Source organism: Schistocerca americana, chromosome 4 (genome assembly GCF_021461395.2).
Source record: "Schistocerca americana isolate TAMUIC-IGC-003095 chromosome 4, iqSchAmer2.1, whole genome shotgun sequence".
NCBI lineage: Eukaryota > Metazoa > Arthropoda > Insecta > Orthoptera > Acrididae > Schistocerca > Schistocerca americana.
The window spans coordinates 134,532,444-135,092,370 of NC_060122.1; the positions used below are offsets into that span (position 1 = coordinate 134,532,444).

General features: G+C 41.0%; 2 protein-coding genes and 1 long non-coding RNA gene across 10 annotated transcripts in view; 1 reads left to right on the forward strand and 2 right to left on the reverse strand.

Moving 5' to 3' along the window:
• Nucleotides 1-123,234: 123,234 nt before the first annotated feature.
• LOC124612591 lies at nucleotides 123,235-125,232 on the reverse strand. Its single transcript, XR_006979549.1, has 2 exons — nucleotides 124,507-125,232; nucleotides 123,235-124,199 (listed from the first exon to the last, which is right to left on the reverse strand). It is a non-coding gene; the product is annotated as an uncharacterized LOC124612591 (long non-coding RNA).
• A 438-nt stretch (nucleotides 125,233-125,670) lies between these two features.
• On the forward strand, nucleotides 125,671-476,505 carry LOC124612387 (serine/arginine repetitive matrix protein 2-like). 5 transcript variants are annotated; one of them, XR_006979537.1, is made up of 12 exons: nucleotides 125,674-125,968; nucleotides 146,642-153,900; nucleotides 196,402-196,562; nucleotides 211,910-212,067; nucleotides 244,602-244,686; nucleotides 263,979-264,106; nucleotides 312,500-312,637; nucleotides 315,090-315,173; nucleotides 369,993-370,146; nucleotides 406,276-406,385; nucleotides 432,886-433,018; nucleotides 476,142-476,271. XR_006979537.1 is itself a non-coding variant. In XM_047140563.1 (11 exons), exons 2-11 carry the CDS (start codon nucleotides 146,747-146,749, stop codon nucleotides 476,271-476,273), a joined length of 8,304 nt encoding a protein of 2,767 aa, XP_046996519.1. In that variant the 5' UTR covers nucleotides 125,677-125,968; nucleotides 146,642-146,746; the 3' UTR covers nucleotides 476,274-476,505. The 5 variants fall into 5 exon arrangements, 2 of the variants coding, with proteins under 2 accessions (XP_046996519.1, XP_046996520.1); XM_047140563.1 differs by lacking the exon at nucleotides 432,886-433,018 and having other exon boundaries at nucleotides 125,677-125,968; nucleotides 476,142-476,505; XR_006979538.1 differs by lacking the exons at nucleotides 406,276-406,385; nucleotides 432,886-433,018; nucleotides 476,142-476,271 and adding an exon at nucleotides 316,370-316,515 and having other exon boundaries at nucleotides 125,671-125,968; nucleotides 369,993-370,123.
• Nucleotides 476,506-554,962: 78,457 nt separating this feature from the next.
• LOC124612308 (mesoderm induction early response protein 1) overlaps nucleotides 554,963-559,927 on the reverse strand; it is a 204,232-nt gene continuing 199,267 nt past the window's right edge. For all 4 annotated transcript variants that reach the window (XM_047140430.1, XM_047140428.1, XM_047140431.1 and 1 more), the window contains one exon: nucleotides 554,963-559,927. This exon is cut by the window's right edge and continues 1,172 nt beyond it. The gene's annotated coding sequence lies outside the window, so the exon portion shown is untranslated.

Consider the following 559,927-nt stretch of genomic DNA (forward strand, 5'->3'; position numbering starts at 1 on the left):
CGTAAGTTCACTGAGTCTCAGCCACAGACGGTTCTTCCATCGTTGCCACAGTTCCTTGTTGTTTCTCGGTCTGACGAAGGTCACGACTTTTCCACGGTCAACCCTTTCATTATTCAGAAAGGTGTCGACGCAATTGCGGGTCCTGTAAAGTCTTGTTCCAGATTACGGAATGGTACCCTGTTGTTGGAAACACACAGTGCCCTCCAGGCTCAAAAATTGCTGCGTACTTCTCTGCTCCACACCTTCCCTGTCCGGGTGGAACCGCACCGTACCTTAAATTCCTCGCGTGGAGTCGTTTATACACGCTCCCTCGATGGATTGTCTGACGAAGAAATTCAGCACTACCTGTCTGACCAGGGCGTCACAGCTGTTCATCGGGTTATGAAAAGGGTTGACTCGAACATCATTCCAACCCGCACTGTCTTCTTGACATTTGACAAAGTTCAACTCCCATCAAAAATCAAAGCAGGCTATGAGATAATTTCCGTTCGCCCTTATGTCCCAAACCCTACGCGTTGCTATCGATGTCAGCGGTTCAATCACACCAGCCAGTCCTGTTCCAATCCGGCCAAATGTGTTACGTGTGGCAAGGATGCCCAATAGGGTGCTTATCCACCTCCATCCCCTCGCTGCATCAACTGTATGGGTGACCACGCTGCTTCCTCTCGAGATTGCCCCGTTTTTAAGGACGAAAAACTCATCCAGGAAATAAAAGTGAAGGAAAAGGTGTCGACCTTTGCTGCTCGAAAGTTACTCGCCAGTCGACAGCCCACTGTGCCTCAGAAAGGAAAATACAGCACTGTCCTTGCTTCTCCTCGGCCAACAAAGGAGGCGGCCACGCAGACTTGCGACCTCACCTTTAGTACCACGGTCGTCAGATCGGCCAGCGCAAAGATCGCCCGTTCAACCTCACCACTTTCGCCTGCCCACTCTATGGCTCACCCTTTGTCGGGTTCTGCTAAATCTCGAGCCCCAAAGTCAGACGCCAAGTCTTCGAAAAAAGAGCATTCTCGTGAAGAGTTTTTACGTACCGCAACTTCACAACCATCGGTTCCTCCTTCATCTAAACATCATACATCCAAGAAGGCTACGAAGAAACACAGTTCCTCTCCTTCTCCGCCAAGGCGTGTCCCATCTACAGCACCACCTGGCGGAAATCGCCCTCGGCCGTCTTCTGTGTCGCCGAGGCGCACTGCTGGTGGCCGGTCAACTGGCCGATCGTTGGTGGCTGGAGCTGCTCCTGACCAACCTATGGATCAGGATCTTCTGCCTTCGACTGAATGCCATTCCATGCTGTCGGTCGCAAGCTCTGAGCAGTCGTTGAGTTGACTGCACCCTTGGTCACGTTCCTCCATTTTCTGTTCACCCTATGTCCATTATCCACTGGAATATCCGCGGCATTCGAGCCAATCGGGATGAATTGTCGATCCTCTTACGATCCTACTCGCCGGTCATCTTCTGTCTTCAGGAAACAAAGCTGCGTCCCCATGACCACTTTGTTCTCCCTCATTTTCAGTCCGTCCGATATGACCTCCCCTCTGTTGAAGGCACTCCAGCCCATGGAGGACTCATGATTCTGCTCCACGATACTCTCCATTATCACCAAATCCCCTTAAACAGTTCCTTCCAAGCTGTCGCCGTCCGTCTTTCCCTTTCTGGATACACGTTCTCTCTTTGTACGGTGTACATTCCATCGTCCACACCAATGGCACGAGCTGATCTCCTTCATCTTCTTGGTCAGCTTCCACCCCCCTACTTGCTGGTTGGGGACTTCAATGCCCACCACCCGCTTTGGGGATCTCCACATCCTTGTCCACGTGGCTCACTATTGCTAGACGTCTTCCACCAAGCGGATCTAGTCTGCCTCAACACTGGGGTCCCCACATTTTTGTCTGCCTCCACGACAAATTTATCTCATTTGGACCTTGCGGTCGGTACTGTTCCGCTAGCTCGGCGCTTCGAATGGTTCGCCCTTGATGATACACACTCGAGTGACCACTTTCCATGTGTTCTTAGACTGCAGCCTCAACTGCCATATATGCGCTCGCGACGCTGGAAGTTTGCCCAAGCCGATTGGACACTTTTTTCGTCTCTAGCGACATTCGATGATCGTCGCTTTCCCAGCGTCGACGATGAGGTCACGCATATTACCGACGTTATTCTCATAGCTGCGGAACGTTCAATACCACGCACCTCCGAATTGCCCCGGCGCCCCCCAGTTCCTTGGTGGAACGAGGCATGCCGTGACGCAATACGTGAGCGGCGACGTGCTCTTCGCATTTTCCGTCACCATCCAACTTTGGCAAACTGTATCCGATATAAGCAGCTCCGTGCGCGATGCCGTCGCGTCATCCGCGATAGCAAGAAGGCAAGCTGGAAATTCTTTATTAGCTCATTTAACACCTTCACTCCCTCCTCGGAAGTTTGGAGTCGGCTTCGACGGTTCTCAGGCGCGCCTAGTTTCTCCCCGGTCTCTGGGCTCCCTGTCGCGCATGATACCTTAGTGGACCCCGTCGCAATTTCTAACTCATTGGGTCAGCACTTTGCTGAGATTTCGAGCTCTTCAAATTACCCGCCAGTGTTTCTCCCGAAGAAACGTGCAGCGGAAGTGCGACATCTTGCTTTCTCCTCTCAAAATCGCGAAAGCTACAATACTGTTTTCTCCATGCGGGAACTCCAACATGCCCTCTCTTCTTCTCGCTCCTCCGCCCCAAGACCGGATGGTATCCATGTCCAAATGTTGCTGCATTTATCAACCCATATCCTGCGTTACCTCCTTCGCCTTTACAATCGAATTTGGACCGACAGTACCTTTCCCAGGCGATGGCGGGAAGCTATTGTCGTTCCCGTTCCGAAACCTGGAAAGGACAAACATCTCCCCTCTAGCTATCCCCCATTTCTCTCACGAGTAGTGTCTGTAAGGTTTTGGAGCGTATGGTGAATTACCGTTTAGCTTGGTGGCTGGAATCCCGCAGTCTTTTAACACCAGCCCAATGCGGATTCCGAAAGCATCGTTCTGCCGTTGACCATCTTGTTGCTCTCTCCACTTATATCATGAACAATTTTCTCCGGAAACGCCAAACGGTAGCAATATTTTTTGATCTGGAGAGAGCATACGATACCTGTTGGAGGACAGGCATCCTCCGCACACTGTTCTCTTGGGCCTTTCGAGGCCGGCTGCCCCTTTTTCTTCGCGAATTTATGGCAGAGCGCACATTTAGGGTGCGGGTGAACACTACTCTCTCCCGTACTTTCTCCCAAGAAAACGGGGTACCCCAGGGCTCCGTGCTGAGTGTTGTACTGTTTGCCATCGCCATTAATCCAATTATGGATTGTCTCCTTCCTGATGTCTCGGGCTCCCTCTTTGTGGACGATTTTGCGATCTACTACAGCTCTCAACGGACCAGCCTGCTTGAAAGACGTCTTCAAGGATGTCTCGATCGCCTCCACTCGTGGAGCATCAAAACCGGCTTCCGTTTCTCACCCAGTAAGACCGTTTGTGTTAATTTTTGGCGACGTAAGGAGTTTCTTCCGCCCTCCTTACATCTAGGTCCTGTCAACCTTCCGTTTTCCGACGTCGCTAAATTCTTGGGTCTTATGTTTGACAGAAAACTGTGCTGGTCCTCCCACGTTTCCTATCTTTCGGCTCGCTGTCTGCGTTCCCTTAACACCCTCCGTGTCCTGAATGGTACCTCCTGGGGAGCGGACCGAGTGGTCCTTCTCCACCTCTATCGCGCCTTAGTGCGCTCGAAATTGGATTATGGAAGCATAGTCTACTCCTCTGCTCGGCCGTCTATTCTTCGGCGTCTCGACTCTATCCACCACCGTGGATTACGTTTAGTGTCTGGAGCTTTTTACACCAGCCCTGTGGAAAGCCTTTATGCTGAGACTGCTGAACCTCCGCTGTCCAATCGGCGGGCAGTCCTTCTGAGTCGTTATGCTAGCCATCTGTCTTCCATGCCTGCTAATCCAGCCCATGACCTTTTTTTCGACACCTCCTTTGATTTCGGGTATGCAGGCCGCTCCTCCTCCCTACTACCCCCGGGAGTCCGCTTCCGTCAACTGCTCCATTCTCTCTCCTTCCGCTTTCCTAAAACCTTCTTGACAACTTGGGGTACAGCACCGCCATGGCTCCGTCCCCGGATCGACTTGCTCAGAGACCTATGTCAATTTCCCAAGGATGGTACCCCTACACTTGTCTACCGTCGGGCATTTGCTGCTCTATGTGCACAAATGACGGAAGCCACATTTATTTACACCGACGGCTCGAAAACATCGTTAGGTGTAGGGAGTGCCTATATTGTTGGCGACACCCCAAATCACTTTCGGCTTCCCGACCAGTGTTCGGTTTATACTGCGGAGCTTTACGCTGTTCTCCAGGCTGTCCACTACATCCGCCGCCATCAGCGGATACAGTACGTAATCCGCTCAGATTCTCTCAGCTCTCTCCTAAGTCTCCAAGCTCTTTACCCTGTGCACCCTCTGGTCCACCGGATTCAGGACTGTCTGCGCTTGCTCCACCTGGGGGGCGTCTCAGTGGCGTTCCTCTGGCTCCCGGGACACGCTGGTATCTGTGGGAATGAGGCGGCCGATATAGCGGCCAAGGCTGCAGTCTCTCTTCCTCGGCCAGCTATTCAGTCTCTTCCGTTTACCGATCTACGGAGCAGTTTATGTCGCCAAGTTGCTCATTTATGGCATGCGCATTGGTGAACAGTTCCCCATAATAAATTGCGGGAAGTGAAAGCCCTTCCTTGCGCTTGGACCTCTTCCTCCCGAACGCGTCGTCGGGAGGAGGTAATTTTAGCTAGACTCCGGATAGGGCACTGTCTTTTTAGCCATCGACATCTTTTAAGCGGTGATCCTCCCCCACTCTGTCCCCACTGCTCTCAGCTGTGGACGGTCAGACACTTTTTAATTGAATGCCCCTATTTTAATCCGTTACGCTCCCGTCTACAGCTATCGCCTGATCTATCGTTGATTTTAGCAGATGACACGCGCTCAGCTGACCGCGTTCTACAGTTTATTAGTGACAGTGAAATGACGTCAGTCATTTGATTTTTTTGGGGGGGGGACAACCAACCCCTTTCTATAGTGGATTTTTAAGCATTCCTTCTGCCTTTAGTTTCTCAAATTTTATGACTTTGTTCCCCTTGCTGCTGATTTTAAATTTCGTTTTTTTCCTGTTTCCTACGTCACGGGCTGGGCGCTAATGACCATAGAAGTTTTGCGCCCTAAAACCACAAAAAAAAAAAAACAAGAGCAACAACAATGTCAATGACGTCATAGCTAACTCACAGGTCATACAGAGAGGCAGTAGCTGAAAAACGACAATGCTTATTCGTTAACAAACGAATGTATTCTGCGGGTATCACATCGTGGCAGTCGGCCACGACCGTAAACAAACGAGAAATTCGACTACCCGAGAGGAATAAGCCCAGCCTCTCGCTCCAAGGGCTGCCATCGTACGTCCGAGTTCTGTGCTTCCACGAAAGTTCTAGTTATCGATTTCATGGTTTGTCATTTTTCGCGCTTTTGCAGTAGGTATGTGTAGTGCTCTTTTAGAATTGTCATTCTTGTTATCGCTCTGTGTCCTCTTAGATTCTTGCCTAACCCCACTCTCGGAAATCGTACCACAATTAGAAGAAAGTGGACTAGCAGGTTAGGTTAGAGGGTCTCGGGAAACTACAGAAACTGTTGTTCTTCGGCACGCCTGTGTAGAAGTGCGCACAGAATCAGCTAAGTGAAAAATGCGTGCAATACACACGTTTATGTACACATAAAAACCGACTTAAGCATTTTTCCTTGTGCGATACCTCTTGTACAAGATCATGTGTCTATTTAAAGTTCTAGATTGGCATATTTTAATGTTTGCGTCGGTGCTTCTGCATAATCAATCATTGATTGTATTAATGCCCGTAAGTATTGTGATATGTTGTTAATTTCGAAGCTCCGGTCGCAGGTTCGAATCCTGCCTCGGGCATGGATGTGTGTGATGTTCTTAGGTTGTTAGGTTCAGTTAGTTCTAAGTTCTAGGCGACTGATGACCTCAGAAGTTAAGTCGCGTAGTGCTCAGAGCCAGCCACCAAATTTCGAACATTTGCGAGTGCCGCGATAAACTAATACTGTTACCGTTAACTGTAGGCTTAAACTAAACTGTGTACTTTTAAAATTTTTGAGAGTAGTAGGCCTATCCTCGTTCTAAACAATCTCTCTCTAATCTCGTTGTACAATACGTGAGAAATAGATTAGTTTCAGATTTTTGGACGCTTACAAAACTATGTATTTGGAAGAATTTGTGGTTCACAGTTCAGATAAAGTATACACCATCCCTGAATTTCATTGTACACCAACGCAAATAAACGTGCGTTTTTGAGAATTTTTGGAAGCTACCGTTGTCCTTTGCATAACCTACGAGCAAACTGGCATTTGTGATTTAGTTACCGTAGCAGATTTTCTGACTGACATTGTGTTTAATATAGTTTTCCCTTAAAGGTGAGTAGCCCTATATATTATCTGCATTTATATTAAACTAAGTCCGTTTTTGAGTTTGCTAACAACTATTGTCAACTAAAAATGTTATAGGAAACTAGTAGTTTTTACAAAGGGTTCTGTGTTGCATTAATAGAAATCTCGTTCTGTGTGTTTGCTTCAATTCTTGTAGAATATTAGCAACTTTTAAGCTCAACAGATTAAAAGTTAAACAACTGGTTTAATTTAAAGTTATTCATTAACTGCCTTGTAGTACATTGCATGACCCAAAATGCAGCCACACTATGAACCCTGTTCACAAACATGGAATCTGTTGGTTGACATTCATAAGCAGCTGGAAATCGTCCTAACCACTGTCAAGCGATTGGCAGGTGCTGCGAATCGGTATATTGGAAGAGCTCCCAATAGTCAGTACCAGAAGTACCCCAAGTACTATCTCCTCCTGCGGATTCTGTTTGTTCTGCAGAAAGTACAGGATCTCTCATTACTCGTCCACTTATGACTACGAAGGCTTTCCCGGCGTAATAATTGATAATATTCTTCTTAGGTGTGCAGCCGGATCATAACGTCATCTTGACAAAATATTTCAGCGTTCCATCCGGCTGCCATCTTCAGGTGAGAGTGCTCGTACACGATCTCACCAAAACTGACTTCTCAGCTGACGCTGACGCTTGAAAGACGAGCCTATCCTTGGCTCGAGGTGGTGCAGTTTAGACAAAATTTGTCATTCCTGCGGTTCCTGTAAAAGAGAGAAAGATATATTACCACTCTTGTTGATTGGTCCTAGCTGGTGTAACCTGAAAAAGAGAAAGACACACACTGGTGAGGGATTAGTAAAACTTAATCCCTCAGCAGGTCAGGCCAACGTGTGGTTGGCCTGTAATGAGGTTGTTGGCTCAGTCCGCAGATGAGCTGGTTGTGGGAGCGTCCCGTCTTCTCGTAGAACTTCCTGGTGATGGCGCGAAACCTGTCTCGGAGAGGCAGGATCCTGGTGTCCTCGTGGAGTTGGCGCGTTGAGAAGCGCCTCGAAAGATACATAGCAGTCATCAGGGCGCGGTTCTGTATCTGCTGCAGAGTCACAATGTGAGCATCTGCGGCTTTCCCCCAGACCACGGTTGCATACTCTTTAACAGTGGGCGAACCAATGTTAGGTAAAGCGTGATACAGTGTTGCGGTGGCAATGGCGACTGCGGGTTTAGCAGTGGATACAGGGCAAGCGGCGGCCACTATATAGGCCGCAGAAGGCCCAAAACTAGTGCGCGAGAAGTGTTGTTACTGCCCTCTAGCGCAAGAAAACATACAGCGCCCAAGTGGTGGAAAAAGGCGAAATCGAGATATCGCTATCAAAACTTAAAAATTATTCCGACGATCGAAACACATACCGTTGTTTTTTCATCGGGTTTTTAACATCGGGTTCCAATTCTTACTTAAAAGGTAACCCTTGTCTCTATTAATAAGATTATCAGATAATCGAATCTCTATGGATTCTTTTAAAACACAGTACCAATAGTGTGATGCAGGGGCAACCATTTGTGTCTTGTCATACAGCATTCTTTGTCCTTTGGTGAGACAGTGCTTCACCACTGCAGATTTCTCAGGCTGAAGCAACTGTGTATGCCGCTGGTGCTCAACAACACATCGGTCCTGAATGCTCCAGATTGTCTCACCAATATAAGCCTTCCCACAGTGGCAAGGGACTTGTACATACTGGGCTTCCTCAAACCCAAGTCATCCTTAACTGGGCCAAGAAGCGCTCTAATCTTGGCTGGATGACGAAAAATACTTTTGATATGGTATCTTTTTAGAATTCCTCCTGTTTTCGAGGAAATGCTCCCAGCAAAAAAAGGTAGAGAAGACACCGATTTGCAGATATCTTCTGGTGCGTCAGGTGGTTGGTTTTAAAGACGCCATCTTCAGCGCTATATCCTCAAAATCCTCCATAAGAAGATTGGCGACTATTAGGAACAATGGGCTCCCCATAACCATTCCGTCAGTCTGTTCAAAATATTTGTCATTGAATAAAAAGTACGTCGACGTCAGCACATGGCGACAAAGCTTTGGTTTTTTCCTCATCCAGTTTCTCACCAATTAATTTCAAGGATTCTTCCAGAGGAACCCGGGTAAAAAGCGACATGTCATCAAAACTCACAAGTAAATCCCAGGGACTAAGAGACAAGGACTTAAGTCTTTGAATAAATTCTGTAGAATTGGGAATATGATGTTCACATTTACGGACGTGAGGGCCAAGAACAGATGTTAAATACTTGGCTAGATTGTATGTAGGAGCACCCAAATTACTCACGATCGGACGAAGCAAGACCCCTTGCTTATGAATCCTGGGTAGACCGTATAATCTCGGCGGAACGGCAGCACCAGGACGAAGTTTTTTGAGAACATCGACAGGTAAAGAACTCTTCTTCAAAGTGACAGCGTCTACCGTTTTATCCGTTCGGTTGGGTCGTCCTGCAATCTTCGGTATGCTGATTCCTACAGTAAGTCATCCATCTTCCCCAGTTCCGGTGAGATTGTGTATCAACACTCTCACGCGAGGATGGCGGCCAGGTGGACCGCTGAAATATTGTGTCAAGATGACGTTATGATCCAGCTGCACACCCAAGAAGAATATTATCAATTATTACGCTGGGAAAGCCGTCGTAGTCACATCAGAAGCCTCTACAGGGAGAAGATGGTGGAACTTGTGAAGAAGTTTGATAAACTTCGTAAGAAGAAAGAGAAGTTGCTGAGTGCCCTCGGTTTTTTGCTGAGATGTCACGATGGAAGAGTAATACCTAAGTTTGCTAGATTTGTGCATTTTATTGATAAGAAAACCGCCAACAATATCAAGAAGCGTCCCATTTCGCCTTAGTAAAGGAGAGCATTCGCTTCACTCGAAGACAAATAGATCTCATATCCAAGGATTTACTTTTCTTACACTTGGAGGTATCTTCGTTGCTGTCGGCAACATCCTGGGAATGGGCGGATAGTTCTTCTTGGACACTATCAAATTGGATGCATAGGAGAGCCGTCATGAAACAGTCATCGAAGTTTCAACGACTTTGTTCTCAACCCATGATATCTTATGACGACACCGGTCGACGGACAGCGATTAACCTTACGAGTAGAGAAATGGACGTCGCCATACTGTCAGTGTTAGAGAAAGGCCTGAATTTTGCCCCTACACCGAGGAATGTGCCTATCACCGAATTCATTTGCGCAGTCGAACAAGCAGTGTCCAGCTTTTCTGAGGACCAAGCTGATGAGATTAGGCAAGAGGTCTCACATAGATTGCATAGGGCGCCGCTCCATGGAGTAACGTGCTCTCTCGAAAGGAGGAGCAGTCTGGTCCAGACAAAGATCCGATAATTCTACCAGTGGACAAAGGCAACACAACGGTTCTTCTGTCACGGGATGACTATCTGGGAAAGATGGATGACTTGCTTGAGGACTCAGCATACCGAAGATTGCAGGACGACCCAACTGAACGGATAAAACGGAAGACGCTTTCACGTCTGAAGAAGAGTTCTTTACCTGACGATGTTCACAAAAAACTTCGTCCTGATGCTGCCGTTCCGCCGAGATTATGCAGTCTACCAAAGATTCATAAGCAAGGGATCCCGCTTCGTCCGATCGTGAGTAATTTGGGTGCTCCTACCTACAATCTACCCAAGTATTTAGCAACTGTTCTTGGCACTCACGTCCGTAAATGTGAACATCATATTCCCAATTCTATGGTGTTTATTCAAAGACTGAAGTCCTTGTTTCTTAATCCCTGGGATTTACTTGTGAGTTTTGATGTCGTGCCGCTTTTTACCCGGGCTCCTCTGGAAGAATCCTTGATATTAATTGGTGAGAAACTGGATGAGGAAACAACCAAGCTTTGTCGCCATGTGCTGACGTCGACGTACTTTTTATTCAATGACGAATATTTTGAACAGACTGACGGAGTGGATATGGCGAGCCCATTGTCCTCAATAGTAGCCAATCTTTTTGTGGAGGATTTTGAGGACATGGCGCTGAAGATGGCGTCTTCAAAACCAACCAGTTTCTGGAGGTACATCGACGATACGTTTATGGTGTGGCCTCATGGGAGAGAAGCTCTTGACCGACTCCTAGATCATTTTAATTCCCTGCATCCTAGCATCAAGTTTACCATGGAGGTGGAAAGTGATGGAAACCTTCCGTTTCTGGATGTCCTGGTGTACAGAAAGGATGATGGGACACTGGGACACACACAGTGTTTATCGAAAGTCTACCTGCATGGAGCGTTACCTGCATGCTTCTAGCTGTCATCCATCGTTCCAAACATTCCAGGGGGTCCTGCAGACGTTGGCGAGAAGAGCTTATGCCATTTCAGGTGGTGAAAGCTTGACACAAGAAGTGGACCATCATAAGGTTGTGTTCAAGCAGAACGGCTATACAGCTAAATAGATTCATCGTACTTTCCATTTCGACCTTCGCCTGAACCACCAGAAGATATCTGCAAATCGGTGGATTTTCTACCTTTTGCTAGGAGCATTTCCTCGAAAATAGGAAGAATTCTAAAAAGATATCATATCAAAAGTATTTTTCGTCTGCCAGCCAAGATTAAAGCGCTTCTTGGCTCAGTTAAGGATGACTTGGGTTTGAGGAAGCCAGGTGTGTACAAGATCCCTTGCCACTGTGGAAAGGCTTATGTTGGTCACACAATCCAGACCATTCAGGGCCGATGTGTTGTTGAGCACCAGTGGCACACACGGTTGCTTCAGCCTGAGAAATCTGCAGTGGCGGAGCTCTGTCTCACCAAAGGACATAGAATGCTGTATGACAAGATACAAATGGTTGCCCCTGCATCACACTTTCGGCGCTCTGTGTTAAAAGAATCCATAGAGATTCGATTATCTGATAATCTTATTAATATAGGCAAGGGTTACCTTTTAAGTAAGACTTGGAACCCGATGTTTTCAGAGATTAAAAAATAACGGTATGTTTTTCGATCGTCAGAATAATTTTTAATTTTTGATAGTGATATCTCGATTTCTCCTGTTACCACCACTGGAGCGCTGTAGATTTACTTGCACTAGCGAGCAGTTACGGCATCTTCTCGCGCATGCATTGTGGGCCTTCCGCAGCCTATATAGGGGCTGCCGCTTGCGCTGAGAAGTCAGATCGTGCACCAGCACTCTCACCTGAAGATGGTGGCCAAATGGACCGCTGAAATATTGTGTCAAGATTACGTTATGACCCGCCTGCACACCCGAGAAGAATATTACTCGTCCACTTGACTGTGAGTGGTGTATATGTGGTAGGTCTAGGCGTCCTGTAATCAGTGGATGGAGACTAAGAAGACTCAGGGAGTTGCACCGATCTCCCTAACCAATAAGTTTGAGGTGCTGTCTTTGACTGAAACTGAAACTGATCCAGTGGGACTAAACTCACCTGTTTTGGGGAATCCTGTTTTGTCCAGTGTCAGGAGGAGGGAAACGAAAAAGGGTAGAGATCTATTAATCGTCGGCATATTTTAGGGAACTGGTTTAAAAAATTCATTTCAAAGGCCCAGTGAAATCTTTACAAGTTGTTCCCTAGAGTAACTCACACTGTACCTACGTGACACAAGTTGCCTGCGTTTCAGAACCGAGGCAGTTCTGCCCAGTTAAAGCTGCTGACAAGAGACGCTTTGAGCCCTCTGCTGAAACTGCTAGCGAATTCATGCCATTGGTTTTAGCCAATAGTGTGCGTGGGATACAGGTCACGTGTGTGGATGCTGGATTGTTCTGCGGTGTGGAACACAGTTACCTCTCTCTCTCTCTCTCTCTCTCTCTCTCTCTCTCTCTCTCTCTCTATCTCTTGTAATCCAGACCTCGAGCAGAACAGACGTCTTTTCGGAAGGCAGAGCCACTGGCTCTGCTCTTCACGACCGGCCACCAGCGTAAGTTAACATGAACCACTTCCCCTTTTGTTGCCCATTTCAGTTAATTTTTCGACCTCCTAGACTGGCCTAAATCTGGTGACTTCCGACCCTATGCGCACCCCTTCTATGTCGTACATTGAAATATATCCTCTTTATTGTACCTAATTTCTTGTTCTGTCATTTAATGGCAGCCCTGGATGCCCACTCCTGACTTCCTGCACACTGTCATCAAGAGGCATATGTAACAACCTTCTACCCCCTTCCCTGCCCATATACATTAACATTGGTATGAGAAGTGGGATCATATACATTAACATTGGTGTCAGAATCGCGATTCGTTCCCACAGTTTGGTCCATAGGGTGGCATTTACTTTTGGTTCATTTTTGATGTTGTGTGGTCGGTCAATATTCGCCGCTATTATTGCACTATGAGCTGAGACTGGGTGCTGCAGCGTGCCGGCTGTGAAGCCGCATCAGATGCTGCGTCTGCATATACCAGCGCCTGGGGGAAAGTCTACTGCCTGTCTCTTGCAGCACGCCGCTCCTACACGTGTCTGCTGAGTCCACCGAGATGCGCTCCACAGGGTACGTGTGCACAGCATACGCTCCAGCCCCATTTGACGGTCGCAGTTGGCCCAGCTTCTCAGTAGCCGCCCGCCAACTCTGAGCCGGGCACCGTGACATGAAGAAAACGCGCAAGGCGTCCATGAACTTTAAATTTTTGGGGGTCTAATTACCATGAGGTATACTGAATTCCTAGATAAGACCCTCAGATGTATGTTAGGTGGATGTTAGTTTAAAAATACACTTCCATTGAACATGTGTACTGCCATAAATTTCTTATCCTTGTGTTAAACTCTGTTGTCGTCGAGATATGTCGTGCTTAGTTGTTGTGATGAGAAGTTTTTTAAGGTACATTTTTGAGAGCTTTCAACACGACCATCCCCAGGGATGTGCAGCTTGCACAATGTGTTTGGCAACCACAGAGTCTCCCAGCTGTCCATGGTATTTTCTTCCGTCTCGTTTTCGTGTCATGATCAACTCTTTTTTCTTTCATCTTTCCTATAAGCATCATTTCTCCACCCTATGATGAAAGTATGTTCCTTCTCCTTGCTCCACAGACGTGAGTGTTTTAAGGGCTCTGTAACGCCCTGTGCCATCATATCACATCTGCAAGGTTTCCAAAATCGTTGGTGCACTAAGGAATGAACTTTTTCCACCTTCTCTTACTTTTCTTTCTCGTCTCTTTCCTGACCATTTATTCTTTTTCTGTCCATGCCGTCTAGTTTTCGTAAGTGGTAGTTCCTTGATTGGTTAACTCAATGCATGAAGCTAGAATTCATTACGTGATGTACCGTAATAAGAGTTATAATGATGAAAGAGAACTGATGTGTTCTACCCCTGTAAGTTAATAACAGAGGATAGATGACTTTCGGCTGTTATCCCCCAGAGGGCAGCGAAGTTTTGTTGATATGAAGATATGTACTACATTGTTTTATTGAGGTTATTTGTGAGCAGGCACAAGGTCATGTGGTCATGTGGCTGAAGATAATTACTTACAGGCACGAGGTCCTGTGTGTGTTGTTGTAAGTGATGTTAAATAATCTGTTTTATGCTGCCACCCCAGAGGTCAGAGCAGAACCGTTAACCACGATTCACTTTACCATGTAGCGAGTTTCCAGTTGAGACAATGTTTTTTCAGTCGTCTAAACTGTGGCCTATGTTCCCAATGAATGCTTACTATAAGCAGACACCGCATGGCGCAAACGCGTGGACTGGCACAGCTGTCGCCTTGCGATAAGCTAGTCACGCCCCCAAACTCTACCACTTCTCTCCCTATTCTTCATCTGGTCTGTCATAAATTAAGTCTAACTTTCATTTGATTTATAAGTTGTTTATTGCATATTTTTTTGAGTGACAGTATACTGAGAGTATAAATATTAAATGGTTGAAAGTAACCATTCACAGTTTTAGGAGAAAGATAGACCAAGTCCATACCTCTTTGTATTATATGAAAAGTTTAGATATTTCTGAAGATTTTGTGGTGTTTAAAGCTACCCTCTTCCGACTGTGATATTAAGCTATTTGCATTATTCAGCTTCGTTGTAGAATTTTTGTATTGTACTATATTGCCCTTTAAGATCTCCTTTATTGACAAAGGTTTTGTTTTGCCTTTCGAAAGACTGCATCAAGTTTACCCTACTAAAGTTTTTCTACAATGCTACTTTTTAAAAGCGTACGTCATTGAACGTTTCGTTTTGTAGTGAAACCTAGAATGTGGATCCCCTCCTTGCAGTGTCTATTCTATTTGTCTTTTATTGTTTAATAGATTGTGATACTTCAGATCTTCATCTAACTTATGGAACTAATTCTCCACCGCTTTGCAGATGAGCTAAGTCTATTGTCGTTTAAGAAGCATTTATTTCCCTGTTTTCTTTCAAGCTGCCTCAGATTAAAAAATGACTGCAAGTTTTTCATCCTCATGCCACTGACCAGGCTATAACTCCGAGGGGAGTTTGGAAGCAAGCGACCTCCAGCTGATGGAATGCGAAGCCATTTAGTTTGGTGGCGCTTCGCATTTCCGAGCCTCCTCCAAAGTATAGTACCACCTTCTGTATAGTCTGATGCATCTTAAGAACCAGCTACCTGCTCCTTTTCCAAATTCTTATATGGTTTCACCATTACGTACCCACCACACCCCTGGATTCTAGGTATGTTGCACTACAGCAACACTCCCATTACATAAGATTCTCCTTCAGCCATGTTACATGATTTTGTGAGTTAGCGATACCAGAATCCTATTATGCGCCATGTTCGTGCCCAGAGCCTGACTGGTATGTTTAGAAGAAAGTGAAGCACCTGAGTTATCTAGGATACTTAATAGAGAAGAGTCGAATACGCCCCTGAAGTTGAGGAGAAGTGCGCTACCCTCTCGCTGTAGAGCGGTAAGCGAAATAGATTTTGTGATAGGATAAAACCAAAAGAAGTTTCACCCAAGTTGAAGAATTGTAGTTCGCACTCCATGTGCGTTTTGCAGATTTAAGAATTCATCCAGACGAACACAAGTTTCGTTATTGTTCACCCTACTTCTTACGAAGTAATTTAATGATGATGTGAAGATGTTACGAGCGAGCACGGACATCGGCACTGTTACCATTTGTATACAGTGCTCCGACTTGTGTTTAGGAATTGAGACATACCCATTTGTTTATTCAAACAAATACACTCATGACGTCATAATATTGAAGCACCCGCTGAAATAAGCACTAGATTGTTGATGATTAGCACCCATGACGTGACGTCATCACCCAAGCGCAGTAATGCGTTATCCTGTTGGAAATATAGTTAGCAAGAGACTTCCACCCAATTGAATAAAAGTTTTATTGTGCATTGTCGCAGTAGTTAGCGGCCCCCTTTTTTGTCGTAGCTCACCCTATTACTTCAGGGATTTTGGGAATTTTGTAGTGGGTAGCTCCCACGAGACTTAATCGCCCCTATGGAGACAGCACAGTACCTCCCTGGCCCATGCATGGCACTAGGTTACTACCATTGCTCTGAGTTGCTCGTTTTTCGTTCCAACCTCAACCATTACTTTGTACCTCCCTCCTCTAGGACTGTGTACCTTACACAGTGCGGTTAGCACCTGCTGAGTGCCCAGCCGATTGGTTTATTCTTTCAGTTTTCGCTTTCATAAATTGATCAGCTACCTATCTCTTATCTATGCATCATTGACACATCACGACGAGACTCGCCTACGTTTGCACCCTGGTCAGTAGCCAATACTACTCAGACATATTGCCCCCCCCCCCCCCCAGAGGGAGGGGGAAGAGAAAACCCTGCAACTAGTGGATATATCACAGCTGAATCAATCTTATTCTGAAACCCATTACCTGAACTTGTCTGCGATTATACCCAATTCCTTATTTTTTATCGTGAGCACCCTTCCGATTTGCCACGGGTGGGTCACTCGGCATAAATTGCCAATATGTCGAGCTACCCTGGCGTTGCCATCGTGGACGGCTGTCCATGAATATACCCAGAAAGAACCCCGGGTTAACCACAACATAATTTTCTCATTGGTCATATCCCTTTTCCTCCTAAGCCACAACATCCTTTACTAAAGCTTCCGAGTCAGCCAATTACCTACAGAACAACTAAACGCTGCAAATTCCACCTATGCATTGATTGCAGGTATTGATTAATGCTACCCTACATTTTTGCACTCCTGCTGATCCGGATGAAGAGTAAGCATCTTTTCAGCATGACCATATCCCCCCCCTCTTTCCCTTATTACCTCACTGCCACTAACTTATACCCCTGCTGCTCTTTGGAATCGCCCGTTTCAATTGCCCAGTGTCCGCCCCTGGTTGCTGAGTAGTCAGCGCAACGGAATGTCGTACCAAATGGCCCAGGTAAGATTCCCAGATGGGTCGGAGATTTTCTCCACTCAGGGACAGGGCATTGTGTTGTCCTTATCATCATCATTTCATCCCCATCGACACGAAAGTTGACGAAGTGGCGTCAACTCGAAAGACTTCCACCAGGTGAACGGTCTACCCTACAGGAGGCCCTCGCCACACGGCATTTCCATTTCCATTGTCCAGTGACATACGGCACACGAGTCTGTTAATCATCGACTTTTCACCTGCCACTACAACCTCAGGCAATTTCTTACTACTTTTTCATCCGCTGTAATACTTCCCTTTCGTAACATAACTACCAGCTGGAGCTAACAAGACTAATACGTGCTTATAGGTACTCAAGCCTAACCACCTGCACTCTACTACCGCCTGTCGCCACGACGCCCACTATTAGTGTTTTAATGCCTTCTTCTGTGTGTTCACACAATGACATTATTTGGTGTTCGCCCTTGTTGCTATTGTTGTCGGCCTTCCACCATTTCGGAATTACCCGTCCAATTCAGGAGTTATGTTCGAACTGTTGAATAACCTGTTGTACACCCCACACCTAGTAGTAATTTCTATCAACTTGGATTCAGCTGTGCTTCAAAAAACGTTTGCTTCATGATCGCCTTAGCAAGCACACGTGTGCTGTGCCGAGTGCTGAATGTGCCACCCCCACCTCCCCCCCCCTCTCGCCATTCCTCATCCCTTGCGCATACCTCCCCTCTCTTTCCCCTCCTGAAAGACGTGTGTTACGCCGCAGATAATACCCCCTCCATCACCCAACTAGAGAGAAGCGCCATTTAAGTTTGTCAACGTCGCACGCATATCTCTCCTTCCCCGCCAGACAAGCCATGTGCTCTTCTCCTGTCAGTCAGAAGTCTGTTTACAACCAGTGTGTGTGCTTCTGTCGCACAGAACCGCATTATAGCTGTGAATCGTATCGTATTGTATGATCTGATTACAAACTCGGTGCATTCTTTCCGTTCTTCATGTGAAATTTTATGAATAGGATGAGGATAATGTTAAATGATGTATCCAAGTTAAGGTAGTAACAGCACATCAGGTGCTCTGGCTACTTTATGCTACAATTTTTTCAATTGAATCTACTGAGTAATTTTGACCTAGGTGTAATAATTCACAGTCTTCTTACCTTACTGTGTGTTCGTATGTATTCCAGTATGTCATGTTTTGAAGGTCGATTGCTCTATCAAGTGATTCAAGGTACTTTAAAGTGAGAAAGTAGCACTTTGGTATTAGATATTCATGGGTTTTGATGTGTAGCCTTTGTTATCCTCTGAATTCATCCATAATTCTAGTATTTTACAAGAAAACTTTTATACCTTGTATTTTAACATGAGTTAATGTGGTTAAAGATTTTCATGTGATTTATGGAACATCATCTCTTCAGTTTGCTAACTGCATCCTCCTTTCTACTGAAATATGTCATTAGTTAGTAGCCTGTGTAACTTTGTGCAACTATTACCCATGGCTAATATGTGGAGGATATAGCAGAATTTTACATTTTTTATCACTCTTTTTAAATATACTTCCCCCAGTTCTTACCTAAGTCAGATGTTAACGATTGCATTGAGCTGATTAATTACGTTTTTTTTGCCCAAATACTTTGATGTATTAGAACTGAGTATTCTGTCATGTTTTTGACGCATTTTATTTTTGGTATTAGTTCCACTATCTAGCAATGAGATTAATATTTGCTAAATAATACAAACAACGCCTGTAAATCATTAAAAGATCAGTGCTGATTCAGTTTGGCCACCATCTACTCGCTATGACAACGAGTTTGTACTGCAACAGCAGATTAATAACATACTTTTCTTTCCTGAACCTAACGGAAACCAAAATAGTTTCCTATTTTGTGAAGCTTTCTGGTATGATTTTAACTTCGTATGTTTTAAGATCTGGTTGTATGGACAGTGATGATTTCAACCACTACGGGAGATATTGTATTGTAATTTGAATAGTTAATATTTTACTATTTTCTTAACTCATGAAATTTTATAAACTTGACTATATGTTAGTCCCCTCCTGCTTACACTAAATGTAATATTGTAACAGATCCCTCCCATAGTATTAAGGTCCCTACTAGGGCAAACCATCTTCCCGGGGAGTGACTGACGCTGTTTTGTAAACAATGTTTGTCACCACTTCTCTGGAAGGGGGAAGGAATGTACAGGGTGGCAGCCAGTCAAGAAATATTTCAGGGAACTGGTTTAAAAAATTCATTTCAAAGGCCCAGTGAAATCTTTACAAGTTTTCCCGCAGAGTAACTTACACTGTACCTATGTGACAAAAGTTGCTAGCCTTTCAGAACTGAGGCAGTTCTTCACAGTTAAAGCTGCTGACAAGAGACGCCTTGAGCCCTCAGCTGCAACAGCTAGCGAATTCACGCCATTGGTTTTAGCCAATAGCGTGCGTGGTTTCTCACCTTTTTGGCATTTCTTAGTGGCCGACGTGAGTGGCCCCATAATGAGTGCCAATTTTCTTAAAATTTTTAAATTGTCTATGGACCTCTGTAATCATATTCTTGTGCAGTCTCTGGCTGTATCCATGCTCCCTTCCATGTTGGACACCAGATGCCATTCCACTGGATCAGAAGGCATGAAGATTTCTGCATCTCCCGTGTCGCAACAACTTTTGCTCATTCTGTGCCTGCCTTGCTACAAAGCGCACATGCATATATCCTGAAAGAAGACTGTGTTATGTCGTCCACATGACTATATGGATCAGCCTCCACTTCAACAGCAATGCGCTTCACTACAGCAGAAGCTCACTCATCTCAATGAACTTTTCATCAAACAAGAATAATATGTAAGAGGCCTAACTGCCAGCAATGACATACTCAAGCAGTGGATCGCTGACATGGAGAACCTCAGCCAGAGTTACGATGTTAACTGACAGCGCCAATTGAAGATGCCCAACTGGCCAACGACATTGCTCAGAAGTTGCTTCAAAAATTAACCCTGATTACAGACCTGGTTTCGCCACTGAGTCAGCAGGAACAATCCACCATCCATTACATTCACACAATGGCGGGACAGCCTGTCACTTTCTGCCCACGCCAAATACCTCTGGAGACGCTAAGGGTGGCTAAAGCCGCTTTTGAAGCAACGCTAACAGACAGAATAATAGTGCGTAGGTTGCTCCCTTACAAATGGTTGTCAAAAAGATTGTCTTGTCGTTTGTGCAGTGACTATAGGGGACTGAACTTCTGCCCTAGCTAGACTGGTACCAATACCAAATGTGTTGGATTTCACAAGCAGTTTAAAGGGTGCCTCTGCGTTCAGTTTCATAAACTGAGCTAAGGTTTTTGTACAAATTCGAATGGCAGAGACAGATAAGCATGTAACGCCATCATGGCGCCTTTCGGGATATTTCAATACAACGTCATGCCTTTTGGTCTTCGTAACGCCGCTCAGATGTTGCAACATTTCATGGACGAGATTCTGCATGGTTTAAGGCACGTTTTTTGCTATGTTGACGATGTGTTGGTTTTTTGTAATAACATTTGTGACCATAGTTTCAATTTTAACGCTGTTTTCTCTTGTCTTGACGCATACAGCTCAAAATTAACAAGGCAAAGTGTGTAATTCTAGGATTACCATGCATTAAGAGACAATGTTTCTACTACTCCTCAGAGAGTCTCAGATATTTTCAGATGCCCCTTCCCATCACATATAAAGAGTTACACAGGTTTTTAGGTATTGTCAATTATTACCGGCGCCACCTGCCGAAGTTTTCAGAAATCATAGAAACTATCAATGGCCTGCTAAACGGCAAACAGAATTCCGGTGTCAGTAAAGCCCTTGGATGGGTCTGGCTGAGAGGCTTTAGCAAAGACTGTTTTATTGGTCTACCCTGTTTCCAGTGCACAGACGGCTCGTTTTGTTCATGCCAGACAGTGGGCTGTGGGGGCAGTACTCTAGCAATTAATATCAGGAGTGTGGAGCCTCTGGCTGTCTTTCCAAAAGGTCCATCTACACAGAAACAAAACTGGAGTGCATTTGGCAGAGAGCTCCTTGCTATATATCTCCCTATCAAACATTTTCTACAGTACCTGTAAGGTGTAAAAACAGTGGGAGTTTGAACTGAACTCCTGACATCAAATCCGTTACGCAGAATTTATTGCCCATTACTCTACTGATGTCAACCACATCTCCAAGTCCAACAACATTGTCACAGATTGCTTATATCTGAATTGTGCATCTTTGATGTGTATCGATTGGACAGCTATCGCAAAAGACCAAGATTCTGATGCATTTTTACAACAGTGTCAGCCCCATGTGGCATTCACTAGTCTGAAACTTGAACATTTGCCAGTACAAATTTACCAATCCCGCCAGTGGTGTGACACTTTTCAGAATGTTTTGTGCCCGTTAATTCCATTACACTGGCTGTACACCATCGTTGATATTTTGCACATCTTGACACTGCCTGGTGTCAGTGCTTCTGCTGAGTTGGTGGCCTCCAAAATGATGTGGTCAGGAATGAGGAAAGATTGCTGGGGCTGGGCACATAACTGCATATCGTATCATAACAAAATTAGTCGTCAGACGACCTCTCCCATTGATGCATTCCCCGCGCCTACCAGTCATTTCACCGACATTCATGTTGACATTTTAGGACCGCTTCCTTGCTCAGAGAGGTTTCGTTACGTTGTCACCTTAATTGGCAGGTTTAGAAGGTGGCCAGAAACGTGTCCATTGTCGAAATTTTGCTTGCACCATTGCCCAAGCTATAATATCCACATGGTTTGCTCAGGCCAGTATTCCTACAGCAATTACGTCTGACAGAGGTCATCTATTTGATTCCCAATTATTTAATAAATTGCTACATATGACAGATTGTAAACACCTGCAAACTACAAGCTACCATCTTTGTAGCAGTGAGATGCCACCTTGGGGTGTGGACAGTTGCCTTGCCTGTGGTTTTGTTGGGAATCTGTAGCATGCTAAAGGCTGATAGGAGGTGTTCTTCAGCACAATTAGTCTACGGCAAAGCATTGAAGGTGCCCGGTGATTTTTTGCTTCATCTCCTTTGAGTGATTGGGAAATGGGCGAGTGTGGCCAACAGTTCCATCAGATATGTGAGGTATGGGGCACTACAGGTTCCCAAAGTGACACTGTCTCATTTGTTCGAGCATAGCTCTCCAAAATTGGAGGGGGGCGGGAGGGGGGAGGAGGGCTAATGTGGCGAGTGCAGTAGTCAATTACCAAGAAGTCGAACATTATATTCTGTGTTGTATCTTTTGTTTGATTATGCTTTGTATCTTCTCTTGCTGTGAAAATGTGCCTGTGTTGTGCTCTTTTGTTGGGAAGTAAATTGTGGTAAGTAAAAAAATGGTTCAAATGGCTCTGAGCACTATGGGACTTAACTTCTGAGGACATCAGCCCCTAGAACGTAGAACCACTTAGACCTAACTAACCCAAAGACATCATACACATCCATGCCCGAGGCAGGATTCGAACCTGCGACCGTAGCTGTCGCGTGGTTCCAGACTGTAGCGCCTAGAACCGCTCGGCCACTCCGACCGGCTGTGGTAAGTAAACAAGGATTCATTAAAGTGCATACTGTGAACACCTGTCACTTCCAACAGCAATTGGGGTATACATACCAAATAAGTTAATAAGAGATGGTAACGAAATGGATCAGAACACTGTTGCAGAAGCAACGAAAAAAGCATGCCAAATTTAAAAGAATACAGAATCCCCAAGATTGGTGAAGAAGCTCGAAATTTAGCGCAAACTTCAACTTAAGATGATTTTAATAGTTTCCACAACGAAACTCAGTTTCGAAACTGGCAGAAAACCCAAAGAGATGCTGGTCATATGTAAATTACACCAGCAGAAAAACGCAATCCATACCTTCACTGGGCAATAGCATTGGTGGTGTCACTGATGACAGTGCCACTAAATCAAAGCTAAAAGGGCTATAACATATTAATAGGCAGCCAGGCTGCAGCAGGGCACAGGCAGTCGAAATGTTGAGCAGCCAATTAGTGGCAGCCTGCTGAGGGTTCAAATGGTTCAAATGGCTCTGAGCACTATGGGACTCAACTGCTGAGGTCAGTAGTCCCCTAGAACTCAGAACTAGTTAAACCTAACTAACCTAAGGACATCACAAACATCCATGCCCAAGGCAGGATTCGAACCTGCGACTGTAGCGGCCTTGTGGTTCCAGACTGCAGCGCCTTTAACCGCACGGCCACTTCAGCCGGCCTGCTGAGGGTCAGCTGTGACTGATTGGCCAAGTGAGTAAATATGGAAGATGTTGTAATTGTCTGCCTTTTGTCTCAAAATAAACGCAAAGTGAAAAAAGGGTATTGGATTCATCCTCTACCTCTGGAGTAGCACACAAAGGGTTTATTTAAAAATTACTTCAAGGGCCTTCGAAACTACTCACACTGATTTTTTTTTACTATACAAGACCCTCAGTGGAATCATTTGATTGGAAAATTTTATGAACTTCTATTATTTATACTGATACTTGTATGTGAGCTTGTGAACTCTAAAAGAAAAATTGTTGATTACGTTAAAGGGCATTAAATGCTAAATTTTAAAAACATTTGAAAATAACTTTAATATTAAAGTTTTTGTAAGACTAAAACAGATCAAGTACTTTAAAATTCCGAGTTGATCTGGTTGAGTCAGTAGATGACAACAGCTCATTATATTCCGTGGCAGTGTTTTGCCTGTCTGCAACAGGCATTGAATAACCATTGATACTTTCCTTTTCCCCTCTGCTAATGTCTCATCATTATTTTGCTGTATTAGATGTCAATGCTGAAACTGCTGTCTAGTCGAGGCTTCTGGTTCATATGGTATGGTCCAGCAACAGGTGTTACTGGCACAGAATCGGAATAGCCTTGATGATGAGTTTACGGTGAAAGCATCTGTGCTCTTTTTATGACGTCAATTATCTCCATTTTTGTAGTAAGCTTGCGATGTTTGTGGATCTTCTTGATATCTTCTAGTAAAGAAAGCAGAAATATTCCATCTGAATCAGAGTCTTGGTTCCTTTCATAGTTCCTTTCATGCTCCACCCTCATTGCCATACTATGTTGTAGCACATCAAACAGTCTGTCTTCGTTAGTTTTCTGCTTCTTTTTGGTAACAGTTGAACGATTATTTATGCTACAGCACCCATCGTTACTTCTGTTGCATTGAGTTTTATTGTTTATTACAACTTCCTTAAAAAAACTGTAATGTGTGACACATACGTAAGGGCGTTAAGCAAAGTTGCTGATCCACTTTTAACAACTACTCTGCGTATTATTTTCCTGCTGAAACTTGTCCTAACGTTCTTCCACTTTTGCTGTAGAAATCTTCCTGCAAAAAAAAAAAAAAAAAAAACCCTCAATTAGCGCCGCTGGGATGGATTTCGGAATGTTCATATGAAAAATGAATTAAAATAATTACTAAAATTCCTGATTCAAATTCGTGGATTTTCATTTTCTCATATGAACATACAATTTGTTTCAGCTATCTGGCTATATGATGAACAATAGCAATACTGAATCCCAACTTTCAGAGCGGATATACCACTATCAGAGAAGCCATATACAGAAGTTGCTTGGAGATTTGTGAGAATATGAGTCAAACAGCATTTCCAGAATAAGTGAGGAAAGAAGGATTGATGAGATAGCAAATGGTTTCAATGGAAGTGCAAACTTTCCCAGATGTACTGGTGCCATTGATGGGAGCATATCAGAGTAAAAAAGCCCCTCATACAAGCTCACTTTAATTACTAGCACTATTTTTCCATCCATGGAGAAGAAATAAAAACTTTAAGGGTCGCCGATGACACTGTAATTCTGTCAGAGACAGCAAAGGACTTGGAAGAGCAGTTGAACGGAATGGACAGTGTCTTGAAAGGAGGATATAAGATGAACATCAAAAAAAGCAAAACGAGGATAATGGAATGTAGTCGAATTAAGTCGGGTGATGCTGAGGGAATTAGATTAGGAAATAAGACACTTAAAGTAGTAAAGGAGTTTTGCTATTTGGGGAGCAAAATAACTGATGATGGTCGAAGTAGAGAGGATATAAAGTGTAGACTGGCAATGACAAGGAAAACGTTTCTGAAGAAGAGAAATTTGTTAACATCGAGTATAGATTTAAGTGTCAGGAAGTCGTTTCTGAAAGTATTTGTATGAGGTGTAGCCATGTATGGAAGTGAAACATGGACGATAAATAGTTTGGACAAGAAGAGAATAGAAGCTTTCGAAATGTGATGCTACAGAAGTATGCTGAAGATTAGATGGGCAGATCAAATGACTAACGAGGAGGTATTGAATAGAATTGGGGAGAAGATGAGTTTGTGGCACAACTTGACAAGAAGAAGCGACCGGTTGGTAGGACATGTTCTGAGGCATCAAGGGATCACAAATTTAGCATTGGTGGCCAGTGTGGAGGGTAAAAATCATAGAGGGAGACCAAGAGATGAATACACTAAGCAGATTCAGAAGGATGTAGGTTGCTGTAAGTACTGGGAAATGTAGAAGCTTGCACAGGATACAGTAGCATGGAGAGCTGCATCAGACCAGTCTCAGGACTGAGGACCACAACAACAACAACAACAACAACATTTTTCCATCGTTTTACTTGCATTATGTGATGAGAGTTATAAATTCACTTACATAGATACTGGAGCATTCAGAAAATGTGGTGACTCGTCTGTTTTTAAGCAATTAATTTTGTTTGAAAAACACATGAATAAAAATTTATGAATACCAAAGAAAAGAATGATATCAAGCAATGGATTACCGATGGCGTACATCATTGTCTTGAAATGAGGTGTCTGATATATCTGAAAATTTAGTGCATCATTCTGAAGGACGGAGTTCAATATGCTAGGGAAAAATCTTTAAGTGTCCACTGTCACGGATTATGCAGTTTATACAAGATATATCACGATATTTGCCCGGGATGAGTCCGCGAATGGCGTGGCACGACCACCGGCCGCTGCCACCACATCCACAGGCCGCCCCCCCCCCCCCCCCCCCCCCCCCCCCCCACCGACGCTCAGACACTACACCGGCACTAGGGCGTGGTTGCTATGAAAACGCCGTCAGTGGCGCGGCGCAGCGGGCTCTGCGTCGCGGTTTGAACATGTCGAACCACTTCCGCCACCGTGTGCCGCACTCCAGGTCCGCGCCGCCAATCACAGAACGCGCTGAGTGTGACGTCAGGTACGGAACCCCGGGCCACACGAACTTTCGCCGAACCACTGGCGCGGACGCGGCGGCAGCTATGAAATACTTATCATCCGATTCCAAGGGAACTATTCGGTAGAAAAATTTGATTCTTGGGCATGTTACAGCCAGATATCATTGCTCGATAAAGGACCGAATTTCTTTTCGTTATTCGTCGTGGTTACTTGCTGTATCGCATTTACATAAACCTTTACACGAAATTTTAATGAGCGTGTAGAGGTAAAAACGCATTGCGTGGACTTTGTGTACAGTTCATTTTAGGTAACCCCTTATTGCGTATGAAATTTAGTCAACATCTCGAAATTGTTTTTAAAGCTGAGAGCAGAACGATAGCTATCACCTTTCTCGAGATATTGTCTGATATGTCGGTGGACGAGCTGTGCGGTGACCGCGAGCGGGTCGCTCGCGACGCGACCGAGACTTCGTCCTGCTCGTCGTAAACCATGTAAATTTCGTAAAAGGTTCAAGAAATCGAAACGTGTTTTTTTGCAAACCATAACTTGTAAAAAGTCATTTATTTCGTCGCATGATAAATTTCCAAAATCTGTTTATCTACAGAGATATGAAAGTAACTACAGTTTTTCAGAAGGGATAGATGAATTTTTTTAAACGGCATTTAATAGCATGTGGAATGAGAAGTTAAACCGAAACTAATTTGCTGGTATGTCATAAGATGTAATTTACTAAATATCTACAGCTATTGATTATTTCCTTTGGTAAATAACAAACTTTTTTTTCTTTATCCAGTGTACTTTAGTGATTCAAGACGCATTTCGCCTTTTACTTTAAGGCATCTTCGGTGGAATCTAGAATGATTCAGTTTTGTTGTGATATGTGATACTTGCAGATTATAAAACAGTTCACATCTTTTTTTACGTGAATGACTGATTACTTACAGCGAATCGAGTTTTTGGCGGATATACACGTTTCCCCTCACCTGGTCACATGCTGGAGGTTGAACTAAAACTTAGATTATGGAACATAAGCACATTTTCATGTTCGCTCTTTTTTCTTCTGTCACTAGCAGCAGACGTTTTACAAAAAACTCTGATTTGAAGTCGTAACTACAGTGTGTTCACCTCATGTCCCTTCCTGTCAGGTTTGTTTATGTACATGTTGCCAACCTGCAGAATTATATGCTGAAAACAAATGTTTGTTTATTTTTGTTCTCCTTATATCTGTATGTGTGTGTGGCTAGCCAGTGGTAGTTATAGAAAGTTGAAAGTGAATGCAGTAGTTGTCAGACAGTGGTTGAAAGATTTGGTGTTCAGCTGATCACAGTTTTGGTTTAAATGTTTTGTGGAGGAGTGCATGGAAGAGTAAATTTACTGCTGACACGAATAGATAAAATAGTAGAATAGTATTTCAACAGATGATTATTATCAGAATACTATCACCCAACGCCTTTGTGCTCACTCTTTGATGCCCCATAATACGTCCTGTCAACTAACCCCTATTGTTGTCAAAGTTGTGCCGTAATTTCCTCTTCCTCCTCTATTTAATTCCGTACCTCTTCTTTAGTCACACGATCCTCGTATCTAATCCTCAGCATTCTTATTGATCACCACGTTTGGAAAGCGTCCATTGTCTTCTTGAGAGAACTGTTCATCGTCCACATTTCACTTACATACAAGGCTGCACTTCACACAAATACCTTTGTAAAATAGTATCCAACCATTACAATTTATATTCGATGTGAACAAATTTTTTTTTTCAGAACGCTTTTCTTGCTATTGACAGTCTTCAGTCAGGTCTGCGCCTGCACCAGGAAATGCCTTACAATTTAAAATCTGGTTTCGCAAACTCTGTTCCAAATACAGGGTTATTACAAATGACTGAAGCGATTTCACAGCTCTACAATAACTTTATTATTTGAGATATTTTCACAATGCTTTGCACACACACACAAAAACTCAGAGTTTTTTTAGGCATTCAGAAATGTTCGATATGTGCCCCTTTAGTGATTCGGCAGACATCAAGCCGATAATCAAGTTCCTCCCACACTCGGCACAGCATGTCCCCATCAATGGGTTCGAAAGCATCGTTGATGCGAGCTCGCAGTTCTGGCACGTTTCTTGGTAGAGAAGGTTTAAACACTGAATCTTTCACATAACCCCACAGAAAGAAATCGCATGGGGTTAAGTCGGGAGAGCGTGGAGGCCATGACATGAATTGCTGATCATGATCTCCAGCACGACCGATTCATCGGTTTTCCAATCTCCTGTTTAAGAAATGCCGAAGATCATGATGGATGTGCGGTGGAGCACCATCCTGTTGAAAGATGAAGTCAGCGCTGTCGGTCTCCAGTTGTGGCATGAGCCAATTTTCCAGCATGTCCAGATACACGTGTCCTGTAACGTTTTTTCGCAGAAGAAAAAGGGCCCGTAAACTTTAAACCGTGAGATTGTACAAAACACGTTAACTTTTGTTGAATTGCGAATTTGCCGCACGATCCGTGAGGATTCTCTACCGCACAGATTCGCACATTGTGTCTATTCACTTCACCATTAAGAAAAAATGTTGCTTCATCACTGAAAACAAGTTTAGCACTGAACGCATCCTCTTCCATGAGCTGTTGCAAACGCGCCGAAAATTCAAAGCATTTGACTTTGTCATTGGATGTCAGGGCTTGTAGCAATTGTATACAGTAAGGCTTCTGCTTTAGCCTTTTCCGTAAGATTTTCCAAACCGTCGGCTGTGGTACGTTTAGGTCCCTGCTTACTTTATTCATCGACTTCCGCGGGCTACCCGTGAAACTTGCCCGCACGCGTTCAACTGTTTCTTCGCTCACTGCAGGGCGACCCGTTGATTTCCCCTTACAGAGGCATCCAGAAGCTTTAAACTGCGCATACCATCGCCGAATGGAGTTAGCAGTTGGTGGATCTTTGTTGAACTTCGTCCTGAAGTGTCGTTGCACTGTTATGACTGACTGATGTGAGAGCATTTCAAGCACGACGTACGCTTTCTCGGCTCCTGTCGCCATTTTGTCTCACTGCACTCTCGAGCGCTCCGGCGGCAGAAACCTGACGTGCGGCTTCAGCCGAACAAAACTTTATAAGTTTTTCTACGTATCTGTAGTGTGTCGTGACCATATGTCAATGAATGGAACTACAGTGAATTTATGAAATCGCTGCAATCATTTGTAATAGCCCTGTATATATTATTCTTTTGTGATTCTTAAGCAAGGTGCTGGCAATTATTACATTATGCTCTGTAGGAAATTCTATCAGGTGGCTTCCACTTTCATCCCTTCCACCTAGCCTTTGTGTTCTTACTGTTTTCGTGTACCTGCTACCGTATCACATTTTAAATTTTTGTCTCACTTAACTATCTGAATAATCTCTTTTATCGTACATTGTTTCAATGTGTTAGGAGATAGTGAACAATCATGAATGGTAGTCATGAAATCTGTTTATGTTGAAATGATAAAACATGAATAAAGAAATATGTGAAAGAGTACATTGTACAGAAAATGAAAAATTGGTATGTCTTCACCCAACTTCGTCTTTCCTTCATGTAGGTGTAAGATATAGTTGTTCAAACACACCGGTCGTTTCAGTGGGTCCCACCTCGTACCTCATTTCAGTGGGTCCCGCCCCGTACCTCAGTGGCTGTCCCGTCATTGGCTGCTGCTAGCGTCTGCCGCTTCCAGATGGGAATGCCAATTCCGCGAGCCGCTGCATCAAAGCGGAAAACGCTTGCCGCTGCCGTTGCCGCAAGACGCGCTGCCGTGCTCTAGTGGGAACCGGCCTTAAGGCCGGCTCCCACTAGAGCGCAGCGTGCGGCAACGGCAGCGACAAGCGTTTTCCGCTTTGATGCGGCGGCTCGTGGAATTCGTGTTCCCATCTGGAAGTGGCAGTCACAAGCAGTAGCCAATGACAGACAGTTAGTGAGGTACGGGTGGGGGCCTACTGAAAGGCGCTTCAATGTTCACCTTGGAGACAGGTTCATTTGCTAACATGGCTCGTAACGGTGACTTGGAATGTGCAGTTGCAGTGCTTTTTTGTGTGTCCATGCAGTCTGGAAATGAGATGAAATCTGCTGCAAATACGGCAGTGCAAATGATTAACGAAACTCTAAAATTATTCGAAAGAGGAACAAAAAGGAAACATGAGGAATGGTTTGATGTGACAGAGTACCATACTATGCGGTATGGTGTACACAACAAAACTGTGGCCCGTGCTTCGCGTGTGTCATTTACAGCAGCAGTGACTGAACTTGCGTCTGCTGTTGCCACGCACAATACAAGAAGAATGAAACACGTAGTGTGGTGCATCTACATTCTGTGCAAGGCTCTGGAAACATACCACAGTGACAAGTCCCAGCGCAGATACTGGATATGCCCACTCCTTCGTAGTAGAGGTAAAGAAGGAGAGTTTCACACCCTCGTACGGGACATGAGGGGAAAAGGACATACAGAAGTTCTGTATATATTTTCGAATGACACCGCAGAGGTAAATATATATCACATTTGATATTCATAATTGAACTGTTAAGCTGTAGTATGCCATGATAGAGATGCAAGAGACAACAATATTTTTAAAAATTAAAGGATAAGTCTGTAGAACGGCTAAACAGGCATGCTACCTATTTCTAAAACACATGAATTATATTGTATTATGTGAAAGATAAGGCTAGGTGAAGACGTACCAAATTTTAAAGCTCTTTAGTTATTTTCTTATTTACATAATATTCTTTCATGTACTTCATAAAAATTTTTGTCTTGTATTAATAGATACGATGAATTACTGTCAATGATTGCTCCGCACATCACGAAACAGACGACAAAATTTAGAAAACCAGTCACTCCAGAGGAACAACTTGCCATGACACTCAGATACAGGAAATTTCAATATTTGAAGCTGTTTTAAATAGAGTTAGCTGAAATTGCTGTTCGTTATTTTTGTATGCAGTTGCGTAAGTGTGAGAGCACAGTTAAGTAAGGTAGTGTACTACTCTACTGCATTTTTAAAATGTGTTTGTGAGACGAATTTTCTTTCATGTTACTACGATCTAGCTGAAACTAGTAATAAGTCTGATCAGTTATGCGAAATGTACACCATTTTTACTCGCTGCATTCATCCAGCAATGAATTTTGCAAATCAAAAGATACACGCTGAGTTAATTGCAGAAGCATATAAGTTACTACTGTCTCAAGCAGTGTTGAGTACATGTCAGCAGCTTAAATTAATGTTGCTTTTAACGATCATGGAACGCCGTGTAGTTACTAGCTGGTGCTGATAACATATTGTACAAATAAGTTCTGCATTTCATCTAAATCGCAGTTAGGTTACCATTACTTTTCCGTGCACTCGTATGATATAATAATCTGGAACAGTCTTGTTCGTGTCAACTGAAGATGTATTTTATTTACTTACAGATATCTCGCCCATGGAGACACACAGCAAATGATTGTATTGAGTTACCGTGTTAGACGATCAACTGCATGCAGGATTATTCGTAAGACCTGCCAAACACTATGGAATGTCCTCCAGCCGAAGTTTCTTAAAAAACCAGCAACGGACGATTGGTTAAGCATTGCTTACGATTTTCATACAAAGTGGCAGTTCCCAAACTGTGTAGGGGCTATCGACGGCAAACATGTCGTAATGCAGAGCCCCGCAAATTCTGGATCAGAATACTTCAATTATAAAGGGACCCACAGTGTGGTGTTAATGGCGGCATGTGATGCCAATTACAAGTTTACGTGGGTGGACATTGGATCTGCAGGAAGAGACAGTGATGGGGGCATTTTTGGTTACACAGAATGTGGAAATCGTCTCATGAAGCAAACATTAAACTTGCCTCCGCCATCTGTGCTGCCTGGTACTGATGTCGTCCTGCCATATGATTTGTTGCAGACGAAGCTTTCCCTCTGACACCAAACATCATGCGACCATATGCAGGCCGATCGAAGGACGCCCTATCACCTTGTGAGGCAATTTTTAACTACCGTCTGTGCCGGGCACGCAGGTTAATTGAAAATACGTTCGGCATTTTGACAACGAAATGGCGAATATTCCGCCGTGCTATAACGGCTGACGTAGAAACAGTGAAACTAATTATTATGACAACCGTGGCCCTTCACAATTACTTGAAAGACTGCGACCAATTGGAACGTTCATCCAGCGGATTGTACTGTTCACCTGGACTTGTAGATAGTGAAAATGGCGTTGAAGAAATTATACATGGCACCTGGCGTCAAGGTGTATCGCAAGAGGATGCAATTAGAGATGTTCGATCTTTTGGGAAAAGAAATTACACCAGAGTATCAGTAGCTGTACGCACTGCCTACAGAGACTACTTTAATAGCGATGCTGGGAAGACCAGCTGGCAAGCAGGTGTTGTTACTCGTGGCTGTAAAGGAGTGTAACATTTAAAAATAAACAAAATGAAATAAGTAAAACTAGTAATTATTTAGCATCCATATCCTGTGACATAGTAGTAAACTTCTTTTCGGTTAAAGCTCAGTAGGCCTCCATAGAATATCGTTGTAATTATGAAGAATAATTGTGACTCTATAGTAAGATTTCTGCTGCCTACAGTAATTTGTAATTTCATGGCATATTTACGCAACTGCACTGTTCTGGTTCCTTTTTGAAAACTGAATTATTGCTATTTCTGCGTATATCTACATTTTGTCCCAGAAACCAACTTGATGGTTCCGAGATTACAGTCTGGGGTGCAATCTTGGGTAAGAAAAGAAAATATATTACTGCACTTTAGCAACGAGAAGGAACACATTATTGTGCAGACTGTAGTATTGGTGACTTAAAAACATTGTTACAAGGATAAACATTGTTGCAAGGCAAGGCTTGTACTTATTGTTAACATTGCCTATGACACTTAATGGAAAAGAAACAACATATTATAGGCCTTCCACTAGTTTTAAGTTGTCTCATTAGTTTCACTAGGGAATTCTAAATCATATAGCAGCTTGTCAATTTCAATTTTTGCCTTTGCGCAGGACCGTGGGTCTAGCCGGCGTAAGGCAGCAACAATATTCATGCAGTAATAGTATTCTGCGTCTTCTGTGTTGGACGTTTTAGACAAGCTCTCATTGAATACTTGCAGCATGCTGTCGAGATTACTACCAGTTTTGATGTTCGTTTTACTCTTGGGGGTTTTCACTGCATCTAGAAATTAGAAAGAAATGTACACAGCTATTAAATTAACGTTCAATGTCGATCATTCTAAAGTAACATTTAGGAAGGCCATGTACCACTATTTTTTCGAGATGACGTTCTGTGATCGGTACCTGGAGTTCGAAGTGTTTCGCTGCCTACTGCTGCAGGTGTTGGATTTTCTAAATCTGATATTTTAGAGAAAGCTAGGGCCATCTCCTTTGATTCTTCGCACATCGGGAAAAGTAATGCCTGGTCTTCAGAAGCACTACTATTTAGAACTCCTGATTCCTGATCTGTTTCACCAAGACTGGAAGCTTCGCTGTCCACGGTATCTTTAATTTAACAAGAAAACATATAAGTTATAAAGCACCAGTTCAATAACGGCAATTTACTGAAACGCTAGTATTAACCTGATACTGTCAATCCAGAATTGTTGGCTTCTGATTCGCATGCAGTGGGCGTGGAGGCCCAGCAGTTGCCAATGGTTCTGAAAATAAAAATCGTTTACTTGGTATCTCAGGTGTAGAAGTATTGACCTTGTAGTTAAATGCTAAATAACACGCTATTTTCATCTTCCGGTTTATGGCGTATCACTCCTCTCATAAACACCATTTGCTTCATCCGGGGCCATGTGCTTGTGATCTCTGCACCAGATCCACTGGGATGCTGCTGCTTACGCACTTCTTTGCAACACCGATCGCGTAAACACTTCCATTTAGTTTTTGCATCTGCAACTATAGTTCACAACTATTCAGAAAAGAGCCGGAAAGCTGGCAAGAAACTGCCGCACATCTTTCACATGACATTGTCTACATAAAAACACTTATGTCGAAGGAGTTTGGAAAGGAAGGAAAAATGTCAGTGAAAAGTTTCGCGGAAATTTTGTTCGTTGAAATTATTTTTCTTGGACGTATCCTCTCTGGTATATATGGACGTTGTCTCTCTGGTACATACACAACTTTTTTCTACTTTACTCTGCCAATTACTTCTAATTTTCTAAATTAAAACTAATCATAATGTTCCTCAGAAACTCAATGCCCGGCTCCAGAGTATATGCTTCGACAGTTCTATGTAATACACATACAACATGTTATTAGATTAACTTCGATGACGTTGCATGTAAAATTTGTTTTTAAAAGTCTAATGATTCGTATCCGTTCTTAGAAAGTTTATTAGTAAACAAGGCCCCCGATATTCATTTGTAGAGGACCCCCTCAACCTTAGTTATGCCACTTATTTGTCGTTAATTTATTGGTATATGCTATAACTCTGTTCCTACAAGATACGGTATACGCACTATTTCTTAACTTTAATTTCGACCTGAGTGCTCCTGAACAGGCAGACGTCCTTTGAGTCCTGACACGGAACAATCTCCATTATCGCCATCTCTGACATGAATATGTCTATTAGGTACATTTTATTTGCGTGCATAATCATGTACGTAGATGCTCGATACGTAGCACACATTTAGTGCGAGGGAGGTAGCTACTGTTTCCCCAACTCTACACTGCCGCTCTTCATGTGTGAATCAAGATGTGGGCAGAACTTTCTTCTTTCGTGTTCTAACCCTGGTGCCAAACTGAAGTTCACACATTGTATAATTTCAGCGATCTAGCGAGTAATACACTTCTGGAAATTGAAATAAGAACACCGTGAATTCATTGTCCCAGGAAGGGGAAACTTTATTGACACATTCCTGGGGTCAGATACATCACATGATCACACTGACAGAACCACAGGCACATAGACACAGGCGACAGAGCATGCACAATGTCGGCACTAGTACAGTGTATATCCACCTTTCGCAGCAATGCAGGCTGCTATTCTCCCATGGAGACGATCGTAGAGATGCTGGATGTAGTCCTGTGGAACGGCTTGCCATGCCATTTCCACCTGGCGCCTCAGTTGGACCAGCGTTCGTGCTGGACGTGCAGACCGCGTGAGACGACGCTTCATCCAGTCCCAAACATGCTCAATGGGGGACAGATCCGGAGATCTTGCTGGCCAGGGTAGTTGACTTACACCTTCTAGAGCACGTTGGGTGGCACGGGATACATGCGGACGTGCATTGTCCTGTTGGAACAGCAAGTTCCCTTGCCGGTCTAGGAATGGTAGAACGATGGGTTCGATGGCGGTTTGGATGTACCGTGCACTATTCAGTGTCCCCTCGACGATCACCAGTGGTGTACGGCCAGTGTAGGAGATCGCTCCCCACACCATGATGCCGGGTGTTGGCCCTGTGTGCCTCGGTCGTATGCAGTCCTGATTGTGGCGCTCACCTGCACGGCGCCAAACACGCATACGACCATCATTGGCACCAAGGCAGAAGCGACTCTCATCGCTGAAGACGACACGTCTCCATTCGTCCCTCCATTCACGCCTGTCGCGACACCACTGGAGGCGGGCTGCACGATGTTGGGGCGTGAGCGGAAGACGGCCTAACGGTGTGCGGGACCGTAGCCCAGCTTCATGGAGACGGTTGCGAATGGTCCTCGCCGATACCCCAGGAGCAACAGTCTCCCTAATTTGCTGGAAAGTGGCGGTGCGGTCCCCTACAGTACTGCGTAGGATCCTACGGTCTTGGCGTGCATCCGTGCGTCGCTGCGGTCCGGTCCCAGGTCGACGGGCACGTGCACCTTCCGCCGACCACTGGCGACAACATCGATGTACTGTGGAGACCTCACGCCCCACGTGTTGAGCAATTCGGCGGTACGTCCACCCGGCCTCCCGCATGCCCACTATACGCCCTCGCTCAAAGTCCGTCAACTGCACATACGGTTCACGTCCACGCTGTCGCGGCATGCTACCAGTGTTAAAGACTGCGATGGAGCTCCGTATGCCAAGGCAAACTGGCTGACACTGACGGCGGCGGTGCACAAATGCTGCGCAGCTAGCGCCATTCGACGGCCAACACCGCGGTTCCTGGTGTGTCCGCTGTGCCGTGCGTGTGATCATTGCTTGTACAGCCCTCTCGCAGTGTCCGGAGCAAGTATGGTGGGTCTGACACACCGGTGTCAATGTGTTCTTTTTTCCATTTCCAGGAGTGTACTAACCTCTCTGCAGGGATATTTGAAATACTGAATGTTGCGAACAGCATAAGTTATGTGATCAAACAGTGACAAGCTTTTGATGAAGTAAGTTGCCCCGCGTACGTAACTAGGCTGGTACAAAATGAGGTAATATATAAAATGACAGTTGTGTTGAATGACATACAGGAAAGTTTCACAACTGTACAGGTTGCAATTTAACAAATATACTTAACACTATTTTCGAAACGATTTATTTACAGAGCTCGTGTCCATACGATGTACAGGATGTCTCAGGAGGAATTGTCCATATTCAGGCATGTCACGAACGATCGTTCGAAAGAAAACCGTCTGGTAAACATGGGCTCCAAAGTGCGTACCTCCATAGATATGAACACTTCATCTTCATTAATGTGAGAAACTCGTCTTCTGCTGAACAAGTCATAACTTTTAGGGCAAGCATTTTAGATCCCATATTTACTAGACGTTTTGCATCGAAAATCGTTAGAGTCATATCCTTGAATACTGACAGTTCCTCCTTGGACATACTGTATAGTAGATTTTCGCAGCTTTCGTTGAAAGAAGGCAGTTCCAAAATGTATTGCAGTAACGTATATCTTACTACGCAGTCCTTAACTGCATAAATTACGAAGACATTTTTGCTATCGAGGTACCAAAACATTTTTCGTTTTCACTTTTTGCGGCAGCAAAAATAATATCGTTCAAGACAAATGTTTTTGGCAGATAATAATTTGAATATTATTGCTTCCTAAGTCGTACCTTAATATCAGTGACTAGTAACAATTAACTTTAACAACTGTTTTTTCTGTGTATTTGTGCGTAAGTACGAATTTTTAAGCTCATACTACACTGAACTAATTTGGAGGCCAGAAATATTTTCGATTTTATTAGCCCCGAATAAAATTAAGCATCTACGGTGACGGGATTTTATATTAATGGATAGCATTCTATCAGCTTATTAACTACAGACCTGTCATCCCAACAGTATTGGAGAATGTCCTCCATCCATTATTTTTCCGCTGCAGATCCTTATATTCTGGGCGGCGATGGTCGTAGAGCCACGGATAACGGCGGAGTTCATTAATAAAGACTTCTGTGTTGTCCGACATCTTGCTTTGAAGGGTATTTATCGGCGACAGATCTGCCACACTCCTGATAGTTCAATAAATATTAAATAAATAACTTGGCCATACATATCCGTAACACAACGGGTAGCAGTAGGACGTAAACTGGACCTCTGCGTGGGAATACGTAATCATGCACTCTGGTAAAAATATCACGTTTATTCTAGGATAGCTGAACAAAATAAGCTAAACAGCTAATAAATGAGTGATGGTTGCTGTTCTTCTTAGCACTCTCGGCTGAATTACAAATTCACATCTACAACTGCGTCTTGGAGACCCCAGCACGATTTATCATCAGTTATTAATTATGGAAACGTCAGGGGAATCTTAAAATCGCGACATTCTCGCACATACGCACATAAAATAGAAATTCAGGACAAATATGAGAACGAAGAAAAACTTTATCAGTGTGCACGTGGTTGGCAGACGGTCGTTCCCTTGTCTTGAGTGCACGAAGCAATTGGTGATGTTATGTTCCTATGGGACCAAATTGCTGAGGTCTCGAAGCAAGTGATCAAGAATTCACCGATAAGAATAGACTGTTAATAGTTGCACCGTTCTAAAACTAATTTGGAAGTTTTACCCCGAGAATCAGTAACTGTGACATTTAACGACTCTCACAATCCGCAAATACGTGGTCGTCACATACAGAAATTCTGGATAAAATGTGTGCTAAAATTCAGAATAGCTAATCAAATTGCACAGGATATATTACTGTGAGATACGATCTGCGAACTTAAGGCTCTCAGATCCGTACTTAAAACGTGCTGAGACGACAGAGACACGTGGAAACTAGATTACGAACTGAAGTCTAAATTAGCGAAGTTTCAGAAATCTGTTTAGTTATACTACACTCGTGAGATCAACAACGAACTAAATCGGAGTGAACTGAGAAGATACATCACGAGTCCACATGTTTGAATAGAGGTAGAGCAGAACAATGGCTTGTATGTGCGGCTAAATCCAACTGCTCAAAATGTTCCGCAATTAGCAAGAAAAATTCCGTACCCCGCTGAACAAGCGATGAGCAAAGAGAGCAATACGTTTATTTTGACTTGAGCTGAAACCTACAAAAATAATATAATGGGTCAACTATGAATAGGCACACTTACACTTGGTGTCGCCCGTCTCGCGTCTACCGGAACACTGCCGGGCGAATCCTTTGGGACCCACGGTTTCCGCTCTTCCGGAAATGCCTAGAGAGCTCGCTATTGTGTGGTGCCACCCTGTACAAGAGCTTCGTCCGAGGCGAACAAAAACCTGTTTCCTACCTGGTACGTGGTTTATAGGGTTGACTATTCTGCCACAGTAACGGACTACTTTTACTCCAACAGATCTAGAAAGTAAAATTTACCATGTACTCTCTTATTCATGATTTTCATTCATCAGAAGAGAAGAGGAAAAAAATGGTTCAAATGGCTCTGAGCACTATGGGACTTGACTGCTGTGGTCATCAGTCCCCTAGAACTTAGAACCAGTTAAACCTAACTAACCTACGGACATCACACACATCCATGCCCGAGGCAGGATTCGAACCTGCGACCGTAGCGTTCACGCTGTAGAGAGGAGGAAACCATGTATATACTGACGTACTGCATAGAGATGGACTGAATTGGTGTGCGGGACGCCGATAATTACCAAAATCTTAGGAAAATGTCAGATGAGGGTTTTTTTTTTACTTTACAGTTTGCGCCCAGAATTGACGTGGCAGAGGTGGGTACAATAGGTTAGAAAACAGAATGATGAAGAGGCTCACGTAGAGACCCTTCAGCTTCTAATTGACAACCTCGCCTACTTCCGTTGTAACATACGAAAGTGGGCGCCCCACATGCGACCCATCCATTGAACAACCAGTATCTCAAGAACGAAAAGATGTATTGCTCTTCTCTCAGCTTTAATATAATTTCGATACGTTGCCTAAATATAATTTCGACACGTTGCCTAAAACGAACCAAATTGCAATGTGTTCCCAATGCGCTTTTATCTCTGGAATTTATTTAAAATTTCGCTCAGTCTCCTACTTGATTTCGTGCAGCACAGTAAAATGACGAATAGCGAAAAGAAATGCAGCCCTTTATCGAGCGAGAATATCAGGCTCTAAGATGGAAAACAGTATTTTTTTCACGGGATACTTTGTTACAATCGGATGATAAGTATTTCCTAACAGCGGGCGTGTCCGCTAGACCACTTCGTCGAAAATTCTCATAGCTCCGAGGGTCACACCTCACGTCAAACTCAGACACATTCAATGATTGTTCCCTAATGTAGTCGACAACATTTAGGAAAGTGACCAGTCCAAAATAACAACTTCTCATGACTCTTGTAACAATTTTTTAACATTGCAGTTTCCAGCACTTATATTAGGTTTACAATGATAGTAAATTACATTTAATATGGTAGGCAGTTATTTGTAACTGAATATGTCTGTAAGTTGATTCTCAGTATTTTCTCCATTAAGATCACGTATTTCATCCACTCTGCAAGTATTTGTTAGTGAAACGATAAATGAAATAGTTTCACAATAGTCACCTCCATCCTAAACTGCCTTTAACATTACCATATCAAATGTAGACATAAAACGGACACCCACCCACCATAGACAAGTTTTCATGTCTACCAACACTATGGACGGCGAACAGTTTTGAAAGATGTACGATAAAATAAAGAAAATTATTCAGATTGTTAACGAAGACAAAAATTTGAAATACAATGAAAGACTGGATTTCGATAACAGAGACAGGAAGATGAAATAGTAGGAGAAGATGGGCTAGAGGGAATAAATGAAACGGTGAGCTGCCTGATAAAATTTCTCGCAGAGCGTAAGTTAATCATCGCTACATCTTTGTTCAAGAATCATGAAAGAAGTACATGAAGACAGTAGACTTTTCGAAACAAGATTTTAAATTCTAACACATTTCCATGTGGAGATGCAGACTGAAGATAATTTATTGCAGATGGCAACGAAAGAGACAGCTAAATGTAGCGAATTAAGAGATGAAATCTGAATAAGTTAAGACCATAGCTTGTCGATATTCTTAAAGGGAACATTAGCCAACGAATGATTGAAAGAGAGGAAGGAAAACACTACAAGACGAATCGGTACCTTTGATAGAACAGGTATTGACAGCAGCAGAAGATAAAAACAGGAAAAAGGTGCAGTAGAAAGCCTTGCATAACACACGATGTATTGACTTGAATTGACAACAGAAGCAAATATAAAAAAGGAGTAAATTAAATAGGCAATAGGAAAATAGACAGTAGAAAAATGAAATAATAGCACAACTTGTCTAAAATGCGGCTGGTTGACAGGAAATATTCTGAGCCATCGAGGAATCATCAGTTTGGTAATGGAACCAATATTGCAGAGACAACGGTAAGCACACTGGAATGGATGTAGGATGCAGTAGTTAGGCAAAGATGAAGAGTCTTATGTAGAACAGACTACAGTGCAACGCTGTATCAACACAGTCTTCGAGCTGAAGACCAGAGCGAACAAATAAAGGAACTGTATTATTGTTAACGCAAACCAGCTGCAGCTAGTAACACTTTTGATTAACTAGCTCAGTTGTGCATTTATTTCCAGAGAATGTTTTGTAATATAGCAACTAGTACGTATCACTTGTCCACTTGTGAAGCATTTGTGTATATTGTCCTATTACTGTAAACAGTCTTATACTAGGAAATAAGTTCTAGAGTCTGTAGATACTAAGGACAGTGCACACAATATTGTATTTGGTACTTTATGCCAAGATGTTTCGCCAGGAGGCGATCAGTGATGTACAGTCTTTTGGTAAAAGAACTGACTTATCAGAGGATATACATCCGCATGTGAAGACTGTTTTAGCATTGCTTTAAAGAATATTTGGCCAGCTGGTGTTATTACATGTATTGCTAAATTATTCTAAATGTTATAGACAATGAAAGTTTCTTGACGGAAAATGAAATAATTAATACATGTTGATATGTAGCAATTATATCTTATGACATACCAGCAAAATGGTTTCTGTTTGAGCTGAGTAGGTCTATATACATCATTGTAAATATTAACGCGCTCTGTGCTTCTCACTTCACATGCTGTTGAATAGCGTTTAAAAAGTACATCGATCAATTGTAAGAACCTATAGTTAGTTCCATACCTCAACAGATAAGAGTTTCGCGTATTTACCGTACGACAAATTACGTGACTCTTCGCGAGTTATCATTTGCAAAAAACCACGTTTCGATATCTCGAACCGTTTGCGAAATTTGATGATGCTACAACGACATGATTACGACGAGCAGGGCGATCCGCGCTTGGTCACCGCGCGGCCCGTCCGCCGATATGTTATTCAATATCTCAAGAACGGTGACAGCTATCGGTCTGCTCTCAACTTTAAAAACAATTTCAATATGTTGGCTAAATTTCATACGCAATAATGTATTACCTAAAATGAACTATACGCAAAGTCTACGCAAAGCGTTTTTACCTCTGCACACTGAACAAAATTCCGTGTAGTGGTTTACTTGGAAGCAATACAGCAAGTAACCATAACGAGAAACAAAACGAAATTCAGTCCTTTACCGGTCGAAATAAAAAAATTATTCAGACAGTGAAAGGTGACGAAAATTTAATAGTCATGGATGACTGGAATTCGGTAGAAGGAAAAGGGAGAGAAGGAAATGTAGTAGGTGAATATGGATTGGGGCTAAGAAATGAAAGAGGAAGCCGCTTGGTAGAATTTTGCACAGAGCACAACTTAATCATAGCTAACACTCGGTTCAAGCATCATAAAAGAAGGCTGTATACATAGAAGAAGCCTGGAGATACTGACAGGTTTCAGATAGATTATATAATGGTAAGACAGAGATTTAGGAACCAGGTTTTTAAATTGTAAGACATTTCCAGGGGCAGATGTGGAATCTGACCACAATCTATTGGTTATGACCTGTAGATTAAAACTGAAGAAACTGCAAAAAGGTGGGAATTTAAGGAGATGGGACCTGGATAAACTGACTAAACCAGATGTTGTACAGAGTTTCAGGGAGAGCATAAGGGAACAATTGACAGGAATAGGGGAAAGGAATACAGAAGAAGAAGAATGGGTAGCTTTGAGGGATAAAATAGTGAAGGCAGCAGATGATCAAATAGGTAAAAAGACGAGGGCTAGTAGAAACCCTTGGGTAACAGAAGAAATATTGAATTTAATTGATGAAAGGAGAAAATATAAAAATGCAGTAAATGAAGCAGACAAAACGGAATACAAACGTCTCAAAAATAAGATCAACAGGAAGTGCAAAATGGCTAAGCAGGGATGGCTAGAGGACAAATGTAAGGATGTAGAGGCTTATCTCACCAGGGGTAAGATAGATACTGCCTACAGGAAAATTAAAGAGACCTTTGGAGATAAGAGAACCACTTGCATGAACATCAAGAGCTCAGATGGAAACCCAGTTCTAAGCAAAGAAGGGAAAGCAAAAAGGTGGAATGAGTATATAGAGGGTCTATACAAGGGCGATGTAGTTGAGGACAATATTATGGAAATGGAAGAGGATGTAGATGAAGATGAAATGGGAGATATGATACTGCGTGAAGAGTTTGACAGAGCACTGAAAGACCTGAGTCAAAACAAGGCCCCCGGAGTAGACAACATTCCATTGGAACTACTGATGGCCTTTGGAGAGCCAGTCCTGTCAAAACTCTACCATCTGGTGAGCAAGATGTATGAAACAGGCGAAATGCCCTCAGACTTCAAGAAGAATATAATAATTACAATCCCAAAGAAAGCAGGTGTTGACAGATGTGAAAATTACCGAACTATCAGTTTAATAAGTCACAGCTGCAAAATACTAACGCTAATTCTTTACAGGCGAATGGAAAAACTAGTAGAAGCCGACCTCGGGGAAGATCAGTTTGGATTCCGTAGAAATGTTGGAACACGCGAGACAATACTGACCCTACAACTTATCTTAGAAGCTAGATTAAGGAAGGGCAAACCTACTTTTCTAGCATTTGTAGACTTAGAGAAAGCTTTTGACAATATTGACTGGAATACTCTCCTTCAAATTATGAAGGTGGCAGGGGTAAAATACAGGGAGCGAAAGGCTGTTTACAATTTGTACAGAAACCAGATGACAGTTATACGAGTCGAGGGGCATGAAAGGGAGGCAGTGTTTGGGAAGGGAGTGCGACAGGGTTGTAGTCTCTCCACGATGTTATTCAATCTGTATATTGAGCAAGCGGTGAAGGAAACAAAAGAAAAATTCGGAGTAGGTATTAAAATCCATGGAAAAGAAATAAAAACTTTGAGGTTCGCCGATGACATTGTAATTCTGTCAGAGACAGCAAAGGACTTGGAAGGGCAGCTGAACAGAATAGATAGTGTCTTGAAAGAAGGATATAAGATGAACATCAACAAAAGCAAAACGAGAATAATGGAATGTAGTCGAATTAAGTCGGGTGATGCTGAGGGAATTATATTAGGAAATGAGAAACTTAAAGTAGTAAAGGAGTTTTGCTATTTGGGGAGCAAAATAACTGATGATGGTCGAAGTAGAGAGGATATCAAATGTACACTGGCAATGGCAAGGAAAGCGTTTCTGAAGAAGAGAAATTTATTAACATCGAGTATAGATTGAAGTGTCAGGAAGTCATTTCTGAAAGTATTTGTATGGAGTGTAGCCACGTATGGAAGTGAAACATGGACTATAAATAGTTTGGACAAGAAGAGAATAGAAGCTTTCGAAATGTGGTGCTACAGAAGAATGCTCAAGATTAGATGGGTAGATCACATAACTAATGAGGAAGTATTGAATAGGATTGGGGAGAAGAGAAGTCTGGGGCACAACTTGACTAAAAGAAGGGATCGGTTGGTAGGACATGTTCTGAGGCATCAAGGGATCACCAATTTAGTATTGGAGGGCAGCGTGGAGGGTAAAAATCGTAGAGGGAGACCAAGAGATGAATACACTAAGCAGATTCAGAAGGATGTAGGTTGCAGTAGGTACTGGGAGATGAAGAAGCTTGCACAGGATAGAGTAGCACGGAGAGCTGCATCATACCTGTCTCAGGACTGAAGACCACAACAACAACACTGGGCGAAGATATCAGACTGTAAGATGCGAAAGAATCAAATTTTTTCACCGAATATTTTTCTTGAGATAGGATGATAAGTATTTCACAGCTGCCGCCGCGACCGCGCCATCGGTTCGGCGAAAGTTCGTGTGGCCCGGGGTTCCGTACCTGACGCCACGCTCAGCGCGTTCTGTGATTGGCGGCACGCGACAGTGGAAGTGGTTCGACATGGGCAAACCACGACGCAGAGCCCGCCACACTGTGCCGCTAACGCTGTTTCCAAGGCAACCACGTCGCTGACGCGCGGTTTTGACGCGTGTCAGCCCTAGTGGGAACCGGCCTTTAATCTGCCGGTGGTTGGCTGCACGCGCGCTCCCCCGAGTTAAGGGTAAACAATATTCTCACCTGATAATCTAAAGCTTACCTTTATTTGCAGTTGTTGTTGTTGTTGTGGGCTGCAGTCCTGAGACAGCTCTCCATGCTACTCTATCCTGGCAAGTTTCTTCATCTCCCAGTACTTACTGCAACCTACATCCTTCTGAATATGCTTAGTGTATTCATCTCTTGGTTTCCCTCTACGATCCAATCTTCAGCATTCTTCTGTAGTACCACATTTCGAAAGCTTCTATTCTCTTATTGTCCAAACTATTTATCGTCCATTATTCACTTCCATACATGGCTACACTCCATACAAATAAACTGCCTATTGGCTTCTGTCTCGGGTTCTTCAGCCAACGTTCATCTAATGATTTTTCTGACGTTTCGCCAGCACGAGTGGCTGGCATTGTCAAAGCTTCACCCTCCATTGCCGGTGGTGAACTGGAGCCGAGCTCGCGGGCGCAGATTATATGTACCTGGCGCGCCAACGTCCGAGGGCTTCTCCGCGGTCATTTCCGGTGCGGTTCTCCTCTTGCTACCTGCGACGGTCGTTCGCTGCAGTACGGGAAGCCAGGATCCGTTGACCTTAAGGCTTTCCTCTTTCTTGTTCAAACTGTTCGCGTGTTTTTGTATTTCTACAGCTTCTCTGAAAAAGCGCGTGTGCTAATGCTTCTCTACAGCCAGAACTTCCGTGTCGGCGAATTTTATTACGTGGTCGGTCTCATTCAGTGCGTGCTCTGCCACGGCCGATTTCTCCACCTGCCCCAACCTGCAATGTCGCTTATGCTCTTTGATCCTGGTGCTGATGAATCGTCCAGTCATTCCGACATAAACTTTTCCGCATGTGCATGGTATACGGTATATTCCCGACATTGCAAGTGGGTCTCTTTTCTCCTTCGCCGATCTAAGACACTCTTTGATCTTCCTTGTCGGTTTGACAATCGTCTTTACGCCATGTTTGCGCAATATACGGCCGATTCTGTCCGTCACTCTGGCAATGTATGGCAGAAAGGCCGTACCCGACATTTCTTTTTCTGGTTCCTTACTTCGCTGAGTGTTTGGCTCTGTTACACTTCTAATATAATTTGTGGAGTACCCATTGCTCCTCAGGACAGTTTCCAGGTGTTGCATTTCTCGTGTAAGGTGTTGCGGCTCACATATTCGTTCTGCTCTCGTTACTAGCGTACTAATCATGCCTCTTTTCTGGCTCGGGTGGTGGTTTGACAGTTTGTGCAGGTATCGGTCCGTGTGTGTCGGTTTTCGATACACGCTGTGTCCCAGGATTTCGCCGTCCCCTGTGACCAGCACATCTAGAAATGGCAGTTTCTTGTCCTTTTCTACTTCCATGGTAAATGTTATGTTGGCATGGAGGCTGTTCAAGTGTCTTAGGAAGTCACCGAGCTGTTCTTCACCATGGCTCCACACCACGAAAGTATCATCGACGTACCTGTACCACACCTTAGGTTTGCAAGTCGCCGAGTCCAGTGCGTGTGCTTCGAATTGTTCCATGAAGAAGTTGGCCACCACTGGATTGAGAGGACTACCCATGGCGACGCCTTCCAGCTGTTCGTAGAAATCGCCATTCCACGTGAAATAGCTCGTGGTGAGACATGCATGGAAGAGCTTTCTGATGTCCTGCGGGACATAACATCAGCTATTTTGCTCCCCAAATAGCAAAACGCCTTTACTACTTTAAGTGTTTCATTTCCTAATCTAATTCCCTCAGCATCGCCCGACTTAATTCGACTACATTCCAGTATCCTCGTTTTGCTTTTGTTGATGTTCGTCTTATATCCTCCTTTCAAGACACTGTCCATTGCGTTCAACTGCTGTTCCTAGTCCTTTGCTGTCTGTGACAGAATAACAATGCCATCGGCGAACCTCGAAGTTTTTATTTGTTGTCCATTGATTTTAATACCTACTCCGAATTTTTCTTTTGTTTCCTTTACTGCTTCTTAATATACTGATTGAATAACATTGGGGAGAGGCTACAACCCTGTCTCACTCCCTTCCCAACCACTGCCTCCCTTTCATGCCCCTCTATTCTTATAACTGTCATCTGGTTTCTGTACAAACTGGAAATAGCCTTTCGCTCCCTGTATTTTACCCCTGCCACCTTTAGAATTTGAAAGAGAATATTCCCGTCAACATTGTCAAAAGCTTTCTCTAAGTCTACAAATGCTAGAAACGTAGGCTCGACTTTAAATCTTTTTTCTAAGATAAGTCGAAAGGCCAGTATTGGCAGTATTATTTACAGTAGGTGCTCAAAATGATGTTCCTCTGTGGTAAGAGCAGCCTGACTTCTGCTGAACACATTAGCAAACACTCGACGAATTTTCTGCTGCCGAAATAATGGAAATGACTAGTCGAACTCTGTCTTCCAACTTTTCGAGCATGTGGAGATTGGTTGCATACATCTTGTCTGTTAACATTCTCTAAAGATAAAAATCACAAAGGTTTACATCTGGAGAACGAAGAGGTCAGTCAACTTCCCTATCATCAAAAACACTTCGTGTTGCATTGTCCTGCATGAAATAACCGTACATCTTTTCGTTAAGTGTTACTTCTCGAAAACAAGGATGTAGTATGTTGTTCATATACCTGTCAACACAAATTGTTCCGTGGAAAAAGATTGGTCCAATAATTCGTCTTGCGCTAACTGCACACCACATTCCTGTTTTCAGAGCTCCAATGTCGATTCTTATGAGAATGCAGCCATGCTTCATTAGAAAAAAAGCATCTCAGGATCAATTTCCCCATTGTGCACAGACTGTAACAGCCAGTTGTAATAGCGACGTCGAGCAGCAGTATCTGCACTACTATTATTTTGTATGGTTTCAATTTCAGTTTGTGCAGAGCTCTGTGAGCAGATGCTCTTGACACACCAGTCTGAAGTGCCAAACAGCCAGAGATTTCCTTGGACTTCTTTCCAAGACCTCCTCTATCTCGACTAATTTATCTTTGGTTAAAACAACAGGTTCTTGTGGCCTTCATTTGTATAACACAGACCCAGTCTCTTGACTTTTCTTCACTGATATGCATCTCGTCGAATCATTGGGAACATGCACACTGGGAAATTTTCATATGAATTCAAGCCAACGTTCCACATGCGATTCTGTTTTTACATAGTTCAGCACAAGGATCACTTGTTGATCCTTTGTGTATACCATTCCGAATGGAAACTCGACACGAAACTCAAAACAAAACATCCGAACACTCAGCCACAGAGTATAGAAGACACGCGCACAGTGTTCTCTGTCTGGGGACGGTGCCCAGGACCCAGATCCCAGGACTCGGCGCAGTTGCAATAATGATGCCTGGCAACAATATTTAAAGTGATTGAACTTGACAAAAAGTCTATTAAGGAAACACCAGTAGACTCAGTCGGACAGAGTAGGGGGAACGTGCAAAGTATTGGTGTCCAAGAACCATGCAACTAGCGACAACCGGCACACACAGCAGCAACAGACGGCAAATGCACCACGCGACCCGTGGACCTTCACCAGGCGTCTTTCGTGAGACATCCGTTAGAAGGCACGTTTGGCATTCTGGCAGATAAATGGAGAATTTTTCTTCGCCCAATGGATGTTCGAGAAGTATTTGCAATAACCATAACAAAAGCGAGCTGTGTTTTACATAATTAACTGCCAAAAAGAGATCGCTATAAATCTGAAGACACACTGTACAGCTCTCCAGAACTGGAAATTCCCCCAGGCCCTGCAAGGAGAGGGTGCCAATCATAAGCATGTAGTAATTTATATGCGGATTATTTTATGACTGAAAATCAGCTGGAATGCGAAACAGAATGTCATTAGGGTGGTAATTATATGTGTCAATTAGATTATGTATGTAACTGTTACTGCTTCCATGTGAATTAAAGCCTATTATTGTTAAGTGTAGAATGATACCCTCTTCTCTATTATTGTACTCATCACAAATTTTTGTAACATAATAAAAAATGACTTACCAAATTCATTCTTTTCATTTTAGTCATATTTTACTCACACACTATATTTGTGATTTCCTCCCATCTCCTTTTCTTCATGTCATGATCATTGTATTTTTCCTAAGACAATGAATGGACATACTCCACAGTTATCTATATACAGTTGCAATCAAATACAGGGTGTTTATAAGTTAATATTCGGGTTTTAACGCTTTATAATATTTATTACAGTAAATTTACAGTTGTAAATGATATGTCAAATGAAAGAGCAGCTCAAACAGTTGTGTTTGGCACCAGTGGACATGCGCAGCACGCAATGTTTCCGCTGCAATCCGCTAGACAGCGGTTCAAATGGCTCTGAGCACTATGGGACTTAACATCGGAGGTCATCAGTCCCCTAGAACTTAGAACTACTTAAACTTAACTAACCTATGGATATCACACACATCCATGCCCGAGGCAGGATTCGAACCTGTGGCCGTAGCAGTCGCGTGGTTCCGGACTGAAGCGCCTAGAAGCGCTCGGCCACCGCGGCCGGCGCTAGACAGCGGTAGTAGCGAAGATGATGAGTAGTGAACAGAAAGAGTTTTGTGTTTTGCAGTTTGCAAAGACCGAATCTGTAGTTACTGTGCCAAGCGCGTTCCGACTGAAGTTCGGTTGTGATCCTGCAGCTGATAATAACATTCATAGATGGTATCATCAATTTGAAGAAACCAGCTGCCTTTGTAAAGAGCACAGGACGACCAAGAATTAGTGAAGTGAACTCGGCTATAGACTTGATGTGCGCTGTGTGACAAATAGTGCTCACATTGAACATTTATAAGGTTCTTGGTAAAACTGTTTGAGTTGCTCTTTCACTCGACATATCATCTATAACTGTAAGTTTCATCATCATCATCATCATCATCATCATCATTTAAGACTGATTATGCCTTTCAGCGTTCAGTCCCGTTTATAAAATTCCTCCATGATACCCTATTCCGTGCTAACATTGGTGCCTCTTCTAATGTTAAGCCTATTACTTCAAAATCATTCTTAACGGAATCCAGGTACCTTCTCCTTGGTCTGCCCCGACTCCTCCTACCCTCTACTGCTGAACCCATGAGTCTCTTGGGTAACCTTGCTTCTCCCATGCGTGTAACATGACCCCACCATCTAAGCCTGTTCGCCCTGACTGCTACATCTATAGAGTTCACTCCCAGTTGTTCTTTGATTTCCTCACTGTGGACACCCTCCTGCCATTGTTCCCATCTACTAGTACCTACAATCATCCCAGCTACTTTCACATCCGTAACCTCAACCTTATTGATAAGGTAACCTGAATCCACCCAGCTTTCGCTCCCATATAACAAAGTTGGTCGAAAGATTGAACGGCGCACAGATAACTTAGTCTTGGTACTGACTTCCTTCTTGCAGAAGAGAGTAGATCGTAGCTGAGCACTCACTGCATTAGCTTTGCTACACCTCGCTTCCAGTTCTTTCACTATGTTGCCATCCTGTGAGAATATGCGTACTAAGTACTTGAAACTGTCCACCTGTTCTAACTTTGTTCCTCCTATTTGGCACTCAATCCGTTTATATCTCTTTCCCACTGACATTACTTTCGTTTTGGAGATGCTAATCTTCATACCATAGTCCTTACATTTCTGATCTAGCTCTGAAATATTACTTTGCAAACTTTCAATCGAACCTGCCATCACAACTAAGTCATCCGCATATGCAAGACTGCTTATTTTGTGTTCACACATCTTAATCTTACCCAGCCAGTCTATTGTTTTCAACATATGATCCATATATAATATGAACAACAGTGGAGACAGGTTGCAGCCTTGTCTTACCCCTGAAACTACTCTGAACCAATAACTCAATTTACCGTCAACTCTAACTGCTGCCTGACTATCCATGTAAAGACCTGTAATTGCTTGCAAAAGTTTGCCTCCTATTTCATAATCTCATAGAACAGACAATAACTTCCTCCTAGGAAGATGTAGATCTATAAAGCATAGATACAATTCCCTGTTCCATTCATAACACTTCTCCAATATTTGCCGTAAGCTAAAGATCTGGTCCTGACAACCTCTAAGAGGCCTAAACCCACACTGATTTTCATCCAATTGGTCCTCAACTAATACTCGCACTTTCCTTTCAACAATACCTGAGAAGATTTTACCTACAACGCTGATTAAAAGGATACCTCTGTAGTTGTTACAATCTTTTCTGTTTCCATGTTTAAAGATTGGTGTGATTACTGCTTTTGTCCAGTCTGATGGAACCTGTCCCGACTCCCAGACCTTTTCAATTATCCTGTGTAGCCATTTAAGACCTGACATTCCACTGTATTTGATGAGTTCCGACTTAATTTCATCCACCCCAGCTGCTTTATTGCACTGCAATCTATTGACCATTTTCACCACTTCCTCAAATGTGATCCTATTTCCAGCCTCATTCCTATCCCATTGTACATCGAAATCTGAAACATTACTGTTCGTATTTTCACCTACATTGAGCAACTCTTCAAAATATTCCCTCCATCTGCCCAAGGAATCCACAGGATTCACAAGCAGTTTTCCTGACCTGTCCAAAATACTTGTCATTTCCTTCTTACTTCCCTTTCGAAGACTGCTAATTACACTCCAGAATTATTTTCCAGCAGCTTGACCCAAAGTCTCCAACCTGTTTCCAAAGTCTTCCCAAGATTTCTTCTTGGATGCTGCAATTATCTGTTTGGCTTTGTTTCTTTCTTCAACATAACTTTCTCTGTCTACCTGAGTTCTAGTATGTAGCCATTTTTGATACGCCTTCTTTTTCCTTTTACAGGCTGCCTTGACTGTGTCATTCCACCAAGCTGTTTGCTTCATCCTACCTTTACACACTACTGTTCCAAGACATTCTTTAGCCACTTCTAGTACTGTGTCCCTGTACCTTGTCCATTCCTTTTCCAATGACTGTAATTGACTACATTCAACTAACTGGTACCTTTCTGAGATCATTGTTATGTACTTGTGCCTGATTTCCTTATCCTGAAGTTTCTCCATTCTTATCCTCCTACATATGGACCTGACCTCCTGCACTTTCGGCCTCACAATACCAATTTCACTGCAGATTAAATAATGATCAGTGTCATCAAAGAATCCCCTGAATACACGTGTGTCCCTCACAGCCTTCCTGAATTCCTGATCTGTTATTATATAGTCAATGACAGATCTGGTTCCCCTGCCTTCCCAAGTATACCTATGAATGTTCTTATGTTTAAAAAAGGAGTTTGTGGTTACTAAGCCCATACTGGCACAGAAATCCAAGAGTTGTTTCCCGTTCCTGTTGGCCTCCATATTCTCTCCAAATGTACCCATAACCTTTTCATATCCTTCTGTTCTATTTCCAATCCTGGCATTATAATCACCCATGAGCAGAACACTGTCCTTGTCCTTTACTCTAACAACTACATCACTGAGTGCATCATAAAAACTATCCATCTTTTCTTGATCTGTCCCTTCACAATGCGAATATGCTGATACAATCCTAATTTTCTTGCTAGACACTGTCAAATCTATCCACATCAGTCGTTCGTTTACATACCTTATTGCAACTACGCTGGGTTCCATTTCTTTCCTGATGTAAAGCCCTACACCCTATTGTGCTATTCTTGCTTTGACTCCTGACAGGTAGACCTTGTATTCTCCCACTTCCTCTTCTTTCTCACCCGTTACTCGAATGTCACTAACAGCTAAAACATCCAGCCCCATCTTACTTGCAGCCTCTGCCAGCTCTACCTTCTTCCCAGAGTAGCCCACATTGATATTAATAGCTCCCCATCTCATTATCATTTGTTTGCCGAGTCGTATCTTAGGAGTCCCTGGTTTGTCAGTTAGAGGTGGGACTCCGTCACCTCCAAAGGTCCGAGGCATTTGGCTCTGATTGTTGCCAGCATCATATTTAAAGTACCAGGGAAGCAGGTTGCTAGCCTTACTTGCCCCGAGTCCCATTGAGTTTTACCCCTAACGGTTCAGGGACTAACTGGTGCATTTGGTAGTCTTCGCCGTGTGAGCACAAAGGTGACCACAACTCAGAATATGTCCGCGATGCCCAGCCTTATTCCAAAGTAACTGGTATCCCGACTGTCGGGACCACTTACTTATTCGGGAGGACGACGGTTCAATCCCGCATCCGGCCATCCTGATTTAGGTTTTCCGTGATTTCCCTAAATCACTCCAGGCAAATGCTGGGATGGTTCCTCTGAAAGGGCATGGCCGACTTCCTTCCCCATCCTTCCCTAATCCGATGAGACCGATGAGATCGCTGTCTGGTCTCCTTCCCCAAAACCAACCAACCACTTACTTGGCCACTCATATGTTGCCCATGGTTCGTGAACTAGGACATGACTACAGGAACCTACACCATGTACCATGAACTGTAAGTTTAATATAATAAATATTATAAATCATCAAAACCCCAATATTCATTTATAAACACCTTGTATATGGACCTCACAAAGTAGTGGAGTGGCGGTTTAATGATGATACAGAAATTGGTAAGCATGCTGGCGCGTCTTTGGTCGGTGTTGAAATTACGCTAAAAGTGCTAAAATTGATCACACTGTCAACTGTGATGCTTATTATTACAGTACGTCAATGGTGTCTTTTCCATCCTATCCATCTACTAGTACACTGTAGATTACAATAAAATGATTGATGGGCATCACTTGTTTGAGATAGAGTCCTGGTGGAATGGCAACACCTTCCTGGGATGGCTAATACTGAAACAGTGATCATGTACATGACTGCAGTATGAGGAATAAATCGAAATGGATCACCAAGCCATCAGCTATCCCATTACTGTGAAAGATGAGTTTAAATGTAGAGGCCGTCAGTCACTTTCAGACAGGTGTTGTTGGAGCAGCAGCAACAACATTATTTACACCGTGCAATGTCTAGTTTTCTGTGAGAGCCAATGACTTAAAACGTGTTAATGTCGGTTTAGAACCTGACACAGACCTCGAAATTGTGGTGAGAAAAACAAAATGTATGGCAATGTACAAAGCTGAATCATACGCTGCTTGGCCGTGTTACAGCAGAAAACAAAACTTTTCGAACAATAACGCAGAGACTTTCTCTTGTGACTGATAGTATTGTCTGTGGGATATGGTCCTCCTCCTACAGTACAGGCGATGACACATATGGCCGATTTCAGCACATTGATGGTATTTATTTTTCGATATATCTGAAGAGAAAAACGGTAAAATGTAATAGGATGACGTTAGGAGATTCTGTTACAAGGAGTGGTATGCCAGCTTAAAGTTTGCATCAGATAGTTTGTAGTATTTTTTACTTACTCTGGATCTTATAAAATAACGGAGACGGATGCTATAGAATCTGATAAATGACTGTATAGATGAGGATCTGTATCGATATAACATATATCTGAACTGAATGTTATGCTTCAATGCATGGCAATTTATAATATGAACACGAGGAATGCTCTCAAACCATACCGGTTTTGCTAACAAAACTAACAGAAAATGGACTGCTCTTATTCCCATGAAAATAACTATTTATTATCTACGCAGTTGCGCTTTTTAAAGATACAGGGTACTTTTCCGGCTCAATATTATGTAAAAATCAACACCTATTTCTTTCAGTACTTTTTCTAATGTATAAGTTTTACAGATTTTTTTATTGATATCAGGTAATGCAGGACACTTTATAAACAAATTAGAAGTATTTTGAATATTTTTGAACCTGCTTCAGGTTATTAAAAAATTTCAAACAAGTTGATGCATTTTTTCCTAAAATGCTTCCTCAAATTGAGATACCATTTAATCCAATGTTACACATTTCAAGGAGACCAAATTTTGTACCAGATATGTATGACATGATGGCTGAGGTACTAGACCTTATTTAATTCCACCTATTGCGTATATAACAAGGATAAAAAATATCTTACATTTTAATTTTTATAATCTTTTCTTAATAAAAATGTTATTTTTTCTATAATTTAGTTGCTTCTGCAATAAAGCTTAGGGCTACTACATAAGTATGTACTAATGGAAGTTACAGAAAAAAAATTCGAGGGATGCTTTATAAACTTTAAGAAATGAAGAAATACTGGACCGTAAGAAAAGAACAACGCACAATGAAATGATTGATTCAGCATACGCCAAAGAGGGTGAAACGAAAGAAGAAGAAACTGCAGGAAATATTTGTACCTGAATTCTGAAAAATACAACTTGTGGGGAAATTGCGAATGAAACCGTACCTCAGAATATTCCTGAAGCATAGTTTTCGTCGTCTTCGAGCTTCCTCTTGGCATTCCTTTTAGCACTTCTTGGTTGTTTGGTAACTTGAATAGCAAATCTTTCAGCTGCATGCATCCGTTGTCTGTCACAAGTAAGCAATTGATCTTCCATATTAGAGCCACATTTTATGCCTAAATTTCTCAGGACTTCCAACCTTCCTATCACTCCATCATTGAAACATATCACTGCATCTAGTACACTAACTTTTAATGTATTTAGTCCTACAAAAACATTCTTGGGTAATCTCTCCCATATGCAATGGTTGAATTGTATTCTGAGTGCCCCTATGAAGACATTTACTAAAACAACAGGGTCACTCAGGTCTCTAAAAACTGGTTTTATTTCATTCATAACAGAATCAGGAAGAGAATGCTTAGGATGGTATATTTGACCACTTTCTTTTGCTTTTTGATAACCACACCAAGAATCTGCTCCTTTAGGGCAAAGTCTGTGAACAGGGCGGTCATCTGTGGACAACTTACGAAAGTAGGTGGCCCATACAGCTTTTATCATTGCTGTAACATCATTCAGAGGTGCAGTTCGTCAAATGGACAGTCCAAAATAACTCTGAAGGAGTTCTCTTTCAGTTTCTATCAATTTCCCTCGGCCACACAGAGATTTTCCTTGATTTCTCTTAGTAGCTTCCTCAATCTAGCACCTATCCTCTTTTGTACATGCCCACAACACTCCAGTTTTGCTACCAAGGTATCACCATAAACATTGAACTCATTAATTTTATTGAAAGCTTTAGAGTCTGCATCGCCTAGGTACTTCGTATATCTAACGTTATAAGCGGGCACCGACCTCTGAAATCTTTTTAGAGCTCCATCACACGCCATACCTCCACTGTAACCACCATAATTCTTAGAACACTGATGTTCAATATGTCCTTCAGTGTTACCATGGTAAGTGTGGCAGCACTTAGATAAGCACTCAACATCAACAGCTTTTCCATTCTCCAGAGAAGTAGCACTTAATAACACAATTCAGGAATGATGTCCCCGACATTGCCGTGTCCCATCATGTGCAACAGCAATGTCCCTGGTTCCAATAATATTTACACTTTCTTCTACTGCACGTTTCATAGATGCTTTAGACACAACTGTCACGGCACCTAAAAATACTTTCATGTACTTGCTGAAACTACTGTGAGGAGGAGGAAGGTCCATTAAACCACAAAACCTTCGAGCTGCCTTTTTTCCTTTTCCTATTGCATGCATTGCATACACTAACTTAAAATTTACACCATATGAATTACGCACAATATTCTAAGTCATTTTTGAGGTAGATTTATTGCAGGATCTGCACAGAACAACTAATTTTGGCGCAAAACTGTTCTTGCTACTTTGTTGTTCAGTTATTTCCAGACAAACCACACCATCACATTGTTTACATTTCGCCACTTCCATTATCAAAGAAAATAAGATGCCCACGTCAACAACAACAAATCCACTACAAACAGCGTCATTGTTAACACAAACATTTGAATCACTAGGAGGTGTGCCATGTGTGAGTTTCTACCCTGAAGAACTGATACATAGGTTACTTTCAACAGAGTAGCTTGCTTTGTATGTGAACTGGTTACTACGGAATTTCCTTTATTGAATTTCTTGCTGCATGGCATAGTTCGTATTTATTGCACACTAAAGAATATGCACTCCCACAAATATATCTAGGACTTAGGCAACAAACATTCAGTAACACGCAAACAAAATGTTTCAGCGAAACAAAAGTAAATATTAGGAAAGATAATCATTTACAGACACTAGAAACCTGCACTATTACCAACATATACAATGTATCATACGTATAATCGCTGGAAACAGAAACTTCACAGTTTTTTTTGAAATAATACTGGTTTCTGTTACAGAAATAAAGGGGACATGGCGGCATACATGACCATAACTATAAAATTTTATATATATAAGTCATTTTTCATTTGAAACCCTATAATGTATATATTAATGTAACCAGGAAAGACTACATAATTTAATAAAACCATAAAAAATTCGATTTTTTCGCCATTTATATGTAACCTGTATCCTTAATAGATACTAGCTTTTAAGAGGTACATTGATGTTAAACGCAACTGTTATGCTGAAATGTTTCTCTCAGAAAGGCGAGTGCCTGACTTTCACACAAATAACACATGATTCTCTTTCTTTGGGGCAGCCATCATTTATTTTGCTTTGTTCTGCAGCCCCATCGAGCAACGGTCTATTGTGTGTGTGTGTGTGTGTGTGTGTGTGTGTGTGTAGCTTTTGCCTTCATTGATAGCACCTGCTGCCCAATCCACATGTTTCGCTGGGGACGCAGAGTCTCCAGCTAAGGCTGCAGGTGGCTGCTTGTGGCAGTGGTTCAAAAATGGTTCTGAGCACTATGGGACTTAACATCTGTGGTCATCAGTCTCCTAGAACTTAGAACTACTTAAACCTAACTAACCTAAGGACATCACACACATCCATGCCCGAGGCAGGATTCGAACCTACGACCGTAGCATTTGCGCGTTCCGGACTGCGCGCCTAGAACCGCTAGACCACCGCGGCCGGCTGCGGCAGTGAAACAAAGCCTCTGTTTGCAGCTACAGCAGTTGGCGGTAGTGGCTGGTGGTGGCACTGACTCATTCTCCCAACCAGTGAACATTAGAAAAAAACGTTCTGGAGAGTTCTCCGGAATTTCTTTTTTGGTTGGGGGTCTAAAAATACACTCCTGGAAATTGAAATAAGAACACCGTGAATTCATTGTCCCAGGAAGGGGAAACTTTATTGACACATTCCTGGGGTCAGATACATCACATGATCACACTGACAGAACCACAGGCACATAGACACAGGCAACAGAGCATGCACAATGTCGGCACTAGTACAGTGTATATCCACCTTTCGCAGCAATGCAGGCTGCTATTCTCCCATGGAGACGATCGTAGAGATGCTGGATGTAGTCCTGTGGAACGGCTTGCCATGCCATTTCCACCTGGCGCCTCAGTTGGACCAGCGTTCGTGCTGGACGTGCAGACCGCGTGAGACGACGCTTCATCCAGTCCCAAACATGCTCAATGGGGGACAGATCTGGAGATCTTGCTGGCCAGGGTAGTTGACTTACACCTTCTAGAGCACGTTGGGTGGCACGGGATACATGCGGACGTGCATTGTCCTGTTGGAACAGCAAGTTCCCTTGCCGGTCTAGGAATGGTAGAACGATGGGTTCGATGACGGTTTGGATGTACCGTGCACTATTCAGTGTCCCCTCGACGATCACCAGTGGTGTACGGCCAGTGTAGGAGATCGCTCCCCACACCATGATGCTGGGTGTTGGCCCTGTGTGCCTCGGTCGTATGCAGTCCTGATTGTGGTGCTCACCTGCACGGCGCCAAACACGCATACGACTATCATTGGCACCAAGGCAGAAGCGACTCTCATCGCTGAAGACGACACGTCTCCATTCGTCCCTCCATTCACGCCTGTCGCGACACCACTGGAGGCGGGCTGCACGATATTGGGGCGTGAGCGGAAGACGGCCTAACGGTGTGCGGGACCGTAGCCCAGCTTCATGGAGACGGTTGCGAATGGTCCTCGCCGATACCCCAGGAGCAACAGTGTCCCTAATTTGCTGGGAAGTGGCGGTGCGGTCCCCTACGGCACTGCGTAGGATCCTACGGTCTTGGCGTGCATCCGTGCGTCGCTGCGGTCCGGTCCCAGGTCGACGGGCACGTGCACCTTCCGCCGACCACTGGCGACAACATCGATGTACTGTGGAGACCTCACGCCCCACCTGTTGAGCAATTCGGCGGTACGTCCACCCAGACTCCCGCATGCCCACTATACGCCCTCGCTCAAAGTCCGTCAACTGCACATACGGTTCACGTCCACGCTGTCGCGGCATGCTACCAGTGTTAAAGACTGCGATGGAGCTCCGTATGCCACGGCAAACTGGCTGACGCTGACGGCGGCGGTGCACAAATGCTGCGCATCTAGCGCCATTCGACGGCCAACACCGCGGTTCCTGGTGTGTCCGCTGTGCCGTGCGTGTGATCATTGCTTGTACAGCCCTCTCGCAGTGTCCGGAGCAAGTATGGTGGGTCTGACACACCGGTGTCAATGTGTTCTTTTTTCCATTTCCAGGAGTGTACATTCACTGGACAAAGCATTCCAACTGTCTGGGATGGAAATCTTTCTAACATCAGTGACAGATTCTAAGAACTAGGTTATAAAACCGTTTCTACTTCTGCAAGGATTAGGGGATGGGAGGGATGGTGGAGAGGGGGTAGGAGGAGGGAGGTAGGGGTGGTTCTGGCGTTCTTAGTCTCCAAGCACAGTCCAGGGAGAACACAAAGTTATGGTGGCGAGGGATTTTTTTTTTCAGTAGCTGTGTGACGTTACTACAACGCTTTTTCGTTAATCTCTGATGTATGCTGCATTATGGTTTCTTATTTACATGTTGAGGATGGCAAGTGGTTGTTTTTTGCTTTAATTTCAGTAAGTCTGTTTGGGATTCTTTTCTCAGTGACAGGTAGACAAACCAGGGCAAATCTATAGCGCTTCTGCTGCTGAAACTATGACTCTTATTTGTTATGTGAGTTATTCTAGTAGATCTGTTAGGATTCCTTTCTCGGAGGCATGTCTGCCTACAAGCCAGAGCAATCTCTGCTGCCTCTGCTGCTGAAACTATGACTGCTAACTTTTATGTGTGTTAATCCAGTAGATCCATTAGGTTTCTTTTCTCAATGGCATGTAGACAGGCCAGAGCAAATTTCTGGTGCTTCTGGTGCTGAAACTATGACTGATAACTTTTATCTGGCTGAGTTCTCTTCAAAGTGAAGGTGGCATTAGGCGGTTTCCACAATTGCTATCCCTTTCTTCCATGCCAAGTGTCCTGAACGATGTATGAGTGTGTTGGTAGGTGTGAAATTATTTATATGCCCCATCCTCAGCAGATGTTCATATGTAGATTGGCAGGAGGCAACTCTTCCTGGACTTCTGTCATAGTTTGCTGTCCCATTCTTTGATACTAAGTGCCCTGAACGACATTTAAGTGCCGGTAGTGTAATACAGTACTGCAAATGAATGAATTGAGAGAGAAAATTTTAGGGGCTGAATCTCAGGCGGACAAACACAGAGCATTTCCCTCCAATCTATAGCACTGTAACTTTGTAATTACGACGTGTAGTACCAAGGGCTGAGCTTTTTTCCTCAGTGGGGTGACTGTAGAACAGTTTCGACTAGTTTTGCTGCCTATGTCACACTCGCGATCAGCAAAAAGTGAGAACAAGGGCCTCAGAAAGTGTAAGAAGGAGATGATGAAGTGAGGGGGGGGGGGGGGGGGGCTGCAGAATGGTTTGAACTCTCTCTGCTGGCTGTATTGTGAACTAGGGCAGTCTGCCTTCAAACTTCAAGGTGAAAATACACACACCTGATCCTCAAAAGAGGGCAAGGGTGGCAGAACATAGGGGCAGGGGTGATCGAGTTTCGGGGGAGGGGTCATTGTGGTACAGTTTAGAGCACCCTTTGGTGTCCATGGGTTGGAACAGAGAAGTCAGTCTTCAAACATCAAGGTGAATATTACACACGTGATCTGAAAAAGTAGGTGCAGGGTGGCAGAAAGTGCGGGATGGGGACTGGTGGAAAGTTGAGGTTGCAGGAGGTAGAGTGTGGAGTACTGTCCAGCAATCAGTTTCCCACCAAAAATAATGATAAATAAAGTATGCTAACTTCAACTTCCTCTCAGGCACGTGAACAGACATTGACCATTTCCTACTATTTCCAGGGGTGGGCTGGTCGTGGGGAGGGTGAAACCATAGATGTGGGATGAGGGACGAAGAAAGTGAGGTTAGTAGAGGTAGCACAGTTGACCTATTTTCCCGCCAAAATTCGAATGCCCCACCATAGCACCAGTGCGACATTGCTGCATGTTGGATCCGCCATATTGAATATATTTTGCAACAGTGTAAGCTGTTCCAGATACTGTCTTGCCCACTACTTGTATAAAATGGTGGGAATTCAAATTTTGGCCAGAAGTTCAAAATATTACAGGAAATTTAAAACATGGCCAAATGCACTATTGTGCTACAGATGTAGGGCTGTTATTCTAAATATAAATTGAAGGGAAACTTAAAAATGGTGCATTATCATGCTAACTGACTTGGAATCCTGGCCCTCTCTTAATGACATCAAATCCGGGACTCGGGTAACAAGCCTAAGTATGACATCAGAATCTTAGATGGCTGATCTGAAATTCAAGATGGCGATAGAACATGGTGGACTGAGGTATACTGGTGCAGCTCTATGATGTCACAATCCACCTCGGTCCTGTTGAGCTATTTATAACAGTGAATTTTGGCTTACTGGTGCAGACTTGAGACACTGAAGCATACTGGCCCAAAGCTGGAATACTGGCCCTGGCTCTGTGATGTCAGCTCGATGTTGTCAGAAACAAATTCAGATCCATTGGGCTATTTTTATAATGGTGTACAATTACAGCATCCTGGTGCTGACTTGAGATACTGTCTCTACTATAGGCTGCTATTCACTGAGAGGTGTATGGTCACTGCATACTCTAAGTTTGGATGCATCTTCATTTAAACAAACACTGGTGAGGGAAGGGAAGTTCTCTCTACCCTCACAGTCCCTGCACCCACTGCCTCATACTGTTCCCACCAACATTACCACCAGTGCCGCCCTGCCTATGTCTGCATCCATCGCACTGTCTGCAGGAGCACAGCCAGTCCAGGCCATTCCAGCATGTAGCTCATAGCTGAATATGTGATTTGCGCCATCACCGCTGGGCATGCCAGAGCGCACATTCAGTCCCACCCCCCGCAACTTGCACTCACAGTAAGCTGGTTGCCCAACCACGGACATGCAGGGAAGTCTGCTACTGGCCTATCTCATGATGTTACACTAATATTCTCCTCCCCAACTCTCCACTGCTGACTGCATGTGGTGGTCACCTGCAGCTGCCATGTGAAACCACCCTGCGTGCTAGCTGTCATGTGACGTCACTCCACTCAAACCAATGGCTAGCCATTGCTGTTACTAACTGTTCCCTTAAATACCATTTAGCGGATATCAGAGCATGTGAGTAACATGATCAGTATTTGCGTGACTGGGAAATGCTGATATGCTGTAACCTGTCTCTTGGCTTTCACCCTGTTCATACTTAGCTGTAAAGACAGGGGATGTTCACATCCATAAGCCTGCTGGCCATTGCCACATGTTTTCACCCTACAGTGCGCAATACACTTGGATTCACTATTTAGGCAGTAACCAGCTTGTTATATATGTGCAGAACGGCTATCCTTTTCCCTTCCACATTATTCACTCAACAGGAATTCCAGCGCTATTTGTAGCAGACCTACATGAAAATTTCACTTCTCAGGGATCCGAGAAAATATTCCACATGACCAGACAAGTTCTGGCGACATCAAAGCAAACAGTTCGTTCTGAATATTCCCATGTGTTGATCAAAAAATACATTGATTCAAAGCTGGTAGAACTTGACTGGCGAAAAAAGAAGCTTGAAAATGACAATCACACATTAATAGTGTTTCTCTTAGACCATAATCCTAAAAAGTGATACCCGTTTGTATTGTGATATACCGTGAAATTTCGAACATTTGTGAGTGCCTCGATAAACTAATACTGTTATCGTCAATTGTAGGCTCAAACATAATTGTGCTCTTTTAAAATTTTTGAGTTCAGTAGGCCTACCGTGGTTCAAAACAATGGTTCTCTAATTTCATTGTACTATCACCTGAGAAACAGGTTATTTTTGAGAATTTTCGGACGCTTACAGAGCTATATTTTCGTAAGTTACTGGTACGAGTGTTGTAGATATGCAATTATTTCATAGTAAATGAGTACTTGTGGTTTACAGCTCTGCCTAGGAATATATCACCCGTGAACTTCATCGTATATCGACGTAAATAAACGTGCCTTATTGAGAACTTTCGGAAGCTACCGTTGTCCTTTGCATAATATATGAGCAATTTGTAATAAATCGGCGTTTGTGATTTACTTACTATAGCAGATTTTCTAATATATTCTGTTACATCTAGTTTTCCCTTAAAGAGGAGTAGCGTAAATATTATCTACATATATCGTAAATTAACTTCGCCAAGATTGCTAACAACTATAATTAACCTAAAAACGTTGTAGGAAACTAATAGTTTTTGCCAAAGGTTATTGTTGTTGTGGTCTTCAGTCCCGAGACTGGTTTGATGCAGCTCTCCATGCTAATCTATCCTGTGCAAGCTCCTTCATCTCCCAGTATCTACTGCAACCTACATCCTTCTGAATCTGCTTAGTGTATTCATCTCTTGGTCTCCCTCTACGATTTTTACCCTCCACGTTGCCCTCCAATGCTAAATTTGTGATCCCTTGATGCCTCAGGTCATGACGTACCAACCGATCCCTTCTTCTAGTCAAGTTGTGCCACAAACTTCTCTTCCCCCAATCCTATTCAATACCTCCTCATTAGTTACGTGATCTACCCACCTAATCTTCAGCATTCTTCTGTAGCACCTCTCTACTTCGACCATCATCAGTTATTTTGCTCCCCAAATAGCAAAACTCCTTTACTACTTTAAGTGTCTCATTTCCTAATCTACTTCCCTCAAGATCAACGACTTAATTCGATTACATTCCATTATTCTCGTTTTGCTTTTGTTGATGTTCATCTTATATCCTCCTTTCAAAACACTGTCCATTCCGTTCAACTGCTCTTCCAAATCCTTTGCTGTCTCTGCCAGAATTACAATGTCATCGGCGAACCTCAAAGTTTTTATTTCTTCTCCATGGATTTTAATACCTACTCCAAATTTTTCTTTTGTTTCCTTTACTGCTTGCTCAATATACAGATTGAATAACATCGGGGAGAGGCTACAACCCTGTCTCACTCCCTTCCCAACCACTGCTTCCCTTTCATACCCCTCAACTCTTATAACTGCCGTCTGGTCTCTGAACAAATTGTAAATAGCCTTTCGCTCCCTGTATTTTTCCCCTGCCACCTTTAGAATTTGAAAGAGAGTATTCCAGTCAACATTGTAAAAAGCTTTCTCTAAGTCTACAAATGCTAGAAACGTAGTTTTGCCTTTCCTTAATCTTCCTTCTAAGATAAGTCGTAAGGTCAGTATTGCCTCACGTGTTCCTGCATTTCTACGGAATCCAAACTGACCTTCCCCGAGGTCGGCTTCTACTAGTTTTTCCATTCGTCTGTAAAGAATTAGCATTAGTATTTTGCAGCTGTGACTTATTAAACTGATAGTTCGGTAATTTTCACATCTGTCAACACCTGCTTTCTTTGGGATTGGAATTATTATATTCTTCTTGAAGTCTGAGGGTATTTCGCCTGTCTCGTACGTCTTGCTCACCAGATGGTAGAGTTTTGTCAGGACTGGCTCTCCCAAGGCCGTCAGTAGTTCTAATGGAGTTTTGTCTACTCCCGGGGCCTTGTTTCGACTCAGGTCTTCCAGTGCTCTGTCAAACTCTTCACACAATATCGTATCTCCCATTTCATCTTCATCTACATCCTCTTCCATTTCCATAATATTGTCCTCAAGTACATCGCCCTTGTATAGACCCTCTATATACTCATTCCACCTTTCTGCTTTCCCCTCTTTGCTTAGAACTGGGTTTCCATCTGAGCTCTTGATATTCATACAAGTGGCTCTCTTTTCTCCAAAGGTCTCTTTAATTTTCCTGTAGGCAGTATCTATCTTACCCCTAGTGAGATAAGCCTCTACATCCTTACATTTGTCCTCTAGCCATCCCTGCTTAGCCATTTTGCACTTCCTGTCGATCTCATTTTTGAGACGTTTGTATTCCTTTTTGCCTGCTTCATTTATTGCATTTTTATATTTTCCCCTCTCATCAATTAAATTCAATATTTCTTCTGTTGCCCAAGGATTTCTACCAGCCGCTCGTCTTTTTACCTACTTGATCCTCTGCTGCCTTCACTACTTCATCCCTCAGAGCTACCCATTCGTCTTCTACTGTATTTTTCCCCCATTCCTGTCAATTGTTCCCTTATGCTGTCCCTGAAACTCTGTACAACCTCTGGCTTAGTCAGTTTATCCAGGTCCCATCTCCTTAAATTCCCACCTTTCTGAGATTTCTTCAGTTTTAACCTACAGTTCATAACCAATACATTGTGGTCAGAGTCCACATCTGCCCCTGGAAATGTCCTACAATTTAAAACATGGTTCCTAAATCTCTGTCTTACCATTATATAATCTATCTGATACCTTTTAGTATCTCCAGTATTCTTCCATGTATACAACCTTCTTTTATGATTCTTGAACCAAGTGTTAGCTATGATTAAGTTATGCTCTGTGCAAAATTCTAACAGACGGCTTCCTCTTTCATTTCTTAGCCCCAATCCATATTCACCTACTATGTTTCCTTCTCTCCCTTTTCCTACTGTCGAATTCCAGTCACCCATGAGTATTAAATTTTCGTTTCCCTTCACTACCTGACAAAGGTTATTGTGTTGCATTAATAGAAAGCTTGTTTTGTGTATTTGCTTCTATGCTTAAAGGGAGCTAGCAACTTTTTAGTTCAACAAATTGAAAGATAATCAGTGAGCGTAATTTGAATTTATCTGTTCATTGCCTTATGCAGCCCCACTGTGAACGCTCTTCTCGAACACAGGATGAATTGGTTGACATTCATATACAGCTGTATATCTCCCTGACTACCGTCAAACGATTGGCAGCTACTGCGAGATAGTTTGTAGGAAGAGCTCCAGAGAGTCGTGTACCTGCACCAGAGGTACCTCAACTGCTAGGGTAAGTCAATTATTATCCGCAAAGTAGTTATAAAATTTTATTGTGATCAAATAGGAAACTTACAAGAAAATCATTTTTCGACATAGTCTCCTTGCGTTACAACGCACTTGGTCCATCGTTGTACAAGCTTCCTGATGCCCTCATAAAAGAAGGTTCTCGGTTGAGCTGTGAGCCAGGAATGCACCGCTTCTTTCACTGCTTCGTCTGAGGCAAATCGCCGGCCCCTTAAATGCATGTTTGAGTGGACCAAACAAGTGATAGTCAGAAGGGACAAGATCGGTACTATATGGAGGAAAATCCAGTACTTCAAATTTGAGTTTCCGTAGCGTTGCAGCAGTGTGGGCAACAGTATGCGGACGGGCATTGTCGTGTAACAACACAACACAGTTTGACAGCAATCCTCGGTTTTGTTTCGAATTGCAGGTTTTGGCCTGGCAATAAGCATCTCACGGTAACGCACACTGTTTATTGTTGTGCCCTTTTCCGCATAATGTTCCAGTACTAGATCTTTTACGTCCCAAAAATCCGTAACATCAGTTTTCCTTCGGACGGTTGGGTCTTGAACTTTTTCTTGCACGGCGGATTTGGGTGTTCTATTCCATACTCTGCCGTTTACTCTCCGACTCGTAATGATGGGTACATGTTTCGTCACCAGTAATGATCCTGTCTAAGAAGTTGTTCCGTTCGTTACCGTAGCGATTCAAATGTTTTTTGCAGATGTCCAAGCGCGTTTGTTTATGCAACTGTGAGAGTTGTGTTGGGACCCACCTTGCACAAGCTTTATGAAACACAAGTCTGTTGTGAATGATTTCGTTGCAGAACCGTGACTAATTTGCAGACGATGTGCCACTTTGTCAATAGTTAATCGTCTGTCTAAGAGAATCATTTCACGCGAATGGTTCAAATGGCTCTGAGCACTATGGGACTTAACTTCTGAGGTCATCAGTCCCCTATCACTTAGAACTACTTAAACCTAAAACCTGAGGACATCACACACATCCATGCCCGAGGCAGGATTCGAACCTGCGACCATAGCGGTCGCACGGTTCCAGACTGTAGTGCCTAGAACCGCTCGGCCACCCTGGCCGGCTTCACGAGAATGCTCAACTGTTTCTTCATTTGTGGCGGTAAACGGTCGTCCGGCTCCTTCATCGTGCGTAACACTCGTGCGGCCATTTCGGAATTTTTTAATACATTCATAGACACTCCGTTGTGGTAAAATACTGTTCCCGTTCTGTACCGAAAGCTTTCGATGAATTTCGGCCCCTGATACGCCTTCCGACCACAGAGAACGGATCACTGAACGTTGCTCTTCTTTGGTGCAAACAGACAGCGAAGCAGCCATGATTTCCAGCACGGCAGCGATAACGAAACTAACCTAGCAGGTTGAAAACTGCAAAGATATAATAACAAATAAACAAAGCATGCGTCATCAATGTAAAACGACAATACTACCAAAATAAACAAAAATATAACTAAATAAGCGGATAATAATTCACTTACCCTCGTACCTCCACCCAGGATATTGCAGAAATTACAGGATCTGTCATTACTTGTCCACTTGACTGTGAGTGGTGTGTCGGTGGTAGATATAGGCGTCATATACAGGGTGGATGGAGACCAGGGAGACTCAGGATTTTGTACCGATCTCCCTAACCAGTAAGTTTGAGGTGCTGTCTTTCACTGAAACTGAAATTGGTCCAGTGGGACTAACTTCACCCGTTTTGGGGAAACCTGTTTTATCCAGTGTCAGGAGGAGGCAAACACAAAAGGGTAGAGGTCTACTAATCATCGGCACTTCAAACGGATGGCAAATGATGGCACCCTTAGGCAAGTAGCAGCAAGGAATAGGAAAGGAAACTAGGTGCACTGGGGGCCTCATTCAACATGTTGAAGAGGCTATTGAGGGAACAGCGTGCAACCAACTGCGGATTGCGGCGCACGTTGGAACAAATGATGCATGTCGTTTGGGTTCCAATGTCATTCTTGAGCGACTGGCAGAGAAGGCCTAGAAGATGAGCCTTGTGCATGGAGTTTCAACGAAATACAGTAGTTTGCAGCAATTTCCCCGAAACTGATCGTGGCCCTTTGGTTCTGAGTTGAGTAGAAGGACTGAACCAGTAACTTCAAAAGTTCTGTGACAAGCTAGGCTGCGATTTCCTGGACTTGCGCCCGCATCTCGTGGTCGTGCGATAGCGTTCTCGCTTCCCACGCCCGGGTTCCCGGGTTCGATTCCCGGCGGGGTCAGGGATTTTCTCTGCCTCGTGATGGCTGTGTGTTGTGTGATGTCCTTAGGTTAGTTAGGTTTAAGTAGTTCTAAGTTCTAGGGGACTGATGACCATAGATGTTAAGTCCCATAGTGCTCAGAGCCATTTGAACCTGGACTTGCGCCATAGCTTTCAGAACTGTAGGGCACCCCCTTAAATAGGTCAGATGTGTACTACATATCAGAGGCTGCTACTCATGTAGCTGACTGTGTGTGGGGTGCACACAAGGATTTTTTAGTTTAGGCGATTCTCCACCCAATCCAGATAACGATAGCTGAGGGAAACTCAGAAGTATCAGCATAGGATCAAAAGCAATGCCTCCCACAGCTGACAGTATTAAAATCCTTATGGTTAACTGCCAAAGCATTCGCAACAAAGTGCTAGAGTTTGAAGCACTCATGAAAATCAGTGAAACTCACATAATACTAGGTATTGGAAACCTGAAGTTGATAGCATTAAGATTTCCGGGGAAAATTTAAGGCTATATCGAATGGATAGGCAAACGAGAAATGGAGGTCGTGTGTGTCACACAGTAGACAAGAAACTCAGATCCACCGAATTAGAAGTTGAAGCTGCATGTGAAATTGTCTGGGTAAGACTCAGTATCAGTACCAGACTCATCACCTGTTGTAACTGGAAACTTAAGAGAAAACTTCAGTTCACTTGTAAGTTCCCCAATCATGCTGTAATCTTCAGTGAAATTAACTGAGAAAATTACAGTTTTGTTAGTGGTGGTCGTGATAAGACATCCTGTGAAACGTTACTAAATGCCTTCTTTGAAAACTGCGTAGAACAGATACTCAGGAACCCCACTCATGATGGAAATATATTGGATACAATGGCAATGAACAAATCTGATGTCTTTGAGGGTATCCACATCGAAACTGTAATCAGTGACCAAGGCACAGTTGTGGCAACAATGATTACAAAAGTACAAAGAACAACTAAACCAAGCAGAAAGATGTATATGTTCAGTAAACTAGATAAAAAATCAGTAGTGTCATTATCTCAGTGAGAAACTTGAAACTTTCAGCACAGTGCAGGAGTATGTAGAGGATACCTAGCTCTAGTTTAAAAGAATAATTGACCATGCACTAGGTAGATATTTACCCAATAGGGCAATTCATAATGGGAGGGAGCCTCCATGGTATATAGTCACCGCAAAGAAACTTCTAAAGAAACAGAGATTACTGCATAACAGGTGTAAAACAAAGCAAAGTGCTATAGATAGAGAGATGCTGAATGAAATGCATTTGGCTGTCAAGAGAGTAATGCGTCATGCCTTCAATGACTACCTTAGCACAATATGGTCAAGTGATCTTTCACAGAACCCAAAGAAATACTGGTCGTGTGTAAATGCTGACAGTGGCACCAGAGTTAGTATCCAGACCCTAGTGAATGAGACAGGAACTGAAATTGGAGGTAACAAAGCAAAATCTAACATGCTTAATTCCATTTTCAAATGATCCTTTAGAAAATAAAACCCAGGAGAATTACCCCAATTTACTCCTCGTACAACTGAAAAGATGAATGAAATAAGTATTAGTGTCACTGGTGTTGAGAAGCAGCTGAAATCGTTAAAACTGAACTGAGCTCCAGGCCCCAATAGAATCCCTGTCAGATTCTATTCTGAATATGCAGCTGAGCTAGCCCCTCCCCTAACTATAATCTATCGTAGATCCTTCAAACAAAGAACCACGCCCAGTTCTTGGAAAAAGGAACAGGTCACACCTGTCTACAAGAAGGGTAGTAGAAGTGATCCACAAAACTACCATCCAATATCCTTGACATCGGTTTGTTGTAGAATCTTAGAACATATACTGAGCTCAAACATAATGAGTTATCTTGAGCAGAATGATCTCCTCAACGTCAGCCAGCATGGATTTCGAAGACATCGGTCATGTGAAACCCAACTCGCACTTTTCTCACATGACATACTGAAAAATTTGGATTGAGCCAACCAGATAGGTGCTGTATTCCTTGATTTCCGAAAAGCATTAACTGCCTCCTGTAACTACGCTTATTGTCAGAAGTACGATCATATGGGGTATCAAGTGAAATTTGTGACTGGATTGTGCACTTTTTGGTAGGAAGGATGCAACATATTATCTCGGATGAAGAGTCAGCGTCAGATGTAGAAGTAATTTCGGGTGTGTTTCAGGGACGTGTGTTGGAACCCTTGCTCTTCACATTGTATATTAATGATCCAGCAGACAATAATAATAGTATAATCAGGGTTTTTACAGATGATGCAGTTATCTATAATGAAGTACTATCTGAAAGAAGATGCATAAATATTTAGTCAGATCTTGATAAGATTTCAAAGTGGTACAGAGACTGGCAACTTAATTTAAATGTCTAGAAATGTAATATTTTCCACTTCACAAAACGAAAACCCATAGTTTCCTATGACTACAATATCAGTTAGGCACTGTTAGAATCGGCCAAATCAAACAAATACCTGAGTGTAACAGTTTGTAGGGATATGAAATGGAATGATCACATAGCTTCAGTCGTAGTTAAAGCATGTGGTAGACTTCGGCTTATTGGTAGAACACTGGGGAAGTGCAGTCAATCTACAAAAGAGAATGCTTACAATTCTCTCGTGCGACCAGCTCTTGAATACTGATGAAGCGTGTGGGACCCGTGCCAGATAGGACTAGCAAATGATATTGAACGTGTACAGAGAAGGGCAGCACGAATGGTACTAGGTTTGTTTAATCCATGGGAGAGTGTCACAGATATACTGAAGGAATTAAACTGGAAAGCTCTTGAAGATAGAAGTAAACTGTTCCAAGGAAGTCTGTTAAGAAACTTTCAAGAACCGACTGAAATGATTACTCTAGGAATATACTATAACCCCGACGCATCGCTCACACAAGGATCGTGAAAATAAGATTAGAATAATTTCTACACGCTGGATAGGTCAGTCCACTACACGCAACAAGCGGCTACACGGGTAGCAGGGGTTGTGTGGCGTGGGCTGGGCGGTTTTTTAGGTTAGATGGCCTTGGGCAAGTACAGAAAGGGCAACAGCTTCAACGGGTGCGGGGCAAAGTCAGGACATGCGGGGACCAAGCAGCAATCGGTATTGTAATTGTCAACTGTCGAAGCTGCGTTGGTAAAGTTCCGGAACTTCAAGCGCTGATAGAAAGCACCGAAGCTGAAATCGTTATAGGTACAGAAAGCTGGCTTAAGCCAGAGATAAATTCTGCCGAAATTTTTACAAAGGTACAGACGGTGTTTAGAAAGGATAGATTGCATGCAACCGGTGGTGGAGTGTTCGTCGCTGTTAGTAGTAGTTTATTCTGTAGTGAAGTAGAAGTGGATAGTTCCTGTGAATTATTATGGGTGGAGGTTACACTCAACAACCGAGCTAGGCTAATAATTGGCTCCTTTTACCGACCTCCCGACTCAGCAGCATTAGTGGCAGAACAACTGAGAGAAAATTTGGAATACATTTCACATAAATTTTCTCAGCATGTTATAGTCTTAGGTGGAGATTTCAATTTACCAGATATAGACTGGGACACTCAGATGTTTAGGACGGGTGGTAGGGACAGAGCATCGAGTGACATTATACTGAGTGCACTATCCGAAAATTACCTCGAGCAATTAAACAGAGAACCGACTCGTGGAGATAACATCTTGGACCTACTGATAACAAACAGACCAGAACTTTTCGACTCTTTAAGTGCAGAACAGGGAATCAGTGATCATAAGGCCGTTGCAGCATCCCTGAATATGGAAGTTAATAGGAATATAAAAAAAGGGAGGAAGGTTTATCTGTTCAGCAAGAGTAATAGAAGGCAGATTTCAGACTACCTAACAGATCAAAACGAAAATTTCTGTTCCGACACTGACAATGTTGAGTGTTTATGGAAAAAGTTCAAGGCAATCGTAAAATGCGTTTTAGACAGGTACGTGCCGAGTAAAACTGTGAGGGACGGGAAAAACCCACCGTGGTACAACAACAAAGTTAGGAAACTACTGCGAAAGCAAAGAGAGCTTCACTCCAAGTTTAAACGCAGCCAAAACCTCTCAGACAAACAGAAGCCAAACGATGTCAAAGTTAGCGTAAGGAGGGCTATGCGTGAAGCGTTCAGTGAATTCGAAAGTAAAATTCTATGTACCGACTTGACAGAAAATCCTAGGAAGTTCTAGTCTTACGTTAAATCAGTAAGTGGCTCGAAACAGCATATCCAGACACTCCGGGATGATGATGGCATTGAAACAGAGGATGACACGCGTAAAGCTGAAATACTAAACACCTTTTTCCAAAGCTGTTTCACAGAGGAAGACTGCACTGCAGTTCCTTCTCTAAATCCTCGCACAAACGAAAAAATGGCTGACATCGAAATAAGTGTCCAAGGAATAGAAAAGCAACTGGAATCACTCAATAGAGGAAAGTCCACTGGACCTGACGGGATACCAATTCGATTCTACACAGAGTACGCGAAAGAACTTGCCCCCCTTCTAACAGCCGTGTACCGCAAGTCTCTAGAGGAACGGAGGGTTCCAAATGATTGGAAAAGAGCACAGGTAGTCCCAGTCTTCAAGAAGGGTCGTCGAGCAGATGCGCGAAACTATAGACCTATATCTCTGACGTCGATCTGTTGTAGAATTTTACAACATGTTTTTTGCTCGAGTATCATGTCGTTTTTGGAAACCCAGAATCTACTATGTAGGAATCAACATGGATTCCGGAAACAGCGATCGTGTGAGACCCAACTCGCTTTATTTGTTCACGAGACCCAGAAAATATTAGATACAGGCTCCCAGGTAGATGCTATTTTTCTTGACGTCCGAAAGGCGTTCGATACAGTTCCGCACTGTCGCCTGATAAACAAAGTAATAGCCTACGGAATATCAGACCAGCTGTGTGGCTGGATTGAAGAGTTTTTAGCAAACAGAACACAGCATGTTGTTATCAATGGAGAGACGTCTACAGACGTTAAAGTAACCTCTGGCGTGCCACAGGGGAGTGTTATGGGACCATTGCTTTTCACAATATACACTCCTGGAAATTGAAATAAGAACACCGTGAATTCATTGTCCCAGGAAGGGGAAACTTTATTGACACATTCTTGGGGTCAGATACATCACATGATCACACTGACAGAACCACAGGCACATAGACACAGGCAACAGAGCATGCACAATGTCGGCACTAGTACAGTGTATATCCACCTTTCGCAGCAATGCAGGCTGCTATTCTCCCATGGAGACGATCGTAGAGATGCTGGATGTAGTCCTGTGGAACGGCTTGCCATGCCATTTCCACCTGGCGCCTCAGTTGGACCAGCGTTCGTGCTGGACGTGCAGACCGCGTGAGACGACGCTTCATCCAGTCCCAAACATGCTCAATGGGGGACAGATCCGGAGATCTTGCTGGCCAGGGTAGTTGACTTACACCTTCTAGAGCACGTTGGGTGGCACGGGATACATGCGGAGTGCATTGTCCTGTTGGAACAGCAAGTTCCCTTGCCGGTCTAGGAATGGTAGAACGATGGGTTCGATGACGGTTTGGATGTACCGTGCACTATTCAGTGTCCCCTCGACGATCACCAGTGGTGTACAGCCAGTGTAGGAGATCGCTCCCCACACCATGATGCTGGGTGTTGGCCCTGTGTGCCTCGGTCGTATGCAGTCCTGATTGTGGCGCTCACCTGCACGGCGCCAAACACGCATACGACCATCATTGGCACCAAGGCAGAAGCGACTCTCACCGCTGAAGACGACACGTCTCCATTCGTCCCTCCATTCACGCCTGTCGCGACACCACTGGAGGCGGGCTGCACGATATTGGGGCGCGAGCGGAAGACGGCCTAACGGTGTGCGGGACCGTAGCCCAGCTTCATGGAGACGGTTGCGAATGGTCCTCGCCGATACCCCAGGAACAACAGTGTCCCTAATTTGCTGGGAAGTGGCGGTGCGGTCCCCTACGGCACTGCGTAGGATCCTACGGTCTTGGCGTGCATCCGTGCGTCGCTGCGGTCCGGTCCCAGGTCGACGGGCACGTGCACCTTCCGCCGACCACTGGCGACAACATCGATGTACTGTGGAGACCTCACGCCCCACGTGTTGAGCAATTCGGCGGTACGTCCACCCGGCCTCCCGCATGCCCACTATACGCCCTCGCTCAAAGTCCGTCAACTGCACATACGGTTCACGTCCACGCTGTCGCGGCATGCTACCAGTGTTAAAGACTGCGGTGGAGCTCCGTATGCCACGGCAAACTGGCTGACACTGACGGCGGCGGTGCACAAATGCTGCGCAGATAGCGCCATTCGACGGCCAACACCGCGGTTCCTGGTGTGTCCGCTGTGCCGTGCGTGTGATCATTGCTTGTACAGCCCTCTCGCAGTGTCCGGAGCAAGTATGGTGGGTCTGACACACCGGTGTCAATGTGTTCTTTTTTCCATTTCCAGGAGTGTATATAAATGACCTAGTAGATAGTGTCGGAAGTTCCATGCGGCTTTTCGCGGATGATGCTGTAGTATACAGAGAAGTTGCAGCATTAGAGAATTGTAGCGAAATGCAGGAAGATCTGCAGCGGATAGGCACTTGGTGCAGGGAGTGGCAACTGTCCCTTAACATAGACAAATGTAATGTATTGCGAATACATAGAAAGAAGGATCCTTTATTGTATGATTATATGATAGCGGAACAAACACTGGTAGCAGTTACTTCTGTAAAATATCTGGGAGGATGCGTGCGGAACGATTTGAAGTGGAATGATCATATAAAATTAATTGTTGGTAAGGCGGGTACCAGGTTGAGATTCATTGGGAGAGTGCTTAGAAAATGTAGTCCATCAACAAAGGAGGTGGCTTACAAAACACTCGTTCGACCCATACTTGAGCATTGCTCATCAGTGTGGGATCCGTACCAGATCGGTTTGACGGAGGAGATAGAGAAGAGCCAAAGAAGAGCGGCGCGTTTCGTCACAGGGGTATTTGGTAACCGTGATAGCGTTACGGAGAAGTTTAATAAACTCAAGTGGCAGACTCTGCAAGAGAGGCGTTCTGCATCGCGGTGTAGCTTGCTGTCCAGGTTTCGAGAGGGTGCGTTTCTGGATGAGGTATCGAATATATTGCTTCCCCCTACTTATACCTCCCGAGGAGATCACGAATGTAAAATTAGAGAGATTAGAGCGCGCATGGAGGCTTTCAGACAGTCGTTCTTCCCGCGAACCATACGCGACTGGAACAGGAAAGGGAGGTAATGACAGTGGCACGTAAAGTGCCCTCCGCCACACACCGTTGGGTGGCTTGCGGAGTATAAATGTAGATGTAGATGTAGATGTAGATGTAGAGGCATTCAAACAATCAGTCTTCCCGCGCTCCATACGCGAATGTAACAGGAAGAAATCCTAATAATAGTGTATTGGGACATACCCTCTGTCTTGTATCTCACAGTGGTTTGTAGAGTATTGATGTAGATGTAGAAATGTGGTAATAAGTCCATTCAACATAAATAATTTTCTATCCTAGCAAATATTCTGGTATTAGGTTCCTGCCGTTCACATACAGCTGCAATACATCCATCGCTCAATTTTTTTCCTGAATTTACCAAAACTGCATTGGGAAATAAAAAGGGGCGTTCAATAAGTAATGCAACAGATTTGTTCCCTCGGCCGATTTCGGTTGAAAAAATACGTAATTTGCTGTGAGACACAGTGGTATTTCGTGCTTCAGCCCTATAGTTTAACGAAGTTCCGATAAGTAGCGGCACTGTATGTTGCCTTCAAAGGCACTATATGTTGCCTTCAAAATTGTGTCTGTAACAAAAGTGCGTTCCAAGCAAAGAGGTTTCATTCAGTTTCTTTTGACGGAAAACAAGACTATCGCAAATATTCCGAGGTACTTGCAGGATGTCTGTGGACACTTGGCAATGAACAAAAGTATGGTGAGTCATTGGGCGAGGCGCCTGTCGTCATTGGAACAAGGTCACAAAAACCTACCTGATCTCCGGCTTGTTGGCCAGTCGTACGCAGCTGTGACTCCTGCAATGTTTGAACGTGCAGACGCTCTCATCTGAGGTGATCGACGGATCGCAATTAAATACCTCGCTGCTCAAATGGACGTCTCTGATGGTAGTCGTGGCACAGTCCTCTACCAGTTGGCATACTCAAAGGTGTGGGTCCCTGGGTTCCTCGCCGCCCAACAGAAGCCGATGAAGAGCAAAGAAGAGCCATCTTCTTGGTCCAATGGAGCATGCACTCTGCAGAGAGTAGTACGTGGACGATGAGGACGTTATTGATGCACCAAGACGTTGACCCTAACGTCCGTGTGGTACCATGTGGCCATACAGGCCTTCTCAGTAAGAAGGAGTAAGGCCGTAGCACTGACGGAAATTATGTTGAAAAATATAGTTTTGTAGCCAAAAGAGTGGGGAGTAATATACTGTAATGGAATCCTGAATAAAGCCAACCTACTTTTAGAAAAAAAAAGTGTTGGTATACTTACTGAATGAACATCGTATGTACACTCGATAAGTAATGTACATTACTGGCCATTGAAATTGCTACACCACGAAGATGACGTGCTACAGACGCGAAATTTAACCAACAGGAAGAAGATGCTGTGATATGCAAATGATTAGCTTTTCAGAGCATTCACACAAGTTTGGTGCCGGTGGCGACACCTACAACGTGCTGACATGAGGAAAGTTTCCAACCGATTTCTCATACACAAACAGCACTTGACCGGCGTTGCTTGGTGAAAAGATGTTGTGATGCCTCGTGTAAGGAGGAGAAATGCATACCATCACGTTTCCGACTTTGATAAAGGTCGGATTGTAGCCTATCGCGATTGCGGTTTATCGTATCGCGACATTGCTGCTCACGTTGGTCGAGATCCAATGACTGTTAGCAGAATATGGAATCGGTTGGTTCAGGATGGTAATACGGAACGCCGTGCTGGATCCCAACGGCCTCGTATCATTAGCAGTCGAGATGACAGGCATCTTATCCACATGGCTGTACCGCATCGTGCAGCCACGTCTCGATCCCTGAGTCAACAGATGAGGACGTTTGCGAGACAACAACCATCTTTACGAACAGTTCGATGACGTTTGCACCAGCATAGACTATCAGCTCGGAGACCATGGCTGTGGTTACCCCTGACGCTGCATCACAGACAGGAGCGCCTGCGATGGTGTACTCAACGACGAACCTGGGTCCACGAATGGCAAAACGTCGTTTTTTGGATGAATCCAGGTTCTGTATACAGCATCATGATGGTCGCATCCGTGTTTGGCGACATCGCGGTGAACCCACATTGGAAGCATGTATTCGTCATCGCCATACTGCTGGCGTATCACCCGGCGTGATGGTATGGGGTGCCATTGGTTACACGTCTCGGTCACCTCTTGTTCGCACTGACGGCACTTGAACAGTGGACGTTACATTTCAGATGTGTTACGACCCGTAGCTCTACCCTTCATTCGATCCCTGCGAAACCCTACATTTCAGCAGGATAATGCACGACCGCATGTTGCAGGTCCTGTACGGGCCTTTCTGAATACAGAAAATGTTCGACTGCTGCCCTGGTCAGCACATTCTCCAGATCTCTCACCAGCTGGGCAATGATGGTCGAGCAACTGGCTCATCACAATACGCCAGTCACTACTCTTGATGAACTGTGATATTGTGTTGAAGCTGCATTGGCAGCTGCACCTGTACACGCCACCCAAGTTCTTTTTGACTCAGTGCCCAGGCGTATCAAGGCCGTTATCACGGCCTGTGGTGGTTGTTCTGGGTACTGATTTCTCAGGATCTATGCACCCAAATTTCGTGAAAATGTAATCCCATGTCAGTTCTAGTGTAATATATTTCTCGAATGAATACCCGTTTATCATCTGCATTTCTTCTTGGTATAGCAATTTTAATGGCCAGTAGTGTATCATCACCATCATGAAACATCAGGCTCACCCTTAACAGTCAACATCGTGTGAGCATCATTATTGTTCTTGAGTATGTGTATAGGTAGAGGTAACTGGTTTTATTTCCTCATTTCCAGATGATGTTGTGGAGTACACTCTAAAGAAAACGCCTCAGCAGGAATATATACTCATTTCAGTACGTCTTTCAGCCTACATTCAAGCGAAAGTAAACGCGTTAGCGTTGCAGTGTTCGCTGATCGTGAATTTAGCCTAGCAGTAATTTTTGAAAATCCATGGTATTGTGGTACAAAAGTAATAATAAACAGTACAGAGTAGTGCACGCTGTGTGACGACTCGACAGCCACTGCTTGCATGTTTACTCGAAATACTGTGTGTGTGAAATCTTATGGGACATAACTGCTAAGGTCATCAGTCCCTAAGCTTACACACTACTTAACCGAAATTATCCTAAGGACAAACACACACACACCCATGCCCGAGGGAGGACTCGAACCTCCGCCGGGACTAGCCGCACAGTCCATGAGTGCAGCGCCCTAGACCGCTCGGTTAATCCCGCGCGCCTATTCGAAATGCTCAAACAACACCTACTGTGATACTAGGTGATCACAAGATCAGTGCTGGTGACTTCTCACGAACGATAAAAATTTTTAGTGGAACGGAATCGACTCACATACCGGAAGAGACCTACAAGAATTTAATGTACAACAGTTTTGCCATAAAGCATTACGTTTACAGATTCTACAAGTCATTATGGACCAGTTTGCCGGCCGGTGTGGCCGAGTGGTTCTAGGCGCTTCAGTCTGGAACCGCGAGACTGCTACGGTGGCAGGTTCGAATCCTGCCTCGGGCATGGATGTGTGTGATGTCCTTAGGTTGGTCAGGTTTAAGTAGTTCTAAGTTCTAGGGGACTGATGACCTCAGATGTTAAGTCCCATAGTGCTCAGAGCCATTTGAACCATTTTTTTGAACCAGTTTACAGGAGCTTCTGCGGCAAACTCTGAATCCCACGGAAGGCGACGTAGCTCAATATTTCCATGCATGTTGCACGTCAATAAGCGGAGATATGTAACATTCGATGTAGGTACAGAATTGCGATCTTAAGTGAGTATGTATATATATCCAGCTACAGTATGTGATCAAAAGTATCCGGATACCTGACTGAAAATGAATTACAAGTTCGTGGCGCCCTCCATCGGTAATGCTGGAATTCAATGTGGTGCTGGCCCACCCTTAGTCTTGATGACAGCTTCCACTCTCGCAGGCATACGTTCAATCAGGTGCTGGAAGGCTTCTTTGGGAATGGCAGCCCGTTCTTCACGGAATGCTGCATTGAGGAGAGGTATCGATGTCGGTCGGTGAGGTCTGGCACCAAGTCGGCGGTCCAAAACATTCCAAAGGTGTTCTGTAGGATTCAGGTCAGGAATGTGTACAGGCCAGTCTATTACAGGGACGTTATTGTCATGTAACCACTCCGCCGCAGGCCATGCATTATGAACAGGTGCTCGATCATGTTGAAAGATGCAATCGCCATTCCCTAATTGCTCTTCAACAGTGGGAAACGAGAAGGCGCTTAAAACATCAATGTAGGCCTGTGGTGTGATAGTGCTACGCAAGACAACAAGGGGTGCAAGCCCCCTCCACGGATAACACGACCACACCATAACATAACCGCTACCGAATTTTACTGTTGTCACTACACACGCTAGCAGATGACGTTTAGCGGGCATTCGACATACCCACACCCTGCCATCGGATCGCCACATTGTGTACCGTGATTCGTCACTCCACACAACGTTTTTCCACTGTTCAGTCGTCCAATGTTTACGCTCCTCACGCCAAGCAAGGCGTGTCGTGTGGCTTATGAGCAGCCGCTCGACCATGAAATCCAAGTTTTCTCACCTCCTACCTAACTGTCACAGTACTTGCAGTGGATTCTGACGCAGTTTGGAATTCCTGTGTGGTGGTCTGCATAGTTGTCTGCCTATTTGTATAATAGTCTGTCAGTCAACAGACGAGGTCAGCCAGAACGCTTTTGTGCTGTACATGCCCCTTCATGTTTCCACTTCACTTTCACACCAGAAACAATAGACCTAGGGATATTTAGGATTGTGGAAATCTCACTTGACCACGTTCGAAGTCCGTGAGTTCCGCGAAGTGCCCCACACTGCTCTCTCACGATGTCTAATGACTACTGAGGTCGCTGATATGGAGTACCTGGCAGTAAGTGGCAGCACAATGCACCTAATATGAAAACATATGTTTTTCGGGTGTCCGGTTACTTTTGAGCACATAGTGTATCTGTAGAAATAAATGAAGCTTGTGCATGACATCCATATTCCTGTTTCCCCTATTAAACCCGTTGTATGGTAGTGTAGTCACATAGTATTTGTGGTGAATGGCTGGACGAAGCATCCTCTTCACAAGGACTTTAGCTAATTGATCTTTGAATACTCCAGAAAAACAGAAGAACTAGAATGGGACACTACTGCGTAGCAGTGATGGATCTGTTATTGCTGGCCCATCGTCCTGTGGGGGAAAAAACGTCTTAATGTCCCTGCTAATGCGTACAGATGATGTTCACTTCGATAACGTATATATAATTTCAAACACACTGTTTTAGTCCAAGTACCAACATGTTGAGGAAGTACTTTCAGCTGTTGATGATCTTACATATAAGACTTTCACCAAAATTGATGAGGTTCCACAACCTGAATGGGTAAAACCAAATACATGTCATAGTGGGAAATAAGGATGAAATACGCAAATACTTCTGTTTTTACCGCCGTAGAGTTCTTTATATCTCTTACCTAAGCCACACATATCCCAAAAGCAATTAATAAGGGATAACAGAAACCTTATGTTTGCCTTCAAACAGGATAACACGGATTTAAAACACATTTACCAGGCAGATTTAGGTTCAAATGGTTCAAATGGCTCTGAGCACTATGGGACTCAACTGCTGAGGTCATTAGTCCCCTAGAACTTAGAACTAGTTAAACCTAACTAACCTAAGGACATCACAAACATCCATGCCCGAGGCAGGATTCGAACCTGCGACCGTAGCGGTCTTGCGGTTCCAGACTGCAGCGCCTTTAACCGCACATTTAGGAACTGACGTGACATTTGATGAATTTAAAAATACATGAAGAGATAGCTGGGATCATTCACAGCATAGCTTTGTAGTAATGGATAAAATGAAACAGTTGAACGAAGGCCGATACTGTCAGAACTTTCAAGGTGTTTCTAAAATGTGTGTGTTTGTGTGTGTGTGTGTGTGTGTGTGTGTGTGTGTGGTGTGGTTAGGGGAGGGGGGTTGTGAAACAACAGAGTAATTATGTCATTATACTTTACAGCATGGATAAGTTCGTGAGATCATCCACCCATAATCAATCTGAGAGGGGTAAACAGAACATTCGCCTGCATGTTCACGTGAAAATTCAGACACTCAACAACAGTATTAAACAGCATGCTACTAGACCTGAAGTACTCAACAAAAGTATCAAGGAGTGAAATACTTATTCTCAAATCATTCTGTGGTTAATCAACCAATTAACTGCAAGGGTTGAGACAACTGAAAATAAAAGACAAACGAGTTGGCAGCACAGTTTGATGCAATTGAAAAGGAGGCAAACGGGAATGTATATAAGTTGTATACCGTACCAGACTCTCCTTAGTATATAGCAACATGTAGACACAACACGTCAAAACATAAAGTCATTGAAGCACGGAAAGGTATTAGAAAGAAACTTCAATTGCTGAAGTAAGTGCATCTGGAAAAGGAGCAGTCACTCAGAGAACCGTTTAGACCTGTCACAGGATCTCTCGAACGGCTCTCGAAGGTTAAAGGAAAGGGAGGAAAAAAAATGCTGTTGATGACGTCATTAAACATTACAGCGATAGTCGTATAGATAGGAAGTACCGCGTAAGCAAGGGAAAACGATATGTGCAGGGTACACAATCTATAAGTTGGGAGGGGGGGGGGGGTTGGGGTTGATTTGGGGGAGGAGACGAAACTGCGAGGTCATCGGTCACATCAGATTAGGGAAGGATGGGGAAGGAAGTCAAAGAAACCATTCCGGCATTTGCCTGAAGAAATTTAGGGAAATCATGGAAAACCTAAATCAGGATTGAACCTCCGTCCTCTCGAATGCGAGTCCAGTGTGCTAACCACTGCGCCACCTCGCTCGGTGCACAATCTGTAAGTTAACCAAGACTGCACTACAGATCAGAAACAGAAAATTCGAAAGAACGCCAGGTTTACTTGAATCTAATATAACTACAAAACCAGACAGCTTTTCAACGAAAGGTATTTCAAATTATGATCAGGTATTACGTATAACAGAGATATATGAGAAAGCCAACGGAGTAGGGGCGAAATGTACCAACAGCTCGAAATACAAATGCATTATTACATATGCGTTAGCAGACGTCATGGTAGTGCCGTTATCGACATTCAGAATAACAAAATTAACATCAGGTCGCAGCAATACATCTATTGCTACGACCACAACTAAATAGTTGAACGATTATGCTTGCTCACAGCATCGTTTGCAACTGGGAATACAGCACATTTCGAATGGAACTTTTTCTGTAATGTCCGATCTTAAAGAAAGACGATCATTAACTAATAATCAATGAGACAGTTGTTCAAGATCTCCATAAAGCAGGACGCAGGACTTTTCTGTGAAGACAGAAGTTTGGATGACTTGTGGTAGGCAGATTTCGTAGAAATGAGACAATTTTTGCGAGAGAATGACGGCTTGAAATACATTTTAATGGTCATTGATACATACTCAAAATTTGCTTCGGCTCTGCTTGTGAAAACAAGGATGGGGAAACCCGCTGAACTTTGAATAACTACACTGAAGCGCTAAAGAAACTGGTATAGGCATGCGTATTCAAATACAGAGATATGCAAAGAGATGGAATACAACGCTGCGGTCGACAACGCCTATGTAAGACTAAAAGTGTCCGTTGCAGTTGATAGATCTGTTACTGCTGTTATAATGGCAGATTATCAAGATGTAAGTGAGCCTGAACGTGGTGTTATAGTCGGAGACCGAGCGATGGGACACAGCACCTCAGTCTATAAATGCTACAAACGTATGTTTGTCCTTTCTTAACCAAACTTCTAAGAGAAGATGTAGGGTCAGCAATGGCTCGTGTGGTTCTACGCTTCTCTGGGATCAAAATTGATCGTTCCTGAGGTCGGCTTCCACTAGTTTTTCCAGTCTTCTGAACAGAATTTATGTTATTATTTTGCAACCATAACTTGTTAAACTGATAGTTCAATAATATTCACATCTCTCAACATCTGCTTTCTTTAGAATTGAAATTATTATATTCTTCTTGAAGTGTGAGGGTATGTCGCCTGCCTCATAAATCCTGCACATCATTTTCATAAAAGTCATGAAAAGGAAATGCAAAGGAAAATTTGCAATTGCAAATGAATTTCTAACAAAGGATTGTACCTACAACAATTAGGAGTAGTCTGTAAATAACTTTCCAAGAAGTGTTTTAATAAAAGTAGTGAGAATGTCGAATCCATTAGCTTCATTTTGACATTCAAGCAGCCCTCAGCTGCTAATGCAAACCTGTGATGTCTATTTTTATCGCCAGATAAAGAATTTGATCAAAGAACTTCAAAACTGTTCTTATGTCACTGAGAGAGAAAATGAAATTACACCCCATGACGATTGCATCATGATACATTCCACTGTACATCACCAGCTATCTTCAACAATATTTGGCAAATGATGCATTATGAATGACTTGCAGTCAAACTGTGTGATGACAGAATGTTTCGTGAATGTAAACCAAGTTTGTCTTCCTTTAAAAAATGCAAAACTATCATGTAATTGTAAAAGCGTGGCATTTATAACATGTGCAACTTGCTGAGAAAATTACTGCTTCCCTAGGTTTTACAATTACTATCATCTCAGCACAAGTAAATTATCAGTTCTAAAACAATAAAACTATCTAATTTCACATACAGATTTCACATGCAGGTCTTCCAGGAAATTTATTTGCATTCAAAATTTTCAGTTGCCTTTCATTGTAATGCATTTTACGAAAATTTTAATAAATATAACATATATTTTGATTTATACACAGTGTAAGTAAGGTAAATTGAAAATCAAAGCTACAATTCATTCATGAAGAAATACTATCTAATATGTCTATATTTTGAGATTATTCCACTGAAAGCAAAAGGATATAGACACATTGCCTGTCTGAGAAGCATATATATTTCTATTGTTTTGTGTTGCCATTATAATAGGCACTTTCCTTGACACTTAAAAACTTTTTGTGGAGTCCAATGATTCGTCCTTTCTTACACTTCACTCGACTTTCTAACACACAAGCATTTTTGCAAATGTAATAATTTTTGCTTCAAAAGCGAATGTGTTGAAGATTTATGCTGTTAGTGCCTCAGATTTAGTAACAATTGTGGAGCTGGTTTCTCATGCATTGGGAAGCAGTTTTATTGTTTTTGACGATTAATTATCTCGTGTGTGTGATCCTCCCTTAACCTACAGTTGTGGTGTCTTATTTTATACGTTAAACGTTGTAGGAATTACATACCATATGGGTTTCCTATGTTGCACATTCACTTATTTGGCTGAAAGTGTAGCGAACAAAAATCTGCTTTGTTGGATAGATGTATGACGTCTTTCTGTAAAAGGTCAGGTCTTCTGGTGTTTACTAGCAATTTTTTGATATTATAGGAAAACGACATTATTCAGCAAATGCGTTTGTGTTACAAGAGAATCGTAAATAAACTGTCCTGCAACATAACATTTCGTTTCTACCAGAGACCTTACGAAACTAAATAATCACAAATGTAGTGCAATTTTTTAGTTATTGTTGATTTTCATGGCACTCCACACACTTTCTTCTGCAAAAAGTGTGTTACAAATCAGTATATACGCTATTACTCGCAGTCATCCGGTATCGTATTCAGAAGTGTCGCTTGCTGACCGCTTGGGGCGCTGCTATCACTGGGGGTAAGAAAAACGAGACGGAGTATCGCAAGTGTTATGTTAGGCTGTGTCTATACTTCATTAAATATCGAACGAGGTTGACAGTACTTCTGCTGTACAGTCTTTGAAGAGACAAGGAATAGAACTGTGATGTTTATAGAAATGTCTTTGTGCAGTGTGAAATAAACGAAATGTCCAGTGCAGCAGTTAAATCTTTCAACCTAAAACAAGTAAATGTAATAGCTTATAGGCCCAGTTTCATTTAAGAGTCTTAAGTAAATTAACGGCTCGAAACACTGACGAAAAGTTAGTAAAAATATGGCAAACTGTGCTTAGAGTGGAAACGTGTTTTGTAAAACGTTCCTTTCTTTTGTTTTAGTGCATATAAGCGATAAAACGAAAGATTTTACGCCCACCAGCGAATACAGTAGTCAGAATTTGAGGTCAAAGTGTCGTCAACTGCGTGCTTAGTAGAATACAGCCAGCTGAGTTTTGAGGTTAGAAACATTGACAGCTGAGTTTTAGGTTAAAATCTTTGTCTGCAGTAAGAAACTTTAGGCTACATACTATGTTCCACAGTCTACCATAACAGTCGCAACACTTCGCTTCAATTTTGTTGCCTACTGCGCCAGCAGTGTGCCAAGTGGCCAGTATGTTAAACTTTGGGATCGACGCGATCATGAAAGCGAATAGTAGTTGTTTATTTTGTTTGTACAATGGCTTTTACAAATGGGAGCGTAGCATAACGCAATAGATTGCAGCAACAACAATGAGATACCTTGTCTGTCTTTTTTTAGGTTTCCTAAGGACCCTGTGAGGTATGTGCCATTCTGTTACTAAACTGTATCTTCAGGGTTCGCTTGCGAACTACATATATATTGATGATTAATGTATCGTTTTAGGAGCAGAAAATGGCTAGTGAATAGCAGACAAGAAGATCTTACGAAAAAAGACCTTTTTTACTTTTATAATAATGTTAAGTTTTGTCCGCTACAAGTTGAACAAAGCCAGTTCATGAACGCAGACGATAATAAACTCGTGTGGAATGCAGTTAACCACATTGTTTGACATTCCAAATAAGCCAACTCAACTGACAATGAAGGGGAAACTGCCACAAAGTTTCGACAATCCGTCTAAAGCTGTAAAACACGCCTATGGCACAGAAGCAGCCAGTTTAAATCTCCATACATCAGTGCCAAATTCATCTGAATCGTCAACATCGATCTGCTTTGACAATGAAGTGGCAAAATTATTTGTGTCTAGAAAAAGCGTGTGGAGTATCAGAATGTGCAGATCGCTAGCCTTCGTGCAACATTGTTACGGGACAAGGAAAGTGCCTATCATTTTAAGTACAGACAGCAACAGAAGCTGTATCAGAAGGATCAAGTGAAGAAGGACAAACAAATTTTGAAGGCTATAGGATCTCGAAAGTTAAATAAAGATGCCCTTGACTTGTTGTTAAGCCAGATTAGCATGCCGTCTGCAAGATGGAAAGACGAAAATAAGCTTCTTCTTCTAAATTTATTGTATTACAGCACTCAGGCATACAGGTTTTGCCAGAAAGTTTTATGTTTCCATCAGTGCGTACATTAGAGGTATGTGGAGGGCATACAAATAAAATGTGGGATGAGTGATAATATGTTCCACCTTTTAAAGCAGAAGGTTCAGCATTTCTTCGATACTGATAAACTAGTGCTTATATCATTGGATGAAAGGTCTCTAATTGCAAATTTAACATACGACAGCATTTCTGACAGTATTATTGGCTTTGAGGACTTGGGGTTTACAGTCACAGTATATTTCTCCCACTATTTGTCAGTTGCTTGTCTCACTTGGAATAATATAAAGATGAAGGCCACACTTGTGGCAACAGGCGAAAATGACTAAAACACAGTGGGCCTACGGAACGACAAATGGGGCGTTGATCCCTTCTACATGTGGAGGTAGATGTCTGTGCTTCTTATGTGTGAATCTATGTGTTTCTATTCCATTGATATCAACGTGGTAAGCTGCAGTTCTATCCAACATCACAAGTGTTTCTTCACGAATGTGTCTTAACATGCCGCTGAAGAATATATTGGGGCATCAAGGATTGCCCAGTCTGAAAATAGAACTTCAAGCCTTGCGGCTATGCCTTCAATAATAAAAATTGACATTAAAACAATAGCTTTTTGGTTGTCTTGTTTTTTCTGCTTTTAAATGATTTAAAAAGACTTTGACTAGATGATAATTTTTTCTTCATTCTTTATTTTGTTTTTTAAAAATTTTTTCTTTTTTTCTTTTTCTTTTTTAAATTTTTTTAACCTATTCGCTCACACATTCACACGATATATACATGCCACTGGGTTCATGATTTTTGTCCCTACTTAGCGTATTTTAGAATCATTTTTAGAAACATCTATGTCTTCTGATATCACACAAACTCTTGGAGGCAAAACAATACTTTAAATATTTCGTAAATCAAGTAGGAAAAGGATGCAAAACAAACATCATGCTTACAGCGCATCTGAAGTTCTCCTACCTCGATGCTTGGACCACTAGTGTCGCTCCAGCCGTCAAATGGTAACAACTTTTGCATCACTGAGTGTCGCGACTGTTCTGTTACTGTGCTATATTCTGAGATAAGATTAGATCAGATTAGATTAATTATTCATTCCATAGAACCATAAAAGAGTGAATCCTCCTGGGTGTGGAACATGTCAGATAAACACATTACAAAAATGTAATTAGAACAACTTGAGTTTCATTAAATTTAATGATCATTAGTCAATAAACAGTAAAATAATGTACATGAATTAAATTTAAACTTCTAATATTTACAGGTTTATTTCTGCTGAAATGGATATGTCAGAGAAAAGTCAATCATTGACTGCAGAAATGGATTGACCAATGTGGGAAACGAAAATAAGAAATTTGCTGTATTAACTTGGATGTGCAAAAAAAAAAAAAATGTTGAAATGTGTGTGAAATCTTATGGGACTTCACTGCTAAGGTCATCAGTCCCTTAGCTTACACACTATTTAACCTCAATTATCCTAAGGACAAACACACACACCCATGCATGAGGGAGGACTTGAACCTCCATGGAGGTGCATCAGATGTCATGATATGGGATAAGCCCAAACAAGTGGAAGACAGTGCACCAGATATAGATGCCAAGAAGCACAAAGAACCGTTTGACTTGTAGTGAAAGGATAACAGTTATGCTAAATGTATAATAAATAGAGCAATTAGTGATGAAGTGTATCAAAAGATAATGGACAAGGAAACACCCAGTGATACATGGGATGCCTTAAAGCAGCAGTTTGAAGCATCATCGAAGCATCAGTTGTTCAATATCTGCACGCACTGTATCTGCTTTAGCTGGAGACAAGGCAAAGATGCTTCTAACCACATAGCAAAACTTGAAAGTTTGTGGTATGAGTTAAACATTGTGCTGAAAGCTAAAAACGAAAATGTTTTACCAGATCATATACTAATTTGCAAAGCCTTGCACATTTTACCAAGTGAATTAGAAACATTTCAATCAAGTTGTATGTTGTTGACAGTGCATGAAAAAAAGAACGGTTGATGAACTGACAGTGCAGTCATGTATGTTTGAAAGGAATTTCGTGAATAATCCGAACAGTGACGAAACGCCAAAGAAATCATTGATGGTAAATGTAAGTAAACAGAAACCAGATGGCAAAGGCAAGTTAGTTAAGAATGGTTCAAGAAAAAAGTGACATTTTCAGTTATTCTAAACGAAAGAGCCACTGGGTTAAGGACTGTATAAAGTGGGTTTTCGATTGGAAATCAAATAAAAATCGCAACAGAAGACAAAAATGTCGTGCAGCTGCTAGTGCTGTGTTGATTCTGTCTGTGAGGAGGACTATTCAGTGGAAGCAGGTTTAGCTTTCTGGCAGATGGACAATGGAGCTACAGGGCATGTAACTAATTGTTGAGAGTATTTCACCGGCTCTCAAATTTGACACTCCATGTGATGCAAAGGCAGCAGGAAAAGAGACTCTAATGGCAGTGTGAAAAGGCAATATTCAGTTGTCATCGCTGACTGATGGGCAGAATAGGATACTGCTGAAGGCATAGTATGTTTCACAGCTATCTAGAAACTTGTTTTCAGTGTTAACTGCTCAAGACTGGAATTTGAATAGTGAATTCAAGCCACAAAGTAGCGCTGCCTGGAACCCATGAGCTCTCTGGAGCCTTGTACAAGACAGATATTCATCAAACTTTGCCCAAACAAATTGCTGTAGTAAATGCCACTGAAGAGACTTCATTATTGCAGCTGTACCATGGGAGATGGGGACATCAGAATAAACACCATGCAAAGGAATATTAGAAAGGGAATTAAGCATAAGTGTTCCCTTGGCAAAGGGACTTTGTGAGCCACACATTTATGGCAAAGCACATTGCTTACCATCTGCTCAGAGAGAAATGGCAACCAAGCCAGGTGAACTGATGTCTGTGGACTTGTTAATGACTCTTTCCAGAAGGTTGTTTTCACAGAGAGCTACACAAAATTTCGTTATTGCTGTATCACAAGAAAAGAATCTGAAGATAAGGCTGGTTTGAAATACGTTCTTCAACATTCAAAGATATCGAATCATAGATTCAAAGAGTTGATAGTGGCAATGCTATAGAATTCTACAGTAAGGAAGTTCAGGACATACTGCATGTAGAAGGTGTTACAAAGATGGGCTGACAGTATCCTACACACCACAGCAAAATGGTGGAAGTGAGCATGAGACGTGAATTATAGTTGGACTGGCAAGAGCCTTCAAGTACTCAAATAAGGAAGCTAATTTGCCAGCAGTCATGTGGGCAGAATTGGTTGGAGCATCAATGTAAATTCTATATTGAACTGCAAATTCATCTGTGGAAGGAAGCAGTCCTTTTGAGCTGTGGTTAGGTAAGAAGACGACAATAAAACATTTACATATAATTGATTCTATATACTATGCTCAAACCCCAGTTCAAAGATAGAAAATGGATAAAAAGGTGTCAAGGGGTATCTCATAGGCTATGCTGGGATGAGTGTTACAGAATTTGGGTGATAGAAGAAAATAATGTCATTCTTAGCAGGGATGTAATCTTCTGTGAAAAACCTGCATGTTGTGAAGAACAAGTCAAATTACTGCTGAAGGATATTGAGCAAAATAATTAGGGAAACTATGCAGCTCAAGAAGAAGGTGAGGCAAGCTCCAACAAAGAATAGTCTGAAGAATCAGAGGTTGAAGCGGACAGTCTTGATACCGGAGAAGAGGAACACTCTATCCAGTCTCATCAACAACTGCAAAATTTCTCAAAATTAATGGAACATACATGGTAAATGCTAACTGAAGGGATGATTAATGAAACAAACGAAGAACCAAAATCATATGGAGAACCTGTAAGTAGTTCACAAAGTGTTCACTGGAAGCAAGCTGTGAAAAATGAAATGAAGTCATTACAAGATAATCGGACATGGGAACTGACTACTCTATCAAAAGGAGCCAGAACAATATCATTTAAGTGGGTTTATCGTTTAAAGATTTATGCATATGGTAGTACTGAGAACTACATAAAGCAAGGCTTGGCATCAAGGGGTTTATTCAAAGCTACAGCATGGACTACAGTGAAACCTGCAGTCTAGTACTAAACTGAGCACAACTCATTCAATGTTAAGTTTTGCTCCAGCTGAGAATATGCATATCATACAGTGTGATGTGTCTACAACATTCTTGTATGATGAATTAGAGGAAGTGACATATCTGCAGCAACACTTGCAGCGTGAAGTTTGTATGGGCTTAAGCAAGCCCTAATATGTTTGAGTAGCCGGACAGAGTGGCCGAGCGGTTCTAGGCGCTACAGTCTGAAACCGCGCGACCGCTACGGTCGCAGGTTCGAATCCTGCCTCGGGCATGGATGTGTGTGATGTCCTAGGGTTAGTTAGGTTCAAGTAGTTCTAAGTTGTAGGGGACTGATGACCTCAGAAGTTAAGTCCCATAGTGCTCAGAGCCATTTGAACCATTTTATGTTTGAGTAAATGTTTAGGAGCATTTCTTTTCTCAGTAGGTTTCAAGGCAAGTGATGCAGATCCTTGCTTACATATTAGCAAAGAAGGTGATTAGAAACTCTTGGTTGCTCTTTGTGTAGACCATAAGTGGGCAGTGAGAGAGCTGCACTCCCGGATCCACCCGCATGAGTGCGGGCAGAGCCAGGAGCCAAGAGCAGCTGACATCTATCTCATGCTTTGTGATGTAAAGACTAGATTACGATGTGCACAATCAAGGTGCATGCATAGCCACAGCAATGTACGTGGCTAAGTATCGTATGTTATGGTACAGTGCGTTGTGTAGCTGAAATGGCTAGTCGAAGCAAGACACTGAACTGGCGTTCTATTTTACAGTTCAGCTCTAGTTGGGAGTGTGATTATTTGTTCACCAAAAGCGGAGGAGGAGCACAATATTTGGTACATGCTAAAATATTAGGTAAAAACAGTACAATTTAGAACGTCACTAAAGAATGCATCACTTCAAGTATTGAAGTGTAGAGGGTGAAATACGACTTAATCTTCTTAATAACCCGTACGAGGAAGGAACTTAAGTAGTTGTATATATTATAATGTTGTACCTACATATGATATAACTTAAATAGAGTGCCTAATAAACCAAATTTTCCTTTGAAATGACAAATCCATCAATTTATTATTCAGGAATGTGATGCCTCCTTTTCTGATGCAGCTGTCCATGCTAGTTACAGAATAGCTTTGCTGATCGCCCATTCTTCCCGCCCATTTAGTGACAGCGAATGTATGAAGCAGAGTTTGGAAATCATGTTGTTGTTGTTGTGGTCTTCAGTCCTGAGACTGGTTTGATGCAGCTCTCCATGCTACTCTATCCTGTGCAAGCTTTTTCATCTCCCAGTACCTACTGCAACCTACATCCTTCTGAATCTGCTTAGTGTATTCATCTCTTGGTCTCCCTCTACGATTTTTACCCTCCACGCTGCCCTCCAATACTAAATTGGTGATCCCTTGATGCCTCAGAACATGTCCTACCAACCGATCCCTTCTTCTGGTCAAGTTGTGCCACAAACTTCTCTTCTCCCCAATCCTATTCAATACTTCCCCATTAGTTATGTGATCTACCCATCTAATCTTCAGCATTCTTCTGTAGCACCACATTTCGAAAGCTTCTATTCTCTTCTTGTCCAAACTATTTATCGTCCATGTTTCACTTCCATACATGGCTACACTCCATACGAATACTTTCAGAAATGACTTCCTGACACTTAAATCTATACTGGATGTTAACAAATTTCTCTTCTTCAGAAACGCTTTCCTTGCCATTGCCAGCCTACATTTTATATCCTCTCTACTTCTACCATCATCAGTTATTTTGCTCCCCAAATAGCAAAACTCCTTTACTACTTTAAGTGTCTCATTTCCTAATCTAATACCCTCAACATCACCCGACTTAATTCGACTACATTCCATTATCTTCGTTTTGCTTTTGTTGATGTTCGTCTTATATCCTCCCTTCAAGACACCATCCATTCCGTTCAACTGCTCTTCCAAGTCCTTTGCTGTCTCTGACAGAATTACAATGTCATCGGCGAACCTCAAAGTTTTTATTTCTTCTCCATGGACTTTAATACCTACTCCGAATTTTTCTTTTGTTTCCTTTACTGCTTGCTCAATATACAGATTGAACAACATCGGGGAGAGGCTACAACCCTGTCTTACTCCCTTCCCAACCACTGCTTCCCTTTCATGTCCCTCGACTCTTATAACTGCCATCTGGTTTCTGTACAAATTGTAAATAGTCTTTCGCTCCCTGTGTTTTACCCCTGCCACCTTTAGAATTTGAAAGAGAGTATTCCAGTCAACATTGTCAAAAGCTTTCTCTAAGTCTACAAATGCTAGAAACGTAGGTTTGCCTTTCCTTAATCTTTCTTCTAAGATAAGTCTTAGGGTCAGTATTGCCTCACGTGTTCCAGTGTTTCTACAGAATCCAAACTGATCTTCCCCGAGGTTGGCTTCTACTAGTTTTTCCATTCGTCTGTAAAGAATTCGTGTTAGTATTTTGCAGCTGTGACTTATTAAGCTGATAGTTCGGTAATTTTCACATCTGTCAACACCTGCTTTCTTTGGGATTGGAATTATTATATTCTTCTTGAAGTCTGAGGGTATTTCGCCTGTTTCATACATCTTGCTCACCAGATGGTAGAGTTTTGTCAGGACTGGCTCTCCCACGGCCGTCAGTAGTTCCAATGGAATATTGTCTACTCCGGGGGCCTTGTTTCGACTCAGGTCTTTCAGTGCTCTGTCAAACTCTTCACGCAGTATCATATCTCCCATTTCATCTTCATCTACATCCTCTTCCATTTCCATAATATTGTCCTCAAGTACATCGCCCTTGTATAGACCCTCTATATACTCCTTCCACCTTTCTGCTTTCCCTTCTTTGCTTAGAACTGGGTTTCCATCTGAGCTCTTGATATTCATACAAGTCGTTCTCTTATCTCCAAAGGACTCTTTAATTTTCCTGTAGGCGGTATCTATCTTACCCCTAGTGAGACAGGCCTCTACATCCTTACATTTGTCCTCTAGCCATCCCTGCTTAGCCATTTTGCACTTCCTGTCGATCTCATTTTTGAGACGTTTGTATTCCTTTTTGCCTGTTTCACTTACTGCATTTTTATATTTTCTCCTTTCATCAATTAAATTCAATATTTCTTCTGTTACCCAAGGATTTCTACTAGCCCTCGTCTTTTTACCTACTTGATCCTCTGCTGCCTTCACTACTTCGTCCCTCAAAGCTACCCATTCTTCTTCTACTGTATTTATTTCCCCCATTCCTGTCAATTGCTCCCTTATGCTCTCCCTGAATCTCTGTACAACCTCTGGTTCTTTTAGTTTATCCAGGTCCCATCTCCTTAAATTCCCACCTTTTTGCAGTTTCTTCAGTTTTAATCTACAGGTCATAACCAATAGATTGTGGTCAGAGTCCACATCTGCCCCTGGAAATGTCTTACAATTTAAAACCTGGTTCCTAAATCTCTGTCTTACCATTATATAATCTATCTGATACCTTTTAGTATCTCCAGGGTTCTTCCATGTATACAACCTTCTTTCATGATTCTTAAACCAAGTGTTAGTTATGATTATGTTGTGCTCTGTGCAAAATTCGACCAGGCGGCTTCCTCTTTCATTTCTGTCCCCCAGTCCATATTCACCTACTATGTTTCCTTCTCTCCCTTTTCCTACACTCGAATTCCAGTCACCCATGACTATTAAATTTTCGTCTCCCTTCACAATCTGAATAATTTCTTTTATTTCATCATACATTTCTTCAATTTCTTCGTCATCTGCAGAGCTAGTTGGCATATAAACTTGTACTACTGTAGTAGGCGTGGGCTTCGTATCTATCTTGGCCACAATAATGCGTTCACTATGCTGTTTGTAGTAGCTTACCCGCATTCCTATTTTCCTATTCATTATTAAACCTACTCCTGCATTACCCCTATTTGATTTTGTGTTTATAACCCTGTAGTCACCTGACCAGAAGTCTTGTTCCTCCTGCCACCGAACTTCACTAATTCCCACTATATCTAACTTCAACCTATCCATTTCCCTTTTTAAATTTTCTAACCTACCTGCCCGATTAAGGGATCTGACATTCCACGCTCCGATCCGTAGAACGCCAGTTTTCTTTCTCCTGATAACGACATCCTCTTGAGTAGTCCCCGCCCGGAGATCCGAATGGGGGACTATTTTACCTCCGGAATATTTTACCCAAGAGGACGCCATCATCATGTAATCATACAGTAAAGCTGCATGCCCTCGGGAAAAATTACGGCTGTAGTTTCCCCTTGCTTTCAGCCGTTCGCAGTACCAGCACAGCAAGGCCGTTTTGGTTATTGTTACAAGGCCAGATCAGTCAATCATCCAGACTGTTGCCCTTGCAACTACTGAAAAGGCTGCTGCCCCTCTTCAGGAACCACACGTTTGTCTGGCCTCTCAACAGATACCCCTCCGTTGTGGTTGCACCTACGGTACGGCTATCTGTATCGCTGAGGCACGCAAGCCTCCCCACCAACGGCAAGGTCCATGGTTCATGGGGGGGGGTTGGAAATCATAGCGGACGAATTGTGTCCACAATTCTCAGGTTCTTTCGAAAGTTTTAGTCCATTGTGGCGCATTATAACTCGTATCGAACGTTTGTCATCTGATATTGCGGAACAGTTAATGGATGTCATTTCGAATGTCTTTGTGTTTTCTATTGCATTAAATGAGAGTACTGACTTATCGGATAGAGCCCAGCTGGCAATATTTATTACAGCTGTTGACACAAACTTGGGAAGTAGCCTGGATGGTCAGATGTAGAGCAGGGCTTATAGGTCGTCTGAGAAGCAAACTACTACAACACGAAGTGAGGTTCATACCTGTGCAATGTTTTAGTCATCAATAAAACCTGCGCGCAAAGAACTATCACAAAGGCAAATGTAATGCCATAGTAATGAGAGCAGTTACTTTTATTAAAAGTCATGGACTGAACCATAAATAATTTAAAGCTCTATTGAAGGATATTGAGTGCGAATTTGATGATGTTGCATACGTTTGTGAAGTTCGTTGGCTCATTAGAGGTAATATGTTGAATCGCCTTTTGATTTGTTGGATGAAACAGTTTTATTGATGGAAATGAAGGGGCATCCCGTCCATGAATTCACTGATCCCAAATGGATTAATGAGTTAGCGTTTCTCGCCGACATCACATGCAACATGAATAAACTTACACTTAAGTTGCAGGGAAGCAACATATTTCTTATACATTTTGTAGACAGTGCTACTGCTGTCAAGCAAATGTTGGAGCTTTGGCAGTGTCAGATGTTGAAAGGTGAGTTAACCCATTTTTACAAATTGTCAATGTGGAAATCTAGTTTAACTCAAGATCACTTGCAGACATTTTCAGGTACTCTTGCAAGTCTTGTGAAGGAATTTTCCGTCGGATTTACAAATCTGAACGATTTATTGATGGATCTGGAAGTGTTTGCTGTGCCCTTTTCAAGTACTTTGGTAACTAATGACGTTCCAATTCCTCTAAAGTGCGAGACGCTCGCAATTCGATGTCATAGTGAGCTGAAGGCTAAATATGAATCACATTTTTATAAACATTTTTTCCAAAAAAATTCGCAAATATGCACAAAATGACTGCCAAACTGCAATCGATATTCAGCGCAACATATCTGTTTGAAAAATTGTTATTTCTAATAAGATAAATAATTCTCCACGAAGAGCCGCTCTAACTGATGCACATCTCACTACAGTTCTGTGAATTGCAAGTGCGAGATCGATTGCATCAAATATAACTCGTCTTTTTCAGCGAAAAGGGACTCAGACCTCCACAACATCTGCTGAATGATGTTTCCGATATATAAGAACACATAAGCCTATGTTTTGACAGTGAATTATATTTATTCATTTATTTATTTCTGTTGTTCATTGGTTACACTGTATTGTCAATTAGCTTTTATGTTGGCCTGCTGTGTTTTCATGGCCACAGGTAGTAGTCAAAGGACTATTTAGTAATCACATGCTAAAGCAATTACTTTTGTTTCCTATGCATAATCTAATGAAAGGAATATAATTAAACATATTTATTTAGCAGCATAATCTAATGCACTGAATAGTATGAGACATTAGACAACACAACAATGTCACCAGTTTGGTTTGACACACATCCCTATACCAGTTGTTATGACAAGCTGTGCAAGCAGCTACAAGATTAACTTCCGCCAGAACGCAAACTCTGCCCTTTTTCCTGCCTGAGATGGCAGGGTCCGCCTCTAGTGCAGACGATGGGTTAGTTATGCTGAGTGATCACCAGGACACCAGCAAGTTTGTTGATGAACTGATGGCTGAATTCAAGAGTACTGTGAAACCAGCATCATATTTCCTCAGACTTGAGATAAGATACTCTGATGATGGTGCAGTCGAGATAAATGAGCAAGCCTATGCAAATATGATTCTGGAGCATTTCAATTTTCAAGAGTGCAAACCTGTCACAACACCAGCTGTAAAGGAATCATATACATTACAAACAGAAAGTAAGATTACAAAGACATGCAACTTTCACTATCAACATGCAGTTTGATCACTGATGCACCTGATGCCTGGAATGAGACCTGACCTCACTTACAAAGTGAGCTTATGCTGTGTCATATTAGACAATTATAGTAATGTGGACCTTGGAGGATGCAACAAAACTGGGTGGTCTATATCTGGTGTAGTTATCGCACATGTAGGTGGAGCTATCTCTTGACTCATCCAAAGAAAGGCAATGATTACCACATTCAGAACAGAACCAGAGCCTGTAGCGGCAGCAGATGATATTAAGGACATAATTTGACTGTGTAGACCTTTTAGAGAAATGAGAAAGCAGACAGAAGTTCCAGTTCTTCATGCTGACAATCAGACAAACTTGCACAATATCCTAAGCTCTATCACCGTACCAGTGAATGTGTGTTCAGAATTATATGATCGTCCTGCTTACGGACCACAAGATATGACGTCATAGACATTTAGATACGTGGAAAACGTTCTTCTGCTTAAAATGGGGCTCAATTACCCAGACTACATTCACCCACTGTTGCATATGAGAGAACTTAACGGCGTCCAACAAACTTTAAGCATAGTTTCAAATATTTTCTAAACTTTTCTTGCTTACATGCTTAACTTCAAATATTTAATGTATTAACTCGTTTGTAATGTAATGAGACATTTAAACTGCTCATACATAGAATTTATATTCTATAAAGAGTCAAGGGTTTACTGATGCAATACTAATGTCAATGTAGGAGGCTACTTGCTGTGTTGTACAGTGACATGGACATAATATTCTCATATGTCACATGTAAATATGAGTAACTGGATATGGGTGGACCTCAAAATTTCCACACTGATGCGAAAAAAATAGAAATTATGTACATCTACATCTGTAGTCTGCAAACCACCATGAGGTGCATGGCAGAATAGAAACATTCAAGAAAGATACCTCTGTTTTAGGTATGTGCAGTTTTTATGACTGACTGTTATGTAAAACACACGCGCGCGTTTGCGCACTAAACAATGCACAGTCATACAGACATTCAGAAAAATTCAAGAACAACTATGCTGTCATTGGCTCCACAGGACTCATTACATCAGTAAGCGCTTCCACCTATGGTAGTTCACTTTTCATTGCCTACACAAATACAACTAAATTAGTTTGGTTAATTAGTTTGATTCATTTACCACCTGAAGGTGATGGAGGATCATGGAGCTACTCCTATTCTTACTATGTATGGCGACTGACATAGAAATACTCTCAACTTTCTAATTTAACTTTACGGATACAGTGTCAAAAACAGACCACTATGGACAACACCAGTGGTCAGTAAACTCAAAGAATGTTACTTTATTAGCCTAAATTCCGAAATTAAATAATATAGGGGAAAAAATGGGGCATGTGATACGTAAAGAACCACTTACATGTTGTTGCCTGCTTTTTAGAAAAGAAAGGTGTTATTTTTGAAACTCGCTTCATTTTGCACAAAAATGAAAAAGTCAAGACGATCTTTTTGGATATTCTGCTGAATTCTGGGCTAGCAGTCTAACAATAGACGCAACGACAACAATGGGGGAAAGCAGATAGTGCCATATGGGCGACATGAAGCGCGCACTGCTCTCATAGATCAGGAAACCCTGCTGATATCTGACACGCAGGAGTGGGAGCGCAAGACATTGGTACAGGCTGTTCATTCTTCCAGGCACGCAAAGTAAGGTGGCTTGGGGAATACGGATGTAAATAACTAAATCTACTGAGTGGGGTTCTAAATTTGCTTGCAGATTACAGAAAACATTACCATTTTATTTTCAATTAGTTTCATCCTTGGGGGAGGCGGGGCGGGGGGGGGGGGGGACATCAACCCTCTGTCCCTGCCCCAACTCCTTTCATCTGCCCTTGTCTGCAGTTATCTTTCAGTATGTAGAACATGGCTTTCAAGGCACTATGGGGCAGTAGTTACACTTACTGGAGTGCTCTGCCACCTTCTAGGCTACTCTCTGAAGGACAAATGTTCTTCACTTGCTTATACTTATTTTGACCTGTAGTGGACTTGCTGCATTTGTTGCGAGTGTTGGTCATGTCTTACTGATTTGCTGTGGTTGTAAGAGAGAATCTATAAGACAGTAAAATTCTGAGGATTTCAAACAAACTGTTTGATGACTTTAGTACAGGAGACAATTGGAATGAAAATGATTTTGATTCAGATTTAGAAAATTCTGAAAGGTGCAGTTTATTGTAAGTCTGCTATTTTTGTGGTCAATATAATTTTCAAACCTTATTGGTTTATCATTTCCAAAAGCTGAATAAAGACGAGGAAGATGAACTGCCACAGTCTTCTGCTTTAACCTCTGCATCTCAGAAAATACGTAAAATGTAGCACAAGATACAATCTGACACTGAACTTGGATGGAGTACTGCGGATACACTCCCCACACTTCCCGTTTTCCAAGAAGCAAGTAGTGTGCGTGCAGTTCTTGGCATCAGATCAATCTTAAATTGTTCAAGCTGCCAGAAATGATTAGATATACAAAAACTGATATGAATCAATATGGAGCTAGCATTATTGTTGAAAGACGAAGACAAAATACATTGAACCCTAATAGTATCAGGGGCAAGTGGGAAATGACGAAGATAAGCTAAATTTACTTGTTTTGTGCTATTATTTTTGACATGTGTATCCTGCAAAACAGCCTGAACTCAGTAACTACTGGTGGAAGAATTCATTTCTCCACACTACTTATTCTGCTGATGTTATGAGCCATAAACATTTCAAGGCGATGTTGTCGAATTGGCATCTGTGCAACAATTTTCAGTCCATATACAGCAACCACCCAAACTGTGATCAATGGTTCCAAATCTGGACATACTTAGACCATATGAACTCTGTCTTCTTGTCTTCATTTTCACTGTATAGTAACCTCACACCTGACTTAAGGGGCCATGTAAAATTCCATGTGAACATGAAAAGCAAACACAGAAGTATAGAATGGATGTATTTCAAGTGTGTGATGCATCTAAGGCTATGTTGTGGGAATAGAAGTGAATGTTGGGAAGGGAGCACAGGCATCAGAAACTATCGTTCTCCTAAAGAAGCTGCCCAAGAACTACTTGGAGAAGGGCTTTACTGTCTACATTAACTGACTTTACAACTCACCTGCTGAGTTTGTTTGCTTGTGGGATCGAAATATAGCCGTTGGTGGTTCCTGTATGGGAACAGGAAGGAGCTTCCCCAAAGCACTGTTCTCAAACAGAAACTGACAAGAAACGAAATAATTCCAAGCGGAAGAAAACACCTGTTTTGCATAAAATGGAGGGATTCAAGAGATGTATAGATGGTGTCAACATGTCACACAACGTATGCAATGATTGTAGTTGTGCGGTGGCCAGCAAAACCTATTACAAAAACCAGACAGGTGTTGACAGACCTGACCAGATAACAGCATACTATCATTCGAACTAAAACAGATAAAGTCATGGAATAAGTTATTTTTCACCTATTTATTTCTAGTGCTGCCATTACTTTTATTCGCTATTGAGAAACCAGAAATCAAAATGAAAGGAGAAAAATGGAAATTGACTGATTTTTTAAGTAGCACTAATGAACAGTTTTATTTTGCAATCTAACAGAAAGGTGCAGAATGCCAGTTCTTTTGGAACCAGAACAAGCAGATTACAAGGTAAACATTTCCTTGACAAAATATCACCGCTGGAAAAGAAGACAAATCCAGCACATCTTTGTAAAGTGTGTGCTGAAGTCAGCACAAAACAGAGGGGAAAATCAACTAGGAGATAAACTCTCTGGTACGGTGCTGGCTTAGATGCTGAATGCCAAACTCCTTCAAAATGCATCATATAAAGGCAAAATACGCTTAAAAATTGTACATGTGAGTTGTTTCATACGACCTAAACATAGTTCTGCAGATGGACTTTAGCTAGTAATAGTAAAATGTAATATAATTTATATAGCCATGACGCTCTCTCCTGCTAAAGTTGTTACCGTTTGGCAACTGGAGCGTGTCCTGTGCTCCAAGCAGTGAGAAAGCACAGTCGATAATTGCTACACGGGTAATGTTTGTTTTTCATCCCTTTCTTCGTGATTTAAAAAATATGTATTTTATTTCTTGCTACCAAGAGTTCATGTAATACCAGAAGACATGGATGATTGCGAAATATAAACGTAAAAACAGCCAAATCTCACGTATTCAGAGACACAAGACATTTCACGAAGAAATATTTAGAATATATGCGTAGCTGCAGCTTATTCTGTCTAAAGCAAGAGAATATAAACACATATTTCATGCATGACAAGCATATACAGTATTTCAGTTGTTGATTGTTCTTATTATGGTAGGCACTTTCCTTACCATGTAATTTTTTTTTATTGAGTCTAATGATTCGCCCCACTCTTACACTTAACGCGATTTTCTAATACACAAATATATTTGGAAATGTAATTGCTTTTGCTTCAAAAGTGAATGTCTTAGACATTCCTGCCATCTGTGACTCAGATGTAGCAAGAGTTGTGGAACTGGTTTCTTCTGTGTTGGGAAACATTTTATTGCTTTTAACGATTTGTCGTCACGTCTGTGTGATTTGCCCTTGAGCTATAGGTGTGGTGGCTTATTTGGTAAGCTAAATAATGTAGGTATTATATTACATACATGTTTCAACGTTCCACATTCATTGATTTGGCAGAAAGTATGGCGAAAAAACTTCGCTTTGTTGGGTAGATATACGTCTTTCTGCAAAAGGTCAGGTCTTTTGGTGTTTACTATAGTCCGATTTACGAATGATGGCGGTTCTCGCAGGTCGAGGCAAAGACGGGGATTGCACTGCTGCCTATTCCAAGCGACAGTTCCAGTACGTGCGTATACGTGCTTTGCGCCTTAAGAAAGGGTGTAGCCTGCAAATTTTATTTCTCGGTTGCTTATGTAGAATTTGTCGTTTGCCACCATCGTCAGATTGACAACTCGCAACAAAAGGAATAAAAATACACCAAATAAGACGCTTTAAAGCTCGCATTGGCTACGACAATCATAACAGAGCGCTCGGAACACTACTTAACGCTTATTGGCTGGTCGAGAATGCATGATGCAGATGCGCTGTGAAAGCTTAAAATCGACCGCCATCGTTTGTGGCTTCAGCTGTAGCAAGTTTTTGTTGTTAAAGAAAAACGACATTCTTCAATAAATATCTATAACTTTACAAGAGAATCGTAAATAAACTGTCAATAAACTGTCCCATAATGTACCGTTTCGTACCTATCAAGGTAATTAGGATTCTAAAGAATGACAAATGTGTATTCATTTTTTAATTATTGGCAACGTTACCTGTTGTAAAAACTACGTTACAACTCAGTATAAACGATAGTTTTCGCTCTCATCTGATATATTCTGAGGTGTTACTTGCCGGCTACTTGGTGCGCTTCTATCACAAATGGTAACAAAAAAAAGAGACAGAGTGTCGTGGCTGTTATGTTACACTGTGGTGATAGTGAATACACTGTGGTGGACACATTGAGAATCTATAAAGTCGATGAAAGTTATTAAGGTGCTTACAGTGTTTGATCTAAGAGTCTGCAAGTGATTTTGTCTTTTATGTATTTTGATTATGATGTTCTTCACTATCTCTTGTTCTTCTAATGTGTTCTGGATTTAATGTTGCTGTGTTGTGTGGAAAGATACAAGAAAGTATTTGTATTAACAAGCTTGTACATAGAAGAGTATGATTTCAGCATCCCGTAAAGTGTTGACCCCAAACTGAATAGTGATTACTTTTCTTTGTCATCGTGCTGTGCACGCTACACAATGGATCCTCACACTAATACTGTGAAGATAGACTGTTAAGGTTTCCAGCCATCTAGAAATGCTGTACTGCCCCAAACTGCTATAGTTCCCAGCACCAGATGAAACAATAATGGAAATAGAGTCTGCAAAATAAAAATTCTGCCCTTCTGGCTTACAAGAGCACAATTTTGATTTATGCATGTGGAAGCCATTTTCTGATTGGCTGGCACTATATCAGATGCTGATCAGACACCGCAGTATCTTATTTATCCACTGATACCATTAAAATGCTTTCAATTAAAATGCCTTCCCCACTATGGAAATTATGTAATGTGTGTATGAATACAGGTTGTGATGCAGGAAAGATGATATATGGAAGTTTGGGTATGGCTGTGAGTTGTGTATGGATTGCTAAAGCAGTTAAGGTGAGTGTTCACATAAAGGGGGAAATATAGGTTGGAGTCTTGGTCTGGAACAAATTTTCATTGTTGTTATTCCCTTATACAGCTGATAGTCGTTTGTATTTGCAACTGTGAATACATTTCATGTAATAAGGATTTCTTATCTGAAATCCCATGTCCATAGTAAGGGTGATTATCTGGTAGAAATATTAAAGAACTTGGCACAATGAATCATGTACCTATGATTAATGATTTCCACTCTATTGTGGAGCACTGTACAGTTAATAAACACGAATTAACATATTAACTGAATATGGGATATAATTACAACTGTAATGGTACATTAAAGAGAACCTCGCAGAACTTCTGTAAAGTTTGGAAGGTAGGAGACGAGGTACTGGCAGAAGATAAGCTGTGAGGATGGGGCATGAGTCGTGCTTGGTAGAGCACTTGCCTGCGAAAGGAAAAGGTCCCGAGTTCGAGTCTCGGCCTGGCACACAGTTTTAATTTGCCAGGAAGTTTCATACCAGCGCTCACTCCGCTGCAGAGTGAAAATCTCATTGCATTGGTCAGTACTGAACTATCGTTGGTTACATGTACCGTATATTAAACACACTAGGTTCCAAATTCTCACATTCTTCGTAATTGTAAGTCTAACATGAAAGCTCCTGATGTCTGTTTCCTATCTACTCTGCAAAATTTCCATTTACAAGATAAACTTACAGTTGTTTTGGCTTGTTCCTAATTCCTCTCGACACTCATGGTTTTCATGTCTAAACCAGGTACACTCCCAGCTCTGGCTTGTGTAATGACCTTTTTGATGGCAAATCTAACAAATCACTTTGTATAACTTGAAACACAGGGCAGAATGCCATTGTGAATTACATTGTATACATGTTACCAGTGTTACAGATTCAGCCCTCTGCACTTTGTCAATATTACAACTGAGTCTACACCTGATGTACAGAACAACAAGGATACAAGGCTTCAAGGACACAAAGATACAGAATTTTTGGATCCATTGGGTTAAAATAAAAACTATTTGCTGCTGCTCACATATATTGTTGACCCAGTAGAATCACCATTTGCAGTCTTCTGCCATCAGTATTATGAGTACCTTCTTCATCATCTCCAAACCAACCTGCTTCTGTCATCAAAATGTGACAATGCAGTAGTAAGATGCCCCACGTTGGGTGCCAAAATGTAATGCATCGAAAGTAGTTGTGGAGAAACAAGAGTGGAACTATTCTCACCTGTAAGGCTTTGGGCCAAGTAGGCCTTTATCAGAACAGACAACATACACACACACTCACATGAACACAACCCATACACACATGAGACAGTCTCTGGCTGCCAAGGCCAGACTGTGAGCAGCAGTGCATGATAGGAAGAGTAAACTGAGTGGTGGAGGTAAGGAGGAGGCTGGGACGGGGGATGGGAGGGATAGCAGGCTAGGGGTGGGGGACAGTGCTGCTTGTGGGAGTACACAGGGACGAGGTGAGGAGAGGTACAGTCAGGAGGTTAGATGGAGGGAAGGGGGGAGGAGGGCAACCAAAAAGGAGAGAAGTAAAAAGAATGTGGGTGCGATGATGGAATAGAGGGCTATGTAGTGTTGGAATGGGAACAGGGAAGGAGATAGGTGGGTAAAGGACAATGACTTACGAAGGTTGAGGCCAGGAGGGTTACAGGAAAGTAGGATATATTGTAGGGAGAGTTTCTGCCTGTTCAATACAGAAATATTATTGTTGGTGGGAAAGATAAATATGGAACAGGCTCATTCATGCAGATAAGCAGCTTGTTGGTTGTCATGCCTACATAGAATGCAACCCAGTGGTTGCAGATTAGCTTATAGATCACATGACTGGTTTCACCCATAGCCCTACCTTTGATGGGATAGGTGATGCTGGAGTTGGTGGTGGAATACCACAGAGGTATCCCATCAAAGGCAGAGCTACCTGTCCAACCAGTCACATGATCTGCAAGCTAAGCTGCAACCACTGTGCTGCATTCCTTGTGGGCATGACAACCAACAAGTTCTGCTCTCATGAATAGCCACAGACAAACTGTGGCTAAGAAGCACTTGGACCACCCCATTGCTGAGGATGCCGCCCAACACGATCTTCTTCATTTCAATGACTGCTTCAGATCCTGTGCCATCTAGATCCTTCCCACTAACACCAGCGTTTCCGAATTACATAGGTGGGAACTCTCCCTACAATACATCCTACATTCCTGTAACCTGGCCTCAACCTTCGTTGGCCACTGTCCTTTACCCACCTACCTCTTTCCCTGTTCCCATTCCAGAACTACACAGCCATCTATTCCACCAACACAACCACAGTCGTTTTACTTCTCTCCTTTTCCACTGCTCGCCTCCCCCCTTCTCTCTGTGCAACCTCCCGACTGCATCTAGCTGTCCTACCTTCTCCTCACTTCTTCTGTGTATGCTCTCACAAGCAGCACTTTAATGTCCCCCACCCTTACCCTGCTATCCCTCCCACTCCCCATCCCAGCCTCCTCCATATTCCCACCACCCAGTTTGCTTCTCCCATGATGTGCTGCTGCTCAGTCGGGCCTTGGCAGCCAGAGACTGTCATGTGTGTGGGAGCTGTGTTTGCATGTGTGTTTGTGTGTTTTGTCTTTCTGATGGCCTGTATCATCAAAAGTTTTGTTTGAGAGTCTTTTTTGTGCCTATCTGCGACTCAGGATCTCTGCTATATGGTGAGCAGCAACTACCCTTTTCATAATATTGTCATTAGTCGACATTTTCCGTGTTTTAGTGTATTGTTATTGTTGTTGTTGTTGTGGTCTTCAGTCCTGAGTCTGGTTTGATGCAGCTCTCCATGCTACTCTATCCTGTGCAAGCTTCTTCATCTCCCAGTACCTACCACAACCTACATCCTTCTGAATCTGCTTGGTGTATTCATCTCTTGGTCTCCCTCTACGATTTTTACCCTCTGCGCTGCCCTCCAATACTAAATTGGTGATCCCCTGATGCCTCATAACATGTCCTACTAACCGATCCCTTCTTCTAGTCAAGTTGTGCCACAAACTTCTGTTCTCTCCAATCCCATTCAATACTTCCTCATTAGTTATGTGATCTACCCATCTAATCTTCAGCATTCTTCTGTAGCTCCACATTTTGAAAGCTTCTATTCTCTTCTTGTCCAAACTATTTATCGTCCATGTTTCACTTCCATACATGGCTACACTCCATACAAATACTTTCACAAACGACTTCCTGGCACTTAAATCTATACTCGATGTTAACAAATTTCTCTTCTTCAGAAACGCTTTCCTTGCCATTGCCAGTCTACATTTTATATCCTCTCTACTTCGACCATCATCAGTTATTTTACTCCCTAAATAGCAAAACTCCTTTACTACTTTAAGTGTCTCATTTCCTAATCTAATTCTCTCAGAATCACCCGACTTCATTCGATTACATTCCATTATCCTCGTTTTGCTTTTGTTGATGTTCCCCCTCTAATACCTTTTAAGTTATTCCTTGATGTCGTAATATGTGTCCTATCATCCAGTCCCTTCTTCTTTTCGGTGTTTTCCATGTGTTCCTTTCCCTCCCGATTCTATAAAGAACTTCCTAATCCATCATTTTATCAGTCCAGTTAACTTTAAAGTTTCTTCTATAGCACCATATCAGGAACACATAGATTCGTTTGTGTTCTAGTTTTCTCACTGTTCATGGTTCACTACCATACAATGCTGTGTTTCATATGTACATTCTCAGAAATTTCTTCCTCAGATTATGGCCTACATTTGATATAAGTAAATCTCTCTTAGCAAGGAATGTTCTCTTCGCTGCATTAGTCTGCTTTTTATGTCCTCCTTGCTTGGTCTGTTGTGACAATTTTGCTTCCAAGGTAGCATAATTCCTGAATTTCATCTACTTTGTGATCACTAATTTTGGTTTTACATCTCTTGCCATTCTCATTTCTGCTACATCTCATTACTTTTTTCCTTTTCTGGTTTACGCTCAGTCCATTTGCTGTACTCACTAAATTGTTCTTTCCATTCAATGGGTCCTGTAACTCTTCTTTTCTTTCACTGAGGATGGCAATGTCATCTGTAAATATTATCATTGATACCCTTTCGTCCTGTATTTTAATACCACTTTTGAACCTTTCTTTGATTTATTTATCTCTTGTTCCGGTGATCCATGTTGTGACACTATCACAGGATATGGAACATGTCAATTTTAAAAGCTATTGGCCAGAACTTATGGTAATACATAAAACAAAACAAAAACAGTAAACAGTAACTTGGGTCCCACTACAAAAAAATATGTTTTAGATATAGATAGAGATTACAAAACAAAAAACAGTAAACGGTAACTTAGGTCCCACTCCAAAAACACATTTTAGAGAGAGATAAAGATTACAAAATAATAAGCGTTACAGAGAAATAAATATTGCAAAATATATGTTCACAATAAAAATATTCGGTATTACAAATACAAATTTGGGCATACATTTGCAATTTAGAATACAAGAGATGTTAAGCTCTGTAGTTCAGGAACTCTTCTAATGTATAAAATGATCCTTGCAATAGGAACTGTCTTAAGATTTTTTAAACAAGAGATCATAATCTACCAAACACTTAATTCTTGAAGGGAGGGCATTAAAAATCTTACAGCCACTGAAATGGACTTCTTTCTGCACCATACTTGGATTTGGCTGTTCATAGTGGATATAATGTTTCCTTCTAGTATTGTGACTGTGATATGCACTATTCAGCTTAAAGAGGGATTTTTCTTTCCTTATGAAGCACATCAATGAGAATATATATCGTGCAGTGGATGTAAGTGTTTCAAGCTTCTTAAAAAGATTCCTACATGTGGCTCTAGGATGGACTCCACACATGAACCTTATGGCTCTTTTTTGTACACACAGTACTTTTTTAGCCAGTGGCTGATTTCCCCAAAATATAATTCCAAATGCCATAATTGCATGAAAGGAACCATAATGCGCTGACTTCATGGTTTCCATATTTCTATAAGAAGAAACAATGTGCAATGCGTATGTTGCTGAACTTAGTCTTTTGCACAGATCCACAATGTGGTTTGACCAGTTCAGTTTGCTATCAATATGCAAGCCTAGGTATTTTGAGGAATCTACCCTGGTTATTGTCTGCTCACCTACCTTTACAAATATTTCCTCATCTTTGCATGTTTTGTGGAACTGAATGTAGTTTGTTTTACAGTAATTTAAAATAAGACCATTAATGTTGAACCAGTTCACCATTTCATTTAAAACCTTATTTGCCGTTACCTCAAGCTTATGTACTGAATTATCAATAAGTAGTGTTGTGTCATCCACGAAAATGATGAATCTACAATATTCCGTAGAGAGAGGAAGATCATTTATAAATATAATAAAAAGTAGGGGGCCCAGAACTGAGCCCTGCGGCGCTTCACATGTGATGGTACCCCATTCTGAAGATACTGGGACACCATTTCACTATCTACTACAACTTTTTGTTTCCTGTTTGACAGATATGAGTCGAGCCATTTCCCTGCTGCACCACTTATACCGAGATGTGCAGCTTTTTGTAAAAGAATTTGGTGATTTACACAGTCAAATGCTTTTGTTAGGTCACAAAATATGCCAATCACTTTCAGTTTTTTGTTGATGCAAATATTGCATCTTCTGTTGACAAACCTTTCTAAAATCCAAACTGACTTTTGCTGAAGCTATTGTGTTCACTGAGATGCTTAACTATCCTGGCATCCATTAGTTTCGCTAAAAAGTTTGAAAAGCTTGTCAGTAGTGATATTGGCCAATAGTTAGCAGTATCTGTCTTATCCCCCTTCTTATACAGCGGTTTTACAACTGCGTACTTAAGCGTCTCAGGAACTATTCCTTGCATAAGTGACACATCAAAAATGTGGCAAAGGACTTTACTTACATGGCTGCAGCAGTATTTTAATAATTTGTTAGAAATGTTGTCAATTCCAGCAGAGTTTTTACATTTCAGGGATTTAATAACTCTTTCAATTTCTTGAACAGTGACTGTTTTTACCTTCATGTGTTGTACTGAACCAGGTACTCTAGCTTTCAAAAGATTGATGGCTTGCTTCATGGACCCTTGTAAACCTATTTTTTCTGTTACTGTTAAAAAATTGTTGTTGCATGTGTCTGCAACTGTTTTTGGATCGCTATCAAGATAACCCTCACTTTTGATTTGGATATTTTCACTACAAACTGCATTTTTCCCCATTTCCTTCTTTACAAATTTCCAGATAGTTTTTACTTTATTGCTGGAGTTGTCAATTTCTGCCTTCAAGCACATGTTCTTTGCTGCCTGAATTATCTTATTCAGAACTTTATTGTAGGTTTTATAGAGTGTAATCCTACTGTTATCATTTGAACTCCTGGCTGCAGCATATAGTTATCTTCTTGTTTTACAAGAGATTTTGATGCCTTTAGTAATCCAGTCTTGTTTCCAGATTTGAAAAGGTTTTCTCTCGCTGATTTTTTAGGAAATGCTTCTTCAAAAAGGGTTGTAACTTCATTGATAAATATATTAAATTTTGAATTAACATCAACTGTAGCATATACAGGAGACCAGTCCACAAGCCGTAATTGCTGATTAAGGGTTTCAGTGGTGTGTCTGTTTATAATCCTAAATGTTTTCCAAATGAAATTTTCTTTTCTTTGCACATTCATTTGGTTTAGAGTGAGGAATTGCGCTTCATGATCAGAGAGACCATTTATAATATTTTTCATGGTTAAATTATTGCAAATATCCTTATCTACAAATAAATTATCTATTAAAGTGCCAGAGCTGGCAGTTACTCTAGTTGGAGTGTCCACTACTGGTACTAAATTGTAACAGTACATTAAATGTTCAAAATCTGTCTTGTTTCTATTTTCTGTTAAAAGGTCCACATTGAAGTCACCCATAACAATGACAGATTTAGTTTTCCTACATAGGTGGGCCAGAAGTGATTCAGTTTGTCTTATAAATACATTTAGATTTCCAGCAGGTGCCCTGTAAACAGCCAGAACAATAACAGTTGCACTGTCTGCTGTTAACTCAATGCCACACACCTCAAAATGTTGTTCATCACATTATTTGCTTAAATCTAGGGATTTATACACTATATTATTTTTTATAAATATTGCAACACCACCTTTTTCCATAACAGATCTACAGTAATGAGTAGCTAAACTAAATTTCTCAATCTGTATCATGTGGATCCCACTCATAACGTGATGTTCTGAGAAACACAGTATATCAGGCTCACTTTCACACCAGTCTTTTAAATTTATTAGCAACTGGTCTATTTTATTCTTGAGGCTACATATATTTTGGTGGAATAAAGACAAAGTTTGATTTTTCTCACCTCTGCATTTGCGTGATGTTTCCTAGGAGTGACTTTTTTCAGTACATTAGTTGATAGTATTGCTTGGGGTGTGGAAAACTCGTATTGAACACACAAAAGAGATGCTTCATCCAACTTTGAATCCTCATCTCTGATGTTACTCACCATAAAAAACGCAGAATTTGTTTTCTGTTGCGTGTAGGACGGGCAATAGTTACCGCTGAATATGTTGTTTTAGCTGTTGGTTCCGCCACTGACGATTCTGCTGCTTTTGAGGATGCTTCTTTTCTTTTGCTGACATTGGTCCCATCCCAGCTAGCACTCAAGCTTATTTCAAGGTGGATATTGAGTTTAGGTTCAGTTGAAAATTCAAGATCGAAAAATCAACCATTTAAACAGTTTACATCAAGCTGTAAAAATTCAGCTTGAATTAAAATAATTTTCCCAAGCTTGAAATAAACTGTAATTTCCCTGGAAGGCTGTACAGCAGATGCGCGCGCAGCATAGCTTCCATAGATGTCCACGGGAAGCGCCACAAGCGTTTATAAGCCTTGCTCTGACTCTGCTAGGTTTACAGCCATTTTACCTTTCTGACGCACATTAATGATTGTTGACTGTTGTGAAGTTTGTTTTATCCTGGAAAATAGTTCGGTAAGTGTGTGGCGTCTCCTGCCTTACTGCTACACCGGGTCTGAAGAGGATATATAGTGTATTACAGGTACGTTGGTGCATTTTTCTCTAGTGGTACGTTAATATTACAAATGTTAAATATTATTATGTAATGTAAACAAATATATTCTTTTACATAGAAAAATTGAGCCTGGATGAAAGTGAAATGGATTACCAGCTAAGAATACATATTACAAGTTGTTCAGCAAATAGAGGTCATTTTAAACGAGCTCTCTAGTATGTAGCACCAATAAATTAAAACTTAATGTTATTTTACCTTTTTAAAATCTCGCCTTTTTTTGTTCTTTTACATTTCAGTTCCACTGAACTGCTAATTTCTTAAATTCATTTCGATTTCATCTTTTATTTCATTTTGATTCAGTTTTACTCACCAAAAAATAATTGTGGATAGAATAAAACATCTACATTTTTCTAAACAGTAGTTTCTTTATAAGCTTACAGTATGAGGTGTATATGATTTCAAGTAATTGTTTCTTTATAATTCAGATTAAATGGCCCTGAAACTGTCAGAAATAGTGATGTGTGGCTTCTTCATGAAGTCATCGCAAAATTACCCAAATGTCATCTTTACTTTAAAAATTTCAAACAAAAAGTTATTTCAAATTACTTTAAAACTCTTTGGAATGAAGTCACCAGAAGCAGCTGCTTACTCAGTGACGTTTATACTAGTTAATTATTCTTACTACATCAGCGAGTTTGAAGTTATTTTGCTAATCTGTAGCATAAATTATATTTAGGTTGATCAGTTTCAACTTTTTACATTTTTTATATTTAGGTATGGCTAACATTTTCTTTTACCTGTTACAGGATCATTATACCGGCTCTGGTCTGTGTGCTGGGGCCAGAGGGGCTTCAGATTAATTAAATTCTAAAATAAAACAATTTTAAACACTTTGAAAATAAAAAATTTTAAACATAAATGTCCTAATAATTTTTTTCACATCATTTCCATTCTGATATTTATTCAATTAATTAGGTTCAATAAATTCGGATTAATAATTATATAGCTTAAAACAAGCTGTAAATACCAGGCTGTATTCCACATGTGTAGATATAGTTGGAGCCAAACTTGATAAGTCAAGCTTGAAATATAGCTTGAACTCTGCCAACTTTGATGTTTGTTTCAAGCTTGAATCCAACTAACAGGCCTGAATATTCCAGCTTTGATCAAGCTTATATACTTGAACTTTACATCTGGAAACAAGTTTGAAACCGGCTTACTGTGCTATCTGGGATACTGGTACATGGAATTTTTCTGTTCGCTCTCTCTCTGTTTGCAATGATTTAATTTATCATTTTACATACAAAGTTTTTTCCTTCATAATTTAGATGCATTCCGTGTTTGGTATGCTGGCATCTGTCCAATTTGCCTATATCAAGGACGCTACATTTTCCAAACAAAGAACACATCTGGTTTATTTTAATGTTAGTTTTACGAATTTCTTTATTTACACACGAGTGATACATTAGATCATATCTGTCTGGTAATGTTGCAGCTATCGTATTTTTTGTTTACTGCGTTGCAGGAATTTCTTTAGTTCAGTGAGACAGTTATTTGCCACGTTTTTCACAACATCATTTGCACCTGCTATACACACGGCGTAGTTATTTTTTCCTGACATTTTGTCTTGTAAATCAACACCAATAATGTTTTTTGCTGTTGCTCCTGGCTTCACAAAACCTGTTGCGTCGTATTTCGTGTTTTCTTTTAATAGTCTCGTCATTTTTCCGCAGTGACTGACCGTTAAAAATAATACATTACTCTCGTCTTTGCACTGTTGTACGTTTTGATTGATAGTGTCTTTCTCATTACTACGTGCAGTATATGTCCCATTATTATGTACAATAGATGGCATGCTCAATTTCGCACCTTCATTGTTTGCGTTAATGCTGAATTCAGAGCCTGTATCACCATTCTGATTACAAAGTTTGTTCAAAAGTTCATGTTCCCTTACCGATGTTAGGCCTAAATCCGCCTCTTCACTCACGGAAAGAACTTGAAATTTGTTTTTAACCGCCAACTTTTGGTGTTTTTACTCCCTGGTGATGCTTCGTATTCACACCTCTGTTTTTATATGGTATATTTGTCCACTCGTTAGAGGTTTTTTTGCGGAAGAGAACTGGCCTTTTGTTTGACTAATGACTCACTTATTTCTTTTCGAAGTTCTGACATCTCACTACTCAATACACTGACGATTTGCTGAAGGCTAGAAATACTCTTATTTAACTTAATAATTTCGTCCTTATAATTCACACACATTGTACTTTTACCGATATTATTTTCGTTTTTCGCAGGAACACTACTCGCTTGTACACACAACATCTCCGCCATTTTTACGTCAGGTATTGACTAAAAATCCCTCACACACTACTCAGAATTCTTTAGAGACCATTTTACCTTTTTCTACAACACAGTGAGGTGATATATTCTTGGAACTTTGCAGAGATTCATCCCATTCCTTCAGTGAGAGAAATCACATCATTAAATACATCAATATCCACTTCAAATTACATAGTTAGTGGACTCAGCAAGCTGCATGATGACTGACTTTGATTTTCGCTATCGCTTTTTCAAGGTATATATTGAACAGTAGGGGCAAAAGACTGCATCCCTGTCTCATAACCTTTTTAATCTGTGCTTTGCTGTTCGACGCAATTCCGTCATGAATTCCCTAGGTGCACCCAACACTGGACTCGGTTACCCATTTATTGCATGAAACATCACTTCCTGTAATATCGCCACTTCACTTCTACCATACCCTAGTTGATCTGCTAGCACATATACCAACATTTCTCTAGGATTAGATGTGAAAATCGAATGTTTTGCTATTGTGTTGGATATATTTAAAGGTTTTACCATCAGACAGATCAAATATGTACATAATAACTAACATACACGCCGATGTAGGTTCTGTAGACAACAGTGCAAAGCTATTTTTCTCTTGCACACATTGACTCCAAAATGCTCCCATGTCAAATGTGTTTGGTATATAAGATGGTGTTGGTAAAGAGATGGAATACACATACACCATACATTAGAATCAGGAGTATGCCAGTGGAATAGGACATTGCTGTGCACCCTGTAGTACTACAATATCTTAAGATGGGGATGTTGTGACAAAAGTTGTCTCATTTTTCTCCATCTCATGTAAACATCCTGTAAAGCCTTCATGTCCCTACACATTTCGAAATAACAGTGCCTATGAATCAGATTCTTCATCAACAACACCTTAAAGTCTGACACCTGCTCTGTCAGATCTGAAAATTTGGGAACCCCTAGCGACAATCTTGAAAGAGCTTCTGCAACCACATTATCCTTGCCTTTTAAATGTGTGATTTGTAGTTATATTCTTGCAAGAAAAGTGATTTGCAAGTTAACATAAAACTTAAAACTTGATGATCCGTTTCCCATATATGTAATAATTAAACTTTTTGACAGACCATACAATGGCTAGAACTTCTATCTGCATTTCTGAATAGTGCCTTCCACATTCGATTAGTACACTACTAGCAAAATGATAATGTATACAATGGTCTTGCCATCCTTTTCTATGACTAGATGTAAACATGCACCTAATCCAGAAAATGATGCATCTGGTGCAAAAGAGAAATCCTTTTCTGTATCTATATGATGCAGAATTTCTGAGGAAACCAAAACATGTTTGATCATGTAAAAGATTCCTACATTATGTTATACAAAGCAAGGTGACATTTTCATGTGACAATTTTAGAAGTTCATAAATAATCAGGGAGTTATTGAGGACGAATCACCTAAAGAAAGAAGGGAGCCTTAAAAATGATTTTAATTGCTTTTTCCTAGTGGGAGGAAGGGAAGTCCTATTGTTTTTATTTTCTCAGGATCAGGTTCAATTCCTGTTGGTGACATAAAATGTCCAAGAAACTTAATTGTATCTTTGGTGAATCTTGAATTAATAGTAATCCTACTAGTCGACATTCCCTTTAATACCTTCTTCAACAATTGAACTTGCTATTCCCCAACTAAAGGGACTATTAGAAAACTATCTTCATATAATGTAACTTTATCTGACAGCTCCAGGCCAAGTACTGTATCCAGAGCCATTATAAAAACTCCTGGACTAACATTCAGTCCAAATGGTAATACTTTAAACTGATATGACCTTCCTGCAAAAATAAAGGTTATATGTTTACGTGAATACTTGCTAGGGCTATTCCCCAATATGGTGTCAAAGCTCAACTGTGGTTAGGAATTGCACCTCATGAAACTTTTGTAACAGTTCTTCCAACACATCTGGCCTAGCTCTGACTTGAACTATAATTTTATTAATGGCCCTAGATGTACTCCTCCAGGCTCTGTCACTGCCAGTAATGGGCTGCTATGTAGCACTTTTTCGGTACGTCTCATATCACTACCTCTCTTCTAATCCACAGGATGGAATATGTTGTTTTGCAGTATATGTCGTTTTGAAGTATATTTCATGTGGAATAACTTTCATATGATATTGGTGTCCTTTTAAGATTCCGCTTTTACTGGAATTTTAAGATTCCAGTTTGCAATATAATAATAGTAAATTCGCTAGTTCATCTCTTTGTTGGAGGCATCACCTATGTTGTGGTCAAAAGCTCGATGCCAGGTTTTCTTATGTGAACCGAGTTACCTTGAACATCATTGCAATCTTGTGACACTGGTGCACTACAAAAGCAGGGTTGGTGATTCTGAGCACACTGAACCTTAGCTTTCTCCACCTTAACTTCTATCCTTTGGCAGAATCTGCCAAGTCATGCCTTGGTTCACAATGAATATAAAACAATTCCCTTTCCATCTATCATTAGACCGTATTTTCCGCTTGGGAGGTTAATTTTAGTGCTCCCCATTGCAGAAAATCCATTCCTAATAGCTCACAGATAATCCTTTTGACAGGAATATTAGATCGTGCAGTGCCACCCGTACTTATGAAGTGCTCAGACACACACTGAGATTAGGCTTAAACAGTTTTATTAACACGAAATTACACAAGGGAATGAATCATTTGCTGTAGGCAACATGTGAATATACAGCAAGCACAAGACAGAATAAACATAAAGCAAATGAGTTACAACTCCTAGGAGTAAGTAATAAACATTAACACAGCACTCCAAGCAGTGGGCACAAACTTGGCAGTTGACATCACTCATTTTTCTCCGCACACTCACTCAACTCACACTACAACTGCATCTCTGGATGGCGTGAATAGAGCTAACCCATGTGACCACAGCAGTCAACGTGTGGTGGTCACTACAGGAGCCCCCATTGTGAAAGTGGAGAATAGTCTAAAGTGGGTGGCACACATAGATTTTGCGTCAACTTGTGGCAGTGAGTTTGGAAGTTCGGGTGTCACATCTGTCTGGTGTGGAGCTCTTGACCACAAGATGGGTGATGACTCGTCGAAAATATAAACAGGCTTCAATCTGCTGAGAGACATGGTGGCCTGTTTTCCATTCACTATGATGATCATTGTGTGTGTGTTGCTGCACAGTGTAGGGTGGTTGTAGTGGTGGCATGTTGCAGTCTGCGTGTAACAGGATGTGCGAACATCTGTCAAACTTCCGTGCACAAAACTTGTTGGACAGCCATGCCTGGAGGTCTAGGTTTTATGTGGTTTACATGTTCCTGTAACCTGCGAAGGAACTCTGGTTGGTCATCCATTTCTGACAGTAGGCTGAGGAGGAGGAGATCCGTGTTAAATGGCCCATTCACACTGTGTATATCTGTCAATCATTGTGAATATATATCGTTGTCCATCTGATGGAGGAAATGGTCCTACCATGTTAAGACGAGCTTCAGCGAAGCACGAAGAAGCGTCTGGGAAATCTACGGCCCCATCCTCAACTTCTACTTTACTGTGTGTATACATTTTGACCTCAGGCACCAGACACTACACAATCTTTATTGTGAATCGTGATTTATTAGTCTCATTAAATATGTAATCTAAATCATTTGATTGAGGTACAGGAGGCACATGAAAATTGCGATAAAATTTCATCATAAACACAGATCAGCTGATGTTTACAAACAATTTTATCATTTTATCCTCTATAAATTCTTCTACTGAATAGTAGCATTTCTCCCACAGACTCTTTTTTTGTCATCCCCTATACTGTGGAGTCCATCCATATAATTTCAACTGGTGTGTGGGTAGCACATTTCTTTTTTATTTCTAGTGTTGTATTTATGGTTAAGATGATCCCCCTCAAATAATTTTTGTCTGCAGTGTAGGAAGATCATAGTTTCATGCATGTATATGGAGGGAACAGTTAGAATTTATAGTTTCTTAAATAATGGGTGACAAGATTCTGCTTGCTGTGCAGTACACATGTATCTGACAATTTTGTTTTGCAATTTCAGTATTCGAGATACACTGAACATCCCCAGAAAATTATACCATATCTAATGACAGATTCAAAATAATTATGATTTATAATTTCTCATGTACTGATCAGTAGAATATGCTAATACTTGCACTGTAAACCTGCTTAGATTATTTGATAGGAAGTCAATATGTGTATTCCAGCTTAAGTTCTTGTCCATGTTTAGTCCTAGGAATTTGATCAAGTCATCCTCGTATGAAAGTTGATTGTTATGTTGTATTTTATGTTCCAAACATTTCGAATGTTTGGTTTTGAAATGTGCCATATGTGTTTTTGCAATGCTTAGTTTCGATACATTTCACTGGAACCAGTTTTCTATGATATCCACTGTGCTTATGATGGAGCTTGGAATTCTTTCTGCATCATCATCTTCAGCTAAAACAGAAGTATTATCTGCAAACAGAACTGATAGGGAATTTATACACTGAAGAGCCAAAGAAACCTGCACACCTGCCTAATATCAATATTGCACGAGAGCTATGGAATCAGGGACTAACAAGAAGTATTCCAGATTGTTATCTGACATAGAGATCAATTTATCGTGTATACTGACAGGCTGTTTGGCTTTCAATATTCGCAGTATATCCTTACACGCCAAAGGATCAACCTAGTAGCATCCTTTGCCAATATACCGCTCAAAATATTTCCTGGGTCTGCCTTGTTTGGCATTGTACACTTCAGAGTTGAAGACTTCTTTTTAGAGTTGCGCTTGTATGCATCCTGATCAGTATTTAGCCAGGAATGCCTTTTTGAACTGATCATATGTAGTGCAGTTTTCTGCTATTTCAGTTGCAATCTTTTGTCTCTCATCCCAAGTCTTGGGCAGTACGTGTAATAAATTCTTTATAAAAACTATGTGTTGGGGTGACCTTTTCTCTGCAAACAATATTTGAAATTGCCAAAGCTTTAGAAGACTTTCTTCTAAAAGTATCTGGATTAAAGTAGGTGCTGCCCCATTGATTCAGATGAATATTCGGTGTACAGGCTAACCTGCCCTGCTTCTTCATGACAGAATCTATTAGATAGACTTCTTGCCTAACACATTTCACTAGTATGAGCAGGTAAAGGTGGTGTATCATGCACAGTGCCTTTCATTTCTGCAATTTCGTGATGTAGGTCAGTCATGGTTAGTCACACACGCAATTACATCACTTGGGTGTGACCGGCGTTAATACACCCTTTATGTGCCCTAATTCATATTGGATAGCTTCACCTGAAGTACCTAGTTATAATGAGACCTCAGTGCTAACAGATTGTACAGCTGCACATAGCTCTCTCAAGCTTTACAGTGATCAGAGAATTTTTCTTGTTTATCCATTGGTTAAAGTCTTCCAAAAATTCCTTTCCTTGCGCAGCAAGCTTTTCATTTGTTTTGGTCTCCTATTTGGTGGTCAGATCATTAAGTTGCTTAGTCAACTGTTTGACATTATCTTCCAGCATGATCTTTACTGTATCTGATAAACTGTTAGCTGTTTAACCAATTCCACCATTTCTTTATGTGCTTACCTTAGTTTGGATTGTTCTAATGCTTTTGAAACTGATCACATGCATTTAGCATGGCTGCAATTTTCCAGTGCAGTTCCATAAACTGATCTGTAGTTTCACTAGTTTCAGAACTTCCTCACAATATTGAGACTGCATACCTGAATTGTGTTCAGAAGTGGTGGGATTCAAATCCTGCAATATTGGATCGACAACACAGCTGCCATCGACAGTAGATTCAGTGTCTCCACTGTTTATGCTGTGTTAGCAGAAGAGCCAACACCGTGTTGCTAGAGGAGGCCGAAATGCACTCGTTTAATTACACGCAAACTGGCGTGAGGTCTGGAACAGGACAATGTAACTAATATAGCAAATAAAGTACGTAGTTGATGTAATACTTAACTTTAATCCATAATTGGTGTACATCGCTCTTGACAGTACATTAATATGCTCAATATAAACTGGTAACGGCGCCTTGCTAGGTCGTAGCAAATGACGTAGCTGAAGGCTATGTTAACTATCGTCTCGGCAAATGAGAGCGTAATTGTTAGTGTAGCATCGCAACTGGGGCGAGTGCTAGGAAGTCTCTCTAGACCTGCCGTGTGGCGGCGCTCGGTCTGCAATCACTGACAGTGGCGACACGCGTGTCCGACGTATACTAACGGACCGCGGCTGATTTAAAGCTACCACCTAGCAAGTGTGGTGTCTGGCGGTGACACCACAGTTTATCATATACATTTTTACTATTTTTCCAAATTTAGTCTTACCATACTACAACAAAGTTATCAAAATCAGCTATTTTGTCACATAGAGAAAAATAATTTAATAAGATTAACTGCAACAGAATTAATTTAATACGCAAATTTACATGATGGATGCCACTAAATGAAACAACAGAAAAGCATTTTCAATTCATCACCCAATGCAAAAATTGTAATGTTGCACATGACCTCACAATAGTGTATTCCATCAATTAAAAACTTTTTTGCAAATTGAGACTTATAATTACTTGATATGGGTAATGAATCACTCAATACAATGTTTGAAAAATCATGCCCTGCATTGCAAATGATAGAATGACAGTGCCCTTACATTTATTACTGATATATTTCAGTTTCACTCAAATTCAGAAATCTTTATAACAGCTCAGATGCAAAAATCCTCTCTTTCACAATTATCCATACAATATATTATCACCGTATTATTTTGTAATTTCCATGCAGTATTGGTCACTGAACATGCAACAGAAAAACAATATGGTTGTAATTGCGAATAAATATTTTATCTTGAGCTCTATGCTGGGTGCCAGTTGAGATGTTCCACTTCTCATGTACTGAGATAATTCAATGAAAATTTCTCAATAAGTGACCTTACACAGAATTGGAAAGAATAAGAATTATGAGAAAGAGCATTCCGATGACAGATGCTCAAGATTTCCTTTAAAGACATGAATAAAGTTTGGTCATTTCATCATTAAACAATCTGCTTTCAACTGCTCCCAATCAGCTCCTGAAAAATTCTCAAAACATAAATTAACTTACTTCCATAACATAGAGATAAGGAATGTAGCAAAATAAAAAATGATTAACATGACTATGTGCAATTAATCACATTATTAGTTTCCAGTGCAACAAGAGGTTAAAAACTTGCATCCTGTCTCAAAGAGATCACATCAATAAAATATACACATGTAGACACACGAAAAACGAACATCAATCTTTTCATTTGTTAGCTGAGTTGTAACATAAGCATTTAACAAGAGTTCAAGAAGCTTTGTTCTGAAAAATGGTTTCTGCTACTACAAGAAAAAGCATTTGCTGATTTCCTAGTAAAACAGAAATATTTTACAACACACACTCAACACCATTCATTTATTGATCAGCAAATTACAACAGTAGTTATGATGCTTTAAGGGACTAGCAGCCCCTGAGGCGTAAGCTGTTCATAGCCAGCAAAATATGCTGTTGTTAGCAAGAAGACTGTTGTCATTGGCAGCAAGTAGAATGATGATGCCAGTGACTCAGCAGGGGTGATGATGTAGGGCACATGTGACAGCCTGGGCTGTTGGCCATGAAGACTAGGCATGCCCTCATGGGTTGGGGGATGCACCGGAGTGGACACAATCAAGCCATGGATACAGCATGGATGAATCAGCTCACAATAGCAATGCCTACCCACACTAGCAGAGGCAGACAGCAAGAAGTTTCCCCACTTGGGTAATGGCAACTAAGTGGCCATATGGTCGCAGGTTCAAACTGGAGACCACCAGGGTGGGTGGGTCCACATGTTGCCAAAGGTTTTTCGAGTATGCTGCTAAATTTTCACTGGGAGGTCATTACGCATCCTCCATACAGTCCCAATCTCTCCTCATGCAACTTCCATATTTTTGTAGCCCTGAAGAAAGACATTTGTGGGTATTGATTTGCTTTGGACAAAGAGGTACATGCCTGGTCAAGTCATGATTCCATAGACACTGAAAACATTTTTCCATGAAGGCATTGACTATCTTGCCTCACAGTGTGATGTATTAACTGTTATGGGAATTATCTTTGAAATAATAATCAGTTTACTTAATTTTTTCCATTTGCTTCATTTTCATTTGACTGCCTCTTATATTTTAGCGCAACCTGCCATACATGAGTGACTCTTTGCCAGATCCATGTCTTCTTTAGATGTAGAACAGTAGGTATGACTATATATATAGACCAACTCTCAGTATTTCAATACATCAAAAGAGCAATGCTTTGGCCCTCGTAAGATAATGTACTTCATTGTACCACAGCTTATCTTAATTAATTGCAATTTATGGCTAGATATCTGGTATTTATGTCTTGGATCAAGCGTGTTTCTCGTAGGTGTGATGAAGCCTGATTCCACAGTGTCTGTCAGTCACCATCACCTCTGCCACTAACCAGATCATGAATCTCATAATGGCCACATGTCATCTCTCCAAATAACCATGAAATATTTCAATTACAAATGCATCTCAATAACAATATTCACTCTTCTTGTGCACTTTCCTCAGTGTCTATGACACTGGTGTGAACAACATAAAATTTGAGATTTCCACCCAATATGACTGCTCTGTTCATAAACAGAGCATTACATAACCTCCTCCTTTGTGTCAGAGTGGTATACATTGAAAATTTCTCTCATTGCTAAAGTATTGTCAAAATAAATATTCACTCTACTACCTTTAAAAAAGTAACATTTGCCTCTAATTTTGTCATTTTAACTTAAGTAATCCATTTGAAAGTTATATTATCTTTCTATTACATATATAGGTACAGCTTGGATGAGACAGCTCACAATAGCAATGCCTGCCCACACTAGCAGAGGCAGACAGCAAGTAGTTTCCTCACTTGAGCAATGGCAACTAAGTGGCCATATGGTCCCAGGTTCAAACTGTAGACCACCGCGGTGGGGGGGGGGGGGGGGGGGGCACAGTTAATTTTCTTCATGGTTCCAATTTTTCTAGGTAATGTAACATATAAGTAATTATCTTACTTTGCAAACAGTTACACACAGCAATACTTAACTTACACTACTTATTTTCAAATGCTTGGGAGATTCCATGGAGACTCGTGTTACATTTTGAAATCAGTGTTTTATTAGATTGATTTTTTTAACAATCTATAAAACCATTTTTTCTTTTGTAAATCATCATCATAAATTGTGTTATTTAGGCAAAGATCTCGAATTGTTATTTAAGTAGGGAAGAGCATTAAAATTAAAGAACAAGAACGTAATTTATGTTGTGACTCATGTTACAAAATTTGCAACATCCTACTCCTAATGTACATATTAGAGCAAAAGTGTCCTCAAACTATTAGGAGTAGGTATCTCGTTTTTATCACAGAAAATGCATATTACGTTTGCATTCAAATGGCAAAGTTACGGATTTCTAAAAATATTTATACCATGTGAAATACTGTAGTATATTGAAAAAGGCGTGTGACTCAATGTTACGTGACTCATGTTATGCTACTTATTGTTGGAAAAACTTTTTGCATGCAAGCAGGGAAATGAAAATATGACATAATGTGCCAAATAAGATAAACTTAACATTAACATTTCACTATGAAAAATTATAAGAGTCAGAGAACTGGAAATATTATCTTGCATTGGCAACATCAAGCAGATTACTTTTCTTTATAATTTCAATACATTTTACAGGCCATTTCCAATGTTACCAGCACACTCCATTGTACAGATTAGGTAAGAATTTCCAAAAATTGCACGTACTTTTGCAGCATTGAATTTACTGTCATATTCTACTTTGTACCAGTCTTAAATTTTCACACTTCCTATAGTTTCTTCAGTATCTGCAGCAGCGAAATTCTTTGGTGACAGCAGATATTTTTTGTGTTCCTTTCTTGAAGTGAAAGCAGTGAATGATTTTTATGTTTGATACTGATGGTGCTGAAGAAAATATTTGTGCCAGATTAAGTTACACATTGATTCCTTGAATTTCATGAAGAGATATAGGAAAAACCTGCATAGTTGTGGTACTTGCAGCTGCGTGAGTAGATGATGCATCAACTATGAATTTTCGCTTTTTTTACTGCATTCCACACTTGCTATTCTGCAACTGCACCAATTCCATCTACATACAGCTCCTTTAGCATGGTATGTGGTGAATACGGTCCAATCGATTTCCACCATCATGTAATGATTGAAACTGAGGTACAGCAGTGTTAATATATTTGTTTTTAAATTGTGAGACAAGTCCATCTGACCATATTGAAACTACCTTCACATTTTCAGGTATAGTAGACAGTGCCTTGTTAATGTACACAACTGCAACACACGAGCCATGGCTTTAACCAGAGCAATATGTGACTTATACAGTGACAAACCTGATTTACTAGGCTGTTGATCTTGCATCTTATGTTTTCTAACTCTGTCCCTAGCTTTAGCTCTTCTTTCTTCTAATAACAGTCGTTGATCATGTTGACCCAATTGTAAAAACTTTTGTTTTTGCTTCTGCTGACTTTTTCAAGCTTCTTCTTAAATTCTTCATATTTTCGTTCACTTTTTAACTTTTCCCTCCTGCTCTGTCTCTCTGCTGTTGCTGAGGACGTCATCTTCTTCTAACCTTAAAATAATACACATTTAATTTTTTGTTTTTACAATATTGGTTGAAACTGGGAAATTTCTAGTAGTGGTATTAGTTACACATTCATACAAAGAAATAAATTACTGAACAATATAAAGTTATCTCTAACATGCCTCATGGTATAAAAACTTAATTACATGAAAGTGACTCATGTTGCATGAAAGTTCATGCTGTTGTATTATATTATTTATCCTAACCTATAATTTACTTACTTCAGTTTTATACTCTTTTTGAAATACATTAGAGTATGTAACAGTAATATAAATAATGATATGCTAATTCTTACCTGCCAATTAGTTCAAATGAAGGTCCAAAATCTCCAATAATTCACACTCTCATCGTATTCAAAACATATGGAATAATAAACATGGCTACAAATTATGGAGGGAAAGCAATAATGGACCAAAAACTATTGTTACCATACATTAAAAAGTCCAATCTTAAAAAAAAATAAATAAAAAGTACCGAATTTTAAACTTTTAAATATCGGGTGCCCTACCATACACGGAATATCCCATACAATTAATGTGCTTTAAGCGCTTCTTCAAGTCATGGGGTCTTTAGTAAAACAACTACGTACACATCCGTATGATAACGAAAGTTGTGGTAGAACGTAAATATTTACACGTACAAGAGACTGCTCACCGAACAGAAGAAGCGCCTAGTCGTCGACCGGCACACACAGTAGGGGAAGAAAACTTGCTGGCTTTCCAAATAAATATGTGTTTCAGTGTGTGTTTATTTGTATTACCAGCAACTTTTCTTTCGAGTGTCTGTCGACGACACAAGGCCGTTTGCACTCGGTGAGGTGTCTCCCTACACTGACTTTACTCCTAAATAGTTACAACCTACGTCTACATCCCCCTTCTTAAACCAATGTAGATAGCATGGGAGGATACTTCCCATTGTACCACTAGCCTCATGTAGGGTTTTTAGTGAAGCAGAATATAATAAATTATAAACCTTTACACACGTTTAATTTGAAAACGTCACGTCATACGTCAGTCATATCTCGGCGGCAAAGTACTTAAAGAAGATGCAATAACAAACAATGTACTTCACCCAAAGATGCATACCTTACAAGCAAATTACAAGTGAAAGACAAACACAATAGCTGAAGAGTGAAAGAAAGAGAAGAAATAAAATTATCTCAGCGAAGTATTAGAAGTATGAGCGGGAATTGTAGATACATTTTCTCTTTCACGTTAAACTCAAGTGACATGCATACAACGATTACTTCATTCATCAACAATATCTGTTATACTCTTAATCAATTTAATTGTGATCGAAAGGAGATGTTATTATATAGATAATTTGTAATGGTTCTTGTCGTGAACTGCTGCAAACGCAATTTAACTTCGTTCTGACAATTTTTGTATGTACTCTGTGGCGAAAATATGTTCAACGTGTAATGTCTTTGAAGTTCATGGAACGCAAACATCGGAAAATGGAAGAAATATTGTACCTAACTAAATATTTAGGCTTTTGTTAGCCTGATAACGTTATGTGATTATCTGGAGCATATTTTATGTGTACAGTTCCGTAGCATTGGTGAATGCAAGCATTTTGTGGCTTTAGTTAGAAGTTTATGGACGAACAAGTGTTAAACAAGGTTATTTTATGTGGTCGACAAACCAAACTCCGTTTTTATGTAAGACTTGTTTTGGATGTATCTCGGAAACGTCGAGCAGTACTCGATGATGATACTACTAGAGATGTTCTCTAATGGCAATCTTCTGGCTTTAAAGGTACCTAGGTTACGTTAATGGTGTAATGTTTAAGAGAAATAGTAGTGTAGGTCATTACAGCACCACATTTTTTATGTCTAAATGTATTTTTTAGTTTGCCTAATATCCAATTACCGTTATTAAATTTAAAAAAAAACTAACATTTCTTCTTTCGTCTATTAACATTGTATCTAGGAATAATATCCAGTGAAGGTAAAGGTGCATCATTGCGTGATAGAAGCGTTTACTCCCTCATTGGTACTATATTTTTTAAGAAATTACCGTTGTTGCACTGTCAGCTTGGTAGAGTACGAAATTACTGTTAATTGAATTACACTTGGTTTTAAATCAATGTTAAGAAACCTGGAGTTCATCATTTTCAGTTTTCATGGTTGTTCTTGATTTGGAACACACTGACTGAATTAAAGAAATATTACATTTCCACACTTCAGATTTAGCAGTAGCTGTCCATTTACACTAGTAGTTTGTGTTTGGAATTATCTTGAACTTAAAATAAACTTTGTCAGAATTAAATGATGTGAACACAGGCAACCATATATTATTTATTCTGTGATTGTGTTTGTAAAAGGAATGGTTGGGGAATGCTGTTTACTTCAGTTTTACTAAAGCTGAAGCAGACTGCCACCTGCAGCTGGGAATGAAACCCCAGTTCCCTATATGGCAGGCACATATCAAATGCAAGCTGTTTGCTTTGGGTATACCTTTTGCATCCATTGTGAAACACAGTGTCTTAACCCGTGAAAATGGAACATAAGCCAGTAGTAAACAATCAAGTTTATTCCACGATCAACTGTACACTGTCCTTAAAAAACAAAGATAAGCAATTAGAAAGTTTTGTTGTAGTCTTTACATTATTTTTGTTTCCTCGTATCCACAGATCTCTGATTACATGAAAGGCTATGACTCTTTAATGAAAGATTTAATGTGTACGGTAATCAGAGAAGTATATTTTGGAAGTAAAGTATTGCTGTGTGGCAGTCTGTACTCTGCAATGAACATTTGTGGCATGTGATGTACCGCTCAGCATAGTAAGTGGATCATAGCTTCTCAGGAACATTTGGCCCTACTCTTTCAATTAAGTTACCTTTGAGCTTATTTCACCAACTACATCAATGATTCTGTAGCATCAAGCAGCTAAGAAAAGCACCTAAACCATATCCTAAAAGAGTGAGTGTATCAATACGTAGTTTTTGTTGAGTTGTAGTGAATGATAGACTTACTTGTGTAGACCTATGAACGTGATTTTTAATGTTTAGAGCTGCCAATTAGTGATACCAATGTTTCTTTTTGTTTATGTAACTGAATCTAGCCTATATCTGTGGCCTTCCGAAGAGCATTCAAAGATGACTTTTGACATAATGTATGCACTTAAGTCCATTTCATGTGTTTATTGTGACAGTCATATCAGATGCTCAAAATGTCCACATTGAGCACTGAAACGTGTTAACAAGCAAATCTGGACAGGCAGTAGGCCTTTGAATTTTTATCACAGAGCATGCCCATGTCATATGGCATTCAGTGTCTTCAAGAGTTGTTGGTGTTTCCTTGGTCTCTATGGAAGTAACAGATTCCACCCGACTGCTTTGACTCATGAAGTCATCAAAATGGTGGACACATCTACTTTCATAAAAAAAACAACTTCTGTGTTCACAAGCCACATCATTTCAAATAAAGCACTTAAGCTTTTGACAGCAGTCTCCGCCATCATCATCAGAAGTCGAAATCGCTGACTAAGTTGGCACAGTGTTCAACTTATATAGGTGTAATGAGAGCATCTGGAACTTTCCAGAGAGGGCCAGTGTGGTGCACACGCTAAAAGCAAGTTGATCAGATCCTAGCAGCTCCATCATGCCGTTGGACCATGTGACGTCACATGGAGTGAGCAGCCAGTGTCACATTTGAAACTTCTGCTCCCACGTCCCCACAAGCACCAAGCCCATGTCTTCGCTTTCACTCAGTGTCCAGATTCCACTCCCTGTGCCCCCAGTCTCTGTTAAAAATTTTGCTGTTTGTTGTAATTTCAGCACTTCTTTGATAACAGAATCCCAGTATAATGTTGGCCGAGGCAAAACTCTCGCTTTTTCAAACTGTATTTTATGCCCATATTGTAGGCAATTTTCAACTATGGCTGACCCTTTGTTTGACTCGTCGTGAATGCTTTGCATGATGCTTGGCAACAGTGCGAATGATTTGACCTGTGTAAATACTACCACATTCACAGGGGTCACCATACATGCCAGGAACTCAGAGATCTAGGTTGTCTTTAATGGGGCATAACATATCTCTTATCTAGGAGGCAGGCTGGAACACTGGTCTCAGTCCATATGTCATCATCACGCACCCTGTCTTGCTAGTAGTTGCTCCACAGCATGGAAGGAATGAAGCCAGTGTGGCCTCTTCCACTGATTTATGAGGCATCTTCCACTGATGGCGCTTGCATGTTTTAGCAAATTTCCCCCTTGCTGTAACCGTTTTCTCTAAACACTTGCTTCAAATGCTGAAATTGAGACTTTAGATGGTAGTCACCAGAAATAATTTTTGCCCTTATGCTAACACGTCGAGGACTGCTTTCTTGTCTGCAGGGTGGTGAAAACTGTTGGTGTTTAACTACCAGTTAGTGTGCATTGTTCAGTGTACAGGGAATATACGCACACTGACCATTGCTTGAACACAAACAGTTTACATAACCCTGTACACAAGACAACAGTCCTCAACTTATTAGTACAAAGGGCAAAAGTTATTTCTGATCATGACCATCTAGAGTCTGAATTTCAGCGTTTGAAGCATATGTTCAGAGAAAATGATTACAGTAAGGGGAAAAATTGCTAAAGTGTTAAAGAGCCACCGTCAGAAGACACCTCGTAAATCAGCAGAAGAGGCCAACATGGCGGCATTCCTTCCACGTCATGGAGGAAATATGATCAAGATAGGGCACATAGTGCAGAGACATGGACTGAAATCAGTGTATCAGCCTGCCTCCAAGATAAGAGATTTGTTATGCTCTCATTAAAGACAACATAGGTCTTAGGGTTCTTGATGTGCATAGTGTTCCCTGTGAATGTTGTGTTTACATAGGTGAAACAATTCATACTGGTGCCTAGCATTGTGTAGAAGTCGGTTGTGGTTGGACATTGCCTAGAAAATGAGCACAAAATACAATTTGGGAAAAACAAAAGAAAAAAAAATGGTTGTTTTGGCTCAGATAACATCATACTGGGATCCTGTTATCAAATAAGAATATGAAATCAGAATAAATAGCAACAGTTCTAACACAGGCCAGGGGTACACACTTAATAAGGCATGGGGAGGGGTGGTCTTCAACATTGAGCGAAAGCAAAGGTGTAGGCTTGACTCTTGGCATCACTTGGTCCTTTAGTGGGACAGAGCTGCCCAACTTGCCTTCCACACATGCATCAATCTGGCTGGCCCTCTGAACACCATGCCAGGGTCAACAGTCTGTGATTTAAAATTTTGTTCACGGCTGTCAATCAGCATCTGTGAAGCACATTTTAAGAATAGAGATAATCTATCGTCAGCTATACAATTTTTTAATTAAATTAACTTCTTGACTGTCAGTGATTTCAACTCCTGATAATGATAGCACAGAGAGCTGTCAAAAGCTCGAGTGTTTTATTCAAAATGACGTGGCTTGGAGACGGAATAGATTTTGTTGAGGGGATGCCATCATGAAAGACTCAGAGGACACCTCTACTTCCAGCCCACACAATACACTGTTTGCCCTGTTTCCTTCAGAAATTTCTACAAGACCAAGGTTTCAAGATACGTGTTTGTTCTGGCTTACACCTTTATCCAGGAAAATGATGTGCCTCAGAGTTCTGTCCTGAGCATCTTTGCTATTGCCATTAACCCTATAATGGCTTGTCTCCCACCGGGCATCTCCGGCTTCCTTTTCGTAGATGATTTTGCCATCCATTGCATTCTCCAGGGACTTGTCTCATTGTGCTGCTTGTTCAGCGATGTCTCGATTGTCTTTACTCATGAATGTGGAGAGCACCACAGTGGCTTTCGTTTTTCCACTGACAAAACTGTTTGTATGAATTGCTGGTGGTGCAGTTGGTTTCTTCAACTGTCTTTGCATCTTGGGCCTGTTGCTCTTCTGTTTGTTAAAACTACAAAATTCCTGGGGCTCATGCTCGATAGGAAACACTCTTGGTCCTCCTATGTGTCTTACATGGCAGCACGCTGTATGCAGTCCCTCACTGCCCTACGTGCCCTCAGTGATACTTCCTAGGGTGCAGATCGAATCAGCCTCCTCCATTTCTGCCAGTCTCATGTCCGTTCGAAACTAGACTATGGGTGTTTCGTTTATACATCTGCACATCCGTCCTCCTTACGCTATCCCAATACTATCCACCATCAAGGTATCCATTTGGCCTCTGATGCCATTTAGCCTGGTTGAGAGTCTGTACGCAGAAGCTGCTGAACTACCACTGTCACCCTCTGCGGGTCCAGGGGTTAGAATAGGCCCTAGGTATTCCTGCCTGTCATAAGAGGCGACTAAAAGAAGTCTCACATTTCAGCTGTGTGAGTTCAGGTCCAATTCTATGGTTTGGCCTGCCACTTTTCCAAATTCTACAGAAGTGCGGGCCATATGGGGAAGGATGCCGTACGTGGTGCACAAATTATCCATAGTGCCCTTAGATTCGATCTCTTGAATCCCTTGTCATGGCTTTGCATCTCCACCTGCGATTAAACTATTTGGGCAGGGACATTTTCTGGGGTATGTCATCTTCTTCCATTGTCTCCTGTCCTCTTGCGGCCCCATGACGTTATTGGATTTCTCTGCACCCAATATCCAGCACAGGGGCCAGTCCGTTGTGGTGGGGCCCTCATGTACCCATTTGGTGGTAGCCCCCTGACAACACAGGGATCACACTGCTGATGCCTGAGCTGTAAACTCCCCACGTATGCCAAGGAGTAGATGCCTGTCTTCCTGGACCATCAGGACTCCTGGCAACAGCCGTCATGCCAGGTGGCCTTTGCTGTGGCTGGGTGGTGCCCATGGGAAGAGCCCCTAATTGGTGGAATCAGGGCGGATGACCCGCAATGAAGCAGACTAAGTCATCTCTTGCTGGTGACCGTACAGCGCCAGCAGTCACTAAGAAGGGTAAGATCGAATACAATGCTGACAGGTATCGTTTCCCTCCCTCGCTACACCATGGGAAGAACATAGGGGTACAGAACGGAGAGAGCCATATTCGCCTATGTTTTTAGTCTGTAGGCGAGCCGACAGGGACTCCTTTCTACCTACGAAGTCTCAGTTTTTCATTTAACACCTTGAGAGGATAAGTTTGGAGAAGTGACAGCGCTGTCAAAGATGCGGAATGGTGCAGTCTTGATTGACAGCATCCCCAGCCCAGTCCCGAGTGTTACTCGCCTGTGACAAGCTGGGTGATATTCCTGTTTCCATCACTTCCTATAAAAGCCTCAACATGGTCTAGGGGATCATTTTCCATCATAATCTCTTCTTGGAGTCTGACGACGAGCTCTACTCCAATTTAGAGCAGTTGGGTGTTCATTTCATCCGGCGCGTCTACAGGGGACCCAAAGGCAACAGGGTTGCTACTGGTGCCTTCATATTGGCCTTTGAGGTTGATTAATTGCTTGAAAAGGTCAAGGTGATGGTTTACTGCTGTGACATTAAATCATACGTCCCTCCCCCTATGTGGTGCTTTAAGTGCTGGACATTCGGGCACATCTTCCCACTGCACTTCCAACACCACATGTTGAGACTGCGGATGTCCACTGCACTCAGATACTCCATGTGCACCTCCTTCCACTTGCATCAGATGTGGAGAGCACCACTCCCCCTGCTCGCCAGACTGCTCAGTACACCAAAAGGAGTGGAGAATAATGGAGTACAGGACCTTGGACTGCTTGACTTACACAGAGGCTAAATGTTAATTTGAAAGATTACACCCCATTCGGTTGATGTTGACATGTGCTGCAGCTACGTCGTCATCACCATCCCAAGTGCCAGTGGTTCCTCTGTGCCACAAATAGGGGGCCGTCCGGGCCACCAGAATACATCTGTCCCCTTGATGGTAGGGGGCAAATCTTCCTCCGTTGTTCCCAAAGCACCTACTTTGGGAGTAAGGCTACCCCCAAATGCAGGGGACATCGGCTCCTCTCGTGTGGAAGGGGTCCCTTGGGACCTTCTCTCCCTAGGTCTCCACTAATGCCACGGCGGACACTTGCCAGTGGCTCCAGGAGCCAAAAGCAGCTGGACAAAGAACTTCACAGTCTTCCTCTGTGCCTGAAGCTACTTCAGAGAAGCCCTCCCAGCAAGCCCCTAAAGAGAGGAGAGAGGGCAAGCAAACAAAGAAGTCTGCTAAGAAAAATGACCCTCTGGTGGCCCCAACACCACCAGTCCCTACCAATTCTGCATCGGAGGATGCGGTGGAGATCGTAGTGTCCCCAGTGGACCTGGATCTCACTGATGCCTCATCCACCATAGAAATGGCTACAAATACTCAATTGGTGGCAGCAGGTGACCCTGAGGCATAACCTGCCTCCTTGCGCTCTTCATGCCTTCCCAGCCTCACGATAACATCATCCTCCAGTGGAATTGCAGCGGTTTTTTCCACCACCTGGCTGAGATATGGCAACTCTTAAGCTTTACACCTGCTTACTGCATTGCCCTCCACGAAAACTGGTTCCTGGCAATGGGGACCGAGCCCTCCATGGCTATAGCGGATATTACAAGAACCATAGTGACTATAATAGTGTGTCAGATGGAATTTGTGTCTATATCCTGAATTCAGCATGCAGTGAACCTATGCCTCGTTGAACCCCTCTTGTGGCTGTGGCTGTCAGGACAAGGACGACACAGGAAGTAACAGTCTGCAACATATATCTTCCTCCACATGGTGCAGTACTCCTGAACGCGTTGGCTGCCCTAATTGATCAACTTTCTAAACCTTTCCAACTTTTGGGAGATTTTAACACTCATAACCCCTTGTGGGGTGGCATTGTGATTACTGACCGAGGCAGAGGTGTCGAAAATTTACTGCCACAACTCGAGCTCTGCCTCTTAAATACATGTGTCCCTACACATTTCAGTGTGGCACATGGCACATATTCTGCCATTGAACCCTCGGTTTGCAGTCCTGGACTTCTCCCCTCTATCCACTGGAGAGCACTTGACGACTTGTGTGGTAGTGACCACTTCCCCATCTTCCTGTCACTGCCCCGGCGTCAGGCCCACAGATGCCTGCCCAGATGGGCTTTAAACAAGGCACACTGGGATGCTTCACCTCTGCTGTCACCATTAAATCTCCCCCACATGGTAACATCTATGAGTTGGTTGAGCAGGTAACTACAGCGATCGTTTCTGCAACGGAAAACGCGATCCCTCGTTCTTTAGGGTGCCCCCGGCGAAAGACAGTTCCTTGGTGGTCACCAGAAGTCGCCGAGGCAATTAAGGAGTGTCGGCAAGCTGTACAGCGGCACAAGCAGCATCCTTCCCCAGAGCACCTCATAGTCTTTAAACACCTCCGTGCTATCATTCGCCAGCTGATCAGAAGATAGAAACAAGAGTGTTTGGAGAGATACTTCTCGACCGTTGGGTGCCATATGTCACCTTCCCAAGTCTGGGCAAAGATCAAACGAGTTTTTGGGCGCCAGACTCCAACAGGTGTTTCTGGTGTTAACATAAATGGCGTATTATCTACTGACGCAAACGCGATTGCCAAGCACTTTGCTGAGCACTATGCCCGTGTCTCTGTGTCGGAGAATTACCCCCCCGAGCCTTTCGCACTCTCAAACGGTGGATGGAAGGGAAAGTCCTCTTGTTCACTGCACACCACAGTGAATCCTATAATGCCCCATTTACAGAGTGGGAGCTCCTCAGTGCCCTTGCACATTGCCCTGCCACAGCTCCTGGGCCAGATCGGATCCACAGTCAGATGATTAAACATCTCTCGTCAGACTATAAGCAACATCCCCTTGTGTTCTTCAACCAGATCTGGCGTGATGGCGTCTTTCCATTGCACTGGTGGGAGAGCACCATCATACCAATGCTCAAACCTGGGAAGATCCCGCTTGATCTGGATAGCTATTGGCCCTTCAGCCTCACCAACGTTCCTTGTAAGCTACTGGAACGTGTGGTGTGTCAGCGGTTGGGTTGGGTCCTGGAGTCACATAGCCTACTGGCTCTGTGCCGGTCGCTCTACCACTGATAATCTTGTGTCCCTCGAGTCTGCCATCCGAACAGCCTTTCCCAGACACCAGCACCTTGTGCCGTCTTTTTTTATTTATGAAAAGGGTATGACACCAATTGGCAACATCATATCCTTGCCACATTGTACGAGTGAGGTCTCCGAGGCCCGCTCCCGATTTTTGTCTAGAATTTCCTGTTACTTCGTACTTTCCCATTTCCAAGTTGGTGCCTCCCATAGTACCCCCATATCCAGGAGAATGGGCCCGCACGGTTCTGTATTGAGTGTATCTCTATTTTTAGTGGCCATTAATGATATAGCAGCAGCTGTAGGGTCGTCCGTCTCACCCTCTTTGTAAGTAGGTGACTTCTGCATTTCATTCTGCTCCACCAGTAGTGGTGTTGCTGAGCACCACCTACAGGGAGCCATCTACAGGGGGCAGTCATGTGCTCTTGCCCACGGCTTCCAGTTTTCAGCCACAAGGTTGTGTCGGCATTGTACTGTTCATCTGGAATCAGAACTTTACCTTACTGCCGATCCCCTCTCTGTAGTGGATACAAATCGATTCTTTTCGACGTCTGATTGACTTGGCTTCCTCACCTTCTTCAGCTTAAGCGGAAGTGCTGGCAGCACCTCTATGCCCTCCGCTGCCTGAGCAGCACCAACTGGGGTGTAGATCGCTCTATGCTGCTGCAGCTCTACAGAGCCCTTGTTCTATCGTGCCTTGACTATGGGAGGCTGGTTTATGGTTCGGCGGCACCCTCAGCATTGCGTTTTACTCGACCCAGTGCACCACTGTGGTGTTCAAATAGCAGCAGGAGCTTTTAGGACGAGTCCGGTCACCAGCATCCTGGCGGAGGCTGGAGTCCCTCCATTGCAGGTCAGGTATGCGCAACTGCTTGCCAATTACGTTGCACATGTTTGTAGTTCTCCTACGCATCCGAATTACCGTCTCCTTTTCCACCCATGGCGGTTCATCTCCTGGATTAGCAGCCTAGGTCAGGACTCACAATTGCAGTTCGCGTTCGATCCCTTCTATCTGAACTGGACCTTCCACATGGCCCAAATGACTCAATTCACCCAATGGCTCTTCGCTGTCACTTCCTCTTGATTCTTGACTTGTACCAAGGCCATGAAGTGGTTTACACCGACAGCTCGATGGCTGATGGTCACGTCGGCTTCGCATATGTCCGTGGAGGGCATATTGAACAGCATTCCTTGCTCGATGACTGCTGTGTTTTCACTGCAGAGCTAGTGTCTATATCTCGTGCTCTTGAGCACATCTGTTCATGCCCTGGGAAGTCGTTTCTTCTGTGTACTGACTCCATGAACAGCCTACAAGCTATTGACCAGTGCTACCCTCGTCATCCTTTGGTAGCGACCATCCAGGAGTCCATCTATGCCCTGGAACAGTCCAGTCATTCAGTGGTGTTTGTGCGAACCCCAGGACATGTCGGAATCCCAGTCAGCGAACTTGCTGACAGACAGGCCAAACAGGCTACACGGAAACCGCTTATGGAGATCGGCATTCCCACAACTGACCTGCCTTGGTTTTTATGCCGCCAGGTTTTTCTCTTTTGGGAGACGGAATGGCATAGTCTCAGTACACACACCAAACTGCATGCCATTAAGGAGACTAGGAATGTGTGGCAGTCCTCCATGCGGGCCTCTCACAGGGACTCTGTGGTTCTCCGCCATCTCTGCATTGGCCACCCTTGGGTGACACACTGGTGACCCCTGCACCGTGAAGAGCCGCCTCGGTGTCGGTGCAGCGCCCGGTTCACAATGGCCCATATTCTGGTGCACTGTCCCACTTTGATCGCCCTGCGACAAAATCTTCGGTTACCGGACTTGTTGCCACTAATTTTATCTGACAATGCCTTATCGGTTGATTTAGTTTTACATTTTATTCGTGAGAGTGGGGTTTATCACTTGATCTAAGTGTTAGCGCATGGCCTTTGACCCTCCGTGTCCTCCACCCCAGTGCTCTTAGGGTGGAGGTTTTTATGTGTTGCAGAGCGGCTAGCTCTCCTTTTTATTCTCATTTTCAGCCAGGTGTGGTAATCTGTTTTGTCGTTTTAACCCCTTCTACCTGTTTCGTGCATTTCTGTGGTTTTCTTGTCCCCTTTTGTCCATTTAAGTGTTCATTGCCCTTCTGTCATTTTTGTCGTTTTTCCTTTTTCTCCATTTTGTGTTGTCAGTCACTCTTGTTTTATTCTCACCCTTGTGACATTGTTTTATTTGGAACAAGGGACTGATGACCCAGCAGTTTAGTTCCCCCCCGCCCCCCCTCTTTTAAACCAAACCAAACCAAACCAACCAGCTACCACTGTCCTACCGTCATGCCTTCTCCTCATCAGATATGCATGCTGTTTGTGTGCCAAGCGTGGCCACCCATCCTATACCTCCTTCAATGACTCCTTTGATTGCCAGTATGGGGCGCGTCCCTCTTCTCTGTTATCTCCTGGAGTTCGCTTTTGGCTCTTGCTGTGGCAACTTAACTTCATGCTCCCTGCATATTTCTCGGTGGGTGTGTAGTCTCGTATGACGGCCTGTGTTCATTGTGGCCATCATTCGCATCCTACGGACACTACTCCAGCCTCGCTCTATCACCTTCAGTTTCACGACCTTTCCGTGGAATTTCACGGTAGTATCTTTGTGTACACTGATGGCTCTCGGACTGACCATGGTTTCGGGTGTGCCTTCCTCATTGGGGCTGTTTTTTGGTATTGGCTTCCGGAATACTGCTCAGTATTTACAGCAGAGCTCTTCGCCCTGTATCAGGCCACACAGTACTCCGGTGACACAGGCTTTTCAATTGTGTCATCTGCTCAGATTCTCCCTGTGTCCTTCAAAGTGTCTGTGCGCTGCATACCATCCATCCCTTAGTGCAACACGTCCAGGAAAGCTGTCACTTGCTCACTCTTGATGGAGCTGCTGTGACATTTCTGTGGGTTCCTGGTCACATCGGTCTGACAGGAAACGAGGCTGTTGATGCTGCTGTTAAGGCTGCAGTCCTCGTACATCAGACCACTAGTTCTTGTATTCCCTCTGACCATCTCTGTGTTGCTGTCTGTCAGTAAGCGGTTTCACTTTGGCATCACTATTGGTCCTCCCTTCTTCATGGGAACAAGCCTTGGGCTATTAAGCCTTTTCCAGCGGCTTGGACGACCTCCTTTCGGCCCTCTCTCCGCAAGGAGCTCATTTTAACTAGGTTGCATATTGTGCACTCTCTCTTTAACCGTCACCATTTGTAAAATGTTGCTCCCTGTTCCTCTTTTCTGTTAAAATTGTTGTGGTATTTCTGAATCTCTGTAGCTTCCCTATACATACGTGCATAATAATGCAATGCCATGGCTATCATGCTTGTCTCACTAAATTTGATTCCATGATCACCGTCTTTAAAAACCTGTTCCGCTACGGCTGATTTGTCGGTATGTCCTAGTCAACAGTTCCTTTTGTGTTCAGTTAAGCGGGTATCGACACTTCTTTTCATTGTTATTTCACAATGGACAATGAAAAGAAGTGTTAATACCCACTTAATCAAACACAAAAGGAAGTGTCCACTAGGACATACCGACAAATCAGCTGTAGCGGAACACTTTTTAAAGATGGTGATCATGAAATAAAATTTAGTGAGACAAGTGTGCTAATCAGGACATCGCAATTGTTATGCCCATATGTATAGGGAAGCTATAGATATTCAGAAACACCACAACAATTTTAATAGAAAAGAGGAAGGCTTTAAGTTAGACAAGATATGGTGCTTGACTTTGCACCAACGGTTTGACAAGCGATTACCTTCAATCGAGAATAATGACGTTAGTCAGAGATAGACTTACAGTCTGCCCCACGTGACTTATGGTGGTGCCCTCTATACGCTCTATGTAAACGGGACCTCCATGGCCTGGCAGCCAGTCATTGACTCACCTCAGAAGATGTTGCCCACAGTTTGCAATGAAATGTCAGGAAGTAGTAGTTTTACAAATCGACCACAGCCTCTCAGTCCGAAAGTTTTACATCTTGTTGCACGACACCTCATGCAGCTGACAATCAAGATTAACCGTTGCAAAAACCTTAAGGTCATTGTCGTATCTTCGCCTGCTGCAACACGGAGTGAATAACCATCCCCAGGGTCTCGCCACTCTTCGGCGGGTTCGTGCTTGGCTGCCATGGGGCCCTAGCCTTTGCAGCATCTTTTCCCTTCTGTGCTGCATGTCTATCCTCTTGCTATTCTTTTTGCCCCTTCCTTGGAGAACATGTCTGGGGTGTTATTGGGAATGTTCTGCATTGTCTGTTGCTGACACAACAGTCTCACCACTGTTTTTCATTCCCTTTTACTTTCTTTGTTTCCCTTCTCCTCTTGTTCCTCCACTTTGGCATTTGAGGTTCCCCTTTTTCTTCTTCCTCCCTGTGCGCTCCTGAAGGCTGGCCCACGTGTCTGATGTGTAACAGGTGAATGGGTCGACAGGTAGGTTTCACACGTACCCCCTGGTACAGGCCAGGCCCGGGGACAGGTGATTGCCTGAGCTGCAACCTTCCCAAATTGCCGATTGGTCCCTCTGTCAGATGATTGGGAGGTGTGAACAATAACCTAAGGCGGGTGTGCCCCCTTGTGAAGGGGCCCCCAGTTGGAAGGAGCACGCCATTGGAGATGCTGGCAATCATGGGTGATTTTCTCGTGATGAGCCAGTCATCTTTCCAATCAACATCTACGAAACGTAAACATAATGAGGCTAACAATTCAAAGACCCTGCCAGCTGCACCATGTTTACTTGTGGTCTCGTGTACTTACGACAATCAGTCCTTTGCCATGGTAAATCCGTTTATTGTTATTCAGAAAGGTGTTGATGCAATTGCTGGCCCTGTGAAATCCTGCTCTCGTTTACGGAATGGCACTTTGTTTTTTAGACTACTTCTGGTTTTCAAGCACAACAACTGCTTGCCGCCTTGCTTCTCCACGCCTACCCTGTTCATGTCGAGGCCCATAGAACACTGAATTCTTCCCCTGGTGTTATCTACACTGGGCTGCTTGATGGTGTAATGGAGGCCGAAATCCAGTCTTACCCCTCTGATCAGGGTGTCATTGCCATCCATCGTGTGATGAAAAAGGTAGATTCCTCCGTAGTGCCCACCCACACTCTTTTTCTCACCTTTGATAGAGTGGTGCTTCCGTCCAAGATCAAAGCAGGCTATGAAATTATCACAGTTTGACCGTACATTGTGAACCTGATGTGCTGCTACCAGTGTCATCGTTTCAACCACCCTAGAATGTCTTGTCGACACCCAGGCAAATTTGTAACCTGTGGTAGGGTTGCGCACAAGGATGATTGTTTGCCTCCTCCTCCCTGCTGTATCAACTGCAATGGCAGCCATGCTGCCTCCTCTCTGGATTGTCCTGTGTATCTTGATGAGTGGGCTGTCCAAGAGATCCGGGTAAAGGAAAAAGTGCCTTGCCCATCACTCGCAAGTTATTGGCGAGTTGCAAACCCTGCGTTCTCCTGTCTGGCACCTATAGTTTTGTTCTTGTTATCCCTCACTCCATGAAGGACATGGCCACGTAGACATACAACCTCAAATTCAGCTCTGAGGTTGTAAAATTGCCCAGCGTCAAGGTAGCATCAGCGTCCCCCCATTCAGCTGTGCAACAAGCCATCAAACTCTTGCCTCAAGGGGCAAAACCACCAGTTACACAACTGGTAGGCTGGAAGGGACAGAAGGAGTACTCCTGTGAAGACTTCCTATGTCTCTCCAGCTAAACAACACCGAGTCTTCCTCTGCTAACTGGAAAGGCTCGAAGAAGTCCACTAAAGGCAAACGGTCTTCTCCTTTGCTGACTCGAAGATCCTTTTTGACGGTGTTGCCACGAGATACCTTAGCCCGGCCGGTCTCCGTGTCACTGTTGCGCACCACCAACTGTTTTTCAGTATTGGACTCCACAGACCGACAGCACATGCAAGCCAAAGCAGCCAAGGTGACACTCCCTACATCTCTTCCTCATCATAACTCATCCAGTGGAACATTCACAACCTTCGGTCCCACAAAGAGGGTTTACGGCTACTTTTAGCATTGCAGTGTCCCCTTGTACTCTGCCTTCAGGAAACGAATTGCATCCTCACGACTGCTTTGAGCTTTCACATTTCTTCCTGGTTTGTTTTGCCCTTCCCCCTGAGGTCGGCGTTCCATCTCATGCGGATGTCATGCTATTCTTATGGCATGATGCTGATAGTCAACCCATCTCCCTGGCTACCCATCTTCAGGCTGTTGCAGTTCGCCTTTTCCTTCCCCACCTGACTTTTTCCCTCCGTACCATTTATGTCCCTCCGTCATTAGCTGTCACCAGGGCAGACTTCCTTCAGCTTATTGGGCAGCTACCTCCTCCATTTTTGCTACTCGGTGACTTTAATGCGCATCATTCCCTTTGGGGGTTTCCCAGGACCTGTCAGAGAGGTGCCCTCTTGGCTGATCTACTTAACCAACTCAACCTCTTCTGCCTTAACACTGGAGGACCCACTTTCCTTTCTGACTCCTCGCACACCTATTCCCATTTGGAACTATCGTTCTGCACTACCCAGCTTGCCCTACATCTCTAGTGGTCTGTTGTTTCTGACACCTACTCAAGCAACCATTTCCCATGTGCTATCCGTTTGCTGATTCCTACCCCAACTATGCGCACACCCAAATGGCAGCTTACTAAGGCTGACTGGCAGCCTTACTCATCCCTGGCGCCCTTTGAAGAGCAAGATTTCCCCAGTTGCGATGACCAGGTGGAATACCTCACAAACATTATCCTTACAACTGCAGAACATTCCATTCCACCCACTTCCTCTTTACCACACCGTGTCGCAGTCCTTTGGTGGACTGAGGCATGCCGCAACACAATTCGTGCATGGAGACATGCTCTCCACGTTTTTAACCATCATCCTATGATGGCAAACTGCATTCATTACAAACAGATGCATGCAAAATGTTGTCGTGTTTCTTCGGGATAGCAGAAAAGTTAGCTGGATTTCATTCACTAGCTCTTTTAACAGGTCTACCACGTCCTCTGTCATGTGGGCCATCCTCCGATGGCTCTCTGGGACCAAGATCCATTCCCCAATTTCTGGCCTGACAGTAGCAGATGATTGCATTGGGGACCATATTGTGATCTCCAACACCTTGGGCTCCCGTTTTCCAGAAATTTCGAGCTCTTGCCACTATCATCCTGCCTTCCTCCATCGGAAACGAATGGAGGAGGCTCGGGCGATACCCTTCTCTTCTCAGAATCGTGATTGCTACAATGCTGCCTTTACTAGGAGGGAGCTAGATCATGCTCTCAGCTCATCCCAATCCTCCATCCTAGGGCCAGATGCTGTCCACATTCAGACGTTGCAGCACCTTTCTCTTGTGGGCAAGCACTTTCTACTTAACACATACAACCGCATCTGGGCAGAAGGCACATTACCCGGAAGTTGGCATGAAGCCACAGTCATTCCCATACCTAAGGCCGGTAAGGACAAGAACCTTCCTTCTAGCTAGTGCCCCATATCTCCACCAGCTGCATTTCCCAAGGTGATGGAACATATGAATCACACCCAGCTGGTATGGTGGCTCGGGTGTTGCAATTTACTAACTGCACAGTGTGAATTTAGAGTGTGGGGTTCTGCATGTCATGAATGGGTTTCTGCGGAAAACCCAGATTGTGGCTGTGTTTTTCAATTTGGAGAAGGCCTACGGCACTTGCTGGAGAACTGGTATCCTCTGTACTCTTTACACGTGGGGCTTTCGTGGCCGTCTGCCCTGTTTGCTTCAGGAATTTTCAAAAGATCAAGTTTTCAAAGTGCATGTGAGTTCTTGCTTGTCGGACACCTTTATCTATGAAAATGATGTGCCTCAGGGTTCCATCTTGAGTGTCGTCCTCTTTGCTATCACCGTTAACCCTCTAATGGTCTGGTTCCCGCCGGGCATCTCTGGTTCCCTTTTTGTTGACGATTTTGCCATCTATTGCAGTTTTCCGTGGACCTGTCTCACTGAGTGGCAGCTTCAGTGATGTCTTGATTGTCTTTACTCCTGGAGCATCGACAGTGGCTTTTGTTTTTCACTGACAAAACCGTATGTATGAATTTCTGCCGGTGCAAATGGCTTCTCCCACCATCTTTACATCTTTGGCCTGTTGCCCTTCTGTTCGTTGAAACTACGAAATTCCTGGGGCTCATGCTCGATAGGAAACACTCTTGGTCCTCCCATATGTGTTAAGTGGCAGCCTACTGTACGCGGTCTCTCACTGTCCTCCATGTCGTCAATGGTACTTCGTGGGGTCAGATCGAACCACCCTCCTTTGTTTGTACCGGTCCCTCATCTGTTTGAAACTAGACTATGGGTGCTTTGTTTGTGCGTCTGCACGTCCATCCCTTTTACAATGTCTCAACACCACCCACCATTGTGGCATCCATTTGGCCTTTGGTGCCTTTTACACTGGCCCGGTTGAGAGTGTGTATGCTGAAGCTGCTGAACTACCACTGTCCTACTGCCATGACTTTCTCCTCAGCAGGTATGTGTGCTATTTGTCTGCAATACATGGTCACCCATCCTATGTCTCCTTCTTCGATGATTCCTTTGATCACCGGTATGGGGCACATCCCTCTTCTGTGTTACCTTCTGGAGACCGCTTTCAACACTTGCTAAGGCAGCTTAACTTCATACTACCTGCCACTTTACCACTGGGTGTGAACCCTTCACCACCTTGGCTTTGTGAAGAGGCCCATGTTAAGCTTGGCCTTCATTCGCTACCTAAGGACACTACTCCAGTCTCACTCTATCATTTCAGTTTCGTAACCTTCGCATGTAACTTCATGATAGTACCTTTGTGTACACTGTTGGTCCTCGGACTGACCTTCGTCATTCCAGCCCATTGTCTTTCGATATCGGCTTCTAACACACTGCTCAGTATTTACAGCCGAGCTCTTCACCCTATATTGGCCCACAGAGTACATCTGACAATACAGACTTTTCAATTGTGTCCTCTGCTCAGATTCTCTCAGCATCCTTCAAAGTTTCTGTGCGCTGTACACTGCCCATCTCACAGTGCTACAGATCCACTAAAACTGTCACTTGCTTACTCTTTGTGGAGCCACTGTGATGTTTATGTTGGTTCCTAGTCATGTCGGTCTACCAGCAAATGAGTCTACTGATGCTGGTGCCAAGGCTGCAGTCCTTGTACCTCAGCCCACTCATTCCTATATTCCCTCCGATGATCTCTGTGTTGCTGTCTGTCAGGAGGTGGTGCCCCTTTGGCATCGCCATTTGTCCTCTCTTCATGGGAATAAGTTCCAGCTTACCTCTCCCAGCAGTTTGAACGACCTCCTCTCGGCCCTCCCACCAGGAGGTGGTCATTTTAACTAGGTTGCGTATTGGGCACTGCCAGTTTGGCCATTGTCTTTTGTTAAGTGGCGCTACCCCACCACTTTGTACACATTGCGCTTAAGTTGTAACTATTTACCGTCTGATTTATCATCCATTTTAGCTAATGACACGTGGGCTGTAGACCACTTTTTACTTTTTACCCGCCAAAGCAATATGGCGAAGGCCATTTAATTTTTATCATGGACCTCCGTTTCTGTTTGGTGTCATTTCTTTTTAGCCCTTTCTCCATGTCCCTGTTTTCGATGTTTTCACTTCTGTCAAGTGGGACTGATGTATAGTTGTTTTTTGACTCCTCTCTGTCTTTGTGTTCTATAGTTTTGACTTGGGCACGTATGACCCCAGTTGTTTTTTGCACCCTAAAGCAAAACAAACAAAGTACAAACTGCTGTAACTATAAATCAAAGTAACTTACTGGGAACACAGCACGCTCTTCCAACAATTACTTCACAGAATGGTTACACACAGTTAATGACCAAATACCACACACAGTATGAAACAACGTCAAACATGAACATGCAGCACAAGAATGTGGCACTAAATTACAACATACTATTTACAAACATGACCTGACTCAAGAACACCCCATCACAATGATGTCACACAACACACATCACGGGTCAAAGCAGATGGGTGGAATCGGATGCTTCCCTTGGCCCTTTACTGTAGTCTTCTTCTTCTTCTTCTTCTTCTTCTTCTTCTGCTTCTAATGTTCCCCACAGATAAACATCTGGCAAACTTGCAGGCTGTTTTGTGCTTCTTGAACTACTATTCCAATGGTCTCCAGACATTCTGTTACAGAGGACTATAATTACCTCTGTGGGATGCATTGAACATCCGTTATGTTGCTGTCGTGTCTTAGTCCAGTGGGATGTCATTGAATAACTGTAGAAACCTATCTGGTGGGAACTGTAAATGCTTGTCACAGTTTTGTATTTCGTGAATAATATAGAGACAAGCGATGCAATTCCTCGAAAGCTTGCACCACATGTAGATAGACCAAGGTCATTGTTTTTCCAGTTCTTCTCAACCACTGTGTAGTCTCAGCTGACAAGTAGTCCATATTATGCTGATTGATACGCCCTATGTTTGTAATGAATTTTAATGTGTACACAAAATCTTCCAGAGAATCTTTAAATCACCTTGCATGTTCCATAGCTGCATTGTTCAAAGGACTGTTACTGATTTTGAAAGTCATTGTTGCTGTAGCAAAATATGAAAAGTATGAACTATGTTGAAATGTAGTATTTGCAGAACACTCTTTGGTTGAACTAGTACATTAAAGCATCATTGTAGTGACATGCTGATTGAGTGTTGCTGTTGCTGAATTGTTGGTTGAAGTTCTATCGTTAGTGGCTGCTCTCTTTCATTGGTGTATTTATTTCTCACACTTCCAGTTTCTTGAAATTTTTTTGATGGTTGCGAATACAGATTGTGAGTTTTGGCATTATTAGATGTCATAATTTGGCAGCTAATGTAAAAAAAAAAAAAAAAAAATATTACTTGCTACTTTTCTGCTATAACTTTTTGAAAAGTGAAAACTGCACTATAATATGTCCATTTATTCTGAATATATTTGGACTGGCCTTTCTTAGCTGCCACAGCTTGTATACCTATATCGTTTCAGACAAATTATGTCCAAATTGTGGCATATGAGGAAATTTTGTTGATGAGTCAAGCGCCCTAGTTCGGGTTGTTAGACATGGTAGAAGTCAGTTTACTTCGTGCCTTATCGCAATGCTGCCATTCCAACATATCCATGGAGAATGGTTTGAATTATTGTGTATGAGCTATGAAATTATTGTATGTGAGATATGCAGAATGTAAAGGATGTTGGCACCACTGGAGGAGTTACTTCCCCTTGCAGGGCTACTCCCTGCGTGCCTTACCCAATCAGTTCTGAAGCAAGCTCGATATGAAATTTACAGCCTGTGAACCAATTATTATTTTGGAAGTAAATTTAAGCAATAACTTCACAAAGCTGTGTGTGAAATACGGCAACAACATTTCACTAAACCATTTCCTTTCCATATTTCGATGACTAAGTTGGTTGACAATGCAGCACTTTTCATTTTCAGTAACAAAGGAAACCAGTTAAATTCTGTACCACCCAATGTCTGATGGACACCAGTACTTCATACATTTCTGTTGAATTATAAAGTGACACACTCTGAAATTTTTTCACTTAAATATGCACTTGTAACTAGTTCTAAAGTTGGAAGGTCATTTTGTTTGTACAAAACATATATGTGAAAAAAGTTTGGAGGAATGATGGTTGTTTACTGTCTTAGGAGAAAGTAGAACTGTAGAACTGAATTTTGATACTGCATTTTTATATTGTTTTGTTGCCTTATTGTGCATATTTAGTTATACCACATGAATGCCTGCATGTTTTACAGTTCAGTCTGCCTTTGCTTCTGTCTAGCTAGATAATCATCTGAAATAGAGAAGGATCTAGTTTTGAGTCCTGTTGTGACACACAGATTGAAGTATAGAGGTAGTATTGGACCCTCTCAAAAGACTGATAGTAGTGTAGCCTATGGTCTAGGTTAGCTTGGACAAGGGTAATTTGGTTGCGAGTTGGTGAAGCCAATGAATGTGAATTCCAAATAAAGGTTTTGTAACAGAATCATCTGTAGCATAGCTGAATGTTCATGTTCACACCATATTTAATGCACCTTTCACCATAAAAAAATAAAACTGCAATGTTAATTCGGGAAACCTGTATTAGCTACTGGACAAGTCCCTGCCGAGAATTTTTATGCATATTATGTACACCTTTCATGCACAAATTATGAAATATGCAAGGGGGTTGGGGGCTCCCACCGTGTAACTGTCACTAGATTCAATCTGAAAGTGAAGTACTAATCACTATGTTGATTTCTTATTGGAGCAGCAAAGTTGTTGCCTTTGGAGACAGCACTCTTTGAGAGTGTTAGATTTTACAGCTTTGGCCATACACTTATAGGCTACTTGTAGAAAACATAATATTTAATGTCTTATATTGGCAACTGTTAATCTTATTGCTGTAATGTTTATGTAAAAAAATATTTTTATACTAAATACATCTGTGTGAAATTGTTTTTCACAGGAGTTGAACGAGTTCAGTTGTGTAGCACAGCTAAAGTATTAAGTGCGACAGCAAATACCTGAACAAGAAAGGTATATTCAGCAAAGTGATTAGAAGTCTAAAAGTATGAGCCACAGTAAAAAAAAGAAGCGAAGCCAAAGCAAGAAAAAGAGGAGCAGGAGGAGAGATAGGAGTGCAAGCAGGAGCAGCAGTGGCAGTGGTACCTCGTCAAGTGGACAAAGTTCAGCTGCTAGTAGCCGCAGCCCGAGCAGGACATGGCGGCACAGTAGTCGCAGTGTAACTCGATCACACCGGAGAGGCAGTCGCAGTAGAAGTCGTGTTGGTCGACGAAGTAGTAGGAGCTTGAGTCGCATTCGGCGTCAAATTAGTCGCAGTTTGAGTCGAATACGTAGAAGAGTAAGCAGGACACGCAGCCGTAGTCGGCCAAAACTTCGTGGACGGCGCAGTAGTAGAAGTCTGAGTCGTATTCGCAGGGAAGTTAGTCGGAGTTTGAGTAGAATACGGAGGCAGAGACGCAGTCCCAGTCGTAGCCTCCGCCGCTGGAGAACTCCGACCCGCAGCCTAAGTCGCCTCAGGTGGTTGCGCAGGGCACGGACTCCAAGCCGTAGTCGCAGCCGTCGGCGTCGTAGGAGGAGCAGTGTGAGTCGTAGCCCAAGCAGGCTACGGAGGCGCCGAAGCCCAAGCATTCGGAGGCGAAGACGAACTGTAAGTCGTAGTGTAAGTAGGCTAAGGAAGAGTATCAGCCGAAGTCTAAGTCGCATCCGCAGAAGACGACGTAGCCTGAGCCATAAACGTAGTATAAGTGGCAAACGGAGCCGGAGTCACAAACGTAGTCCGAGCCAGAAACGAAGTTTAAGCCTTAAGCGTAGCCCGAGCTGCAAACGAAGCCTTAGCCGCAAAAGAAGTTTGAGCCGCAACCGCAGTGTTAGCAATAGGCATAGTCCTTCTCCGACACCACTCGGTAAATCACGTAGGGGTAGGAGTCAGTCACCTTCTTCGAGAAGAAGCTCAAGTCACAACAGGAGTGTATCTCCTACCCCAAGAAGGAGTGAGAGCAGAAAAAGAAGCGATTCTCAAGTTCAGCAGAATACTTCAAGTAAAAGACGCAGTTGTAGTGTGAGGAAATCCAGCCTGACAGGTAGTGTTAGTCGGAAACTAAGTGAAAGCCCTGTACGTAGCTTCAGTGGAAAGCGAAGTTTGAGTCCAGAGCACAGTCCAAGTTGCAGCAGAAGCTCTGCTCGTCAAAAGACGGCAGAACAGAAAAGTTCCAGGTCTCAGAAGCATCAAAGTGCACACAGTGAAAAGAACAACTCTCATAATACAAAAAGCCTTACACCATGTAAGAATTCTGTTGCTAGTGAAGAGCAAAGTAAGGAAACCAACGGTGGGGAAAACGAGAAAATTACTGAGATCTTCATCAAACAGGAAGTGCTAAGTGAGGATGAATCTGCTGAACCTACAGTCCAGGCTCTTGCGTCACCAAACTCTTCATGTTTTGGCGACACTATTGGGGCAGTACCTAGTACTGCTATTAAAGTAGAAAGTGCAGTGGAAGATATGAAGAATGGTGAAAAGGTGGAAGTTAATGGCACTTGCAATACAGATAATCAGAACAGTGGTGGTGATGCTGTTAATGCAAATACGTGCGAAAACCACAATGCAGAAAGTTTACCTATTATGAGAAGAAATAATAAATTGTTAGATGATACTGAATGTGTTAGTCAAACTAAAAAGGTAGAACATGAACCAGAAAATGCTAGTAAGGGAGAGCAACAGTGTGTACAAGATGCTGCTGGAAATGAGAACCATGATTCTAATAAAGGGCTATCTGCATCAGTTGAAACTCCATTGGCTGCAGTCATAGCAACTAATGATACGAAACAAAGAGAGAAGGATATAAAAAAGGCAAAACGTAAGAAGAATAAAACACAGTCCGTTGAAAATCAGGAAAGTGGAGAACACAACAGGAAGCGAAATAAAAGGAAGGAAGCAAAAATACAGGGAATAGTTGATGCAGTTCAAGAAAATGAAGCTGCATTAGTGGTGTGTAGAACTGAAACTGGCCAGGTTGTTGGGGACGTATCTACAGTTGAAGCAGATGAAAAGTGTAGTATCAGTGTTGAAAATCAGGGGTTAGTGACTGAAGAACATCACATCACAAATGACCAGAGCAGTGAAATAATAAGTGGTACAAAGGAAGAAGGAAAACCAATTCAAGAATGTGGGAAGAGCACAGTGGAAGAAAAGAAACACAAAAGAAATAAAAAAAATAAGCGACATAAGTGTGAGGAAGATCGGAAATGTGCTAGCGGAATTAAAGAAGAGAAATCTGATGGACAGCTTGTAGGAGAAGCAGCAGAACATATGAGAACCAACAACTGTAGTGCAGTAGCCAATGCAGAGGGAGACATACTGAAAGATGGGCACAAGGAAAAGAAAAAATCTGGAAAGCGCAAGAAATCTAAGAAGGAAAAGAAGTCTAAGAAAGACAAAAAAAGATCTACAAGCGAAGAGAAAAAACCAAAAATTATTTTGGAGCACATCTTAAATGATGAAAAAGCTGTGGAAGATGAAGATAAAATTCAGATTGATGAAGAACATGAGGAGAAACAACATGAAAATATTGAGGCTATTGAAAATAATGTTAATGTAGAACCAAAAACAGTAGATGAACAGACACAACAAAATAACGAACAAACAGAGGCTAACATAACCATTCCACATGCATCAGAGGAAACTTCTGAAGCAATTACAGAAAGCAAAACTGTAGAGCTTGACAGTGTACCATTAGAATCTCAGATGAAGGCAAATGAAGAAATAAATATGACAGAGCATTCATCTGATACTACAACAAACACATTTACAGAAGGTGTTCCAACTCAGGAAAATGTCAAGTTGCCAGAGGAAGTTAAAAAAAGTGATGATGCTGTAACCATTCATGTGGATGTAATGTTAGACAGTCAAGATGAAAAGAATGGGGATAATGACCTTCCTGCTAAAGATGCAGAGCATCAAAAGACTGAAGATTCTTGCATTGATGGGGAAGTTCTTGTTTGTGAAGACAGTTATTTAGATAGTTCTGGAACGAATAAGGATGATAGCGATATATTGAAGGTTGATAGTAGTCCTGTGGAGCAGGAGGCTGAGAGAAGTGATGAACAAAAAGATGAGACTGTTGATGGTAAAGAGGTTTCTGAGGACAGTAAAATTAATGAGGAGAAAGAAGAAGATAAAGTGTGCAGTACAGAAAGGAAGCGCAGTAGAAGCAGAAGCAGCAAGCATAGGAAAGAGAGTCGTAAACGCAGTGTCAGCAAAAAGAGAAGCCACAGTAGAAAGAGGAGTCGTAGTAGAAAGAGGAGCCGCAGCAGGAAGAGAAGTCGCAGCAGAAAACGGAGTCACAGCAGAAAAAGAAGCCGCAGCCGTGGAAAAAGTGGGAAAAGTCGTAGGAAGTCACGTAGTCGCAGCCGGAAAAGGTCCTCTAGCAGAAGCAAGAAGAGATCACGCAGCAAAAAGAGATCAAGAAGCCGTAAGAGATCGAGGAGTAGGAAGAGATCGAGAAGCAGAAAGAGGTCACGTAGTAGAAAGAGGTCTCGTAGTAGAAGGAGATCTCGTAGTAGGAAAAGATCCCGCAGTAGAAGACGGTCCCGCAGTAGAAGACGATCACGAAGTCGCAGAAGGTCTCCAAGTAGAAGCAGAAGCCGAAGGCGTAGCCAGTCGCACAGTAGACGTGGATCACGCGGTCGTAGACACAGGACACGCAGTAGAAGCCGAAGTCACAGGAGAAGATCACGCAGTCGGAGGCGAACTGTCAGCCGTAGTCGCAGCAGGCGACGATCTCGCACACGGAGTAGGCGAAGATCACGGAGTCGAAAGCGACGCTCTAGGTCTCGAAGAAAATCACGTTCTCATAGCAAAGGTCGTAAGTCCAAACATAGCCGAACTCGCAGCCGAAGCCATAGTTGTAGCCGTAGTCGAAGCCAAAGTGGCACTGGAAGTGGAGACCGTAAGAAGAAACGTGAAGCTGAATCAGAATCTTCTAATGAAGGTAAAAATGTTGGCAATGAAGACAGAGACAGCAAAGGTGGAAGTCCAGGTGGAGGAGGTGCTAGTGGTAGTGGCAGTGGCAGTGGGGCTGGCGGTGGGGGCTCTGAACCTGGGTCAGCTGGTGGTGGTATATCAGGTAATGCAGATACAAATGATAGTCACTCATCTCCACCTCAAAGGGATTCACAGGCTCCAGCAGATGATCAAGATGGGCAAGATTCAAAATGTATTGATGATAATGTGCAAACGGTTACTCCTCAAGAACCTGTTAATGATGCTCATACAATTGTTCCTCAAGAATCTTTTAACACTGAACATGGGAAAGAAATGCCTTCCAATGTACATAGCCAAGAAAGACCTGATCCCAACAGTAGGGATGAAGATGATAGTAGTGAACACTGTATAAGTGCTACAGGTAGCCAGTTTGTTACCGATGACTGTAGTACAAATATGTTGATCCACAGTAAATGCTTACCAGGTAGGACTCAGTTGGAAATAAATGAACCCCAGCACTTTGACGCCCAAGAAACTCTGAACTCTGATGGAGAAGCACATGCTAAGGATGAAAATGGTTCATATATGGGGTATCGTGAGGGAGCCATAATTGCTAAATTTGAAAGCTCTTCTGATGGGTCTAAGTGCAATGCAAACTGCACTCGTGATGCAAAGAAAAATGAAGCAAGTGATTGTTATATACCAAAACTGTCTAGTTCTGCACTGGAAAATACCATTTTGAGCATTGAACATACTGGTAGTGAAAGCAGCAACCTTTTAGACCCTAAGGCCAACTGTAATGCTCACATTAGTTCGAATAATGCTATACCTGTAACCGAAAGCAATGGGAATAAATTTAATTCAGAAAATCAGTGTCAGGAAGATTTAGGGGTCGTAAGATGTGATGGTGGAGAAAATTATGAACAGAATAATCTTGCAGCTGAAGTTGTTGGTAATGATCAGAGAAGTTGTAGTGTTAATACATTATTGTCAATTTCACATACTTTGACAGGACAGTTAGACAATAATTTGAACGGAATGGAATGTTCTAATGATTGTATTAGGGAAGTAGTTGATGATGAAGAAGAGTGTATTAGTATTGCAGCCAGCTATGAAGGAATATTAGAAAACACAGATGAGATGGAATCTATTGCTTGTGATGACCAGCCTGAAATGGGAGAAAGAAATTTTGAAGGTGAACAGAAAAAGACCGAAAATTGCCAGTCTAATCGAAAAAATTCAGAACTTTTGGAGTGCATTAAATCTGATCAAAATTCTCCACCATCAGCAGGTCAGAGTGAAGTTAAAAAGAGTCATAGTGCTGAGAATGAAAAATCTGCAGGTAGCAGCGAAAAAAGAAATACTGCCCACATAGATGATAAGACTTGCAGCAAAGACAAGAAAGAGAAGAGCAAAGAAAGCAAATGTCATGCAAAGTCAGCAAAAAGAAGTAGGAGTGAAAGAAGTCATAGTAGTAGCAGAAAGAAATCAAATAGGAGAAGTAAAAGCCACAGTAAGGACAGAAAAAGTAGTAAAGACAGAAAGAGAAGTGAAAGCAAAAATTGTAAAAGAAGCAAGCACAGTAGCAAAAGCAGGAGCCACAGTAGGGATCACAGAAGGCGCAGAAGCAGGAGTAACAGCAAAGATCGAAAAGGCAGTGGAAGCCGAAGTATAAGTAGAAGTGAAAGCAAAAAAAGCAGTAATGAGAGCAAAAGCAAAGAAAGGAAAGATGCAAAGACCAAAACAAAAAAAATAGAAGCAGACTCTAAGGATGAAGATTCTTGTAAAGTAGAAAGTACTAATAAAGAAAGTGAGGCAAGTGATAATTTATTAACAACTAAAACACAGGGCACTAAGGTTCTGCAAGAACAAAATAATACCTCAGGACAGGGCACTGCTGCAGCTACAGGAGTCATTGGCTCAGTTGACAGTATTATAGAGAAAACTAGCAGCGAGGAAAACAGTGAAACTCCTCACGATCAACTCGTAAGTGATACGAATGAGAAGTCTAATGCCATTACTGCAAGTGTAGAAAACTGCATTCAAGATGAGAAGAACTTTTGTGAGGAAATAGACTGTGTTACTGAAATTGAAGAAAAAGAATGTGAGGCCAAAGAGAAGAAGAATAACGAAGAAAAACAAGACAATGAGAATGAAGATGTAAGCAAGAGTTGTAGTAAGAACAGAAGTCATAGCAAGGATAAAACTACTGACAAAGAGAACAAAGAGAGCAAGACAGAGGAAAATAACAACAGTCACAATGAGGTAGAGAGGAAGGTAGTGAATGCCAATAAAGAAAGGAAGAAGGGTGAGAGTCACAGCAAAGAAAGAAAGAGAAGTAAGAGTTGCAGTAAAGAAAGAGAATCCAACAAAAATAATGACAAGGGAAGGAAAAAAAGCAGGAGCCACAGCAAAGAGAAGAGGAAGAGAAAGAGTAAGAGTCAAAGCAAGGAGAGGGGGAGGAGCAAAAGTCGAAGCAGGGAGAGAAGGAAGAGGAGCAACAGCCACAGCAAAGAGAGGAGGAAGAGCGAAAGCCAAAGCAAAGAAAGGAAGAAGAGCAAGAGCCGTAGCAAAGAAAGAAAGAGAAGCCGTAGCCGCAGCAAAGAGAGGAGGAAGAGAAAAAGTAAAAGCCACAGCAAGGAGAGGAAAAGGAAGAGCAGAAGCCGAAGTAAAGATAGAAGGAAGAGAAGCAAGAGCCGCAGCAGGGAGAGGAAGAGAAGCAAGAGCCGCAGCAGGGAAAGGAAGAGAAGCAAGAGCCGCAGCAAGGAGAGGAAGAGAAGCAAGAGCCGCAGCAAGGAGAGGAAGAGAAGCAAGAGCCGCAGCAAGGAGAGGAAGAGAAGCAAGAGCCGCAGCAAGGAGAGGAAGAGAAGCAAGAGCCGCAGCAAGGAGAGGAAGAGAAGCAAGAGCCGCAGCAAGGAGAGGAAGAGAAGCAAGAGCCGCAGCAAGGAGAGGAAGAGGAGCAAGAGCCGCAGCAAGGAGAGGAAGAAGAGGAGCAAGAGCCGTAGCAAGGAAAGGAAGAAGAGTAAAAGCAGCAGCAAGGAGAGGAAAAGGAGCAAGAGCTGTAACAAGGATGTGAAAAGTAGGAGTCTTAGCAAGGAGAAAAGTAGCAAAAACGATAGTAAAGAGAAGAAGAGAAGCAGTAGTTGCAGCAAGGAAAGCAAGAAAAGAAAGCGCAGAAGTAGAAGTAATGAAGAGAAAAAGCGCAGGAGGAGGAGGTCAAGGTATGTTACATACTTAGAGTGAAAGAGAGAGAGAGAGAGCAATAACATGTTCTTCACAATCATAAGAAACTGGGAAATGTCAGCAGTCACAGTATTTATTGGGGTTTGGGTCTACTTTTTGGTGCACAAGAAACTCATTTTCATTTATCGTGTTGCTCCTTTATCACATGCTCTCTCTCCTCCTCCCTCCCTCCTCTTTTTTCAGTTTTCTTAGCTTAACACTTACTTTGTTACCATTTGTTGTTGTTTTATCTCCAGTCTGAAGACTCGTTTGATGCAGCCCTCCATGTTAATGCTGTGCAAGCCTCTCAGTTGCTGAATAACTACTGAACCATTCCGTTCCAAGTGGTCAATTTTGGAAAAAAATATCCAGATTTTGCTGAAATTTTGTGTACCCTTTTGCGCATGTTCCCAGTGAACATCAGCAAAGTTTTGCTTTTGACATTATACTACTCATTCATTTGACCCCATAGCGCAGCTATCAATAATGCACCCTTGAGTTTTCAGCAACTATCTCTGGAAATATATTGTAGAAAGAAACAAAACTAGGCTGTTTTTTGCAACTTTTTGCACTCTCTTGAATGAAATAACAAAAGATGATTTCTTGAACAATTTTTATACGGATGATTTGAAGCATAGTCAACGTAAAAAATATATGATTGAAAAATGTAAAGTTTACCTTTTTATACCTTCTGAAGTAATTGCCAGATAAACATGAAACTTGCACATAATAACGTGCCAATATAAAGTCTTAGGATTTAAAATTTAATTCTCCTACTGCTTTCCAATAGTTTACAAATTGAAGACAAAATTGACAGTTTTTGTAAAAATGCCAAAAATGAGTTTTTACAAAAAATTTTGTTGCAAACTCTTTTAAACCATTTTCAAAGAAAGACCATGTTCTAAACCACCTATAAAATTAGATTTAGTTTTCAGTGTGAGTCTATAAGGCCTTAAAAATGTCAGGGTGGAGTTGCGTGGAAAACATGCCGATAGTCTGACATTTTCTTACTATGTTCTGTAATTGTTTAGTACTCTATGGGGAAGGTAATATCAAATGTCCTGTTGACTAGGAAGTGAGATAGTCAGAACGACTCGAAAAAGGGGTTTCTTTTGTCATGGCTCATCATGACATATTTCAGCCTGTTTTTCTGCTATGATAACTATAGAATCAAACTGCTTATAAAATTCAAAATTTAACTTCGTGTTACCAAGGCACTGGACATCATGGTAGAAAAACTGTTGTGCAACAGCTACTACACACATTGTATAAACTGTCTTCACATTTTACACTATTGTCACATTGTGTAAATTTTTGGTGGAGTTCATAGCAGCCTGCCTGACCTTTCTTTCTTTCTTTTTTCTTTCTTTCTTTCTTTCTTTTTTTCTTTCTTTCTTTTTTTTTAGGATTCATGTTATAGAGAATTTTGAGTATTTTATAAAATGCTTTTTAACCATCAACTGTTTATTTGTCCCATTAATCATCTGCCGGTTTCGGTTATTAACTATCATTCAGGATGTTGGGTGCAACGGATTAGTTAAAAACACCCCATACCCCTTTGTAGCTGAACAAGGCATATGTTTAGCTTCAAAGGGATATGGGATGCATTTAACTAATCTGTTGTACTCTGCATCCTGGATGATCATTAATAAGCGAAACTGGTAGATGACAAATGGGACAAATAAACAGCTCATGGTTAATATGCATTTTGTGGGTGTTGAACCTTACCTTATGGAAACATAACAAATTTTGAGTGTGTTTTTTTTTATCATGCAATGCTATTGATGTGCTAGTTTAATTCTGGTTTAAAGTATACATATTTTGTGTTTGCATAGTCTGCAGTTTATGTGAAACAATAGTGTATGGATGAAAAATTATATAATTGTGTTGCCATGCTTCACAGGGGCTTAACCACTGCTGGTTTCTTGCAAAATGAAACCAACATCTCCATTTCCATAGGGCTCACATGTGGGTTTCTATACACAGGTTCTCAAGCCTGATGAGTGTTTCCTTACACAGGATTCCAAACCTGATGATAAATTTCTTTAAATGTCAGATCAAAGCTAGAAGTGATCTCTTTTTATGATCCTGAGCTGATGTTTACTCAGATTACGTGAATATTATATTTCATTAATTTGCTGTAGAATGTCATGATGAAAACTATACTGCCAGCCAGAGGAGTTCACTGATAGTGCTGCAATAATTGCAATAATGTGCTGTATCAGAGCACAGCATTTGCCACTCTTTGATGGGTAATGAAATAAATTTGCTGAGCCATGAGGGTACATAAACTTATTAAAGCATCCTTCTGGTCAGCAGGAGTCTGAAGGCATAGTGTGGTTTGAAAAGTTTATGGAGTGGAACGGAAAAAAGTACTTACCTCACTGAAACTTCTTTTTATTTTTCATTGTAGTCTTCTTGTCAATTAATGCACTTGGTTCAATGATGTTCCAGTGCCTAGATCCCATCTCGAAAATGAGTTTCCTCCAGGCCTGCTAAATAGTTGTCAACTCTGGCTATCAATTCTTTATTGGAAGTGAATCTTCATCCACTGAGAAAAATTTTCAGTTTTGGAAAGAGATGGAAGAGTGCTGGAGCCATATCAGGTAAATAAGGCGGGTGTGGTGACAATTCATACCTTAGTTTGTCTAATTTTTCCATGGTGATGGTACATGTGTGCGGGCGCGCATTGTCTTGATGGAAGATGACTTTCTTCCTTGCTGTACCTGCCCTCTTTTTGCGTATCTTTCATTGCAATTTGTCCAGGAGGTTAGGGTAGTATTCTCCAGTAATTATTTGCCCAGTGGGGAGAGAATGTACAAACAGAATCCCCTTTGCATGCCAGAACGCTGATGCCTTGATCTTTCCCACCAAAGGAATTGTCTTTGCTTTTTTGATGGTGGAGAATCAGCATGTTTACACTGCTTTGACTGTTGTTTTGTCTCTGGGGTATAGTAGTGCATACATGTTTCATCTATGGTCACAAACTGGCACAAAAAATCTTGTTCGTTTCTCCTAAAACAGGCCAAACATTGTTCCGATATGTCCATTCTCATGCCTTTTTGATCCATCGTCAAGCGTCACGGCACCCATCTTGCAGATAATTTTTTTTCATTTCTAATTCTTCGGTTGAAATGTAATATACCCTTTCAGATGACATCTGGCAGGCATAAGCAATTTCACGCACTTTCTATCAGTGATCCTCCAAGGCCATTTTGTGCACTTTTGCAATGATTTCTGGAGTAGTGACACATCTTGGCTGACCACCGCACAGATCATCATCTAAGCTCTCCCGACCAAATTAAATTCATTTGTCCGCTTGGACAGTTGAATATGAAGGAGCAGAGTCCAGCAGAAATCAGCATGAATGTCCTTTGCTTTCATACCTTTCTTTATGAAGTACTTAATCACTGCTCGAATCTTGATTTTTTTCCATCTTCACAACTCACTATGTGGGAACAACAACAGAGCCATGTCATCGCCACAGTGCTCTTCCAAGAGCACTGACATGGCCGGTGTTTTTTTACAGGCAACAATCCAGTGAATATCGTTTCGCTAGCGCTGACCACTTGTGGTGATTCCGAGAACTTTCAAACTACCGTCGTATTTCCAATCTAACATACCTTCCATAAATGCATGCAGCATATTGTCCTGGCTGGAGATCCGATGTTAATGTATCCTCCTTCATTTACTGTCTCTAAGTTTGCTCAGAAAAGGCGAAGCATCATTTGAAATTCTGCTGGCTTGAATTATTGATTCATCAATTGGCAAAAATGATGAATTTCTCTAGTTTCTGCTAGAGGGTGCCCATGTTTAAACCTCTCTTCTTGTAAAACTTTATTTTGTTCATTTTCTTCCTTGCTGATGACAGCAAATCAATAACCATTTGCTGTTAGTGCACAAGCAAAACAGAGATCAGACCTCCAGCCAGGGTAGTATGCTGCATGCATTTATGAGTATTGGATGGGAAACATCTGTGAAACTTCCACTGAACAGAAGTATGCTTTAGTAATCTTTACATACCCATACTGGGAAAAAAAGCTGTACTTTAAACTGGAAATAAACTAGCACATTAGCACATCAGTAACATTGCAGACATACTCAAAATTCTCTTTAACATGAATCCTCTCAAAAGGTCAAGCAGACTGTTATGCACTCCACCAAATTTTAAACATTGTGACAATGGTATAAAACATGAAGCCAGCTTATACAGTTATGTAAACATCATGGGAGAAAAACAGACTGAAATATGTCAAGGTGAACCATGACAAGACACCCCTTTTTCGAGTTGTTCTGACTCTATCTCACTTCCTAGCCATCAGGACGTTTGATAATACCTTCCCCAGAGAGCATTAAACAATTGACGAACACAATAAGACGTCAGATTTTCTGAGGACCAGTGGATATGGAGGTATTTTAAATGGCCTCCATCTTGTCATTGTTTTTTAGGGCCTTATATGTTTGCATTGCAAAACCAAGTATATGAGAGGTGTTCAATAAGTAATGTAATACAACTTTTTTCTCGGCCAGTTTTGGTTGAAAAAAAATTCAGAATGTGTTATGGATATCATTGAATATTCCCGCTTCAGTCCCAATAGTTTCACGAAGTTCCGATAGGTGGTGACGCTATATGTAGCCGTCAAAATAGCAACTGTGGAGGAGGTGTTTTCCAAGCAGAGAGCTGTCATTGAGTTTCTTTTGACAGAAAACCAGAGCATCACAGATATTCGTAGGTGCTTGCAGAATGTCTATGGAGACCTGGCAGTGAACAAACTCAAGATGAGTTGTTGGGTGAGGATCTTGCGAACCTGTCCAATCTCCTATGTGCCACCCAGCTGCACACAGCTGTGACTCCTGCAGTGTTAGAACCTGTGGATGCTCTTAACCACAATTTAAAAGAACACCTCGCTGCTCAATTGGATGTGTCTGTTGGCAATGCTAACACAATCATCCGCCAGTTGTATGCTGCTGGGTTCCTCGCTACCTAACAGAAGGCCATAATGAGCAACAAAGGCCATCTGTCCGGAATTGTAGTAAGTGGATGATTGGGAGTCTTATCGATGCAGCAAGACATTGGCTCTGTCTTAGACCAGTAGAATGATACCATGCAGCATACAGGCCCTCCCAGTAAGGTAGTCACATTGAACGAAGAGTACGTTGAAAAATAAGCTTTTGTAGCCAAAGGAGTGGGGACTAACATGGTGTATTGGAATCCTGAATACAACGAACCTCTTTCAGAAAAAATGTATTACATTACTTATTGAATGCCCCTTGTAGTTTTTCTGGTGGTTTAGATGGTTTAGAACGGATTCTTTCTAATGAAAGTGGCATAAAAGAGTTTGCAGGAAGTTTTTTGTAAAAATCTATTTTTCTCATTTTTACAAAAATTGTCAATTTTGTCCTCAATTTGTAAACTATTGGTAAGTAGTAGGGGAATGAAATTTTGTATTCTAAGACCCTGCGTTGGTAAGTTATCAAATGCAAAGTTTTAGGTTTATCTGGCAATCACGTTGGAAGGTATAAAAAGCTAACCCTTACGTGTTTTTCAAGTGTCTATTTTTGCAACCGACTGTGCTTTAAATTGTCCATACAGAAATTGTTCAAGATGTCTTCTTTTATTATTTTGCTCAAGAGTGCACAAAAAGTTGCACAATATGGCCTAGTTTTGTTTCTTTCAAGATAATATTTCTGGAGGTATTATATCACAAAAGTTGCCGAAAACTCGGGTGCAATGTTGATAGCTGAGGTATGGGGTCAAACAAATAATTATATCTCTGCAAGTATTATATCGGCAAAGATAAAACTTTACCAGTGTTTGTTGGGAACATGCGAAAGTTCACACAAAATTTCAGCAAAATCCCTCTGCAAATTATTTGATAGTATGGTGCGGCGTATTGGATCCTTGAATCGTGAGACCTTTTGGCTTCAATCCAAGATAGTTCTCGCCGATGGTGCTCTGCTGCAGAGAATTTAGTCCACTTCGAGTCTGCTATTTGAATAGCTTGTGCCTGGCATCAACACCGTATTGTAGTCTTTTTTGATTCGCATAAAGCTTATGATACCATAAGCTGCCCCCACACCCATGCCACCTTAAATGAGTGGGACCTCAGTGGCCAACTCTCAATTTTTATCTAGAACTCTTTCATGTCACACTTTACAGGTGCTGGTTGGCACGTTCCGTAGCACCTCCTATCTGCAGGAAAATGGAGTTCCAGATGGTTCTGTTTTGAATATCCCTCTCTTTTTAGTGGCTGTCCGCAATGGGTGTTCCAGAATGCAGACTGCATTAAACAATACACCAAATGCATATTGGGTTCTCACTCACAGCTTGTATTTTTCAGCTGCCAAATCCTGCATTATGCATTTCTGCTATTGCTGTACAGTCCATCCCCTCTAGACCTGTATCTTGATGGCTAGTCCCTCAAAGTGGTGGACTCTAAATGTTTTTAGGGACTGGTCTTGGCTGCCCAGTTGACATGGCTTCCTCATAATCATCAATTAAAGCGTACATGTTGGTCACACATCAATGATCTTTGATGCCTCGGCAATACCAACTGGGGTGTGGACTGCTCTTCTCTGATGTGGCTCTACACGGCATTGGTGCAGTTCCATCTGGATTACGGTAGTCTCACATGTGGCTCAACATCACCTTCAATGTTACAGATGCTGGACTCAATACACCATTATGGGGTACGACTGGCAGCTAGTGTCATTCGGACTAGCCCTGCTATCAGCCTCCTAGCAGAGGTAGGGGTTCTACCATTGCAGGTTCGGTCCCGAGAACAGTTGATTGCTTATGCGTTACACATCTGCTGCTCTACGCCCACATCTACATCTACACCGATACTCTGCAAGCCACCCTAAGGTGCCTACACTGTATCAGTACTTGTCATTTCCCCTCCTGTTCCACTCGCAAATAGACTGCAAAAACGACTATCTGTACATCTCTGTATGAGCCCTAATTTCTCATTATCTTATTTTCGTGGTCCTTACACACAGTGTATGTTGGTGGGAGCAGAATCGTTCTACAATCAGCTTCAAATGCCAATTCTCTATATTTTGTCAATAGTGTTTCCTGAAAATAACGTTGCCTTCCCTCCAGGGATTCCCATTTGAGTTCCCGAAGCATCTCTGTAACACTTGTGTGTTGTTCGAACTTACTGGTAACAAATCTAACAGCCCTCCTCTGAATTGCTTCAATGTCTTCCTTCAGTCCGACCTGGTACGGATCGCAAACATTCAAGCAGTACTCAAGAATAGGTTGCACCAGCATCCTATATGCCATCTCCTTTACAGGTGAACTACTCTTTTCTAAAATTGTCCCAATAAACAAAGTCGACCACTTGCCTTCCCTAGCACAGTTCTCACATGCTCGTTACACCTCATATCGCTTTGCAATGTTACGCCCAGATATTTAAATGACTTCACTGTGTCAAGCTGGACACTAGTAGTACTGTATCTGAACACTAAAAGTTCAACCCTGTTAACTTACATTTTCCCACATTTAGGGCTAGCTGCCATTCATCACACCAACTGGAAATTTTGTCTATGTCGTCTTGTATGTAGCTACAGTCACTGAACTTCGACACATTACTGTGTTCCGAGCATCATCAGCAAACAACCGCAGACTGCTGCCCACACTGTCTGCCAAATCATTTACGTATATAGAGAACAAGAGCAGTCCTATCACACTTCCCTGGGGCACTCCTGACTATATCATTGTCTCTGATGAACACTCGTCCTCAAGGACAACGTACTGGGCTCTATTATTTAAGAAGTCTTTGAGGCACTCACATATCTGTGAACTTGTTCCATATGCTCATACCTTCGTTAACAAACTGCAATGGGGCACCATGTCAGATGCTTTCCGGAAATCTAGAAATATGGCTGCCTGTTGCCCTTCATCTCTAGTTCTCAATGTATCACATGAGGAAAGGGCAAGCTGAGTTTTGCACAAGCAATGCTCTCTAATACCATGCTGATTCATGGAAATAAGCTGCTTAGCATCAAGAAAGTTTATTAATTTGAACTGAGAATGTGTTCAACGATCTGCAGCAAACAGAAGTTAGGGATATTGGTGTGTAAATTTGCAGGTAAGTTTTTTTTTACCTTTCCTATATACTGGAGTCTCCTGTGATTTTTCCAGTTGCTTGAGACTTTGTGCTGGGCAAGAGGTTCATAATAAGTGCAAGCTAGGGAAGAGGCCAATGCCATAGAGTACTCTTTGTGAAATCAAACTGGGAGTCCACCCAGGCCTGTTAATTATTTTTTGGCATGTCTCAAGTTGCTTCTCTATGCCAGGTATGCTTATTTCAAACAGTGGAAAATCCAGAATGGAATGTAGCAATAATGTGAAAAGGAAAGTTAATACTCACCATATAGCAGAAATGCTGAGCCACAGATAGGCACAACAAAAAGACTGTCACAAACAATAGCTTTTGGCCAGTAAGGCCTTCGTCAGAATTAGACAGCAAACATACACATCTACACACTCACCAAACGCAACCCACACACATGACTGCAGTCTCAGCCAAATGAGGCTACAGGAGTGGGCATCACAGGGTGTGATGGAATTAGAGCAAATTGAGAATACCGCCACCTTCATTGTGACTTTCAGTTCTACAATGCTGCCTGGACACATCATGGCAAGTTTTTTCTGACTTAGGGTGTGTTGCAACAAGTGCCAGTGTTCTGGTTACACCATGCTGAGTTGGGGATTGAGACGACCTGTGGGAAATGTGGAAAGGCAGTCCATGAAGCTGGGACTGACTGTGTGTCTCCAGCAGTCTGTTTAACTGCTCTGGGAGCCACCCAGTCTGGAGCTGAGAATGCCCTATTTTTGGAGAGTAACAAAAAAAATCAGGAACTGAAAGTGACCAAGCAGATCCCCAAGTCAGAAGCCAAAAAGGAATATAGGGCAATGAAATCCTGTCTTTACCACCACTTATGCCTCTGTGGCGCAGAAACATGTCATTGACACTTCGATGCAGATGACATCCAGCATGCAACTACCACCACTAGCACCTGTACAAGCCAAAGCATAGTTAGTAAAGACAAAGCGATTGAGGCATCTATGACGGAAGAGACTGGTGATGTTTTTGCGGTGAGAATCATAAAAGGCAACCCAGCAGCAGAGTGCCTCTCAGTGCCCACTTAAATGAAAGAAAAGGGTCCATCACCACCCCCTTCCCCCTGTCATCTTTGCTGGGAAAGGGTCTCAGCATTCAATTCAATAGCTGTTCCAGGTGCCATCAAATGTCATTCTGGCATGTCTGACTGATGATGATGATGACATCATGGATTTTGATGCCTCATCACTGGACCTGGGCAGCCCCTCCACAAGCACCTCACCATGCTGCCACAAGGACAAGGGTAAATCAGGACCATGCTGATGAACTGACTCCCATACTCCAGTGGAATATGGAGGGATACATGACTTCTCAGGAGGAATTGAGACTCCTTTTACAGAACAGACCCTTTTGCCACTGTCTTCAAGAGACACATTTTAAACAGCACCTATACAGGAAAGATGACCTTAGGTGGTAACAGGGTGAAAGGTGGGGTAGCAGTGTTCATCAGGAACACTTTTCACTTGTGCCTTCACTGTGCCTTTAACCACAATGCTACAAGAGGTTGCTGTTTGGATAGTGGCCCATGTTGCTGTCACAGTGTGCTCTTTGTACCTTCTGCCCCATAGCCTCTTGACAGTGGGGCCTTCATTCATTTTCTTGATGAACTACCCCATTCCTTTCTCCTTTTAGGGGACTTTAGTGCACACAGTGCGCTGTGGGGTTCTCACACCACATGCCCCACGGATCAGATACTTGAGAATCTGATATGCACAACAGATGTCATACAGATGAACATGGGTCAAGCTACACATTTTAGCAGTGCTGCAGGTTTGTCTATAGCCTTAGACCTATCCTTCTGCTCACTTGCCATTGCACACACTGCTCTGTGGGGAGTGGACGATGACATTCATGGTAGCGACCACTTTCCTATCTGGATCCACCTGTCCAATGGAGCAGATCTGAAAGGAAGTTGCCGAGATGGTTGTTCAGAAAGGCTAACTGGATGCTTTACGGGCAGTTAGCTGTCTTCAAGCAACGTGCTGGTGTCCAAGACTGGGTGGATCACATTACAGCCATGGTTACCATGCCATTGATGTATCCATCTCGAAATCAACGGGAACACCTGTCCCGTAGTGGAAAGATGAGTGTCATTATGTAGTCAGGGACAGGAGGGTGCCTATGTGCAGATTCAGTCGATGTTCTACCGATGAGAATCTTATAACCTTTCAAATGCCGCATGTGCAAGTGAGGTGAATAATTCAGGACAGTAAGCAGAGGTCTTGGCAACAGTCCCTAAACTCCATCAGTAGGTCCACATCTGCAAATAAAGTATGGGAAGCCATCAGAAGCATCTCAAGGTGCAACTTACAATCACCAGTAACAGCTGTATAAATTCAGGGGTTTCTCCTAACATCACTGAGAGACAGCTCAGACAATGGCTGAATTATATAAGTCCCTTACGGCCAATTCTGGCCAGGATCCTTCTTTCTTTCGACGTCAGGAGACATAGGAGAAGGCTGATTAAGATTTCTGTTCCACCAACATAGGTGAATACAACCAGCCATTCCCTCTGTGGGTGTTGGATTCTGCATTGTCAGTAGCTTGTGATACGCTGCCTGGAAACAACCTGAGAATGGACAGCTTGTTGAAACAGTTGACCCACAGTTGAGGGAGGTCCTCCTCCAGCTCTTCAATGAAATTTGGATGACTGGAGACTTTCCCAACTTACAGGCCTCAGTAGTTATCATAGTATTAGCCTGACAAGCTATGTAGGAAAGACAATGGAGTGTATGGTCAACCGGTGCCTAGTGTGGGTTCTCGAAACCAGGTCCCAACTCAGTTGCTCCCAGTGTGGGTTCGGGCCTGCTTTCCATTTGGAAAAGCCCTGTGATACTTCCTGGAGGCATAATATTTTGTTTGCATCTCTATCAGTGGGGATCCTGTGGACATCAACCCATCTTCATACAGTCCTTTCTCTTGGACAGATATTTTTGATACAAGGTTGGAAATGTCCTGTCTGACCATTTTAAGCAGGAGAATGGTGTCCCTAAAGGGAGTGTCATGGCATTTGCCACTGCAATAAACAGTATTACGTTGACAGTCCAACATCCTGTACTGTGTTCCTTGTTTATGGACGACTTCTCCATCTTCTGGTCTTCCTACAGCATCGCAATGGCTACTTGGAAAATGCAACTGATGATCAGGTGGTTGGAGGAAGTCATACACCACAGGTTTTAAACTCTCTTTGAAGGAAACTATTTGTGCTGATTTTAATTATTCCTGCTCTCCTTATAATTGTCCAGTTTTAAAACTGGGGGGCACTTTTCTCACTTTTGATGAGAAGGTGAAGTACCTGGGTCTTATTGGTAGTGAGAAGTTAACATGGCTGCCACACCTTAAAGAACTGAGACTGAGATGTCTCAAGGCCTTAAACATCCTTAAATGTGTCAGTCATAACTCTTGGGGGGCCGACAGGGCACATCTGCTCCAATTTTCGTAAGACTTATGTGCGACCCCCACATCTGCACCGATGCCAGGTTTATGGATCATATCTCAAAATACTGGATGCACCTCCTGGGGAGCAGACCGAGTGGTCCTTCTCCGCCTCTATCGCGCCTTAGTACGCTCGAAATTGGACTATGGAAACATAGTCTACTCCTCTGCTCGGCCGTCTATTCTTCGGCGTCTCGACTCTATCCACCACCGTGGATTATGTTTAGTGTCTGGAGCTTTTTACACCAGCCCTGTGGAAAGCCTTTATGCTGAGACTGCTGAACCTCCGCTGTCCAATCGGCGAGCAGTCCTTCTGAGTCGTTATGCTAGCCATCTGTCTTCCATGCCTGCTAATCCAGCCCATGACATTTTTTTCGACGCCTCCTTTGATGTAGGGTATGCAGGCCGCCCCTCCTCCCTACTACTACCAGGAGTCCGCTTCCGTCAACTGCTCCATTCTCTTTCCTTCCGCTTTCCTAAAACCTTCTTGACAACTTGGGGTACAGCACCGCCTTGGCTCCGTCCTCGGATCTGCCTGCTCCGTGACCTTTGTCAGTTTCCCAAGGATGGTACCCCTTCACTTGTTTATCATCGGGCATTTTCTGCTCTATGTGCACAAATGAAGGAAGCCACATTTATTTACACTGATGGCTCAAAAACATCGTTTGGTGTAGGGAGTGCCTATATTGTTGGCGACACCCCAAATCAATTTCGGCTTCCCGACCAGTGTTCGGTTTATATTGCGGAGCTTTACGCTGTTCTCAAGGCTGTCCACTACATCCGCCGCCATCAGCGGATACAGTATGTTATCTGTTCAGATTCTCTCAGCTCTCTCCTTAGTCTCCAAGCTCTTTACCCTGCCCACCCTCTGGTCCACTAGATTCAGGACTGTCTGCGCTTGCTCCACCTGGGGGGCGTCTCGGTGGCGTTCCTCTGGCTCCCGGGACACGTTGGTATCTGTGGAAATGAGGCGGCCGATATAGCGGCCAAGGCTGCAGTCTCTCTTCTTCGGCCAGCTATTCAATCGATTCCCTTCGCTGATCTACGGAGCGTTTTATGTCGTCTTGTTGTTCTTTTATGGCACGCACATTGGTCGACACTTCCCCATAATAAATTGCGGGACGTGAAAGCTCTTCCTTGTGCTTGGACCTCTTCCTCCCGAACGCGTCGTCGGGAGGAGGTAATTTTAACTAAAGTGCACGTCATTTATGTTGGCGGCCGAGTTTAGGTTGGTTCTGCGCATCTGACGCCACAAAACACAGTCAGCCAATGAACAGAGAACGACGTTGCCAGATCTCGACTGCAGTGCATAGCATGGACGAGTGTCTTCAGTTTTAGAAACGTTCAGTCATAAATAAAGTAATAGAACAAAAGCAATGTCTTGATAGCAGACTTTCTTTTATAGAAAGTTTGGAAAAAGCATTCTTTATACCAATTGCTTCATATTCTATTAATTAATTAAACCAAACAAGCAATAAGACTCCTAATTCAGGCGATAGCAAGGAAAGGTGCTGGTATCAATTTCACGAACCGCTTTTTCGCGATAAAGAACAGCGGTAATTGTTTATTTCCTATTGTACTTCGCCGAAGCGTGAGTAATTCATAGTCATACCAACAGTGTTTGTCAGTATTTTGCGTGACGTGTTACAGTCCTCATGGCGTTCTGCCATCAGACGAGCTGTGTTAGCGTAACGGTTAAGGTGTTGGGCTTCATAAGCGAAAGGTTATGAGTTCAAACCTTGTGCACTGCTTAATATTTTCATAATTTAAAAACAATATCGAAGTGCCTTACTTCACGAATTATGTTCGTTTGAATGCAATTTTTTTGAAATTTCTAGTGCTTTGTCTCTTCATTAACCTTTTCGCTGCTGCAGGCACGTGCTCCCCGCATTCCGCGCTGTGCGCGATTTTGTCATCACTGCACTGCTCGCCTGTGCAGACACATGGTATTCCCATTGCTTTGACACACTTATCATTGGATTTCACAAAAACTATTTGGCCCAAAAATTTGATTTTTACACGTCTTCTTGACTGATACCTTCCCCTCATAAATGACTTAATTTTGTTTTGATGTTCAACGCAGTTATTATGCAGCATTACGTGTAGTAATTTTGTATGAAATTTAGGTATCTTGTCCACATTTTATTCTCAGCATTGTGGAAACTAAAATCGACCATACGGAAAGTATACTCTATGGACTTTACCTCTGCAAACTCTTCAAAATTTCGTGCAATGGTTTACTATATTTAATGCTGCATAATAACTGGATTGAACATCGAAACAAAATTAAGTCATTTATGGGGGGAAGGTATCAGTCAAGAAGACATGTAAAAATCTAATTTTTGGGCCAAATAGTTTTTGTGGAATCGAATGATAAGAGTGTCAAAGCAGTCGGAACACAATGTGTCTGCACAGGTGAGCAGTGCAGTGACAAAATCGCGCACAGCGCGGAATGCAGGGAGCACGTCTTTATAGCAGCGAAAGGGTTAATGCGGCCGTGGTGGCTTTACTTCATGAACTGCGCGCTCCCCCCTAAACGTAAGCTTGCGAGCTATGCTATACTATGGCGCTGCTTCTATTGGCGCGTGCGTCGTGTGCAACTGGCAACGCAGCAATCTCCCGCGTCTGGGCGGGCATGCGCGAGCCGCCAAGATAAAAGAATTGAACTATAGACTCCGGATAGGGCACTGTCATTTTAGCCATCGACATCTTTTAAGCGGTGATCCTCCCCCACTCTGTCCCCACTGCTCTCAGCTTTGGACGGTAAGACACCTTTTAATTGAGTGCCCCTATTTTACTCCGTTACGCGCCCATCTACAGCTGTCGCCTGATATATTGTCAATTTTAGCTGATGACACGTGCTCGGCCGATCGCGTTCTCGAGTTTATTAGTGCCAGTGAAATGACGTCAGTCATTTGAAGCTTTTTTTGGGGACAACCAACCCCCTTTCTGTAGTGGATTTTTAAGCCTTCCTTCTGCTTTTAGTTTCTCCAATTTTTTGAGTTTCGTTCCCATTGCTGCTGGTTTCCATTTTCGGTTTTTTACTGTTTCCTAAGTCACAGACCGGGCACTAATGACCATAGCAGTTTTGCGCCCCCCCCCCCCCCCCCCCAAAAAAAAAAAAAGAAAAAGGAGAAAAAAAAAAAAAAAAGTTGGTTGGCTACTGCAAAGTTGGACATAGAGGCATAGGAGTGGAAGCAGTATGTCGAAATCTTCCATTTTGTAGACATACTGTTTCTTGACTCAACATGTTAACAGTTATTTCAGCACATAAATATTTGTTATTGTTTACCTGTTTGCCGTGGTCAGTTAAACTCATTTATGCCATCTGTTGTGCTACATCACACTTGATTGATTTTTATCAAGTCATAAAATAACTACTCCATAAATATAATAATTATATGGGGTGAAACTACAGCATGTGTTTGCCTATATATTGTTCATTGTTTCCTTCAGTTGCTCTAGGCAGCATCACTTATTTCTCCATTATTTCTTGAAAATTTGTTTTTGTATCTCAAAAGCTCTCTTATTTCAGTACCTCTTATCTGCATCAATCACCTTGGCCACCAAATGAAGTGAAGGAAAAGAGTCTCTGATTATGGGCTGTAATTGAATCTTGACTTCTCGATCAGTCTATTGTCCTGAGGGCGATCAGTCTGTCATCCTGATGCTTTGCATGTGATCAGCTTTACCTTACTTGAACCTGATGATCTCCTGCTCGTAACATTCTTGATGCTGTGGATCTGCTATGCAATGCCACTATCTGTGGTCATGTGCCATCATCTCCATCTGCAGACGGTCAAGGGCTGCAAGAGAGCTCAGGTCTACACCAACTGTTTATGAAATGACATAAACAGCTCAACATTGACTCTTCTGTATTATATGTTCACTTTGTCTCTGTATACAACTTCAGTGACAATCCTGGGTGAACAGATCTCATATTGTTTCGGTGTACATGCCTTTCTTCCCATTAGCTAACAATTTCTGAGTAGATGACAGATCTTAAAATGATTTTCATGCGTTCTTCTGCTAGTTTACTTTCTTGGACTCATCTCTCTGTTCCTTGAACTCTAAGTCACTGCCAAGCCACAATGTCCAAGGGAAAAGCACTCTGCCACAGCAGGTGGAGAAGTCTATTCACTGTCATGCCTTGGCGATGTCTGGAGATGATGTGACTTATATTTTATCTGCCCAAACATAAAAATAAGAGCACACACAGTGGAACATTTACCCTTATCAGCTACCTAAACTACATTTTCAACTTTCATGAACATCTTTTGTCGGCCTAAGATGATAAGAATGGAACATGTTATTCTGCAGAAACCCCTGTTACACTACAATACTTAGACTATAACAGATTGGTGGCTGGATGGCTGTAGGAGTTATAGTCACCATCACATATAGAGACCTGGGGGACACTCATCCGGACCCACCGATGTACTGACCCGATTATTTCTTTCAACTTATTTTATTACTTTCAGTTCAACTTATAAACATATTGCTTTCAGCCTTCTCACCTTTACTAATATGAATCTCTCTACGCAAAGGCATTCTTTAATCTGTAACAGTCTTTACTCTTAATTGGATTGGTGGGAAATAAGAAGCGGGTGGGATTTCCCTCATCACAGAGGAGTCCCCTTGTCTGCTCTGACCTACACACTACCCTGACACATGTATTTTTACTTCACTTTACTTCTCAGCTTTGGCATCACTATTGTTTGATTTTACCACTCCTACATACCTTCATAATTTGATCAGGTTTCTCGCTGTCATTGCTAACTATAGATGGTCTCTCTCTTTACCAAGGGCCTGATTACCTTACTATTAAGTGCCAACCAATCAACTTCAGCGGAACTTCCAGGAAAGCTTTTTTATAAAACCAGTAGTTGAAATTTTGGCTTCATGAGAGAGAGGATTGGTTGGTTGATTTGGGGGGAGGGGATCAAACAGTGAGGTGATTGGTCCCACTGGGGATCAAACAGTGAGGTCATCGGTCCCACTGGACTAAGGAAGGATGGGGAAGGAAATCGGCAGTACCCTTTCAGAGAAACCATCCTGGCATTTGCCTGAAGCAATTGAGGGAAATCATGGGAAACCTAAATCAGGATGGTTGCCGTGGGCTTGAAACGTTGTCCTCCCGAGTACGGGAAGAGAGAAAAAGCATCTGCTGGAGTAATGCTACTGATTCACGTTGTATCATATATTTCTGAGTACATTCTCCTATGTTAACAGATACTGCTCAGTGGTAAGTGGTACATGATTTGCACCACACCCTGATTTGGATACTCAGTTGGTGCTGAAAAGGAAGCTACTGAAATGGAGTTTCAGGGATACTAACTGGGTACTGTATAGCTAACTGATTGTCAATTGACATCCACACAGCATTCAGGAATGAGTGGATCTTAAGACAGTTATTATCCTCCAGGCTACTAAGTCTTCCATTCCAAAGAATTTAAGCCAGCAACAAAGATGGAACTGATTAGAGACAAATTTCTGAGTGCTATTATTTGTTTCATGAAGTTCTTATTGTTGTGAGGTTCATGAGAAGGGATATCAGGGAGAGGTGGTAGGTGACCAGTTACAGGCAGAAGTGCAGCTGAAGCTCTTACACTAGCCCAGGAGAGACAGCCAGACAGTGGTGGAACATGTCTCAGAAGTCACGTCTGCACCACCTGGGATGCAATTCAGAGCAGTCACTGAGAGGGCCACTTGAAGCAGTACTTCCATCAATGCAGAAGTGCCCCTTGCATTGGCTTTTGACACACCACCTGGCCATGAGAAAGTATGTAACACTATGTTGTAGTACCTCACAAAATTCAAAATAAATTCATTTTGTTTCTGTTCATCTAAATCTGGAAGAAAAAATATTTCTTTGTTTTTTGGATGGAATTGATTTAAATACCTTATTTGAAGTCTTGGAAAGACTATTTTCTCCATTTGTTATCAAAGTTTTTCCTTCAAGAGCACACTGGAAAGGTATCAAGCATGTAGTGGGCTTTAACTTCAAAATCACTTCCAGAATAGTTAGAGATACCCAGCATTGACAACCAGATGCTCCTAGAGATAAACAGTTGTGCAACTTGCTATCCAACACAAGCAAATCTTAATTGGTATCTTTTTTTAGCTTTAATTATACATGGAGAAACAATGTTCTTAGATAGCTCTACCAGTGGGACTTTGGAGTTATCTCCCTATCTTAAAACAGCCCCCTCTCTGTATTATTTCAAATTTAGTGTTGGGGAAGATGTGATTGGACTAGTTTGAACAGGAGGACTGATACCACAATGAAGAATCATGTTTTGCTGTCATTGTCATTGCCTTAAATAGTACAAAGCCTATGGCAGGAAAGCCAGTACAGTGCTCCTTACGTGGATGGTTTTACTGTATTGTGCAAGAGCCACAAGAAAGTTGCAGCTGATATGAAAGAGGTTAGAAGTATGCTTCACTTATGCAGTATGCCAAATTATATGAACTTCCATGGTCATGATTGATACTTAATCAACATATACTTATAACGAGGAATATTGTTCTGAGTGTGAAAGAGTTGATGAGGTTGTTGGGCTTCATATTTGATTTAAAATTGTACCTAAGGGTTTTGGAAATGAGATCCCAAACACCTGCAGAGACAAGCACATCTGGATATCATCATCACTGTTCACCCTTAGGAGATTCGACTGGTCACAGGTGCCTGTAATAGTCACAAATTTTTACAAAGTGCTGGGAGGGAGTGTCCTGAACAATATACTAAAAATTCTGACTAATGGGGCGTGAGCATTGTGGTGGGAGTGAATTTGAAAGTCAAACTTTTAGGTTTTTCTGAAAATACCCCAAAACCACTCCTTCAAGTGAAAATTCTTCTTAGTACAAAATTAAAGTACATTAAATTTCCTACAAAAAATGTCCAATTCATTTTTTTGTGTAGTGCTAAAAGTTGTCGCATGCAGGGGATGGAAAAATCACAGATTATTAAAAATATTGTTCTAATTGTATAAAATTAAATGTTTATCTTTAAATTAAGTGGGTTAAAAATAAATTTTAATTGTGTGTACGGTATCCAAGTTCAGTAGAGTTGTAGTAAGGAATAAATTTTGTTCTGGGGATGTAACAGGGTGGAGGGGGAGATGTGTGGGGCTGAAGTGTGAGTGAAAGTAGGTCGCTGGATTGTGTTCATGCACTTCTCTCCTCCATAGGTCTGCAAACTGAAGGTTGTGCAGGTGATCCCCACTCTATCTACCTTACTATGTCATAAGAAGCGATTACAGGGAGTTTCACAAAGATAAGTGATCTGTTCAGAAAATTCCAGAACTTTGTCCACAATTTTTTTCTACACTTACCCTATATTTATTGTGCATGGTCTCCTTCTAAATACTTGAATACAGAATTGACATTCTGCTTCTAGTGCCAGTTCCACTTCCAGAAGCTTTCTTGGTATGCCTCTTGCTGGATCGCATGAAGCGCCATCTGCGAATTTTCTTTTGTCTCATCTATCGTCCCAAATCTTCATCCTTTCAACAAGGTTTTCAGCTTTGAAAATAAAAAAAAGTGTCCTCAGTGGCCAGGTCTGGAAAAGTACAGAGGATGAGGCCGCACAACAATTTCCTTTCTTGTACGATAGTCACGCACCAGCTCTGAGCTGTGGGACAAACTTGGTGGCAGCACAATGCGTTCTTAGATGTATTTCATGAAATGATCCAACTGAAATGTTACCTTCTTCTGCAATCTCTCGGACAGCCAGTCTTCGATTGGCATGCACAATTTTGCTGAAATTCCTGATACAACCATCGTTGGTAGATATTGAAGGGCGTCCTGAACAAGGGTCATCTTCAACTTCCGTCTGGCCATTTTTAAACAGTATGAATGATTCATAACACCAAGTATGGTTTAAGCACTCATCACCATAGGCTTCCTGAATCATTTGGTGTGTCTCTGTAAAGGTTTTCCTGAGTTTCACACAAAATTTAATGCTGATGCGTTGCTCCCTTAACTCTTCCATCTCGAAATTCACAAACTGTGTGACAACAATTTACTCAATACAGCACTGAACAATAACTAACAGACATAGAACAACAAAACATCCAGCAGTTACATATTAAACACAGAAGTGTGCTGGGCAATTACACCATTGATGCAAAATTATGAATGTTCTGCAATTTTTTGAACAGACCTCATATATGGCCCTTGCACAGCTCACCTTATGAATCAGTGGCATCACAGTGCACAGACATGCGCGGGGACTGTTTACTTTGCACAAAATGTGTTAACGCTATATGGAATGAAGATATGAGTTACTAATAACACTAATGCAGGTAATGAATATGGACATAATTTATGTAAGTTTTTGTACATTGTCCTACACTGCCAGAGGGGAATTTGATTCTTAGTCTTCCTGTGTGGTAACTGTAGTGTTCTTCTGCGAGAGGCAACACACCCTACCATGGGTGCTGATCTCTTTCCAGTTTGGAGAGAACCTCTCTAGTACTTCCTGTCCAGTTCTTGTATGTGTGCAGACAAAATAACTTCACCGAGCTTGTTTTTGTACAGTGGAGTTATTTTCAGTTCATTAAGTATATATCAAAGTGCAGTTGTTAAGTGAGATGTTATGCAAAAAAAAAAAAAAAAAAAAAAAAAAAAAAAGCTAGGACTGTCAGCTGTCTACCACACTGTTGATTTCATTATCTCCACTGTCAGTGGAATAGAAAAAAAGTACTTAACAGCAGTGAAACTTTTTTATTTTTAAATGTAGTCTCCTTGTGGATTAATGCAGTTGGTCCAATGATATTCCAGTGCCTTGATTCCATCTTGAAAATGAGTTTCCTCCAGGCCTGCAAAATAATTGTCAACTCCAGCTATCAAGTCTTTGTTTGGAGTGAATCTTCATCCACCAAGAAAAATTTTCAGTTTTGGGAAGAGGTGGGAGTCTGATGGAGCCATATTAGGTGAAAAACGGGGGTGTGGCAACAGTTCATACCTTAGTTCATGTAATTTTGCCATGGTGATGGCACATGTGTGTGGGCACGCATTGTGTTGATGGAAGATGACTTTCTTCCTTGCTAAACCTGGCCTTTTTTTCACTTATCTTTCATTGCAATTTGTCCAGGAGGTTAGGGTAGTATTCTCCAGTAATTATTTGCCCCATGGGGAGATAATCTACAAGCAGCATCCCCTTCGCATGCCAGAACACTGATGTCATGACCTTTCCTCCCAAAGGAATTGTCTTTGCTTTCTTTGATGGCAGAGAATCAGCATGTTTACACTGCTTTGACTGTTGATTTGTGTGTGGGGTATAATAATGCACTCAAGTTTCATCCGTGATCACAAACCGGCACAAAAAATCTTGTTCGTTTCTCCTAAAATGGGCCAAACATTGTTCCGATATGTCCATTCTTGTGCATTTTTGATCCAGCATCAAGAGTCAAGACACCCATCTTGCAGATAATTTTTTTTTCATTTCTAGTTCTTCAGTTGAAATGTAATATACCCTTTCAGATGACATTTGGCAGGCGTAAACAATTTCACGCACTTTCAGTTGGTGATATTCCAAGACATTTTGTGCTTTTTTGCAATGATTTCTGGAGTAGTGACACATCTTGTCCGACCACTGCACAAATCATCACCTAAGCTCTCCTGACCAAATTTAAATTCATTTGTCCACTTGGCAACAGTTGAATATGAAGGAGCAGAGTCCACCAGAAATCAGCGTGAATGTCCTTTGGTTTCATACCTTTCTTTATGAAGCACTTAATCACTGCTTGAATCTCGACTTTTTTTTCCCCTCCATCTTCACAAATTGCTACGCGGGAATGACAGAGCCACGTCACAGCCATAGCTCTCTTCTGAGAGTACTGACGTGGCACATGTTTGCAGGCAACAGTCCTATGAATAACACTCGAACAATTCATTTCGGTCGCGCTGACCTCTTGTGGTGATTCCAAGAACTTTTCAAACCACCCTCGTACTTTTCACAGTAGGATTGGTATCAGGTGCTTCAGCTCGGCCTCAGCTCTTCCAAAATCTGAAGAGGACCAGAGGCTCTCTCTGCAACAGAAGTAGGTCACCTAGGTGTTACAGAACTACAGGTAGTTCAGTGTAAGTCAAGCAAAGCGTTACAGTAGGTTACTTTTCTAGGCTTGAACATGATCAGTCCCATTCCATCAGACATATTCACAATCTTGGAAGATATACTGTAGATGTGTGGGTGGTAAGTGGCTGTACTCAGTGCAGCTGATTCTACAAGTGTCAGAAATTCCTGAATGTAAAAGGCCTGTGCAGTCTACCAGCAACATAATTAATGGTGAGACAAGTGCAATAGTTATTTGGCCATTCATTAATTCACCACCATTTGACTAAAACATTATTACTCAGCTTTACAATATGCTGTTAACAATAGAAAGCAGCAAGGTGCCACTTTTACCAATCGAGTCCTTTTCTTATCAGTACTGCATAGGTTACGGAGAACATGACACATATGAAACACATAAGAATGTATTTTATGTAATAGCTCACTTGACTTCAAATAATCACTTCGTAAGAAACAGGAAATAACTCCACTGCATAAACATGAATGAGCTTGTCTGTAAACTGAAAAGTGAGCAGCGCTCATGGTGGGGGAAGTTGCCTTTCCCAGAAGAACACTAAAGCTGCCGTATAGGATGTGTAAGAATAAATTTCTGCTCTAGCAGTGTAGAACTGTGTGAATAGATTTCCCTAGATTCTGTCCATATGCATCACCTGTATTAGTGCTATTAGTAATTCATATCTGAATTCCATGTAGTGTTAATGCATTTTGCATGAAACAAACATTCCCTGGGCATCCCTACACACTGTGTCACCAGTGATTCATAAGGTATGCTGTGGAGGACGTGTATAACTTCTTGAAACACCCTATTGTTGCTTCTTGAATAACTTTGTAATGTAACACACTTTATACTCTGTGTCAAATCTCTGAGTATAAGAATGATTATTGATAGCAAAATTATTACTGAGTATATTAAACAGCTGGCATGTGTTCCTAGATGGTAAATGTATCCTTAAATGTTAAACTGTTTTCAGTGGGGCGTGGGGGCAAGGTTTATTGTCAGATATAACAACATTAGAGACAGACAATAGTTTGGTATTGTGCTCCTTTCTTTATCTACTTTTGTAAGAGTGCACTGCTGTGAGGATAGAATGAGAACACTAACATAAAAAATATTTGATAACAAAGAATCGATGCCTAATATGCTCGAATCATTTGATTCTGATATTAGTAAATTTCTAGAGAATCCAAGATTCTTGGAAATGTGGAATCTGAATCGGTACATGCCACATCCCTAGCTAAAATCATTATGGATAAAGTTTTTTTCCTCCAATTCCATTTATCCTAGGTAATTATTAGTGCTACTGCTTTTATTGCTGTTAGGTAGTAGATAAAATTTTGAGTGAGTGGCTAGTAGTTTCAGGTAATTCGTGCAATTCTGTGGGTATTTAGTTAATTGGAATTGACAACACAGATCTGATCATCTGACAGTTATTCAAACCTATGTGGTTTAGTGAGAAGCAGCATAATCTCGTCTTTGTGTTATTTAATGTGTTAGAGACAATAGTTTATTGAACAATTGCAAGATGGTTAAGAAAAAAGGACCTATTTAAAGTGCTTGAGTATGGTATAGTGATTGAGAACAACTTCCTAAATTTTTTACAAACGTATAAATGCCTGGGCATTTATGTATTTTGGGCATTTGTCCAGGCATTTCTCGTAGGCACTCACTGCAACTTATAAATACCCAGGAATTTTACACCACGATCCCCACTTCATTTTAAAGATAAACATTAATTTTATATTTTAGAACCATATTTTTAATAATCTGTGATTTTCCCATTCCTTGAATGTGAGAACTAATAGTCCTACAGGAAAGATGAATAGGACTTTTTTTTTGAGACTTAATGTAATTTAATTTTGTACTGAGAAACATTATTGATATAGGGCATTGATTTTGAGTTATTTGAGAAGAATCTAAAAAATTGGCCTTTAAACCCACCCTCACCCCATTGCTCACAACCCACCGATCAGGATTTTTAGTATTTTGTTCAGGATGCACCCTCCTAGCATTGTGGAAAAGTTTACAACTACAAAATTTTTTTTTCTTTAATCGATGTTCTTTGGTCTTCATGGACTGAGCTATAGGACCAGCTCCTTTCAAGTCTGTATGTTGCGCTGTCACTGTCCATCCTGTGGTAATTCTTCATTTGTTGTAATTCTTCATTGTATATCATTTATATAGATTATCTGATCCATAATGACCTATATTCTACCTGGTTAAGCACTCACACATATAAATGACATCCACAAATACACACAGAATAACAAAGAAAATTATGATTTACTCAAAAGCAAACTTGTGACACTTCGGGCAAAAAATCTGTCCTTACTAGGGCTGGAGAGATTTGATTACTGGATGAATTTACTGTCTGTGATGTTGATGTTGAGGTATATGTGATTATGGGGACACTGGAGCAGATGTTATGATTCAGAATAATGAAATCGTCTATCTGTTTTAAATAAAGCTGTTCAGTGCAGGTATCAACAATGAAAGCAGTACAGTCAGTCCAAAAATGCCCTTCGTCAGCATCATCATCTTAGGGATGTTGGTGATACTATGCTTGGTACCAGGGTAATGTTCCCTTGCTTGAAGTGACTTTACTATTGAGGCACAGCATTATGTATCCCAGAGAAGAGTGGTTAGAAGTGACGGACATCAAATACTTGTAGCTGAAATTCTCTACTGTCTTTATAACTTTCTTCCAAATCGAGCACTACCATCGGATGAGTGGCTTCTTTCTTTAGTGAAGGGATCCATCAGAGTGAAATATTGGAAGGAACAAAGGAACACTTACCTTAACCAGTATTCAACCAGCCATCACTACCTAATTTTAAGATATTTACAGTTTATTAAAACTTTATACAATCTACTAATTTGCTTATTATTTTGTGTTTCTTTTTTAATGGTTTTTCATTTAGAATGGCATTATATTAATTGAATTCAGGTGTTGACAGTAATTGTGTTATGCAGCTTTAACCCTTATTACAGCATCAGCAATTTGTTTGATGGCTCTTCAGTGGTTGATTTTGATACTTGTATTTCAGTTATCTCGTATCATATTGGTACTCTGTCCTATGCAACATATGAGATTGGATTCATTTGGGACAGACTTGGTTGCTTTTTCACATCAGTTGGATATTTGAATGTCATTAGTTTTGCTCATTGCTAACATACAATAGATGGTAGTTGCTATCATGACAGTAATATTTTTTATGGTATTGAGATTTCATTGATTACCACTGCTTGAAACCTGAGATCTCAATAGAGAACGTTGCCTTTCGTGGGCAAGTGCTCTACCATCTGAGCTACCCAAGCACAACTCACAACTTGTCCTCGCAGCTTCAATTCTGCCAGTACCTCGTCTCCTACCTTCCAGACTTCACAGAAACTCTCCTGCAAACCTTTTAGAATTAGCACTCCTGGAAGAAAGGATAATGCGGAGACATGGCTTAGCCACGGTCTGGGGGAAGTTTCCAGAACGAGATTTTGTCTCCGCAATATCCTTTCTTCCAGGAGTGCTAGTTATGCAAGGTTCGTAGGAGAGCTTCTGTGAAGTTTGGAAGGTAGGAGATGAGGTACTGGCAGAACTGAAGCTGTGAGGACGGGTCGTGAGTTGTGCTTGGGTGGCTCTGGTGGTAGAGCACTTGCTCGCGAAAGGCAAAGGTCCCGAGTTCGAGTCTCGGTCCGGCACACAGTTTTAATCTGCCAGGAAGTTTCAAAATGACAATTTCTTTGAAAGTGAAACAATTTTGAATCTGTGTGGTATTGCTTAATGTGTTGTCCATTGTGTTATATTTGTGCATTCATTTTCAACCATTTATATATAAAAAAATATTCTACCAAAATGAAGTGAGATGAAAACAGTGAAAAGAACACCTGCCACGAAATAACTGATCAGAATGTTGATTGATTAACAAAACCTCTTTCATGTACAGCAACTTACATATGCTGTGTGGCAAAGGGTTACCTTGTATCACTACTAGTTTTTCTGTCTCCTACTCCACTACTGGTGACAAATCTGGCAGCACACCTCTGAATTAGGTCAGTGTCTTTAATCCAACATGGAGCAGATCCCAAGTGTTTAAGCAGTACTCAAGAATGGGTTGTACGTGCACTATTGTCCTATATGTGATCGACTTTATAAACGAGCTACACATTCCTAGAATTCCCCCAATAAACCGAAGTTGACCATCTGCAGTCCCTACTGCTGATCTTACAATCGCATAACATTTCATAGCGCTTCACAGTTTATGCCTAGATATTTAATCAGCATGACTGTGTGTCAATCAACGCATGACAAATACCATATTCAAACATTAAGGAATTGTTTCTCCTACTTATCTGCTTTTACTTAATATTTCTACTTTGAAAACAAGCTGCCATACATCACACCATACTGAAATTCTAAGTCAACCTGTATCCTCATACAGTCACTCAACAGTGTCACTCTCCCATACATTACAGCATCATCAGCGAACAGTTGCAGATTGCTGCTCACCCAGTCTGTCAGATCATATAGTGGGCAAGAGTGGTTCTATAACACTTCCCTAGGACACTCTTGATGATAGCCTTGACTCTGATGAGCACTAGCCATCCAGAACAATGTACTGGGTTCTATTACGTAAGAGGTCTTAGAGCCAGAGTCACTCAAATATCTGGGAACCTATTCCGTGCAGGAGGACCTTTGTTAACAGTCTGCAGTGGGGCACTGTATCGATTCTAAACCCATGCTGATTTGTGGACAGAAGCTTTTTTATCTCGAGGACATTTGTTATATTCAAACTTAGAGTATGCTGAAGAGTTCTGCAGGAATCTGATGTGAAGGAGATTGTTCTGTAATGTTCTTATGTATAGGGGTCACCTGTGCTTTTCTCCAGACGTTTGGGACTTTGCACTGGATGAGAACTTCATGATAAATGCAAGCTAAATAGGCAGCCAATACCAATGGGTACACTTAGTAAAACCAAATTGGGATTCCATTCAACATGGCAACTTATTTGTTTCAAGCTCTGTCATTTGCTTCTCCATGCCAGGCAAACATCTTTCTACGTCCTCCATAGGGGAATCTGTGAGACAATCAAATAATGGTATGTCTGTAGGATCCTCCTGCATTGATGATTTTTTGAACTTGAGCTTTCCTTTTGATGTCTTGTATTTCCATACTGGACTGGTCAGTGAGTGACTTGGTAAAAGCCATTGATTTCTGTAGTGATTTTACATAGGACCAGAATTTTCTTGAGTACTTGGCAGTCCCTTTGAATGTTCAGAGATGTCACTAAACCTGCCCAAAGATGTAAACAACATGCATGAGCAGCGTCTATTAGACGGAGGGTGTCCAACAGTCGATCAGTTCCAGTCATTACACCAGAAATGAGGTACACGGCTCGTGTTGTCTGTAGTTTAACCATGCCTAGATGGTCAATACCATGGTTCGATTGTGTCCACATTGTTACTTTGTGCAAGGAAGGGCTCTCAAAAAGGGAAGTGTCCAGGCGTCTCGGAGTGAACCGAAGTGATGTTGTTCGGACGTGGAGGAGGTACAAAGAGGCAGGAACAGTCGATGACATGCCTGCCTCAGGCCGCCCAAGGGCTACTACTGCAGTGGATGAGCACTACTTATGGATTATGGCTCGGAGAAACTCCAACAGCAACACCACCATGTTGAATAATGCTTTTTGTGCAGCCACAGGACATCGTGTTACAACTCAAACTGTGCGCAATAGTCTGCATGATGTGCAACTTCACTCGCAAGTCCATGGCGAGGTCCATCTTTGCAACAATGACACAATGCAGTGCAGTATAGATGGTCCAAACAACATGCCAAATGGACCGCTGAGGATTGGCATCACGTGCTCTTCACTGGTGTATGTTGCTTATGCCTTCAACCAGACAACTGTCGGAGACGTGTTTGGAGGCAACCCTGTTAGGCTGAATGCCTTAGATACACTGTCCAACAAGTGCAGCAAGGTGGAGGTTGCCTGCTGTTTTTGGGGTGGCATTATGTGGGACCAATGTGCTCCACTGGTGATCGTGGAAGGTGCCATAACGGCTGCATGAAACGTGAATGCCATCCTCTGACTGATAGTGCAACCATATTGGCAGCATATTGGTGAGGCACTCGGTTCCATGGGCAATAATTTGCGCTCCCATTGAGCATGTCTTGTGAATGACTTCTTTCAGGATAGTGACATTGCATGACTAGAGTGGCCAGCATGTTCTCCAGATATAAACCCTATCGAACATGCCTGGGATAGATTGAAAAGGACTGTTTATGGACGGCATGACCCACCAACCACTCCGAGGGATCCACGCCAAATTGCTGTTGCGGAGTGGGACAATATGGACCATCAGTGCCTAGATGAACTTGTGGATAGTATACCACGACGAATACAGGCATGCATCAATGAAAGAGGATGTGCTACTGGGTATTAGAGGTACCGGTGTGTACAGCAGTCTGGACCCCCACCTCTGAAGGTCTCACTATATGATGGTACAACATGCAATGTGTGGTTTCCATGAGCAATAAAAAGGGCGGAAATGATGTTTATGTTGATCTCTCTTCCAATTTTCTGTACAGGTTCCAGAACTTTCAGAACTGATGTGATGTAAAACTTTTTTTGATGTGTTTGTATCACAAGACTGTCCATCCAAACCAATTGCTGTGAATTCAAAGATGTCCCATTCTATACTTGCTAGGTTAAACTTGTTTCCGACTAATATTGTAGGATTGATGGGGTACTTCTGTGGCACTTTCATTGAATGATTCTACAGCTGTTAAAACTGAATCAGGTGGATAGTAAAACATCTGATTGCTAACATTAGTTTATCTAAGCCTTTGTGAGATCTACTGACTAAATTTACGACAATGCTGTCAGACCAGACACTTACGTAGATACACTCACAATAGCTCTGCATTGGGCAATAAATAGAAGGGAAGCACCGTCTACTATGCTGCCCAGCATGCTTTGTCAAAAGAATAACCTTATTGTTCACAGCATGTTCCATGCAGCATAAGATGGCCTATATGAATACACAGTATTAATGTTGCACAGTAATATTTATTTAATAATTCATTATGAACTGGCTCTTGGCTTCGTAAGCCATTGTCAGATAACTTAATACTAAACAGGTAGTCCACACATCATCACAGTTCACAGTTGTCCAAAGATTGTTTCTCAATGATACGTGACATCTTACAATTGTATGAATTCAAAAACACGAGCATAATGCAATATTGAAAAAGGCCCTGAACAAATAAATCTTACATTACAGTATACTCAAAGATTAAAAATATATGAATGTGTAAGTTATATATGTTGTGGAAATGAGTTATGGCACAAACGACTACTATGTTATAGCTACAAATTGGTGAATTTGATGAACAGTCCATAAAAGGGGGGGGGGGGGGGGGGGAGAGGGCAGTGGGGAGAAAGTAGTCTGTGGAATGTAGGTGTGGAACAGTTACAACAAGCGTATTATCTAATGGTGAAAGAAATATTAACTGACTACCACTAGTTTCGTGAAGATGAGTGGTGTTACTGGTTTTGGTCATTAGGACCTCATCCAGATTCTTTGATTGATGTTTATTAATGACGAGAATTTTTAGTAATGTTTGTTTTCTGCCTTTGGTTCCTCTATCGAGGAAAGAAACTTTTACAACTGCCCGTTATGTACCCACATGGTAAATGCTTTTCACCGAGAGTGCAATGACCCGAGTAACTGGCTGGGAAGCGGAGAACCTGGGTTCGAATCTCGAGGAAACCTAGCGGATGTTATTCTTCTTGTTTGTATTTTTCCATATGTCAATTGACAGCGACAGGAGGGTTAAGAAGGTAAGTAAATCAATAAGGAATGATAAAAAGGTAGGAAAATTAATTTCTCAAAGCTCTTGGGATAGTAAACTATTGAAATATTACTCCTGATCGCTTTACAATGGCTTTTCCAGTCACAGTTACATGTCCTCACCTTTCTTCAAACAACTAGATGGATAGTAATTGTCATAGAAACATTTGAAACAAATATACTCGCAGCATCAAGAACATCTAATGAATGTAATCTTTTGACAGCTGCACTGTTCCTTCCGAAGAATCGATGGAAAACAAACTTGGTTCATGTTTAAAAATATGTCTTTTTCGGGAATTAATTTTGATGGGTACCACGCATACAATATCATTGCCTGAAAAATCGGTGCTGAAAATTGGTTATGAATTATGCTGTGAATAGTTATTCCATCCGTGCAGTTGTGCAATTCTCGCTGGGTTTCCAAAAGCACACTGCAATTCAGAAGTCTCAAAATAATGTTTTTAACCTGGCGATAGAAATAAACATCACACGGCTGCACGTAGGTATGCAGTTTGGCATTTTTACTTTTACCGTGCATGTCATCTATAAACATGGCGTCGTACATTAGAATATTAGTTTGTCCACCCTAGGAATCCAATATTAGGCAAGACTTCTTATCAGCAATGTGAGGTTTTAAAACATCCTCAAGAAATGTTCTGTAAATAGCATTTGTCAATTTCCCGGATTTGGAGCAAGTAATGTACTCATTTTTCATAGTCGGTTAAGTGACTGACCTCTTCTGTAACCCAAGAACCAAATGTAACATTTGTTTCTTGTAAGCACAGGGAAACCTTAGGCAACGCTTTTCCAGAGGCTGTGATGGCTTAATGCACCGTGTACGAATGTGTTAGTTTTTTTTTTTTTACTACGAACTGCGACAAAGGTTTGTTTTTCTCCTTTATGCAATAACGTGTGTTGAATGTTCACCTGATAGTTGAATCCTGTTTGATCGGTGTTGATCATGTAATGATGATTAAAACCAGTCATAAGTGATGCCATTTGCATGCTGAAAAGAGCCGCCACTTTCTATATATCTTCTATATTTTCTACCTCCTTGTGGGAGACGTATTTAGTGACGGGCCATTGACGAATTTTATATTCCAATTTGAAATTCCATGCCCAAGATAATGATGCAGTGAACATAATATCCTTGTTGGTCATATATAGAAGCGATGCACTTGCAGTCCACTCCTGGAGTGTTCTCATTGTTAACGTTCTCGTTACGACGACGATATTTGACAAATTGGTCATATGTCCACTTATTTACCCCCTGGTATTTGTGACATCTTGTCCCTCCTTTAACGACATCATTTTCCCACAATTTTAGATCTTCCTTCCTTTTCTGGGCTGTTGCTACATTCTTTTGCTGTGTTTCTAGGTTCCAATTTGGATGATTCCTGGCTAGCACTACTGCCTTTACTTTTACTTCCAGGGGTATAGTGCCCAAGTTCAGTCGTTTAGTAACCAGTTTGTAATACTCATTGGGAACAGATGAAGCATAGATTGCCTATGATGTGGACATTTCCGAAGTGTTATGACCATTTTGCAATTCACTAGCCGTGATGTCTTCCACTATATCACATTCAGCTTTGCCTTCATGGTATAGTTCTTCAGTATCAAAAAAAGTAATTTTGTTGGTGAGCTCCAAAAATTGCTCAATGATAGCCACCCCCATCAGTCTGGAATGCTGAGAAACAGAACTACCTGAATCCGGTAGTGCATTGAAAATACATCTGTCGTGCAACGCTTTTACAAATCAAAACACAGTGTCGGTAACTTCCCGCTTGCCATCGTCTGCGACAGGCTCCCAACTATGGATATCAGTGCTGGTCGAAGAGTGTACATTCTCCATTATTTAGATTATGCAACTGAAAGATATGACGCAGCAAACAATAACTGCTTACTACGGCATAAACAGAAAAGCTAATTACTACAAACTATATACAGTACAAGTCATATGTTACTTACGGAAGATTGTTTTATTCTTTCACAAAACATATTTTATTTGGTGGATTAACGATGGAAAATGATTATATGTATTTTCGACGTTCGCGGCAGCCTAATGATGGAAAACAACTCTTCCCAATTGTCTTCTAGAAGGTTCGTGCTGGACACCCTCACTCTTACAGATTCACAACTATGATATGATGAACAGGCAACCGGGACAACATAACTCTCACCACGTGCATTCTGTCCTGTGCCTTTCTGATTGGCTATCTGTGATCCCTCGTGAGGAATTCACAGCACTCATACTCCGAGTTGTTTTCATGTGACGAGACTTAAACTTTTAAGTCTGTACTAATTCATGTCATCTAGGAAATAAGTTTGCCTACCTTATTACTATTATTATCTCCAAGAATTCTGATATGAAGAACTACAATTTTAAAAAATGGAAACTGTACGGTTTCCTGGAGATTTGAACTTGGGTTCGCTGCTTCCCAGCCAGTTAGCTTGACCGTTTCACTATTTTTTTTAAATCTCATTTTATTCATTATTGATTGCTGTATTTGTTTGGGGCAGACATCCTATGACAGTTGTTAAAGTTCATTGTTGATTCATTAACTCATGCTGATCTACCATACTGGCATGCTATTGGCACTCTCGGCGAAAAGTGTTTGGATACATATGCGGCAGTTGTAAAAGTTTCTTTCCTCAATTTCTGGAAAAGTATGCGTTTGCAAATCCTATAACTGATGATGAAAAATGCCTAATTTACAATTGTCTATCGATCCCGCCAATTTTGAGTCAGTTGCTCATCATAACTTTTAGGGCTGATTTTCATAAAAACAGGGGGGTATTGAGCGAAAATATCGTAAGAGTTCTTCGTTTTAGGTTGTACACAAGCGACCTGCCAAATCTGAGCCGAATTGGTTGTTCTTGTCTTCCCCTAGTTCTGCTGTTGAGGACGATAAAGAAGTGCTGTTCCCTCCGTCTGTTGTCAGTTAGGGTAGGACTATAACCATTTCTGTATGCTATTTCTTTAATTATTTTCAGTTCGTTATCAAGATCTGATTTGGTTTGTGCTATAGATAGTAGGTGGTGCACTATGGAGTGGAGGGTTGCATGTTTGTGTGTTATGGGATGCTGGGAACTGACAAGTGTTATTGTGTCTGTAGAAGTTACTATCCTGTGCATCTAAAATAAATGCTGTCACTAACATTAGTGCTTGTTACAGCTGTTCCAAATTCCGTAAGACTCCTTTGTGCCCTCTGCCGCCCCCCCCCCCCTTTTTCCCAGCCTATTAATCGGATTTGCCAGTTTAATATTCCATAGTAGTATGTGCCATTACTCACTTGTACAACAAATTTGGCTGGTATGTTCATATACTCTTAATCTTCGAATATTCTGTAATATAATATTTATTTGTTCAGACTCTCTTTAGGTATTATCTTATGCTTGTGGTTTTGTATCGATATAGTCTGTATCTTTGATTAACAATCTTTGTACAACTTTGCACTCTCACCAAAGTTGGTGGACTATCTGTTTATCTTCAAGTTACGTGATGATGGCCTAGGAAGTCCAATGCTGTTTCATAACGAAGTATTAAATAAATATTATTGTGGCACATTAATACTGTGTATTCAGGTTTTTAATAAGACCATGTTCCTCCAAGAAAGGATGAAATATTCCATAAGTATTGTTATTACTGTTTCTGTTCTCCGAAGCATGGTGTCATAGTCTCCAAGCACAATAGACGGAGCGAGATATATGTGTGATTGTATTTAACATTATTAAGAGGCAAATGAGGGAGTTCTACATCTGCATCAACACTCATACTCTGCAAGCCATTGTGTGGTGATGGCAGAGGGTACTCTGTATCACTACTAGTTATTTCCTTTTTTGTTACACTTGCAGATAGAGCGAGGAAAAAATGACTTTCTATATGTCTCTGTATGAGCCCTAATTTCTTGTATCTTATCTTAATGGCCTGTACATGAAATTTATGTTGGCGGCAGTAGAATCATTCCACAGTAAGCTTCAAATGCTGGTCCTCCAAATTTTCTCAGTAATGTTCCTCGAAAAGACCATCACCTTCCCTCCAGTGATTCCCATTTGAATTCCTGAAGCATCTCCATAACACTTTCATGTTGTTTGAACCTACCAGTAACAAATCTAGCAGCCCACCTTTGAATTACTTCGATGTCTTTCTTTAAGCCGAACTGCTGTGCAACCCAAACACTCAAGCAACACTGCAGAATAGGTCACAATAGCATCCTGTATGCGGTATCCTTTACGGATGAACCACACTTTTCCAAAATTCTTCTAATACACCAAAGTTCACCATTCACCTTACCTATCGCAATCCTCACATGCTCATTCCATTTCATATCGGTTGAAACATTACACCCAGATATTTAAATGAAATGACTGTGTTGAACGGGTACTATTAAATGGTTTACACACAATTTCTCTTATTTGTATTCCTTTGTCACAGCATTTTAATTAACGTTTTAACTTCTGTCTCAGTTGCTCTTATTTTTTCTTCCTATCATTATTCTTCTACTTGGAATATTTGTGCATGTGAATCTGATTATTTTTATTTATGTATAATATAGTTTAAACATTTTAAAATGCTGATCTACCAGTTAAGAAAACAAAAGATGAAATAATCTGTTCATATTGTCTGCGCAGTGGTGTCAAGAATGTATTGTTCGTTTAGAGATGTACATCTTTTTGGATGGAAATCATCATACAAACATTTAAAACAATATTCACCATATAGTGGAGTGCTGAATTGCAGATAGGCACAACAAAAAGACATTCACAATTACAGCTTTCGGCCATTAAGGCCTTCGTCAACACACACACACACACACACACACACACACACACACACACACACACACACACACACACGAATGCAGTCTCAAGCAACTGAAACCACACTGCAAGCAGCAGCACCAGTGCTTGTTGGGAGTGGTGACTGGGTGTGGGTAAGTAGAAGGCTGGGGCAGGGAAGGGGAGGGATAGTGTGGTGGGGGTGACGGACAGTGAAGTGCTGCATGTTAGACGGAGGGAAGGCGTGAGGCGGGTAGGGGGAGGGGGGGGTGGCAGAAAAGGAGAGGAATAAAAAGACTGGGTGTGGTGGTGGAATGACGGCTGTGTATTGCTGGAATATTGTTGCATTCCGTCCTGGATTTTCCATTGTTTAAACATTTAAAACATAAATTGCGCTACAGAGAAAATAACATGGATTATGATTTAAATGAAAGCAGGGATTGTAAGTAAAATGAAATTCAAGCAACATGAGAAATAGAAGTAATGATTGCAATAACATGGATGAAAAAGTTTTGATTATATAACAATAATGAAAATCACATGAACAAGGATTCCAAGTGGAAAAAGATTGATAAGGAAGAAAAATAGGAGCAAATGATGTATTTCATATGAAGACAAACATGATGTGACAAATTAATAAAAAAAAATTTACATTTAAACCAGATAATTGAATAAAAATAATGATCAAAGTCATTTTGATAAAGATTTAAAAATAAAAAATTCAATTTATATGATGAGATTAGAACTGATAACCCTTTTCATGTGAGCTCAATACCTTAACCATTACACTTTGCAACCAGTCTGCAGATTGTTACCATTTTTAAAGTTATACAGCATCATGCGAAATTCCGAAATATTTTTTCATCGATTACTCGCAAAAGAGGGCACATTGGGGTGACGGGCTGCAGGATGTGATTCCTTGGACCTTAACCAACATCACTGTACAGATTGTTTCGAAAAGTTGATCCCTCCTCTGAGGACCTTTCCTTACAAGTTCAACACATTGACTATGCAACATATGCTTGCACTGGAAAGCTCACCACTATCACTTTCCTATTCAGTTGTACAGCTGTGGGGATGTTAAAGTTATTGTTCACATGCTGATAGCACATGCCTCTTTCAAAGGTGCAATATGCTCTGTTTACTCAGAAGTGCATGAAACAGTTAACCTAGGTACACTTATAGACTTAATGAGGCTCTTATTGCACCAGCTCCAAGGTAAAGAAAAGACTGACTCACACCGGATATCAACAGAGTGTCACATCATGGCATGGCATTGTTCTGTCAGACAGTAGTGAGTTCTTGCTAGATGGAACATTGTTATCATCACTTATCACCGGTAGTCAGTTTTTGCTAGATGGAACATTGTTATCATCACACATCACACTGTTAACTGTGAAACTTAGGTTTAAGGTTCCATCTGTTTCATTAAAAGTGGGTACATAACTTCAGCATTAAGGAACTACTAATGATGGTAGGATTTCTTAAGAACCAGAGCAAAGTTCATGATAGATCTTCTTGATAAAGGCCATCAGGTAAATTCTACACCATTCTGGGAACTGAATGAATAGGAAAGTGGGTAGATCAGCATTTATTTTCTTTGGAAAATAGTTACGTACAGAGCAACATTACTGAGAAGGTGTGTGTTACTTTTTTTAAAATCTTTTGCATCTAAATATCGTTGTAACCCCCCCCCCCCCCCCTCCCCACAAAAAAGAAAAAAAACCTATTTCCCCCCCTCCCCTCTCAGTGGAGTAGATATTCTGAGTATCCATTCTGCAGAGTTTCTGTCCGCAGCTATCATAGTGATGTGAGCCACCGTACACCTTGCAATGTATTCACTGAGACTAAAATGTGACCCAACAGTCAAGATATGAAATAGCTTGTAACTTTATTTCTTATGGTCAAGATTGAAAAGGGCAGTTGCTACTCACCATGTAGCAGAGATGCTGAGTCATAAGTAGGCTCAACAAAAAGACTGTCAAACAAATAAGCTTTCGGCCAAAAAGGCCACACACACACACACACACACACACACACACACACACATAATTCCATCCTGGATTTTCCATTGTTTTATTTCTTAAGTTCAACGTTTTTTGAACCATTTTCTTATAAATAACATGAAAATGTAATTTATGTGAACATGCATAACATACCTGATACATATGTGCGTGTTATGCAGTTGAAATAGTAGAATGGTACTGACATAGTGTAAACACAGTGATACGGCATCAATCAAACCAATCTGTGTGACTGGGATTAGAAAGTAACTGGACAGATGTCACATAGGAAAGTACTTTCAGCTTCACAAATAAAATTGAGGCTGTGTGTTATAAAACAGTGCTTAGTTACAACTAACAAGTAAGAACAGAAAGTATTGTTGCTCAGTGCTTAGTACTTTGTGCTCCACTTTCATGTTACTTGTACATTTTCTACTTCATTCCATGAGTGAACTTAGTCCGTTCATGCATCTCCCCCCCCCCCCCCCCCCCCCCTCTCTCTCTCTCTCTCTCTCTCTCTCTCTTTTTAACGGTAAACATGCTGGTCTGCACGCCGACACAACTCACACTTTCTTGTAGTGCTTGTTTTCTTTTGTTTGTGAATAGGCAAATAATTGGTTCATAGATACTAAATATATATCAGTTAAATTAATTTTGCAAATACTTGAATCCTGGAACAATGAAGTCATGAATACTGAGAGATGGGTGTAGTTCTTAATGAGCAAAATTCAATGAGGTAACAATTCTATAGATCTAATGCAAATCACAGAGTAAAAAATGTTTCTGCTTGATATGGAGATGGTGCCAGTATTAGAAAAATTTTGTTTCTGTTTGTTGGTAAAAGTTGTGCATCTGTGGAGTAGTTTTTTGTGGTTTTTTAAAGAATTATTTCATGCATATTTCATTCAAATGGATGAACTGGAATCCAATACAGTCAAAAAATTTATTGCGGAAAGAATCCCAACTGATTTTATGCATTGGTTTTGTGACTGTGGATCAAGTATGGGTGGACCGCTACACACATTAAACAAAACGGCAGTTTAAGAAGAATGTGGAAGATGTTGTTGTTGTTGTTGTTGTTGTTGTTGTGGTCTTCAGTCCTGAGACTACCATTTGATGCAGCTCTCCATGCTGCTCTATCCTGTGCAAGCTGCTTCATCTCCCAGTACGTACTGCAGCCTACATCCTTCTGAATCTGCTTAGTGTATTCATCTCTTGGTCTCCCTCTACGATTTTCACCCTCCACGCTGCCCTCGAATACTAAATTGGTGATCCCTTGATGCCTCAGAACATGCGCTACCAACCAATCCCTTCTTCTAGTCAAGTTGTGCCACAAACTCCTCCCCAATTCTATTCAATACCTCCTCATTACTTATGTGATCCACCCATCTAATCTTCAGCATTCTTCTGTAGCACCACATATCGAAAGCTTCTATTCTCTTCTTGTCCAAACTATTTATCGTCCATGATTCACTTCCATACATGGCTACACTCCATACACATACTTTCAGAAACAACTTCCTGACACTTAAATCTATACTCAATGTTAACAAATTTCTCTTCTTCAGAAACGCTTTCCTTGCCATTGCCAGTCTACATTTTATATCCTCTATACTTCAACCATCATCAGTTATTTTGCTCCCCAAATAGCAAAACTCCTTTACTACTAGAAGTGTTTCATTTCCTAATCTAATTCCCTCAGCATCACCCGACTTAATTCGACTACATTCCATTATCATCATTTTGCTTTTGTTGATGTTCATTTTGCTTTTGTTGATTTTCATCTTATATCCTCCTTTCAAGACACTGTCCATTCCATTCAACTGCTCTTCCAAGGCCTTTGCTATCTCTGACAGAATTATAATGTCATCGGTCAACCTCAAAGTTTTTATTTCTTCTCCATGGATTTTAATACCTACTCCGAATTTTTCTTTTGCTTCCTTTACTGCTTGCTCAGTATACAGATTGAATAACATCAGGGAGAGTCTACAAACCTGTCTCACTCCCATCCCAACCACTGCTTCCCTTTCATGGCCCTCAATTCTTATAGCTGCCATCTGGTTTCTTTACAAATTGTAAATAGCCTTTCGCTCCCTGTATTTTACCCCTGCTACCTTCAGAATTTGAAAGAGAGTATTGCAGTCAACATTGTCAAAAGCTTTCTCTAAGTCTACAAATGCTAGAAACGTAGGTTTGCCTTTTCTTAATCTAGCTTCTAAGGTAAGTTGTAGGGTCAGTATTGCCTCACGTGTTCCAATATTTCTACGGAATCCAAACTGATCTTCCCCGAGATCGGCTTATACCAGTTTTTCCATTCGTCTGTAAAGAATTCACGTTAGTATTTTGCGGCCGTGACTTATTAAACTGGTAGTTCGGTAATTTTCACATCTGTCAGCACCAGCTTTCTTTGGGATTGGAGTAATTATATTCTTCTTGAAGTCTGAGGGTATTTCACCTGTCTCATACATCTTCCTTACGAGATGGTAGAGTTTTGTCAGGACTGGCTCTCCCAAGACTATCAGTGGTTCTAATGGAATGTTGTCTACTCCCGGGGCCTTGTTTCGACTTAGGTCTTTCAGTGCTCTGTCAAACTCTTCACGCAGTATCATATCTCGCGTTTCATCTTCATCTACATCCTCTTCCATTTCCATAATATTGTTCTGAAGTTCATTGCCCTTGTATAGACCCTCTATATACTCCTTCCACCTTTCTGCTTTCCCTTCTTTGCTTAGAACTGTGTTTCCATCTGAGCTCTTGATATTCATGCAAGTGGTTCTCTTTTCTCCAAAGGTCTCTTTAATTTTCCTGTAAGCAGTATCTATTATACCCCTAGTGAGATAAGCCTCTACATCCTTACATTTGTCCTCTAGCCATCCCTGCTTAGCCATTTTGCACTTCCTGTCGATCTCATTTTTGAGATGTTTGTATTCCTTTTTGCCTGCTTCATTTACTGCATTTTTATGTTTTCTCCTTTCATCAATTAAATTCAATATTTCTTCTGTTACCCAAGGGTTTCTACTAGCCCTCATCTTTTTACCTATTTGATCCTCTGCTGCCTTCACTATTTCATCCCTCAAAGCTAACCATTCCTCTTCTACTGTATTTCTTTCCCCCATTCTTGTCAATTGTTCCCTTATGCTCTCCCTGAAACTCTGTACAGCCTCTGGTTCTTTCAGTTTACCCAGGTCCCATCTCCTTAAATTCCCACCTTTTTGCAGTTTCTTCAATTTTAATCTACAGTTCATAACCAATAGATTGTGGTCAGAGTCCACATCTGCCCCTGGAAATGTCTTACAATTTAAAACCTGGTTCCTAAATCTCTGTCTTACCACTATATAATCTATCTGATACCTTCTAGTATCTCGAGGCTTCTTACATGCATACAACCTTCTTTCATGATTAGCTATGATTAAGTTACGTTCTGTGCAAAATTCTGCCAGGTGGCTTCCTGTGTCATTTCTTACCCCACAATCCATATTCACCTACTATGTTTCCTTCTCTTCCTTTATCTACTATCGAATTCCAGTCACCCATGACTATTAAATTTTTGTCTCCCTTCACTATCTGAATAATTTCTTTTATGTCATCATATATTTCTTCAATTTCTTCGTCATCTGCAAAGCTAGTTGACATATAAACTTGTACTACTGTAGTAGGCGTGGGCTTCGTGTCTATCTTGGCCACAATAAGGCGTTCACTACGCTGTTTGTAGTAGCTTACCTGCACTCCTATTTTTTTATTCATTATTAAACCTACTCCTGCATTATCCCTATTTGATTTTGTATTTATAGCCCTGTATTCACCTGACCAAAAGTCTTGTTCCTGCTGCCACCGAACTTCACTAATTCCTACTATATCTAACTTTAACTTATCCATTTCCCTTTTTAAATGTTCTAACCTACCTGCTCGATTAAGGGATCTGACATTCCACGCTCTGATCCATAGAACGCCAGTTTTCCTTCTCCTGGTAACGACGTCCTCTTTAGTAGTCTCCGCCCAGAGATCCGAATGGGGGACTATTTTACCTCCGGAATATTTTACCCAAGAGGACGCCATCATCATTTAACCATACAGTAAAGCTGCAAGACCTCGGGAAAAATTACGGCTGTAGTTTCCCTTTTTTCTCATCCATTCGCAGTAGCAGCACAGCAATGCCATTTTGGTTAGTGTTACAAGGCCAGATCAGTCAATCATCCATCATGTGGAAGATAGTGGCCAATAATCAAGAAAAGTGAGGTTAGATCCATGAGTCTTAAAGATTATGGCCAGTATTTTCTGGAATGCAAATCTGATTCTTCTTACTTTATTTCCTTACAGAGGGCAAAACAAAAACTGGTGAATACTGCCAAGTCTCAAAGACCAGTTGGATGAATGATTATGTAGATAGAAGCTTTGATTATAAAGAAAAAAAATTGTTTACCAGTATGGTGTCCACAATTTTGAGCGAAAAAAAAAATGTTGTAACAGCCTTAAGTGAGTGTTCTTAATATCTTCCAGAATTATAATCCGTTGATGGAAGCTACTATGGGAAAAATTTGGAACATACTCTGTTGACACGAAAGGGTATTGCATTTATTTTTATTTTAAAAAGCTACAGCTTTCACTAGGACATGATAAAGCTTCTCTTAGTTGGCATACACCACTATAATACCGTGCCCCTGTTGTCTTATTGCTTATTTATGCCTTTCATTCTAAAATTGTTTTGTGGATGTCATCCAGCATATTGAATGTGGATACATTGCCATACTGACTGATCTGCTAGCTGTGGTAGAAACGTCCTGCACAAACAAGTGCGAGGCACTCCTCTATGTTATAAAGCAGTTATTGTGGGTCAGGGAAGCTATACTGGAGGCTTGAGAAAAGTCCAAGTAATTCCTTTCTAGATTTGCACTTGGAACTGCACCTCTAGCATAACTGATAGTGCCAGCGACCAGTTTTGTTTTGCTATTGTCATTGTACAGTGCCAGGTTTGTGGAGGATCTAGATACTTGAACCTTATGTACGTAGAAAGGTCTTTCTTGTTATTCCATCCAAAATAATTTGCTTTCTGCTGCAGTCCTAGTAATGAGTCTGTCTTGGTATTGAAATCCTTAACAAACACTTGTAGTAGGTGCATAGCCTGAGAAAGCTTATCATGTACTGAATAGTAGCAAAATGTGTTACATCTGCTAGTTTTTCTATTATGGGCTGGATTCATGTTCCCTTAACAAGATAACTAAAGAGTTGTCTTTTGTGGACAACAAATAAGCTTCCCCCCCCCCCCCCCCCCTGCCCCCCCCCCCTCTCTCTCTCTCTCTCTCTCTCTCTCTCTCTCTCTCTCTCTCTCTCTCTGTCCACAGACCAGTGTTTTGATCCTGTTCAGACTTTTTTAAAAAGTGATGTCATCCTTGTATTGAAAGATATGTCTTTCATTTGAGGCGTCAAAGCAGAGTGTTCATCATGCATTTAAAGGTACATGGGATGTTACATAGACCAAGAGAATTTTTAATTTGTAAAGGACGACAGATGTTAATGATGTAGTTTTTTCCCAGTCAATTAGGTCCTCTGCAAGTAAGTAGTCTACATAGCTATATGGCAGAAATACTGTGCTCTTTTCAAATGATCTACAGTGTCATTATTTGTGGCAATGGGTAGAATCTTGTTTGATAATTTTGCTCCATGGCAAAAATCGTCATAGAATCAATGTACCATTTTCTTCTTTATGAGAACTGCTTGAAGGGATGTCGGTCTTCTGTTGGTTGAATGATTTCATTTTGTTTCCTTCAAAGTAACTTTAAATTCATCCTGTGTGAGTGAATCAAATGTTGGTGCAAATGTTCTCCTCTTACTATTTCTATTCAGTTGTGTTTATAGTTTTAATTTATTTGCAATTGATTTTGAAGTAACTAAGACCTTATCGTCAGGCAATTGAGCTCTTTTTCCAGTGTGATATACTTGCATTGGTGTACCCCTCCCTCCCCTTCCCGAGCCCTTCCATTGCGTTATTGTTGAAATAGAAAGCTTGCATTCTCTAACATTGCAACATTTTCTGACAGAGGGCTATGACGGCTCTTGTTAAATTATTTCTTCACTAAATTTTGCATAATAGTCCTAAATTTTTGTTGTACTTAAATTACATGCTTTGTGCATCTCTTGCAATAAAAAGTAATGTGAGAGGATAGTATTATTTCATATTTTTGTGAATGTCATTTTCTGTTTGTTGGTTACATTAAATTGTTGTATTTTTCTTGCAGGTCTCGTTCAGGGCTACATATAGATAAGAAAAAACTGCTTGAAATTGCAAAGCAGAATGCTATGGCCATGTTACAGAAGGAGGTGATGTTAAGTTCTGTCATAAACCATGGGAAAATAGTGGCAATGCAAGCTGGTGGCAAGAGTGTAGCTGAATTGACAGGTAATATAACTCATCATTTTGTTACTTACTGCTGAGTTTCTTCTTACACAGCCAATTACTGACTTTACATGATTATATATGTATTTTTTGCATGAAATTAGTAATGTGGATGGACCTTAGAAATAGACTAATATGTATGCCTTGTTTGTACGAAACCAATCTGTTTGCTGCTATGTAAGACAAACCTTATACTTTTCATGCATAAAGTTCAGAAAGTATTTGAAAATATGGCTTTTGGTTTAACATTCCCATTGTGTTAATTGATCATTGTTCGTTTTGTACAGTGATCACATTTTAAAAATATCCGTTGGTATTGTCAGTTGGCTGTGTGTCCACACAATCGAAGTGTGCTCGGTGGTGACGACCTCTCGGACGCATTCTGAAGAGTGCAGTCGCACTCGCACTCAGGGAGATAAGTGGATGTGGTGACAGGTCAGTAGGCCCAGCGGAAAAACGGGTGATAGTAAAGAATTCCCTTATGTAATTACAGGACATGACATGTCGTGGCTCAGTGAGGCAGACATGTCCTCTCTCTGTTTTACCTGCCCAGCTCTGATGTACGGGTGGCGGCTGCCACCCTGGATGCTGAGTAGGCACTCTGTGGCACTGTTGACAGGACCGTGGTAGGATGGCGGCCTTGGGGCCAGGGCCATTGATGTCAGTGGCATCCTAGTGCCTTGGCAGCATGGACCCCTGGTGGCCCCTCAGCTCTGTATACATCACTGTGGTGGTGCATGGAGATGGCTGCACATGGGGTTCAACTCACTGTCCTCTGGCAGCAGTCGGATGGCACTGAGGCACTGACTCCCCCTAGGAACTCAACAGCAGGCACGGATGGCAGGTTGATGGTGCTGTGGCACCAAGTCCCTTGAGAAAGCTAGTGTCGATTGCAGCTGGCACAGTCCAGTCTTGAACCCATGGCTACTGCTGGCAATGCCCCGACATTCCACTGCCCAACGGGGCCCTGGAGTCATGGTGGTGCTGCTTGACTCTAGAGATAAGAATGACTCTGCCTCTAAACTCGGACATTTCTATCCTCCCAAGGTGCACTTGTTTCACTAAAACTTGACACCTAATCACATTGCCCATAACAAGAGACTTGCCCTGGTGTGGTGACATCACCTAGCCTGCTGCAGTCATTACTGCTTTGTGGTGCAACTTTGCTCTGAGAATAGCTAGCCCCATCTGGCAGTCTCCTTATGTGTGTGTTGTTCTGAGCCACAAGTTGCCACAGTTATGGCTACCAGCTTGTGGCTGCTAATGCAGTAATGCAATACTTCACACACTGTCTCTTAGTACTTGTGTGGAAAGACTTATTACTTTTGCTAAAAGTCTGGGTAGTGACTCTACACAATAAAAGTGCTGTACATTACACAGTGATAGTATTGCATACTCAGTCATGTAGTGTGGAAAAAATTTAAGCTAATAATTAGCAAATTTAAAATATTTTGCTGTTGAAAATGTATTTTCCCTTTTGCAGTAAAAAACAGTTCTTCATTTGTTCCTGCTTTTGACAAGTTTTTTGAGCTAAATTCTTGATACAGTAAAAATATTTTTTTATCTTGTTCTAGCCTTTTTTCATCTGCTTCCCAGAATGCTTTACAGTAACTTCCACCACTTACTCTCCTGTCCTAGAATTTCCTAGAGACTTGCCAACCAGCCTCCCCAGCCAGATAATTGCATCATCAGTTTTCATGCAATTTGTCGATATGTGTTCTTTTATGAGATCTGTACATAAATGCTTCATCTTGTGCCTCAATCATCTGCTCAGTTTCAAATGCTTTAGGTTTCCAAATTTATGAATTCGTCATTAGGGTATATTGCTTAAAATTTATTTTATGATTATTTTTGTGTCCTTGCTTGGTGGCATGGACGCAGGAGTTAAACCATGATTACCATTGACATGTGCAGTGGTTTATTGCACAATGTTCCAATCCAGCTGAGCCAGTTGGTGCCATTGCTGTTGTCCCTGTGGCCTCTCAAAGTCTGGCTGAGCCCACTGGTGTTGTTGGGTCTCTGGTGGTCACTGTCATCCAGGCTTGCCTCCCATCAACCGTCAGAGATGCAATGATGCCAATGAGCTTGAAGTTGGTTGGATGGTTGGAACTTGGGCAGGTGAGCAAATGTGCTCGACTGAAGGGGAAGGGCAACGGCTGGTAGGACACAGTAGCAGCCATGTCCAAGTGTGATACCGCTTGATGAAGCAGCTGGGGAAATGGGGAATTGCCGCATCACCAGCTTTTATGTCATTGAAAGGTGGAAAGAGCACAGGAATTAAAAACATGGCTTTCAGGGACATACAATATTACTATATGGAAGGCTTTTCAGATATTGGTCTGGGCCATTGGCATAGTGCTACAACTGGGGCACATTTGGCACCCATTGATGCCAGGCAGGACATTGCTGATTAATACTGTGGCAAGGGGCATGGCTGGCTCCCAGTGCAACTGACAGCATCATATAGCCTGATGAGCTGGCGGTGGCAGGTGGAGCCCACTGCTGGGAGGGTGTGCTCCACCAGCAGTAGCTATCCAAGATATCATGATGACTGGCGATGATGTTGTTGCTCAGGGCCGATGGCAGAATATGCTTGCGTTGGCGGCAGCATGGAGGTGGTACTCAACCAGTAACGGTTGCAACAATGCTCACAGGCCAGCGAGATTGATGGTGCTCAAACAAGAGGACTAAAAGTAGCAGCTGGCATAATTGCCCAGAGTGTAGGAGTATTGCTTGTTTCAATTCAGAACAATAAAAATCAAAAGGGTGACTTATGAATTACTACATTATTGGTTGAATGACATCAGTTCGCTCTTTGAGCATTCCTAATCAGTATTGTTACAGGTGATGAGTTGTGATGATGTCTTTATATTAACTTCTTAAGATCAACTTAATGAATGAGACCTAACAAAAGACATATAATCGAACAAGGGGCAGTATGAACATAATATTTTGTGTTTGGTAGCTTAAAAAGTGTATTTTGCATTATGATCTTGTTCCCATGAGCGCCTCAGTCATAACTGCTATTTGTTGCCAATAACTTACTCTTTTCGGTCATAGTGTAAGGAAAAAACTGCATCGGCTTTTGCTATTACATGATAATGCGCTGTTGGTTTCACAAACAAAACCATCCAGGAGTTTGCAATACAACAGCAGACATTCACTGCCTTCGTTAATGATTTCTCATCTATCACCATTTAACGATAATTTTGATATTGTTAATGCAATGTGTGTAATGTAGTGAATAATTAAATATAACATTGTGTCTGCAAGAAAAGAGTTTGGCTGTAGCCGTGAACTATATATCACCTCTGGAAAATCGACTTAACCTATTATCGGTATTGTCTGCTTTTTCTGGGAAATATGCAGTTGACAGTAACAAGGTGTTTTATCTGTAGTGACATTAACTGTTGTTTGTTAATTCCTGAGAAACTGCATGCGTTTTTCCATTAAAAGAGACATTATTTACAATGATACTACTCAGCCCAACTTGCTTCATGCTTTCTCTCTCCTGTTTCAGTGCCGATTTTGCATGTGTAATGATTCATTATGCACCTTGTTTCATAAGCAATATTACATATTATATGACCTCAATGGCGGCAGCAGCAGAAACAGAACAAGAGCCCTTTTAGAATGGTGAAGCTAATAGAAGAGGCACCTTTTCTCTTTGGTGAATATATAGTACAGGTAGTGACTGTACCCCAACAAGGACAGCTACAAGCAATGTCTGACTCATAGGGAGTGGCTGATGTAGGCTGGACAACCTATAGCCTGTGTGGACTATAATGGGATTTTACCAGTTTAATATCCCAAGCAGTATGTGGTATGTCTCTAAACATGAAAGAATCCAAAGTTTAAGCTCCCCTCACTTGGAACTCCAGGAGGTGAACATATTGTGAGGAAGCACATTTGAAAGGAAGATTGGGAGCATGAAGGAAGGGTAGGTAAGGATTGGAACATGGAATGTCTTCACACTGCTACAAGCAGAAAGGCTAGAAAATGCAAAACAGGAGATGAAAAGAGACAGATTAGATTCATTTGGCTTGTGTGAAGTGAGATGGGGAGAGACTGAGGAGGTAGAAAGTGTAGATTATAAGCTTTTCTATTCAGAGGAAATCACAAATTGTGAAAATGGAGTAGGAATACTGATAGGAAAGAAATTGAAAAATAAGGTAATAAGGGGCAATATATTGACGGAGGATTGGTGATGATACAACTCTAGGGTACTTTACTTTCTCCCAGTGCAAACAATACTCAAATAACATAGGAATGCAGCCAAATGACGTCATCGACAAATGGTGATATTTTGACAGGAGCATACCATGCCATTTTAGAGGCAAAACTGCAGCAAGTAAGTGCTGTGCAAGTGCATTAAGAACCTCAGTTTTCAGAGAAACTTCGTAAAGATAAAACACACACACACACACACACACACACACACACACACACACACACACACACAGTAAACATGAGTACCATCGCAAAAAATTATGACTGGCATTAGAAGTAATTGATAGTGAAATTAATAATCAATGGTGAGGTTATATAAACTCTGTCCCTCTGTTTTTTGACAAATGAGAAAGCAAGATTACTGCTTTGCTCTCTTTCATGTCATCCAGTTGTTGAATTATTATTCTTACTCATTCTGTAGTTCCTTAGATCTTCCCTTCAATGATGTTGTGTATGAACCCCTCGTGTCCAAGTGTTTGTCTGATCCAATTAGCTTTCCTCTGAAGAGTAGTATTCAGAATAGTTTTCTTCTCTTCTTCTCTTTTCATACACCATCGTTCATCACCTGATCTGTCCACTTGATCTGCTCTGTTCTTCTCCACCACCATATTTCAAAACTTTCTAGGTATTTTTTCGTCATATTGCTCATGGTCCTTGTTCTTTTCCACACAGTGCAACGCTTCAGATGTATTAAACCTATTTACAAATGGCAGAGTCCTCTTGCCTTTGCACTAGAAAAGTTCCCACTGTGTTTCTGTATGGTGGATAGTCATACCCTTGTATGTTAATTGCCTGATTTGCCATCACTGTGCTCCTAGGCAAACGGTAAGCATTTTGCTATGATCTTAGCATGTCATAACGAATTTTTGGGGAATGGGTCCAATTCCCTTTCTTTCCTCAGGTGAGTGTGATGTTGCTAATATACAGCAAAGTGCATTGATATGATTTTCTACAATATTCATGCCTTTGATGCAAAAAAATCCCAAAATGGTAACTAAAGATGTGAAAGTGTGTAATTTGGGCTACAGTGATTTTTGTGTGTGTGTGTGTGTGTGTGTGTGTGTGTGTGTGTGTGTGTGTGTTTTAGTAATAGGATATAGCTAGTGTAGTTGTATGCTTACCAGCATAAATTTTTTCAACATTTAAGATAAACTAGGGTCTTGAAATTACCCAATCACTTACCATATTTAATCACGCCTACAAAAATTATCACCGATCCAACCACAATATTCATAACAGGAAAGAAAAAGTATCAAATCCTCCAGCAGAAAATATTCATGCTCCAGTTACTGTGTTTCCTTGTATTTACGCATGGTGAGGCACTCATACAAGTTCATTCAAAGACAATTAAGTTCCAGTTTAATAACCTAGTCAAGATTGATTGTATTTCTCAAAAAATTCAGGATTCTATACTTGTTAGTTAGTTAGTTGCATGCTCCATAGATCATTTGAATGATTTTTTTATCCAAATGATGTAGAATGAGTCGCTTTATGGGATATGTATACTTAATTACTGTTAACATTAATGAGCAGATTATCATCTTATTGCTACCCCTACCCATGCAGCTGCATTTGAAAACGAGTTCCCTTTTTTTCCTGACTGCCAGTTTTTAAGTAGAAATGTGTCAATGGAATAAAAGGAGTTATTCAGGAGAAATGATTTTAAATTATATTTAAAACTTCTTCTCTACCTGAGACATTTTATGTTATTGTGCAAATGATCAAAAATTTTCGTTGCTGCATATTGAACTCCTTTAACAGTGGGTAATAAAGGTCATGCTTCCCTCTAGTGTTGTAGGTATGTACAACACTGTTCTTGTCAAATTGTGAAAGATTATTTATGAAGAATTTCATTAGAGAAAATATATTGTGGCGGCACAGTTAAAGTGCGTAACTCCTGGAAGAGCTACTTACGTGGTTTCTGTGGATGAACACTACATGTTACTCTTACTGCTTGCATTTGTGAAATCAATAATTCCTTTCTAAATGATGAATTACCCCAGAAAATTATTCTGTACAACGTTATTGAGTGGAAATATGCAAAATATGTAAAAAGGTTGATATGTTTGTTTCCAGATTAGCAGTTATGTAAGTAGCAAAATAACTTAAATTAACTGTTTGACCTACCGTGTGCCATTTAACTTTGTGAAAATAATTTAATGGCTTGTTATCATCTTGAACTTATCAACTTCAGTGTATATTTACTTATTACATCATAAACATGAATAAATAACTGTAGCTACTTAGAATTAAATATAGTAAACATATATAATAGTTATTAGTTAATGTGATTTTAATTTTGTGATTGTTCATATCGATCGTTGACAGGATAATTACTTTTGTGATTCTAAGTCTCTGTGTCTTATGTATGGTCTTTCTGCCAAACTATAAGCTTTACATTTGAATCCCTAGTCTGCTCTAATACATTCAACTGTACCTGAGTGTCTAAGATTTGCTCATTAATATTGTAAAATTCCTTCTCAGTTGATTATTTTGATTGTTTCAAGTCCTTGTTCATATCTCTAAGTTGCTCATTCACTTCATTTCATACTATATCACATTGATTGTTCACCTCTGTATGTAACTACTTTTTTGAAGTAGTTACAGCTGTCTGTAATTCTGAAACCTTAATTTTTGCCACTGGAAGTTTTAAAGTCATTTCTTAATTAATTTGCAACTCTGTAGTAGACTAGCCAATTAATTCTTCAAATTATTAAATGTTTCCTGTAAATTGCCCTCCTGGTACAGATGATGACAGACATACAGTAAATAAATAAATAAATAAATAAAAAATGCTAGCCATTACATTGCTCAGGGTTTAGTTGCTATTACACAACCACATTCAAAATAATAGAAAAATAAATTGTTTCTCATAGATACAGCATGCCTGAGTTGTGTAGGAGCATGTCTAGTGATGATGAACTGCTGATGTGAAGTAACCCTTTGTTGTTTACACCTTGCTGGCTGACTCGAATGTGTCTCCAAAGCTGGAACAGCTGTGGGTTGTGGCAAGGCACTACAGTAGACCACTACAGATTCTTCATAGCAAAGCTGTCCCGGCAGTTGGAAATCGCACAAACTGCTGTTGGTGTTCTTCTGACTTGAGGACTGATCAAACTCCTTCAGAGTTGAAACTTGTTGTAGCAGTAAAAAATAATTGTTAATTGATTAGCTACATATAATTTTATATCTCTATTTATGAGCAGTGGGTGGTTTTTTTTTTTTTTTTTTAAACAGTGCTTACGCTGTGAATTATTGTGTGCTTCTGCTTGCAGAATTCTTCTCTTTTGCAATATCTTTATTGTTAGAGGCTGAAAGGAAGCTGGAATACTGTTCAATTTTACATGTTGACCAACAGTATTTCTTCTTTCAACACCAGTGTGTTTGAACTTCTTTATATATTGAGCTAACTGTCTTCAGATATCTATATTACAGCTGTATCACAAGTGTTTGGATGCAAATATCTTGTACAGCGAGTATAAAATTTGATAACCAAAACAACCAAGAACATAAGGCAGAATTACAGTTTTGAAAATTTCTTTTCGTGCTTCTATGATGTCATTTTTAGTGCCATTCTTCCATGACCACGACACACCTCCCAGGTGCAATGTCTGAGACCAAGTGGCCCACAGCAGATGAACACGCAAAACTCATAGTGCCATCTTACAAATGCGCTGCACCCATGCACCTTCCGTTACCTGCACATAATAATAAACCATTTCTCCAACAATATTCTGTCTGTAACCACTAATAAAAAAGTTAATTAAACATCATAATCATATTTTATTGTTTAAAAGGACCGAGACTGTAACCCATCATTTTCCCCAAAAATGACGTGTTATGCCTCACTGCTTAGTAGAGAAAGTCAGGAGGAAAAACTTGAAGGAAATTGAGAAAGTATCTTTACATTGGCTACATATTTATTTTGCAATGTAAGGGATTGAACTGGTCAGCACAATAGAGATGGAGACGTAGTGGGTTCACTTTTTCGCACATTGTGTCATATTTCTGTTACTTTTACAACAGAATGTCTTGCCAATAAAGAATATGTAAGACATTTATGTGTAAGTGAGAAAAGAAGTGACTGCATGGCGGAAATTTGTGACTCAGTAGTTTCTCTCAAATTTTTCAACTGATTTCCGTACATACTATCTTCTGATGTATAGCTTGATGATCTAGTAAAAGAATGTTTAGTGAATTGTGCTTTAAGTCTATCAGTTCCCACTGCAACAACATATTGATGGAATACATTTTGAATAAATGGACCCTTAATTGTCATTCTTTCACAGTCAACTATAGTAACAATGGAATTAAGTGATAGAAAGCAGTGAAAAATCTGAGATGGAATTACAGTGATATGAATTATTATGTCAATTTTAGAATCCTACCTGCCGACAAAACCTGCACCACTGTGGTTATGAACTGCAAGGATTACCCCGTTTGAGGAGCTCTGCCAGCTGTCAGCCTTGTCCATTTTTAAGCCCTCCCATAGTGACCCCATTCCAGAAATGCAGCATGATCTCCAGTCCCTTTGCAAATCCGTAGGTCCACCCTAGTACCTCTACCCTCAGTCTATTTCCCTCCTCAACCCACCCACTCCCTGCATTCCTACCTTCCACATGCTTACTAAAATACATAAACCCCACCACTCAGGATGCCCTATTGTGGCTATATATTGCCCCCTACAAAAGAGGACCTCTGTCATTTTGGACCAGCACCTTCAGCCTATTACATGTAATGTGCCCTTCTATATAAAAGATGCTAATTATTTCCTCCAATGACTTTCCACAGTTTCTGTCTCTTTACCACATAGTGTCCTGCTTGTCAAGGCCACATAACTTTACACTTACATACCCAGTGCTCTTGTTCTTGCCAGTATTGAATACTACCTTCACCAATGCCAACTAACTCCAAACCTATAACCTTCCTGGTCACAATGACCAAATATATCCTCACTCAAAGTTATTTTTGCTTTCAAGTCATAACCTACAAACAAATCTTTGGTACAGCAGTAGACACTAACGTGGCATTATTGTTTGCCAATGTAACCATAGGACATCTGTGGAATCATTCCCAGCCACCCAGAATCCCAAACCCCTCAGCTGGTTCATATTCATTGATGACATCTTTCTGGTGTGGACTGAGAGCGAGGACATCTTATCTACATTCCTCCGTAACTTCAACACCTTCTCCCTCATTTGCTATGCCTAGTCCTCCTCTGCCCATCCAGCCACCAATGACCTCTATCAGTCAGATGGCTCCATGAATACCTTCATCCACATGATCTCAGTCATCTGTCAACCCTCACCTACCCACTGATGGCCCTGCAATGACTCAGTACCACCCAGGACTGGAGCAAGGTATTCTGCTGCCCACCCAACTTAGCAGTGTTCTTGTCCGCCCCCTTTGAACCTTGTTGCCAATCACTTACCCCATGCCTCATATTCCCGTAAAAATCATAGATGCAAGCCTGTGCCATACATCCTACCTTCTATCACCCACTTCACTCTGTCACAGACAGTTCCTGCTCAATTAAAGGCAGGGCCACCTGTGAGAGCAGTTATGTGAGCTACCAACTTAGCTGCAACCACTGTGTGGCATTCTGTTTGAGTCTGGCTACTAAGAAGCTGTCTATCTACATGAATTGTCACTACAAAACTGTGGCCAAGGAATGGTGGAACCACCCAGTTGCCAAGCATACCATGCAGCAAGGTGTCCTTGACCTCAGTGATTGCTGCATGGCCTGTGCCATCCATAGAACCTCCCACCAACATCAGATTTTGTAAACTGCAGAAGTAGGAACTCTCCCTGCAACATATTTTTCAGTCCCATAATCGCCTGGCCTCAGTCCTCACTAATCCCTGTGCTTCACTTGCCACTATGCCCTTCCCTGCCCCCATCCCAATCTCGTCCATATATTCTATCCCCCCAACACACTGTGTTTGTCCTTTTCCTTTTTTTCTCCATTATTTCTCTCATCACTGTACCTAGGAGCCCACCATCTTGTCTCTGCTACATCCTTGCACAATCCTACAGGCAGCACTAAATCATCTTCTCCCATCCCTACCGTGCTATCCCGTCTTCTCTTGTTATGCACAGCTCTCCTTTACCCCCACTACCTACCCTGAATGAGATCACTATTCACTACAGTTGGACCTCAATGCCCAGAGACAACAGTGACAATGTGTCAGTGTATTTTGTGTATGTGAATGTGTGTGGGTTTTTCTGAATGTGATGGTGAACTTCGTTACTTTTAAATGTCCCTGTCTGCCACTCAATGCCTCGTGATAGAAACTGTATCGTTTTGCTGAATATCTTGAACATTGTGTATATTTATGTGCTGATCCATTACTTTTGCTAAGGTAGGTAATCATATGACAGAAGAACCTCACTTTTGATAAATGATCTTCACTACATGATCTTGGGGCTCATCAGACTTAAATTTTTCATCAGATCAGTCACTTTCACCATAAACAAATGTAAACCCTCTCTTCTATGATGTCTTCTATATAACAGCTTAAATTCATGTACTTAATGCACCAATAATCTTCAGTAGATGATGTTCTAAGTATGTTGTTGGATGAAGTAGGGAGAAAATATCTGTACTAGCTTTAAACAAAGAAAACATTATTGCGGACAGGGAGAGACTTTCGAAGAAAGAAAGAAAATTGCCAAACAGCAATTGTAGATTGCTTAGCAATGAATTTTGGTAGAATGCCAACCAATGAATGTAGATTGTCAAATGATGAGTGTATTTCATCAGAACTTGAAAATAAGTCTCAGAATACTAAAATAATTCAGAGAGCAAAGAGAAGAGGCGGCCAAGAAAGAAAAGTTGTCATGGGAACTATGTGGCAGAGTCGCTGTGCCATCTGTTGAAGTACTGCAACATAGAAAACTGTTAGTAATGATTCCATTAACTCCATTCACACTGAGCTGCAGAAAATCTTAAAAAACCAATAGGCCCTTCACAGTGACTCACAACTGCCACTGCGGCTTGAGGGGCGAGAATAGATTGGTGGTGATTCCATGGCTGTTTTAAGATGTGCGATGTCTTACACTTAGGGAAGCTATTACATTGACAACTCAGCCGTTATTAGGATACTCATCTGTTTTAGCCAATTTCACAATATTTAGCTCAACCTTTTTGGCTTAATTACTTTACATACCCTTTTAGGGTTTGACCTCCACTTTCCCCGTTATCACAGAAATGTGTGTGCCATCTGGGGCAAGGCACCTTAGGTGGTGCATAATCTACCCAGCATGCGCTGTGAACTTCTGCGCCTGCTGTTAGAAGGATTTATGTTTGCACCCAAAATCCAGCACAGTAGCCCATCTTTCCTGGGAGGGTTGTAATTCTGTCACAGTTGTAGCCCCCTGGTAATGCAAGGATCACATGGCTAATGCCTGAGCTGTAACCTCTCCATGCATGCCTGGGTATAGGTACCTGCCCAACCTGGAACACTGGGAATCATGGGAGTGGCTACTCTGCAATGTAGCCTTTGCCGTGGCAGATAGGTGCGCATGAGGAGAGCCTCCAATCAGAGAGAGTGGCATCAGGGTGGAAAATCCACAGTGGAACAAGTCAAACTCAGCCACACCGGTGGCCATGCCAACACAGCTGTCTGAGTGGATAGAAAGCCAGATTTTTGTGCCAAGGCTTAAAAACCCTCTCGTATTTGGTCATCTTGTGGTATGAAAGTCGGGCAAGGAGAAATGGAGGGTCACTCAGTTTTTTGTATGCTCCAGAAACAGTGGAGAATCTTTTGCAACAATTAAGCCACAGTTTTTCATTGAAAATATTGAGGATCTGTTCGGAGAAGTTGCTGCAATAGAGAAGATGAGAAACGGATCTTTGTTGATCAAAACATTGAAGGTTAACCAATCACAGGCACAATAAGACTGAGACAAGCTCGGGGATATACCACTTACTGTCTCTTGTCATAACAAGCTCAACAGAATTCCAGGTGTCATCTTCCTTTGTGACCTAATACTACAAACGGATGAAGAACTGCGTACTTATTTAGATAGGTGTGGAGTCAATTTTGTTCGCTGCGTGTGGAGAGGATCTAAGAATAATAGGGTGGATATTGGAGCTTTTATCCTTGCCTACAGTGCAAATGGTTTGCCTGATAAAGGTGTAAAGCCAAGCCATATTTTCATTTTCCTATGAGATGATTTTGTTGCTAGAAGTTTGAACACACATACTCCTGCTGTAATAATGAGGCTGCTTGTGGTGTGTGTCAGGACAACTTGCGAATAACTCCCGACACGTGTAAACTGTCTAGAACCCCATTTCCCCCTTATTCGCCAACATGTCCAGTTTTCAAGAGGGAAGAGAAAATCCAGGAATATAAAACACTAAACTGCCTGTGTTATCAGGATGCGAAGAAAAAGTTTGAATTTCCAAAATTCTCTCCATAAACCAATGTCGACCATTCGATTTTCCTGTAACAATCCTCACACGCTCATTGCATTTCATATCTCTTTTACTAATCCTGTACCCTAACTTTATATGGTTTGGTTTTTCCCACTCATCCACATTAACTTATACTTCCCTACATTTAGAGCTAGCTGCCATTCATCACACCATCTAAAAATTTTACCAGAGTTGTCAAGTCATCGAGTATCCTCCTGCAGTCACTCAACTTTGACGCCTTCCCATACACCACAGCATCATCAACATCAAAAAATTCTCATTTTGAACCATCTGATTGCAGCAAGTGTCACATACATTTTCAGCCATAATGCCATGATCACACACCCAGAAGCTGGTAACTCTCCTTTTCTCATTTCATATCTTTTTATGCCATTTTCCTTTGAATTGAAGGACTGATAACAAAGTAATATAGTCTTATTAAACCCATAATAATCATCACAGCTGCCTCTATAGAACTTTTTATCCCTCCAGACCCACACATTACTACCTTTGATCTACTGCTCAAAATATACAAAAATAACCTTGCCTTCTCATTGTTTGTGGCTTTCACTCATGGAATACATCTCAGTGCTGATAGACAGCACTCCAACCCATTGCACAAAACCTTTCATCTTATATAAAAGACCTCCCCTACTTCCTAGATCGTCTTACCTGTAAATCAGTTGTCACCCAATTCTCACCAATAACCGTCCTTGTCACTTCAATGAAACCTAAATCAATATTCCACATGCTCATAGCATCCTAACCCTAGCAAACTACCTTTTCCAGTGCCCAACAGAAAGTCCCCTAAAAGTGTCTTTATTGCTGTCCTAGCCAACCACCTTGGTGACACACAGTACCCAATAGCTGAGAATACTTTGCACACCAAAGGACCAACGTACCTGCAACACCACGCAATCCATCTTGATTCTCCCATCTGGTACTAGTTTCTGCGGACCCTGGAGATGGAAACTTGGTCTGCCACATATGTTTGCATGCTGCCCCCCTCCTATGTTTGCATGCTGCCCCCCTCCTATATTTGCATGCCGGCCCCCCTCCTATGTTTGCATGCCGCCCCCCTCCTTGACTTTACCTCCATTTACAATACCCTTCTCTTTCTTGTTTTGATGGTTTTGTCTATTACCTGTTATATGCATTCCCACTCTCACACTTTTATTTTTCCCCACCCCCCTTTTTGCTTTCTACTGTTAATTCACTTCATTCCTCTTCTGGTTAATCCATCTTTACTTTCCAATATACACTTCTATCATTGGCTCAGTGTTTATCAATGTACTATCTTTGATCTGCTTCTCTCTCCCTCTCCCTCTCCCTCTCCCTCTCCCTCTCCCTCTCCCTCTCCCTCTCCCTCTCCCTCTCCCTCTCCCTCTCCCTCTCCCTCTCCCTCTCCCTCGCCCTCGCCCTCTCCCTCTCCCTCTCCCTCTCCCTCGCCCTCTCCCTCTCCCTCTCCCTCTCCCTCTCCCTCTCCCTCTCCCTCTCCCTCTCCCTCTCCCTCTCCCCCTCCCCCTCCCCACTCATATTATCTTTATCTCCACTGCTCCTCAGAGCAGGTAGATCCCTTTTATCCTGGAGCTGGGGAAGGAACTAACAATTCTGGAAGCTTAGGATAGTTCTTCCTACTTTTACGTGGATCTTTAATTTAAAATTTAATTTATTATTTGGCTCAGTTAGCTTGTGAAAAACTAATGGTTATTTCAAGATGTAGGACAAACAACAGTCAAAACTGTGTCAAGTTATCCCATTTCTTATTTCTATAGATCTAGCTTATCTGTGGCCCCATATATGTACATGGTAATAGTCACTACTATAATGTTATCATAAATTTATTTTCTTTGTGGGTTTTAAGTTTTGTGGTCTTGATTATAGAAATTGAGGAGCAGTTATTGGTTTCAGTGGTGGAGTACTACACCTATTTTGCTTCCATGCAGCAGTTTGTTTGGAAATTATTAAAATATTGTAATTTCTCTTCTATTTTTGTTGCTTCTTTGTCGTCATATCTGAGAAACAGGACACACACTGTGTTTCTTTGCTAGACATCAGATTGTTTAGGATACCAGTTAATATGAAAAACTGTGACCCATAAAGTGATAAAGAAACTTCTTGTTCGGGTGAAATTTGCGGAACAGTTGGTCTTTTGATGTGCAGGTACTGTGACGTGTGAATTTTTAAGTATGACTTATGATCGTGGTATCATCTATTTTGTGGACTCTTCTACCTGCACAGGCTTTTGCAGTTCTTCTGTATTACTTACGCTCCTGTCATTCTAGACAACTAATTACATTTCTAACAATTAGACATTTTCCTTTCATACCCTTGTGAGGCCTACCTCAGTATCTGGGAAGAAATTGCATTTGATCTAATACTACACAGTAGTTTGCTGACAATTCACACATTTGCATTGCCTGTTGTTTGCCTGCCGTTTGAAATAAACACATTGTAAACATGAAAGCAGATACTTTAAACTTTTATTTTTTGTCCGTACTGATCACTTTGACAATTAGGATGTTTAAGAGATTAATGATCACAAGATAAAGACTAGATAAAAATTATTATCTGCAGATGCTGAGAAGTACCATAAAGTGTCACATTTTGTCATTTTACAGAACTCTCAGTTATCTTCCAGTTCATATGTATGCACCAAATAAAACATTTTTTTACTAAAATGGTTAATGTTTTTCAACAGATTTTTGTAAGAAATTATCAGAAAAAGAGGCTCGACAGAACCTGCATTCGAGTAATACGGACACGGACTCGGAGAATGACACTGACTTGGAACGTCCATATCATCATCCATTCGAACTTAAGCAACAGCCCTTACCTTCCTACTACAACTCATCCAAGGTAAGGGCATTGTTTATGGTGGTGGGCATTGGGTGAGGTGGTGGCTGGGATGGTCAGTGTGTGTGTGTGTGGGGGGGGGGGGGGGGGGGTCAGTGAGAGAAAACTGAATGAAATGTGAATATGTATGATATGTAACAGAATGAGTTGCTTCAGCAGTAAAGTGTAACAGGTGTCATACTTTGGGTGACCTACATGCAATTCCAATTGTGGTACAGTGTTTCAGAATTCTTGTGATATCCTTGGCTTACTTCATGCAAGTAGTAGAATGGTTTATTCATCAGAGTTGTGACTCATTCCTTTCTCAAGTATTGTCAGTTGTAATACTGCTGTTACTGAAATGAAATAGTAGTTGGGAAATAAGAACAAGTAATATTGCCATTTGCTATGCTTCATCTGCTACAGTGTAGTGGTTCTAATCTCTGGCTGTCAGTTCAGTTCCAACCTCTCGCAGTTATTTATTGTTTAACATTTGTGTGGTTTAATGATACGTAGAACATTGTACTATGCCAGAAAGTTCTTTGTGGGTATTAATAGGAGCATAATCAAGCAATTCAGTTCAGTCTGTAGTTTTGTATGTGTGCAGAAAACATGCTTTCAGTGTGAAGTTTTAGTTCTTGTTGATGACTAAGCAGTTGAAACTTAGTACTTGATTGCAGATCATACATGACAGTATATCACATGATTGATTCTGAGGATGAATCCTGCATGTTATAGCTCACTTTCCAACACAAATCATTTTAAGTAATAAAGAGCATGTTCTGTGGAATAAAACCACCACCACCACCACCACCACCACCACCACCACATATAAATCTGAAAAAAGGCCTTGAATTTTATTCTTTGCAATTTTTTATTCTTTTTGCTTTGTTAAGATTTAAGCAATATATTCATTCAGATCTGTCACAATTTCATATAATTTTCTACCTCTCCTTTCTCCGTCTGCAGGTACATATACATTTAAAAAAGATGTATGTTTTTAAAGCATTTGTTGAAACGTATTCACAATGATTCCTTTTAAAGTCTTCTCTATAAAGCACATGATTCACAACAGAGTGATAATAACTGGCAACTAATGCCAATAGTATAAGATCCTATTAGTCGTAAGAGAACCAATACTCATTGCTCAAAATTTGTATTTACTACCCAAAAACAGCACTTAATTGAATAATCTTACACTATTAGTAATATACTGCATATTGATTAATAATTTAGATCCTGTACATTACCATTTATAATGATAATTTATATGGTAATGCAAACCAGAATGACATTTAGACTGACAAGCACTTATTCCGGCCTCACTGTAACCATTACTTTTCGTAAAAATAGCCATGCAAACAGTCACAAGTTAGTCAGTCATTAGCACACTGAATATAAAAGAGAGATTCTGAATTTAGTTGTACTTATATAAAACAGTGGTTTATGCTTATAGTAATGAGAAGGCTCAAAAGGTCCCTTATACCTTTTGTGTCAAGTCAACATTACCTATCAAAGTAGAAGGATATTAAAATTACCTGTAATACTTACTGAGATACAATTCATTTGATTACATTGGTGATATTTTACCAAAAGTAAATCAACATTCAAAGTGTGTAATCTGAGTGACAAAGTAGTGTACTGAAACAAGACTCAGCACCTCTTCAGGAAAACAACAGATTTTCTCTTTAGAAAACTTATCAAATGTTGTAACATTTTATAATTCTGTACTTGTTACTATAAGTTTTTACTGTTTTTACTATAACAGTTAAAAGTATTTTAACTGAAAGTGGCCTCTATTAGCAGCCATGTACACAGGCAGTGTGTAGTTGCGAAAGAAGATCAAGTAATATTGCCATTTGTTGTGCTTCATCTGCTACGTTGTAGCAGTTCTAATCTCTGACTGTCAGTTCAATTCCAACATCTCGCAGTTATTTATTGTTTAACATGTGTGTGGTTTAATGATGTGTAGAACATTGTACTATGCCAGAAAATTCTTTTTGGGTATTAATAGGAGCATAGGCAAGCAATTCAGTTTAGTCTGTAGTTTTGTGTGTGTACAGAAAACATGCTTTCAGTGTGAAGTTTTAGTTCTTGTTGATGACTAAACAGTTGAAACTTAGTACTTGATTCCAGATCTTACATGACAGTATATCACATGATTGATTCTGAGGATGAATTCTGCATGTTATAGCTCACTTTCCAACACAAATCATTTTAATTAATAAAGTAACAATGTCAGGTCAAATTAAGCACGATGCCTCAGTATAAACAATTACAAGAAATATGAGAGTAACCTGAGATCACAAATGAACAGGGTGTTTAATAGAAAGATCACTGTGCAATGATTCTAATCATAACTAAAGAGCTAAATGTGAGTATTGCATGCCTTATACCATTGTTACAGAGATGGTGAGCAAACTGATAGTGCACATTTCAGTTCACCCTTTATTAGCCCATAGCAAAAGGTGACAGCATTGACCAAACAAAGTGAAGGTAGTATCAAAATCATAGCCCAAGAGTATGAATTCAGTTGACTTCTTTTTACAGAGGTTATTGGTTGGTAGCTGAAGTAATTCAGTTCCACAGCACTCAGCACTTGTCTTCGGTTGCATGTAACAATGTCAGGTGCATTGTGATAAAGAAAAACCTCAACTCGTATTTGGGAGGACAGAGATTCAAATCCCATTCGATCTGTCCAGATTAATTTTGCTGTGATTTCCTCAAGTTATGTTAAGGTTAAAGGTGATATGGTTTCTTTGAAAGAGCACAGCTAATTTCCTTCCTCAGTTTGAGCTTGTGCTTAGTCTCCAATAAGCTTGTTACTTATGAGGCATTAATTAATTTCATTTATTCATTCATCTAGGGATCATTTCACAATAATGTAGGATTTGTCATCATAATGCAGTGAAAATAAATTTACACACTCATAAAATACATGAAGAGCCAATGGGAAAAATGGGGAAGTCACATTTTGTACATTTCTCAGGAGATGAGATTTAAACTTTCAAGATTAGAAAAAGGTACACAAAACCCTCCAATCGAGTATAACCAATATAATTATGATGTCAGATTTAATGGTTGTAGAGGATGTACATTAGAAAACAATGACAGTTGAAATTATATGATTAAAATGAACATACAGGCAAAAGACATACATCTTACCACAAAAAGAATGTTGGAAGTCCATCATGTTTGGTAAACTTTTGTCCCTTCTTTGCGGTGTTTAGCATTGGAAGTTTCTATTTGTGGGTCTTGGATTTTGGTTCATCGTATGGTAGACCGCAATAGAAATTTCTTGCCCCTTAAACACAAAACTGCTTAAGTTCTTGAAAGTCTGCATATTTTTCGTAAGGTATTAGCAGGAACTCTGAAAATATATCGCCAGAATTAGTAATTTGAAGGGGGGGGGGGGGGGGGGGGGGGGGGGGAAATCAATCAAGGTACACCTTTGAAAAAGTTTCGTATTACAGAATACCATTATTTGCTCGATGGTGCCATAAGAAATCGTCAAGTCCTTGCAGTTGACATTCAGGCTTGACGTCTACTTGTAGACCACCAGAATGCTACAAATGTACTGGTGTTCAGGTTTCGTTGTAAATAAACCTGTATTTGAGCAGCTTATCCTGCTCCACATTCAGAGCTTCTCTCAGCAGAGAACACTTAGGTTTCTAACATGGTTTTAAGAAGGTTGTTCAATCTTGCCTAATTTCTCATTGAACAGGAGTGACTTTGTAAAGCCATGGATTCCCGCTTGCTATTTAGAAAGGATTTTGTTGAACTCTGCAATAACTCTCTTTTTTATGAAACCAAAGTTTTTATCACATTCCATGTTAGAGTGCCCTCCTATTGGAAATACTATTTTGACACTATCTAATCTCTTAATTGTATGGGTGAGATATTGACAGTGTATGAACACTGCATTTCTTTTGGATCAAGGTTTTCACTGACATAACAGTGCAGAAAATTATAATTTCATTCGCTTCTTTATCTCCTCACTCTTCCATGTAAGTATAAAATATTGCATCACTTTTGGACATTTGATGAATGTTGAAACAGCAAAGCGATAATTCCATGCAAAGTGAAGGAGACCTTTTGGCAAACAGGATTTTCATTCATGGTATCATTTCATTAGATTCTTGCAGCATATCATGAAGAGCAATCTCTAGCACTGGAATTGTCATGCCTGGGCCTTTCTGTGAGTAATTAATATCACCAAAAGTAAGCTGATTAAGTAGGAAGATTTGCCATTCCAGTCACCTAACAAATTGATAAGCTGTCCTCTTTCATGAGGTTGATTTGTTTGAAATACGCAGACAATGGACATTTGCAGTCACTGCCTAAATCATGCGAAATTGCCCTAAGGTCCCTACAAACATTAATCATTCTGTCATTTTTTTTCTTTTTAGCTGACTGATTAAAACATGAAATCTCACCTGCATCTTGTGATGATTCTTACATTTTGATGATCATACGAGGACCACACTACTACCACGCTTCAAACTAGACACTGTAACTGTAAGGAAGCAACACAAAACTTATTACAGTAAAATGTTTGCATTTATGTCTGCATACATACTCCACAAGCCATCGTATTGCATATGGCGGAGAGTGCCGTGTACCACCACTAGTCATCTACTTTCTTATTCCACTCACAGATGTAGTGAAGGAAAAGCAATTGTCTGCATGCTTCTGTAAGAGCTCAAATTTCTCTTATCTTCACAGTCCTTACATACATTGGCGGCAGTAGACTTTTTCTGCAGTCAGCTGCAAATTCCTGTTCTCTAAATTTGCTCAATAGTTTTTGGTGAAAAGAGTGTTGTCTTCCCTTCAGGGATTCCATTTGAGTTCATGAATTCTCTCTGTAAAGCTTGCATGTTGATCAAACCTACCATCAACTAATCTAGCAGCACACCTATGAATTGCTTTGATTTCTTCCTTTAATCTGACCTGGTGGAGATCTCAAGCACTTGAGCAGTACTCAAGGATGAATCGTGCAAGTATTCTGTATGCTTCTGGGTAGATGTTGTACACTTTCCTAAAACTCTCCCAATAAATCGGAGTTGACCATTCACATTCCCTACTGCTCCCCTGCTCATTCCACTTCATACCACTCTGCCATGTTACACTTAGGTATGTAATCGTCACAGCTGTTTCAAGCAGCGCACCATGCATACTGTATTTTAGCATAACAGAAATGTTTCCCGTACTTGTCTGCATTAATTTACATTTCTTTTTTACATTTAGAGCAAGCTGTGATTCATCACCCCAGACAGAAATTCTTTCTAAGTCATCCTGTAATCTTTCTACAGTTACTCAGTGACAGTACTTACCCATATACTACAGCATCATCAGCAAACAGTCGTGTATTGCTTCTCACCATTTACGCATATAGAGAACAAGAGTGGTGCTATCACACTATCCTGGGGCACTCTTGACGGTACCCTTGTCTCTGATGATCACTTGCTGTCATGGACAGTGTACTTTGTTCTATTACTTAAGAGGTCTTTAAGCCAATCACATATCTTGGAACCTAGTCTGTATGCTTGGACCTTCGTTAACAGTCTGCTTTGGGACACTGTATCAATTTTTTCCAGAAATGTAGGAATGTGGAATGTGCCTGTTACCATTCATCCATGGTTCGCAGAATATCGTGCGAGAAAAGGCCAAACTGAGTTATGCTTTCTATATCCATACTGAATTATGGACAGCAGCTGTTGTGTCTCAAGGAAATTTATGATATTTGAATTTAGAGTATACTCAAGAACTCAAGAATTATGCAGCATACCAACATTAAGGAAATGGATCTGTGATTTTGCAGGTCCGTCCATTTCCCTTTCTTATATACACGAATCACCTAAGCTTTATTCCAGTTGCTTAGGATTTTGTGTTGGATGAGAGATTTGTGATAAATGCAACCTGAGTAAAGGGCCGGTGCCATAGGGTATTCTCTGTAAAACCAAATTGAGATTCTGTCCAGACTTGGTGACTTATGTTTTCAACTCTTTCAGTTGCTTCTTAGTGCCAAGGATGCCTCTTTCTATTGTACAGGAGTCTGCATGTGGTAAATCTGTAAGATCCTCGTGTATGAATGATTTTTCTAAATGTGAAATTTAACTTCAGCTTTTGTTTTGCTGCCTCTATTGCCACACCAGCCTGGGCAATGAGAGGCTGACTAGAAGCCTTCGACCCACTTAGTGATTTTATGTAGGACCAGAAGTTTCTTGGATTTTCAGCAAGGTCCTTCACTAAGGTATGATGTAAATTTTTGTATGATTCCGGCTTTGATCTTTTTCTAGATGCACAAATTTTGACTAATTTTTGCCTGTCGACATCTCCACATTCTTTTTTGGCCAGAGTGTGCAAAAACACTGTTACGTCAGTGTTTTTTTTTCCGAATTTTGTAGTTAAACCTTGGTGCGTCTTCTGTCCTTCACCCACTTGCTTGGCAGGCACTTCTTCAGAGTGCAATTTACAGTCAGTTTAAATAGTTCCTCTACATCCATTATATTGGAACTAAATGATGTCCGTTCATTGTCAAAACAGGATATTAGCAACTACTCATTGGCTCTTCTCTGCATAAAAACACTCCTTGCCTTATTTGTGGATTTATTAATTCTAGTAAATGTCCTCACTGAGGCAATATCATGATCAGTAATCTTTCTCTTGGTACTGACTCTGTTGATAAGACCATGTCTGCTTATAGCCACAAGGTCTAAAATATTTCAATTGCCTGTGGGTTGTCAAATTAATTGCTGAAGACAGTTTTCAGAAAACACATTGAGAACTCCTTTACAAGATTTTCTGTCTATATGACCTACAGTGAATCCACGGACATCCCAGTCTATACTCAGTATGTTCAAGTCGTCTCCAACTAATAGGGGTATTTCTGCACTACTTATATTCTTTAAGGAGTAAACCAGTTTTACCTAATAAGACAATTTTAATAGCCCTTAGATACTTCTTGGCCAAAGATTGCCTCATAAGAAGCAGGGAATAAAGGCTGTGACGAGATGTAAGTGCCTCAGAAGTCCTCTGGTAGGAGTTTGTTGTAAATTTTGACCCCAAATGTGTTCTGACAGTTCTGACATAGCCTTTGGCCAAGATGTGTCTACGCACTGTTGAAAATGACATATCAGCTGAAGCCACTGACATGGGATTAGGCATTATAGAATTTACTAGAGCATTTGTTGCAATAAACTTTATTATTAAGCTTAAGTGCTGGCTCTGAAACAAGCTGTCTTCCAGTCATTATTTGTCTCCAGTTGTATTCGCTTTCTGGATTGTTGCATATATAAATACATATGTGACTGGAGAATGTAATTAGTGACATATTGCAACATCCCACACAGTAAGCACAGTTTGTCCATGAAGTTTCTCATGTACTAATGTTCATTACACCACCAAATTTTTTTCTTTGATTTTTGCATTATCTTTTTAGTTAATAATAGGTATCAATCAGAAATGTCCCAGGGAAGTGTGATAGGACTTCCAGTGTTCTCTATAAAAGTGAATGATCTGGTGATAGACTGAGCAGCAGTCTGTGGCTCTTAACAGTGATGCTGTTGTATGTGGAAAGTGTCATCATTGAGAGACTGTAGAATACAGGATGACTTGGACAGATTTTCTGTTTGGTGTGTTGAATGGCATCTTGCCCTAAATATGGAAAAATATAATTTAATACAGGTGAGTGGGAAATACAATCATTTAATGTTGAAATACTGCATTAGTAGTGTGTTGCTTGACACAGTTACATCAGTTAAATATTTAGGCATAAAGTTGCAAAGTGACATGAAATGTAGTGAGCACTTACAGGTTTCCTATTGATGGCTTGCTGTAGGTGAAGCCTACTGATGCGCCTCGCCAGTAGTCGCCAACTGTGTCAACTATGCTTCGGCTAGCAACATAGGCCATTTCCAGAGTGTGAGTTGAGGAACAGGCCCGTGAACGGACAATAGCCTCTAGAATGCAAGAAAGAAAAATTTTCCAGTTCACAATTACCAATAAAATTTTCCCTAACCCCTTCAGACAGGTGGCAATCTTCACAACCCTTCCATCTTTTGCAGCTGTGGTGACATTGAGTTCACGGATGTTATCAGATGCTCCCTTGGAAATGTGGGTTGCCATGAAAGGGGGCTTACCAAGGTATGGGAGGGTGAATTATACTATAAAAGAATGTACTTTATATGGGCTTGATGCCATAAACAATTATTAAATCAGTTTTAAATTTGTTTTACTTTTAATTTACAGCTATTTTGGAATTCACATCCTTAAGTAAGGGAGCCAGAGTTTTATCAGAAAGTATTACAAACATAGAAAGGAAGAAACTGTGATAGATTGTATATTTGTACAGTTGGATTACCTAATTGTTAGGAGCACATCAAACCAGAGTATTGAATTTACTACAGGAATCATTGTAATATTACAATATTGCAGTGTCTGTATTATTCTGAATAATGATGCATTGTGCCTTCGGACAAGCCTGCATGGCCAGAGGAACAGGCCTGCGGCGCCTACAGCCATTATGAAATAAATTAAATAATCTGCAGTTATGAATATGGATAACAGTCAGCTGTATAATGGAATGATGTCAATGAAAATTAGTGACAGATTTGGACTCGAACCCAGATTTCCTGCTTATCGCAAGTGGTCACCTTACCATTTGGCTATCCGAGCACGACTATGGTCAGACCCAAACTTCCATATGTCATTAACCATGTGTCTACAACTGTTCTTGTGCATCCATTATGTATATTCCCGTATGGGGAGACATTGTACTTGAAAGTCACTTTATTAGTTTTGCTCTCTAGCATGGAGTGTGAGTAGTGATATGTATGTGGGGAGATGGAAATTGATTAATAATAATTGATTGAATAATTGGAAAAATTGATTGGAAAGAATAGTTTAAAGAAATTGGTTGGTAGTTTATGAATCTCTACTCAATCGTGGGTGACTTTAACTGATACCAGTATCAACAGACCTTCATTATCAATACATTCATGGTCAATAATAATAATAATAATAATAATAATTTGCATTGCGTACTGCTTCACATCAATTCCATTCTGTGTAGTCTTGATTATGACAATGCTGATGCGGGATTGCTCCTCCACTGCTCGCACAAGTTCCTTGTCTGCTTCGAACCTCCTGATGCAGGATCTTGGCGGTGGGCGAAATGATGAACAGACAAAGATGGATGTCCCAGATGTGCGAATAACTTTTGCCTTTCTAATAACTTTTTATAACACTTTTAATGTACGGTTGGGATACACATTTTTTTTAACAATGCTGGTATGACAGATCCAACCATAGTCTGCACACTACCACTAATAGAAGCAAAATGGGGAAGATGCAGGAATTAATAAATTGAAGAGTGTATTTCTTATTTTGTTTCATACAGATGTATTAAAACATTATCGTTGCCACAAAACAACTCATTAATTTATCTTTATCGGTGTTTGTAACCAATTCAGTTTACATAAAGCTTACATATAAGAAAAGAAAATGATGAAAAAATAATTTGATTCAATGTAAGTATAAATTATATCTAAAAACAAAGATGATGTGACTTATCAAACGAAAGCGCTGGCAGGTCGATAGACACACAAACAAACACAGACATACACACAAAATTCAAGCTTTCGCAGCCCACGGTTGCTTTGTCAGGAAAGAGGGAAAGATGAAAGGATGTGGGTTTTAAGGGAGAGGGTAAGGAGTCATTCCAATCCCGGGAGCGGAAAGACTTACCTTAGGGGGAGAAAAGGACAGGTATACACTCGCACACACACCCATATCCAACCGCACATACACAGACACAAGCAGACATTAAAAAATGTTTTTTCTGATGTCTGCTTGTGTCTGTGTATGTGCGGTTGGATATGGGTGTGTGCGCGAGTGTATACCTGTCCTTTTTAATGTCTGCTTGTGTCTGTGTATGTGCGCTTGTATATGGGTGTGTGTGCGAGTGTATACCTGTTCTTTTTTCCCCCCTAAGGTAAGTCTTTCCGCTCCCGGGATTGGAATGACTCCTTACCCTCTCCCTTAAAACCCACATCCTTTCATCTTTCCCTCTCCTTCCCTCTTTCCTGACGAAGCAACCGTGTGTTGTGAAAGCTTGAATTTTGTGTGTATGTCTGTGTTTGTGCGTCTATCGACTTGCCAGCACTTTTGTTTGGTAAGTCACATCATCTTTGTTTTTAGGTATATTTTTCCCACGTGGAATGTTTCCCTGTATTATAAGTATAAATTATATATGACATTAAACCACTTCTGCTCCTACTGTCACACCAAATGTTCCAATTGTTACATACAAAAGACACCTTCATAGTGCTTGAAATATGTAGTTAAGTGAGGTGATACAAAACTTCGAACCAAATGACACACATGGAATAAATGGTGACTTCAGTTCACTCCCAACACTCCTCCTAAAAACATACAGTATCAAAAGCTCACACAGTAAATGTTAGGATAGTGTCCTAGGTTATCTGGCAACCACAACATTCAATGCTGTACACATTAGTGAGCATAGGTAGAATATTGACATTGTAATTGGCTCTTGGTGAAAGAGAGAAGATGAGAAATCACCGGAAATTCCCATAAATATTTACCAAAAAACCCTACTCATTCACTCTGTATAGGAAAGGAGCACTCTGTGCTATGAACAGTGGCATAACCAAAACATAAACACAAACAGTGCGTAAGAACCACTCATGTTTGTTCATATTGAGCAGAGTGTAGTCTCCTGGTGAAATTGACAACATAATGCAACAAAGATGTCATTTGGACCCTGTTTTGCAGGATAGAATACTCCGCTGCCTGGAAGCAGGCCAGACGCAGACTGAAGTCTCAGTATCCTTGGATGTGCCACTAAGTGTTGTTTTGAGGCTTTGGCGATGGTTTCAAGACACAGATGTTTGTCGTAGACCAGATTAAGTTTGAACGATAATAACCACCCCCTAGTAGGACTGATGGTAACTGCCCGATGAAATTGGAGTGCACCTGCAAGGCAATTGGCTGCAGAGGTTGCAGTTAGCTGGCTCAGGAGTTGCTGTTTCCCAACAAACTGTGTATTGGAGGCTGAGAATAAGCTCACAAAAGGCTCTGTTTGCCATACACCTTGCATTTCACATCCCACTCACTCTGCCACAGAGACAGGTCCATGTATTTTGCAATTGGCAACATCAAAATCGGTTCATATGTGACAGCATGCACTGCCTAGTATGTTCCACAATGCTACGTGCAAACACTGGCTTTTGCGGAGCTCACTTTTCACCTCGGTTTCTAATGGTGAGAGAAAGGTAGGGTTATGTGCTTTGGATAGCCCTTGGGCTAGCAATCATTTGTGTACCTAACAGAAGGGCCGTTTTACTACAGCTATCCTACAGTACAAGGTCAATGTTCGAATATTACACACTTTTTCCAACTTAGGCAAGTGGAGCAAATTGGTTGACTTTAGGGGGGTAGCAAGGAAAACTTGGTATACAATGTCAGAGTGCTGTGGTGCCCCTGTGTATACCCTCTGTAGGCACGTGGTCCTAGGACGATGTCGATGACACTGGAAAGCCGCAACGGTGTGATGGCCAATTAAGGAAGGCATCCCATGTTGCTGACCCTTTACCTCACTCAGCAGTGCATGCTTGAGTTAACACTTTGCGGCCCCAAGTAAGATGTGCCAGCGACACATATGTCTGCTGAATTCCCATAGGTGGTAACAGTTCATGGATTAGGAACTTGCCCTGGTATGTACGGTGGGTGACAGTACCATTCTGGCTGTGAACTGCTATCGTTCAAGACAGAAGTTTGATGCTGCTGTGGCCTCTGAGGGCTGACTCCCCATTGTCACGTCAGTCACTGTGGTGGACTTAGAATCATGAGCTGGTCTGTTGAAGCACGCTGCCCAGACTGGTGTAAGGTATGGGCTGGCACATAGCTTGCTGGAAACTGACATGTGAGCTGGTATGGTGAAACAGGGTGCCCAGACTGGCATCAGGTTCTGGGTGGCCAACGGACACGGACCCAGTGTCACGGTGGATGCTGCCAGACTGCACCTAACTGTGTTACAATCAGAGTGTTTTTATAATGATTAGTAGCACACTTGTGCCATTACACTGCTTCCAGGCACATACAGGTCAACACCTCAGTGTCCTAATTGTGTGGTTATTGACCTTTTTTGTGATGTCACCATGATTGCATGACTTAACCTGGCCACCGTGCTGTGTTCAAACAAGCTCACTTACGAAATTACATATCCAACATCTCTGTGCCAGCCTGCTTGTGTCGCACTCATCTGCCTTGGTGCTGCTTCAGTTGAGTAACGTCCAAAAATTTAGCGATGGTGTTACATACCACCCCTTTTTAGGAGGACCTGGAACCCAAGGCTATACCTGTTACCAGTCTGCAACAGAAAACTTCACCACAGAATTATAACATACCGTATTTACTCGAATCTAAGCCGCACTTTTTTTCCGGTTTTTGTAATCCAAAAAACCGCCTGCGGCTTAGAATCAAGTGCAAAGCAAGCGGAAGTTCTGAAAAAAGTTGGTAGGTGCCGCCACAACTAACTTCTGCTGTCGAATATATGTAGCGCTACACAGGCATGCTTTGCAGGCACAAAGATAAATACAGGCGCCAAAACCTCTGCTTCAGTAAATAAATTTAAAAAAAAAAAAGGCGGAAGATGAGCTTTTTTTTCTCTGCCCCAAGTTTTGACCACTGCATTTTCATACATTATCCAACGAAGTAAATACAAATTCCGTATTGTTCATCTTCGAATGTAGCAGCATTTCAATGTACTACGAAAATCCGACTGGCAAGACTGTTTGGGATGTTTGTCAATACAGCCTACTCTACGTTCTGAATTTTTTCCTACCTGTGAGAAGAGATGGTTGCTAATAGGAACTTTTATGAATTGTGAATCACATGCAGTATTTTCTTCACCATAAGAATAATACGAATATAAACATTTTGCCATGTATTCTTTCGTGTTTGCTGGTATCTCATTTAAATCCAGTCTGCATAATAAACTACGAAACTAGAGTGAGACAACAGCAAATGCGGAAGAATACACATGTCGTGTCATGTTTATATTCATATTATTCTTATGCCTAATAGTGATACAGACAGAAATCAAGCACGGCAATTGACTAGATTTTTAAATCTAAGATGACTCTAATTTCTGTGCAGAGTGTAATGTACTAAAGAGGCATCTGCAAAGATATTCAAACGAAGAAAAATTTTCGCTAAACTCTCGTTCAGAACATCTTCTCATACGCAGTCTATTATTTGGTTCTTGTTGATCATTATCAAAGAAAGCAGCAGTGTAAGTAACAACAAATACCAGTCTCTTGCCATTCTTTTGCTAATGAGACAATTCCTCTCTTTTTTAAATTGTAAGCGGCGGTACTGCTCACAAAAGCAAGCCATGCCGCGAGCGGCGACAGGCCGTAAACACGCTATATCAGAATGCGACAAACAATGCATGACACAGTACGGTAATGCATTTTCAGCTTAGAGTGACGTAAACACCTATAGCAAAGAGAACGGCACTTTCCAGATCAAAGCAAAATATAGCAATCAATTCAAACCAGACAAAGCACGTGAAAGAGGAAGGGGACCCTTATAAATATGGACGGAGCACCTGACATATAGCAATGACTACCTGGTAAAGCTTAAGTGCTAAGCTTAAGACTCGAACCAAACTACTGTAGCTGTATTGTCATTCATTCGACCTAAATTGAGTCTCATATTAAAAAAGGACCAACTTTGTTTCGATTTGGAGGTGCTACCTAAAACTTTTCTCTCCCCTTGAATTTAGAGTCTCAAATTTCACATGCGGCTTAGATTCGGGAAATTTTTTTTTCCTTGACTTCGAGTCACATTTTTCAGGTGCGGCTTAGATTCGAGTAAATACAGTAGGTTATTTATACTTTCTCCTCTTACATCAGAAACAAGTCTCCGTATGTGGGGCACCTCAGCCCATGGCTCCATCGGTCCATATGCTACTACATAAAATCACCATTCTCACCTGAGTTACCCCTTAAACATTAAGCAACTATTTATATGAATATTCCCATTTTGTCGCCCTGTGGCGTCCCGTACTGCTATCAAGAATGCTAATTTCATCACTGCCAATGGCATCAATAGTTAATTACATCTTACAATTCTCTGTTATCACTATATGCAGTTTCCATATTCACCGTACATTCTTGTGTATTAGTGGTTAACCAGTCCAACAGTATCTGATGTACTGGAGGAGTGCATTGTTGAGTGGCCCTCCACCTAAGGTAGACAAAGGCTGCGCAAAAGAGAGTCAACATTAACATGTTGCCTGTATTTGTGACACTTAGGCAGGGTGTATATACTCCAGGAAATCCAGGAAAAACCTGAAAATTTTTTCATCCGAGAGAAAACTGGGAAAAATGCAGGAATTTTATTAGAATTATGGGAGTTTTTCATTGTTTTAGTCTTCAGTTAAATTTTTGTAATTTTAACTGGTAAGAACTGATAAACAGAAAAATGTGTCAAAGGCTTTTTGACAAAGACTATGGAATACTTTGTAACAATAAACTGCTGCCGATGGGAGTGACATCACGACTGTTAACATTAAGTTCATTTGAGCAGTTGCCGGCGGGCTCATGTGCATGCACAGTTGAGTTGTGTATGGGCTACTTGAAGTGTGGCTGTTAGGTGTATCAACAGTTGTAACAGGCAGGCAGATGCTACCCAGAAAAATGTTTGTCGTGTGGCCGAGCTAACAGATTCGCGCATGCACAGAGCAGTCTGGGTGGTAGTAGGGAGGGAGTTAGTCTTCACATGAGCCGTGTTTATGTTAGTGATTTTGCTGCTTCCTTCTCATTTACACTTCTCAAGTCAAATGGAAGCCTAGTGGATTTCTGTGGGTGGGAGCTGTCAAGTGAATTAAAATACATTCATATAGTTACAGAAGGCTAAGATATGTCATTAGTTTCAGTTTTCTGATTTTGTATTATTCCCACATTTTTGGCAGTTAAGCCTTGCAGAACAATGAAGTAATTTTTGTCGGTTTGCTAAATAAATGTGGCTTTTATTAAGGCAGTCCCACGATCTCAATGCTTCGGAAGCTAATGTGCTGTGTTTGGTGGTATTTGAATCTATACTTTCATAATATGAATACAAAAATATGCAGCATAAATGTTGCTGCACATCAAAGATCTTTCCAAAAGCTTTTTTTTCCCCAAATTTCTTCATTCTTTGAGTGCCAGGAAGTTCTACACTGGTGTGTAAACCTTTACCATTCAAAGGATTGATATTTTTACAGCTCCCAGGGAAAGTGAGAGAAACTGATTTTTTAACCAGGAAAAATTTGGAAATTTTTTTCTCTTGTCCACATATACACCCTGATAGGGGTCTTGATCATGTACTGCTGCTCCTCCTGATACTGCTGAACATGTAAAAGTATTTCTTCCACTGAAATACGCCCCTCTTGCATGTCTGTGAACCTGTTTAGGGACAGGATTAGGTTAGGATGCAACATTTCAGACAGGTAGGTCAGGGTTTTCACTGGATGGTTCACTAGTGACTTCTCAGGCCAGTACAAATGTGGCTGTGTAATGTTCAACTTGGTTTCCCTCAAGCTGACGGGTGAGATATTTGCCTGCTTATGTCACTCCCGTGCAAATCCACATGTTGAGCTCTCCCAGACTTCAACATTGTTCAGAGCAGTTGCTACAACTACTTCAGTACAGTTTACAAGTAACACCCAGTTTGAACGTGCTTGCTGAAAATAGGTTCATGGCTCCAGTATGTTACGTGGACAATCCTGACCTCCTGCTTTACCTAAGTACAACTCTCTCTCTCATGTCCTGGTGCCCATATGTACCCCCTGGGTCAGGCAGATAGTAATACTCTCCCTTTGACAATGTTACGAGTTCAGTTAGTGACATCACCGTGTGCCTAAGACCATCTTCTGCGGTCGCAGAGGGTGGGCTTACTGGTAGTTGGGAGCTCCAACATCAGGCGCGTAATGGAGCCCTTTAGGGATATGGCTGCAAGGGAGGGGAAGAAAACCAATGTGCACTCCGTGTGCACACCAGGGGGAGTCATTCCAGATGTGGAAAGGGTCCTTCCGGATGCCATGAAGGGTACAAGTTGCACCCATCTGCAGGTGGTCGCTCATGTTGGCACCAATGATGTGTGTCGCTATGGATCAAAGGAAATCCTCTCTGGCTTCTGGCGGCTATCTGATTTGGTGAACACTGCCAGTCTCGCTAGCGGGGTGAAAGTAGAGCTCACCATCTGCAGCATCGTCGACAGGACTGACTGTGGACATTTGGTACAGAGCCGATTGGAGGGTCTGAATCAAAGGCTGAGACGGTTCTGCGACCGTGTGGGCTACAGATTCCTCGAGTTGCGCCATAGGGTGGTGGGGTTCCGGGTTCCGCTGGATAGGTCAGGAGTCCACTACATACAGCAGGCGGCTACACGGGTAGCAGGGGTTGTGTGGCATGGACTGGGCGGTTTCTTAGGTTAGATGGCCTCGGGCAAGTACAGAAAAGGCAACAGCCTCAAAGGGTGTGGGGCAAAGTCAGGACATGCGGGGACCAAGCAGCAATCGGTGTTGTAATTGTAAACTGTCGAAGCTGCGTTGGTGAAGTACCGGAACTTCACGCGCTGATAGAAAGCAGAAGCTGAAATCATTATAGGTATGGAAAGCTGGCTGAAGCCAGAGATAAATTCTGCTGAAATTTTTACAAAGGCAGAGGTGGTGTTAAGAAAGGATAGATTGCATGCAACTGGTTGTGGCGTGTTTGTCGCTGTTAGTAGTAGTTTATCCTGTAGTGAAATAGAAGTGGATAGTTCCTGTGAATTATTATGGTTGGAGGTTATACTCAACAACCGAGCTAGGTTAATAATTGTCTCCTTTTACTGACCTCCCGACTCAGCAGCATTAGTGGCAGAACAACTGATAGAAAATCTGGAATAGATTTCACATAAATTTCCTCAGCATGTCATAATCATTCAATTTACCAGATATAGACTGGGACACTCAGATGTTTAGGATGGGTGTTAGGGACAGAGCATCGAGTGACATTATACTGAGGGCACTATCCGAAAATTACCTTGAGCAATTAAACAGAGGCCGGCTGAGGTGGCCAAGCGGTTCTAGGCGTTACAGTCTGGAACCGCGCGACCGCTATGGTCGCAGGTTTTAATCCTGCCTCGGGCATGGATGTGTGTGATGTCCTTAGGTTAGTTAGGTTTAAGTAGTTCTAAGTTCTAGGGGACTGATGACCTCAGAAGTTAAGTCCCATAGTGCTCAGAGCCATTTGAACCATTTGAATTAAACAGAGAACCGACTCGTGTAGATAACATCTTGGACCTACTGATAACAAACAGTTCCGAACTCTTTGACTCTGTAAGCGCCGAACAGGGAATCAGTGATCATGAGGCTGTTGCAACATCCCTGAATATGGAAGTAAATAGCAATATAAAAAAAAAGTGAGGAAGGTTTATCTGTTTAGCAAGAGTAACAGGAGGCAGATTTCAGACTACCTAACAGATCAAAACGAAAATTTCTGTTCCAACACTGACAATGTTGAGTGTTTATGGAAAAAGTTCAAGGCAATCATTTAGACCGGTACGCGCTGAGTAAAACTGTGAGGGATGGGAAAAACCCACTGTGGTTCAACAAGAAAGTTAAGAAACTACTGCGAAAGCAAAGAGAGCTTCACTGCAAATTTAAACGCAGCCAAAACCTCTCAGACAAACAGAAACTAAACGATGTCAAAGTTAGCGTAAGGAGGGCTATGCGTGAAGAGTTCAGTGAATTCGAAAGTAAAATTCTATGTACTGACTTGACAGAAAATCCTAGGGAGTTGTGGTCTTACGTTAAATCAGTAAGTGGATTGAAACAGCATATCCAGACACTCTGAGATGAAAATGGCTTTGAAACAGAGGATGAAATACTAAACACCTTTTTCCAAAGCTGTTTCACAGCGGAAGACTGCACTGCAGTTCCCTCTCTAAATCCTCGCACGAACGAAAAAATGGCTGACATCAAAATAAGTGTTCAAGGAATAGAAAAGTAACTGAAATCACTCAACAGAGGAAAGTCCACTGGACCTGATGGGATACCAGTTCGATTCTACACAGAGTACGCGAAAGAACTTGCCCCTCTTGTAACAGCCGTGTACCGCAAGTCTCTAGAGGAACGGAAGGTCCCAAATTATTGGAAAAGAGCACAGGTAGTTCCAGGTTTCAAGAAGGGTCGTCGAGCAGATGCGCAAAACTATATGCCTATATCTCTGACATCGATCTGTTGTAGAATTTCAGAACATGTTTTTTGCTCGCGTATCATGTCATTTCTGGAAACCCAGAATCTACTTTGTAGGAATCAACATGGATTCTAGAAACAGCGATCATGTGAGACCCAACTCGCTTTATTTGTTCATGTGACCCCGAAAATATTAGATACAGGCTCCCAGGTAGATGCCATTTTCCTTGACTTCCGGAATGCGTTCGATACAGTTCTGCACTGTCGCCTGATAAACAAAGTAAGAGCCTACGGAATATCAGACCAGCTGTGTGGCTGGATTGAAGAGTTTTTAGCAAACAGAACACAGCATGTTGTTCTCAATGGAGAGACATCTACAGACATGCCACAGGGGAGTGTTATGGGGCCATTGCTTTTCACAATATATATAAATGACCTAGTAGACAGTGTCGGAAGTTACATGCGGCTTTTCGCGGATGATGCTGTAGATGATGCTGCAACTTCTCTGTATACGTTGCAGCATTAGAAAATTGCAGCGAAATGCAGGAAGATCTGCAGCGGATAGGCACTTGGTGCAGGGAGTGGCAACTGACCCTTAACATAGACGAATGTAATGTATTGCGAATACATAGAAAGAAGGATCCTTTATTGTATGATTATATGATAGCGGAACAAACACTGGTAGCAGTTACTTCTGTAAAATATCTGGGAGTATGCGTGCGGAACGATTTGAAGTGGAATGATCATATAAAAGTAATTGTTGGTAAGGCGGGTGCCAGGTTGGGATTCATTGGGAGAGTCCTTAGAAAATGTAGTCCATCAACAAAGGAGGTGGCTTACAAAACACTTGTTCGACCTATACTTAAGTATTGCTCATCAGTGTGGGATCCGTACCAGGTCGGGTTGACAGAGGAGATAGAGAAGATCCAAAGCAGAGCGGCGCGTTTCATCACAGGGTTATTTGGTAAGCTTGATAGCGTTACGGAGATGTTTAGTAAACTCCAGTGGCAGAGTTCCCCAACTTAATCAGGCGCGTTAACTGTGTCACTAGCCTTCTCAATGCCCTTGTGTTGGTCAATACCCCTTGTTTCAAACTTGTTAACTGTGTAGTGTGCCATTCCATGGTGACCTTATTCTTGTTTGCTCTGTCACTCACTCTCCTAATTGTATCATTCAGCTTACAGATGGCCCCAACATCTAAGGTTCCAAAAACTGTTTTTAATTACCTTCCGCATGTGTTTAACCAACCCCGCTTACAATGTAATACACAGTCTGGCACTAATATCACAATCTGCTGCATTTGCCCTTGCAGTCACTCATATGACAGGTGCAACTTACCATACACATTTCTCATTTTTTGTATTATGTCTTTGACACCTTTGTCAACTCATCTGGAGATCCTCGAAACAGCTTCAGGTGCCTCATGTGAACAATAGTTGTACGAGTCGATAATTGAAGCTTAAGATTTACTGGCAATATTGTTTCAACTGCCTGCTATGGCTCTTGGTAACGAGTTACAAATTTCTCCTTGAAATAGCTTCAGACACCCCACATGAACAACAGTTGTATGAGTTGATAATTGAAGCTAGATGTTTACTGGAAATGTTGTTTCAACAACCTGGTAGGGCTCTTGGTAGAGAGTTAAAAATTAATTGGTCTTACCCATTGGAACGGACAGGTTCGATAATGTTACCTGCTGACCGATTTTATACAGCGGCAACCTGCCCTCACGATTCCACAACCCCTCTTGGCATTACAGGGCTCTGGTGTACGCTTGCTGCACATGTTTACAAATTTACCTTATCTTTTTACCAAACAAAAACTACTTTGTATGGTAATAACCCTGTTGCAGGCTGGGCTTTTGAATTATATGCACTCAAAATGAAGGACAAAAATGTGTCTCATAATCGTGTACACCTACATAGTGATTCAGCATCTTCCCCACCGTGTGATGTACCCCCTCTGCCCTACTATTAGCCAGAGGTTGCAATGGACTTACCCTTAACTTCTTAACCTTTAGCAAATTACACAGCTGCTTTAACAAATCAACATAAAGTTTCTCTCTTGGTCATTGGTTATAGTTTCTGGCACCGCAGATTTGAGCACCCAGCTGTTGGCCAATGCTTGTGCCACTGTGTCTGGCTGTTGGTTAGAGATTACAATCATTTCCGCTTATCTAGAAAAATGATTAATAATGTGTAATACAAATTTATTCCTAACTGAAGTTTTGTTGGATGACCCGAGGAAGTCTAACTCAATCATTCTGAAAGCCTCTGTTGCTTCTAGTAACCTCTTCAGTGGTAATAACTTGCTGCTTCCATTTGCCCACTGTGCACATTGTAATGAACCACTTACATACCAATCCAAGTACTTTTCCCTACATTTCCACCAGTAGCACCCTGCTATTTGACTATTCACTGTTCTATAACGACAACGTCCTGACATTACGTGGTCATACGCTTCTTTTAGTACATCCTCTTTTAGCTTTGCAATACTCATAGCCCCAGCCCTGTACTCTTACAGAGTAACCCAAACCACACAGTGAATTGTGTTATGATGCAGTTATGAAGCAGTTGATGATTCTTCTGTTTTCCCTGTAAGCCGTATAAATCTTCGATTCGGTTGTGCCTCTTGAAACACCAAACATTACAGCTACCATGGTTACAGAAACACCCACCACACAAGCATGAACAATTCGCCCACGGAAGTCACTTAGCTCTGACTTAATGAACTCTCAACTACACAGAACTCTGTGACCACAACTGAAGGTTGCAACATATTGAGGGCATTGCACAAAGTGCCATTCATTATCAAATACAACAGCGTCACCCACAGACTTGGCTAGCATCTGCATTTATGTTCAGGAATTCATTTTTCCCAGTGTTTCCATATTTTTGTCCAGCCCATGAACAGGATAACAGATTTTTACTTAATAAATAGCTCTTCATCAGCTAAAATGTAACACATACTAAATCTCAAGTCCCCTTACAACTGGATTTTACCTGACTTGCTATGGTACCTAATAATTGCTTTTGTGTGTGTGTGTGTGTGTGTGTGTGTGTGTGTGTGTGTGTGTGTGTATTTGCCTGTCCTACACAACATAGTTGACTTATCCTGCCAAATTTTATCACTTACTTGAGATTGTTGTTGTTGTTGTTGTTGTTGTTGTTGTTGTCTTCAGTCCTGAGACTGGTTTGATGCAGCTCTCCATGCTACTCTATCCTGTGCAAGCTTCACTTGAAATACCTAATCACAACCTGTTCAATTTTTGTTCCACATGCACATATACAAATTTCACTGCTTTTCTTACAGTTCAAGGTAATGACCCCTCTGCAATTAACAAATAGACTGAAAATAAAATAACAAATTGCTTTTAAATAAAATAAAAATCTTCCCAGATACATTACTGTTTATTGTGAGAACACCCCTTACGTAATGCTTCATGGCACTTTCTGCATGAATAATTACTACCTCCTCTGAGGTCCAGGCAAATACACATTAATCTTTTCCCTTTATCAGTGTTTATAGGTCAATCTTCTTCACTTTCCGTAAACTAGTTAACTGTTATTGTGTCAAACACAAAGCAGACCACTTCATTAGCCTTTTCTACTGGTATGGTTGGGTTGTTAAAAGGGCTAGTAGAAAGTTCAGTTAGGTTTCACTTAAATATTCTCTTGATCTCTTTCCTTACTTTATGTTGCATTCTTATTGATATTGGGTAAGATGGACAGTGTGGTGTTACATTTCGTCTTCAACTTGCACAGACAACCTTTTATGGTGGCTGGTTTGTGTGAAAAAACTTCCAAATAATTGTCTGATACATTGCCTAATTGTTCTGTCTGTGGTGTTGTCAATGTTGATGATTGCAAATAGATCAACTCGGCCATTGGCTTTCCCTCACATTGGCTGTGTTTATTCCCACAGCTACTTGTGTTAACATTTCCTACTGCTTCATTATCATATACAGGTTCTTTCCATATGCTCTTGGTATTGGGAGTTAAGCGGTGGTCTAGCGGTTCAGGCGCTCAGTCCGGAACCGCGCGACTGCTACGGTCGCAGGTTCGAATCCTGCCTCTGGCATGGATGTGTGTGATGTCCTTAGGTTAGTTAGGTTTAAGTAGTTCTAAGTTCTAGAGGACTGATGACCACAGATGTTAAGTCCCATAGTGCTCAGAGCCATTTTTTTTATTGGGAGTTAAGTCTGGTACACAGGTTGTTCCTAGCTGTATGTCTGCATGATCTGATGAACATTCTTTGTTTGAAATTCAAACCTTGCAAATTAAAATTTATTTGTCTATCCCTTTATATTTATTACTGACCACTCCTTACAAAATAACATCCTTGATTTCAAGCACTTACAAATCCGTGTTTGTAGAAACTGTTTATCAACTAAGATAATCTGACTACCATTGTTGACCTGAATGATCAATTCTTTCCCTTCTATGTTCATTGTATAACTAATTTTCTCTTCTTTTCCTCTTCCCTTAATTCCTGAATCATTGCCTATTCATGTATCCACTGTTCTAGTGTCTAAAATCTTTCTAATCACTACAGCAGATTGTTGCTGTTTGGATTGGTGATATCTGTTAGTTTCACCACTAGGTACAAATTCAGGAATATTTATATTTACCTGTCTGAAATTAGAATGATAGTTATTGTATGATTGATATCTGTACTTGTTTCTGTTGAAAACTTCTTTTTGGTATGAAACTGACCTTATGACCTAAACAAGTGCATTTACATTGCCATTCATCGTGATTACCAGACTGGTTGCATTGATTTTCTCATGATACAACCAGTCTGTAATTAATGTTATATTTATGTTTCTGTTGTCTGCCCTCCCTGTAACTAATGCCGGGTGGCCCAGAAGCTTGCTCCTGTTTACTGTTCGGTCCATAATGTTGAACATTCAAGTAAATCTTAAAAGCCCAAGTAAGGTTTAAGTATTCTTCCAGGAGTGTAAAACTAAGATCTGCCACACTGCAACAGGCAAACGGTGTTTTAGAACTTGTACCACATGTTCCTCTGGTGTAGAATCATTCACAAATGTGGACTGATTAATGTGGCGTTCAGTAAACTCTCTAAGACTCTAGCAACTTTTAGAATATGGTTCTGGTCCTAGTAACTGTAGTCTCATAACCTTCTCAGCTCATTGAGACAATAACTTAGATTTGAAACATTCGAAATGTACAAGGGACTGGAAACTGTTTAAGTTCAGTAGCCTCCTCTGAACTGCAGAATTTTCTAAATTGTTTATTGTAAAGTAGAATTTTCTGTCGTCATCTCATGACTTGGTAGAGCATTTTCAAAAGCTTTCTAAAATATTATTAGGTGAGTCTTGCCTCTAGATTGAAACATGGGAAATTTCTGTGGCCTCATTTATTTATTTCAAAGTGGAAACCATCCCAGAATTGTGTACCTCCTCTGTCATCCATGGTATTGTTCAATGGTGGGTTAATAAAATCATTGTTCTTATACCCTTATACATGGCTGTTGCAAGTATAAACACATCTCTCCTCTTCAATTCTTGGTATGCTGTTGATTTGTTATCCTCTGTAGGACTAAATGATGTGTGTTTATCATGACAGCATGGGTAATGCTTTTCTAAACTTGTTACATTCACGTTGTTGGCACTTAAATGACAGTTGCACAACTTGTGTGATACACATCCCCGAGCATTTGCAATAGCTTGTATGTACTTTGTATCAGTGTCTGTTAATATGTCAGTCATTTGTTCATTCTCTTGTTTAGTTTCAACACTACTCTGAAGTTTGTTTATTTCCAACATTTGTTCACTGATACTTGTGTTAATACTGTATTTCATAAACCAATTTGGACAACTTGAACCTGATCTCTCATTTGTTCTCCCAACTTGCTAAGTATCGCATTAAAAGCCTTTTTATCTTCTGTCTTTCCTTTGCTTTTTCCTGCCTTTTTTAAATTTTTGTTCTAAATGTTCCTGTCTTTTTATATTCCCTTTTAGCTAAGTGTTCCTTTTCTCTACATCACTGTTCAGCTAAATAATGCCATTCTTTATGTTCTTGCTATCCATGTTCCTGTTCTTCACGTTCTTGTCGCAGCATATACTTCAAAAAATTCTCAGTCTCCTCCAAAGTAGCCATTTGTATGTTTGTAAATATCAGTGAAATATTTTACAAATTAAAATTTATCCCTTATACAGTGATGTCTGTAGTTATAGACCCTCTCACTTAATTTCATTCAAAATAAAAGAAAAACTTTAATGTTACTCTGAAGCAGCACAGGCTACACGCAACTGTCTTACAGTTCTAATGCTGGTTGTTGTGAAGCTTTTTTTAGTTTTTGCCAGTTCTCTTTACTGACACACTACTGAACTCTGTCATAGCAAATATCACATGCACAGTACAAGTTACCATCATTAAGTAACAATTCTTACTAACAAAATGCAGTCCTCCAGTTAACTCACTGTACTGAAGTTGTGGACTCTGTCATCTGAAATGTCACTGATTGCTTATCTTGCTGTACTTGTTACTCACAGCAGTCTGAATCTGGTGGTGTTCATTATAACAGTGATTGTTGCTGCCCAGTTGGTTTTCTAACTGTAAGACTAAGATGGAAGTTCCTACTTTATTTCAAATAGTGTTCCAAAATTACAGGTATTTGTTGCTAGTTCCGTGAACGGAAACTATGTTAAATTGTCTTCGTCAGCAATTGCCAATATTTGTCACTGCCCATGTACCCAAGCTTGCTACCTTCAAACAGTAGTTGTAAACTTCACAGAACGAGCCTGACGAAATATATATCACAGTGTTGAATTATACCTGCCTTGTTGTGAGTGCTATTTAAAGCAAAGTTAGTTGCTCTGTAAATGAAAACTGCCTCAAGTTGTCTTTTAGCCGTAGCAATGAAACTGCATAAAACCAGAAGTATATTTTCTAATCTTGTACAACTTACAGGTGCTGCTGAAAATATAAAAATGCCAAGACATAAAATCCCACACTATTATTTTACTTGGAACTATAGCTTCAGCTCAGTACTTCACTTTATCTTTTCCCTCAACAAGAAACTGTACAAATTGGTTGTTCAGCGAGACTGTCCACTACGTATACGCACCATCAGGTGCTGTGCTAGCGGCCATATGAAAGTACTGCATCTAGGTTTAGAAGAATTTAAAAAAAGGATGTTTCTGGTATAAATAATTCTTGAAGAAGTTTGATAAAGTGTTCAACAGGCTGTACATAACCTCAAAGAAATAATCAAATAGGTACAGTCATGGAAAAACCTTACTTTATAAAAAGTGGTACTTGTAAAACAATTTTTTCTCTCATTGATACATAAAGACACTTAACATTGGAACACTGTGTATGTGGTCTTGATTCTATATTATAAATTGTACATCTTTGACATCTTCCACAACTAGCAATAAAACCTAGTTATGAGCTCCAAGATTTTGGGTTTGAATTTCATTTGAAAGTGAAAATTCCTTTTTTTTCTGAAAAGAGTTGGGAGATGTGTCTTGTTATTAGTCTTATCTTCAAATTGAATTTCTAAGCTTCTGGAGAATATAAAAGTATCTTATTGGCCATTTATATACATGGTGTGGTGTGATTTTTCATTTGTTTGGCCTGTGAATTGTAGAGTCTGAATTCAATAAATTTATTTGTTTCAGATCCACTACTTTCCCCATTTGGTGTATCGGTATTAGGTGGGAAATCCTCCTGGAACAACTCCAATCTCTCCTTGTCTTTTAACATTCTTGCCATTGCCCATCATGGAAAAACCTGAAGCTATATGCCAGAAGGAACTTGTTGTTGTTGTTGTTGTTGTGGTCTTCAGTCCTGAGACTGGTTTGATGCAACTCTCCATGCTACTCTATCCTGTGCAAGCTTCTTCATCTCCCAGTACCTACTGCAACCTACATCCTTCTGAATCTGCTTAGTGTATTCATCTCTTGGTCTCCCTCTACGATTTTTACCCTCCACGCTGCCCTCCAATACTAAATTGGTGATCCCTTGATGCCTCAGAACATGTCCTACCAACCGATCCCTTCTTCTAGTCACGTTGTGCCACAGACTTCTCTTATCCCCAATCCTATTCAATACTTCCTCATTAGTTATGTGATCTACCCATCTAATCTTCAGCATTCTTCTGTAGCACCACATTCCGAAAGCTTCTATTCTCTTCTTGTCTAAACTATTTATCGTCCATGTTTCACTTCCACACATGGCTACACTCCATACAAATACTTTCAGAAATGACTTCCTGACACTTAAATCTATACTCGATGTTAACAAATTTCTCTTCTTCAGAAACGCTTTCCTTGCCATTGCGAGTCTACATTTTATATCCTCTCTACTTCGAACATCATCAGTTATTTTGCTCCCCAAATAGCAAAACTCCTTTACTACTTTAAGTGTCTCATTTCCTAATATAATTCCCTCAGCATCACCCGACTTAATTCGACTACATTCCATTATTCTCGTTTTGCTTTTGTTGATGTTCATCTTATATCCTTCTTTCAAGACACTATCCATTCCGTTCAGATGCTCTTCCAAGTCCTTTGCTGTCTCTGACAGAATTACAATGTCATCGGCGAACCTCAAAGTTTTTATTTCTTCTCCACGGATTTTAATACCTACTCCGAATTTTTCTTTTGTTTCCTTCACTGCTTGCTCAATATACAGATTGAATAACATCGAGGAGAGGCTACAACCCTGTCTCACTCCCTTCCCAACCACTGCCTCCCTTTCGTGCCCCTCGACTCGTATAACTGCCATCTGGTTTCTGTACAAATTGTAAATAGCCTTTCGCTCCCTGTATTTTACCCCTGCCACCTTCATAATTTGAAAGAGAGTATTCCAGTCAACATTGTCAAAAGCTTTCTCTAAGTCTACAAATGCTAGAAAAGTAGGTTTGCCCTTCCTTAATCTAGCTTCTAAGATAGTCATAGGGTCAGTATTGCCTCACGTGTTCCAACATTTCTACGGAATCCAAACTGATCTTCCCCGAGGTTGGCTTCTACCAGTTTTTCTATTCGCCTGTAAAGAATTCGCGTTAGCATTTTGCAGCTGTGAGTTATTAAACTGATAGTTCGGTAATTTTCACATCTGTCAACACCTGCTTTCTTTGGGATTGGAATTATTATATTCTTCTTGAAGTCTGAGGGAATTTCGCCTGTCTCATACATCTTGCTCACCAGATGGTAGAGTTTTGTCAGGACTGGCTCTCCCAAGGCCGTCAGTAGTTCCAATGGAATGTTGTCTACTTCGGGGGCCTTGTTTCGACTCAGGTCTTTCAGTGCTCTGTCAAACTCTTCACGCAGTATCATATCTCCCATTTCATCTTCATCTACATCCTCTTCCATTTCCATAATATTGTCCTCAAGTACATCGCCCTTGTATAGACCCTCTATATACTCCTTCCACCTTTCTGCTTTCCCTTCTTTGCTTAGAACTGGGTTTCCATCTGAGCTCTTGATGTTCATGCAAGTGGTTCTCTTATCTCCAAAGGTCTCTTTAATTTTCCTGTAGGCTATCTATCTTACCCCCTAGTGACATAAGCCTCTACATCGTTACATTTGTCCTCTAGCCATCCCTGCTTAGCCATTTTGCACTTCCTGTCGATTTCATTTTTGAGACGTTTGTATTCCTTTTTGCCTGCTTCATTTACTGCATTTTTATATTTTCTCCTATCATCAATTAAATTCAATATTTCTTCTGTTACCCAAGGATTTCTACTACCCCTCGTCTTTTTACCTATTTGATCCTCTGCTGCCTTCACTATTTCATCCCTCAAAGCTACCCATTCTTCTTCTACTTTTATTTCTTTCCCCCATTCTTGTCAATTGTTCACTTACGCCCTCCCTGAAACTCTGTACAACCTCTGGTTTAGTCAGTTTATCCAGGTCCCATCTCCTTAAATTCCCACCTTTTTGCAGTTTCTTCAGTTTTAATCTACAGGTCATAACGAATAGATTGTGGTCAGAATCCACATCTGCCCCTGGAAATGTCTTACAATTTAAAACCTGGTTCCTAAATCTCTGTCTTACAATTTTATAATCTGTCTGAAACCTGTCAGTATCTCCAGGCTTCTTCCATGTATACAGCCTTCTTTTATGATGCTTTAACCGAGTGTTAGCTATGATTAAGTTGTGCTCTGTAGAAAATTCTACCAGGCGGCTTCCTCTTTCATTTCTTAGCCCCAATCCGTATTCACCTACTACGTTTCCTTCTCACCCTTTTCCTACTACCGAATTCCAGTCACCCATGACTATTAAATTTTCGTCACCCTCCACTATCTGAATAATTTCTTTTATTTCATCATACATCGCTTCAATTTCTTCGTCATCTGCAGAGCTAGTTGGCATATAAACTTGTACTACTGTAGTAGGCATGGGCTATCTTGGCCACAATAATGCGTTCACTGTGCTGTTTGCAGTAGCTTACCCGCATTCCTATTTTCCTATTTATTATTAAACCTACTCCTGCATTACCCCTATTTGATTTTGTATTTATAACCCTGTAGTCACCTGACCAGAAGTCTTGTTCCTCCTGCCACCGAACTTCACTAATTCCCACTATATCTAACTTTAACCTATCCATTTCCCTTTTTAAATTTTCTAACCTACCTGCCCGATTAAGGGATCTGACATTCCACCCTCCGATCCGTAGAACGCCAGTTTTCTTTCTCCTGATAACGACGATCTCCTGAGTAGTCCCCGCCCGGAGATCCGAATGGGGGACTATTTTACCTCCGGAATATTTTACCCAAGAGGACGCCTTCATCATTTTACCATACAGTAAAGCTGCATGCCCTCGGTAAAAATTACGGCCGTAGTTTCCCCTTACAAATGCATAATTTTCGTGCAAGAAAATTTTCAAAAAAATCCTTAATATTTTCTGCTTGTAAACAATTACTACTTAACCACAAAATGGGGCATAAATATGAAGACTGGTTTATCACAGAAAACACTCAGAATCAAGCACAGAATGACCATCTTCCAACTGCGTGCAACCAAATAGTGCAAGCACTGTGCATGCTGAAATTGAAACTCCTCTCGTATTGGAGACACAGATAAACCATCCATGAAAGTTCTGTGGTATGTTTTTATTGGCTGTATTGCCTTCGGACACATGAAAATATTGTATTTTAACTTTTTATGCAAGTTTTTGGCCTCTTGCCACTTCTTTGACTCACTCATCAATCTAGCAGTTGATTAGCATGAGGTTTTCACTGTTCAACACTGTTGTTATGGGCCAAGTACAAGAGAGATTTTGAAGCTTTAATGTTGAGTGACCGATGGGCACTGAACAGAGTGGTTAAGTATTGAACTGGAATAATTTTTGTCATCAGAAATTTAGTTCGTCTAAGGGGAATATGTTGTTAGCATTTATAAAGTGCTCCATACCTGAGATTTTAACAGCTCATGACAGCTTTTGACTAAAAAAAATTTTGAGAAACTCAACAAATTTTTCACTGAATATTGTTTTAATTTTGTCCTCATTTCGTATGGGAACCTGCTGCGCTTTTCCAGTCAGTCTCTCTTTTGGAAATAGGCTAAAATCTATATCTACTAAGTCAACTGAATGCATTTTTTACAGATGCCTTCTTAACAAATGAATAAGTAATGTGTTTATCTTTTATAATTTATCTAGTATTTCGTCTTTTATAATTTATCTAGTATCACAAAAGCAAACTGAATTTCATTCATAAAATCATGTAATAATAGTAGTAATGCTTATGGTCAAGCTGGCCGGAGTGGCCGAGCGGTTAAAGGCGCTACAGTCTGGCACCGCACGACCGCTACGGTCGCAGGTTCGAATCCTGCCTCGGGCATGGATGTGTGTGATGTCCTTAGGTTAGTTAGGTTTAAGTAGTTCTAAGTTCTAGGGGACTTATGACCACAGCAGTTGAGTCCCATAGTGCTCAGAGCCATTTGAACCAATGCTTATGGTCAAACATAACATTGAATAATGCAAAACAGTTAAAATTTTTAAAGCTAACATAATTTTATCTGAAAAAAAACCATAAATAATATTTGTTAATGGAAAACACTTGCCTTTTTCGCAGCAGTTAAATATGTAAATAGGGATATCGCAAAATTTCAGTAGTATAACAATAAACCTCCACAAATACTGATACTACTGGCAGCATAACAGTGAATACGTACTTCAATGCTACCTTGTAGAACACCATTACTACATTTATGATCTAATGCTATAAGACGCTTACATCACAAAGTAGTATAAAATCTGTATATGCAGACATGTGTAAAGCAGTGTGTGTGTGTGTGTGTGTGTGTGTGTGTGTGGGTGTGTGGCCCGCATCTCGTGGTCGTGCGGTAGCGTTCTCGCTTCCCACGCCCGGGTTCCCGGGTTCGATTCCCAGCGGGGTCAGGGATTTTCTCTGCCTCGTGATGGCTGGGTGTTGTGTGCTGTCCTTAGGTTAGTTAGGTTTAAGTAGTTCTAAGTTCTAGGGGACTTATGACCACAGCAGTTGAGTCCCATAGTGCTCAGAGCCATTTTGTGTGTGTGTGTGTGTGTGTGTGTGTGTGTGTGTGTGTGTGTGGGTCCACCACCACCACCTCCTCCCAAACCCAAACCCCTGGATCGATTTCAAACAAATTTGGCACGGAAACACTACACTTAATGGATTGTCAAAACTCCCAGCTTCCATGGGAGCAGACATATGGGAAAAAAACAAGGGTTCAGTCTCTGATGTGTATGCTGCCCTGTGTGACAGGCATGTAGTGTGGGAGTAGTAGAAGTCTGCCTTATCGACGTGCTTTGTAGGGCACCCTATTTGTCAGGGCCAAGGAACAGTTCTCAGGGGGCCCCACTCCTTCATGACAAAGGCTTCCATGCACGACGTGTGGGTAGTAGTAGTAGTAGTAGCAACTTGCTCTATCAGTCTGTTTTGCAGGGGCTACGTGTGTGGATGGGCATAGTTGAGAGGGATAGGGGAGGACACACACACACACACACACACACACACACACACACACACACACACACACACAGAGAGAGAGAGAGAGAGAGAGAGAGAGAGAGAGAGAGAGAGAGAGAGAGGAGAGGGTGGGGGTGGGGAGGAAGAGATGGACAAGTGCGGGAGGATAAAGTGCTCAGAGAGAAATGCGGAGGAAGAAGTGGCACAGAGAGGGGGGGGGGGGGTGAGGGTGGGTGGGGAGGAGACGTGTGCAATATATGTGTAGAATATTTATGCAGGCAAAGCCATGGGGAAAAAGGCTAGTGTGTATAAAATATAGCATATTTTTGTATATGTCTGCATCTCCTACCAAACCACTGGAATGGCTTTAACCAAATTTGGTTCACAAACAGCAAACTTCACAGGTGTCAGCATTGTGAGGGTTTGAACCTCTTAGCTCCCATAGGAGCAGAGGTACAATAAGAAAGTGGTTTTTCAGTCCTTGACAGGTAGGCTGCCCTTCACAACAGTTTATTGTGTGGGGAAAGTATTAGTCTGCCTTATCAACTTGCTTTGCATGGCAGCCTCCACATCATGGGGAAGAAAACGAAGTGACGATCAGGGGGGGGGGGTGAGGGGGGAGCAGAAGAAAATGGGGAGGGAGGGCGGGGGGGAGAGAGGGGGGGATGGGTTGAAGTGGGGGAGGGGGAAGAGGGATAGTCAGAAGGGGGGAGTTGGGGATGGTGACAGCAAGGGGGAGTAGGGGATGGACAGGGAGAGGACAGAGTAGATGTGTGCTATATACATACGGAACACTTCCACAGGGAAAAGGCTAGTGTGTGTGTGTGTGTGTGTGTGTGTGTGTGTGTGTGTGTGTGCAGGTATAGAGTATAATCATTTGATATTGGGACTTTCTGTACACTTTGCAAGAGTTTTATTTGAAATATGGTTACAGCTTTCAGATTCAGTTTTTCCCTCTGTCAGATGTAACAGATTATAAATCTTGACTTTCATAGCATTTTTTGTGTGTTTGAGACATTGATTGTTTTAAGATGAGGTTCTGTTACTCTTTTTACTCTTCATTTTAAAATTTCTTTTATCACTGCGGTCGTGTATTTGGACCATTTAACAATCTCATGTGGAAATTTATGCTTGCAGTTAATGTATTTGCATGTTATGTTTCTTGTAATATTGCCTGTTTGTTTCATTATTTGCTGCTGTGCTCTTCCCTTTTCATGGTAATTCTGCACCAGTAACTAAATGTTTGTTGTACAGTTTTGTACCATGTTTACATTTACCTTTAGGAAGTACCGTGTTTACATTTACCTTTAAGAAGATGAACTGTGCGACCTAGAACCTATTAGTTTTTCTGGTGTTTACTAACTTATTTCTTGTCTTATTACAGGGTTTGATGTCTTTGAAGCAGAAGCAGTTGCCTGAGCCACCCAAGTTATTAAGTATAGAATTTCCTAGTATTCCACGTAATGCAGGTAAGTCGACGCACAATTTGATTTGGAAATTTTTTTGCTTTGTTATATTCTTGATTCTATCAGCTTAACATTGAAATATCAAACAGTGGAAAATCCAGGATGGATTAATGACAGTATCATTGAAATATGAAACAGTGGAAAATCCAGGATGAAATAATGAAGTGTCATAACAAGGATAGATTACTACTCACCATATTGTGAAGATGTTGAATCGCAGACAGGCACAACAAAAAGTCTGCTAAACAAGTAAGCTTTCAGCCAAAAGGTCATCTTCTGTGTGTGTGTTTTCTACTTCAGAAGGAAGCCCTTTGGCTGAAAGCTTACTTGTTTAGCATTCCTTTTGTTGTACCTGTCTGTGACTGAACATCTCCACTACATGGTGAGAAGCAGTCAGTCCTTTTTATAATATTGTCATTAACAGTGAAATATAGCGTATCATATATTGAACGTATATTTGTACATAGTTTTTTTGCTTTAACTTAAACATTTATTTCAAGAATCTGTATAATCTAACAGTTGAAATTAATGTGAAACTAGGGTATGGGTATGAAATGATGTGTGTGACGTATTTTAAATCAGTATAGCAATTTGGAAGAGATGTGAGATCATTTTGCTATTCATAAAGCAAAACCAACTGAAGTGATTGAGAGTAAAAGTTAGATGAGAAGCCTATCGGAGCTGAATATGGGTTTTGCCTGCAAAGGTATGCAACCAGTCTGAAATACTGATAAACCATTTGGAATAGCTCATTAAATTTATAAACTTTAGACATAATGAAATACATGTGAAATGTATTAAAAAAGCAGAGAAGGTCCAAAATGAAACTTCAGAAAAAGATAAAGATCTCACACTTTCAAGGCATATCATTATTGAGTTCCCTTTCACCAAGTCTTACTGTGTTGTCCTACATCCACATCTTGCTAAATTGTCAAACACTCACTAGAGTTCAATTGTTTCCAACCCATTCATCTCTTTTGCTTGATGAAAAATTTTGTAGCCCCAAAACTACCATATTTCTCAAGACTGATCGGTCTATTCATCTTCAGCTTCCTGGTAAGTAGAAATAAGACTTTTTGTACAAGAAAAGAAATATTAAGGAGTTCAGAAAAATAAACATAGTTAATAATAGTGCTTCAGTATTTTGCAGCATAGCATTTCCCTAAACTCTTATCTTACGAGGAATTAAATTTGTGGCTAATTACAGGGGAAGAAAGGACGGAAAGAAGCTGGTCACACATGTTTGAAACATAAAGCACTCAGCAGAAATAAAAATGATAGAAATAGTTTTTGCAGTATCCAACACTGGTTATTGACAGTGTTTGTGTTCTAAGAGAAGATAAAATTGAACAAAGTTGCCTGTCCAAGGTTAACCTTTTGACTGCCATGGGCACGTATACATGTCGTCCTACGCTGTTCCCCGGGGAGTTGTGGACGTATATACATGTGCCACTTGGATTTTCCTACAATGCTATGGTCATGTAAAGGCATCCTGAGCTGCCAACCTCTCACTGCTGTGAACGAACTACTTCCATATCCCGGTGAATAAAAAAGTTTTGAGCATTTATCTTACAACACATATGCCTCATTGTGTGCTATCATTTACAGAAAACCTCGTTTTGATATCTTGAAATGTTTATGAGATATAATGATTGTTTTGACCCATGGTTCGCGATTTGCAAGGACGTATGAATGGGCACGTCACATGCAACCATTCTTTGGATATAAAACCCAATAACTTGAGAAAGAAATGAGATATCCTTCTGCTCACAATTTTAAGTAAAATTTCAATATCTTATCTACATTCATCCATTGCAATGTATGAGCTAAAATCAGCCATATGCCACACATTTTTACCTCTGCAAACTCTTTAAAATTTCATGCAATGTTTGACTTAATTCAATGCAGTGCACTTAGTATGATGGATAACGAAAAGAAATTCAGTTATTCATTGAGTGAATGTACCAGACTGTAGATGTGCAAAAATAAATTTTTTTTCACGTAATAGTTTTCAAAACATCAGATGAAAAGTATTTCATATCAGCCAAAACGCCATTTCCCAGCACAGGCACCAGCATGTGGCGAGCAGTACAGCCTCAGCGTGGAATGTAAAGAGCTTATCTCTAGCAGCAAAAGGGTTAAATGGATTTTCAAAGCATCAAATACACTGGAATATTACAGAATGTAGTTGGGCATCAAGTCCAAGTATTAAATAAAACTGTAAGTTGTATAATGATTCAACAGCCGCATACTTGCATAATTACATATCACCAGTCAGTGGTTACAGGTTGCTTTTTAAAATTTTGTACACATTGCACACTCCACTTTTCATAAAGTGATATTGCAGAGATAATAACCTGAAAAATCACCTGTTCCAATGTCCAATATCACAAAGATACACCTAAAGGTGAGAGTATTAAAATCCTAATGGTATACTGCCGAAGCATTCGCACCAGAGTTTGAAGCACTCATGAAAGGCAGTGAAGTGGACTTAATGCTAGGTACAGAAAGCTGGTTGAAATCTGCAATTTACAGCAGTGAGATTTTTTTTTTTTTGGGGGGGGGGGGGGGGGGAGATTTAAGTGTGTATTGAAAGGATAGGCAAATGGGGAAATGGAGGTGGTGTAGTTGCCACAGTAGACAATAAACTCAAATCCACTAAGATAGAAATTGAAGCTACATGTGAGACTGTTTAGGCAAGACTCGGTATCAGAGGTGGGCATAAAATTATAGTTGGATACTTACATTGCCCACCAGACCCATCTCCTGATGTAACCGAAAACTTGAGAGAAAACCTCAGTTCGCTTGTATGTATGTTGCCCTACACTACTGTAATCATAGGTTGACTTTAATCACCCAACAATTAATTGGTAAAATTAAGTTTTGTTAGTGGGGGGGGGGGGGGGTGAGGGGGGGTGGGTGGGTGGGTGGGAGGGTGGTATGATAAGACAACCTGTGAAACTTCACTAAATGCCTTCTCTGAAAATTATCTAGAACATACATTAGGAACCCCACTCATGATGAAAATATATTGGATCTAATGGCAGCAAAGAAACCTGATCTATGTGAGGATGAGGATGTCCACATCGAAGCTGGTACCGATGACCATGATGCAGTTAGAGCAGCAATGATTACCAAAGAGTAAAGGACAATTAAAACAAGCATATAGGGAAACATTCCACGTGGGAAAAATATATTTAAAAACAAAGATGGTGTGACTTACCATACGAAAGCGCTGGCAGGTCGATAGAAACACAAACAGACACATACATACACACAAAATTGTAGCTTCGCAACCAATGGTTGCTTTGTCACGAAAGAGGGAAGGAGAGGGAAAGACGAAAGGATGTGGGTTTTAATGGGAGAGGGTAAGGAGTCATTCCAATCCCGGGAGCGGAAAGACTTACCTTAGGGGGAAAAAAGGACAGCTATATACTCGCACACACACACATATCCATCCGCACATACACAGACACAAGCAGACATTTGTAAAGGCAAAGAGTTTGGGCAGAGATGTCAGACGAGGCGGAAGTAAAGAGGCAAAGATGTTGTTGAAAGACAGGTGAGGTATGAGTGGCGGCAACTTGAAATTAGCGGAGGTTGAGGCCTGGCGGATAACGAGAAGAGAGGATATACTGAAGGGCAAGTTCCCATCTCCGGAGTTCTGACAGGTTGGTGTTAGTGGGAAGTATCCAGATAACCCGGACGGTGTAACACTGTGCCAAGATGTGCTGGCCGTGCACCAAGGCATGTTTAGCCACAGGGTGATCCTCATTACCAACAAACACTGTCTGCCTGTGTCCATTCATGCGAATGGACAGTTTGTTGCTGGTCATTCCCACATAGAAAGCTTCACAGTGTAGGCAGGTCAGCTGGTAAATCACGTGGGTGCTTTCATACGTGGCTCTGCCTTTGATCGTGTACACCTTCCCGGTTACAGGACTGGAGTAGGTGGTGGTGGGAGGGTGCATTGGACAGGTTTCACACCGGGGGCGGTTACAAGGGCACGAGCCAGAGGGTAAGGAAGGTGGTTTGGGGATTTCATAGGGATGAACTAAGAGGTTACGAAGGTTAGGTGGACGGCGGAAAGACACTCTTGGTGGAGTGGCGAGGGTTTCATGAAGGATGGATCTCATTTCAGGGCAGGATTTGAGGAAGTCGTATCCCTGCTGGAAAGCCACATTCAGAGTCTGATCCAGACCCGGAAAGTATCCTGTCACAAGTGGGGCACTTTTGTGGTTCTTCTGTGGGAGGTTCTGGGTTTGAGGGGATGAGGAAGTGGCTCTGGTTATTCGCTTCTGTACCAGGTCGGGAGGGTAGTTGCGGGATGTGAAAGCTGTTTTCAGGTTGTTGGTGTAATGGTTCAGGGATTCCGGATTGGAGCAGATTCGTTTGCCACGAAGACCTAGGCTGTAGGGAAGGGACCGTTTGATGTGGAATGGGTGGCAGCTGTCATAATGCAGGTACTGTTGCTTGTTGGTGGGTTTGATGTGGACGGACGTGTGAAGCTGGCCACTGGACAGATGGAGGTCAACGTCAAGGAAAGTGGCATGGGATTTGGAGTAGGACCAGGTGAATCTGATGAAACCAAAGGAGTTGAGGTTGGAGAGGAAATTCTGGAGTTCTTCTTCACTGTGAGTCCAGATCATGAAGATGTCATCAATAAATCTGTACCAAACTTCGGGTTGGCAGGCCTGGGTAACCAAGAAGAGTTCCTCTAAGCGACCCATGAATAGGTTGGCGTACGAGGGGGCCATCCTGGTACCCATGGCTGTTCCCTTTAATTGCTGGTATGTCTGGCCTTCAAAAGTGAGAAGTTGTGGGTCAGGATGAAACTGGCTAAGGTAATGAGGAAAGAGGTTTTAGGTAGGGTGGCAGGTGATCGGTGTGAAAGGAAGTGCTCCATCACAGCGAGGCCCTGGACGTGCGGAATATTTGTGTATAAGGAAGTGGCATCAATGGCTACAAGGATGGTTTCCGGGGGTAATAGATAGGGTAAGGATTCCAGGCGTTCGAGAAAGTGGTTGGTGTCTTTGATGAAGGATGGGAGACTGTATGTAATGGGTTGAAGGTGTTGATCTACGTAGGCAGAGATACGTTCTGTGGGGGCTTGGTAACCAGCTACAAAGGGGCGGCCGGGATGATTGGGTTTGTGAACTTTAGGAAGAAGGTAGAAGGTAGGGGTGCGGGGTGTCGGTGGGCTGCAACCCTTCTTTCCATCAGTCCCTATACCAGTTCCAAACTGAACAATCCATTGCCCTCACCCACCTAATCCTTCACCTACACATCAACTCAGCCAATGAACACACCCGTCAACTCCTATCCTTAATAAAAGTCCTCAATCTTTCCTCTCCTGCATCCACGCCGGCTGTTCAAAGCATCCTCCTACAGGCCAACCGCAAATTAGAACAGCATGCCACCCTCCACCTCAAAAAATTATCCAATCTCCTGGTTTCCCACCTCCGGAAAGGCAACTCACTCACCCTTAACAAGCTTTCCAGCAAACCTCATACTCCTCTCATTGCACACAAACCCAGTCTCTCCCATCTACTCAATCTCCCACTTCCAGCTCCACTCCCTCCAAAACCTCAAAATTCCAATCAACGCAATCTGGAACCACAACACCCCAATTCAGTAGTTAACCTTTCCTCCAAACCTCTCTCCCAATCCAAAACCTCTGTCCTATCCAAAGACCTCACCTTCAGCCCCACTCCCAGATTCAACCAAACAGCCCTCGTCAAAGATTTACTGTCCTACACTCGTACTCTCTGCTGGAAATATCACTTTGCCACGAAGAAAAATGATCCTAATCCTACTCCTAATGATCCAACTCCCCAAGACACTATCCAAATTGAACCCTGCCTGGAACAGTTCCGTCCTCCGTCACAGCAGGACCCACCTCCTCTTCCTCAAAATCACCCTCTCCAAACCTTCCAGGAATTTCTGACTTCCAGCCTTGCTTCTCAATCCTTCTTAAAAAACCTTAATACTACTTCCAACATCACCACTGCTGAAGCCCAAGCTATCCGTGATCTGAATGCTGACCGATCCATCGTCATTCTTCCGGCGGTCAAGGGTTCCACGACCGTGGTACTTGATCGTCGGGAGTATGTGGCTGAGGGACTGCGTCAGCTTTCAGACAACAACACATACAAAGTTTGCCAAGGTAATCCCATTCCTGATGTCCAGGCGGAGCTTCAAGGAATCCTCAGAACCTTAGGCCCCCTACAAAACCTTTCCCCTGACTCCATCAACCTCCTGACCCCACCGACACCCCGCACCCCTACCTTCTACCTTCTTCCTAAAGTTCACAAACCCAATCATCCCGGCCGCCCCATTGTAGCTGATTACCAAGCCCCCACAGAACGTATCTCTGCCTACGTAGATCAACACCTTCAACCCATTACATGCAGTCTCCCATCCTTCATCAAAGACACCAACCACTTTCTCGAACGCCTGGAATCCTTACCCTATCTATTACTCCCGGAAACCATCCTTGTAACCATTGATGCCACTTCCTTATACACAAATATTCCGTGCGTCCAGGGCCTCGCTGCGATGGAGCACTTCCTTTCACGCCGATCACCTGCCACCCTACCTAAAACCTCTTTCCTCATTACCTTAGCCAGTTTCATCCTGACCCACAACTTCTTCACTTTTAAAGGCCAGACATACCAACAATTAAAGGGAACAGCCATGGGTACCAAGATGGCCCCCTCGTACGCCAACCTATTCATGGGTCGCTTAGAGGAAGCCTTCTTGGTTACCCAGGCCTGCCAACCCAAAGTTTGGTACAGATTTATTGATGACATCTTCATGATCTGGACTCACAGTGAAGAAGAACTCCAGAATTTCCTCTCCAACCTCAACTCCTTTGGTTTCATCAGATTCACCTGGTCCTACTCCAAATCCCATGCCACTTTCCTTGACGTTGACCTCCATCTGTCCAGTGGCCAGCTTCACACGTCCGTCCACATCAAACCCACCAACAAGCAACAGTACCTGCATTATGACAGCTGCCACCCATTCCACATCAAACGGTCCCTTCCCTACAGCCTAGGTCTTCGTGGCAAACGAATCTGCTCCAATCCGGAATCCCTGAACCATTACACCAACAACCTGAAAACAGCTTTCACATCCCGCAACTACCCTCCCGACCTGGTACAGAAGCGAATAACCAGAGCCACTTCCTCATCCCCTCAAACCCAGAACCTCCCACAGAAGAACCACAAAAGTGCCCCACTTGTGACAGGATACTTTCCGGGACTGGATCAGACTCTGAATGTGGCTTTCCAGCAGGGATACGACTTCCTCAAATCCTGCCCTGAAATGAGATCCATCCTTCATGAAATCCTCCCCACTCCACCAAGAGTGTCTTTCCGCCATCCACCTAACCTTCGTAACCTCTTAGTTCATCCCTATGAAATCCCCAAACCACCTTCCTTACCCTCTGGCTCGTACCCTTGTAACCGCCCCCGGTGTGAAACCTGTCCAATGCACCCTCCCACCACCACCTACTCCAGTCCTGTAACCGGGAAGGTGTACACGATCAAAGGCAGAGCCACGTGTGAAAGCACCCACGTGATTTACCAGCTGACCTGCCTACACTGTGAAGCTTTCTATGTGGGAATGACCAGCAACAAACTGTCCATTCGCATGAATGGACACAGGTAGACAGTGTTTGTTGGTAATGAGGATCACCCTGTGGCTAAACATGCCTTGGTGCACGGCCAGCACATCTTGGCACAGTGTTACACCGTCCGGGTTATCTGGATACTTCCCACTAACACCAACCTGTCAGAACTCCGGAGATGGGAACTTGCCCTTCAGTATATCCTCTCTTCTCGTTATCCGCCAGGCCTCAACCTCCGCTAATTTCAAGTTGCCGCCACTCATACCTCACCTGTCTTTCAACAACATCTTTGTCTCTTTACTTCCGCCTCGACTGACATCTCTGCCCAAACTCTTTGCCTTTACAAATGTCTGCTTGTGTCTGTGTATGTGCGGATGGATATGTGTGTGTGTGCGCGAGTATATACCTCTCCTTTTTTCCCCCTAAGGTAAGTCTTTCCGCTCCCGGTATTGGAATGACTCCTTACCCTCTCCCTTAAAACCCACATCCTTTCGTCTTTCCCTCTCCTTCCCTCTTTCCTGATGAGGCAACAGTTTGTTGCGAAAGCTTGAATTTTATATGTATGTATGTGTCTGTTTGTGTTTCTATTGACCTGCCAGCGCTTTCGTACGGTAAGTCACATCATCTTTGTATATATATATATATATATATATAATAGAGGGAAACATTCCACGTAGGAAATATATATCTAAAAACAAAGATGATGTGACTTACCAAATGAAAGTGCTGGCAGGTCGACAGACACACAAACAAACACAAACATACACACAAAATTCAAGCTTTCGCAACAAACTGTTGCCTCATCAGGAAAGAGGGAAGGAGAGGGGAAGACGAAAGGAAGTGGTTTTAAAGGAGAGGGTAAGGAGTCATTCCAATCCCGGGAGCGGAAAGACTTACCTTAGGGGGAAAAAAGGACAGGTATACACTCGCACACACGCACATATCCATCCACACATACAGACACAAGCAGACATCAAACCATCATGTGTCTGTATGTGTGGATGGATATGTGCGTGTGTGCGAGTGTATACCTGTCCTTTTTTCCCCCTAAGGTAAGTCTTTCCGCTCCCGGGATTGGAATGATTCCTTACCCTCTCCTTTAAAACCACTTCCTTTCGTCTTCCCCTCTCCTTCCCTCTTTCCTGATGAGGCAACAGTTTGTTGCGAAAGCTTGAATTTTGTGTGTATGTTTGTGTTTGTTTGTGTGTCTGTCGACCTGCCAGCACTTTCATTTGGTAAGTCACATCATCTTTGTTTTTTATATATATATATATATATATATATATATATATATATATAATAGAGGGAAACATTCCACACAAGAAAAATGTATTTAAAAACAAAGATGATGTGACTCACCATACAAAAGTGCTGGCAGGTCGATAGAAACACAAACATACACACAAAATTCTAGCTTTCGCAACCAATGGTTGCTTCGTCAGGAAAGAGGGAAGGAGAGAGAAAGACGAAAGGACGTGGGTTTTAAGGGAGAGGGTAAGGAGTCATTCCAATCCCGGGAGCGGAAAGACTTACCTTAGGGGGAAAAAAGGACAGGTATACACCCGCGCACACACACACATATCCTCTCCTGGTGCTTTGGGATACTCTAATTCCTAGTACTTCTTTGGCAGAGTCCATGAGTCCTTCCCTCATTGTTATCCATTTGTCATTAACACTACCTCTTTGCCATTTTTCCATAAATCTGTTCTCCAAATCTGACGCCTTTCCTACCTCTTTGAGTCTTTCTATGTTTAGTCTTTCCTTTGCTTTACCTCTCCAGACTTTTTTCAACTTCACTTGTATTTCTCCCATTACTTAGGTTGTGGTCTCAATTTATATCCGCTCCTGAATGAGCTTTAGCATTCTTCAAACAGTTCCTAAATCTTTTTTGTTTCAGGATGTAGTCCAACTGATATCTTTCCCTATTCAAATATGATATCCATGTGTAACGTCTCCTTTTGTGGTGTTCAAATAATGTGTTACCTACTACTAATGAATTTTCTTTACAGAAACTAATTAGTTGTTCACCTCTCTCATTTTTTTTCCTAATCCAAATTTTCCTACTACATCTTCATCTCTTCCTTCACCCACCACTGCATTCCAGTCCCCCATGATATCGCTGGCATTTCTATTTTCTTTCTTGATGAGTTCTTGTATTTTCTCATAATATTCTTCCACTTCCTCATCTCTGTATTAATGCCAAATCTTTTGAACTACCCTTCAGTCGTATCATCGTCAGTCTTCCGTCAATATATCGTACCTTCGTTACCTTATTTTTCAACTTTTGCACTATCATATTCCTACTTTGTTTTCACCACTTTGGATTTCCCCTGAGTAAAAGAGCTTGTAATCTCCACTTTCTGTCTCCCCATTCTCTCCCCATCTTATTTCACAGAAACCGAGTGCATCTAATCTGTTCCTCTTCATCTCCTGTTTTTAATTCTATAGCTTTCCTGCTTACAGTAGTGGCCTCACATTCCATGTTCCAATCCTTATCTTTGCTCCTTTCACTGTCCCTTTCTTCCTTTCAAATACGTCTACTCTCAGTGTGTTCCCCTCCCAGAGTTCCGAATGAGGGGAAGTTTTAACTCTCGAATCTTTCACATGGAGAGACATACCATGTACTGCTTGGGAATGTAATGTGGTAGTTTCCCGTTACTTTCCACATAGGCAGTAGGATGCCTAGCCTAAAGTTAGCAGCTCATCGTGAGTCAGACGCAGTCTGTAGCCGCCCCTCTGGTGTTCAGCCACTACTTGTACTCTTTTTGTACCCAAAAAGAAAAGGTGCCTCTTCTGCCAGCTCCGCCGTGCAAAAGTCCATCTTCTCCGCCTTCGCTGCCATTGAGGTCTTTACCGTATACCTGGCAAGGGGCCCTCACGAGGTTCTATCACCTGGGCCAGGTGAACCAAGGTTTTTTAACGAGGTGTTACTCCTCCCCCTCCTCCTTTCTCAACCAGGCTTGGGACCAGCTATGGCGGAGTTCAGGACTAACAGAGGATATTGCATGTATACAGAGAAGGGCAGCACATATGGTCACAGGTTTGTTTAATCTGTGGGAGAAGGCCGCAGAGATACTAAAGGAATTGAACTGGAAGACTCTTGAAGAGAGATGTGAACTATCCTGAGAAAGTCTGTTGGCAAAGTTTCAAGAACCGGTTTTCAATAGTGACTCTAGGAATATACTACAGGCCCCTGTGTATCACTCCTTTGAGGATTGTGAGAATAAGATTAGAATAATTATTCACACACACGAATAATTATTCACACACACACACACACACACACACACACACACACACAAAGATGACTGATTTTAGAAGTTATTGACAGTGAAAATTAATAACCACTAGGTGCAGTACTACTAACTCTTTCCCTCTATTTTTCGAGAGGGGAAAGGGCAGGATTCCACATAGAATTTAAATTAAAAGATAAACTTCCATACCTGTTTACAAGGTCATTTGCTAATTTAATTTCAACTGCTTCCTTAATAACACTACCCCAACAGCTGGAGGAATATGCCAGAATCTCCATGTTGTTAAACTCCAAAGGATGATTAGTGCCAAGTATGTTCTTCTATTGGAGATTTTCTCGGCTGACAGAAGGTTTTAAATTCCCTTGCGCAACACTTTCTTGCTGTATTTTTACCTTGAAAATGAAAGGGTGTACTCTTCTCAAAATATTGATTGTTGTCAACGATGCCACCTGGCTACATTCCTGTAAGTTACTCGAAGATTGTATTTCATCTTAACATTTTCAGTAAACATAATGAAGAGTTCCGGGCCTATGAGATATAACTTTCTTAGCCATCAGTAGGAAACAACACTTTATTCATAATAATTTATCAGAGAAACTGAAATACTTCATTCTTAGATGTTTCTGTACAAAGAATGATGCTACATGGATATAAACGAAATGATGCCTGTTTCTATACATACAATATTTACTAAAGATTATGGAGAGGTCACAAAGAAATATCTCAGTTCCATCACTGATGAATTTCATGCAGATCTGAGCAGAATTCGTTGTTAGTTAAAAAAAAAAAAAAAAAAAAAAAAAAATGCTATGGACCAATGTGATTCAAGACGATGGGCATAGGACTTCTTGTCAGATAGATGCAGCCTTCAGCCCCCTGTACACCAAAGCAAACACGTGGGAATGCGCATTTGCAAGCAGTGCGGCAGTTGTTAGCAGTATGCAGGTGGTTCCATTGTCATGGTTAAGTTGATTAATTTGTATTCTGTGCAGCATTATAGAGAACAGAAACGTGCAACTTGGTTTATTTTGTATGGCGAGCACACTGTCGTCAGCGAAATTGTGAAGACACAGAAAAATGTGTTAAAGGATGAAGTGGTTTGGCTGTGACTAGTGATCTGCAGCTGGAACCATTGCTTGCTTTATTCCAAAACTTCACCTACATGTCTATAAATGATTTTTGCATGCTTCTAGCTGCAATTGAACAGAAGATTTCAAGGCAAGGTGCAAGTAATCAATAAACCTTAGCAACTGAAGAGAAGCTAGCTCTAATGCTGCGATTCTTAGCAACAGGCGGCAGTCTAGCCTCAAATATCTATTTTGAATATCAACCCCATCTCTTTCCAAACTTCCTGAAGTATGTAGCAGTATATGTAAAACACCTGTGGATTTTATTAACGTATACGTGAAGGACATACTATCAGTAAAACTACGTAATGTAATGTAAAAATAAAAGAAAGACCAGCATAATAGGCTATTTTATAACATGTATTTTACAGTTGTTGGATAAGAGATGCCATTGTTGGAGGAAAAGCAATTTTCATACTCTGTTTCTTCTGTATTTAAATTTTGAAAAGTAGTGGCCAAACCATGAAATTAACACAGATAACTTGAATTTAAGCCATGAGAATGATCAGGTCTTTCGCATATTTTTATTTTACATTAAACTACAGTGCCTGTTTGTATTTTTCTGTTAGGAAATACTGCAACAAATCAAAAGTAAACAAAAAAGAACAAAAATGAAACCAAGAAGACTGTGCACCACATTATCTATCAGTTATGCAGTATCTGTAGATGTGGTGGGGAAGAGGGATGTATTATGTCTCTAGAAAGGTCTTCTTAAGAAGAGCAGTTGAAATTGTCCATATCTGCCTGGAACAAGATTTCCTGCACTTAATGTTGTAGTATATCCTGGGTGTGGTAGCTGCAGTTTTTAATTTTTGATCAAACATACTCACCAAAGCTGTCACATGCTGATTTTGTTTCCTGTTTCCTGCTCTCTGTGGTGTTGTCACTTATACCTTTGATTATCTTTGGAGCAACAGACAATTCACTGTCTGGTTTATTATACCTTTTTTATCTCGTGTGGTGGCTCACTTACTTCCACTATCTCTTCCCCGTGTATCTCTTTTGATGCAGTTTGAGGCACAAATATGACACTACTTCATACTTCATCTTCCACCACTTCTGGAACTGATGCATCTTCCTTCACTTCCTCACCTGCTTGAATGGGTTCCTTAAAGAAAATATTTTCTTAACTTAACACGCCTCCAGTGACAGTTGACAAAGAAGAAAGAAATCTGATTTCAGGTACCTGGTGTCAAGGAACATCTGCAGATCTTTCTTGCCTCTGAGATCTGTGCCACATTGATAAAAAACCAAAGAAGTAAGAAATGATTTAGCACAATATTTTAAATCAGATAATGGAAGGCTTGAGTGGCGGGATAAATATTGTTAAGCTCAGTAAATACTCTGTTTGTACAGCTGTCATTAAACTAAATAAATGCAAAATACTGTCACTACATGTTTATGACTTGACTAATCTCAAAACATCTACTTTTCCTCACTTTGTATGTATCAAGGAGAAATGACAGTGATAGGAAAACAAACCACTTGGAATTACACTTTTCTGCTGCACCCATTCCCAATGTTGTATGCCCTTTTCGCCTAAAAGAAGATAGTAGGGAGTCCATTTTCTTCTTCACTTCCTCTGTTGGAATTGTTAGCGCTCTGGCAATTTCTTGTCAAGCATAATTTTTTTGGTAGATATTTTATGTTGTCCATCTCTAGGTTCCCACAGGCACCGTTGGGATCTGTGCTCTTGCAACAACTGAAGTATGTTGTCATCGAGCCACTGCCACTCCCATCACCAAAAAAATCACTTTCAGTACACAAAGTAATCAGTTTTTGAAAATGTAATATAATTGGATAGATATAAAATGTATTCACCAAGTGGCAGCAGTAGAAAACACACATAAAAGTTAAGGAAATGTGCAAGTTTTCAGAGCCATTGACTGCTATTGGCAGAAGGGTTTAAGGGGAAGGAAGAAGGGTGAAGAAAAAGGACTGGTGACTTTTAGGAAATGGGGAGAGCTCTGGAAAAGTCACCTAGAACCCTGGGTCAAACGAAGCTTATTGGCTAGGTTGAGAAAGAAAGAAAGATCGTTGGGAATTATATCAGTATTTTCTCCTGCTGCCACTTATGGAGTAGAGTTTTTTATCCATCCAATTATATTATACTTTTAGTGAACAACAACATATAGTGTGTGTTTGAAAAATACCATATTGCGGCAAACCGAATGCACTGTGTTTATCATACTGAAACTAGTGCTGAAACGGAGAGGTCACAAACTTCCTTTCATGCTTCGCTCCAAAACTGACTACCAGTAGATCACAAGTGAACACCTGTGAATGCGACCTGCGCACGTTCGAACACCATGCACGTTCTGTTTACACCAGAAAGAATTATCATTCACTGTTCTGCCTTCTCTGGTAAAGGATATCAGAATATACAGTACAGTGCAGTCAGTTTTACATGTATATTTAGATAAGAAAAGCTTCTGTTCCCAACAGATTTCATGCAATTTGACCAAAGCTCAAAATTCGGCTTGCTGAAAATATTCAACTAAAAAAATGTGAAAGCAGAATATGACATCACAGTAGTAGATGAAACTTCCTATATATTCCTATGAGTTGCAATCGGTTGTTTGGGTGTCCCACTGTGAACCAAAATGATAAAAGTGGTTCTAGGTGAAATATTTCTAAGAAAATGATTACTTGTTCCTTTGGTTATACTAGACATGTCACAACCATTGCTTAAGAGGATCAAAGAACCATTAATGCTCAATGGTATGCAGTAACATGTGTGCCACATATCAGGAGGCAAAACAGTTGAAAAGTCATGTCATTCTTGGTTGTGACTCTGCCGGCATTCATACAAAACATGAAACAGTTGATTATTCGATGCTGAAAAACATTGAACTCATAATGACATTGTAAGATTCACCTAGTTTATCTTCTAATGACCTCTGTTATGTCAAAGAAAACATGTATAGACAATGATTTTCATCCCTTCAAGAAGCTGTTGAATCCTACCAAAAGTATGCTTTTTAGGTATCCCCATCAGTGTGGAAAAATAATTCCAGGATTTTTTCAGACACATGCAAAAATGCACAAGTTTAAAAGTCATGTATTTTAAGAAAAAATAAAATGATTTCTACCAAAAACATTTCTTCCGTTGTTTTTGGAACAACTTACGGTCCCTTTATGCTCCCCATCTACAATTCAGCTCTCCCACTACGTGCTGAATGGTGATCTTTCCTTATTTACATAGTTTTTATTCCACCGAGATGCTCCAGTGTCACATTATGTACTGGTTTTGTGTGAGAGGATTTGCTTTGCACTTAGGTAAGGCACATATGATTTTGTCTTATAATGTGTTGTCAATAAATATAGTACACCAGCAGGAAACAGAACCCTGCATATGAAGTAGTATGTTACAAGAAACAGTAAATAACTTCCTGATATTGTAACATTTAACTCACTTGGAATCTGGTAAAAGTATCCCCCTCTACCTTCTTACATTTTTCATATTTTATGTTCGATACATGTACATAAGTATGCATCAAAATACTAATCAGAGGTTTATCTGTTATGCAATCCAGCTTTTTGGAATGTAGCTTGTAGTTTTCAACAAAAAAATGTGATAAATAGTGAGTGAACTTAGACTTCAATCTAGGCTGCAGACCAGTGTCTGTCAACAACATTTTTTTTGTATTTACTTTTGTTGGCTTCACCAACTCACAACAAATTATTGCTTCCCAGTGTAACGTAGAACTCGAGCTGATTTACAGATCAAACTCATCAGAATCAAAATTTTGAGCTGTGGGTATGTTTTGTGCAGGCAGTATGAATGTAAATCCTTTATTTACATTATGGGAGAGCCGGAACAATGATAAAGGGATCTGGTTATGATATCTAACTAAATGTAAAACCAATAACTACACATGTTTCAGTGTCAGTGTAACACATACTAATCAGTGTATGTATAATTAGAACATTATATTACTCTGTGAACAAGATCATTATTTATTCATTGTTCAGACAAATAATCAAAACCACACAGCATAAATCTTTCAACTAGCCAAGAACTGATTGTAATCCTCTTTGATACCATATAACCATTGGAAAATACTTATAGAGGAAAACTAACCTATGAAATACATCTTCTGAGTAGAACTATATACCAAAAAATCGTAAAATTGTGTACATGAAACTGTAATGAAGTAATATTTTCTATATTTTGAAGTAGCTGTGAGAGCAAGTGACTGTTTAATGATTACTGGCACATGCAATCCAAAAACATTATTTAACTGGATAGATAAAAAATCTACTCACCAAGTGGCAAGAGAACACACACATAAAAGACTGTTGTGATTGGCATGCTTTCAGAGCCAGTGGCTCCTTCTTCAGGCAGAAGGGTTGAAGGGGAAGGAAGAAGGGTGAAGAAAAAGGACTGGAGACATCTAGGAAAAGGGATAGATTTTGGGAATGTCACCCAGACTGCATCGGATGAGATTTGAAAACTGGAGTGCTTAAAGGTGGAAGACAAGGTAATATGCAGGACAGATATTACTACTAAAATACCGTGCACGAGTTAATAAGAGTGAGAAGCTAAGTGCATTGTACATAACAGAGGTGGGAGGGATGGTGAAAGGGATGGTGAAAAATAGACGGAAAAGATAATGAAAGATGTAGGAAATTAAAACGGAGTGAAGCAAAGAGTAGTTGCAGTGAAGCAAAGAGTAGTTGCAGTGAAGCAAAGAGTAGTTGCAGTGAAGCAAAGAGTAGTTGCAGTGAAGCAAAGAGTAGTTGCAGTGAAGCAAAGAGTAGTTGCAGTGAAGCAAAGAGTAGTTGCAGTGAAGCAAAGAGTAGTTGCAGTGAAGCAAAGAGTAGTTGCAGTGAAGCAAAGAGTAGTTGCAGTGAAGAAAATCTGAGACGGAAGAAATTAACATAAATTAAGGCCAGTTGGGTGGTGAGAACCAAGGACATGTTGTAGTGCTAATTCCCACCTGCTGAGTTCTGAGAAACAGTCATCTCGGGGAAGAATCCAGATGGCGCGTCTGGTGAAACAGGTGCCGAGGTCAGAAATGTCATGTTGTAGAGCATGCTCTGCAACAGGATATTGTGAGTTGCCTATACCCATTCCTCCTAATTGATAATTTGCTGGTAATCATGCTGATGTAGGAGGCTGAACAGTGTTAATAACTGGTATATTACGTGTCGTTTCGCAGGTGGCTCTCCATTTCAAAGTGTATGTTCTGCCAGTTACAGTGTTATCACAGGTGGTGGTTGGAGGGCACATAGGGCAAGTCTTGCAGCGGTGTCGGTCACAGGGGGTAGGAGCCATATAGAGTAGGGAGATAGGTGCAGAGGGAGCATAGGGTCTGAGATTGAGAGGGTGATGGAAAGCTGTTCTAACTAACTCTCAGACAGACTGGATCTCATTTTATATTCAGCATCCAAACAAATATGTTTGTTTCAGATGCCAAGGCTGCATGGAAGGGAACATTAGACATGGAAGGGATGGCAGCTGTCAAAATTGTTTGTTGGTAGGTTTAATGTGGATAGAAGTGTGCAGCTGGCCTTTGGTAAGGACAAGATCAATGTCAAGGAAGGTGGCATTGGATTCAGAGTAGGACCATGTGAAACTTAATTGGGAGAAGGTATTCAGAGATTCCAGGAATTGTAGCAGGTCAGCCTCACCATGAGTCAATATGGCAAAGATGTCATCAATGTATCCAAACCAAACCAGGGCCTGAAGACTTATGGATCCCAGGAAAACCCCTTCCAAGCAACCCATGAAAAGGTTGGCATAGGAAGGAGCCATCCTGGTTCTCATGGCCATGCCCATGATTTGTTTGTATGTCTGCCCCCTCAAAACTGAAGCAGTTGTTAGTAAGTATAAAGCTGCTTAAGGTGAGTAGGAAGGATGTCATAGGTTTGGAATCAGATGATTGCTGACTGAGGAAATGTCCAGCAGCAGACAGACCATTTACAGGGGGGGGATGTTGGTATAGAGGGAGGTGGCATCAATGGTGACAAGCAAGTTGTGTGTTGGGAGTTGGACAGGCATGGATTTAAGACACTCTAGGAAATGGTTGGTGTCTTTGATGTAGGAGGGGAGTTTTTGTATTATGGGTTTCAGGTTTTGATCAACTAAGGCAGATATACGTTCAGTGGGTGCTTTGAAGGCAGCAACTATAGGAAGGTGGTGGTGTGTGGTTTGGGTGGGGTAAGAAGTTCTATGGATTGAGGTGTTAGTCATTGTGAGGGGTCTGATGTTTTGAGGAGGGATGGCAGGTCAGTTTGAATCACAGGGATGGGATCTTGATGGTAGATGCTGTATGTAGAGGTGTCAGACAGCTGGTGTAGACCTTCAGTAACGTACTCCTTTCGGTCAAGTACTACAGTGCTAGATCCTTTGTCTGCTGGGAGGATAATGATGGAGTCATCAGCTTTTAGGGAACGTAGGGCCTGGAGTTCTGCAGAGGACAGGTTAGGTCATGTTATAGGGACCTGAGGAAGGGTTGTGAGACAATGCTGGATGTGAGGAATTCTTGGAAGGCTTGTAAGGGATGATGTTGAGGTAATGGTGGTGGGTCAAGTTGGGCTCATGGTCTGAGCTGTTAAAGATGGGTCAATGCCAGGTTTGCTGCTGGAAAGGTTTTAGGGTTGGGTTGCGAAGTGAAATTTCTGATGGATATTACATGTGAAGGAAAGGAGGCCCTTCACCAAAGTAGCATGATCAAAAGCAGGTTTAGGGTTGAAAGTGTGGCCCTTAGGTAATACAGATAATTCAGGCGGGAGGAGTGCTTTAGATGAGGGGTTTTCCGTCTGTTTTTCACTGCCCCCTACCACCTGTACTACATACAATGCACTTAGCTTCTCACTCTTATTAACTCGTGTACAATGTTTTAGTAGTAATCTTTGTCTTTCATATTACCATGTCTTCCACCTTTAAGTTCTCAGGTTTTCAAATCTCGTCTGATGCAGTCCCCAACAATCAGTCTTTCCTTCTCATCCTGTATGGTAAGTCTCCCTGACCCGCAGTTCTGGGTGACTTTCCCAAAATCTACCCCTCTTCCTAGACGTCTCCAGTCCTTTTCCTTCTCCCTTCCCTTTCAACCCTTCTGTCTGAAGAAGGAGCCACCCAATCACAACAGTCTTTTATGTTTATGTTCTGCCGCTTCTTGGTGAGTAGATTTTTTATGTATCCAGTTAAATAATTTTATCAATAATTGATTGCAATCCAAAAACAGCACAATAAATTTATTCACATTCTCTTCCATTTTCTAATTCTGCTTATTAGTATGTAAAATGTTTGCTGAGGAACTTGTTTGTGTGTAGAGAATGAATGGGTCCCTGTGTCACCGAAGGCTGCAGATGTTGCTGGTCCCAACATCCCCGACGAGAAGTCGCACAGTGGTCAGACAGCTAAGGGTGAAGTGTCTCCCAGCCAGAACTGTCCATCTGAGGTACACATTCTGATGCTATATTTCACTTGTTTCTTACTATAATAATTTTGATGAGTATTAGTATTTCTGCACCCGGGACATTTTTAGTTGTAATGTTTTTGTATATTGGCCTAATCCTGCTGTTCTGTTCACTATTACTCTACAACTACCGTATTTACTTGAATCTAAGCCGCACTCGAATCTAAGCCGCACCTGAAAAACGAGACTCGAAATCAAGGAAAAAAATTTTTCCCGAATCTAAGCCGCATCTCAAATTTGAGACTCGAAATTCAAGGGGGGAGAAAAGTTTTAGGCCGCACCACCAAATCGAAACAAAGTTGGTCCATTGTAATATGAGACACAATTTAGGTCGAATGAATGATGACACAGCTACAGTAGTTTGGTTCGAGTCGTAAGCTTAGCAGTGAAGCTTCACCAGGTAGCCATTGCTATGCGTCAGTCGCTCCGTCCGTATTTATACGGGTACCCTTCCTTTTTCACGTGCTTCGTCTGGTTTGAATTGATTGCTTATTTTTCGTTGATCTGATAAGTGTCGTTCTCTTTGTTATAGGTGTTTACGTCACTCTAAGCTGAAAATGCATTACTGTACTGTGTCCTGCATTGTTTGTCGCATTCTAATAATGTGTGTTTACGACTTGGCGCCGCTTGCGGCATGGCTTGCTTTTGTACACGCTACTGCCGCTTACAATTAAAAAACAAGAGAGAAGAATCGTCTCATTAGCGAAACAATGGCAAGAGGCTGCTATTTGTTGTTACATACACTGCTGCTTTCTTCGAAAATCATCAACAAGAACCAAATAATAGACTGCGTATGATAGAAGATGTTCTGAACGAGAGTTTAGCGAAAATTTTTCTCCGTTTGAAAATCTTTGCAGATGCCTCTTTAGTACATTACATTCTGCACAGAAATTAGAGTCATCTTAGATTTAAAAATCTAGTCAATTGCCTTGCTTCATTTCTGATTGTACTACTATTAGGCATAAGAATAGTATGAATATAAACATGACATGATATGATATGATATGTATATTCTTCCGCGTTTGCTGTTGTCTCACTCTAGTTTCGTAGTTTATTAGGCAGACAGGATTTAGATGAGATAGCAGCAAACACGAAACAATACATGGCAAAATGTTTATATTCGTATTATTCTTATGGTGAAAAGAATACTGCATGTGATTCACAATACATAAAAGTTCCTATTAGCAACCATCTCTTCTCACAGGTAGGAAAAAATTCAGAACGTAGAGTTGACCATATTGACAAACATCCCAAACAGTCTTGCCAGTCGGATTTTCGTAGTACATTGAAATGCTGCTACATTCGAAATGAACAATACGGAATTTGTATTTACTTCGTTGGATAATGTATGAAAATGTAGTGATCGAAACTCAGGGCGGAGAAAAAAGCTCATCTTCCACATTTTTTTTTTTTTTTTAATTTATTTACTGACACAGAGGTTTTGGCGCCAGTATTTATCTTTGTGCCTGCAAAGCATGCCTGTGTAGCGCTACATATATTCGACGGCAGAACTTTGTTTTGGCGGCACCTACCAACATTTTTCAGAACTTCCGCCTACTTTGCACTCGATTCTAAGCCGCAGGCGGTTTTTTGGATTACAAAATCAGGAAAAAAAAGTGCGGCTTAGATTCGAGTAAATACGGTATACTGTTCAGGTCAGTATGACCCAACTTTAAAATACTTGAAAAAACTTCTATGAACACTCATTTTTGTACACTTGTTGACATTGTTATGTAGCAGTATGTTGTTGAAAATAATAATGATAATAATAATAATAATAGATAGAACAATATTCAAGAAATTTCTTTTTTTAATGTTCACGTAGGGTAAATTCGAAACAGTGTACAGTTTTGAATAAGGTGTCCTTCTTTTGATACTTCTTATCACTTTATTGACTGTGATGTGTACAAAGTCATAAGTATGGAACAACAGTTCTCAAAACAGGTAATTATTTTTGAACATATTAACATTTGTTTTTTAACTTTTATTCTTACCCATTGCTATTTGGACAGAAATAGGTGACTTGCGTTTTGCAAGCATGTAAAATGTTTATTACATTTTCTGCAGAATATGTTTGTTTAATCGTCACTACTGTCTGGACATAACTTAGTGTCTGCTTGATGAGTAAGTTTTCTTATTATTACTGATTATGGCATGCCTGCCACACATTCTGGATTTTAGAAGCTTGCCTTGCTATTCTCAGAGAATCTTCTGTTTTTGGGAAATGGTTAATGCAACCTGTTCTGCTACCAGTGACTTTGCAAGTTCATCCAAGAGTATACTGCCCCTCAATATTTTTCATCCTATTATTTCATTTTGAAGCACTGTACAAAGTATTACTTCAAATGAACTTTTTATGTCACACATTCTGCTGGTTGCATACCTGGTAACTTCTGGGGCACTCTTGGCAGTCAAAGTCGATAAGGAGCCATGTTGTGCTGGTGGGTGTAACTGCTGTTCTATAATTTTTTTTAAAAAAAAGGTTTTTATCAGAACACTTTCTTTCATGTACGTTACTGACATGATCTTCAAACTTGGAAAAGTGTTCCTTCATCTATTTAGGAATTTACTAATTATTCCAGCGCAACATCAGTCAGTGATCTAATTGTCGCGATGTCCCCTTAAAGATTGAAATAATCGAGAAGTTCCAAGTGATTCTTGGAAAAAGCAAGAAAGCGAGAAACAAACTCATTGTTGTAAATGCAGAGGCTTTGTTTCTTGTTCACAGTACGTTTAAACAACAAAAATCATTATTACTGTAAAATATAACAGAAAACTAAAAAAAATTGACATTAGAGTAATAATATTTGTGTCAGGTCCTTATGACCTGAACTTTACATATGTCCATATTAATGTACACTTAAAATATTTTAAGTATTTTTGTACACACATTGCTTATGCATTTTCAGACAAATTCACAAAATTTTGTAAAATTGTCTTAGTATTTAAATAATCAGAAACAAAATTTGTAATAATCTTGGTTCATATAAATCCAAACAGATCAGCAGGATTAAATTTAGAAAGTAGACCAACATGCATAAAATAACATTCAAATGCTTTCTGTTTTCCGGCTTAGAAATTTGTTGCAGACAGTGTTTAAAGTTATTGTATCGAGTGTAATAACTGCAAGTAATAGTAATAAGTTTGTACACTGAGCAAGCTAAAAGAGAGAGAGAGAGAGAGAGAGAGAGAGAGAGAGAGAGAGAGAGAGAGGGAGAGGGAGATTGATTTTGAAAAGGAATTAAATTTGAGGGAATAGAAATAAAAAGATGACATTTGCTGTTGTAGATGACAAAGGACTTGAAAGAGCAATTGAACGGAACAGATAGTGTCTTCAAAAGATGTTATAAGACTAACATCAGTACAATTAAAAGGAGATTAGTGGAATATAATCGTATCAAATCAGATGATGCTGAGGAAATTAGATTAGAAAATGACACACTCAAAAGGAGCAGATGATTTTTGCTATTTGCGCAGCAAAATAACTAATGGTGGCAGAAGTAGAGCAGAGACTAAAGGCAGAATGACAATAGCAAGAAGAGTGTTTCTGAAAAACTAGAAATTTGTTTATGTCAAATATAAGTCTTTTCTGAAGGTATTTTCCTAGAGTGTAGCCTTGAACAGAGATGACACAACAGTCCTGTCAAGAAGGAAACAAGATTTTCAAATGTGGTGCTACAGAAGAGTCATGAAGATTAGGTAGGTAGATTGAATAACTGATGTGAAAGTACTGAACTGAATTGGGCTGTAAAGGAATTTATGGCCCAATCTGATTAAAAGACTAAATGAAGGAATTGGTTGATAGGACACATCCTGAGAGGCATGAAGAAGTCATTAATTTGGTGATGGGGTAGAGAGAGAGAGAGAGAGGGAGGGTTGGGGTGGGGGAGGGAGGGAGAGAGAGAGAGAGAGAGAGAGAGAGAGAGAGAGAGAAAGAAAGGGGGGGGGTCAGAAACTGTAGAGGGAAAGCAGGTTCAAATGTGTCTAGGTTGCAATAATTATGCAGAGATGAATAGGCTGACACAAGGCAATCTAGCATGGAGAGTTGCATCTAGCCACTCTACAAACTGAAGACCACCATGATACATCATATTTGAAGCATACATCACAAAATACAAATACACTGATAGGAAAAAAAATATCCCAACATCAAAAAATAATAAATGTAGAGTAATGAAACCTCAGGAATACATTTGTCTAGGAAACATATTTAAGTGATTAACACTGCAAGATAAGCCATTGTAAATTTGAAATGCTGGTACATTAATAAGTGGTGTAACCACCAGAATGTTGAATATAAGCATGCAGATGTTCATGCATTGTTTGCACAGGTGCCAGATGTCAGTTTGTGGAGTGGAGTTCCATGCCTATTGCACTTGTTCAGACAGTACAGGGATGGTTAATGCTGCTGTGGATGACGCTAGAGTTGTCATCCAATGATGTCCCCCGTGTGCTCAACTAAGAGAGAGTCCTGGTGATCGAGCAGGCCAAGGCAAGACATCAACACTGTTGGCAGCACAACAGGTCGAACCACTATATTGATGTACAAACATGCAGTCAGGGTACATGGGACAACCATAAGAGTGCTCCTGCAGTCATATGAAATCACATCTCGGACCATGACTCCAGTTGTAGGTCCAGTGTGTCAACCACAGAGACAGGTTGGTTGCAGCCCTTAAGCTGGTCTCCTCCTGACCATCACATGGCCATCACTGGCATCGAGGCAGGACCAGCTTTCATCACAAAACACAACAGACCTCCACCTTGCCCTTCAATGATCTCTCGCTTGACACCAGTGAAGTTGTAAATGGCGGTGGTTTGGGTTCAGTGGAATGCATGCTACAGGGTATCTGGCTTGGAGCTTTCCTTGAAGTAACTGATTTGGAACAGTTTGTTGTGTTACTGTCATGCCAATTGCTGCTCAGATTACTGCCGCAAATGCGGTATGATGCACCAGAGGCATCTGTCCATAGCCCAGTTTTCTTGTGACCATACATTCTCGTGACCACTGCAACCAGCAGTCATGTACAGTGACTACGTTTCTGCCAAGTCTTTCTGCAGTATTGCAGAATAAACATCCAACTTATTGTAGCCCTATTACATGACCTCGTTCAAACTCAGTGAGCTGCTGATAATGCCATCTTTGTTATGGTTTTATGTTGACTAACTCCAATTCACCACAATGAATCTCAAAAGTAAATAATGCTCATGACCGTTACAGTGTCTATTTAAAGTAAACGTGATTTGCATCCTCATAGTTGTGTTACTATCACCACTCTTAAGCGACTGGTGCGAAATTTGAAGAAATATCGTCTTCCAGATGTAGAAACACTCCTGCCAACTTTCGTTTATGTCACACAACTCCTCCTAGGTGTTGCGATTTTATTTTTGTCCGTAAGTGTATATGGACAAGAGTGCTGCTTGTCACATGTAGGTGACTCGTGTACGTATGTATTACAAGTATGTGGTAGTTGCAGGTATTAATAATAATTTCAAAGAACATGTAAGACATTAGTATTTTTTTCCAGAATTTCACAAAGACTTTACGAAAGGAAATTTTCAATGACTCATTATTGAAGTAATAAAAGCTAATGTTACAAGACCAAGTGAGATGGCACTAATATATAAGACACTAGACTTGTTTTTAGGTGGATGGTGGCTCAGATCCCTGTCTGGCAGTGCAGATTTAGGTTTTCTACGATTTCCTAAAATTGCTTAAGGCAAATGATAGCTTGTTTCCTTCGATAAAAATATTCCTTATCCTTCCTCAATCAGACCTTGTACTCCGTATCTATTGACCTTATCAACAATTGGTTCTTAAATGCTAACCTGCCTTCCCTGATATTGTAAGTAACTTAAGAAAAAGTCTTTGTTTCTTCAGCCTGTGAGAAAAAATTTGGAATTAACTAATGTGAAATGAAGAAATACTTGGAACTTCTCATGATTAAGAGACGCATACAATTTGTATTTTGTCATGAAAACTTAACTATCTTTCAAAATAAAATACTTTAAGAATAGTGTAATATTATTTTTTAAACATAACAAAAAATGTTCTCACCTATGAATTTGTGTTCATCGGGGCCTCATAGAAACTTGCAGTGAGAATATTGTTAAGAAAATCATAAATTAATTTTGATAACATGTGACACCTAGGAATGTGATTATTTGTGAGAGATTGTGTCGGACAGGCTGCATGGACTCACAGAACACAGTGATCAAAAATATTGTGTATGCATCTCTTACAAACTTTTCATCATTGTTCCCATCACTCTGCATAATGGAATGTGTGTGATAGGACAACTGCAGTATTTCAGAACTACAGAATAACAAAATATATTTGTGAAGAATGAGCTTAGCCACTAGGGTATGACATATGGAATGCATTTATTTATATGTATATGTCACCAGAGCAGTAATTTTTATATGATACCTGTATAAAATCAATCCTCCTTGTTGGTTGCATGGACATTATTTACTTATATTTACTGGGGTTTTAAAGGTGTTTATGAATTATGACATTATTTTACTTTCTCATATTAATGGTTTAACTTTGCAACTGTTACATTATCAATCTATTTTTGTACCTGAGGTATAGTCTGTGACTACATTCTATTACACGATTTTTCGCAGGCTTTTTTCCACAGCATCTGTTGTAATCAGTTATTATTGGATTTTCCATTTTAAGCTGACATCTACATAAATACTGTGTAAGCCATTTCATAGTGTTCAACGTAGGGTACAGTTTTCCACTACTAGTCATTTCCTTTCCTATTCCACTTGCAAGTGGAGCGAGGGAACATTGACTGTCTATATGCCTCCATACTAGCCCTAATCTCTCTTATCTTGTCATCGTGGTCCTTATGTAAAATCTGCATTGGCAGCAGTAGAATCATTCTGCAGTCAGCTGCAAATGCATGTTGCCTAATCTTTCTCAACAGCATTTTGTGAAAAGAAAGTTGTCTTCCCTCCATGGATTCCCATTTGAGGTCACAAAGCGCCTTCGTAACTATCACATGTTGATCGAATCCACCACTAACAAATCTAGCAGCATGCTTCTGAGTTGCTTCAATGCCTTCCTTTAATCAGACCTGGTAGAGATCCCACAAACTTGAGCAGTACTGAAGAATGGGTTGCCAAAGATTTCCATGCGTGGTCTCCTTTATAAAGGTACACTTTCCTAGAACTATCTTAATTGAACCAAAATTTGACCATCCACCTTCCCTACAACCATTCTTACATGCCCATTCCATTTTGTACTGTTTTGTAACATTATGCCTAGATATTTAGTTGATGTGACCGCACTAATACTGTATTCTAACATTACAGGATTGGTTTTTCTTTCTCATCTGCATCAACTTCAATTTTTTTTACATTTAGAGCAAGCTGCCACTAATTACACCTAATAATCTGTCTGTCATTCTCTCTCAGGTTCTTGCAATTAATATCACTTTTATTTATAAAGCAAATTCTGTGGTCATTCTGTAAACATGGATACATAATAACCTCTTCATTTTCATATTTTTAGATTAAAAAACAATATTTCCTTATAAAAGTTGCATACATTCTATGTACATATGGTGATGCCCACTGCTTTTTGTGTGATTATTAACGGAGGTTGAGGTCAAAACAAACATGGTTGCAGCATTAACTTTTTCAGTTTCTGAATACACAACAAACACCTAAAATGCCACAAATTACATACAGTCCAATGATACTTATCGCTTCTGTGTGTTAGACTATCAATCCTAACTGACAGTGTGTCATATACAGAAGAAATAAAACTGCTCGTAAAAAGCCTGAAGCACAAGAGAAGAGGTAAGTTAATAATGAGTTTCGGCTTGTCATTATTCAGTCATCATCCATCACCTACAGTGAAACCTTGTGGGACCAGAAATAATTTAGAGGGATGTTCAGCAAACTGACAGATGGGGTAGATTGCCATCTGGCAGACCCTGCTGTGCCGGCAACTTAGTGCCCACCCCCCACAACTACGACAGAGATGTCAGTGGACGAGCCTGAAGATATGGAAATGTGTGGCACTACGCCACACCTCTGGCTGCACCCAGCACCAATGCGCCAGAGGTCACACCGAAACTTCATCTGGCAAAGGAGTCAACTGCCATTATCATGAAGGAGTTAGAAGACACTCAGCAACAAGATCAACATGAACAGCTGACCTCTCCGGCATACACTGAAAACACAACACAATTTATTCTCTACGTGGAAGACGTAAGTCAGAACATGTAGTCTTATACATCAATAACAAAAACAGTAAATAGCATAGAAGAAAAACAATAAACAGCACGAATACGTCGGTCAAGCTGCTTGAAATTATTTCCAGCTCAATAATGAATTCTATGTACAAAGTGAACAATCATCAGTGGAATTCCAAGTGTTCAAAACCATAGCAAACATTTGTAAAAACCATATAGAACAGCTTATATTTAATAAAATTGTACCAGATAGGAATGACTCCCTGTATTGGATTAAATGTATGGAAGATATCTTGTGCCTGATAAATCAATTTCAAAATACCCAATCTTGCACAAAGTACTTAGATGAATGCCCCAGAGCCCAAGCATGGTCTCATTACACATAGACAATTACCAAAAAGAAATGAATACCATGGTACAAATATCCACAAACAATGGATACAAAGAAAACTTAGTGACAAACCTGGACAATAAAACTAAGAAACAGAAAGAGCAAATTTCCTGCTATAAGAACAGATTCCAGCACAAACAAACCTATGAGAGACAAGAACGAGAACAACACAGAGTTAGAAAGAAAAAGATAGCAAAAGACAGTATACAACGACACACAACCATACACTGAGGTGACAAAAGTCATGGGATACCTCCTAATATTGTCTCTTACCTACTTTTCCATGCCATAAGAAGCTCAATGTGGCATGGATTCAACAAGTCTTGGAAATCCCCAACAGAAATATTGAGCCATGCTGCCTCTATAGCTGTCCATAATTGTAAAAGTGTTGCTGGTGCAGGAGTTTGTCCATGAGCTGACCTCTTGATTATGTCCCATATGTATTTGATGGGATTCAGGTTAGCCGATCTGGGTGGGCAAATCATTTACTCAAATTGTCCACAATCACAATCAAAACCAATCGTGAATGCACACTGGACTCGCAGTTGGGAGGACGACGGTTCAAACCCACGTCCGGCCATCCAAATTTAGATTTTCCATGATTGCCCTAAATCGCTTAAGGCAAATGCTGGGATGGTTCCTTTGAAAGGGCATGGGTGATTTCCTTCCTCATCCTTCCCTAATCCGAGCTGGTGTTCCATCTCTAATGATCTCGTTGTCAATGGGACGTTAAACGCTAATCTCCTCCTCCAATCGTGAATGTTTGTGGTTCTGTACATGGCAGTTTCTCATCCATAAAAATTCCATTATATTTTGGGAACATGAAGTCCATGAATGGCTGCAGATGGTCTCCAAGTAGCCAAGCATATCCATTTCCAGTCACTTATCGGTTCAGTTGGACCGGATGACACAGCCTACACCATTATTGAGCCACCACCAGCTCGCACAGTGCCTTGTTGACAACTTGGGTCGATTGCTTTGTGGGGTTTGTGCCACACTCAAAAGTTGCCATCAGCTCATACCACATGAAATCGGGAATCATCCTACCAAGTCATGGTTTTGTAGTCATCCAGGGTCCAATTGATATGGTCATGAGCCCAGGAGATGTGCTGCAGTCGATGTCGTGCTATCAGCAAAGGCACGCATATTGCTCATCTTTTCCAAGCCCATTAATACCAGATTTTGCCATTCTGTTTTAACGAATATGTTCTTCGTATGTACCACATTGATTTTGATTTCTGTAGTTATTTCACTCAGCGTTGCTTGTCTGTTAGCACTGACAACTCTGCACAAACACCACTGATCTTAGTCATTGAGTGAAGGCTGTCGGCCACTGCATTGTCTGTAGTCACAATCATGTTGGGAAACTATTCACATGAGTCACCTGGGGACAAATGACAGCCCCGCCAATGCACTGCCCTTTTATACCTTGTGTGCGTGATTCTGTCGCCATGAGTATAATTGTATGTTGGTATCCCAACGCTTTCGTCACCTCAGTGTAAGTACACACATAGAGTATCTAATATTTTCAGTAAACGAAACACAAAAAATAGCTCACCAGTTCAACAATTCAGTTCAAAAACGCTATTCAAAAGGAATAGGAAGTAACAGTTCTATATCAGAAATCAGGAATTTACTGACTAAAAATGTAATACATGTGATGGAAGATACATACTAGGGTGAATCAAACAGTAAGTTACACTAGCTTGTCGCAAGAGCGTGCTTTGTGTCGTGATCATGACCAGTGTGTAACACGTGACAGTAACTGCTGACACGTCCAATAGCATGGATGGTGTGGTATCCATAGTGCTGTGTGTGCAGAGTGGGCGAGGCTCAGTGGCATGTCAACTGGATGTTCACTCCAAACTGGGGATGTGTGCAATGATCAGATTTCTGTGGGCTAAACAGCTCAATAGCACAGACATTCATAGTGAAATCACAGCAGTATATGGTGAGTATGCAATCTCTCACCCAGGTAAAACGGTGTAACAATTTGATGCCAGACACACAGATTTCACTACAAGTATCGCAAAGGCAGATTCACAATGTCCAATACCATTGCAAAAGTTGACCAGATGGATGTGATCATTAGAGAAGATCAGTGCATAACTCTACTGGAAATTGGCGACATGCGGAACATTTCATATGGCAGTGAGTTGACCATCGTTCAGCAGCACCTTGGATATCGTAAACTGTGTGCCAGCTGGGTCCCACTGCTGCTCACCGTTGTTCACATGGGACAATGTTTCCAGTCATCTCTGGCATTTTGGGAACAGTATTCTGTGGAGGGCAACAAGTTTCTGCAGCAAATCATCATAAGGGAGGAGATGTGGTCCACCACTTCATCCCCAAAACAGAGAGAACGTCGATGGAGTGGGTGCTCACCACATCACCAAAATGAAAGATGGCCAAGGTGAAGCATTCAGCAGGAAAGATGATGGCGACAGTGTTCTTTGACATGGAGGGTGTGGTGCACATGGAATTTATGCCGAAAGGCCCAACAATCAACTCTATTTTGTATTGCCAAACATTGAACCAATTGTGTAAGGCAATTAAAGAAAAGCAGTGAGGAAAATTGAACGCTGGTGTGATTTTGTTGCATGATAATGTAACAACGCACTCAGCCCATCAAATGACAGAACTGCTGCAGCAATTCAAGTGGGAGGTATGGCAACTTCCTCCATACACTCTTAGATCTAGCACCATGCAATTATGTGTGTTCGGCAAGATGAAACAGGTTACTGAGTAAATGGTCATAACTTGGAAATGTAACTTATATTTTGATTCGCCTTTGTTGGTGAAAACAGGAGAAAATAAAACACCAGATAGAAAGAGTGTGGAAGTAGGGGACAAATCGTTCAACACTTTTCGAAACACTGACCAACACATCAATATAAACAACAGAAAAAACCTCCTATCACCTTCCAAAAAAACTACCACATTCATAAAACCATAACATAAATGAAATAACCAAAAAATGACCAGACCAACAAGACAGACCACACAGTTTTTAAATTAATAATGCACTTCAATAGTAACATAGCCACATGACACACCCCTCTGCATGTGTCATCCACTCAGTCTGCCCCCCCCCCCCCCCCCCCACCACCCACTCTTTCCTGTATCCGCCCCCCCTTCCCTCAGTCTAATATCGATCTCTCTCTCTCTCTCTCTCTCTCTCTCTCTCTCTCTCTCTCTCTCTCTCTAAAGGAAATGTATTCACAGGTTGGTGACACATACAACCTACACAGAAAACAGATGAATAAACATAAACACTGTTCTGAGTATGGAGCATGTGAAAGTCCAGTGTTGTTATTCTTGTGAAGTTTTACAGAAATGAGGTGAAAGGGGTGGGGGAAGGGGCCATTTATAAGGAAGTTTTGGTTTTAATTCTGCAAATACTAAAATGTCGTGATGTATTATGCGTAGTGATGTACACTCCTGGAAATGGAAAAAAGAACACATTGACACCGGTGTGTCAGACCCACCATACTTGCTCCGGACACTGCGAGAGGGCTGTACAAGCAATGATCACACGCACGGCACAGCGGACACACCAGGAACCGCGGTGTTGGCCGTCGAATGGCGCTAGCTGCGCAGCATTTGTGCACCGTCGCCGTCAGTGTCAGCCAGTTTGCCGTGGCATACGGAGCTCCATCGCAGTCTTTAACACTGGTAGCATGCCGCGACAGCGTGGACGTGAACCGTATGTGCAGTTGACGGACTTTGAGCGAGGGCGTATAGTGGGCATGCGGGAGGCCGGGTGGACGTACCGCCGAATTGCTCAACACGTGGGGCGTGAGGTCTCCACAGTACATCAATGTTGTCGCCAGTGGTCGGCGGAAGGTGCACGTGCCCGTCGACCTGGGACTGGACCGCAGCGACTCACGGATGCACGCCAAGACCGTAGGATCCTACGCAGTGCCGTAGGGGACCGCACCGCCACTTCCCAGCAAATTAGGGACACTGTTGCTCCTGGGGTATCGGCGAGGACCATTCGCAACCGTCTCCATGAAGCTGGGCTACGGTCCCGCACACCGTTAGGCCGTCTTCCGCTCACGCCCCAACATCGTGCAGCCCGCCTCCAGTGGTGTCGCGACAGGCGTGAATGGAGGGACGAATGGAGACGTGTCGTCTTCAGCGATGAGAGTTGCTTCTGCCTTGGTGCCAATGATGGTCGTATGCGTGTTTGGCGCCGTGCAGGTGAGCGCCACAATCAGGACTGCATACGACCGAGGCACACAGGGCCAACACCCGGCCTCATGGTGTGGGGAGCGATCTCCTACACTGGCCATACACCACTGGTGATCGTCGAGGGGACACTGAATAGTGCACGGTACATCCAAACCGTCATCGAACCCATCGTTCTACCATTCCTAGACTGGCAAGGGAACTTGCTGTTCCAACAGGACAATGGACGTACGCATGTATCCCGTGCCACCCAACGTGCTCTAGAAGGTGTAAGTCAACTACCCTGGCCAGCAAGATCTCCGGATCTGTCCCCCATTGAGCATGTTTGGGACTGGATGAAGCGTCGTCTCACGCGGTCTGCACGTCCAGCACGAACACTGGTCCAACTGAGGCGCCAGGTGGAAATGGCATGACAAGCCGTTCCTCAGGACTACATCCAGCATCTCTACGATCGTCTCCATGGGAGAATAGCAGCCTGCATTGCTGCGAAAGGTGGATATACACTGTACTAGTGCCGACATTGTGCATGCTCTGTTGCCTGTGTCTATGTGCCTGTGGTTCTGTCAGTGTGATCATGTGATGTATCTGACCCCAGGAATGTGTCAATAAAGTTTCCCCTTCCTGGGACAATGAATTCACGGTGTTCTTATTTCAATTTCCAGGAGTGTATTATGCATCCATGTTTCCAGAATGACGAGAGAAGATGCTTTATAAATAAAAATGAAATGCATGTGGTGAAAAATAGCCTTTAGTTGCAGTAAACTTCAGATGAACAAACCAATCATAATTAGCATTTTATTATGTTTGGTGAAACTCAAAATTATTGGATGTAAAATTCAGTGTGACTTATCTATGGTACTGAGAAGAATTTTATATGTTCTCATTTTTCCCCTCTTCAAATGTGTGCAGATCTCTCGTCTCCTCTAGAATATTTGTATAGCTTCCTTTCTTTGCTGCTCCATTGTACAGCATCATTTTTTTCTAAGACACGTACTAAATGTGGTGACAATATTATGCAAAGCATAATTGCTGCTCATCATATAGTGGAGATGCTGAATCTAAATGTGCTGAAGTGGTTTTTGCTGTTCTTTGTGTGTTCATTGCATCTTGTAGTAAATTTTCATCCTCTTTGTTTCATCACAGTTGCTGCATTAAATTTTATATATTCCTGACTGCTTGTGTTGTTGAATTTTTGCTATTCTGTATGTTACGCCTGTTCATAGTTTGCTTTCTGTTTGAAGCAGCAAAGTTCGTGTTGCCGACCTTTGTGTGAATCCATTTGTAGTTGAAATTGAACTTACTTTAAAATTAGACAAGTACTCAACAACAGTATTAATTTCTGCAGGAGACAGTAAAAGTCCAGATAGGGGGCAGTCAAGTAATTGTGTACTTCTTGCTGCAATTCTGCAACACTGACTGCGATATATGACGGAAATGAAAGGGTGGGGGGGGGGGGGGGGGGGTGACCTGGTTCTACAGAGCTAGTGAGAGAGCAAGGACAGACAATATGTTTGGGAGAAAGAGACGTAACATTCTCATGTCAGTATAGAAGTGAAATCCAATAAGTATTTGGAAAAAAACCTGGTGTGTTGTCAGGATCCACCATAACAACCACCCCAGAAATAGCAACATAGCCCGAAGAAACAGCCAAATATTTGTGACAGTGAAGATACAGATTTCACAACTGTACTATTAAGAAGAAATGGCGACAATGATTAAAAATAGTGAGACCACAGTAAGCAAAAAAGGTAGAAAAGAAGATGTTCCAAAAATTACTGTAAATCATTTCTTATAGTTTATTTTCTTTCTCCAAGTATTGTCAAAATGTAGACAATCAGTAAATGGTGTAAGTTTGGGATAGATGTTCTGGGACTATTGCCTTATATAACTTGATTAGTTGGTTTATTACCCTGTGGTAGATCAAAGCATGGTAAGTGCCACACAAAGAACAATGTTCGCATTTGGTCAAGTAACACCACTAATCACCAATCACACAACTACAAACAAACACACGAAATAGTCTCGAAGTTCATAAGTTCTGAGAAAAGTTTTTCACTGGTGGCAATCAGGAAATGAGCGGCATAGCAGTGAGGGAGACGGTGGTGTGCAATGTCACAGCTGTTGGTATTGGGCCAGGAGCTGTTTGGTAATGAAACCAGAAGTTTAATTGCGAATTCTATCATATCTAATGCTACCCAAGTATGAACCATTACAGATTTAATATTTGTATAATTGAGATTTATAGTTGTAGTCATTTATGCAATCATTCTACTTCCATAACATCAAAATTTTTGTCTGAAATCAAACACTGGAAAATCCAGGATGGAATATAACAATATTGTGAAAAGGAAAGTTGCTACTCACCATATATCGGAGATGCTGAGTTGCAGATAGGCACAACAAATAGACTGTCACAGATATAGCTTTCGGCCAGTAAGACCTTCATCAGAATTAGACAGCAAATGCACACATATACACACTCACCAAACACAACCCACACACGTGACTGCAGTCTCAGGCAAGTGAGGCCTTGTGACAGGCTTTTTGTTGTGCCTATCTGCACCTTCTCATCTCCAATGTACGGTGTGTAGCAACTTTCCTTTTCATGATATTATTACAAAATTTTTGTCTGTTAGATTGACGAGTCTTTTGTGAAATTTGAATTCGTTCTTAGGTGCATCTTTCTCTTGTTCCTTAATTGTGTACAGTGAGAGCAGTAAGCTTCTTTTATACATAAAGCTCTCCACTATTCTCATTATGAAAACAAAATGGAGGTGAGTTAAAACTTTTCCTAATTTTTTATGGGCTGCGTAAAGCTGTTGTTCAAGAAAGCTCAAAGTTTGTATCTCTGACGAATTTATTCTCTAATCCTCCTGCATTCAATTTTTGTTTAATGCATGTTGTAACCTTTACTTTGAGTTCAACATTTAAAAGCACATATTTAGGTGTCACACTCTTTGTTATACACTGTTAATTGAATTTAATATTTCCGTTAGTTTTCAAAAATGCATAGATACTTCAGGACAAAAGATAACCTTTAGTTTTATATTCAACAAAAATTGAATTTTATCTCGTGCGTCTGTGGCATAAAAGTACATCAGTAATATGGTAGTTTTGCAACTACATTTAAATATGACAAAGCAAAATAATGTCATAGTTCATAAATAATGTTTAATATGTCCCTACAAATGTAAGTGAATAGTGTCCAATAAATAACAAGTGTGTGTGTTAACTGTTGATCTGAATGACTGATATATACTCTGTATAAAAAAAGAAAAAAAAGAGAGAGAGAGAGATGGCTTGGTTTTATGCAGTTACTGCTTGGAAATGAGCCGTACTAAAGATAGTAATAGAAAAATAGCATAAAAAATAATAAATTGCAGCTCTGGTGAATATACACAAAAATAGTATTTTGTCCAGTCTATTGAATATGCAGAACAGCATATGCGAAACATATTTACTGTATGAAATATTATTTTACAAACAGTTCAGGGTGTTTTAAAAAATGTTTCCTGCATGCCTAGATCTGTTAGTCATCTGATTCAAATTCACTGTCAAGTACTTTCCACTTCAGCATACTAAAATTGTTTACACTGCTGCATCTCCTGTGCATGTATGTGTGTTTTTCTTTTCATAATAAACAACCCAAAGCTTTGTGTGTCAGCTGTTCCCATTGGAAATCTTGAAGGTTGTGCTTATCTTTGTTATATACTGTTTTATATAGATCCATATTGGCTCAGTTGAATTACATTGTCGTTAACACATTGGAAGGCACACTTCTTCAAGCTCCCTTTCTGTTCCAAGTTGGGCCAGTTTACATATAGGCTCGAATGTTATATGGTTGACTTTTCAGTTGCGCTCCATGTATCATCTGTCATCATAGTGTGTGTATGTCAACTTTACCTCGTAAATAATTTCCAGCTGTCATTCATAAAGTTAATTATTTTCATGGTCCTGCTATGCATTGCCATGGAGCCGTCCCATTAGACTTTCTCACCTTGTTACATTGTGCAAGAGTTAGAGGAGAGCTTCAGTCTGTCCATGTTATTAAATGATGTAAACAATTTTGCACCAACTATTCTGTATTTTATGCACATGTTTTTCTTGTACAGCTTCTGTTATTTTATTCCTAAGAATCCCATGTTACACCACAAGCCTTAGGCCTAAAACCTGGCCTCCAGGCATACACTGCAGAGACTAAGTCTGAATTGTTCACTTAAGACGTGAATAAAACCAGTCACCTCTCAGAATTCTAAGTCCAGCCATGCATGAACTGGCAGCACCATAAGAGCAGTGAAAGTATCTCTACGAAGTTCTGTCTTCTGCTCGAGCCTTCACAGTGCTGTATCTACTCATGGTGTAGTGGTAAATGTTGCACATTGTAGTGTGTTAGGTGCTGGGAGGTGTGTGTGTGTGTGTGTGTGTGTGTGTGTGTGTGTGTGTGTGTGTGTGTGTGTCAGAAGGGAAGGGATGCTGATTTGAAATAAAGAGAGAATTAAAATGAACTTTTGACTATATTCTAACAGTATGGTGTACATGAGGACTCACCTTGGGACAGAGGTGCCGGCTGACTGCCAGTCTGAGTTAAAGAGGGTACAGGTGAGATGGCAGTTCACGTCTGCATGGCTGGTGGCTGGTCCTGGTGAACAGAGTCAGTCAGGTGACACTATATCATCCACTCATTGTGGATCTGGAGCACAAGAAAGCATGTCTGGACTACAAGAGACGGAAGCAACTGCCCTCTGTGCCTCAGGATCTTCCAGCTACCACAAATGTGATTGACCTCCCATGATCTAATGGCAAATGGTGGCGTGGAATCACTAGTTCAGTCAGCAGAGGCATGATGTTGGATTCAGCAGCTTGTACTGAATTCAACCAGCTGTGTCCTGAAAGGCAGGCAGGCAGGCAGGCTTGCACATAGGCATTGGTTGGGAGAGCACTTGTAAAGACTTGGTCAGGCATTTTAAAATAAAAGCTTTTTAAACTAAATCCATGAATATTACCTGACTGGTGATTGCACCTTGCACAGTAGATTAAGTTATGAATTCAAGTCCACTCCTTTTATTTTTTAAAACTGCATCTCAACTGTGCTCAGAGTATCAATCTGATGGAACCTCGTAGATAATTTGCTTCACTTTCTAACCAACCAGTAATAGAAAAAACTACCAGACATATTTTTGCAAAAGGTCTCATGGCTGTGTAAAGATCAGATCAGTTTTGCTCGAAGTTTCTTCACCTTGCAGTAGCCACTGGCTGTCCACCACCGACGCCTGACATCCGGCACTTTCAGAAAAGGCGAATGCGTTGCTGTGCACCTTAGACTTGCAGTTACATATTGGATTTTGTGTACCTGAGACTTATGTTCAACACTTAAGCATTATCAAATATAGTTGCAAGTGGAGAAAGGTTTAACATTTCTGCACATTGTTTGCTTTGAGTTTCCTAGAGGGTTGAAAGCAGCAGAGGCAGGTCAAACAAATGTATAGAGTATGGGCAAAGAGCTATTAGGCAAATCACATCAGAATGGAATTTCTTGTTTCAAGGAAGATCTTTGTAGCACGATCAATTTCCCTCAATCAGAAAGCCTCAGTAATTGGCATATGTGATGAAATGTGACCATTTAACTTTTGTGGGACATTTGAATTCAACTGTCAAGGTTCAGAATTCGGGTATAGGAGTACTGTATTGTATTCTGTAATTCAAAGCGACGAAAATCAGAGGGGCGGCTGTTACTGCACCAGGACAAAAATGCTCGTATTGGAGCACATAAAAGGCAAATATGCTCCTTTTTAAAACACACTGACTGAAAGAGGGGTACTAGGTGTCTCAATGTACCTGCCTCAGCACCTTTAAAAATTTTCCAAAAAATTTTGGCATGCTATCATATTTGCGCTCTTTCCAACGTGCGACTCACCTCTCACATGCACAAGCAACCCCAGGTGTAACTCACACCTTCTAGTCCATCACTATAAGTTGCTCATATCCGTCGACCCCCACTTGCCCATTCTCATTCACTCATTCAGCCCAGCTCATTGTCATTTTCTCTTTGCCTGTCTGTAACTCTCACTATCCCCTGTCTCTCGGCTACAGTCTCCTTCGTTCTGTCATACTATCACAGTCCCCTGTCCCTGTCACTGTCACTGTCACTCTCTTGGTCTCTCTTATTGCTGCTGTCTCATTTATTCCTCTCCAATGCTGTTGTCTCTTCTGTCACTACACTTCTCTCTTCCTTGTTGTCATTGTCATAGTCGCTCTCTCTCTCTCTCTCTCTCTCTCTCTCTCTCTCTCTCTATCTCTCTCTCTCTCTCTCACACACACACACACACACACACACACACACACACATTGTCACTGGCTGTCACCTACTTCCTCTTTCTCCATCTCTTTATTTCCGTCCCACTGGCACCGTCTCCTTCACTCTTTTCCTAGCACTGTTCTGTCACTGTTAACTGTGTTCGTCTGCTACTATGTCTCTCTCTTTCTGTCACACTGCAAGTGCCTTCTTCACTCTTTGTATGCCACAACTACTTATTTTTCTGTCACTTTCTCAGTGCCACTGTCTCCTCCCTTAGCATAAGAAAGTGTGAATATGTTTGCAAGCCAAAATGTTTAGGGAATGTTTTAAAAATGCTGAGAAACATAAAATGAGGCAGCTGGTACCCTACTTTGTCAGGGTCTTTTAAACAGGAGACTATACACCTATTTTGTGCTCCAATAGATGCATTTTTCTGCCAGTTCCATTCTTTTCCCTGCTACAGCAGGGCATGTCACTCATGTGAAAAGAAATTTATGGGTCACTGAAATTTTGATGATTTACTCATGTTAAACTGAAATAATGCATTACTAATTTTACGCTGATGACCAGATTTTACATTCACATACAATTTGCATGCACTTAAGTACTACAAAATGGGGTTCTCAGAACCTTTCTGATGATAACGGAGACACTTTACTGCATATTTCTCCATGCTCTGTCACTTTATAAAATACATGTTCACCTTGCACCGTATTTTATATGCATATTTTATTTGTACAAGTAAGGTAACTTTGAACCTCTTGTACCTCAGAAACAAAGATATCCATAAAATTTTCAAAATTGTTAGAGACTGGGATTTTAGGAATATATTGTAAAAATTTCAGTGGTTTGTTGTGGATAGCCGTCTTGGAGTCCACAGCTTGGTTTGGGTACAAAAAAAAGTTAAAAAGAGACATTTTTGGCATTTTCTAAGAACCGCCAGTGAACTAATGGTGCCTCAATAAACCCCTTAAGGCCCACCAAGGACCACATAAAATGCAAAAAGAATCAACCGAATCGCTCCATTTGCCTATGCAGGAGGAGATGTGTAATATTCATATTTTGACCGTGTACTGTAGGATAGCGACACTAAGACGACCCTTCTGTTAGGTATACAAATGGATGCTAGACCAAGTGCTATCCAAAACCCTTGGTCTTATCTTTCTATCACCAGTAGACCGATTTTTGCTTGATCATCATTGGTTTGCTAATTGAGCATTCATATGCATTATTGCTACTGCTGACAAGTTATGATGGTTTTAGGTTAACTTCTTAAGAAGAAATTACTTTATGATCCCTGACAACAGACGCATACGGAAGCAAAGGGAATTGTGGAAATAACATGTTGCATCTGGTGGCACAAAAAGGGCACTACAAACTCCTCCCCTGGCGTGTGTCTGTCACAGCTGGCATTTGTTGTCAGCAGCTGAGAAGTCTTTCAGTTGCAACATAAGAAAAATGACCAACAACACTGCATTAGTGTTACTACTACATGATAATGCAAATTTCTGACAAACACAACTATCCCTAGAAAACTGTTAGGATTTTCATCCCTCATCCACTGATTCTCCTAACTTTGCACCTTCACATATTTACCTTTCCAGCTTCTTATGGAACAACTGTCAAGAATATTCTTTTCACATGAAAATGCACTTCATGTGTGGCTTGATGACATCTATCACTTGGAAATAGTAGGTTATGAATGAATCTGCAAAGTGCCTGAGCATTGTCTTAAGTGCTTTAGGTGATGTGATAGAATATATTGTTAATGAATAATTTATCTCTTATGTTTACTGTGACATTCAGTAAACTAATGGAAAAGTGGTATTGATATGTGCACTGCACAAGTATGAGTGAATTACAATTTCCCATGATAAAATTACTGGGAAAGTGTATTTTAATAAAATGTTAAGCATCTGTAACATGAATGTGCCTAAATCAGTACATATTAATAAAATATTGCTCACTTTGGATGTTGAAATGCTCTATGTTTATGTGCTGCTTCAAATAATGTTGAAATGTAGTAATTCATAAATAAAATTGAAAAACTAAAGATTATGTCAGCAAAAAAAGAAAAGAAAGAAAAAAGAATTATCTTGTGTTTAGTTCCATATGTTTTATGCCTGCACAGTGTGGAGTGCTGGAAGTAGCGAGAGGACTTACGATAGATAAGTTTTCTTAAAAAGTCCGTACTGATTTTTGATCTGTCTGTTTGTAGCGCTGTCACAGAACTGCTACAAATATTGCCTCCAATGGGGCTGGAACTAAGAGCCAACTCAGCCTTCACTGCACTGCTCAGTCCCATTATATTAGAGCTAGCGAAGACCTTTGGCGTATGTCTCATCTGTATTGCCTCAGGGGTGATTGGAACAGACAAATTGCAGTATAAGAGACAAGACTAGTTGCAGTGTCCATGTTTAAAGACCTTCCTGGAATTAAAACCATAAATTGATAACCTGGTGTTACATTGTAACTGAAAGTCACTCAGATTGTTCAATGGAAATCACAAGAAAATATCAGGTGAATATAGCAAGATAATTCTCTGCCATCTGGAAAGTGACTCTGAGAAAACAGAGATGCCAAAAATATTCTTTGTTGTTGCCAAATTTTAGTCACAGTACCAGCAGGAAGAATGTTTCTACAGCCAATGTGTTCACTGAGCATGTGAGCTCGGTTCTCATCTCAAAGATGCAGCCATCTCTGGTCAGATTACCAAAAGTATGTGTCCTAAAGGTTTATTTCCATTTCTGTAACTAGGTTTAGGGACTAGAACACAGTTTATAATGATACTCAGGTGCTTGAACTGCAGACTGAACACCATAAATTGATGACTGTCACAATTACTTTCATTTTTCTGTCTTAAACGTACTGAAAACTGAAAAGTTCATTCACTAGATGCATTTCACATTTTTGGTGCATATCCAGTGATTATACTGCAGAATTTGAGTTGGGGAACACATCTTTTGATAATTATAATGTTTATCTTAAGATCACTGTCATTACCACTGTCTTAAAAACAGAGGAACACAAATGAATAGAAACCATAGCAATGATTGCAAAAGATCGTCACCAACAAAATACTTTGTAAGGTACAAGTAATAAAGTTCCAAATCAAGATAGTCTCCTGTGCAAGAAAGCCATATACAGTGATTGGAAAAATGCGCTTAAGAAGCTGTGAAGAAAATGATACCAGCAGAGGTGCATATGAAAGCAGAGGCAGTTGTTAAAGAACATGGAACAAGGAACACAAAATGCTGACAGTAATATAATGTCTGGAATAAGTCAGCCTTAAGCAAAAGTGTCATTCAGTCTATAAATACCGAAAGCCCAACATGTATCATCTACCCATAGTGATTACATCATGACCATTGCTGATGCCTTGCCAATAAAAGCAAAAGAGGCCTTTGTTGACGAGCTCATCTTGCAGTATGCTTAAAACAGACTGAATCTGAAATAACTACAGGTTCACCAATCTGATCCTGGTGCTGGTTCCCTACACAGCACCTCAGTCAGTGCAGCATGTCATTCATGTAGCCCCAGATAGTTTCATAAGCTAACGCAATATTTGTATGACAACTATCAAGATGTAATGAGATGCCACAAATTGGTAGGCTATTCTAGAATTTATAGGGACTATCCATAATCCCTGATTTGTGATGCCAAATTGCTGCTAGCTTATACATACATGTGAATTGGAGTGTAGCACCCATTTATTCAAATAACAAATGGTCAGTGTATTTCAGAACAGTGGAAATGGCATGCAGCGAGCCCAATCCATAACAAACTGTGACTTATAGAACCTGTGTAATGACTGTCATTTCAGTTGCATAGTAGTCGGTAACATTTGTTATGCAATTATTTGCAGAATTAAGGCAATTTGGCTAACTGAGTCAGTGGACCAGATTTGTGATAAAAATGTCTTGTATGTTAAAGTTACGCACTCCAAGCATCAGAAGTGACCCATAGTGAATACTGCATTGTAGCGATGAGTATTCTTAAAGTGAATGACACCAATAACAGCATTTGTTGCCCATGATGACTTCATTACTAAATTTCGTTTATCTTTTCTCATGTGTGTATGTCTTACTTCCTTTTACCTCTCTTAATGGCAGTGTACAAATACCACAGCATTTTGTACATATCTGTGGTACAGTACCTTTTGAATTATGTAAGTTTTATTGGCCTCTTTGTATAATTAATTTTAAATATCAGTACTTCAATTTGTTATGTTCATGTATTAATATTATGATACTTTAATAACCCAGGTACATTACCATTAAAATTTCGACATTACTCTTTCTTTCTCTACACAAAAATTGTCTGTCTTGCTCTGCATGTTTCTTAGTGTTCTCCTTCTGGTCATAGCCTAAAACAAACATAGTTTCCGTACAATAAGGAAAGTTGGAAATCGTGTAGTTATTCAGTATAAAGAAATTTAAAATTACAAACTTAATTCATATTTGCTGGTAACGGCGGCAAGTGATTACAAAGTTACTCTTACAGAAAAGTAAGCAAAATAACGATGCTGATATACAACACCATTTACAGAAGTCGTTAGTACAATACCTTGATTTTCACTGCTGACAGTATAATCGACCTAGCAGTTGTCACATTGTAGCTGCCTGGAATGATGGTGTTACGCAAATGAACCAAATAAACATGAACATCTCTAAAATATATGATTTCACAAAATGTCGTTACTTTCATCCATCATTTCTAGCATATAACCTAATTGTTGGGCAACGCAGAAGTAGACAGCAGTTCAATTGTCAATGTTCACTCATTGGAGATTTTAATGCATGATGTGGAAGGTATCATCAGAGTTACAAATAAAGAAACATCTACTTCTTTTACTAATCTTAAGACTATGTACAAATGTACAAATGATTTTATCTTTGTGCATGTCTGTGGCAAAGTACCTTTTGAATCGTATAACTTTTATTGCCATCCTTGATAATTGATATTAAAAATTGGTACTTCAGTTTTCATGTTCATTATGTTTACAATTACAATGAACCCTGTTGTAATTTTTGTGTCATTACCAGCACTTGAATTGTGAGCTACATTCGTTAAGTAAGATTATTCAGAGTGATTGCAAATACAAGAAACACTGTTATTAAATAGAGGTACATTTCGCAAGCAGCAGTAGTTCAAGATTTAACTGCAGCATAAGCAGTGTTTAACCTGTAGTAAAATATTTTTAAAATGTTATTTACAATATGAGGCGCATAATGAATCAAACAGTGGAAAATCCAGGATGGAATGTAACAATATTGTGAAAAGGAGAGTTGCTACTCACCATATAGCGGAGATGCTGAGTCACTGATAGGCTCAACAAAAAGACTGTCACAAATAATAGCTATTGGCCAGCAAGACAAACACACACCTACACAATCGTGCAAATGCAACGCACACACACACACACAGTCTCAGGTAACTGAGGCCACACTGCGAGCAGCAGCACCAGTGCATGATGAGAGTGGCGACTGAGTGGGGGTAGGAGTAGTCTGGGGCGGGGAGGGGGAGGGATAGTAGGGTAGGTGTGGCAGACAGTGACATGCTGGTGGGGAGTGTTAGGGATGAGGTGGAAAGAGGGTAGGGCAGCTATGTGCAGTCAGGAGGTTAGATAGAGGAAGTGGAGAGGTGGGTAGTGATAGCGGAAAATGGGAGAAGTAAAAAGACTGGGTGCTGTGGAGGAATGAAGGCTGTGTAGTGCTGGAATAGGAACGAAGAAGGGGCTGTAGGTAACCTCAGTCTACTGTTCAATTGGAGGTGTGACACACATTTTTATTTGTATGATTTTACAAAACATTGTTTTTGTGTAGAAAAAACACATAAGTGCTTACTCAGCTAAAAATTTAGTAGCTTTTTAGGAGGCTATGTCCTCTTATTACTTCAGAAATTTTGGCCTTCAGTTCCTTTCCTGAACTTAAAACTGATATCTTTTAGTGTGTGAAGAACAGATATATCTGAGTCCTGATACTAAATTTTATGATGTGGACATGCTTATATTTTATTGACTGCAGGAACTCTCTTTTGTCTTAGTTTTCAAATATAGTCCTGTGGGACACTTTCTTGTTAACAACTGTCCATATCAAAACATCTGCTGATATGCCCTGGTGCATGGCCAGCACATCTTGGCACAGTATTACACCGTCCGGGTTATCTGGATACTTCCCACCAACACCAACCTATCCGAACTCTGGAGATGGGAACGTGCTCTTCAATATATCCTTTCTTCCCCTTACCCACCAGGCCTCAATCTCCACTAATTTCAAGTTGCCGCCACTCATACCTCACCTGTCATTCAACAACATCTTTGCCTCTGCACTTCCGCTTCGACTGACATCTCTGCCCAAACTCTTTGTCTTTAAATATGTCTGCTTGTGTCTGTATATGTGTGGATGGATATATGTGTGTGTGCGCGCGAGTGTATACCCGTCCTTTTTTCCCCCTAAGGTAAGTCTTTCCACTCCCGGGATTGGAATGACTCCTTACCCTCTCCCTTAGAACCCACGTCCTTTCGTCTTTCCCTCTCCTTCCCTCTTTCCTGATGAGGCAACAGTTTGTTGCGAAAGCTTGAATTTCGTGTGTATGTTTGTGTTTGTTTGTGTGTCTGTCGACCTGTCAGCACTTTCATTTGGTAAGTCACATCATCTTTGTTTTTAGATATATATTTCCTACGTGGAATGTTTAAATGTCTGCTTGTGTCAGTGTATGTATGTATGTGTGTGTGTGTGTGTGTGTGTGTGTGTGTGTGTGTGTGTGTGCGCGCGCGCGCCAGTGTATACCTGTCCTTTTTTTTCCCCCTAAGGTAAGTCTTCCGCTCCCGGGATTGGAATGACTCCTTACCCTCTCCCTTAAAACCCACATCCTTTCGTCTTTCCCTCTCCTTTCCTCTTTCCTGACGAAGCAACCATTGGTTGCGAAAGCTTGAATTTTGTGTTTGTGTTTGTTTGTGTGTCTATCAACATGCCAACGCTTCCGTTTGGTAAGTTACACCATCTTTTTTTTTAGATATATTTTTCCCGCGTGGAATGTTTCCCTCTATTTTATATATATCACGACTCTGCCCTGCTCCTACATGATGCCAGCTGGACTGCTAGTGCCAATGCTTTGTTTCTCAGTGGGTGGACTCACTGTGGTGGGGGTGATATCAGATGAGGTAGGGAGAGGGAGGCAGGAAACAGGGAGAGTGACTGGGGATGGTCGTCTAATGGCTCAGATGGCGGTGGTTGGTTTGCCAGCTAGGAAAGTGGGAGAGAATGGCGGTGGTTATGTGGGCTAGGCATGTTATGCACAACTGTAGAGGCCAGTGGGAGGCAGTGCACACAGAAGGCAATGTGGGGACATAAATTGGGAGGGGGGTGACAGGACAGTAAGGGCAAACTTGGATGGTGGGTGTGGGCCTCAAACTAAGGTAACCCACTGCCCCTGCACCCTCCATACAATAGTCCTTTGTGATGGAACACACATGTGAACAATTTGTGGTAACGTGGATGGACTTTCTCAACTCCAGGTTGAAGTAACATTTGTTTTAACATGTGAGTATTTAAAACTATGTTCATATTTCAGAAGAGGAAGACATAGTTGGGGACAGGGGGACTGTATAAATTAGAGATAATGTTGTACAAGGAACTACTATAAAAAGGGGGGGAAGGTAAAGAGATACCAGTTGCATCACACATATTTGTGATATTTTCCTGTTTTCTGTAATTTGACACTGCTGTAAATCTCTCAGTATTTTACTCCAGCCACAGCAGTTAGAACTGAAAAATGTGTTTGATCTTATTTGTGACATTTAATAAAAACCTGTACTTATCACGAAATTACGCACTGTAGCTTTCACACAAATTTGTCTTCTTCATTTAAGATTGACCAAGCAACACTATGTGTACCAAGTTGCAACTTATTTAATTGTGAACCATTATCAGTTTATAAAACACTCTTGGGCATAATTAACATGGAACTATTTTACTGTCTGAAAAATAATTTACACTAATCAGTACTGTGCAAGATTAGTATTATAAATGTGAATTTGCCAAGTGAAGGTGAGTGATTTTTTTAAAAGTTGTGCTGCTGCTGCTGCTGCTCTCTCTTTTTCTTCAGTGTTGTCCATCATGGTGATGTCTGCCTATGATAGGCAGTCATCAGTTACTAAGTATCTGTTTCTGTGTTTTGTTTCTGAGGTGAAGGATCGGTCTAGCACTACCTAAGGAATGTGTGAAAAATTGTCTAAGAAATACCCTTAAGGTAGCCAGTGTAAAAGATTGTTAGTTGTTGATTAGGTGCTCTTCTGATTCGCCTTCCTGCTCCACAAACTGGTGTCCTGCACTTTAAGGAGAATGAGCAGTTCAAAAGCTGTTCTCCCCAGTTATAAAACAGAAATGATAAAAGAATAGGAGCCTGTCAATTTGTGTTTCTATTTAGTGATATATTTATTCAGCTTAGGCTGCTTGAACAAACTGTTACATAGTTACTGAATAACAGATAGTCCTACGTAGTAAAAACAAAGATTAACTCTTTTTGTTTGCACATATTATAAATACTGCTTATGGACACATTTGGTTACGTGAAAAAATGTCAAATTCGTAGTCTATATCTACCCAAACTCTTCCATGTCATTATGGCAAAGATATGTGTTGTCGAGTGACTTTCTGTGAACGGTCTTACTCTCAGTTTCAAAAAGACACAACTAATTCAGCACTGCATATTTAGAGGTACTATGCCAATGATAAGTATATCACATGGTGCAGAAATAAGTAGAGTGAAAACTTCAAAAATTTTGTGTGTCCATACTGATGAAAATTTAACTGGAGAAAAACACATTTTTGAACTCGTAAAGTAACTTAGTTCAGCCACATTTGCACTTCAGATCTTTGTGAATCTTAGGGAGGGACATATCAGTAATGTTATACGGAATAATATTCTGTGGTAACGCATCTTTAAGAAAGGAAATCTTCATTGTTCAAAATATGGTTAAGAATAATATGTGGTGCTCACCATCGATCATCTTGCAGATTGTATTTTATTGGTCTTGTTGTCTGCAAATCGGTGTATGCATACTTGTAGACATCTGTTTAAGAAATTAGCCATTTGGATGACTGCTTCATAGAATATATTTTCCCTCATGAAGTTTTTTGTAATAATCCACTGCAGTTGAAAAGGTACAATGGTGTACATAATTACAATACCAGAAGAAAAAATGACATTCATTACTCCACATTTAGTTCGTCATTAGCATGAAAAGGGGTGCACAAAGCTGCAACCAAAATTTTTAATCACATACCTGTGATATCAATAAAATGTCTGACAGACAGCAAAGCTAAATTTGGAAAAAAAAAAAAAAAAAAAAAAAAAAAACTGAAAACGTTTTTTCTTGACAACACCCCAATTCTGTCTATTTCTATCTTAGTAATCTGTAAAAGGTGGTGGTTTGGAATTACTAACACCTGTAAATGGGCAGCATATTTACATTTACTGATGAATGTGCAATGTGACTGCAAAATAACACATTCCACATCAGTTTGATTAATCAGAAAATAATCTGTGAAACATGAAACTAACTAAGGGCATTTAAGTTCCTAAAAACTGCTCTGTGGTTGCGGAACTCAGTTGTTCGATTAAACACCTTTCAGCCATCTACTTTTCAACCTTACTGTATTTAGCAACCAGTTTCAGTGATTTACTACACCATCTTCAGGCTCCTGACCGATGTGTAGGAAGATTGTACGCCGGTTATGATCAAAACAGGGCCGAGGTAGAATCTTCCTACACGTTTGTCTGGGGCCTGAAGATAGCGTACTTAAATGCTGAAACTGGTTGCCAAGTAAAATAAGGTTGGAAAGTAGACTGATGAAAGGTGTTTAATTTGACATCCTCATTGACAAAAATCCACAGAGAAGAGTTGCTCAGTATTAAGTCCAGTGAACGTAGACACCATGGCAGCATTATTATGTTATCACCACAGATCCAATTATTTACTGAGGTACTGTCAGTGTCAATGTGGAATTGTGACATATGGCATTCTGTTGGAACAAAGTTTGTAAGATCATCCGGTAACTGAACGATCATGCCCTCTGTTAACATTGCCAGGTAGATGGCACCACTTTGCTGCACATGTGGAAAAAATAAGAGTCCACAGACACTGCATTTTCCAGTTCTACAAAATATTTTCATTTTTGTTGCATCTCACATTTCCAAACAAACACAAGAATCTCTGAGTTCAGAATGTCATGTTATGGCAATTAACTCTGCCAGTAAGTTCAAGTGTCTTAACAGTATCATATCAATGAAGATAGTGTCCATTGTGTCCCAACATCTGCCCCATTTCAATTTAGAAGTCAAGGTATTTCAAGTGGTCATGTGATTGCAATGCATGTAATAGGCACATTTTGCATCCTTTACAGTGCAGACTGTTTAGTAAAATATCTAGTAAAAGATATTTCTTACTGTGGGCTGTGCCACCTACAGCTCCCTACTAGTGCATACCATTGAATTCCATGGGCTTATTTCAAAAACAGTGCAGATTGTGTCACCAGCCTTCTTTTCCACAATTTATTGTTGACCTATTCTTTGTCTTGCTGTAACAATTAAAGGGTCTTGAACTGGGTTACCCAATATCTAATGCAATTCCTGTGTAGTGCGTACTTACCATGTTTCATCATAAAGTGACAATGCAGTGGAACAATAGCTCGTAGTGGGGGCAAGTCCTCATATCTACCTGGTTTCTTTCCTTCTTATTTGCATACAAGTATCATAATAATGTCCCACAATTCTGTCCCATTACACCATGATCCAGCTGTTATTATTCCCTCCCCCCATGAGTTAAGATGCATTGTGGTTGCTGGTGATATTATGGTCTTCAGTGTGAGGACTAGTTTGATGCAGCTATGTATGCTAATCTATCCTGTGCAAGATTTTTCATCTATGCATAACTACTGCAACTTGCATCTACTTGAACCTGCTTACTTTATTCGAGCTTTGATTTCACTCTACAGTTTTTACTCACCAAATTTTTTTCTATTACCAAATTAAGTATTCCTTGGAGCTTCAGGATATGTTCTATCAACTGATTCTTTCTTTTAGTCAAATTATGACATACATTTCCTCTCTCTCTAATTTGATTCATTACCTCTTCATTAATGACTCTAGTATCCATCTATACTGTTTTATTGTCCATGTTTCAATTCTCTACAAGTGTAAACCTCAGACAAATACCTTCAGACAAAAATTTATATTCAGTGTAAAAAATTTCTCTTTTTCATAGATGCTTTTCGTGCTATCACCATTCTGCATTTGACATCCTCGTTACTTCTGACTTCGACAGTTGTTTTGTGACCTAAATAGTAAAACTTGTATGCTACTTGTAATGTCTAATTTCCAAATCTAATTCCTCCCTCTGCATTGCTTTATTTAATTTGACTGCATTGCATTATCTTTGTTGATATTTATCTTGTAATCTCTTTTCAGGACTGTAAATTCTGTTCAACTGATGTTTGAAGTCCTTTGCCATCTCTTATTGAATTAAACTTCAAAGCTTTTATTTCCTCTCTGTGAATTTTAATGCCTTTTCCGTTTTTGTCCTTGTGTTCCTCTACAGCTTCCTTAAGATACAGATTGAATAACATTTGGTATAGGCTACAGGCTTGTCTCATTCCCTTCTCTGGTACTGCGTCACTTCCATGTCCTTTGACTCTTATGTCTGCTGCTTGCATCCATTACATATTAAACATTATCAACGCTTTAGCTTATATCGTGACAGGTATATCTGTTCAGGTGCAGTATGCTACCAATATCATTTGCGCATCAACTTCCTGCAGTTAAGAATTGATTATAAATGGGTCCTTGGACATCTTAGGGTTACAACATTCTTTCTTTCCTGAAATGTTTATTTTTCACTGTGGCCACATGCTGGAAAAAAATATAAAAAAATGAAACTGTGGTCTGTTTTTTTCCCCCTCTGCGCTTCCATTATGTGTCGTTGGTGAAGATCCACAGGGAATTTTGAAGCTTTGTCTCTGGGTTAGATATGCAGAACTATGTTGTCACTAGTTAGTGTGTTGATTATTGATCATTATCATTCAGAATTGAGAAATGTTGGAATTTTAGTGGTAGTACTTGAAATAATAAATAAAAAGTAACAGACCAAGTTGCAATTTATTTTCATCGTACTGAAAGTAATCAATTTTGGCTACAATAATCAATGCAATAATACAAAAATGAGTCATAGCAGTAGATGGCATAGCAAATGCAACATGGAATCTTGAACATGAAACAATCATAGTAAAAAATGCAAAATAAAACTTTATGCAGACCACACGAGGAGTTGGTGCTTGGAGCTGCTGTGTAACACCTTCAGACTATTAATTAAGCAACTGTTTACAAAAGTTCAGATACCAAACCTTCTGTGCATTGATTATACTGTGTGTGTGTGTGTGTGTGTGTGTGTGTGTGTGTGTGTGTGTGTGTGAGAGAGAGAGAGAGAGAGAGAGAGAGAGAGAGAGAGAGAGAGATTCATTCATTCCTCAAGCACAGTGAAAATATTTGTACTGATAGTGTAGTTTGCTTTATGGTTGGACACAACTTCAGGAAAGGAGGAGGGGGGTTGGTTGGCTTGTACTCAAGGTGATGTCATAAAGACCGTAGTGCACAGTTCAAATTAATATAAATCTTACCTGGCTCAGTGAGTGCCATACCACAAATCTAAACATCTGGTGTCTGACACCCAGTTGGTCTTAAAACTTTTTCTGTCACATAATATGTACTTTACCTTTATCAAGATTTGTTGATGTGTAACACCCCAAGCTGCAACATGGTTGAAAGTCTGCTTTAAACTATAGTCTCCTCTGTAGCTCGTTGGAGAAGTCAGTTCAGTCGTCAGAGGAAGACTAAGGCACACAACCTTAAATAGAACTGTACCTCATAAAACACTATGGCGCTAAAACAAACCTGCAATTTAAGGACAGATTTTGTTTTAAAATAAGTCTACTGGTTAATGAGTATGACTTGGGTTTCACAGACATCTAACTAGTGACTTGTGTTACGAATGACATATGTAATTAATCCCCCCATGAACCATGGACCTTGCCGTTGGTGGAAAGGCTTGCGTGCCTCAGCGATACAGATGGCCGTACCGTAGGTGCAACCACAACGGAGGGGTATCTGTTGAGAGGCCATACAAACATGTGGTTCCTGAAGAGGGGCAGCAGCCTTTTCAGTAGTTGCAGGGGCAACAGTCTGGATGATTGACTGATCTGGCTTTGTAACATTAACCAAAACGGCCTTGCTGTGCTGGTACTGCGAACGGCTGAAAGCAAGGGGAAACTACAGCCGTAATTTCTCCAGAGGACATGCAGCTTTACTGTATGATTAAATGATGATGGTGTCCTCTTGGGTAAAATATTCCGGAGGTAAAATAGTCCCCCATTCGGATCTCCGGGCGGGGACTACTCAAGAGGACGTCGTTATCAGGAGAAAGAAAACTGGCATTCTACGGATCGAAGCGTGGAATGTCAGATCCCTTAAGCGGGCAAGTAGGTTAGAAAATTTAAAAAGGGAAATGGATAGGTTAAAGTTAGATATAGTGGGAATTAGTGAAGTTCGGTGGCAGGAGGAACAAGACTTTTGGTCAGGTGATTACAGGGTTATAAATACAAAATCAAATAGGGGTAATGCAGGAGTAGGTTTAATAATGAATAAAAAAATAGGAGTGCGGGTTAGCTACTACAAACAGCATAGTGAACGCATTATTGTGGCCAAGATAGACACGAAGCCCATGCCTACTACAGTAGTACAAGTTTATATGCCAACTAGCTCTGCAGATGATGAAGAAATTGATGAAATGTATGACAAGATAAAAGAAATTATTCAGGTAGTGAAGGGAGACGAAAATTTAATAGTCATGGGTGACTGGAATTCGTCAGTAGGAAAAGGGAGAGAAGGAAACATAGTAGGTGAATATGGATTGGGGGGAAGAAATGAAAGAGGAAGCCGTCTTGTAGAATTTTGCACAGAGCATAGCTTAATCATAGCTAACACTTGGTTCAAGCATCATGAAAGAAGGTTGTATACCTGGAAGAATCCTGGAGATACTAAAAGGTATCAGATAGATTACATAATGGTAAGACAGAGATTTAGGAATCAGGTTTTAAATTGTAAGACATTTCCAGGGGCAGATGTGGATTCTGACCACAATCTATTCGTTATGAACTGCAGATTGAAACTGAAGAAACTGCAAAAAGGCGGGAATTTAAGGAGATGGGACCTGGATAAACTGAAAGAACCAGAGGTTGTACAGAGTTTCAGGGAGAGCATAAGGGAACAATTGGGGGAAAGAAATACAGTAGAAGAAGAATGGGTAGCTTTGAGGGATGAAATAGTGAAGGCAGCAGAGGATCAAGTAGGTAAAAAGACGAGGGCTAATAGAAATCCTTGGGTAACAGAAGAAATATTGAATTTAATTGATGAAAGGAGAAAATATAAAAATGCAGTAAATGAAGCAGGCAAAGAGGAATACAAACGTCTCAAAAATGAGATCGACAGGAAGTGCAAAATGGCTAAGCAGGGATGGCTAGAGGACAAATGTAAGGATGTAGAGGCTTGTCTCACTAGGGGTAAGATAGATACTGCCTACAGGAAAATTAAAGAGACCTTTGGAGATAAGAGAACCACATGTATGAACATCAAGAGCTCAGATGGAAACCCAGTTCTAAGCAAAGAAGGGAAAGCAGAACGGTGGAAGGAGTATATAGAGGGTCTATACAAGGGCGATGCACTTGAGGACAATATTATGGAAATGGAAGAGGATGTAGATGAAGATGAAATGGGAGATACGATACTGCGTGAAGAGTTTGACAGAGCACTGAAAGACCTGAGTCGCAACAAGGCCCCGGGAGTAGACAACATTCCGTTAGAACTACTGATGGCCTTGGGAGAGCCAGTCATGACAAAACTCTACCATCTGGTGAGCAAGATGTATGAGACAGGCAAAATACCCACAGACTTCAAGAAGAATATAATAATTCCAATCCCAAAGAAAGCAGGTGTTGACAGATGTGAAAATTACCGAACTATCAGTTTAATAAGTCACAGCTGCAAAATACTAACGCGAATTCTTTACAGACGAATGGAAAAACTGGTAGAAGCGGACCTTGGGGAAGATCAGTTTGGATTCCGTAGAAATGTTGGAACACGTGAGGCAATACTAACCTTACGACTTATCTTAGAAGAAAGATTAAGAAAAGGCAAACCTACGTTTCTAGCATTTGTAGACTTAGAGAAAGCTTTTGACAGCGTTAACTGGAATACTCTCTTTCAAATTCTGAAGGTGGCAGGGGTAAAATACAGGGGGCGAAAGGCTATTTACAATTTGTACAGAAACCAGATGGCACTTATAAGAGTCGAGGGGCATGAAAAGGAAGCAGTGGTTGGGAAAGGAGTGAGACAGGGTTGTAGCCTCTCCCCGATGTTATTCAATCTGTATATTGAGCAAGCAGTAAAGGAAACAAAAGAAAAATTCGGAGTAGGTATTAAAATTCATGGAGAAGAAGTAAAAACTTTGAGGAAAGGAGGATATAAGATGAACATCAACAAAAGCAAAACGAGGATAATGGAATGTAGTCAAATTAAATCGGGTGATGCTGAGGGGATTAGATTAGGAAATGAGACACTTAAAGTAGTAAAGGAGTTTTGCTATTTAGGGGGTAAAATAACTGATGATGGTCGAAGTAGAGAGGATATAAAATGTAGACTGGCAATAGGAAGGAAATCGTTTCTGAAGAAGAGAAATTTGTTGACATCGAGTATAGATTTAAGTGTCAGGAAGTCGTTTCTGAAAGTATTTGTATGGAGTGTAGCCATGTATGGAAGTGAAACATGGACGATAACCAGTTTGGACAAGAAGAGAATAGAAGCTTTCGAAATGTGGTGCTACAGAAGAAAGCTGAAGATAAGGTGGGTAGATCACGTAACTAATGAGGAGGTACTGAATAGGATTGGAGAGAAGAGAAGTTTGTGGCACAACTTGACTAGAAGAAGGGATCGGTTGGTAGGACATGTTTTGAGGCATCAAGGGATCACAAATTTAGCATTGGTGGGCAGCGTGGAGGGTAAAAATCGTAGAGGGAGACCAAGAGATGAATACACTAAGCAGATTCAGAAGGATGGAGGTTGCAGTAGGTACTGGGAGATGAAGAAGCTCGCACAGGATAGAGTAGCATGGAGAGCTGCATTAAACCAGTTTCAGGACTGAAGACCACACAACAACATGTAATTAATCACAACTTAAATCACTTCTCAACCATATGTGGTTCCAATCGCCACTTCCTCATTGTAGCCTGTCCTATATTCAATTCAGCATAAGATAATTCCTGACAGCTGGCAGTACTGTTGGCAGCTGTCAGTTGCAAAGTTCAAACAGCTGAAGATGAAAACGGTAGTGTCTATAGAGCTCTGACAACACCTGAGTGTTGCCATAGAGACATTTGCAAAATCACAGTTTGTGATAGGTTGAAGTTGGCGCACAAAGTTACCGCGCCCAGCCCACTGTAACTGTCAAGGTGCTCCTTACACTGATTCGAATATAGCTGTGGCAGTGCTTCCTCAGAGCTGCTATTCTAGATTCTTCTTAATGGCAATCTCTGGCACCCATACACAGTCTCAAAGCCAGGTGATGACTCAGTGCTTTAATTTAGTTTGTTCCAAGGTATTAAGGCCATAAAGAGTCTTCTTGTAACACTGTTTGGTTATTTGAAAAGCTTCAATCATAAGCTTTCAAATTTTTTGTGTAACTAATTAAATGTTTTGTCAGTTACTAAGGACCCTATGATTATGTCGTGGTGCAGTAATCTACATGTACAAGATAAGATGCCATGATTGACTTTCATCTTCAAGACAATTTCTTCATATCTCAGATAGTTTAACGAATGGCCACAGGAGGAGGAGGAGGAGGATGGGGGGCAAAAATCCAAATGTAAATCTTCCAAAGCATGGAAACCCACTTTCAAATAATAACAAAATCTTCACTGAAAAATTTCCCATATTAGCTCCCTGACATCAAGTGATTATTGTGTTGATCTTGGTAATGAAGGTATGTTTCATCACTATTACTGATTTACCTTCCAAATGCTGCAGTGGGCCAAAACTTTTAATGGTTAATGTAAGAAGTTTGCAGCTGAGACAAAACTGGTCTCCAAAACATGATCCTCTCCTTACAAACTACAGTCAATTAAAGGTAGGAAAAAATCCTGTATCCTACTAGCAGTAGGCACAGACGCAAACAAAGATGGTGAAACTGATCCTAGCCTTTTGGATAATATCCAGGAGCTACAGAAGGGGGGTTTGAAAGGGGTATTGCAATGGAATGTTAGCAACAAATGAGATTTTTAAAACCTGTGAAGTTAGAAGTATCAGGTGTACAGTTGGAAAGCCAAATGTGAAGGAAGGACACAGTGGAACTAGGTGAATAGAGAAACAGTAAGATGTCAGCATGAAAGAAAGAAATAAGTTATGTGAAAATGTGTGCAGACAGTGTGTCCCTGCTTGTAGTACTTTGTGTCCTGTCAATATGCTTACCCTGCAGTTTGTTGACTGCTTAACTATGCTTTTAATTTGGATTTCCAGTACTACGCTAAACAGTTAGGTACTTGCTTTACAGTAAGTGCTTTATTCTTTTAATCTGTTTTCTGAATTTTTCAACATATGTACATTCTTGTTTGATTGTTGGTTGCTTCTTTTGCAAAATTTACTTCTTTTTAATGTTTTACTATCAATTTTGTTTCATCTGTGTGCCTAGTTCCACACTTGCCCTTCCTTAACACGTATTTTCCTCAGTCATTCCTATATTGTGCCTGTAGAGTAGTCAGGTGAGTAGAACTTTTCTCTGATCAATCAAAATACTGCACAACATGTAGTGGAATGGACTAGTCTGCTGTAAAAGTCTGATTAATGTAAAGATGAAGGTTGCTTGAAGTGAGTCTGCTTGTTCTTCCACACTTTCGAGTTTAAAACACTAACGTAAGAGCAATTTAATACATTTTCCTTGCCATTAGGTAATAAAAAATAAAATTAATAACTTGGCCATAGAAGAACTATTCAGCTGAAAAATTTTGATACACATGAAATCTTTACTGTTTATGTTGATGTCACTGTGAAATTAATTACATTTCTGTGTGCTCAGTGCATGTTGTTGTACTACCTGTGCATAGTAACTTTGTACTGCCAAAACTTCCTGTATATTTTACAACTTTAATATTATTTTTAAAATATTGGGTTGTTTTGAAAATCAGCCTTATGCAAACACAGTTAGTTTATTTTTATATTCACCCAGACTTGTTTGGACATCTATGTTCATCTTCTGTGGGGTCCAATTTTTATTTCTGTAAAGTGCAATATGAAATTTGTAATAATGTAACTGTTGTAGGCCTAAGAATTATAAAACGTTCAATTTGCTTTGTTTTCTCTTGACACTCACCTTAAAATTACATTGCTAAATGAACTGTGTCATTATAATAATGCATTATTATAATTATTGTAATAATGCAGTTCATGTAGGTGAGCGTCTATACAAAACAAAGCAAGTTGCACATATTGTAATTCTTAGGCCTACAACAGTTAAATTATTATAAATTTGACATTCTGCTTTGCAGAAATAAAAATTGAACCCACAGAAGATGACACATAGGTGTTTGAAACATGTCTTGGTTAAATATAAAAATAAACTGTGTTTGCATAAGGTTGATTTTCAAAACAACCCAATTTTCAAATCACAAACACAGAACAACATCAAGAGGAGCTTCAAACCGTAGTAAAACGAGAGTCTTTAAATGTTAAACATTTTCACACACTGGCTGTTATAAAGTGAATAATATATTGTTCTTATTGCCAGAAGAGATAACAGTTCCTCTTATTGTGTGTGATCAGCATAAATGATAAATACAGTTATTATAAGCTGAACTATAAGGGGTGTTCAAAAAGTTTCCGTTTGAGGGTATTGCTGCAGTGTATATGCAATGTACCACAACTCCGATGCAGGTACATAAGCACCGACGTGTAGGCAAGGAATTAGTGTGTTTCGTTTCTGACGTGCATGTGATAGATGCACGTATGTGAACAATCCCAACATTATTACCAAATGTGTCCAAATAGGACCAGTGTGCTGTTATTCTTTTCTTATCTGCTGAAAGATAAAAGCTGGTAGACATTCATCGGAAAATGAAGAATGTATATGTGGCAGCATATCTGTAGAAAACCAGTGTTGTGTAATGCTTCATGGAAATGCACATCCCCATACTATAAATGTCGTAACGCAGGCGGTACACCAGCTCAAGCAGGAGACAGTTGAGCATCCACTCTGTAGTCTTGATCTCTCCCCATGCAATTATTACACCTTTGGTTCCTTAAAAAAGGCCTTGAGGGATCGATGATTCCTGTCAGATGAGGGTGTGCAGCAGGCAGTTAACAGGCTTCTTCACACAGCAGGACTCGATGTTTTAACAAACTGGTACCTTCAGCCTGGTGCATCTGCGGGATGATTGCCTCAACGCTCATGGCGATTTTGCCTGATTGGCGTCCAGTTCGAGACTATATGGCCTTCAAATGGAAACGTTTTGATCACCTATTGTATTTACTATGTTAATATCACTGCAATTACCTTGGATTTGGTAGAACTTGTTACTTGAAAGGTTTTTCTCTTTGTATTTCTTAATTGAGAATGTATATGGATTGTAGTTGTAGTTTTAGTTGTGGTCTTCAGTCCCGAGACTGGTTTGATGCAGCTCTCCTTGCTACTCTATTCTGCGCAAGCTTCTTCATCTCCCAGTACCTGCTGCAACCTACATCCTTCTGAATCTGCTTGGTGTATTCATCTCTTGGTCTCCATCTACGATTTTTATTGGTGATCCCTTGATGCCTCAGAACATGTCCTACCAATCGATCCCTTCTTCTAGTCAAGTTGTGCCACAAACTTCTCTTCTCCCCAATCCTATTCAACACCTCCTCATTAGTTATGTGATCTACCCATCTAATCTTCAGCATTCTTCTGTAGCACCACATTTCAAAAGCTTCTATTCTCTTCTTGTCTAAACTATTTATCGTCCATGTTTCACTTCCATACATGGCTACACCCCACACACATACTTTCAGAAACGACTTCCTGACACTTAAATCCATACTCGATGTTAACAAATTTCTCTTCTTCAGAAACGCTTTCCTTCCTATTGCCAGTCTACATTTTATATCCTCTCTACTTCGACCATCATCAGTTATTTTGCTCCCCAAATAGCAAAACTCCTTTACTACTTTACGTGTCTCATTTCCTAATCTAATACCCTCAACATCACCCGACTTAATTCAACTACATTCCATTATCCTTGTTTTGCTTTTGTTGATGTTCATCTTATATCCTCCTTTCAAGACACTATCCATTCCGTTCAACTGCTCTTCCAAGTCCTTTGCTGTCTCTGACATAATTACATTGTCATCGGCAAACCTCAAAGTTTTTATTTCTTCTCCATGGATTTTAATACCTACTCCGAATTTTTCTTTTGTTTCCTTCACTGCTTGCTCGATATACACATTGAATAACATCGGGGAGAAGCTACAACCCTGTCTCACTCCCTTCCCAACAACTGCTTCCCTTTCATGCCCCTCAACTCTTATAGCTGCCATCTGGTTTCTATACAAATTGTAAATAGCCTTTCGCTCCCTGTATTTCACCCCTGCCACCTTCATAAGGTGGCAGGACATGGGTTAAAAAGTTAAAACTGCCTTACAATTCCAAGGATGAAGGTATTACAGCCCACATAAGTTTGTGATTAGTATGATACTAGAAAGTCAAATATGGAATTTAAATACAAATAAAAACCAGTAAAGGTAACCATTTACCATACAATTGAAGTGTGGAGTTCTTAACAGACACAAAAACAAAATTGAATGCATCGCTAAGCTTTTAGACTATGTCCTTCCTAGAAGTTAACAAACTAACAGAAACACACATACATTACATTATTGTGTCCTTGTGATTTGATGGTAGTGAGTGGTCATATCTGGTTGACTGTTTAGAGAAAATAGGAGAAAGGGAGGAGAAAGAAAAGGAGACAGATGGAAGGGAGAAGCAGCAAAAGAGAGAAACAGGAATTTGGTACAAATGAACCTGCTCTGACATAGGCAGAAAAGGTGTGTGTGGCACACATTGAGGGAATGCAGCTTTACTGTATGTTTAAATGATGATTGCACCCTCTTGGGTAAAATATTATGGAGGTAAAATTGTCCCCATTCGGATCTATGTGCAGGGACTACTCACAAGGACATTGTTATCAGGAGAAACCCAGGTAGATTAGAAAACTTAGAAAGGGGAATGGATAGGTTAAAGTTAGAGGGGGAATTAGAGAAGTTCGGTGGTAGGAGGAACAAGATTTCTGATTTGATTTAAAGTTGTAAATACAAAATCAAATAGGGGTAATGCAGGAGTAGGTGTAATAATGAATTAAAAAAAATAGGAAAGTGAGTAAGCTACTATGAACAGTGCAGTGAACGCATTATCATAGCAAAGATAGACACAAAGCCCACGCCTACCACAGTAGTACAAGTTTATATGCCAGCTAGCTCTGCAGATGATGAAGAGAATGAAGAAATGTTTGATGTGATAAAAGAAATCAATGAAGGTATTTTAAATCTGTCTTGTGTTTCCAATGAAATGCATATTTTTGTCACCAAATGTCTTTCATTATATTGATATAAAATAACATCAATGGTCTTAATGAAACATATATAACATTTGGCTTGTTTCTATATCTAAAGACAGTTCATTTCAATGGTGTTGATGTTCATACTTAATATTTTTGCTCAGATGTTTAGAAATACAGAAGTCCTTACATTTTTTTGTCAATTTATGTCCTTACTTACACTTGAGATCTCGAAATTTGTCAGGGAAAACTGTTAAAACTTGTCTCGAAATCGGGAATTTCACTAGGGGAAACTTCTGGCAACCATGACTTTAAACTTGATCAGTAAAAGAAAATAAAGGTTCATTTACACCTTCCATATGAAAACCAAACTTTCATACTGTGAGTAGGCAATATTTAAAAAGGAGTGGAATTTCATGAGAATGCAGTACTTTTCCTAGGATCTTCGGTATGGCAAAAAGAAGAGAGATTGGTCGATAATTGTTGACATCATTTATGTTTCCTTTCTTAAACAAAGTAATAACTGCAGCAATTTTCAAAACATGTGGGAAACAGCCTGTAATTAAAGAACTGTTAATTACATCTCAAAGTGGAGTTATTATTACTAGAACAATACTTTCAACAAAAAATCAGATATGCCATCAGTACTAGATGAATGTGAGTTGCTACTTTTACTAATAATATTCAGCACCTTATCTTGAGTTACTGATGTTAGAAACATGATGTGCCTGATTTTATAAACTTGGTGAGAAAAGACAATGCAGGTGAAGTAATCTGTGATGCAAAATTAGAAGACATTCTTGAGAAGTGCTTGTTAAAAGTTTCACTTATCTCCTTTGCATCTGACATTTAATTCCATTGTGTATTAGATGAAATGGACCTTCTTAAAACCTCTAGTTCCAAGGGTACTTCTAACAACATCCCAAGTTGCCTTACTGATATTCTGACTTTTTTGTGTAATTATTATTTGCCATTTTCTTAACCTTACTTATAACTTGTCTAATTATCTTTTTGTATTTTTATAAAGCATTTGAAAACTAGGGTAATTGCTTTCCACATATAGTTTCGTTTTTATAAACTGATTTATTTGTACTATGAGTTACTAGTCTGTTAAGCAGAAATGCAATATTAAAATAATGGGCCACCGTGTCAAGAAATATATTTACTTTCATATTAGTATCATCCTCTCTGAATACATCATTCCAGGAGTCGTGATACATCATTAATTTAAACAGTTCTGAATTTTTGGGAACTTAATTAAAAGCCTGTATTTAACTTTTGGCTTGTCAGAGGTGATACAGTAGGGCAGCTCCAAATTTATTAAGATCCCTTGAAATATTTTCAACATTTAATAAAGGAGTGAAAGAATTATTAACAAAAACTTCATCAGTAGTGTTACTGGAGGTAGCAGTAATTCTGGTAGGCTCTCTCTCAATATTTTGTGTATCAAATGTAGCCATGATGTTGCTTACATATTGAATTTAATGAAACAGTGGAGAAATGAACATTTAAGTTGCCACATAAGATGATTTTGTTTCCTTTAGAACTGTGCACATTCTTAATACATTCCAGGTTCTCTTAAAACCTTTGACAAAATGCTGTCAGGTGATCTGTATACACAATTTTAATGATTATTTTATTATGAATAAGTTCAAGCACACAGTATTCAAAGTGTTTCTCGTCAGTTAAGTGACTGGGTTTGTTTAATTTACAGAATTTAACCCCATTTTTTGTTAAATTTGGTAACTTACAAATAATCAGTTAACTCTTCATCCTCAATGAGACAGTTGAGACCTACATTATGAATAACAGTTGAGCAGAAGACTTCTAATTCCAAAAATTTCTTTCTTGCAGACTGAATTTTTTGATAATAAATACGTTATTTTCAGTTTTTGATTCTGTAGGATTGTTATAACAACTTAGAATATGAAATAAGATGTCACCTTTGTTTTGTGCACAAAATTATTCAGAGGAGTATTTTTACATATTGAAACAGGTAAAAAATCTTTACACTAAGCTCGGCATCAGAAACAAGAACACATTTGCCCTTCTAAGCATCCCCAAAAACAGGAACTCCATTTTTGTTGTTGAAAACGTGACATTTGACATTGGATGTTTTAATTGATGGTAGTCTATGTTTAATTACCTCATGTATTCTGTTGCACAAAAATTCGTTCCCTTCGTAGTTGAGATGTGTTATATGCCTAGTGTGAAGGTTTCTGCTCAAATGACGTACTTTTACTACATCACAATTTGCATACTGGCAGCATAGCTTCCCGATTTCTATGTATGCTTTTCTGGTTTCTTTATTTATCCCAGAGCTATAAATTAAGTCATACCTACAGGGCCCATATAGTATTTTTAGATTCACTGATTTTTAAAAAGTTGTGTAGAGATATCAGACAAGTTTCTGACTTGTTCTTTGCTTTATCGTTTGTACCAATAATGCTCACAACGAAATCATTTTGTTGCAGCATGATCTTTTGAAAGTTTACACCAACAACATTTTCCATTACAGCATCAGGTTTGATAACACTATTCCCCTGAAGGTTGTTACTAATGTCCTGCAAGATGTCCATTAATTTTCTCCCATGAATGTCAGTTTGAAAGGCATGCCACCTTTTTGTTTATTGATTGCTGCTTCATATTTTGATTGATATTCACATCCAAATCGTTGTTACTTTTATGAAATTCACTTTTGTCTGTGCATGAATTATTATTCCCAGTTTTAGATCGGACATAGGAATATTTCTCTACAGCTGAGACGTGTTTGGCAAAATATGATGGCAATTTATGTCCAGAAACCCTAGCACTCTCTCTCTCTCTCTCTCTCTCTCTCTCTCTCTCTCTCTCTCTCTCTCTCACACACACACACACACACACACACACACACACACACACAAACGTTTTAGTGCTTTTCCCATTAATCACAACACTAATGGAAGCCTACTATATGCTCATTAAGCTTTGATATTTTACTGTCATCATTACTACACGCTCTTTCTCACAACACAACTGTAGCTTTTTTTCCACAGCAACTTTACCCACTATAACACTTGCAACCGTTTTGGATGCAAGAGTTGGTGGGTTGCACTATCCTTTCCATATTGCTGTCACTTTATTTTGCAAGAAGTCTATGTACCAAAGATGATCCATGATTCATTGGTGGACTTTTTGGCTTGAGCCCTATAAATCATCTTTATAAAAAATATTTTCAAATATTAGTAACTCTTCATCATTGAACAAATACTTGGAATTTACATTATCTTTGTCACACACTGGTCTCCAATCTACTTACTGGTGAAATGATTTAATGCAATGGATGGGTCCCTCATTTATTGTTCCACCTCTTATCTAATGGGATTCAGTCAGATTGTCACTAATACTTTTGTCATTTTTAGTACATATTTGTCCATCATGATTTGAGAGACTGTTCAGAACATGGTTAACAGTAATGTCAGTTATTTTTGTTGGGTCCATAAATGTATTGTTAAGTAGTGCACTACAATGGGAAGTTATTCTAGTGTGGAAATTGACCAGAGAAAGGTTTTTTCATGTGATCATCAAATTTTGCAGATCTTATCTGCCACAAAGTGTGTGTCTGAAGGTTGAAGTCCCTAAGTATTAGGTTTGTTTCATGTTTAAACATGTACTCTACTAGACAGTTCTTTAAAAATATACTAAAACTTTCTGATGGTGTTCTGCAAATTTTTACAATCAGTAAACAAGAATTATTTACACACGATTCTGTGGCACAAACTTGAAAATGTTATGCTAGGCAAAAAATGGTGAAATTACAGGCGATGTTGTTCTTGACATAGATAGCAACACCACCTTTTCTTAAGTTTTCCTCTAAAATGAAGTTGCAAAGTCATAATTATTTATGACATACTGATAGTAACATAATGCTCACTGCAAAACAGAAAATGGACACAATCTGTACCTTCTTTGGTCATGCACATTTACTCAGATTTTGTTGAGAGTACCATCCTGGCATGTAATGCTTTGATGTACAATTTCCAAATTTTGCTTGCTACAATTGGTTACACACTTTACTTTAAAAAAGAGCTGTTGATTGATGGATTGAGAGTGGCACCTATAATATGTTTTACACTTGTTTTTTCACTAGCCATCTGCCCAAGGCAGCATGTACGTAACCATGGCGTTTCTTAATATTTTCTTGAATTTTAACAAGCCATTTGTACAAACATGTTGACAATTATAGGCACTTACAGCTGTCTGCATTTTTACAAATTAAGGTAATTAAATTTGTGTTTCCACGTCAGTTAAGATGTATCACTAAATGATGAAACCATTTTAAAAACCAGTCCAGGCTGTCAGGTTTATTATGAAGGTGCCTTTGTTGCACATTGTGTATAATCACATTACTGGTATCACATAGCAGTGGTGGTGGTGGTGGTGGTGGTGGTGGTGGTGTGTGGTGTGTGTGTGTGTGTGTGTGTGTGTGTGTGTGTGTGTGTGTGTGTCAGTCAGTCAGTCAGTCAGTCACATTTAAAACCTGTTTTGTGCTATGGGGACAGATACAGTTTTTAAATGTCACACACATCACCAGTGCTATGTAAGTAATTTAACAACAATTATAATGAAACTTCCTGATAGATTAAAACTGTGTGCCGGACCGAGACTCGAACTCGGGACTTTTGCCTTTTGTGGGCAAGTGCTCTACCATCTGAGCTACCCAAGCATGTCTCACACCCCATCCTCACAGCTTTACTTCTGCCAGTACCTCGTCTCCTACCTACCAAACTTTAGAGAAGCTCTCCTGCAAACCTCATTCTTAAAACAATTATAATATGTAAGCATCATGATGTTCATGAATGTGTCTAACCTGTTTACTTTTATTTAATTTTATATATTGTATTCACAGATATTTGAAAATGACCAAAGGCCGAAACTGGCCTTTGATTCACATACATGGTGGAATACATACATTTTGCATATTAAAATTGGCAGGCTCTGGTGGTCTTTAACATAGTTTCCTGATTTAGAAGTTACATTTAATCTGTGGACCCTCACACGAAGAAATTAATGTTGTATATTTCTGAATAATGCTAATTTCTAATTCTTGCTGCCTTGTTAATACATGAGAATCATGTTAATACATGTTAACACCTTGGTAATACATGAGAATCAATTCATGCATGTGGGAAATGCAAGGAAGTTACGTTATGCTTCAGTTGGTATAGACCTGTTCTTAAGGCGTTAACAGACTACAAACCTTTGTCGTGTTTGACATCAGATGAATTGCCAAATATCACAATATAGTCCTCCTTGGTTATCTTATGAGAAGCATCGTTTACTGTAAATAACACATGATCCATGTGAGCACCAGATTTCATATGACCTATAATAATGTAATAATATTATTACTGACATTTTAAATTTCTTGAACCACATTTTGAAGATGACTATTTTCCAGCAAAAGAGATTACCACTCATTAGTTTGGGAATAAAATCTTGATATACTGGTCTTCTTGCTAATGATGCTAACTACAAGTTGTAAACTGTTACCACAGTATTATTATTACTGAGTTAGGCAGCATTATGTCATTTAGGCAGTTTTAGATTGTTGTGTAAATCGATGACAAAAGTATAGTATCATCGTAGACTAACATAGTTTTTACTATAAAATCTGTGCAAGCAACTATTTTTTATATTGCGCTGATTAATGACCAACATGGTTTTCGAGCACCTGGTTCCATATACCTTCTTCGTTATTTGCATACCAGCATTTGATAAGATTCCAATTCTGCATTGAAACTAGTTGTTAATAGAGCTATTTCTTATTTCAGTCAATGCATGCAGTATATGGTTTTGGTAACTTAATATACTTAATTACAGATTTTGCCAGATGCTGAATGTGTGTAATCTCTTTTGGTTTGCTGTTGATAACAGTTACCATGATATTTGGTGTAAAGTTGTCATACCATTCTGTCTTTACCTACCATTATTAATTCATACCTATGGTCTCTGTAGAATTGTGGCATATATACTATGGGATCTCAGTATGTTTAATTAATATTGGTGTGTCTGTATTTGCATATTGCAAATGCTGCATTACTAAATGAAAAACGATGGTCCAGAGTAGATTACTTGTTTGTAGCCAGATTTTTGTAGAAAAAGGAATGGCATTTACTGGTCACATTTTCTGTTCTACAAACTGTAGATTTTTGAAAACAACTTTCAATCAAAATTTAAGCAGATGGCTGTTTGTCTGCTGGTCTTGCTAGCTGTGTCCTGCAATTGGTATGTTTTTTAAGATTGTTGGTAAAAAAACTGAATTCTTCTTATAGGGTTACTTTTTTGTCCATCTACACCCCCCCCCCCCCCCCCCCCCCCTCTCTCTCTCTCTCTCTCTCTCTCTCTCTCTCTCTCTCTCTCTCTCTCTCTCTCTCTCTCTCTCTGTGCAACTGTTAAAATCCTTTTTCTCAGGAATATATCGAGTTGAAATTAATGCCACGTACTAAGGTATATGGTCTCTTTGCTGTGTGAAAAACAGAAGCTTGTAAGTCATTGCTATCAAGTGATCTACCATTTATGTTGCAAAGTTTGAAATTTTGATACTTGCAAACTCACTCATTAAAACCTATAGGGCACTTCCTGTTAACCTAGAATCATGAAATTTGGTAAGAAACAAGGTTTAATAGAACAAGTGAAGGAAAAAATCTGTAAATTGCTGATTTGTAATTGCATCACAAAAAAATTCCTTTTTCATTTGTTATCCATCATCAAACTCAGAAGGGGTGATCAAAAAGGTTCCATTCGAAGGCCGTACTGTGCAGTATCAGTATACCAATTATGTAGAAGTGCCGTGAGCATTGTGGCAATCTTTCCACTGATGCATCGATGCATCGGGGTGAAGATACATGTTCAGTATAATACCATGTCTTGCTGCTTGAAGAAGTCCATTACTGCTTGCTGCACATCCTCTTCCAGCACTGGTTGTCGACCCTTCAAGGCCTTTTTTAAGGAGCCAATTGTGTAATAATCTCATGGTGAAAGATTAGGACTGTAGGATGGGTGCTTGGCTGTCTCTGACTTGAGTTGGCGTAACTTCTGTGTTATGACAGTTGTGATATGGGAACGATCATTATCGTGAAGCAGCAGCACCCCTTGTCACAGTTAGCTTTATGTTTTGCATTAATTGCACATTATTAATTCTCAATGTCTACTTTTTGTCCTTCAGCAGTTAAGAAAATAATAACAGCTTGTTGATCCCATTTGGAAACACTTGTTAAAAATGTCGCCACAGTTAACATTTCCGCATTTACCACACACATGTTGAAAAGACATGAATTCCACAATAATCCTACCTGCATTGGAGTTGCACTGTGTTGCATATTCACTTCAGGATTGCCCTGAGACAGAAACTTCTTGATTTCTCCTTATGAAATTAAAACACTCTCTAAAGTCTTGGAATTCCGGGGTCTGATATCTTACCAGTACCAATGTCGATAACTGGCAAAAATCATTGATGTTCTCAGTTTCTTGGATGGATGAACTGTCTGTATACATAATTAAGTTTGTACAGATGCCTCAGAGTATTGGTCCTACTTACACCTGGCCAATTTTTTGTTACAGGTTCAGAATGAAAAGAGCACCATCATCAGCAGTGACAGCACCATCGCTACTGGCACCACCATCAGCAGCGATAGTCCTCAACTCGGCAACAGCTTCGAGGGGGGTCGGTTGGGGGAAGCAGAGCGAGCACAGAGAGATGTAAGCTTTAGGTGGTTGAAGTGCAACACAAGAGTTAATGCAGCAGGGCACCACAGTAGTTAGCAGTTCAGAAATTGTGCATTTCATGATGCCTCTCTTGTCTCTTGTCACCTCCCTCTGTATGGACTGTGTTATTAGTCTCTGTGGTTTTACACAGTGTACAGTTGCCTCCACAAATAGAGTTTGTAAGTGGCTACACATGGTACAAAAATGCGATATTGTGTAAACAAGAAAGTAAAAATGCAACCTAATTGAGAGAAACGAAGTTTGTGCTCACTAATGACCAAATTGTCATTGGTCCTATAGGAACAAACAATACATAGTAGGACTTGGGCTTTTGGAATACTATACTTTATCCAAAAAATTAACTGAGAAAAGGAAGAATTATAAATCAGTTATTTTCTCCATGTTTCCATATATTTCTTTCCTGTGTTCTTTTTATTTTCCCTTCCTGTTTTCTTCGCTCATGAAGAAGCAACTTTTCGATGACCAATTTTGTGACTGCAAATTAATATGTAAATATTTTGATATTGTCTTGTTTCCGTGTATCCTGACTTTGTTAAGTACCTTTATTCGTAATAGATGCCTGTCTTTTTTTAACTTTCTTGTGCGTAACCCCCCACCCCCCCCACCCCCTCCAATTTCTCTCTCTCTCTCTCTCTCTCTCTCTCTCTCTCTCTCTCTCTCTCTCTCACACACACACACACACACACACACACACACACACACACACACACACACCGGGCAATGTGAGCAGTCAAACAGGGATATAATTTTGAATATTTTTGTATTCTTGCCTTTCCAACTTAAAAGTAGGGAGAATAATCTGTTGATATGTTACCATTTTCTCAATAATGTTGCTGTGAACAGCCAGATGTATGGGATTTTGTCTCTCTTCGTTGATTTTTTTGCAGGTACTCATGATAGTATGAAACTTCTCTGAAGCTTTTCGTATTTATGTTCTATTTCGGTACTTACGTTTGACCTTTTAGGTTCTTGTCTGATTACTGACGTTCATCTTTGTTGGTAGCTACTTAGGGATCGTCATTTGTGCTACTCCATATTCAGAAGTTGCAAAGCCATTTAGACGTGTTATTTTAAATAAACCATAGGACACAAATACAGTTCTCAAGATTTAATGGTAGATAGCTATTGAGAAATGAAGAAAAACTCATTTACTCTTCTGCTAGCCAAGTTAGTTAAAAAAGTTTCATGTCCTTAAGAGTATGATTACAGGCCATGCTACAAATGTTTCCAAGTGCTGGATTCTGTTGCAGCCACTTCAGGAGTTTTATGTACTCGTAAACTATTTTCATACCTGCTACAATCATTGAAAATTCCCTTTATTTCATTTAATTACTGACAAAAATAACTTGATTTGATGAAAGGATCTGAATGTCTAATGAGACATTTTATACTTTACTTACAATTGACATAAGTAGATAAAAGGCAATGTGTAGTGGAAGAATGGAATGTTGCGTAATTGGTTTAATAATAGAAAGCACATGAATCTGCTTCTGAATTTACTTTGCCTCAATGTTTTACAAACTGTTTTTACTCTGAATGGTCTCATTAACTGCATTCATTGCTCATCCTTAAATACTGGGACACTTGTTTGCTTGCACACGCATAGGGCTGCAAAATTGTAAAATTGTTTAAAATTTGTTATAAAGGGTTTTCTGTTGTTCTCTCATCCTAATTCTCTCTGTACTTTGAGTTATCGATTGTAAACATCTTTCCATCATACATACTGCATATGAATTAAGATAATCACTGTCCTTCATTCTTCTTTGTTAGGTTCATTTTACTCCTTGCATGTTACATTCTGGAGCTTTTTTCTATCAGTATCTATAATAGATATGGAGAACACACAAACAATATAAAATAGCAAGATGTAAATTATTTTTCAAACAGTTTCTGCTATTTAGTTTTCTTGTGTAGTGCAAATCCAAATATTTTGTAAACTACAAAAATCTTTACTGTCTTTCATAAAATAATGTTTTATCTCATGGAAAAATGTAAATAAATACAAATTGAAAGTTCTTAAAGTTTCATTATTTATGGTAGTGGTATTTATACTGTGTTGTTATCAGATATAATACAGTATTTTGAATAAGTGTGTATTTGGTCTTCAGTGTTCTTTTTTTTCTCTCCGAGCAATCAGGAAAATTCAGTGTCTGATTCATTTTTATACACAGAAGTAATATACATTCCCAGCTTTAAGCACATGACAAACAGTGGCCATTAAAACTATTTTGTCAGTAAGTTGTATGACAAACATGGTTACTGTATTGTTTTAAAGTATTTCTATCCAAATGTTACTAAGTTCAAATAAACATAATTGAAACATAAAAGTAATTTGTTTTCTTTGTGAATAATGTGTGGTGACTGAGTGAGGCATGTGAGCTAGCAGGAGTTCAGTTGTTGCGGAGCGCATATGTGTCGTGTGCAGATGCGGCCTGCGAGCTGGCGTCTCACCTGGAGGACAACAGCAGCTAGCAGTCATCAGATCACTCGTCCCATCACAGCATCCGAGGTGAGTCACTGGAGGGAGGTCATGGGGAGGGTAGATGATGTTCTCTGGATCACCAGGTATCTGCCCTTCGATGTAGGCATCTCAGAGGCTGGATATGAGTTGCTAGGTTGCAAAAGATTTTTGTCTTAGTAGTTAATAAAAACCCTTTGTGTTTTCAGTAATTGTTTGGGAATTATTTTCTTTCTATACAACACATTCAGTGCCAGCATTACAGATAAATGGTTGGGGTAGAAAGTGCCATTTGAATAGTTCATGTTTGCCCTGTTTTGTGTACACGCTGGAATATGTGCTAAATTTTATGTAACTTTATGTACAGAATATTATTCAGAATTGAATAAAAGATTTGTAACTCTTGTTCTCGAGCATCTGAAATAGCTTTACAGTGATAGAAGTGTCTTACCTGTTCTACTCTGCGTAAAACAATGGGTATCACAGATTTCACTTTACATACATTTTCTTGAAGTCATAATTCCTTGCAAACTATGTACGTATATGTATATATATGAGATGAATTTATTCAGATAGTTCATAAAACATAGTTAAGTTATTTACTGTTAAGTTATTTACTATTGAAAATAATGTAGGTCCTCTGCTGTGAAAGGAAATAACAGTTATCTGATGTCTGCATGGATTGAAATAGCAGATATAAAAAAAAAGTTACATTTAGTTCAGCACATATCTCCATATTTTGCTCTCGTTCTGTGTTTTTAAGAGTTGAATAGGTGCAGTATGCCTTAAGTCTTTTCAGTCCTGTGTATAATTTTGAATCACTTTAATGAAATCTGCAGCGTATTTTTAAATGTGCATTGTTGCTTTGTTTCTTTAATTTCCTTGGAATGGTAAGTCAGATGCAAGATGAATAGTACAATCTGGTGCTGAATGTGCTCATTTAAGATTGCAAGTTCATACTAAAAATTAATATAAGTGGAAACTGATCTTTCAGTTCCACTATTTTAAACATTAACATTTTATGGGACGGGAAAGTTAAGTGGGTTCTACAGAGAGTGTCGGTCTGCTGTTCAGATTGTTGCATTCTCATCTCATCGGCGGAAGGCTTAGCAGAGTTCAGACCATCTGGTGCTAAGGGCTTGCAGGGGATCACGTGTAAGGTTCCATGAGGTGAACCCACTGTGCTACGGTAGGTACTGCGCTTGTGCATTGCAGGAGGAGCAGCAGATGTGGTTACTGGTTTGCAGGTCAGCGCAGCACCCCGAGTGTCATCGACGCGATGGTCAACGGTCCTGGCACAGTGACTCACCACCCCTCACACAGCAGCCAGCGATCCACCCGTGCCCGGGAGTGGGGGCAGGGGCGCATCACTCACGCACACGACTGCTCGCACGTTAGTGCACACATCTGTCCACCTGCCATTTGTGTGCAGCTCCAAGTTTCCCGACTATTGGAATTCCCTGAATAGTCTTGATTTCCTGTTCTGTTTCTTTCTCACATGTTTGTGAGGTTGTGGTTTGATTAAGTTAATTTTGCTAATAGCCGGCTGAGAGCATTATCAGCAGATTACTGCTCTGCTTTGACCTTGCTCTTTTCATTGCTTGAATAAATTAAAAGGCATAATTTTAGAATTAATATAAAAGCAAATATTTTTATATAAGAGAAGCATCTTATATGATAAATGTTAACTGTTCACTCCAGGGCGGGGGGCTTTTGTGAAAACCTGTTAAACATCTTTTGTGTGTAAATGTGCAGGCAAGTTTTATTGATTAGTGCACCACATATAATTCTCTTTGTCTTTAAAATGCTTTTCAATTTATTCATTTCACATTATGAAATTATATGAGTAGTAATAAGGTTATCAAATGTGTGGTGCACTGATTGGGAGTACTGATTATTATTGTTGGTGTGTTAAGGTTTTGCATCTAACATATTATTCTCAATGTTTTTAAAAATTATTGTTTAGTTATTATGACCTGCTGGTGATTAATTCTGCATAGAAATTTTTGGAATTGCTATTTCGTAGCTATCAAGTACTTTTAAAAGGGTAAAAATATTTTGACAATAGCCAACAAAAAAGTGCTGGGTCTATTTTATACTTCTTTCCTGTGTTCATTATTGATGTCTTTTGAATTTATGTTGAAAATATTATATCATATTAGAGGTAGTATTAGATATGACCATCAATTTTTTTCCTTTATTTTAATCAGTTTCTTAATTGATTTGAAAATGAAAGTAAAAAAAAAAAAATGGAACACCAACCCTGAGGCAGTAGAGACTACTCATTAACTACCCAAACTGGAGTATGGCTTCTATACACAGATATTGGATTACTTACAATTTTCTTAATCAGGTAAAAAGTGAAAAATAGAAAAAAAAGATGCTACAGGAGTGAAAATGCCACTTTAAATTCTAGATGTTGTGTTCTTCCTCAGCTGTTCTTCTTTTGGCAGCTGGTCCATACATACACTACCTTTGTTTCAATAAGTTCCACTTTTTATAGTATTCCACTATGGTAGATCGGTAAATAACATATTTTTTGTGACTTACCTTTGCAGTATCTGAAAAAGGTGTTAGTTGCCCAAAATAGTGCTTACTAATTCTCTAGACAAATGGAAAGAAACAGGTAACTTAACTTTGTAGCAGTGTTTTGATAATTGGTTTAGGGCCACTGACAGTGTTGGCATGTCTCCAACATTCTAATTCTGTCCTGGTGCTGTACTTGAGAAGTTAGATTTGCAGTCACTTATTCTAATTCATGGAACACACTCTTTCTCTCACATACTTTCACATCTCTCTCCCTATATTTCTTAACCTCATCTTGAACTCTCTCCCTATTTTTCCTACACTCTTTTTGCAACTCTCCCTCACTCTCTGCTCTTTCATCTTCCCATCTCCCTCAGCCCATCTCCTCCTCTGAAAATCACAATACCATTTCCTATTTTGCCCCACTCTTTCATACGAACACATCTTTTCATTCCCCCATTTACTCCTTCTCACCGCTGCACTACTCCCCTGTCCTCCTCCCTTCCACCCTCTCTCTTATCACTGTTGTCTTCCCTTCCACTCTCCTTATATCCTGCGTACTCTGTCTCTCCTTTCCACACCATCCACTATGTACATCTTCACGTGCACACATTTGTGTGTGTGTGTGTGTGTGTGTGTGTGTGTGTGTGTTCTCTGAATATGCAGCAGTGACTTGTGGAATGTTTGAAATAAACCTTTGAGCAAAATGTGATACACATAATTGTAGGACATTCCATCATCAGATTTGAAACTCACTGTTGAACTTTCGGGCTCCTGACACCAAAGTTACCATCTGCATCATAGAATACCAATCATGGAAATTTTAATGTAATGTTGATCATCTTATTTGTGGCTAGACGATTTCTGAAATTATTACCTACATACTGTCATGGTCTCGACCTTTCACAAGAGTGTTTAAGAGCATCTCTCATAAAGTGCAGGGTGAGCACAAAGTCTTGCCGTGATTATAACAATTTATTACAGAATAACCATTTGACATTATAATTTACATTTGATGCCGTTACATAGGTTAGTGTTACTTTTTTTTTTTTTAAGACCACTTACGTGTGCTCCCTGGGTAGCTTGGAGAATGTCGAGTCAGTAAGCCAGTTCCCGCCAGGTGTTTCGTAACATGTGTTCCATCACAGTACCCACAGCAGCTTGTATCCTAGTCTTCAGTTTGTCGATGTTAGCAACTGGTGTGACGAGAAATTTGTCCTTGATACAGCCCCAGAAAAAAAAAGTCAAGGGGCTTAATGCCCAGAGAGCGGGATGGCCAGGGTGTTGGACTGTTCCTTCCAATCCGGAAATGTTTCATCCAGGAAATCGTGCACTATCAAAGCCCAGTGGGAGGGGGAGAGGGAGGGGGGGGGGGGTTGCTCCATCTTGCTGGAAAAGTATCCATGGTTGATTTTCACTAACTGTGGGGCAATGAACTGTTGCAAAACATCCAAGCAAATGTTAGGGGCAATGGATTTTTCCGCAAAGAAAAACTGTACAAAAACCTTGTTATGCATGAGGCTGCACCAAACATTCACTTTTTCGCTCTCTCTCTGTAACTGTACAGTAGTGTGTGGAGACTCTGAACCCCATATACAGACATTATGCCTTCTTACCATTCCACTGACATGAAAGGTGGATTCATTGGTGAAGCACATGTGGTTTGAGTAATTGTTAGCACCATCAATATTGTTGACAATCTCAATTGCATCTCAATTGCAAATACAGCATGTGTCAGCAAATCATTCAGTTGCAAGGCCTGCACAATTTGCACTTTGTAAGCATGCAACCTAAGCCTTTCATGAAGAATCTTCAACACACTTGCTTGCAGTATTTGAAGTTTATATGATGCTTGATGAGTTGATTTAGACGTACTCCATTGAAATTATTGTCTAACATGATCAACAGTTGCATCATTCACACGAGGCCTGCCACTTCGAGGACGATCTTCAAAGCTGCCTGTTTCATTAAACTTTGCATACCATCATTTTATTGATTAAATGTCAGGAGGGCTGTGTCCATAAGAAGCCTGAAATGTACGCTGAACACTGATGGGCGATTTCGTTTTGTGAAACCAAAGCACACACTGTGCTTTCTCCTGCTTCGACGCCATTTCGCCAGCAACTAACGTGACCTAACAGACCACATCGGTGTTGTAGAGTACTAGCGCCATCTATTGGTCACAACAACTATTAACACTAACCTATGTAATGGCATCAAATGAAAGTTATTATGTCAAATGGTTATTCTGTTATAAATTTTTATAATCAAGGCAAGACTTTGTGCTGACCCTGTATATTTTTATATTATTAATTCTAAGCATTGGGTAGAGTTATTTAATTATCTTGACAACTTTATTATATTGTGAAAGTCAGTTCAAAAAGCATACAGTTTCCAAATGTGCATGCAGTTCATGACCTGTGAGAAAAATTTAATTTCTTTGTCTTATGACATGTCAGATAAATGTGAAGTTTTATTGTCATCCTTTAATATGAATTTCTTAGATTCATTTCTTCCTGCATGGTAAATGTTATGTAGTTCGCTAGCAAATGAACAAAGTATTGCTTTAAAGGATGGGATTAACAGATGAACACAGTAGCTCTTGGTACCAATGCAATACGTTGAATTGTATCGTAGAGTTTCTGCAACCTCTAGCTTGCAATATCACACCAGTACAATTTTGTGACTTCTAAAACTAAGGTAACTTTTGCTGCCACAATAAACCAGTATTTTCAAAATGTTGTTAGATTCCTGGGTATAGAGAACTCCTTAATGTCATCTGTTAACAGCAGTAGAATATCAGACATACATTTGACTGAATTGTTTGTAATCATTGCTGAAGAACTTTACACATTTTGGTTGTTGATAAAATATGATGACTCTAATTGCAGTGTAAAGTTGTTCCTTTTTATGCTGTTTTGTTAGTTGCATGGGTATTTGGAAACAGTTCTATGTATCAATTCCAAAATATTGCAGGAACATAAATCTTTGTTTTGTCCTTGGGACCAGTGGTTCGAACCTTCATAACAAGAATGGAAAGCTAATGAGAATGAAACATGTGGGTATGTGACACAAGGTTTCAGGCCATTAAATGTGACCAGATACAGACTGCAGTTATATAAATTATTTTATTTGAATCAGCTGTGGGTTCTTAATGAAATATTGTAAATTAGCTAAACAAACCGTGTTTTTGGCCTTGTTTCACAGATTTATTATTAATGTTATTGCACAACCTAGGCTTCGGGTTATAAGCTCATTTTCAAGTACATTACTGAGTCCCAACTATGGTAATGCACATCATATTTGGGAATCGGTAATGTACTTAAAAATGGGCTTATAACCTGAAACCTAGGTTGTGCAATAATATTAAAAATAAAATTGTGAAACAAGGTTGAAAACAGTGTTTGTTAAGTTAATTATATAAATTATTTGAGGGAAACGTGACAATATTTCCTGTTTTTATTTCGCATTCCCCAGAAGAATACTCAGTAGCAGTTTCACATTGTGGTATAGTAACCCACAACAATAAGTGTCAAAAACAATACTGCTTGCGTGGTGTCAGAACTGTTTAATCATCTGAAGGCTGACACTACAGTAAAAAAATAGTGCACAGTAAACATGACAGTGAGTTTTGATGACACCTGGTTCATTGTCAGTGCATACTGTATATTTTTTTGGCTTGTCAGGATTTCTTCTCACAAAATATATTATCCTTTTTAGGTTGATGAAGATGAAGAAAAATCTAAAGTGGTACTAGGTTATTGCAGATTCTTCTCCCTCCCTCAATCTGTATCCCTGTACCCCACACTGTCTCCCTCCCTCTCCCCAACGCTGTCTCCCTCCCTCTCCCCAACGCTGTCTCCCTCCCTCTCCCCAACGCTGTCTCCCTCCCTCTCCCCAACGCTGTCTCCCTCCCTCTCCCCAACGCTGTCTCCCTCCCTCTCCCCAACGCTGTCTCCCTCCCTCTCCCCAACGCTGTCTCCCTCCCTCTCCCCAACGCTGTCTCCCTCCCTCTCCCCAACGCTGTCTCCCTCCCTCTCCCCCACACTGTCTCCCTCCCTCTCCCCCACACTGTCTCCCTCCCTCTCCCCCACACTGTCTCCCTCCCTCTCCCCCACACTGTCTCCCTCCCTCTCCCCCACACTGTCTCCCTCCCTCTCCCCCACACTGTCTCCCTCCCTCTCCCCCACACTGTCTCCCTCCCTCTCCCCCACACTGTCTCCCTCCCTCTCCCCCACACTGTCTCCCTCCCTCTCCCCCACACTGTCTCCCTCCCTCTCCCCCACACTGTCTCCCTCCCTCTCCCCCACACTGTCTCCCTCCCTCTCCCCCACACTGTCTCCCTCCCTCTCCCCCACACTGTCTCCCTCCCTCTCCCCCACACTGTCTCCCTCCCTCTCCCCCTCACTGTCTCCCTCCCTCTCCCCCTCACTGTCTCCCTCCCTCTCCCCCTCACTGTCTCCCTCTCTCTCCCCCCCTCACTGTCTCCCTCCCTCTCACCCTCTCCACCTCCCTCCCTCCCACCATCTCCCACACACTACCTCCCTCCCACCCTGATACGATGGCAACAACTTTTCATGACAATCAGATGGCCACTTCTGTTAAAACTATTGGGCTGATAGGCAATGGCCGATATACAGGGGGTGGCAGAACTACGGAACACCAGAAACTTAACACATTACCATGCTTAAATACAGTGTACGAAAACCGTTTGCTGTTGAAACAGCTTCCAGCCATCTCGAAATGGATAAATAGAAGTCCTGTCATCTGAGGAACAAACATTGGACCATGGGATGAACCTGGTCATCCAAAATGGTCACATAATCCTTGGCAGTAATGGGACTTTGAAGAGTGGGTATGGGGCCCATGGAATACCTGCCAAAAACCTCAACAACCCATGCCATGTTTCACACTTGGCAGCAGGCGGCCTGCATCATAGACTTGGGATGGAATATGCCTGCTGCAAACTCCCTCCCTCTCCCCCACTCTATCTCCCTCGCTCTCCCTGCCTCCCTCTCCCTCGCTCTCCCTGCCTCCCTCTCCCTCGCTCTCCCTGCCTCCCTCTCCCTCGCTCTCCCTGCCTCCCTCTCCCTCGCTCTCCCTGCCTCCCTCTCCCTCGCTCTCCCTGCCTCCCTCTCCCTCGCTCTCCCTGCCTCCCTCTCCCTCGCTCTCCCTGCCTCCCTCTCCCTCGCTCTCCCTGCCTCCCTCTCCCTCGCTCTCCCTGCCTCCCTCTCCCTCGCTCTCCCTGCCTCCCTCTCCCTCACTCTCCCTGCCTCCCTCTCCCTCACTCTCCCTGCCTCCCTCTCCCTCTCCCACACTCTCCCTGCCTCCCTCTCCCTCTCCCTCACTCTCCCTGCCTCCCTCTCCCTGCCTCCCTCTCCCTCACTCTCCCTGCCTCCCTCTCCCTGCCTCCCTCTCCCTCACTCTCCCTGCCTCCCTCTCCCTCACTCTCCCTGCCTCCCTCTCCCTCACTCTCCCTGCCTCCCTCTCCCTCACTCTCCCTGCCTCCCTCTCCCTCACTCTCCCTGCCTCCCTCTCCCTCACTCTCCCTGCCTCCCTCTCCCTCACTCTCCCTGCCTCCCTCTCCCTCACTCTCCCTGCCTCCCTCTCCCTCACTCTCCCTGCCTCCCTCTCCCTCACTCTCCCTGCCTCCCTCTCCCTCACTCTCCCTGCCTCCCTCTCCCTCACTCTCCCTGCCTCCCTCTCCCTCACTCTCCCTGCCTCCCTCTCCCTCACTCTCCCTGCCTCCCTCTCCCTCACTCTCCCTGCCTCCCTCTCCCTCACTCTCCCTGCCTCCCTCTCCCTCACTCTCCCTGCCTCCCTCTCCCTCACTCTCCCTCTCCCCCGACTCTCCCTGCCTCCCTCTCCCCCGACTCTGCCTCCCTCCCTCTGCCTGCCTCCCTCTGCCTGCCTCCCTCTCCCCCGACTCTCCCTCTCCCCCAATTCTCCTCGCCCCCCCTCTCCTCGCCCCCTCTCCCCGCCCGCTCTCCTCGCCCCCTCTCCCCGCCCGCTCTCCTCGCCCCCCTCTCCCCGCCCGCTCTCCTTGCCCCCCTCTCCTCGCCCCCCTCTCCCCGCCCGCTCTCCTTGCCCCCCTCTCCCCGCCCCGCTCTCCTCGCCCCCCTCTCCCCGCCCCCCTCTCCCCGCCCCCCCTCTCCACGCCCCCCTCTCCCCGCCCCCCTCTCCCCGCCCCCCTCTCCCCGGCCCCCTCTCCCCCCCCCTCTCCCCGCCCCCCCATCTCCGCCGCCCTCTCTCCGCCGCCCTCCCCCGACTCCCTCTCCCAGACCCCCCCTCTCCGCCAATCTCCCCTCCTACCTCTCCTGCACTCTTCCCGCCTCCCTTTCCCCCACTCTCCCTCCATCCCTCCCTTTCCCCCACTCTCCCTCCGTCCCTACCTCACTCTACCTCTTCTGTCCTCCGTCTTGCCCCCACCTCCCTCCGTCACCCTTTCTTGCCACCCACCTCCCTCCGTCACCCTTTCTTGCCACCCACATCCCTCCCTCAGTCCTTCTCACCCACCACACTACCTTCTCCTCCCACCCTCTCCCTCTCTCCCTCCCCCTTCCTCCCACTACCTCTCTTACTCACGCCTCTCATTGCATTGGTCACCCCCACCCCACTCCCTCGGTTGCCGCCACCCCACTGCCTCGCTTTGACGCCACCCCACTGCCTCGCTTTGACGCCACCCCACTGCCTCGGTTGCCGCCACCCCACTGCCTCGGTTGCCACCACCCCCACTGCCTCGGTTGCCGCCACCCCCACTGCCTCGGTTGCCGCCATCCCCGCTCTGTCTCGGTTGCCGCCATCCCCGCTCTGTCTCGGTTGCCGCCATCCCCGCTCTGTCTCGGTTGCCGCCACCCCCCGCTCTGTCTCGGTTGCCGCCACCCCCACTGCCTCGGTTGCCGCCATCCCCGCTCTGTCTCGGTTGCACCGACACCACTTTGTCTCGGTTGCACCGACACCACTTTGTCTCAGTCGTGCACGCCCCTTTCAGTCTTGGTCACCCCCACCCCGCCCTGTCTAGTTCACCCACACCCCATCCCATCTGTCTTGATCACCCCCCACATACTCCAACACATCTTCTTGCCCTGGTTGCCCCCTCACGGCTCCCTGTCTCAGTTGCCCCCACCACCCCCAGCACTCCTTTCCTTGACTGCCCGCCCCCTCCCAACACACCTCCCCGCCAATCACCCCTACTCACACATACCCCTCCCTGCCAGTCCAATCACCCCCCCCCCCCCTCCCCCCAACACCCCCTGCCTCAGTGGCTATCCCTCAATCCCTTTTGCCTCTGTCAGTGACCCGATCAAGCCCTTTTGCCTCTGTCAGTGACCCACTCTACTCTTCCCCTTCTCCCCTCCATTCTTCCTGTTCACCCTTCTTCCGCACCTTGCTTTTTCCGCACCTTGCTCTCATCTTGTTCGTTCCGTATCTTCCTCTTTTCTCTCTATTTCTGTCTGGAGGCAATATCACATTGCTGGATTGGTGGGGAAGGAAACTGGTTGTGTCCTCCTCAAAATAGTGTGGTCTTTCCTTTGCAAAGGAACTAGTCTAGCCGAGAAAGATTGAGGGAGTCAAAAAATAACTAAATCGGTTTTGCGCCTTCATAATGAAGATCTTAATTTCACATAAGAAATAAATCTCACACAACTGAATAAATCTCACACAACTGGCATAAGGTGTGCACATTGGAAGAGTAATTGTCCCTTTAAAAAGAAAATGAGACTCATTATGATTTCTTTTTGTACCACTTCCTACCAATGAATTCTCGCATCTTTAGAGTTGGGCCTGTTTCTTATTATTCATAATATATTTTTTTCTAAACATGGTTATGAAATCCTACATTGTATTTCACATCAATGTGTACAATTCACTCTGACTGAAAAGTTTTAGGTTTTGAAACTAAATATAAACTTTATAGTCTCTTTCTTTCATACAATAGAAATCTCAGTTACACTTTTTACCTAATTGTGCATTTGAACCATTCAGTCACTCTCTCACTAATCCGACTTCAGTATTATCACAGGATCTGTTATAAAATCGTAATAGATTTTGGTAACGTGCTAACCACTGTTTGTGAAAAAAATTAAATATGTTTATGAAATGGAAACAGAAATGCTGAACTCCTTAACCAATATTCTTTCACAAAGGGAAATTAAAGACAAGTGCTTCTAGTCAGTTGCAATAGCATTCCCAAAATAAAACTTCAGGGTATCAGTGACAGTGTTGTTTTTGAGACACACATCATTGTGAAAAAAGATCTCGGGCCTTAGTGCAAGAATGGATCCTTGCCATATTCCTCATGGATTGGCTCCTCCTTTGACCATCATTCATTACAGAGCAGAATTAGTTCCCTATGAATGGGAGAGAATACGAAAAGATAATTGGAACTTTACTCTCAAAACATTTGCATTTTATCACAGGAACAACATATTTTAAGCTCATGTCATGAGTTCTACATGACATTGCACTCTTCATGGGGGTTTCGGCATCTCTTAATTACAAGAAATAATCTACAACAACAAAATTTCATAGTTCACATGTTACTGAAAATACTGGCATGTTGGATATCTAGCCATTTTTAAAGCATACAATAAATCAAGTTATTCATGATGGACAAACATAAATAGCCACAAATATGAGGGCGGTCTAGAAAGTAACGCCCCCCCCCCCCCCTCAGCCTAAAACAGTGAAACAGTCCTATGAATGCGAGACATTACGTATGTATTACTTAAAGTCACTTGAGTTAGCACGCCAAGTTTCCTTCTCTTCGACAGATAACGTAGTTGCAGTACGGTTTCATAATGGCCACCAAGTCTATGGAGCATCTGCCGTCGACAGAAGAACAGTTACTCACTGGGCACGGAGGCTGAGATCATCAGATGGCAGTTCGGCAGAGCTTCACAATTTGCAGCAGTCAGGGAGACCATCCACGGCTGTCACAACTGACATGTTGCAGTGAGCTGAAGTTGTCATTCATGAGAACAGACACATTATGACTCAGCAGATGGTGCCACATCTGTCAGTCAGCAAAGGAAGTGTGGATGCACAAGTTTGAGGACTGCTGAACACATCGCAAAATAGGGTTGGACAGTGTTAACCCATCCGCTCTACAGCTGTGACCTAGCCATCTTGGACTTCCACTGGTTTGGGGTGTTAAAGGATGCTGTTCATGGAAGATATTTTGAAGAGGTTAAGGAGATAATTCACACCATGAAGCATTGGCTCTGCCTCCAGGACGAGGATTAGTACTGACAGGGCCTACATGCCCTTGTTTTGTGCTGGAGAAAGGCCATAGAATGGAATGGAGATTACGTGGAAAAATAGGTGGTGTTGATAAAACACCATTCTTTCATGTGTGTAATTCTTATTATGTTCAGTAAAGAATTGTTGAAGAAAAAAAATGCAGTGAATTACTTTCTGGGCAACACTCGTTGTTTTAAGTGAGCTGAGGGAAGTGTAATAGTGCTGCTATGGTTCATGTTATGTCTTAGTGATATGGTGGATAATATTAGTTTCAGTCTTAATCTTTACACAGAGCAGGGGGTGGGGGTGGTGAGGTGGTGGGGGAACCACCCACTGATGCTCAGAATGACGTTCAATTTGAACGGAATTCTATCAAAGAAGGGGCAAACATTATTATATAACAAAAATTTTACCACTAGATAGCACTGTGGCATTCAACATTTGTGCCACTGTTAGTTAGGTAAGCCAATCCGCCATGGCAAGGTAGTACCACGTTGGATGGGAATAATGGATTTTAATTGTCTTGAGGCCAAACACACATAAATTATAACAATGAAATTGCTTTTTAATTGTCGTGAGACTGGCAGCACAAACAGCATATTCCACATCAAATTGCAGTGCCTCAGGGGTCATATTCAGACTGCATTGCACAATGCGTGCCGTCAGTTCAGCTTTGTTTGTAATCTGAGCACTGAATACAGCATCTTCCATATAACCCCTTAGCCAGAAGCCACACGGATTAAGAGCAGATTATTTGTATGGACATGCTTTAGGAAAATGACAGCTGATAATTCTAGAACATCCAAAATGCCTCTGCAGCAGCTCCTTCCACAGCTGTGCCTTGTGTGGAGGAGTGCCATCTTGCATAAAAATGATACTGACCACACATCCTTCCTGTTGAAGGGTGATGCAAGAGACGCTTGTATCATTTAACAGTGATGGTAAAGGTAACAGGACTCATTCCCTCAAAAAAGTGTGATCCATTCTCCTGAAAAAATGTGAGCCTATGATAAATGATGCTGTGAACTTGCACCATGGAGTTACCTTTACAGAATGAAATCATACTGGTTGATGTGCGAGTGGATTTTTTGTTGCCAATGTTGTGCAACTCCGTGTATTGACATATCTTTGGATGTGGAAATGAGCTTTGTCTGTCCTCAAAATGTTCCACAGACATTCATTGTCCACTTCCTCATGAGCAAGAAATTCTAGAGCAGACATTTTGTCTCACTGGCAGGTCAGCATGTAGCAGTTCTTGAACATTGGTAACTTCTTGTGGATAACAGTGCTGGGTGTAACATAGAATTTTATGCACTGTGTTCACAGCTATGTCCAAAGTTTCAGCAGTTCCTCATGCGCTGAAGTTGATACACCTCCTACGTGCTGTGGCCACATCTACTGATGTCAGTTCAACTGTTTTTCTCCCTCTGGCACATTACTTTTCAAAAGAATGTACTATTTCCAATTTCTTAATCATTTTCTCCAGATCCTTGACAGACATTGGACCAGTGCCCTTTTTTCATACACTTGAGTATCTGCAACTTCGGCAGAGATGCTGTTGCCCAGTCACTGTTCGTTCTTGTAAAAGAGCTTTACTATCAGTATGTTTCCTGCAGTGAGACAGTCATGCTTTGCATCTCAGATGGAAATTGAGGAACAGCCATGTACTCTACATCTTTTATTTTGTGTATTCTGCCACTTAAAGCACCATCTAGTGCTAAAATTTTTGTTCAGTCACCCCCCCCCCCCCCCCCCCCCCCTCTCATAATTTTTCCCTCTTCATCGATAATGTTCCATTCAAGATTGATGTCTTCGGGACGATTCTTTTTATACAGCATCACAGCACTATCATAACCGGTGTCAAACAAGTCGTGCGAATAGTTGTATGTTCCAGGAAGACAAATGTGGAAGTAAATGTAGCTGTAAATCAATACTAACTGCCTAGTTGAAGGTCAGGCTGAGATAATAACCATGTTTGTGTTTTATGTGCCCGTTCTTCTACATAATTTTCTTGTCAAGGCTTGTTGAAAGTCATGGTCAGTTCTTACTCACTGTTTTATCAGGTTTCCGTCCCTCCCTCCCTCCCTCCCTCCCTCCCTCCCTCCCTCCCTCCCTCCCTCTCTCTCTCTCTCTCTCTCTCTCTCTCCTCTCTCTCTCTCCTCTCTCTCTCTCTCTCTCTCTCTCTATTTGATTTTGTTAAAAGTATTTGGTAACCACACTTGTATCTTCATGGTAAATAATTGTATTAATCAACATCGTAAAATGTAGAAGTGCCAAGCTGTATTTTTTGTTCACGGTTCTTTAATCAGTTTGAAAGGTGGTATTGTCTCTGTGCATATGGGAGAATTATATTGCTTTAAATTTCTCTGTCATGTTGTACGTGTAGAACGAAGTTTATGTGGTTTCTAGGCTGCACAAGTTGGTCATGGATGGAAATGCTCATTGCCATTATCAGTAGTTCACAGAAGAGTGTTTACTTCAACTCACTGGTATTTGAATTATGTGAATAAATGCAATATTTATAAAGAGCTGGAGACTCGTGCTACTGTTGAGGTTGTCATTGTTTGTAACTATGAAAAGCGCATTCTTCTGAGAGAGCTATGAATTACTATAGCACAATCACAATAAAAGCTGTTGATAATTCTGTTGTAATTTGCTCTTAAGAGAAATTTTGTTTTATTGACTACTTATTGGTTCCAATCCATTACAGATTTTGTCAATGTCCAGTCACAATAATATTACCACCTCACAAAAGCCTGAATAACCTCCTTTTGCAGTGTGGACCACTGTGAGATGTACAGTAGTAGAGTCAATGAGGTTCTGAAAGATACCAAAAGGGATGTGGAGCCATGCTGACTCTAGTGCCATGGTCAGCTGCAATAAGTTTCTCGGATGAGGATCAATGGCGTGGACAGCCCAATTGAGGTGGTCCCACGGATTCTGGATTGGGTTTTAATTTGGGGAGATTGGTAGCCATGGAAGTACAGTTAACTTATCCTGTTGCTCTTTGAACCACACATGTACATTGTGAGCTGTATGACATGTTGCATTTTCCTGTTCATAGATGCATCGTGCTGAGGAAAAGCGAGCTGCATGTAGGGGTGGATATGGTCTCCAAGGATAGATGCATACTTGTGTTGATACATTGTGCCTCTCAGAATGGTGAGATCACCCAGGGAATGCCACAGAAGCATTCCTCAGACCATAACACTTTCTCTTTTGTTGCGGGGTGTTTGCTTTCAGACTTTTCATACCAACAGCCAAATGTCCAGTGGTGCATAGAACATCGTTCATCGGGGAAGGCCATCTTTCCATTCAGTGGATGTCCAGTTGCGATATTGGCATGCAAATTTCAGGCTTTGTCGCTGATGAACAGTGTAGTCAGAATTTATGCACGAACCAGGCACCTGATGCAGAGGCTCATAAGCAGCAATGTTCGCTGAATGCCTATTGGAGAGATACTGGTAGTAGCCCCTTGTTTCATGTGGGTGGTTATTCACTCAACAGTTACACATCTGCCCACCCATACACATGTGTGCAGCCATCATTTACCCGTGTTATCTGTGGACTGTGATGCACCACAGTTGCCTCTGCCTCAGCACCAGTTTTGGGCTGCGCCACTTTGTCGTGCATGGTATACTTTAACCACAGCAGCAAGCAGACAGTTTACAAACTTTGCCACTTTGGAAATGCTTCCACTCTTGATGCAAAAGCCAGTGATCAAGCCCATATGGAAGTCAGATACATCACACTGTTTCCGACTGTACTGTTTACTGTGTTCTTCCTACACACTTCATGTACCTTTCATTGCTAAAGCCATCTACGGACGGTTATTGCACTGAAATCACTGAGTGAGGTGGCGCAGTGGTTAACACACTGGACTTGCATTCGGGAGGACAACGGTTCGAGCCTGCGCCCGACCATCCCGATTTAGATTTTCCGTGATTTCCCTAAATTACTCCAGGCAAATGTGGGATGGTTCCTGCGAAAGGGCGTGGCTGATTTCCTTCACCATAGTCGAACATAGATGGTGGTCACATTAATGTGACTGCACCCGGTACAAAAAAGTGTTGAGGATTAATTATAATTTGTTACTCAAGTATTCTAGAGAAGTCTTACAAAGATGTTGGATTGACTGCTGTCAAGAATCTGTAAATGTCCAGAAGAAAATCCTTCTCTTATATGCTTCACAAAATGAATGTATCAAATTAGGCATGGCAGGCAAGTTATGGTGAGATACAAACATTTGGGTTTTTATGGGGAATGGAAAAGGACATATTAGGGCCTATCCTGTTATTTCAAAATCATTCTTAAAATATCACAAGAATAATGTTGACTGAAACTTAATTATGTCAAGGTCTAATAGACGAACCAAGATTATTTCTTCTGTGTTGGCTGAATGCATTCTTAGTTGATACACATTGCTTGCCAATCAGTATGGTACATATTTTACAAATCCAAATACATGCGTGTTTGTAGGAGGAAACTTGGAATAAAACTAGTTTAAGGATGAAAATAAAGGGCTTAAAAATGTGTTGAACATATTGTGATACGGCATATTAATCAAAACAAAAAACAATTCCAAGTAAATTATTTGCAAGTTGGGGTGTGTGTCTTCGTGTGATACTAGTTGATTGGTGTACTGTTACTGTGCTGTTCATTATGTACAAATACTTCAGTACCTTTTTTTTCTTATCTTTTCCTCTCCTTTTAACAACGGAAGCCCACCATACCACAGGTGAAACAGTGATGTAATTTTATCCTATGGTTTAACTAATGGAATGGCCTGTCCTCGTTGCTGAAAAAAATATCCTTGTTGCAGAGTACCATCTCAGACAGTGTTCGAATGTCTTTTGAAATTACTTAGGCACACAGGTTATCTAGCACTGCAAAAGGTAAATAGTGGAAGACTTGGCTCAGTCTGACACGGAGGACCATTTGCTGCATTTTGTGGACAATAATTCTGGAACCAGTGCACGATTAGGATCAGCACAGGGTGTGAGTCATCTTACCAGGGGTCGTACGTCCTCTCTACCTTTACCGTCTTAAATATTTCCAAGCCATAAAGCCACAAGACTACAATTGCATTTTCCAAGTTTTATCAATGGCTGCTTCAAAAGTGTACTGCAGCTCTGCTGTTTGCATCTGAAGTTTTATTTTCTGCCGAAGCAAGGTTTGTAAGGGCTGTTGTGAATTTTCATAATCATTCATTCACCGTAGTCAACAGATCTCATTAATGAGAACCTTAATGGATCTTGAATAAGTGAAGGTGTACATAAAAAAAAAAGTAGGCTGAGGAAAATTTCCATACAGTTGCAAATCAAGGGCATCAATTTGTTTCTCAGTCAATGCATAAGCAGGTCTTGTGGGTGACAGATTAGTGAGGCTATATGTGCTGCTGTAGAAGTTAAATAGGGCTGGTAATTAGGACCTTCTCATTACTGTGTTGTTTTCCTTGCTGGAGCATATGCCATGTCTGCGAAGACTAGGGATGTGGGTTTTCAGTCAGCACATTTTTTGCAGCAATGTGTGAAAACATGTCGCAGACATTTCAGGATCACAAGATTCATTGGGTTGGCCTCCTCATTGCCAACATTTGGTTGGCGAAAGGGGGGGGGGGGGGGTTCACTTAGCGGAACCGTTTATGCCACTTCAGTCAGTGATGTGTAGACATGGCAAGATACTGTCTTCATGCAATTCACCATGTACAACAACTAGATCTCTTAAACATTACATACCATATTTTATGGACTATAAGATGCACTTTTTTCTTCGAAAAATTGGCTTCAAAATTTAGGTGCATCTTATGCTAGAAATAAATATAAAAATCCCAGTTCGACTTAAAATTCCCACCAGTCTTAAAACGGCCATTTATTCAATGCCTCAGGAAACCTATCTCTGTTTGGCAGCATTGGATTCAACTGACAGCAGCAATGCAGCGATGTGACACACATGAGTTGAATTGTGGGAATTCACAAGCTTGCTAACACTGTCTCCCTCCCACCACACCATCACAAACCCAGAACACTGCCTAGTGTGTGATATGTCATTGCAGTCTATGGTGCCAGTGAACTGGAATAGAAAGTGATCTGTCTTATCAGCAACAGTACAATATTTTTGTTAGTAGCTAGTTTTGTAATGGAAAAAATAAAAGCATTCAGATGATGCGGGCTATAAATTGCTAGTAATAGCATATGCAGAACAACATGGAAACAGAACAGCTTAGCACCATTTTGGCCCTCTACCAACAGAAAGAGTTAGTCACAATTGGCAAGTTAGTAAAGAAGAATTTGGAAAAAAGAGGAAGTCTAAATGTGCAAATAGAGGCCTGAATGCAAAATAAAGTTGTATTGAAATGGATTCAAGGACACTGTCAAAATGGCATTGTAATAAACACAAAAAATATTAAAATGCATGCTTATAAGCTAGTGCTACAGTGGAACTTAACAGACTTTAAGGGTAAAGCTGGTTGGTGCTACAGGTTTATGAAGTGTTATGGGCTCAGCAAGTGAACCAAAACCAAAATATCTCAGAAAGTGCTACAAGGGTATGAAGAGGAAATATTATCTTTCCATCATTATATTATTCAACATGGAACTGAACCAGATACTGAATGTGGATGAAATTCCTCTGACAATTGATGTGCCAAGTAACAGAACTGTTGCCATGAGGGCTATTAAAACTGTAACTATAAAAACAAATGGACATAAAAAAATGCACTAAACTCTTGTCCTTTCATGTTGTGCTAACAATACTAAACGTAATCCAAAGATCATTTCCAAATGAAATACTGCCAGGTGGCTGTGTTCAGTTATGTTACAAGGGTTGGATGGAAGAGGCTGGTATGAAATTATGGATTAACAGATTGTGGGAGAGAAGGAAAGGTTCTCTTCATATTAGATCAGTTTAGTAGCCATTTGAAAAATTCTGTGAAAGAGAAACTGAGATAGGGAAATACAGAGCCTGCTGTTATTCTGGGAGGACTTGTTCACCAATTGCAACCTCTTGATGTCTCAAAAAATAAACCATTTAAAGTGTACATGAGAGAGGAATGGAACAATTGGATGATAGATGAAACCCAACATGAATTCATGCTGAAGGGAGCTTTACAATGACCTTCAGTCAAAAAAGTGTGTCTGTGAATAAAACAGTCAAGGTGTAGAACGAGAGAAGATAAATCTTTCAAGAAGTGCGACATAGTAATGCTCTCGATGGCAGTGAAGACCGTCTTATACAGGGTGTTACAAAAAGGTATGGCCAAACTTTCAGGAAACATTCCTCACACACAAAGAAAGAAAATATGTTATGTGGACATGTGTCCGGAAATGCTTACTTTCCATGTTAGAGCTCATTTTATTACTTCTCTTCAAATCACATTAATCATGGAATGGAAACACACAGCAACAGAACGTACCAGCGTGACTTCAAACACTTTGTTACAGGAAATGTTCAAAATGTCCTCCGTTAGCGAGGATACATGCATCCACCCTCCGTCGCATGGAATCCCTGATGCGCTGATGCCGCCCTGGAGAATGGCATATTGTATCACAGCCATCCACAATACGAGCACGAAGAGTCTCTACATTTGGTACCGGGGTTGCGTAGACAAGAGCTTTCAAATGCCGCCATAAATGAAAGTCAAGAGGGTTGAGGTCAGGAGAGCGTGGAGGCCATGGTATTGGTCCGCCTCTACCAATCCATCGGTCACCGAATCTGTTGTTGAGAAGCATACGAACACTTTGACTGAAATGTGCAGGAGCTCCGTCGTGCATGAACCACATGTTGTGTCGTACTTGTAAAGGCACATGTTCTAGCAGCACAGGTATGAAATTGTGATAATGTGCTCCATTGAGCGTTGGTGGAAGAACGAAACTAAAATGAGCTCTAACATGGAAATTAAGCGTTTCCGGACACATGTCCCTATAACATCTTTTCTTTATTTGTGTGTGAGGAATGTTTGCTGAAAGTTTGGCCGTACCTTTTTGTAACACCCTGTATATGATGAAGACAGTGATGGTGACACAGTGGGAGAAGAAAGTTCAGATGATGATTTTCAGGGATTATAAAGGTCACTTCAGTTTTATGATCTAAGATTATTTTTTTTTAGTCTGGCTTTGCAGTCTAACAATAAAAATGTTATTTAAAAAAATAGCTCAAAAATTAAGGTGCATCCTGTAGTCTGTAGTTTCTTATAGTCCATAAAATACGGTAATTTCCTATGCCAAAGAGCGAAAGGATACAGTCCTAAGGGTAGATGCCATGCTTAGCACCTTCTCTGGGCAAATGTTTTGAATAAATATTTCGTCAGACCACACCTTTGAACACATGTTTGTATCTCAGCCAGTAAATTTTTCCAGAGGTATATTAAACTTTATTTTATGAGTACTACTACCTCTGAAGTTGATAGAATTTCAGTACTATCAATAGGTGCACATAAAAGTACATACACTGGCTTAGCTTTTGAAACTAACAGTTCCTCCCCAGGGGAGTAGAAAAGATTAGGCTGGGGAAAGTTAGAAAGGAAGGGTAGGCTACTCAGACCCTAGGATGAGAGGGATCCACTTGTTGCGTGTCATTTAATTTTGTAAGTATAGTGTGCCAAATGAAAAATGCTCTTACAGATGCCACATCATGCAGCAATATCCAAACGTGTATATAATAATCTTGTTTCAAACTTGATATCTTGTTCTGAAGCAGCAGCTGAATCTAAGTGAATTCTTCCATTAGGCAGTATTGCTTAATGATATGAATATTTTAGTAGCATTCTGTTTGTGAACTTACGGTAAACCTGCCAAAGTAAGTCTTTTACCCAGAGTAACAGTGAGAGATTATAGCTTACTCCTTAGTTTGAAATGCTGTTTCACAGTAGCTAGATTCGGTCTCACTTCATTGCTTTACTCACCTCAGACTTATTACTATTATTGTTTGTATTGCCTTATCGTAGATATTGAATTCAAGTTTATTTTGTTGCATCATTTAGTAGTTTTGCCCCCTTTTCCCTATTCTTTTTACTGCTCTTACACTTTCTGCTCACTGTTACCATACCTTTTCTCTTTTCTTTCTTCATTCCTGTATTGAAATATTACTGATCTTTTGCAGCATAACTTCTTCATGATATCCTGAAAAGACCAAGTTTCACTGCAAAATTAATTAGAATTACTCAGGCACAGTATTCCACTTGAGCACAATCTGAGTTTTGCATCGGTAGTAAGACTAATTCAGATAAAACATCACGTGTCCAATTTTTGTTTGTTACTGAGAAGAGGTTTCTTTTTGCATGTTGGTACTCCAGTTCATGTTTTTTTTAATGTATCGGTTGTTATTCTTGTTTTGAATTTTAAGTTTTGCTTGAATTTGCAAAACTGAACTTTTCAGTTGTACCGTTTAAGCATGCCACAACTATTTACAAATGCTTACTGTCTTTGAACAGATCTTGTAATGAATATGTGGCTGTTGCTTCTAAGGAATAAAGTAGACAATCACCTAACAACAGAGGACTAAATTCAACAGTGTTTACTTGTGTTTTCACTAAACTGTGCGAGGGTGGTGCAGTGTCCAACAGTCATACTCATCTGAATGTGCAAATGAACAGGTTGTGAAAGAAGTAGAAGTCATTACCCCGATGGTAGAGCATATTCCTTCAAGAAGCGCACACAGAGTATCCACACATATTGGTGTTCCACACAAAAATATGGCAGACAACATAGGCATGGCCTCTGTAGTTATGATTTACAGCAAATTCAGTGCCTCCGAGAAGGTAGTTGTATGGAATTTTGTCACTCACTCATCCAAACCACTAAGTAATACCATTAATACTGTTTACTGAAGGAGCCAGTTTCACTAATGACAGTGTCAATAATACACTTATCTCACATCAATGGTCAGCCGAAAACCTAAAAGTTATTGCACAAGATCTACGTGTAGTGGGTTTCGGACTTGGAGTTGTGCAGACTTGGGGCTAAATTTAATAATGAATTTATTAAACATATAAAAAATCCTTCTGGATGACAGAATAGAAATATAGTTTCAGTAAAACAATATATCCTTCTGTAGCTGATGAATGTCCATAAACATAGCTCAGTAAAACAAATATATTCCATAGGATAAACAGAATTAAAAACAACCTTTGCTGGATATGTAACGACATTAACAGTTTACAGTGTATGGCCCTTGTACATAAGCAGTAATAACTATGGAGACATTCCTGCAATTAAAGAAAATATGCTAAACCAGTTCTTAGATTAAGCTAGGATCTTTTACATAACACATGGCTACAAACTGGTCTATTACTACTGCCGTCACCAGGCAGCTACCCCAACAAGCACCCACAGTGCTCTACCAGCTATCTACACAGTGTCTTCATAAAGTCTTATACAAAATACTTTGAGGGAACCCTCTAAATAGAACAATTAACAAAATGAATTTGCAGTACAGATTGTGTAAACAACTGTGTTTACTTTCACGATGAGTTCAAATAAAATCACTTTTAGCTTAATACCATTAATCATGCTCACAGCATCTAGTTTAATAAATTTAATGGCTGTCACTCATAGTGTACAGTTTAATAAATTTAATGGCTCTCACTCAGAGTATATAGTGTAACAAATTTAATAGCTTTCGCTTACAGCGCACAGTCTCTCAGCTTTTGCGCCGTATGTTACCAACAACAACTTGTCACACAACAGCAATGGTGTTACATGCAGACCATTGTTTGCTAGCAAAAATGCCCAGTTCACTGCTTATACACAACATAGTTCACAGTATGAAGCACTAAACCACCAGGGGGCATCGGTGTCCGTTCGGCCGGGAAAAGACACCTATGTCTCCACCAGATCGTTGTGTCCAAAGAGCAGTGATGCCCAGATGTCGTGACTGCACCACAGCTTACCAGCCTTGTTGAGGCCTTTCTTTTTGGCTCCACTCAGAACTATCACTTTTGTCTGTGAGCAGAAACGCCATCGAACTGCCATCCATCTCTTCCAACTCATGTGCTGTCCAGTGCCAGACTTCCACTTCATTGCCCATCCCCAAGTGCAGCCTAAGCCACCAACCCTGGTCATGGACACAGCCCACCATGCCCCCTACTGACAGCTGAGGATGCATCACACGCATGTGACTGGGGTTGTGCTGGTGGCCTTCAGGAGATATCCTGCCTTCGAAGAGGAGCAAGTCGCTGCACCACTCTCATCTTATGTTGTCCATCAAGGCTCAGAGTGACACCAGCAGTGCCACCGACAGCACCTTCTATCAATGTGCTAGCACAAGAACAGTGCTAATGCAGATGGCAGGGTGGGACAAGAAACTAGGCGTGTCACAAATTACAGTTTCATGGCACAACGTCTTTGTGGAAAAACATTTTCAAGAATGCTTCTATGAAAATGCGATATGATAGCTGATCAGGTAATAGGGCACGTATCTAGACCTTTAAAATGAGCTTTCCACGTTGTTTGAAGACGTTTTCTGTGGCTACGTGAGTGGATATGTCCATTTACACCTTTCAATCTGTGGAAGACACATCGGCAGAAATTGTCACATTTCATGTCCACCAAGGTCCACAGACCTTACCCCTTTAGATTTTTGGCTGTGGGGACAGTTGAAAGGTGCGGTCTACAAAGAGGTAAACACAAGAGAAAAATTGATTGTTTGTATTATGAATAGTGCTGCAGCGTAAAAGAACACTAAGAGACTTCAGAAGAGCTACACATGAAGATGCAAGATAATTCAAAAGTGTACTGAATTTGGAGATGGAATTTATGAGACTCAACTTTTAACTTATTTCCCTTAGTTTAACTACTTTTCTCAAAATAGACTCATTTTGGACAAGTCAGTACTACATCCAGTCCATAGACTAGTCAATGGGACTAGCTTTTGATTTACATATTACTTTTCCAGTGAAAGAGGCACCAAATATGGCTAGAATTTTCCAACTGTTATTGTGTGATTGTTGCCAGATCTTGGTTTTGTGTGGATCGTATTATTAGCAGGAGAAACAGGTATGCTCTTTAAGGTTGATGATAACAGCAGACAGCTCTGCCAATCCACCACCAAACCAGTTCACAACAGCCGTACAGTCCATCAACTGATCTACGTACAGGATTATCATTATTAAAGTGGCATGTTGGATGGGTTATTATATGTCTGAAAACAGCCGCAAGTTGCAATGGCAAGTGCCAGCTGCTAGAGCCGGATTAACTGAGCTGACTGCTGTTGTCACCAGTCTTAAAGAGAACACACATTTTTCCTGCTGCTAATATGATCGACAGAAAAGCAGAATCTCACACCATTTAACAAGTAATACATACATCAAAAAAAGTTTTGCGTCACCCCAGTTCAAGAACTACTGAAGATAGACATTGGCTCAGGATATTGTATCACACACACAGTCCCTTTGACTGTTCAGAGATATCACTAAACCCACCCAAAGATGTAAACAACCATGCGTGAGCAGCACCAACGAAGGGGGTCCAACAGTCAGATCAGTTCCAGTCTTCCACCAGGATGGAAGTACATGGCTCGTGTTATCTGTAGTTCAACCATGCCTAGACAGTCAATACCGTGGTTTGATCGTGTCCACATTGTTACTTTGTGCTAAGAAGGGCTCTTAGCAAGGGAAGTGCCTAGGCATCTCGGAGTGAACCAAAGCGATGTTGTTTGGACGTGGCGGAGATACAGAGACATGCCTTGCTCAGACCGCCCAAGGGCTACTACTGCAGTGGATGACCGCTACCTACAGATTATGGCTCAGAGGAACCCTGACAGCGACTCCAACACGTTGAATAATGCTTTTCGTGCAGCCACAGCACGTCGTGTTACGACTCAAACTGTGCCCAATAGGCTGCATGATGCGCAACTTCACTCCCGACGTCCATGGCGAGGTCCATGTTTGTAACCATGACACCATGCAGCATGGTACAGATGGGCCCAACAAAATGCCAAGTGGACCGCTCAGGATTGGCATCAAGTTCTCTTCACAGATGAGTGTCGCATATGCCTTCAACCAGACAATCGTCGGAGATGTGTTTGGAAGCAATCCATTCAGGCTGAATGCCTGAGACACACTATCCAGTGAGTGCAGCAAGGTGGAGGTTCTCTGCTATTTTGGGGTGGCATTATGTGGGGGCCGAAGTATGCCGCTGGTGGTCTTGAAAAGCTCTGTAACGGCTGTACGATCCTTGAATGCCAGCCTCCAACTAATAGTCAACCATATTGGTAGCATATTGGCGAGGCACTCGTCTTCATGGATGACAATTCGCGTCCCCGTCATGCACATCTTGTGAAGGACTTCCTTCAGGATAATGACATCAGTCGACTAGAGTGGCCAGCATGTTCTCCAGACATGAACCCTATTGAACATGCCTGGAATAGATTGAAAAGGGCTGTTTATGGACAATGTGACCCACCAACCACTCTGAGGGATCTACCCCGAATTGCCATTGAGGAGTGGGACAATCTGGACCAACAGTTCCTTGATGAACTTGTGGGTGGTATGCCATGACAAATACAGGTATGCATCAATGAAAGAGGATGTGCTACTGGGTATTACGGGTACCAGTGTGTACAGCAATCTGGACCACCACCTTTGAAGGTCTGCTTGTGTGGTGATACTACATGCAATGTGTGGTGATACTACATGCAATGTGTGGTTTTCATGAGCAGTAAAAAGGGCAGAAATGGTGTTTGTGTTGATCTCTATTCCAATTTTCTGTACAGATTCCAGAACTCTTGGAACCGAGGTAATGCAAAACTTTTTTTATGTGTGTAGTTATCAAATTTTGTCCATATTTGGTGCCGCTTTGCTTGTATGCTTTGCTTGAAATACATTGTTTGCTGTATGGTTTTTAAAGATTTACAACCTTTGTTATAAGAGAAAATAAGTTATCTGAAAGTACATGAACTACTAGTGCTTGTGTGTCATTGCTGTACAAAGATGTTAAATAAAATTAATTATGTAGTGAATTCAGTGTGTATCTCGTGAGTTTGTAATAAAGTGAACTACACAAAAATAAAAACAATGGTTTATGAGCCCAGAGCTCTAAAAATAAATAAGGTAAAAACAGTGGACATGAGTGACATAATAATATTGTGAAATTAACAAAGGAGGATTAGAACAATCAAGAAATGTTGAGAAATAAGAAAAACATACAAAAATGTTGCAAGAAAATGAAGAATTTTGTGAAATATGAGCGCTGAAGGACAGCAGCACTTTCACCGTAGGAGACTCTCTGATGAGAATATTGTTTACTACGATTGATTTGTGTGATATTGTGGATGAAACAGAATCATTTGAAAAATGCGACACACAAGGAAAAAAGAAGTAATGGCTGCAATGGGGTAGGAAACTGACAGTTTGTATATGGAGGACAACTGACAAAAACATAACATCACATGTGTTCTGAAACGTCCAAATCTGTGTATGACAAACTTAAAGTGATATATAAGAGAGACACTTCTCGAAGAACTCGACAATGGCATCCTGAACTTTGTAGTTTCAAATACAATAAAACTAGAGACATGGTAGGTAATATAGTGTACTACAGAATATAGCCTTTGAACTGAATCATTTATAATCTGAAAAGATGTCAGACAGTATGCTCATACCCAAGACACTGTTTTTCCAAAGCGGGATTCAACATTCATTGATGAGAAGACTGTGCAAAGTCTAATGGTAAGGTTCTTAAGAAAAGAGGAACAATTGGTAGCGAATAACAAAGAGACTATTGCCTTGGATATTCATTTCAACCAATCTAAAAGAAAGGCTCTAAACTTTAGCAGTTGTGATGTACGTGGACGTTTTTCAAAAGAAAGCAAGAATCCTAAGAAAACTGAACACTGATCTGTGTTCAAGAAAAATAATTACAGAGTAGAAGAATGCTACTTTAAAAATAAAAATGGAAACAGAGACCTTACAAGCTCTGCTCTCACTACAAAAGTATGTGAACAATAATGAAGAATATTGTTAGTTTAAGAACAAAGACAATAACAAATTAGTTTAGTATTTTTCTCACTTTACGACTCCAAAGAAGATCCAATCACTAAAAAAAAAAAAAAAAAAAAAAAAAAAAAAAAAAAAAAAAAAACCGGAAAGGAAGACATCACTAAAGACAAGGAGAGTCAGTAGACATGCCTTCTCTCATGGTCAATCAATATAATTTCCATCTTTGGGGACCTGGAAGTTAGGCTAGTGCTCACCCCTTTAAGAAAAATAACAAGTTTGACTGATTCTGTGTTCCCCTGGTGAAAACCCAGAAACCTGTTACTTAGATACTAGTTGTTAATTACCAAAGAATTCAAAGCAAAATCTCATAACCCATTTCTTTTCAAGAATGTGCTCTCCTTCACATAATATTAGGAATTGAAAGTTGTTTGAAATCCTTCATACAAATAGAGAAAGTGTCAACAATATGTTAAATATATTTGGGGAAGATAGATTAGAATCTCCCAGAGGATGCAATGTTTATGGCAACAAGCAGAACCATTATTTCTAGTAAGGTCTGAAATTAATGCACATGTGGACTTATGGGGATAAGCATAATGAATGGCAGTGGATGTAGATTAACAGTCGAATGTTGTTGTTGGTCATCAGTTCAGATAAATTAGTCATAGACTTTAAAAATAGTCTTAATGCAGAAATAGCCTATTCATGGGACAGTAGCAGAGTCTTTTAATTTTCTTAGCATCATCTGAGGGAACCACACATTCACTATCACATTACTGGCAATAAAGACAAAGACAAAGTCTTGTGAGGTACTACTATATGCATACTTCATCAATTGTTATGATAGCCTGCATGAGAATGAAATATTTTAGACCTCCTGGGTGCTGACAATCTCTTCACTGAGCACCTGTAAACCACAAACTGCACATTTTAGACTTTCTGGCTACAAACAAACCAAGTTTTTCATAAAACCTCATCAAATAAGGATAAGTCACATGATGATTCAGCTAGGAGTGGCTGCTCAAGAAAAGTTGACTTCATCATTAGGTACACTTAGCATTTACTATGTGGTCAATCATCTAAATTCAAATCCCAACAATACTCTTGTGTGTGCATTTCACTTGTGGAATAGAGAAGCTTAGTATGAATTAGTGATGAAGTCCCTAACAATCAGTCTTTCCTTCTCACCCTGTACGGTAAGTCTCCCCGACCTGCAGTTCTGGGTGACTTTCCCAAAATCTACCCCTTTTCCTAGACGTCTCCCATCCTTTTCCTTCACCCTTCTTCCTTCCCCTTCAACCCTTCTGCTTGAAGAAGGAGCCACTGGCTCAGAATGTTTGCCATTCCCAACAGTCTTTTTATGTGTGTGTTCTGCTGGGGCTTGGTGAGTAGATTTTTTATCTATCGAATTAAATAATTATATCTAAAAACAAAGATTCTGTAACCTCTCTCTCTCTCTCTCTCTCTCTCTCTCTCTCTCTCTCTCTCTCCCTCTCTCCCTCTCTAAATTTGAATTAAATAATTAGTATGAATTAGATATCACTTGGCAAGGCTAAAGACTTCAACATTGTCCAACACCTGTAAATTTGGGTGTTACTCCACCAGGCTGTAGGTCAGTTCAACGAGCAATAATTCGAGGAAGCTCACAGTCACCACCTGGGAAGCTAGTCCTCATATCCGCAGAAAAACTGCTCTTGCTTTGTGTGTGTCCCAGTTGCAGAGTATGTCTCAGCTTTGTGGAATACACCTGCTCGCACCAAGCAGGTTGACATTCCATTCAATGAGACTTTCTATCCAAATCCTGTTGATATGTGTGAAGCCACCTCTAGTCGACAAACTCTACCTGATGCTGGAATACTTCCCCCCCCCCTCCCCCCTCCCCCCTGCATTATCAGAATGGCCGCCAATGCAGATGTGGAGAAGACAAAGCAGATCAGTCAGCCTCATCATTCATTCCATGATCATCAAGCTGTAGTCTGTCGATTTGAATCTAGAAAGAGCTTCATCGCAAGGACTTGATCACTATAGGCAACATGGGAGTGTAAACATATGACCAGATGTTTGATATACCTGCAAACAAGCCTGCCCCAGAAAGCATCTGTCCTATCCCGTTTGGAGATCACTCAGTCATCTCAGGGTAGGTGTCCCCCATTGCAAAGACCAACATGCAAAAATGGAGCATCCTCCCAACTGATGGAGATGTGTCCTGCAAGTACAAAACAACATGAGATCTAGGCCACTTGCTCATATTCCCTTACTGGAACAACCTTACATAACACAAAAGTTGATCAAGGCAAATAATGAGGCTATTGAAGTTTGCCCATTTTGGAAATGCTGACTGGACAAGGAAATGAATGAATGAATGCTGTTACAATCAAAACTAGGAGAGTATTTGTAGTTGGTAGAACCGACTGATGGTCGCTAGTATTCTACTATTTGGAATTTCCTCTGTCTTCCTAATAGGAGATTTCTTAAATTTTTTGTGTGTTTCCGCATCTCTCGTTTAAATCTCTCATTTCATACTTCCAGGCAGTACAGCTTATTAAGGCATCAGCATCCATTTGTCACATGTCATGAGGGTAGAAAGTTGCATATCTAGGTATCTGTCTGCTGTAATAGTTTACGACTTCAGTTAGGCTTGCTATGCTGGATAGTATGTGTAAATGGTGCTTACAGATGCAGTAGGAGCTGAGCACTGTTTGTGAAAAGCTGAATGCCCTTTCGGCTATTGGCAGGCACCTTCAGGCTGCTGTCTTGGGGTGTAGCAGCAGTGAAGAATCTGGCACATTGCATGGGATATGGGATGCCTCATGTGCCGCTTGTTTTACCCACGAACTGTGCTGCTGCATCTTTTAGTTTATCCAATGTGGTGGACCTGCCCTCACTGGAGGGTAGGTGACAGCTGGTAATGTATTCAGGTTGCTTAAGGTAGAGGACCAATGTGGAGGCAAGTTGTCTGGCCTTGCCTCTTCAACCCATGAGTGAACAGGTGGCTATTCCTTCTGTAGGATCTGAGTAGGCACACATGTGCAGGGGTTTGCTAGTTATTGAGAGCTCCAACATCAAGTGTGTTATGGAGCCACTTAGGAAGACGACGTACAGGGCTGGAAAGAAAGCCAATCTGCCTGCTGGGTGCCTCATCCAGAATGTGAAGGAGGCCTTGCCTGCAGCTATTAAATGTGCAGGGTGCAGTCGTCTGCAAGTTACAACTCACGTTGGCACCAACAGTGCAGGTGTTTCTGAGGTCATCCTACATTTATATAGGCAGCTGGCAGATGTAGTGAAGGCTGCTAGCCTCATGCACGGGGTGTAAGCAGAGCTCCCAAATTGCAGCAATGTACCCAGAGTATATCGGGGTTCTTTTGTTGAAGCTGAGTGAATGGACTCCTTCATTGACTCTGTGTCAGATTTCTGGATCAGCATTGTCGAGTAGGGAATTGTAAAACTCCTCTTGAGAGGTCAGATGTGCAATGCACAAAGGAAGTAGCTATTCAGGTAGCAGAGAACTTGTGGAGTACACATGGTGGGTTTTGAGACTGGGCTATAGTTTGAGGTACTCTGCTTAACACTTGCCAGTCGATACACAGATAGCAGAATCAGACCACATTCAGAGTAAAGGCATAAACCGTCAAAATTTTTTCAGTACATTTTCACAAGTATTTGTAGCAAAATTCCTGAATTTACTGCCCTCCAGGAGAATTCTTGTGTTCAAATTATTCTTAGTTCTGAGAGCTGACAGAAACCCGAAGCAGAAAGCTTTGAGATATTTAATGAGTTATGAGAGTGTTCATTACAGTCTACAAAAAGATCGAAATTGAGTGTGACATTGAAGTTTTCCGGTCATGTGTAGCAGGTCTAGGTGAAACCAAGTTAATATGACGAGGTTTTCACTAGCCGCCCATTTCCACCCTGACTGTTCTAGAAGTTATTCATATAAAATCTAGTCAGCAGCAGGTCATGGGACACTAATTGGAGGCAACTTTAACCTACCAAGCATAGAAATCTATGGATTTTCTGAAAACTGTCTCGGGCTGCCAGTTCACCAGCCCACATGCAGTGAAAATATTTAGACCTTGTAGCTACAAACAAGCTGGACCTTATCAACGGCATCAATATAGAGATGTGACCATGATATCACCATAGCATCTCCTGTTACAAAAATTAATAAATCAGTCAAGAATGCTAGGACAGTGTTTCTGCTAGAAAGAGCAGATAAGTAGTTGATAGCATGTCATTTAGACATTGAATTGATGTCTTGTAGTTCCAGTATGATGGATATGGCTAAATTATGGGGAAAGTTTAAACGTCTCGAACTCGGGTTTGAGTCTCGGTCCGGCACACAGTTTTAAACTGCCAGGAAGTTCCAGGCTGTAAATTGTTCCGTGGAGAAGTATGTGGCTAATAAGTGGATTAAGAATGGAAAAGACCCACCATAGTTTAACAAAGACATTCAGAAAATGCTGAGGGAGCAAATGCTGTTGCACTTTTGATTCAAAAGAGAACGTACAAATCAGGACAGCCAAAGGTTAGTACAGATTTGTGAAAAGATCTACACATGAGGCATACAGTCTGTTGTAACAGTAGAAGATAGCAAAACGAAAGCCAAAATTTTAAATTTCGCATTTAACAAATTGCTCATACAGGAGAATCATACACACATACCATCATTTGAACATCACACAGAGTTCTGTGTGGATGGCACAGTAATAAGCATTGCTGGCATAGAGAAACAACTGAAAAAATTGAGAACAGATGAGTCGCCCAGTCCAGATGGAATCCCATTTCAATTTTACAAAAAGTACTCAATGGCTGTGGTCCCTTGCTTATCTTGCATTTATCATGCCTTTCTCTCTCGGTGTGAAGTCCCAAGCAACTGGAAAAAAAGCAGAGGTTATTCCTGTGTATGAGAAGGGTAAAAGAATGGACCTGCAAAATTACAGACCAATAATCTGGCTGTGTCAGATAGCTTAAGTGCCCAAATGTTGTCTTTGGTATATCTTATTACTAGAGAAATGCACAGTTGGGTGATATTATAAACATATATTATTAACAGCTAACTGAAACTACCCAAAATGGGAAATTTGCATTGTGTTGATGGAACCTCTGTTAGATATTTAAGAGAAAATATTACAACACTGGGCTCATGTTTAGCAAGAATCGCTTACTCAAAAAATATCCCAGCATGACTTGATAAAGGCACAGTTCAATCCTGTTTACAGAAGAGGGAAAAATCATGAGACTAAATACCACTAACATTCACACTGACATTATGACATTCCAGGACAAAGCTGTATGTTCAGTGCTTGTGCATAACACAATTGTTACTGGTGATAAACTCCCACCTTGTTAGACATCTGAATGTTCTTCGATATTGTGTCACACTGTCAACTGAAAGGGAGAATAGAAAAATACGCAGTATCTTCAGAGATATGCTATTTCCTAAAATAAATTTTTGTGATTAGAAGTCATTGTGAAGGACTAGGTGACAACTATTAAAAAGAAAGGAAAGTGGTACTGTGTATATCTTGAGAAAGTGTGATAGAATCACTAATTTTTGTTAGTAAATGTAATACATTACTGCAAAGTCTTGAGCAGAATACAAACAATGGAAGAAGTAAAAGTAACCCCTCACCATTTAACTGAGACATAAAGAAGTTAATAAACGTATGAAAAAGAATTGACTCTTAGCTACATTTGACAATATTTTTACTTGGGGTTGTGTCTGTAATGTATGAGGGGTAGTCGTCAAGTTTTCATTGTCTCCTGAAAAAGGTTTAGCGGTAACTATGAAATTTGATGGTGATTTAAGTCCTTTTGTACATATTCCCAGTGACTGATGTGTTGCCTTATACCTCGGTTGTAGAAGTCTGAGTTTTGGCTGTTCAAGAAATATTCCATCATGAAAATCTTCGTATTGTCATTATGGAAATGCCTGCTAGGCAATGGTTTTGTCATCTGTGGAAAGATGAAGAAATCACTGATTGCCACATTATGAAAATACAGCAGGTGAGGCATGATTTGATAGCTCAAAGCAGCAGCATGTGTGACTATGTCCTGTGCAGCACGAGCTATGCCAGTGTCGTGGAGCCAAAATACTTGCTCGAACAGCTTACCGTATGCCTTGCATAATCTCATCAGAAGATTTCAATATGATAATGATGTGACAATTTTCCCCCCTTATGAGCATAATCTGTAGGCACACCACCACATGGTAGTCTCCAAAGAACAAGTGACATCACTTGCCCTTAGTCATCCGGATATTCACCTTTATTTTCAGTGGTGGTGAAACGTCACATCTGTAACTTTTATGTAGCTGCCTTAAGTCGGCAGGCTTTTTGAATATGAGGTGGTGACCTTTTTCTTATTCAAAAAAGTTGTGCAAGATGTTGAAACTGATTTGGGGGTGATTTTCACATTGTCCTCCAATGCCTCAGTTGTAGTATCAGTTGTGGTACTCTAGTCTTTAAGCACCGGGGCCTCCACTGCTGTTGTGATTGCTGATTTTTCATGGAGCGATAATCCGTCACTTCATTCTTTATCATTCAGATTTGTTTGAATACACTGGAAGTGCCTACATCAGCTAACCTGTATCATATGATGCATTGTTGCTATACATTTCCATGGATTGTTGCAGTGTTGATCCCCTTCCAATGCATAAAACCAGTTACCACATGATATTCCACGTTATCAGTGGGCTGTGCATATTTTTTTTCTTTCTTTTCTTTTTTTGGCTCCTCTAGCAGTGTACCAAGGTTTGCAGATACATAGCTACAAATAAACAAAAAAACGTATTTACACAACTATATTTTTTGTGATGATAGTTAAAAATTTTGTAATTACCCTTTGTAAATAGTTGCCAGATACCACCCATAATTTAGAACAAGAATCTGATACTGTTTCATTTCAAGAGTTGTGATCAGTGTCTCGACTCTTGTAACATTTTGTTTGTATGTCCATCCTTTTAGCAGGACGTCATTGTCTTCATTACGTGTACATTTCCAGGAAAGTGCAGTGTATTTGAGAGTGAAAAGCAAACAGTGTGTTCCACTAATATTTGTTTATTAGAAACGGGCTGTTTATTCGCCAACAGGATATTGTAGAATATGGCTTGAGTCAGTATAATATGAGAATAAACATTAATATGCTGTGCTATCAAATTTGAAATATCATACAGTATTTGTACAGAAACCAGATGGCAATTGTAAGAATCGGAGGACGAAAAAGGGATGCAGTAATTCAGAAGGGGGTGAGACAAGGTTGTAGCCTATCCCTATTTATTCATTCTGTAGATTCAGCAAGTAATAGAGGAAACCAAAGGCAGATCTAGAAAGGGATTTAAAGTTCAGGGAGAAGAAATGAAAACTTTGTGGTTTGGTGGCGACATAATTCTGTCAGAGGCGGCGAAGCACTTTTAGAGTAGTTGAACAGAATGGATTTTGTGTCTTGAAAAACAGGATATAAGATGAAAAGCAACATAAGCAAGACAAGGGAAATGGAGTATGGTCATCTCATATCAGATAATGCTGAGGGAAATACATTAGGAAATGAGATGTGGAAAGTAGGAGATGAGTTTTACTGTTCGTGCAGAAAAATAATGTGGATGTAAAATACACACAGACAATATAAATAATTTTTTTCTTTTTCTGAAAAGTTTTATTTTCCGAAGTGTTGCTGTATATGACAGAGAAATGTGGACAACATAATAATTGTATATGTATGGTTTCTGTTCTTCCACATATGCATGTCCAAAAGAACAGAAACTGTTGTGTCAATCCACAGGTGTGTATACAGGGCGAATCACTTAGAACTTGCATTGCAAATATTGTGAAAATGGAAAATGCTATTGATGTGTGGGTTTCACAGAATGGATTGGTAGTCAAGGGCCCATATTGTTAGCCAATGAAAAGATTGCAATAATACTTGAAAAGTGTATTTTTGTGCAAATACCAGGTGTACAAGTATGAAATAAGCGTTAAGATACAAATGTGTCGATAGGGAACATTTGTTGTGAACGAGCCTTAATTTTTTTTTTTTTTTTTGTTTGGTTGGTATGACATCTGTTAATGATATTTAGTATACATCAAGTCATGGAACAAACATCATCATGTTAACAGTGTCGAATTTTGTACCAGAAAGTGATGATTTGCGGAAAGCGTTAATTTTTTGTTTTCATTTGAAAAAAAAGTGCTGCAGAGTCTCATCAAATGCTTGTCGAGGCAAATGGCGATCATGCTCTATCAGAAACACCATGCAAAAGATGGTTTCAACGGTTCAGAAATAGTGATTTTGATGTAAGAAATGAAGAACGTGGAATACCACCAAAAAAGTTCGAAGACGCCGAATTGCAAGCAATATTGGATGAAGATGATTGAGTCAGAAGCAAATGGCAGCAATGCTAAATGTTGCTCAACAATCAATTTCTGACCGTTTGAAAGCTATGGGGAAGATCCAAAAGTGTGGAAAATGGGTGCCACATGAATTGAATGAAAGACAGATGGAAAACCGAAAAACCATTTGTCAAATTTTGCTTCAAAGACACGAAAGAAAATAAATTTTGCATCGAATTGTTACTGGCAATGAAAAATGAATTTATTTTAAGAATCGTAAACGGGAAAAATCATGGTAATCCGGCACAACAGTCAACATCACTGCAAAACCAGATCAATTCGGCAAGAAGACAATGCTCTGTGTTTGGTAGGATCAAAAAGGTGTAGTGTATCATGAGCTTCTAAAACCCGGTGAAACTGTGAATACTAATCGCTACAGACAACAAATGATCAATTTGAACTATGCACTGATCGAAAAAAGACCAGAATGGGCCAGGAGACATGGCAAAGTAATTTTTTTACACGACAGTGCACCTGCACACAAAGCAAAACTAGTTCAGGATACAATCAAAACACTTGGCTCAGAGCTGCTACCCCACCCACCGTATTCACCAGACTTGGCCCCTTCCGACTACCATTTGTTTTCATCAATGGGACACGCATTGGTTGAGGGACACTGCGTTTCCTACAAAGAAGTCAAAAATTGGGTGTCTGATTGGTTTGCTTCAAAAGACAAACATTTCTATTGGCGTGGTGTCCACAAATTGCCAGAAAAGTGGTCAAAATGTATAGAAAGCAATGGTCAGTACTTTGAATAAAATGTTTTTACTTTTCAATTCAAAATTAGTGTTTCATTTTCACAAAAAAAGCTCATTTCATACCAGTACACCTGGTATACATTTTTTAAGTGGTACAATGCCCTTTGACATTAAGAAATTAAAAGTAGGGTATATTAGATTGTCAGTTGTGTTTGTTACAGAATTCTAGTGTGAATCTTTTACAAAATACCATAGTTTGAAAAGTTTCCACATCAACACTTGCACAATACCTGTGATAGAACACACTAAAGAACAACACAAATGCATACTAGTTATGTGGATTCTGGCCAGTAACAGACAGTTGACCATCACAGATCATGTTCAACATGACCACTTGCAGTGCCAATACATCCTTCCAGTCTGGTATGGAATGACTGCAGCACATGTGCTAGCATTTTAGTGGCGATATCCGAGCACAACTTTCTAAGTACTATTACAATCTTTAAATAAATAGTTGTTGTCCCATCACAAGTTCCATTGAGAAGTATCTGTACTTTATTTCTTGATACATCAAGAAATAAAAAATAGGTATGTCTCAGTGTAAATGTGATTTATTAGTCTCATTACATACATTGTATTGATCATATGATCTGTTGTACAGGAGACTTGTCAGGTTTCGCAAAAATATAATGTATAATGATTTACAGAAATTCTTTTTACACTATTTTAAGAATAATGCCAATAAAGACAACACTACAATATTTACTATAAATTAACAGTTTATCAATTTCCTTTGTTGTACACAGGCAACACTGCAATATTAGCTATAGATTTTTATTGTTCAAAGTCTCTGACTGTCTTCCATGAATTCTTCATTGGTGTAGTAACATTTCTCTATTAAAATATTTTGGAGTAAACTTTTCAGCTAACCAAGGTCCATTGTTAATATGTTTCTTCCTTTTAATTTGTTATATATTTTAGCCCCCTGTACAGTGGTGTCTGAGCATAAAGCTTTAAGTGATGTGAAGGAATTTTGAAGTTTTCCTTGTGACAAGTATCATAGCTATGCTTAAAATGGAACTTTTCAAGATTATGTTGATTATTATATACAAAAATCAAAATTTCAAAAATGTACAATGAAGTAATTGTTAGTATTTTTAATTTCTTGAACAATGGGTGACATGACTCATTTTTGTGGCCAGCGTACATGTTTCTAATGATTTTCTTCTGAAGGATTAGTAGCCTTGTACTGCTTCTAGAGTTTCCCCAGAAAATTATCCCATGCCGAATAACAGATTCAAAATAACTGTGGTAGACTGTCTTTCTTGTATTCATATGAGTGGCACCAGATAAAATAAACATTGCTAAAACTAGGGAATTTAATTGCAACAAAGTCTATATGTGTCTTCCAGTTTAAACTTTTATTAAGGTTTAGGCCCAAGAATTTAACATGGCTCACTTCTATCATCAGTTGATTATTATGGGCTATTTGTACAGGACATATTACTGACAATTTAGAGACAAAGTGCAACTTATTATGGAGCTACAGCCATTTATTTCAATTATAAGATTAGTTGCGAACCTATTTTTCACCTGCAGTATGCTGCAGGTTCATTATTACAATCTGTTGATTGGCTAACAATACGAGCCGTAGACTAGCAATCGATTCTGTGAAAACCACACATTGATAACACTGTCCATTTCTGCAATATTATGGTGCAAGTTTTATGTCGACATCATATATATACTTGACAAAAGATATTACCAAATTTTGCTGTGTTAGGGCATTGAAATAACTCAATGCTGGCAGATGGAAATTTTTGCCAGACTCAGATTAAACCTGGATTTCCCACTTTACATGAGCAGTCACCTTAAGCACTTTGGCTATGTGACGATGTCACCTGTCTGACCCAAGACTTCATATGCCACACACTACAGAGTAGTGTCCCCTGTTCATTATTCATACTGTATTCCTGCTAGACGTTGGAGGTTATTGTGCATTTGCACTGAAAGATCAATATGCCGTCAGGCACATAAATTATGTAAGTATTGGCGTCTGTTCTTTCACACATGCATGATTGATAGAACAAACTCGATGTCCATATAATATATATATGCACCTGAATACATATCAGTCTTTCAGTGCAGATGCAAAATAATGTCCGACCTCTCATAGGAATACTGTTGGGCTACAAGTGAAGAGGAAAAACGGACAGGGGATACTACTCTGTAGTTTGCAGCACATGGAGATTGGGTCAGACTGGAGACATTTTCAGACAGCCGAAATGGTTAAGGTGGTCACTCACGTAAAGTGGAAAATCTGGGTTCAAATTCCAGTGTGGCACAAATTTTCATCTGTTGCCATTGAGTTGTGCAGCAAAATTAGGAAATTTCTTTCATCGAACTTTGTAATTGAGTGGGAATCTAGGTAAATAATTTTGAAGTAAGAGACAAGGGGTTATCTGGCGCATATACACTGATTACCACAAATCAAACAAAAATCACAAAAATAATTTGAGAATGAAAGTTTCTCTCTGAAGCGGAGTGTGCACTGATATGAAATTTCCTGGCAGATTAAAACAGTGTGCCGGACCGAGATTCAAACTTGGGACCTTTCTACTGAGCACCAAGCACAACTCACGACCTGTCCTCGTTTACTTCTGCCAGTACCTTGTCTCCTACCCTCCAAACTTCATAGAAGTTCTCCTGCGAAACTTGCAGAACTAGCCCTTCTGGAAAAATGGATATCGCGGAGACATAGCTTAGTCGCAGCCTGGAGGATGTTTCCAGAATCAAATTTTTACTCTGCAGCGGAGTGCGTGCTGATATCCTCACAGTTTTACTTCTGCCAGTACGACATTTCCTACCTTCGAAACTTCACAGAAGCTGTCCTATGAAACTTGCAGAACTAGCGTTCATGGAAGAAAGAATGTTGCAGAGACATGGCTTAGCCACAGCCTGGGGGGTGTTTCCAGAATGAAATTTTCACTCTCCAATGGATTATACACTGGTAGAAAACTTCCTAGGAGATTAAAACTGTGTGCCAGACCGAGAATTGAACTCATGACTTTCGCCTTTCATGAGCCTGTGCTCTACCAACCAAACTATCCAAGCATGACTCATGAGTCTCAGTCCGACACACAGGTTTAATCTTCCAGGAAGTTTCATGTTAGCACACGCCCTGCTGCAGAGTGAAAATTTCATTCTGGAAACATCCCCCAGGCTGTGGCTAAGCCATTTCTCCACAATGTCCTTTCTTCCAGGAATTGCAGGAGAACTTCTGTGAAGTTTGGAGGGTAGGGGATGAGGTACTGGTAGAAGTAAAGCTGTGAGGATGGGTCATGAGTAGTGCTTGGGTATCTCAGTTGGTAGAGAACTTGCCCGCAAAAGCAAAGGTCCCAAGTGGGAGTTTCGGTCTGGCACACAGTTTTAATCTGCCAAGAAGTTCACAAAAATAATTGTTACTCAAAAAATTGTTTCACATCTGATGAAACTTACCTAAAGCTTAGAACACACAACAATAATAAAACAAAATCACAGCCTTAGGTAAATAATTTATTTTATAATGTAGAACGTATATGAAATCTAAAAATGTGGTACAAGTGAGTTAGATATTGCAAGCAAAATATAAGACTTAACAGTAACGTCTTATGCTGTTAATTACAGTGTCTGTGAGCTGTATAAAAAGGAATACAATTCTTAGTCTGAGGCTGTTCTCAGTGCAGCAAGGGTCTGGGAAGGAGGACTGCAAACAGTGATGTGCTTCCTGAGTGATTCTCAGCTAGAGACTATGAGATTCAAGTTAGAAGATTTAAATGACTCTTAGGTGCATTGTAGCAATTATAGGTTGGACGTGTTAGTTTCATGCCATATATATATATATATATATATATATATATATATATATATATATATATATATATATATATGCCAAATGCTGTATTTTCCTGAGCAGTTCCTGCCTCTGTGGGTGTAGCTGTTTCATGGTAACCAATGCTGTGTCAAATACGAAAGCACAACAGCAATGTTCAGAATTTGAAACCAGTTAGCTACCTTCATTCTGTGCAGTTTTATGTCATAGTATCACACATTCCTTTTAAGTGAATCGCAAGTAAGTGTATAGTTTCAAAAACTTTGTTTCCACTATTACTGTTTTTACACTATCTGCCTCAGTAGCTGGTCAGATTCAATGTGCTAAGAATTAAAATTCTACACTCCTTCTAAATGTGCTATTTGACTTAATAAAACTCATCCCATGTGCTATGTAATGTGCGCACTATAATGGCTTGTTAACTGATTGTTCCTAGGCAGTGTACATATTGAGACAATTTTGTACTTGTGTACATTGATGATTGAGAATATGTCAACCCATTAGACACCAAATGTGCCCTTATTTGACATGATTCATCATCGTCATCATCATCATCATCAGCATCATCATCGTCATCATCATCATCATCATGTCCCACATTATTTCATCCTATTTGCTGGGTCGGTTGTTCAGAAGCTGAATTACTAGGCCAATCAATTACAAAGAATCCTTTGTTATGGTAGTCTTTGGAGTTACTACTCCATCACAAGGCAATGGTTCACTTCTCTTTTAATCCCCAGAAAGGAGGGTCACCTCATCTGCCTGCTTTGGGTACTTGTAGTGATACGAAGATTGTGGAGTAAAATGTATATTATGCTATAAAATTGTAGAAGATATGGGTTGTATAACTTTATTTTCAAATTCTTGTGCAATAATCACATTTTTCAAAGATTTAAGAGATGATAATCAACTCTGATTGATAGCTTGCGAGACTAATGCATTGTGCGCCACAGAGTACTTTATGTCTACAAATATGTGATGTTGCACATCTCTTTCATGACTTCAAACACTAAGGTGACTAGTTTACTTCACAGTTGGAGTAGAATCAATCGGAGCGAAAAGTGTGTTGCCATTAATCCACATATTGCCCTGATAACTGTGTCACACTGTGGCATGCAGAAACACTTTGACCTTGTGAGGTTGTGTAGCAGTTAACATATTTTACTTCCATTTGGGAGAACTGGGATTCAGTTCCATGACTAAAATTCCAAATACAGCTTTTTTTCTAAATTACCTAGATAAAATAGTGAAACTGTCTCTGTGCAAAGGACACTACTGCTTACCTGCCATGTTCGTTTTCAGTACAAGCTTGTGCTCCCAAATGCATTGACCTCATTGTTAATGGGATGTTATTCTTGCTTCGTATAACAACTCTTGCTCTCAGAAATTCTTTCTCTTGTTCATTATTTCCCAGCTAAGAAAGAGCCTATGTATCTCCCAGATAAAAAGACACAATTTCCCAAACCTGTGAGATATAACAGTGCATACCAACAGTGATTTTAAAGAAAATCAGGTTTTTCCATTATTTTCTGTTGTGTACTGTTATCAATAAATTTCACAAAGTCACATGGAGGAATCAGTAACACTGTAACTATAACTGCTGTCTAACTTCCAGTTCTTATAGTACATTCCTTCTATGTACATAATGTAAGAGCAAATCCTTTAATCTTACAGTCGTGGTGACTAATACAACTTGTATTTGTTAGGCCATATAGATTAAGTTTTTCTGTTATTTCTTTAAATCACTTCAAGGTGCAGTTAATTCCCTCACTTGGCTTCCTCTGACATAGTTAGTGCTTCATCTCAATGCAGACACCTTTGAAACTGTAATACAATGTTTATAGGCTAGTGGTATACAAACATATCTAGTTGACTTCAAAAGATTTTTTGCAGAAGTGATACTATTCTTACTGCTCAAAAAAATCTCATAAAACCTCAAATGGAAATGATTTTAGCCTCACTGTCAAAAAAGCCCTCAGATATTAAAACAGTTATTTTTTAGCAGTATTGTTTTGGGCTGAAGAATATTACACATACACACAGAACAGGTGAACATAGTGACAATGGATTCATAACAATAAAAGCACTATCATTTTAGATAGTAATTATTTAACAGAGGATACGTTGATGGAGGATGTTGTTGTAATTAGTATTATTAACAGTCAATCATTACTTTTATGACACCTTCTCTCTATATTCATTAAAGAAAAAATAGTCTTCCTTGGAGGTATTGGTTTAGAAAATATTGAGATTTGAAGTGATATTTCATTTACAGTACTTTCAGTAGACCTCATATGAATATGGTGTCTGCAGCACATTCAAAACACTTTAAACACACAATACTGACTGCATCATATGTGTCATTTGCTTATTATTTGTTCTTTTTCCTGGTCATTTTAAGATGTTTGTATGTGATGCCAACACAGATCTCAATATTTTATAACCTTTCGGTTTTGCCTTTTGTTCTGAAAGCAGTTGTATGCATATTACTGCCAGAGTGGAAACTACCTGTATGAAATAACACAGGGCTTCCAAATTCATAGCACATTCCAATGTTTGAAGCTTGTGTGTACTGCATTATACAGTCATTAAACAGCCAGTAAGTGTTGGGGTGTATCGGTAAAGCAGCACATATCTTAAATTGTAATCTTCAAGATGCAAAACACACTTTTTTTATGTTGTTGTTGTTGTGGTGGTCTTCAGTCCTGAGACTGGTTTGATGCAGCTCTCCATGCTACTCTATCCTGTGCAAGCTTCTTCATCTCCCAGTACCTACTGCAACCTACATCCTTCTGAATCTGCTTAGTGTATTCATCTCTTGGTCTCCCTCTACGATTTTTACCCTCCACGCTGCCCTCCAATACTAAATTAGTGATCCCTTGATGCCTCAGAACATGTCCTACCAACCGATCCCTTCTTCTGGTCACGTTGTGCCGCAAACTTCTCTTCTCCCCAATCCTATTCAATACTTCCTCATTAGTTATGTGACCTACCCATCTAATCTTCAGCATTCTTCTGTAGCACCACATTTTGAAAGCTTCTATTCTCTTCTTGTCCAAACTATTTATCGTCCATGTTTCACTTCCATACATGGCTACACTCCGTATAAATACTTTCAGAAACGACTTCCTGACACTTAAACCTATACTCGATGTTAAGAAATTTCTCTTCTTCAGAAATGCTTTCCTTGCCATTGCCGGTCCACATTTTATATCCTCTCTACTTCGACCATCATCAGTTATTTTGCTCCCCAAATAGCAAAACTCCTTTACTACTTTACGTGTCTCATTTCCTAATCTAATTCCCTCAGCATCACCCGATTTAATTCAACTACATTCCATTATCCTTGTTTTGCTTTTGTTGATGTTCATCTTATATCCTCCTTTCAAGACACTATCCATTCCGTTCAACTGCTCTTCCAAGTCCTTTGCTGTCTCTGACATAATTACATTGTCATCGGCAAACCTCAAAGTTTTTATTTCTTCTCCATGGATTTTAATACCTACTCCAAATTTTTCTTTTGTTTCCTTCACTGCTTGCTCAATATAGAGATTGAATAACATCAGGGAGAGGCTACAACCCTGTCTCACTCCCTTCCCAACCACTGCTTCCCTTTCATTTCCCTCGGCTCTTATAACTGCCATCTGGTTTCTGTACAAATTGTAAATAGCTTTTTGCTCCCTGGATTTTACCCCTGCCACCTTCAGAATTTGAAAGAGAGTATTCCAGTCAATACTATCAAAAGCTTTCTCGAAGTCTACAAATGGTAGAAACGTAGGTTTACCTTTTCTTAATCTAGCTTCTAAGATAAGTCGTATGGTCAGTATTGCCTGATGTGATCTGATATTTCTACGGAATCCAAACTGATCTTCCCCGAGGTCGGCTTCTTCTAGTTTTTCCATTCGCCTGTAAAGAATTCGCGTTAGTATTTTGCAGCTGTGAGTTATTAAACTGATAGTTCGGTAATTTTCACATCTGTCAACACCTGCTTTCTTTGGGATTGGAATTATTATATTATTCTTTAAGTCTGAGGGTATTTTGCCTGTCTCATACATCTTGCTCACCAGATGGTAGAGTTTTGTCAGGACTGGATCTCCCAAGGCTGTCAGTAGTTCTAATGGAATGTTGTCTACTCCTGGAGCTTTATTTCGACTCAGGTCTTTCAGTGCTCTGTGAAACTCTTCACGCAGTATCATATCTCCCATTTCATCTTCATCTACATTCTCTTCCATTTTCATAATATTGTCCTCAAGTACATCGCCCTTGTATAGACCCCCTATATACTCCTTCCACCTTTCTGCTTTCCCTTCTTTGCTTAGAACTGGGTTTCCATCTGAGCTCTTGATATTCATACAAGTGGTTCTCTTTTCTCCAAAGGTCTCTTTAATTTTCCTGTAGGCAGTATCTATCTTACCCCTTGTGAGATAAACCCCTAATCCTTACATTTGTCCTCTAGCCATCCCTGCTTAGCCATGTTGTACTTCCTGTCGGTCTAATTTTTGAGATGTTTGTATTCCTTTTTGCCTGATTCATTTACTGCATTTTTATATTTTCTCCTTTCATCAATTAAATTCAATATTTCTTGTGTTACCCAAGGATTTCTACTAGCCCTCGTCTTTTTACCTATTTGATCCTCTGCTGCCTTCACTATTTCATCCCTCAAAGCTACCCATTCTTCTTCTACTGTATTTCTTTCCCCCATTCCTGTCAATTGTTCCCTTATGCTCTCCCTGAAACTCTGTACAACCTCTGGTTTAGTCAGTTTATCCAAGTCCTATCTCCTTAAATTCCCGCCTTTTTGCAGTTTCTTCAGTTTTAATCTACAGTTCATGTCCAGTAGATTGTGCTCAGAGTCCGCATCAGCCCCTGGAAATGTCCTACAATTTAAAACCTGGTTCCTAAATCTCTGTCTTACAATTTTATAATCTACTCGAATCCTCGCAGTATCTCCAGGCTTCTTCCATGTATACAGCCTTCTTTTATGATTCCTGAACCAAGTGTTAGCTATTATTAAGTTGTGCTCTGTGCAAAATTCTACCAGGCAGCTTCCTCTTTCGTTTCTTACCCCCAATCCATATTCACCTACTACGTTTCCTTCTCTCCCTTTTCCTACTGACGAATTCCAGTCACCCATGACTATTAAATTTTCATCTTCCTTCACTATCTGAATAACGTCTTTTATTTCATCGTACATTTCTTCAATTTCTTCATCATCTGCTGAGCTAGTAGGCATATAAACTTGTACTACTGTGGTAGGCATGGGCTTCGTATCTATCTTGGCCACAATAATGCGTTCACTATGCTGTTTGTAGTAGCTTACCCGCATTCCTATTTTCCTATTCATTATTAAACCTACTCCTGCATTACCCCTATTTGATTTTGTGTTTATAACCCTGTAGTCACCTGACCAGAAGTCGTGTTCCTCCTGCCACCGAACTTCACTAATTCCCACTGTATCTAACTTTAACCTATCCATTTCCCTTTTTAAATTTTCTAACCTACCTGCCCGATTAAGGGATCTGACATTTCACGCTCCGATCCGTAGATCGCCAGTTTTCTTTCTCTTGATAACGACATCCTCTTGAGTAGTCCCCACCCGGAGATCCGAATGGGGGACTATTTTACCTCCGGAATGTTTTACCCAAGAGGACGTCTTCATCATTTAACCATACAGTAAAGATCCATACCCTCGGGAAAAATTACAGCCGTAGTTTCCCCTTGCTTTCAGCCATTCGCAGTACCAGCACAGCAGGGCAGTTTCGGTTAGTGTTACAAGGCCATATCAGTCAATCATCCAGGCTGTTGCCCCTGCAACTACTGAAAAGACTGCTGCCCCTCTTCAGGAACCACACGTTTGTCTGGCCTCTCAACAGATACCCCTCCGTTGTGGTTGCACCTACGGTACGGCTATCTGTATTGCTGAGGCACGCAAACCTTCCCAACAACGGCAAGGTCCATGGCTCGTGGGGGGGAGTTCATATTGTTAGGAAGCGCTTTTTCAGCAGCTAGGACTTTGAAACAAATGACACACTGTAGTCATTCTTCATTTTCAACAGTAACACACCTGAAACCGAAATTCAAGGAAGTCTCGTCATAATTTCTGCTATTTTGTCTATTTGTATAATTGAAACTGTAATCATAGATTTGAAACATCCTGTTTGACAGTCAGATTTAAAAATCTGGCCGTGTTGACAGAGAAACACAAATCACAGAAGAGAAACAACAGTTAAAAGCTACTTGCATTCGACAAAACCTTCAATCTGGTTGTTAATGAATGAAAACAAATAAGTCATGTAGTTCGAATACACTGACAATTACCACTACTATCGCACTTGTCGTTATTTTACTTAGAAAGCGAGTTGTTATGTTTATGAAACCACCGCAGTACCCCTACTGTAAGGCCTCGACGCCCCAGGGAGCCGCGACGCACATTTTGAAACCCCCTGATCCAATGCATTGCAACGATTCTTTGTGATCAGCCAAAAGTGTGGACAAAATGGGCTTCATTCAGCTCTGAAAGAAAGAGAGAAATTTGTGTGGAATGATTGACTGGGAGGCGCAGTAGAGCAGGTTCAGCCGTCTGTATTGGGAAGGTTTTTCATATCCTTCGCGCAAAATGGCATCTTTCCTCCTAAAAATGTGAGAGGTGTATGTTTAAATGTATCTGGTAGCTGCAGGCGAGTGTAAACGTGTGTTTACAGCTATGCCCCTGCAGCCAGTAAACGTGCAACTGTGCTTGTCCAGCACGCAATTAGAAGCACGCGTGTAGGTTACATGCGTCTTTCTCAACATGTGTGCACGAGTGATTCCACTCATACTTTTGTTCACACTTGGCGCCTCTACTTCCATGTGGGGTAGGCTACAGCCGCACGGCGACTAACAACGAGGCATACAAGTGTAAACGCTCATTAATGGTTGTTTGCATAGTGTCATGTCGTGTTTGTGTTGTATGATGATGCGGGAAGACAGAGGCTGAAACCCAGTGCCAGCACATGGCCTACTCCCCTCGAGTAGCATCAATGGGGCCCCTGAGCTTAATGTCTTCATCCGGCGGACGGATCACATAAACAGCGTCACAGAGCCTCTCCTCTTGGGACGCTGCAGAGAGATCTGGAATTTAATCCAGGTAATTGGCACAAAGACGTGATCAAGGGCTTTACTCCACCAGCCCTCGGCTGGCCACAGTGGCCAAGCAGTTCCAGGTGCTTCAGTCTGGAACCGCGCCACCGCTATGGTCGCAGGCTCGAATCCCGCCCCGGGCACGGATGTGTGCGCCGTCCCCAGGCTAGTCAGGCTTAAGTAGTTCCAAGTTCTAGGGGACTGACGACCTCAGATGTCAACTCCCATAGTGCTCGGAGCCATTTGATCCATTTGAAACACTACCCCTCCTCCCCTTTGCCATAAACGCAAAGGGAAAGCAAGTGGCTTACCCAGGCGGTTACACATCCAAGTACTGTGCACTCTCGGCTTTGCTGAACTTTGATGATCTGGTAGGCAACGGAGTATTTAGGGAGGCAAGGCCATTTGCAAGGAATGAGATGCCCGAGGATGGCTTAGAAACTCTTAATTTACAACGAATTTTGAAACCTGGTGGTGTGCTTTTAACTTCCAGTTTTCAGTACTAAAGAAGAAAAAACAAATATATCAGAACTATTTCACGATCCTTAAGCAACAAAGAAGGTTTTACTCATTCGGTTTCGGTAGACAAGGTGGCTGTACTCAAAACAAAGGGCGGAAAACGGTGTATTTCAGACCCCAATGAAATGCAAACTTCTTCAGGAATGAATGTGATGTGAGCGACGGTTGTCGAATAGAAATATATTTCTATGAATTAAAGGTTGTAGGACTGTTTATAGCTTACATATCTGAGTATCAACGGTGCTGAAAATGATCCTCCATATATTCAACCACAACAGAAAATATTTCTTATTTTAATATAGAATTCACGAAACAGGAAACGCAGTTTCTCTTTGACTTCAAATAACACAAACATATAAATTTTCTTATTTATCCTTTAGGAAATAAAATGGCAGTCTAAAGAACAATCGTGTGGCACTCACAGCAAGTTTTGCCTGGATCATCATTACAGACCGGTAACTGATATGGACTAGGGATTAACAATGTGAATAAAAATAATCAGTTAGTATGTAACTGACCGAGAGAGATTTCTTCTCCCAGCATCAGCTGACCAGTTTACACTTGCCTCAGAGTCAATGAAATAATGCGATTGCTGTTGCTTGTTTTCTTCCGTTGTAGCATTTTACAAACAAATGTCCTTTACCTGAAAATTTAAGAAGTGTACGGATGAAAACGTATGAAATATCGTAACAAACAAACCGTTTTAAATCTGCTTACGCCCCTTTGGGGTAACGTGGTGAGACATGTAGGAGTGCCAATCTATTGTCATCAGTTCCCTCTAAAAAATTCAAAGCTGTCGCCTCAGTGGGCAAGGTTTCGCTCCCCGTTTTTTTCTACGTCCGAGGTCCGATACTCATCCGATTCCACAAACACGGAAAAACCATTAACAGTGACGTATACTGCGAGACACTGTAGCATACGCAAGTCCATTAAGAGCAAACGCCCTGGCTGCTCATGGACAGAGTGATTCTGCTGCACGATAACGCGTCTCCACTCCTCTCCAAGGTCACATGAAGTGTAATGGCCAACTTCAAGTGGGAGCACTTGAGCATCCGCCCTACAGCTCGAACATTTCACCCTAAGACTTTCAAGTCCTTGGTTCGCTTAAGAAACGTTTCTAAATGACGTGCTTCAACTCGGACGTTGAACTGAAGGACACAGTGGAGGACTGTCTCCTATGTTTGACACAGGAATCCTTCAGCTCGTGACACAAAACGACTTCAGTTATATCTTTTCTTTTGAACACCCCTCCAGTCATATCTTGTAACGTGAATATAGATTTCCAGTTATTGAGCAAAATTCCTGACATTTGTGGGCAGTGGAACACCCAGTTTTACGATTGTCCTACAGACAATATATATTTTATCTGAAAGAAAATATCACCATCAGTTAGCTGTGATAGAATGAGCTTATTTCAACCCCTCCCCCCCACCCTTTTTTCCCCCTCATGAACATCATTTGTCTAGCATTCATTTCCAAAATGTTCCTTGTCATTCTTAAAAGTTCACCCACATATAGAGTTGTTCATTGTAAGCTTTATCTGGTGTGAGTACCTACGTTTTTCAGTTCACCAAAAACTGTTGCCATAAGGTTTTCTATGGTTCTCATAAGTGGTTTGAAGCAAAAGCTCGGATGTTCTGTTAAAAACAAGATTAATTTCCCTTCTCATTTTTATCCAATCTGAATTTCTGTTGGTGATGGTGACAAAATGTTAAAACTCAACTATTCCATCTTTCTGAATGCACATTATGGACGTACATGTTGATTGATTCTATTGTCAATCTTATATCCTTGATGACCAGATGTATTTGGTTAAACTACATGACCAGAATCATTTGTTTGAACTACAACTGTCGTGAATGGGAAAGAGTTGTACTGTCATACTGTTTTCAACAATTACTTTTGAACACATTATCCCAAAACTGTCTTGAGCAGCTAAATCGACAACCAACGCGTAATGGAAATATTTTAGATGTGGTAGCCACGAACAGACCAGACCTCATCGAGAGTGTCAGTGTTGAGACTGGGATTAGTGATCATGATGATGTCATTACGACTGTGGTTATGAAAGTTAAAAAGTTGGTCAAGAAGGCTAGGAGAGTATTCGTACTAGGAAGAGCAGATAAGCAGTTCTTAGCATCCCACCTAGGAAATGAATCGACTTCATTTACTTCCGGTACAATGGACGTGGAAGAATTATCGGCAAATTTTAAACACATTGTAAATCACGCATTGGACAAGTATGTGCCGAAAAAGTGGGTTACGGGCAGAAAAGACCCACCGTGGTTTAACAGCGCAATTTGGAGAATGCTCAGGAAGCAAAGGCAGTTGCGTTCGCGGTACAAGAAAGATCGGGAGAATGAGGACAGGCAAAGAGTACGCGAAAGAACTTGCCTCCCTTCCAACAGCCAATTACCGCAAATCTCTAGAGGAACGAAAGGTTCTAAATGATTGGAAAAGAGCACAGGTAGTCCCAGTCTTCAAGAAGGGTCGTCGAGCAGATGCGCAAAACTATAGACCTATATCTCTTGCGTCGATCTGTTGTAGAATTTTAGAACATGTTTTTTGCTCGCGTATCATTTCGTTTCTGGAAACCCAGAATCTACTCTGTAGGAATCAACATGGATTCCGGAAACAGCGATTGTGTGAGACCCAAATCGCTTTATTTGTTCATGAGACCTAGAAAATATTGGATACAGGCTCCCAGGTAGATACCATTTTCCTTGACTTCCCATTTGATACAGTTCCGCACTGTCGCCTGATAAACAAAGTAAGAGCCTATGGAATATCAGACCAGCTGTGTGGCTGGATTGAAGAGTTTTTAGCAAACAGAACACAACATGTTGTTCTCAATGGAGAGACGTCTACAGACGTTAAAGTAACCTCTGGTGTGCCACAGGGGAGTGTTATGGGACCATTGCTTTTCACAATATATATAAATGATCTAGTAGATAGTGTCGGAAGTTCCGTGCGGATTTTCACGGATGGTGCTGTAGTATACATAGAAGTTGCAGCATTAGAAAATGCAGCTAAATGCAGGAAGATCTGCAGCGGATAGGCACTTGGTGCAGGGAGTGGCAACTGACCCTTAACATAGACAAATGTAATATATTGCGAATACATAGAAAGAAGGATCATTTATTGTATGATTATATGATAGCGGAACATACACTGGTAGCAGTTACTTCTGTAAAATATCTGGGAGTATGCGTGCGGAACGATTTGAAGTGGAATGATCATATAAAATTAATTGTTGGTAAGGCGGGTACCAGGTTGAGATTCGTTGGGAGAGTCCTTAGAAAATGTAGTCCATCAACAAAGGAGGTGGCTTACAAAACACTTGTTCGACCTATACTTGAGTATTGCTCATCAGTGTGGGATCCGAACCAGGTCGCGTTGACGGAGGAGATTGAAAATATCCTAAGAAGAGCGGCGCGTTTCGTCACAGGGTTATTTGGTAAGCGTGATAGCATTACGGAGATGTTTAGCAAACTCAAGTGGCAGACTCTGCAAGAGAGGCACTCTGCATCACGGTTTAGCTTGCTGTCCAGGTTTCGAGACGGTGCATTTCCGGATGAGGTATCGAATATATTGCTTCCCCCTACTTATACCTCCCGAGGAGATCACGAATGTAAAATTAGAGAGATTCGAGCGCGCACGGAGGCTTTCCGGCATTCGTTCTTCCCGCGAACCATACGCGACTGGAACAGGAAAGGGAGGTAATGACAGTGGCACGTAAAGTGGCCTCTGCCACACACTGTTGGGTGGTATGCGGAGATGAAGTTAAAGTTAGTAGAGATTTGTGCTGCTGTAAAAAGAGCGATGCGCAAAGCATTCAACCACTACCACCGTCATACCTTAGCAAAAGATCTTGCTGAAAACCCAAGGAAATTCTGGTCTTACGTAAAATCAGTAAGCGGGTCGAAGGCTTCCATCCAGTCACTCACTGATCAGTCTGGCCTGGCAATGGAAGACAGCAAAACAAAATCTGAAATTTAAAATTTAGCATTTGAGAAATCTTTCACGCAGGAGGATCGTACAAACATACTGCTGTTTGAGTCTCGTACAGATTCCCGTATGGATTACATAGTGATAGACATCCCTGGGGTAGTGAAGCAGCTGAATGGGTTGAAAATAAATAAATCGCCAGGTCCTGATGGGATTCCAATTCAGTTTTACAGAGAGTACTCTACTGCATTGGCTCCTTACTTTGTTTGCATTTACCGCGAATCTCTTGCCCAACGTAAAGTCCCGAGCGACTGGAAAAAAGTGCAGGTGGCGCCTGTATATAAGAAGGGTAGAAGGACGGATCCTCAAAATTACAGACCAATATCCTTAACATCGGTTTGTTGCAGGATTCTCGAACATATTCTCAGTTCGAATATAATGAATGTCCTTGAGACAGAGAAGTTGCTGTCCATGCCTGAGCACGGCTTTAGAAAACATCGCTCCTGCGAAATGCATCTCGCCCTTTTTTCACATGCTATCTTGCTAACCATGGATGAAGGGTATCAGACGGATGGCATATTCTTTGACTTCCGGAAAGCGTTTGACTCGGTGCCCCACTGCAGACTGCTAACTAAGGTACGAGCATATGGGATTGGTTCTCAAGTATGTGAGTGGCTCAAAGACTTCTTAAGTAATAGAACCCAGTACGTTGTCCTCGATGGTGAGTATTCATCGGAGGTGAGGGTATCATCTGGAGTGCCCCAGAGAAGTGTGATAGGTCCGCTATTGTTTTCTAACTACATAAATGATCTTTTGGATAGAGTGGATAGCAATGTGCGGCTGTTTGCTGATGGTGCTGTGGTGTACGGGAAGGTGTCATCGTTGAGTGACTGTAGGAGGATACAAGATGACTTGGACAGGATTTGTGATTGGTGTAAAGAATGGCAGCTAACTCTAAATATAGATAAAAGTAAATTAATGCAGATGAATAGGAAAAAGAATCTGGTAATGTTTGAATACTCCCATTAGTAGTGTAACGCTTGATACAGTCACGTCGATTAAATAGTTTGGTGTAACATTCCGTGTGACTTCCGCAAGGTGTTCGATACAGTTCCCCACAGTCGTTTAATTAACAAGGTAAGAGCATATGGACTATCAGACAAATTGTGTGATTGGATTGAAGAGTTCCTAGATAACAGAACACAGCATGTCATTCTCAATTCTTCCGAAGTAAGAGTGATTTCAGTTGTGCCGCAGGGGGGTGTTGTAGGACCGTTGCTATTCACAATATACATAAATAACCTTGTGGATGACATCGGAAGTTCACTGAGGCATTTTGCGGATGATGCTGTGGTATATCGAGAGGTTTTAACAATGGAAAATTGTACTGAAATGCAGGATGATGTGCTGTGTATTGACACATGGTGCAGGGAATGGCAATTGAATCTCAATGTAGACAAGTGTAATGTGCTGCGAATACACAGAAAGAAAGATCCCATGTCATTTAGCAACAATATAGCAGGTCAGCATCTGGAAGCAGTTAATTCCACAAATTATCTGGGAATAGGCATTAGGAGTGATTTAAAATGCAATGATCATATAAAGTTGATCGTCGGTAAAGCAGATGCCAGACTGAGATTCATTGGAAGAATCCTAAGGAAATGCAATCCGAAAACAAAGAAAGTAGGTTACAGTATGCTTGTTCACCCACTGCTTGAATACTGCTCAGCGGTGTGGGATCCGTACCAGACAGGGTTGATAGAAGAGATAGAGAAGATCCAACCGAGAGCAGCGCACTTCGTTACAGGATCATTTAGTAATCGCGAAAGCGTTACGGAGATGATAGATAAACTCCAGTGGAAGACTCTGCAGGAGAGGCGCTCAGTAGCTCGGTAGGGGCTTTTGTTGAAGTTTGATGAGCATACCTTCACCAAGGAGTCAAGCAGTATATTGCTCCCTCCTACATATATCTCGCAAAAGACCATGAGGATAAAATCAGAGAGATTAGAGCCCACACAGAGGCATACCGACAATCCTTCTTTCCACGAACAATACGAGACTGGAATAGAAGGGAGAACCGATAGAGGTACTCAGGGTACCCTACGCCACACACCGTCAGGTGGCTTGCGGAGTATGGATGTAGATGTAGAACATTGCAGAGCGATATGAGGTGCGACAAGCATGTAATGGCAGATGTGGGGAAGGGGGATAGTCGTCTTCGGTTCATTGGTAGAGTTTTGGGAAGATGTGGTTCATCTGTAAAGGAGACCGCTTATAAAACAATATTACGACCTATTCTTGAGTACTGCTCGAGCGTTTGGGATCCCTATCAGGTCAGATTGAGGGAGGACATAGAAGCAATTCAGAGGCGGGCTTCTAGATTTGTTACTGGTAGGTTTGATCATCATGCGAGTGTTACGGAAATGCTTCAGGAACTCGGGTGGGAGTCTCTAGAGGATAGGAGGCGTTATTTTCATGAATTGCTACTGAGGTAATTTAGAGAACCAGCATTTGAGGCTGACTGCAGTACAATTTTATTGCCGCCAACTTACATTTAGCGGAAAGACGACAAAGATACGATAAGAGAGATTAGGGCTCATACAGTGTCATATAGGCAGTCATTTTTCCCTCGTTCTGTTTGGGAGTGGAACAGGGAGAGAAGATGCTAGTTGTGGTACGAGGTACCCTCCGCCACGCACCGTATGGTGGATTGTGGAGTATGTATGTAGATGTAGATGTAGAATGTGATATGATGTATTCACAATATACCTCTCTGATGTGTTTGTATCTATGCCTAGTAATGTCCCACCCCCACTCTTCCCTCTTTTCCTTATTATTGCCGAGGTTGATGCATATGCTGGTGTGCTGACTCACTCACTATTTAGTCGGAGAAGAGGGGAGGAGAGAAAGGGGGGGGGGGCTGGGAAAATAGGGGGCAATAGTTCTTTGAGATGGTAAGGTGAGAGGATGGATGTAATAAATTCTACAGGTGTAAGTAATCAAGTAGGACAATTACTTGTTACAATGGAATGGAAATTACTTGTTAGCTAATCTAATTTAGGGACTGAATTATTGCTGTCCACGTACAGAGAAAAATTATAAACTGCTATTCATAAAGCACTTCTCAGAGCATGTCCATGATCAACTGTGATAGTAGTGGTATTATAAACCAGACTTGACTCTCACTGTAAGTCATTGGTTGGCGAGATGATTTACGAGAATTTTCTTGTGTCTGTTGTTGTTCGCGTGATTTACAATCACATTAAGAGAAGCCAGTATAAAACGAGTAGTTTTTAAAAATGCATGTATTCATGGGCTTGTTGATGAAAGGTCTCACTTCTCTTCTTACTGATAGTATGCTACCAGCTGTGTTACCTATTACATTAAACATATTGTTGACTGCAGCATAGTGATGTGTGTGCATATTATGCTGAGTTCATATCTTGTGTTTCATATGCTGCTATCTTACATCAATAATTCCATTAATCATTGTAACATAACATAGTAATATTATTTATTATAATAAGTACCTTATCCTTAGTAAGTGAAATATATAAATGATAATATAATGTGGCCACATATTATTTTATATATCATGTTTCTTTCTGTTGGTGATTTCTACAGAATGTGCAGTCATCAAAACTTAAAATATCAGTCAGATCTGAACTGAAAGACACAGTGAGAAAGGATAAACTTCAGTCATCAGGCCATGCTGCAGATATGGTATCGAAATCAGATGATGTGCAGATTCAGGAGAAGCACCTGGATCCTAACACAGGTAAGAATATTTTAATGTTTCCCCCAAAAAAGTTGTGTGTAACTAAGATTACATATTACTTTTAGATACTGCAACCTGGTGTCTTGTGTCAGCATCCCTTTCCAGAAAATGAGAAAAAGAAAAAAAGGGAAAAAAATATAACTGATTAATAGATCAGGAGGTGATAAAACTTCACAGTAAAAGTACACTGCAGAAGTTTGTGGACCTTGTCAACAGGATTCATCTCAAGAATAAATTTACTCTTTCCAGAAAATGAGAAAAAGAAAAAAAGGGAAAAAAATATAACTGATTAATAGATCAGGAGGTGATAAAACTTCACAGTAAAAGTACACTGCAGAAGTTTGTGGACCTTGTCAACAGGATTCATCTCAAGAATAAATTTACTCTTGAGATGGAGAGGGATGGTGAGCTACCTTTTTTGAATGTCCTAGTGTTGTGGAAGGCAGATTCTTGGCTTTGTTATTTAGGGTATAGAAAACCAACCCACACAGACCAATATCGGAATGCAAACAGTTTTCGTCATCATGCTCACAGATAAATTAATGTTGGTACAGAGAGCAAATGGTTTCCGACAGCGACTATCTACAAGCTGTACTTCAGGATTTGAGGCTCGTATTCATAGAAAATGTTACAGAAAGGAGGATATTGCTGATACTTTCAGGTGCCATCAACAAAGGATGCTCTGTGACTCAGCAGAAGAGACCAAGCCTGCAGCATTTCTTCTGTGCTGTGCAGCGTTGGACAGCAAAATATTACCTATGCTTCGGGGGTATGGATTGAGACCAGTGTTTCAGCCAACCTCCAAGATCTGGGGTGTTAGGCCCCATTAAAAACCTTGTAAGTATAAGAGTGCCCGGTTTTATGATGTTCCCTTTAAAACTGGCAACATCTGCATAAACTGAAAAATTCCAACTGTCACTAGTGTTGTTCTGAACACTCCTAACCACATAGAGCAAATGGAGTTGGAGAGCTGAATGTTGGTTGGACAACACACAAAATATGACTTGAAAATATAAGAGTCATGGCCTGTGTGCATTATATTGTAATTCCATCATAAAAGAGGTGACCCAGAATAGAATAAATTGTAATCATTTTAACTCATCAGGAATACACACTCAGGAAATATATATCTAAAAACAAAGATGATGTGACTTACCAAATGAAAGTGCTGGCAGGTCGACAGACACACAAACAAACACAAACATACACACAAAATTCAAGCTTTCGCAACAAACTGTTGCCTCATCAGGAAAGAGGGAAGGAGAGGGAAAGACGAAAGGAAGTGGGTTTTAAGGGAGAGGGTAAGGAGTCATTCCAATCCCGGGAGCGGAAAGACTTACCTTAGGGGGAAAAAAGGACGGGTATACACTCGCACACACACACATGGGATATGTGTGTGTGTGCGAGTGTATACCCGTCCTTTTTTCCCCCTAAGGTAAGTCTTTCCGCTCCCGGGATTGGAATGACTCCTTACCCTCTCCCTTAAAACCCACTTCCTTTCGTCTTTCCCTCTCCTTCCCTCTTTCCTGATGAGGCAACAGTTTGTTGCGAAAGCTTGAATTTTGTGTGTATGTTTGTGTTTGTTTGTGTGTCTGTCGACCTGCCAGCACTTTCATTTGGTAAGTCACATCATCTTTGTTTTTAGATATATATTTCCTACGTGGAATGTTTCCCTCTATTATAAGGAATACACACTCAGTTGGACATAGGGGCGGGCTTTGGACACCTAGCAAAAATGAAGATGGATCGTTGTTATTTTTAAGGCTGCTGCAGCAACAGTTTCAGATGTGGCTTTGGGTCTTCTTGCCACCTGACATTTAATCTCATGGTGAACTGGAGCTTGATGCACATTCATTGCTTTGGTCTTACTTTGGAAGGTTTCAGATGTTGCTACCTTGGCTTCTTGATTAGAATGCAGTACCAGCCCTGGCAGTAAGTAGTTGCACTCCTGAGTACAGTAGTGGAGACAGCTATCAAAACCTCAAGGATTTTGTTCAAATTTATGGGGCTTGAATAGTGAGAAGATTTTATTCAGCCAGTCATTTCTTATACGAATTCTAATGAGTACCTCTCATCTCGGGTTTTACCATCAATACAGCTTCAGTGTGTCACTCTTAACGAGTCTCTTCAGATTTTGAGTGGTGTGCTGCTGCATTTGCTTATAAACAAATAAATGAGTGATGATTGTATATAAATAACATTGCAAGCAGAGCCAAGTTATGTACCTAATCACGTGGCACAAAAACATTTTTCTTATGGCTCTGTGCTGATCTAGCATGGAGTTATTCGCAAAGTTGTGCAATGAGGCTGTCTTGTAAACAACGCACCAAATTTAGTTATGGCATGTCTGAGGTTCCAATAAAATATTCTTATCACTATTGGAACTCATTGACAGAATCAGTGTTCCTATTGTAGATAAAGTATTCCACATTTTTCTGAATGACCCCAGCAGATGTCTAAATGATTCTTTCAACACAACTCCTGTCCTTTTCTTCCTGCATTCATTTTAAAAATACACCATAAAAATGTTGTACTCCTTGTTCATCTTGTAGACATCTCTTGACAAGTAAGCAGTTTTAAATACAGGGTGATTCAAAAAGAATACCACAACTTTAAAAATGTGTATTTAATGAAAGAAACATAATATAACCTTCTGTTATACACCATTACAAAGAGTATTTAAAAAGGTTTTTTTTCACTCAAAAACAAGTTGAGAGATGTTCAATATGGCCCCCTCCAGACACACGAGCAATATCAACCCGATACTCCAACTCGTTCCACACTCTCTGTAGCATATCAGGCGTAACAGTTTGGATAGCTGCTGTTATTTCTTGTTTCAAATCATCAATGGTGGCTGGGAGAGGTGGCCGAAACACCATATCCTTAACATACCCCCATAAGAAAAAATCGCAGGGGGTAAGATCAGGGCTTCTTGGAGGCCAGTGATGAAGTGCTCTGTCACGGGCTGCCTGGCGGCCGATCCATCGCCTCGGGTAGTTGATGTTCAGGTAGTTACGGACAGATAAGTGCCAATGTGGTGGCGCTCCATCCTGCTGAAATATGAATTGTTGTGCTTCTTGTTCGAGCTGAGGGAACAGCCAATTCTCTAATATCTCGAGATACTGTAGTCCAGTTACAGTAGCACCTTCGAAGAAAAAGGGACCAAAAACTTTATTGGCTGAAATGGTGAACAAATGTACAACTAAATGAAACTTTATAGCTCCCTTAATTCGCCGACAGATAGTGCTTAGCTCTGCCTTTTGTCGTTGCAGAGTTTTAAATTCCTAAAGTTGTGGTATTCTTTTTGAATCACCCTGTACATCTTTTATAATGTAGTATCTATGTTCTAAATAAAATGTATTGTAAATAATTCATCACATTTCAGTTTATGTAAATCTAAATGCAGATGAAAAGAAAAAGAGAACAACATTGTGTTCATTACTTTTCTTTAGAGCTAACTTTGACTCAAAAGGCATGAGTTGTGCTGCAACACAAGTTTTCCATGAACTGCTTTATAATGTGAAATGCTTAACAGATAACAAAATTAACTGTAGAAGAAATCATACTATACAGGCTACATATATGCTGTCTAAACAGCTGGACTGGTGGGTCCTCCCACACCCAGAGCAGTGCCTGCCATGTGCTTGTCACACAAACTTGCAACATGAAATGCTTCATTTTGGTGGAAGGTCAAGAACTCTTGCATTTTAGTACAGCACATGTAGAAACATGCTGTTTCTTGCAGACATCTGTGGCTTTTGTTGCCATAGGAGCTAATGACCAGTAATACATTTGCAAACATTAGCACAGTATCAATGAGAAACGTATGTAGATAAGTTTAACATTCCAGAATGAGATTTTCACTCTGCAGCAGAGTGTGCGCTGATATGAAACTTCCTGGCAGATTAAAACTGTGTGCCGGACCGATACTCGAACTAGGGACCTTTGCCTTTCACGGGCAACTGCTCTACCAACTGAGCTACCCAAGCATGACTCACGCCTCGTCCTCACAGCTTTACTTCTGCCAGTTCCTTGTCTCCTACCTTTCAAACTTTGCAGAAGCTCTCCTGCAAACCTTGCAGAACTAGTACTCCTGAAAGAAAGGATGTTGCGGAGACATGGCTTAGCCACAGCCTGGGGGGTGTTTCCAGAATGAGATTTTCACTCTGCAGCAGAGTGTGTGCTGATATGAAACTTCCTGGCAGATTAAAACTGTGTGCGAGACCGAGACTCGAACTCGGGACCTTTGCCTTTCGCGGGCAAGTGCTCTACCAACTGAGCTACCCAAGCACGACTCACGCCCCATCCTCACAGCTTTACTTCTGCCAATACCTCGTCTCCTACCTTCCAAACTTTACAGAAGCTCTCCTGCGAACCTTGCAGAACTAGTACTCCTGAAAGAAAGGATATTACGGAGACATGGCTTAGCTGCAGCCTGGGGAATGTTTCCAGAATGAGATTTTCACTCTGCAGCAGTGTGTGTGCTGATATGAAACTTCCTGGCAGATTAAAACTGAGTGCCTGACCGAGACTCGAACTCAGGGCCTTTGCCTTTCGCGGGCAAGTGCTTTACCAACTGAGCTATCTGTGCACACTCTGCTGCAGAGTGAAAATCTCACTCCGGAAACATCCCCCAGGCTGTGGCTGATTAATTCAACCACATTCCATTAACCTTGTTTTACTTTTCTTGATCTTAATCTTTTAATTTAACCTCTTTTCAAGACACTCTCCATGGTGACTAAACAGATACAAGTGGGACAATTGTAAGTGGCAAGGCAGCATTTGTCGAAAATATATCTGTACTTATATGTAAGCCCGAAACCGGTCATGTGACAAATAAATAACCTTTTATTGTGACTGGTAGCGGAAATTTTTCTACGCCCTATAAAGGAACAGTTACGGAGTTCAACAGTATCCACTGTGGATAAAATTCACTTACAGTTTTTATTTCTTCTCCCTAAACTAAATTAATTCCCGTTCCAAACTTCTCATTTGTTTACATTACTGCATGCTAAATGTACAGAATCAATAACATTGCAGATAGGTTATGAATCTGTCTCACTCCCTTTTCAACTACTGGCTCCATTTCATGTTGTTTGACTCATATTAACTGCAATCTGGTTTCTGTATTAGTTGTAGAAAACCTTTCATTCTTGGTGTTTTATCTGTTTCCTTCAGAATTTCAAGGAAGGAATTCCAGGCAGCAGTGTCGATATCTTTTTCTAAATCCAAAAGTACTAGAAACATAGTTTTGCCTTTCTTCAATCTATGTTTTAAGCTGTGTTGTGCGGCTGGTACTACATCATGTGCTCCTACATTTCTCAGGAACTCAAACTGAGATTCCCTGAGGTTAGTTTCTGCCTGTTTTTCCATTCTTCTAAAATAATTCAGATCAGTATTTTGCAACATTGACTTATTAAACTGATGGCTTGGGAGTATTCACATGTCATCTGCTCCCCCCTGGTTTGGAATTGAGATTATTACATTCTTTGTGAAGTTTGAGTGTGTTTCACCTATCTCATAATCATGCATACCATATGGAATGGTTTTGTCATTTATATGTTCTCCCAAGGATCTCAGTACTCCTGCAGTACCAATCTCCTATCTCATCTTCATCTACTTTCTCTTCCCTTCCATGATATTATATTGAAGTTTTTTCTTTTTTTTTCCATTTGCACGTCTCTTTTATACAAGGTGTACCAGATATAAATGCAGATATTTTTGTATGTGATACATTAATTTGTAAATACACCAGTGTGTTGGTCACTTTGTCTCTGCATCAAACAGTCTTCCCACAAACTCACCACAATCTTTATGAACTGATGTTTTCTGCATGGTCGCAACCGCACCAATAAGTGGCCTGCTGTCAGTGTAGCTACCCATTATGCATCCATGCACCCACACTTCAACACCTGATCCGCTGCCCAGGAAAAATAAGCATTAATGGCTTGTTCTTACTACACATACTTGGAGCTACTAACCAACCCAAAAATATACTAGTCTTAATAGCTACAATTATTAGTCTGCAAATGATGTAAATACTGATGTGATGTTCACTACATCATTTTGCCTGTTACACCCTGTATATTCCTGCTACTTTTCAGCATTCCCTTCTTTCCTTTTTATTGGCTACCCATCTGAGCTTTTAAGAGCTACTGCTGTTTTATCCAAGGGTATCTTTAATTGTCCTGTGAGTATCATTTGTCTTCCCCGGAGTTATACATGCTTTTATGGCTTTGCATTTCTTCTTTAGCTATTCCTGATTAGTAATTTTGCACTGTCTGTCTGTCTCGTATTTTAGACATCTGTATTCCCTTTCGCCTGCTTCATTTGCTACATTTTTATACTTTCTCTTTTTGTCAACTAAATTCAATGTCTTCTGAGTTATCTAATGATTTCTACTATGTCTTGTCTTTTTATCCATGTGGTCGTCTGCTACTTTGACTATTTCATCTCTCAAAGCTAACCAGTTGTTTTCTATATATTAATTCCCTCTGTTTCAGTCCATCATTGCTTGATACTCCCTCTGCAACTCTCAACAACCTCTGGTATCTTCAATTTATCCAAGTCCCATCACATTAATTTGCTGCCATCTGCAGTTTCTGCACTTGCAGTTGATAAACAGTAAATTATTGTAAGAGTTAGCATCTGCTCCTGCAGACATCTGAATATAAAATTTGCTTTCAGGATGTCTTGCCATTATATAACCAATCTGAAAGCTTCCATTGTCCCCAGGTGTCTTCCACATACACAGCCTTCTTTCATGATTCTTAACCCAAGTGTTAGCAATGATTAAAGTATTCTCTGTGCAAAATTCTACCATGCAGATTCTTCTTTCATTCCTTTCCTTCAGTTCATGTTCTCACTATTTTTCCTTCTCTTATTTGTAGTTCCGCCTTCCATCAGTTAAATTCTACATCTCGTGTTATCTGGCCTGGCGGACAGCCTTTCTGGCCGAAAGCTTACTTGTTTGACAGTCTTTCTGTTGTGCCTATCTGCGACTTACATCTCTGCTATATGGAAAGTAGCAATCTGTTCTTTTCATAGTATTGACATTATTCCATGCTGGGGTTTCCATTTGTCTCATTTTACGTTATCCAAGGATTTCTGCTTTGCATTGTCTTTTTGTATCTTTGATACTTTGCCACCTTCACTATTTCATCTCTCAAAATTACCAATTCATCTACAGTTGTACTCCTTTCCCCTGCTTTAGACAGTTGTTGCTAATGCTCCCATTAAAACTTTCAAGAACCAGTGGTTTTTTCAATTTATCCAGATCCCAACTTCTTAAGTAAGATGACCCTGTATGTTGCTGTCGATGACGAATGTTCATCAGAGGCAAGGGTATTGCCAGGAGTGCCCCATGGAACAGTGATAGGACTACTACTATTCTTTATGTACATAAATGTTCTGACAGACAGGTTGAACAGCAGTCTGTGGCTGTTTGGTGTGCTGTGATATTTGGGAAGGTGTCGTCATTGAATGAATGCAGTATGATACAAGATAACTAGACAGTATTTCTAGTTGGTACGATGAATGTGAGCCAGATCTGAATGTAGAGAAATTTAAGTTAATGCAGATGAGCAGGAAAAATAAATCCGTAATTTATGGATACAGTACCAGTAATGTGCTGCCCTACTCAGTCACATCGATTAGATATCTAGGCGTGACACTGCAAAGCGATATGGAAGGGAACGAGCATATAGGGACTGTAATAGGGAAGGTAAATGGTTGACTTTCATTTTATTGGGAGAGTTTTAGGAAAGCGTGAATCATCTTCAAAGGGGATTGTAAATAGAACATTAATTCAACCCATTCTTGAGTACTGCTCAAGTGTTTGGGATCCCCACGAGGTCGGATTAATGGAAGGCATTGAAGCAATTCAGAGGCGTGTTGCTAGATTTGTTACCTTTAGGTTCAATCAACACGCCAGTATTACAGAGATGCTTTTGGAACTGACATGGGAATCTCTGGAGGGAGGCAATTTTCTTTTTGAGGAACACTACTGAGAAAATTTAGAGAACCAAGACTTGAAGCTAACTTTAGAACAATTTTACTTGCCATCAACATACATTTTGTGTAAGGGCCACGAAGATAAGAGAAATTAGGGCTCATATGAAGGCTTATAGATGGTCATTTTTCCTCGCTCTGTTTGCTTGTGGAACGGGAAAGGAAATGATTAGTTGCGGTACGTAGTACCATCCACATCACGCCATATGGTGGCCTTCAAAGTATAGATGTAGATGTAAATGGAGATGTAGAATAATGTACTTCCAGGTAACAGCTGTATTATTTTTTATTTTTTTTTATTTTTGTGCAATATTTTTATGGCCAACCAAGTAATTTTCTTCAGATGTTGCAAGTTGTGTTGTTACATGTGTTTGTTGCTTATGCTCCTACCAGACAGCTATTTTTAAGCCAAGGCAGCAAGTACACATAACTTGTAAATTGCTGCCATTTATAATGTATTTAAGAAAAGTTTAAACTTAGAATATTTCCTTTAAAAATGTGAATATGGAAATCCCAAGAACGTTATCATGTTCAGAAAAGTTTGGGCTTCAGTATTATTAGAACAGGATTTTGAAATATGATATGAGACAAAAATTCATCGGGAATTTTCATCTCATGTAAATAATTTTATTTATTCATCTACACTTATGTTATCTCCTTCAGAGTAGTCCTTATTAGATATTATACTCTTACGCCAGCACTCTTCTAATCCCCGAAACACTTCTGAAACTCAATGTTTGTGATAACACTCATTCAGTAATAAACATTTACTCTCATCGAAGCTGGTATAGTGACAGCCCTAAAGGTTCTCTTTTTTAAGAAACAGAGAAAAGTTGCATGGGCCATGTATGGGAAATATCATTATCAATGCAGTGTTGTTTTCACCAAAATAATTATGAACAAACAATGAAGTGAAGTGTGAGGAGGTGCATTATCATGGTCCAAAAGCCATAAATTGCTACGCCACAAACCTGAGCTTTTTTAATTCCTTCCCACAAACTGCGTTGAACTTGTAGCTAATACTCCTTGTTGATTGACATTTTGCCAAGAACTTGTGGTGTACTATGCCGTTAAAATCAAAGAAAACAGTGAGCAGAACCTTCATGTTAAACCACACTCACAATTTTTTTCTGCACTTCTTTTGCTCTTGACACTCCAGGATGCCTCCCATGGCACATTTGAGCCTTAGTTTTGATGTCATGCCCCTACACCCATGTTTCATCACCTGTTCTGACACATATCAGTAGTTTTCATTGTTGTTGGCTTCATTTAGCAACTCCTGAGCAACTTCTACCTGCCCTGAGCAACTTCCACCTGCCACTGTTTTTTGCTCTAATTTCAACATATTTGGCGTAATGTTTTCTCTCACACATTTCATACCCAGAACATAGGAAAATATTTTGTGGCATGAGCCACATGATACGTCAATATCATCAGAAAATATGTGATTGTGATTCCGCAATTTTCATAATTACTTCGTGCACTGTTTCCATGTGTTGATGATGTACTGCAGTGTCCAGAATGTTTGTCATCCTCAGCTTCTTAACAGCCATCTTGGAAATGCATATACCATTCATGAACTCTTGTTTTATGCATAGCAGACTCACCAAAAGCAGTATTCAACATTTCTATAACTCTGTTACATTTTATTTCATTTTATACAGGGTGTATACGACCCAGGACAACTGGGAGATCCGGGAAAAACCTGGGAATTTTTTCATCCTGGAGAAAACTGGGAAAAACCCGGGAATTTTTTAGGATTCCAGGAATTTTTGTTTGCTTTAGTTTTCAGTTAAGTTTTTGTAACTTTAACTGGTTAGAACCAATACTCTAACAAAGGCTATTACTGTATCTCGCTATTACAGAATAATACTGGAGCAATAAAACATGAACAAGAGAAAAAAATGAAAATAAAACTTGCTAAGGAAATACGCCATATACAACAACAAGCTTATACAAGCGTCTGCCACCAGCAAATTGTGGCAAATGCTTTAGAAAGACTATGCAATGCTTCATAACAACAAATTGCCTATAATGAGCATGACGTCACAACTGCTTACATTAGATTCGTTTGAGCAGTCGCGAGCGAGCTCATGCACATGTGCTGTAGATTCGCGTGTGACTAGCATCTTCTCCCGCTTCTGGCTACACAAGTGTGGCAGGTGAGTTGTATAAGTAATAGCAGCAAGATGCTACCCGGAAAAATTTTACTGGTGCACCTAAGCTGCCAGATTCATGCATGGGCAACAGTCCCGGGTCCTGAGGGGAGGGGGGGGGGCAATTTCATGGGGAGGGTGGGGGTGTGCCAAATTCATATTCTCGAGGAAAAAGACCTTGTTTCACAAAGCACCTAGCATCCAGCGCACGTTGGTTTATCGATTATTCATATGATTTTGAAACGCATCCCTGTTGGTTTTTGAACAAATTCTATGTTGATTTCTGAATGAATCGTAGGTTGATTTTTGAATGCATGAGCAGTGCACATGATGTCTCTGCCAGGGGAATCCCAGTGGCATCTAGAAATAAACCTTACTGCAGACAAAAGGGGACGGGGCTATACGAGCTGAGCGGAATAAAGCCGAATGGGTGAATGCCAATGGAGTCGGTGGTTTGCGAATGATCAGCATTGTTATAATTACTAGTGAAATCCAGAGATTCAGACTACCAGAGTAGAAATAAAAGACTAACAGGAATAACAAGTAAGCAGTGTTACGTATTATCTTCTCGGTGTATCCAAGAAAATGAAATTTTGACAGAAAATGTTTGGCCAGACCGCTACACTAGTAAGGGCCAGTTGTACAGGCCCCGGGTAGCAGCCGCTAAAGTTTTATCCTGGGAGTAGCACGGAAAACGCATTGTACGAACAGGTAATAATGCCTAACCGGAGAATACACACTGGATAACTAAAACGGTGATTGTGGCAGGGTTAGTGAAGTTAACCGGAGAATAAGTTTTGACACTGACGGGAATAGTTACAGAATTAGTGATGAGAAGATCATTTGTTGGAATGGGGATGGCGAAGAAACAGGGACATCACACAAATTATGGATGAATATGATGATTCCAAATTTATATAACAATTTCGTGAAATATCTCATGCTTCAGAAGCTAGAGCACATGAATGAAATGTGAAACTATTTCCCAATATAAAACTTTTTGTTTTTGGTAGACCTAATAGGCATTTGATATTGGTACTTCGTGAATTATATTATATTTGTGTTACAAAAATGACCATTTGTGCCAAAACAATCTCGTTTATTTGATGTGTGTTAAAATTGTTGCAATATTAAGCAGGCCTGTTTCATTTAAATAGCAGACATTGAGAAAATACATGTAATCAGATCGAGAAACCACACCAGTCTTGGATACTATTTGTTTTAACAGCTTTTTCAGTATTAGACAACGACATTTTGTTTTTCATGTAGCAAAACGTTTGACGATCTTTGTTGGGGTAATAGATTTCTTTCCCATAAAGGAAAGCACGCCATGTAAAGCTGTAGTAAGACTCGAGAGAGAAAAAATGCAAGTACTTAAGGATTAAAGAAAAAAAGTTTTGCTTGTCTCTTGTCTTTACTGGTTTTGTGTGTCCTATATTTAATTTGATGTCACACAAAACATCAAGTTATTAGCTAATAGGCAAATTTTCTAAAGAGTTCTTGTTCTCCCGGTTGCAAATAATCCCATCCACTATTAACTGCGAGTTCTCTCTCTCTCTCTCTCTCTCTCTCTCTCTCTCTCTCTCCTTTTTTTTTTTTAAAGGGGGGGGGGGGGGGTGAGGGGAGCCAGGATGTCAAACTGACCGACTGGGAGCAGTAGAGGCACCACAGGACATTTAATTTCCACTGTCGTGAGTATAGTTGGATGGCACCCATTACAAAATGTTACACGTTTGAGTTCCACAGAGCGAAATACGGTTACATGCGATAGAAGAATGCTGTGTGGAGAGGCGTGGTACTGCACTTTGGCACACTTGAGACCAAATAACATGTCTCATTTTCTCCAACATATGTATTTTATGTATCAGACTCTTCAGAAAGGTGTGTGCTACAAACTGAACATATTTTTGAAAGCCGATTTTTTTAAAATTTTTGATGTCTTACCTAAAACCCTCGAGGGAGGGGGGGCCATTATCTAGTATTACCCCAGTTCGGAAATACCATAGATCCAGGACTAATTAACAGAGCAGTCTTGAGGTGGGTAGTCTTCATGTGACCTGTGTTTACGTTTAGTGATTTTGCTGGTTCCTCTTCGTTCATTGCTCTCACGTCAAATGAAAACAAAACTAATTTCTGTGGCTGGGAGCTATCAAGTGAATTAAAATACATTCACATAATTACGGAAGGCTGAAATATGTTATTAGTTTCAGATTTTATTTCATTTCCACCTTCCTGACAGTCAAGCATTAATTGCCTTGCAGAACAACAAAGTTATTTTTGTTGGTTTGCTAAAGAAATTTGGCTTTGATTAATCTTTCCCGCTGAGGCAGTCAATTTATCCAAAACAAAGTGTTTAATTCTGCACTATTGGCTAGTTTCAACTGTTCGCTGCATTTCAAGTACACGTTTTCATATAACACCTATGGCATTATGCCATAATAAATAAGCAAACATGAGATAATATGGTACTGGTAGTCTAAGAAAATTTACATCTGAATCTGGACTTATGAATGTACACCTTAAGCCAAATTTTACTATAATTCATGAAATTCTGATGCTCTTGGGCATCCTCAAATGCCTCGTTTTTTTTTTTTTTTATGACATAATGTAAGATCTTTTAATGTTTTACACGTACGAACATATGGGCTTCGTGCGTCACGGTAGCTGCACAAGCGCAGTAACGCCTGTTATCTGGCACTCTCTGGCAACTCCTGAAATGAACCTATTAAATAGGTTAAGGGAAAATATTGCAAATGGTTGTTTGAAAAGTGTTACTTTCAAAGTAAATTTCCTTTTACGCAAGATGAACTATGTGCAAGAATGTACGATGAATTTCTTAAATCACAGAACATTTGACTCTCATTTAAAAAGCAACTCTTTGAGGAGTACCATTTAGAATAATTTCGAGCCCAGAAGATAAGACATTTATGTCATTGTTAAAAATTTTACTGACACATTTGTGTGATGTAGCTTAAAGCATAACACACGCAAAAAAGATCAACATTATATGTGAAAGCTTAGCTTGTCTTGCAGATTATTAATCTTCGAGACCAATATTATACGTGAAACTTTTCTTTTCTTGTAGCAACACTATGTATATTAATTTAAAGCATTAATTTTTCCTATTTATGTGTTCGCGCTACTTAACAGTTATGTTGCTATTGGCTGACTACATCACATGTCCTATACTACGAATAGCCATTGTCATAAGTTGGCGAGATCACATGACATGAGCTATGACTGGCTTACAAAAGTGCATTGCAATCTCAATTTAAATGCTTTGGAGAGTAACATGCGGTGTTTGGTGGAATTCGAATTAATACAAAAATATGTAGTGTACAAATTGCTGCACATCAGACATCTTTCCAAAACGTGTTTTTTTTCCCCTGGGTTTCGTTTTCTAAAGTTTTACAGTTCTGAGAAAAGTATACTGTCACTTAACACGGAAAAAGTGTATTTGCATCTGGGAGAAAGTGTATTTTTAACCAGTAAATATGGGAAAAATCCGGGAATTTTTTTTCCTCGTCTGTGTATACACCCTGTTATAGCAATTTACTGAAAATTCTGTGATCTATTTTAAAAACAAATCAGTAATCACCACTTGTAAGCCAACGCATATAGCATTTTTGTCAACTGATGACAGACTAAACAGCCAATATGGCTACCAGTGTACACATGTGTTTCAGTCTGGTTTACCACAACAGCAACGAAAAATTGTGCGAGTAGATATAGTACATCCACCGAAACTACGAAATTCCTGATACTTTTTGAATGCACCTGATATAATAAGGTATAAAATTTGAGTGGTGTCTAGAAGTTGTATCTTAAATAATTAACAGTGTAGGAAATGATAGATTGCTATGTACTAGCCCGCATCTCGTGGTCATGCGGTAGCGTTCTCGCTTCCCACGCCCGGGTTCCCGGGTTCGATTCCCGGCGGGGTCAGGGATTTTCTCTGCCTCGTGATGGCTGGGTGTTGTGTGCTGTCCTTAGGTTAGTTAGGTTTAAGTAGTTCTAAGTTCTAGGGGACTGATGACCATAGATGTTAAGTCCCATAGTGCTCAGAGCCATTTGAACCATTTGCTATGTACTATAAAGATGAAATATTAAGTTGTGGACAGGCACAATTAAAAGACACTTACACAAAACTTTTAGCCACAGCCCCTATCAGCAAAAGAGAAACACACACTGTTCTTATACATGGGTAAGCACACCTCGCGCACACAATGCCATCTCCGGCAGCTCAGACGACAATGCAACTATTGTATGGGGTGGAAGCAGCAGTCTGGAGGGGACAGGCAAAGGAAAGGGATAATAGTGTACGGGTAGGGGGAAGAGAGGAATACTGTCTGGTGGAGTGTGCAGTGACTAGAATGCCAACAGGCACACCATCAGGAGGTTGTGGGGCAGGGAGATGGGGATAAAAGGAGTGAAACAGGAGAGGTGCAGGTAAAGATGGGCAGGTGTGTTGGCAGATAGTGGCAAACTAAGGGGATAGGAGCGGAGAATCGCAGGAAGTTATCGGACAGAGGAGCTGGAAACTGTTGGGTGGAGGGTGCGGGGACAATATGTTACCGGAGGTAAAGGCCGGAATAATTTCAGGAGCAGAGAATGTGTGATAAGGATAACCCCCATTTGCACCATTCAGAAAAGCTGGTGGTGGAGGTGAGGATTCAGATGGCTGGGGTAGTGAAGCAGCCATTGAAATCAAGCTGTTACATTCAGCTGCATGTTGTACCACAGGGTACACTTGGCTGCAGTTTGGGAGTGACCATTTGTCCTGGTGGACAGCAATTTGGTAGTCATACCAACATAAAAGCTATGCAGTGATGGCATCAGAGCTAGTAAATGACATGACTGCTTTCATCTGTGTCCTCGCCCCTGATAGGGTAGTATTAACCTCTGACAGGACTGGAATAGAAAGTCCTGGGTTGGTTGATTGTGCAGGCCTTGCACCTCTGTCTTCCACGGTGATATAATCCTTGTGGGAAGTGTCTGCGATTGAGAGTGAAATAGGGACAGACTAGGATGTTGTGGAGATTGGTTGGGTCATGGAACACCACTTTAGGAGGGATGGAAAGGAACTTGGGTAGGATGTCCCTCATTTCAGGGTGTAATCAAAGCCCTGAAAAAGGATGTGGTTCCGTTGTTCCAGTCCAAGGTAGTATTGGGTGAGGAAGGGGGCATTCCTTTGTGTCTGGGTGGTGAGGGCTGTGGGAGGAGTGGGGATGTGAGGTAAATAGCTCGGCAGATCTTTGCAGACTAGGTTTAGGGTCTAGTGCACGTCTGTGAAGGCCTTGGTGAGACCCCCAGCATACTGGGCAATGGAGTTCTTGTTACTGCAGATTGGCCATCCCCAAGTGAACAGTCTGTGTGGGAGGGATTTCATGGTGTGAAAGGCATGACAGCTGTTGAAATGCAGGTATTGTTGGTGGTTGGTGGGTTTAATGTGGATAGAGGTGCAGATGGAGCCATCAGAGAGGTGGAGGTCAACATCTAGGAAGGTAGTAGCACCTTGTGTTGAGGAGGCCCAGGTGAAGCAGATGGGGGAGGTGTTTAGGTTGTGAAGGGATGAAGATAGGATGTATTGGCCCCGAGTCCAAATCGTGAAGATATTATCAGTGAACCAGAACCAGAATAGGGGTTTTCTGTTTTGGAAGGCTATGAAGGTCTCTAGATGGCTCATAAACAGGCTGGTATAGGAGGATGCCATGGGATGCCCATGGCTGTGTCACAGATTTGTTTGTATACCTTTTCTTCTAAGGAGAATAAGTTGTGTGTTAGGATAAAATTAGTAAGGTGTAAAAAGGATGAGGTAGTGGCGTTAGAGTCTGCAGGACATTGGGAAAAGTAGTGTTTATTAATGGTAAGACCATTAATTTCATTGGGGGCTCAATATCCAGCCACAGTGGGACGTATAGGATTGTTGGGTTTGTGGATTGTGGGGAGCATGTAGAAGGTGGGTGAGTGGGGATATCATGGGGATGAGGAGGTAAATGGATTCAGGGGAGAGGTTTTGGGAAAGACCTAAGACTTTAAACAGAGATTGGAGATTGTGTTGGACTTGTGGGGTGGGATCGCTCTAGCAGAGTTTATAGGTGGAGGCGTCAGATAATGCTGGAGACCTTCTGCCAGGTAGTCACTGCATTTCATAACAACAATCGTGGAATCTTCGTCTGCAGGTAGGATGATTAGGTCAGGATTTGTTTTGAGGTTGTGTATGGCTATTATTCTTCTGCTGAAAGGGTGATGTTCTGAGGAAGGGTCCTGGGGAAGGATTGTAAGTAAGGAATGCCTGAAGGTGACCAGTGGGTTGTTAGGTGGGAGTGTGCGAGGATCATGGTGGATGGTGGTATGAACTGGAAGAGGCAGGGTTAAATGTTGGAATTAGATTGGTTTTGGTTGGAGGGATTGGTGGCAAAGAAGGGCTTCCATTGCAGGTACTGGGAAAATGAGAGTAGGTCTTTGGTAAGTCCAGCATGGTTAAATTTGGGTGTAGGGCTAAAGGTGAGGACTTTGGATAAGACTGAAACTTCTGTGGAATGGAGCATTTTGGTGGATAGGTTAACAGTGTTACAGGAATGTTTTGGCTCTGGATTTGGTGGAAAGATGGTAGGGAGTCTTGGTGGATGCTGCAAGTTGAAAACATCAGCTAAACAGCGTTTAGGAGCCCTTAGTGGTGGATGAGCAGGAACACTGTGGGTAGGTCAAGAGTTGGATAAGTGTTGCTCTGAGGCGGGAGTAGCATATCAGCAGGTTGGATGACTTATGGAGGTGGTGACTGGAATGCTCTCTGAAATTGATTACCTTACTCTCCAGCACCTGGAGGAGCATCCCAGACACCACCTCCTGTCCTTCCCACAGTGTTCCTCCTCGTCCACCCCTTATAGCACCTAAACCTTGTTGAGCTGACGTTTTTAACTCACCTCATCCCTCAAAATTCCACACTAACACTCCACCAAATCCGTAGCCAAAACATCCCCATAATATGTTTATTAACCTTTCTACCAAAATCCTTAGCTCTGCAGAAGTTTCAGACCTATCCAAAGGCCTCACCTTCAGCCCTATACCTAAATTTAACCATCCTGGACTTCCCAAAGATCGACTCTCCTTTTCCCAATCCCGGCAATGGAAGCACTTATTCATAGCCAACCCCCCCCACCCAAAACCAACCTAATTCCAACATTGAACCCTGTCCCTTCCAGTTCATACCACCATCCACCATGATCCTCCCACACTCCCACCTAACCAACCACTGGTCACCTTCAGGAAAAAAGAATAGCCATACCCAACCTCAAAACAAATCCTAACCTAATAATTCTACCTGCAGAAAAATGTTCCACCACTGTTGTTATGTATCACAGTGACTATCTGTCAGAAGGCCTCCATCAATTATCTGACTCTTCCAACTAAAACCTCTAGCAGAGTGGTCCCATCCCAGAAGTCCAGTACAACCTACAATCCCTGCTTAAAGCCTTGGGCCCTTCCCAGAACCTCTCCCCTTGAATCCACTTCCCTCTTCACCACTATGACACCCCACACACCCAACTTGTACATGCTCCCCAAAATCCACAAACTCAACAATCCTGGATGTCCCATTGTGGCCGGTTATTGTGCCCCCACTGAAAGAATTTTGGACCTCATTGTCCAACACCTACAACCAGTCGCCTATAATCTACCCTCCTACATCAAATATTACAACCAGTTCTTTCACCCGCACTATCCACCAACACCCCTCGTGCCCATGGTCTTACTGTTATTGAACACTACTTTTCCCGATGTCCTACAGACTCCAAATCCACTATCTCGTTCCTTATAGACCAATATTCAAGAAAGGAAATAGGAGTAACCTATTGAATTACAGACCCATATCACTGACCTCAATTTGCAGTAGGATTTTGGAGCATATGCTGTACTCGAACATTATGAATCACCTTGAAGAAAATGACGTATTGATACATACCCAACATGGATTCAGAAAATATCGTTCTTGTGCAACACAGGGAGATCTTTATTCCCATGAAGTAATGAGTGCTGTTGACAAGGGATCTCAGATCGACTCTATATTCCTAGATTTCCAGAAGGCTTTTGATACCGTTCCTCACAAATGACTATTAATCAAATTGCGTGCATATGGAGTATCGTCTGAGTTGTGTGACTGGATTCGTGATTTACTCTCGGAGAGGTCACAGTTCCTAGTGATAGACGGTAAATCATCGAGTAGAACAGAAGTTATATCTGGCATTCCGCAAGGTAGTGTCATAGGTCCTCTGCTGTTCCTGATTTAAGTAAATGATCTAGGTGATAATCTGAGCAGCCCCCTTAGACTGTTTGCAGATGATACTGTAATTTACCGTCTAGTAAAATCCTCAGACGATCAATTCCAATTACAAAATGATCTAGAGAGAATTCCTGTATGGTGCGAAAAGTGGCAATTGGCACTAAAGAAAGAAAAGTGCAAGGTCATCCACATTGTTACTAAAAAAACTCTGATAAATTTTGGGTATATGATAAAACGCACATATCTAAGAGCTGTCAGTTTGACTAAATACCTAGCAATTACAATTACGAGCAACTTAAATTGGAAAGACCACATAGATAATATTGTGGGGAAGGTGAAACAAAGACTGCACTTTGTTGGCAGAACACTTAGAAGATGTGACAAACCCACTAAAGAGACAGCCTACATTACACCTGTCCGCCCTCTGCTGGAATATTGCTGTGCAGTGTGGGATCCTTACCAGGTAGGGTTGACTTAGGACATCGAAAAAGTGCAAAGAAGGGCAGCTCATTTCGTGTTATCACACAATAGGAGTGAGAGTGTCACTGATATAATACGCGAGTTGGGGTGGCAGTCACTGAAAAAAAGGTGGTTTTCTTTGTGGCGAGGTCAATTTAGGAAATTTCAGTCACCAACTTTTTCTTCCAAATGCAAAAATATTTCGTTGACACCCACCTACGTAGGGGGAAATGATAATCACAATAAAATAAGAGAAATCAAAGCTCAAATGGAAAGATGTAGGTGTCCCTTTTTCCCATGCGCCATTCGAGAGTGGAATGGTAGAGAAGTAGTATGAAAATGGTTTGATGAACCCTCTACCAGGCACTTAAGTGTGAATTGCTGAGTAACCATGTAGATGTAAATGTATACAACTTACTGATTTTATCCTAACACGCAACTAATTCTCTTTTGAGGGGAAGGTATACAAACATATCTGTAGCACAGCCATGGTTATCCCCATGGCACCCTCCTATGCCAGCCTGTTTATGGGCAACCAAGAGGAGATTATCCTAGCCTCTCAAAATGCCAGGCCCTTAGTCTGGTTTAGGTTCATTGATGACATCTTCATGGTCAGGATTCAGGGCCAAGACATCCTGTCTTCATTCCTTCACAGCCTCAACATGCTCTCTCCCATCCACTTCATCTGGTCCTTCTCAATCCAGCGTACCACCTTCTTAGACATTAACCTCCTCCCCTCAGATGGCTCCATCTGCACCTCTATCCACGTTAAGCCCACCAACCACAAACATTACCTATATTTGAACAAATGTCATACCTTTCACACCAAAAAATTCCTCCAATGCAGAGTGTCTACCTGAGGTGGTCTATCTCTGCAGTGACAAAACTCCGTAGCCCGGTATGCTGAGGGTCTCAACAATGCCTTAATAGATGTGTACCATCCCCAAGACCTAACCTGCAAACAGATCCTCATGGCGTTTCCCTCACTTCAACAACCTTCCTAATACTCCCAATAACCACCCACAAAGGAATGCCCCCTTCATGACCCTATACTTCCTTGGACTGGAACAACGGAACCACATCCTTTGTCAGGGCTTTGGTTATCTATCATTATATCATGAAATGAGGGACATCCTACCCAAGAACGTTTCCATATCATTATATCATGAAATGAGGGACATCCTACCCAAGAACGTTTCCAATCCTCCTAAAGTGGTGTTCCACCACCCAACCAACCTCCACAACATCCTAGTCCATCCCTATGTCATTTCGAATCCCAGACCCTTGCCACAAGAATCATTTCCGTGTGGAAGACCCAGGTGCAAGACCTGCCCAATGCACCCACCCAGCACTTGCTGTTTGAATCCCGTCGAAGGTTTATCATACCCCCATCAGGGAATGGGCCACCGATGAAATCAGCCATGTTATTTACTACCTCTGATGCAGTCACTGCACAGCTTTTTATATTGGTATGAGAACTAACCAGCTGTCTGCCAGAATGAATGGCCATCCCCAAACTGTGGACAACTGCAAAGTATACCACACTGTGGCACAACATGCAGCTAAACATAACATGCTCAATTTCAATGGCTGCTTCACTACCCGAGCCATCTGGATGCTCCCCTCCACCACCAGTTTTTCTAAACGGTGCAAGTGGGAGTTATCCTTGCTGCATATTCTTTGCTCCTGAAATTATCCCAGCCTCAACCTCCAGTAACATACTGTCTTCACACCCTCCACCCAACATTTTCCACCCTGTCTGTCTTATCATCTCCTCCTCATTCTCGTCTTCTGCCCTCTTTGTTTGCCAATCTTTTCCAACGCACCCACCCATCTTCTTTCCTCTCCTTTTTCATTCATTTTTTCCCCACAACTTCCTGATAGTGTGCCTGTTGGCATTCTATTCGCTATACATTTAGACAGCATTCCTCTCTCCCACCACCTGTAAACTACTATTGCATCCTCTTTCCTGCCTCTGCAGGTTGTTGTTTCCATCCCATGTGATAGTTACGAGGGTCACTCCAAAAGAAATGCACACTATTTTTTAAAAATCCATCTTTTATTCTACTTGTTTGAAAGTTTTACAGTGTGTAGTTACATCCTTTAGGAACAATATTTTCATTTCTCCACATAATTTCCATCCCTCTCAACTGCCTTATGATATCTTGGAACCAGCACCTGTATACCCGCATGGTAAAATTCTGGACCAACCTGTTGAAGCCACTATTTGGCAGCGTGCACAAGAGTCTTTCAGTTTCCCAGAGAGAAGATAGTCACATGGAGCCAGGTCAGGACTGTAAGGCGGGTGTTTCAGTGTTGTCCATCTGAGTTTTGTGATCGCTTCCATGATTTTTTGACTGACATGTGGCCGTGCATTGTCGTGCAACAGCAAAACAGCCTGCTTTTACCGATGTGGTTGAACACAACTCAGTCAAGCTTGAAGTTTCTTCAGTGTCGTCACATATGCATCAGAATTTATAGTGGTTGCACTTGGCATGATGTCCACAAGCAAAAGTCCTTCGGAGTCAAAAAACACCATAGCCATAACTTTTCCAGCAGAAGGTGTGGTTTGGATTTTTTTTCTTAAGTGAATTTCCATGATGCCACTCCATTGATAGCGTCCTTGTCTCTGGTGAAAAATGATGGAGCCATGTTTCATCACCTGTCACAATTCTTCCAAGAAATTTATCTCCACCATTCTCGTACTGTTCCTAAAGTTCGCTGCATACCATTTTTCTTGTTTCTTTGTGAGCCACTGTCAGCATCCTGCGAACCCGCCTGGCACGGCACAAACCTTTTTTACCATTAACACATTCAGTATTCTGCAAACACTTCGTTCCGCTATCCCAATGTAGCATGGCAATTCATTCACTGTTAAGCGTCAGCTTTCACCAGTTCGTTAACTATCTGCACATTGTCTGGAGTGTGTGCAGTACGAGGCCTGCCAGTATGTGGACAATCCTCAATATTGTCGTGCCCGCTTTCGTCAAGTAACCTGCTTGCCCACAGGCTAACTGTACTGCGATCGACAGCAGCATCTCCATACACGTTTTTCAACCTCTTGTGGATGTTTCCCACTGTCTCGTTTTCACAGCACAGGAATTCTATGACAGCACGTTGCTTCTGGCGGATGTCAAGTGTAGCACCATCTTGAAGACATGCTGTGACGGCCCCACTCACGGGAACAGGTTGAACTAAGTTTGAAAGCAAGCAGGAAGGATGTATCTACACACTGTAAAACTTTCACACATGCAGAATGAAAACTGTATTTTTACAAAAATAGTGTGCATTTCTTTTGGAGTGACCCTCGTACATTGTGGCCCGAGTTGCTCGAGATTATGGTCATATGTCTATGAGGTGTGCTTGCTTCTGTATATGACTGGTGTGTGTTTCTCTTTTGCTGATGAACGCAGCGGCTGAGAGCTCTGTGTAAGTGTCTTTCAGTATAGCCTGTCTGCAACTTAACATGTTGGCTTTACAGTAAGTAGCAGTCTTATCTTTACTGAAATTGTTGATAGTCCTACCTGGAGTTTCCATTGCTTTACCTTAGTTAATCAATAACTTTTGAATGACTGAAATTGAAGCAAAACGAACAGCTTTCTCAGTATCATGAAAAATTGTTCTACAAATCTATCTAGGTTGTTGGTTCCTAGGTTTCAATTTTGTCATGTATGTTTTTGTATGGTAGTGAAATTATATCATCTTCCAATAAGGTATCAATTAAAATTAAGTGAAAACAATTATCCCACCATGTTCACAGATTGTGACATTGTAACTGACCTAATAAAAATATGAAAAATTTTACCAATTTTGAGAGTTGATAAAATCATGAACAATTATAGTGCAATCAGGATCCTTTATTTGTGATATCGAGATAATGAGGACTGATTGTAGCATAGTAAGTGGTTGGAAGTGGCTGGATTAAATGTGCCTTGTTTCAGTACCCCTCCATTGGTTCATTCAGAATATTATGTTAATCGTATGCTGGATGATCCCATACAAAACAATCTTAACAAAAGTGATGGTTTCGAACAGATTGACATCAGTATGTCATGAATAAAATCATCTGGATAGTTTATTAAAATTTCTTCATTTATGATGCTGTTTCGACTGCTGCCATCGGCAGGTACCTGGAGTTAAGATTAGAAGAATATTAAGAGCAATAGATGTTCATTAAACAACAATAAGCCACAAAATATGAAAAATTAAAAAGTTTAATAAGTTCAAAAAAAAATTTAAATACACTCATCAAAAACTTTCGAATTTGCAAGACCAGGTTCAGTGTCAGTATTAAAACCTGTGACTGTTGGGGCTTCGTTTAAGAGATTGACTCAAAAATGTGTGCAAAGATGTAATTTCTATCCAATAGGTTATTCACAAAATATTCTCGATGATTGTGGAGTCATGTCAAAATTTGAATCACTACAAATTCTTTATTACTTACATTGGCTAAACATCCTGAGAAAATTTTATGAAGTTATTACGTATTATTGTTTGGCATCAACACAGTAACATTCCTGAGTATACGTAATACAGTTCACTTAAAATTTTCCAGTCCTAGCATCACCCTTAAAAATCTAAATACATGACCTTCTTCAAAACGTACAGAATTTCAATCCTACCAAGAAGGAAAAAAAGGAACACTGAACATTATCACATTTTCAAGCAAAGATGTTCATCACTTTGAAAAAGAAGAAAGAGCAAGCTTACATTTTGTCAAGGGCCTCGGTGAGGGATGTTCATGAAGCACTTTCTTAAGTACCTTGAAAAATTTTCAGTGTCACACAGCACTTGGCCACATCCATAGGCAATGCACAGTCACCCTAACATTCATGTCCTCTCATCAGATGTTGCTTCCTTCCTCCTTCTTTAACATAAGTTTTCCTGCTGAAGGCCAGTATTTCTTCGGTTCATGGAAACAGTCAAAACAAAACACTCATCTGTAACATCCTCTAACTACATTGGCATGATCATTTACAATGATGTAGATAAAATACTCAGATAACATACATATCAACAAAATTACAATAATTAATAAATAAAAACACTTTCAGAAATATTTCAAATAATCTTATGCTCCAACAGGGACATTGGTACACAATGAAATTTTCCTGGAAAATGCCTTTTTGCTGTCATAAAGTTTGTTACACAGTATTGAATAATGTATAATGTGAGCTGAAGCATTGATCTTAATAAAATTTGATTGTGAGCAGTAAAAGTCTGTTGTCAGAATCTTGGTTTGGAAAGCACTAACTAATATATACCAATAATGGCAATCCAATCTCAAAAAATTGGTCAGCATGTAGCCATATTTACTAGTCATTTGCTTTTACTTGTCCCCTCTATAAATGGTGGAAGTCATCTGACAGCATGCCACTCCAGAATGTTCACATTCGTTCCCAGCCTTAGCTATGTAATAGTTTTGAATGCCATAACAGTAAGTAACTGGTGTGATTATAGTGTTGAGCTGTGTGTGATGTTGTACATAGTGATTGTTAATACTATTTACAGAAATAAACGAAGAGGCTATATCTGGTCCTTTAGCAGCTCGCCATCGACATTCGTGTCACTTCTACAATTCATTAATCCATTACATATTTGTTTCTTTTATGGCCTACAAGCCAACTGCTTTGGGAGGAGGAGGAGGAGGAGGCAGGGCTTGTGTCAATAGCCAGCGTGCTATGAACCGATCACAACCTTCCACTCCCAGCATCCTCCATCCAGGGGCCAACCCTCCACCCCTCTTCCCCAGGGGTGTCACAGCTCTCTTCTTGAGTACATGTTTGACTATCACAGGGCCCCAGCCTTTGCATCATTCTTTCCTTTCCGTGCTGCATATTGTACTTCCACTATCCCTTCTCCCCACTGCCTCTCCATTGAATGGCTTTCTTGGTGCCAACCCTACTTGGACATGGTTTATGATTGGGCCTCGAGTTTCCACTTCCATTGTATTCCACAACTTTTCATCAAATAAACACATGGTGAACATCGTTGGGCTTGACCTGCCACCAATTTTCAAGTTTCTCCAGAAATGTGGATCATGCAGAGGTGGTCGCCCAATGTTTTGTGTGCTCCACCTTTGTGCGTTTCCATCTGTGCACCTTTCCCTTTAATACAGTAGTACACCCAAAACTCAGCACAGTAGCCATCCCGTTATGGGGAGGTCATAAAGTATCTGCACAGCGGTAGCCCCCTGATCATGCAGGGATCGCTCTGATGGTGTCTGAGCTGAAAACTGCCCATGCATGCCAAGGAGTATGTGTTTGTTGTGACTGAAGCACAGGGACTCCAAGCAATGGATAAGTGGCCAGGTAGCTGTTGCTGAGGCTGGGTGGTGTCTGTGGGGAGAGCCCCTGTTCGGAGTGGGTGGCACCATGGCGGATGAGCCACAAATGAAGCAGATGAAGTTACCTCCCACTGGTGGCCATAAACCCTCAGCAGTCTCTATGAAAGGACAGTCCTCTTTCAGTGCAGAGAGATAAAACCCTAAAATGTTCCCTTCCCTTGCTACACCATGGGAGGAATATAGGGCTAAACGGCAGGCAGACCAATACTCCTTGCAGTACTTGTTTTGTACAGGGACTGATGGTGATTCCTTCATGGCCTTAAAGCCCGTGGTCTCTGTGGAGGACTTGGAAGACAAGTTTGGGGAAGTAGCAGCCATCTCTAAAATGAAAAGTCACAGTCACAGGCACTGATCGCTTGTAACAAGCTGTGTGGCATACTGGTGACTGTCATTGCCCATAAGAGTCTAAATCTAGTTCAGGGCATTATCTTCCACAGAGACATGCTCTTACAATCTGATGATGAGACATGCACCAACTTGGAGCAATATGGTGTACACTTTGGCCGTCATGTACCTAGGGGGCCAAAGGACAATAGGGTTGCTACTGGTGCCGTCATTTTGGCCTTTGAGGGTGATAGGGTGATTCATTGTAAACTGTACATTGCCCCCCCCCCCCTCCTCCCCCTCGTAGCGGTGCTGCAAGTGTTTGAAATTTGGGCACATGTCTTCGCGTTGCAACACTAGCCCCATCTGTAGAGACTGTAGATGAGTGCTGCATGCAGATGCTCCCTGTGTGTCACCCCCTATCTGTTTCAACTGTGGAAAACACCATTCTTCCATCTCACCACACTGCACTGTTTTCCAGAGAGAAAAGAAAATTTAAGCTTGCAAGACTCTGGACAAACTCAGTTACCAAGAGGCCAAGAAGAACTATGAGCAGTTGCATACATCATGTCAAATAATGTCATATGCTAGAGCTACGATGATGTTGGCCACTTTGGCAAAGATACTCCTGCCCATTACATCTCCTGCAGTGGTCCTTCAGGGCCACTCAATCGTACCTTCTCCAGTGATGCTTGGGAGCTCCCCTCTTGCTGCCCTGCACGTGCTTTGGGGCCAGGTCTCCACCTCCCAGCTAGATACAAATCACCTGCCTCTGGCTAGGAAAGGGTCCCTCGTGACACTTTCTTTCAAGGTTTCCACTGGTTCACAGCTGGACACCAGCCAGTGGCTGAAGGAGCCACAGGCTGCTGGTCGCAGGGCTTTGTGTTGTCCTCTTTACATGAAACTGATTCAGAGAAGCCCTCACAATCATTAGAATCCTCTAAAGAGAGGAAAGGCAAGAAAAAGTCCTCCAAGGAGAAAGACATTCCGATGGCCCCCATGCCACCAAATCCTGCCTGTTCCACTCCTGTGGGCAAGGCAGGGATACCAGCATCTGCCCCAGTTCGCACCACGCATTGTAACCTGGAACTTACGTGCATTGATGCCATAACCCTTCAGCCAGTGGTAGCAGGTGACCCAAAGGCATAACCTGCCCCCTTGATCCCTTCATGGCCTCACTGTACTTCGACCACATTATTCTCCAGTGGAACTGTAGCAGTTTTTTCCACCACGTGGCTGAGCTATGACATCTTTGAAGTACATCACCTGCCTTCTGCATTCCCCTTAAGGAGACTTGGTTTCCAGCAATGCAGACCCCAGCCCTTCGTGGATACCGGGGGTATTACAAGAATTGTGCTGCCTATGACAGGGTGTTGGGAAGTTTTTGCACATGTGTTCTGGACAATCTATGTAGTGAACCTGTGCCTCTTAACACACCTTTGGAGGTTGTGGCTGTTTGGGTAAGGGCTTTTCAGGATATTACCATCTGCAATGTTAACCTCCTTCTGGGAGGTTAAGTGTCTCAGAAAATACTAATTTCGTTGGTTTCTCAGCTCCCCCACCTTTCCTAATTTTGGGTGATTCCAATGCCCTTAACCCTTTGTTGGGTGGAGACATGGTCACTGGTCATAGTAAAGACTTCAAAAATTTACTGGCACATGATCTTTGCCTCTTGAATACAGATACCCCCAAACACTTCAGTATGGCACACAGAACCTTCTCAGACATAGACCTTTCCATTTGCAACCCTTGTCTTCTCCCATCCATCCACTGGAGGGTCCACAATAACATTTGTTGGTAGTGACCTCTTTTCGATCTTCCTGCCCCTCCCTCAGTGTCATTCCACTGGAATCCTGCCCAGACGGGCTCTCGACAGTGGTGACTGGGATGCTTTCACTTCTGCTGTTGACCTTGACTCTCTGCCGCATGGATATATTAATGAGGCGGTCCAAAATACAACTACAGCCACTTTTTCGGCAGCTGATTTAGCAATCCCCTGTTCCTTGCACCCACCCCAGCAGCAGACATCTGAAATTGCAGAGGCCATTTGAGATTGTAGGCGGGTTCTCCAATGACATAAGCAGCACCCTCATTACCTTTAAGTGGTTCTGTGCCCGGAGCCACCACCTAACAAAAAGATAGAAGAGAGAATGCTGGGAATGACACATTTCAAGCATCAGACCACTTACCTCTCCTTCGCGGGTTTGGGATAAGATCAGATGTCTTTATGGATACCAGACACCTGCAGGTTTATCTGATATTACCTTCAATTGCACTGTCTGCACTGATCCAGACACAGTCACCGAACATTTTGGTCTGCACTATGCTCAAGCGTCAGTGTCCTAAACCAGCAATTTGAGTGAAAGCAATTATCCTTTACTACACACCACCTGGAACCATGTTATCCTCCATTCAGTCATTGGGAATTCTCGTCAGTGTCCTTGCCCACTACCCTGATACAGCCTAAGTGGCAGACACATCCACAACAACCAAATGCTCAAGCACCTATCAGTGGATTGTCAGTGTCATATCTTTGCCATCTTTAACTGCATCTGGAGTGAGGGTGAGTTCCCATCACATTAGTGAGAAAGCATCATTGTCCCAGTATTGAAACTGGATAAGCACCCCGTAGAGATGGACATTTATCGCCCAATTAGTCTCACCAACATTATCTGTAAGTTGCATGAGAGCATGGTGAGCAGGCTGCTTTGTTGGCTCCTTGAGTCTCAGGGTCTTCTACCTCCTCCCCAGGGTGGTTTCTGCTGAGGTCATTCCACTACTGATAATTGGGTTTACCTGTAGACTGCCATCTAAACAGCTTTTGCCCAGTGTCTACACCTTATAGCGTTATTCTTTGACCTGCAGAAGGCACATGCCACCACATGGCAACACATCGTCCTTACTACCTTACACGATTAATGTCTCCGGGGTCTGTTCTCAATTTTCTTCCAGAACTTCCTGTCCCACCTTACGTTCCGGGTTCGAGTTGGTGTTTCGCACAGTACCCTCGCTTATCCAAGACAGTGATGTCCCATATGGCTCTGTACTGAGTGTCCCTCTCTTTCTCAGTATCAGCCTCTTTATATGATGGTGACTTTTCCCTCTACTGTTTCTGCTCTAGTGTGGATGTCACTGAATGTCAACTGCAAGGTTGCATACAAAAGGCACAGGCATGGGGCCTCACTCATGGCTTTCAATTTTCTGCTACCAAGACTTGGGTCATGCAGTTCTGTCGATGTTGTAACGTTCACTCACAACGAGATCTTTACCTCAACAACCAACTACTCAATGTTGTGGAGACTTATCACTTTCTAGGACTGGTCTTCGATTCTCAGTTGTCATGGATTCCCCATCTTCACTAGCTTAAGCGAAAGTGCTGGGTGCACCTTAATACACTTCGCTGCCTGAGTAACACCAGCTGGGATGCAGATCGCAGTACCCTTCTACAGCTTTACAAAGCCCTGATACAACCCCGCCTCAATTATGGGAGTCTGGCATACAGTTTGGCGTCACCCTCAGCATTGTGGATACTGGATCCGATACACCACTGCCACGTGTAAGTTTCAACAGGAGCCTTTTGAACTAGCCCTGTGGACATCTTACTCGTGGAGGCTGGTGCACCTCCATTGCATATCAGGCATCAATAACAGTTTGTCAGTTATGCTATCACATTTGCAGCTTTCCTAAGGATCCGAACTACCATCTCCTCTTTCCAAACACAGTAACCCATCTCCCGCAATGGCAGCCCCGATCAGAGATTATGATCGCAATCCGTATCTGTTTCAATTGTTTCCTCTTCCAGCTCTCCTCTGGACCCATTCCTGTACACCTCTGTGGTACATCTCTCGATCACACTTCATCTTGACCTATCACAAGGTCTGAGAGACTCTGTCCATCCGGAGGCCTTCCATCACCAGTTTTTCTCTATCCTTGGCACATCCCAGGGTTTAGAAGTCATCTTCACTGATGTCTTAATGTTTGCAGGTCATGTAGACTTTGCTTATACTCTTGTGAGATGTATTGAACTTTTGTCCTTGCTAGATGGCTGTAATGTTTTCATTGCAGAGCTGGTAGCCATTACTTGTGCTCTTGAGCTATCTGTTCCTGCAGTCGTGAGTCCTTTCTCATCTGCAACAACACTGTGAGCAGTTTGCAAGCTCTTAACGCGTGCTACCCTTGTCACTTCTTGGTCATTGCTATCCGGGATTCCCTGCGTGCCCTTGAACAGAGTGGACTTGACACCACCAAACTAACTGCCGGTAATAAAGGAGACTACATATCTGTGTGGGGGTCCTCCAAGTAGGACTCTTGCAAGGACTCTACTGACCGTTGCTGGAGCTGCATTGGCCACACTTGGCTGACTCATGCTTATCTCCTCCATAGCAAGAACCTGCCCCGCTGTCATTGTGGTGTCTGTTTGATGGTGGTCCACATTTTACTGGACTGTCCCAACCTATCCACCATCCGGTGGACTCTTAATCTCCCTGGCTGACTACCCTGGTGGTAGAAGATGATGCCCCAGCAGCTGACTTAATTTTATGGTTTATTCATGAAGTGGGCTTTTACCACTCTCTTGACATTATTGGCCCTTTGAGGGGCTGACAGAACACTATTGCCTGCTCTGCCCAAAGCGAGTGCAGCTGTCTACAGCCCGGTCCTCATCCTGCCTGCCCTTTCACTCTTCCCCCCCCCCCTCCCCCCTCCTCCCCCCCCCCTCTCTCTCTCTCTCTCTCTCTCTCTCTCTCTCTCTCTCTCTCTCTCTCTAGCTGTCTGTTAGATTTGTTCATCTTTTGTCTCTCTGTGCTTCTCTTGCCCTGTCTGTGTTGCTAGTCTTTCCAAGGCAATCTTTGAGCAGAGTGCCTCTGGTAAGTGACCCCGGGGAGGGGGAGGGGGGGATGTATGTCACCTCATTGTCTGTCTCCATTTTGTCTTTTTGTCCCTTACCTCAGCTTTGCTGCCATTGGTAAACCTTGGTGTTTTCTTCCCCTGGGTTTTGCGCAGTAGGCTATCTCTGATTTTCAGTCATACAGACCTGGCTGTTCGAGGGCAAAGGGACTGATGACCTATTTGTGTGGTCCCTTTAAGCATCCAACCAACCAATCAACCAACTCAGGAGCCAAGTAAAAGTGTGCAATCAGGACGCGACTGTATGTGAGTGCAAAATAACTCGTTCAACATCATTAGGATTAATCATACAAATGATCTATAGAACACTAAACTAACTAACACACAACTATACAATCACCCAAAGGTATGATACCATTATCGTAGTGACACTGATTATTGACTGTCAGTCATTGAGAGCAGTTTGCCGGCCAAAGTGGCCGTGCGGTTAAAGGCGCTGCAGTCTGGAACCGCAAGACCGCTACGGTCGCAGGTTCGAATCCTGCCTCGGGCATGGATGTTTGTGATGTCCTTAGGTTAGTTAGGTTTAACTAGTTCTAAGTTCTAGGGGACTGATGACCTCAGCAGTTGAGTCCCATAGTGCTCAGAGCCATTCGAACCATTCGAGAGCAGTTTCCTGGGCTGATGGATTCGGAGAGAGGGTAGGGAAGGATGCTTGAGTCAATGAGGGGTAGTGAGGAAGGCAACCAAAAAGTGGGAAAGGCACAGGCTTCAACAGCTGCTCAGCAAGACAAATGGAGTTCTGAGGGGGGTAGAGTGCAGAACAGATACAGGCAGAGGTAGAAGGGGGAGGGGTTTAAAAGAGTCAAAGCTGTAGATGGAGAAGGAGTAAGGGAGGGGAGAGAGAAGGGAGGAGGTCTGGAAGGGGGCAGAGAGAGGGAGAGAGAGAGAGAGAGAGAGAGAGAGAGAGAGAAACACCCACATGGGTGTGAGGGAGGAGGAGGAAGAGTGGGGGGAAAAGAAGCGATACGGACAATGACAGAAGAAAAAAGGGAAAATGAAAGATGTGACAGTGGGAAACACGTAGTGGAGGTTTAGGCCAGAAGGATTACAAGAATACAGGATATCCTGGAGAGAATTCTCAGTTGCATAGTTCAGAGAAAGTTGCTGGAAGAGTGTGTCCAAATGGCATTGGTAGTGAAGCAGCTGTTGTCATTTGTGTAGTTGTGTACAGCTGCTTGGCAACCAGGTGGTCAAATTTGCGGTTAGCCACATTTTGGTGGTGGCCATTCGTGTGAGTAGACAGTTGCTTACTTGTCATGCCCACATGGAATGCTGTACAGTAACTGAAGCATAGCAGCTATGTAACATGGGTGCTTTCACATGGGTGCCTGCCTTTGATAGGGTAGGAAATGCCTGTGACTGAACTGCAATAGGAGGTGATGGGTCAGTGTAAAAAATGGTTCAAATGGCTCTGAGCACTATGGGACTTAACATCTATGGTCATCAGTCCCCTAGAACTTCGAACTACTTAAACCTAACTAACCTAAGGACAGCACACAACACCCAGCCATCACGAGGCAGAGAAAATCCCTGACCCCGCCGGGAATCGAACCCGGGAACCCGGGCGTGGGAAGCGAGAACGCTACCGCACGACCACGAGATGCGGGCTGATGGGTCAGTGTACAGGACAGGTCTTGCACCTGGGTTGTCCACAAGGGAATGACCCATGGGGTGCAGGATCGGCAGCAGGATTGGAATAGGGGTAGAAAGCGATATTCTATAGGTTGGATGAAGGGTGGAACTGTAATTTGGGTGACGTTGATAGGATATCCCTCATCTCAGGGTATGATGTTAGTTGAAGCCCTGGTGAAGGATGTGGTAGAGCTTAGCTTTTCAAGGCCAGGGTGATAGTGAGTGGTCAGAGGAATGCTGTTCAGTGACTGGTTAATGCAGAGAAATAGCTGGCACAGGAGATCTGTTTGTGGATGAACTGCATGGGATATTGTAAAGGCTCTGGTAAGGTTATCAGAATATTTAGATGACTCGTGCTTACCACTGCAGACGCGGCACCCATGGGAATCGAGGCTGTAAGGAAGAGCCTTCCTGGCATGGAATGGTTGTGGAGAGTCATAGTGGAGGTACTGCTGGTGGTTGGTGTGCTTGATATGAGTAGATGTATTTATGGAGCATTTGAGAGGTGGACGTTGACATCTGGGAAGGTGACTTATTGAGCTGAAGTGATTTGGAAGGACGTGTTGACGTTATGGAGGGAAGAGTAAAGATTGTCCCTGCCATGAGCCCAGATCATGGAAAAGTATCATCAGTGAATCTGAGCCAGACAGGAGGTTTTAGTTGTTAACTGGATAGGAAGGACTATTCCAGATGGGATTGTGCCATGTGAATATCAATGGCAGTACCATAGATTTGTTTTTAGATTTAGCTCTCTAAAGTTAAATAATTGTTGGTCAGGGTGTATTTGGCCAAGAGGAATAGCAGATAGGTAGTGGGTTTGGTGTATGGGGTCACAGGTAAAGGTAATGTTCCATAGCAACAAGGCTTTGGACATGGGGGATCTTGGTGTACAAGGAGGTCACCTCAACAGTGATTAACAGGGAGTCTGGTAGTAATGGGGAACTATGTAAAGGCAATGAAAGAAGGCATTTGCTAGCCTATAAAAGGGAGAACTATATGTGGAAACAGCAATGTTATACATCAGCCATGCTGCAGTTACTGTGCAGCATTCTAGTGGGCATGACAAGTAGCAAACATGTCTACTTACATGTCTGGCCACCACCAAACTGTGGTCAACTGCAGGCTTTACCATACAGTTGTCAAACAGCTGGACACAATAACACTGCATCACAAGTTCCTATGAACTACGCAGGTGCAAATCATGTCTCCAGCATGTCCTGTGTTCTTGCAATCCCCCTGGTTAAACATCTGCTAACCTGTTTCTCACTGCCTCACCCTACCTTTTCTCTTTCCCTTTTGTCTTCTGTCAGTGTTGACACCATTCCTTCCCTGCCTAAATTGCATACTGCCTTCTCCCACCAGCCCCCTCTCCTACCCCCCCCCCCCCCTCCCCCAGACTCCACCCCTCTTCTTGCTCCTCTCCCAGATTCTCTCTACATCTCCACCTTCTTGCTTTTGACACTTTGAGGTCTAGCAAATGACGCTTTGAGGTCTAGCAAATGAGACAAATTTTGGGTTCAGAAAATAAACCATTTATGCCATTATTTAAAATGTTACAGGCACATTTTATTTGATATATATTAAAAGGTAATTAACACTAAAAAAGACCAAGCTTCAAGGTTTAGTTTTTTGTATTTAGTTTAGTTCTTTGATTGAATCTTCTGGGGGGTGGGGGGAGAGAGAGAGAGAGAGAGAGAGAGAGAGAGAGAGAGAGAGAGAGACATAAAATACAACTAATTTGTTGTTACAGCAGTAGTATCTGTAACAGCAATATTAATGACAAAAATTGTAGCAGGCTGCAGCTTACGTGAATATGAACCTTATGCAGACTGTCTCTACTCAGATACTCCAGAAGAGGACATACAAGTGTAGAGTAGACAGTCTCTTAAGTACACGTTTTGCAGTTTCTCCGTATTCTGTCAATAAGTCATAGTCTTTGGTTTGCTTTATGCACAACATTATCTATATGACTGTCCCTATTTAAGTATTTAGTTGAATTTACAGCCTTTAGATTAATGCGATTTATCATGTAACTGAAATTTAGCAGATTCCTTTTAGTACTCATTTGGATGACAACACACTTTTCATTATTTAGAGTCAGTTGCCACTTTTCACAACGTACAGATATGTTGCCTAAATCATTTTGCAATTTGTTTTCATCATCTGCTGACTTTATGAGATGGTAAATGACAACACCATATGCAAAAAATCTAAGAGTGCTATTCAGATGCCCTCCTAAATCATTTATGTTAATCAGGAACAACAGAGGGCCTGTAACACTGCCTTGGGGGAACACCAGGTATTTCTTCTCTTTTATTCTATGACTTTGCATCAGTTACTATGAAATGTGACCTTCATGACATGAAATCATGAATCCAGTCACACAACTGACACAATAGTCCATAGGCACGCAATTTGATTAGAAGTTGCTTGTGAAGTGTGGTGTCTAAAACCTTCTGGAAATCTATTAATATGGAATCAGTTTGATATCACCTGTCAGTAGCACTCATTACTTCATGTAAATAAAGAGCTTGTTGTGTTTCACAGGAACAATATTTTCAGAATAAGTGTTAGCTGTTCGTCAATAAATAATTTTCTTCAAGGTAACTCATATTGTTTGAACACAGTCTATGTTCCAAAATCGCCATTATCGATACGTGTCTGTAATTCAGTGGATTACTCGTATTTGCTTACAAGGAAGATTATGTAATGAGCAATGAAAACCATATGTCTCCTCCTTGTAGTTAAACCTATCCACAGCCCATTAATTTGAATGCCAATGTCCTTTACTAGGCATGGACCTATTCATAGTAGTATGCTCTTGCCCTCCTCAGATCTTTGAAGCGACTTACACAGCCAGTTATAGCAACCTGGTATTTTTCACATTAAAAATGTTGAATGAGCAATAAGTGATAGAAAAAATTGTTGGGCTGAACAGGGATCAAACCTTGGACCTTTATATGTGTAGTCTGGCACTGCTCAGCTACATCTCCTCCTGTTATTACCTCGAAATTATTTTTCAGTTTCTTCCACTGATGTTCACATTTTCTCTTCTTTTTCATATAATTATAATTTTTATTGTCGACGGGGGTGTCTGCATATACTGTTTCCAGCCAGATTTTGTTGTTTATTATACAGCATGTTACGCAACCATCCGTGTGTGGCGTGTTTATAATTATGTTTTATTTATATTTTAGGACAATTAATCTGTAAAAACACACCAAATGTCATAAAGAAAGCGTGTAAACTGTCTGATGATGAATCACGATTCGAAACCGGTATCAGTTTCCTTTGAATAAAGGAATTGAAAGTAAATTTGTGGCTGGTTGCTGCCCTAACACCATCAACAAATGTCCCAAAACATTGATAAAGATGAAATAGTCTGTCATAAATAAAGATCACTTATTATAAGCAGCTGTTTGGTGCATCTACTCTAAATAAAAATTGTTCTGAAACTTTTGGCAATGGACCTCATCTACTGCAAGCTCTCTGCTTTCCATATTTTGGGAGGAGGTAGTACTGACCAAAACATTCTGTAATAAACTTGGGCTCTAAAACATACATTGAAGAGCTATGAGCACTTGTTCGGTAGAAGATATGTGTTTCACAGTTGCAAAGATGAACGATTGCTCATAGCTCTTCAATGTATGCACTTCAGGGTCCATGTTTACTGGGCATCTTATTCTTGTTTTGGTCCATACTAACTCCTCCCAAGACATGGAAAACAAAAAGCTTGCAGTAGAAGAGATCCTCTGCAGAGTTATTAGAATGATTTTTGCTTATAACTTTTGACTGTCCCGTACCTCAAACTGATACATTTACCCTTCTCCATCATCCCTGAAAGTTTGTATCGTAATCATGGACCCACCGCATGTATTATCAGAAAATATATCTACACTTAGCTTATAACAGGAAACAATAAACATACCTGTCATCTACAATTTCTTAAGAATATAAAATGGCCCTCATTTCTATTGAGAGAATTTTAACTTGGCTTCTGATTATATTTTCAGGTGGAGGAGAACAGGACGTTTTGGCATTAAATGAACTATGTATAAAATGTCAGTGGAAACCACCAGAATTTGAGAGCTGCCCCACTACTGGAAACGAACACATTTTCAAAGTAAGTAGAATAGATAAGAGAGTATATGGAATCAATAATAATAATAATAATAATAATAATACTGAATATTAATAACTACACTGATCAACAAAATTATTTCTTTTCATATTAAAAGAAGTATAATGGGTGATTGTTACTGAGTTTTTTGTGTTGGTTTCAAATAATTTTACAGGCGTATTCCATCACCCATAGTTTGTGAGTAATCACATTGATAACATTTCTGGTAATTATACATTTGAGTAAATGTAAAACCTAAGCTGAAAGATATTTTATGTATGTAAAATGTGTGTGAGGTAAATTTTTGGCTACTTGGCTAGAAAAACATCTCTTATGAGTGTTCACGATAGTGTACCATCATATTTAAAGCCCATTTTCCATGGAAGCATTTTTCCATTTCAGCGATGTCCTGTTGGATACACTTGCCATGTTTGTTGCTAACAGCACCAAGGGAAGAAATTTCTGTGGGAGACCAATGTGTGTGTTTTCAATCACAGATTACATTCCATCACCTTGTAGTTCTCAGTCAGCTTTCTGACAAGTTCTTTATAATGTTCAGACCCAGAGTTTCCTAGAAAGGTTACAGTAATGTTTTTGAAAGAACTGTGCAGCTGATTCTTGCATATTTAACAGGCTTTCATAAGTTCCATAATTTGAGGGCTCACCAATATGCCCCCCTTTAGTTTTGCTTCGCAGATCTTAGGGAACCTTCCACCACTATCCCTTGATTTCACAAAATTCTTAATCAAACCTAGTTTGATGTGCAATGAAAGCAATGAGATTTAGACAGCACTTACAAGTGATGGATGAGCCATCTTTGTATAATGATCACTTCTATCTCCACTATCCCATATGCACAAGAAGCAGCAAAATTTTGTGTAGATAAGTTGTAATCCAAATATAATAGCTTCACTTTATAATCAGGCCTGCTAGCAGCAGTAGTCATATTGGATATTGAAAAACAAGAGATGCATGTTCATGGAACTTTCCTTCAAACTAACTGTGTAAGGTATAAGAATGGATGGAAACTTATTTCCAATCTGACGCAAGACTGCTTTCAAGCCAGTTTTTGAGGTGTCATAGAACAAACACCAAGGGACTCCATCAAGGTTTAATAGTATTATAGAAAATTGGGTCCTCCTCCTCAGAAAATAAATGCTCAAATTCCTTTTGACATTCGGGAGGACGAAGATTCAATCCCACGTCCGGCCATCCTGATTTAGGTTTTCTGTGATTTCCCTAAATCGCTCCAGGCAAATACCGGGATGGTTCCTTTCAAAGGGCATGGCCGACTTCCTTCCCCTTCCTTCCCTAATCTGATGAGACCGATGACCTCGCTGTCTGGTCTCCTTCCCCAAAACAACCCAACCCAATCCTTTTGACATTACTTACTCTGGAACCAGCCTTTGAATCTTTAAAGTAAATGACTAACTAACTCCACTTCACTTTTTTAGGTAGCTTTAGATCATCAACTCCTTCCATAAAATCTGGATCGTTCTATGGCATCAACACTTCCAAAATATTTTCACCTTTTTTCTGTCTGATGGAGGTGATGTAGGATGGCATTATCCATGAGACAGTAGTCAAATTGCTGATTCTGAAGACAGAAGTTTTACAGCATGTTTGGACTTTGAACTAATTACAGATATATTTGTCAAGCAGAAGTAGCAGTTTTACTGCGCCACCCTTTTAGATACCACTAATGCCAACTTCGTAATATGTTTCGATCGTAGGAGATATACTATAATGACAGGCTCTAATAGCACTGCAATATGTAGGGAAAAACAATGTCAGCCAACGTAGCTCACTCTCGTAATACTACAATTCGTCCTGACAAGATCTTGCCTTTACTCAATGACGTAATCTGTGAGACTTGAAGTAATCGTCCGTGTTAACACGATGACGTCACATAAGGTTTTATGTTTATCTTCTCACACTGTAAATTACACTCTAGCTCGCTACATCACCACCATGTACGAAAAGATGGACACAAAAAGACCTTTCGTGGTAGAATGGGATCAGTGATAACTATTTGGATATTAATTACAATAATACATCTGACTATCAGGGTTCACTAGGTTTCAAAGGTAAACTACCACCAAAGCTAGTATCACTCACCAGAAAAATGTTAACGAGAGTCTACGAGGAGTAGGAATGATGTATTTACTTTACCAACAACAGCACACTATACTGGTGGAAACGTACAAGAGGCAAAGACATAATTTTATACTGTTTATGTCTCATTGTCAGTCAACAATAACCTTTATAAGTAGCGCCTTGCTACAACAATATCCTTGATGTTCTGGCATAATGACAAGTGCTGGCATGTTGGCCTGGAACATTACAGCAGAAAGGGCTGTGAGACAATGTCAGCCTATGGTACACTGACTGGGATGACACCACGAATGGAGTGGCAGCTACATGAAGAGAATATAAGTGCCACCCCAGCTAACTGCGGCGGGAGTGGAAGACTAGCCGTCATACAAATGCTACAGCAGTGACTTATGAACTGTTTTGTTTGCTTGCATTGAAATTATATATACCAAAGGACGTTGATTACTTGCCTGTCGTCATTTGCTTGCGACACACCTTTGTGAATATGCGGACTTGAGTATTGTCAAATTAACTTACTGTGATAAACTCCATTAATACGTTGTGCTTGAATTGTTGTCTAGCAATCCTAGAAGACAGCTTCGTATGCACCCTGTATTAGCCATGTGGGCAGAATACTACACTTGACTCTATTGAAATTTTATCATAATAAACTATTTCATTAATCTCGGCCCTTCAGAAATTAAATGGACAAACTTTTTATTTATACTTAATCACTTTTCCATAACGTGCAAACTTGCTTTCCCCGTCTAAAGATTAATTATCTTTCTTTTCATTACAAGTCGTTCACTGAAAAATATTATTCCTTTTCTTTATTTTCTTCAAACTTTGCTTTTACCAATAATCCAGTCTTTTACTTCATTGGCCTTTGGGTTTTGGCTTTATTCTGAAAAGATATTTTCCAGATGTTAGTCTGCATTCAAATAAGACTTTGATTATTTTTTCTCGTAATTATTTTGAAATAGTTTGGGGATAAGAGACAAGTCGGGTACTGACAGTTTAAAACTGTTTTCTTTATTTTCTGCAGTTAAATAAACTACCAGTACAAGTCAGCATTTTGTTTTTTGAGTGCTGGTTCACTGTTCAAAACCCCAATAAGCAGAAATGTAATTAAAAAAATAAATAAAACAAAAAACCTGAGTGTCAGCGCCACTTTACAGCTATATGAACAAAGAATCAGACAAAACTTAACCACTTCAGCCTTTGACTACCGCGACCCACTAATATGTAAAGCTCAATAGACAACACTCGATGATCTCTTTTTGAGAGAGAATTAGCATGTTGTCTTTTAAATGATTCTTGATTTGTTGCTTTGGGACAAGGGGAAAAGCTATCACATTCTCAATAAACTTCTGATTGTTTCTCAATAAATAACTATGGTGCAAGATGCCCGTTTCCTTTAATATAGACTACACATTCAGTACATCCAATGAGATTTTCTGAGTTTACTATATTGCGACGCTAATGCCGAAGTTGCACAATAAATCCTAACCCAAACGTTGCTAAGTCACTACTCCTTGGTACCTGTGTACACCTATACAACCATAATAACACAATGCAACGCTGCTATCTCTTAGTGTGTGCTTTAATCTCAACCCCAAAACAATTAAACGACTTTGCGTGAACATGTCTCTTCACATACACCATCCAACAGGAAATCTCACAAAAATATTGAAATATGATTCGCCTACCATCACGTGGCTATTGAACAGCACAACGCACCGTTAATCACAACTAGGAGAAACTAATCTTGCACTTCAATGAATCGGAGATTTTCTGCCAAAGATCGACCTAATAATCATTTCCTACATATGCTGATAATATTCTCAAAAACCCTTTCTAAACAGACACATTTGACTTTTATCCCCATTGCAGACTACTTCATGTGTCGTATGTGTGAGCTGATCTCATTACACTCTTGAGGTAATCTCTCTTGAGGCTCACTACCCAAACGATACTCAGATGCTACTCCTGAAATTCTCAAAGGGCAAGCCAAGAAACATTCTCTTCTAACAAACATACCACGCTAATTCTTTCTTTAACAGTTAGTGTTTCTTCTATGCAGTCACTGGCAAACGTTCGTAGTGGCCAACTGCATCGTAGTTGTTGTCTTTGCTGCAAGCCGTGATGCAGCAATTGGCTGGGCATTGCAAACTCACTGACTTGACAGGACACAGCTTTTCTCAACCCTCAAATGTCACATACCTAAAACAACATAATCTCTTCATTCTTCTAGCACATAAAAATCAATAATAAGAGTTGAGGCGATACTAACAAGTGATGTGCTTTTTTTCGGGCTGAAGATGGTTATCAATAACTGAATATTTTAGAAGTAGTGGTCTGTTACACGATCTTTAGGTTCCTACCATATTATTGGAACTGCAACAGGAAATCTTACACATTTGGCACAACAGACTACTGGAGCCCAAAAGTTATTCGGCTCTGCTGTATTGTCAAAATAATATTCATAAGACTTATTAATGCAAGGAATCAAATTTTACCACCGAGAGAACAGCAGTTGGCATACTGGACTTGTGTTTGGGAGGGTGACAGTACAAACCTGCATCCGACCATCCTGATTTAGGTTTCCCTAAATCGCTAAGGCAAATACCAGGATGGTCCCTTTGAAAAGACATGGCTGATTTCCTTCCCTATCCTTCCCCAATCCGAGATCATGCTCCCTTCTTTAATGACCTCATTGTCGAAGGGATGTTAAACACTAATCTTCTCCTCAAATTTTGCATCTGTGCTTTTAAAGTAAATTGACCACAAATGTTTCAGTCACATTTTACAGTGGGTCAATAGAGATATTGAAACCAAGTTTTTGATTGCAAAATATTTCTAATAGCAAAAATGCACTGTGATACACTCCCAGTCAACTACACAAATGAGAATACCACTTGCCATTCTACAGTTTACAACTTTTTGCTCACTAATATATGGCACAAAGTTAATAGTTTAGCATTGAAAACTGTTCCAGGTGTGGAAATGCAATGTTAACCATAGGAAAGCTAGACAACTACCACTACCTTCTCACTCTCCTGTAGCAGCGTCTCCCCACAGCTAGCATTGTTATTTAAAAAAGTAGTATTGGTAGCAATGGAAATCAATTTTTGTTTGTGTGCAGTTACTCTGGAATATTCAGTCTGTGCAAAACAGTTGTTGTGTGCAGCAAAAATAAAATAAGGAAACAGACACAAAAATAAATAAATAAATGCTATTGTTAACATCATATACTAACTTCCCCAAACAAAATAATTTTTTTAAAATTATCCAATGAATAATTTACAAAACCAGATAAAAACTCAAAAGAAGTTAAAGTAATGCCATACTATACACAGTAAACCTTCAGATCAAATAACCATAATATTTAAAAAAAAATTGAAGGTAAAAGTTGCTTGGATATCCAAAGTGCATTAGCAAAATGAGTGTTATAATGCAAACAAAATTCAGAATGACATCATAAAATTATTTGACTTAAGACTTCAAAATAGTAGTAGTAGTAGTAGTAGTAGTTGTTGTTGTTTAATTGGTCTTCAGTCCGAAGACTGGTTTGATGCAGCTGTCCTTGCTAGTCTATCCTGTGCAAGCCTGTTGATATGTGCATAACTACCACATCATACATCCATTTGAAACTGCTTACTGTATTCAAGCCTTGGTCTCTCTCTACAGTTTTTATCCCCCACACTTCCTTCCATTACCAAATTAATTCCTTGTGCCTCAGTATGTGTCCTATCAAGAGATCCCTTCTTTTAGACAAGTTGTCCCAATAAATTTCTTTTTTCCCTTATTCAGTGTAGTACATCTCCATTCGTTGCTTGATCTACCTATCTAATCTTCACTATTCTTCTGTAGCACCACATTTCAAAAGTTTCTGTCTCAATCTTTTCTGATTTCCCTGTGTCCACATTTCACTGTCAAGCTGGGTTGCATTCCAGACAAATACCGTCGGAAAACACATCCAAACATTTAAATTTATACTAGACATTAAGAAGTTTCTCTTTTTAAAAACATTTTTTTGCTACTGACAGTTTGCATTTTATACCTTCCTTACTTCGGCCATCTTCAGTTAAGTTGCTGCCCACATAAAATTGATTTACATTGAATACAATCCATTACCCATGTTTTATTTTTCTTGATCTTGAAGTTGTAACTTCTTTTCAAGACACTATCCATTTCAAAAACTGCTCTTGCAAGTCACTTGCCATCACTTGCAGAATTACAATTTCATTGGCAATTTTCTTTCCAGATTTCTTTTTGTTTTTCTTCACTGCTTGCTTACTCTTCAGGGAGAGGCATACTTCCTTCTCAACTATTACGTCGCTTTCATGTCCTTGACTCTAATGGTTTCTGTACAAGTTGTAAATAATCTTTTGTTCCCTGTATTTTATCCCTGCTCCCTTCAAAATTTCAAAGAGTGTAGAACACTCCAAATTGTCAAAAGCTTTCTCTCAGTCTACAAATGTATCAAAATAGGTTTGCATATCTTCAGTCTATCTTCTCAGATAAGTTTTAGCATCAGTATTGCATTGCATATTCATACATTTCTCCAGAACCTAGACTTATCTTCCTCGTGGTCAGCCTCTAACAGTTTTTTCATTCTCCTGTAACTAATTGATGTCAATATTTTGTGGTCATGACTTATTGAACTGATGGTTGGGTAGTATTCTCACCTGTCAGAGACGTGCCTTCTTTGGAATTCGAATTATTACATCCTTCCAAGTCTGGGGGTATTTCACCTGTCTTTTCTATATTGTACACCAGGTAGAGTGATTTTATTATGGCTGTCTTTCCAAAAGATCTCAGTAATTCTGAGGAAATGTTTCCACTTTTGTCTTTGTGTTCTGTCAAATTCTTCTTGCAGTATTGTACCTCCCACCTTATCTTCATCTGTTTCTTCTTCTCTTTCTATAAAATTGTTCTCAATTTTGTTCTCCTTATAAAGACCCTCTACATATTCCTTCTACCTTTTATCTTTCCCATCTTTGCTTAGCACCGACTTGCCATCTGATCTCTTGATATGTATACAGTTTCTCTAAAGGACTCTTTAATTTTCTTACTGGCAGTCTCTCTCTTTCCTCCTCTAGTTATTCATCCTTCTATAGCCTTGCATTTACCATTTTGCACTTTGTGTCAGTCTCATATTTTAGACACCTATAATGTCTTTTGCCTGTGTAGTAACTACAGGTTATTACACTCCTACTACACCCCTACCACCCACAATGGGCATAAGTTGGGCAAAGTGTAGTGTGTATTCAAATGGTGCACCCACAAGTACCTGAGGCACGGGCCTCCAGGCCAGCAGTTGGCAATGTCTTCGAGACATGTAACTACATCCTCTCAATCTTTTTGTTGTCACTTAAGAGAGTACAAGAGTTCCCAGATTTTTTGTAGATAAAGTTTTGGGAAATAAATCATTTTGTTGATTGATGGTGAAATCTTGCACCATTTATGACTATAAATGACCAAGCTATATTAGCAGAAGATCTGTCTGTTTACACAGGAAAATAGCCCAGAACTTAAAAGTTCAATTATTGTGCAAGTGGATTTATTAAGAAGCAATTCTTGTTTCATATGTTTCATTATTTTTGTCTGTGGTACTCTGCATGAGCTCTGTGCCATCCCAGGAGTATTAAAGCTGTACTTGGCGTCATTACATGAAAACTAATCAAAGGCAACAAAGAATCTTCTGCATGAAACTTGGCATCAAAGAATACCAATGACTAGAAGGTTATAGTTACAATGTAAATACTGATGTGTTGATACTCATGTTCTTCTTTGGAAGTTTGGAGTTTGTTAAAAATGATATTATCTAATGGATTAACCAATGATTACATTTTGTAATTAAAGGTATAATGAAAATTTTCCTATAAATGAGAGTTGGTGGGTCCTGTTTTGGTAGAAGTTGAATTCTTCTACATGCGTAAGACTAATTATCAATGAGTCGAGGGTTCACAGACCCCTCAGATCTGAAGATTAAGAATGAGGTATTTTACAAATTAACTGAACATTGTTACATTCTGTGACTCTACTGTCACTGTGCTGTTTTGTTGCCTTTTCGTGATCCAATAAATTGTGCTTCTTTTATGGCCATGTGTTTCCTCATTTTCTTAGTCAGAACATAATAGCAATGAGTAAGGGTCAAATTTTCATGTGTTTTGGATTCTGTGGTTTTTGTGCCATTCATCTCAACTATGAAGGCATTACTCAAATCACTTTTGCAACAACAACAGCCATGTATAGCTATGTTGGAACAGTTGTTGACTTCATTGACTCAGGCTCACCTGCCAGTGGTTCACCCAGCATATTTTCCATCCTATAATGAATCCAGAGAAGACTTGGCTCTTACGAGAAGCAGCTTTACCAAAATTCCATTGCATTCTGATTGGTTGACAAAGAAGTGTGTACAGCTCTTTTATGTCATGGATATCCTCCCGTGTGTATCACGTACTGTGCCACTTAGCTCCTCTACGGAAACCAGTGTTGCTTTTTTTGCTTATATGTGTAATTTGCTGTCCTCCCATCACCCCAGGCATACACATGAGATCTGATCATTGTGTGTGTTGAATTCTAGCAGTGTCACAAACAGCCATAGCAGTCATATCATCCTTGTGTGGCTGAGCTCCATGGCCTCAGTTGTAAGTGTCCGTTTGTCACAGATAGATCTCAGGAGTCATATGCAGATGCCTTGGTCAGAGACACAATCATTTGCTTGGCACCAGGTAAAGAGGTGCATTAACACGCTCTTCAACTTGAGGACCCTGCATTGGAAGAGGTGTTGAATATTGCACAGTCATTCAAGGTCTCTGATCTTACGGGCCACCAATTAAGGCTTGGAGTGACATCACTGTTGTTGACAGCATGCAGCCCCAGCATCCGGAACACAGTGCACTGGGGGAGGAGAGGTAACCACAGTACAAACAAGATTACCACTCCGTCATGTACAAACACATTGTTGGCAAGAGGAACAGCGAATGTCACTTTGTTCATGTCCCTCTTGTTTCACATAGTATGGGTGGGGATGCCTCTTTTCATAAAAAAGCAGATCACATAGCAGAGGTATGTCGATTCTGCCCCGCCAGGAGTCACTTACCCCTGCCCCTCCTTTCTGATGACTGACAAATGGCTCAGTTGGATGTGTCCATCCTCACCTGTGCCGATTTCAGCACATTTACACCACTTGTAGCATCGTAATTCCTACCAGAGATGTTTTTTACGTCCTCAGCATCATTCTCATTCTGCATGTTGAGCAAGACAGTGGTCATACCCCGATTGTCTTTTTTGCGTATTTTCTGCAACTACCTGCATATGGAGGCCATGTGTGGGGTATGCCAGCAGATAGGTCATTTGACAACTGTTTGTGATAGACAGCAGCGGGTCGTGGCTCAGTTATTGGATGCCCCTGTGTTTTCACTGGACTTGGGAGCTGCCTCTAATGTTCTGCACGTGTCTTCTCGGTATATTTGGCTGATGTTAGTGGATGGGCGACCGGTCGGATTTCAGGTAGGCACAGGAGCGAAGGTCAGCTCTTGGGCTGCACAGAGTTGCAACAACCTCTGTGTCAGGTTGTGTCTTATAGTAAACATTGCATATTCCATTGTGGGGGCAATTCTCCGTTTCTGCACATTATAATTATGTGGAATGGCAACCTACCTTTTTAGTCGTCAACTCACCATTGGAGCAAAATATCTTTGGGGTCAATGCATTTTCTGGTTTTGGATTCCATATTGTTGGTGAAGTCCAATTAGTGTCGCAGTTGTTCTTTTCACAATTTGGACTCCTTACGGCAGCCCTACAGCCTGCTATCTGAGAAACCTTGAGTTGAGCAGAAAATTTCGATGCACATGTTTGTTGTAAAGGATCTGCAGTACACAAATTTTGTCATCCCTGACCCCACTCCCTTCACCTTGCGTGATAAGGTAAAGGCTGAATCTCAGAGATGTCTGGATCAGTGCATTGTTTGTCCTATTTTGTCAAATCAGTGGACAGGCAGAGTTCCTGATAAAGTAAGGGGGGGGGGGGGGGGGGCAGTATTTCAGTATTTTTCTCACATCGACTTGTATGATCCCTACCTGCAATTGGATTTGGTTTCTCGGACTTTTCTGGTCCTCAACACCCTCTTTGGGATTTATCAGGTTACTCGCTTGCATTTTGGGATCTCTACTGCACCAGGGATTATGGAATCACACTTGGAGCAGTTGATTCAGGACATTCCTTGTTCCATCAGTTACCTTGATATCTGGATCGCAGGCCCTACTCCGGAGGAACATTTATGAAACCTTCAATCAGTTTTTCAGTACCTCCTCGACAATGACATTTGTTGCAAGTCAGAGAAGTGCAGTATTTCGTTTCTGAAGGTGCATTTTTTGGGCCATGTGCTTAGTAAAGATGGTCTTTTAGCCACAGGCGACCACATCAAGGCCATTATCAACCTATCGGTGGCCAAGAACCTGCAAAGGTCCAATTTTTTTTTGGGTACGATTTCATATTATGCTCAGTTCATTCCCCAGGCCACACACAGCTGTCAGCCTTGTAACCGGCTTTCCCAGAAGGGTGTTGTGTCTGTCTGGTCTGCAGATTGTCAGCAGGCTTTTCAGTCTCTCAAGCAGCAGTTGTGCTCTGCTCCCTGTGTGGCTTTATTTATGCCACATAACTTTAACCCTTTCCTGTGATGCATCCCTGTATGGCATTGGTGCTGTCCTGTCCCACTGGAACCCAAACAGCTTCCAACAGCCCATTGATTACATGTCAAAGACACTATCTGCTGCTCAGTGTTAATTATTCAAAGATGAAAAAAGAGGTGCTGGCTATTATTTTCAGGGTTAAAAAGTTCCACGTCGTCCTTTACGGTGCACAGTTCATCCTCATCCATGACCACAAGCTGTTGGTTTCCTTATTTGGCCATTGTTCCAAACTGCCAGATATGGCTGCCCAATGGTTGTGGTGAGCCCTTCTTTCTCAGTAACTATTGTTATGATATTCATTAGGGCTCCAACACTCAGCAAGTCAATGCTGATGTGCTATCACAGCTACTGATGGGGCGCAATCCGGAGTTTGGTTGGAGGTTGTTCTGTTCACGTTGAATGTTGCCTTGCAGCAAGCCCTGTTGGACTTTCCATTGATGGCACACACAGTTGTGACTGCCACAGCCACTGACCCATTTTTATGGCATATCATTTCAGTGGTCCAGTTGGTTTGGCTGCAGCGGGTGTGTCTGGCTGCAGACCAGGTGGGGGCATACATTTTTCTTCCTACATGTTCGGCTTAATTTTGTTCAGGAGTTCCCGTGCTCGCCACAGAGGGGCAATGCTGTTGTATGGTCATTCCTCTGGTGTTGTGTCCTCGCATACTCCAGTTGCTGCATGCATCGCACAGATGTTGTATAAAGACATTGGTCTGATGTCATATCTACTGGCCTACAATCAACTGTGACAGAGAACATCTGGTTTGTCCTATCAGGACTGGTGCACAGAAGCATGCTGCAGTGCAGTGCCAGTTGTTTCCTTGGCTGGTCCTGGAGATTCCTTGGGACATGTGTACGATTATTTCACCAGCCCCGTTTTGGACAGCATGTGGTCTTTTGGTGGCCGATACATTGTCTAATTCCCCATACTTAGCCAGAATGTCCTCCATGTTGTTGACTGCCATGGTTTGCACACTGTCTATTATTTTTGTGATTGAGGGATTCCTCAGGATCCTGGTATCACAACAGTCAGCAGTTTATGTCACGAGAGTTTCAGGACTTTTGCATTTGCAGTGGTATCTGACCACCACTCTGGTTCACCCATCTTCCATTAATAACTCAGAGGTGGAGCACTTTGCCCGTATATTTAAGATCCAAATGAAGAATTCCATGTCTGATGCTTCCTGTGACGCTGTGTTGTTGTTGTTGTTGTTGTTGTTGTGGTCTTCAGTCCTGAGACTGGTTTGATGCAGCTCTCCATACTACTCTATCCTGTGCAAGCTTCTTCATCTCCCAGTACCTACTGCAACCTACATCCTTCTTAATCTGTTTAGTGTATTCATCTCTTGGTCTCCCTCTGCGATTTTTACCCTCCATGCTGCCCTCCAATACTAAATTGGTGATCCCTTGATGCCTCAGAACATGTCCTACCAACCGATCCCTTCTTCTAGTCAAGTTGTGCCACAAACTCCTCCCCAATTCTGTTCAGTATCTCCTCATTAGTTATGTGATCTACCCATCTAATCTTCAGCATTCTTCTGTAGCACCACATTTCGAAAGCTCCTATTCTCTTCTTGTCTAAACCATTTATCGTCCACGTTTCACTTCCATACATGGCTACACTCCATACAAATACTTTCAGAAACGACTTCCTTACACTTAAATCTATACTTGATGTTAACAAATTTCTTTTCTTCAGAAACGCCTCCCTTGTCATTGCCAGTCTACATTTTATATCCTCTCTACTTCGACCATCATCAGTTATTTTGCTCCCCAAATAGCAAAACTCCTTTACTACTTTAGGTGTCTCATTTCCTAATCTAATTCCCTCAGCATCACCCAACTTAATTCGACTACATTCCGTTATCCTCATTTTGCTTTTGTTGATGTTAATTGTATATCCTCCTTTCAAGACACTGTCCATTCCATACAACTGCTCTTCCAAGTCCTTTGCTGTCTCTGACAGAATTACAATGTCATCGGCGAACCTCAAAGTTTTTATTTCTTCTCCATGGATTTTAATACCTACTCCGAATTTTTCTATTGTTTCCTTTACTGCTTGCTCAATATACCAGCCCGAAGATATCAATCTCCTAAAACATGTCACTACCGGCACAGTACACAAGGCAATTATGAGAATCTCTTCCGAGGTAGTAGGAAATGATGGCGTGAGCATTGGCATGATTAAGAACATCGTAGACACTATTATTCCAGTTATCACAGACATCTTCAACCTGTCTCTTATCAGTAGTACGTATCCTGCTGAGTGGAAGCAAAGTTTAATTCAACCTATACCCAAGACTGACAACCCTAAGTCGCCAGGTGACTACAGGCCGATCAGCATACTACCTGCAATATCTAAAGCCCTAGAATACATCGTCCATGAACAGCTGACGGATTACCTCAAAACTCATAACATCCACGACAAATATCGGTCAGGCTTTTGAAAGCACCATAGTACAGCAACTGCATTGATCAAGGTAACTGATGACATTAAACATGCTATGGACAGACGCGAAGCTACCATCCTAACACTGCTTGACTGCAAGGCTTTTGATACAGTTGACTTTGATATATTACTAATTAAAATGAAACAGCTGAATTTCTCAAACAGCGCAATACACTGGTTCGACAGCTACCTCAAAAACAGAAGTCAACAAGTCATTTGTGGGTCAGAAAAGTCATCACGGAAAAACGTGCGCTCTGGAGTTCCCCAAGGCTCCGTCCTAGGTCCATTACTCTTCTCACTGCACATTAATGATATTTCTTCAGTGATTCACTCCTGCAACTACCATCTATATGCTGACGACATCCAACTGCACATAAGTGCAAGCCCCAAGTACATTGCTGACACAGTAGCAAGTATGAACGCAGATCTTTGCTCTGTTTCTCGATGGGCACAGAACCTAGCTCTGAAAATAAACCCCAAGAAATCCCAGGTCATACTTATATCTCATCCAAAGTTAATCAGCCGGTACTTTCGCGAAACAGTCCCTCAAATACTCCTCAATGGTACCCAACTACCATACCAAAAAACAGTAAAAGACCTTGGAATAATCTTGGATGAACACACAAACTGGGAACAACAAACAGTCACAGCTTGCCGGAAATCGCTCTCCTTACTACATGCAATTCAAAAATTTAGAAAAATATTTCCAACCGATGTTAAACAAAAATTAGTCCAAACACTGGTCTTGCCTAATCTTTACTACTGTGATGTAGTTCAACACGGCACAAACAGTGAAAATTCGAGATGCCTCGAGCTAGTGATGAATGCTTGCGTTAGATACGTGTGCAATATACAGTTGTATGATCATATCAGTCCTTCATACTCCCAGCTATGTTGGATACGCCCTCATAAGGCATGCGATCTCCACACGATGTGCTTACTTCATCGATTTCTTAGCCACTGGTGCCCCCAATACTTATCTTCTCACATTATACACCTATCATCATTCCACACCCGTAATACCAGATCGGATACGTCTAGCATCTTGGCTGTACCTTTACATAACACAAAATCTTTCTCCGTTTCATTCTCCATCTCAGCCATACGACTATGGAACGCGCTGCCCTGTGATCTGCGTCTTATCCAGAACCACTCAACATTCAAGAGGGAACTCAAAACTTAAATATTAGGGACGGTATAGCCACCATTGTTGTGCCCCTCTCATCTCTTTCTTTCTCCTCTCCATCATAGCTTCGAATTTTACCATTCTATTTCTCTTCCTCTAATCTGTCTACCTCTTCTATATCTCTTTCACCCCATTCTATCGTCTTATGTCTCTGCTCGATGAGAATAACTCACAAGCTGCAAAAACATAACGAGAAAATTCCCAACTAGCAATAGGACTGACATTCATAAAAGAAAAATATGTTTACTTTCATATACATAGTCATTACTACTATTATTATTATTATTATTATTATTACTGATTGTTATAATTATTTTTTGATTGTTATAATTATCATTGTACTACTGTTATAATCTTTATTTTTTTTCTTTAACATTAATACTGTATAGCACGTTATATGTGCTTAATGTTCTGCAGAAAATGTAATTTGTTCAATATGAGTATGGCTGGTTAGGTGTAAGAGAGGGCCTGAAGGCTCTAATCTTGCCAGGTAAAATAAATGCATAAATAAATAAATATACAGATTGAATTGAATAACATCGGGGAGAGGCTACAACCCTGTCTCACTGCCTTCCCAACCACTGCTTCCCCTTCATGTCCCTCGACTCTTATAACTGCCATCTGGCTTCTGAACAAATTGTAAATAGCCTTTCTCTCCCTGTATTTTACCCCTGCCACCTTCAGAATTTGGAAGAGTGTGTTCCAGTCGACGTAGTAAAAAGCTTTCTCTAAGTCTACAAATGCTAGAAACGTGGGTTTGCCATTCGTTAATCTATCTTCTAAGATAAGTCGTAGGGTCAGTATTGCCTCACGTGTTCCAATATTTCTACGGAATCCAAACTGATCTTCCCCAAGGTTGGCTTCTACCAGTTTTTCCATTCGTCTGTAAAGAATTCACGTTAGTATTTTGCAGCCAGGACTTATTAAACTGATAGTTCGGTAATTTTCACATCTGTCAACACCTACTTTCTTTGGGATTGGAATTATTATATTCTTCTTAAAGTCTGAGGGTATTTCGCTTGTCTCATACATCTTGCTCACCAGATGGTAGAATTTTGTCAGGACTGGCCCTCCCAAGGCTGTCAGTAGTTCTAATGGAATGGTGTCTACTCCTGGGGCCTTGTTTCGACTTAGGTCTTTCAGTGCTCTGTCAAACTCTTCACGCAGTTTCATATCTTCCATTTCATCTTCATCTACATCCTCTTCCATTTCCATAATACTGTCCTCAAGCACATCACCCTTGTACAGACCCTCTATATACTCCTTCTACCGTTCTGCTTTCCCTTCTTTGCTTAGAATTGGGTTTCCATCTGAGCTCTTGATATTCATACAAGTGGTTCTCTTTTCTCCAAAGATCTCTCTAATTTTCCTGCAGGCAGTATGTATCTTACCCCTAGTAAGATAAGCCTCTAATCCTTACATTTGTTCTTGAGCCATCCCTGCGTAGCCATTTTGCACTTCCTGTCGATCTCATTTTTGAAACGTTTGTGGTCTTTTTTGCCTGCTTCATTTACTGCATTTTTATATTTTCTCCTTTCATCGATTAAATTCAATATTTCTTCTGTTACCCAAGAATTTCTACTAGCCCTCGTCTTTTTACCTACTTGATCCTCTGCCACTTCCACTACTTCATCCCTCAAAGCTATCCATTCTTCTGCTACTGTATTTCTTTCCCCCATTCCTGTCAATCGTTCCCTTATGCTCTCCCAAAACTCTGTACAACCTCTGGTTTAGTCAGTTTATCCAGGTCACATCTCCTTAAATTCCCACCTTTTTTGCAGTTTCTTCAGTTTTAATCTACATTTCATATCCAGTAGATTGTAGTCAGAGTCAACATCGGGCCCTGGAAATGTCTTACAATTTAAAACCTGTTTCCTAAATCTCTGTCTTACCATTATATAATCTATCTGATACCTTCTAGTATCTCCAGGCTTTTTCCATGTATACAACCTTCTTTTATGATTCTTGAACCAAGTGTTAGCTATTATTAAGTTATGCTCTGTGCAAAATTCTACCAGACGGCTTCCTCTTTCATTTCTTATCCCCAGTCCATATTCACCTACTACGTTTCCTTCTCTTCCTTTTCCTACTATCGAATTCCAGTCACTCATGACTATTAAATTTTTGTCTCCCTTCACTATCTGAATAATTTCTCTTATCATACATTTCATCAATTTCTTCGTCATCAGCAGAGCTAGTTGGCATATAAACTTGTACTACTGTTGTGGGTGTGGGCTACGTGTCTATCTTGTCCACAGTAATGTGTTCACTATGCTGTTTGTAGTAGTTTACCCGCACTCCTATTTTTTTATTCATTATTAAACCTACTCCTGCGTTACTCCTATTTGATTTTGTATTTATAACCCTGTATTCACCTGGCCAAAAGTCCTGTTCCTGCTACCACCAAACTTCACTAATTCCCACTATATTTAACATTAACCTATCCATCTCCCTTTTTAAATTTTCTAACCTACCTGGCCGATTAAGGGATCTGACATTCCACGCTCCGATCCATAGAACACCAGTCTTTTTCTCCTGATAACGACGTCCTCTGGAATAGTCCCCGCCCAGAGATCCGAATGGGGGACTATTTTACTTCCAGAATATTTTACCCAAGAGGACGCCATCATCATTTAATCATACAGTAAAGCTGCATGTCCTCGGGAAAAATTACGGCTGTAGTTTCCCCTTACTTTCAGCCGTTCGCAGTACCAGCACAGCAAGGCCGTTTTGGTTAGTGTTACAAGGCCAGATCAGTCAAGTATCCAGACTGTTGCCCCTGCAACTACTGAAAAGGCTGCTGCCCCTCTTCAGGAACCACATGTTTGTCTGGCCTCTCAACAGATACCCCTCCGTTGCGGTTGCACCTGTGGTACGGCTATCTGTATCGCTGAGGCACGCAAGCCTCCCCACCAACGGCAAGGTTCATGGTTCGCGTGGGGAGGTCCTGGCTATATACCAGGCAATATTAGTCAGCAGGTACAGTCTGGAAGAATAGTTGTATGGTTGCCATCCATGGAGTCTCCTGGATTTGCTGCACCCTGAGTCACATGCCATGAACCACTGGGAACTGTCAGATTTTCCTCCCAGAATGCCATTTGGGCTCGTTTCTTCATAGGCGGGGGTGGCAGCTGGGTATCACAGTAGGCCACAAAGAGTGGCAATTGTTTGTGGTGTATGTTGGTTCGAAACAACTGACCTGTCATGCAAGTCCACTATGCATGCACCCTGTTGGGACATAACTGTTGCAGTCTGGTGGTCTGCTGGGTGACAAGTTGAGTCACAATGTTGTACTAAGTGAGGGCTCCCATTTGCAGCAGTGTGCTTCCCCATTGCCGCCTTGTCACCATGCTCCACTGTCCTCCCATTGCCTACAGTAGCAGCTTCCAGTGAAGCCCGCACCTGTACCTGCTGATGAGGAGCCCATGGATTTTGATTGGCTCTCCTCCCCCTCCCCTCGGTGATGGAAGTGGCTTAACCTCCATTACCATCAGCAGACCCACCGTTGCTGTAATGTCCATGCTCTTCTGCCCGTCTGACAGAGCCACTGGTGTTGATGTTGCCTCCTTTGGTGCTTGGTCAACTGTCAGATTCTTCAGTGGCCTCTCTGATTCTACACTGGAGCTCATGGCACAAGCGTGGTCATTTTTTACTTACTTGGCCTTTGCGGGGGGAGGGATTTTGTATTCCTAACAGCGGCATGGGTAGTGCAGTGGGATGTGGAGGGCTCATGCAGCACACAGTATGGGCAGGCCCATTGCCGGAGATGTTTACCTGGAGGCAGCAGTAGACCAGGCAGGCAAGTGCTCTTCTGGAGTTGGCCTACTATTGACCTCATCTAGCTTATCATGCCATGTGTAATGCCTAGTGCTTGGCTTTTGGCTGTCCACACCGCCCATGCACTGTGCTTGTTGCTAAGTGGTTTCAGACTCTGCTTGCTGTAGATTCACTCACACAGGTAATTCTTGTTCCTCTTGAGGGGCCCAGTTTCCCAGCTATTATCGAGCCACCGTCAGCCCAAGATGTATCCACACTGACCCTGCAGTGAAGCAACATTATCATGCCTATGCATGTACTAAGTGTTCTTTGACCGCAAGGCCATGGGCATGGCAGATGCTGGTGTAGAAGGACGTCACAAGAAATCTGGTGGTAATGGAATGGATACAGTGGAGAGGCAAGCCTTAAATGTAGGATAGGAGGTTGCAGACAGTTGTTTCCATTGTGGCTGGGTACAATGCTCCCACAGAACGAACCTATGCTTTTGTTACCCATCTGCTCCAATCTATTTTCTGTAACGTCCCATCATATGTTCAAGACACCGCTCACTTCCTTCACTACCTCTCCACATTTCGTATCCGATTACCACCAGATTCCTTGTTCGTCACTGTGGATGCAACGTCTTTCTACATCAGCACCTCCATGCAGCCATGGCCTTACAGCCAAGGGAGCACTACCTCCCACAGTGTCATCCTGACAGTAAACCAACACCTCTTTCCTAATCCTCCTAGCTGAGCACATCCTGACTCACAATTATTTCACTTTCAAAGGCTGTCTACAAACAAGCCCATGGTACTGCAATGGCACCATCGTAAGCCAACTTATTTATGGACCATCTGGAGAATTCATTCTTATCCAGTCAACACTTAAAACCTCTTGCCTGGTTCAGTTTCATTGATGACATTTTCATGATCTGGACTATCAGCAAGGACAGCCTTTGCTCTTTCCTCCATAATCTCAATATTTATTCCCAAATCACTTCACCTAGTCCATCTCAGTTCATGAAGCCACCTTCCTAGATGTCAATCTCCACCTCTCAGATGCCACCATAAACACATCTACCCATATCTAGTGCACCAACCACCAACAGTAGTTCCACATTGACAAATGCCACCCATTCCAAGAAAGAGACTTTCTGACATCTTCGTCATCCTTGGATGCCACATCTGCAGTGGAAATTTAATGATATCTTTCCAGAGTCTTTACTGACAGGCAATATTCTATCCAACTCATCCATCAACGAATCTCTCATGCCGTCTGTGCTTCCAATACTAGCAAACCTGTTAACCAGCCACTTATCAGCTCTCCTGTGATCATGCATTATTGCCCTGATCTGGAAAACCTCAATTATATCCACCAGGGCTTCGAATACCAGTCATCGTGCCCTGAGATGAGGATATCTCACCCAAAACCCTACCCACATCCCCCAAAGTAATGTTTTACCACTGACGCAACCTATAGAATATTATTGTCCATCCCTGTTCCAATCGTACTCCCAGTCCTGCACACAATGGGTCATTCCCTTGTGGTTGACCCAGGTGCAAGATTTGTCCCAAGCTAACCCACCCATCCGCTCACCCACCCGCCATCTCCTATAGCACTCCAGTCATAGGAATTTCCCACCCTACAAAAGGCCGGGCACATTTGAAAGCAGTTTTTACTTATATCAGGTATGTTGCAAATACTATACAGCATTCTATGTGGACATGACAAGTAACCAACAGTCCACTCACATGAATGGTCACTGCTCCAACTGTGACAAACCTCAAACTTGACTATACAGTTGCCATACATGCTGCACACCGCAACACAACACAACTGACTTCAATCGCTGCTTCATTACAAGGGCCATTTGGATACTCCCTTGCAGTACAAGTTTCTCTGAAATACAGAGATGAGAATTCTCTGTTCTCACAATCCCCTTGGCCTGAACCTCCTCTTACCTGTTCCCACTGCCTTGCCTTATTTTACCTTTTCCCTTCTCTTTTTTGTCCATATCACCCTTCTCTGTCCTATTTTCTCCCACCACTCTCCTGCCTTCCCTCCTGTGAGCATTCTCTCCCTCTCCCTCTCCCCCTCCCTCCCCCCATCTTCTCCCCATCTCCTTCTCTTCTTCCCCTTATCAACCCCTCTCCCTTCTCTGTCCCATACCTTTCTGTCTCATCGCCTTCACCTTTCTCTCATTTTTCTCCCTCCTTCCTCTATCTCCCCCTTCTTCTCTTTTTGCTGTACCCTCTGTACTCTTTTTGCCTTGTTGTGTGCCTGCAGAGTCATCTGTCCAAAGACCTCCTCTTTGCGTCTTTCCCTATATCCTCCACATCTCTATCAACTCAGGCAACTGCGTGTATTAATCTAGTATCAATAATCAGTGACTGCAGGAATTTGTATTTGGGTGTGCGTGTGGTTGTATGTGTGTCCTTGTGCTAGAAAAACAGCTATTGCTGGAAAGCTATTGTGAGTGCTGTTTTCTTACATATTACTGGGCTCCCGGCATTGATCTGCTATAGGTGAGGGATTATTTTTCCTTTATTTTATGTATTTCTCCATTCAGGAATTTCCTTACAATCCTGTCTCTGTCTTCCCCTTAAATTTTTACCCTCTACAAGATCATCGGTCCACCTAATTTGTGACATCTTTCTATAACACCATGTATTAAATGCTTTGATTCTCTACTTTAAAACCATGTATTAAATACTTCAGTTCACTACTTTCATCTGTTCTCGGTTTACTCTCAACCTATATTCTGTACTCAGCAGACTGTTCATTCCATTCAGTATGCCCTGTAATTTGTTCTCACATTGACTTATGATATCACTATCATCATTGGATCTTATCATTGATGTTCTTTCACACTAAAGTTTAATCCCACTTCTGAATTTCTCTTTTATTCCTTTGATGTACAGATTGAACAATAAGGAAGAAAGTCTGCATCCCTGTCTCACACCTTTTTTATCCAAGTAACTCATTCTTGGTCTTCGATTCTTATTGTTCCTTTTTGGTTCATATACACATTGTATATTACCCATGTTTCTAAGTAGCTTCTTGCTCCATTTTACATTGTCAAGCATTTTTTGTAGGTGAACAGAGTCTATGCACATAGATATATTTTTCAAACAATGGAAAATCCAGGATAGAATGTAACAATATTATGTCATGTCCTCCCCCGTCTAGCCCCTTCCCTGTTCCCATTCCACATTCCAGCACTACACAGCTCTCTGTTCCCCCAACGCGCCCAGTCCTTTTACTTCTCTCCTTTTCCATAACCCCCCCCCCCTCCCACCTCTCCTCCATGCTCTGTCTAACCTCCAAACTGGACCTAGCTGCCCTACCCTGTCTCCACCTCATCCCTGCACTACCCTGCTATCCCTCCCCCTCCCCATCTCAGCCTCCTCCTTATCCCCAATTGCCCCCTCCCCCTCTTCATGCACTGCTATTGCTGCTCATAGTGTGGCTTCAGCTGCCAGAGACTGCGGTCGCACGTGTGTGTGTGTGTGTGGGGGGGGGGGGGGGGGCACGTGCATGTGTGTAAGTCTATTTTTGACAAAGGCCTTGTTGGCCAAATTCTTATTTTGTGACAGTATTTCCCTTGTGCCTATCTGTGTCTCAGCGTCTCTGCTATTTGGTGAGTAATAACTATACTTCCATAATACTATCTGTATTTTTCTTAAGTCTTGCTTCCATTATCAGTTGCAACATCAGAAATGGCTGTCATCTAAGGCATCTTCAATTTTCTTTTCCATTGTTCTGTACATCAGGTATTTGGGTGCATGAGCTGTGTTCTGGTTGTCTGATAATATTTGCATTTATGTGATCTTGGATATTCAGAATTGTGTGGATGATATTTTTCTGAAAGTTTGAGGGTACGTCTTCTGTCTCATAGATTCTACACACCAATTTGAAAGTCTTTTGGTTACCACATCCCCAGTGCATTTGACACAGTGCCCCACACCCGGCTGTAATGAAGGTACTAGAATGTGGAATAGGTTCCCAGGTATGTGAGTGGCTCAGAGACTTCATTAGTAATAGAACCCAGTGTGTTGTCCTCTATGGTGAGTGTTTGTCAGAGATGAGGGTACTCTCAGAAGCACTCCAGGGAAGTATGATAGGACTGCTTTAATTTTCTATGTTCATAAAAGATCTGGCAAACAGGTTGGGCAGCAGTCTATGTTTGTTCGTTGAAGGTGATGTGGTGCACAGGAAGGTGTCGAAGTTGAGTGATTGTAGGAGGGTACAAGATGACTTAGACAAAATTTCTTTTTTTTAGTTGGTGTGATGAATGGCAGCTAGCTCTAATTTATAAATATGCAAGTCAATATGGAGTGTTGGAGAAACAAACCTGTAACACTCAGATACAGCACTAGTAGTGTCCTGCTTGACACAGTCATGTGATTTAAATATTTGGCATAGTGTTGCAAAGTGATGTTAAATAGGGTGAATGGTCTACTTCAGTTTATTGGGAGAATTTTGGGAAAGTGTGGTTCATCTGTAAAGAAGACCACATGTAGGACACTAGTTCAACCTATTCTTTAGTACTACCCAAGTGTGTGGGATCCATACCAGGTCACATTCAAAGGTGGGCTGCTAGATTTCTTACCAATAGGTTTGAGTAATGTGCAGGTGTTAAGGAACTCAAATGGGAATCCGTGGAGGGGAGACCACATTATCAAGAAACACCATTGAGAAAATGTAGAATATTTGAAGCTGACTGCAAAGCAAATCTACTGCTGCTAACATACATTTTGCTTAAGGACCATGGAGATAAGGTAGAAGAAATTTTGGCTCTAAAGGAGGTTTGTAAACAGTCACTTCTCTCTCTCTCTCTCTCTCTCTCTCTCTCTCTCTCTCTAGCAGTGTAACAGGAAAGGAAATGACTAGTAATGTTACAGGGTATTCTGCGCCACATACTGTGCTTGCAGAGTAGGTATGTAGATGTGGATATAGATTTTCCTGTAGCCATTTTGCTTTAGTTTCCTTGCACTCCGTGTTTACTTCATTCGCAAGTGATTTATGTTGTGGTATTCCTGTCTTTTCCTGAGCATTTTTGTACTTCCTTATGTCATCAATCAGTTGAAGCATTTCTTCTGTTACTCAGGGTTTCTTAGCATTTACCTTCCTTGTACCTCTAATTGTCCGTCACACGTCTGTTATTGCATATTTTAGGGATGTTTATTCCTCTTCAACTGAACTGCCTACTGTGGACTCATAATCACAGTATTTACAGCCTCAGAGAACTTCAAAAGTGCATCATCATTCTTCAGTAGTTCTGTGTCCCATTTCTTTGCAGATTGATTCTTCCTGATGTTTCTCTCAAACTTCAGAGTACTCTTGATCATTACAAATTGTGATCAGAGACAGTGTATTCACCATTACCAGCTGAAGTTCACAGTAAAACTCTATAGTCTTTCTCCTACCTCACTCATACTGCCAAACCCATGTTCTTCTGTAAATCCGTCTTCAGTTCCTTCCCTTCCTCTGCAGACTGAGTTACCCATTCAATACCCCCCCCCCCCCCCCCTCCCTCTCTCTCTCTCTCTCTTCATTTTTTAACAATGTAGGAAAAGACAGATTGCTATTTACCTTAAAGGAGACATGTTAAGTTGCAGACCGGCACAATTAAAAGACACTTACATGAAGTTTTGGCCACCGCCCTCATTAGCAAAAGAGAAACACACACCATTCACACACACAAGCAAGCACACCTCATTCACACATGACTGTTTATCCTACCCCATTAGGAGCTGGGCTACCTTTGCAAGCAGCCATGTCATTTACCAGCTCTGCTGCAATCATTGCATAGCTTTTTAAATTGGTATGACTATCAACCGCTGTCCACCAAGATCGAGGGCCACCACCAAACTGTGGCTGAGAGCAAAATAGACCACCCTGCGGCCGAATATAACATACTTGATTTCAACGGCTGCTTCACTACCCAAGCCATCTGCACCCTTCCCGCCACCACCATCTTTTCTGAACTGCACATGTGGGAGTTATCCTTATAACACATTCTCTGCTCCCTTAATTATCCTGGCCTCAACCTACAATAACACACCCTCCACCCAACAGTTTCCACCACTTCTGTCATATCCTCTCCTCCCCATTCTCGTCTCCCACACTGTTTATTTGCTGCCCTCTGCCAATGCACCCCCTCCCCCTCTTTTTTTGCTCCTTTCTTCCCCACCCCCCTGCCACACAACCTCCTCATGCTGTACTTGTTGGCAGTCTAGTCCCTGCACACTCCACCAGACAGCGTTCACATCTCTCTCCCCACCCATACACTACTTTCCCTTCCCCTTCCTCGCCACCTCCATATTGCTGCTTTCATCCCAAGTGATAGTTGCTTTCCAGCCCGAGATGTTGTAGTTGGCGGTCATGTGTGCATGAAGTGTGCTTGCTTTTGTGTGTGAATGGTGTGTTTTTCTCTTTTGCTATGGTCGAAAGCTTTATTTAGGTGTCTTTTAATTGTGCCTGTCTGCAACTTAACGTGTCTTCCTTACAGTAAGTAGCAATAATATGTCTTTTCCTGGAGTTTGCATTGTTTGATGTCTATTCATTTCTTGCTTGTGATGCTGGCATGTGTATCTGAATTATTGTTGTTAGCTTTGGATTGCTGTTGATACTAATGAGACTAATGCTATCACAGAGCTGTTCACAGAAACACACTCTTTGACTTAACTTCCTATTCATAATGAATGTGATTTCTGTTATGCTATTTTCTGTTGTTGTTGATATTACTCTACATTTACATGACCGGAAATCATTACGTTTTTTTCATTTCACTTCACAGACTTCCACTATATCCAGACTGACTTCCACTATATACAGATTGAGCCTTTCCATTTTCCCTTTCAAATTTTCTAACTTTCCTACCAAATGCAGACTTGTGGCATTCCACACTCCATTTGAGTGTTAAACTTTTGATAGTTATTCAGTTTCTTTCTTATGATACCTGGCAGTCCCCATACAGAGATCCGAGTGGGAAACTAATCCAGAATCTTTTGCTAATGGAGAGACATCATGACTCTCTTTTTCAGTCATAAGCCACATTTCCTGTGGACACACATTAAATCTTTAAAGCAGTGGTCCCCATTGCCTTCTGCATCCATATACCATTGATCATTGGTGATTCTTCTGCCTTTTAGGGGCAGTTTCCCACTTCAAAGGAAAGAAGATGCCATAAAAATCTGCCTTCTTCTTCTGCCTTCTTTGACAAGGTCTTTGGCAGAATGAGGGTGGTTTCTTATGCCGGAAAATGTTCAGCCATCTGATGATTTTTACTCAGAATTAAAGCAGTGGCTGGGTCATACCTGGGACCCACAGCATTTTGATTACTAGCCAAAGATGCTACCAAAAGACTAATAGATTATCATGGAGAAAGGAATCATAATATTTTTATTTATTGGTTCTTAGACTTGCCAACATCAAATATGTGGACACCGTCAACTATTGTTCTCAATAATGCTTTTAACCATTCTGTAGTTGTTGAGAAGATGCCTGCTGTGGCCAAGTGGAAGGTGATTGATTGACTGAGGCATCTAAAAGCTGCAGTAATTGACAATTTAAAAAAAAAGTAAAGCTCACTGAACTAATCTCTCCTTAAACCACAGTTCCCCAGATATGAAATCAAAGAGATGGCAAAACACATGTGCATTCATTAGATTGCCACCTTATCACTCCAATTAAAATCTGATGGGTTTGATTAAAGCTCACATTAAAGGTTGCATTACCAGCAGTAATGAAAAGCACTATGCAGAGAGGATAAGTCTGGATGATAGAGGTAATATATGGAAGAGCTATAAAAAAGAAAGAATTTTGAAGAGAATATTATGGAAAACATAGAGGTAGTGACTGAACATATTAGATGGGCTATGCAATATTATGAGAAGGTTTTGACAGAGAACAGAAAGACCTAAGTCAAAATGAGGTATCTGGAGTACACAACATTACTCCTCTATTATTAAGATTCTTGGAAGGACCAACAATGACAAAATTGTTTCATCTAGTATACAGAATATATGACAGGCAGGGTACCTTCAGATCTCAAGAAGACTGTGATAAGCTATCACCTAAGAAAAAAGATGCTAGCTACTGTGTGTATTATTGAATGTCACTTTAATAAACCATGGTTGCCACATAGTAACACAAATTATCTAGAGAGGAATGGAACAACTGGTAAAAGCCAGTCAGAAGGGAGATCAGTTTGGTTTCCAGAAAAATGAAGAAACACAATGAGTCGGTTCTGACCCTGTGGCTTATAGAAGTGTAAACATGTCATGACTTTATTTTAATTTATTTTCATTTACTGCATAAGTGCTGTCATCCGGGCCAGCTGTACAAAGGTTTTTTAATGAGATGTCCTCCTGTCTAGATGTGTGTCTGATTCAGTTGGCCTTCCTCTGCAGAATAGTATTCAGAATACATATCCATATAAGGTGATTGCAGCTCTCATTTATATTCTGTGTTTTTCCACATAGACATTTTTTTCAGCAGTTATGGATCGGCTGGGTACCTGAAAGTTGGTTTTATAACATCAAAAGTGGTAAACCATATTTGTGAGTGTATGGCTTTCCACTGGCCTCTGCTTGAAGATATTTGCACCACAATATGTCACAAAGGGAATGTTGAGGATTATCATCTGTGGAAAATTTGTGAAAGAATATTGCCCACACAGCTTGCTGCATTGTTTTCACACTATGTAAGTTATCCCTGGTTGTGCCCACCGATGCAAACCATTTCAAGCAAAACAGGTTGATATATGCAAAACTAAAAACTGAAATAAGTTTGTACCACATACTATTAAAAAGCACATTATAAACAAAGAAACAAGTAAAGGTAATCTTTCTCACAGCCTTCTAGACTCATCTGCAGTTTGTTTCAATTGTGTGTACGAAAAATTTACGCACAAAAACTTTATAGCATAGAGAAGATATGGATCACAGCTTAGAAAGTGGGGGTGTGGCCAGCACAGACACCCAAACAAACCTTTTTAAAATATATTTCCAGTCAGAATTCAATTAATACATTCATCACCTTAACCATCTGACCACGAATAAAATGTTATCCAAGTCACAATTCAAATTTCTAAAGGATTCCAATATTGAGAAGGCAATCTACACATACAGTGAGAAGGTACTTCATTCGTTAGACAAAAATTACAGGCTACTGGTATATTTTGTGACCTATCAAAATGCATTTGACTGTGTAAACCACAGTACCTTTTAAGTAAATTAGAATGTTATGGTGTAACAGGAAAAACTGCAAAATGATTCAAATCCTACATCTGGCAGAAAATAAAGGGTGTCACTAGGAAAGAGATGTGTGTTAAGCTACTAGGTATCATCCGATTGGGAACCAATAGCATCTTGTGTATATCAGAGACCTTTCATCAGTAACATTACCAGATGCCAAGTTTGTTTTGTTTGCAGATTATACAAGCATTGCAGTAAATAGTAAATCAATTATAGCCTTAAAAGGTCATTTAATGAAATTTTCTTGGACATTAATAAATCTTTCCTAGCCAATTGTGTGTCACTAAACCTTGAAGAAACATACTATATGAAGTTCAGAAATTGTAAAAGATTTCCTGCCAGTATACGCCTAAAATATATGCCTAAAATATGACAACAAGCAGATAGAAGGAGTTGACAGTGTAAAATTTATGTGATTACAACTTAATAAATTTAACTGGGAGGAGCATACCACAGAAGTGCTGAAGCACCTAAACAAATCTCCACTGGTTATGCGAATGTTGATAGAGACATAAAAATAAAAAAATCTGTATTATGTTTACTTTCATTCCGCAATGACACACAAAATTTTTTTCCGGGGCAACTCGTCAAGCCAAGGTAATGTTTTCTAAGACCAAAGACAAGTGATTCAAATTATTTGTGGAGTGAACTCAAGACATCCAGCAAGGGTTGTTTAAGGAACTGGGTATACTGTTTCCCAATATATTTATTTCTTAATGAAATTTGTCATTAAAAATATTTTTTTTTAACCAACAGCTCAGTTCATGGAATCAGTACTAGAAATAAGAACAATTTTCACAAAGATTTCAAGTCACTTGCTTTGGTTCAGAAAGGTGTCCATTATTCAGCTATACACATTTTCAATAACATATCAGCAGCCATAAAACTAATAATAAAGTTCAGTTTGAGCATAGTGTTAAAAATTTATTGGTGGCCAACTTCTTCTACTTCATTGATGAATTTCTTAGTAGAATGGATTGATGCATGTATGTTATTAACAATATCATATAATGTGAATATTGCATACAATCCGACTTCTTCAACTTTTGCAGTCCTCTCTTCCTCAGTTGTGTGTAATATTATGGTATATTGATAATTTTTACTTATGTACCGTCTGACAGCAACTGAATAAAACACAATTTTAGTGCCATATGCGTTTCGCCTTTATTTTCTGCAAGGCATCCTCAGTGGCCTGGAATATGTACACTCTTTGACATAAAACTCGACCGGCGGCCGGCCGCTTCAGAGGCTAAGTCCGCGCCGATCGCGACATGGGACAATAAAACTGGCCAACTCGCTAATTCTCTAAGTCCGGTTATCTGCACAATCTGGCAACACTGCAGACTGCGGCACTTCCTGGAGGAAAACTTGTCCCATGATAGAGAAACACTAGGCTAATTACGCCTGTGGTCTAGCGGTAGCGTGCGTTGTCTCTGTTCGTAATGTCAGTGGATCGAGAGCAGCTGGCATAAAATATTTTTATAGCCTCTTCTGTCTGAATGCTGAAGACGTGAATGTAATGGTAGCGCAGATTCAATCTATTTCGCTTTCTGACACACCGATATCAAAATTTTATCCAGTAACGATTTTGCGGCAGATTTCCTGCAGACTGTCCTCCTCTGAACGCCGTATGCGGCAAAGCTCCGGGATCCATTTGCTGGCTACCGGCAGCGGCCGTGGCAACAGCAGCGGCGCTGCACTCCCCCGTTCTTTATCGAAAGCGCCTGCTCCCGCTCATCGCTTTTGATGATTTAAAACGCTTTATTATTAAATGTTGCTCCACAGAAAGTTTCTACGATTTCCATTCACGCTCAAAAGCAACGGAGACAGACGCCCTGATTAGTAGGCAGGTATTATATTACATTAATCGGTAAGAGCTGAGTATGGCCCGAAATTAATTTTATAGACTGGGACGAAATTAAACCACCTCGCTACATTCGATGAATTTATAAATGCTTCATACCTCGTTTCTTTTCCTTTCAAACTCAATTATTTGTGCAACTTTTGGTCAATGTTCGGATGTTTTCGTCAAGCTGGGGTGAGCGTCTGTGGTGTAAAGTGTATTACAGTTCTTGTTTCATTCCTTATGGTAACTCTATGCGATAAACTGTGTGAATACCTTGCAATGCATGCTCTGTAGCAGCGCAGGAACACTGCACATTTGGAGTTCCATGTATGGGTTCATGAAGTATTTAATGTTGATTGGAAGTGATAGTTAAGGTCATCAGATTTAGACCAGAAAAATTTGTCGTTTTGGAGGTTTCAGAGAACGGAAAGGAATTGCTAACGCCGGTGTTAGAAAACGTCTACAGTTAAATGCTATTGCAAAAATTTAGAAGAGGGGAACTATATTAATCAACATGTGCACTTCATAAACAACCTTCTGACATGTTAGACCTATATGACGAGCAAAACTCAAATTTATATCGTTGACAGTCGCTTTGAACCTTTTCAGGATCTATTTTACAGTGAAGCACCTTGGCATTTGCAAAGCAGACGTCCATGATATTAACTTAATTTACTAAGTCGAATCGGACGAAGATTGATGTTTAAAGGCATTCTTCTGATTTCGTATAAAGAATTTTTACTAGCCGTTTGCAACTCCATTAATTAAAATGGAAAATAAAAGGTTGTAGTCAGCGGCTTCCACCGAGATTGGAACTGCTATTTCATACAGTACGACCACCGCAACGCACAAGGGAACCTCTTTTTTTTTTAATTTTGCTTTTTTCTTTTACTTTTTTTGACGATTACCCCTTTTTTCCTCTCTTATTTTAAAGCCCCTTAGGAAAATGGCAATAAAAAAAAGAAACTAAGTGCCACCACCACTTTTCAACCTATAACAAAAAAAAAAAAATCTGGTCCACTTCAGACATTGGCTCCTGACTAAACCTACCCCAAGAGCTGCCTATATACCAGGGGAAATATGGGAATTCTAGGTTAGGGCTAACATTACAAACAAAACAAAATCTTCCTTTTTATGAATTTTATTTTGATTTTGATTTTTGTTTTGTTTATTTTTGTTGTGTAATTGATCAGACGCCTTCTGCGCCCCGCTGGTAATATGTTGAGTCACGTCTTCTCGAAATTGGTGTGTTCCGTTCAGTAGTTCAGAAATGTTCACTGGTTCAAACTGGAAACCTCCTTCACTCTTGGCTTAACACATTCCAGCTGCAAGGCGGGTCGTGGAAAGCAGTCCCAAGGAAGTTCAAGAAAAATTGTCTGTATTTTGGGTGGCGGACAACGACATAATGACGGTCGTTGAGGTATGTCCAAAAATCGAGTACAGAGTCTACAGTTTGTCCAACTAGGTAGTGAATGGCATGTCCGCGAATCCAATTCACAGCATTGGTCTTTGTCCGAGGAAAATAGTCACGTCCCGGAACTAATAATGAAAGGGGAGTATTCCGATTCAGAATGTCCCGCGTTAGAAAAGCCACAATATGACGAATAACCTCTGAGCTAACGACACACTGGCGACCACAGACGGACTATAGTCACTGCGATGTTGCCTGAGCCTCAAAACGCAACCTTAAAACACACAAACAGGTGTTACTTATGTGAAGAACACCGTTCTTGGAGTCCAGAAATTAATTATACTTTCTAAGTGTCTCATCTTACAGTGGATTCTATTGTACGAGTCTTCGATGTGGAAAACGAATGTCAAGTGAATTTAGCGAGGTAACGCCGGCCTACACCCGGAAGTAAATGCACTATCAGAGTGTTGACAAATACTTGCTACGACGCTGCCATTTCTCGGTTCTCTTACGAGGCAGCTCTTCAGCGAAATGCTTGCAGTGATTCTCCGATATGGTCCTTCAGAGTGGAGACGCGCGCGCACGTTTGGTTTTTATGCGGCGTTCTCCCCTGATGGTTTCTGACGTCGCCTTGTGGGCTATGTCTACATTTGAGACATTCAATTATCATTAATCCAGAATGATACAAGTTTCAGCTTCCGGCGTGGAAGAAGGCTGTTGACGCCGACATTATATCATTTCAACGTAGGGAAAGCAAAACCGGTCATTCAATGTTTCTCATTCAACATAAAGCATGTGAGATAATTTTCCGTAACGTTTAAGTAAGTAAAAATACATCTGAAGCTTATTCGAATTGAATATAATGTAAGATACCAAACGCTTTGCACCTCGATGTCGAATTTGTCCACGTGCAATCTTTTGCAGCATACAAAAAGAATGTCATGATTACCACGAGAATGAAGAAATATGTTGGTACGGATGGAAGCAAGGAGAGACGCAGTCAACAAATATTCAATTCCTCATGGCATTCATTTCATTTGAGACGTAAGAAGAGTTAAAGCGGGATATTACTTTCGTTAACACGAAATATATGCCGCACATATTGATAACGAGGAAGTCTGCATCTTCATACGTTTCCTCCTTGAAATCTGTATGCTCTCTTATATACTAAGTAGCCTGATCATTGTTTCAGTAATGTTACCCTCTTGTTTGACCCCGTAACGATGAACAGATTCCAAATGCATGTCTCTGCATGAAAGTAGCTGTTCGAACCTTTCCTGGGTTGCTTTTTGTGTTTTATTGCTTGGAATTCCTGAAGCAGACCACTGTGCCTTCTCCCCCGTGGGTTAGGTCCCAAAACTAAACCGCTTTTTATCCAATGGCATAATTTATTCAGACAGCATCAGCACAAGACTGTCAAACAAAGCCTTTCCTTTACAGTTGCAACACTCTAACCAGCACTGACCGAAGTGTAATTCACGGTCATGGTCCGAAATTAGCAGCTGTCTGCTACTGTGGCAAAGTCCGTACTACACTTTCGATTCCGCAGCACCATTTTATCTGGTAACACTGTGTAGTTGCAGAGTTGTGCCAGCATGTCTGTCCTCACACTGTCAACTTTATGTATCTCACTTCTCCTGCAGCGTTGATCACGAGGAGCAGAAGTAAATGAGTGTATTCTGCATGACGTAACATTCAGTATTCCCTTCTTTCATAGCCACTCTTCATGTGCATCGATACCAAATAGGAATGTGAAAACTCTTGAGAGTGAGAGAGTGACAATAACAATCGTAACAAGAACAATCAAATAATGAATGATGTTTATTCCAACGCAGAACGAGAATGGCTTTAAATATAAAAATCTATATCTATATCCATATCTATTGATCTTTGAGTTGGCACAATGCAAATATATTCTTAGCATTTAGTTACTGAATTTAGTTTGGGATGTTTGCAGAGAAAAGGAAAAGTCGGTACTTCTCGCTAGTGTAATATAATGTGAACCAGCAACTACCCTTTCCTTAGAACACGACTCAAGCAGGTCCCCAAGTAGGTACCAAGGCACTGCTGCATTCTGTTCCCTGACATTGCTCTGATGACGGTTAATGCAGATAGTTCCGATTATGAAATACAAAACGTATTGCAGGTTAGTTCCTAGGATAGTAACATTAAATTTGCGTTGTAGACGGCACATGAACGTGACGACTATCCATATTACTCATCAATATAAAAAGACAATATTATGGGAATTTAGCAGGATTACTCAACATGAATTCTGAAATTGGTTGACTGACCGCACAGGTGCTAACCGTCGTCTAGAGTATACGATGTCCTAATCGCATTAGGAATATGAAGATCGTCTTTGACAGCTCGCAACTTTCACATTGCTATCTCCACCCTACTCCAGACAGCCCACGGTGGAGTTGCACTAAGTTGCCGATGCAATGTAAGGCCTTCAAACCGACAACAGACCACATATTGAAAAATACAAGCAAGTTCTCTTGCAGCGTAAGCTTATTGTAACTAATCTAAAAATTATTGGACAGGAACATTGTCCTATTCAAAAAAAGCTGTCCAGCAGGTCCTCTAATCGCTCCTTGGTACAGTCGTTTGACTATTGAAAATGGTTCCAACAAGTCACCACTAGAAAACACTGTTCTGTACCGCAATAACTCAAGATGTAAAGTAATACCACGGTACTACAAATATCAGGCAACACCTTATCAGAGACAAGACTGTCCTTAAGGCTTGTAAGCTCACATTTATTACAATAAATGACATACTTGAAATGTTACCACTCTCATTATTACGTCAGATTGGTAATGCACGTAGTAAGTTCGTCGTATTCATGATTCCCTCTTCAAAGTAACATACCGTACTTATTATTTAACACAAAATGACATTAAAAATTTAAGTTATTCACGAGCAGCTAGTTGAGAATATGTATGAACTTCAAATGACACGACGAACCGTCTTGTTCCGCATATGGATTCAAACCCAGCTCATGCAGACTAAGCAAAGATTTCGTTACTGACGGAAACTAACAGCCATTCCTGAGTAAGCATACAGAGAGTGATATACCGCGATTTTAGACAGTATCAGTTAGCAAATATCAACTTTAAATTGCATAACGCAAACATGTTTAACAGACGCGAATTCCTACCAATCATCTATTGTCCCTGTTAACGAACTACGAGAGATGTTAAATGTTGCTTCTCCACAAGTAACTTACTTGAAATGCCGTGAGATAAAGCTTTGTGTTGGACACGGATTCGAACCCAGAACCTAATTGGATTGCTATCGAAGCACAGTCAAATGTGACATATCAGATTTTCGCGGCAGTAGCTAGATGTTTTAACTGAAATGACGAGACGAAACATTAATTTTTTCCTTCCCAGGACCCCTACCCGGCACCTATTGCTGTTATATTCTAGAGAAAACGAACGTTAAATATGGGTTTGTTGCGCCAGCAGTGATATGTGAGCATGTTTGAACTAGAGATAATATGACGAAGAGTTCAGCGCTCACTGGGAATAGAGCCCCACACATATCGTTGTTGACTACACACAAAGAGACGTCAGCTACCGAATTTTTCTCCACCAGCTGCTCAGAATAACACCTTGAACTTACAGTCATCTCGCAAATAGTTCTGTGTCTCACTGGGAGTTAAAAACCATCAGATATCGTTAGTGTTGACAACGAATGAAAATACATTAAAAATCAAAATTCTTATCCACCAGCAGATAAGGTGTTCTCATGCTAGAGCTTGATAATACATAATTAAATCTTTAGTGCCGGGCCAGGATTCGATCCCATTCACGCGTAATACGTGGAGATGTTGAGGAATCTGCAGTTTTGAACAAACAACAAATTGTAGCCGAGCTGTATTGTCACGAAGGGATCAAATTCTGCGTTAAGGGCGGTCTGAGTTGCATTCCCAGTTCAGAACCAATCTTATCGACATACAGAAGCTCAGATAAAAGATGGAATAAGTGTCCTGTGACCATACATAGCGTTTGTTTCGTCACTTGAAATAAATAACTAGTATAAGGAAGGTTACTGGTGATAGAGTTTCTACATGTCGCCACTCCAGACTTTATTGTGGTTCAACCTACCGTCTACTTGGTAGAGAAGGAAAATCATCTTTAATGTGAATTTTCAGACCACACTGCCATTACATCTTCTTCACTTGGTGTAGCCAGGAGAGAATGGACTCTGTCTCTCCCTATCTAAACTCATTGACAGAAGTGGGAATCCAACCCAGACCATAGGTATAACAACTACCATCCGTCCAACAGACCACGAAATCCTCTTCTCTCATTTTTCTATCGTAACGCCGTTGCGCCACACTGGATGAGAATTCTGACACACAGGCGTCCTGTAGTAATTTGCACCATGTTCAGTAAATTCATTTACTTGGTTGACCGAATCACCATGAACTAGCTGCCTCGGCTACCCAGTGCATACATTCCACTCTATATTTTGTAATCACCGAAATAAAATCACGTAACCGCCACCTACACAGAACTGCCAACAGTGTAGCATGCAGAAGTTTAAATAGGAAGTGTTCCTTTCCACTTGAGCTATTCTATTGCGCTATCTGTTTGTAGAAAACGTCGTTCAGTAAAAAAAAAAAAAAAAAAAAAGCTGTAACTGTTTGTCTCTCAGAAGTCAAGACCTGGCCATATGCATAATCTCACAGTGCTGTGGAATCAAAAAGTTCTGGAGGAATAGTTGTCGAGCTCTGGAGCTGTTGTAGCTACGTGTCAGCTAGTAGCGTAGATAAGATGTCGCGAGTTCGAATACATTCAGTGCTACATTTTTTAAAACGCAATTCTGCTGTCTGCTGAAGTTGTCAATCTAATGGAACTTTGAACAGACTTCCCTTCACTTCGCAACCCAAAGTAGTCGCATGTGGAAAAAGGTCTAACTACTGTGACATTTTGTTCTGTTCAGGTTTAATAGACAGCAGGCAGCAGATGCATCTCGAAGATGTGTAGGGAGAGCGCATCATGCCATAATATGTCAGAAAAGTATTTTCTACATTAGCTGTCGTGTGGTAGTGAGATTTTATTCTTCTTCAAACTTTGTTTGACAGCTTTAACTCAGAACAAGTTTTCTACATGCATGTAATCAATGAACTGCACGTGCATTGTCATACTGTCATAGATAACATCAGAGAATTCGCATATATCGTTGATGATTAATTTCTCTCTCATGTTTACTATTGTTTTAACAACACTAAAGGAAACCTTACGAAAATTGTGCACTGTATTATAAGAAATGAAATAAAACTAACCACGATAACCTTATGACGAAAGTATGTTTTAATAAAACCGAGTATCTGTACACAAATGTGCCTCTATCGACACGAATTAGTAAAATACTACTCACTTAGATTTTGATTGGGTCTGTGTTTCATTGGTATGCTGTGTCGTACTCAAGAGGTATGCAAATGTGGCATTTCATAAATATAGTTACGTATTCCTAGAAACCCAAAATTCGCTTGTCAGCAGCGGAAAGAGGCGTTACCTGTTGTGCAGCATTCTAAGTTTTTCAACATTGCACTATGAGCCGAAAGTATTTTCTTGCGATTTCCTTATTGATGTTTGATCCGACTCCTTGTAGCTCTTTCACAGAAGGGATAAAAACGTTGCAGTCAGTAAGACTGGAACTGCAAACCATAACAGACGCTTTTCCACAGGTCAGCGCGTTACCACGGAGCTGGCGAAGAGGTATGGGTCTGAGCTTCCTCTTACGAGGGCAATAGTGACTAGAACTCGTAAACCGCTATTTAAAGGTCGAGATTAGTTGCGATTTCCACCTGCAACGACTTTCCTGGGCTGAAAACCGTAAATATACAATCTTTTGTTACCCTTCAAGCGATAATAACTCAGATTATTCAATGGAAATGACAGGTAAAATCAAGTGAACTTTGAGGCTTAATTCCGTGCACACCAGGAAGTAACTCATCGATCACAGAGTTGCCAAACATACGTTGCCTTGTTGCCAAATCTCAGTTACAGTACCAGCAGGAAGAAGACGAACCGATGTGATCCTACAGCGGGCTGGGAAGTGACCATAGCTGGTGTCTCCAAGTCGCGGCTGCTACGGCCTGGAATACGTAATGCGTCTGACTCGCTTACTGTAACTAGGTTTAGGGACTGGAGCGTAGTTACTAATAATACTCAGAACTGACTGCAAACTAAGCATCATAAATCAGTAACTCTCATTGTTGTTTTTATATTTCTTTGTAAGTGTACTCAAAACTAAGAAACTAATTCACAGGCGTCTTCGTGCCTCGCCGATAGTCGAGCACAACAAACAAATAAAAATAAAAAAGAATGTTTATATATGTGTGTGTGTGTGTGTGTGTGTGTGTGTGTGTGTGTGTGTGTGTGTGACAGAGAGAGAGAGAGAGAGAGAGAGAGAGAGAGAGAGAGAGAGATAAAAAAGAATGAGAGTGTAAAAAATTGTTGTAAAGAAATTGAATCATGGTATTTAAAGAAATCTTTCATTGTAATGACACGTTCCACATCATTACGAAATGTCGTATTCATGATCGATGGAACAAGAAGTAATCTAATGTAATGTAATCTAATCTAAATACATCATATTGATGACTAGCCATAAAGAGTCATGAATTACCGAAATTTTTGCCAATACCAGTAACCAAATCTAAACTTGAAAATAAAAGACGACAAGTTTTGTAATAAACCGTGACTCCTATCAAGACCCTTTCGTCCCTGTTATCTAACCACGAAAGATGTCTGATATACCTCCATTCTGAAGTAACAAAGTGTGCAAGCATTTAAAGATGAAGTGCATGATGTGAAGTTCTGTGACGGAGATACAAACCCAACACGTAATCGGATTGTTAACTAAGAAAAATCAAATGTTACATATCGGTTTTTCTTACGAGCCGCTAGGTGTCTGAATCTAAAATAAGGATACAAACTTTTGTGCCTAAGAGACAATCGAACTACACACCTACCGTGCATCCACGAATGTAGCTTAAGTATCAGTTTCTTACTCACGAACAGTAAGATGTGTGCGTGTTTGACCAGAAATAACGACACCTGTTGCGATTGTTGGCAACACATGAACGGACATTAAAAATGCGCGTTAATTTTCACTAGCAGGTGGGTGTGCACTTGATAGAGCTGGAAATGAAATTATGAATATTTTTGTACTGGATCAGGATTCGGACCCACATATTTACCTTTGGAGGAGACCTAGAGAAGACTGCAGTCTTGGGAAAAGGAACGAAATGATTGAACTATACTGTTCCGAGAGATTCAGATCCTCGAAAGAGGAGATACGAATGCGAATCACAGTCCAGCACCAAATTTTTCAAGGTCTCTAGTTCAATCAAGTACAAGTAAACTAAGAGCCCTGTTCCTTTAAATGGCTATCGGTTCATCAAATAAAATAAAATTTGCTAATGTAAGTAAGCTTACTGGCGACTGTATTTCTGTTTACAATGACTTCCGCTATGTCATTTCCCAACGTAAACTGGCTCTGACCAGTTGGTAATGAAGGAACGTGATGCTTAATGCTGATTCTGGATTATAACGTCTTTCTCTTGAGGTTACCAGAGGTAAAATAAATCTGTTTGTGCCTCTTAAAAGCAAATGCCTGAACCCACGCATTGGACCTGTGATAGTTCGTTCCACCAGACCATTGTGGCCACATTTCCCAGCCCCTGGAGTGTGCTGTAACGGATGATGTGCTTAGCTTACAAAATTAATCACGGTGGAAAAAATGCGAGTCTATTAAATGGTTAAGTAGAAGCAAGCTTCTGACGCAGAGATTATGCTATTCTCATGTCAGCAGGATGTAAAGACTCTTCTAGGCATCATAGGCTGGATGTGATTCCATTTTGATTTTTCACAAGTTCAGCAAATTTCTTAGTTCGAAAAAATCCACTGTGAAGTGTGAAGTTGCCGGATAATTCGATTATTACAGTTATTGTTACTATCATTTTATTCATACCGCTGGTGGAACACGACCGTAGTCTTGAGGTAAAACGCAAGACCAGCTAATATGACGTCTGGCGACCGAAAGCACATATCGACAAAATTTTTATCGCCCCTTTCCTCTCGGTGGTGAAGCTATGAGTGTAATTCAGGCGAATCTACTATATAATATTATCTGGTCTCGCATTTTACCTCAAGACTACGGTCGTAGTGAAGAGTAATGTACTAAGACTGGAGTCAAGACTTCCTCTGGGAAGTGCCGCAGTCTACATGTTGCCAGATCGAGCATGTTGCCAGACATAGAATTCTGAGAGGAGCACGACTGTATTGTCCACCTTATGTGAACGACTCGGCGGTCAATTTTTTGGTCTAAGACTGTATCTACAACATATATTGCACGCTGAAGACCCAGAAGAATTAAAAAAACAAAAGTAGTTTATGAGAGCAACGTTAACCATAGCGTTCGAAGTATTCATAGTATTGTATACGTGTGTGGAAACGCCTTCCAATGCCCACTCAAGGAAGACAAGGATACACAGTCTAGCTTCAATGCTATAAATTCACCTCAGTTTGTGGATGAACTCAGACTTAGGTTGATAATAATTTTGAATATTTAGCAGCAATGTACCCATTGGTGTTAAACTTGTTTTCAACCAATGATTCCCACAGCTACAGGGACACTACTTGTGATACCTCTTAGACAAAATACTTAAGCCGTGTTATCAGACGAAAAGATCAACCTGATACAAACTGTGGGAAGTTTGTTTCACAACCTTCGTACCTGGATAATGAGCTTTTTCCTATTTGAGATATCTGTGAACGTTGCTGCTTAAGATGACTTAAGCAGAAACTAAATTCCCTCAGCTTCGATAATGTTTAAAGAAATCGTCTTATCGGCACTTACTCGTGATTTTTGAATTGTTTACCGGCCGCACTCTGCCGTATTTCGCCGGTTGGAAGGCAAAAGCTTACTGACAAATTTCAGACAGAAATTACTGTTACAGTGTACTTATGGAGCCAAATGAGTGGATTGTGTATTTTCCGGCGAGAAAGAGCACTGGCAAACAGTCTTCGCGACATGAGGTTATTTAAACTGGTGTCACTCTGAGCTAGAATTTATGGTCAGGTCAATGTTTTGGATGCGAGTTTTGCAACTGTGAAATACTTTCCTACATTATTTGAACTAATATTGCGAAAATTTTGTACTTGGACAGCTTAGAATGAAAATACTTCTGTTTATTTCAAAGGGAAACAATAGATTTTCTAAAACATAGTCTGTCATACACAACTTGAAACAGGTCATGTCGACCAAATCATGTGGAATAATTGACAGCGACGTACATCAGAAGGCAGTAAGATCTCTTGCCTTTTGGTTTGTCAGTACTCGATAGCCATTTCTAGGTGCAAGTAAATGACGAAAGGCAGCGCATTTTTGTCATCAAGTAACGTCTTCGTCAGTTACTTTAGTTTTAATGTAATCTAAGAGTAATTGCTGATGTTTGATATTAACATGAAAAGGATTCCGTAGACAGGGAAAGAACTTGTTCTTGGGAAACTACTTCTATAGTAACCAAAAGGCATTAAATGATCTTCAAGCACTTGTGTTCCAGCAGCGGTATGAATAAAATGATAGTAACAATAACTGTAATAATCGAATTATCCGGCAACTTCACACTTCACAGTGGATTTTCTCGAACTAAGAAATTTGCTGAATTTGTGAAAAATCAAAAAGGGCTTCACATCCAGCCTATGATGCCTAGAAGAGTCTTTACATCCTGCTGACATGAGAATAGCATAATCTCTGCGTCAGAAGCTTGCTTCTACTTAACCATTTAATAGACTCGCATTTTTTCCACCGTGATTAATTTTGTAAGCTAAGCACATCATCCGTTACAGCACACTCCAGGGGCTGGGAAATGTGGCCACAATGGTCTGGTGGAACGAACTATCACAGGTCCAATGCGTGGGTTCAGGCATTTGCTTTTAAGAGGCACAAACAGATTTATTTTACCTCTGGTAACCTCAAGAGAAAGACGTTATAACCCAGAATCAGCATTAAGCATCACGTTCCTTCATTACCAACTGGTCAGAGCCAGTTTACGTTGGGAAATGACATAGCGGAAGTCATTGTAAACAGAAATACAGTCGCCAGTAAGCTTACTTACATTAGCAAATTTTATTTTATTTGATGAACCGATAGCCATTTAAAGGAACAGGGCTCTTAGTTTACTTGTACTAGATTGAACTAGAGACCTTGAAAAATTTGGTGCTGGACTGTGATTCGCATTCGTATCTCCTCTTTCGAGGATCTGAATCTCTCGGAACAGTATAGTTCAATCATTTCGTTCCTTTTCCCAAGACTGCAGTCTTCTCTAGGTCTTCTCCAAAGGTAAATATGTGGGTCCGAATCCTGATCCAGTACAAAAATATTCATAATTTCATTTCCAGCTCTATCAAGTGCACACCCACCTGCTAGTGAAAATTAACGCGCATTTTTAATGTCTGTTCATGTGTTGCCAACAATCGCAACAGGTGTCGTTATTTCTGGTCAAACACGCACACATCTTACTGTTCGTGAGTAAGAAACTGATACTTAAGCTACATTCGTGGATGCACGGTAGGTGTGTAGTTCGATTGTCTCTTAGGCACAAAAGTTTGTATCCTTATTTTAGATTCAGACACCTAGCGGCTCGTAAGAAAAACCGGTATGTAACATTTGATTTTTCTTAGTTAACAATCCGATTACGTGTTGGGTTTGTATCTCCGTCACAGAACTTCACATCATGCACTTCATCTTTAAATGCATGCACACTTTGTTACTTCAGAATGGAGGTATATCAGACATCTTTCATGGTTAGATAACAGGGACGAAAGGGTCTTGATAGGAGTCACGGTTTATTACAAAACTTGTCGTCTTTTATTTTCAAGTTTAGATTTGGTTACTGGTATTGGCAAAAATTTCGGTAATTCATGACTCTTTATGGCTAGTCATCAATATGATGTATTTAGATTAGATTACATTACATTAGATTACTTCTTGTTCCATAGATCATGAATACGACATTTCGTAATGATGTGGAACGTGTCATTACAATGAAAGATTTCTTTAAATACCATGATTCAATTTCTTTACAACAATTTTTTACACTCTCATTCTTTTTTATCTCTCTCTCTCTCTCTCTCTCTCTCTCTCTCTCTCTCTCTCTCTCTCTCTCTCTCTCTCTGTCACACACACACACACACACACACACACACACACACACACACACATATATAAACATTCTTTTTTATTTTTATTTGTTTGTTGTGCTCGACTATCGGCGAGGCACGAAGACGCCTGTGAATTAGTTTCTTAGTTTTGAGTACACTTACAAAGAAATATAAAAACAACAATGAGAGTTACTGATTTATGATGCTTAGTTTGCAGTCAGTTCTGAGTATTATTAGTAACTACGCTCCAGTCCCTAAACCTAGTTACAGTAAGCGAGTCAGACGCATTACGTATTCCAGGCCGTAGCAGCCGCGACTTGGAGACACCAGCTATGGTCACTTCCCAGCCCGCTGTAGGATCACATCGGTTCGTCTTCTTCCTGCTGGTACTGTAACTGAGATTTGGCAACAAGGCAACGTATGTTTGGCAACTCTGTGATCGATGAGTTACTTCCTGGTGTGCACGGAATTAAGCCTCAAAGTTCACTTGATTTTACCTGTCATTTCCATTGAATAATCTGAGTTATTATCGCTTGAAGGGTAACAAAAGATTGTATATTTACGGTTTTCAGCCCAGGAAAGTCGTTGCAGGTGGAAATCGCAACTAATCTCGACCTTTAAATAGCGGTTTACGAGTTCTAGTCACTATTGCCCTCGTAAGAGGAAGCTCAGACCCATACCTCTTCGCCAGCTCCGTGGTAACGCGCTGACCTGTGGAAAAGCGTCTGTTATGGTTTGCAGTTCCAGTCTTACTGACTGCAACGTTTTTATCCCTTCTGTGAAAGAGCTACAAGGAGTCGGATCAAACATCAATAAGGAAATCGCAAGAAAATACTTTCGGCTCATAGTGCAATGTTGAAAAACTTAGAATGCTGCACAACAGGTAACGCCTCTTTCCGCTGCTGACAAGCGAATTTTGGGTTTCTAGGAATACGTAACTATATTTATGAAATGCCACATTTGCATACCTCTTGAGTACGACACAGCATACCAATGAAACACAGACCCAATCAAAATCTAAGTGAATAGTATTTTACTAATTCGTGTCGATAGAGGCACATTTGTGTACAGATACTCGGTTTTATTAAAACATACTTTCGTCATAAGGTTATCGTGGTTAGTTTTATTTCATTTCTTATAATACAGTGCACAATTTTCGTAAGGTTTCCTTTAGTGTTGTTAAAACAATAGTAAACATGAGAGAGAAATTAATCATCAACGATATATGCGAATTCTCTGATGTTATCTATGACAGTATGACAATGCACGTGCAGTTCATTGATTACATGCATGTAGAAAACTTGTTCTGAGTTAAAGCTGTCAAACAAAGTTTGAAGAAGAATAAAATCTCACTACCACACGACAGCTAATGTAGAAAATACTTTTCTGACATATTATGGCATGATGCGCTCTCCCTACACATCTTCGAGATGCATCTGCTGCCTGCTGTCTATTAAACCTGAACAGAACAAAATGTCACAGTAGTTAGACCTTTTTCCACATGCGACTACTTTGGGTTGCGAAGTGAAGGGAAGTCTGTTCAAAGTTCCATTAGATTGACAACTTCAGCAGACAGCAGAATTGCGTTTTAAAAAATGTAGCACTGAATGTATTCGAACTCGCGACATCTTATCTACGCTACTAGCTGACACGTAGCTACAACAGCTCCAGAGCTCGACAACTATTCCTCCAGAACTTTTTGATTCCACAGCACTGTGAGATTATGCATATGGCCAGGTCTTGACTTCTGAGAGACAAACAGTTACAGCTTTTTTTTTTTTTTTTTTTTTACTGAACGACGTTTTCTACAAACAGATAGCGCAATAGAATAGCTCAAGTGGAAAGGAACACTTCCTATTTAAACTTCTGCATGCTACACTGTTGGCAGTTCTGTGTAGGTGGCGGTTACGTGATTTTATTTCGGTGATTACAAAATATAGAGTGGAATGTATGCACTGGGTAGCCGAGGCAGCTAGTTCATGGTGATTCGGTCAACCAAGTAAATGAATTTACTGAACATGGTGCAAATTACTACAGGACGCCTGTGTGTCAGAATTCTCATCCAGTGTGGCGCAACGGCGTTACGATAGAAAAATGAGAGAAGAGGATTTCGTGGTCTGTTGGACGGATGGTAGTTGTTATACCTATGGTCTGGGTTGGATTCCCACTTCTGTCAATGAGTTTAGATAGGGAGAGACAGAGTCCATTCTCTCCTGGCTACACCAAGTGAAGAAGATGTAATGGCAGTGTGGTCTGAAAATTCACATTAAAGATGATTTTCCTTCTCTACCAAGTAGACGGTAGGTTGAACCACAATAAAGTCTGGAGTGGCGACATGTAGAAACTCTATCACCAGTAACCTTCCTTATACTAGTTATTTATTTCAAGTGACGAAACAAACGCTATGTATGGTCACAGGACACTTATTCCATCTTTTATCTGAGCTTCTGTATGTCGATAAGATTGGTTCTGAACTGGGAATGCAACTCAGACCGCCCTTAACGCAGAATTTGATCCCTTCGTGACAATACAGCTCGGCTACAATTTGTTGTTTGTTCAAAACTGCAGATTCCTCAACATCTCCACGTATTACGCGTGAATGGGATCGAATCCTGGCCCGGCACTAAAGATTTAATTATGTATTATCAAGCTCTAGCATGAGAACACCTTATCTGCTGGTGGATAAGAATTTTGATTTTTAATGTATTTTCATTCGTTGTCAACACTAACGATATCTGATGGTTTTTAACTCCCAGTGAGACACAGAACTATTTGCGAGATGACTGTAAGTTCAAGGTGTTATTCTGAGCAGCTGGTGGAGAAAAATTCGGTAGCTGACGTCTCTTTGTGTGTAGTCAACAACGATATGTGTGGGGCTCTATTCCCAGTGAGCGCTGAACTCTTCGTCATATTATCTCTAGTTCAAACATGCTCACATATCACTGCTGGCGCAACAAACCCATATTTAACGTTCGTTTTCTCTAGAATATAACAGCAATAGGTGCCGGGTAGGAGTCCTGGGAAGGAAAAAATTAATGTTTCGTCTCGTCATTTCAGTTAAAACATCTAGCTACTGCCGCGAAAATCTGATATGTCACATTTGACTGTGCTTCGATAGCAATCCAATTAGGTTCTGGGTTCGAATCCGTGTCCAACACAAAGCTTTATCTCACGGCATTTCAAGTAAGTTACTTGTGGAGAAGCAATATTTAACATCTCTCGTAGTTCGTTAACAGGGACAATAGATGATTGGTAGGAATTCGCGTCTGTTAAACATGTTTGCGTTATGCAATTTAAAGTTGATATTTGCTAACTGATACTGTCTAAAATCGCGGTATATCACTCTCTGTATGCTTACTCAGGAATGGCTGTTAGTTTCCGTCAGTAACGAAATCTTTGCTTAGTCTGCATGAGCTGGGTTTGAATCCATATGCGGAACAAGACGGTTCGTCGTGTCATTTGAAGTTCATACATATTCTCAACTAGCTGCTCGTGAATAACTTAAATTTTTAATGTCATTTTGTGTTAAATAATAAGTACGGTATGTTACTTTGAAGAGGGAATCATGAATACGACGAACTTACTACGTGCATTACCAATCTGACGTAATAATGAGAGTGGTAACATTTCAAGTATGTCATTTATTGTAATAAATGTGAGCTTACAAGCCTTAAGGACAGTCTTGTCTCTGATAAGGTGTTGCCTGATATTTGTAGTACCGTGGTATTACTTTACATCTTGAGTTATTGCGGTACAGAACAGTGTTTTCTAGTGGTGACTTGTTGGAACCATTTTCAATAGTCAAACGACTGTACCAAGGAGCGATTAGAGGACCTGCTGGACAGCTTTTTTTGAATAGGACAATGTTCCTGTCCAATAATTTTTAGATTAGTTACAATAAGCTTACGCTGCAAGAGAACTTGCTTGTATTTTTCAATATGTGGTCTGTTGTCGGTTTGAAGGCCTTACATTGCATCGGCAACTTAGTGCAACTCCACCGTGGGCTGTCTGGAGTAGGGTGGAGATAGCAATGTGAAAGTTGCGAGCTGTCAAAGACGATCTTCATATTCCTAATGCGATTAGGACATCGTATACTCTAGACGACGGTTAGCACCTGTGCGGTCAGTCAACCAATTTCAGAATTCATGTTGAGTAATCCTGCTAAATTCCCATAATATTGTCTTTTTATATTGATGAGTAATATGGATAGTCGTCACGTTCATGTGCCGTCTACAACGCAAATTTAATGTTACTATCCTAGGAACTAACCTGCAATACGTTTTGTATTTCATAATCGGAACTATCTGCATTAACCGTCATCAGAGCAATGTCAGGGAACAGAATGCAGCAGTGCCTTGGTACCTACTTGGGGACCTGCTTGAGTCGTGTTCTAAGGAAAGGGTAGTTGCTGGTTCACATTATATTACACTAGCGAGAAGTACCGACTTTTCCTTTTCTCTGCAAACATCCCAAACTAAATTCAGTAACTAAATGCTAAGAATATATTTGCATTGTGCCAACTCAAAGATCAATAGATATGGATATAGATATAGATTTTTATATTTAAAGCCATTCTCGTTCTGCGTTGGAATAAACATCATTCATTATTTGATTGTTCTTGTTACGATTGTTATTGTCACTCTCTCACTCTCAAGAGTTTTCACATTCCTATTTGGTATCGATGCACATGAAGAGTGGCTATGAAAGAAGGGAATACTGAATGTTACGTCATGCAGAATACACTCATTTACTTCTGCTCCTCGTGATCAACGCTGCAGGAGAAGTGAGATACATAAAGTTGACAGTGTGAGGACAGACATGCTGGCACAACTCTGCAACTACACAGTGTTACCAGATAAAATGGTGCTGCGGAATCGAAAGTGTAGTACGGACTTTGCCACAGTAGCAGACAGCTGCTAATTTCGGACCATGACCGTGAATTACACTTCGGTCAGTGCTGGTTAGAGTGTTGCAACTGTAAAGGAAAGGCTTTGTTTGACAGTCTTGTGCTGATGCTGTCTGAATAAATTATGCCATTGGATAAAAAGCGGTTTAGTTTTGGGACCTAACCCACAGGGGGAGAAGGCACAGTGGTCTGCTTCAGGAATTCCAAGCAATAAAACACAAAAAGCAACCCAGGAAAGGTTCGAACAGCTACTTTCATGCAGAGACATGCATTTGGAATCTGTTCATCGTTACGGGGTCAAACAAGAGGGTAACATTACTGAAACAATGATCAGGCTACTTAGTATATAAGAGAGCATACAGATTTCAAGGAGGAAACGTATGAAGATGCAGACTTCCTCGTTATCAATATGTGCGGCATATATTTCGTGTTAACGAAAGTAATATCCCGCTTTAACTCTTCTTACGTCTCAAATGAAATGAATGCCATGAGGAATTGAATATTTGTTGACTGCGTCTCTCCTTGCTTCCATCCGTACCAACATATTTCTTCATTCTCGTGGTAATCATGACATTCTTTTTGTATGCTGCAAAAGATTGCACGTGGACAAATTCGACATCGAGGTGCAAAGCGTTTGGTATCTTACATTATATTCAATTCGAATAAGCTTCAGATGTATTTTTACTTACTTAAACGTTACGGAAAATTATCTCACATGCTTTATGTTGAATGAGAAACATTGAATGACCGGTTTTGCTTTCCCTACGTTGAAATGATATAATGTCGGCGTCAACAGCCTTCTTCCACGCCGGAAGCTGAAACTTGTATCATTCTGGATTAATGATAATTGAATGTCTCAAATGTAGACATAGCCCACAAGGCGACGTCAGAAACCATCAGGGGAGAACGCCGCATAAAAACCAAACGTGCGCGCGCGTCTCCACTCTGAAGGACCATATCGGAGAATCACTGCAAGCATTTCGCTGAAGAGCTGCCTCGTAAGAGAACCGAGAAATGGCAGCGTCGTAGCAAGTATTTGTCAACACTCTGATAGTGCATTTACTTCCGGGTGTAGGCCGGCGTTACCTCGCTAAATTCACTTGACATTCGTTTTCCACATCGAAGACTCGTACAATAGAATCCACTGTAAGATGAGACACTTAGAAAGTATAATTAATTTCTGGCCTCCAAGAACGGTGTTCTTCACATAAGTAACACCTGTTTGTGTGTTTTAAGGTTGCGTTTTGAGGCTCAGGCAACATCGCAGTGACTATAGTCAGTCTGTGGTCGCCAGTGTGTCATTAGCTCAGAGGTTATTCGTCATATTGTGGCTTTTCTAACGCGGGACATTCTGAATCGGAATACTCCCCTTTCATTATTAGTTCCGGGACGTGACTATTTTCCTCGGACAAAGACCAATGCTGTGAATTGGATTCGCGGACATGCCATTCACTACCTAGTTGGACAAACTGTAGACTCTGTACTCGATTTTTGGACATACCTCAACGACCGTCATTATGTCGTTGTCCGCCACCCAAAATACAGACAATTTTTCTTGAACTTCCTTGGGACTGCTTTCCACGACCCGCCTTGCAGCTGGAATGTGTTAAGCCAAGAGTGAAGGAGGTTTCCAGTTTGAACCAGTGAACATTTCTGAACTACTGAACGGAACACACCAATTTCGAGAAGACGTGACTCAACATATTACCAGCGGGGCGCAGAAGGCGTCTGATCAATTACACAACAAAAATAAACAAAACAAAAATCAAAATCAAAATAAAATTCATAAAAAGGAAGATTTTGTTTTGTTTGTAATGTTAGCCCTAACCTAGAATTCCCATATTTCCCCTGGTATATAGGCAGCTCTTGGGGTAGGTTTAGTCAGGAGCCAATGCCTGAAGTGGACCAGATTTTTTTTTTTTTTGTTATAGGTTGAAAAGTGGTGGTGGCACTTAGTTTCTTTTTTTTATTGCCATTTTCCTAAGGGGCTTTAAAATAAGAGAGGAAAAAAGGGGTAATCGTCAAAAAAAGTAAAAGAAAAAAGCAAAATTAAAAAAAAAGAGGTTCCCTTGTGCGTTGCGGTGGTCGTACTGTATGAAATAGCAGTTCCAATCTCGGTGGAAGCCGCTGACTACAACCTTTTATTTTCCATTTTAATTAATGGAGTTGCAAACGGCTAGTAAAAATTCTTTATACGAAATCAGAAGAATGCCTTTAAACATCAATCTTCGTCCGATTCGACTTAGTAAATTAAGTTAATATCATGGACGTCTGCTTTGCAAATGCCAAGGTGCTTCACTGTAAAATAGATCCTGAAAAGATTCAAAGCGACTGTCAACGATATAAATTTGAGTTTTGCTCGTCATATAGGTCTAACATGTCAGAAGGCTGTTTATGAAGTGCACATGTTGATTAATATAGTTCCCCTCTTCTAAATTTTTGCAATAGCATTTAACTGTAGACGTTTTCTAACACCGGCGTTAGCAATTCCTTTCCGTTCTCTGAAACCTCCAAAACGACAAATTTTTCTGGTCTAAATCTGATGACCTTAACTATCACTTCCAATCAACATTAAATACTTCATGAACCCATACATGGAACTCCAAATGTGCAGTGTTCCTGCGCTGCTACAGAGCATGCATTGCAAGGTATTCACACAGTTTATCGCATAGAGTTACCATAAGGAATGAAACAAGAACTGTAATACACTTTACACCACAGACGCTCACCCCAGCTTGACGAAAACATCCGAACATTGACCAAAAGTTGCACAAATAATTGAGTTTGAAAGGAAAAGAAACGAGGTATGAAGCATTTATAAATTCATCGAATGTAGCGAGGTGGTTTAATTTCGTCCCAGTCTATAAAATTAATTTCGGGCCATACTCAGCTCTTGCCGATTAATGTAATATAATACCCGCCTACTAATCAGGGCGTCTGTCTCCGTTGCTTTTGAGCGTGAATGGAAATCGTAGAAATTTTCTGTGGAGCAACATTTAATAATAAAGCGTTTTAAATCATCAAAAGCGATGAGCGGGAGCAGGCGCTTTCGATAAAGAATGGGGGAGTGCAGCGCCGCTGCTGTTGCCACAGCCGCTGCCGGTAGCCAGCAAATGGATCCCGGAGCTTTGCCGCATACGGCGTCCAGAGGAGGACAGTCTGTAGGAAATCTGCCGCAAAATCGTTACTGGATAAAATTTTGATATCGGTGTGTCAGAAAGCGAAATAGATTGAATCTGCGCTACCATTACATTCACGTCTTCAGCATTCAGACAGAAGAGGCTATAAAAATATTTTATGTCAGCTGCTCTCGATCCACTGACATTACGAACAGAAACAACGCACGCTACCGCTAGACCACAGGCGTAATCAGCCTAGTGTTTCTCTATCATGGGACAAGTTTTTCTCCAGGAAGTGCCGCAGTCTGCAGTGTTGCCAGATTGTGCAGATAACCGGACTTAGAGAATTAGCGAGTTGGCCAGTTTTATTGTCCCATGTCGCGATCGGCGCGGACTTAGCCTCTGAAGCGGCCGGCCGCCGGTCGAGTTTTATGTCAAAGAGTGTACATATTCCAGGCCACTGAGGATGCCTTGCAGAAAATAAAGGCAAAACGCGTATGGCACTAAAATTGTGTTTTATTCGGTTGCTGTCAGATGGTCCATACGTAAAAATTATCAACATACTGTAAAATCTGACTTCTGTACAAAATTTTCGCAATAATGCAATCATTGTAAGTAAGTCCTGCAAGATGTTATTTTTTTTATTTTTCTACTTTTTTTATTTTTCTATTTTCTTTTATTGTTCTAGGATTTTTTTATGATGTGTGGCTACAGTAGACTAAGAATTATCATATGCACCTAAGTGTTCCACATCCCACAGAATCTCCTCAGTATGGATCAACTGAAACAAATAGTATATCTAATCTAATATAATCTAATCTCTTAATCTTTTGCACCTAGTTCTAAAACAGTTTCTTAGTCTTTAAATGACTTAACCAGTTGAGCACATTTTATTATGTTATATAAGTTTTTCTTACTGTTAGACTCTACTACTTTAAGTAACTCTGTTGCTTTCTTTTACTTCAGCTCAATAAGTCCTTGGAGAAATTCACTTTTGTTGCTGGTGTTCAAGCTCATCTTTCCTGTGCCTCCTGTTATTCCTCTACGAGTTCTTATCAGAGTGCTTATCAGCCCATCATACAGTTCTTCCGTGTATCCTTTCTGCTTTCAAACCTCTTCCCATTTTTCAGTTATTGACTTTGTGTGTTTTACTTTGTAATGTTTTAATGGCTTTTCCCTTATTTAAAAGTGTTAAAAATTTCTGAATTTTCTAGCGTTCATATACTCTATTCAAATTTCCTTCCACATCTTTGCATTTATATGTAGCCATTCTTCTCTTAATTTATCGATGTGTCTTGAAATTTAATTTGTTGTTATTTTATATTTTTCTAGCTCTGTCTATACCATGTACTACTGTACTACCTTGTTTTCTCCATAAGGTTAAGGCTTCACTTGTAAACCAGGTTGTATAAACTGCTCAAAATGTTTTACGCCACTTGCATACTTGTGAATGTTTGTGGGGTTGGATTCAAGGCAAGCAGAGAATGAAAGAATAATTCTTATGAAGCTAAACAAGTAACTTACTCTGAGATAAAAACAAAACAATGATCAAATTAAAAGCAGTCTGAAAATGTACATTTTTGCACACTCTTGAAATCAAAATAATGTGCTGGATAACATTTAATACCCTGTTGCTCCACCTCATGCACTGTGACATGCTTGCACCCTCCTTCACATTCTGTCCACATACTTTTCTAGACACAACATCCCCTCTTCCCTCCCTGTTTTTGAATAAGCCATGAAGTTCATCACACACAGTCATTTACAAATTGGCGGGGTCAATAAATAGTTGAAAATTGAACATTTTTCATCATCTTATATGGGGTCTGCAAAAACACATTCTTAGAATTTGGGGAAAGAAACTTCTAAAACTACCTCTGATGTACCCATAAGGTGAAAGCTGTTCCAACGAAAGTGCTGCTGGTGTAGTAAGCAAGGCATCAGACTGCGGAGCAGAGAACCTGTGTTTCATTCCCAAAAATAATTCTCCAGATTTTTCCCCGTTTTGAAATTATAGGAATAGGATGGTTAATAAAGTGAGAAATTGTTAAGGAATAATAACAAGGTAGGCAAACCAATTCCTCAAATGACATGAATCAGTAAAGAATTAAAAATTTAATCCTGGTTTCCTCCCAGTGGTGGTTCTTTCACACACATTATTAAATGTCCTCAATTTTCTTCAAACAATTATATGGAAGGCATTTCTCACACAAACATTCAGAGCAAATATATTTGCAGCACCAAGAACACAAGAACATCCCTTCATGCAACTACATCGTTCCTTCCCAAGATTCATCGTATGTTTAATTTCATTTTTGTGAATTAATTTTGTTGCATACCATGCATATGACAACAAGGCCTGAAAAAGTAGTACTGAAAGTTTATCATGAATTTTGTTGGGAATCATTATTGTGTCTGTGTGGTTATGCAATTCTCACTGGATTTCCAGAAGCAGTTATCAATTTTAAAGTTTCAAAATAAAGTATTTAACCTGGCAATAAAAATAAATATCTCATGGTGGGCAAGATGGAAAAATACCTGTCGTACAAGTTAGTTGATCATCATCATATGTAAAAATGCTATCATAAGTGACAGTTACGGTTTGGTCAGTCCAAGGAATTCAATATCACAGAAATCTTGTTATCAACAATGAATGGTTTTAAAATCTTCTCAAGATATTTTTAAGGAGTCAGTTAAATGATTGACCTCTTCTATCCCCTGTAGACCAAATTAATCATTAGTTTCTTATAAGCACTGGAAGAGTTTAGGCTGTGATGGAATATTGCTCCCTGTATGAATGGGCCACGTGAGGTAGACTACGAACTATCCTTATGCAATAACACGTGATGATTCCTCATCTTTGCAGCAGTTTTACACAGAATTATTTTCATACAGTGAGGCTTAAAATTTTAATTCTCTACCAACCCAAGTCATTTCAGAAATTTCATACCTTGTTGCTATTCCGTACTCAGTAACTTAACATTATTAACCCGCCTGTTCCTGTCACGCTCAGAAAAAAATGCCAGACTGCGTTTGGGAATCACTTGCAGGTTCTCTGCATTCTAGCCAGATGCCTTGGTCACCACACCAACAGTGCTTTCATTGAACAACAATTACCTTACAGGTAGATAAGCCTCAGTCAAAGTAGTTTCTTTCCTTTCACGATTTCTTGGGATACGTGTTTGTATACCCTTATAAGATGATGAAAACGCTCAGTTTTCGATAACATCAACTTTGAGCTGTAACATGTCATGAACTTTTGGGGTGGTTTTCTCAAAAAAGGGTCATGAACTTTTGGGGTGCTTTTCTCAAAAATGGAGGGGGGGGGGGGGATTGAGCTAAAATACATTAGTCATTTCATTTAAGTTGTAAAGAAGTGACCTGCCAAATATGAGCCAAATCAGTGGCCATGTCTGAGGCCTTCCCCTTGTAGTCGTGCCCAGACAGTTTGGCGTGCAGCCTCAGTTTCTATTGTGATGGATTTTAATTTCTTGTGTACTGTGACAAATAACCACTTCCATTTCCCTTTACTTAACTTAATCGTTCTAGTATACACTTAGATATTCCCCAAAAATATCATTGGTGCCATTCTTGGCATTTAACTACTTTTCTGTACCTTGTGTTATATGAGCTCCACACCCCTTTAGGACTGCTTCAGACTCAGAGCCTTTATTGCAAATGCTTCAGCAGTTGATCACATAAACGTATCACGAATGGGGGGGGGGGGGGGGGGGATTTCTTATGGTTATACGCTAATACTTGGGTCGTACACTAATAATTGGGTTGCACACTAATACTTCTGAGATGTCTTACAGCCAATATTATCAGAATTGGATGGTGAGGGACCTAAAAACTTTGGTGTGGAATCTACACATAGTCAGCCACCTACAGTCTGTTCAAGAAGACTTTACATTGTCAGTTACAACAAAAGCATTAGAGGGGGAACACATTTGGGATACACAGTACACATTCTGCCAATCCCATGACACGTGCAGTCGCAGCAGGCACTCGCAGTTGCCAAATCTTCACCCCCACAACCATAACGGTACCTTCTTATACTGTGCTGGAGTTTCAAACTGCTTGCTGTCCTTCGTGTTTGTTGCACACTGTGATTTCGTTTCTTATCATTTTTACTGTTGCAGGAGTTCTTATTTTGCATGATGTTATTGTTATTTCTTTGTGGTACTGAACAGTGTAAAAAGGAAGTTTGTCGAAAGTTACGAGTGGAGACATGAGACATTGTTCTCTCGGCTAGTGGGCTGCCATAGGTGGTCAGCTGAGAGAAATACATTGCTCATTATGTGCCTACTTAGAGATTGAAAAACTTGATGGCAGTCTGCTGCTACCCAAAACAATTTTATTGTGACTTTTCAAGCTTTCCCAGCGGATGTGTTGTAAATAGTCTTCATGGGTTTGCCACCAGATCATGTTACACAAATTCCACAATATTTCCTCAGAGCAACTGTCCAACATCTTCAGGTGGTTCAACCTTGCTCGTGGCTAGGTATGACTGATGGATTCGCACACCGACGCCCCATTTTTAGAACGCGCGCGAAGAATGCGCAGTCACAGAAATTGTGCGTGCGCAGTGATTTGCCATATTTAAACTCCCCCTGCCGAAAATCGCAGAGCGGCTCTCCGCATGTACGCTGTACGCTGCGTTTGTCAACAGTGTGGCCAGACGTTACTCACCAACGACCATACTAGGCCAGTGTTATGACGGGCCTGTTATAGAAGAATCTTGATTTTTGCATTGTGATTTAATAGCAGCCAATCCAGGGTTCCAGGCTGTGCTCAGTTGAAATCCCGTATCTTGGTTGATGAGATTATCAGCTGCACAGATATGTGTTGCTTCCTTAATGATGCCGTCCCAGAAAGATGATGCTGGGGATAAAACTTCCGTCTTTTCATGTTGTTGTTGTTGTTGTTGTTGTTGTTGTGGTCTTCAGTCCTGAGACTGGTTTGATGCAGCTCTCCATGCTACTCTATCCTGTGCAAGCTTTTTCATCTCCCAGTACCTACTGCAACCTACATCCTTCTGAATCTGCTTAGTGTATTCATCTCTTGGTCTCCCTCTACGATTTTTACCCTCCACGCTGCCCTCCAATACTAAATTGGTGATCCCTTGATGCCTCAGAACATGTCCTACCAACCGATCCCTTCTTCTGGTCAAGTTGTGCCACAAACTTCTCTTCTCCCCAATCCTATTCAATACTTCCTCATTAGTTATGTGATCTACCCATCGTCTTTTCATAAATCATACAATGTCCTGTATTCAGGCAGTGTTCTGCAATTGCTGGCTTTTCCGGTTGATGAAGGTGTGTATGACGCTGATGTTCATCGCAGCGTTCTTGTACTGTGCGGCATGTCTGGCCTACACACGCTGCCCCACACTGACATGGAATCTTGTACACACCACATTTCCTCAGTCCAAGGTCATCCTTAACCAAACCCAACAGGTTTCTCAGTTTTGCAGATGGTTGAAAAACACACTTAATTCCATATCTTCCAAGGACTCTTTCGATTCTTGATGACATGGCACCAAAATACGGCAAAAAGGCCAATGACAGTGTTCTGACAAAACGGTTATGCTGAGAGACAGATACATAATGCATTCAGACCCAGACGAGTTCAATCTATGGAGCAGAATGAAGATACGAAGATACCCACCCCTTTGGCCTTTTTGCCATATTTTGGTGCCATGTCATCAATAATCGGAAGAGTCCTCGGAAGATACAGAGTTAAGTGTGTTTTTCAACCATCTGCAAAACTGACAAACCTGTTGGGTTCGGTTAAGGATGACCTTGGACTGAGGAAATGTGGTGTGTGCAAGATTCCTTGTCAGTGTTGGACTATAAAGGCCAGACATGCCGCACAGTACAATATCGCTGTGATGAACATCAGCGTCATACACGCCTTCATCAACCGGAAAAGTCGGCAATTACAGAACACTGCCTGAATACAGGACATTGTATGATTTACGTAAAGACGGAAGTTTTATCCCGGGCATCATCTTTCTGGGACTGAAGAGAATCATTCAGCATGAAAGAAGTGCAACCCTTCCACAGATTACTGCAGATTTCAGTGCCGGGCCATGAACAAGCATCAGCACGCGAACCATTCAATGAAACATCATCGATATGGACTTTCGGAGCCGAAGCACCACTCACGTACTTTTAATGACTGCATGACACAAAGCTTTAAGCCTCACCTGGGCCCATCAACACTGACATTGGAGTGTTGATGACTGGAAACGTGTTGCCTGGTTGGACAAGTCTCATTTCAAATTGTATTGAGCAGGTGGACATGTATGGGTACGGAGACAGCCTCATGAATCCATGGACCCTAAATTTCAGCAGGGAACTGTTCAAGATGGTGGAGGCTCTGTAATGATGTGGAGGATGTGAAGTTGGACTGATTTGGGACCCTTGATACATCTAGATATGATTCTAGAACAATGCAACACTCCACACATTCAGAATTGCTACAGAGTGGCTTCAGGAAACTCTTCTGGGTTGAAACACTTCTGCTGGCCACCAAACTCCTCAGACATGAACTTCATTGAGCATATCTGGGATGCCTTGTAACATGCTGTTCAGAAGAGATCTCCACCCCCTCATACTCTTATGGATTCATGGTGTCAGTTCCCTCCAGACATTAGTCGAGTCCATGCCACATTGTGTTGCGACACTTCTGCAAGCTCACGAGGGCCCTACACGATATTAGGCAGGTGTACCAGTTTCTTTGGCTCTTCAGTATAATACGAATTTTGTGTGGCACTCTCAAACATTTAAAAATATGATGCAATAAATCATGATATACATAAATGATAACATAGTCAGAGAGAGTTTATGAGAAAATGACATGAACAGTAAAATGTTATAATCTAATTTTTAAAGTTGAAACTGTCTGGCACATGCAGTCTCTCACAAAGAAAAAATTGGAAGTTGTCTTATATATGTAAATAAACATGTGAAATGCGCAGAATTTGTGACACCTTCCCCTCTAGCATACCAAAGATGAACATTGTGGCATCAGTTTCTCCCATTCCAAGGTGGTGTAGTGGTTAGTACATTGGACTCACATTCGGGAGGACAACGGTCCTAATTGTCACTGTCTAGCTATCCAGGTTTTTATTTTCTGATATTTCTATAAATTGCTCCAGACAAATGCCAGTGTGGTTCCTTGTGTTCCATATTTAATGACTGAACTGTCAACAGGATGTCAAACTCTAATCTTCATTACCCCACTCAAAATAGTGAAAAACTGTGGAACATTAACAAAGCACATAGTATGCTTAAAGCAGCTAATGACTGTAGGAAAGAGTTGTGTACTAAATGAACAGTCTTTAGCTGAATTAGAATTAATTACATATCATGTGTCACAAGATTCTGTGTTAGGCCTTTACTTTTGCTTGTGCTTCTTCCACCACTAAATTTATCAGATGATAAGTTGGTTTTGCTTACAGATGATACAAAGTTTGCAATAAACAGTAAGTCAGGTATAGTTTCAAAAAGAGCTGTTAATCAAATTTTCATGGACGTTAATATGAGTTTTCCAGCCATTTCATTATCATTAAACTTAAGAAAGGGGGAAACAACTTAATGCACTCCAAAAGATGTGAGAGTTTTCCACCCAACAGCTGCATAAAACAGGACAGTCTGCAGGTAGAAGAGTTTTTGTGTGTTAGATTTGCGTGTGGTTGAGAGTGAAGTACAAGTCTTTAATCAAAATTAAACATATGAAGTGTGATCAAAAAGTAATGGAATTTTTTTGTTTTTCTTGAAGAAACTGTATTTATTCATCAACATTAACTCTGTCCCCTTCAGAGTAATCCCCAGTAGATATAATACTTTTATGCCAGTGCCTTTTCTGGTATTGTAAGCACTTTGGAACTCGCTTGTCACTATGCTGTTGAGCTCCTTCGACAGTTCTGTTTTTATCTCATCAATGGTGACAAAACAATGTCCTTTCACGGTTCTCTTTAGTCCCAGGACTGTACGAATAGAGAGAAGTCGCAGGGGGGGAACATACAGGAAATATGGTGGTTAAGGCAACATAATGGTTTTCCTTTTTGACAAAAAAAATCACGAACAAGCATTGAGGTGGTGGTGGTGGAGTGGAGAGGGGGGGGGGGGGGAGCATTATCATGATGATGCATTTTCCACAAATGGTTTTGCCACAGTTCTGGTTGTTTTCCTTGGATTGCTTCACACAAACGGTACATTAACTTCCTGCTTCTGACTGTACGACCAGAAGGTAAGAAGTCATTGATACGTTATCCCATGGTAATTGAAGAAAGCAGCGAGAAGAACTGTTACATGTGATCCAACTAGTCAAATTGTTTTCGGTCTTGGCTCTTTAAGCAGTTTCCATTGGGTTGGCTGGGACTTGGTTTTGGCGTCATACTCATATACCCAAGTTTTTCACTGATCTGTTACAACCTTCATTAGAAGTTCTGGATCATTGTTGACTTCATTCAGCAATTCCTGAGCAATGTGTAGGCGATGATGTTGTTTTTGTTGAACTTTACAATCTTGGAACAAACTTTTCTGCTACACTTTTCATGCCCAAAACATCTGAAAAAATTGCATGGCATGAGCCAAAGGAAATGGCGACATCATCAAAAACCTCTGATGGTGATTCAGTAATTTTCCAGAACCATTTTCTTTACTTCTTCCACATTCACCAGTAATTGATATGCTACGATGCCCAGGGCAGTCGTCATCTTCAACATCTTCTCGACCATCTTTGAAATGCTTATATCACCTGTAAGCTCTTGTCTTACTCATAGTAGATTCACCTAAAGCCACAGTCAACAGCGCTGCACTTCATTCCATTTTTCAAGCAAAATTTATTGCAAATTTTTTGATCCATCTTTTTCGAAAGTAAAAATTCACCGATCTGTAAAAAACATATACAGCCTTTTTGACTGTCAAGAATAAAATAGACATTCAAAACAGCTGAAAATGCAGACCTACACTAGGAACATGTGTACCGACAAGAGAAAAGAATTTTTTTGAAAGTTGGATGTATAAAGCCCACAAAATCAAAACATTTCTTTTACTTTTTGATCACATCTTGTGTATACGTTATCAGAATTAAATTATATGGCGCGTACTGTGAAACTCAAATTTCCTGAAGTGCATTTAAAAATAGTGGCTACTTGGAAATGTAGATATTGCAAATCAACCTATTTTTGCCACTTTTAAGTGTAAATAAACAACAAATATTATAAATTTTAATAGGTTTATGGCAAAATTACAAGTTTCTATTTTATTAAATCTGAAACAGCATCTAATTTTACTGATTAGTCATTTTTTTTAAATCATACAAACCAGTTTAAAAGCATTGTCTCAAGAAATATGCATTTAAAATTTTGAGTCCAATTTTTGTATATATAACTTTAAAATGTTTCAACTTGCCACTGATCTGCTATTCCAAGGCCATACTGTAAACCTTCCTCTTCTTTGAAGATCTCATTTTTCTGAAGTGCGAGTCTCTTTATCCACAATTCTAGCCTGAGTGCTGCTCTGGAACAAGTGCTGGTCCAAACACTTCAGGCATTTCTCATTCCTTTTTATGGTGAATGAAGAAGCTGTGGTGACAGTAGCAACTATAACTTTCATGTTATGCAAGACACCCTTAAATCCATCATTCTTAATTATGCATACTTAATTGTTATCAATTTAAATGACTTTTGCACTCAAAAAAATGTTTCGGAGCATAATTCCAAATTAAAGAATTCAGAGCTTTATTGTTGTTCAGCAATAGGCTCCAAGGCATCTCTCCACCAAACTGTCATCAGTCAGATGTTTATACACAATAGGAGTATCTTCAATAAAGTCACTCCTCAGTGGTGGCTTACGATCAAAAGTATGCAGTGTCATGTTCATCTCAGCTTGCTTCCATTTACACCAACTTTCAGAATAGTAAACATGCTGCAGATTGTCATTTGTTGAACTCCTATCACCGTAACTGCTTTTTTCAACTCACTTACGTCAAAAGTATATACTTGGGACAGCTAATGGGCAAGTGCAATACCTATATCGATATTTCCTTTGACCCAGAATGTTACAACAGCTTTACAGAGAGAGAGAGAGAGAGAGAGAGAGAGAGAGAGAGAGAGAGAGAGAGAGAGAGAGAGAGAGATTGGGGTCGCAAACAGCCCAAGCACCAAGAGCAGCTGGAGGGTGCGTATGTGCACTTCCATTGAAAAATGATTTCCCGACACTCCGGACAGTGGTGGGTACCAACCTGTCGCCTGCCATACAGCCCAACATCCAAGAGTGATGGTCTGTGGTGCCATTTCTTTTCATAGCAGAACCCCTTTGTTTGTCATCCATGTCACCTTTACAGCACTGTGATACATCAACGATATTCTACGCTCCATTTTGTTGCCCATCAGGGCATGCCATCCTGGGCTTACATTTCAGCAAGATAACATCTGCCCACACAAGGCGAGAGTTTCTACTTCTTGTCTTTGTGCTTGCCAAATCCTGCTCATGCCAGCAAGCTTACCGCTTATCTCCCCAGTTGGCCAATTGAGAACTTTTGGAGCATTATGGGCAGGGTTGTCCAACCATCTCTGGGTTTTGACAATCAAATGCACCAGTTGAACAGAGTTTGGCACAGTATCCCTCAAGAGGACATCCAACAACTCTGTCAATCAGTGCCAAGCCATCTAACAGCTTGCGTAAGGGTCCGGAAGGAACCAATGCATTATTGACTTGCTCAATTTGTGATGCTCATCCAATTTTTCTGAAATTGTTCTCTCTCTCTCTCTCTCTCTCTCTCTCTCTCTCTCCCTCTCTCTCTCTTTTTTTTTTTTTTTTTTTTTTTATACAGAATGTATATCAATCATTCAGATCAACAGTTAAGTTCATGAAATCAGTTCCAAGAACAAGGAAAAAAATTTTTATGTGGTGTTGAAACCATCCACTGTAGTCCAACAACTCGCATTTGCAATAGCCTGCCGCAACCAAAGAGAGTTTAGCTTCTAACAGAATGGTTAATGAGGGGCCAAAAGGATGTATTGGTGGCCAACTGCTCCTACTTCACTGATAAACTTTTTTAGCAGAACCAGCTGCTGTATGTATTAATTAATAACATAACATAACATGAAAGCTAAGTAATGCCTGATATCAGTACAGTGACGCAGTCTTTGAAAGTAAGCCATGTAACCTGTTTTTTGTGTTGACATTGCTGGCCTAGGAATTATCTTATTTACTTTAGATTGTTTAAATTTATATATTTGCAGCAAGGTTGTTTAATTAATTTCTAAATGAAAAATGTATCTTTTATCTGTTTTATCGCATGTTCTTTTGGACTATTTCACTTACGATTTGTATAACTGAACAAAAGTGCATCAGTTCTTTTTTAAGCAAATGTTATGTTTTTTGGCATGTTCCACATCATTGGGAACCTTCTAATTATGGCTGCAGGGATGTTACTGTAATCCAGCTAGAACTGCTAACTGGTGACATGATAACCATGTACTTAATCAACCACATTAAACCACTGTGATCATCCTTCTTTATGCAAGAGTAGTATAATTTTTTGTCTTCCTTCCCAAACCACACATTTCAGTCTTAATGTAACAGTTCTAGGGAATTCTCATATCTCCTAGGCAGGATGACACTAGTTTACTTATTACCACATCCAAGCGATATTTTCTCTCGCAAAGGTGCTGCAATCATCCCTCGATATAGCTCCCATATGCAAAATAAAAATAAAATCATTATGCAATACGTGAACATTCATATTCGACATGTTACTTGTGCTTTCTTATTACACAGATAACTTTTTGGTTGCGAGGCTCATTTGTCGGTAAGAAGACACAGGAATATGTATCACTCCTCGAAATTGGGATAGATTTCCAGACTGCCTCTTTTGGAAGTCCCACAAGACAAAGTCACGTGGTGTGAAATCAGGAGATCTTTTCACTTTATGCTACTGCATGTATCCACCTTATTCACAGCTGTCTGTGGGCACTAGCATTCTAATGTCTGTTTACACCACTATTACTGCTCTAGCAATGATAATCAGTACTTTAGATCCCCTCTTCTTTTCAACAGTGCATAGATATTCATATCTAATTTATATTGGATAAAGTAAAAGCTATTTAAAGTGGTATTGTCTTTTTTGAATAACCATGTATTTTTACTTTTAGGTAATGTTTATATATTGTATGCCATTTTCGTTCATTTTTACATTGACAGTTTTGTGTGTAGTTGGGTTTTAGGTATCATCACTCTCTGCTACACAAATTTTAATTTGTTACTAATAAAATACATTATTTTATTGTAATTTTGTGGTTTACATATGGCACCTTGTTGAAGTGCATATGGCTTATGATTGAAAAATATTTCTTTTTTTGTTTTCTGAATTAAATGTATCTAGAAAATGGTCTCCAAATTGGAGCTACAATCAAACACAGATATGAAAAGCCTATAGTTACAAAGAGGCAGCAGACATGCACATAAATACACTTATGAGTCAATTCATTATGACCATTGCCCACCCGGACATTGAACACTGTTTGATAGTGTTATAAGGCATACAATCCTGTAAGATTACTATAAAAGCAAAGTAGAGGTGAATAGGATGTCATTCAAGTGAGACTGTTGTTCACAAGTGGATAAATCCATGAATGTAACTGACTGACAAAGACAGATTGTTACAATCGAGCACCTGCTGTAGTGAGCATCTATGGAACATGGTGGAAGGACAGTGAAACCACAAGTAGGCAACAAGGCGTCGGACTTGCGCACCTCATCACAAAACATGGGAATTGGAAGCTTGCCTGCTCAGTAAAGCAGGATAAGCAACAGTCTGTTGCAGATTTGACAACAGAGTACAGTGCTGGTGCAGGCATAAATGTTACAGAGCATGCCATTCAATGCAAGTTGTTGAACATGGGCTCCACAGCAGACCCCTGCGCGTTCCCACAATGATGCAACGACATCATTAGAATTGCAGCGAGCAGAAGATCAGATTGGACTGTTAATCAGTGGTAATGTGTTGCTGAGTCAGATGAATTACTTTTCTTGTTACCCAATGCCAATGATGGTGTCTGGATTCACTGTCATCGAGATGAACAGGTGCTTTTACATGCACTGTGCTAGGAGCAGAGTAATTTATTTTTAATATTTTACACAATAGATCTGTTTTGGCTCACTGCCGTTATCAAGTAACATCTAGTTGGAAGGGATGATCATATTGTATCTATAGTAAAGTTTTTCTGTCAAGTCTTGTTAAGTATAATACTTTGTGCAGTTACAATATGTAAAAATACTTTCTGTCAGATATTTCAACAGTTCATTGTTTTGACAGTTCAATATTTTGACAGTTCTTTACTATAGTGCTGTATGTTTCATATAGCATCATAAGAACAACTTATACTGAATTGTCAAAATATCTGACAAAAACATCTTTTTACATTTCGTAATTACAAAAAATATTATGCTTATGAAGATGTGACAGAAGAAATTTACTATATATGCAGCAGGGTCACCGCTTCTGACTAGACGTCAGTTGATAACAGCAATAAGCTGTAACAGACCTGTTGTGTAAAATATTAAAATATATATTACCTTATTGCAGTTAGCTTTGGAACTTTCATTTTCACTATTCTAAATGGTTAACCCATGTAATTCTTACACCGAATCCCACAGGAAATCCAAAAAGAAGACCCCTAAGACCAAGGAAATTTCTGTGGCACCCACACCACCGCTACCTAGAAGCTCAGTGTCTGAGGATGGGTGGGCGGTTTTTTCCACCGCCTGGCTGAGCTACAGCATCTGTTAAGCTTTACACCTGCCATCTGCATTGCCCTCCAGGAAACCTGGTTCCTGGCAATGTGGACCCCTGCCCTCCGTGGCTGTAAGGGATATTACAAGAACCGTAGCAACTATAAGTGATTGTCAGGGGGAGTTTGCGTTTATGTCCTAATCTCAATCTGTAATGACGCTGTGCCCCTTCAAACCCCTCTTGAAGTTGTCGCTCTCAGAACAATGGTGACACAGGAAATGTGTATCTTCCTCCAGATGGTTCAGTATCCCTGAATGTATTAACTGCACTGATTGATCAACTCCCTAAATCTTTCCTACTTTTGGGAGATTGTAACGCACATGACCCCTTGTGGGGTGGCACCGTGCTTACTGGTCAAGGCAGAGATGTCGAAACTTTGCTGTCTCGTTCGACCTCTGCCTCTTAAATACTGGGGCTGCCACACATTTCAGTGTTGCTCATGGTAGTTACTCGGCCATTGATTTATTAATTTGCAGCCCAGGACTTCTCCCTTCTATCCACTGGAGAGCACATGATGACCTGTGTGGTAGTGACCATTTCCCCGTCTTTCTGTCACTGCCCCGGCATCAGGCCCACAGACACCTGCTGAGATGGGCTTCAAACAAGGTGGACTGGGAAACATTCACCTCTGCTGTCACCGTTGACTCTCCCCCACACGGTAACATCAATATCATGGTTGAGCAGGTGACTACAACAATTGTTTCTGTGGCAGAAAGCGCGATCCTCGCTCTTTATGGTGCCCCCGGCATAAGGCAGGCCCTTGGTGGTTGCCAGAAGTCGCTGAAGCAATTAAGGAGCATCGGCGAGCTCTACAGCAGCATAAGTGGCACCCTTCCCTGGAGCACCTCATAGCCTTTAAATGCTCCGTGCCCACGTTCGCTAACTTATCAAATGACAGAAACAGGATTGTTGGTAGAGATATGTCTCGACCATTGGGTGCCACACGTCACCTTCCCAAGTCTGGGAAAAGATCAAACGTATTTCGTGTACCAGACCCCAGCAGGTGTTCCCGGTGTTACCATAAATGGCGTGTTATCTACCGACGCAAATGCGATTACTGAGCACTTTGCACTTTGCTCGAGCTTCTGTGTCGGAGAATTACCCGCCAGCCTTTCGTACTCTCAAACGCCGATTGGAAGGGAAAGTGCTCTCACTCACTGCATGCCACAGTGAATCCTATAACACCCCATTTACAGATTAGGAGCTCCTCAGTGCCCTTGCACATTGCCCTGACACAGCTCCTGGGCCAGATCCAGATCGGATCCACAGCCAGATGATTAAACATCTTTCATCTGACTACAAGCAATATATGCTCGTCATCTTCAACCGCATCTGGTGCGATGGCGTCTTTCCATCACAATGGCGGGAGAGCGCCACAATTCCGGTGCTCAAACCCGGTAAAAACCTGCTTGATGTAGATAGCTATTGGCCCATCAGCCTCACCAACATTCTTTGTAAGCTACTGGAACATATGGTGTGTCGGTGGTTGGGTTGGGTCCTGGAGTCACGTGGCCTACTGGCTCCATGTCAGGGCGGTTTCCACCAGGGTTGCTCTACCTCTGAAAATCTTGTGTCCCTCGAGTCTGGCATCTGAACAGCCTTTTCCAGGTGCCAACGCCTGGTTGCCGTCTTTTTTAACTTACATAAAGCATACGACATGACCTGGCAACATCATATCCTTGCACATTGTATGAGTGGGGTCACCGGGGTACGCTCCCGATTTTTATCCAAAACTTCCTGTCGCTCCATACTTTCCATATCAATTTGTTGCCTCCTGTAGTTCCACCCATATCCAGGAGAATGGAGTCCCACAGGATTCTGTATTGAGTGTCCCTTATTTTTAGTGGCCGTTAATGGTCTAACAGCAGCTATCGGGCTCTCTGTCTCACCTTCTCTGTATGCAGATGACTTCTGCATTTCGTACTGCTGCTCCTGTACTGTTGTTGGTGAGCGATGCCTACAGGGAGCCATCCACAAGGCGCAGTCATGGGCTCTAGCCCACGGCTTCCAGTTTTTAGCTGCAAAGTCGTGTCTCATGCACTTCTGTTGGCATCGTACCATTCATCCAGACCCAGAACTTTACCTTCATGATGATCCACTTCCTGTAATGGAGACATATCGATTCTTAGGACTGGTTTGCGATGCTTGATTGACGTGACTTCCTCATCTTCATCAGCTTAAGCGGAAGTGCTGGCAGCACCTTAATGACCTCCGTTGCCTGAGCAACACCAGTTGCGGTGCAGGGCACTCTGTGCTGCTGCAGGTCTACAGAGCCCTTGTCCAATTCCAAATTGACTATAGGAGTGTGGTTTATGGTTCGGCAGTGCCCTCAGCGTTGCATTTACTCGACCCTGTGCACCACTGCGGGGTTCGACTAGCGACAGGAGCTTTTAGGACGAGTCCGGTGACCAGCCTACTGGTGGAGGCTGGGGTCCCTCCATGGCAGATCGGACGTGCACAACTGCTCATCAGTTACACTGCACACATTCATAGTTCTCCTGAGCATCCGAATTACCATCTCCTTTTCCCGCCCACAGTGGTCCATCTCCCGTTTCAGCGGCCAAGGTCGGGGCTAACGATTGCGGTTTGTATGCGGTCCCTTCTCTCCGAACTGGAGTCCTTTCCTTTACCACCTCTACTTACGGTCTGTTCGTGTACACCTCCTTGGTATACGTCTTGGCCACAGCTTCGTCTGGACCTTTTGCATGACCTTAAGGACTCCGTTAACCCCGCCGCTCTCTACTTACTGTCACTTCCTCTCTATTCTTGACTTGCTCCGGGGCTCTGACGTGGTTTACACTGACGGCTTGATGGCTGATGTTCATGTAGGCTTTACGTATGTTCATGGAGAACATATTTAACAGCACTCCTTGCCAGATGGCTGCAGTGTTTTCACTGCAGAGCGGGTGGCCATATCTCGTGCTCTTGAGCACATCCGCTCATGCCCTGATGCGTCATTTCTCCTGTGTAGCAACTCATCGAGCAGCCCACAAGGTATCGACCATCCAGGAGTCCATCTGTGCCCTGGAATGGCCCCGTCGTTCAGTGATGTTTGTGTGGACCCCAGGATGTGTCAGAATCCTAGGCAATGAACTTGCTGACAGGTTGGCCAAACAGGTGACACGGAAACCGCTCCTGGAGATGGGCATCTCCAAAGCTGACCTGCGATCTGTCTTATGCTGCAGGGTTTTCAGGCTTTGGGAGACGGAATGGCATAACAGTATGCACAACAAGCTGCATGTCATTAAGGATACGACAAATGTGTGGAAGTTTTCCATGCAGTCTCACAGGAAATCAGTTGTCCTCTGCCGGCTCTGTGTTGGTTATACATGGCTAATGCATGGTTACCTACTCTGTCGCGAGGATCACCCCTGTGTCACTGTGGCTCCCAAATGACAGTCATCCACCTCTTGCTAGACTGTCCCTTTTGGCCACTCATCAGCAAACTTTTAACTTTCCCAGCTCCCTACCTTCGATGTTGGGCGATGATGCCTCTGCAGCAGCTTTAGTTTTACATTTTATCCGAGAGAGTGGATTTTATACTGCTATGTAGGTTTTAGCGCATGAGCTTTGTCCCTCTGTGTCCTCCACTCTAGTGCTTTTAGGGTGGAAGTTTTAATGTGTTGCAGACTAGCTGGCTTTTCCTTTTTATTCTCGTGGTCAGCCAGCCACTGTAATCTGCTTTCTTGTTTTACTCTCTTCTGTTTCTAGCGTCTCTCTGTTGTTTTCTTGTCCTCTTTTTTCTTTCTAGTGTTCGTTGCCTTTCCTTCGTTCTTGTGGTTTTTACATTCTTTCTGTTTTGTGTTACATGTCTTGTCCATTTTATTCTCACACTTGTGCCATTGTTTTATTAGGAACAATGGACTGATGACCTCATAGTTTGGTCCCTTCCCTCCCTTTTAAACCAACCAACCATTACAGATGACTTTGATAACGTATATTGTTCCAGTGGTGGGCTTGATACGATGCAGGTAATGATAGGAAGGTTCATTAGATAAGTTCTGTGGTCTCCGCAGGCTCAGTTATGTGAACCATAGTGAAGGAAAATAATATGAACTGGAGCATAGTGTGTAATTGGGATGTTATGGCTACTTAGAGGCAAGGATTGTCTCATCTAGTAGCTACAATGAGAATAGTGCATAGGGTGGACCTTATTGTAGGAATGATTTAAGACAATTATATTCCTTGTAAAACGTTGCTTTATTCATTCTAGGCCAGAACAATGTGTTGCATTTCTCTGACCACCTTTTTTTTTTCTTTTTCTTTAGTTTCCCACTTTTTTCTTCTTTGCGCACCACTTTTCTTTGTTTCACAATAGCAAGATGATCGCATGTAGTTGGATCGCACACTGAACCACTGAATTTTCAGTACATGCTTCGTCCTTGTCAGGAGTGTGAGCATATTGGTGGATATATGCTTATTTTAGTACTATTTGCTCTCCACCCACCTTCCCAATACTTCTGATAATTACACTACATTGCATTTGATGTTATTTTACTCTTCTTCCTGCTGGCTGGAGTGGCCGAGCGGTTCTAGGCGCTTCAGTCTGGAACCGCGCAACCACTATGGTCGCAGGTTCGAAACCTGCCGCGGGCATGGGTGTGTGTGATGTTCTTAGGTTAGTTAGGTTTAAGTAGTTCTAAGTTCTAGGGGACTGATGACCTCAGATGTTAAGTCCCATAGTGCTCAGAGCCATTTTGAACTCTTCTTCCAAAACGAGAAATCTTTTGAATCCTAATGCTCTGAAATTTTTCTCTCTTAATAGAAGGGTCCATGTTGTTCTGCAGTCTCAGCCCAGGCTCAAGTGCTGCTAATCTTCTATCCCTGGGATCAAGAAGTCCAGTTCTCATATTGATCACATGCCTACAAACTCCTCAGTTGTCAAGTCAGTAGTATCATTTAACAGTCTGACGGTTATTGTGTGACCCTTGAACCATTCCATTTGAGAGGGTTGCGACATTGCTTATCACACTATCTGCAGGGTAGACTTGTGTGCAGCCCACTTATTGTTCTCCACAAAGCAATCCATCAAGATGATTACCTAATGGGTAATAACAGCTGCATTGTCAGATTGTCTGCTTAAGAGCCCCAGAGTTTAATAGAGACAGCCCCTGTGCAGAAACCCATAGTTCACCAAACCCATACACAACTAAAATTTATTGAATATCCAGAGGTAATCATGATGTGGCATGCCCAAAGGTGTATGTGTAGCATTATCAAATGCTACGGATGCAGTTGGCATTACCTCCGATATGAAACCATCACGTACAACACTTTGTCCTCTCTCTTAGTTTTTGAGAGCTACTTTCAGTGATCATCTGATCTCTGTACATTGCATAGCTTGCCTTGCCCACTTACTTGTTGTTGGTCTGAATTTTTACTTGGGGGCGATCCTGAATATTTTATGTGTGTACCTTATTCTGAAGAAAGAAAGATTGCAGCTTAATGCCCCATTAGCAACAAAATTGTTAAGAGAGAGAAAAAAATTACAGGTTGGTCAAGGACAGCACACATAATCAGTTGTGGCATTTTGAAAGGAACTATCATGACATTTACTCAAAATTATGTAAGAGAACTGTGAAAAACTTAAATCTGGATGGCCAGATGGCAGTTTGAACCACAGCATCTTTATCACAGAGAACTTCCTTAACAAATAAAAGGAAACCAAACATGACACATTGTCATCTTTCCATCTATGATGCCTTTGAAAAGCACCAATAATTTCCATGAAAACAGTCAGAAATTTTAATTCAGAGTGACCCCTACTTGATTTATGTTGTCTCTAAAAAAGTTAAACATTGCATTGTGTGTGGTTTTTTTTTATGAATGAAAGAATCATTTGAGCTTATGGCTTCTGTCAGTTTGTATAGCCTTTCAAAATGTAAGAGTTTTCTCTCCTAACATGGGGGTCATTTTTGCCCTACACTGTACCAGCAAACTAGTAATGTGAAATTTAAATGTTATATTGTGTGTACTGTTTCCTTTTGTCTGGACTGATGGATTTATTTCTGTATTTCCTCATAGGTGTGTGTAAATGGACAGGAATTCAAGTCGGCAGTTGCCAGTAACAACCAAAATGCAGCCAAAGCAGATGCTGCCCGTGTATGTCTTGAATCCATGTGCCGAACATTGACAGACAATGCACTTCTGCATTAGTCACATGCAGATGATAAGGTTTCTTGGAGCCTGATCTTTAAACGTTGGTTTCAGATAAAGCATGTAACATAAACATGTATATATATACACATACTGAGTACTGTGTATCTCGTCATGATGCTAATAATTATCAGGATTGTGACTTTCGAAATGTACATTAAAGTGTGCATTCCTTTATCATTTATTATTTTGTATATTTTAAACAGAAAATATAACAAATTTTAATGACAAATGTTTAGGTATGTTGTTTATTATTATTGTTGTTGTTATATTATTATAAAGCTGTGGCTTTTTTTCAATCCAGCAGATAGGTGCAGCTAATGAGATGTCTCGATTTTCATTTATTTCTGCTTGCACATCCTAAAAGGCAAATTGTTGTTTGTAGCAAGCATGCTGTTCACACCCCAACTGAACATTGAAAAATGTGGTTACTAAAACATAGCAGTATAATGAAAACTATAGTTGCTACTCACCATATAATGGAGATGCTGAGTCACAGACAGGCACAACAAAACGACTGTCGGAAAGTTAGCTAGGACAACAAGGCCTATGTCAAAAATAGAAAATATATATATATATATATATATATATATATATTGTGTGTGTGTATGTGTGTGTGAGAGAGAGAGAGAGAGAGAGAGAGAGAGAGAGAGAGAGAGAGAGACAATAATGGCAGATACACTACCACTTTTGATGGAGACAGAAACATGACTTCAGCTATGCTGCAATGAGCAGTAGGTGACAGTAATTAGCAATGTAGGTATAGTGTGAACTGAGTGGCTCACTTCAAGCTCCTACCATTCTGACATAATTGTCCACAGACATGGTTGGCACAAATAGAATGCATCTTCCAGCAACATGAAGTGTGCACAGATGAAGACAAATGCATGATAATTGTAGCACACTTAGAAAGAACAGTTATAGAGGAAACAGAAGGTATCCTAGAGCAATGTTCCTTCTCATCAATAAAGTAGACAATGGTGTGATGTTATACGTTGGCACTGGAGATTCAGCTGCAAAAAGCTTTTAACGAGAAGCAGATTGGCAACAGATTGCCATTGCAGTTGTTGTGAGCTTTAAGTGCTCTCGCTGCTCCAGGGTTACTGCCAGAACAGACACTAGGGGTGTTGTGGCTCTGTAAATTGCCAGTCAGCATCTGCTCATTTGTGGCAGTGCATCAAGATTTGCCATTATGGGAATTATGGAAGGAAACTGATGCAATAGTGACTATACTGCCTGCAAGTGCAGCAGTTGTTAAAACAGAAAATGTAACTGACAGAAGTCACGTAACAAATAGTAAAGCAGCAAATGTTAACACAGAGGCAGAATCACGTGCAATGAGTGCAGAAGCGCCAGCACATAAAAAAACAGTGGAACTGTTGGAAGGTCAGATTGCACAGCTAAATTTGAAGCTATCATAACAAGAGAACATTTTCCAACATCACTGCAAGTGTTCTGAACATCAGATAAGGCATCAGAAGGATAATCATCACAGATTTGATGCAACTTCATGACAATCGTGCTGGTACCACAGGGGTTCTGGGGAGGAAGCTCGACAATGCACCAGTGCCTGTGGCTTGCCAAACTCTGTAGATGAACATTAGTGGCTGCTGACATTCATTACCAACTCTGTGTGTGTGTGTGTGTGTGTGTGTGTGTGTGTGTGTCCACAATTGTTTTCTTTTGATTGCGTATCTAGCCAAAATTTTTTCATCAATTCAGGATCGGAAGTTAGCATCTACGCCAAATGACTGTGCTGTACTATAAACAGACCGATGCAGCGCATGCTCACTACTGCTAATGATCTCACATTGACACTTACGGAGAGTCTAGGATTTCCTCACAAAAGTAGGTGGTTGTTTGTTGTTGCCGATCCTATACTCGGCTCAGATTTTGTGCTGCATTTCAATCTGTCACCAGACGTGGTGAACCAGTCTGATCAAGGTATTGGTAAATGAAGTGTCAGATGAAAATTGACAGCAAGACTGGAACATTTTTCATTAATTGGAAATCGTCACAGCAGTTCTGGACAGCGATGTATTCAGTCAGCTGCTACACAAATTTCCATCTCTTACCCCCATTTGGCTGCTCGGTTGAAGAAGATCCCACCTCACAAGCTCTCAGCAGTGCATGCAGGTTTCAAAGAGATGCCAAAAGCAGCTATTGCAAACAGATCTAGTTCTTGGGTATCCCCACTCCAATGCTGCACAAACAAGCCAGGTCCTGGTGATTGTGCAGGGTTTACAGGGCCTCTGAACACTCTTAAAAATTCCTGATTGGTATCCCGTACCTCTCATACTATTAAGTATGCCATCGCACAGACTCAGGTATTTAGTGCAGTTGACTGTAAAAAAGGACATTTACAATTTCCAGTAGCACCAGATGATGTGCAGAAAACCACAGTAACAACACCTTTTGGCCTTTTCCAATACAACTTCATACTTTATGGGTTGTAGAATGCAGCACAAATGTAACAACGCTTCATGCATGACGTGCTGCACAGTTTGACATTTCTGTTCTGTTACGTGGGTGACATTTTCATATTCTCTGCTGCTGTGGAAGAACATGCCTCACACTTAAGACAACTTCTAAAGCATCTACAAGGATATGATATAGTTATTAATGCAGCAAAGTGTGTTTTTGGCAAGACAGATGTCAGCAGGTGTCTCACCACTTCCGCATCTGGTAACAGCAGTGTAATATATGCCTTTGCCGACAATCTACAAAGGGCTTGGCAAGTTTTTATGGATGGTCAATCACTATCTGTGACACATTCCTGGATAGGCAAAGCAGCAGGAACCAAATGTACTACTTTCAGGCAAAAATTATTTGCTAACCAGAAAGCGGCTCAGGCCCCAGGAAGTAAAGAGACATTTCGCAAAGTCAAACAAGGTTTAACGCAAATGGCACGGTTGGCTCATCTGCACATTAATGTACCACTGGCTCTCATGGTAGGCATGAACCAAACCAATGTCAGAGCAGTACAGCAGCAGAAGGTGGATGACCATTGGCAACCACTCGCATTTTAGTACAAAATCTTACACCACAGCAAAGAAACTGGAATGCTATTGAATATGAGTTGTTGGTGATGTACGAATCAGTCAAGCATTTTTGGTCATCTGTAGAAGGTAGGCATTTTACGGTCTCTACCAATTGCAAACCACTCACTAGTTTCTTCCAATGTGCGACAGATCATCAAGTCAGCGTAGACAGGTGGAATATGTTCCACAATTTATAACTGATGTGCATTACGTTTCAGGCTGTCATAATGTTATTGCAGATTGCTTATCACAAAATTGTAGCCAGGCTGGCAGTGCCATGGAATGAAATAGCAGCATAACAAGAAGTGACTTACTCAGGTGTGAGTGCACAACTTTGCAACTGAATTGGCTTCCAGTGTCATATTGTACCACGGGTATTTTGGTGCAGCACAGCACGTAGCTAGCAACACCCATACATACCTGTAGAACATCAATGTGGAATGTTTTGAGCATTTCGTGATCTGGCTCATCCGGAAGTTAGGACAGTGGCTAAATTAGTAGCAAGCAAGGGGATGTGACCAGGAATATAAGAGGACTCTAAACAGTGGATGCACTCGTGTCTGGAATGTCAGTACAACAAGATTGGCCAGCACATTCTCCCTCCAGTGGGGCAGTGCCCAGGACCAATGATGAAATTTTCACACATACATTTTGATATTGTTTGGCGATTACTCTATTGGATTGCCACCACTGTTGGCTCATGGTAGTTGATCGTTTCACCATGAGGCCTGATGCTATTCCCATACTAGACATCTCTGCAGAAATGGTAGCAAAGGCTCGGTTACTCCATGGTTTTCGCTGATTGTGGATGTCATTTCATGTCGCAGCTATTTCAGGAACTCCTTGAGCTATTTGGTTGCAAACACCTTCGCACCACCAGCTACCACCCAACCAGTAATGGGATGTTGGTAGGCTACACCACACATTAAAGGCGGCAATGGTGTGCTACTTGTCAATGTGAACGGATGCTCTACCACTTGTATTGCTGGGCCTGGGAACAGCTGTAAAGTCCAATCCTCAGTGTTTACATGACTGACTGGTCTGTGGAGAACTGTTGTGGGTACGATGAGAACTTATTGTACTGGCAACACTTCACTCAATATCAACAGAAGTAATGACAATGCTCACTTGACAGTTGAGCTCTCACATGTCGCAACTACAAAGGCTCCACCCATCAGGTGTGGAGAAAGGAAAGTCTTCATTCACAAAAATCTGGGTGCAACATCACATGTCTGGCTCAGAGACAACACCGTACAACTGCCATTATGTGCACCATATAGTTTCTGATACAAACTGCTAGCAAAAGGAAAAACACCTTCACCACTGATCAAAGGGGCAGGCATGAAAGTGTCTTGGTAGAGCGATCAAAACCTGCTTACCTTGACAGACAAGAATTTCACCAACACAGTTCTGGCAGTTTGCCACCAGCCTGCAGCAAACCTTCAGCAAAAAACAATTTCAGAGGCCAATAAAGTGACACGGGACAACAACAATCAGCCAGTACCCCATTATTTTTGGGCACTCAGTTTTAAAAATGGGGGGAGGGTGGCTGTTGTGGGTACATTATGTACTGTGCATGAATGGAGCAAGAGACAGAGAAAGGATCTGTCTTGCAGCATAGAACGTTTATTAGCAATGTAGAATTTGTGTGTTCGGATGTTTAATAGTTACTGATTGAGTTTCAATAAAGAGACTTAGAGATCACTTGCATGTGTGAGTTTATGTGGTAATTATATCATTCACAGCATAATTACCCCTACGAGAACGAATATACTGTGAAGCAATAATCAAAGTGCCCAACTCCTTAAACAGATGTCTACAAAATGATCACAAGTGACCACCACATATTATTCTTAAAACACATTTCTGTGCAATGAAGACTTTCTTCCTTAAAGATGAGTTACAACCATTATTCACCACTGCTGTTAATGAATGTGTAAAAACAGGTAAAATAAGGGTAATATTATAGTTTCAATGTTAGCACAAAATACAAATAAATTACATTACACTGAAGTTATGTAGCAATTTCCATTTGATGTTGGCAACATTTTCAGTACACTATACTCTCTCCAAAGATATTCCTATTATATGGGGTAAACAGATGACAATTTTGTGCACTGCATATCAGTCAGACAACAAGCTTCAGTAATAAGGCACACACATCAGTGTAGTCAAGAGGAAAAAGATGGCTATGTAAGGACATTACAAACGAGTCAGGAAGCAAGCTTCAGTAATATGATGTTTGTATGAGAGTAATCGGTTATTTTTTCCAACTCCTGCACTTTACAGAGGTATGATGTAAGATCATTCTGGGATGTGTCAAAACAATTTTCAGGCAATTGATCTCATTTCAGGACTGGATATATAATTTACGTATTAGATGGTTGGGATTGAAGTGATGGATGGTGGCATGTGGTAATCAGGGAGAATGATATTTCATTATTTCAGAGTGGTAGCAATCCATTTGGCTTGAACCTCAACAGATAGTGACCCTTCTTTACAGACTCTTTGAGGTTGTTTCGGAATCCACAAACTTATACAAGTTGTGTATTTGTTCAAGTTCATAGAGTTTCATTATCAACTTGTTTAAACGAAGAAGTGAGAACATTAGGTTAATATCTGGCAAATGCAGAACAATTGTGATTAAAGCAGAAGGATGTGTTCAAACCTGATATGGATAATTACATTCCAAGAGAAGTCATAAAACATTGCAAAGACTTATCCTAGTCCAACGGTAATATTTGCAGAATGTTGTAAAAACAGAGGATTCTACACTTTCACTACAAAAGGGATTGCAAGGATTCTTACAGAAAAACTATTTTGAAATTGTGCACCTATAAGAGGGGCCATGTGCAACACTAACTATAATTTCCACAATTCTGGTCACACATTTAGTCAATGAATGGAGCCATACCTCCCATTCATTGTACAAGTATGTGATTGGTGTCAAAACCGAAGAAAGCAGAGAGGAAGCATAATAGGACCTCCAGTGTTTTCAGTATACGGAAACAATTTATCAAACAGAATGAGAAGCACTATGAGATTGTTGACTGATGATGGTGTCATACACAGGAAACTATCATTATTGGATGATCTTAAGAAACTGCAGAAAGATGAAATTTCTCTTGTAATGAGTGACAGCTCTATTTAAATGTGAGGTAATACGTATAACAAAAAGCTAGAATCATATAGTATCTTACTACAAGATTATTGATGAAAATCTTTAATATGTCACATCATATAAGTGTACAGGGGTAATACTAAGAAGGGATCTGAAGTGAGGTGATAAGAAAAAATCAGTATTAAGAAAGGTAAATGGAACAGTGATACAAGGAGTGTTCAAAAAGTAAGGTGACTTTATATTTTTATCAAAAAATATTAATTTATTCCTCGAATGAATATAATAGAGGGAAACATTCCACGTGGGAAAAATTTATCTAAAAATAAAGATGCTGTAACTTACCAAACGAAAGCGTTGGTATGTTGATAGGAGACAATAAAAAACACACAAACACACACACAGATTTCAAGCTTTTGCAACCCATGGTTGCTTCATCAGGAAAGAGGGAAAGACAAAAGGATGTGGGTTTTAAGGGAGAGGGTAAGGAGTCATTCTAATCCCGGGAGGGGAAAGACTTGCCTTAGGGGGAAAAATGGACAGGTATACACTTGCACACACACACATATCCATCCGCACTTATACAGAGACAAGCAGACATTGTAAAGGCAACGAGTTTGGGCAGAGATGTCAGTCGAGGCAGAAGTACAGAGGCAAAGATGTTGTTGAGTGACAAGTGATGTATGAGGGGCGGCAACTTGAAATTAGCAGAGGTTGAGGCCAGGTGGGTAACGGGAAGAGAGTATATACTGAAGGCCAAATTCCCATCTCCAGAGTTCTGATAGGTTGGTGTCGGTGGGAAGTATCCAGATAACCCGGACGGTGTAACACTGTGCCAAGATGTGCTGGCCGTGCACCAAGCCTGTGTCCGTTCATGCGAATGGACAGTTTGTTGCTGGTCATTCCCACACAGAACGCTTCACGGTGTAGGCATGTCAGTTGGTAAGTCTAGTGGGTGCTTTCACACGTGGCTCTGCCTTTGATCGTATTCAACTTCCAGGTTACAGGACTGGAGTAGGTGGAGGTGGGAGGGTGCATGGGACAGGTCTTACACTGGGGGCGGTTACAAGGGTAGGAGCCAGAGGGTAGGGAAGGTGGTTTGGGGATTTCATAGGGATGAACCAAGAGGTTACGAAGGTTAGGTGGACGGCAGAAAGACACTCTTGGTGGCGTGGGGAGGACTTCATGAAGGATGGATCTCATTTCAGGGCATCCCTGCTGGAGAGCCACATTCAGAGTCTGATACAGTCCCGGAAAGTATCCTGTCACAAGTGGGGCACTTTTGTGGTTCTTCTTTGGGAGATTCTGGGTTTGAGGGGATGCTTCTGTACCAGGTTGGGAGTGTAGTTGCGCGATGCGAAAGCTGTTTTCAGGTTATTGGTGTAATGGTTCAGGGATTCAGGACTGGAGCAGATTCGTTTGCCACGAAGACCTAAGCTGTAGGGAAGCGACCGTTTGATATGGAATGGGTGGCAGCTCCTACCCTTGTAACTGCCCCCGGTGTAAGACCTGTCCTATGCACCCTCCCACCACCACCTACTCCAGTCCTGTAACCTGGAAATTGTACACGATCAAAGGCAGAGCCACATGTGAAAGCACCCACGTGATTTGCCAACTGACATGCCTACACTGTGAAACGTTCTATATGGGAATGACCAGCAACAAACTGTCCATTCGCATGAACGGACACAGGCAGACAGTGTTTGTTGGTAATGAGGATCACCCTGTGGCTAAACATGCCTTGCTGCACGGCCAGCACATCTTGGCACAGTGTTACACCATCCGGGTTATCTGGATACTTCCCACTGACACCAACCTATCAGAACTCCGGAGATGGGAACTTGCTCTTCAATATATCCTCTCTTCCCGTTACCCACCTGGCCTCAGCCTCCACTAATTTCAAGTTGCCGCCCCTCATACATCACTTGTCACTCAACAACATCTTGTCTGTATATGTGCAGATGGATATGTGTGTGTGTGTGTGTGTGTGTGTGTGTGTGTGTGTGTGTGTGTGTGTGTGAGTGTATACCTGTCCCTTTTTTCCCCCTAATGTAAGTCTTTCTGCTCCCGGGATTGGAATGACTCCTTACCCTCTCCCTTAAAACCCACATCCTTTCGTCTTTCCCTCTCCTTCCCTCTTTCCTGATGAAGCAACCGTGGGTTGCGAAAGCTTGAAATCTGTGTGTATGTGTTTGTGTGTTTTTTATTGTCTCCTATCAACATACCAATGCTTTCGTTTGGTAAGTTACAGCATCTTTATTTTTAGATATATTAATTTATTCATCAATATTCATGTTGTTCCCTTCAAAGTAATCCCCCTCAGACACAGTACACTTGTGCCAACGCTTCTTCCAATCCTCGAAGCAATTTTTGGTACAGCCTCGAGTTCTTCCAGTGGTGCAGTTTTTATTTTCTCAGTCGTTGAAAATCTTCATCCTTTCATAGTTCTCTTAAGGCTTGAGAACAGTAAAAAGTCACAGTCAGCCAAATCCAATAAATATGGTTGCTGAGGCTTGATTGTCCTGTTGTTTTTGGCCAAAAAATCTCTCACAAGCAATAATGAATGAGCCAGGTCCATTGTTGTGATGCAAAAACCATGAATTGTTTTACCACAATTCCAGACATTTTTCCCTATTGCTTCTCACAAACTATACATAATGACAAGGTAATACTCCTTATTGACCATACAACCTTGAGGCAAAAATTCATGATGCACTACACCACGGTATTTGAAAAAAAAAAAAACAGTGAGCAAAACTTTTGACATTTGATTGAACTTGGCATGGTTTTTTCCGGTCTTGGATCTCTGGGATGCTTCCATTGGAGCAACTGGGCTTTGGTCTCGACATCATAACTGTAAACCCATGTTTTGTTACAGCTATAATCCTTTTGAGTAAATCAGGATCATCATTGACATTGTTCAAGAGCTCCTGAGTGATGCTCATGTGACAGTTCTTCTGTTCAAAATTGAGAACTTTTGGAACAAACTTTGCAGACACATGTCTCATGCCCAAAACATCTCACAAAAATTGCGTGACACAAGCCGACCGATATGCCAGTATCCTCAGCAGCTTCTCTTATGGTAATTCAATGATTTTTCAAAACAATTTTCTTCACAGCTTCAATGTTATCATCTGTTGTTGATGTGCTGGGGCATCCAGCATGAGTTCGTCATTGGCATCTCCTCGGCCATCTTGGAAGGGCTTGTACCACCTGTAATCATTTTTTTAAGCAGACACACCGAATACCACTGTCAACATTTCAAGTGTTTTAGAACACTTGATTCCATTTTTCACACAAATTATTTACAATAATCAAAAATTGCTGAGCACACTAAAACACGTCTAACCTTTCCATCTGTCAAAAACAAACTGTGAACATATGTTCAGGACATGTGTACCATCATAACAAAAAAATAAATAAATAAATACACTCCTGGAAATGGAAAAAAGAACACATTGACACCGGTGTGTCAGACCCACCATACTTGCTCCGGACACTGCGAGAGGGCTGTACAAGCAATGATCACACGCACGGCACAGCGGACACACCAGAAACCGCGGTGTTGGCCGTCGAATGGCGCTAGCTGCGCAGCATTTGTGCACCGCCGCCGTCAGTGTCAGCCAGTTTGCCGTGGCATACGGAGCTCCATCGCAGTCTTTAACACTGGTAGCATGCCGCGACAGCGTGGACGTGAACCGTATGTGCAGTTGACGGACTTTGAGCGAGGGCGTATAGTGGGCATGCGGGAGGCCGGGTGGACGTACCGCCGAATTGCTCAACACGTGGGGCGTGAGGTCTCCACAGTACATCGATGTTGTCGCCAGTGGTCGGCGGAAGGTGCACGTGCCCGTCGACCTGGGACCGGACCGCAGCGACGCACGGATGCACGCCAAGACCGTAGGATCCTACGCAGTGCCGTAGGCGACCGCACCGCCACTTCCCTGCAAATTAGGGACACTGTTGCTCCTGGGGTATCGGCGAGGACCATTCGCAACCGTCTCCATGAAGCTGGGCTACGGTCCCGCACACCGTTAGGCCGTCTTCCGCTCACGCCCCAACATCGTGCAGCCCGCCTCCAGTGGTGTCGCGACAGGCGTGAATGGAGGGACGAATGGAGACGTGTCGTCTTCAGCGATGAGAGTCGCTTCTGCCTTGGTGCCAATGATGGTCGTATGCGTGTTTGGCGCCGTGCAGGTGAGCGCCACAATCAGGACTGCATATGACCGAGGCACACAGGGCCAACACCCGGCATCATGGTGTGGGGAGCGATCTCCTACACTGGCCGTACACCACTGGTGATCGTCGAGGGGACACTGAATAGTGCACGGTACATCCAAACCGTCATCGAACCCATCGTCCTACCATTCCTAGACCGGCAAGGGAACTTGCTGTTCCAACAGGACAATGCACGTCCGCATGTATCCCGTGCCACCCAACGTGCTCTAGAAGGTGTAAGTCAACTACCCTGGCCAGCAAGATCTCCGGATCTGTCCCCCATTGAGCATGTTTGGGACTGGATGAAGCGTCGTCTCACGCGGTCTGCACGTCCAGCACGAACGCTGGTCCAACTGAGGCGCCAGGTGGAAATGGCATGGCAAGCCGTTCCACAGGACTACATCCAGCATCTCTACGATCGTCTCCATGGGAGAATAGCAGCCTGCATTGCTGCGAAAGGTGGATATACACTGTACTAGTGCCGACATTGTGCATGCTCTGTTGCCTGTGTCTATGTGCCTGTGGTTCTGTCAGTGTGATCATGTGATGTATCTGACCCCAGGAATGTGTCAATAAAGTTTCCCCTTCCTGGGACAATGAATTCACGGTGTTCTTATTTCAATTTCCAGGAGTGTAAAATAGATAATCGAATGTATGTTGCCCGCAGAATTTGAAAAGTCACCTTACTTTTTGAACAGCCCTCGTATTTGTGGAAGATTTCTGGCACAGTGCAGTGCTTCTGTAAAGCAAAGTGAGTACAAGATGCTAGTGCAAACAATTCTAGGATATTTTTCCTGTGTTTAAAGTACTTACCAGGAGGCATGACCACAGATTCATGACCCACCCTTACCTTCCAAACAAGTTCCCCAGCATACTTGCAGGAGTAGCACTCCTGGGAGAAATGAGATATCGGAGAAATGGCTTAGCCACATCTGACAGGTATGTATTTGTTATAGTCCATTCAGTCAATTATCTTGGTATGTTTGAGGTAGACATATTCTTATTCAGCAGAACCAAAACCACACTGAAAGAGAATCATTACCAAAGAATAGAAGAGATTCTAGAAAATACAGTCTATTCATTCATTGTCTAAAGAACTTCAGATCATCAAAGAGTGTGTCTTCTACAAAACATGTCAACAATGGCAGAAATACAGGAGGTAATCTTACTCAATGGAAAGGCAATTTTTATAGGGTGATTTGACTGAAATATTGTAGGTAAAAATATGGTTAGTCATTCTTTGTACATAACTTCATCTGATCACACATGACACCTTGAAGACCCTTCTTGTCACACTGAAACCATCAACAAAAAAGTAGACTGAAAGGAACACAGAAAATGTCATGGAAGATACTTGATGTTGAAGCTTCCACAAACAAAGAATTGAGAAGTGTTAAAATTAAAAAGAACAAAAATTGTTAAGAGTGATATTATTAGTTTCTTTGTACTTCGTATGTTTTGGTGTAACTGAGTGATGATATAAACAATGTTCTTGAACTGCAGTGATGTTATACATACAACGAAATAACAGTTACTGGCATCATCAAAGAATGCAAGATTCTCACTCAACAATACCAATCAACATCAACATCTGCATCTACATAATACCCCAGAAGCCACCATCAGGTGTGTGGCGGAGGGTACCCTGTACTAATACTTGTTTCCCCTCCTGTTCCACTCGCAAATAGAGTGAGGGAAAAAATGACTGTCCACATGAGCCCTAATTTCTCTTATATGCCTGCATGGAGAGAAAAACACATACAACATTACCTTTCTTGAGATCTATCTCCAACAGTGATGATATATATGGATTGCCACAAATGTTGATACAGAGGAAAAGTTTCTTGAACATAGGTTACTACAATAAATGAAGAGTGCATTAAAGGCAATCTACTAAATGAATTACACAAATAATAAGTTTTACCTTGCTTTCAGTGTCTTTTCTTGTAACGGTACTCTATGCAGCATGTTTTACATCAGTGGCTATGTCCCTGACCTAATAGCCAAGTGTTGCTGGTCAGGCTGGTTCTAATGATCTTACTATATTAGGGGACTTTAGTATAGATGCAAACTCAAATAGTATAGTACACTTGAAACTCAGTGATGTACTGACCTCATACAACCTTGTAAATATAGTGAACTCTGACACCAGAGTGACGGACACATGTTCCACTAGAATAGATTATGCTATAATCAACAAAGGTGTTATAGATAAGGTAAATTACAGTAACTTAGATTTTCTTTATTCTGACCACTTCTCTCAGGTGGTAGAATACAAAAATTCAGTTGTGCCTAAAATATCAAAAATTGTGCTACAGAAACGAATGCTGAATACCTCAAATATTAATGCTCTTAAAGATAAACTAGCGAATGAGAAATGGGATTCTGTGTACCAGGTAAAAGGGTCGGATGAGAAATGGGATTCTGTGTACCAGGTAAAAGGGTCGGATGAGAAATGGGATTCTGTGTACCAGGTAAAAGGGTCAGATGAGAAATGGAATGAATTCTACTCAACCCTATTGCATCATTATGAATATAGTTGTCCAGTCAGAGAAATCCAGAAGGTAGTTAAACACTGTCAAAATGGAAGTAATCCTAGACTAAAACTCCCAACAAATCTGATTAGGCTCAGGCAGCAAGTACATGATCTAAACCAGCTTTATAAAGCTACTACTATGCAGGTTTTCAAGGAAAAATACAATAGGGCCAAGCAAACTTTTAAAACTGAAATTGTTAATCTAAGGAAGCAGATTAACAGCAAACAATAGAACGGTCTGACAACATAAGCAAAGCATCTTGGAAGCCGATTGACAAATACCGAAAAGGTCCCAACAAGATGAACATGGAACCACTCAGCATAAGACATGATGGTACCATTATAAAAAACCCAGATACTATATGTAATATTTTTAATAACTACTACATTTCTGGTGAACAATCAACGCATATTACAGATTCACAGACAGAGATCTGGTGCCATCTCACCCAGTGTACCAAATTTGAATTTGTGGAAGTGAATGAGCAGGAGGTTCGCAGGGCAATATACATGCTAAAGAAAAAATTTTCTTCTGGGTGGGATGGCATATCCAATGCTGTTACTAAATCACGCTTAAAAGGAATTTCTAAACCTCTTACTCACCTGATTAATTGCAGCATTAGAGAAAAATGTATCCAACGTTTCTACATCTACATTCTACATCTACATTTATACTCCGCAAGCCACCCAATGGTGTGTGGCGGAGGGCACTTTACGTGCCACTGTCATTACCTCCCTTTACTGTTCCAGTCGCATATGGTTTGCGGGAAGAACAACTGTCTGAAAGCCTCCGTGTGCGCTCGAATCTCTCTAATTTTACATTCATGATCTCCTCGAGTGTAGTGAAACCAGTGTATAAAAAGGGAAGTAAGGAAGAAGTCTCCAACTATAGACCAATATCATTAATTCCCACTTTTAGCAAGATATTCGAAAGCATTATCCTTTCTCAGCTAAGTGCCTTTTTCACAAAACATGAACTGCTTGTAGATTCGCAGCATGGCTTTAGAAAAGAGCTAAGTACAACCCCAGATCACGTAAGAAACAGATTGTCCAATCGCTTGGTCTAGCAGGCAACCCTTGTCAGGGAACGGCCACCAGGCAGCAGCAGTGCCACACCCTTACTTGTGGAATCAACCACTAGATGGCACTCCGTTCTGTGAAATATGTGGCAACATCGGCCGAACACGTGCAGCTTTCCACTATTTGGCGTCTGTGAAGTACAGCTGTTTCTGACATATCGGTGGTAGTGGATCAAGTCGTCATGCCGAGGGCCTACGTGTATATCAACTGTGGAAGGAGTAGACGAACAAATCCTGAACTGAAAATGTTCAGATTCCCGTCCAAAATAAAGAAAGATTACGCGAGTGGATTTTAAATTCAGGTAAATCTATAAATTAGTTACGAGTAAGAATTAATAAAGATCCCTAAGCATTCGATCCTATCTAAATTTTGTCGATCTTATATTCTGATATAACGTGGCAGCCCTTCCTGTACAAGAAACATATCATATAATTTTTAAATGAAATCTTTGCTGCGATTTGGACTTTTTTAAAACTGTTTATTCACTTCACTATTGTAATTTTGGCTGTAGAGGCATTTTTGTGTGCAATGTGAAAACTGAAACCAATATAAGATATGGATAACAAAACGCAAAGCATAGTGTGGTAGCATTTGGTAAACAATTTAAGAAGTATTACCTTACAAGACCTTTCCCTTGGTACTTGAAAATGGCTCTAGAACTGAGATCGCAACAGTGAAATAAATGAATAATAGACGTCATCTAACTGCTAGGTCATCGGTCCCTCTATATCCTGGTATATACTAGAGCGAACGAAGTGAACGAGTGTAAAACCTCGTTTACACTGCTGCAAATGAGTATTCATAGATAATTCGCCAATGTTCAGTGCAACTCGTTTATACATGTGAACAAACGTTTATACTGGAATGAAGGGAGGAGGATAGAAGAGAACGAGCATAGCATGCAAACTACAGACGCTGCCTATTTTAATTTTTTTTTATCTGTGCGCTAATAATCCTCACACAGCTTTCACTCGAAAACAAAACTGCTTATAGTAACATGTCTGCGCGAGAGCAGATTGTGTATTACTTTTCATTTCGCATATGACTGTGAGAAGTATCCCTACAGTAGGAATAAACTTGGTTTGTGGAATTACAGGAACTAATCTACATTCTTCGATTGAAAACTCGGGAAAAACCATAGCCGATCATGGTCTACAGTCAGCTGTGTGACGAATGCATTTCGCGCGCAGCGCTCTAGCCGAACACAAATCAGCGTCATTCACGTCACCGAAGATACAGCGTTGCCAATTCCGCGACATGGACAGGTCAGTTAGCATTGTAGCGTCGCCTGCGACATCTGTCGACCGACGGGAAAACTATTTTTACGGTTGCCTGTTCCGCCGTAAGGACGGTCAATCTGTTTCTTACGTGATCTGGGGTACAACCACAGCAGTTACACAGTTCACCCATGAAGTTTACTGTCTGTTGGACCAGAAGATGCAGACTGCAGGTATATTTTTGGACCTGACAAGAGCATTTGATACTGTAAACGATAGGGTACTTCGTAAAAAGCTAAAATCTTATAGTATTGGGGATCAAGCCATGAATCTTTTAACCACGTACCTGTTGAATTGTAAGCAAAGCACTAAATTGTCATACAAACTAGATAATAAAATCATGAACTCCCAGTCCACCAGGGAACCTGTATTAAAAGGTGTACCACAGGGCTCAATCCTTGGACCCTTTCTTCTCCTTAACGACATTGCACAACCCATTAACTCCCATATTGTAAGCTATGCAGATGACACGTCAATCTTATTCTATGGGAGCGAATCTAAAGAGCTAGAATCTCTTGGTACTAGTGGTGTAACAGAAGTAACAAAATACTTCAATGATCAGGAACTCAAGGTGAATGTCACCAAATCTCAACTACTGACATTTAAAACAGGCAGTTCTCATCTCAACAATATGAATTGTGTGTGTAATATCTCTGCAACACAAAATGGTAACTGTAAATTCCTGGGTGTATATGTTAATGAAAATTTGCGGTGGACATACCACATTAATTTCGTATGCGGAAAAGTCAGTAGTGCCATATATCTCCTCAGCCAGCTCGCAAAGATAGCTCCCAACCAAGCCTTGAAATTAGTATATTATGGAACACTTTACCCCTTTCTCAATTACGGAATTGAACTATGGAGCTGTGCAGCTGTTGTACATTTAAAAAGAATACTACTACTACAGAAAAGAGCAATAAGACTTATACATGGGATGGGACATAGAGATTCATGTCGTGAAGTGTTTGTGCAGCACGAATATCTGACAATATATTCTCTGTACATCTTCAAAATAGTTGTATTTTTTATAAGTCAACCAACAGAAGCAATCAAGGGCAGTGATGTACACGATTACAACACTAGAACAAAGTGTAACTATTTCCGTAACAGAACAATGTTAAAAATGACTGATAGAAGTCCATATATCAGTGGTCTGATTTGGTATGGCAAGCTACCAAACTCTCTAAGAACGTACACGGGAAATGTTTTTAAAACAAAATTAAAATGTTTTTTAATAGAAAAATGTTTATATTCTTTCAATGAATTTTAAGATAGTAATTGTAACATGAGGCATTAATATATCAGTTGTAATGTGATAAATGTAAAAAATAGACATAAGAAGCAACAGCTACAGAATATAGTGTATTTTATAAGTATAAATATAACCATAGTATTAAGTCTGACGTTTGCAAAAGCCATCATTACGATGGCTCCATGCAAAGAAAATGTAAATAAATAAATAATAGTGAATCAAATAGGCATTTAAATTCTTGTACAACAAGTCGTACAAAACAATGGCAGATATTGTACAGTTCACTCCGATACCTATGCCAGAAGGTGAAAGCAGAGGCTGAGAAATCTGAATGTCAAGTAAAACATGAGGAATTAAGCAATGATAAGTTAAAAGCTGTCCCCCTTGCGTCTGAACTTCGAAGATATGTTTCTGGCTGTAAATAATCTTTAATGATATATTAAAATGCAACAGACAGATTTTTCTATAGAAATGATAATAGGTCTTGGTTAAGCATCAACAAATAAAGTTTGTGGTTTTAGAGTGATGAATGAAGCAACAAAAGTTACTTTAGGCTCATCACACACACACACACACACTGAATTATAGTGTCCATGTACATTCATTTGTCCTCTAGTCAAAATGAAGTTGCTACATACAGGACCAGCAATGTAACAGTGGTGTACAGTATAGTGGGCCTGTCTGAACATCTGCATGGAAAAATTGTCTGTCACACACACTCAGTATTTAATAGTGTTAGTGTTGGCTTACACAAAAACTATCCTGCAGGCAAAATGAAGGTGTTACTTGATGCACCTTCACCTGAGATGCGCGCGATTTCAGATCACGCATCCATACAGTTCATAGACCCACTTATAGAAGCCACCTGGTTCAGCCCCATGGCACGCTCTGGTGAGCTCCCAAAGAAACAGTATTATAAGCGATCACAGACGAATGCGTGGCCTATTGTGTAACCTGTATTACTGTTTTCCATTCTGTGTGTTCAGTGCTATACATGACCTGCACTTCATTGTATCTTCCATTGAAGTGCCAAAGAAACTGGTATAGGCATTGCATTCATATTCAAATACAGAGACATGTAAACAGGCAGAATACGGCATTGTGGTTGGCAATGCCTATATAAGACGACAAGTGTATGGCACAGGTGTTACTGCTACTACAATGGCAGTTTATCAAGACTTAAGTGAGTTTGAATGTGGTGTTCTAGTCGGTGCACAAGCGATAGGACACACCATCTCTGAGGTAGCAATGATGTGGGGATTTTCCCATACAACCATTTCACGAGTGTAGCGTGAATATCAGGAATTTGGTAAAACATCAAATCTCCGACATCACTGTGGCTGGAAAAAGATCCTGTAGGAACGGGACCAATGGCGGCTGAAGAGAATCATTCACCATGACAGAAGTGCAACCCTTCTGTAAATTGTTGCAGGTTTCAATGCTGGGCCATCAAGTGTCAGCATATGAACCATTCAACGAAACATCATTGATATGGGCGTTCAGAGCCAAAGCCCCACTTGTGTACCCTTGATGACTGCACGACACAAAGCCTTACACCTCGCCTGGACCTGTCAACACCAAAATTCAACTGTTGATGACTAGAAACATGTTGCCTGGTTGGACAAGCCTCATTTCAAATTGTATTGAGCAGATGGACATGTGTGGATATGGAGACAGCCATGTGAATCCATGGACCCTGCATGTCAGCAGGAGACTGTTCAAGCTGGTGAAGGCTCTGTAATGGTGTGGAGCGTGTGCAGTTGGAATGATATGGGACCCCTGATACGTTTAGATACGACTCTGACAGGTGACGAATGTAAGCACCCTGTCTGATCACCTGGATCCATTAATGACCATTGTGCATTCTGATGGACTTGGGCAATTCCAGCAGGACAGTGTGACACCCTACACTTCCAGAATTGCTACAGAGTGGCTCCAGGAAGACTCCTCTGAGTTTAAACACTTCCGCTGGCCACCAAACTCTCCAGACATGAACATCATTGAGCATATCTGGGATGCCTTGCAAGTTGCTGTTCAGAAGAGATCTCCACCCCCCTTGTACTCTTATGATTTATGGACAGCCCTGCAGAATTCATGGTGTCAGTTCCCTCCAGCACTACTTCAGACATTAGTTGAGTCCATGTCAAGTTGTGTTGTGGCACTTCTGCAAGCTCGCGGAGGCCCTGAGTGGTATCAATCAGGTGTACCAGTTTCTTTGGCTCTTCAGTGTACATTCACTGTATAAAGTACTATGTTCCATAAATCATGTTTGTTTATTCTGTAACATTACTCATGCAAGGGATGAAGTCCAAGCAATGATAAGGTAAAAACTGTCTTTCTCATGTCTGAATTTTAAAGATATGTTTCTGGGTATTGTAAAAATTAAATTTCCATGAAAATAATTAATAGTAGTGTTTTGATTTTACGGTGGAATGTTAGTAATGGGTCGAGTAATGATAACAACTCCCTGTATAGATGAGGAATTACATGGTCAATAGGTACTTTAATAAGACTGAAGATGTTGGTAAGCTTTCACACAAGCTCTTCTCCGTAGCTGACAGAATCCACATACTGATGCTCAGTTACTTAATCCCAGTTGCTTACGCTGTACCCTCCTTGTGGCATAAAAACCTCTGTCCACATCAAGCCCAGTAACCATCAACACTAACTCCATTTCTATAGCTGTCATCGAAGCCACACTAAAAATTCTTCCATACCTGTGAACAGAATACCTGCATTGATGAGCAGTCTCTTCCCAGTATCATCAAGATCACCTTCACAGACAAGGATTATCATCCAAACACAGTTCTCTAAAAGATTTCCCATTCCATATGCACACATGCCTCTAATGCTCTGACATCACTCACTCATTAACCAACATAATTTATGTACCAAATATAACAACAAAAATAATCAATTGTTGATGATTAATATAAATGGATAGCTAAAAAAACACTCACCAAGCAGTGGCAGGGGAACACAAACAAAATGGTTTAAAATTTTACAAGCTTTCAGAGCAAGTGGCTCCTTCCTCTAGGAGAGGAGTTGAAGGGGAAGGAAGAGGGGCGAAGGAGAAGGACTGGAGACGTTTATGGAAAGGAGTACAGTTCAGAACGGCCACTCAGAACACCAGGTCAGGGGAGACTTACTGAGCGAGATCAGGAGGAAAGATTGACTGTTGCGGACTGCACCAGATGAGAATTGAAAACCTGAGAGCTTGAAGGTGGAAGACAGGGTAATAGGCAAGGCAGAGACTACCACTAAAACATCATGCTCAAGTTAATAAGAGTGAAAAGCTAAGTGCATTGTATGTAACAGAGGTGGGAGGGAGGACAGTGAAAAAAAGATAAGTCAGAAAATGAAAGATGTAGGAAACTAAAATGGAGCGAAGAAAGGAGTAAGTGCTGTGAACAAATGCTGAGACAGAAGGAATTAATGTAAATTAAGGCCAGGTGGGTGGCGAGAACCAAGCACATGTTCTAATGCTAGTTTCCACCTGCAAAGTTCTGAGAAACTGGTGTCTGGGGGAAGAATCCAGATGACGCATGTGGTGAAACTGGCACCGAGGTCATGGCTGTCATGCTGTACAGCGTGCTATGCATCAGGATATTGTGTGTTGCCTGTATACACCCTCTGCCAATGCCCATTCATCCTGACTGATAACTGGGTGGAGTCATGTCAATGTAAAAGGCTGAACAGTGTCTACATAACAACTGGTGTATGACGTGTCGTTTCATAGGTGGCTCTCCCTTTGGTAGTATATGTTTTGCCTGTTACAGGGCTGGAATAGGTGGTGGTAGGAGGTTGCATAGGGCAAGTTCTGATGTGGAGACAGTCACAGAGGTAAGAGCCATAGGGTAGGGAGACGGGTGCAGAAGGAGCATAGGGTCTGACAAGGATATTGCTGAGATTGGGAGGGTGACTGAAAGCTATTCTAGATGTGGTGGGCAAAACCTTAGACAGAATGGATCTCATTTCAGTGCATGATTTTAGGAAGTCATGGCCTTGTTGAAGTAGCTGATTGATACATTCAGGACCAAGATAATACTGGGTGACAAGTGGTGTGCTCCGAACTTTGTTTTTTTGAGGGACCAGCAGTACCAGCATCAAATGTGATGGCCGGAGAAATCTGCATTTGAACTAGGCTGTTGGGATAGTTACATCCAGTGAAGACTGAAGTGAGAGTGTGGTCTGTTGCTGTAAAGAGTCGGCATCCAAACAAATATGTTTGCCTCGAATGCCAAGGCTGCAGGGGAGGAAATGTTTGACACGGAAAGATCGGCAACTGTCAAAATGTAAGTACTATTGTTTGCTAGTAGGTTTGTTGTGGACAGAAGTGTGTAGCTGGTCTTTCGTGAGGATGAGATCAACATGAAGGAAAGTGGCATGGGATTCAGAATAGGAACCTGTGAAATTTAATTCAAAGAAGTTTTTTAGAGATTCCAGGAATTTTAATCGGTCAGCTTCACCAGGAGTCCATATGCCAAAGATGCCATCAATGTATCTAAACCAAACCAGGGGCTGAAGACTTATAGATACCAGGAAAGCTCCCTCCAAGTGACCCACAAAAAGGTTGGCATAGGAAGGAGCCATCGTGGTTCCCTTGGGCGAACTCCTGATATGTTTGTATGTCTGTCCCTCAAAGGTGAAGTAATTGTTGGTAAGTATAAAGTTGATTAAGGTGGGCAAGAAGGATGTCATAGGATTGGAATCAGGTGGGCATTGGCTGGCGAAATGTTCCGCAGCAGACAGATAATGTATTTGGGGATGTTGGTATAGAGGGAGAGATGGCATCAATGGTGACAAGCAAGGTGTGTGGTGGGAATAACACAGGCCCAGATTTCAGACGATCTAGGAAATGGTTGGTATCTTTAATATACGAGGGAAGTCTGTACTATGGGTTGCAGGTGTTGATCAATTAAGGCAGATATACATTCAGTGGGTGCTTTAAAGCCAACAACTATATGACAGCCAGGATGATTGGGTGGTGGTGCGTGGTTTGGGTGGGGTAAGAGAAAAAAATTCGGAAAAATCATAGAAATTCGCACGAAGATCGTGATAAGAGACAATGGTTAACAAGGGGCAATGAATAAGCGAGAACTTCTCACCATAAGAGTGGTATGTGTGATCCAAAAAAAAGATTGGAAAAAAAAACGACTGGCAAAGTCGTGAAAGGAGGCATAATTTTAGAAACTGGCCAGACGGAAAGATAAAGTCACCAGAGATAATGTAAACAACTTTGCTTGGCAAATATAGTAATGTAGGAGACGGCAGTAAAAGTCGATCAGAGCGGTTTTCCGAAAGACAAACGCACAAAAACGTGAAAGAATTGCGTATAAACAGGGAAAGTGGAGAGTAGCAAAGAAAATAGTTTTCAAATTTTAAAATAAATTGGCGAGAGACGATCGGGAGAATTCCTTGCAGTGTAGTGAACTGTAGGAAAATTCCTAAATAACAGTGGAACACTTATATGCAAATTCGCAAATAACAATGGGCCCATCTACACTCCTGGAAATTGAAATAAGAACACCGTGAATTCATTGTCCCAGGAAGGGGAAACTTTATTGACACATTCCTGGGGTCAGATACATCACATGATCACACTGACAGAACCACAGGCACATAGACACAGGCAACAGAGCATGCACAATGTCAGCACTAGTACAGTGTATATCCACCTTTCGCAGCAATGCAGGCTGCTATTCTCCCATGGAGACGATCGTAGAGATGCTGGATGTAGTCCTGTGGAACGGCTTGCCATGCCATTTCCACCTGGCTCCTCCGTTGGACCAGTGTTCGTGCTGGACGTGCAGACCGCGTGAGACGACGCTTCATCCAGTCCCAAACATGCTCAATGGGGGACAGATCCGGAGATCTTGCTGGCCAGGGTAGTTGACTTACACCTTCTGGAGCACGTTGGGTGGCACGGGATACATGCGGACGTGCATTGTCCTGTTGGAACAGCGAGTTCCCTTGCCGGTCTAGGAATGGTAGAACGATGGGTTCGATGACGGTTTGGATGTACCGTGCACTATTCAGTGTCCCCTCGACAATCACCAGTGGTGTACGGCCAGTGTAGGAGATCGCTCCCCACACCATGATGCCGGGTGTTGTCCCTGTGTGCCTCGGTTGTATGCAGTCCTGATGTGGCGCTCACCTGCACGGCGCCAAACACGCATACGACCATCATTGGCACCAAGGCAGAAGCGACTCTCATCGCTGAAGACGACACGTCTCCATTCGTCCCTCCATTCACGCCTGTCGCGACACCACTGGAGGCGGGCTGCACGATGTTGGGGCGTGAGCGGAAGACGGCCTAACGGTGTGCGGGACCGTAGCCCAGCTTCATGGAGACGGTTGCGATTGGTCCTCGCCGATACCCCAGGAGCAACAGTGTCCCTAATTTGCTGGGAAGTGGCGGTGCGGTCCCCTACGGCACTGCGTAGGATCCTACGGTCTTGGCGTGCATCCGTGCGTCGCTGCGGTCCGGTCCCAGGTCGACGGGCACGTGCACCTTCCGCCGACCACTGGCGACAACATCGATGTACTGTGGAGACCTCACGCCCCACGTGTTGAGCAATTCGGCGGTACGTCCACCCGGCCTCCCGCATGCCCACTATACGCCCTCGCTCAAAGTCCGTCAGCTGCATATACGGTTCACGTCCACGCTGTCGCGGCATCCTACCAGTGTTAAAGACTGCGATGGAGCTCCGTATGCCACGGCAAACTGGCTGACACTGACGGCGGCGGTGCACAAATGCTGCACAGCTAGCGCCATTCGACGGCCAACACCGCGGTTCCTGGTGTGTCCGCTGTGCCGTGCGTGTGATCATTGCTTGTACAGCCCTCTCGCAGTGTCCGGAGCAAGTATGGTGGGTCTGACACACTGGTGTCAATGTGTTCTTTTTTCCATTTCCATGAGTGTATGTGCATGAAAACCGGTAGTAGCATAGATGCAGGGCCAAAGTGTTGATTAATCTGGGGGATACAGATAAATAAACGATTGGAATACTAGGCAGGAAACAGACTCTTTTACAGTTTTAAATACAGCATTCTCTTGCACTTACCCAACTAATCTGTGACCTGTATGCCTCATCTGCGAGTTCCCACTCCACCAGACTACTCTCCTTCTACAAAATCCTGCAGTTATCTGCCAGTCATGTTTCCTTGGACAGTATCATCTGCCAGGCCAACTTCAGACTGCAACAACATGCCAGACTTCACCTTAAAATGCTACTCCACCTTCTCCTAAACTACCTCAACAGTGGCGTCTTCCTTCCTGTGCCTCTGCAGCTCCCCAAACAGTCACACCATCAACCACCACTCCTCTCCAACAAACCGGGCTTGGCCAACTTCCTTAACATCCTACAGCCTTCACCACTCCCTCCCGGACCTGTAATAACTCATAATCACAAGAACCAGTTACAATAGTACAGTGTTCTCAACCTCTCATCCAAAGCACACTCCTATGAATTATCTGTATTATCCAAGGGTCTCAATTTCAGCCCTAACCTGCATTTATCCATGCTGCTCTAGAGAAGGACATACTTCCCTTTACACATAATGTCAACCGGAAATATCTCTTTGCAACCCAATCCCAAAACCTTTCCAACAGCAAACCTGACATTGAACCCTGCCTTGAACAGTTCCGACCATGATCCCAACTTGATTCACCAGCACTGCCTCAGAATAATCCCTTCCTCACATCCAACATTGCTTCACAACCTTTCCTCAGGTCCCTACATGACCCTAATCTGTCCTCTGCAGAACTCTAGACTCTACGTTTCCTAAAAACTGATGACTCCATCATTATCCTCCCAGCACCACTGTGGTACTTGACCAACAGGAGTATGTTAGTGAAAGTCTATGCCAGCTGTCTGACACCTCTACTTACAGCATCTGCCATCAAGATCCCATCCCTGTGGTTCAAACTGACCTGCAGACCCTCCTAAAAACCTCAGGCCCCCCTCAAGGACTTACACCTCAGTCCATAGAACTTCTTACCCCACCCAAACCACACACCACCAACCTTTACCTTCTTACAAAGATACACAAACCCTGTCATCCTGGCTGTTATATAGTTGTTGGCTTCAAAGCACCCACTGAACGTATATCTGCCTTAGTTGATCAACACCTGCAACCCGTTGTACAAAGACTTTCCTCCTATTTCAAGATACCAACCATATCCTAGATCAGAATGAAGACAAAGTGCGCAAGACCAGAGAAGGCAGTGAGGAAACATCAGCCAATAGCCCACTGAGAAGGACCGCACTGCACCAGGAGTGACATCTGCAAGAACTGAATACAAGCGCCACTCCTGCCAGGCTTGGCTTGACATTAGAGCTCCGATTGGCTCCGTATATGGACATTAGTGGATGATTGTAGACTGGTACTTGCAGAACAGATTGTAGTGATCCATATCAAGTGCTTACTTGGACTTTGTCTATACCAATGAACATTACTGTTTGCATGTTACTAGTGAAACAATGTAACTTATAAGTATGGTCAATTGCTTTATTGAAATAAAACTACTAATGTTACTTGCTTTAATTGTTGTATAGTATTCCAAGAATGCAGCATCCTTTAGGCACCCTATAAGCGATGAGTGGGCAAAGTCCAGCGGTCTGAAATCATTGCTTGTGCCACTCCCACCACACACCTTGCTTGTCACCTTTGATGCCATCGCCCTGTATACCAATATCCCCCATGTATATGGTCTCTCTGTTGCTGAACATTTCTTCAGTCAATGGCCACCTGATGCCAATCCTATGACATCTTCTTGCTAACCTTAATCAACTTTATACTTACCAACAATTACTTCACCTTTGAGGGGCAGACATATAAACAGATGAGTGGTTCGGCCACTGGAACTAGGATGGCTCCTTCCTATGCCAACCTTGTCATGGGTCTCTTGGAGAGGGCTTTTTGGCATCCATAAGTCTTCAGCTCCTGGTTTGGTTTAGATACATTGATGGCATCTTTGGTGTATGGACTCCTGGTGAGACTGACCCATTAAAATTCCTGGAACCTCTACAAAACTTCTCCCAATTAAATTTCACGTGGCCCTATTCCGAATCCCATGCCACTTTCCTTCATGTTGATTTCATCCTCAATGAAGGCCAGACACTTCTGCCCACATCAAACCTACTAACAAACAATACTACTTACATTTTGACAGTTGCCATCCTTTCTATATCAAACATTCCCTCCCATACAGCCTTGGCATTCGAGGCAAACATATTTGTTTGGATGCAGACTCTTTACAACAATACACCACCTCTCCTCACTTCAGCCTTCACTCAATGTAATTATCCCAACAGCCTAGTTCAAAAGCAGATTTCTCCGGCCATCACATCCAATCCTGGTACTGCTGGTCCCTCCAAAAAACAGCTTCAGAGTACATCACTTGTCACCCAGTATTATCCTGGTCTTGAATGTATCAATCAGTTACTTCAACAAGGCCATGGCTTCCTAAAATCATGCACTGAAATGAGATCCATTCTGTCTAAGGTTTTGCCCACCACACCTAGAATAGCTTTCAGTCACCCTCCCAATCTCAGCAATATCCTTGTCAGATCCTATGCTCCTTCTGCACCCGTCTCCCTACCCCATGGCACCTACCTTTGTGACCGTCCCTGCTGCAAGGCTTGCCCTATGCACCCTCCTACCACCACCTATTCCAGCCCTGTAATTAGCAAAACATATGTTATCAAAGGGTGTGAAACGACACATGTCATATACCAGCTGTTATGTAGACACTGTTTGGCCTTTTACACTGGCATGACTAACACCCATTTAACTGTCAGGATAAACGGGCATAGTCAGAGGATTTATATAGACAAAACACAATATCCTGTTGCAGAGCATGCAGTACAACACCGCAGTCATGACCTCAGCGCCTGTTTCACCACCCACACCATCTGGATTCTTCCCCCCAGACACCAGTTTCTCAAACTCTGCAGGTGGGAACTAGCACAACAGCATGTACTTAATTCTTGCCACCCACCTTCTGTCTGGTGCTGTCCTCAACAATCAGTCTTTCCTTCTCATCCCATCCGGCAGGTCTTCCTTAACCTTGGGTTCTGGGTGAGTTTCCTTTCCCTAAACATCTCCAGTCCTTTTCCTTCACCCCTCTTCCTTCCTCTTCAACTCTTGTGCCAGAGGAAGGAGCCACTGGCTCTGAAAGCTTGTAAAAATTTAAATCGTTTTGTATGTGTGTTCCCATGCTGCCACTTGGTGAGTAGATTTTTTAACAACACATGCAGTGCTGAATGGCTGAAAGCAAGGGGAAACTACAGCCATAATTTTTCCCGAGGGCATGCAGCTTTACTGTATGGTTAAATGATGATGGCGTCCTCTTGGGTAAAATATTCCAGAGGTAAAATAGTCTCCCATTCGGATCTCCGGGCGGGGACTACTCAAGAGGATGTCATTATCAGGAGAAAGAAAACTGGCGTTCTATGGATCGGAGCGTGGAATGTCAGATCCCTTAATCGGGCAGGTAGGTTAGAAAATTTAAAAAGGGAAATGGATAGGTTAAAATTAGATATAGTGGGAATTAGTGAAGTTCGGTGGCAGGAGGAACAAGTCATTTGGTCAGGTGAATACAGGGTTATAAATACAAAATGAAGTAGGGATAATGCAGGAGTAGGTTTAATAATGAATAGGAAAATAGGAGTGTGGGTAAGCTACTACAAACAGCATAGTGAATGCATTATTGTGGCCAAGATAGACATGAAGCCCACGCCTACAACAGTAGTACAAGTTTATATGCCAACTAACTCTGCAGATGATGAAGAAATTGAAGAAATATATGATGGAATAAAAGAAATTATTCAGATAGTGAAGGGAGATGAAAATTTAATAGTCATGGGTGACTGGAATTCGTCAGCAGGAAAAGGGAGAGAAGGAAACGTAGTAGGTGAATATGGATTGGGGGTAAGAAATGAAAGAGGAAGCCACCCGGTAGAATTTTGCACAGAGCACAACTTGGTTCAAGAATCATAAAAGAAGGTTGTATACATGGAAAAAGCCTGGAGATACTGACAGGTTTCAGATAGATTATATAATGGTAAGACAGATATTTAGGAACCAGGTTTTAAATTGAAGGCATCTCCAGGGGCAGATGTGGGCACTGACCACAATCTATTGGTTATGAACTGTAGATTAAAACTGAAGAAACTGCAAAAAGGTGGGAATTTAAGGAGATGGGACCTGGATAAACTGGCAAAGCCAGAGGTTGTACAGAGTTTCAGCGAGAGCATAAGGGAACAATTGACAAGAATGGGGGAAAGAAATACAGTAGAAGAAGAATGGGTAGCTTTGAGGAATGAAATAGTGAAGGCAGCAGAGGATTAAGTAGGTAAAAAGACAAGGGCTAGTAGAAATCCTTGGGTAACAGAAGAAATATTGAACTTAATTGATGAAAGGAGAAAATATAAAAATGCAGTAAATGAAGCAGGCAAAAAGGAATACAAACGTCTCAAAAATGAGATCGACAGGAAGTGCAAAATGGCTAAGCAGGGGTGGCTAGAGGAAAAATGTAAGGATGTAGAGGCTTATCTCACTAGGGGTAAGATAGATACTGCCTACAGGAAAATTAAAGAGACCTTTGGAGAAAAGAGAACCACTTGTATGAATATCAAGAGGTCAGATGGAAACCCAGTTCTAAGCAAAGAAGGGAAAGCAGAAAGGTGGAAGGAGTATATGGAGGGTCTATACAAGGGCGATGTACTTGAGGACAATATTATGGAAATGGAAGAGGATGTAGATGAAGGTGAAAAGGGAGATACGATAATGCGTGAAGAGTTTGACAGAGCACTGAAAGACCTGAGTCGAAACAAGGCCCTGAGAGTAGACAACACTCCATTAGAACTACTGAGAGCCTTGGGAGAGCCAGTCATGACAAAACTCTACCATCTGCGGAGCAAGATGTATGACACAGGTGAAATACCCTCAGACTTCAAGAAGAATATAATAATTCCAATACCAAAGAAAGCAGGTGTTGACAGATGTGAAAATTACCGAACTATCAGTTTAATAAGTCACGGCTGCAAAATACTAACGCAAATTCTTTACAGACGAATGGAAAAACTGGTAGAAGGCGACCTCGGGGAAGATCAGTTTGGATTCCGTAGAAATGTTGGAACACGTGAGGCAATACTGACCTTACGACTTACCTTAGAAGCTAGATTAAGGAAAGGCAAACCTACATTTCTAGCATTTGTAGACTTAGAGAAAGCTTTTGACAATGTTAACTGGAATACTCTATTTCAAATTCTAAAGGTGGCAGGGGTAAAATACAGGGAGCGAAAAGCTATTTACAATTTGTACAGAAACCAGATGGCAGTTATAAGAGTCGAGGGACATCAAAGGGATGCAGTGGTTGGGAAGGGAGTGAGACAGGGTTGTAGCCTCTCCCCGATGTTATTCAATCTGTATATTGAGCAAGCAGTGAAGGAAACAAAAGAAAAATTTGGAGTAGGTACTAAAATCCATGGAGAAGAAATAAAAACTTTGAGGTTCGCCGATGACATTGTAATTCTGTCAGAGACAGCAAAGGACCTGGAAGAACAGTTGAACGGAATGGATGGTGTCTTCAAAGGAGGATATAAGATGAACATCAACAAAAGCAAAATGAGGATAATGGAATGTAGTTGAATTAATTCGGGTGATGCTGAGGGAATTAGATTAGGGAATGAGACACTTAAAGTAGTAAAGGAGTTTTGCTATTTGGGGAGCAAAATAACTGATGATGGTTGAAGTAGAGAGGATATCAAATGTAGACTGGCAATGGCAAGGAAAGCATATCTGAAGAAGAGAAATTTGTTAACATCGAGTATAGATTTAAGTGTAAGGAAGTCGTTTCTGAAAGTATGTGTATGGAGTGTTGCCATGTATGGAAGTGAAACACGGACTATAAAAAGTTTGGACAAGAAGAGAATAGAAGCTTTCGAAATGTGGTGCTACAGAAGAATGCTGAAGATTAGATGGGTAGATCACATAACTAATGAGCAAGTATTGAATAGGATTGGGGAGAAGAGAAGTTTGTGGCACAACTTGACTAGAAGAAGGGATCGATTGGTAGGACATGTCCTGAGGCATCAAGGGATCACCAATTTAGTATTGGAGGGCAGCGTGGTGGGTAAAAATCGTAGAGGGAGACCAAGAGATGAATAAACTAAGCAGATTCAGAAGGATGTAGGTTGCAGTAGGTACTGAGAGATGAAGAAGCTTGCACAGGATAGAGTAGCATGTAGAGCTGCATCAAACCAGTCTCAGGACTGAAGACGACAACAACAATGCAGTGCTGCCCAAGTCCTGACCATACCAATAGGAATAGTGCATGAGGACAATAAATAAATGAAACAAAATTTTATATATTTTTAGGTGTTTATATTCCCCATAACCTGATCAAATGTTACATATCTTCTTAAATATTGTTATGGACCTTTTGCAGATTTTGTAAATGAAAGTGTAAAAAAGTTTATTTACTTTTCCTATTTTCATTCACAAACAACATATGGCATCACATTCTGGCATAAACCCATAACTGAGGGAAAAAGTGTTTATTACAGAGAGGCGTGTAATAAGGATAAATGTGTTGTGTCTACTCTAGTGCCTTTTATGAATAGTAATTTAAAGAGTTGGGAATACTGACAACCACCTCACAGTTCATTTAAATCCTTAAATTTATCAACACTCAAGCATAATTTTAAAACAACAGTAACATTCATAAATAAAATTGCTGAAGGGGAAATGATTTACACTATCCATCCCTCAGAGTGGCTCAGGAGGAGTTATGTACGCACCCGTAAAAAGCTTTGACCTTCTCAGTGATACAAAGAATTTAAAGGTTATAAAATTAACTTCATACACAAATGAAAATTATATCTTCTTGATAAATTCTCCTAATCCCTTGACCCTTTTCTGAATGTTTCATAGAATGAAGAACTTCTGGATGTGTAGTAGATTGCGTGTGTGTTAAGAGAGCGATACAGACGTATAAACCCCTGGATGCATGTAAGGAAAAAGAGAAACAAAAATCACCTTAAGAAAGCACATAAATTATGATCTACACAACATGAAAATAACTAAATAAAAACATTGCCACAGACTGGAACAACTCAACCATTTTCTTTATTAGGAGTTTACTATTTATCATTTTTCTCAGAAAGATGGCCTCATGCCCACTCACAGTCCTTCCCACCATTCTGAAAAAGGTATTCCATCACTCACCAAATCTATGAAATATTCTGGTCCATCATTACACCACACCTACTCTGAACGTTTTGCTGCAAGGCTCATTCCCCTTGGGAAGACCCAGATGCAAACTTATCCCATGTACCCACCCAGCACATGTTGCCCGCTCCCATCCCATCCCACCAGACATAGGAGCTCACGGGAGAGCAGTCAAATCAGATACCAAATTTGCAAATTTGATGTAACTTCTGTACAGCTTTCCAGGGGCAGATGTGGACTCTGACCACGATCTATTGGTTAAGACCTGTATATTAAAACTGAAGAAACTGCAAAAAGGTGGGAATTTAAGGAGATGGGACCTGGATAAACTGAAAGAACCAGAGGTTGTACAGAGTTTCAGGGAGAGCATAAGGGAACAATTGACAGGGATGGGAGAAAGAAATACAGTAGAAGAAGAATGGGTAGCTTTGAGGGATGAAGTAGCGAAGGCAGCAGAGGATCAAGTAGGTAAAAAGACGAGGGTTAGTAGAAATCCTTGGGTAACAGAAGAAATATTGAATTTAATTGATGAAAGGAGAAAATATAAAAATGCGGTAAATGAAGCAGGCAAAAAGGAATACAAATGTCTCAAAAATGAGATTGACAGGATGTGCAAAATGGCTAAGCAGGGATGGCTAGAGGACAAATGTAAGGATGTAGAGGCCTATCTCACTAGGGGTAAGATAGATACTGCCTACACAAAAATTAAAGAGACCTTTGTCAACAATGTTGACTTGAATACTCTCTTTCAAATTCTAAAGGTGGCAGGGGTAAAATACAGGGAGCGAAAAGCTATTTACAATTTGTACAGAAACCAGATGGCAGTTATAAGAGTCGAGGGACATCAAAGGGAAGCAGTGGTTGCGAAGAGAGTAAGACAGGGTTGTAGCCTCTCCCCGATGTTGTTCAATCTGTATATTGAGCAAGCAGTAAAGGAAACAAAAGAAAAATTCGGAGTAGGTATTAAAATTCATGGAGAAGAAATAAAAACTTTGAGGTTTGCCGATGACATTGTAATTCTGTCAGAGACAGCAAAGGACTTGGAAGAGCAGTTGAATGAAATGGACAGTGTCTTGAAAGGAGGATATAAGGTGAACATCAACAAAAGCAAAACAAGGATAATGGAATGTAGTCTAATTAAGTCGGGTGATGCTGAGGGAATTAGATTAGGAAATGAGACACTTAAAGTAGTAAAGGAGTTTTGCTATTTGGGGAGCAAAATAACTGATGATGGTCGAAGTAGAGAGGATATAAAATGTAGACTGGCAATGGCAAGGAAAGCGTTTCTGAAGAAGAGAAATTTGTTAACATCGAGTATAGATTTAAGTGTCAGGAAGTCATTTCTGAAAGTTTTTGTATGGAGTGTAGCCATGTATGGAAGTGAAACATGGACGATAAATAGTTTGGACAAGAAAAGAATAGAAGCTTTCGAAATGTGGTGCCACAGAAGAATGCTGAAGATTAGATGGGTAGATCACATAACTAATGAGCAAGTATTGAATAGGATTGAGGAGAGGAGGAGTTTGTGGCACAACTCGACCAGAAGAAGGGATCGGTTGGTAGGACATGTTCTGAGGCATCAAGGGATCACCAATTTAGTATTGGAGGGCAGCGTGGAGGGTAAAAACCATAGAGGGAGACCAAGAGATGAATACACTAAGCAGATTCAGAAGGATGTAGGTTGTAGTAGGTACTGGGAGATGAAAAAGCTTGCACAGAATAGAGTAGCATGGAGAGCTGCATCAAACCAGTCTCAGGACTGAAGAGCACAACAACAACAGCTTTTTATCTGGACATGACCATTAACCAGCTACCAGAATGAATGGACACCATTAAACTGAGCACCAAAACAGAGTTGAGCACCCAAAATCAGAATGCAATGCTGAATGTATTATGTCCATACCACAGTACATTTCATAATTCTGTTTACTTTCATCTTAGTCATAGTTACAGTCTGTTTGTTACCTGTAGAAGGGAAGCTGTAAAAAGCGAAAAGGAAGTTGGGATCAACAGACTATTAATAAGAATTTAAGAGAGAGGTAAGAAAATGCTTTGAAAATGAAATGTCTTGTATAAGGTAGCAGCCACAGAACAGATGTAGACCAACAGCTGCAGGTAATCTAAGAATCAGTGTACCAGGCCTTGGCAAGATAACGGAGGATATTAAAGTATTGATTTGGGATTTAGCCATTTGGTTCCTGCAGATGTACTTGCTGAGTTGAGAGCACTACATAATCACTGCCTAATGCATCTACCTTATAGCAGAACTAACTTGATGGTGACAAACTGTCTATTGGCTTCTGTCTAGGTTCTTCGGCCGACATTCGTCTGATGTTTACTGACGTTTTGCCAGCACAAGTGACTGGGATTTTCGGAGCTTCACCCTCCATTGTAGGTGGTGAACTGGAGCCGAGTTCTTGGCTGCAGACTATATGTACCTGGCACACCAACATCCGAGGGCTTCTCTGCAGTCATTCCCGGTGCAGTTCTCCTCTTGCTCGTTTGCTGCAGCACGAGAAGCCAGGATCCGTTTACCATAAGGCTTTCTTCTTTCTTATTGATCTATTCCCGTGTTTTTGTATTTCAATAGCTTCTCTGAACAAGTGGGTGTGATACTGATCCTCTACAGTCAGAACTGAATTTTACTACGTGGTCGGTCTCAAACAGTGCATGCTCTGCCATGGCCGATTTCTCCACCTGCCCCAACCTCCAATGCTGTTTATGTCCTTTGATCCTGGTGATGATTCATTGTTCAGTCATTACGACATAAAATTTTCCACAGGTGCATGGTATGTGGTATGTCCCTTTTCTCTTTTGCCAATCTAAGGCATTCTTTGGTCTTCTTCATCAGCTTGAAAATTATCTTTACTCCATATTTGCCGAATTACGTTCGATTCCTTCCATCACTCTGGGAATGTAAGGCACAAAGGCCATACCCAACATTTCCTTTTATGATTTGTCATTTCGCTTAGTTTTTGGCTCCGTTCCACTTCTAATATAACTTACGGAGTTCCCATCGCTCCTCAGAACACTTTCCGGATGTTGCATTTCGTGTCTGAGGTGCTGCGGCTCACATATTCATCATGGTCTTGTTACGAGCATATTAATCATGCCTCTTTTCTAGCTCGGGTGGTGGTTTGATAGTCTGTGCAGGTATCGGTCCATGTGTGGCGGTTTTTGATAGATGCTGTGTCCCAGGTTTTAGCCCATGCTTGTGACCGCTCATCTAGAAATGGTAGTTTTTTGTTCTCTACTTCAATGGTAAATTTCAAGTTCGCATGGAGGTTGTTCAGATGTCTTAGGAAGTCATCGTGTTCTTCACCGTGGCTCCATACAACAAAACTATCATCTATGTATCTGTACCACACCTTAGGTTTACAAGTCACCAAGTCCAGTGCCTGTGCTTAAAAATGTTCCATGAAGAAGTTAGCCACCCGTGGACTAAGAAGACTACATGAGGCAACGCCTTCCAGCATATCATAGACACTACCATTCAACATGAAATAGCTCATGGTGAGCCATGCATGAAAGAGCTTTGTGATGTCTTGCAGGAAAATGGAGCCAATGTGCTCCAGAGAGTCACCGAGTGACACTTTCGTAAACAAAGAAACACTATCGAAGCTGACCAGGATGTCGTTTGGTGCAAGTTTTAGTTTCTTCAGCTTCTCAATGAAATGTCCTGAGTCCTTTATGTATGTGTCATTCTTCCCCATGTGCAGCTGGAGCAGAGTGGCCAGGTTTTTCGCCAGTTTATACGTTGGTGAGACAGAAGTGCTAACAATCAGTCTTAGTGGAATGTTGTTCTTGTGGATCTCAGGTAATCCATACAGCCAAGGTGGTAGGGCTTCTGTATTGCGCAGGCTCCACAGTATGTCCGCCCGCAGAGAAGATGTCTTGATTAATTGATTCGTATTCCGTGTGATAAGCTGCGTCAGATCTGCGCTTGGTTTTCGATATGTCATTGGATCTAATAGGTCCTGGATCTTTTGCTCATAATCTTCAGTCTTCATTACAATGGTCGCATTTCCCTTATTGACAGGCAGCACCAATACACTCTTGTTGGCATTAAGATTCTTAGTAACTTGTACCTTTTCTTTCTTCAGATTGTAAGCTGGTGGTTTTGCTCAGTGCAGTATCCCAGCTGTTTCAGTGCATATACAACTAAAATTTGTACACAAATAAAAATGACACAGGAAAAATTAAATACATTAAATGGATCCATGTTTAGCAAGAGGTATCTTTTTTATATGTCATCTATGAAACATCGCACAGTGTGATTTAAATCACCAAAGTTCACAGAGTCAAAATCAGTTTTGTAATTACTATCAACAACATGCTCTGTGTAAGTGTCTGTCTGTACAGGGCAATAGTTCATTATTTTTGATATGCATTTCAGACCAATAATGATGGCACATACTGTACTACATGTCAACAATCAGGTTAGGCACAAGGCCCATAGAACTTTTAGTCACACTGCTGAGTTACCACAGTGATTGTACATCAATCACCTGAGTTCCTTAGCATGTGTGAAAGTCTGCATAAAATTCTCCCTTCTCACATGAAAAAAACTTCATCGCCTTGTAGTACACCGTTGGTGGATAAACAATTGCTGAGTTCATCTCAGATAAGTTCAAGATTTTTCTTAAAGCTTCTGTCAGCGATTTAGTTTTCCTTGTTAATTTCAACATGTCCTAATAGTGCAAGTTTATCTGTCTCTTAATATTTCACCATATATGTTCATCAGTGTTCCACACTTTCATCATATACTCACTAACACAATCACCTTTTTGAAACTGAGTTCATGGCTCAAAGTCTATGTGTATGTATTACTTGCATGGCATATTTTCATGTCAGCTACATGAATCTCAATATTTTTAGTGAAGTTAAATACAAATAAAATACTTATAGAACAATTGTATGAATCCTTCTGTAGGAATTATATCAATACTCCATCACAGAAGTAAGCCTGCAGTCAATAATGACAATATTATGAAAAGCATGATTGCTACTCAACATATAGAGGAGATGCTGAGTCACAGATAGGCATAATGAGACTGTCATCAAGTAAACTTTTGATCAAAAAGGCCTTCTTCAGAATTAGACAGAGACTGCGGCCATGTGTGTGTGTGTGTGTGGGGGGGGGGGGGGGGGGGCTGGGGTATCTAATTCCGAAGAAGGCCTTTTTGGCTGACAGTCTTTTTGTTATGCCTATCTGCAACTCAGCACCTCCGCTACATGGTGAGTAGTAACTATCCTTTTCATAATATAGTTATTATTCCATCCTGGAATTTCAGTTGTTTGATTTTGTAACCAATAAAATAGTTTTCTTTTATGACTATGGGCTGGTTTCATAAAATCTTGGCATTCTCAATGTACCAAAATGTACATAGGCCAGGACAATATCATTTATTCACTCGATAAAATCAACCTTTGTGTAAAGAGTGTTCAGACAAAACCATAAACAAAACAATCAGCAAAACACAGAGAAAGCACAAAAAATGCTCAAATTTGAGCAGAACACTTACTTTGAACTTGAGAGATGCCATGACAAATCTAATTATTTAAAGCCCACTTACATTGCTAATGTTACTGTTTATATAGCTTTGAATACGAAATCGGCTCTGATGACTGGTCTGACATGACCATTTGGAACATCACACCAGCTTGTTTGGTAGTGCTGGATAGCTTTGCAATAGCTGCAATTGGAGTCCGGTGACTCGTTTGTTAAACAATCTGTGGAGATCGACGTCCGTTGCTTGTGAATCTGCGATCCTGTCGAAGTCCATCTGGGCAGAGGTAGCTGTGATACAGGGAAGATAGTGCACCCCAATATTATTGGCACCTTTGACATATCACACATCAGTGGTGAACCGTGCTATGAAATCCAAGTGGCGGGATCTCCTGGGTGAAAATCCGCCATGGACTGCGGAAGTGTCTGCCAATAGGCAATGGCCTGTATATATTTGTTTATTTATTTATTTATTTTTTCTTTGCCCATGGACTCCAGCTGAAAATCCAGCTGAGAGTATTGGGTGTGTCATACAATAGGCTATTAACATCAAACTTGATTTCATTATATATAAATGAAACAAATAATTAAACAGAAATAGTCCATATGCAAACAAAGGTATTACATGTTTCACATTACATATACATGCAAATCCAAACAACATACAGAAATGATAATTTTTAAAGGTACATTTCAGTAATGATATAACATATTTAAACACCATCTTAGTATTCACTCAAATTGTATATACATTTCTCTGTGAGATATACACTCCTGGAAATTGAAATAAGAACACCGTGAATTCATTGTCCCAGGAAGGGGAAACTTTATTGACACATTCCTGGGGTCAGATACATCACATGATCACACTGACAGAACCACAGGCACATAGACACAGGCAACAGAGCATGCACAATGTCGGCACTAGTACAGTGTATATCCACCTTTCGCAGCAATGCAGGCTGCTATTCTCCCATGGAGACGATCGTAGAGATGCTGGATGTAGTCCTGTGGAACGGCTTGCCATGCCATTTCCACCTGGCGCCTCAGTTGGACCAGCGTTCGTGCTGGACGTGCCGACCGCGTGAGATGACGCTTCATCCAGTCCCAAACATACTCAATGGGGGACAGATCCGGAGATCTTGCTGGCCAGAGTAGTTGACTTACACCTTCTAGAGCACATTGGGTGGCACGGGATACATGCGGACGTGCATTGTCCTGTTGGAACAGCAAGTTCCCTTGCCGGTCTAGGAATGGTAGAACGATGGGTTCGATGACGGTTTGGATGTACCGTGCACTATTCAGTGTCCCCTCGACGATCACCAGTGGTGTACGGCCAGTGTAGGAGATCGCTCCCCACACCATGATGCCGGGTGTTGGCCCGGTGTGCCTCGGTCGTATGCAGTCCTGATTGTGGCGCTCACCTGCACGGCGCCAAACACGCATACGACCATCATTGGCACCAAGGCAGAAGCGACTCTCATCGCTGAAGACGACACGTCTCCATTTGTCCCTCCGTTCACGCCTGTCGCGACACCACTGGAGGCGGGCTGCACGATGTTGGGGCGTGAGCGGAAGACGGCCTAACGGTGTGCGGGACCGTAGCCCAGCTTCATGGAGACGGTTGCAAATGGTCCTCGCCGATACCCCAGGAGCAACAGTGTCCCTAATTTGCTGGGAAGTGGCGGTGCGGTCCCCTACGGCACTGCGTAGGATCCTACGGTCTTGGCGTGCATCCGTGCGTCGCTGCGGTCCGGTCCCAGGTCGACGGGCACGTGCACCTTCCGCCGACCACTGGCGACAACATCGATGTACTGTGGAGACCTCACGCCCCACGTGTTGAGCAATTCGGCGGTACGTCCACCCGGCCTCCCACATGCCCACTATACGCCCTCGCTCAAAGTCCATCAACTGCACATACGGTTCACGTCCACGCTGTCGCAGCATGCTACCAGTGTTAAAGACTACGATGGAGCTCCGTATGCCACGGCAAACTGGCTGACACTGACGGCGGCGGTGCACAAATGCTGCGCAGCTAGCGCCATTCGACGGCCAACACCGCGGTTCCTGGTGTGTCCGCTGTGCCGTGCGTGTGATCATTGCTTGTACAGCCCTCTCGCAGTGTCCGGAGCAAGTATGGTGGGTCTGACACACCGGTGTCAATGTGTTCTTTTTTCCATTTCCAGGAGTGTAGTTTCAAACGATTTTTAAAACATTTTAGGTCTGTTTCTTTTTTAATGATTTTGGGGAGTTTATTAAAAAACCTTTTGCATGCTTCTTCAGGGGCAGTCATAGACAGTTTTAGATTTCTGTTTATCATGTAGTAATTTTCATTTCCTCTTGTACCGTGTTTGTGTACATCTTTATTTAGGAGGTGTTTATCGCTTGACCTTACCGCCATTATGCTTTGGTATATGTACAGTGAATATACTGTCATAATATTATAGTGTACAAAAACTTGCCTACAGATCTGTCTTGGTGGTATTTTTGCAATGCATCTCACTGCCCTTTTCTGAATTGTGAATATTCTTTTTAAGCAGCCAGCTTGTGCACTTCCCCATATATGAACTGAATAAGACAAATGTGGGAAGACAAGTCCATAATACATTGATCTGAGGACTTCATCATCCACAGTCTTAGCTGTTTTATGCATGATGAAGATCTGTTTGTTTATCTTTTTACACAGTGCATCTATGTGCTCCCCCCGTGCCAAATGTTTGTCTATTATAGTTCCTAGAAAATTTGTGCTGGTTACTTCTTTAATAGTCTTTCCATTTGTATTATAATTTTCACTATGCTTGGTCTGAAATACTGCATTCATTGTTTTAGACTGATTCATAAAAAGGTTGTTTTGTGTTAAATATTTATTTGCATTTTCGATATTCAGGAGCACTTCCTTCTCAAGCTCCTCCTTTGTGTCAGCTGTGAAAATGATTGTTGTGTCATCAGCATACATTATAAGTTTCTGATTTATATAGCTAGGGAAGTCATTTACGTAGAGTATAAATAGTATTGGCCCAAGCACAGACCCTTGAGGCACACCGTGTTTAACTGTTTGCAATTCTGATCTGTATTTTGTTATATTTTCCCCACTAGTATGTCTGATTTCTGTGCATTGTTTCCTATTTGTAATGTATGATTTAAGTATGTCATAGCATTTTCCTCTAATTCCATACTGATATAATTTCATCATTAATTTTGAGTGGTTCACACAATCTAACGCCTTAGATAGGTCCATAAAAATCCCACAAGTCTTTTGTTGCCTGTCAACTAAATTAAGAATGTGCTCAATTATATCTGTTGATGCTGTTTTTGTTGACTTCCCTTCTCTGAAACCATGTTCTGATGAATGCAGTATACTGTACTTTGTTGTAAAACTTACAATTCTATTCTTTATTATCATTTCATAGATTTTAACAAATGTTGAGATCAATGATATTGGCCTGTAATTTCTTAATTCATCCCTGTTCGCTTTCTTAAATAGTGGCTTCACTTTACTTACTTTCAGTGAATCTGGAAATATACCTTCTTCTATCGAAGCATTCAGCATGTGTGTCAATGGTTTTAATATACATTCTCTGCATTTCTTTATGAGACGTGATGTGACACTATCCAAGCCAGATGAATGTTTAATTTTAAGCTGTTTTATTAGGTTTGACACTTCTGTATCTGTTGTAGGTATGAAAACCATAGTATGATTTGTATGTGGGGGGTTTAACAATTCACTTATTGCATTTGTTTTATTTTGTCTTATTAATTCGTCTGCTACAGTAATATAATATCTGTTAAAAGTGTTGGCTATTTCTAGAGGGTTTGCGTTGCTTTTCCCACTCATCAGTGGGCAGATGTCCTCTGCCCGATTTGTTACTTTTCCTCTCTCTTCATTAACGAAAGACCATAAACGTTTTGAGTAGTTCTTTCCCTTATCTATAGACATCCTGATGAATGATGCTTTAGTTTCTCTGATAAAACTACAGTACTCTTTCTTTTTTATTTTATACAGTGTGTTGTAGGCCTCAGTATTTTTTTGTTTGGAGAGGTCATAATACACTCTCAGATTATTTCTGGCATGGATTACTTCTCCAGTCACCCAGCATTTCTTTTTTTGTTGCTTTTTGACAAGCCTTTTACTAACAGGACATGTAACATCATAATAATAATAATTGAATAAAGAAAAAAACTGGTTCCATTTGGTGTTTGCATCTTTAGCTGCATATATTGTTTCCCAGTTTTCTGCCTCTAACATCTTTTTTAGCAGATTTATGTTATGTGGGTAGTTCTGTCTTCTCATCTCCCATATCTTCTGCACTGAATCACTAGTCTTTATATTTATGTCTATTATGATTGCAAAATGGTCTGCCAATGTGGAGTTTATTACCTGTGTGTCACAATAGCATGTAGGAATATTTGTTATTACATGATCAATTATAGTTTCACTATGCTTTGTTACTCTGGTTGGTTTATCTATTTTTATTTTTAGATTGTATATGCACAATAAGTCCAGTAGGGTCTTGGTATTGTCTGTATTTTTACTCTTGTCTATGTTCAGATCTCCTATAACGATCACATAAGCATATGTTTTTGAGAGGTGTTGGATTATATCTTCCAGCTGTTCATAGAAGGTTTTAATTACACCATTTGGTGATCGATACAAACCTAATACACAACATAAATTCCCAGCAATTTTAGTTTCCAGTGCTGTAGCTTCAAAGCTCAATTCTATAGTATATTTTGTTATATTTATGGCTTTAGTTGATTTATAGATAGAAAAAATGGCAACCCCATCACCTTGGTATGGTAAGGGGTCTCCCCTCAATATCATCTTGAACATGACAGACTGATTCATATATGGCTATTAGTTCATGATCAAATGTGGATCATTTTTTCTGGGTATCAGTAAGTTTGCATGAGAAAAACCTGAGAGGCTGTGTGATTGCACCACTCTCTTGCTGTAAAGCAGCCCCGATCATGTGATCGCTGGCATAGGACTCAATAGCTAGATGTGCATTGGACGATGGGTGGGTGAGGGTCATGACATATAACAAGTGTTCTTTTATGTTATTAAAGGCCATCTGCATTTGTGGTGTCCAGTCAAGGCATCATTTACCAGTTGTATTCTTGCCGTGCAATGGTTGTGTTCGTGGTGGTAAAGATTCAGTGGCATATGGCAATTGGTTCCTGTAGAGATTTGTGACCCCCAAAAACCTATGCAGTTCTTGGTAGTTGTTGGGAGGTGGAAGGAGGCGTATCTGTTCAGTTTTCTCAGGAGTAGGATGAATCACAGACATGTCGACACGGTGTCCGACAAAAGTCACGTGAGGTTGCTGAAGCTGGCCCTTGTCACCATTTGTCATGATCCCATGAGAGGCCAGCTTATCAAGTATGATACTCAGGCAATCAATGTGGTCTTGCTCGTTTTGTGAAAAGATTATGTCATCTAGATAGGTCTAACAAAAAGACCCATTGAACAGTACGCTGTCAATAAATCTTTGCCGATTTGTAGTCGGTATGGCATGTAGGGGAACTCAAAGAGACACAATGGCGTGATTATCACAGTTTTTGGTACATCTTCAACCACCATCAGAATTGGCAGGTATGCTATTTTGCAGTCGATGACCCTGAAAATTTTTGCCCCAGCCAAGATATGGGAAAAATTGTGCAAGTTGGGAACAGGGTAGTTGTCAATGACTGTATGGACATATAGCAACACCACATAGGCATCAAGTACCATTCTTTTTAGAAAATAGTTTAATTGGGAGGTCTGACGGTGCCAGCTTGCAAAAGTTTGTCCACTTCAGCTTTAGCCACTTCAAGTTTGTGGGAAACTAGGCAATGGGGTTGGTGACAGACATGAGGACCTGATGTGGTTGTAATGTGGTGGACTGTACTGTCCCAAACAGCACAGATTGTATGTGGTCTAATGGGGGAGCATAGAGTGAGTCCAGAAGGTGAGGGGCAATGTGATTCACCATTGCTATTAATATCAGGTGGCACTGTCTCTGGTGCATACTTGAGTGGTGATTGTGATGCTTCACTAACCTGAGAAGTGTCTGCAGTAGTGATGCCATGGTAGTGATCGGTGTTGAGATGACAAAGGTAATTGAGATACTGTTGAGCTGCATATAGTGATGTGGTGGCATCCATGTTTCGTCTCCATAGTTGTTTGTTATTGAGGCACATGACCTCGTTGTCATGATATAATGATGAGTACTCAGCTGCCTTTAAGTGTAGCTGGTTGAAAAGTGCTTCTCTTTGTAACTTCAGGTTGAGTGCTGTATCAAGTGGCCACAGTGTGATCCAGAGTGCTACTGTGCTGGCAGGTAGTCTATCGCTGAACACATAACGGACCGGCTGCTAGCCTTCCCGTCGTATTAGGAGGATGTGATTTAAATCCAGCAGTAGTTGTTAGTGCTGGAGGAAATTGTCTCCCAGGACTGGTTCAACTGTCTCTGCCACTAGGAACGTCCACCATATTTGTGTATCTGTTCTGAGGCCAAGCGTGATGTGTGCAGTTCCAGCAACTGCGATAACAGTGTCATTGGTTGCACTCAGTTGCAGTGCTGAAGGCTACAGTTTACTAGACGTGAGAGCAGGCTGTAGAGTGCTCACATCATTCCCAGTATCAACGAGGAATTATGTGTGCAGGTGCCTGTAATGGATGAATAGTTGACAACCGTTTTCCCATTGAAATGCTGTGTCAGTGCTGTTTTGTTGTGGTGTGCAGAGACATCTTGTTAATGGAGAGCAGCCGGGTCCACCTACAACAGGTTGCCATTCTAGTTTGGGTAGGCCCAGGATTGTCTGCAGGCTGTGCATCCTGCCAAAATATGGTATGAAACCAGCAATAGCGTTGGTGGGTGTGGAAGCAGGTAATGCACTTGGTTGGCCCGGCTTTTGTTCATAAACAGACTCGGGACAGCAGCTAACTGGGGGACAATAACCTAGGCTGTTGCAGTAGGCCATTGTTGTATGCCAGAGCTGTGAGAGGCGCTGGGGTTGGTAGAGATGGGAGGCAGGACCTGGTTCAGGTTGGTTCAGCTGTCGTTGAGTAGTCCGCAACTGTGTAGAATGTTGAGGCAGCTCGGCTGGGATTGTGCGAGACCAGTTTCAGTCAGGCATATTGGGTACCAACTGCACTGCTGATTGTTGATTAGAATGCAGTGTTGTGATAGTGCCTACATTCTGTCAGTGAGGCGAAGTTTAAACTGCAGAGATGCCTCCTCATGCACTAGCATAATTGTCTGGCAGTTTTAGGAGCCAATGTGATAATAGCATATGATCAGGCAGTAGTGTTGGCCCAATTAGAAATTGCAGGCAGTGCCAGAGCGAAGACAGCATGCTGTTGCCCAGAGTTGGTGACAAGATGTAGCTGCTGTTCAGGCATGCATATTAGTTGTTGTAGCAGTAGTGTCTTGACAGTTTCGTATTTGTGCAAAGCCAGAACATCCAAAAGAAAGTCACTAATAACGTCCACACTGTCTCTGAGGTGGTTAAGAAGAGTGTTGAACTTCTTGTCATCCCCAATGATGCCACTGTTTGACATTAGACACTCACCGAGGGCAAACCATATCGGGAAAGAATCCATGTGGAACAACTGTAGTTTTAGACAGTGGTGGATGGTAAGATGGCCATCAGTGGTTTGATTGTAAGACGCTATCGCATGGTGGGAATGGCACAGTGTGGGAGATGCAGGAGGCACATAAGCAGCAGTGTGCAAGATAGGAAAGAAATGCGACTCAACATAGGGAGGTGTGTGATGAGGTAATTCATGTCATGGTGTTGGTGGTGACGGTGTCACGCAGTGATGTGCATAGAACTTGGGTGGCTGTTCGAAGAATGGCCATGTGTGTGAATTACGTTATGGGGCTGACCCAGCAGGTATGACTTTTCCAGTGTAGACGTCTGAAATGGTTGAAAATGTATGTAAGAGTGCGCATGAGGTCATGGCACTGTAAAGAAGGAAGGCATGGTCCCTTTGTTTTCCAGCAGCACAAGCAGTATCTCATGGCGTTCATGTGAATGTGCCGTCATTCATGACGCAGCTGACAAGGGTGTGACCTCACTCAAACAAAGAGGCAATGGTACCTGACCTTGCTGAGGCAACGCTGTGAGAAACATTTTCTCAGAATCTATAGTTGGTTTTGGTGCTGGTGCAGGTGATGCTCATGCGAAGCATAGTGCTGGACCAGAAGATGGATGGTTGCGATGCCTGGCACAGTTGGTGCAGCTGGGATGTGGATGATATCATAGTCTGTTTCCTGGAACTCACATTTAGTCGCCAGGGCTAGATTTAATAAATTGATATGCACAAGTACAGAAAGATGATGTAAAGCTTGATCCGACAGTCCACTGACAGATGGGTGGCGAAACAGAGTGATGGTCTAGTATGGCACGCGCCATTGCTGTTCAACTGTAGTGACACTGTGAGAGGTGTCCACATGGTTCAGGTCATTAAGGCTAGTGTCATAACGCTCATAATCACTAGCACTGGAACATGCTATCTTTCGTCCTGTGTGAAGGTCAAAGGCACTTAGATTAACATTTGTTATGGAGGTGGGCAGCCATTGTTCATTGTGATTCTCTGCAGCACTTTTGCCTGAAGTGCCACAAATAGATTCACTCAGTGCAAATCTGTAATGTTTATCATTAAGTCACTTGGTAAATTTGACACTCATTGTGGCACAGTTTGCTGATTGACATCACCAGTAATGCGAGATTGGGCCGAAGATGTGGCGAACAATGAAAGCATTGTTGCTATGTCATTCAGCACTGTAATATCGTCCAAGCCTGGGCGGATATTTAATGATTCTGGTCACAGAATGTTCGTGGAATGCATGAGCACCTGTTGAGAGATTTTGTCGACATTGCCAAAGAGACATCACGCCAACCAATATCGCTGATACACCATGTGTTCATCATAAGAGTGAACCTGATGTAAACATCACATCATGTATTCTTCCGCGTTTCTTTGGATCTCATTGGATTTCATTCCATGTGGAGCTGTGTCCAGCAGAGTCAAATACGATCACAAGGATACCTTTTATGCTGTGTTAAAAGCACGTAGACTCAGCGATCATGGGGGACAACAGCTTCACCGGCACATTTAACTTGAACAGTACTGACCAGCCAGCCGGTTCAACTGACTCGCAATGATGTGAGCAGTTGAAGTTCAGACATAAAAAATGAGATGAGCAGAAAACAATACAGCTTCGAATGTCATTTAATTTTTAAAGAGAATGAAACAATATTCGACAAAACTCCAGCACTACCTCATGCTTCTTAGGTGAACAGACGTAAAGCATAAAATGCTCTCTTTCTCACCTAATATAGTTTTCTAACTACAAACAAGACTGATTCCTAAGTTAAACATAGGACAATTTTTCTGAGCGAGGTATGTATGATGAAAAAGCATACTGCAGGGATTTCACCATATTGTTGAATACTGAATCCATTGAAGGCATTAATTAGCCGGTCGTCTGATAATCTCTCAGCTCCTTCCTTATCCAAATCCGAGAAATACATTTCAGTTCTGGAACTGCCATCTTCTACATTGATAACGATCCGATCAATAACAGTATCCTTGAAGCCACCCAGGTGCCACACTTTCTCCACTTCTTTAAGAAGAACCGTTCGGTCTATGGGGCATTGTCGTGGACAGCGCGTACCCCCACCCCCCTCCCCGCCGACGGGCGTTCGAGCCCTCCCTGGGGCATAGGTGTGTATGTTGTCCTTAGCATAAGTTTACGTTAGATTAAGTGGTGCGTAAGCTTAGGGACCAATGACCTCAGAAGTTTGCTCCCGTAAGACCTTAACACTAATTTCCAAATTTTTCTCCATCCTGCCAGTGTTCGGCAATGACATAGAAAAAGTGCGTGCGTTAGTTCTGTACGTCTGGTAGCCTAACAGTCTTGTTATTTCTCGTGACAAATCCCTTAACTTGGTTTCAGATCAGTTCTGTTGAGCTCATATTGTAATAGTACAGTGGCAAATGTAAAAATGCAGAATTTGCATGGTGTGCTCGATGCTGTGAAAGTTGTTTTAATGTTTCTACGATATTTATCAATCTGGTTCATGTGAGACTACTACAATGGACAGTTGAAATAAAGATTTTTTGATTTTTCATTTTTCCAAAAAAATCAAATTGTTGTTTTCTTAATTTAAGCATCCTTTATTAACAACCTTTCACAATGAGATGTTCACTCTGCAGATGAGTGTGCGCTGTAATGAAACCTTTGCAAAGGTTCCAAGTTCGAGCCTCGGCCCAGCACACAGTTTTAATCTGCCAGGAAGTTTCAATCTTTCATAAAATATCGATAATTAAGAATTTATATTTGAAATGGAAACAGGAATTTCGAGTGCAATATGTAATTAGAAACAAGAAGGCGTGCATTATTCATAAAAAATGATGATGAATTTTACAATTACGAGATGTAGAACCTGACATTTCAAATTGAACGAAAAAACAAGGATTACCAAAGCGCTATTTGAACTATCGATCCACGAATTGCAGCATATTATCAACCTACTGCGCTGACGATAACGCTATATGTCCATGTTATTTATTTATTTACACGTCAAAAAGTTCTGTAGGACCAAATTGAGGAGCAAATCTCCAAGGTCATGGAACGCCTTAGTACATAAAATTACAACTCAAAATGTTTATGAACCCAAAAATAAGTCAAGCCATAAGTTTAAGCAGATGCAATCAACAATATAACATAAGAATCAGCTTAACTTTTCAAGAAACTCCTCAACAGAATAGAAGGAGTGACCCATGAGGAAGCTCTTCAGTTTGTGAGTTGAAAGAGCGTGGATTACTGCTAATATTTTTGAATTCTCGTGGTATCTCATTGAAAATGGATGCAGCAATATAGTGCACACCTTTCTGCACAAGAGTTAAAGAAGTCTGACAAAAAAAAAAAAAAAAAAAAAAAAAAAAAAAAATAAAAAAAATGGCTCTGAGCACTATGGGACTTAACATCTGAGGTCATCAGATCAGTCCTCTATAACTTAGAACTACTTAAACCTAACCAACCTAAGGACACCACACACATCCATGACCGAGGCAGGATTTGAACCTGTGACCGTAGCAGTCGCACGGTTCCAGACTGAAGTGCCTAGAACCGCTCGGCCACTGCGGCCGGCGAAGTCCGATACAAATACAGGTTGGATTTCTGCAGAGTATTAACTGAGTGAAAGCTGCTTATTCTTGGGAATAAGCCAATGTTGTTAACAACATGCGACAGTAAAGAACATATTCGAGCCTCAGTCCAGCACACAGTTTTACTCTGCCAGGCGGAAGAGTTACCCCAAAATATAATACCATACGACATAATCGAATTAAAACAAGCAAAGCAGACTAATTTTCGTGTCGAACAATCACTTACTTCAGTCTTTGAACAAGATCCTGAACGTGGGCTTTCCACGACAGTTTACTATCTATCTATCTGAACACCAAGGAATTTGAACTGTTCAGTTTCACTAAGCATATGTCCATTTTGTGAAATTAAAACGTGTGTTAGAAACTGTAAAAACTGAGTATTACTGCGATTTAGCGTTAATTTATTTTCTTCAAGCCATGTCTGTTCGTGTCTCAAGTGTATCAAATATAGCCCCTCGGAAAACTTCAAAGCTGGTTTTTTTCTGCGAATTTATCAAAAACATTGAGAACAATCTATTTCTCGGCACTTCTTAACCGTGTTTCACTACGATTTTTGGTACCGTTATTTCTATGTTATCTGAATAATTATTTCCAGCTCCATATTAGAGTAGGGCAGGAAGTGGCCTCAATCATTTTCATACCGCGTTTTAACAGCGCGACTATCACAGCACAAAGGTACAGAAAAACTGTACACGATTTTTGAAATAAAAACTATGTACCTAAAGCGTGATTAAGAATATCGTTGATGGATGTTAATACATTAGAATATTTTAAAGAATACACTAGAATAACATACTTCCAAACCGAGCGAGGCGACGCAGTGGTTATTAAACTGGACTCGCATTTGAGAGGACAACGGTTCAAACCCGCCTCCGGCCATGCTGATTTAGTAAGTTTTCCGCGATTTCCTTAAATCGCTTCAGGCAAATGTGGACGACAGCCACACGGCATGCTGTGCCATCTTTCCATATCTTGTGCATATTTGGTTGAACTTGACTACAAATGGAGCAAGACCAGCTATTAGTGTGGTATCTCCTGTACAGACGTTCAGAAAACAGAAAAAGACGTAGAAGAAGAAGAAGAAGAAGAAGAAGAAGAACAGTGGATTGGGTCCATCCACTCAATATGAGAAGAGACAAAGTGGGTGCATTCTTTTTTTCTTTTTGAGTAATTAAGGGGAGATGAAGATAAGTTTTTTAATTATTTTCGGATGAGTTTACAAACTTTTGGCGATCTACATGCACTAATGAAGAGTTTCATTCAACGCCGTAATACATCCTTCCGAGAATGTATCCAACCTATACATATGTTGGCAATTACAATCAGGTGAGTGGGAAAGAAAACAATAGCTAAAATTTAAGAAAACAAATTATTATCATAAAGGATGTACAATTTTTTTTATCATCTTAAAAAATTAAAACATTCATTAAACATTAAGTGAACTGGTACTGAATTTTCAGAGACTTATGAAGCGTGGGGATCCAGAAGATGTTCCTGAAAACTGTTCCACTGCTTGTATGCAATACTGTGTGTCGGTAGTGGGTGATTGACTACTTACTGCAACGTTTGTAGCTTGTTGTTTCTGATAGAGCGGGAAACTAGAGGTTATGGTAAAGAAAATGATTCTACTATATTTAAAGAATGTTCTTTGTGGAAATCACTGATGGAAAAAAATGGTTATTCCTGAAGACAGATGCCTTCATAGTACAGTAGGTCAAAAGGTACCTTATTTTTTAACTGGTGGTGAAGCATTTAGACTGCATCAGCACCTACTATGGCCATACTCTGGACACCAATTAACAGTTGTTTAAAGAGTGTTCAATTATCGCCTGTCAAGAGCCTGGATGTACGTAGACGTTTGATTTGGGATACTGACTAATAAATGGAGGATTTTCCACACTACTATAAATTTAAAACCCAATTTTGCTCTTGACATTGTCAAGGGTCGTGTTGTTTAGCACAATACCATTCTTAGAAAATAAAGCTACAGCATGGAGGATACTCTGTCCATAACTGGACTTGAAAGTATAACATGAAGTGAACATGTACATGGTGGAATTTCTGCAAATAATGTATGAAAAATGTAGCGGATTATTTTATGACACCTGAGGGATCTGTTAAACGGCAAATATCTAAAATTTTTTGTGCCACTGATGTAAATTTTTTTTGTATTTAACTTAAAAAATAATGATTTGTACTTACCTTAGTCGTCTCTGTCTTTGTCACACATCCGTTCAAAGCCTTCTTTCAGCTCTTTGCAAACTTCGATAATGCATCCTTGTTTGTATTCTGTCCTTATAAGTACCTAAAGACTTGTCCCATAAAACTGGTCGTTCCTAAACTAAAGTTATAAGGATTTCGATACCAGTGTAAGTATTTCAAGCTTCTGAAAAAGATTGCTGCATGTGACTCTAGGATGGACTCCATACATGATCCTTATGGCTCTTTTTTGTACAGACAGTACTTCTTTAGCCAGTGGCTGATTTCCCCAAAATATAATTCCAAATGCCATAATTTCATGAAAGCAATCATAATACGCTGACTTCATGGTTTCCGTATTTCTATGAGAAGAAACAATGCGCAATGCGTATGTTGCTGAACTTAGTCTTTTGCATAGATCCAGGATATGGTTTGACCAATTCAGTCTGGTTATCGTCTGCTCACCTATTTTTACTACTATTTCTTCATCTTTGGATGTTGTGTGGAACTGAATGTAGTTTGTTTTACAGTAATTTAAAGAAAGACTATTAATGTTAAACCAGTTCACCATTTCATTTAAAACCTTATTTGCTGCTACCTCAAGTTTATCTACTGAATTATCAAGTAGTGTAGTGTCATCAGCGAAAATGGTGAATCTACAATATTCCATACAGAGAGGAAGATAATTTATAAATATAATAAAAAGCTCATTTCTCTGCAGCCGACTTAAGTAATATGATTCTAAAATGCTGCCTAAAAATATTCCCTCGAGATCTTGCTTCTTGTTGTCAACATTAGCACACTTGGTTACATCAGCTAGAGCAATTGAACTACCACCTGTCAGTAGATTGATTTTCACTCGCTGGCAGAATTTGCCATGGCAAGCATTAGTTTCGAGCAAACCCAATAAGTCGATTTCTGTGTCCTTCTGTTGCAGAAATCCTACACCAGTAACACAGTTGGCTGAAAGATTCTCAACCACAAGGAATGTGCTGTAAAAGCTCCAATATTTCCAGCTGAGGCTGCCAACTAATATTCTTTGACCTGGTGCCTATTGCACCAGAATCCTACAATTCTGGAGTGGTAATGTGGGAGGTGTACCCTTCTCACATATTTGTTTAAACAAATTCCAAGAACTGTCATTCCCTGATGCAGTGGTGTCTATTACTACTACAGTACATACTTTACCTGCTTCAGCTTCAAATGAAACCTGTACCACTGTATAAATAGATGGGCAATTTTAGCTTGGGACAGTGCGTGCCAGGTCAGTCTAATGTTGGGATGGACCTGTGCTGGTCTTCGCTTATAGGGGCCAGTTTGGCAGCCATGTTATAAGTATCCTGCATAAACTTGTATTCTGTTTTCTATGAACTTGTTAGGGCTGTATTCTGCCTCAGGGGACACAGCACCGGGGCAGGACGGAACAGCAGCCTGGAACATGGAGATCGCACGGTATGCCTGAAAGAGGCCAGTGACAGCAGTCTGCAGCATGTCCAGGAGGGGCTCGGTTCCACTCGAGTCTACGGGCCACGTTCGCTTCCCACCTGGCGTACTGGGGTCCGGGCCGAGGTGTATGCTGCGGGAGGCACAGCAGCACTGCAGCAGTGCCAGAGATGGCGGCTGGTGTAGCCATTCGGCAAGCACCACTAGCAGCAAGTTGAAGCACAACGTGCATGAGGGCGCAGGTTCGAGTCCAGTCCTGTCCTGGAAGCAGCAGCGGCCCAAGGGCCACAGGACCAGTACACCCACCTTTGTCCCATGATCGGACAGAGCAGGACAAATGGGGTGGAGGGCGGCGAGGTCCAGGGACTGTAGCAGTCTCTGAAACTGCGGGCAGCAGAGCGGCAACAGACGAAACGACCTGGCGGGCGGCGACCAGGAGAGTGCAGCCAAAGTCCATCAGCTGGCGACCTTGATGATGGCAGCAGTGGCGTCGGCATACCAAGAGTCTGCTGAGTGGGCTGGACTCGCGGGACAGTGCGCGGGCGTCATGCTGACACTACACTTCACCCATCCAGTACTGTAAATTAGCAGAATAAACGAATGTTACGAATACGACTGTATCACTCTGCACTGCCCCTTGACGCTCTTGAACTTGCTCAGCCTCCTGACAAAATGCAGTGCGGTGGGTCCTGGCTTCAGCTCTGCCAACTGGAGTCTCGGGTTTGACACACTGACCCCACAAAAGTGGTGTCAGAAGTGGTGCCGGTTTCAATGCTGATACCGGGTTTCCACTCCCACATCTTATTACCAGTGTAGGGAAGAAAGCAGAATTGTTCACGTGCTCAGAAGCACAATGTGGAGGGGTGAGTGATGTTTGATTTATGGTTTGTGTGTCATTCTTTTGTTAATTAGGATGGACTTTTTAAAGATGTCTTTTGTAAGGCTGGAGGGGCCTGTAGATTTATCTGGATTCAGGGGAAATAGGGGACATGATAACATAGCACCTAAACGATGTAATTTTTGTAACCTGTCAGGCAACAGATTACCGTGTACAAAATGGGTGCCAAAGAATTGTTTTATTTGTAAGAGATTTGATCATTTGGCGCGCAATTGTTCAGAATGGAGATGGGCGAGGATTCGCCGCAAGAACTAAGTTTAGGGAGTAACAGAGTGAAATTAATGGCAACAGTCATCAAATTGATTTTTGTTGCTTTGAATTAGAGCAGGTAGTATTCTTAATCCCGACTTTTTCACATTGCCTGTTGAACATGTATGTTACACAGTGTTTAATTGATCACAGTTCACCATATTGTCAGTTTTCAAGACTGTCTGAACGTGAAAATCATTCCTTGCAGACCAATCTTCAAACAAGAAAATCCTTTTCTGGCATGTTTTGCAAAAAAAGCACTCATCCCATACACAATAGAAATGTTTTGAGCTGACTCCACCCCTCTATTAAACCAAGAGTAAACAATATGTCGCAAATGGTACACCATTTTCCACATGCAACTCTACTTGCTTAAATAATGTTCATTAGTTTCACGGATGCAAATTCCAATAAATAAGTGCAAGATATATACTATAAAATAAGAAAACAACATTTGATACATACACTCATAATGCTGCACTACCATCACGTGGCCGGATAGTGTCCGACATCAGGTGGCAAGTGGCCTATAGCTGGTGTACTAGGAGGAAACTCCCATGTGTGAACTGTTCTGCTCTTGATGCAGCCACAAGCTGTTTTGCAGAATTGTATATGGAAGTTTTTGCTAGTACTGGTGAGTTAGAAAGTGAACAGAATTGCCTTTGAAGATCCCTCAGACTGACAACTTTAGCAGACAGCTGATATGTGATTTAAACAATAGAGGAAGGAGACTTGCATTCATGAGCTCGTCTATATTGTCTACACCTGAAGTTTTATATTTCAGATGAGAGATCCTATCATATTGCTGAATACTGACCATTCCTCTTGGGACACCCGATATAAATTATCAGCCATCATTTATCCAAGAAGCTGAAATAGTCCACATTACTGACGATGCAAGCATTGTAATCAAGCCTAATGGAGAAACTTTAACACTTGAAGCAGCAAATAAAATTTTGATACTCGTTAAGTGGTTCCCTGCAAATGTCCGTCACTGAACTTAGATGAAGCACAATACAATCAATTCCAAAATGCACATGACCAAGTCCCATCACCAGAACTAATACATGAATAAAATCAGTAATATATTACATTATTGTGTGATTATATTTATAACAACCTGAGCTGCATCAATAGAAGAATTTATTTGAGAAACTGAAAAATTACAAGGGGATAAGGACACAGTTAACAACCTTTCTGCCATTCTTCTCCTTTTGTCCAATTTTTTCTGAGATTTTAGCCTTTAATCTTTTTTTGTCATTTGGCAATGTTTTTTATTTATTTGTCGATTTCTTCCAATTATTCACTGGCTTTCTTTCAGAATTTAACAATCTATTTCCATTGTTCCTAAATTACTTTCACTGTTGATTTCTCTCCATGTTGGTGATTGTTCTTTCTTTATCTCCCCCCCCCCCCCCCCCCCCTTTTTTCCAATCTTCTCCTGTCTCCTTGCCATCTTATTTGTTTTTCAGTTATGTTTACACTACATTTAATGACTATCTCTTGTTGTAAAATTATTTTAGCATTAATTATTTTCAGCATACCTCCCACCAGCCATTTTGCTCATGTATGGATAATTTTTACCTTGTCCTATTCTTGTTCTTCTTCATAGTGTTAGCTTCAAGTCTTCTACACTTTTTTCACTATTCTCACAATGTTCCTTTAATCATACAACTCATTATCGATTCTACTGCTATAACAGCCAAACAACACTCACACATACTTTTGCTCCAGTCCTGCTTAACCTTTGAAATTGTTCCTACAAGCCGCACCTTTAAAGTTCACATATCTGGCAACATTCCATCTTTACACAAATACCTTCTAAATACCAAGATGATTAACCATCAGCCCTTACCCAAGTTGTCCTTGACCTTACATTGTCTCTGCCAAACACTCCCAATAGCTGTTGTCTCTCTTTAAAGTTCTTTGCCTTTAAGCCCCTGGATCCGCAAGAACATTCACTGTAATTCTCCTTTAAGTCGGCCACAAACCTGAATAAAATGCTTCACACCACCTGAGGAAGCTGTCCATCCTGTTTTCAAATACATCAAAAGTGGTGTCTTCTCCATTTCTCCTGCAACCATCATCCACAACTCACTCACATCGAATTCCTCAATCCCCACCCCCACCCCACCCCTGTTAGCCAACTAACAAGCCTAGCCTGACCTTCCTATGTAACTCCTTAATCCTAGGCCAAAAATAGTGGTAATCAAATTACTATGCTTCCCAATCCTGGGCCCCATTCTCTCCTAAAACTCTGATCTGGATTAATCTCTGCTCTAACGGCATCTACTTCTTTGAAAGGCCTAAACTTCAGTCCCGCCATTTAAATTCAAACACACTGCCCTAGGCAATAATCTCCTCTCATTCACCTAAAACCTCAACTGGAAATACTACTTCCCTACATAGTTACAAAACCCAACCAACAGAATGTGCATCAAATCCTGCCAAGAACAGCCCCTAGCCAATGCTCGAAGAGATTCGCTTCCTCTTTCTGAAATCCATTGACACCGTGTTTTCCTTGCTTCCAGCATTGCCCCCAAGTCTTTCTGTCAAAGACCACCAAAACCTCAAACCTCACTTAACAACTCACAAGCTATTGGCGGCAAGAAGACAAACTGCTCTTTCATCTTCCTTCCTGTGAACACTGGCTTCAAAATTGTGGTACCTGACCATAAGGAGTATGTGGCAGAGGGGTTTCATGAACTCTTTGACACTTCAATGTACATAACTTCTCCTAAAGATCCCATTCCTCCCATCCAGGCTCAACCATAGAATATACTGAAAAATTTAGGCTTCTCACAACCTTTCATATGTGCAAAACTCTGATCAAAATTTGATGTATGGTGGAAGTGTTTAACAGGTTACCCATCATTCTTATTGTTAAATGATAATCTGATCTCACAGGAGCATACACACATTCATTGTTTTTGTCAGTTTTTGAAGCTGAAGGTCTCCCTGAGTGGGGATCACCTTCAACATGTTCTTGGTTTGCAAAAATTATTTTTGCCACCCAAAAATCTTGTGCCTTTGATAAGGAATGTTCCCCATATGCCTGCTTCAACTTTCCAAAGGTCACACTCACATATTTCCCAAGTTTAATACAAAACTTGATGGCATAACATTACACTAAATTCTGCTGTTCCATTTTTGTAACACACATTGAAAACACAAGTTCGCTGAAGTGCTGTTAAAATCACATGGTGGCTGTATGGAGTTGTAACTTGAAATGATCCAATCTGTTTGTCTGTTCTCAAACTGGGCCTGCTGGTAATGATCCCTCTGATATTTTTGCAGGTTTGCCACTTGAATGTTGAGTAGTTGTGTAGAAGGATGACGGAAGGCTCTACATGGTGCTTTGGAGTTAGTGGTCTGCCAGGGCTGAAAAGCGTTTGGTGGGTGCTTTGAAACCTGCTACAGTTAGATGGCTGAGTTGATTATTTTTTTGTATTTTGGGAAATAAGTAGAAAGATAGGGTGGATGTTTGAGGAGATTTAAGGAGTTCTATGGAGGTACTTTTCTCATGCATTTTGTAAATCTTGCTAAACATCTATAAGCACTCCTACTTTTACTTTGCAGGTAACAGCAGACTTTGGAGATCAAATTGTCAAAAATGTAATGAATTAATGTCTTATGGTATCTTATTCTTGGACAATTTTTCATCAAGGAAGAAAATTTTCTTTGTGCAGAAGCATCTAATATTGATTATGTAGTGGGTCCAGTCTACAATCTCTTGTAGACAGTTCTTTAAATATTGGCCATATTGACAACAGCCTCACTGTTCATATTAGCAATTTTATTGGGAGAGAGCCCCAGCAACCAAATTACTTTTACTATAAAGTTGATTTCAGCCAATACTCACATAAAATTGTTTGATAGCTATAACTGTTTCAACTGAGAACTCCTTATCAATAACCCATAAGTACTTCTTGGCTGATGACTATGTCAAAGCATGCAAGGAGCCAATTCAGCTGGCCCCAGGTTCAAAAGACATAGACAAAAGGCACTCCACAACTCAACTGCAGGGGAAAATGCTAGGAAAAAAGTGTGTAACATATATATTAAAGTTTCCACAGTACTGTACATCACACACATTTTAACAGCAACTGCTTACATGCTGATGGTAAGAGGAAAAGGTGCTACAAAATAACTACAGAATCTTCAAAATATTATCTGCTAAAGGTTGGTTGGGGGAGGGGAGGGGACTAAACAGCAAAGTCAGCAGTCCCTCGGCCAAGGGTTCATGCATCCTCGGCCAAGGGTTCATGCATCCAGAGGTAGTGATGTCCACCAGGAATGTGACTGGATGAGGAAAGTTGTGACATTTTATCCATCAAGCCCTCGGAGTCTTGATAATAAAATTCTTGTAGAATATTTACGAATCAATTTCTGTGGCTTCTACAAATGATGTTCTCTACATAGCTTGTCAAGTAATGTGACTTTTTCCCAAATTTATTACCACCACAAACATTGTGGTGACCAGATCAAGTTTCGCATCACATTTTTATGCACGTAGGTACTTCTGCCTCTCCACTGCACTACAGACAGCCATGGCATTAATAACATAAACGCTTTTTAGACAAAATATTTGCAGATCACAGTGGCTGTAGATTATGTGAACAGTGTACATGTTGGAGTTGTTAAGATAGTTGCTGAGATGATGGCAAACATCCAGTGCATAAAACACAATAACAGTCCATACTAAACAACATCCAGCACTTCAAAAGAATTAACATAGTCACTGCTTGATGAAAGTACATAACATAATCCACACATACATAGTTTTCATATACACTCAATCGAAAGATTTCCATAGAAATGTTAACATATCAACTTGATGAACACTAAATAGTTGTACAGATGTCAACATGGTAGTAGTGTGCTACAACTTTTCCATCTGGAAGTCAGCATTATTGTGACAGACCACGAGCTCAAGAATCAGCTTTAACACAACTCAGACCAGCCTTAGTTTCCCAAGATGTTGCATATGTGTTCTGTGAGTGCCAGCTAGTCATCCTGAAAATTTTGTGTGGTTTCTAACTTGATCTTGAGAACTACATAATCAGTTGAAAAATAACTACACTGTATTCTGCTACTTGGGAATAACTATAAATATTAACAGTAATTTGGTATATGAAATGTGCAGTGTTTCAACAAATTAGAAAAGTTTATGAAACCAGTTCATATATCTGTAATGGGATAACACCATTTACCAGTACAATTACCAAATTAAAAATTATGGTAAATCATGCAAAAATCTTAATCAACTAGTGCAATGTGTCATCTTGTGTACAAAAATCATATCAGCAAAAGTATAATGGTAAAGGACAGAATCTAATAAATGAAGAGAAAAAATGTCCAGTAGAAAATATGACTGGTCACAGACTTCCATTTTAATAATCTCATAAGTTAATTAGTTTCACATAAATCAAAAAACTTTACTGGAATGACTCTTTTATCTACCAGAGCGTTAATTTTTTCAGACAACAGTATGTCCTCTTCAGTGTAGTTCCTTTCGGCAGCTTTACAGACACCATTGGAGTCATCATTCCCAGTCTTGGTAGCAGTGCTTAAAGGCTTCAACTGGTAGAGCCTTTGATGTGTTGGTCACATTCATTTTAATGTTCTCCAGAGTCCCAAAATGATGTCCTTTTAAGATATTTTTCAATTTCAGGAAAAGAAAATGTCAGAAGGGTTCAGATTAGGTCAGGGGTTCCCAACAAAATTTTCTTGAGGATCCCTTCATCGAGCATGATTGGTACCCTGTCATATCACAGTATCAAGTACCTAAAAAAGCCAAATTAAGAGTCTTTTTATACGTTTTCTGTTTTTGGTACTTAGAAAAAACATTGACATATTCATTATTGAAAAATTATTGAGCTTAAAACGTTTTCAATTTAGCCATAACTGTTATTAACTATTTGCCTCTATCTAATTCTAGTTTTGTGCTAGAGTGTGGTAGTGTCAATTAGCTCTAGGAAGACGCTAGACGCAGAAGTTAGCGTTCATACCTTTTGAGGTAAAAATTCTGTGATGGAAATGGCCATGAGCATGGGGCATTGTAATAGTGCAGCATCCACTTCTCTGCAATGTGAGGTCTCACTCGATTCACCCTTTTCCTGAGCCTTTCAAGAACATCTTTGTATGGTTGGTGTCAGTATGATCAGAGCTCCTGGTCAGCTCACAAGATACTGATTACTGTATGTTGCATTAAAACATTCAGTTGTACATATTTTTTAATCAACAAGTTTTTCATGAATATTACAATCAGCCCATTACAGATAAGGCCCTGAACAATAAGCCCAAGTATAAAACTGATCCTAGTTAATGTTTTGAAATATTAATTCATATGTTATATGTACACTGTTTAGGTGACTGTATCAAAATGAAATAATGAATACAGGAAAAAAATAATTATTAGTATAAGTGCAATATGAATAGATGGGAGATTCCTTATTATAAATGAAATATAGATTCCAACTACCGTACATATGAAAGTTTTACAGAATCATGGATAAATCCATACAGAGTGGATGGAAACTATCTTCAGCCCTGCAGTAATTTTGAAATAAAAGTCTATATTATTGAAATTCTCAAAATTAACTCATGTTCCTGAAATTATGACTATTTTTTTATCTCTGTCAGAATACCACATATTCTGTTCATTTGTTGACAATGGTTAACTATCAGTAGGTGTTTCTTTAGTGCATTATTACTCGAAACCATTAGTACCAAAGACATAAATAGCAAATATTAACATTACAGAAAATAAAATATGCAGCAGTATATAGCTAGCAACTTTGTCAACATTCATTCAACTTTTTCTCTAAAGTGCAAGTCAAAATGAGACAGATGGGGAAAAAAAGTAAATTAAACTGTGCATTATTTCAGAAGTAACTGCCATGACTGTTAATACATTTGTGCCACTTTGAGACAAGATTGCCTCCCTCACGATAAACATTTCTATTTGATAACATTTACTGTAGGCAACATTTCTTACTTCATTTCAGAATTATATTCTTTACCCTGCAGGGTATTATACTGACATGTTTTTATGAAATTGGCACTTTATTACAGCAAAATGATTTTATTTTTACTTTGAACTGAACAAAATGACTGCAAATTTATTTTTTGCTCTTCCTATATTTGATCCCGTCTGTAGTAGGAGGTCCCAAGGAAAGGTTGGTACCTTGCAACAAAATCACAAGTAATCACAGTAACTGCTGAAAACAATGGTGAAAAAGAGGGTTTGGCGTACACACACCATCAAGAGTTTCCAGGTGCCACTGCTGGAGAAGGCTGGCTTATGTCAGAACGGAGTGCCCCTTGGCCCATTCTGTGACCATCGCTGAAGATGTTAGCATTGTCTCCCTACAGTCGTCAGTGCAAGAGTTGTATTAGATAGAACTATATAGCAAAGTTTATAAGTCTATATTGACAGAAGAGATTATTATCTGTACTGTATCAAGTGAGTGACACTCACAAAAAAACATCACATTCCTGCAGCAATGAATGGTTTCAAAGTTAAATGTTCTGTCTTGTTCAAGTTATAATAAAGTGATCCAATATTTTGTATGTATTATAGTATGAACTTGCTCTCCTTCAGAAGTAAATCAAAGAACCCACCACTATGCAGATGAGTGTTATTTCATTCAGCACAACAAATGTCTTGCGAGTGGCTGGCCCTGTCCAGAGTGGTGCCCATGAAGATTGACATTGTGTCCCTGCAGCAGCCGCCATTGCTGTCACTGACATTGGCATCCGTCCTACAGTGTGAGCCGAAGTTGACGAAGGCACTGCCCCCAGACTGCCATCACACCACCCCAGGAGATCCCTTACCGTCTGTCTGACCAAACAGTCTGTGTCACTGGATGCAGACGTGCAATCTGTGGTCGGTTTTTCAGCCACTGTTCCCAGTACTCAGGAGATGGATACCAGTGTACAGACAAGGAGCTGCCGTCGGCTTTGGTTTCATTCCGTCTCCCCACTAAGTCCACATTCAGGCCTCCCCCAACCCGCTTTCAACACAGCACATGTAAGCAGTCGTTGCTAGACACAGTGACAAATAAGAGACTTTGGCACAGATGTGCCCTTGAGAGTTACTGTATACCACCGCTGCAGAAGGCTCGCTAATGGGAGAGCAGAGTGCTGTTCAGGACAATCTGCAGTTGTCACCGAAGACATCATCATTGTCTCACTGCAGTCAGAACTGCAAGAATTCTATTTGACAGAACAATACATCAAAATTTATAGACAATTGTACTTCAAGAGAAAATACAGTTATCTGTTCTGTATCCAGTGACTTGTTAATGAGCAGTAAGAGTAACAAATATACATGACACTCCTGTGGCAATGGATTCTTTTGAAGTTAAATAGTTCATCTTGTTCAAGTTATAACGAAGTGATCTAATATTTTGTATGTGTTATAATATGAACTTGGCCTCCCCCAGAAGTACATCAAACAACCCATCATTGTGCCAACAAGTGTTATTACATCTGGCACAACAGTATAATACTAGCTTATAGATTCTTAATTTGATATATCGAGAAGCTGAAAAAGACTTTTGTAATGGATCATATTTTTTCCTTCCTTTTTATACATGTAAAACCAAACATGAATTAATGAACTGCTTTGTGCCAGAGATAATGTTTTCATACAAAAAAGAGAAGAGATATGCTCTTCAATTGATTAATTTCTGTATCTTCACCTGTTTGTTTCTATAGTGGTAGCGGGATGGATGTATGACCACCTCTGCCATGCCAGTATTGTTAAAAAAATGTGTATTCCAAACGTACATTAAAAAGTGTTATAAAAGTTATTAGAAAGGCAAGTTTATTCATATATATATTTACACCAATTGCATCATTTCGCCTGCGTCAAGAATCTTGCATCAGGAGGTTCGATGAAGACAAGAGGAATTTGCGTGAGCAGCAGAGGGGCGATCCTGTATCAGACCTACCGTATGCACAATGGTATTAATGAGAAGAAGTACATAACTTTAAATGGTTAGTATTGATCTTATACGTATTAACACTGAAGGTCTGTTAATATTAGTACCAGTTAAAGTTCACCCATGATATGTGTACCGTACAATTTCTTTCATTTTTCTAATTAATTTTTCTTTAATTATTCAAGCAGCAAAAATTAATCAGTTTCCATTATTTCGTCTCCCCACTCATATGTCACTACTCAGTGGTGACAGTTTAAAGGATGGTGCGGAGCGGAATATGAACAGACCTTTCAGTTGTTGAGACAAAAAATGTTTAAGATAAATGATTAATTTTATTGTCACAAGAAATTAATGAGACTTCTGTTGTATCTGTTACATGTCCATGAGATTGGAAATAAGAAAAACAGTGAAGGAGCAAATTAAAATTAAAATCTGCCTACAAACGATATGCACCAGGAAAGTTGGTTTTAGTGGTAAAGGTAGGAAGCTGCTACACTGTATGCTTATATGGCAGTGCTTGGCAGTAGATAATCTCTTTTCCTTCCAATTAATATCCTTTATGGAAAGTGGATTTCTAAAGAAAAGATGAAAATTTGTATACAGTCATTAAATTCTATAAGAATGTGTTAAATAATAATCAGGTTCATTAGTGAATATGCAGATAAATCTACTGTAGTTGGAAGGAACTGATAGACAGAATTTCATTTAAAAAAGATTTTTTTCATGATTTTGTTAAATACTATTCACAATGGAGTCAAAAGAAATGGCTATTGTTGAAAATTCTTTAAAAAAATGCAATATGACAAGATGTTGAAAATCCAAGCTTGGCAACATTTGAAGGTAACACACCAACTCATGAACTGGCTGACTGATACCGAAACAATGAGGTTGGCATCCCGCTATCAAAAAATGATGACACTGGTAATATAACTAATCATTATGTCACTTTCATGATGTCAATTTTATGGTGCTCAATGAGGCAATTTCTCAAGTCTCACTGGGAAACATTTTTTCAAATTGTGAAACTGAAGCGTGCGACAGCGAAACTTCATTTATTGCCATTTATGCCATTTGCACATGGCACTGTGAACACAAGAACAGGAAACAGTTCATGAAAGCAATATAAATACTAGTGAGAGACACAATTTGTGCAGACGGCACTTGAGCTCTGCATCATGCAAACATAGTAAAGAGGGTACATAGGTTACGCAGGTGGTCTTGGCGTGTAGTACCCACAACAATTAAGTCATCCAAGTAATTGGTATAAGCTGGGATGGACATGTTTAACTGTTCCAGATATCTCTGTAAGATTGCTGGAGCAGAAGAGATCCCAAAAGGCAAACGCTTGTATTTGCATACGCCAAAAGGCACATTGATGATAACAATGCATTGTGATTCCTCATCTAGTGAAATCTGTAGGCAAGCATCAGCAAGGTCTATTTTAGAAAAACATTCACCTCCAACGAGTTTTGAGAGGAGTTCCTCTTGACATAGTATGGCATAGGTTTCCACAAGAGCTTGGGTACTGATTGTTGTCTTAATATCTACACAAAGCCGGAGGGAGCCATTTGACTTCTGGACCATGAACAGGGGTGTTGCCCAAGCATTAGTTTTCAACAGTTCTATGACCCCAGAGTCATGAAGGCAATCAAGTTTGAGCTTAACGGCCATCCATAAGGAGACAGGAAGAGGATATGCACAACAGAAACGGGACATCACATCTGGACGTAAAGAAATGTGTGCCTCATTTTCGATGGCTCAAACAGACAATACAGACACAAAAGTCACCAAGTTCCTGGAAGCAGACCATGTCTGAGATGACCTGAACTTTATCCATGATGGAGAACCCAAACAGCAAGAAAGCATCCAGGCCAAAAATGTTGCCTGTGGAATGAATGTTGACAACATATGGCATTAGCGGCCATGTAACCACTTTGCTATGTGGCTGTAGTGATGAACTGACCTCTGAGAGGAACAGAGCCGTCAGCATATGCAACAAACTTGGGAGAGGGCGGGGCCAACACCAGGTAACCCAGACAAGTATATGTCGCTAGATTGACCAGGGAAACCATCACTCCCATGTCAACTTGGAAACAAACGTCCTAACACGAAAGCATGAGATCCATAAACAACGTGGGGGCACAATTTTTGCCCTGGGGAACTATGGCCTGGAGCTCATGCACACTGTCCTGTGATACAAGTTAGGAGTGGGGTTAGATTGACAAGACGGCTGACACTTCGGAGATGTCCATCCTTGCCACAACGAGTGCAGTGCGGCCAATGATCGGGGCAGTCTGCCTGTTGGTGGCTCACAAAACAGTCAGGACAAGAAGGCGGACTCCGCTGGTTGCGTCGACACGGCTGCACTGGTTACTTGAAGGTCACTGACACATGCGAAAGTGACAAATCACGATGTTGCCGTTGGGAAGAAGGACAGCAAGAATTCCATCCCTGTGGTGGTGGCTGAACTGCAGCGATGGTTGCACTGCATTCATTTGCTGCCTACACAATCTCGAAAGAGTGTGCGATTTTCAGTATGTCATCCAAGGAAGGATTGTCAAGCTTGAGGGCTGCAGTGTGAACTTCTGGATCAGGAGCCAATTGGACAACTAAATAATGGGTCAGGGAATTGGCATGTGAGGTTTTGAAAGATGGGTTGGCACAAGTAAAATTGCAACGACAACTCAGGCCTTGCAAATCTGTCACCCACAATCTGTAAGACTGTCCTGCTTGCTTGTGGTGTTGATGGAACTCCAGGTGTGATGCGGCCACGTGAAACTGTTATAAATAATAGGTCGACAGCAACCAACACATTTCCTGAAAAGTGAGTGCAACCAGGTTCGAGAGGGAAGCCAACTTCTTAAGTAAGATGAATGCCTCAGAATATCTCTGGGAAGCCCAAGAAAGGAAGAGCGACCATTGGAGAGCATCATCAGAAACACAAAATGTGCCGAAGTGCTGTTTCAGCCACTGCAAATATGTGTCCCAGTCCACCTTGGCATCGTTAAATGGTGGAAATATGGGTGGGTGGGACTCCGTCTGGGAGGTAACCACTGTCAGGATGGGGCATGAACCTTATACCTGTAATCGGTCTGACAGCAGCTGAATTTCCTGATGCAAAGGTCTGTTTGCTGTTTGAACTGCTGTTACAATTGCTGCTGCATGGGCAGCTGTTACTGTTCCATGAGCTGTACAGGTTTCGTGTCCATATTGCACCATTAACATTTTACCTTGCTGCCAATTCTAGTAACCAGAATCCGACATGATCAGGAAATGAGGGCTGATCAGCTGGGGGGGTCAACAATGAGTCGCCAAAACACACAGAAAGACAGCTTTGAACAACAATGAAGACAACAACAACAGCCATGAATGGATATGGTAATATACAAGTCCGAAGAGTAAACCTGATCGAGAGCCTAGACGTAGCAAAATCAGGAACCGATAACGATGCATATGATGAACTACATAGGAGCACAGTCGGAACATGACTTTACTTCTGAGCCCCTGTACTGCCAGCTTTATAGGGGCCTTGTGAGTGCCAATAGGCTGGCATGGCAGGCGTGGCCTGCGAACAGTGCTGTGGCAGCAACAGCTGCCCTCACAGGTTACATGGGTGCTGTCTAGTGGCTGTAATCTACGTCCATGCCCTCTGGTGGGCTGTGCAAATTGTCAGACCAGTACACCTGAAAAACCTTTCCATATTTCTGAAATAGTCACAGTCACTATGGCTTCAAATTATCCTTATTCATTGTTCAGCATCAACTTTGTGCTCTTTAAAGTAATCCCCCTTGGATACATTTTTGCCAGCACTTTCCCAGTCTTGAAAGCACTTCAGGAACTCAATTTTCATTATGACATTCAGCTCCTTCACCAATTCTGTTTCTGTCTCATCAATGATGGCAGAACAATGTCATTCCATGGTTCACTTCAGCCTCAGAAATAGAAAGATGTTGCAGGGATATGTCTTGCAAATACGGTGGCTGAGCAAACATAACGGCTTTGTTTTTTGCCAAAAAATCACAAACAAGTATTGAGGGGTGAGCAGGAGCATTTTGATATCAAGATGCAATTTCTACTAGTGGTTTTGGAACAATTCTGTTCATTTTCTTTTAATTTTTTCCATGCAAATTGTGCACGACTTCCAGAGAAGAACCTTCACATATGATCAAACATGTCGAATTTTTTCCGTCTTGATTTTTCATGCAGTTTTTATTAGCATGATTGGGGTTCGGTTCCAATGTCATACCTGTCTACCTGTGTTTCATTACAAGTTACAACCTTCTTCAGAAGTTTTGAATCATTGTTGACTTCATTCGGCAACTCCTGATTGATGTCTATGTGATATCATTATTGGTTGAAATTCAACAATTTCAGGATGAACTTAACTGCTACATTTCTCATTCCCCCCCTCCCCGCCCCCCCTACCCGCCCCTCCAAAAAAAATTGCTTGATATGAGTCAAAGAACGTGCTGAAATCATCAGCAACCTCTCTGATGGTGATTTTCCAGAACCATTTTCCTCACTTCTTCCACACTCTCGTCAGGAACTGCAGGAACTTATGTACTAATGTGTCCAGGATGGCCATCATCAATAACATAATCTCGACCATCTTTGAAATGTTTGCACCACTTGTAAATTGTTGTCTTAATCATAGTAGATTTGTCAAAAGTTACAGCAATATTTCATTGTGGTTCCACACTTTATTCCATTTTTCTAGTAAAATTTAGTGCAAATTCTTTGGCCCATCTTTTTTGAAAGTAAAAATTTGCTGACCACTCGAAAATATACAGTACATAACCTATTCGACTATCAACAATAAACTAAATGTTCAAAATAGCTGAAAATGCAAAGTACATCAGGAACATGTGTAGCAACAAGATAAAAAAATTTGAAAATCAGAGGTATAAAGTCTGCAAAATTTAAAAAAAAAATTTGTTACTTTTTGATCACACCTTGTATATTTTATTGACTGTACATTTTTTTGTAGTAAAATTAACCCAAATTATCATTTTCAATAAAGGAAACTATTTCAGCTTCAATGTCACTCACTCTTCCGTTGAATGCGACAGGGGAATCGGCAGTTCTCACTGCACTTTCATATGATGGCAGCTCGGGCAACATGCTGAAGATGATTTTTTTCAGAGGGCCATTACATGACCTTAATCTTTTTATGCATCTAGTACACAGGCCACAAAGTTGACATAATGTATGAAAAGTAGGACACATCATTCAGATTTCGAGATTAGCAGCATGTCTCCTGCTGAATCGCAATCCTTTCATGGCCCAGTAGGAAAGATGCTGTTTGAGCCCCCTTCTCCAATATTATATGTCAGATGGATGTCCCATCATCACAATGTCACACTTGAAAATTGATTAGAAGATCGTATCTCTCACTTTTAAGTGAACTTATTTTGTTTTTGGATCAAGATTTGAAGGGAAACAATGTTATGTAACATGGAAGAGGCATAAAAAAAGTTTCCTTCTTTATATCTGAATTTGTGAAACTGTTCTGTGAAGAATTTTTATGTCTATATATGCCAGTATCTATGTAAAAAATTATTAACATCTCTCATTATTGCTTGTAAAAATATTTTATGAAAAATGTTTCATGGAATATACATAGTTCTTATTTATCAGTTCTCTGCAGTACTGAATGTGGATGGTATGTGTAAGTAGAATTTTCATTTTATTCTGTGCCAATGAATAAAGTGAGGTAGGATATTCCTCTTTGCACCTATGATTGCCATCAGATATGTAAACACTTAGCAAAAAAAATCAAGTTGAGATTTAATTGTCTACCTACAAACCCCATCTCCCACCAGGATTTTGAAGTTTGTCAAATTTGACTTTTTTTCCCAATGGAGTCATCTTACATCAGGGAAAGTAGGAACTGTTAATAGCAGTGCCAGCTGCTTTTGATTACTATTTCTACTTAATAGTAGGACTAAAGAGTTACAGTGCAAACATTTTTCATACAAAATCTGAATAATGTATGCTAGTTTCTATACATTATGTCACCTTAGGACCTACCTACTACAGGCATAAGAAATTGAGGTCTCTAGGTCAACTCATTACTAAGTAGTAGATCTCTGAAAATGGGGAAATTGGTGCCTGACTAATGATCAGCTCAACACCATTAAGCCACTGAACATGAATTTCTCAAAAATGCTTAGAATTATGACAATGCTACTAGGCATTTTTATGTAGGTGTCCATGTACCAAATATGACTAAGTTTTGAAATGGTCACCTTAGGATCCACCAAAATATACTCTGAGTTTACACAGAATGATCCCAAAGTTGGGTAACAAATCATGTTGTTGTTGTTGTTGCAGTACCGAAAAAGGAGAGACTACAGTGCTCCTGCTTGTCTGGTCACAAGCATCACCTAGCCCATCAAAGGCAGGGCTATGTGTGAAACCAGTCGTGAACAACAAGCTAGGCTGCAACCACTGTGCTGTGTTCTATGTGGGCATGATAACCAATGAGCTGTCTGTCCGCATGAATGGCCAAGAAACAGCTGGACTACCAAGTTACTGAGCACACTGCCCAGCCCAATGTTCTTCATTTCGCAGCCTGTGGCATTTTGGATCCTTCCTACTAACACTAGCTTTTAGGATTGTGCAGGTTTGGGTCCTTCCTACTAACACTAGCTTTTAGGATTGTGCAGGTTTGGATCCTTCCTACTAACACTAGCTTTTAGGATTGTGCAGGTGGGAACTCTCCCAGCAATATATCCTATATTCCCCTAACCCTTATGGCCTCAACCTTCGTTAGTCATTGTCCTTCATCCTCATCTCAGCTTCCCTGTTCCCACTCCAGCACTACACAGCCTTCTATTCCACCATCACACTTAACAGTCTTTTTATTTCTCTTCTTTTCCATTTCCCCCTCTCCGGCCTCCTGTCCAATCTCCCAATTGCATCAAGCAATCCTGCCCTCGCTCCACCTTGTCCCTGTATGCTCTCACAAGCAGCACTTTACTGTCCCTTGTCACTACCCTGCTATCCTTCCTCCTCCCTGCCCCAGCCTCCTCCTTATGCCCACCGCCCAGATCAGATTGCTTCTCCCATCAGGTGCTGTTGCTCACAGTCTAGCCTCAACAACTAAAGGCAGTGGACATGTGTGTCAGTTTTATTTGCGTGTATGTTGTCTAATTCAGATGAAGGTGTGTTTTGCAGTCTTTATGTTGTGCCTGAGTGTGACTCAACATCTCCACTACACGATAAGGAGCAATCTATCCTTTTCATAATATTATTATTACTCCATGCTGGATTTCCCTTATAAAACATTTTAGTAGCACATGATTAACAAAATGTACACCTTTACTTTTTTTTTTAACATCAAATTGTAAAATGTCTATTCCTGGGTGGCTGGATTGGGCAGGTTTTGCACCTGGCTCTTCAACAGGTATATGATCCCTACGGAAAGGAGTTGGTATTGGGAGTAGCGTAGGGATGGACTAGGATGTTGTGGAGGTTGGATGGGATATGGAACACCAGTTTACGAGGGGTCAGAAGGATCTTGGGGAGGATGTCCCTTATTTCAGTGATGGTACTGGGTGATGAAGTGGCATTCCTTTGTAGTTGGTTCTTGGGGATAGTTGCAGAATTGGGAGTGTGTGCCAAAATGGCAAAGGAAATCTGTTTGCGACTAGGTCAAGGGATAGTTGTCCCAGGGTGGTCAGGCTGTACTGAAGGGATTTTTTGGTGTGGAGGGGTTGGCAGCTATCAAAATGCAGTTACTTGGGGTCAATACGACACCATAAACACTTTGGAAATACACATCTCCCTTGTTTTTCAAAACTACTATTTTCAAAATATATGACTTTGAGTCAATTGTATCCAATGATATTTCATTCATTTTTATATTTAGAACTCATTAAAATTTATTCATGGTTTTTGCATCAAGTACCACTGGAGTCAGTATGATCCCACCTTAAACTGATTGTTGCTTGAATGTAACATTTATGAAAATAGAATGACAAATGTTGTGTTGACTAGCTGTTATACAAAACACCTGCTGCAATTAAACTATTATTTTTAGCTTATTTTTATACCTATAGTTAAGGTTTATTGTATGGCCTGTTGTTATACCCTTCCTAGTTCAACTTGGGTCAATATGAACCAATAAGCACACTGAAAAATCATATTATCCCTGTTTTCAAAGCTATTTTTTCCAAAATATGTGACTCTCTCTCTCTCTCTCTCTCTCTCTCTCTGAGTCAACTGTATCCAGCGAAGTTTTGTTTAGTTTTATGTTTACAAAACACTGAAATTTACTCATATTTCTTTTGCACCGAGTACCCCAGTGGTACACTGGTGCACTGGGGTACAAATCTAAAGTTTTTCTTTGTTTCTTGAACCCAGTACTTATGAAAATAGGATCATTACCGTTATTTTGAACAGCTGTAATGTATGTCTTTGTGTTAGTCCATTAAAATACTGACAATATATCCAGTTTAAATTACTTGGGGTCTATATACCCGAGTGGTACTCGGGGGGGGGGGACCTGGCAATAGGAGGGTTAATGTGAACAGAGGTGTGGACGGAGCCTTCAGAGTGGAGGAGGTCAATGTCAAGATGTCTTGGCCCCGAGTCCAGATCATGAAAGGACCAGACCAGGGCTTTGGGAGGCTACGAACATTTCCTCTAGATGGCCCACAAACAGGTTGGCCTAGGTCGCTGCCTTGTGGGTGCCCATGGCTGTGCCACAGACTTTTTTTGGACACTTTCCCTTCAAAGGAAAAGTAGTTGTGCATTAGGATAAAGTTAGTAAGATATATGAGGAATGAAGTACCAGGTTTGGTATCAGAAGGACGTTGGGAAAGGTAGTGTTTGACAGTGGCAAGACCAAGTGCATGAGGGACATTGGTGTATAGGAAAGTGACGTCAACAGTGACGAGTAGGGATCCAGGACATAAAGAGGCGGGGATGGTGAAGTATGTCATCGATGTTTTTGTTGTAAAAGGCCAAATTTAGAGCAATTGTTTTGAGGTTGTGTATAGCTGTTCTCCTGCTGAAAGGTTGGTACTCTTAGGAACAGACCTTGGGTAGGACAGTGAGGTCTAGTTGGAGGTAATGAATTCCTGGAAGGTGACAAGGGAGTGGTTAGGTGGGAAGCGGATAGGGGGAGGATCACTGTTGGATGGTGGTAGGAACTAGCAGAGGCAGGGCTCAATGTTGAGATTAGGCTGGCTTTGGTTGGAGAGATTAGTAGCAAAGAAATGTTTCCATTGCAGGGATCAAGAGAAGGAGAGTATGTCTTTAACAGGTCTTACATAGTTAAACGTGGGTGTAGGGCTGAACATGAGGCCTTTGAATAGGGTTGAAAACTTCTGTGGAGTTGAGGATTTTGGTGAAAAGGTTAAGGAAATAGTTCTGGGATTGTTTCGGCTGTGTGCTGGTAGGGAGTTTTGGGGATGTGGGAAGCTGAAAAGTTCATCTAGGCAGGGTCTGGGTGCTATGACAGTTAAATGAGGAGGAACGCTGTGGGTAGGACAGGGGTTGGATAGTGGTGCCCCAAGGTGGCAGTACAATGTCAGTAGGTTGTAGAGGCAGTGTCTGGAATGTTGTTCCAGGTGCTAGAGAGCAAGGGAATCTATTTCAAGGGTGTAATGTATATAGTAGGGACTGGACAGTAACAGTATCTTGCAGATGGAACAGTGGTGGTTCTGGGATGCCTGTGCCATGGAGATGATTTTGCAGAACCAGGTTTGTGAGGACAGGGGCAGGTGGAATCTGAAAAAAATGACTGTCATTGTGAAAGGAGGAGTGGGCTCCAGCAAAAGGAATTTTTATGGTTACGTCTTTTTTTTTGGGGGGTGGGGGGTGAGATTCCATGATTTAGGTAGTATTTAAGGAATAAGATGTGGGATGGGTATTAGCCAAGGAAAGAATACCTTTCTGAACTGGTGCAAAAAGATGGAGCAGTGATCCACTGTGGCAGTAATGGTGCTGGGGAAATGGAAAATGACATAGGAAATGGGCAAATGAAGGAATTAGGTGGTTGTAAGGGGAGTTGGATAATAGAAAAAGGTGTGTAAAAATAAGCATACTCACGAAAAATCATGCACAAATATGTAGATATCTGTAAAATTTGCCAAAATATGGGAAAATATGCAATAACACTTTTAAAAAAAATGTACAAAAATGTGAGAGAAAAGGATGAGGTACTGGAGAATGCGTGTGTCAGGATAAAGGAAGAGAGAGAGAGGGAGAAGGGGAATTAGTTAAGTCAAGGTGCACATGTTTGTGTGGCACAGGTAAGCGTGGAAAATAAAATGTGTAAATACAAAAGGATAAGGGAGGAAATGTTATCAATAGGCATAAGTGTAATAATATCAGTGGGAAGAATGTGAGGTATGAGATGCTTCCCCAATAGCTACATGACCCTGAAGATTGCAGACAAAGATGTCGTCATAAATCGCAGTCACTACCTGGCCGAAAGCCTCTGCTCCACCTATAAACTCTGCCACAGTGATTCCACCCAAGAAGTCCCAAATAACCTCCAAACCCAGCTTAAAGCTTTAGGCCCTTCCCAGAACCTTTTCCTTGAATTCATTTCCCTCCCCACTCCACATACCTACCTTGTACCTGCTCCTCAAATTCCACAAACCCAATAATCCTGAACATCCCATTGCCATTGGTTATTTTCCCCCAATAAAAGAATTTCAGCCATCACTGACAAACACCTCCACCCAATTGCTTGAAATCTTGCCTCCCATTTCACAGACACCAATCATTTCCTTCACCAACTCTCTACCATCCCCACACCTTTATCTCCTGGATCCCCGCTCATCATTGTTGATGCCACTCCCCTACATACTGACATACCTCATGCACGAAGGTCTTGTGCTATTGTACACTTTCTTTCCCTATGTCCTACCTCAGTTCCTCATGCACCTTATTAAATCGAGTGGGATGAACAGCCACCGTTAAACTGTGGCCGAGAGAAAAGTAGACCATCCTGTGGCACAACATGCAGATGAACATAACATGCTTCATTTCAGTGGCTGCTTCACAACCTGGACTATCTGGATCCTCCCTTCCAATACTAGTTTTTCTGAATTCCGCAGGTAGGAGTTATCCTTACAGCATATTCTGCACCCCAGAAATTATCCCTGCCACAACCTGCTGTCCCCACATCCTCCATCCAACAGTTTCTACCTCCTCTGTCCTGTCACCCCTCCGTTTTCACATCCCCCCACCCTCATTGTGTGCCGTGCTCCGCCATCACTCCCACCCATTTTTACCCCCTACTATGTTCCTTTCCTTTTCCACTACCCCTCTCCCCTGCTTCTTGCCTCACAGCGCCTGGCAGTCTTCTTATACTGCCATCTAGCCCCTGCATGCTTTTCCAGAGAGTGCTCTCCCTCCCTCCCCCCTTCTGAGTGACTGGAAATAGCAGGTGTGTGTGTGTGGGGCATGCTTTTCCAGGGAGTGCTCTCCCTCCCTCCCCCCTTCTGAGCGACTGGAAATAGCAGGTGTGTGTGTGTGTGAGAGAGAGAGAGAGAGAGAGAGAGAGAGAGAGAGAGAGAGAGAGAGATGTGCATGCTTGTGTGAATGAGTGCATTTTCTTTTCTAAAGAAGGCTCTGTCCAAAACCTAAATTTGTAACACCTGTCTTTTCATTACACACACTGATCATATATACAAGGTTGAAAGATTTTCACAGAAATGTTAATATGGACTTACCGACTAGTTGTATAGGTGTCAACAAGATGATAATGTACCACAACTTTGCTACACAGAATCCAGGATTTTAGAGATGGGCTGCAAACACAAGAATGAATTTTAACACAACCCAGACTAGCCACAGTATCTCATGATCATTGTGTGGATGCTAGATGGTCCCAGACTGAAAATTTTGGGTGTAATGAAGACTGGTGTATGGACATACTACAATCACGGAAACTACATTAGAAAAATGGCTAAGATTTATTCTGCTACTTAGGAGGGAGTATAAGTATTAATAGAAATTTGGTTACAAAATATGTTGTGGGTCAACAAATTAGAAAAGTTTATGCAACCACATTGGGAATACATCATTTACGAGTAAAAGTGCCATAGTGAAAATTACGCAAAAATCTTAATTCGTAGGTTAATCAATTAGTGAAGTATGTCATTTTGTGCATAAAAATCAGGTCAACAAAAGAATAATGGCAGAGGTTAGATCCTGATATGCAGAGAGGAAAAATTTACAATTGAAAATGTAGCTGGTCACAAAATTCAGTGTTAATTACCTTGTTACGTAATTTCACAGAAATGGACATCTTAAAAAGTTGAATGTTAGTCTCTCTAGTGGGTGATGTTAGCAGACACAAGCTTGTGTCTGTATGTGTGGATGGATATGTGCGTGTGTGCGAGTGTATACCTGTCCTTTTTTCCCCCTAAGGTAAGTCTTTCCGCTCCCGGGATTGGAATGACTCCTTACCCTCTCCCTTAAAACCCACTTCCTTTCGTCTTCCCCTCTCCTTCCCTCTTTCCTGATGAGGCAACAGTTTGTTGCGAAAGCTTGAATTTTGTGTGTGTGTGTGTGTTTGTTTGTGTGTCTATCGACCTGCCAGCGCTTTTGTTCGGTAAGTCACCTCATCTTTGAACTAGTTACAGAGTTTTTTACTTGTTTGTGAAGGTCAACAAAGACCATTTGTGTTAAATTTATTGTGTTTTTAAATATAGAGGATAAAGTACTTGCTAGTGTGTTTCTTGCAGAACTGTTTGAAGTCCAGTATACTCCAGTGGCGCAATCATATCAATGAGCATTGGTTCACAGTCTGACAGCCTTCAGGATAACTGGAGTAGCCTTGTCCCAATTCTCCCTCTCCTCCTTCGCAGACTTTGATGGCATGGATTCTTGTGATGGCCTATCAGCGATTAGCGTGAGAATGGATGAAGAGTGGGCAGTCATGGGACCCATACGTCACAGGTACTACAGCCATTGGCTAGTGTTGGGCCTCTGATCTGTGGGTTTCCAGAGAGAGGTCTCTCAAGGGGGAACAAAGACAGTGCTGAGGAAACCACAAGAGAGGAGTGCAGTGGGAAAACTGGTTATGAAAAAATTGAGGTAGTGAGAGTAATGACTGTGACTTTTGCGTAACTGGACGTCATTTCAACAGGATGTAGGTGCCCATATGTTTTATGTGCCTCAGTATATGACAGACTGTCAACAGATTCAGAAATATTCTTTTCTTTTTTAAAGACTGGGCAAACTGGTGGATGTGGAGGATGGTGCTTCAATATAGCTGACACACAAAGTCAGTTGTTCACAAGAACTACTTTCAGGGAGTGACTGTCCACACTTTGGGTCTGCCATGCAGTGGTATCACATACAATTGAAGTTTAAGCATTGGAAACACCTCTTGGGTGGTAGGATGTGAAGTTTCACACTGCACCTGCTCACCAAGACCTCACCTTTTTGTGGGAGGGTATTTCCTACAAAGACTAAAATGAAAAATCCTGTATCTGTTTGATTATCCTTGTGATCTTTTTGTACACATGGGTCAAAACATGTGCCTCGCTGTTCGACATTAGCCCGTGGCTCCTTGTCTGTCTGGAGAGTTAGGTCTCTGTGGAAGAAGGCTCCTTGGCACATATTCAAAGTTTTATGTGGGGTATTATCACTGGTATGTCACCCAGTCATTCAAAAGTCTGAAGGATTATAGATTGTTCTACAAAATATAACGGTTTCGTAAAAGTACTTCCATCTGTTCGAGTACATATCATACATATCAGGTATTGGATAAACTGTTTCACTACCAATCGTTTCACTTGCCTCTTCCCGTGGAGTGGAATGCAGTAGGATTATCATTGTTCACATTGAAATTTCTAGACAGCTGGATCAGACAATGCGATTGTTTTTGTTTAAGGGCCTCCAAACAAGGGGCCTCAATCAGGGGCCCTCTTCATAGGCCCCATTCAGCAGCAGCACAGGTCATCTGGCACAGCAGTCATTGCCAGGAGTTCTGATGTGTCTGGAAGACAGGCATCTTCTCTTTGGCTTGCATGGGGAACTAGCAATTCAGGCATCAATGCGTAAATAGTGACCCCACCACACTGGATTGGTGGCTACCGTATTGAGTTTTAAGTGCATATATTAGTGTACACAGTTATTGTGGGCATATTATCTTTAACACTGCATGCAGAAAGTTGTATTTAAGTGTTCTTCCCCAATTGGTGTACATTACAGAAAAAAAATTGAAAATAAAGTCAAACCCAAAACAGGAACAAAAATTACTTCAGCTGAAAAGGTAATGTAAACAAATGAATTAATATGTCAAGACAGGAAAGCAGAACCTAGGGCACAGATAGGTTAACATCAAAGACTGCCCTCATGAGAAAGTAAGAGAAGAAAGGATAGTCAGAGATGAAGGGTTGCAACACAAGAAAGGAAGTATGTGCTGCAATAGCTTGGGGCCCCATGCTCACACACATATACTCACGAAAGTCATTAGCACCCTGATGGGTTATCAGCAAAAAGTTGACAAAAGTAGACTTCAATGTGCTTAGCATTTTACTTGTACTTGTTCTTGAGCCCATTTATGTTCCACTATATTTTGCAAGCCATCTTAATGGTGAGGTTTCTTTTCCTCTTGTCTGACATTGCAGAGAGACTGCAGCAGTGGGAATGATATCTGAAGAAACTGCTGTTTCTTCCAAGCAGACATTTAATTCCCATTAACAGAAGAGGAAGGCCATCAGGCACAGCGTTGTGTGGTCTACTGAATTCAGGTTTGTTCTCTTCAGCTTGCTATAGTTTGTTTTTACTTATCTTCTTTTTGCTACAAACGGTGATGAAACTGTATTATTTAATAAACTACTTTATTGTCTGCCTGTTGGAAAGATGCACAATATAATTAGTTGCCACTGTTGACTATGATGTGAATATAATTGTATCCTTACTCCAGAACACTGCAACTACGTGATAAAGTGCAACTTTCTGAACATTCGGCATTTGTTAGATATGACTTAAGACACAACTCTCATTACTGTACTTAATGTTGTGGATTTTTTCCACTGTTACCTCAAAATATATAGGGCACTACATGTACAGGGGTTGGACAAAAATATGGAAACACGCTTGCCTGAACATACATGAGGGTGCTAACCAAGTCTCTAGGTTTGACCATGAACAGTACCCGTGCAATGTCCTCAGGATGTTGCAAGTGTCAGTTGTGGTCAGTAAAGTATTTTGTATACTCACGAGTGCATGATGTCAAAGCCAAGTCAATTCGAACATGGGCAAATTGTTGTTGCTTGTAAGGTGGATGCTTCCATAACTAAGGTAGGTTTGGTGTTTCAAGAGACACCAAATCAAATATTTGTACCACATACAGGGAGAGTGGGGAAATATCTTCCACTAAGTCACAACATGGTCAAAAGTGTGTGCAGAGTAATCATAACAGATGGTCACTGCTGATGATGAGGATTATGAGGAAAAATAAGGGAATGACAGCTGCAAAACTCACTGCAGAAATGAATGTCACGCTGATGAACACCGCAAAAAATCACCACCACACACAAAGGCAGCTCCACAAGAAGGGAATTGCAAGGCGAGCTGGAATTACAAAACCACCAATCAGTAGTGCAAATGCCCATAACAGAAAAGCATGGTGCCCAGGCAATAAAACCTGTACTGTCAAGTGATAAAAACTGTCAGCAGTTGGATGAGTCTAATTTCTTACTTTTTCCAACTTCTGGCCGAGTTAACGTCTCATGAGCGAAAACGTGGTGGCTGCTCAGTGATGATTAGGACAGCCATATCATGGTTGTCTGCAAGGTCATATTACCGCCAAGGATTGTGTGTCCAGTTTGGCTGATCAGTTTAATCCCACAGTACAATATTTGTTCCCTAAATGTGATGATGTGTTCAAAGATGGCACGATCCCTGTTCACAAGACTGGCTTTGTGAGCATCGGGATGAACTGTCGCAACTTCTTGGGCCAACAGTCACCAGGTTTCAATATTATTGAGTCTTTGTGGTCTATTTTGGACAAAAGGATGCATTATTGCCATCCATCCCCATCATTGTTACCTGAACTTGCCACTATTTTGCATGAAAAATGGTATAAGATTCCCTTCAAAACTGTACAGGACCTGTATTTCTCAATCCTGAGATGACTGGAAGCTGTTTCGAATGCCAACAGTTTTTGCACACCATGTTAGTTGTGGTAATGTATTGTGTTTGTGGTATTTCCATATTTTTGCCCACCCATTGTAAATCCGTGTACCGGTAAAGCATTAGGTCTATACAGAAAGTTTCCAGGACTGTTGAAATTTCTGTGAGACTTTGGTGTAAAGAATGATGCACACTTTGAAGTATACTCGGTTGTTGTTGTTGTTGTTGTTGTACCTGCTGGCACACACTGAAGACATGACCCAGTAGAGTCTGCACATCATTGATATTACATAGACCAATTCCTTCAAGTGTCCCCACGAGTAAAAGTCTAGGGAATTGTGGTCTGGGAAATAAGGCCAAGGGCCTGGGCTCGCAAGCTATGTCCATTTGCTACACCATTGCAAAATATCATATCCGCCATTTCACTTGTTGAGTAATAGGCTTCCATTCCTAGCAAGTGGTGGAAGAGAGAAAATGTAGATGTGCTACACCATTTGTATGTACAAACAGCACAGTAACAGTAACCACATAAGTGAATCTGTGTTTGGAAGAAGGTAAAACACCATGATGTGCATCTTGAATCAAAAATTATAAAAAAAATATCTCTGCTTAGAAATCATACTAACAAGTGTTCCATATTATCATTTGTAGCATATTCAGTAATGATAATGTTCCTGTTGAATTTACCATGCAACTGTACTGATGGTATTAAATTGCTGAAAGTAAATGTGTCTTTTATATGGTGTCACTATAACTGGATTATAGTTTGGTATGGTGACTTGGTATCTGTTACACACTTTTCATTTAATTACAAATAATTAGCAGACAGTAACGTTAATAACATATGACACAAGTTAATAGTTCTCGTCTATCTGAAATACTGTCAAAATCTTGAATTTGAGATACAAGCAGTGGCACTTGCCATGACACTCATATCACATAATAAGAGAAGATAAAATGTAGTATATATATCAAAGGCACACAGCCGGAAATGTGTGGATAGTGACTTTGTCTTGCTATATAGCCAGACCTGTACAGAGTTTGGTTTTCCAGTGGTTTCCTCATACCTATCCGCAGGCAAATTGTAGACTGGTGCTCTTTTACTACAAGTCAGAAATGCAACACATAAGCAACTGAAGCTTGAGAAGGGTAGCAGACCTTCTTTCACCTCCTCCCCCTTTCAAATATTTTGTCACAACAGTGAAAAGATGAGATACTGGTCATAACAATAATGAAATCCAGAAAATGAACAGTAAAATGTCTGTTGTTGCTTGGACAAGTAAGATATTATCTAGAAGAAAAGTTCACCTAATTAACGATACAGAGCAAATGAAGAGAGGTTTAACTCCCAATAAGACATAAATTTTAACTTAGCCTCACAAATTAAAAAAAAAGTTCTTATCTAATTGCCAAAATATTATTTTATTGCTCCAAGTAGCCACAAAAAGTCAGAAGGCATAACAACTGTGAGAAAAATGAATACAGATATTTACATGTATAGTTAAAATTCTAACAAAACAAAAATTTCTATCAAAAATGTATTTTAAACTAGTGTAAAACACCATAAATAGCATTTGTTTATCCATATTTGAACACTACAGCATTTTTACTTTTCTGTACAGCAGTTTTCAGTTTCCTGCACATAACCTTGTCAAAAACGATTATAAAAACTTCTCGTAAAATATCATCGTAAGATACAAACAGAACATCTGAATGAATATTAAAAACCTACTAGAAGCATGTAACATTTGCTGTAGAGCTATATAAACTCTGTATTAATCCACAACATTTTAAAATCAAAACTGGGTGAAATAATTTCTCCCAGGAGTCATTTAATGCTTTTCTTTTTTAGTAAATCGTACTTATACTAACTTCTTATCACCTTTCTGCAAATATAATAACAACCAATCATCAGTGGATTAACTGTTATAAAAACAATATAAATTCCAGGTTTAAACGTTCTTTACCCTCTGAGAACATTATGAATTCCTTGAATATTATTCTTACATAAGATGCACTTGTTTGTTTATAGTAAACACTGGATAATAAACTACAACACCAAATCAATACACAGATAATAAAACACAAGAAAATGCTGTCACCAATCTTTTGGATGTAAAATTTATGAGAGCATTTATACAAATGAGAAGTAAAGAGGAAGGCAATAAATAAAACCCACTGTTCAAGAGCAACCAACATTTGTAATGTGTCAACTATAAGGTTCCATCTGTGAACAAATTCTGAAATTTTAAGTCTATTTGTTCATGTCCCTGGCAGTTCAATTACTGCACATCTGTCCTAAACTCACCAATGTTCTTCTGGCAACCCAACCACCACACCTCCATCCTAGCCAACCAAACTTCTTATAACTATCCACAATATATTTTTCATGGTCTTGTCTTGGTTGGTACTTCTCTTCATTAAATTCCAAATCTATGACTTTTTATTGTTATTTTTAAAAATATTGCTGACTTCTAGCATGTGTTCTGATAAATCCTGCTAAAATCAGATGAAAAATAACAGCACAAAAATGTGTTATTTTGCATTTACCTACATACGGTTTCAGTGGAAGACTTCTCAACATATTTTCAAAAAGTAGGAAATCTTTTATTTTGCAGAATTTCATCCTATTCTAAAATTCCCGGATAATCATACACCCCACCAGACAGAGTCTCAATCTATCACATAAAATGTTGTCTTCCACCACTCCCCCCTCCCCTCCAACCTTCCAATTTGACATTTGTGAATGATAAAACACTTCTTTATCAGTCATGGTTTGGTCGTATCTATAATAATATTACTTTTTGGCACAACAGTATTTAATCCACGTTCAGATAAATATAACTGAAGGAAACACAGTAATTTAGGTACTATTCATATTTGTTTTTATTTTTTAGTTACTGATGCACTACGCCTACATTGTTGTCACTAGAGAATTGTGCTGCAAAGTCACTCTTCACTGAAACTGCAGAATTCTGAATCTAAACAAATTTTATCTTTGTCTCTGCAATTTTTCTGTAAAGTTATGTGTGACTGCATTCCGGTCCCCTCTTCACCACCCCAGGTCATATAATAATGTTACACAATTACATTTAAAGCTAGCTTCTGGACGCTTTTCTGTCTCTTTAAAGAAAACTATTATTTGTATGAAACTTTCATATTAACTGAGATTATTTGGTTTAATCACAAAAGAGCCACTAGTCCCCTGCAAAACATACAGACTAATCTAAACTATATAACACACACTTCAGGGTTATGTGACCATTACTCTCATAAAATCTGAAAAAGTTACCAAATTAATGATAAAGTTAAAACTTCTCTCTGCCACATTCTTTACCTGGTAGACTCCAGAATCAGAAAAAAAATTCTACAAATTGTAGCATTAACTGACAATAAATTAAAATTTTGCACCTCATTGCCAATGTAATAACAGCCCATAAACAGACATTAACCAAATAAAGAAATACATTAAAAAAGTTTCTACTGTGATGGATCAGACCAGGAGAACTAATAAATTGATTACATGATATATGAATATTAACAGAAACAAATTTTAATTGTTCACACATCATATGCCATGGAATATTTATAAAAGAAAGAACGTAATTATACGGGGCGATCCCACGACAATGATACAAATTTCCAGGGACAATGCAACAGGGGAAATCAGTCAACCTGAGGTTTGGGACCCTGGTCTGGAAATGACAGAGTCTAAAATTGTAAGTGAAAATCATTCTGATACATCTGACAGCGGAATACATGTATTGGTACTGTTTTTGCTAAGATTGTAGGGTAGGCAACTTTCACAGGTAGTAGAATGGGCCAAAACGAGAAAAAAATATCTAGTAAACATGGGCTCTACCTTAGAGCTATGGGCACTGTTCACTAGAAGAGACGTTCAAAGACGTGAAGATGAACAAGTCCTAAGAACTCTTAAAGTATGCACTTTGGATCCCATTTTTACTAGACTTCTTTTCTTGTTTCAGTCTCTGCTTCCATATCTGAAAATTATGTACCCTAAAATATTAGAAACATCAGTGCTAGTACATGTATTCTGCTATCAGAGGTATCAGAATGATTTTCACTTATAACTTTTGACTCAGTCCTATCTGGACCAGGGTCCCCAACATCAAATTGATACATTTACCATTCTCTATCATCCCTTAGAATTTGTAACACCATCATGGAATCAGTCTGTATAGGTAAGTCATCTGCGGAAAGGAGTTGCCTGAGCTGAACCCATACTTCCTGTGCAGAAACATTAGTGCTTCTGTCTCTGAAATAATTCTGGAAGCACATAACAATTGCTGTAGAATAATTGAGAAAAAGCAGTAGAGTAATTGTGAAACCATAATTTTCTTATTCAGCATTGTCTCCTGTTGGATTTTAATTAACTGTCAAAACAACTTCCATAATATCACTGCCTCCTTCAGTTACTGAACTATAAATATAGGGAAGAGCCTCAACCAAACTAACGCAGAGTGAATTTTTGATTTTTTTCTCTGTTGGGATTCACTTTTTGTGTCACAAAATAAAACTGAATCTTTCAAGAATATTTTATGCAAACGACAAAACCACAGCTACATTGGGTTGTACTCTATTATTTTCTCATGACTTGTTTCACTTATTGGCCTGAAGTACTAAATGTTAAAGTCATAAAGGAAGAAGGAAGATTAAGGCTTAATGATCCATTACTGAAGACATCACAACAGATGAAACATAAGCTCGGATTGGTGGAGAATATTAGCCCTGTCATTTTCAGAGGAGCCCTTATGGCAATTTATAGAAACCACTTAAAACCTAAATCAGGATGGTTGGACGGGGAGGATTTGATCCCAGTTACTTACCACTGTGCCATTTTGCTCAGTTCCAGGTAAGTTAACAAAGGCTGCATTAATCAAATTAGCAACATCATTGCCACAAGAAGAAAACTGACCAAGCATGGGAATGTACCTCTGCTATTATTTCACTAGAATACAACAGACAATTGCAGAGACATTTTCTTGTACAAACTGCATGTTCATCTTGCAGAAATGATGTTAATATTTAAGTGTATCTGCTCTTTTGCATTTATGACATAAGAATGTTTCAAGGCTGAAAAAAAGAAACTACATTTTAACAAACAACACACCTTTTTTTTTTTTCATTTGCTATTCGAAGAATACTCTCCAATCAATTCAGTTCATTTTCAGTTATTGATAATTTTTTTTATAAATTTAGATATATTCCAGTGGTTTTTGTTGATCATGCCTTCCCTTACATACAATAAAAACGGAAAAATATTCATAATGTATTCAAAGACCATATGAAGCTTCCATGAAGTGTAATAATGTACAGCAAATTAATGGAAAATATAATGGAAGTGGAGTTCAAATGAGGACTATAATTCAAAATATATCATTTCATTGCCAGTTCAATTATGCAAAAAAAAGCTTATTAAAATACCATATCCAGTGGATACAGGTATAAAAAATAATGTTTCTGTTTCTTCACATCATTCTCACATCACATCAAACCTACATAAAATTGGATTCTACAGGAAATGCAAATCCCATCACTTACGTACTAACTATTTAAACATGACCTAGTAAAAATTGTAATATTTTAGGATTCCCAAGCATTTGCCGCAACACAATGATTTATATGGGAAATAACAACTGCATGTCAGCCCATACAATATACACTCTTTCTTCTAAAATTAGTTACAATGTATTTAAAACAGGTATTACTCTAACATACTGTATAAAAATATATTATGTATATACATTGATAAATTCAAATGATTGTTTAAATGGTAAAACTTCTACAGTCCTAACACAAAACCTGTCACTGGCATTTCCAAAGTAATAGCAGCAGCAGATTTTGTCCTTCTAATAAACTCTTGTTACCTGAAGAGAACTACGCATCTTCTTTTATTTTACATACCGAACTTTTATTTTAAAAAATGTATACTTATCAGGAGAACATAAAGTTAAAAAAAATCTAGAAAAGGAAATAATATTTTAGCACAGCACTGTTCTACGACTGGCAGTCAGATTGTTGCGTAGTTGATCTCTATCACAGTCTAATAGGGAATACTACAGGGAAAAAAAAGCAAAATTCTGCTTTCCAGATGCTTACTCTTATTTGTTTGGCATTTTGCAACTAATAGTAGCAAATAACTAATCCCAAACTAATTTTATATATTAGAACCCATGTCAATAATATGATGCCTCACTTAATGCTTTAAATACATACATACATATTAAATACAGACATTATAGTAACAATGAAACAGCAACAGGTATAACCAACAAAACTTTTTAATGGAGGAAGGGGCAGAGTAATGTGCTTTAGTAAGGGGAAACTACAAGACTATTACAATATAA

Excerpts from the sequence above, each read along its gene's own strand:
- LOC124612387 (XM_047140563.1), top strand. The coding sequence starts at position 146,747 with ATGAGCCACAGTAAAAAAAAGAAGCGAAGCCAAAGCAAGAAAAAGAGG. Across the intron at positions 312,638-315,089 it reads CAGAGCGAGCACAGAGAGAT|ATGCGGCCTGCGAGCTGGCG; the intron begins GTAAGCTTTAGG and ends TGTCGTGTGCAG. Across the intron at positions 370,147-406,275 it reads GCACCTGGATCCTAACACAG|GTGGAGGAGAACAGGACGTT; the intron begins GTAAGAATATTT and ends TTATATTTTCAG.